Source organism: Coturnix japonica, chromosome Z (genome assembly GCF_054131305.1).
Source record: "Coturnix japonica strain WE chromosome Z, WE-NBRP24, whole genome shotgun sequence".
Classification (NCBI taxonomy): domain Eukaryota; kingdom Metazoa; phylum Chordata; class Aves; order Galliformes; family Phasianidae; genus Coturnix; species Coturnix japonica.
The window spans coordinates 43,673,537-44,140,599 of record NC_140702.1 but is presented as its reverse complement, the minus strand read 5'-3'; the positions used below and the strand labels follow the sequence as shown (position 1 = coordinate 44,140,599).

The 467,063-nt window shown below is 38.8% G+C and overlaps 4 protein-coding genes, 2 long non-coding RNA genes and 1 other non-coding gene across 52 annotated transcripts; 2 read left to right on the top strand and 5 right to left on the bottom strand.

Moving 5' to 3' along the window:
- Nucleotides 1-32,398: 32,398 nt before the first annotated feature.
- NFIB (nuclear factor I B) lies at nt 32,399-288,432 on the bottom strand. 19 transcript variants are annotated; one of them, XM_015849009.3, is made up of 12 exons: nt 288,201-288,407; nt 192,108-192,639; nt 99,582-99,635; nt 88,140-88,208; nt 86,281-86,401; nt 84,442-84,560; nt 69,345-69,476; nt 66,675-66,859; nt 56,528-56,693; nt 52,962-53,044; nt 44,267-44,355; nt 32,399-33,068 (listed from the first exon to the last, which is right to left on the bottom strand). In XM_015849009.3, exons 1-12 carry the CDS (start codon nt 288,294-288,296, stop codon nt 32,939-32,941), a joined length of 1,776 nt encoding a protein of 591 aa, XP_015704495.2. In that variant the 5' UTR covers nt 288,297-288,407; the 3' UTR covers nt 32,399-32,938. The 19 variants fall into 19 exon arrangements, with proteins under 19 accessions (XP_015704495.2, XP_015704496.2, XP_085384093.1 ...); XM_015849010.3 differs by having other exon boundaries at nt 56,555-56,693; XM_085527967.1 differs by lacking the exon at nt 288,201-288,407 and adding an exon at nt 198,866-199,201.
- LOC107306137 (uncharacterized) lies at nt 215,122-218,226 on the top strand. Of its 4 annotated transcripts, none has more exons than XR_014939122.1 (3): nt 215,122-215,213; nt 216,123-216,284; nt 217,577-218,226. It is a non-coding gene; the product is annotated as an uncharacterized LOC107306137 (long non-coding RNA). The 4 variants fall into 4 exon arrangements; XR_001552012.3 differs by having other exon boundaries at nt 215,164-215,502; XR_014939121.1 differs by lacking the exon at nt 215,122-215,213 and adding an exon at nt 215,384-215,489.
- Nucleotides 247,024-247,095, bottom strand: TRNAH-GUG (transfer RNA histidin (anticodon GUG)). The gene has a single exon. It is a non-coding gene; the product is annotated as a tRNA-His (tRNA).
- A 23,173-nt stretch (nt 288,433-311,605) lies between the features above and the next one.
- ZDHHC21 (zDHHC palmitoyltransferase 21) lies at nt 311,606-349,866 on the bottom strand. Of its 19 annotated transcripts, XR_014939090.1 has the most exons (13): nt 349,722-349,866; nt 346,765-346,888; nt 345,329-345,486; nt 345,036-345,120; nt 344,531-344,811; nt 341,839-342,040; nt 339,680-339,778; nt 337,322-337,433; nt 335,983-336,121; nt 328,004-328,120; nt 317,834-317,886; nt 315,055-315,098; nt 314,441-314,563 (listed from the first exon to the last, which is right to left on the bottom strand). XR_014939090.1 is itself a non-coding variant. In XM_085527952.1 (12 exons), exons 5-12 carry the CDS (start codon nt 344,582-344,584, stop codon nt 314,431-314,433), a joined length of 900 nt encoding a protein of 299 aa, XP_085384078.1. In that variant the 5' UTR covers nt 344,585-344,811; nt 345,036-345,120; nt 345,329-345,486; nt 346,765-346,888; nt 349,722-349,866; the 3' UTR covers nt 312,263-314,430. The 19 variants fall into 19 exon arrangements, 17 of the variants coding, with proteins under 17 accessions (XP_015704497.3, XP_015704498.2, XP_085384088.1 ...); XM_085527952.1 differs by lacking the exon at nt 317,834-317,886 and having other exon boundaries at nt 312,263-314,563; XM_085527960.1 differs by lacking the exon at nt 317,834-317,886 and having other exon boundaries at nt 312,263-314,563; nt 344,663-344,811.
- Nucleotides 349,867-350,214: 348 nt separating this feature from the next.
- On the top strand, nt 350,215-362,523 carry LOC107306146 (uncharacterized). 2 transcript variants are annotated; one of them, XR_014939093.1, is made up of 3 exons: nt 350,215-350,392; nt 352,203-352,252; nt 362,382-362,523. It is a non-coding gene; the product is annotated as an uncharacterized LOC107306146 (long non-coding RNA). The 2 variants fall into 2 exon arrangements; XR_014939092.1 differs by lacking the exon at nt 362,382-362,523 and adding an exon at nt 357,885-357,980.
- Nucleotides 354,177-357,512, bottom strand: CER1 (cerberus 1, DAN family BMP antagonist). Its single transcript, XM_015849020.3, has 2 exons — nt 356,820-357,512; nt 354,177-356,630 (listed from the first exon to the last, which is right to left on the bottom strand). The coding sequence occupies exons 1-2, from the start codon at nt 357,426-357,428 to the stop codon at nt 356,337-356,339; spliced, it is 903 nt and encodes a 300-aa protein (XP_015704506.2). The 5' UTR covers nt 357,429-357,512; the 3' UTR covers nt 354,177-356,336.
- A 160-nt stretch (nt 362,524-362,683) lies between the features above and the next one.
- Nucleotides 362,684-428,391, bottom strand: FREM1 (FRAS1 related extracellular matrix 1). 6 transcript variants are annotated; one of them, XM_085527949.1, is made up of 37 exons: nt 427,898-428,391; nt 418,550-419,054; nt 414,642-414,736; nt 413,791-414,092; nt 413,100-413,302; nt 412,159-412,476; nt 410,288-410,396; nt 408,882-409,013; nt 406,262-406,606; nt 405,493-405,635; nt 404,863-405,059; nt 403,860-403,950; nt 403,388-403,555; nt 402,722-402,930; nt 400,906-400,999; nt 400,080-400,332; nt 398,742-398,939; nt 397,720-397,905; nt 396,999-397,195; nt 395,944-396,166; nt 394,691-394,835; nt 391,206-391,347; nt 389,872-390,067; nt 388,939-389,203; nt 384,034-384,452; nt 383,180-383,377; nt 382,505-382,649; nt 379,884-380,013; nt 378,596-378,668; nt 376,352-376,501; nt 374,949-375,187; nt 374,181-374,228; nt 373,748-373,930; nt 373,360-373,485; nt 371,884-371,999; nt 366,214-366,299; nt 362,684-365,199 (listed from the first exon to the last, which is right to left on the bottom strand). In XM_085527949.1, the coding sequence occupies exons 2-37, from the start codon at nt 418,778-418,780 to the stop codon at nt 365,000-365,002; spliced, it is 6,555 nt and encodes a 2,184-aa protein (XP_085384075.1). In that variant the 5' UTR covers nt 418,781-419,054; nt 427,898-428,391; the 3' UTR covers nt 362,684-364,999. The 6 variants fall into 6 exon arrangements, 4 of the variants coding, with proteins under 4 accessions (XP_085384075.1, XP_085384076.1, XP_085384077.1 ...); XM_085527950.1 differs by having other exon boundaries at nt 413,100-413,296; XR_014939088.1 differs by lacking the exons at nt 362,684-365,199; nt 366,214-366,299; nt 371,884-371,999; ... (7 more) ...; nt 382,505-382,649; nt 383,180-383,377 and having other exon boundaries at nt 384,273-384,505; nt 389,872-390,063.
- Nucleotides 428,392-467,063: the final 38,672 nt, after the last annotated feature.

The following is a 467,063-nucleotide window of genomic DNA, read 5'->3' as shown; positions in this document are numbered from 1 at the left end:
ACTTATGCTGAAGAAAGAAAATATCTTGAACAATTATTGTAACATTAATAAAGTTTATTTGTACTCTAGAAAAGCATAATTCTATTTCCAGGTGAGGAAAGGTTGTTAGAGAACCCATAACCTTGAGAAGTTGTTGGATCCTAGAAGTTTTACAGCACAGGTGACTTAAAATTTTTTCTTAAACAGAACTAGGTCTTCTCAGTATTGTCAGCAAAGAAAAAAATAATACTAACATTCCCTAGTGTGAAAAGCAATCACAATCATGAATCTCAGTAGCTTATTCTGCATTTTTTTTCTGCTGCCTCTCCATATTTTACTGTTAACCTGCTCTTGTATATTCCATATAAAAAAGATCTCAGGTTTGTCTGGATCCCTGTGGTCACTTAACACAAAACAATGGTAGTTGTGTCTGTCTGGACAGAAGTAAGGATTTCAAAATATATAACATTGTGGCAAGAGATTAAGCTGTGTTTTGTGTAATATCATTAGTCTGCATTAAAAATAAAGCCATCCAGGAGGGAGGATTAATTCAGAACATAACTAAAAGTTCACACTGACCACAGGACAGAGAATTTGTCTTTTAGAAGAATCATGTCTCCATCTCTCAGCCCACTCTCTAGTGTTGGGAAGTTTCTGTTTATTTTCCTTGCCATATTCTTTGCCTCTTCATGTCTCACAAGTATTTGTTGTTGATTTCTCAGACTGGATGAAAATGCAATAAGAAGTGAGAACAATTAAGCTGATATAAAAGGCAGAACTATTAAAAGCCACACATTCCTAAAGATGTCTTTCAGACTACATCAAGATTTGATTTAAGAAAGAGTCATGTTAAATGTTTGGGAGGTGTATATGCAGTGAAGTTACAGAGATGCACAGCTCTTAGAGATGCAATATCTCCATTCCCAAACTAATGCTTTCTCACCTCCTAGTCATGTACACACTTCTTTGTCTAGTTCCAACCTTTTTATCATAACAATCAGTTGTCTCATCCCACAGCAGCTTGCTATAGCTGAACTCATGATTAAAACAGGAATCATAGAATCATAGAATCACCAATGTTGGAAAAGAGCTACAAGATCATCCAGTCCAGCCATCCATCCACCTACCATCCACTAAATCACATCCCTCAGCACAACATTAACATCACCAGGTTTGGTGACTCCACCACCTCCCTGGGCAGCCCATTCCACTGCCTGACCACTCTTTCAGAAAAGTAGTATTTCCCAACATCCAGCCTGAATCTCTCCTGGCACAGCTTGAAGCTATTCCCTCAATTCCTATCACTGTTACACAGGAGAGGAGGCTGACTTCCAGCTCACTGCAACCTCCTTTAAGGTAATTATGGTAATTGGTAAGGTAATTAACTGCTCCCTCATCTTCAGCTGAGTATCAATCAGTACATCCAGGTTCATTTCCTCTATGGTCTTCCAGACTCTGTGCCCCAAGCCTGTGTCATTGCCTGGGGTTGTTGTGGACAAAGTGCAGGACCCAGCACTTGGTCTTGTTGAACCTCATCCCATTGGCTTAAGCCTAGTGATTCAAGTTGTACAGATCCCTCTGTGGGGCCTCACTACCCACATAGATCAACCACATAGATCAACACTTCCTGCCAACTTGGTGTCACGTGAGGGTGAAAAAGAAAATACGGTTCTTTTGAGAAGCAATCTCAAAGAGAGAGGTTTTCTTCAGTTGTCAACCTGTACATACCTGGAATGGGCTGACAACTGAGTTCAAAGACAGTATATTGATCCAAGAACTGAAAAGGATAACAATCTTCAATAGCCAGGACTGACTGATTTTTTTATTTTTTTTTTCCCCATTATTGACTGACTACTCAAATAGACTTCGCAGGGATTTAATTCTGCTTCACCAAGAAGAATGATCTATGTAAATAGAAACATATCTGTGTGACAGTTTATTTAGCCAGACCCTTCAGCACTCTCTTTCTTCTCTGCTTTAATGGTATATCTATTAATTCTCTATAGTCTTTGTTCTGAGCATTTTTCATGTAAAAGCCTGTAATTTCATCCCAACAGCCTCAGCGGACTGAAGCCAAAGTGACCTCTAATGTCTAAATTATGATTTGCAGCTTCTCCATGTAACTGTGTTAATCACAAATGTGGAAAATATCTATGTTTGCAATTAATCTTATCAAAATAAGGTATTGTGTTTAAGGACCCTACAAAGATTCAGAAGAGGCAAAGTTTTTCTTTTATTGAAGTTTCCTGTATATTACTTTGCCTTACTGTCTGTATCTGGGCTGAGTGGAGGTTGAGCACAATTGCACAATTGCCACAGTTCTGTGCTCCCAGCTGCTGTGGACACATGGCCAAAGTACTCCCTGGTTCTATTGGGACCATACCTTCCCAGAGAATTCCACATAGAATTGAGTCATTTAGAAACATATAACCATATAGAATCTTAGAATCATTGTGGAATCAAAGAGAACATTGAGTTGCTGACAACAACTTTCTTGCTGTGACCATCCACCCATTTCCTTACCTAGTGAACAAACCACCCTTCACGTCTATCTCTCCAAATTAAAGATAAGCATATGGTGTTGAATCATGTCAAAGGTCTTGCAGAAATTCAGGTAGATGGTATCAGTTGCTCCTCCTTTGTCCACTGATGCTGTCACTCCTTTGGGGAAGGCTTCCAGATTGGTGTGGCAAGATCTGCCCTTTGTGAAGCCATGATGGTTGTCTTGGATTACCTCCTTGAATTTCATAAGCTTTAACACAGATTCCAAGAGAGTCTGTTTCATGAGGTGAAGCCTGTAGTTTCCCAGGTGCCTCTTTCTACCCTTTTTCCAGTCAACAGGGACTTCATTTGACAGCCATAACTTTTCACATTTGATGCAGAGTGGCTTGGCAATGACAGCATTACCAGGTGGCCTTGAACTGCTTCTCTTATAATGGGAGGTAATTTTTCTCCTCCAATGCAACAGTGCCACCCTCTTCCTGGGTCTACTTGAATATGAAGCTGGGGCAATGTCATACAGGGCCAGCAAAGAATCATAGAATTGTAGAATCACCAAGGTTGGAAAAGACCTTCAGGATCATCAGTCCAATCATCCTCCTATTACCAGTATTTCTTACTAAAGAATGTCTCATTTTAATGTCTACACATTTCTCGAACACCTCCAGGGATGGTGACTACACCACATTCCTGGGCAGCCCATTCCAGCTCCTGACCACTCTTGGAAAAGAAAGCATCCCTAGATTCACTAGACTGTATATCACTTCCCTTTTGTAGTTCACCACCTTAGAGTCAAGATTTTCATCAGCCACTGAGGAGCTGTGGGTTATGTGCTTTCATTATATATTCTTGCTATATCTTCTGAGTTCAGGCATTCAACTCTAGAAATAAAATGATGCAAATGACATGTACCTACCATGCAACTGTGATAGATTTACTTGAAATCAGAATGTGCCGTAGGCTTATCACATTCACTGTGTAAAGACAAATTTTCAGACCAGCCACTCTCCCACACTAAAATGTGGTAAAGAACAAATACAGGACAAGGATATGCAAGGAAGAAAAATATAATGATATGAAGAAGCAAATACAGCCCACTTCAGATAATGAGCCTTTGAGTTTGTTTCTGTTCCATGATATATATTGGCTTTTAGGTACCATGGTATTCGAATGCCTGTTTAAAAGAGATACATCCACTGTTAATACAGGCAGGGATTATTTATTTTATTTTCCCTGGCTGTAACTGTCTATGAATGCTATCACAAGACCTTCAGGAATTTTCTTGTTCCGGACCATGGAGTTCATGTTTCATATTGTTCTACACAGGATGTTAAATCTAGCTCCCAAAAGCCATATGGAAGAGGTACTTCTTCACAGCTGCATTTAAAAAAAAATGCTTTTCAGTACAGACAGCATCAGAAATAATAACACAAGCTTTAGTTAGAGTTGAAGGGAAAGTGCAAGGAAAATTAAAACTGCTGTGTTTATATGAAGAGCCAGACCTCACCAAAAAGGGAGAAAAAAAAAGAAAGAAAAACTAAAATCTACTTAAAACAAGAGTTAAGGAATTTGGTTTTGTTCCTTACATAAGTTTTGGCATTGTAAAATATGGCACGTTTTGTACTGTATGTTCCCTCAGAAAGCCAAACAGAAACTTGTCATCATGGTTTTGAGAGCACAAGGCCTCTCCTTTCTCATGTTTCAACTAAACAGTCTCCACTTGGGCTGAGGAACATATCATATATCATAAATCACTCTCTGATAGATATTTGGCAGCTAGTCAGCACCACAGGCTATGTAACGTACAGTATGGAACATTTTTAAGGTGGAATCTAGATTTTGTAACTTGAAGACTTAATAGCATCTAAAAACAATTTACTACTTCCTGGTACAAAAAAAAGGGGGTGGGGTGGGAGGGTGGGGGGGGAATAAGAAAAAAAAAAAGAGAAAGAAAGACAGAAAGAAAGAAGAAGAAAAAGAAAGAAAGAAAGAAAGAAAGAGAAGAAAGAAAGAAAGAAAGAAAAGAAAGAAAGAAAGAAAGAAAGAAAGAAAGAAAGAAAGAAAGAAAGAAGAAAGAAAGAAAGAAAGAAAGAAAGAAAGAAAGAAAGAAAGAAAGAAAGAAAGAAAGAAAGAAAGAAAGAAGAAAGAAAGAAAGAAAGAAAGAAAAAAGAGAAAAGAAAGAAAGGGCGGGGGGGGGGGGGGGGAAGCAACAAGAAAGCAGAATTCTCCATATGGTTTCAGGTTCTGAATAATGCATACATACATACATTTATATATGCATACAATAAGCCATGGAACTATAAACCTGCAGGGTTGGTTCAACGGAATGAAAATGAAAAGTAAATCAAGGAGCAGGATTACAGTTAACCCTTATAGCAACGAAATAGCAAAGAACTACCAGAGATCTTAACTGCTTCATTGCCTTGGAAGACAATAATTTAAATCTACTTAAACACATGCAGTCGTTTAATCAAGGTTTTCCATCATGCCATTTATTTATGAAATGTTCTGAAATGAAAGGGTGAGAGTTAGCAGATGACAAAAATGGTATGAAACAGAGTTCAAAAATTATGGCAGTTAACGCATTCATTGCAGTGCGTTACTGGTCCACTGAGGAATTTACCATAATTCTGTTAACTTCAGGGCAGAGGCAACAGCTGGGAAGCATGCATCAATTGATAATATGAAAGAACTCTTTTTCTGAGTTTATGCCATAGCGCAGGATGTTTAGGGGTTAACTTTGTGTTTTTGGAACGTGTTGCAGTGTTCTCAATGTACTTAGACAGAGCATTTCTTAGAAGGTTGAAATGGAAACAGGGGAAATGCAGAGCATGTGGTATGGGGGGTTGGACTGAAGGAAGCAGTACTGCATGAAGAGCAAAAGAAAGCTGCTGCAAAAAAACAGAGCAAGTTGAAGTGAAATTAGGTATTTGTGAGTTTTTTAAAGAACTAAGTGTGCAGTTCTAAATAGATTTACTTATTCATTTATTTAAGCTCTAATCTTATTTAGACTACAGACAAAATTGCACTTCAAATTTTTTTCTTAAATTGGATTAGGCCACTTTTATTAATGCAATGTTTTTGCAGTGGTTTATTTTATTTAAAATGGAACTATGGAAAACAATAATTCGTCCGCCTTAGGTGAACAGATTGTTCATACTGAGAAGCATTTAGTCTTAAGCCAACCAGTACCTAGTTAAAAGCACAAACAGTCCAGAGCATTTTGATCTTAAACAGTCAAAAATTTAAGTGAAAGTCTTGCATATCAGCCCTTCCCTTAGGAGTTGGGGTTTTTTGGTTTTGTTTTGTTTTGGTTTGTTTTTAAGTTAATCACAGAAAATTCAAAAGGCAATAGATTATGTGTTCCCCAAATGGCCAATACTATGGCATAAAGCAAAGATGTTCTTGTTATTTACCTGTTCGATAGCATCACTCATAATCTAAATATCAACAGACTACTCTGCAAAGTAACCAATACAATGCAGAGAACAGTCTTTATAATGACTGGAAAAAGTTCTCTGAGCAGGCAGTAGGAAGTTTGAAGCATCAGAAAATGAGAAGTATTCAGTAATTTCTGTCCTTGGTGCTTCTTCAACTCAGAAGATAAATTATTGACATCATGTTCACTTATGGACGAACTTCTCAGGCCAAAAAAAAGCATGCATTACAGGTCATATGGTGGTCTCTATTCTAACTTTACTTTTCAGTACCTATGAAACTTTCAGGTTTTTTCATTTTTCAGATTTGAAACAGACTGCAGAACTTCACAGTCTTGCTTTATACCTGGAAGAGATTATTATGACTTAACAGGTCAGGAAGATCATCCTCTGCCTTTGCAGGCCTCAGAACTTCCAACAAAGTCTTTCATTTTGCATAACTGCATCTGTACATGTATGTATATATGTGCTATGATGTACTCTTTGAGAAATAAAATATCATTAAAAAAAAATTAAAAAATGCAGACTATAGAAGTGTCTGTTCTTCAATCCAGGCTTCCGATATCCATGTCAACAACATTAGTTTAACTCACTACTAATTAATATCACAGTTACAACGCTATAAAAAGTTATAGACACATAGAAGTACTGCATTCAGTAGTTAAATGTAGTTAAATGCAGTTATGTGGTTAAGTGTAGTTAAATACCATAGTTAAACACCATGAAAATCAACTTAATGATTTTTACAGTTTGCAAAAGAACTTGGACACATGAATAAAATCATTCTTGGTGCTTTTCAAAATTCTCTGGCTATGTGTTTGTTTTTTTATGTCCAGATATTAATAAATTAGTGCATTACACAGACAAATTTATGAAGAATTCATATTGTTAATGCATGAAAATACTGCATACTGTGCCGAAACTCTTCTGGTGTTGGACACTGATGGAAGATGACAGTATCCTGAGTATGAGATTCGCTGCTTTAGCCTCCCTAATGGCCCTTTATTTCTGCAAATACTCCCTAAAGTCATTAAGCAAAGCGATCAAATACAGAGCTACTTGTACACTGGCAGAAATCAGGAGTTCAAGTGGGCACAAAATAGCTCAAGAGATGAAGATGTCAGAGTTCACAGACTAAGGCAATGACAAGCTAGTCAGTGATGAACAATTCTGTTTTGAATGGCTGTAAATATCCCTTGGGTTATGCCTGACTTGAAACCCTGCATTTATGTGCCTTCTTATTCATAATACATGGAGTTAAGCTGTTTATTATTTTTATCTGAGAAAACATTTTAATTTTTTTTTTTCAAAAGATACAGTTAGATGACCATCAGTGTGCAGACCACACACCAAATTAAACACTGGATGAAGGCCCTACTACACATTTGTCTTACTGAATTTTTTAAACAAACCACTGATAAATCATGTATTGATAAATGAAAAAAAAAATAAATCTAAAACATAAGAATGATTAATGTAACAGTAAATGACATGTATATCCCACAAGACTTTTTACATTTTTGATGTATCAGATACAAGAGGAAAAAGAAATAGGTAATGAAAACATTTCAAAATGTCTTGTTAATGTTAAAGTAAGTGAAGCTTTGCTAAAATACATCATGCCACATACATTATTTTTCCCACCAAAAAAAGAAAGACATCTCCTGCCCACCACACACACACACAACGAAAGAGCAAAAAGATCAGTAAGTTAAGTAGATGCCCACTACAATTACTGAAACTAGCAAGTCATTCTCCAGGACTGCATTTAGCCACAAAATTAGACATTCTTTCTCTCAAGAGAACATCGACACCAGTCTCTGAAAGTTATACTACATCCTAACAAAGCTCTTCACAATTGGATTGTACAGGAATATGTCAAACTTCATTTTCTCATATTGTGAGTGAATGGTCTACTCATTATGCTGTTTCCAGAAATAGTGTAACTGGTACTTGTCCTGGTGGACTTGAAACATTACATGGGTTGGTGCTTCAGAAGATACATTATTTAATTTATTTATCAGAAATGACATATAAGTGAACAACAAAAGAGCACAAGAGTAATTTACAACTGCACATTTCCATACCTCACACTGCTAGTGGATAGTAATTTAAACATGGCAGCATGAGTCACCTTTATTATGTATCTAATCCACATTGTGTTAATGTCTGCATTAGTATTGGTGTTGAGATTACATAAATTAATCCAGAACTTTTTAACAACAGAACTTCATTTTCTTGTTTAGATATATCTGGACTATGCCAATTCTTCACAGAATTAAAAAATGTGATTAATGCCTTGGAAAACATGGGCACCTCAATAGAATAATAGAATCACAAGGTTGGAAAGATCCTTGTGACAGGATCATCTAATCCAACCATCCTCCCATCATTACTACCAATAAGCTACTCAACCATATCTCATAGCACCTCATCCAGATACCTCTTGAACACTGTCAGGGATGGTGACTCCACCACCTCCCTGCACAGGCTATTCCAGCACCTGACCACTCTCTGAGAGAAAAAGAAGTTTTTCCTTATGTCTAATCTAAACCTCTTCTGATACAACTTGTGGCCATTTCCTTGGGTCCCATTGTTGCCTGGGAGACTGAGGCAGCTCTAGCTAGGCATATTAAAGATCTCATTTGACCTTTATTTTTTTTCTTCTTTGTCTTAGATTTCAAGCAACTTCCTGTTTGTCCAAAGGAAATTTTATGCTCATGCTTAAATCCTAAGAAGACTTCTATAAGCCTGTCCCTAAGACTATTGATTTTTCCTTATATTCTTATATATATTCTTATAAATGTTCGTTGTCACTTAGATTCAGTAAGTCCAGTATCTAAGTCTTGAAAGCATCTTTGAAAATGTTAGCCTTGTCCTGAATAAATTAATAACTGAGGCTGATCTTTCAGATATATCCTCAGCTTCAGTCTAAAGCAGAACAGAGCAAAACCTTTTTTTCCTAAGGTATCTTTGAATAGTTTCCATTCACACAAGCCTTTTGGGTCTGTCGCTAGTTATAAGGAAAAATAAATACAATACAATACACTACAATACACTACAATGCAATACAATACAATGAGGAGCCCCTGAGAGCTGGCTGACACTTACACACCCCTTCTTCCAAAATCAAGATTAGTGCACCACTAAGAGTAAGAAATCAGGAGGCCTGAATGAATAAGTAAGGAACTCCTGGATAAAAGGAAAGATGGAGGTCCATGAAATGTGGAAAAATTGGGGCTGTCCACCCAGGAAGAATATAGGAATGTTTTCAGGGCCTGTAGATGTGCAGTGAGAAAGGCTAAGGCCCACTATGCAAGGGAGGTAAAGGGTAACAAGAATTTTTTTGAGTATGTTAGCAGTAAAAGGAAGACTAGGGAGAATGTGGGTCCACTACTAAAGTGCCTTGTTAACTGGGGATGCTGAGGATGAAGAGATTCTGAATACCTTCTTTGCTTCAGTCTTTAATGGTAAGACTAGCTCCCAGGAATCTCAGACCCTGGAGGTAAGGGAGTCTGGAGAAAGGAATATTTCTCACTCATAGAGGAGGATCTGGCCAGTGTGCTTTCTAGCCAAAATCAATGCATACAAATCCGTGGACCCCAATGGGATGCACCCATGTGTACTGAGGGAGATGGCAGAGGTGTCTGCTGAACCACTCCCTATTGTCTTTGAAAGATCCTGGCGAACACGAGAGCTGCCTGAAGACTGGAGGATAGCCAAGATTTGCCTTTGGTGAAGCCATGCTGGCTGTCTAGGATCACCTCATGAAGAGGTCTCGGACTTGTTCCACTGTTACAGTGTGACGATATCTGTTCCTCTCACCCTCATCTAGAGGCTATAATCTTCTGTAATTTGTCTTAATACTTCTTAAAACAAAACAGAAACACCACACTTCTACCACTACGTTTTTACAAGGGGTCTCTGTGTTGGGGACAGAATGAAGTCTTAGACTTTCTGACAGCACAATTAAAACAGGGCATCTGGGAGGAATGAGGCCACATTTAAAACAGGGAATCAGTTTGCACAGTTTTTTCTTCTTGATACCATAAGATGACTATCTGTCTAAACTCTGAAATATTTAAACAAGTTGCCAATTACTTTAGACAAGTTTTACTGTTTCCTGGGCACCACAAGACTGCTGCCATAAGGACCGCATAAGTAGCCTTGTAAGGCATTTGCTAAGATACAGAAACTATGCAGTAGCAAGCAGCCTACAATAAAAAGCGGAAACTCCATTCTATGTCATAGGAAGCTGGATGTATAGTAATTTATACATTACTAAATGTATAAATGACTATGTAACCAACAATTAGAACTCTACTCCTTAGAGAATCAGTACTAGAATTAATACTGAGAGTACTCATCTTGCAGACTTGGAATATTTAAGCTGTGTCCTCTGCATCCAAGCACCCAGTCAGGCTTTGGAACCTGATTTGGGTACTGCCATTAGTTTTGGCTTGCTATTTAAACACTAGGAAATAAATTCTTCTATATAGCTGAAAAAGCAACCTGCAATCTCCCTCTATTTTTATACAGTGGAAACACAATAATTTTTTCCCAAATCACCCCCGTGCTCTCAGCACACTGTATTAACATACAACCAACTTTCTACACAGTGAAAACACAAAGTCCTTATGGTTACTAGTAAAATCCACAGTTCATTAAGCTTTATTTGCTGAAAAGGAAGAAGTGGCTTGGCCAGATTCCTGAGGGAAGGATAGCGGGTCATATTGGCTGAGATTTATTTGTGAAGAAGCACTCAAGATGATACCTTTTTTCTATCCCTACTGTTCAAACTATGAGTACCATTAGAAGAAACTGAATTTCAGTGATTTGTTTGAAAGCAAAATCATGTGTAGTTGATGAGGACTTTTTTTCTAGTGCAGTCAGTTGGTTACCCAAAATTTACCTACAATTATTATGGAGAATTTTGAAGCCATGCATCTGGTCCTGCCTCTTCCCACCATTTGTTTCCTTGCTCCCAAAGTAATTACTTTTTGACAAAAATTTATTGAGACATCTGTTTTTAGCTTCAGATCTCCAGGTCATTCTGAAATGGTAACAACAGCAGAGCGCAGTGCAGCCACTTTCACCAAAGAGCAGGCGACTGTAACTAAACTGATGGCCAGACTAGGGAGAATCTCATCATAGACATGCCAGATGGTTTAAAGTAGAAAGTGACAGGAGACTAGGGAACAGAATGGGTGATAAAAAAGAGCATCTTTCTGATAATGCTATTCTATCAGCACTTCTGGTTCACCCCTGGTAAACAGGTAATAAAGCTAGTTCCCACAAAATCATCACTTCCAGCGAGTAATCACTTGTAAGGAAGTGCTGGATTAGCGTAGCAAGGGGTGAACAGGACTGGCAGAAGTAAAAGCAATTTTTAACAGCAAGAGGACAGAATCTAGATTAGGGCATTTTGAGATTTAGCATGCAGGAATGCAGTCATTCATTGAAAGAATGGGTCTGTGTGTTCAGATACAAGGCCTATAGGTTAAAAAATACTGCCATCCTGGCTGGACCAAATTTGGAGTTGTGATACAGAAACTCAGGTCTCATTTCATTGTCCTGTTTTGCATGCACTCACCATAGAATTTAACACATAAGAGAAAAACTTAAAGAATACACCAGTGGGTGCTATTTGGGAGAAGAGCTAGATTGCTTTGTACCTACTGACCAAAGTTGCTCTTAAAATTAACTGCTAATCTTATGGTGGTAATATTTCCAATTTTTATGCATTCACTTTTAACACATGGTACAAATGGCATGTGGATGGTCAGCTGTATTTAACATCTCATAAACTACCAAAATAGTACTGAAAACATCCAGTGAGTGCTGACATTCACCCACCATTTGTATTCAACTGGGAGAGTGAAAACTTGGAGAATTGGGACACATAAATAAATTCCTCCTAAAACCCCCCAAAATCATAGTTTATCATTATTAAGGCTTGTTTTAGCTAAATCCTATACGATAAAATGTTTCTCTGTAGATCTCTTTTAACAAAACACAAAGTTATCCTCTACAAGGTTGTTAATTTTTCCAGCCTTTCTTCAACTTAAGGAAGTATCCATTCTGTACCATGACAACAGTGACCTATTGCTTCATCACATTTTGGAAGTCAGGAGTAGTATTCTGGTGGAACCCAAAGTTTGTCTTTGAGCTACAGTGAATGAACTGCTTCTCCTGAAGATGTAATGTTTCCACCATATTCAAGAGTTAACCACATAACTTACACTGTAACCACTGCCATAACTCAGCACAACAAATACAGAGGTGCAACCCCTGAACATATCTTTGCTGGACAGTTTTTGATGGGAGGTGTCAATAAGCAGATCTGTTCTTCTTTAGCTTCTTCGTTATCATCTCTGTTTTAATGCTCTTCATCTAAAGTGTTGCATCTGGTCAGAACTGCTCTGACTTTGTGAAGTTCAGGAGGTGTATTTTGAAGAAGGGAGATTTGTTCCCATATGTCTGGGTAAATACATAATTCCACACTCATCTTGCCACAGTAACAAATGTATGCAGGGTGCATAAGCTGCATGGAACACTGCCCTGTGCTCTTCCACTTGTTCATCTAAGCACTGACCTTCAAAAATCGCCTTTTATGGGATGTGATGAAGCATGAATTCAATCTCCATCTTCCTTCAGTTTCTATCATTTAGTGTGTGTCCATTGCCAGCTGTGGTATCAGTTGGACTAGTGGTGGGTATGACAGCTTTGTAGGTTACCCCAAGAGACCCTGAAAACTCATCTTGTGTGTAGAACTCATTTAAATCTCAGACAAGACCATTAAGATCAGACAGGGAGAGTATGTGCTGCATATCTCTTCTACAGCATAAAAAAACTGTACTGTGTTTGTTGAGAGGAGGTCATGAAAGTCTACTTAAAAAAAAATAATAATAATTTAAAAAAAATAAAATAAAAAAAAAGGACCTCAAGAATAGCAAGAATAGTTCATTTATCCCTCTACATCCTCTGGACTACAGACCTGACAACTCAAGTTTGTACTACTGAAAGTTTATCATTGGGGGGAGAGGGGGGATGGCAGAGGGAGAGGTTGTAAGCAAAACAAAATAATAATTATTTTTTAAAAAAGCAAAATGCCAGATCCCTTTATTTTTCTATGTTAGCAGAAGTTCATTATTAGTAGTAGAAGTTTAGTTTATTGTGATTCATGAAATCTGTGATGATAGACATTGATAAAGAGGATGAAAAGTATATTGGACAAATGAAGACAAAAACTCTTTTCATTGATGTCTCTTTTAAAGCCTAAGGTTTTGCTAATCATGATTATATAGCAGTAATTTTATCTCACAGACCAATTAATATATTTTTTTTCTACATCATTGCTCAAGAACAGAAAAATTACGAGGTTCAGAAATATTTCTGAAAATGCTTAAACTGTGCTCTTATTTATTGGGTTCTACATGTTCCTGCAGCTTAATGCACCTCTTTACAACACTTTTGCTATGACAGCTGTTATCCAAAGTACACAAAAAGCATTTTTATTCCTGAAAAAACAATACTTGAATCCAGACTGTCATTCAAGAAGTGTCATTCAAACAGTTTGGATGAACACAATGTTGTAGTTTAAGCAAATTAAGAAAACAGCAAGTCTTCCCCTTGAGTGTTCAAAATATCCCTGTTTTTGGAGGTAACAATACCTTGCAAATCTTCGGGAAAGCTGCATGTAGTACTTTCAGTAAATGGATACATAGAATCATTCTGGTTGGAAAAGACCTTAAAAATTACCAAGTCCAATCACAACCTAACAATACTAACCTTACTCTAACAATCCTCTGCTAAATCATGTCCCCAAGCACCACATCCAAAAGATTTTTAAACACATCCAGGGATGGTGACTCAATCACTTCCCTGGGAAGCCTATTCCAGTGCTTAACAACCCTTTCTGTAAAGAAGTGTTTCCTGATATCCAACCTAAACCTCCTCTGGTGCAACTTAAGGCCATTTCCGCTTGTCCTGTCACCTGTTACCAGTAAGAAGAGACCTGCCTCACTCTCACTGTAAGCACCTTTTAGTTGCTGGAAGAGAGCAATAAGGTCTCCCCTCAGCCTCCTTTTCCCTGGTTTAAACAGCCCCAGTTCCTTCACTCTCTTCTTGTAGGGCACATTCTCCAAGCCCTTCACAAGCCTTGTTGCTCTTCTTTGGACCTGCTCCAGCACCTCAATATCCTTTCTGTACTGAGGTGCCCAAAACTGTACTCGAGGCCTCACCAGTGCTGAGTACAGAGGTAGGATTACTTATATAATAATACACACACCACTGTCTTACATGGTACGTTTGTATATTTCATTGTACTACTTTGCTACATCTGTTTTTTTTAAATCCCATAAGACTGTGAGAGCTTTAAAGCTGTTCTTAAACCAGCACCATAAAAAGTGTTTCTCTTGGTTTATATCCCTCAGATGTTATGTTTCTTTATTATACATGTACCCAGAACCTGAACTTGTTTCTGCTTTGAGAAATCTCATAGTATGTCTTTGAACCCCAACATCTGACTGAGCTGCAGTATACAGTGTAGTCCAGCAAGAAACGGTAAAGCATTTTAGTTATTCTAAGATGCGATTCTGAAACTGTTATCTCAGTCACAAGGTAAAAACTTTCAAAATTCCACTGACATAACATTTTGTGAATTCTTAACAGGAAAAAATAGCAATTAGGAATTCTTCAGAGCATGCATACACAAAATAACTTTTTATGCATTAGGTTTAATCAAGTATACAGTATTGCAAGATCTGAGTAGCACATGACATCAGAATTAGCACAATGGGCAGGCATTATGGAAATGTTAGCTTAAGAAAAGTCTAACAGAGTGATCTATGCTCTAATTTAGGTCCTAAATCCTGAAATACTTGAAATACACTAACAGAAGTCAAACTTTCAGATATATCAAAACAGTGCGTCATTTTTCCACTAACTGTGCCTCCAGTGGGAACTCCTGTAACAGGGATTCTGCATCACATCTGTATGTTTCCCTTTGCTCTGAAACTGTGGTTGTGGGACAAAAGATACGCCTGGTATTTGACCAGATAAAACTACTGCATTTACTTTTACTCTGGTACTGCTCAGTTAGTACCATCAACTCAGCTTGCACATCCTCTCCACATCCTCTTATGGACACTAAAAGGAATCTAAAAGGGTCAAAATCCTTTTCATCATTGTTCTACTTCACCACCAGAAGGACTAAGCTAGCATCTGCAAAACTTATGTTGAATGCAGGGTCCTGCTTATTTTTCCTCATCACTGGAAACAGTGTGAAGATACAGTGACAGCCTCTGGTAGCTTGAGTCAGCCTTCAATTCACTGCACAGGGAGTGAAGAATTGTAATTACTCAAATTCTCTTCAGTGATAACACATGTGCAGCCATTGGAATCTGTGCTTTCAGCCAGAACTCAGAAGAGAAAGAAAGTTCACTTATTCTTTTATACGTAGGAATAGAAAAAAGCCTAGCTGTTTCATGGAAACCAGAAAGTGTGGGGCAATTGATCAGTTCAGCTGATGCATAAACTTTACATACCACTGCATATTCTTCATTTTCATGCCATAAATCAGTCACAAGACTTTCTACTGCCTCTTCCCTCCACACTTGCACAGCTACAGTATTGTCTGCCTACCTCCACTGTTCCACTTCAAGGAACTGCTGGGCCATTTTCCCTCACTATTACTAAGCTAGAGTCTTTTCAAAGGAAATTGTCATGTGTCTTGCTTTGGCAGTTTATAAGGAGAGAAGTTATTTCAAATTCATTATGGAAGGAATCCCACAGCAGCAGGCTAGCTCCCAGCCCCTGTCTTCAGCCAGTTCTATCACGCTCCATTTCAGACTCCTGATGAGAAAGGGGTCCTGGTTACGAATGGGGACATTGTTCTTGTGTTAGCCAATACCCCAGGAGATGAATCATGGTCTGGGCTGAGTTAAACAGGGTAACCTAAGCATATGAAGTATGTGGCAATGTTGCAGTTCAGCTAGAACTCTTACACCATCATTTTTTCCCCTTTCTGCACAGACTTTCCAGGTTTCAACTAGAAACAAAATGCAGACGACAACAGAACAAGGATAAAGCTTGGAGTATATTCCTGTAGTATTTCAAAGGACATCCTTGTTAATCCCCTAAGAAAGTGGGATTCTGTGGGAGTACCATATATGAATAGTGCACAAGTCCCATAACCTGTATGTTTTCTGTATTGAGTGGTCCTTGCTTTCCAGCACTGACATTAAAAAGTTCATCACTTCATCTGTGACTTCATTCAAAGAAATCACTTTTCAGCAAAAATCAACAAGAATGCTAACAGCAGAAAGAAGTTGGCAAAAGCTGTGCCACAAGTAATATCCACTGCAGTTACTGAGGAATATAGCAATCAGGGCATTTCAGCTTTCTTTCATCAGTAAAAAAAAGCACAGCCACACAGCCTTTAACCCTAGGAAAAAGATCAGATGTAGAAAAATGGAAAAAATGCCAGGTGACCACAACCAGGTATCTTATGTACAGTTCCTGACAGCAAGAAACAATGGAGAAGCATCAAAAGCATCAGAGTGTCCCCTCTGTCTTCCTGTTCTCTGCAAATGGCCAACCAACCATGCTCAGAGATATGATTTAGCAGAGGGTTGTTAGAGATAGGGTACTATGGTTAGGCTGTATTTGGACTTGATCTTTGAGGTCTTTTCCAACCTGGGTAATTCTATGATTCTATGTTCCAGATTTGCTCTCTTATTTTTTTAAACAGCAGCAGAGATTGTGCCTTACAGAGTTTGACGTACAGAGATAATACAGACATTATTTCTCTTATTATTAATATTAAGCTACTACCACTGTACTCTTGAAACATGAATTCAGCTTCAATACCCAATAACAATTTGTAGGACACTTTACTAGTTTAAAGTTGGTTCCCAGTTGTTTGTGAGTTACCTTGCCAAATGAATGTACAATTTTTTAGCTTTTTTACTTGAATAACTTTCAATGAATCTGTACTTAAGGATTATTTTTCAATGTTATATTTCAGTGCAGAATTATTACATATGAGTGAAGGCATTCAGTCTGGTTCTGAACATGTCTTAAAAATGCTAAGAAAACCATGAGCAAAAACGTGTGTTGAAATAGTAACAATCACGTGTTTTGCTGTTTCCTGTATCTGATTAATATTTGGTATATTATCAACAACAGTGACAGAGCTGGAGGGAAAAAAATATAGATAAAAGTTGAGAAACAATAGATCAAAACAATGTCAACTAACTGTAAGTAAGCCCTCACCTTTGGGACTTTTTCTTTATTCTGCAGTCATTCCACAGCATGGAGTTCAATATGCTCACTGCTGTATTGCAGAGGCAGCAATCTGTTTATAATGAATCAGACAGTTCAGCTGCCATATCCAGGTACAGAATCCATATATTGAGTAATATGTTTTTAGATGAATTTTCATCTTTGCTATAAGTATCAAGCATGTTAAATAAGTCAGCTCAGGTTATCTTCAAGTTATCTCTGCTCTCTCCCAAGATGCAGCTTCAGCACTAAAATGTAATCCAATATTTTAGTGATTCAAAGTTTATGACCTCTGGTTATGGCACAGAGTCCATCAATATTTCCTTTGGAGATCAAAGATGAATATTTCTTCTTCTGACTGCTGAGGTGATGACATCACTGGAAATCATATCCTTATATTAATTTCATAGCCAGGGAAGACCTTCTGCTTAATAAAGACAAGTTGCAGGAAGCAGTATTATTCTACATTTAAAGTAACATACAAGCAGACTAGTACTAGGAGCAAAAGCAATTGGGAGAATTCTTTATTTCCTTGCAAGGAAGCTTGGCCTGTTTAAGAAGTGGTTTTGATTCCTTCATTCAAGGTAAAATACTTTAGTCTGAAGGAACCATTGCAATGCTTCTTCCAGAAATGTGGATTAAGTTTTTAGTAATAGTTTGTTATTCATATTAATAACAGCACCTAGAGACATCATTGTAGACCAGGAGTTTTTCAGTCACCTACTAAGGTTCCAATCAGCTAAATATTTGGACCATACAGTGAAGTGCTGTAACTAAATTTGACCACACAGAAACCAGGGTTTAGGAATGCTGAAGTCTAACCTAACTATTCCCTCTTTTGGTCTACAGAAATTTATTTTGAAATTCATGGCTGGGAATCAACTTTTAACAGACTCACTGTGCCAAGAGGGCTCCCGGCTAAGCCCTTGGTGATGAACATAAAATCCATTTTATAATCTTTTGTCACCATTCAGCCCAACATCACCAAGAAAACCCTACAGAATGTACACCTGCTCATTGCTTCCAGATTTTGCTGCCATCTCCCAGAGGTGAGGTTTACATAGCCAGCTGTGAGTTTGAATATCTCCACTGTCAGAGTTCATATAGTCATAGAGTATAGCACAGCCCAAGTTGCAAGGAACCCATACAGACCATTGTGTCCAATGCCTGGCTCCACAGAGTACCACCCCAAAATCAGTCCATATGTCTAAGAACATTGTCCAGATGCTTCTTGAACTCTGACAAGTTCAGTGCCATGACTACCACCCTGGGAAGGCAATACCAATGCCTGACAACCCTCTTGTGAAGAATCTTTTCCTGATATCCAACCTGCCCTTCCCCTGGCACAGCTCCATGCCATTCCCTTGAGTCCTGCTGCTGCTACAGAAAGCAGAGCTCAGTGCTGCCCTTCCTCTCCCTGTGAGAAGCTGCAGCCACCATGATGCATCCCCTCAGCCCTTTCTTCTCCAGGCTGAATAAACCCAGGAACCTCACCTGCTTCTCAGATATATTTCCCTCTAGATCCTTCATCTTTGTAACCCTCCTTTGGACACTCAGCAATAGTTTTATGCCCTCTATGTACTGTGGTGCCCCAAACTACACACAGTACTCAACATGTGGCTGCACAGCACAGTGAAGAATGGAACAGCCATCTAGGAATGCCATGCTTCATGTACGTTAGGATACAGCTGGCCTTCCTGGCCACCTGGGCACACTTTTGACACATTCAATTTGCTGTCAAGCAAGATCCCCAAACCTCTTTCAGTAGGGCTGCTCTGTAGTGTCCCATCTCCCAGACTGTATGCATAACCAGGGTTGCCCTTTCCCAGGCGCAGAATCCAGCCTTTGCCCTTGTTAAACTTCGTGCAGTTGGTGACTGCTCATCTCTCTAATTTGTCTAGATCTCTCTGCAAGGCCTCTCCACCTTCAATGGAATCAAGAGTTCCTCCCAGTTTAGTCTTATCAGCAAACTTAAACAAATCACCTTCTACTCCTATATCTAATTCATTTATGAAGAAATTAAAGAGAACTGCCCCCAAACTGGAGCCCTTGGGAATCCCACTAGTGACTGCCAGCCTGATATAACTCCATTTATTATAATAACACTTTGAGCCCGACCCATCAGTCAGTTCCTCACCCACCACATTATGATTTTGATTAGCTGTATGCTGGACATTTTGTCCAGAAGAATATTGTGAGGAACAGTATTAAAAGCATTACTGAAATACAAAACGATAACATCACCTGGCTGGCCTTGGCCAGCTATGTGGGTGATCTTACCATAAAGGAAAATTAAGTTAGTTTAACAGGACTGTTCCATCATGAGCTCATGTTGACTGTGACTAATGACTGTATTATCCTTCAGATGTTTTTCAGTAACTCCCACCATGATTTTCTCTATAATTTTACCACACATAGAAGTGAGACTGAGATGCCTGTTGTTACCAGGATCCTCCTTCACGGTCTTCTTGTAAATTGAAATAATGCTTGCCAGCTTCTGGCCAACTGGGACCTTTTCAGGTTCTCAAGATCATTGAAAAGTAATTGAGAGAAGTCTCTCAATGAAATTGACCATCTCTCAGCATACCCTGGGATGAATCCTATCAAGTCCCATGGACCTACATGCATGTAGGCTGAGCAGCAAATCCCACGCAAGTTCAGGGTTTACTGGGAAATAATTGTTGTCACAGTAAATGGCCTCCAACTAGGGGCACCTAATGTTGCATACACCCTTTCCTCCCATACTCTCATTTACCCAAGTGAACTACTTGTAATTCTATCTATACTTTTCCTGCCATTTCAGTCGATAATGTAAATTGTATTGCAATTTGGACCAACGCATCTTCTGGGGTATTCCCAAAAAGTCCCAGAGCTCTCTTGGGTGACTGACTGTGAACCGTGCTGGCCAAGTGCTGCTCATGATACATGGTATGGACATATATGGAGTACACAACTGCCTTACTTTGGGAACAGACGTTCTTTCCCCAGACACATGAGCAGCTACAGGACTCGTTCCTGGAGGGATGGCCATAAGAAGGAAACAAAGCTTGTGCTCACTGCGAGCTTCCTAAGGTGAAGGACTGATCCCATAGAGTTAGTGAGGAAGGTAAACTAAGTAAAAGTCACACCTTTCTTACTAAAAAGAAACATTTATCTCATCCAACAAAACATTGAAGGCACTCATCTTTCAGATCAGAAAGTGACAATGGTGGGGCAAATTGAACTGTCAGGCTTATGAAAATTTCCACCTTGGTCACAGAGCAAGACTCCTACTCTTTTGCTCCAATATCCTCCTCCTGTGAATCTCCACATCTGTTACAGGGGAATAACAGATTTATTTAAGACAGCAGATCTTGCTGTTTCTCACATTGCTGCTCAACATGAAACTTCACAGGCCTAAGCATAAGTGAAATAAACTGCAATAAAGTGCTCCAAAGGGGTCTCCCACATCTCCTTCAAAAACCTAATGGAGTGATAGAAAAATAAAATATTTCTAGGTACCAGAAGGCTGACATGGTGTCACTTAGTTTAACTTCCTTGTTCCACTCTGTATTTTATGAATGCATGGAAATAACTATTCTTCCAGTTTGTGGACACCTGAAAATTTTCTCATGGAAGCTACACAGTGATTTGAAGCCTGCTGACATTAAGTGTGCTTTCCTCATTTTCCTTTCATGGTGCCTACAGAAGTTATCCAAGGATCTCAGGGTTGCTTGACCAAAGACTGAAAGACACTCACCTACAGAAACACCATCCATAGCAGGTGCTGTCAAAACTTCTTAATGATACCATAGCCTGAGTTTGCTGCTCTTACTGCTGAGCAGGCTTGATAGCCACAACAGGACTATCATCCTCGTGTGATGCTTCTGTAAGATGCCTAGAAGATGCTTATCAAAGATGTTCAAACAACTAACCACCTTATGTCAGTTACTTTTAACTATGTTACAAGCTCAACTCACCTTCCCATCCTCTGAAGTGCCTTAACTCATCCTTGGTTCACATATTAATATTTTGAGTATTCAGCTCAGGGGCAGAATCTTGGCTAATCGCAACTCACAAAGCACAGCTATGACTCAGATGTTGGTTGAGGATGTTATAGGCAAATTGCATCAAAGGCCAGGCCTGTGAAAAAACATACTTAGGACATTAATTTACCTCGGCTATTACATATAACGTAAATTCTAATATCATGTTATTTTAAAAGATGGTTAGGAAGATCAACCTACTTTAAAAAAACAAACAAACAAAAAAGACCCAAATTAATACAGAAAAAACAAAACAAAACAAAAAAACAACCTAAAACCTTGTATTTCTGTTATTATCTCTGAGAAAGAGAAAAACATACTCAACTTCTAAAGGTTTTTCATAAGTTTTCTGATCTCTGAAAGAAATCCTTTAAGTAACTGTGACATTTTTCAATATACTGCTGCAGAGAAATACTCTAAGGGAAATATTTCAATCTCAAATAATTTAGCAGAGAGGTGTTTTACAATCAGAATTGTGTCTGAAAAGTGTTTAAGTACTAAAGCCTTCACTTACCCCTGGGTGACCTCACTGAATTGAGAGGCATTTCTAGGGTCTAACTGAGGGCATGGTTTGTTTCTTGAAACTTCAGTAATTACCTGATCTGAGAGTTTTTGAAAATTGAATAGACAGCTGCTTAAAATTGATATAGTTCCAGCTTCACAGTGCTGCAGTTCTTGATTTGTCAGTTATGGGGAAGTACAGCTTTTACGCCTGCCCCAGTCCTGTTGTGTGTTAGACTTCCTTACTTGTCTGTTCACAGCAGCATGTGCTGGTTTTGGCAGTCTTTACTGCAGCTAAATAAAGTCAAAGGAAACCATTGTTTTAGTAGTGAACATCAGCTTAATGAACAAAAACAGTTATGCTCTTCTTTGAACACCTCCTTTCACCCCAAGGCACCCCTTTAAAAAATCAACAGCAACACACATGTTGAGACCTGGAAACCCACATTCACCTAAATTAAGGTGCTTTGCCAGTGATGTGGGTCTGGTCCAATCCTTCTTTAAAAATAGCAGAAAAAATTTATTGACCCCAATGGCTTATAGATGAACTTATCCCACTCTTTTAAGCAGTAGTTTCTGCTTTGGTCCTTCATAACAACATGAGCTAAGGAGTATTCTGTGAATAAAGAATTCATTGGAAGGTCACAGCAAGAGGGTTGTTGTCAATGGCTCTAAGTTCAAGTGGAGGCCAACAACAAGGGGTGTACTCCAGTGGTCTGTCTTGGGACCAGTTCTCTTCAACATCTCTATCAGTGACATAGACCATGGGATCAACGGCATCCTCAGCAAGTTCACGGATGACACCAAGCTGAGTGGTGCAGTTGATACAGAGGAAGGAAGGGATGCCATCCAGAGGGAGCTCGTGCGGCTTGAAAAGCAGGCGCATATAACCTCATGAGATTCAACAAGGCCAAGGCAAAAGAACACTTTGCTTCATCCTTCACAATCTCAGATATACACACATACTGGGATAAGAACTCCCTGGGAGCAGCACTGTGGAGCTCTGGTGGACAAAAAATTTAACATGAGCCAGCAGTGTGTGTTTACAGCCTGGAAAGCCATCTGTATCCTGGGCGATCAAAAGAGGTGCAGCTAGCAGGGAGAGGGAGGTGATTATGCTTCTCCTGCCCTGTCTTCTTGAGGCCTCATCTGGAGTACCATGTCCAGGCTTGGGGCTCTCAGTACCATACAGGTGTGGAGCTGTTGGAGCAGGTCCAGAGGAGGGTCAAAAAGATGATAAGAGGGCGGGAGCACTTCTCCTAAAAAGAAGATTGAGGGCCTTGTTTCCCTTGGAGAAGAGAAGGCTCTGGGAAAACTCCATTGTGGCCTTCCAGCTCTTGAGGAGAGCTTATAAACAGGAGGAAGATGGACTTCTAACATGGTTTGATAGTGTTAGGAAAAAGGAAGTAACTTTAAACTAAAAGAGGGGAGATTTAGATTAGATGGTAGGGAGAAATTTTTTACTCAAAGGATATTGAAGCAGTGGTCTGCCCAGCAAACCTACAGATGTCCCATCCCTAAAGGCACTGAAGAGCAGGCTGGATGGACCCTGGCATCCTGACCTAGTGTGTGCCCTGCCTGCTACTGGGGAGTCCTTTCCAACCCAAGCTATTACATGATTTCATGATTCTGTGTTTCTGTGATCGTATGATTCCATGCAGGACTGTCTTTGTCATCACCATCTCCCATATTGTTCAAACCTCTATATTTTGCAGATAATATCCTCTAACTTGCTTCTCTCTGTCTTTTGTCTGTAGAAGATGCTGATATTCTAGACTGAGTGTGAAAAGGGGATTAGAGTTCAATGTAAGTGCGCATGCAGTACAAGGTGAATTCAGTTTGATACACACTTAAATCCTTGTACAACTTTGGGCAAATCATTACACCTGTTAGCTGTTCTGTCAACCAGTGTTTCTGTGTAATAACCTTAAGAATACAGGTTGAACTCACAACAGCATGGAATTTAAGGAAACTATCAATAGATACTATGAAGAGAGATTTGAAAGACAGAAGTGGGATTTATCTCTAATGAAATACAGACTGAAGGAATCCCTATTGCCAGATCCTGTTTGCATCTGTCAAATTGTGATCAATAATGACAATAGTCAGCCTGAGTGCTTTATGGTTAAGTCTCATTAGGCATGACTGCTATTTCTGAAGGTTACTTAGATACTCCATGTATAAAACAATCTTGCAGTTAGCACACCAGAAAGATTAAAGCCTGCTGATCTTTTAAGTAGAGATGTGAGAAGGGACAATCAAGTTACCTGGACAGAAGTGATGAGACTTGTTCCTCCAGTGAAAGGCAGACAACATCTAGTTCATTTCTGACTATTCAGCAACCTTCTGTTTATAGACAGTCACGGACGTGACTCAGATTCCAACAACACCCAATGTCCCCCTGCACTGAGTGAGCCCAAACTCACAAGCAATGAGCAAAGTGTTGAGTACCCAGGCAGGAGTTGATCAAACAATTGCTATAATGTACAAACTCAGTTCAGTAACTGGATGAAAAAGAAAAATTATACTTAAAAAAGAAACCTGCTTGTAGCAAAGATAATGTAGTGATTTAAAGCATATGTGTCCAAACTTTTGGTTTGCCTGGGGCAACACTGATTGAAGAGGCATTGCCATGAGTTGCATATGTGTAAACTGGACAGAAAGTAACACCTGTTTATTTCCATGGAAGCCACAACAGATATAAAGAGCACTACAGCACTGTTTCATAGACAATATTGACTGGAATATTGGTGGAAAGTTTCAACATCTGCTGCCATACCACCAACATCCACCTCTGATGTCATGGGCAAACATAATAAAATAGGAGGCATTACTTACAGAGTAGAACTTGTATTTAATACAGTTAAGGTATATAAGTAAAAAAAGCTGTTTTCACCTTCAATTTATTTATTTTTTTATTACGGGGAAAAAAATTTTTTTATGAGATCTTACTGTCTCTGTTCTTCATCTTCATGTACATACTGCCTATAAGCATGCTTTCACCGTGACACTGCAATTCATGGACTTTGTGTGCTCTCCTCTTGCCTCCTTGGATCATGGTACTGGGCAAGGCACTGCATATCTTCAGCATGCCAGCCCTAGCTTTGGCTGTGTCAGTGTGAATAAATGCAAGCAGCTGTCACTCTTTGTCCCAGCCTATTGGCATCAGCACCACCGAGCAGCCAACATGCAAGGAATGCAGCAAGAAAATCTTGTAGGAAACTTGCCTTGGAATTCTAGTGGGTCATATACAAGAATGAGCTGCTTTGAAGCTCTGATCAGAATGGCTCAAGAAGTAAGGAATTTCTTTCCCACAAAGGGAAAAGGCAGACTAAATTGAAGCATTTGTGGGTTATTCTGGAAGGTTTTCTATTTTGGATTTTCAGACATGGCACCTAATGTCCTTGATATAATTTGCAAATCATATCCTGATAACAGTATTGAAGGGAACTCTAGCAGGAGAAATTGGTAGAACTTCCTAACATTTCAGAGCACAGCAATTTGCTTTGCAGAGCCAAACATAAAACAATGAACTTTTCATAGAAATTAGTTCATTTAATTGATAAATGGTGCCTCTGTACAACCCACTAGGGAAAAACAACAGACCGCTTCACATTTTGCACACTAATGATCAAAACTGGATAAGGCTTATGTGCTAGAACATGTCAAATACTTTTATCAGAGTAGATGAAGAGCTGTTTCGCTTCACTGTGCAACAGTAACTGCTGCAGCACTGTGATCCTGTGATCCAGTCAGTCACTGCCCGAATATATTCATACTTACCACTAGAATATGGGTTCCCAGTGGCATAAAAAAAAACCCCAGTGTATTTCTATGAACATCAGCTGTGTGAAACATCTCATATTCACATTTATGAAGCAGAAAGCCCAAAACAGCGCTTGAAAACAGTAATGAAAATTCCAAAGAGTTTTGAGATTTAATGTTACTGTATTTTTTTTTAAAGCACTGTTGTCAAGGTTGTGTAAAAAATGAAGACTAACTTGCCTATCGCAAGTCTATTATACTTTAAAATAAGTATCATGCTTAATCTTACATCAGAAGAAAAAGTAGTTCCAGTCACCTGCATAATTACCAGAGCTGTTAAGACATAATGAGGAAAACAAAATATGAGCTTTTAAATTGGGCTGCTTATCTAATTATGTCACTTGGTTTCTGTTCTTCTCCTTTTTCAGTGTACCACTAGGTCTGCATGTATGCAAACAGATATGTTCAACTTAGCCTAAGTGTATGCAGAACCCTGTAAGATGTGTCACTCTGGCCAGGGAAACAGGGTCAAGGTTAGATTCTAAGATATCACTAATTACCACTCTCAGAGATAGAAAAGAAAACATGAGACCATGGTCTGTAGCATAGCTCACTTTTATTGTTTAAACAGTTTTTGCATAGGAAATATATCCGCTTCCAGTAATTGACTGCAGTATGAGCAGCTGCTAGCAGTATAGGCTGGATATAACAGTAACAATCACATTAAGTCAAGCTTGATTTACACCAGTTTAAAACTTGTGGCAGTTGAGTTCATTTGTAACCTAAAAAAAAAAAAAAAAAAAAAAAGTACCAAAAAGAACATTATTATCCTCCAACCAGGCACAATAAAAAACCTTTGTTAACACTCAGGCTAAAAGCAGGTTTCATGCCAGAGGGCCTTAGTTCCAAAATTAAGTAGCTGTACTGTAATACATCCTACAAGTGAAGTTTCGTTACACAAGGATTGTGCACGCACTTACTTTTTAATTAAAATGTAACCTTCAGGATTTATGGCCTACAGTATGGGGAAAAATGCCAAAAGTTTTAAAATGGATCAACCCTGGTATGTAGCTAGCAAGCAATAACTGACTACTTGTCACTACAGTTGTACTAAATGTATCTAAAGAAACACACAGCCCTACAAAAGTTGTTCTCAGAGAAATATCATTGAGATGGGGCACCTCTTCCCAGTTTGCTAAAAGTTCTATATGATATAAGCACAAATTAACAGCTTGATGAAGACATAACCTAACGCAGCTCATGAGAAGCCTATGCCTGGGACTTGAGGAACCCCTCACATTCTACACTGTTGTAGAGATTTTTATTCTTATTTTTTTGAAGAAAATGTTATCTGAAACATATTTACAACTGAACTCAACAGAGACTGTGAAATTGAACAGGCACTGCTCATTTGTTTGAGATTTTTTGGTAAACATTTTGCTGGTTTTTGTTTCTTTCTCATTTTGCATCAACTTTTATCAGTCCATGCAACTTCAATGCCCTCAGTGAAGAATGCATAATAAGCCATACTTCTTAAAAAACTTCTTTCTGCATATAGAGATACATTTGCCACATCAGTCCCTGTAGCACAGTTTCAAAACCATTCTGTCAAAAATACAGTAATACAAAGACTGGCTTTAGTGTCACTAGCTCATGCTGCTTTCCATCTATTTAGGCCACCTTCTGTTTTACTGTTGCTGTATCATGCAATAAAAGTACGAAAGGCTTACTCTAGGACATCACGATGCTAGTGGCACTGAAGCCCTTTTCACAAATTCAACATACATTTGAATTGCAACACACAGATATTCTTAAAGAGTAATAACTAGTGAACCCTTTTATTATTAAAAAAAAAAAATTAAAAAACAAAAAAGGAAAAGAAACAAAAACCTACTTACAACCACTGAAGAAAAAAATTGCAACAAAAAATGTAAAAATTGACCGTCTTGGACTTGTCCCCTTTGCTATTAAGAATGTGACTAACAGAGCTGTGGCGTGGAAACAGTACAGAGTTGTCATGGCAATAAGTTTGGCTGATGCAAAGGTCATTGTGCAGGGTTAAAGGGCAAAATCAGTGGTCCGTGTTATCCTCCAACTGCAGTGCTCCACCACACCCACACAATTTTGAGGAACTGGAAAAAAATTGGGAAGTAGCAGACAGTGCAAATAAGAGGGAGACAGTTTTCAGCTCCTTCAGTTTGGACATTCAGTTTTGAGCTTTTCCTGCGTAACTTTCTTAGCCTGCGTACAATTTTAATATTTTACTTTTCTCTTTTTATTTTCTTTCTTTTTTCTTTAAAGTTTTGTATAGAAACCCAATTTAAAATAAAAGTATAGGAGCATTGCAGCTGGTTAATGTTAACAAAAGACCTTGACAGGATCATATAAACTATATTGGATGTCATGCTTGGGACCTTACTGCCAGCAACATTAAAGAGTTGTTTCATTAAAAGTGAATACTGTACACTGAATATGGGATAACTTTCTGCAGCCTTCATAACCTCACACAGTAAATATCATTTAGATTTAGGTACAGAACACACCCCGGTGTCACAGCTGAGTATGTCCTTGTGCAATCTCTTTCATTAAGTCCTTACGAAGCTACAAGTTGCAAATCCAAAACTCTGCTCCCTGAGGACACAGCTATGTGAGACATAAGTACTGTTTTTATTCTCTGCCTATTCTGAATTGCTCTGTGAACCTAATCTTAAATACCATCATGTAACAATCACAAAAACTTTTGCTAAAGGCCATATATACTAATAAAAAGACAGTGGTGCTTCCAACATTTTGAAATGCTCTGAAAACCAACTTTTCCAATACTAAATACAACAAAATAACCTTCATAAAATATAACTTTTCTCCATTTACATTTTTAAAGGATTAGTAACCTATGCTTTTCAAGCACAGGAATCTGTGAAATAACTGCTAACATGGACAGATTTTTTATTTTATTTTTTTTTTAACACATAAATTAAGAAACTGGAGAGTTTTAACCCAAGTCCAGCTTCCAAACAAGGAATATTCTTGTTTACTTTAAAAATGGAAATGACATATATTTCCATTATAATTGTTAAAAAGTTAGCTTTACAAACAAGGGTATTTTAATTAAAAAAAAAAAAAAAAAAAGTCTTAACAAAACTATACAGTGTACAAATTACTGTCTACAAGGTAGGCGGTTCATTCAGAAGATCCTCCTTTCTTCTCGCTACTTGCAGCTTCACAAATCCATTCACATATTTTCAATGGAGCTGCCCACCTGAACATCACCCCACAACTATATTGCTATAATTAATATTTTGCCATGTCTTTATGTACAGTCTCCTTCACTGCCTTTTTTATTTTCCATAGTCAAGCCTCAAACGTTCATGTCACTCCAGGGGGAACACACTTCAGTGGCACAGCCATGAGGCCAGGGCTGCAAAGCAACTTAATAAAGACAGAACAGTGCACATAGAACGGGGTGGCTTGATTTAGTCAGAATACACTTCCTGGTGAAGGAGGAGGCCAGAGACTGGATTTGAGTTCTCAGTGTTATCTTAATCTTTTGACTGCTGAGCTTAAAAAACAAACAAACAAAAAAACATAAATGAAAAGTGTGCTTTCTTCCGACCAGACTTTTCTATCAGAGAGGCACATGTGAAAAAACCACAGTTGCTTAACAAAACCAATTCATTCACATGGAAGGAATCTGCTGTTAAAAACATCGCATCTGCAAGATCTTTTTTTTTTTTTTTTTTTTTTTCATACAAGAGGTCAGAGATAACAGAAAAGCTCACATAAAGCCATCCATCTTCCCTCAGGGATACTCATCCTTTTGGCAGTCACACACATTTTGGTTCCATCCTGGCATGTATTTAAAACTTCAGGGGACTCCCTGCTCCCCACAGCACAGACAGTGCCCTCTGAACACTCGATATCAGGGCCCAGCAGAAAAGGCAATAACATCGTTTATTTCACTGGGCTAGAGCCTGAGATATGCTCTGGGTGGGTCTCCCACATTTCAGCTAGTCTTAACAGTAATGTGCTTAGGAAATGAAGTCACCATGGGGCTCAGGAAAAGTGAAACATAACTTTGATATTGGAGAATTATTTTTTTTTTCCAGCTTTTTACTTTCCTTTTCAGTTTAGATATAGATAAAGATCTGCTTTCCTAAAGCTTCTGCCTCAGTACCTGCCCATGCTCTACCTGCTGCAGTGACACACAGGATGTGCCACCACCACAGCTTCACAGCAGCTGTGTGCTGGCCAAGGCCAGGTTGGATGTGGCCCTGGGCAGCCTGGTCCAGTGGTTGGTGACCCAGCCTGTGTCAGGGGTGTTGAAACTGGATGATCTTTGAGGTCCTTTTCAGCCCAGGCCATTCTATGATTCTGTATTTCTATGATTCTATAATTTATTATATGATTCAAGGCAAGAAGGGACTAATGTCAGTGTGTCAGCACCCAGCACCTGTCGCCAGACTTGTACTCTGGGGCTGCTCCAGGGTGGAAAAACCTTTGAAATGAAGAGACAACCACAGAGGGCTGAAAGGATACTCCATTTCAAGACTTTTCCATCCTTTGCTTCCCCCTGAAGGTGCTCTCCCTACTCCGAGCTGTAAATAAGAGGCATCCCCAGAACATAAGATGTCTCTGGCAACAGGATCACTACTAATCTGTAAAGTCTGATTTTACTGGCAATGCACATTTGTTTACATCATAGTATAATTCCACTCATTCTGAATTTCCTTTCCTGCTACAGCCCAGAGCTCTCCATCTGACCTGCTGTATGAGAAGACTTTGCAAACCTCTGACATGGTCTGAGCAGACTGAAGATCGGAACTCAGACTGCAAGTTGACAGACTTCAAAAAATAGTTTTGTTGTAGGGGAAAAGAAATATTTACCAGCCATGCAGACTAAAGGAGGCAAATTCTCTGCAGCAACAGCTCTGAAGTCAACTCAATCCAGTGGAGTTATGCCAGCAAAGAGTTTGGCCCTCTACATGCATTTCCTAGATAAAGCAAGCATCTTTCTAAGTTAAAAACATTTCTAACACAAACACTTTCAGATGTGGTGTATTCACCAGAGTGGGAAGGCTTAATCTCGCTGTGGGTCCTGACTTCCTTCTCCCTCTGGCTGCCTCTCTCTGTTTCTATCACTCTCTTTCTCCTCTTCTCTCTCTCTCTGTCACTAAAGAATTTCGATGTAAAACAATTTCCTCAAGTCAAGTCTGCCTCCAACAGAATTCATTATTTATTTATTTATTTTTTAAATCCAGAAATGATTTCAGCTTGCACCCCAGGTGGGAAGTTAAAAGAGGGAACCGATTTGAAAGTTTGTCACAGTAGGCAGAACAGTCGCTTTGCAGCCCTTGCCTAGCTAAGGGTGCACTGCTTCACAGCTACACTGTAAAGTGTTAAAAATCATCCCCACCCACCCCAGAATATATATATATGTATGTATAAAAAAAAAATCCCCGTCCATCTCTCAGTACATAAAAGGACCTCATCACACTGCAAAAATAGCAGTATACCCACTTTGGTCAATTAAAAAAAAAAAAGAAAGAAAGAAAGAAAGAAAATAAAAAAAGGAAAGAAAATTTAAAAAGGAAAAAAAAAAAGCATACATTATTCTTTTTTTTTTTTTTTTCTTCTTTTAAATCTGTGTACTTACCTATAATAACCAATACAGCTAAAAGCACTACCTACATAGGCAAAACTTGGTATTGCATAATTCGTATAAATTTGAGTCGTCCCCCCCCTCCCCCCCCCCCCCCAGTATTAATTGGAAGATGAAAAACATGAAAGGTTAATAGAAAAAACACCAAAATACTGAAAATATTGCTGGTCGATTACAATTCTTAAGCGGCAACTATACACAGCCATGATATGCTTTATAAATGTGAGATAAAGATATAACTGTCTAAAAAATCCATGATGTCACACTTTTTTTCCCATCTGGAGTACAAAATATTTTGTCATAAAAATGGTAAAGATTTAAATGATAATAAATGCAGCAAAACAAGTGTAGTGATGTCAATTTTTTTGTTGTTGTTTTTGTGGATTTTTTGTATTTTTTTGTATTTTTTTTTTTTTTTTTTCATTTTTTAGATTTCAAGGCAAGGCACGTAATGTGGACATTATATTTTCGTGCAAATCAGGATTACTGGAAAGAGTATTTTAATTAATTATTTTTTAAGAGACATTGAGGCAAAATGTCTGCCCATGCACATTATATTTCTGTCAATATGTGAAATCTGTTGAACAAGGCTAACTTCTGAAAGCACCATGCAAGTTTTCAGCACCCTGTAATTAGACTTAGAGAGTGCATTATTTAAATAAATCTTATCCCCATCCTGGTATTACCAGTTTGTAAACAGTAAGCTTTGCGCTTTTGGCATGGATTTGCCTATCTCTTTGTCTCTATGATGCAGATTATACAGAAAAATATAAACCCTATGGGTTTTTGATGCAACCAGTAACTTTAAATAAATAAATTCTACCCCTTTTGTGGAGGCAGCAGCTAAACCAACATAAGTGCTGTGTTTTCATTGATTTATTTTTCTCAAGGACATGATTTGTCTTGATGTAATGCCTTTTAATGCCCTCAAAAACTGAGGGGAAAAATAAATTTGTTCAAAGTAAATTTTAATTCCTTTTTTAATCCCCTCAGTTTAGAGTCCAAGGGCTGAAGGACTTATAATGATGACCCCTTTGATACGACTTTTAAATTGCACTTGCCTCTCTAAGTGTTTCTTTAGTGGGTAAAAAGTTTGCATTTTTTCTTTTTTTTTTTTCTTTTTTTTTTTTTTCTTTTTACTGTTGCATGAAAAGATAACACTTTTACCTACATAGAGGCATCTCTTACATAAGGTGTGTGTTCATTCTGATTGGAAATTTCAAGCTGGGTAACACACTAGAAAAGGCTGAGTCAAGGGCCAAAGTTTAATAAATCCATACTGATAACTAAAGGCTACAGAGCTTTTTTTTTTTTTTTTCTTTTTTTTTCCTTTAAACATTTAGAAATCAGAGTGTTGAGAAAATGGCTGGCTTACAGCCCTTGTCCTCCTGCAAATCTGCTGCTGCTGCCTAGCCTTTGTTTTGTGAGATAACCAGGAATAGTGATCCCATGCGTAAACAACAAGAATACTAAACCAATAAAACTAGCTTATCATGCAAATATTAAGGCATCTAGAAAGTCAGTTAAAATATATTGTCAGAGACAGAACATCTATTTCCCAGCGGACTTCATATAACAAAGGCTACTTAGCAGGAGCTGCGTTCTACCCATCAGTGAAATATCATCGACCCTTTGTATGTCATTTCAGTTTCGACCATAAGGGAATTAGTGATTGTAAGTGCTGCAATTGCTGGTCTATTTTTTCTTCGTTCTTCAGGTTCTTCTCTCATCCTGTCTTCCTTCCTCTTTTTTCTTTTTCCAAATTTTTCATTTTTATTTTTTTTCCCTCAGTTGCTGGTTTCTGCTTGAAGGAAAGGCTCTCCAATTATGTTCAAACCATAATTTGGGACATTTGTCGGCAGGATCGGTGTCCTGTTTGATACTTGAAAAGGAACCAAGCTAGCCCAGGTACCAGGACTGTTGAAAAGGGGGAAAGAGACAAGGAGAGAGAAAGAAAAAATAAAGAAAGAAAGAAAGAAAGAAAAGAAACACAAATTAGACATTTTGCAAAAATTAGAACACAGAGAATTTGAATCAGGATAAAACCAATATTCGATGTCAATACTTAAGACAAAAAGAGAAACCAAAATTGTGAATATTGCTTGAGGTTCAACTTTGCAGGTGGTCTTTGCAGAAGCACGATTTATTTGAACTAAAAATCTCTGTTGCTCTCAATTGCAGGCAGTGTTACTGCTGATTTACACAAAGCAGGCTGCCTGTTTATGAAAGTAAGTTCCCCAAAACTGTAGAGGCAAATATATGGACCAGACACCACTAAACCATATACATGACACTGTATAACACTCTGCATGTTATTTAAGTGCTGTTGAAATTTATTACAGTGTACAAGTTTTCTCATTTCTGGAAAACAAAATAAAGCTCAGTGTTTATGTTTCCTGTGCAATTTCCTACTCTTTTTTCAAATCAGCAACTTACATCATTCCAATCCCAAGATATGCCTGTGAGGTGTATGAGTCACCACTAGAACAGAGAGCTTAGGCTACAAAATTTCTAATATTTAAAAAAAAAAAAAAAAAAAAAGTTATTGGTTTTGTTGTGTGGTTTTGTTTTGTTTTGTTTTGTATTTTTACAATTGATTACCTCCAAAATACCAGCATCCATAACAAAAGGGCTCTATCATGTAAATACCTGTTAAGGGTCACAGTGGGTACCCTAAATTTTTCAGCAGAAGTCAGAGTAAGAAAATATTTTCAAAGACAATTCCATTACTTAAATCAGCATGCCAAAAGCGCCATGTCACTTATGCGCTTAAGTCCCAATGGTGTTCACACCTTTAAGAGGCACAGAGTCTCATAGTAGGTACTCCATTCATCAGGATTTGAAAGAGGATCACTTAAAGGCAGGCTTCAGCTGCTGCTTTTCAGTAGCCAGAGCAAACCTTGAGCATCCTTTTCCTTCGATGTCTGCCTAGCACCTCAGAAATAAAGGGCTTTTTAGAAATTCCAGTCAAGTTTATTCAGAAGAAAATCTGCATCTTTATGTCAGCAACAGTTGCCAGACAAGTAGAAACAAACATACTGTGCAAATACACATTTCCTGTGCATTTTATTGTAGTGAATGTTTATCTTCACTAGTTCTTTCCACAGACAAAACAGTTTACTTGAGAACACTCTTTGGCATTAAACTGAGATGCTTCATTACTACATGTCTGAGGACTATAGCCCCTGACATGTTTTGTGAAAGACAGACACTGAAAGCTTTCTTCCTACTCCCTCCATGGTCAACCTTTTGCACCACTTCCTCTCTGAAGGAGCATGTGCTCATTAATGTGATCCTCTGAGCTACTATTGTGTGACTACTGAAGAAAAGGATGAACTTATTTCATACAACGCAGGGGACGTGTTCCTCAGGTGATATACCGAAAACAGTGGAAACAGCTTCTGTCATGTACTTCTGTTTGATGCTTTCTACACTGCTTTATACCTGCTAGTTTATTATTCTGATTAGTAACAATTAATTTCAAGTTCTCTGATTTAGACATCAAAAAGGTTGGAAGTTTCACAAACCTAACCTGCTTGTCTCCATCATGGTCAAATTCAGAAGAGAGCAGAACTCTTTTTTTTTTTTTTCCTCGGGGAATTGTAAGAAATATGGGTATCCTTGTGAATCTAAAATATCTGAACTAAAAAAGAATATTCAGTAGATTTTTTCACCACTGTGTCTATTCTTGTAAGTTACCTTAAAATCTGAGTAATTAAACAAATCTTGTAGTTATTTTCAAAATGTAAGGTCAACAAGTATATTCAATTATAATTTTTTCTTTTCCTTTTCTTTTACTTATTTATTATTATTATTTCAAATACTTATTTTTTAAAGTTACTTCTAAATATCTTATTTTCTGCGCTCCAAGAAATAATCCCTTTTGGAAACTGAAAAATCGCAGTTACACAACAAATCTTAAAATGTTCACAAAGTCTTAAAGCAATTTATATATAAAAGATTTGTCCAATATGACTTGATGAAAAGATTATGGTTTTAAAAAATGTTCAGTACCAGAACCTCATTTAAGAGGCTTAATTGTTTCAATTTATTCTTCATCTTCCTTCACAATTTGTTTGACAATGCATTTCTTGTTCCTTCCTCTTTGGATTTCAGTGATGTTAAGAAGTAAACTATGAAATAACAGACACAAAACAAATCATTTCCAAGCAGGAGGATTTGTAAAGATAGGAACTGGTAATAAAGAAAAAAAAAAAAGAAAAAGAAAAAGAAAAAGAAAAAAAAGCAGATTTGTTTGCTTAGGATCTGTCTGAGTACACATTTTACAGCATATAGTGCTTTGCTGTCCTGTTACACAGGATTTACAGAGTTTATCCACTTCAAACAAAACAGAACATTAACTTAAGAAATGTAAATTTTCTGTGATGTCAGGATGGTATTTAAGCAATTTCTGTTGCAAAGGCTAAATATACTGCTTTCAGGTTATCTTTCTAGAGAATTACAGTGAGCTTCAGTGGTTGGATATATATCCAACTTTTTTTTTTTCCTCTCTTTTAAAGATTTAAATCTAATGGCTACAGCAGGTGAAAGAAAGCAGTCAGTGCTGACAAATCATTATTTGTAGCAGTTCTCTTCTCATAGGAGAAAGAGGTCTTGATTTTTTGGAAAGTGCTCGATAAAATAAAACAAGTGACTGATTGGATTGCTGTTGCCATATGACTAGCAAATTTAATAGGTATGTTTCTTTAAACCTTCCAACCCTCCCCCTCCCCTCCCCCCACCTCCCAGTCTCACATTATGACCATCTCAAAAATGCAGCATGAAGTAAATTTGTCAGTGCTGCTTATGAATCCTCAGGGAGCAATAAATTTCCTACGTTAACACTATGCAGATCCCATCTGACTTCAGGAAGCCTCTGGCTTGCAAGTGGCCAGCTGCCAGGGCAGAGCCACCTGCTGCCCGCCATAGATAACAGTGAGGGTATCTATAGTGCTGGGACAACATGCTGTCCAAGTGCTGTGGCTGGAAAAGCAACTGTTTTGGAAGCTCTAATGGCAGACCCAAGTGCCTGCTCTGGCCTCAGCTGCTAGGACAGCAAGGCAGGATGAGCCCTCCTGCCAGTCCATCAGTACTTCCCTCCAGCACAAGGAGTGTCAAGGCCTGGTGAGCTTGGCTTGTACTTCAGAAATCAAACTCATCATGCTGCTCTTTGATGCAATCATCTCTGGGGATCTTTGTCTTTCTATCACTGCCCAACATATAGGGCAGGCAAATGAGGAAACCCAAGTGAAAATTACTGAGATAAATAACACAAATGAAGCACTAATTAAAACATGTTCTGAGAACAGCCATGATGCAAGTCATAATGTAAAACACATCTGCAAAGCTGCACATATACTGTTGTCTATCTGGTATGCCCACTTATCCCACCTATCTCATCACATTTACAGTAAATTTAATTTCAACTATATATGGGCCACCACCTGCTTTGTAATTCCCTAGTGCTTCTGTGTGCAGTTGACTGTTTGGCCCCAGTCAAGGTTTCCCACCACTTTTTCTCAAACCTGCTCTGAAAGGATTTTCTACAAGAATCAAGGAGTTCAGCTTATACCATGTAAACCATCTACAGAGCAGAGCTTCCTAACAAAACCAGCTACTGCTGTCTGCAAAGCCTGGGTGCTGTACATGTGGCAACAACAGGAAGGGAGGGAATACCTTTTCCATTACCATGCTATTCAACCATTTATACATGTTCCAGGTAAACTTCCAGTCCAGAATTTTATAAAACCAAATGCCATCTCTCTGTTCACTAAGTGCCCCTTCACAAAAGAAGTGCAAGGCAAGCCAAAAATCTTTGAATTGCCAAGGGCATAGTGCAGCTAGTTGTCCTCATAGAAGTTAATAAGACGTCCCTCCGTCCACTTGGCTCCTCCTCCTGATAAAAAAAACCATCATGTGTCTGGCTGGAATAAAGCATATCCAATTCATGCTCTGTGATTCAGACTGATAACCCCTGAGAGAGTATGGTTTGCAAGAATTTTCCTGGAGCATTACACCATTACAAGAAACAGTATTCTCTCACTAGACTATCAAATGTATTATACAGTTAACATTCCCCCTCAATTCACAACAAGTATAATTTATTTATTTGTTCAGATGTAATGCAACAGCAAAGAAAAATCCTGTAAGCATCCTAGAGGGTAAACGTTCTCCATTACAGTTTTCACATGTTAATTCAATCAAGATTTCAGCCATGGTTTCCTCTTAAAGATAATAATTGCTTTTTCAAGAAACTCTCAGAAAGATATTACTGGAATGGACTACCACCTTTTTATATATATGCCATCCACTTTAGAGGTTATAATAAAATCAGGAGCGTAATAACATTAAACAATTAACTAAATACAATAAAAATAATTCCAATCAGACTTGGTTAAATCTGAAGCACATTAAGATTCTTACTTTCCACTAGTTTAAATATTTTCAAAAGCCTCAAGGTCTGTAGGAATATTTAATCATTTGGGAGGTGTTCCTAAATCAATATTTCCTTCTTGTGGTTTTACTATCCTATGCATCAACATACTAGCTTATGTAAGATAAACTAGACCATGTCAGATCAGTCTTTAGGCAGAAGAGGTAGAAATGCCTTTGATGTTGAGAGACATGGCACTACTGAGTCACCAAGCAAGGTTTTTCCGTCTCAACATGGAGCAAGTACTCCCTCATGGAACTAAAGGGAATTCTGCTATTTCAAATTTTTAACATTCATATGAACTCTGGAAAAATCAATTGTGTTAGAATCAGTGCCCTGGCTAATTTCCAGCTTGTACATTTCTGCAAAATGAAAAACAAAAAACAACACCAAAAACCAACCCCTTGAGCATCTACTTAATGTGGTACTTCTGATATTCTCCAATCTAAACCAGTATTTTCAGTTAAAGAACTGCCAAATTTCACTTCCACCATGAGCATTAATTTCAAGAAATATACTGAGTATATCTCATCTTAATTTAGCAAGACATTTAACAGTTTAGCAGGGTGCATATGACTCATCTAGCAGATATAAGAGGTAGAGACCCGCTGATTTATGTCCAGAGAATGGAAAAGGGAATTATGCTGTAATTATATATTTTTCTGTTCCCAACAGACAAAACAAAAACAAACAAACAAGCAAGAACATTAAAAAACAAAACAAACACACAGACAAGAAAACTCAGACAGACCAGGTTGAGGCCACAGATCCCACCACTGTTTAAAAAAAGTCAGCAGGCCAGGTAAGGCCTGGAGAAATTTTGTATCATTCAACACTCTGTATCACCTGTTCAAATGCTGAGACAGTGCTGAAGTAGGACAGGAAATATGCACATGCATCCGAGGGTCTATCACTAACAAGAAAGTCACCTCCCATAGAGCCAAATAATGGAGAATGTGGGTTTGGGTTAAGAAAGACTGTTGGGTTCCCTAAAAAAAACAACAGAATCTGAATTTTCAGGTAGACTTATCAAATCAAGAAGAAAATAACTATAAGGATTTAAAAAATGACTCATTTGAAGTCCAAAAAAAAAAATAATTTATTTTTCCAAATTTATTACGATTCATTCTTCTCTAAATGTCAGCAGAGATACTTGTAAACTTCATCACAGTCTTCTCGTCCTCTTCCCCTGAGTATTTTCATTTGTAATGTTATGGCCATTATCTTGCTATGTATAAAAATATGCCTGGATTTTTATTTATGAAATTGGCATGAATGCCGCTCAGTTTAATTAGTAAGATGAAAGAAAGAAAGAGAAGAAGAAAGGAAGGGAGGAAGGAGGGAGGAAGGAAGGGACGGGGAGGGATGGAGGGACAGAGGGAGATAAGAAGGATAAAAGCAAAGAAGCAAGCAAGGGAGGAGTTATGGAAGGAGGGAAGAAGGGAAACAAGGGAAGGGCAGGGGAGGGGAGGGGAGGAAGGGAAAGGGGAAGGAAAAGGGGAAGGAAAAGGGGAAAGAGAAAGGGGAAAGAGGAAAGGGAAAGAGGAAGGGGAAAGAGGAAGGGAAAGAGGAAGGGGAAGTGTAAGTGAAAGGGGAAGAAATTGGGGGGGGAGAAAAAAAATAAAATAAAAATAAAAATAAAAATAAAAATAAAAATAAAAATAAAAATAAAAATAAAAATAAAAATAAAAATAAAAATAAAAATAAAAATAAAAATAAAAATAAAAATAAAAATAAAAATAAAGAAAGGAAGGAAGGGAAGGGGAGGAAGGGAAAGAAGGAAGGGAGGGAAGGGAATGGAAGGGAAGGGAAGTAGGAAAGGAAGAAGGAAAGGAAGGAAAGAAAGAGAGAAAGAAACAAAGTGAGAAAGAGAGAAAGAAACAAAGTGAGAAAGAGAGAAAGAAACAAAGAAACAAACAAAGAAAGAAAGAGAAACAAAGAAAAAAGAAAAAAAAAGAAAAGAGAAAAAGAAAAGAAGTTAAATTAAAAAAAAAAAAAAGAAAAAAAGAAAGAAAAAAAAAAGAATGCTTCACAGCTTCAGAAGCATCACTTTGAGATAAGATGATGCAGAAATAGGAAACTGGAGTAACCAAGGGGTTAAAGATACAGTTTACACTTGGGAATTCACTATAATATGCTCCTCCTCTACTTAGATTGCTGCCAAAAATCATCTGACAGGAAACATAAGATTAAGTTTGTCCTACCTAAGTGAACAAAGAGTGCTCAGAACAGGCAACCAGTTCACTGCAGAGCGGGAACTTTTCTAATCCTGCAGGAATCTGAAATGCTGCTCAGAAAATATTACTGAAGTTGTTTTCTTTACTTTAACATCTTGCTTCTGGATCATCTCATTCATTTTCATCACACTACAGTTCTTGCTACTTTCCCCATAAAGGTTAACTTAAAGCTCCAAACATAATCATGTGGAAAATGGACATTATTGATTCCTATGGTCCATTGTTCCCCCATTCTAAGTCCCTGAAGTTCAAGTTCAATCTGGAATTACATCATGTCTGGTTTCTCCTGGTTACCAGACGGCTTGAGACGTGACCACAGCTACAGAAAAAACAAACAGGCTTCTTCACGCTTCGGCTCCCCTATCGATTCAAACATAAACTTTTTTCTTTCTCTCAAGTATGCTTCAAGTATGGAGCATGGTTAATTTAGAGATTAAGTTCCAAATTAGATTATCTAATGGCATCTTAATGGATTGCTGACCCATTTCCTGTGGGATGGCAGCATGCAAGTCTGGCTTGAATACAATTAATTTCTTAGGAAATGTTCTGAAGATGTTTGCCTAGATGGAGAGGAAACATAATGTTCTGAACATCTTTTTGTATTAAAGAGTTGGGCAAAGCTATTAGAGTTAGCAGTTTAAACTGGTAAAGACCTGCAATCACTAGGTTTTCTTTTTATGAATATTTTTTACAGTCAGAACACTTTAATGTTTTTGTTCTTAAATTCCAACGCATGAATTGATATTTCTCTTCCAAAATATTGCCCAAGGCAGAAAGGGTAAGGGGAGGAGGGGGGTGGACATGAACTATTGCTTTAACAGGTGTCTGTCTTCACCAAAATGTGCTTACCAAAGCAATGCTGCTGCCTGTTACTTTAGCTGTGTTTGCTGGATTCCAAACACAGAGAAGATACTATGAGATAAAAGCATACCCATTCTCATTTGCCCTCCAACTTCCTCTATTTTGTCTTCATTATCCACACTATTACCAATAAGCTACAAATGATCTTGGGAGAAAAGCACTGCAAGAAAAGTGAAGCATTTGATGTACCCTCATAGCTACAGCAGGAAAGGAAGTTCAGTATTCTGAGAATAGAGCTTTCCTCAGCATCTCCAGGAACAAAACAGCTGTTGTACTGTACATATGTGTCAAGATAACAGGCTGAAAGCAGGAAATGCAAATCTAGTGCAGACGCCTGAGTAGTGTAAATGTAATGTTAAAGTTACAGTTAACCCATAAAAGGAACAGAGATTGTAATATGAATAATAGTTATCTGTATTGTGTAAAATTAATAAGAAAAATCTTTAACAATATTTGAGTTCAGCAATTAAGCTTTGTTTACAATCTGTGAAAGACCTGCTAATATTTCATATGCTATGAAAGAGCCTCATGATTAAGGAGTTACTGTTCATGAACTGAGACTCAAGCTCATATTATCAAGCTTCCTAGCCAATACATGAACACATTTTCTCGCTCTCACTCATGTCTCAGGTTTATTTGTTGCATATGCTTTTGCTCTCAGTTAGTGATGAAGACTGCATTTTTCTAACTGAACTTCACAGATTTTCATAATTTCCCCTTGCATTGTCTCTAAGGAAATATTAGTACAGAAGCATTGTTATGAAGAAAGGAGGAGTATTTTTAATGATTTTTGAATATCTTCTTCATATGTACAGCAAAATTGACCCAAATTATCTTAAAAGAGCTTAAATCCACTATGTACTACATGTTCAGAGTTCAGAAGGTACAGCAAAATGGCTTGACAAGCAGCTAATAATAAGACAAAGAGCACAAAGATAACAGGCATTTTCTCATCTTCTGCACTCCCTAAGTTCTGTAGGTGTCAGTCACCAACCATGTCCCGTTACAAAGCTTTCAGCTTGGTCACTTCCACTACCTGATTTCTGTGAAGACAAGACAACTGATATTCAGCCAACATTTTATCTTTCATGAGGTCAACGACTTTTCTGAAAACCATTTTACTTAAAATAACCATAGAAGCCTGCATTAAGAGGTCAGATTGAGCACCATCTAAATGAGTACTACAGATTTGAGGGAATCATACAATGAAACGTGTCAAACAATTTTCTACGATAAAGTTTGGCTGTCCGAACTAGAATATCTTTATCTGCTAGTAAGAAATAATTCTTCTTGCAATCCATTGATGCCCATTGGAGAATCTGTGATGAAGCTCATCTGGGAACACTTTTGTCCACTGGTTGGACCAAATTGGCAAGTAACACTCCAGAAGCTACCTGCAAAGCAGTTTTGTGTATAAAGATCAGCAAATAATGGAATGTTTGATTTCATAATCAAGGTTTCCTTGGTCAATACCAGTAATTTTTCCCCCATTTTTTACTCTTTTCAACTAAAGCTCATAAGTGCTAAGTACTGGGGAAAAAAAAAAAAAAGATTTTTCAATATAGACATTTGTGAGATAATTTCCCAATGCCTGTCAATGCCCTACTCTTTGCAATAGGAGAATAAATCACCACCACCATTGTGAAACAGCCCCTTCCCTCCCCCTCCTACACCCCCCCCCCCCCCCCCGCCCAAGCTAAAGTAGCACAGTTTGGATTCATTCTGGACAGTACACTGAAAACTGTGATTAGGATTTACAAGGTGAATCATATCCTTTGTGGAGGTGAGGTGAATCCATTAACCAATTTTCAATTGTGCCATGATCTACATAGGTCACTCTGAAACTAATGCCTCCTTTGTATTTCCATGGAAATTATAACAGCTACAAAGAGCACAATAACACTTCAATAGAGAAAATTCTCATCTGCAAAACACTACGTTTCAACATATTCACCACCATTAGCTGTGTATTTTCACCAGCAATGAACAAGAGCATGCATGCTGTGCTTGTAACTGTCTGCATGGCCATCCAGAGGATTGCCTGTCTTTCACAACGCTGTTGTCAGTGCTGCAACATTCCACCCACTACCTTACTGTGCTCAAATACACTGTTTGGCCTGCATCAGCGTTCAGAAAGCATCAGTGAATGTCAATGGGTGCCATTTTTCCTGCATGGAGGAATTCAATTCTAAACTTTTGCTTTATACACACTTCCATGTCAGACGCAGTTCTGTCATATGCTGCCATCTGTCACACAGTAACAAAATGTAATGTAAAACTGGTGGAAAGGTCCTCTACTCCCATATCACCAACATCCACCTCTGATTTTGTGGACCAACATAATAAAACAGGAGGCATTACTTTGAGAGCAACCCTTGTATAATGGAAGATATGATTACACTTTGCTTTTGCACAACAGATTTTCTACATAAATATTATTTCAGAAAAATTTATAGAAAGAAAAAGTAAAGCAAAAATAGTTAAGGCACCTGAACTTCAAATTTGTTAATAGCAATAATTTTTCCAATTTTGTCATTAATAGACTCAAAACCCCCCCAAAAAATCTAGAAATCCATAGTACAATACAGTATATCAGAAATCATTTTGTAAAGAAAGATTTTACACATACACACTCATACTGAGATACACACACAGACTATCCAGAATGACCTATACTGTCATAGGCACACAAACATCTAAGAAGTATTTAAAATTATCTTGAGTAGATAATACATCATTTCGCAGGCTCCCAACCTGCATGCTTTATATCTACACCCCCCACTAATAGCTGCAGATAGTTCTGCACATGAAAGAGCTGAAAAGCAGATGTATCACAATTATGCTGATTTATTTACAAATCTATTTAAACACATCCCTACTGTTATCATCACTTATCATATATCAGCAGATGTAAAGAATGAGTAATTGATTAATGTCCCAAAAGTCATGGGTGGGAGGGGCCTTCTTTTTCTCCCCAGGGGAAAGGTTGCGTGGGGGCTTCTTTTTCAAGTTTTATGGGTATTTTGCTTGTTCATTCTTGCACACAAAAATAATTTGTGGAAATTGATCCTAATTATTCAGGGATTTTATTTAGAAATAAGGTTATGTCTTACCTTCATGTACGTGTTAGAGACCTACATCTAAACCAGCTGATTAGTCATAAAAATCTCTATTAATAGTATGGTTATTAATTGTCCAAAACCACCACCATCTCAGATATTTACCATTATCCACATCTATATAGCTCCGAGCACTGTCTTCATAGCATTAACCATTAAGTCCCCCCAAACAAGTCCCTTAATTATGCAAATGACATTTTCATTGTTAAAGCCTGAAATCAGCATTCCCTTAAATCTGTAAACCTTTTGCAGTTGATAGAACAGCATTGCCACTCCAGATGATTATTAAAGTTGTCCTAATTTCATCTTATATTAAAGATATCCTAAATGTGTACCGGAGAAATGCTACACAAATTTTGATCAGATGCTGTTACATATTCCACTGGCAGCCTGGTAAAACAGATACTATAGCTCAATGTAAAATTTTTTAATGTGTTGTAGGGGTGGAAATAATTAAAATGTTACCTTTGCCAAGTAATTCCCAATGTATCCTCACTGGCACTGGGGTATAAATGCCTGCCGTTTTGATTCATGGTCCAGTCACAAATCCTCAGCTGTCAATTGAAACCTAGCAGTCAGATATGGATCGAGCAGTACTACAGTTTTTAGTATTTAAATGAATGCATGCAAAATAGTATTGTACATGGCAAAAGCCTTACTTTCTCAAGAAGTAATATTAAAAAAAAAAAAAAAAAAAAAAAAAAAAAAAGAAAAAGAGAACAAAACAAAACAAACAGAAAGAAAACAACCAAACAAAAATAACTTATTCTGAAAAATAAATGCCTAAAGATTTGCTTAAGATAATGCTACTTTAATATGCTTCTCTATTAATAAAGCATAAAAGAGTAACTAGTGTTTAGCACATAACAATTAGCCATTATTAGATTACAAACTGAGCTGGAATAAAAGGAAATGTTAATATTCAATAGTGAAATATTGTAAGAAAGAAAATAAAAATGCTGTTTTTTCTAAGCAATGCTCTAAGTCATGTATTAAGGTCTAATGTAGTGAATATCATGTAGCATGCATTTTGTGAAACATAGAAGACATGCAATTTATAGAAATATTGTCCAAATTAAACAATCTGTATGTCCTTATCTTTCTATTTAAGAAGGGTAGAGGTATTTTGCAACTGAAGTTTATTAATTTAGTGTTACTGAGAGCAGTTTTACTTAGCAAGAGGTGATAAAATAATCTAATCTTGTTTTCGACTCAGAATAACAGCATTTAAAATACTTTATTGCTTTTTGGTATAATGAAGAATGTACTAAATGTAATCTGAAGCAAATTCTTCCCAGATCCTCAAATCATCAGTTCTGCCTTCACGGACTGTTCAAGAAACCCTGTATAGCTCTGCTTGTTTAACAGCTGCTCCATAGTGTTAGCAGATTTATTGAAAGGATATACGACTTATTTTTAAGTTTAAGAACATGAACTTATCTAGCTTGCAAAGAAAACACATATTTTAACCCATGTATAGTTATGCGATATTATAAACTGCTGTATCATTACATGCGATATAGAACTCTGAATTGAAGATAATGTTCTTACTGAATATAATTACTTTAATTTCAGTTTTCTCTATTCAGATTTGGTCTTCAGAAAGCACAAGCTACAGCAGAGAAACTGCAGTATTTTCACAGGAGCACAGTTACTTGCAACCTTTTCCTGAAAAATACAAATGCTAAGGACAAGACAATATTGCAATCTTGACCCTGTCTGGCCGATAGACTCATAAGTTTCCTGCTGTTAAGGGCTGAGAAATGGAAATGTTAGTCTCTGATATTTTCATAGGGATTGTTTCTTGTTTGTTATCTAAAGAACTCCAAGGGACCTTCTAAAGGCCATTAAAAGCATGACTAAACCACAAGTAATTAAACAGAAAAGGAAATATGTATTCAAAAAGTTTGGTATCAGTAACTGTGAATAATACATTAAACACATTTAAAGAAAGGGCTAAGTGATCATTTGGCTTACTCATTATACCAAACAGTATTGTAAACCAAATTTTAATATGGAAGATATAGTAAAATATTGTTTTGGTTCCTTGGTATGCAAATGCTGTAGTCTCACTACTGCTCTTTAAGAATATTTTAAAGGCTTATAACTTAATTATAAAAACTCACTTCTCACTGAAATAAAAGACTGAAAGATTAAAAAAAAAAAAAAAAAGAAGAAGAAGAAGAAGAAGAAAATCGTTTCTTCTTTCATAAAATATGAAATGTATGAATAAATGGTATTTGGCTGATAATAAGCAGAAAAATATTAATACTCTAACCTTAGTGTTATAAACATTTCTATGTGCTTAGGTCTAGTTCAAAAATCAGGCGAGTACTTAGTTTTCAATAGAACCTGACTGCATTTGCAATATGAGGAAAGCAGTTTACACTACATTTTAATAAAATCAGCTCCTGCACTAAATTGTGATATTTTTCCCACAGTATAAACGAAAACTTTCCATATGTGCAGTTAATGCATTAAAGTTATCAGTAAGAACTCCAAAAAGAGCTTTTCAAATCCATGTCATTAGTGTCTGTTAGTACTGGCATACATCATATTAAATACAATCATACATAGCACAACACCAACACATACACATATAAATACTGATGTGATAGTTATAGAATGCATACATTTTACATATGCTATAGACCTACTGCATGCACATATATGTGTAGACTAATGTTGGATGAAGTCTATAACTAGTGTAAAGTGTAGTGCTTTTTGTTGCACCAGCCATGCCTCCTTGTAGTACTGTCAACACAAACCACTGCAGGTCTGCCTGATAATTGCATATATAAAAAGCAGGATGGCATCAGCTGCACTTAAAACCACTTTCCCCATGTTACATTCTGTTGCTTTGCATTCCTATGCAGGCTAACATAACTGTGGTGTTGTCTTTAAAAGCTAACCTGCCAGGAAAATGGTTTTCTTTTTTTTCAACCTCACATAAAATTTCCTCTCAGAAATGACTGCTGCCTGGAGACCATGATGTCTAAGAAAACAGTCCAAGATTTAGAAATATACATTTGAAAGTATTTGGAAATATCCCTTTCAAAGTCATCTGCATCCCTCACGTGCTGTTGAGTGCTTTCTGGGTAAGAGGTCTGGAAGGGCTTAAAAGGCCTCAGCGAGTCCTGCCTGCATTTGATGGAAGATGTCTGCTTACAGCAGCAGCAGGAGCACTGCCCTTGGAGGACATCCAGACAGCCCAGTAGGGAAAGCCTGAGAACACAGGCCTAACGTGAGTACCTAGCTTTGGAAAGATGAGGGGCACTTCAGTACAGTATTTTGAGCACTACGTTTTGTCTGGAGTCATGCTGAAAGCTTTCTGGCCAGTTGCAGTCCTCAGAGTAAATTGACTGACTTCTAAAATTATACCACAGTGTTAACTGCAGATGAGAAGGCAATTCACTCTCACCCGCAATAAGCCACCTAGGAGATGTTTGGAGCAGGAAATATGAAAGGGAGAGGCAGGAAACTAGTTGCAGTCTGCTTGAGAAAACTGAGATTCCTTAGGAGAAGGACTTAAGAAATAGTCCTCATGAGACAGTTAATAAATGCTGAAAAACATGACTAGCTTTCTCATAAATATGCTGTGGTTGCAAAATAAATGACTTGATTTTGCCACTTGTGATGTGGCAGAAGCCCCTCCTAGAAGTATGCTGGAAGTGGCCTGCACTTCAATCCCATAGCTTCTCCATCTCCAGGCAGGCAAGCAACAGTAACACCTACCCACAAAATACCAGCAATGACATTTTACTTCTCTCTCACTTAACCCACAGGAAGAAAGAACATGGATCCGTACGCTGAGGAGCAAAAGTGTGCCCAGCTTTGCAGTAGATGGGGAAACCTGACATGCAGCCTAATCTTACCCCAGTGTGCGGAGCTGTGTTTGGAGTTTGCAGTCCCTGGGATGTGCCCTTGCTTGTCCAGTAGCAGGGAGCTCAAAGCCTGCCGGAAACTGCACCACCTGGCCTACAAATATTTCTCCAGAAAACAGTGCAACTCCCTTACTAACTCAACAACATCATGGAAATGGGCCAAAGGCCCAGGTAGCAATGGAGTCAAGCACTACCTCCCTGCTCCTGTTTTGCCCTCTGTAAAACACAGGGAGAGTGATTTTTGGTTTTTTCCAGTGCTTTCCAGTACTTTGAGACAAACCAATATGAAGCCCTAGCCAAGAGACAGATCTCGCTATTTCTACCTTTTCAGTTTGAACTGGGCACCTTCCAAGTACAAGTCCTACAGACTTTTAACTAGGGAAATCTTACCTACATTATAATCCCACAGTCAACAGCTCAATCTCTAATCATCTGAATAATTTCAGAGGTTAACATTTAAGCAGGATTTGTGTTTTCCCATTGAAAGAGTGGCCCATCAGATTCATTTCAAGTCTCTGTGATGACTAGTGAAAATGGGTAAGTATCTTGGAGACTGTAATGTGAGATTCTGCTGTAGTTTCTGCTAGTTGGAAAAAAGCTCATAAAGCTGAACATTTGCATATTGTCATTGTTTTGGCTAAAACTTCCTTTAAATGTGTTTCCTTTTCAGCAAGCATATGTGAAAACTGACCTCTTATCCATTTACATACCTCCCTGGTGTTCACATGGCCAAGTTTTACGTCAAACTGTCAATTATGATGAGGGACACAATAAGAGCAGCTTAAGTGTTGATAACCTGTTTCCTGGCTTTACTGAGAATTTCTGGTTGAGAGTCCACTTGTGCTCTTTCTTTCAGCTCTGCTGAAAGCAAAAGCAACATTCACCTAAAACATTTTAAAAACAGATACTTTACTTTCAGTGGGCATTTAAATTTAAAACTTTCATGATGGACAGAATAAGGAGAATCTCATTTTGATCTCTGGGATTCAGTAACTAAAGGATACATCTGGAAGGAACTACTTCCTATCAAAGGAGCAGGGCAGTCTCATACTAGGAATCAAAAAGCTATCTGCAGCTTTCTGATTTTGCTTTTAAGAGATCTCAAGTGTTTCTTATTACTGTGTACACTGCAAATGTATCAGTCATAAATGTCATAGCTGTGTGAATATCATGCATACCACACAGAAACTCTAAGCTCTAGTGAAAACTATGCCATTTTGTTAATCAGTGCATAGACTGGAGGATTCTATCAGTTCACTGACAATTGGGCTGGCATTAGTTAGGAAAATTTACCATGACAGTAAAGTTTTAGAGACATTGTTTGCACAGACCTCCATATCTAACCAGTTTATATTTTCTGCTTTAAAATACAGTCAGGAATCTCAGGCTCCAAGGTGCATTAAAATGAAAAAAAAACAAAAAAACAAGAAAAACAAAACAACAACAACAACAAAACCTCAAGAAAGAAAATCTGCTAATTACATGTCATTACATGTCACAGAAATCTTATTCTTTGTGAATCAATTTGTCTGTGCTTCCGATAAATATAAGTGATGGTCTGTCTTGTGATCATCTATCCATCCATCTCTCAATGTTGCATTCACAAGTAAGGTCCATGACTACTATTTTTGGCAACACTCTGTGTATACAGCCAGAAACAACATCAACCTTTAGCTGAGCATCTATAGTCTGAACTGACAGAACTACCTCAGTTTTCTGGTTCATCCTCTAACTTAGAAACTGTAGATCCTCAGTAGATAAATAGGTAAACAGTGACCAAAACAAATAAAGAATAGAATGGGAGAAGATACTTCCCTACCATCGTGAAGATTATCCAACCTTTCCTTTATGCATAGTTAGTTGTGTCTCAGCAAAGATGATGAACATTGAGCACTGGACTCATTTTCATGAAATAACCTCACCAATCACCAGAAGCAAAACTAAGAAAAGTGGTCTGACTCAGTTATAGTTCCTGTCACTTCCTTTCCCCTCATTAGGAATCTCTCCCTACAATTGCATTATCAACACTTGACAATACTCAGAAGCTGACGCTGAACTGAGAAAACCAAACCAAGTAGTCATTGATGATTTGTAATAGACATTTTTGGGAAGCTGTCATCAATAGTGATAATAATATGCTAAGACCAATATAACTTTATAGCTGCCACTTGAGCAAGATAATTGTTTTTTAACTATTAATGTCATCATATAGAAGTATCTGGCATGTCAAGTCAAGTAGCAGGAAGACCTATGAGTAAATACGCCAGAAATCAATCTGCAGAGTTACAAATTCTCATTAGATGCATGTCTTCCTGATTAAGACAGCTTGCTAGGTAATGCATACAACAGCATACTTTCAAAGTATCCAGATCACTAAACGCAAACTGTAACCATAGGTGTCACTGCTTCTTTCAAAATTGTATTTAGTACTACCCATCTAAATGCAATTATTCCAGGTAGTTTTACTGTATGTACATATGTATATACCATATACATATATGTACTATATGTATGTATTTTATCAGAAGTTCCAGCAAACTACTACTTTGACAAAATGCTCTGTAAAGTATATTGCAAACTGTATTTGTAACTTTTTAATGTATTGAGGTTACTGTACTTTATGTAGGTTACATCCTGTTTTTTTTTTAACAACAGAAAGGTATTCAAGAGTAGATGCCAATATTTCTCATAACCAGAGAGAATAAATCTCCATAAAGACTCCTCCAATGAAGTAAAAAATGTGGTGGTGACAATATTTATTCTTGTGGGGTCAATGTATGTTATAGGGTATGGTGAATGCTTAAAGGACCTCTCTGGAACTAAAACCATTGCCTTTCTAATTTAGAATTTCTCTCAGCTAATACAAAATGATTGATTGCCTTTATTTCATGTACCTCTTGATTTTCCTTTCCATTCATCACGAGATGTTTTAAAGCAAATGCATTTAAAACTGGCCACAGGAAGAGTGGTCTCTTTTAAATTGTTATAAAGTAATGAAAGGACATAGTAAATCAATCTAATTCCTGCCTCACAAAGGATAACCTTTACTCTATTGAAGTTTTGACAATTTCAGTGCTGTGCCACACTTTCTAGGTAATAAACATATACGGCATTATCATCTTTGAGATCTCTTTAGGATTTAAGTGGGTGAAGGTGACTTATATGCACTTATGTGCTTGCACTTACCCACTTGGAAAAGCTTTATTGTTAAAGCAGTCTCTTCTTTCACTTGGTTTAAAGCAATGCACACTATTCTCTAATTTTCTAGATATTTGTGTGTGTAACCATTCACACACACATACATCAAACACTCAGGCAAATGTACACCTATATTCATTGTTTAAGTTACAAAAGAATAAAGAATTCATAACAAAAGTGAAACCATAACACAATTTTTTTCAGTCTACTGGTCACCAACTGATGTTTTGGAATTAACATGGCAAGAGTATGAAGGAACATAATTCAGAATGGAGAACACTGGTTTCACACAGTGTTTATGAAGTGTGTCGGAGACCTAACTTATTTTCACCTTTCACCTAAGCCATTTGGCCACACATTTTACCAAGAAAAGGGGTGTAAGATGTAGTGTATGTGAACACTAATAACAGGGATTGCCCTCACATTTACATTCCTAAGATGCGGCTATAATCTCCGAATTTATTTGTCTAAACAAAGCCTAAAATATGTTGGAAGCATGAAATAAGCATTATATAATGTACATATAATAATCCCAGCCAACAGAAAATTAAGTGTTCAGCCACCAACTTCAAGGCACGTGAGAAGAAGCTTGTAATTCTTTCAGTGAACCTGGAGGTAGGTGGAATAGATTTAAGAAGTAGCGAATTTTAGGAAAAAAAAATAATAATTGTCTATATATGCATATGGAAAAAAAGCTGCTTGTGCAAACTAATTGGGTGTCAGAGACTTTTCAAAGGATACTCTGTAAAATATCACATGGAAAAAAAAAATCCAGAAATAACAATGTACTTTTTAAAAAGAAAGATCTTGTGTGCATATCAAATAAACTGTGTATAATGACATTGTATAGCTTCAAAAATAATCATGTTGTAGTAACTATAACACATTTCATAATGCAGTGATCTTTAGAGTAAACAATACATCAGTGAAACAACTGATGGCAAAACCAGTTGATTTTATATTTTTTAAGTGCATATAGCTGTTTCCTGGGAGATCTTGGTGGTTAACAAATAAGTTGGCAATGTGTCAACTGTCTTGAATATCATCTTTAAGATTTTCTGAGATTTTCTTTTGCATGCGGTGACCTCAAAAGCAGCCATACCGCTACCTTGCCCTGGGATTTGGGTAGAAGGAGGGGGTTCCAGGTGAAGCACACATCTGCTACATCATGGCAATCACAGAAAAGACTGAGGGCCATTTAACAGCTCATTTTTTACTGCCACATTCACTGTTTTCCTTGTAACATTTTGAATGGTGCTAATTTCAAACTCCTCTCCTGCTAAGATACAGGAGCAACACAAACACATATCATAAAATATGGTGATGCTCTAAGGTGTTGAAATTTTTTCCTGTTATTACCAGTGTAGGATTTCTGTGTATTCGTGGCCTTGAAATTTACTGTGGATATTTGGTTTGTAAGCTATTATTAATCTTGGCTGTATATTTTCACAGTTTGGATAGCCATTTCATTTGCATTAAATTTGCAGTATTAACAAGATGTGAAATTTAAAATGCTTCCTGAAGCATAAATGATATAAGAAACTAGAATAAAACCATGTTTTTCTCACATTTGAGATCTGCAGATCAATGTAAACTTATTAAACTGGAAACTGGTATGTGTTGTACTGATAATTTGGGTTTATATTTAATTTTCTAAAAATAAAAAGCAGAAATGTTGCCTTAAACATTTAGAAAATGCTTTCAATGTAGTGTGAAAATAGTAAATTGAACTATTCTGTTTGAAAATTTTGCTTCTAAATTATTATTTGATCCTCATATATCTAATTCTCATTCCTAAAAGCCAATTAAAGATTGCATATATTAGCTCTCAAAAATTGCAAAATGGAAGAAATATGATTAGAAGTTCCTTAAGACGGCATAAATCTAAGAAATAAAGCATAATCTACATTCATGTTTCTGAAGTGATTCAGTATAGGTTTGAATAAACTACACCTTCCGACGACAAATACTGAAAATTTTAAGTTCCCATTCTAATCCAAGATAACAGTGGCAGAACGTAGAAAGGTAATATTGCAAAAACTTCTCTATATTGTTACACCTATGTGAAACTTGCCCACCTGTTGCTGGTGTAGGAAGGATGGGTCTCTTGGGCTTAGTCCCACATATCGATTGGCTTGGGATGTGCCTGAAGCTGTGTAGGCTGATTAAGGAAGAACAAAACAGATTGATAAAGATACCAACCTATCGTAACTATTACCCTGTGCAGGTACAGTACAGATATCCAGAGTTATGATTTTGCAATATATAGGATGTGTCTATTTTTTCCTTCACTTAGGCTTTAGTAGAATGCAAAAGAAAAGTTGGACCATAGTCAGAGGCATGTGCAAATTCCTACAAACTTCAATGGAAGCTGCATGCATAAATCAGTGTTGACTCTTGTTAAATAAAAGTTTGTCAGAACAACACAATTTTTTTGACAACTAATTAAATAATATATATATTTGAAAGAATTTCAAGTCTGGTTCTCATTTCCATTACACCAGTCTAGGGCACCAGTGAAATTATTGAGATGTTAATGTGAGAAAAAATGTAAATATTAATTATTGTGGTTTTACTGCTCCTCATGTCCTTCACCAAACTGTAAGAGAACAACAAAAATTGAAAACAAAAAATCAGTCTGGTATGAAATTACTCTTTAAAGTCCTTTGTAGAAAAGGTACAATCTCATTAGTAGTTCTGTGAGATGGGAGATAACTTTTACTGTGAAATATGGTATTAAATATTCAGCTACTTTATGCATCAGGAAACATTTTCCCAGCAGGACAATTTAAGAAAGTTTGTTCCTTCTGTGCTACAAAAACTAAAAGAAATCCATTTCTGAGGAGCAAGAGGATGGCAAGTGCTATGATTCTTCACCTGTAGACCACGTTCCTGTCTGGTCTGTCAATAATCCCTAAAAACTATTACCTTCTCATGGCTTTAGGTGGTGCTTAAAAAAAGGGGTAGGTGATCTTACTCCACTTTCTCACATGGAGATGTCCACACTGCATCTCACAGCACAGTAGCCTGGAAATTTGTTGGCAGACAAAGCAGAGCTAATCAAATTGAACAGGCGTACAGAAGTATGCTAGTGAGGATCTAATTTGTATTAAAGTTACAAGGCAATTACAAGCAAATGATATCTGTCACTTAAAATAAATAAATAGATAAACAAACAAACAAACAAAAAAAAATAATTAAAGACTTCCTATGTTAAAAAAGGCTTTCTTGGAAAACCATCATAAAAACGAACCAGATACTGAGAAGGAAATTATGATGGAGGTCATAGCGCTCCTTAAGTATTATAAATTTGATAATATTTTCAAATATTATCAAAGCAATTCTGCTGTTTTACTTCAGAATAAAAAGCAGTGTTAATCATTTGTCATATAATTCTCATCACACCAGTAATAAAAACTTGCTGGCCAGGTGTATGTTTTATTTATACTTACACGTTTTGAAAGTATCAATAATTTATTACAAATAAAGGTAAAATTATGCCTTGGAACAAACTTCAGGCTCAGTCTTTCCACTAGGTTAACACTTTACCACTTCCTGTGGCAGGTAAGTTGAGGTTGATAATGCAGTCTGTATAGATTCATTTTGTACCAGTAGGACATAATACCTCATTTTTGCTATTTAATTCTCCAGCAAGTCATGTTCCTTCACTTATTTTTCTCTGCCAGTCACCAAACCAGTTTCAGTAGGGTTTACCAAACAGAAACACAATTGCACTGCTCTCAGAACCATAGTACTTTGAATATGTAGCATGATTATGCTATTTTGTGCAGAAGTGGCACATTCCAATAAAATGTGTATGCTTTATTACTGCGACTTCTACACTGTTGTGACAGTCATTGGAGCTACTGCTGGAGGTACTGCTACACTGGAGGTACTGCTGTGGAAGCAAGAACAGGCCTTATTTCAGTTATCCAATGAAAGATTTACTAATGTTCACAAGGTAATTTGTGAGCCAAAGTTCCAATGAAATTTAAGCAAAACTGGATGTAAACTCAATTTCAAAATTCAATCCATTTTTTTTTTCCTTTAGTAGTAAGACAGCAATTAATGAACGGGTTAGGATTGCTGTCTTCTAACAGTCTTATGGTCAGACTACCAGAAAGCATCCCAGTGCACATCCTGACACTGTGTTTATTCTTATTACCATATGTTTAAGAGATTCTGACCTAATCTGAGACCAATGCTTGGTACGCCTACAGCCATGTCAAGCAGGAAGGAGAATGTGATGTTGAATAGTTGAAATGATGTATTAACCTGTTGTACTCCAACCTATTCTATAACAAAAATTTACAGCAGCAACTTCATGTTTGCTGCTAAAACCAGCTATTCTCAAGAACTACAAGAACTGGACCATATGACACCAAACAAGATACAGATACACTGTGCCACTAAACTCTTCTCAGTAACCTTCAGTTATACTAAAATAATACCTAAAACACGGGCACAAATCTATCCATATGAGGATATAGGTAAGCAGTAGTTTGTCCAAGATTTACTATAGTATTTTTATAATAAAAATTATAACCATTTTTACTCCTTTAAATCTTGCCACTCACATGCATTTGAGTGCTGTTTCTGCTTCATATTCTAATGAGGTGGTTTGAGGTAGTTTATATGTTTTAAAGAGGATTTTGTGGTCTCAGTTAATGCCAATCCAATAGTTCTGGAATAGAATCATACTTCAAAATCTCATTATTTCTAAAGCAACTCGGTTAAATGTAGTTGGTCCTAAAGAGATTCTTATTTTTAACAAATTAGGTTTCTTCCAAATTGATGAGAAGTGACTCATCACATCACATCACATCTAATAAATACTGGTAGCATATCTCCAGTCTGAAGAAAAGTTCAAAGACAATAGATGTGCAGAAGATAAGTAAAAGGTAGGTCAGTGCATTACTGAGAATAAGATGAAGAGTAAAATAGAGAAAAAATTACCCATTGCCTAGTAATATCTTTGTTCTTATTCCCAAAACTGCAGTTCCATTGAAGAAAATAGGGTAAATAATCTGGTCCTGAACATGTAGTAAGAAGAGCATAAAACTTGAAAGCTTTTGTTTTTTAAATAAATGAAAAGAACAGGGGATCGACTATCCACTTCAACAATGTAAAGAAATGGAAATTTTCTTTTGCCATGTCATTTATTTTTGCTAAAATTGACACAACCTATATCAGTATGCAACTCTCATAGCTCGGATTCAGTTTGCATTGTAAAAAAGGGTTGATTTCTGTAGGAAAAGCTCATTGAGGAGCAAATCATCCAGTCTGTGTTTGGAATTCCATCTGCGGATCATTGTAAAGCCTTGTTGTCTGGGTGTGCTTCTCAATGTCATTCCAACGTCCACCTTAAATGAACTATCATGCTTTCTTTTTCTTGAATAGTGGTCAAATGTGCAGGCTTTCCCTTTTCATTTTGTTTGCCATGTCACAAATGTTATTTCTTGCAACATGATGCATTGGTTGAAATTTGGAGAGGAAAAGCTTGCAATCAGATCATGTATTTGCTCTCCATATAAATGATGAGCATCCACTTGGTCAAATAGTAGGAAAAGGCGCCTTTTTCTGGCCTCAAATTGGTATTTTTAATCTTTGATGGACATTTTTTGTTTCCTAGAGAAATACTTACTGGTTGCTGTAGGTGAAGATGCCTCACCTTCAGTGGATGTAGTGATGGGCTTAGTATCTGTCATGGTCAGGGTCACAGGTCGCACCGCACTGTGATGGGGAGAGGGTGCCAAAACTGGAGTAAAATGGCCAGGCACTTTCCCTACTACTTGACCACTGCTGTTAGGCTACAAAACAAAACCAAAAGAATTGTTTGTGAAACATACATATTGCGTTTAAGGCACCTACCCACCTATTATAGGGGTATCCAGAACGCCCATCGCTGTAGTACTGCATGCTGGAATGTGGTGTTTTAATAAACCTATGAATTCCTATGAGATATTTTCATCTGACAGAAAAGCTCTCCTCAGATAAGTATTACATATTTAGTAGCACTACCTTTCAGTGAGCTTTATTTCATTCCAGATGTAGCATATATCAGATTGTTTCAAAACATATTTGCCATTCACACAGCTGTGAACCACACTAAGTCCCACGATAACAAGATTAAACTGACCAGGCATAAGCCCTGATGTGCTAACTATTAAGAGCAAATGAATGATACAAAACTTCTATTTCCACGTGCCATACCACTCTGGCTTGGATTGTAACCAAGATTTGACCACAGCTGTCTGCAGAGATTACACATACTGGAAGGCTAAATAAGTGTTCACGTTTTGGAGTAGGAGAGAGGGCTGGGATACACTAACTCTACTGCAAATATCATAACTTTTAGCAAAAAAGAAAGCACCTATCAAAAAGCCTTCTTCACAGAAGTATTTAGTAATGGAAACTCTGCAAGTTGAGACCACGATAAAGCCACATCATTCACAGATTCACAGGATGTGAACAACAAGAGTTGATCTGCATGTGACCTTATGACACAGGTCATCAGGGTAATATTCTATTCTCTTCAAATAGGTGCATCTGAATTTGGCAGTGTTCATTGGTAAACGTATGTGTTTACACAGTGTTTAAACACGCCTTAGACATTCTGCATTAGTGTACATACTCTAATGGTAAATATGTAGCAGCAGAAATCAGCAAGTAATGTAGTCATTTCAGCAGCAGCTGACAGCTTTTAAACTGATTCTCTACTCTGTGAATTGAAAGTATTTTAAAATACTGTCGTACCAAATAAAAAGTATTGAGAATCTTATTAGCAAAAGGATATTCTCAAATGTGAAATTACTCAGAGAAATAAATGGACTGATAAAAGACCTGATTCAACTGATACACTGCAAGGTTAAAAGAGGTGAATGTGACTATATTAGTAAAATAATAACTGTGGGCTGAAACGATTTCTGCAAGTATGTGTTGAGCACAAACAAACAGAAGAGGAAGGAAATATTTGGAAAGTACAGGAAGTATAAACCAGGGGTAATGGAATGAAATAGAGAAAGAGGAAATCTAAAATGAATAGCAGGAAAAACTTCCTGGCAGCATGATCTATGAGACTCTGCAAACAGCCCCACTGTTTCATTCTTTAGAACACCTAAAACTAAACTAGAAAATGTAAGCACAAATGGAGACCAGTCTGGTGTTCACAAGAATACTGAGCAGCCAGCAGATTACTTCTGCCTCTAAAATCACAAACCATAGAGGGGAAGGTAAAAGCCCAGATATGATGAGAAAAGGCCAACAAACTACACCCAAATTAAACTACTCCCACTGCTTTCAAATGTAAACAGGTTACTTCCTAAACTTAGCTATATGTTGATAGGGAAGAGATTGGGCCAGAGCAGCCATGCAGTTCCAAGATCTTGTAAAATTAAGAACTGGGTGATATTTATCACTATATTATTGGCATCCCTAATTGCTTAAACTGAACACTTACTACCAGGAGTTTAGTAACAGTTTGGTGAAAGAGAATCAGCTGTCAAGGTACCTTCAGAATAAGGAAACAGCACTGTTTCAAAGGAAAGGAATGACAGAACTTTCACATTTACCCAAACAATTAATATGTTACCTAGACTTTTATTCACTGGGTGAAACTTAGTAGTTAAATAGATCCCTATTACTCTACACACCTTAAATGAAAATGACATGCAAAAGAATATACACTGGGTATCTTCTTGAGAAAAATTTACTCAGCATCTAATACAAATTGAATATTAATACTACAGAAAATAGTAGTATATAAAATATGTGTAGATATGTTTGTTTTCTTTGAGATCTATCATAGCAGTGGTTTAGGAAATTTTATCTCATAGGCTCTGCTTTAAAAGCCTAACAACATCTAAAACTATGTTTCTTGGTGATCATTAATCTGACTCTACTTGCTTTAGAAGAAAGTGAAAATTTTAACTAATTTTAATTCAGAAAAACTCTAAGAGTTACCCAACTTGCTTTCTGCTTTGGACTGAACATTTGGCATGCATTTGGGAGCCCTGCTGCATCAGTAAGCCCCTTCTCCTCCCTGCTACCAAACCATACATGCAGCCCACTGTAGGTCTCCACTGCATCTGGTAACTTCTTAGTAGAGTCATAGACCTGTGACTATGGGACTACCTTACGATGCTTAGCTCATGTGGCATGCTAGTGTACCCCAGAAACAACTGAGATTCCCTTACTAAAACAATCTGCTTTTATGATATGCTAATGAAGAATATTCCAAGGAATTTATGGATTGAATCAGCAGTGTCATTAGCTTCCAAAAGCAGTTCTGTCTCCAAAGCCAGACTCAAATTAATTAAATGGACACAGCTGGAATACAGGACAGTTTACAGCAATGTATCACCTTCTACTGTTCCCTAGAGATCCCAGTCAGTAGGTTCACATGGACTCCAGCTTTAGTCCATATGCATATGGTTCAAAACAGCAAACCTTTTTCTCACTGGATTACAAGAAAAAGAAAGAATATACTTTAAATCTATTTGCATGTAAACATTTTCACCCTGCAGAACAGAACAGCAGTACACTTGTACGTAATACAAATTATAGACTCTAGTTCCAGATTTCCCTGAAGAGATTCTTCAGACTAATGCTTTACAGGTGAAAAATCAACTGTTACCATCAACTGAGGCATCAATACATCTGCGCAATAGATTCACAAACAGAATGATGAAGCCTGAGGCATAAACCTCAAGCAAATTACAGGAAGGCAGCTGTGTTAGATAAAAAAGCTGTGTATTTGAAAATGAGAGAAAGAAGGAAACACAATGCCAAATTTAGCCCCAGCTTATATAGTCCTACACTTTTTATTGTTGGATTAGACGCTAACTTGATTTTTAGATTAGTGTTACATTTTTTAATATCACACTATCTTGAATTATCACAGATAAGCTCATTTAAATGCTCAGAGCCACAGACTGTCTTAAATATAGCATAACTTAACTCAGACAGTTAATATCTGATTGTAGTACACACAATTTCAACAAATCCTTAGGTCTGAAGTCAGAAAGCAAACTAGTAACACATATTAATATAAACTTTATTAAAATCAGAAGTTAGTGTAGCAGGTTTCGCTGCTCGGATTTTGTTAACAGATTTGTAACCAGTAGTCAATCACACTCCCCTTGGACTACTATTCACAGATTTTACCAAACATCAGAGCCTTTATATTGTAGGTTTTCAGTTGTAGTTTTGAACAGTGTTTTGTCATATAGCTCACCATTTCTAGCACTAAAAAAAAAAAAATCTGTTTGTTGCCATATTAAAGCTGCAATACTAACACCTGCAGATGAGACACCCAAATCTAACGGTAATATGGGATTAGTATGACAACAATTCACATAAACAACTAAGTTGTTTAAATAATAACATGTACTTTGTTTTTAAACCACAATTCATTTTTATTAATTTACTGTTCTAATATAGCTACTTAGAGTACTGCAGCATGTGTTTCAGAGAGAATTTTGGGACTTAATAAAAATCATGTTACTCCAGCTAGACTTTACTCTTGAGGAGCAGTCTATCTGCATCTCTGAACAAAAGCTTATTAAGAGAAGCAGTGTTTCCCAAGAATGTTAACTGATTACCACTGAGAGATCTACCAGTGAGTGTAATCTTGCCACGCTGGGTCTGCTGTGTTTGGAAATCCTTTATCACTTGCATCCTCTTGACAGTTCAAGTCCCATGTGGGTGGTGAATAACAGGGCAAAACTGTCTACAGTAGTGTGCTTTTGAGACTACTGGATGAATTAATTTTGTTTATGAAAATGCAGATGAGTCAGTTCTGTATACTTTGGTCCACTGTACAAAATATTTTAAGAGTTATCTACTGGCCACATCTCTGAATTTGGAATTCATAATTAATAGTTCTGTTTGAAAGTCCATTTTATTGTGCTCTGTGGAGTCTACAGGGGTTATGGATGTTTCAGAAAATCTACATTTAAAAGGAATTAGAAGAAATATCTTCTATTTTTCTACTTCTCCCCAACATCTTTTTTTTTTTGGTAATATGATACAAACCAAACCATCTTCAAAGGTAGAAGTTTTTCATAGGACATCTTAATATTATATTGCCTGTATCCCTGTATTCGTTCCGTGGAAGTCAGGTCAATAGCACAGGAGCTGTTTTCATCAAATGGGTAGAAAAATACACGCTCAAGATATTGCCTATCTGGGTAACACATCACAATGTCTTGACGCTCTTCTAATCATTAAAAAAAAAAAAAACAAACAAAATTATTAACAAAACACTGCCACTGAGACTGTAGAAGGCACTGTAAGAGTTTCTCCTTGGGTTGAACCTCGGGAATTCTGTAAAATATTTATAAAAACAGCAAGGTTATGGAGACTTTTCTCCTGTACACTTTATGGCCTTAAGAGAAAAAAACATTTATAGCCCATTTATAGTGCCTCTCTCCTCTTTTCTTGAGGATGCATCGCACTAGACTTTCCATAAAAATCATAGAATCACAAGGTTGGAAAGGACCTACAAGATCACCCAGTCCAGCTGTCCTCCCATTACCATAGCTGCAACAAACCACTAAACTGTATCTCGTAGCTCCTCATCCAGACGCCTTTTGAACACTGCCAGGGATGGTGACTCCACCACCTCCCTGGGCAGCCATTCCAGTGCCTCAGTAATTGACTGCTACAGCACATCCTACACAGACCTCACTGAGAGATCCCACACAAAAGCTTCAGGAGGTATGACACGCAGCTACCTGTCTGTCTGGAGGAATTAGCTTCAGAGAAAAAAAAAAAAAAAAAAAAAAAAAGTTATTGCCAGTTCTTGGCTGACAACATCATATCTGTATTACTTTCTGAAAGAAATAAGGGTGTTGACTTTGATCTATAAAGTTCTGAATCTCATCCATTTGAGAAAACACTTTTCTCTTAACACAGAGCAGCTGAAACTGAGAGCAGCTGCAGAGCTTTGACGTCCATTGTTCAGATATGGATATTGTAAGATTCCAGAAGAATCCTCCATTCTGAACAACAATTCTACCCATGAGTTAATAAAATGTGAATTATTTGTTGACATAAAAATTAAAGGAAATACTCACTTTTCCTTGGATATTTTCTTTAACTGAACAAGCCATGTTATGCAGGCATGGGAAACTGCTTTGCAGGTAAATGTTCAAAAGGTATATTTGGACTTAATGGCATTTTATGTAATCCAGAAACTTATAGCTGTGTATTTATTAAACTAAAAATGAGTAAATAAATACAAAGTAATTATTTAGAATTGCAATTGTATCTGTAAGTCCTTTGTCAGCAGGAACCTGAACTAGTACTCTCTGCCTTCCAATTACAGTTAAAACCATTAAATTGTTTTATTTAATCTTTGATGATTTCTTAAAAATTCTGACGTACGCCTCCCCAAGAGGCTGAAACTATGTAATGTCAATAAATAAAGTTTCTGGCTATCCCATGGAAATTGCATGCACATATATCATTTGTGGCAGCTTACTCGGCTTTTTCTCCTAAGAACCAACAGGGAACCCCTTGCACAGCCCAAAGAAAGCCTCACAAGGATTCTCTCCTCACTGCCAGATTACTGAAGATATTGTACTGAAGAATGACTAAGTATCTGCCTGGAATTCCATAGAAGTGTATGCATGCTTTGTTGAACAAAAATTGAATATCCCAATCAGTTACAAGAGGAAAACAAGCAGCCTCACCAGCTTCCAGCAGCAACTCTTCTCTAGCAGTTCAGATATTTCTGTCTTCAGACAAAAATAACACTGTTAAAACATAAAGCTACAAACTGGCCCACATTGCTACAAATTATGTTTTAATAACCTGGGAATTTTAGTCAGTATTTTGATAGGTTTACTTGCACCACAGTATATAACAAATGTGAGGCATTATTTTAAGAGGAAAAGAGTCAGATAATTAACTCATACAAACTGGAAGCAGTATTACCATGCCACTGAGATCAGCACACTTCACCAATAATATCACAAAATCTGGAGGTTACCTGTAAACTGTGCCCTTCATAATTCAAGCCCAAAGAGTCTGCAAGAGTGTATAATTCTGTTTGCTTGGTTCAGTAAAAAAAAATAAATCTCACTGATAACAATATTCACCTTCAGCAGGATTAACCTTAACTGTTTGCATTACTGCCATATCCTTCATCTCACTTGTAGACCCCATCTCCTCTGATTCACCACACCTCAATCAGGAAATGATTCTATTTAATTTGATAGAATATTAAGTTTACAGCCGTTGGATTTGCCTTCAGCCACACCATTTTTGGTGTGCTTGATGGTTTTGTTCCTTTATATTGTTTCATGCACTCTCAATGCATTTTAAGTGTTTGTGAACATGAGCACACACACAGAAGGTAAGTTTTTCGAAGCATTCAAACATTTGGCTGCAACCATTCAAAAAGGAAATACATGCTCAAAATCTGGAGTGAATTTGAAGACCACAATATTCTTTAGATGGATAAATACTGTAGGTAGATTAGACATATAACAAGTGATTCATTTTTTATGAAGCATGTAAGAAGCAACCAGTATCAATTTAACCAGAGTGACCAAGACCCCATCATAGTACCAACACATATTCAAACACAAAATCTCATTCACTAATATGATAAGCTAAGATGAAAAAGTTAAACACAGTTAAAAGATCTCAGCAAAATTACTTAACTAGTGGAAAGTGCATTAATTCTCAGGATCTTGGGAACTTCTTAGATTCCCAGTCACAGGCCGGTTGAGCTCTATATCTGAAGAGATCCATTGCTGTCCAATACATTTGTTTATATATTCTCCAGATTGAATAGGGGATAATAAATGGAAACTCATGAAACTTAAAGCTATGGTTCTTTTGTTTAGGACCATCCCTTGTTGCATCATTTTTCACTGCAGCCAAAGGGCCTATCTGAACTTCCTGACTGTTCGTCACACATAATTTGGGGTACTTAACATCGTGTCAAGAAAATTGCCCACTGTTTCCCCCAGTGGAAACCGATGGGAGTTCTATAGCTTTAAACTAATTTTACTTAAAAGTATTTCACTGAATAGCATGACTGTCTCACTATAATCAGTGCAGCACTAATGTAATTAATCTCAAAATTGCTGTGGGGAGTACAAGGCATCTCAGTTGCTTGTCGTAACAATCTAAATTAGTGTATTACTGAAAGATGTTGGGAAGGAACAGTTCATTTTAGGTAAATGCTGTCAGGGTATCCATTCTTTCTATTTCCAAAGCTGAAATTAAAACTATCATCATAGTTCTTCTTTTGAAATCCAAATGAATATGTTTTGAGGTGGGAAAGTATAATTAAATTTGATGTGGTATTCCTACAGATGCAGTTTTGCATTTTATAATAATTAGATTTATTTGAATAAAAATTCATGTTTTATTTAGGAAAGAAAAACTGGTTTGGCTCAAAGCACACCATTGTATCAGAACAATTCCTGTTTGTCACTGAAACTTCTTTTCCTAAGCAACAAACAATAACAAACAACAACAACCAAACGAATAACAAAAAAACCCAACACATTCTTGTTATTTTACTGGTTGTATAGCCATCCTTTAGCTGCTCTGTTTGGAGATATTTTTACTGCGTGTGCAACAGGCAATATCTGAGATGTGAACTTTAAAGAATTAAATTTAAAAGAGATTTCAGTAATAATATTGATTAATTATAATAAATTGCAGAGAATAGCTGGTGCAGATGCCTGGAATCCCATACTTGGTGTTGTTTAACCCTGCCCCCTCTTCTCAGGAACTAAATCAAACATCAAATGAAATGAAAAACATTAGCTTAATATAAAGGTTATGAAAGGTGACAGAAGTAGTAAATTGAAGCCAATTTGTCCTTTATTCCCTACAGTGCCACAGCACAAGATTAGGAAATGTTTTCAGTTCACTACAATTCTGAAAGGATCAGCAGAGTAAAATTTTGCCTTTCAAGGTTTAAAGATTAATCTTTTAACTACTGATAAGGTAAGAGAGTAAAACTCTTCTTGGGCAAAGAGTTGAAAGTGCTTCTTCCTCAGTGAATGCAGTTCGCAATATGAAAATCAAAAGACAATACATTTGTCAACTGACTGAAAGTCATATACTTCTTTTACTTGATGTGCTTTTTCAGTGATGATCCAAGCCAGAACACTGAACAATCTGAGATTATCACCTAATCTGCACTTTTAATATATATAAGAAATGAAAATGTAAGTAAAACAAGCACTGAATAATTAAAGAAACACATAACACTAAGGGCCTGATTTTAATTTGCATAATTTTTCCCGTAATAGTGCCTAATTAAGACATCAGTTAAAAAAAAAAAAAAATCCAGTAGAACTCTTAAGATTTTCCGCACTGAATTAACATTAAGGACTTTTAATGGATGTCTTAATTAGACTTTGTTATTCATGGAAATTTTACACAAATTGAAATCAGGTTCTGCGTGCAATGTTCCCAGCTGAGTCTCAGCAAAAATGCTATATGGGACTGAAAGACTTTCAATTCATGCACAGTTAGCAATTTGTATTCTGTAGCTGACATACCCCATTTTCACTTTTTGGTTTAATTTGCATTAATACTGTAACCAACAAAAATCACTTTGTTAAGACCCTCTGTCAAACTAAGTTTTAGTTTTATGGACCCACTTTTTTCTTCTTTTTTTTTTTTTTTTAATACATAGAATGTCATGCAGCTGGGTTGGAGCATTTGCCCATGGGCACAATAGCCACAGTGACCTTCTGAACAGCCCAGAGGGGCCTTATTTGTTATTCAGTATAGAAACTTTGATTCAGTCTCAAGTTCTACTGCTCTTGTGCCCGAAACACATACTGAAAGGTCTGCCATTATTTTGGGGGGAAAAAACCATCAACACAACAATCTCCTCACCCTGATAAGACAGCCTTTCCAAAGGAACCTAATTCTTAGGAGCAGGAAAACCTGCCTGCTGCCACTTCAGTGCATTCCCAAGGCTCTCCCAAACACATGCTAGTGCACAAGCTACAGGACTCCACAGGAGCATTTCAGACAAAACAGCAAAACCAGATACCAGCCCAAGCTGCAAAGATTACATTACGTTGACACTGGAAATACTCCAAGCATTGACAGACCAAGACTCAGCTGCACTTTATCCCATAGTGCAGATCACATGTTAATGCTGTGTGCTGATGCTATCATGGAAAGCAGTTTTGCACACAGTCCTTTACAAATTACTTCTCTAATGAAAACCACGTTAATTTTCAATATCAGAGACAAGCCTGGATGAGTGTAGAAGCCAGAAACTCATCTGTTGCAGCATGTTCTCTACAGAAGGAAGGAAAAACAAGTCCAAGGATCTGTACTGTGCTCACTAAATGTCTTTACATCTGTGCAATGTCAGGTGTCTATGAAATAGTGCAAGCACTACCTTGCCAGACTTTATTTGCTGGTCTGCAAATATACATGTATGTATGTGCATTTGTGCAAATGTGTGTGCATGTATCAGCAGATGCCTGGCTCCACCTCTGTCCTGACACTCAGGCCACAGCAGCACCCAGCCTGCAGGAGGGATGTGGGATGAGGATTGGTGGTGTTGGTGCTGGCAAAGCACTCAGTGCAAGCATTTTTCTTTTGCTTGGCAGAGCAACAGCAAATCAATATGACTATTTTGCTCCTTTTATTACACCATGCCAAATAGGAATAAGTGCTCCAGCTCCCAGCTTTCTCTGAGAGTAGAACTACTGAGATATCGGTATAAACACCTTGGAAGAGATACACATTCCTCACTGGATTGTTTTTGGAGTGTTTGCATGGTTTTACAGTACCTGGCTAGTCTGCGGACTGGACGGGTCGTAAGAAGGTACATAATTCTTCAGAGTATCCTGAGGATTCAGGTGGGGAGGATATCTGATCGTTGGATGAGAGAAGTAACTAGATGGGGCAGGAGGGAGAATAGCTTGTGCTGGAAATGGCAATGGTGAAGGTGAAGGTGGAGTTCTAGTTGAGATGACTGGAGAAGATAAAATAAAATTAAAATTACTTATCATGTTGTTTCTTCTAAAACTCTTCACCTCTGTGTTACAGTAAGAAAAATAAGAAGTCAGTTATAAACCAGCACATTGTATTCTTGTTTCATGGCATCCTTACAGAAAACCTTTCATGTCCTCCCTTCACACCATCCCAGGCAATGAAAAGCATTTCTCTTTCAAATTCATAAATAGAATAACTTGCTTTGATTTTGTGGGTTATGCCTTCATATTATTTTTTTATAATTGTTTTTCTTCAGGCAGTAATTATTCTCTACCATAAAACACTTCAATATAAAATTTTCCAATTTGTAACCTAAATAAACAGACTAAATATTTTACTAAATAGATAAATCCTACGCTTTCATTCACATCATTCCAACAGAAGAGAACACAGTCACCATGTCTTAAGAAAACAGTGATTCATCACAGTATCATACTCTACCTGCTTCATGTGGGGATGGGTAGTAACTATTCAGTAATAAAGCCATGAATAATTAACTGACCTTTGTGAAAATGCTAATGAACATTCAACTTCAGGGCCTGGGAAACCAGTCCATGCAATGAAAATATCTCTGGCAAACAAAAAGGCTTGTACGCTGTACATATTTTTCTTTACATTCCCTTTTTTCCCAGCCCTTACAAACACATACTTCTCTATCTATAGACTATATGTCATGTCTAAACAACCAGCAGTGTTTTCATAGTGAAAGGAATGTACAGCATGTCCTGCTTTGACTGCTTCTTCCGGCTGGAAGTGGAGAGCGTTCCTCTCCCGGGCTGCAGACACCCGCTTTCCCCCTTGCTGCACTGCTGGTGGGCACCTATATGTGTCTTGCTAAAAGAGGGTGCTGACTTCAGTGAAAATAAAGAAAAGACAGCACTGTGCTGATTTTCCTTAGTGGGAGGGTGCAAAATCTGATCTGTGCAAGCAGGTTATTTTACTAACTGTTCAAGAGGATCATCACATTTCTGTAGTGTATCAGCACAAGCACGCCAGCAGTGCTCTTCTGGGCTATCTCTGATATCTTTGCTTTTTTTCAGCTTAATCTTTAAGTGGATTTCTATTTTTGAGATGCAACCAAATGAAAGCTTGGCCTTGCTAGAAATGTTCCAAAATTGCTATACTTTGTAATCAAAACCTTGCAAATCCCCAAAACACTGCTCACTGACAGAACAGAATATGCTGTACAGATAGCAATCAGATCTCCCAGTGAGTAAATAGCTGATCTTCAGAATTAGGTTACAATTATATCTTGCTATTCAAGCACACACACCTAAAAATTATACACTAAAGCAAATATAAGTGTCAACACATAAGTGTGGGGTCAAAAATAATTACAGAAACCTCTTCTGAGACAGATTCGTTTTATTTTAATCACAGCCCCATCAACTCAGTTAACTTATAAAATCTTATTTACTTCTCTGTCATGGGAACTGTGCAAAACAAACTCAAATGAGTAGGAATACATCTGTTTCATCTCACACGTCATCTCCATTGTGATTGAGTATGGTGGAAATCCACACAGACCACAATATGTCCAGGCTTCTTCTTGGATATGTCCTCTTCACAACAGAGGAAGATGTTAAGGGGAATGTAGTCCTTACATGAAAATTAAAGGACAAAACCTCTAAATCATGGAGAAATTACAAAGGAGAAACTTCTCAAAGTAGAACTGCTTGTTAAAGAAAAGAAGGTGCTGAGATTTGCTTCACTCTTCAAAACATCCAGCTTTGCTTAAGAAATTAAACTCTTTCTAAGCAGTGTATAGGGAGATGTGATGAATCACTGAGGGAAGACTTCTCTGTACTGTGTTCTCATCTGAAGAATCAGGGTAACTCACCTTTCAAATTAAGCGGAACCTGCTGATGGAATTTCCCTACCTTTCCTATTAAGCCCACAAGATAACATGCAATCCCTTACGGTTCCTTTACACTGCAAGTGAAGTTTTAGTACAGATTTACTGTGGTATTAAAAATCAAAATTAAAAAAGCTGAAAATCATCACAGAGAATTTGAAAGAAGCACCGGTACTTCCTTCATGTAATAAATATAATGGTGAATTCTCTTTCGTATGAAATCTTACCTATTCTTGTATCTAATAACAATACATTCATAGAAACAATGCTACTACTTCTAATAATAACAATGATAATAGTAAAAAGAATGCAAGTAGAAGGAGGAGAAACAGAGAGAATTTTTCCTCTACCACTTTCTTTATTCAGTTTAGATCTAATCCTAAATTCTTTCCAGTGTCTTGCAGCAGTCAGACTACCTGAATTACCTTAACGCAAGTCTCTGCAAGGTTACCACAACCTCTGCAACACATTCAATTCTGTTCCTGTCCTCACTAGTAATATAAGTGGTGTTAGGTGTCTATATAATCCCATAAAAAGGCATTGCTATCACACAGTAGGAAAAATCACAAGTCAAATAGGGAGGAACTTCTTCCTCCTCTGTAGAGCTCACCACTCTGTGCAACTCCTGGGATTCCTGGGTGGTGATGCTGGGGAAAAGTGCTCAGTCTTGGCGAAGAATCCTGGGGAGAAGTAGGACTAAACAAAGGCTTTTCAGGTTTCTTCATTGTAGGAGAAGACATATCTGCAATAATAAGATAAAATAAAATTAAACAGAGCAATGATATTAATTAGAAGCCCACCTCAGAGCATGTGATTCTGTAAACTGTAGATCTTTATTTTTGCAGCTCTTGCACAAATATTGTTCAGTGACCCAGCTCCCCTACGACCAATAAAATAATTTTAAACTACCACTTTTCAACTGGTCTTTGTCCTCCAAAACAGAAACTACATTCCTTTCATAGCAGACAAGGCAAATAGCAAAGAAATGCATGTCTTCAGAACCTCCCTAGATACTTCTCAGCTTCCCACAACATCACCAAATCATCTGCTCATTCAACAGCCACACAACAGTTACTGCATTTTTTAATGGAACACCTACACTCAGGTGTGTAGGGTAACTGCCATGTACACACCATTTTATGGTATTTATTATTTTGTTATTTCAAAACCCTTCCCTTACCTTCAAAACCATACTGAAACAATGTAACCTTCCTAAGAATAAAGGATGTTTTAACTCCTCTCTTTCATGTTTTCCATGTGTCAAGCAGGGCCTTCCTACCTCTTCCTCCCAGTTTCCGTATCAACAAAACTTGCTACATGAAGGCTGTTGGCCACACTAGCAGGGAAAAGCAAATGAGTCCTACCATACAGGGTTACTGATATTGCCCCAAGCAAAAACACTGAATTCCTTCCAAAAGTTTAAATTAATTAACTTAACTTTGAATCAAATCTAATTATTTCAAAGTTAATTTTAATATTTTGTATAGGGCACAGACATACATCAGCATTTTAAGTGTGTTCCATTTCAAATCAATGGGAATAACTCATGTTTAAAGTTAAGCTCATTTCTTAAGTACTTTACTGGATTGGGGCCATGATGCAGCTGACTTTCCTACATAGACCATGTTCATCCCTAAAATGATTTTGGCACTTCTAATATTACTACACTGTACTGTGCTATTCTGAGGAACACAAAATCTTCTTGGAAGATCTCTGTAAGTGGGAACGCCCTACTGAGACCAAATCAGACCAAAACCTTCTGAAGTGACTGGAGTTTAAGTGAGAGATTTGGCCCTGAAATCCTTTCTCTCTGCCCTACAAGCACGGCTGAGCTCTATAGAGGTATTGCTGCCAGGCAGGACAGACTGTACAAGTGCTCCTCCACTACCCCCCTGCAACACCTCAACTGCACTTTGCCCATAGCTGGCACATCTGCTGGTTTCCCAGACATCTCGTCAGTGTACCCCCTCAGAAAGGCTGCTGAGAAAGGATCTTACTCAGGAAACTGCTCATCAGGAGCAAGGAATTGCTTTACAGCAAAGCAATCCATCACTCTTCCCATTTTAACAGATATGACAAAGGTCACTTTATGTTTTTTATTATACTGATCCGCTGCAACTTTCTGTTGTTATCAGAAATGCTGAGTTCTAATAGAGGTACCTCCACTGTCTGGTAAAAATTTCATTAATAAATTGTTGTTGAGAAAGAAAACGGAGGAATATTTTTGTTTCTTTGAATCCAACAGCAGACTGCAAAGATGAAATTCACAAGTGGTTACTGTTTGGATGAAACTTTATTCCGCTATGTTAGAAAATCCTTTTTAAAACATAAAGACAATTTTCTTAAAGTAAGTTTGGCATAACAACAACAAAGAAAGCACATTAATTCTGGAATTATTTTGAAATATTTCATTACGGTTTTATTTTGTGCTTGAGTGACAGCCCTAGCTTCTTAATATAAGCTCCTAGTTCCACACCTCCACAACAGAAGTGAGATTTTATGAGTCCTCATACAGAATCAACCAAATATTTTGTCTTTGTACCTTGGTTCACTGCATGAACACTCTGCCACTGCAGAAACACTGCAAAGACTGAGAATAAAAGAAGTGTTTCAAAGAGCTTTTAGGCACAGACTCTCACCACAGCCTTCAGTTCAACAGCTGTTACAGAAGATGTTGGTAACCATGTATCTTTCCGGCTAGAACACATATAGGCCATTGAATTTTTCTTCAAATTAAAAGCACTGGAACTGAATTTCCCAAAGGAAGAAAAAAACGGGTGTTGGAGGTGGAAAATCTCTTCCTTATGTGAAGCCCATATTCAGCAGAAGAGTTCATGTAAGAAGGAGCTGCCTAGCTCCTGAAGTTCTGCATGCGTCAGCATCTCAGATTGCTGGAATGCAGCAGAGATTTAATTTGGTCGGTGGCTGTTACTTCATTAAACAAGCAAAAGTTGTTGTGTTTTTTGAAACCAAAATATTTTAGTTTCTCAGAAGAAGAATGCCACATGAAGTGCAACATAATTAGAATATCCATTAACCCCCCAGAGGCATCACTAATGTGAAAAGAATCTTCTGAAAGGGAGACTGGTGACTATGATAGCACTAGCAGTTCCTTTAAAACTGTGTCATTTTATTCTGCCCCTATTTACAGGGAAAAGAACTGTAGTAAGCACACAGAAAACAGAGTGAACTGCAGACAAATGCAATGAAATTCTCATGCAGAAGGTTATTTCCTCGCTAAGGTGAATGCCACTGGTAGTCACTTGCAGAAAATTTAGCAATGGCAGGAAAATACTCATGAACAGCCAAACCAGGGACTTCAGTGTGTGGCACACCACCACAAAGTACTTTCAGAAGTCTCGTACACAGCAGAAGCAACTGCAAAGAATAATGGGTAGAGCATGTGTGGCAGCCTTGCCATTAAAATCATGCATTAAAATCTCTGCCATTGGCATGGTGAAGCGATTTGGATAGCCACTTTCCTGGCATCTTGCATACACTGACATTGTAATGGGGCATTCATAAGCCTTTCACTGCCAAGGAACAAATGAAGTTGACAAGGGAGCTGGAACAAGAACTGTCTATGTTAGGAAAAAGACTTAGTTCTGTCTTCCTTGACCAGGCCAGGAGGATCACAGCTGTTATAAGGAAGGACACTGGTTACAGTTCTCTGGAGACTAACCAGTTTCAAAAATGAAGAGAAGGTGAAAAAAGAGGCAGTCGTTGTTCACTGTCTTTAGTTTAGCAGTGCCTTAAATAAAGCAGACTGAATAAAAGCAACAGAGAGGCTCAACACGATTCTTCCAGTAACTCCTACACAGTGGAAAACACACATTTTTCTCATTTTGAAACACATTTGATTTTTTCCACATCATGAAATGTAATCTAGTTGCTACATACAGCTTAGTTATATACTGATAAATGCATAATGAGTGACCAGCAGAGGTCACAGAAATAGGTTGCTTGGTCTTAAGTCTGTGTCAGAGTTTCAAGAACAAGATTCCAATCCTTATTACATGGGGAATGAAAATAAAACATTTTCCAGTATGATTTATTTTTAGACTTCTGGAAAAATGCTAAGTATATGAAGAACAGAAAGATGCCAAAAACACTTGGACAAAATTATCAAAAGATCAACATTAATCAGAACACAGTGTGTCCTGTCCTGCCTCAAGCTTTCTTCAAATGTAAAAAATGGATTTTTTTTTTTAAATTTTCAATCATATTCCTAATCATTCTTGCCTGTATTCCTGTACTACTATGATGATGCAGTAATTATGCACCCAAACTGAGGCATGTTATAATTTTTAAAACATCACATCAAAGAAGTAAGGGATTAATCAAATAGAACAGAGTTAGGTCATCTCATCTCCCAACCAGGTGAATCTGTCCACAGAGGAAGGCAGCAGAATTGCTGTGAAGCACAGCGTATGCAGCCTGCTCATCAGCAGCTTGCACAAATGGTGCTCCAGATGTATATGTGTTGAAAACAGCCCAAGGCAACAATTTTGATCAATTTTAATGTGATAAAGTGCTGCAGGGAAAGACTGTGCAGAAACGTGTTTACGTCAGCCTTTAATTAAAGTGTTGTTCACTTCCAAAGAACCCTAGGAAACACTAATGAGACATGAATTTTGACAATTTCCTCATCAAAGCAAAGACTCTTTTCCTCAGTCTAAAGCAGCTTGTGATCCAAGCATCTCCCTGGATGAGTGTCACACTGACACACCGGTCTTCAAGCCACCTGTTCTGAGAGCTCACCTGGAGGCAGGCAGAGGTCTGGGGCATGTTTGAACATCCACCAGCCAGTTTCCCAGTACCTGATCTGCTCTCTTGTATAGTACCACAACAGGACAGGAGACATGCTCAAAAGCAGAGTAGGAAGGAAGAAGTCAAAAACAAATATTAAATTTATTCTAATCCAATTTACTCTTTATCTCTACTCATTAATATCTTTTGTACTGCTTACTTTCACTGGTCTTCCTTTACACGAACAATTCTGCAGACAGCAATCTGTTAAGATTCATTTACAGCTCATTAGTGCTGCATTGCCTCCAGAGAAATCAAGATAAAACCATGTTCAACTTACTGGTTTTAGAATTGTAGGGAAAGCAGGAAAGACTGAAGTCCATAGCATCAGCAGCAAGCTATTAGAATCATCCCTTCAAGGTACAGTTTTAAATGAACCGATCACTTCCCAGGGGCTGCACCTGAGCTTACTCCTGTTGCCAGAGTACAACAAATACAGAGGGGCCTCATTCTACCTCCTTTACCATATGTTGTAGGTACACTTGTGTGAAGCACATGTGGAAACCCAGTAAGATTTTGAATTCATAGCAGATAGCTGTAATATGATGATGAATCAAGGTAAATCCCATTGTGCTCAGGAGAACTTGCTTTGTTTCACACCATGGCATGTGAAAAACAAGCACAGCCACTTCGTAAAAGCACTGCAGCATTCAGATGTACTCAGCCCAAAGTGCTGTAACATCGCAGGCATTCAGTATTTCTTATCACCAAGTCTTAGTGAGGCACCTAACACAGAATATGGACAGCTGAATGACTGTAAAGCACTACCACCTCTCAAGTAAGAAATGTCTTTGCCATGTCTCTGAAAAGCTTGATGGAAAACAAGAATTGTGAAAATTAAAATGTTGTAAGTAAGTTTTATTCTTCAGGGAAAAAACAAAATAAACAAACAGAACAACAACAACAACAACAAAACAGAGAGAGAGAGAAAGAAACTGCAATGTTTTATATGAGTAAATAGGAGATAAAGACCTAACTTACTGATATTGGAAGTGCTTGATATGGGGAACAAAGGATGATTGCATTCCTGCTCAGCATTAAGCAGAGATTAGGCTTAGAGTCTGGGTTTTCTCTTACTGAAATCTCTGTACTTATCATTTGCTTATTAGTGTCTCACTCTACTTCACTGTAAGTTTTATCTTGGAACAGAAAGAAGCTTTCCTAATGATTTATCGTCATAAAAAGAACATTAGTTTTGAAAATCAATGTTTTCAAGAGAATCAACCAAAAAAACATCAAGATCAGTTCTGTCTGATGACTCTCAGAAACTTAGAGCAAATCCCATTGTGTAGACGCATGCTCTCTCTCCTGAAAGAAGCAGTGAGGTCTTACATGAAAGCACAAAGACATATCAGAGAGCATATCAGAGCACAAGCTCTGAATGATCTGAATTTGAGGAACAGCAAGGGTGAAGGTATATAGATGCTCTCTTCAAGTGTTAAAACTTGACCTCCTTTATGTTTTTGTGTCTACATGAAGTAAAGGGAAGCAGTTTATGTCTGAAAATTCTATACTGGAGTAGAACACTTCAGTGTACAAACAGTTGGTAATCTCCTATCTTCAGATCAGTCTATTTAGCTGCAGTGTTATTTTTACAGGCACACCTCCAATGTTGAAGAAACCAGTCTATCAGACTGTGACACTAGCTATCCTGTCAGCAACCATGCCCAAGGCTAATCTAACACTTTGTTGTGCTGTTTTGCCATTTCACAGCAGCAGAACAATTTCCTTGTACTATATCTTCTGATCGGTAGTGAAAAACCTAAGAGGGACTAGACTAGAATTTCTTCCAATGCTACATTCAGTACTGCAATCTGGTGAGCAGAACACCAAATAATATGCCAGTTTAGAAAAGTTATAGCAAAGCTAGGAAAAAAAAAAAAATCCAGTGGCAGTTTAATTACTTCTGTGTTCATTCTATATTTATCTTTATTTGCATTTCTCAAAAAGCACTGTTATACCTAAGTGAAAACACTGATGTGAGAAATTTTAACTAACAGAAATACCAAGATATGCAGAAAATCTTTAGATGGAATAAACATCATTTTTCTCATCTTTCTGTCTATGCAAACTTGCAGAGAATTGCCAGCAGCTTCTCTGTCCAGTCCTCATATTCTGTGGGATGTATTAAACTCAATGATATTCATTACCTAATCACTGAAGGGTTGGTCAGAAGGGTTGTATCTACCTGCCCTTACAATTCTTGGCATATCACAGAAAAATACAAGATCTCCATGTCATCAAGCTCCAGATTGTTTTTTATAGCCATGTGTGACTAACCTGATAAAAATGAGTTTCTTCCTTGCCTTACAAGGTATCCTACTTTTTACAAATATAAAGCAAAATAATTCAGTGCAATTCAAATTCACAGAATTTAAAAAAACACTTGCATTTGAAAAATATAATATATGCTAGGGGATGGTTGTTTAAGTCAGGGTATTTTGGAAACCTGCATCTGCATTTCCTAAAATAAACTATTTCTGAATTGAATTTTTTATAAAAAGCAGTTTATGAAATAGGAAAAGAGTAAAGTTATGGTGGCCAGATTAGAACACTGATGTTGAAGATAAAAACATTAGAAACTTCCATTCCCCAAAGAAATTTCAAAAAATGTTTAGTAGTCGGACAGGACAAACAGACCTAATCCTGTAACAGTTGTTTGATAGTGGTATCTGATACGAGGTTATTTGTCTTTAAATTTACATCTATTCCCACTAAAATTGGGCTGAAATTATGACATGCTCCTCTGCAAGAACATAGGGCAGTAATTCTTAATTCTTACCCTCCATTAGAAATGAACAGAAAGCCTCACAGGAGTGTTTCTGACAGATCCAGTATCTGACCATATTCAGTATGAATATGTTATCATGATTCTACTGCTTCTGGTGGAAAACTCCTTTTTTTATTTTTATTTTTTTTTTGCTATGCATTATTCTTTTGAGATGAAGGTAACTAGCCTTCCTCACCCTACATGCCACATACTAAAATCATCGTGCAACAGTGAAACCCCAAGACACAGGTCCCACTTGTGTAACCATGAGGAGCTGGGGCTGTTGCAGATGGAGGGAGATGATAATGGCACCAAATCTGTCCAGATTTCATCTCCACAGACCTTCTGCCTCAATCCTCCCCCAGACATCAGGGGCAGCTTAACCAACCACCTCTACACTGTCACAGCCCATCAGATGTCATATGGGAAGTACTCATGAGCAGCTCAAAGTGGTGTGGCTAGGAGTCAAATAGAGTAGGATTCTGGAAATAAAACAAGAAATACACTGTGGCTACTGAATAGAACAGAATATACTATAAGAAATTTAAGGCAAATGTGACCTATTCTGTCCTGATCTTTATCTCAGCTCTGCTTTTCTCTGCTCTCCTATATGAAAATGTATATACCTTCATTTCCCCACTCACATGCTGCTACAAGTACTCCGTATTGCCATAAATAATCTTTAAGTAACTAGAGTGTATTTTAGATACTTCACTACTTCTTTATTTAACTTTTTCCCTGTAGGAACAGACTGGACCATTTAATCAGCTATGAATCATTGTTAAGATGTGTAATTCCAGTAGATAGCTCTGGTAAAAGAGCATTATGGGAGACTGTGAGAAAAACTAATTAAAAAGTCAAACAAATTATACAGACTTTTACATTTTAGTCATTAATTAAATTATCCTACAGAAAGTCATCCAAAGGAAAGGAGGTAGAGCATCTTATTAATAGCATTTTATTATTACTGAGATCTGAGGAACTTGGCCTCGAAAGTGAAATCAATACTGTAACCTTAAATGCATGAGTCAGAAAATTATTCACAATTTCCAATTTAAGGTAAATTGTTGATTTAGGGGCATTTAGGTTCTGGCATTTCCTTTTTATGACTATTGTAGTCTACATTGGTTGGAATTACATGTTCCCTGAGGTCCCTTCCAACCCGGGTCATTCTGTGATTCTGTGATTCTGTGATTTAGGGTGGTTTAATAGGTGTGATATATTAATACAACTATAGCTCCATTTGGGGAATGGTTTTGAACTCAGATAAAATCATCAACTCACATATGGCTACGATCAAGCTTGATAATTTCTACATGAAAGAAGTTAAAAGAAGTGAAGAACGTTTTTTCAAATCAATCAATGTACATAGCATAAAAACAATCTATTAATAAAGACAAAAAGGAGTAGTGCCTAAAAAAATGTATGTCTTCATCATATTTCCATCTTGACTTTATCACAAATGGAAAAATATTGGCAATGCAAGAACCTATCATTCATGTAGTACTAAATAGCAGTTCCTTTAGTATCTGAAAAACAGGTCAGATCATGCAGAATAATACTTAATCTGCTATTTGTGACATTCAGTGTGCCTGAGAAGTTTCAAAACTAACACTGAAGCTTAGTATTTGGCAACAAAAATTCTAACAGTATTCTAACATTGAAGTAGGACAATTATAAGTAATGGCTTCCAGGACAAATCTTGGTGCTAGGGGTATACAAAAAAGCTCCTTATATATTTACATCTTTCACTGGTATGTATGGGAGAAAAATATACTAGCCCTGAGTGCATTCTACTCACTAATTATCTGTTGAAAACATTGATTAATAGGTCTTGTCACATTATGTTTTTCAAAATAAAAGACAAAGATACTATAATGAGATTTTTTAAATGACTTTATTGAGTAAATAACAGCTATTTCCAGAAATGCAATAAACCAAACTCTTTTGTAAACTTCTTATTGTGTCTCACACTGTACTTGACTTCCTGTCCTTCTTTCTGAACACTATGTTATTCTTCAGCCATTCCGAATTTGAAGTGTACATGAGCTGAAGGAGAAGTCAGGTTCCTACTCTGCCCAATTATAACTTCATCATCTGCTACTCTGAAAATCTGAAAAAGGTCACGAACAAGTGAAAAATTGGTCTAAAGCTGTTTTATGCGGACTGCTTTGAAAGTAATGCCTCCTGTTTTATTATGTCAGGGATGGATCTTGGAAGTATGACAGTAGAGTTTGAATCTTATCACCAGTATTCCATTACATTTTGCTGCCATGTGGCAGATGGCAGCAGAGAGGCAGGCTGACACAATGGCATCTGACGGATGTGTGTAGGAAAAAAAGGTGTGTCACTCTATTCTTTCACAATTAAAAACTGGCACCTGTTGACATTTGTTGATGCCTGCTGAATGCTGATGGAGACCAAACAGTGGATGTGAGCACAGAGATGTAGTGGGTGTTGTGTTTCAGTTGTAGTGGCAGCAACAGGGGGTTACCTCTGATAGTGCAAGTTTTTACACATGCTGCAAAATGCACAGTTAATGGTAGTGACTATGCTGGAAAATAATGTTCTGTAGGTGAGAATTTATTCAATCATATAGTGCTACTTTGCTCATTGTATCTGTTGTAGTATCCATGAAAATAAATATGAGGTATAACTTTTGGAGCAACCTACAGAGAATTCTTTGCTATGGCTTTTCTTTCCTAGTTGATTATCATCTGTTATGTTGGTAGCAGCATTGTGGAAGTAAACAGTAGCATTAGCAAGGAAGATTTGTCTGCAAGGCTACAAATTGCATTCTTCTTCTTTTTTTTTTTTTTCCCCCCTCTCCTAGCAGAACAAGATGCTGTTAGCAATTAATGAACAGACATTGTGTCTTCTTTTTTAAAAAAACAGTGGTTCTTCCATGATAAGCTTTTCTAAAATTAAGTCTATAGCGATAGATTTACTTTTCTTTCTGTAGTGTCAACTTTAAGTGAACTACTGGTACTTAAATGTTATATTTATGAAGATGAAAATGCCCTTTTACATCTAGGGCTTAAAAACAAGAACAACAACAGCAAAAACAAAAACTAGGTGTAGAAAGATAGCTGAAGGAGTTTTTAAAAGTTATGTTTAATTAAAAGGCAAGTAAAGAACATAATCCATTAACAGGACAGCAAAAACATCAATCATAAAATGTCTTAGGTTGAATGAGGCCTTAAAGATCATCTAGTTCCAACCTTCCTGCCATGGACAGAGATGCCACCTGCCAGATGATGCTGTCTGGAATTCCACCCAGCCTTGCCTGCAGTGCCTCCAGGGATGGGGCATCCACAACCTCTCTGTGCAACCTGTGCCAGTGCCTTACCACTCTCTGAGTAAAAAATTTCTTCCTAATGCCTAACCTAATTCTTCCCTCTTTTAGTTTAAAGCCGTTCCCCCTTTCCTATCACTGACAGACAGCATAAAATGTTGGTGACCATCCTTCTTGTAAGCTCCCTCCTGGAAGCCACAATGAAATCTCCCCGGAGCCTTCTCTTCTCCATGCTAAACAAGCTCCAACCCTCTGATTATCTTTGTGGCCCTCCTCTGGATCTGTTCCAATGGATCCATGTCTTTCCTGTGCCGGAGGCCCCAGGCCTGGACACAGTATTCCAGATGGGGTCTCACAAGGGCACAGTAGAAAGGAACAATCACCTCCCTCACCCTGCTAGCCACTCCACTTCTAAAGCAGCCCAGGATGCTATTGGCCTTCCAGGCTGAAAGTGCATACTGCTGGCCAATGCCTACCTTTCCATCCATCAGAACCCCCAGCTCCTTTTCCATTCCACTCTCAATGAGTTCTTCTGTACTTGTATCTGGGATCTCCTCAACCAAAGTGCAACATGTTGCACTTGGCTTTGTTAAATCTCATTAGGTTCTTGCATATTCACTTTTTGAAAACATCCCTCTGGATGGTGTTCCTCCCTTCTAAACTTATCTTAAACTGAGCAGAGAAGTTCATGAGTCAGAAATATTTTCACTATCCACTATTGCATGAGAGGGCTTTCAAGTCTATATGCAATATAAAAACAAAGCAACAGATATTATATTTGTATCCTCTGCAAGTATAAGCTGAGGCAGCTTAGAAAAATCAGTTCTGTACAAAGATATGGATGAATTTGATTCTAGAATTCTATCAGAAATCTAGGATTCTCTGTATAAGTACTTTGAAAACTTACTCTTGATAAAAAGTACCCCTTACTTACCACCACTGAAATTATGGAAACCAATGAAGTGGCAACATTTTATTACTGTGCACACAGTTAAAAAAGAAAATTCAGCTTGATCCCTAAGATGTATATAAATATGTATATGTATACACACACACACACACATATATATATATGTGTGTGTCCATACATTATTTAAAGAGTATTTTGAAATATGAAGAAATACAAAAGTAGATGTAAAGAAAGTCACTAACAAGACGTAAACCACTTTAAAATATGCTTTGAAAAACAACAATGTAGAAAATTCAGGGAAAAGCTCAGAAATATATTCAGCAAGGTACACCTTTGGAAGATGAATACATCTGTTAGATGGAGACGGAGTTTCTAAAGCATTAATTTTCAGAAGGAGCATCAGAAGCCGGAATAAAACCTGAGCTCGTTCCACCACAGGCCACCAAAAAGCCAAGGTGATCTGTTACCTTTCTCAACTCCTGCACCACATTAACTACTTCCTCTTTTAGTTCCCTCACTTCAGAAATGAGAATGTCCATCTGTGATGGTCCATAAGAAGAAATCCCGATAAGAAAAGAACCATTGGGAAGAACCCCAATGGGGATGGAGTGTCCAGTGGATGGGGAGAAAGCAAAAGGGGACAAATGTCCAGAAGAAGAACACCCAGCAAAGGGGGTTGGGACCTGAGAAGTGGAGGGTCCAACAGCTGGTGGCCAATGAACAGATGAAGGTGATCCTGCTGTTTCAGTTTTAATGGTATGCTGGCAGCTTGGCTCTTGAATGTTGGTAGAGATGGGTGAGGTGTGAGGGAGGAAACACGATGAAGAAACTGCAAAATTAAAATTCACTTCATTGTATATTGACATTTCTAGATACCTGGCTACTAAGGAAATTCACATGAATTGGTGTTCATCTCAACAGTGTGTGCTGATAACAATGCCTGTTTTACTGACTTACAATGTGCACAGTGTTCTAACTCCACTACAGCAAAATAAGTCTCAAGGATTACTGCTGAAATTGTCTGTAACTATATTAATGAAATTTGTCAAGCTAGCTCATAGAAGGAAAGTCATAGGGGCATAAACTCTGCTCAGTTCTTCTTCTGATATTCCTGTTTTCCTATGATTTATGGAAAAAGTATCTGATTTACTTATCAGTTAATAAATCAAGATGTTCAGAAGTACTTAGCCAATTACCTTCAATTTATTTTTTCTTTACAGCATGAGTAGCTTCTTTTGTTGCTCTTAAGTAACTTCCACTTCCAAATGGAGAAGAGGATTTTTATTATTATTATTAAAGTCTTTTCCCACACACTTTTATCTTGCTAAGAATTTCAAAAGCAATATGAAAATTCATTCATGCAGCAATTTTAACCTATTTCACAAGATATTAGTGGCTTATTGCAGGAAATGAGATTTGTGTATTTCTTTTTTAAGAGACACATACAGAATTCAGTATGAGCAACTTGGAAAAAGGAAGGTTATAGAGATTAACAGCACACTTCTGTCTAGATAAATTTCCAATCTGTAGAAATGAAGCTAAGGCATGAGGCAGACATTATTAGCATCAGTAAGACATCCATTTGAAAAAAAAAAAAAAAAAAAAAAAAAAAGAGTTACAAGAAAGAACAAATACCTTACACAAGATCTGACAACAGGCACAGAAACTGAACTCCCAATTGCCTTCTTTGATTTCTATTTCTAAATAATTCAACATCCTCAGGGATTATTCCTCACTTTCTTAGGCTTTGGGTTTTTTTGAGCATTAGTTACTTGGAAAGTAAATAGTAAAGGAAATGTCTGAAGAAAATTTTGCAGTTATAATTCTGCCTGGTGGCTCTGCAGCAAGACCTCATGTACATTTCAAAAATCACAAAAACTAGAATCCTTTTTAAACTACATTAAGTGTAGAAAAATAATGGCACAAATTACAGTATCTTCCTGCAATGATTAAACATGTATAAACTCAAAACCAATAGATATATTAATTCCACCTTTTTTTTTTTTTTTTGGTGGTTAACTACATATCTTTAAATATCTTTAAATTTTTGCAAGCCTTTGAAGAAAAATTCAAAAACAGTACAACGGGGCCACACACTTTTTTTTTTTTCCATAAGTGAGTATTTATATCATCACTTTAAACACAAGTCAGATTTTATTTATAAGTCTGATTTTGGTTAGTGGAGGGTTTTTTAGGGTTTATATATGAGAATATTGGCACATACAGCCATGTACCAAACTTACACAACCTAGAATTTCAATTTTTTCACAGATGAAAGAGAAAAGTTAGCAATAACAACAACAACAACAAAAAAGACTAAAGCAATATAAAACTGGGGAACACAAGGGTTTTTCACTTGAGTCAGGGTAATCCTAGATATGTATACTGACAGAGTGGATTCCTTGAGAATATCCCTGCTGAGAAGGGCTTAGGGGTCCTGGCTGATGAAAAACTTAGCATGAGCTAGCACTTTATATTTGCAGCCTGAAAGACCAATGGTATCCTGGGTCCTTCAGAAGAGGAGGGATCAGCAGGGTGAGGGAGGTGATTGTTCCACTTTGCTCCACCCAGGTCTAGGGCCACCAACACAGGAAAAAAAGGTGGCGTATTTGGAGTGGGAAGGCCATGAAGATGTTCAGAGGTCCTGAGCACCTCTCCTATGAAGACAAGCTGAGGCAGTTTGGCTTTGTTCAGTTTGGAGAAGAGAAGGCTTCAGTGAGATGTCATAATGGCCTCCCAGTATTTAAAAGTATATAAAATTATAATCAAGAGAAAAATCAACATTTTACATGGATTGTTAGTTTTAGGACAAGGGATAATGGTTTTAAACTGGACAAGAAAAGATTATTAGAAGATGTGATGTCAAGGGGAAGCTTTTCACTGGGAGAGATGTGAGCTGCTGCAACAGGCAGTCCAGTGAAGATCTGGATGCTCCAACCCTGGCGGTGCTCAAGGCCAAGTTGGATGGGGCCCTGGGCAACCTGACCTGCTACTTGACCTGGCAGTTGGCAGCCCTGCCTGCAGCAGGGGAGCTAGATCTCAGTGATCCTTGAAGTCCTTTCCAACCTGAGCCTTTCTATGATTCTATGATTATTTGATCTGTGCTGAAGAGCCACAAGAACAATGATGAACACGGAGAAAATGAAGGCAAACATCAGAAGATCAGCAAAGGAAGCAGCTGCACATTTTCTATTTCACTTTTACTTATTGTATTGTGCATTTTCACAAATTCTCCAGAGAGCTGCTGTATCTCAAGCAGAGGACTCATTAATCAATACATGTAAGTTTATTCAAGTTTTTGAATCACAAATGTGATGGAAAATACTACACTACTACTGAGGTTTATGAAACACTAAGGTAGAATAAAGAAAGTTATAACAAACAACTTCAATCATTTTTCTCTCTGAACAAACATGTTCTTCACTCCTGATAATGTAAAATACAGCAACATTTATCAGTATCCTATGTGAGGGCCCTTAGTGGCTTGTTAGACCCATTCCTAGTTGCAGAGCATAGGCTAAATATACGTATGGGAGAATGTACCATAGTAAAGCAAAAGCTGTGTAAACTAGCACTGTCTCAACCACTGCATGGAGATATTTTCTTCTTTACCAAAATCTTGCTGAGATGATCACAGCTTCATTACACAATATCAAGTACATCATTTACAGCAGCTCTTTTCAAACACTACATAAGGCAGCCACAACACTGAAACATCATTATCCTATTGTTCACACCATGTTCTGTTGACTATTGTTTTTTAACTAGAAAACCAGTGAATATATAAATACCATGTTAAAAATAATAATTTTTTAAAAATTCTTCTAAAAAACTTGAATTTATTGTAGTAATGCAAAGGTAGATGCAGATATTTATTGCATATTTGAGTACACTTTAAGATAAAACTGTCCTCTTTTACTCACCTTGATCTCTTTCATGCCATGTCCGACTTCCCGCAGCTGGTGAGTTTGGAGAAGGATAAAAGTCTCCTGTTGGGCTCGGCTCCATATTCTCATCTATGGAGATCGTTTTGGGTCTTTTGCTGTTAAAGTAACATAAGGTTTGGCAGTGAGAATGACACACAGATAACAATGATATATAAACTTTGTATTTCAAGAAAAATACTCAATGGAAAGTAATCCAGGTGTATAAAGCAAAAAAGCTTAGATTTTAGAGCTTTTGCAAACAAACATAGAATGTGTTATGTAATAAAGTAATTTGGGCAGGTGAATGCATTTCTCACATCACTTAATATTTCAGAGATTGCATGATTGGGTAACATAGAAAAGTGTAATTGTTTTCGGTCTACCACCATTCAGCTGAGCAACTGAGAAAACAGTTCCTGTAACCTACCAATGAAAAATTTTCTCATGAGAATGTTAAATAATACACAGAAATCACAAGAGCAAAATACAGCACTGGTTACTAGTAAAGTTGTCCTATTTTTAGCTGATTTTCTGCATAGTGGCATGTGTGATGCTATGTTTTGGCTACAAGAGAAAAACAGTGCTGTTAAAACAACATCTAGATGTTGCTGAGGAGTGCTGCACAGAGCCATGGACATCTCATATTGTCTTACAGTGAGGGAGCTGTGATGGATAAAGGGAAGAGGGGACAGAATCACAGCTATCCTAAGCTGGCCAAAGGGATAATCTGTATTGTGTGCATTATGCAAAAATAATACAACACAGGGGAGAGTTGGCTAGGGAGGCAGCCACTGCTCGGGAACTGTATATACTGTATTACTATTATTTCTCTTCTCCTTTTTTGTCTTAGTAAATTCTTCTTATCTGAACCTTCAAATTCTACCCTTTTTTCCCCATTTTTCTCCGTCAGCCCACTAGGAATGGAGGGCTCTGTGGTGCTCAGCTGCACACTGAGATCAGCCACAACAACGGTCAAGGTAAAACAGTAAGTATTCTTAGTGCTAATAAGAGAAAAACAAAGCTCATTGTATTCTGCCAGGTCAAAATCCTAAGCTTTTCAAAGAGCTATAACCTGAAACAAAGACTTTTCATTTTAGATTAATTTAATTGAAAACAAAAGGCCCATATTTCATATCCCTGTATAAAATGAGGCAGCACTTCCATACAGTGGAGAGAAGTCAACTTTCTCTGTAACAATAAACATTGAAGCTGCTATGCTGACTAACAAAGAAAATCAAGATGAAATTCTCAGTGGTATTATTACTAATACTATTGTTGTTATTACTACAGACTGTGAAAACAAATTTATTCTTTTTTTAAATGTACTAAGTGAACAGACCAGCTGAAGATACAATGGAATAAATGGGGGACCATCAACTCAATAGCTCAAAGTTCTAGGCACTAGTGGAATAGGACCCCAGTTTCTGACAGCCATATTAAGTGCTGTCCCACTGTGCAGACATTTCCAAAGTCCCTGGAGTGCAAAAAGAGGATGAGAGATCCTGAAGTACTTGTGATTTCATGGTACATCAGAGAGCTGGAGACAGGCAAAGAGCACCAGAGCTTATGACAAACAGCACATTATCTGGGAGCCAAAAGGAGGACAAAGAAGGTTCTTCACCTCCATGGGTCTGCCAGCTGCTCCTGATGTACAGAACCAGGTGTTTCTCAGAATCAGAAGAAAGGAGCATGCCAAACCAAGATATAAGTGAGTCCCTCAAACGTGGAGATTTCAGAGAAAAATCACATGCTTGTCCTCATTCCCACTGTGCTGTGGACCACTCATCCCCCACTAGTATATACTGACACACACTAGTATTCATTTCAAGTTTTTACCTGCTTGGTGGAGAGGATAAAGACCTCTGCAGATTTATACCAGAATTCATATCATGGTAATATGGCTGGCTCGGAAGTTCTCCAATTGGGAAGTTCACTCCAGTTCCTTGGGTTATAGGTGCTGAAAAATATACCATTACAAAGAGTCAAAGATAATCTTCTATCTTTTTAGCCATCTTTTCATTTTTAACACCAGGAAGAACATAAAGATGTATAATTTTCTGCCTCTAGCAGAAACCAAGTACAGACAAGTTTTATCAATGTTCATGTATCTAAAAAGTGAAATACCTTCCCCAGTCCCTAGAAATCCCTTAGCAGTTATGCAGAAACGATATATTTGTTGTCCATGACTGTCTTATAATGGGTAACCTAGAGTCATAAATGTGAAGAAGATAATAAAGCCTTCACCATTAGTTTGAAGAAAAAGCAGCAGCTCAGGGGTGACCTTACTGCTCTCTCCAACTACCTGAAATGAGGATGTGGTGATGTGGAGGTTGGCCTCTTCTCCCATGTAACTTGCAGTACGACTACAGAGAATGGCCTCAAGTTGTGCCAGGGGAGATTCGGGTTGGGCGTTAGGAAATAACTCCCCTAGAGAGAGGTCAGGTGCTGGAATGGGCTGCCCAGGGAGGTGGTCACTGTCCCTGCAGGTGTACGAGAAACTTTAATGTGTTCTACTAAGGGATGTGGTTTAGTGGGAAATATTGGTGATAGGTGGATTGTAGGACTGTATGATCTTGGAGGTCGTTTCCAACCTTGGTGATTCTATGATTCTGATTCACTAGGTGAACTTTCACAGTGAATGAGGAAGGGCTTATGCAGAGATTTCATATCTCTATGGAAGTACTGAAATAACTGGAAAGAACAAACCTGGGGACACAAAACATCTTTTTTTCCCTTATGTTAAAACTTTGGCATTAATAGTAGGCAGCTGTGGTAACAGCATGCTGTGCCACCTTCTTTTTCCTTTACCTAGGGCCACAGGTACTGTTTTGCATATGTACACCTACATACAAATACACATACACTCAGTGCTATCTTCACCTTCTCACAGAGTGTGTGTATCATACGTTTTATCATTTCAAGAATAAATTACATGTTGCATGTTGTGGTATACTTACCTTTGTTCATTGTCTGTGCATTGTGCATTTTAACTACCTTTGGCACTTAAAAGAATAATTGCATGTTGCATTGCATAATTGCATATATCTGAAGGTTTGTATTTTTCCTGACAGTTAAAATACAACTCTGTTGTGGCTTGAGGTTAAACAAATACATGGTAAGGAATCCCACAGAAACCACATTCTTTAAAGCTTATTATTAGAAGTATATAATGTATTACAGCTGCAGAAGGTATGATTTTCTAGGGTAACTACAATATTGATTCTTTTTTAATCTGAATGGCCCAATAATTTTAAATATATTTAACCACAACTGCAAACAAAGCTGTATTTCACTGACCCTCAGTCTCCTAAAACAGCAAAAACGTATCTTCAGCAGGGTCAAAAAGAAAGAAAAAAGTGTGTTACTGCTGAAGGATGACGAGTATTTTTCGGAAGATTTAGTATGATCTTAATTGCTGAATATTAATTTCTGACGATGGCAAATAGCATAACACTGACAACTCCAGTTCAGTGAATACATTAAGCAGCCTGTCCTGACATGAACTAGTTTCTATGCAAAATTTGGACAGAGAATTTCAGAGTATTCTGCCTCACTGTTTTGTTGGTGTGGGTTTTTTTCTGATATTTGTGTGCATAAGATTTCTGACACAAAATAAGCCAAGCCAAAGGAGAAGAGGAAAGGCTGATATCAAGAAAAAATCCTTGATTTAGAATTAAGTGCAAATATGAACTTACTTCTGGACACTCTCACAAGTTCTGACACGTTGAACACTCCAGATTTTACAAAACTGTCCTCAAGATACACTGAAAAAGACAATAACATAATCAGTATAGTGAGAAGATTACTAAATAATTATAGATAAATGTATACACAAGGTAGCAACAGTATCAGTGGAGTTCCAAAACTATAGCGTGCAGAGCAAATTACATTGAAAGCTGATCACAAAATCAAATGAAAGCTGAGATTCAGGCAGAGGTGCTAAATTTTTGATGGCCTGTGGGAAAGCAGCTCTTTAATACGTACATGAAAACTAACAAATAGTATATTGTGTTCCTAGTTAACCATCCAGAAACAAGCTTAAAATTAGTTCCATTCATAACTGTCTTTAAGTCAGTATCGAATTAAGAACTGGAATTAAGGGCAATACAGCAGTCATGTCATGTACAATCATGTACATTCTTGATGAACAGACAATAACTTGACTGTCACTCTGCTTACAGTGAATTTACCACCTTAGTTAACAAAATTATCAAATCTGAGGCAAAGAAGAGTTATTGTTGTTTCCAATAAAAGCCAGAACTAGGTAAAACAACCTATAAATTCAGCAGGACGCTCAAGTACAGTTATCTAGAAATCAGTGTCTAAGAAACCATACCTCAGCAGAGGCCAAAATGGCCTCTACTTACTTATTCTAAGATAAATATATGTGACATACTTTTCCTTTCTTCAAGTTTTGGCACACCTTGGGGGTCTGCAGTTAGAACAGCTAATGATAATAGCTATCCCAGTAATGTAACTGGGTAATGTAAAAACAGGAAGCTGAGAAGCCCAGGTTTCTGTGGAAGTCTCTTACTGATAATCATTGCACACAACTTAATGTGAGATCATATAAAGAGGCACTTAAGGTAGGAATGACACTCATCTGCTACTGGAATTATCTGGATCCAAACTTTGCTTCTCTAACAGTCATTACATCCAAACTTCTCTAACAGTCATTACTGATTATTCTTGTCATGTAAGAAGGCACATCAAACATAGCTTACTGTGCTTTCTCTAGCCTCTTTTCTGGATTAACAGTTCTTTATCAATTGGAAATATACTGTTAGATTTCTGTTCCAAATGTTTGAATAAGTAAAGTACCGTAAACGACAAAACAAGCACAGAAGTAAAAAATTCACCTGCCAGTACTGATGTAATTTAGTTTCCTTTGGCAATTACTACTTTCTTCAAATAATTTAGAAAAAATGCTGCCGCTATAATCATAAATTTGACTGTAAAGTATGCTTCACTGGAAAGATCCATTCTCGGTACATCTGGAGAAACCTCTGCTTACTTTTAGGGGTCAAACAAGCATAGCAGAGGGTGAAAAAAATGATCGTTTATCAGTATTTTTCTACCTTACTGGCCCCAGAGAGCCTCTGCTCGTTATTTACCAGTACAGGTACAAACAATGCATCTAACAACTGAGACTGAAAGACTGTGAATACTTTTAACTAAGCACATTTGTTATAGCCTCTCTTGACGTCTCTGTTACAGTTAGACCTGTTAGCGAGACTCAGTTTTCTCAGACTGAAAAATCACAGGATGGAGTGCAGTGGGCATACAGAGCACCATAGGTCTGTGGAGCCATATAGTGATACAACAATGCCATCATCTTTTAATCCTCCAGTCATTGTCACTTCATATGATATCCATGCATGTCTTTATTTCCATCAGCAGTTCTATGGATCTCACTCTTTCCTTCTTTCTCTCTTCCATCTTCTATATTCCCTTGCACTCTTTATTCATATTCTCTATTTGGATGGAAAATGATACAGTTTCTCAAATATTTACTTCTTTATTTGACAATACATGGCACACTAATATCATTAACAAGTTACAGAGAGTTGATGTTTCTTCCTCCTTTCTTCCTTAGACCTCATTTCTAATCTTAGAATTGACAAGTTAGACAAAGAATAGAAATTCTTCCTAGAGTGGCAATCTTTCCCTTCTCTGTCTATTTCCTTCAAATTGCATGCTGGGGAGATTTCCAAAGGGAAATTTAGTTTCATGCTTTTAGTTGGCCTGCATATAAGTGTGGCTTAAAGTCAGTTCATGGACATGCAGCCAGCTCTGGAGTTGGTAATGAGACAAGATAAAAATTCTGTGCAGCTTATCTAAATACCTCTGTTTTGAAGGACACCTTGAATCACTCAAGCTAGGCTGAAATAAGAAGACTTTTACCAAGGTGTATATTAGTCAAGTTATCATTGCAGAGAAAACAGTGAGTCTCAAAGTTCATTATACTAAAAAAAAAAAAAAAAAAAAAAAAGAAAGAAAAAAAGGAAAATGTTCATCCAGAATTTTATATGTAAGAGCACACATGTACCAAGTACTTGCTTGTGTACCACACCACATACATGGAGTCTTCAGTCTTGTCTCACAAATTTTCAGGGTTTTTTTTTTTTTACTGATAACACTTAGGGTGCATAACTTAAAGAGCAATGTAATATGCTTCCATTATTGACAACCCAGTGATATCAAGATACACTGTTGATTGATGAATCACTTTCACCCAGGTTTCACCGAAAACAATGACACCCACATATATCTATCTGCAAATACTTCCCTTAGCATTAGGAAGTGAAAGGAAAATGTACACCTACTGTCAATCTCAATCAACTTAAAAGACAGCCTGATTATTTTTTTTTTCAATGTGTAAAGTGACAAAATATTATCAAAAAATTGCCATGACAAGAAACACTCCCTCACAGGCACTAAGCAATTTCATTACACACCTGGTGTTTGAATAGGGAAGTTTAATGTCAGCAGTGCCTTAGAGTGCAGAAAAATAATCATAAAAATGGTATATTTAATTCCAACATCATTGGATTTCAACAGCTTTAACTAGCAAGGAAACCAATCTATTGTGGATATGTTGCAAAACTGTTCTTAGCTCCCAGCTGTGCATAATAAAAATGTTTTGTGCCATTAAACTGCTATAATTTGTGACAGAAAGGTGCTCTACATGTGATAAGGAATAAACAGCAAGATTATATATGGAACATTTAAGGTTCATAAGATTCTGTAAGGCATTTTGATTTTTCCAATGTTAGACAATGATTTTTATCTTAGGAAGCTGGTCTTCCTACTGAACAAAATATAAAATTCATCTTCACATCACTATACTGGAGTAGAGAAGGTTTCAGGAGACCTCATTGTGGCCTTTCATTACTTGAAGGGAGTGAATAAGCAGGGGGAGGAATGGCTTTTTAAGAGAGTGGATAGCGATAGGATGAGGGGGAATGGTTTTAAATTGAGACAGGGGAGGTTTAAGTTAAATATTAGGAGGAAGTTCTTCCACACAGAAGGTGGTGACGCACTGGAACGGGTTGCCCAAGGAGATTGTGGATGCCCCATCCCTGGAGGCATTCGAGGCCTGAGCAGCCTGGTCTGGTGGTTGGTGATCCTGCACATAGCAGGGGGTTTGAAACATCAGATCTCTGAGGTCCTTTCCAACCACAGTCATTCTATGATTCTATATTACATGCAAGAAAAAGATATCTGTACCTTACTGTTTTTTGACTAAGCATTTCCTAGTGCACTGTTTGCATTAACATCCTTTGTTAATGCCTTTGAAGCCTGAAATTAAAATCCTTGGTATCTGTTTTAGATCTGTTCAGTCCACAAACAAACACACTTCAGAACATTTTATTGTTGTATTCTTCAGAGAGAATTTAATGTATTTTTTGATGGTCGTGATACTACTTTGCTATTAGGCTTGAACAGCACAGATATAAACATAGAGTACTGTTATTTACCAAAGCTCATCCTGCCTGAGAGATGACACAGTCTGAAATACATTGCAGTTATCACTATTTGTTAAATTCTGAGTTATTTAAGGAGAGTATTTCGACCAAAAACACTGTGTGTAATCAGTACAATTCTGTATAATCGACGACTTCCAAAGTCCGTAAGTAGTTTTTATTATTATTATTTATTTCCTTTTAGTGCTTGTACAGGGTAAGAGAGGGGGAAAAAAAAAGTTCTTTCGTTGTTCCTTTTTTTTTTTTTTTTTTTTTTTTCCCCCCCCAGAAATGTCATTTATGAATAAAAAATACATCTACCAAACCTAATACTACTGTGACCTGACTGATACAATTATGGGTAAAGATACAGGTCAAGCCAAACAGCAGTTCTGATCATCTCACATAGTTGGCAATACAGAAAAACATTCAGTAATTCTCCAGTTGCTACTGAAGCAACTTCTGTCTCAGTCATTATACATCTTCCTGTCTACTCCTGCATCTTGCATTCAATAGCTAAAGTATAGGTATAGCCTTCAACAGGTTATGATTTAAAATGGAGAAAAGGTTGTTAAAAATTATTGAAACATATTTTCAGTTTGTGCTAATATGTACTGCACAGAGTTTATTCTCAAATTACTTAAAATCTTACCAGTGACACTGGCTTTACAACTCTTCAATCAACCTTTCTAATACCTTCTGATTTAATTGTACTTTTATAGACAGTATGCCTGCTTATGTTCTGCTGTCTATTGCAAAAATAAATAAAGAAATAATATAAAATTATTCTTGGTATCATTAAATATCTATTTTTTTCACTTACAAAACTTGAGTTTGAGAAACTAATAAAGCAGGAGTAAGGAATCAATCAATCTGCACAGGAAATAATTCGTATTGATGTACTTTTACTTTAAAAAGAGAAAATGTAAAGCAATAAGTAGGCTTAATAGTAGTAACAGGGTCAACACTAGGAGCAACTGTCAGAAGAGAGGATGGAAGTCTTGGCCTAAATACAAAGCTGAAGTTTGACTTTAAACTAGATGACATAGTGTTTCTCCAATTTCTGAAAGCATTAACTTTACAGTTTAAATAATTTTATTGTATTGCTTCTTTTTTCAGCCTTTGGAAACAAACTTTTGAAGATCAGCTATTAATTATCTCTATAGCATCAACCTCTACAGGAAGTTCTATCTTCAGCAGGAACACTACTGGAGTACAGCTACTATTCACAATTGAAACGGTAGTAGAAAAGTAGTTTCACACTACATCTTACCATACAGTCTAGCGAACTTGCAGTTTGTTTTCTCATATATTTTTGAAGACAGTAACTTTAAAAGAGTACCAGAAACTGATTCTCACTGGCCAAGAACTGCCTACGGACAACTAAGCATGTATGGCATGAGCCAAGTAGTTACAGAAAGGATTCCAGTAGTGATGTCAGTTGAAACAGTTGAATTATCCTGTCCAGAAAAATGAAGCTATTTTGGTTATCACATGATTTTCTCTGACCTTGTTGCATAGTTGCATTACCAACATTTCTCAAGATTTTATTTTTTTGCTCTGAAGTGATGCCGTCCTTGGGACAGTGAAGAAATGCACTGCAAAAAGATCCCAGTTCCACTGCACATTTTAGCACAGTAAGGGCCTGAGAAGCTGTCTGTGCCATTATCAAGAACAAATGAGATTTTACATACTCTGATGCTTATAACTAGAACTACAACTGCCTTCAGCGTTGCAGTAATTTCAAGACGTAAATACCTAGCTTAGTTGAATCTGTAATCCACTGGAATACAAGTGAGCTGACCTGATACCTAGTAAGAAAAAGAAAGGGTGACTAACAAAAACACATAGTGCCTTCCACTCCAGAGGGGCTCAGCTCATACCCACACTCCAGACAAGATTTTGAAGATGTTGGTGGAGCTATTTCTTGTCACATGTAAGACTGTCAGGTATCAAAAATAAACTTTCTGGTGCCAAAGCAGCTTTTTGGAGTTCTAACTTGCAGATTATTTTTAGTAAATTCTTTCTCTGTGTACATTTTGAAGTAGAAAACACTTTTTTCACCACTGAACACAACTGCTTCAGAAGTGAAAGTGGCAATATTTACACACTAGGTTCATAAAGAAGGATAGTCCATCAAAAAGAAAACTTATAAGTAAATCTAAACCCATAGACAGCAAAATTCACACCAAAATTCAAACCTGCACGGATAACAAAAAATATTTACTTCTGGAAAAAGGGTCCATGCAGTCTATGAAGATTTCTGATTGTAAAGATAGCTCAACTGTCTCCTAGAACACCCTAAGCGGTGTGGATCTGAGAGCAAAAAGAAGCAAGGACATTACCTCTCAATCATTGTCATTACTAATTCATAGAGCATTTGGGAAAGAAAGAACTCCACAGAAAATCAAGCCCTAACCAAACCCAACCCTGTTTTATTTGAAGATTGCTATCTGAGATGGCATGGCTGCAGGCATACAGGAAACAACAAGCATTTCAGAATATCCACTCCCATGATGAAAAAGCAAGGTGCAGAATACACATTTGTTTAAATGCACTTCTACCTGGTTCCCCAAACTGCTACTCCAGCATCATTCCTTCCACACAAAAAGCTGTTTACAACAGAGAGGTCAGGAAATCTCTCTTATATTCCTATTAATTAGGGCAATAATTTGCCATCCACAAGAAGGTAACTTGCAGTGGAGTAAAATAATGAAACCATCTGTGTTGTGAGTCATTCAAAACTCAAAGACATTTACTGATTGCATTTCCAAAAGAGCACAAAGGTTGAGACCACATTACTCTTCAGAGGTTATTTCTGAAGCTGTAAGTTCTAAAAGTTAGAACTGAAATACTTCTTACTAAAACAGTCACATATAGGCAAATTTATTACACATTCTTTAGGGCCTGATCCAAAAAGAATGTTCTCCCTGTGGCTGCTGGCCCTTATGAAAGCTCAAAAAAGCCTTTGGGGCTCTACAGCTGCAAGAAAGATTTGCATGTTAAGAGATAGGTGAGGCTGGTTTTTGGCAAAACCTTTTTTAATTAGGGGGGTGGGGGGGGTGGGGGGGGAAGAAAAAGAAAAAAAGGAAAAAAAAAAAAAAAAGAAAAAAAAAAAAGATTGTGATTTCATTCCATTCAGGTCTTCTTTGGAAAAGATTCCCAGAACAAAATTCTGGCAAAAATACAAGGGGAAAACCCACACCAGATTGGCAATATTGGGTCCAGGGATCCACCGAGCCATGTGTTATTCAGAGTGGGAACCTCATCTTCAGATATCAAGGGCTACTATGTGGGAAAGAAGAAGGCAAATGGTGAGGAGGAATGAAAAAGAGACAGATGCTCAGTCTCTGTCTAAAAATGTCTCACCCCCCACATCAAAAAAAGTAATATTCATTATCACACAGGCTTGATCTCAAATCATCTTTGCTCCTCATTCAGCCCTGTCTGAGTTTATGGAGTCTGCAAAGTTTATCTGAAGATATTCAGCTAAATCAGAATAAATTCTACAGGGGAAAAACAAAACAAAACAAAGAAAAAAACTAGTAGATCCCATTTCCTAGAAAACAGATGAAATAATTTCTAAACATGACTGCTTGAATAATAGCAAAAATCTGAATGCATTTGTCTTCTGTGACCAAGGACATTCACAATCAACTACGTGAGGACAGTTAGGTTTTCTTGCACCTTCTGAAAGACATTTTTTTTATTCCCCAGTGCTGGTCAAGAACGATATTCTGAAGAGATCTGACTGAGAGAAAACTATTCTCCTTGTGGCTATATCCTTAAGTCACACAATGAAGCACAAACAGCAACTGGTATCATTTCCATCAGGAGTTCTCATAAAGCTCAAACACTGTTCAGATGTCCACCCTTTCTTACTGTCATATTAACATAACAGTTTACTTCATCAGTCTCTCTATTTGCTACCCTTATTTTAGCAGTTTAAAAACACTGCCTTGAAAGATTTGAGCACCCTGGCAACAACTGCACACAGATGTTTTAATGCCAGTGTGTAAGTCAAGTGTGCCAAGCTGCAATCTCATGCCAATGACAAGTAGCAAGTAGCTTTGCCGAAGTCCAACTATTGTGGCCAGTGGGCAGTGAGAAGAGAAAAATAAAATACAAAAAAATCTAGAAAATCCTTGAATAGGAGAACTGACCAGTAAGGACGACATATCTGGAGACCAAATTTTTATGGGTGGCATGAAAATCATTAGCTTATAAATGGCTCTGGATGTTTTTTCTCTTTTTACTCACTCTCATAAGTTTCTTATGCCTAACAGATGAACTCACTCTGTCTTCCATACCTATCAACCCACAGCTTCGCAAATTCTTTGTGTCACATAGATAGTAAGGAAGGTTCATTTCTTAATTTCCTTAAGCGACATAGTTAGGACACACATAAGATCATACCTACACTGAAATTACTGGGAGCTAATAATATAGAATTACACTGAAACTGCCATGCTGGGCCTTCCTCCTTTAGAAACTTCAGCAGTAGCTGAATAGATACCCAGGCATAAAGAACGGTTGTTGCTTGCCGGTTTTGTTGTTTTTGCTGTTTTGTGGGTATTTTTTTACTAGTATTTTTTTACCTATGTTCTGGCTACTTTCATTTTAAGCACTATCTGATCCAAGTCCCAGTAGTGCCATGTCTATTCTCTCTCTGAAGCCATGTAAATGTTTAACAACTAACACCAAATAAACCTGTAGCCTGTAGGTGCTTAATGAGTGGTCTGGGCGGCAACAACCATCCTACAACAAACTCTCCTCTCAGTTCAGTTTATCTCAGCTCATCTATATGTCAGCAGCAAACAAAACAATCCCTTTGCAGAAGTGACTTTTACAGCCCAGCTCAAAGAAAATCAAGTTTCATTCTTCTGAAATAAACCGAATAAAAGTTATTGAAAAACAAAATTTAGAGGAGGATATCTGTGGATCTTGCTACAAAAGTTAAATACCACTTTCACCACAAACTGCACTAGCTTAATGCAGTGTTATGCTGTCAAAATATTCAGTGTATTTTTAAGAACCTACTATAAAGAATTCCAGTAAGGGCTCTTAATGTTCTTTTGTTTGGCAAGTGACATTACCATGGTTAAGACAGCAAATTACCAGACACCCTGAAGAATGTAGTAGTCTAGCCAAACCTAGAAAAAAGCACTTTTAACACCAGCGATCTCACTAACTACAAATCAGTTTCCAGTCTCTTCTTCCTTGGCAAAGCCTTTGTGAAGGTAGTGGCATCCAAGCACTAACAACACCTGTGCCTTGCCAACACCCTGGCTCTTTGATAGTCAGGCGTCAAACCAAAACATGCTGAAAGAACAGGTCCCTTCCAGCATAGCCAATCCCTCTGCTCCTAGGCTGGTACAAAAAAAACCAAAACCAAAAACAAAAACAAAAACAAAACAAAAACAAAACAAAAAAACCAACCTCATTGGAGTCAAATAGTTTAATAAGGAAAGAACAGCACAGTAGTCCCTTTTAGGACAAACTTATGGACTTATGGACAAACTCCACCATACATCCTTGAACAAGCCCAGAAGCTCTGTATTTTGCAGTCCCACAAATTTCAGTGCTTTCTCTCTGCCATTTTAACTTCAAAACAGTATCACACAGGGAAGTTGAATGATGCTAGAATTTCATATTTCCTCAAATAAACAGATGACATCTAATTATGCTACTGTCTCTGCTCAAATGAAAGGTTTCAATGGAAGCAAAGCATGGCTCACATTTTCTGTCCTCTCTTGGCTACAGATGAAAGGAACAATGCCGCCAACAGTGACTCCAAAGTATGAGAAAGTGTTATGCTCAAATTACAGGCATAAAGTTTCATGATAAGTCCAGCAGAAGATTTCTCTGCTGCTATCTCCTGCTGGATCCTGGGACAATGGAGTTCATCAGAAATTGGGGCAACTGGTCTTATCCTGCAATACTGCCAAAAGAAAGCTTACAAGGCTTCTCTGCTGCCTCCCTTTTACTCATGTTTTTGGGAGCAAGACATCTAGACTTTCTAGAGTAACTGGAGTTGAGGCTGAGACTTGATGGGATTGGACACAAAAAAGATCCTCACTAGTGAAATACATACTTCTACCCTCCTACACCCTCCTACAAATGTTGAATGGTATTTTAAAACAGGATTTTAAAACAATGAAGATAAGTTTCCACAACTGGCCTTCACCTTCTCAAACTCTGAGGCTATAAAGGATCCTACAAAATGATAAAATGTAATGCATTTGGCTTTCACTGCATTTACAAATCTAAATATTTTGAAACAAATTCTCTAAGGTCAAATATTCCAAGTTTTACAAAATTGTGCTTATCTATGAGGAAAAAAAAAAAAAAGCAGTTTTGTTTCAGCCGTAAATTTGCTGATAACTTAGAGATTTCCAGGAGGGAGGTTTAAACCATTATCCTACGTATATTATGCCACATATTTGATAAATAAATAAATAAACAACCAAAAACGCCTGAAAAACAGCTTGACAAGTTTTTTGACCTCTTCTGTCCTCATAACTCCAAAACATATCAGCATACTTCAGGAAATATATTGCTGCTCTTTATAATAAAAGAATTCAGATTTTTTATAATGAGCTACAGCGGTTCTTCCACTGTTGGGTATTCAGTTCCAACACACACAGCACATTCCAAAACATACTGAGAATGCTTTGATCGTATCCATAGTACAAAACTGTGTAGCCACAATGTAGGCTGTTTTCCCTAATGTTTTAACAAATCCAGAAAATACTCATGTATATGTAACAGCCTACCATCACACAGTTAGTTCTTGGTTAGAGTGTGGTTCATTTTCCATTTAGAAAAGGCAAACTAAGCTAACTGAAGCTTATTAACGATAGATGTTTCTTCTGAGAGTTGAAATGTGAAGTTACAGTACGGTTTTGACGGCTGGAGTCACTCCTTACTCTAAGAAGTGACAGTATGAGGAAGTCTGTGAAATTTGTTTGTCTTACTCTGATAAAATTCATAAAAAAACCAAAAGACTTACAAGCTTTATCAGCACTGCCAAATTGATTTAGAAGGATAACTCCACAAAAGTACAAAGAGCTTTTGGCCTAAACAGTGTGAAATGGCAATGTCTGGTTTTGATTTTCTCTTGATTTTTTATTTTTAGAGAATCCTTGAAAGTGCTGTTTCCATGAAATCACAGAAATATCTCTTTAAAAAGTGCCAAATTTCACTAAAACGATCCATTAACCAAGGTACTCAAAAACTGCTCATGAACATAACATGAATTTAAAAAGTGAAACTAAAGGAAAGAAGTTGTTAACTCAGTACATAGCCTTAGAGGTAGGGCAGTTGTGTTTTGTCTGAGACAAATGGCTAATTGTTGTATGTGAGGACTTCTGAAAAGTAAAGTTATTTGGAGATCTTGTTGCCTCACTCTTCAGCCCATCCCCACTTACAAACTTTGAAAAAAAAACATGAACTGAAGGTAAAATTCCATAAAATAAATGAATCTTAATGGAACTACAATTGAGGCATTGCCAGTTTGAAAGAGCTAAAGTAATCACAGCTTGTCCTGATTATATGTACCTACCAGCACAAAATATGTTGCTGATCAATTATGCTCTCTTTAACTATTAACAGTAGTATCTTTGTTCTCAAACAATGTTAGATTGCACATGTTCTGGAACTTATATTTACCTGGTGGATTCTTGGCAGGATCATTGTGGCTTGGACTTCCTGGTTGTCCAGAATCTATAAAGAAATCAAAGAAATGTTTTACTAATTTGTTTTGAAAGTATCTCACATCCTTTTAATACCTTCCTTCAGTATTAAACTAATACTTAACTTTGTTATTTAAAGGTCATTTCCCTGACTTTCTACATGAAGGTATTAGTGAACAAACACACTATGTGTTACCCGTTTTATGCAGAACCAGAAACATTGTGAAAGATGCAATGATCCTAACAAGGGAAACTCATAGATCACTGAACAAGGACAAAACAGTCATTCAGGTAAATATTCAGGGTGTAAATACATCTACAAGAGTACCTTTTCATTCCCTTTCCTTCCATCCCCCAAATACAATATTACATAATCAGAGAGCCAGAGGTAGCTTCTTCTCAGGCAATGACCAGAAATATGTACCAGATCAGGCAACTAATGAACTACACAGTGATGAATCCTGTTTCTTTAACCTCCTCTTGAAGCACAACAGGCCTAGGATGCTTCCACAGGCTCAGATCTGCACTGTAGATATGGCTGTCCATTTTAAAACAATATAGCCTTTGTGCTCCTTGTCTGTAAGAACTGCTATTGTGAAATGAAGGTTATGTAACATAAGACTATTAAAAAACAAGCCCTGTATACTTCAAGTGTGTTCTTGATACATGCACTTAATGAATCAAGATGAGAGAGAAATCTGAAGTCAGCATACTTGACAATAAATGACATAAAAGTAATAGCTCTTAAAACAATCTTCTTTCTTTATTCCCACACCAATCATATAACAAAAGCTTTTTTTTTTTTAAACAAATTAAAACATGAAAGATGCCCCTGTATTCAGAGTGTAAGAAATTAAATGAAACACAACCTATTCATTCAGTGTATGAGTGGGTTCGATTAAAAGAAAAAAAAATCCATTATCTCAAAATGCAGCCATGTTCGTTAGTAGCAGAGGACCTCCAGAGGACTGTACCACAGTACTACAGTAACTCCTACTGCCAACTGAACCTGAGCAATGTCAGAGTTACTGAAGAGAAAAAAAAGGAAGAGAGTACATATCAACAAATATTTGTCCTTCAGTCTCCTTAAAACCAATACAGCCTTCAACCTAGAAGGCCGCTTGCTACTTAAGTTCATTAAAATATCTTGCTGTCTGCTATGTAACTTAGCAGACGTGGTTTGACATACAGACATTTCAAGTAGTTTAGAACATAAACTCAATTGTGTGGATGGTATTAACTGAGGTAGATAGAAATCAATTTCACAGTTCAAACTTGGAAGATGAGAAGTTCAGAATGAAAATGTACCTCTGTGGCCTGTAAATTATTCACCTGAACTATCTTGAGCTGAAATGTTCAACTTATCAGACAAGAAAGCATTTGGGGATCTACCACAGTACTGGAAAACCAAGGCATGTGTAAAACCCAGCTCCAAAGCTATTAAGAACACAATTAAATTTTACAATAAAGAATGAAATCACTCTTGCACAAAGTACACACTTAGAAAGCAAATTTTACACAGAATTTCTTCTACCCAGAATTTTTTCTGTTTTCTTCAACCCACTTCTGGAAGAATGAAGGGTAACTCCAGGCCAGATTTTGAACATCCAACACTTTGAGAACTTGGACCCTTGGGCACTAGTTCCCACTGCACAGCATCAGGGGCTCCTGAAATTCTTGTCAGCATAGCTGTTCAGTGTTACTCTCTCAATTTTCCAGAAATCCTGATATATGCTGGACATCATATCGTTTACTGAAATCTAACTTACTTTTCTGTGTATAGCTACATGAGCTGTGAAAGGTCTGAAACTAGATGAATGATTCTTCACAAGAAGAATCTAAGTTAGCAATTTTTGTTTTCATTTTCCTATGTCTAATCATTCTTTCTCTGGATATCACAGGTAAAATAAAGTCATGCTCTGCTAAACTTGCAATTTTAAGTTAAAATCGTTTTATCTAATACATTGTTGCCATTCCTTTAAAAATTGCTTTATTTGCTGTTAGAATAGCTTTTTTTTTTTTTTTTTTTTAAACTATGCTGAGTCAAAGTCTTCTGTAAAATCTGAAATGGACTCTAAGGAAGAGTCTTTCTGTAAAGATGAATTATGCAATTTTCCTAATACTACAGAGAAAATAACTCTCTCATCTCACAAGTAAGCCAATGGAACACACATATTTCTTCACAGGTAATAAAACGTACTTTAAATCAATTAATAGTACATGCTGCATTATCAGAACTTTCTTTAGTATTCTTGAGTTAGTTTGCTGTGACAGGAATATCTCCTAAACTGCCAGGAAAAAAAAAATGGAAACAGTGAATACTACATAGCTATTTAAATATGATCACAGTTTTTCAGAAGATGCATCAGATCTTGTTAAGAAACTTAAGCCAGTTAATTTTAAAACTCAATCAACTCAAAAACTAATGAACTAATGTCCTTTTTCTTGTATTTCAACAAGAGTAAGAGCTTCATTATCAAGAGGGAGAACTTTAACATCCTTAAAACACGTATTCTGTTTCTGCAAGCCATACAAATCATTTAAATTATCAGAAAGGAACAGTTTTACGTAGTAATGGTCCACAGTAATGGCTAGAGTACAGATAGTTAAATGAAGTACTAGTTTGATTGCAGATACATCCAATAAAGCTTGGGCAGCAAAGTTTGGGGTGGACAGAAATTTGAAACTGGGCTAACACAGCCTAACAGACAATACTTTTCAAAGCTTTCTCATGTTAAAATTCACTGAAGTGCTTAACAAAGTGAAAAAAATATTTTTCAGTTCTTGTAAAGAAGTTTTCTTTGAGTCCTAATTTCTCCCTGTCAACATGGCTTCTTTATGGATCCACAAACCAGTAATTAAAAGATGGATGACATTTAAAATAACTATTTTTCATATAATAGTAAGACAAACATAGCAAGGAATTTTCCAGTTACAGGGATAGACAGTTAGCTAATTATTATAATTTGCCAGTCAGACTTAGCTTTGCTTTATGTTAAGTTCTGATCAAACATGATTTTTACGGATTAATTCTCTCACATTTGTCTGAGCAGTAGATTCTACTAACATATTTGGGTTTCAGTGATTTCAAAAAAGTAATGAATTATTGTGTGCTGAATGTGAGAATCCACCTATGTAAGTCTTCACTTAAAACACACAGAAGCATTTCACTCTCTTGATGGAAGAGAGAGATCCAAGATGACTTGTGATGATCCAATCCTCTCACCAGTGTCAATAATTATAAAGCACTCTGTTTCTGATTTTATTGGATACAAATAGCCTTACAAAGAAGAAGAGAACCATGATCATTACAGGAATAAATTATAAGAATAACTTAATTTATAAGCAGAACACTGAATGAAAAGAGAAATTGGAGTAATGTTCTTCCGAAGGCGGGAGAAAGACACGTTTTAGGAAAGCCACACAATGCAAGGAAGCAACAGGCATGTTAAGGCACTTTAAATCTCTCTTTGTCTTCTGCTCAAGGTCATTAATTTATTTATCAACATGAACACTAAGTTTAAAAAATTACTTATTTTTCTTCCAGTGTGATGGAGAAAGACATAAAACAGACTCATTGTCTGTCTAACTGGCTTTTCATTCAATTTATTCACCAAATAATTTGGTGCATAAAGACTTCTTAAACTAGTTGTAAGTTGATTAGTTCCTTGATTACTTATTGCCCCATGAACTGTTGGTATGACTCTGGTTGAAATCAGTCTTTGTTTTTACCGGGCAGCTGTTCATGTAACTCTAACATTACTGATATATTCTGCTGAATCTGCTTTGATTCAACATGGGTACCATCTGAAAATTTAAATAAAAGGAAACAGCAGAAAGCAGAGAGAATATTAGCCAGTAAAGACATGCAATTCACCCTGCTATTTAACAGTTTCCAGAGGAATTATTAGTATTCTCCACCTAAGTTGCCTAAATTCTTTTTCAGCTGTTAAGAGAAGATACAGTAATTAAAATGTAAGTTATGCTATACTTCCCTTGTGACTCATACTACAAGGGATTTTGCTTTTAAAGCTCTCTGCAGTAGCATAAAGATGAAGCTCTTGAAAGGAAATAGATAGAATCCAGAAAAATGAAATAAAAAAAATTATTGAGTCATGCCTTAATAATTAATTCTCCTCAATACTCATACTAATCAAATAAACTTCCTCCATGATTTCACTTTTCATTTATCTTTACATCCATTTCACTCATGTGAATGATACTAACTTCATCATTTACCATAATGTAAATACACATTTGTTCTATGATACTCCATGAAATGCATATGGAGAGAAAGAGATGAAGGACCACAAAGATCTGACACCACGTAGGTATCACTTTGGTGCTGATCAAGACATATCAATAAGGCATTTGAACCGGCAACTGGTGGGGTCACAAGATTCACAACTATCTCAAGGGCTGTAATCTTTGAGCACTGCATTTCCACACAACACTGAAAACTCAGAAGGAAATGGTTGTTTCCCAGGATCACAGGACAAGGAACCTGGAGAGCTTTCCCTGCCCAGAGCAGCATAGCTGGAGCTCAGGCTGGGCTGTTTAGTGCTTCACCCAGCCACAGCACAAAACCCCAAGATCAGATATGGCCCAGCCTACTTGGATTTCAGCTCTATGGCTGAGCCATCGTGCTTGGGAGAAAGGTTTTCCAAATTATCTCTTCATCTGTCAATTTCTTTCCAAACATTGTTCTTTTAGGAAAGTTTTCATCATGACCAAAAAGAACCTCACACGGGAAAGATAAGCCTGCAGGATAAAGACTCACATTTTTTTCCAACAGCATGTTCTTCATTAGCGTTATACGTTCTCTGTCATGACACTCAAAGTGAAACTCTCACAGAATAGAAGTGATTTGTCTTTTAAAATGTTTTTTTGATATATTTATTCTAGAAGTGATTCTTTATTCAGCAGGACTGCTAACCAGTACAATACTGTTGGACTGGATAAGTACATATAGTGCTATCAAACACATAAAAGAAGACCTTTATGTGTTTGACATTCATACAGCTGATCTTAATTGGGAAGCCTATAGAACTGAAGTCTGAACATTAAGTTAGACATAGCAGAGTGATGATAGGAACTACTCTGAAGGCCAGTTGTGCTGATCTTCCAAGGGCAGCCTGCACATGTCACATCAGGAGCCTGTGGGGCACTGCTGTAGAGGCATTCTCTGCTTACCTGGAAACAGTACTGCCTGCTAACACAAATGTACCTCAAAAACACAGTGAGAAATAAAACTGACTAGTAGCCACCAAAAGCTAAAATATTTATCCCTCTTTCCTATTTGCTCAACATATTTTAGCCCAAGCAGTTCTGAAGATACCTTCAGTCAGAGATGACTGGCTTGGGAGAAGATACTGCATTCAATTTTAATCTTTAGTTTTAGCCTGTTTACTTTGGAGTGGGGGCAAAAACATCAAGAACAACTCAGTCATCGACCGTCTCATTCCACCACACTCCCCCACAAGCTCCAAGAATAGACAAGTTCACCTATAGCTGATGCAAAAGGAAGAAACTCCATGTTTTTCAGCAGAAAGCCTGTCCTTGTGGGATGTGCGAGTGGCAGAGCTTCAAGGAGTCAGTGATGGCAGCTCTGCAGCTAAGATGGTTCCACTTTTGTGCCTCCCAGTGACTTGGGATGGCAGCAAAGCAGAGGCAGCACATGATGCTTCAGGGTGTCGGGGTAGTGCAGGTCACAACGGGCTCCCACCTTCACCTCCTCTTTTATCAGTAGCTCAGATCTGCTGCTGCCAAGTCACCCAACCAGTCATTGTCAAGACTGTTAACTTTTCTTCAGAGTGTTTTAATTAGGTAAATAAAAAATGGTAATTAAATCAACATTACGTAATGTGTTTCTGATTTGTAATCTCATTTAAATTAATTAACTGACTCAGCCCTTGTTTAGTTTTTAAACTGCCCTAGTTAAGAATTGGCGCTCTGGGAGTAAATCCAGTTTCCATACAGTTGAAAGAAACTCAAGGACCTAGAAGCACTTATTGGAACCTAAATAGCAATAAGCATACTCAGCATTTCAGATTTTTGTCCCAAACACAGATTTATCTTTTTAATTTAAATTCCCTTATTTGCTTATGTAAAATAAATCACAACACATATTTATTCAAAATATTTCTTTTACAATTCATAAAGACCATATGTTGCTCATTTTGGAAACCTAACAACTTTCCCCAGCTGTGTTATAAGATAAGCTGTGCCTGGAATATGTACATATTCTGTCTGTGTGTATGTGTGTGTGTGTTTTTGTGTGTGTATATGTAAACTTTCTTAAGTTTTAAAGGGTTTATATTTTGTCATGGCCTGAAATGAATGTTTCCCATACTTCATCATATTAGCTGAGCACTTTTTTGACATGCACGTTAAGAAGAGATTTACATAGGTATCTTGCCACATGTGGATGAATGTGAAAGAATGAAGTTTCTTTCCAAAACTTTCTGGATTCAGTAGGAAAAGATGAGATATGAACACTTAATTTTATCCATCTGGAAGACACTGTGGATACTAGCTACAGTCAGAAACATTCAGAAGTTGTTGTTGGAAACCAAGAAACCTTTTACATTAAGGTATGCATCACAAAAGGCTTTTATTAGAGATTCTTCAGAAAATGAAAAGCAGAAGGTATAACACAGTGAAAGACTTTTATATGGATGTTCAGAGAAGAAAAAGTGATATGAAAAAATGTATTCATGAAAAAGTTGATATCTGCATGAACAGAATATAAATTTGCTTGCTTATACATTCAGTCAATGAATAAAATGGCTACTTCATTATGTTGCATTACACTACGAAAGACAAAACTTGACTCCTATTTTCATGCATCTAAGAACTTCTGTATGAATCCTGGTTTCATGGAATTCAGCATGGATTTTACCACAGACTTCCAGGCAGACAGGATTTGATTTTCTATTGTTCTTTATAGCAGTAAAGCAAAAAGAGTTCAGGGAGATAAAATGTTTTCCTCTACACAAGGCAATATTTTTAGACATGGAGTAATGATGATGTGGCTATTGAAAAAAAATAAAAATTAAAAAAAAAAATTAAAAATCAGTTTTGTTCAGCATGGGCCTCAGCCAAAGGTTGTTAAAATCAACACAAAGTTGCTCTAGAAAGCTTTGGATGAAGCACTTCGTGGTAAATTACTTACAATTGAAAAGCACAAAAGAAAGCACTGTTCAACAGATACTGCATGATAGATCTGCATTTTCTCTTCCAACTTCATTCCATCTTCCACTAAATTAAACAATATTGAAAACTGGATTCTTCAGCCTTCCAGAATGTTGTACTCATGTACTACTTCATGAGTCTAAACCACCACCTAACAAAAAACTCACAAGGCAGTCCATGAACATTAGCAGAGGCTCATGAGGCCTCTCTGTTCTTCTAATGATAGAAGTCTCCTAAAACAGTAAATATGCCACTACACTATGTGCTAACTGGGGGGAAACAATTCGCAATTAAGCTAAAATGCTTGTTATGTACTTATCATGGAAATCCCAAAGTAAGAGCACTTCAGCTAAAAACAGTGTGAGTTAGTATCTGTGCCAGTCAGTATCAGTGCATTCAGAAGCCCAAGAAATAATTAATGTATTCTCCTAGAAAGGAGGGAAAAGACCAAATGAGTTGAACAACCCAAGCATCAATGCAGTGTTTCAAAACACCACAATATGTACTAAGGAATTTGATAATTTTGATCAAGTTAATTTTGATAAGGATTGGGTTTTTTGTCTGTTTCTTGATTTGGTTGGTTTGAGGGGAAAATGTTGTGTTTTTTCAAAACGTTGTCTATAACCTGCTAAGTATGTCTTTACAGTGCCATTTGCTGCCATATTTGTAATCATTGCGGAATTTATTGTCTGGTGTAATGGACAAGGGAAATGTCTGTGCTCTTGAGGCCCTGTCTGGAGTACTGTGTCCAAGTCTGGGGCCTCCCACTTGGGAAAGATGTGGAGCTTCTGGAGAGGATCCAGAGAAGGGCAAAGATGATCGGAGGGCTGAAGCATCTCTCCTGTGAAGACAAGCTGAAGGATTTGGGCTTGTTCAGCAGGAAGAAGGCTGCAAGGAAACATCAATGTGGCCTTCCAGTATTTAAAAGATTACAAACAGGAAGGAAATCAACTTTTTATACACATAGATAGTCATGGGAGAAGAGAAAATGGTTTTAAACGAAATGAGGGGAGATTTTGATTGGATGGGAAGCTTTCCACTGACAGGATGGTAAGGCAGACTGGCACAGGTTGCCCAGAGAGGTTGAGGATGCTCTGTCCCTCAAGGTGTTCAAGGCCAGACTGGATGGGGCCTTGGGCAGCCTGATCTAATACTTGATATAGCAGTTGGCAACCTTGTCTTTGTCAGGGGTTTGGAAGTAGATGATCTTAGAGATTCCTTCCAACCCAAGCCATTCTGTGATTTAAAGGAGAATACACAAGAATACTGATACAAAACATTACAGATCCTTAAATGACATATTTTTGTTAAAAATCAGCTTATGATATTTATGTCTCAAGCCACAGTGTACACACATAATTCATACATTGTGCTACTGTATTCTTTACAAAGTTGATTTAATTCCATCTGCCGTAATCTAAAAATTCAGAGTTAAAATATGTGCTGTCCATGTTCCCACACACATGCTATTAAAAATCAGTGACAAAAGTAAATCGACCTAAGTAGGTTATGTACAAGAACAGCTAAGAAAATGACCCTACGCTTTCAATCTTGTGGTTCATAAACTTAATTGGAATTACATGAGTAGCAAAACCCCCATGTTTATTTTTCAGCATATGTGAGTTGACAAGAAACTGATAATGGGAAGAGGTAATGTATAGAGTATTTAAGCAACAACTACAAATATATGTGTGTGTATATATATATATACACAATCAATGTATTGATTTTCTGTCAAGTTTGACCTTTTACAGAAAATAAAAATTAGAAGAACCTAATCATATGCTGTGCCATAGAAGCATGGGCATGGCTAACTACACTTTGCATTTGAGGAGGCAAGCTCTGCAATAAAAAGGCAAGCAATTTATTTCAAAGCATGAAGCCAATAAAAAAGAAAAAAAAAAAAAGCATATTGGCTTCAACCTGGTCTTTCAAGTTTAAAAAAAAATAATAAATTTAAAGAGGGTATCAGCATTTGTTTGTTGCTTTGTTGTCGTTTTTTCCACACATCTACTAGCAACAGTACTGCCACTTCAGTCGTATTGGCCAAAGACTTTTAAAACAAGTTTAACCCTATCTGTTCATGGTATTTTTATTTCTTTTTCCAAGCATAATTCTGTCATTTTGTGGCTACTATCACATGGGAGCATCTGTTTTGTAATTCTGTATTTTTCACTGTATTTTTAATTAGAGCACATCCATTTATGTTAGTTTCTAATGAATTAGCATCATCTACAGAGGGAGAATTTCCCGAAATTGCTACAATACAAACTGTAGTTTGGGAACCTTGATTTAGTACATTTGCTTGTTCCATATTCAGCTACTTTTGCTCATCATATCTCGGTTTCTTTTCTAAAGCCGGTCTATGTTCTTGTAACAGCTAGGAGTATTATACACTTGAAAAAAGATAGTACGTTTTATCTAAAAAATCAGACGTCAGCGGTACAATGTTTGCTGCAAGGAGGGTCTCAAGGACACAGCACTGCTTCATAAGCACTTCCATGTCAGACACCATTCTCCAGACTGCCCTTCTGCTGCCCTCACACTGCAACAAAATATAAGGGAATATTGGTAAAAGTTCAAACTCAACTGTCGTACCAACATCTGCCTCTGATATCATGGGCCAACATTATAAAAGAGGAGGCATTACTTTCAGAGCAGTCCTGAAAATAACTGATGTTTGGGGCTTTGTAGAGGAGAAAACCTGATGTGATAAACATGGTAAGTCTCTTGTGTATTACTAAAAGAATGGAAACAAATGTGAGCAACAGCAAACAACAACAGCACTGATTGCAGAAAGTTTTCAGATTTTTAAACTTTAAAGCATAAAACAGTAACCTTATATTTACAATAACCTTTGTCTGGGAACATTACTAACCATTCTTCTTCTTCTTGCACCCACAAAACAGGTTCAAGATACAATTCAGCTTCTTCTCGTGTATTTAAGCACTCAGATTTCTGCACAAGCTTAAGTAGTACTGAGCAAAAGCTGACAGCTCTGTTCTGTATTTTTCCTGGAGAAAGGCATTAAACTCACTTGACCTGAAGTAATCAGATGAGACACAGTGCATTACACAAGATTTGGGGTGCATACACTGTAATTACAGAAGACCCTTTTTATGATTGACTTCTAGTGACGACACTTTAATAAAGAATTTCAAGCTTCTCAGATTTTGCCTGACTTTTCTCCCTTCCAGCTGTCCCTGCCCTGCACTCACAAATACAAGCACACACAACCTGTGACCTTTGAAAAAAAACATCCTTGCAGCTCCCTTTCAGACCCAGACTCCTTCCACTGTGGTTGCTACTGAACACTTCAGAGCAGTGTAAAGTCAACCTGTCTGTGTTCTTTGAGCCATGGATTTGGAAAAGTGTGCAATTTCAAGGCTAGACTTCATTCAGAGCAGCTTATCTTTCTTTAGCTCAGGTTTCTGAAATTTGAATTGAAACGCAAATTAGACCAATTGCCTAGTTAGACAATCATCTTTAGCTTTATGAACAGTTATAGCAAGCAAATCTTCTAAGCCCCAAAATGCTTTTATGTTTTCAAGCAGTTTTCCAGGAGATGCTGTACATCTGAATAACAAACAGTATCCCTTTAATGTCTACTTAAAAGTGAACCATGAATAACAATAGAGTCTTTTCAGGACAGCAGTATGATATCAGTAACAGCATGAACATGAGAAAATCCAACTCTCTCATGAAATTCACCTTGGCCTAGGGCTGTGTTTCTCCACCCAGTGGGTGCGACTGACAGGCAAGCCTTCCAGAAGGCCCACTAGTCACACCTTGCTCTTGCAGAACACAAACCAAGAAAACCAAAAGCAAAAACAAACAGCTCTGATCCCAGGATGCACTAAAGTCAAGAAGCCAGTTCTTTAGTCTGCCTCTGGCTTTTTCCAAACCTCCTCCAGCCTGAAGCTGTCCCACAGCAATGCACACTTTTTCTTCTTTATTGAAACACATTTTTCACATGATGCCTTTCTTTTCCACTGGCAGCAGCGCACTTCCCCAGGCAGGAGCTGAGCATAGGGCCTGCTGGCGAGGGTGTGTGACCGGCTGGCAGCAGGGCCAGCAATGCCAGGGCTGGCAGCAGAACTCTACCAGCAGCAAGCAACCACCGGAAAGCAAGATGATGCCAACACGTTTTCTGGCCAAGTTTTCAAAAGTGAGTCTGGCATTAGCTGTCCTACATAAACAATTGCTCAAAAGGCTCATGTAGCAAAGTTAAAACACGCTCCATGTCAAGCCAGTTTGTCAGCTACAAGTTGAAAACCCTGTGTCCCCCCGGGAAACTCCAGCATTACTCTGTGGCTCTTTTCTTCTATGTTAATCAAATGAACAATCAAATCACTTCCATATGCACAGCTATTGATAACAGCATGATGTAAGCATTTGGGAGATGTAAACAGCACATGAAGACAGATTGCCATGACAATAAGAATAAAATTAAAGCTTTATACAAAGTTTAGTCTGCAGGTCACCACACTTTGTTAAGACAGCATGTGTATGTATGGAGGGGACAGCCCTGAAAATATGAGCCTAGGAAAACTGTCAAGCTTGCAAGGCTACTCCTTCCCATAGGAAAGACAAGTAGGCTGAATCACAGCACGCCTGGAGACTTGCACAACTCCCACTATACCATCCAAAACTAGATGCCACGACCACATTCAAGTTAGGCCATGAAACCCTGTAGATGATAGGCAATCACATGAGGAAATTTGAGCAAAAGCTTACATGAGAAACAAAGAAAATAAAAAAAGAAGGAACATAGCTCCCCTCATAAATACACAAGCAGAAGTCATGTTTAATAACTAGCAAATGCAAAATAAATAAATAAATAAATAAAATTAGCGTGCAGTTGTAATTAAAATTTGCAAACAAAGACTAAAATAAATGTCTATAATAAAAAGAAGAGCAGTTAGTATGGGTCATAACAAGATGTATAGTTTTGAGGCAAATTATTTGGATTATATCTTTCCATGAGATTGGTTGGAGAGAATCATGGTAAACTGACATGTCTGAACTATGTCTTAAAAAGAAAAAAAAAAGTCTTCCTCAGTTTCATTATTTCATTCAAGGGCTCTTGCAGACTGCTGAAGTGCATTCCCTTAACATCATTTGCAGACTCATGACTGGCACTGAAATGGTTTAAATCATTAGAAAGCCAAGTTACATTCCTAGCTCAAATGATAAATTCCTTACTATCTTGAAATCTGTGAGAATGAAGCTTCTGTCAGTTTGGAAAGAACAACTCCTTATTTCAGAGATTAAATGCTGATTTTAACAGCTTCTACTTTCTGTCCCTCCTAACAAAAAAAATCCCACAAGGTTCTTGGACTCCGAGTATAAATATTTGAAAGTGAATTTATTTTTTTAAACACACACAAATATAGCTGCAGTCTTTTCCTCTGAATGACAGATTAGGCAATTTTTAGGTCACATAGTCAACGTTATCAATCACGATCAACCTGTCAATATCAGAAACTCCCAGAAGAACACTTCCTGAAATACTCTGCAAAACGAAGCCTTGTGAAAACACCGCAGTCATGTTTCATTTTCAGGTACCTGAGAAATTAACTATCCTCACCCTGGCACAAAAGAACATCCAGAACATTCACCAAGAAACCATCAAAGATGTATTACTGCTCAACTCTTTCATTACTGCTAAGGACCTGTTCTTAGGGATTACATACACTTAGCAGCATGTAAATCACAACACAGTGAAACTGGAAGGACAGAAACAGACAACCCACCTTCAGAATATACAAGTGACAGTAGTAATTCCCATATGAACTTACAGAGGTTTCTTCTGTTGTGTTATTAAGGTCAGGGGCCATACACGTGAGTAAATTACTGCCTGGTATGCCAGGAATTTAGAATATGTGACTTTTTGTGTGTGGAGATGGAGGTGGTTGTCCACAAACAATGTTTGACTCTAGGAAGCTCACTGTTAGTGACCTTGGCAGTCCTTTTACCCAAGGTCCAAGTCTATAATTAACTTTAGGTATAATACTGTATATGAAATTGTTAAAGATTTACCGAAAGACAACTTTCTACCACATGTATGAATAATCAAAGAATGAAAATTTAAAAAATTAAAATAAAAAAATAAAATACATCCCACGTTGAGCAACTACTTCATTTCCCTACAGTCTCTTTGCAGTCTCTCTTAAATTTATCCTGCTACCACCATATGCCTGGGAATATTCTCCAGTGTTACAGTTTTCTGTGTCCATTAAAGCATGTCTGATTAAATAAGGTAAAATCCCTAAGAACTGATTTCTTGCTTAGCCAAGAGACAAGCAAATGTTGGTTACTACGAACAGGGTCTGTTGTTAAAACAACCCTTCTTTTCTCTCTTGCTTGTTGCTGTTACTTTAAAGAAACACCCTCTCTTTAAAGGTGTTCAAGTTATGGGAGAGGCTCTGCAGATGAAGAATAAAGTGAATAGCCTTGTTTGAAGATTGACTGAAATACGAAACTCTGCTTTGCAGCCTGGGCTTTGATGACTCATCTGAGCAGAATGCTCCCCTTACAATCAAGCAACTTTATAACTCAAGGCCAACAGTCATCCCGCATTTATGGCTACTATTATCAACTTGAGCACTCAGTCAGAAACCAAGAAATGAACATGTTAGGTGAATATCATAGCTGTGATAAGAAGCATCACAGAAATAGAGGTAATAGGCTTGCTATAACTAAAATGAAGAAAATAGACTAGGTTTGTGGATAAAATGCATGAAACCGTTCAGGAAATTTTAGATACATGCTGGTGAAGTTTAGGTTCTGAACAGGTGTTTATTCACTGTTAGAATTTTTGAGTAATCTGTATTATATTAAGGTATTGGTTTTTGGTTGGTGGGCTGGATTTGGTTGTTTGGGGCGGGGGGGGAGAGGGGGGGGGGTGTCTTAAAAAGTAATTAGAATCATAGAATCACTCAGGTTGGAAAAGACCTTAAGATCATCAAGTCCAACCACAACCTAACCATACTATCCTAACCAACAACTCTCTTCTAAATCATGTCCCCGAGCACCACATCCAAAAGATTTTTAAACACATCCAGGGATGGTGACTCCCTGGGGAGCCTAATCCAGTGCTTAACAACCCTTTCTCTAAAGAACTTTTTCCTGTCATCCAACCTAAACTTACCCTGGTGCAATTTGAGGCCATTTCTCCTTGATTGTTACCAGTCACCAGTGAGAAGAGATCAACCCCACTCTCACTGTAAGCACCTTTCAGATATTGGAAGAGAGCAATTGGGTCTCCCCTCAGCCTCCTCTTCCCCAGGCTAAACAAACCCAGTTCCCTCAATCTCTCCTCACAGAGCACATTCTCCAAGCCCTTCACAAGCCTTATTGCCCTTCCTTGCACCTGCTCCAGTAATTCAATGTCCTCTATGTACTGAGGTGCCCAAAACTGAACACAATACTCAAGGTGAGGCCTCACCAGTGCTGAGTACAGGGGCAGGATGACTTCCCTAGTCCTGCTCACCATGCCATTCCTGATACAAGCCAGGATGCCACTGGCCTTCTTGGCCACCTGGACTCACTGCTGGCTCAAATTCAGCCAACTGCCCATCAGTACACCAAGGTCACTTTCCATCAGGCAGTTTTATTTAATTTTATTAAATAATTTTATTTAATTTATTTAGTTAATGTAGCCGCAGGTTTGACTGCAAAGATATGTACTACTAACCTCCATGGGAACCTGACTCCCAAATAAGTGCATGACCAAATAAGAACAGGCTAGGTGGGGGAGGAGAGAGGGATAAATCTACAAAATCAGAAAGATTATTCTATGTTTTTAGCACTTCAAATTTCCCTTCATATTTCCCACTCAGAACTCCTGTAAGCAGTTTGCAAAGCTGTAATCTATACACTTCTGTTGTCAAAAGTTTTTCCATATTACTGTTGCAGATAAGTTCTGTGTACTTTTCATTTAGCTGAACACAGAAGAATAGAAAGAAAACACAAATGTTGGCGTAGGTGATTTCAAGTCTTAGTTGCTTGACCTTTTTGTATAAGCTTTTGGCATCTGTGACTTGGCAGGCCTACTGAAGGCCAAGCCAGGACAAAAAGGAAGACAGGAAGCAGAAAGCTGGCCATGTCTCCTTGGCAGTCAGTATTGCAACAGGGTGAAAAACCACATCGTTGCCAAACCAGAAACAGTGGGGGAAGCCCAGATAGTTGGCAAGTCACATACGGCTGTATTGTACATCTTAAACACTAAATGCCTGATAAACTAAGAGTACTATGCCAGAACCTAATCTATTTATACTGTCTTCTGCCTCACAGGGGAATAAATCATTTGTCTCTATGTGTTTCCTAAAGAACTGTCACAGCACTGTTACTACCTTGTAAGGACTGGCAGTTTAAAATCTTGCTGACACTATACTTGGATGAGCATTCAGCATCTTTCTAAAATATCCTCTAAGATAATCCAAGAGCATGGGATCCCTGAGAAGGAAGAGAAAGGCATGCGGTGAAAGTGTCCATTAGCTGCCTCTGTGTCCTCCCAAGCCCTGAATGGAGGGAACTCTTCCAGGCTTTGCTGGGGGTATGGTTGTATCCCAGATGCAGGAGCAGGCAGGTCATGTGCAGGCTGCTACCTGTGGCAAGGCAGTGCAGCAGTGACACTCATGGCCACAAAGGCAGATGTGAGAACTCCTGGAACATTACAGATATTCTATTCATCAGTTAGTCAGCGTTCCTTACACTTAAACTGGACCACAAGTTTCAGAGTACCTTTGGCCATTCACTGTGTACGTTACTCTGTTCCCCAGGAATTCTCCTGGTGGGCCTAGAGACTGACTTACACACAGAAAACCACCAGCAACTTCAAGGGGTCTTTTTTCTCTCAGAGAGGTAGAAAACTAGCTTGTAACAAGCCTAGCTTTTTATGAGGCTTTTAGATAGAGAAGAAAAGAAAAATAGTTGATTTCCTTCTAAATGTCACCTGTGATCATGATGTTCATCCAAATCTTTATTTCTCAATTATGCATGAAATTAAGTTCATTAAAGGTGGCTGATACTCTCTTCATAGGTGTAGAAACACTTGTAATTTCTTCCTTTCAGATCATTCACGTCTGTGTTCAAGCTTTTACTATTTTGACAATACATTTCATTTTAAGAAACATAAATGAAGTATAATGCATCCATTTTTTACATAATGATACTGCTGTGGATAGCAATAAGCATTCTCACAAACTTCTGTGGCCAAATGAAGGAGAAGGTAAGGATTCACTCTCTGAGATCCTTCAAAATTACCAGTCACCAGCAAGACAAATTTTTATACTTATGAAGTAGCCAAAGTCAATTAAAAAATTTCTAACATTTTCGTTCTAAAATCCCTTCTGCTCCTTGATTTTATTTGTACACAGCTGTACATCTCAGTTACATCAACAACTCTAAACAACTGTGCTCTGAATTTCAGAAACAGATAATTCTAATTTATCAGCGCAACTGATGGATTGATAGAAGGAATAAGAAGACAATCAATTAAAAATTATATTCTTGCACTAAGACTGTAAGAAAATCTATTGTAATTGGGTGATACATGAAGTTATTCTGATTTTCTGCAAGAAATAATTGTGTGATCTTTCCCTTACAATCGATCTTTATAATCCATCAGGTTGCAGCAGTGGAGACAAAAGTATCTACTAGATTTTAACATATGCATTTGCTGACTTTCTTCAGTCACTTTTCAAACATTGCAATTAAGCTTTTCGGTTACACCGTGGTCCTAAGTAATATTTTTTTTTAATATCTGCTATGAAAAAAGAGAGAGGGAGGGACTATACATTTATTTAAAAGGGCACTTAAAAATGGATTCGATTAAATGAAAAATAGGAATGGGTAAATAATCTGGGTGGGGTTTTTTTTGTTTTTTGTTTTTTTTTAAATGACCTTTCACTCAAATTTAGACTCAAACTTTCTGAAGCTCATGAAAATTCTAATAGTCATTTTAATTTGCTTGCTTTTGGGTCATAATCCATCCTTTTCAAACTTGGTAACTTATGCCTTTTGTAGTGTTCATGGACACAGCCACTTGTATCTACTTCCTATCTCCCCTCCCCTCATTTGAAGACTAAAGTAAGAATCTTTGAGCCAGTTTCCAGCAAGTTTCTGCTCTTCAACTTAACAAGCAAGTGAAGGCACTTTGGTCCCCTTTATTGGTCATCAGCCTGCCTCATCCTACTGCTTCTTTACCCTGTAGTTGTGCCAACCCAAGCTGAACACTCAGTGTGGCAGAGACTGCACTGTATACTGCACTGGGACAACCAACAGTTTGCTGCTGCTTCTACTGCATAATTATCAACACCAGTGAGTAGCTTGGCCTGGAGGTACAAACGCCAAAATGAAAGCAGACAAGATAGCAGTTTCTTGGATGCTAGTCCAAGTTTCATGACTAAAGCAGTCTCAGAACACTTCCAAAACAATACAGTTTTCATACTCCTCAGTCCAAGTTGAACTGATCCTTTGAAAGACGAATCTGTCAACCCTGGAGAATATGCTAATCTAAATATGTTTCTCCACTAACACTGTTTTGCCTAGACTCTGAAGCCTTTCATGCCTTCCATGTCAGTCCGTCATAGAAGGAGGAGATCCTGACTGCTAGGAAGGACTCAGCATTTCAGCCTTTCAAAGTCACGCTGAAGTTTTTCACTCCCACAAAGTGCCAAAGGACTTACAAAGAGTTACACCAATGTATTTGACATTGAGCAGAAATATATTACTTAATATGTCTTCTTATATTATAAAACATCAGATTCACAAAACTAATTAACTCATTATGAAATCCTATAACATTCAGTGTTCTAAAATTTACAGAAAAAGATCTTCGGCTGGTTTTACATGACAGGCTGGATAACGCTCATGATAGGAAATTATTTTTCTTTGACTCTTTAAGGACAATTGTCACAGCTATCACACAGTCACTGCAATTACATTTGTAAGAACTGCTGTCCAGAGCTGTTCTCTGTAACACCATTCTTGTTACACTGGGAACATTTGTCTTTTCTAATGATCAGCAACACAAACGTCCTTTTGTAGGTCTTAAAGTGATTTAATTTCTTTCTATTAATATCCTGTTACTTGCTTTGGGAGAAACCAATGGAGACAGGCCTCAATTAATATATACTTTTAAAGTGAAGGCTTTTAGTGGAGCCAGAGCTAAGTCATTTTAAAACAGGAATTGACACTTCCCCTTTATGACAGTCTAACATTTTCAGTGTGCCTTACAAAATGGATAGAAAGCCCCCAGAATACTTCAAATCTGTGTTTCATAAACTGTACTCCAAGAGAAGTAGCAATAAAGTTTATTACAGACCTAAAGTATCTGCATAAACCCAGTTAATTGAAAAGTGGGAGGAGAAGGCTGCCAAATTAAATGTTTACATTAGCACAGCTGTATTGTAAAAACATTCTGCCCCCTGCGCTTTGTAATTATAAGATATTTCTGGACTGTGTATCTCTACAAAGTTTATCTCTACTGCCAAGAGTGTTTTGGCACAGAGCATCTGCAATTTTTGGCAGCCAGAGAGCTCTCAGCACAGGCAGTATCTAAAATGGCTGCCAAACAGTTATCCTGAAATGTCGTCGACCTAGTGTCGTCCTGTGCGAAGGGCAAAAGCCAAAGCTGGTTTAAAAACCACCTGATTGTCTCAGATGAGGCAGAGAGCTTGATTTTCCCCCACGCACGGGACCTGCCGGTACAAGTCTGTGATGCCACATTCCCAGAACACTGGAACGGGGCAGCAGTGGGAAGGCAGGCTGGCTGCCGGCAGCATCCCACCACTGGGAAAGAGTGGGGAGGACGGGCTTCCTGAAGGGAAGTGTGATTTTATTGTTTTAAATTATGCACAGATCATAATGCTCTTCTGTGCCAGCAGCACACACGCTGAGACCTTTGCTCTTCTGCATTCTGTCACAAGGCACTAGCGGAGTCCCAAGCACCTGAGACATTCTTTGCACTAAATGCATCTGACTGCTTTTAAAGCAAATCTCCTTTCCAAGCAAGCTAAAAAATATAAAAATATTCCACACATCTCAAGTCTCTACTATGCCAGGCACTTTGTACTGAATTTGATCAGGATCTCCTTAACTGCCCTATTCTTGGCAAGGATGAGGAAAACTTACCTATTCTCTCTTGGGCCTGGATAATAAAGTTGGAAGAGTGTTCCTTCACTGTATTCATCTACACGTCACATAGAATTCAGAGATTTCTTGGGCCTGCTTACTGTGCTGTAATCATAACCAGCTTTGATGCAGAGACATTTCAAGCCTCAGCCTAGACTGCATTATTACTGCTCACTCAGTGGTTGCTTGAGCATGTTTTACCTGGCAGTTTGGGAAACAACAGGTGATACAGGTGATACCTGAGTGTATTATGATCTTCCATCTGAATTTTCTTTAAAAAGTTATAAAACTACAGGAATTTTGACACAGGTTACAATTTAAAAAAAAAAAAAAGAAAAAAAAAAAAAGATGGGTACTCAGAAGACAGTCCATTAGTAGAAGTGTCATTAACTCATAGATACTATGTGAATATGAAGAATATGAAGTTTGCATTTGTGGGTGCTCTCCCTGTCTACCCGCTGTTCTGAACCTCCCTATCATTACATAATAATGATGTGTGAATGGGAAATTTTTTAAGATATTAGTCAAGTGACCCATGAGCAACTTGTCTGTGGCTGTACTGCTGGCTCAGAAGACTTCAAATCAAGGCCAACTTGTTATTTATAAAACTTTTATTTCTAAGCTGTTTTACTCTATTGAGCAAACCTTTGTCCCTGTAAATGCAAAGGACATTCACTGTGATAGTTCTGCCCACTCAATAGGCTTCTGAAATTAGGGACTTTCACCTTCTGTTTAATTAGTAATCAGGGTCAAAGTCACACGGCTATGTAATGCTGATGTCCTTGTAAGTACCAGTGAGCTAGGGTTAAGGTTCCAAAGAGCATGAGGACTACATCAGCATGCAATTTCAATTGGTTCCCTTCTATTAATATTTAATAAGTACACCTTTAAGCTTATCTCTACCAAAACAAAAAGAAAAGACAAAGAAGTTATGTTAGAAACTTTTTATCAGTCAGACATGCAGACAAGCATCTTCTTTGCTACTTGCATTTTCCAAAGAATCTGCCATGTTTAATACTCCACATGCAAAACACACTATTTGTAAAATTATCTGATCTGCTTACAGCCTCCTCAGAGAAGGCCTCATTCAGGGCACTCTTCTTCCTTTCAAATGTATGAATACATTTTAAGAATGAGTATCTACCTGTTCATCTCTCCTCTTCTATTACTTAACATGGCACTTTCAGTTGCAACGCTGAGCAAATACAGGGCATTTCCCCCCACAGAAATGCCAAGTACTAAGTCTACCAAAAATCTACAAAATACCTTTCCATTTTTACTTAGCTAGACTGGAAGAAATATTTATCTTTATTAAGAAACAACAACAAAAAAATCAACCAGGAGAACAATCTTCAGAGGTTCAAATTCCAGAGTCTTACTTTGTCTGCTCTGATATCAGGACTGCAAGCAAGGATAAAACTTTCTGTATGTTAACATGAAACACTGCATTTTTTCCGCTATAAGCAATAAAAAAAGTTCCTATCCCCATTCCTCAGGTTCTGCTTACTACTGCCAAATGAGCTTATGCTAAATGCAAAGTGAAAAAAATTTTAACTATTCCAGGTTTCAAAGGATTCTGGAATTCCGTTTATTGTATTAAAAAATTCCGTGATATTCATGCTGTAATTTTATGCTCAGGGAAATGCATCTACATGTTAGCAATTCTACTTGAGTAGAAAAGACTCCTATTAATTGCTTCACATTTCCACTGTCAGTGGCACCTTACTTTCTGAAATGCTCAAAGGAAAGAGGAATTAAGGCTTTATTTATTTATTTATTTATTTATTTATTTATTTATTTATTGGCAGTTACTATTTGCATACGATTGCTTTCTTTTGCTAAGAATTAACAAGACAGGAAAAATCAAAGGATTTCTTCTTTCAATAGCATCACTACAGATGTTTTGACTTAAATGAAATGTTGTGAGCAAGGTCTCCTCTTAGTTTGCATTCCTTAGCTAATAGATAGCTCTAAACTCCACACAAATCTGTTGAAAGAGAACACTGAAATATGCGCTTGATTCTGGAAAATGAGGAGACAAAAGTTACCATAAATTAATTCTTCTTGCATGAACGTTTTGTTTATTTTTGCTTCTGAAGTTCTCTATTCTATCTCACCTAAAAGTATACAAAAGCAGTATGTGGATAACATAGACAGATGCTCAAAAGTCAAGACAATAGTCAGTGTTGGGAATATAATTAATTCTTGTCTCTCTGGACCCTTCTTGTGGTCCTTTGTTCATGTTCTTCATCAAAGGAGGCTAAGATACTTTTGTACTAAAGATTTCAAACAGTCTTAGAAAGAACCTAAATTAAGGCTACACATGCAGCATCTGTGCTTATATGTCAGTGTGAAAGAAGATAGTTTGCAAGTAGAGCCTCTGATAGCATGGAGATGCCTCCACTTGGTTTGGAAAATGTATTCATGAGATAATCTTCATTGGAAGTGACCTACTGAATGAAACATCTGCATATGAGGTGGGTTTTTTTTTGCTAACTATGGATGATCATGGCTTTCCTAAACTGTACCAGGTCTATCCACTGCAGGTAGTCCTGCAAGTCTTCTCCAACTTCCAATGATGCCGAAGGGAGGAATGAATTAGTGAGAACTCCAAGAGGGATCCTGTAGCGCTATTCCTAGCAAAATATCATACACACCGTCACGAAAGCTACAGTACTCACTACTGCCTTCTCCAGGAAGGTTCATTTTTCCAGCAAATACTGGTCTTTCTACCTTTGGGTAGAAACCCTTTGTTTTTCCATGAAAACAGTCTGAATGAAGGTCACAATATTTAATTATTTATTTATTCGCAACAAGGCTGTTCCTTATATACATATGATCTTTCCTAAAAATATGCAAATACTTGTGATATATTTCTTTTTTCCTGTTCAAATTCTGTGCAAAGCACAACTGCTTTCTAATAGAGTGAGCTTTGAAAATTTCAAATCCAAGTGAAAAGTATGAAAACAGAATGGAAATTTTTATGCAAACTTAACCATTCTCAACATCTGTTTTTCTATTAAAGTAGTTAAACAGAGTGAGGCATTTTTATTTAAAATTTGTGAATCATTAGGGTCTTTTCATTCTGTTTTGGTCCTACTGAATTTCACTTCCACATTTCTTTTCGTATTTCCCACCAACACTTTAATTTAAACAAGCTATGGTGTTGTTTTTTCCTTATTTATCAGTCTTAGAGGAAAAAAATAATGAAGAAAAAAAAAATAGCATTCATCCATTTGAAAAATGCACTCGGGGGCTGAAATTGTTGATGCTTCTCAGTGAACAATGGCAGTAAGAGAACATTTATTTATATTTGAATAATGAAAGGAAAAATAAGGAAACTGCCTTCCTTTAGAAACACATTCACATGTCTTTATGTAATGAAACATTCTTGTTCTTGTTCTCAGGCATTAAAATTTGTCAAGACTTTCATCTACTTCATTGTCTGAGTGAATTCTGAATTTTAGAAAGTGTTTATGTGTAACAGAAACTAATTCCATTGCCTGTTGAGAAGAAAGCTTCACAAAATAACACATCAGATGACTATCAGCAGCTGGCTTCTGTCATTAATTTTGAAGCAAGCTACAATACATTTGTTCCTTGTACGTCTTGTACCATATATACCAGCTGCCTGCAGCTCTAGAGCAATATAGCCCAATATGGTATTTCTCTTTATCATCTGAAATGACTGATTTGTAGGGACAAAGTAACAGAATAGTGACCAACAAGAAGTTTTCTATGCTCCTTTTTCTGCATCAGGAAAGTATACTCTTTGAGCTAGTAGAGGGATCTGTGCTGAAAGGAATGTTCACAATGCAAATTTAATATTCTTGCCCTGAAAAGTTATAGATTATGAAAAGAGAAATGCAAAAATCAATTAGTGGACATTAAAAAATATCACTGTCAAAGACTTTACATTTATTAGAAGGCAATTGCTTGAAAACATGGTTTTAATTGTGCATACATATTTTTATTCATTAAAAGGAATAACCAATAAAATCCCGCACTATGGTGTCCCAGCCTCGTAACACATTAATAAAGTTTCTTAAGGGTTTTGGCAGGGGGCCAGCACAGTCCATTAACTCCTTGCAAGTTGTAAAAAGAAGTAAAGTCATTTCAGGCTGCTTTGTGGTTATGAATGAAACAGCAGGTAGTCTGTATGGAAACGTCACTTTGGATATGGCATTGGTAATGGATGCATTGCTGTTCAATCAAAGCAGTATGGGGATAAGTTAATGCACTGAATCAGAATCTAAATCTTGATGCACTGCAAAACTAATTTAGTTAAAATAGGAAGGAATATGGTAAAAGATTCCAAGTAATGAAGATCTGTTTATTTTCCTAGTAGGCTGTCACACTGCAACAAGGTTAACTTGTTCACTGTGAAACAAAAAAACCCCTTACAATAAGTATAATTCTAACTATTTGGTAAGGCTGGTCAAAAAGATCAATTATTTTCGGGGTATTGCTGTATGCAAATAATGAATATAAATAAAACACCACTTTGTTTTATCTTACCCTTTTCTCTCTAAAATATACAAAACATTCTACTTGTGTTTTGGTGGCTTTTTTTTCTTTTACACAAAGGAGCATAAATAACTTCAGCAATTGGTAACTAAGTGGCTGTCTTTAACTCTGTCAAACAACTTGAATTAAAGTGCTATACTTTCCCCTTAAGCTTTATGATACCATCTGTTCTCCCTTTTCATGTCATTACAAACATTCGCCTTTGGAGAAGGGATTTAGTGTTTTGCATCCTTTTTGGAGGAAAATACAAGGTTAAATGGTGATGAATATTCTGAGAGCTGCGCAAGTTTTTCCAAGCAAGGGAACAAATAGGCCGTAGGAATAAGATCATTTTCCTTAAGGTGCGGCCAGTATTTCCTCTTGCCTTATCATTAAACATTAATATGCACTTGAAGATTAATAACATATTCTGAAACAACAGTAAGTGAAAGAGGATTTTTGAAAGAGCAGTAAATGGACAACAACTTGTAGAACAAAAATCTGTGTTCTCCTTTAAAATACAATTAAAATGTAACAGATTGCTTGTTGATGCTGCAATAAGAGCTTGTTGTGTTTTGATGGTAATTTCAAACTCCAAACTTAAAGTTACATAAAATTTCCAGTGTGCAAATATCCCTGAAGGACCTGGGAGGGACAACCAACTAATCAGCTGGAGTGATGTATTAATCTTTTACCTCTGACAGCCCTAGTTCAAGTGTGCCTTCAATCACAAATGCAGAAGTTGTTTGTCTAGCACCTAGTGGGAATTTGCCACATTACAAAACCACAAAATGTGTTAAAATTAGCAGTGTCTTCAGAGGATGCCAAGTAGTGAAATAGACGTGTTGTTGAGGCCAAGGGTGAAACCCTCACTACAAAAGAAGCTTACAAAATAAATGGCACAACTATGTCAAATTCCTTTTGACTACCTGCCACTGGATACTAAGCAGTTTGATCTACAAATAGCAATGACATATTCTCATGCCAAAGACAGTCTAATACTTCCAAGTGTCAATACAGAAGATAGTCTTCAAAATCTCATTTATGCACCTGGAAATGCACTCAATTTGTTTACATGGTGTAAAACATGTCCACTTAGAATCACACCTTTCTGATCTAAAGGGCATCATGTAACTTGATTATCTGAATATTTTCCAATGGATGAAGATGGAAAGTAAGAAAAGATGTAGAAATGTTAAAATAACTAATAAATCATGAAGCCCAAAAAAGGTTTGAATTAAAAATGTATACTTGAATCTATGTATTAGATGGTGTCTAGCAGTGACTCCAAGGTGAACAGGGAATCATTCTTCAAATTTCATTACAGCTAATGCAGTTATGTGGTCAAGCGCAAAGTTTGGCCCAAGGACCATGTTTCATACACAGCTAATTTCAACCCCCCTCTGAAACAGGCTTTTTAGCTGTATGAGACTTACAGATGCCATTGTATATAACCTAACAAATCCATACTGTTGAATACACATCTAACTCATGAGCCGTCATATTGACAGCCAGTAAGATAACTTAAGAGACAGCACCCAGCCTTTGTGAAAAATTAAGTTGCTTATGTATAACAATTCCAATAACAGATCTGACAACTTTGCTATTATAAAAAATAGGTATGAATGAAACCGAATTGAAAAGTTAAAGTTGACATCATGTATATATATATATATAATCTGAATTCTTTCAAGTATTTAGCTTCTTGTAAAAGGAGCATAAAATTTCTTTAAATACTGATCTGAAATACTTCCTGCCTGCATTTTCCTCAAGCAGGAGTAGAAAGTTGTCTCTGGAAAGTGTTTTTGCAAATCCCCCCAAGATAACTCCTGCAAAAGACTATTTGAAACTATAAGGCACGTCCATCTTCCCAGAAGTACTGTTTTGCATTAATGTGCCCACCATCATAATTCACAGGCATAGAAACCTGTAACTGAGGATAGAGATCTCAAAAAAAATGATCCTTGGTAGTTTTTGCATACTTCAGATCTGCAACTTGTCTTTCTAAATGAAATATATAGGTTGTCCTGGGTAATCTCTCATTTCTAATAGAGTAATGTTTCCAAGTGATTATTCATGGTCTGAATATCAGACCCTTGGAGTTTAGATCATTCTGGTATTTAGTCTATGCTTTTTGATTCTGGGACTTTGTTTTGCCTGGGTTTCTTTTCCAGTGGTAGGCAACGAAGGTGAAGACTTTTAATCTGTGCTGAAAATAGACCCTTCTCAAAAAGACTTAGGTTGCTTTTGTTTTTTACTTTCTTTAATGATTGTTGTCAAATGTTTGGAATGCTGGAATAAACAGAATAGAGTTGTTACTGCAAGTACTCATCTTAGCATGGATAATAACAACCAGCCTGTTCAAATTAGTAGTAGAAGACCTTTCATTAAATGCGGTATATTTTTCTTCTCTAATAAAGGAAAAATGCTATTTTATTTCTTGAATGTTTTTTATGTCATAAGAGATGACTCCAACTCATGTTTTACCACTCTTAGAATCAGCTCCATGATGAAAAATTCCCTAATGACTTGAGAACAGTCCACACTAGTTGAATATAATGTCTTTCACAGATGAAACCTTTTGAGGTTTGGCCTGTCCACAAACCACACACATGAATATTTTTCTAAAATTTGATCTACTTAGTCACTTCCCAGTTGATAGCATTTCCTGGCCTGTACAAGATGACATTGATGTCAGTAAGGAGGTTAAGGGAGGAGATCCTTCCTCTCTATTCAGCCCTGGAAAGGCGTCATCTGCTGCACTGTATCCCCTTCTGGACTCTCTGTGCAGCCCTACAAACTCAACCATGACTTTGTACTATCTCCAGTGACAGCCAAGCCAAACCAAAATATGGGTATTAATACCCACGCAAGCCCAGTCTTCTCTGATAAGCTATCCTTTATCAGACTCCCCTCTAACATATCTAGTGGTAGATGTTCATCTAGGGGAAGAAGCTGGAGCTACTTCCTTCCCACTCCTCTCTCATTTTAGGGGGCCTCTCTTGTTCCTGGGTGAGAAGGGTGCAAAAGCTGAAAATGATATTTTGATGATTGGCACAGGAGGAAGTCACAGCTAGACCAGTCTACTCTAGTAAGCAGCCAAGAAATCAAAAGACTCAGCAAAGGAAAATAGATTATGAAGCTGAGGCTCCCAGTGAACTCCAGAGGGTAAGAAACCCTAAGTAGATGGCATAGCAAGGATATCAAGTGAATGCAAGCCAGCACAGCAGAGAATCTGGTACCTCCACCTAACACCTACTCAAAGGTCTAACAAGAAACACAGAGTCTTAGCAGGAGAATAAATAATAATTCTCCAAAATATGGATAAGAACATTTCCCAGGGCTGTGGGCAGGTATTCACTGCAAAACAAAAGTAAGTGGCTATCCATCTTTGCAGTGATGTGTATAGTTTTATTGATTTCAAAAAAGAAATGGAGTTATCCTTTACTGCGTATGTTTTGTCTCTGGTGTTATAGTTCTACAGATACTTGCTGGTTTGGGATTAATTTCTCTACAAATAGCTGTACAGTGGCATCTTAGAATGCATCATCTAGTTAATTAAATGAGATTTCTACCACCCAATGTTAATCCCTCAACACTAGACTCCTAAATGTCCTTGCATAACTTATACAAAAGATATTACAGTACTCCATTGACTTTTCCATTTCACCATACTTCAGGAATGTTTAATGAATCACAGTGTGTCTATATGCCTACAGAAAGTCACTGTCTTACCCCCACCATCTCAGTGTATCCAGGTGTAGCAATAATAATGTAAGTAAACTCAAACACTGATCACCCTTTTCTAAAATACCTTGGCACAATGGAGCAATAGATAGAAACTGTAACATAGGTTTTCATATTTACCTGTCTTTTGAGCCTTAATCAGATCAATTGAGTTATTTTTTTATTAAACTCATGACAAAACAACACTCTAGAATACATTGTGGATAAAAATGTCTACCCCATCAGGTTATACCTCCATTTTTTTCATTATTATCCTGTTTCAAAGAGCGTTCACTAATACATGTTTCTGATGATGAAAACTTCCACTTCACAAAATTCTGAAATATCAGGCCCAGGTGGAAAGCCTCCTTTTTCTCTCAGATAACATTTGTCCTAAAACATAAGTGCTGATCCTTCCAACATTCTTTTTTTAGTATTTCTGTCATAGCAGCCAAAGCTGCAGAGTTTGCAGTCATTACTTCTACTAGAGTTTAAGGTCACTCAGCAGTCACTGGAAAATTATCCAGTCTGCTTCTTTGGCCCTCAAAGCTGCCGTAAGAAAAGATGCGCAAACATACTGCTCTTAGATTGGTCTAGACAACTTTACACACACCAGCTGGCAGCGTCTTGTCATTATTCATAAATATGGTGTAGGAAATAACTGCTTCCCAGATTCTGTATGAATCCCAAATAGAAGTGCCTGCATTTAGCAGACAAGTTAATGTTGTTTTATGTAACCTCTTGGAAAAGCAATGAGTCACTTAACTGGTGATTGTGCATTTTTTCTATGTGATTTCTGTACAAGCAATAGTCCAATTGGATCTGAAAGCAAAGATAGCCCATAATACTGAAGTGAAAGTTGCACTTGATACTGGTTGCAGTGATTTGGCTCAAACAGTTGGGGGAAGGGTCAAGAGTGGAATGTTGTTGTCCTTATTTTATATTTCTCTCTGCATAGTGTGTCATGACTCTAGGATACATACACACCTTAAGGAACAAACTTCATATACCTTCTCTTCTCTATATCAGTCCTTGTAAATGTAGTAAATCATTCTGCCCTTGGAAGAAGAAAACTAGGCAACTTTAGAGGATGTTCTCATCCTATAAATAGGAAGTGGGTTGTGTAGTGGCAAGTGTACTTTATGTTGAAACTCGATTTTAGTTTAAGCCCATTTCCTCCCCTATTGCTTTTTCTAAATAGGAAAGCTGCAATACTAACACTAAATTCTACCTATTTGGTTAACAAAATTGCTTTTCTTCTTTTTCCCCTCAAGCACATCCTTGTTTTAGAAAGCATTCCATCTGACATCTAAGTCTTTCAAAGAGGCAAAAAAAGAGTTTGTGGTTTGGCTCTCACTTCAGCTTCTGGAATAAGCAATTTATTTAGAATGTTTCATCTTGATTCCAATTGATATTATACATTAGCAGGTTTCATAGAAATGAGTTTTGTCATGGAACAATCTTATTTGTAGTGCAAAAAATAACTTGTTTAATGATTTTTCTATTTTTTTTTCTTTGGAGAGGAGGGGGAGTGTCAGAAGGAAGAGGATTCAGCACTGCTGACTTTCTTAGCTTCCTATTCCAAAAACTGAATTTTATCTCTTAGTAAATTTCATTTTGAAATGGAATATAACAACATTACAACCAGTCTCTGGCACTAGACAGTTTAAAATATTGCCTGGACTTTGTTTGGTCATGAGTTATTACTGACAGGCATATATGTAAATCCCACAGACTACATGTACAATGTTGGGTTTTCTAACTCAGAAGATCTTTACTGTATGTAGCAGTTAACCAAGTATGAACACAGCTCCCTCCTCCCTTTCAGTCTTTTTTTTACCATTTTCCTTCCTCTCCCTTTATAGAACAACAAATTTGTCAGAAGGGGATAACAGTCCTCTGGGTGTTGTCACAAAGCACAAGGTCTGTCTGTGTGCTGTCACAAAATCACAAAGTGCCAATGACCCCACAGTAGGCCTTCCATTGGAAAATGCTGTCTTGAAATGCTGACATAACAAGGAAGAGTTCTTAGGTATCTTTTAATTATCAACAAAATTTACTCTTGAAAGTAGCAAACAATAATTTTCAGGACTTTTTGTTAAGATCTGGTAACTCTGGGAATCTTTGAAAGCAAGAAGAAAAATCTACCCTGTTAAATCTTCATTTATTGGCTTGATGGACCCAGACAGTAAAAGAAGATGGGTCTTACAATGGGAGCAAGATATGCCATTTCTCTGCCAGAAACAAAAGAATCTCAAATTTGCCAGACATTGCTCAGATGGTCAGTGTCAGTCACATATGATGGGTTTATAATTCAGATCAAAGCTTTTTAGAGAAACATGGTCTAGCCACATGTTCTCTTTTGCTTACCCAGAAAATAACTTTCATCCTGATGGTGGCAGTAAAAATATGGCACAGAGCAACCTGTGATGGCTTTTCACTCTCCATACCATAAGCAGCACCAAAATCTGCTTGCCATGGTACAGCTAGGCTGCAAGGAGGATGTGACCCAGCCTCATAGACTTGAATGCAACACAAAAGGAAGATCAACCCCATCTGAATAAAACACTGTGTTTACGAAAGCCTTGCACTAGAACTGTTATCACAAACCATTTTGATTGCATGTAAAAGAAAGGCCCTACATGAAAATTATTTATTCTTCATCTATTGTGCAATGAAAAGATTAACTCCTTTAGTAGATAGTTCCCTTTTTGAAGGTGTACACCTTCTTTGTCTTACTTTTACTAATGAGAGATTTATAGTAGGTTTTACCTTAAGAATGATTACTGATAGTGAAATGCAGTAATTACATGCCTTATGACAAGACATGAAGGTGCACACAAGAGAACTGCATAAAATGCCAACTTAATCTCCCTTATACAAAAAGGAATACTTTACAAGCTGGCAGATCTTCAACTTTCAGTAAAAAAATCCCTTTCTTTTTCTGCCCAAAACAAGAGCAGGTTAACAAAAGGAAGAACTAAAATCTCTCTATTTTCTCCTCTCTCTTGTTCACAAAATATAGTATTACAGGACATAAGGAATTTGAAATTCCATGACATTAAAGCTATGTGAAGCAAGAGAAGCTTCATCTGATAATAAAAAATCAGTTCTGTTTGAAAGCGAGTTCATAAGCAGTTCATAATGAAGGTCTTTGAGGTCCATCATATCCATCATATTAACTTAATTCAGAAGCAAAATAGAAATAGAAGGTAAAGGGCAAAAGGCATCTTGGGCCTGAAAGTTAAACTAGCAATGTATCCTGTTAAATATTTATTTTATTTTATTTTAAGGAAGAAATTATAAAGAAGGAAGAGAGAAAAGAAGGAGCAGCAGAAAGCAGTAGGCAAGTCAATAAGTGTTTGCAGTGTTTCTGCATGACTGCATTTTTTCATACAAGAGGTACTTCTGGACTATAATGAGACTGTGGTAAAGCATCTGCTTAGGGATTAAGGATCCAACAACAGTGTGAAGATTCAGTTCAACAGAAACTGGTCATTTACTTAACTCTTCATTAACCATTGTAGATCTAAAGTATTCCTAAAATACCAGCTTTCTAAGTCTGGGAATAATCAGAGATTTAATTTCTTCTGGGGCTTGGAAATAAATAAAAAATTAAATAAATAAATAAATAAATAGCATTTAAAAGTTTGACAAGAAAAATCATGTGACTAGAAATTATAGATTACAATCAATTTGGAAGTGTTGGGCTTATGAACTGGACATCAGCTATTAGATTGAAAGGCCAGTAGTTGAGTGCCCAGATATGTGTTGTTGGTTTGTTTGTTTAAAAAAGAAGATATATAGCACAGTGTAAACAATATGAGAGTATAAGAACAACATTTAAAAAATAGAATATTTAGTCTAAATTTCAGGAAAATATTTGTATCCGTGAAGCAGTTAGCACTACTGCTCCATCTTTTTTCATGGGAGTGATGTAATACTCCCTCCAGCATAGAGCACAGAACAAGAAATCTTTGAGATGGTGCTTTTTAGTGAAGCATTTTATAAAAAAGCTAGGTATTGAAGGTAACAGTATCATTTACTGGTTGGTATTACAAACCCAAGGATTAGAACATTAGAACATTAGAACATAATTTTATCATTTTATATCTCTAAAATTTGCTATCTAAAAAGTACAGTATCTTTTAATCAAATACTTCAGGCTTTTATTTATTTATTTATTTATTTATTTATTTATTTATTTATTTTGTAGGAGGCTTCACTGCCTGATCAGATACAGCTGGATAGAATCTTTTACCTTCCAATGTTAAAGACAAGCAAACAAAAATACAAACAATATTGCAAACAAAAAGCAAACAAAAAAAGGCTCCAATGATCCCCCAGTAGGGTGAATTATAAGGATTCTATTATTGGTGTCTCACTCAAATACATCTTCCTTCCCACTTCAAGATTTCTCAGCCTGCCTCTTTCCATTCGTTTTTTATGTGAGACTCGCTGATTTGCCAGCCAGCAAAGCCTGAACTCTGAAAGTAGCAGCACAACACAATTACAAAGTTTCCTGTAGCCAAGTGAAAACTCTTATTCAGCAAACTAAACTACTTGCTCACTAAAGACAAAGTATACAAACTCCAGCTAAAAGGCAAATGAAAACCACTAATTGCCTGAGCTTAGAAAGCTACTTCCCCTATGGGCAGGTTATTCTGCAACTGTCAATTAATGGGTTTCATGCACATTCCTCCGCTGCTATCAAATGCAGGGTGCTGCACCAAGCACTGCATGCAGCATCCTGGCCCACTGTTCCAATCTGATACGGTAAAATTCCTGTGGTCATAACATAATTTTATCTTATCATTTGACATACTTTCACACAGAAGTTGTGGCCTTTGCTTAATGACTGCCCTAATGACATGCCCTTTCTCCCCGTTCAGAACATTTATGCAGGTATTCAATTCAGCTTCTATGAGCTATGAGAATACATTTAAGAATGCCCTGAGGAGAGGTTGCATTGCTGAAGTGGTGACTATATGTTCTTGTGGTCTGCCAATGGAGTCTTCCTCCTTCACCAGAGAAACAGTCCAAGGAAACTGGAAGGCAATGAAGGCAGCTGAAGAACGCAGCATCCCATGCCAACACAGGTAGTTTGCCTCTTTCAGGAAAGCTGTATGCTCAGTTTAGTTGACTCCCAGCAACTGAAATGTTCACATGTGGAAGGTATTGCTCAGCTTATCAGAGGTGCAGGGGAAGAAGAAAACTTTGAACTACAAACGTTAAGAACAACAGTCTTCTTTGGGAAATAAATGCACTGGAGATGTTCTTCTGTAGGAGTGGGCATGCTCACTGCAGACAGCCAGTCAACAAATAAGGAAGTTAAAGGAGTCCAGCCCTAAATTATTCTGTCTTCAAGCCAGAACAATAAAATTTCAGAAATTAAGTTGACAGCATCTTCAGCTCACAAATTCATGACTGTCACAAGACAGATGACTTGCCAAGATTGCCAAATGCACCAGTGTTTTTGTTTGTGTCTTAACCTCAATGAATGATGCTGAATGATGCATGATGTTTATCTAGCAGGACACAGTAGTTACCACAAATTCCTAGAACTACGACCTCTCCCATGCTCTCACCGTGTGCTACACTCTTTCCTGGCACCAAACCTTGTAGCAGACCATAAACTCCTTAGGGCAGGTATTTTAGCTCTGTTATTTTTTCACAGTGCTAGTATGATGACATTTTGATCTCAGCTGTCATTTCTGGAGATTTCTCAAGTGTAGAGGAAGCAGGCTGGCTAAAGAGCAGCTCTGTGGGGCTGCCTTTTACTATCAAATTTGCATCAAAGACACTGATGCCATTTCTTTTGATCTGAGACTTTCATTTCACATAATGGAAAGCTGTGATGTAACGTATGACTAAAAATGTTTGAATACCTTTATAGACATTTTAAGAGAAATCACAGACATGTTACCCTGTTGCTTTCACCTCCCTTTTGCATTCATCAACTTCATCTATACTCACAGCCTGTTCAGCAGAGATAGAAACAGCACCTTCCTATTTTCCAGTTGATCTAAGTATCCCTTGCTGAGTAATATATAAATATTTCTTAATGTCTTACAATTCTTGCATGGGTTGTGACAAAGACCAGTGCTTTCCAACTGTCAGTATTGTACATAGCTTATTTTCCGAATTATCTGCACAATCAAAGTATCTTTTATCCAGTTGTAGTTTGTGTACCTCTCCACTTATTCTAATTTAAAACTTCAGCTCCCCAGAATTTTTCCAAGTGTCAGCTAGATCAAGCTGCACAGGTCTTAAGCATGGATTGGATAAGCACTTAATGCTGGCTTGACTAGCAGCAAAATGGTTTACTCCTAGGCACCTCAGGGGTAACTGCTCAGCTTTCTCTCTTCCAGCCACTGTCCATACCTCTTGCTGTTTATATTTCAACCTGCCTAGGTGTATACTAGTAAGGCAAGTGTGCACTATGTCTCATTTTAAAAGATGTGCACACAACTATAACAGAAACATTTTTCATACCATTCAAACTCAACAACGCAAATAACATTTCCTGAAAAAAGCAAAGCAATTATCAACTGAAGGAGCGGGGGTACCTGTTATAGGTGTTTAAACTAACCAACCAACCAAAGAAAGAAAAACAAAAACACAGGGACAAAGCAGCAGTGCTAATACTGCAGCTGTTACAAGGCATCAGACAGACCCAGGCAATCAGTTTGCATGACAAGTCTCAAGATTTAAGTGTGGGCACTTACATGGCACTTAAACATGCCTTGCTTTTGACCACATCTACAAGAACAAGTAGGCAGTTTGCTGAAAGTAAGCAATAGTTGTTCCACTTGTTGCCAAGGACAATCAAAGAGGATCCCCAAGGCAGAACGTACTGCTGATTCAAGACAGCATCTCAGGAAAACATGGTGACAAAAGCAAGGGTCCCCCATTATATTTTACATACACCATAAACATTCTCCTGATGTTTGTTGATGGAAGCACTTCCATCCCACCCTCTGGTCCAGAACCCACAGCAGGCAGTGTAATGATTTATGCAGAACTCTGCTTCCCTTTAAAACCCAAACAAAGAAAGCTGATGAGCTGAATGTCACCTTCTTTGGATGAGATCTAACAGGTATCAAAAGCATTATCTTCTTGAGGATTCTGTGATTCTGTGAACTAGGATTCCTTGTTTGCTGCTCTGCACTTTCCGTTATTTCTTTGTTTTCTGCCCAATGTGTTTAACACAGCGTGAGGTCTCAAATAAAGGTCTTCCATCCTACAACTCACTCATCACCAACATTCATGCTTAATACTACTTTTGAGTCATTTGTGAGTCATCCACCAACATAAGTGTAAGTTCTTCTATTGATCAAAAATTTTGCAGATGAATTGAATTTGGCAGTCAGGAAGAGATGGACAGCTGCTTGGTGCAGCTTCTTTACTGTCACACTGATAAAGCTTTTATCCCAACATTAGTTGGCCATATAAGCAAAAGATTTACATTTAAAACTTCCGCCATTGCTTCAATGATCTGCAAAAGAAGCACTCTGAAAATTCACTTTGAAGGATGTATTGGTAACTTTTAATGGTAGTTAGAACTGATTTTTTCTTATCTGCAAGATGTGTGCCTTCCTAATTAACATAAAGTCATGGATACTCAAGGTGCACCAACCCATGGAAATTACAGAGGGAGCATAAAGTAAAAGAAAGAATATTCATTCATATGCGTTTTTCTTGAGATTCAGTCCAGAACATCATTCTTGTTATGTTATTATTTTTTTCTTATTCTGGAGAGACCACAAGATGCACATTGCTATTGCTAAATTCCACAAAAATTTTTGGACTCTGTTTAATGAATGAGGGTGTATTTTCATGCAGTGTCATTGTTTTACTACTTCCCATGTTTATTTGGACAGATTCATAGCACTGGGTAGGAAAAGTATTGGTTGGCAACTGCAGTTTTGGAAGGGAAAGTAAACACATGGTGATTAGCAAACAGTAAACTCTACTGTGTTTAATTTTGGCTCCACAAAAACATACACACAGACAAGCACATGAACCAGGGACTATGTTCTATTTCATTCCAAGCAAAAGCATTTGTCCATACGTAGGCTCCTAACCCTGCTTTGGAGAGTTTCCAGGATTATGCTTTTTCCATTTTTTTAAATGTGTTCTCTAACACTGATTGCAAATGCCAATAAGGGCCTGTTGAAGAAGAGAATGCTAAGTCACCAATAACCAGTTTGTCTCTGAGATGCAAATGAAATCAGTAAACCATACAGATAAAAAGAATTAAGAAAAAAATCAAAATTGTTTCTACTCTTCATAAATGAAAGAATGCAAGAGTCATTTACAGAACAATCTAGAAGAAAGTAATGGAAAGAGCCTCAATGAATTTCAAGGCTGAGGATAAACACACAGAGACCACATACGTTTCCAATTGTCATTGTTTTTCTTTTAGTACTCGCATTGCTTATTTTATTGTTTCATTACTTACCCTGGGAGTTCTTTTTTTTCCAAGACATTCACTCTCACTACATGAAAATGTGTTGCCTTTTCTGAGATTATGACACCCAAACTTAAGTGGAATTAGTGGTCGGAGCAGAAGAATAGCAGCCAGAGCTGGCACCACCTACTCCTAGTTCCACCCCAGAGTGCACAGCATCAGACAAGACACACATGTTTTTTCTCTGCCTAATTTCAAGTGGCCCTGCAATATTTCTCAATTCAAAGAAGTGTTGGCAATATTTTATTTGTCTGTGTAAAACAGCCTGAGCTCCTCAGAAAGGCATTGTGCAAGCAGACAGCACTCTTACAATTCACTGCCTACCTCACCACCCTTTTCTAACCACCTTGCAAGTACCGTTCCTGAAGTACATTTTAATCACGTTAGAGCCTCAGGTGGTTGCAGTGTATAGAAACACACAGAAAACCATTTTACACAATGCTTGCCACATGCAACGCGCAAAGTAATTGCTAAATAGCACTCAGTACTCAATAAAGACGAAAAGCATTTCCTTCCATGAAGCCCTGCAGCTGAGGGCCTGCATCCGCCAGGCCTTGTCAGTTGATTTCTAAACAAAGATAGGAAATGGCTGTATCCTAATACTTCATTGTGGCCATATGAGTCAGAGCTTTGGAACTCAGTATCTATTCTTCGCTCTTTTTACCAGACAAAAAATAAAATAAAATAAAATAAAATCAAGAAGAAAGAAAAAGCTGCAGATAAACACTACAGGCTGCCCAGATAAACGTTTGCTCAAGAGAGATGCCTTGGTCCTTAACTTTTCACTTCTTAACCTCATCCCCACAACAACACCGCTCCAGGCCAGCAGGCAGCCCCCAGCGCTGACCTGAGTGTGGCAGAGCGTGAGCAGGATGGAGGGAAGGTGTGCAAGCTGGCAAGGGAACCCTTGCCCTCCACGTGCAGCACCACCCCTGCAAACACAAACATAGGAAGATTGTTCACAATGGTGGCTAGGGTAGCCAAGCCACAAGAAGTACGTTGTCACTTATCAGTTAGCATGTTTTTTCAGGGTTAACAGATACCTTTTCAGAAAAAGCAAGAGCATGAAGAAACAGTGGAAGGCGTGCCAAAACGACACTGCACAGCTCTGACCCTGCTTTTCTGACCAGCTTCCAGAACTGTTTGTGATGTGGATGGCCAGATTAAAGTAACAAGAGCATTGCATGCAGATATGGTATAACACTGACCCAACTCCACAACACTTAAAAAACTCTTAAAAAAAAAAAAAAATGAAGAAGAAGAAGAAAAAGAAGAGTAATGGGAATTTGTTGTTGCTTTACACAACTAGATGGTATTTTAGCCACTACAGATATGCAGCTGCCTCTGAGGTGGAAGAAACAACAAATCTTAACACAGAAGTAGGAGGGACAATAGCATGCCCCTTATCTCAGAAATGTCTGAAGATTGAACACAACAAACCTCATTCCTACTCAATTCAGTTTTACCTTCTCTGAGGCATCTGTGGTGGCTGCAAGATATCAAGACTAAACCTTGATCCTGCACAACATAACACCATTAGATACAGGGCAGCTACTTCACCTGTGCGGTAGCAAATTCAGTGCCAGCAAGACACCATTCACAAGGTCCATTAACAAACAGTATTAAAAGAGAGTGAAAGACAAAAAAAAGAGTTGGTTTAGACATATTCTACTATCTCTAGCATTGGTATAATGTCTTGGTGTCATTTCTACAACTAGAGAATTCATACCATAGTCCCAATGGTACAGTAATCATTTTCATAAACCATAGCCAATAATAAAAACAATAACACAGTTCTCTTTCTGAAATGTTGATATTTCAATTTACATATATATGAATAAATAATTATTTGATTAGAAATATTTTTATGTAATTTTTTATTATTTTAATCACATTCATGACATTTTAAAATCATCAGTTTTTCCATTTTTTGAGAAAGAAGATTAAGCTTTTCTCAATTTTAAGCAGAGAGATTTAACGCCTTTGCTTTTCTTAGAAAAACTTTATCTACCTGTTGTTATCCTCACATACATTACACTTACCATATTGATAATGGACCTCTTGCTCATTTGAATGCAGAACTATCACCTTTTTTTCTGACATCTGATAAAATTATAATTACCATCTATGTTTTTATCATGTTTCAAGGAATCAAACCAATGACACTGTCCAAGCCAAACATGGAGTATTAAACAGTATGTAATGAGGACTGTATGAAACTACCTCATACTTTGCTAAAATATCAATAATCAGAACAGTTTACAGCTGTACAAAATAAAAAAAAAACTCCAGATTGTGAAGTTTATAAAACAAAAAGGGAAATGTACTCTACGCAGAGGAAAAGTTAAAAGTATAGTGCAGTAACAGCACTATCTTGTTACAAACACTTGGCAGTGTGTCTAAAGCGCCATGGTCAAAGGCATGATACAGTATGTGTTGTGTCCCTGCCAGAAGCACTCCCCAGCTACAAGCCTCTCTAGCCATCATCACCACCTCATTTGGCAATGGCTCCAAAGACTCAGTTCATCTACTCTAAATTTACTCCACATGAAATAGACACAAACTTACTAGATCTGTGTTGTGATTCACCCAGAAAAGGAAAGGGAAAAAAAAAAAAAAAAAGAAACATTGGAAAACTGCAGTACATACAGCATAAAGCCGGGCAGCTACAAAGCCAGTTGCATTGTATCATGAAAGCACACTTGTACATCATGTCCACATCCTGTTTTCATTTTAAAATTTCAGTGACACTTTTCTTTATTTGTCTTCCTTTCTAAGTTCCTCTAGTTTCTCAGTCCCCCGCCTTTTTCCATGCTGCTGCTGCTGCTGCACTGGACACAGAAGTAATGTGTTCAGGACAGATAACACGCAGCATTTTGAATGGATGGAGTAGGCAAAAGGGCATAAAGAAAATGAACTGACATCTCACTGATTAGAGGTTGAGCTTTGAAAAATCTGGAGGCTGTATCCCAGTTTCCTCAGAGTTAACACCAAAATTATTTTCTCAGATCCTCTACAGCAGCCCGCCAAAGGAAATTAATGAATTCAGGCACACTGATTTGAATTCACTGCCTGCTGTACTTCTTAAAAAGAGCATGCACAAACTGGAAGGATTCTTTTCAAGTAGCTGCGGAGAATGTGAGATTCATTTTTCAGCAAAGCTTACAGTTAGTGTTTAACTACTCTGTAGATTGAGGGTAGCAAACAATCTCAAAGTCAAACCAGTGAGTTCTAGGCATGGTGTCTAGAAAATTTAAGTCAAAATATCTGAGAGCAGAGCTGTTATGTTAACAAAAATATTTCTATCCATATTGCTATTTTAAAAATTTCCTTGAAGACATCAAAGTGGCAGTTTCTTCTATTGTCTAGTAAGATCACATTGAGTGTACTTACACAAAGAAGACATTTCCTCCTCAGTTTTTCCCCCGTGGGTCAGTTAAACAGAGCTAACAAGAACAGACATTTAAATGCCAAAAACCTGACTCTGAAAAGTTTTAAGGACGTAAAACTCATTACAAGCTCCCAGTGTACTCTCAGACAGAAAGGGGAAGGCAACAAAAGCACAATTCTATCTCCATATTTTAGTGAAGGACAGAGACAGAAACATTTTTCAGTGGTCACAGGAGTGACTCTACAATAAGCGACTTCTTTAATAAGAAGGAAGAAATTACTTTGATTGTGTAAAAACCTTCACGGAGTGAAAATAGCAGTTCCTAAAGAATTCTTCAATCTAAATGTGAATGGCGCAACAAGAAGTATACAGTGAAGCTAAACAATCTCAATTTAGCAACAAGAGTGACAAATTGTTTGAACAAACTATCAAGGAAAGCAGTGCATAGCAGTCTCCAAACAAGCCTGGATAGCATTCTGGAAATGGGCTTAACAAAATGCAAGTTGCCAGGCCAAAAAGAATTGCTTGCTATTGGGTTACAATGAGGTCAAAATACAGGATCAAAAGTTCCTTCTTCATCAGACTCCATTTATTTGTTTACTTTTAAAAAAAAGAAAAAAAAATGTCTAAAATAGTTATTCTTTAGAAGAAATTAGTATGCCAATAATTTTAATTGCATCTTATTACATTTGATTTGAACTTGACTCTTAGCATTGTTCACAGAATCATTCCTGTATGAAATGTCGAAGAACTGACTCCAAGCAAAAAATTCTGTCATCCAAACCAACTCCCAAAATAACAAAATTTAAGACACATTTCCATATCTCTGATGACTTATCTATTCATTGATCTAAACTCTGAAAATATTTTTTTTGAAGATTGTGCCTATTACTTTGTACAGTCATTAGAAAGAGAATTGATTTGACCAGAAGACTCAGACATTCCTGTCGCCTATATTCTGCCTCTTTCAAGATGTGTGACCCTGACTAAGTAACTTAACAATTCCGCTTTAATTTCTCCATCTGTAGAATTGAGATAATGATACTTATTTACATATATCTGCATGTAATGAGGATTAGCTAGTGTTTTAAAGTGTCAGGAAGTTGAAAAGACATCCTAAAACATGTAGTTTGACTGATGGAACCACATGCCATCTACAAATAAAATTCTTTCGGAGAAAATTTCCTGCAAAGATCACTAACAATTATATCGTAAAGGAAATCTAAAGGTTTTATTACTTTCAAGGACTCTGTTTTAGTTCTTTTCAAGAATGTCAGGGAAATACCAATGCAGCTTCTGAAAAATGACTCTGAGTGGCCTCACACTGACAAAGTACTGAGGAGTTCAGGATTGAAGCCCTCCCACCTTTGCATAAACTTTATGGTTGTCATGAGTTTTTCTCATGTTCTGTACATCAGATATGTCTGCTGCGGAGGAAAAAAAAGAAAAAGAGAAAAAAAAAAAAGACAGATGAAAGCCAAGTTTTAATTTAGAATTTAATAAAAATTGATTAAGCATCACAGAGCACAAACAAAGCTGCTCCATAAATCTCTCAGCTCTTTTTGTGCAGGAATGAAAGAAAACACTGTCTGCTGAAGCAGATGACAGATGCTGGCTTAAAGATAAGTATTATTTATACTTCTGTACCAGATTTCTTCTTATGCATATCTTATCATGCATGGGTATATAATCAACAAAGCAATTATTCTGTATCAGTCAAAGACCCTACAACATACTTTACTCCATGGGAATTTACTTTGCACAGTTTGAGGTTCAATTAAAAAAAAAAAAAAAAGGAGAAAGAAAAGTTTCAAGAAAACATTGAAATTATTTCTGAAATACACTTTCACAAAAGAACTGACATAAAGAAATTGAAAACTGAGTGAATTATTACGCTCAGAATTACACTGATGTTTTGCAAATCACTGAAGAATCTACAATATCTGCAAATACTGGTAATCAGTATAATAAAACTAATTATTCCAGGTGATTCTTACACGAGCTATTCTAATAATCTCTCCCTTCTTGCAAAATTCAGATCATCTGCATACCTACCAACAATGGGTATCCTTTTCAGCATTTTCTAGTATTATCCTGAATATGAACATAAGTCTTTGACATAAAGCAATTAGTTTGTCCATAGGGGAAAAAAAGGAAAAGAAAAAAAAAAAAGAAAGAAAGAAAAAAGAAAAAAAGGAGAGACATATCTTCCAAGTTCCAGTGCCTCCTCTTTTTCAGCAGTAACCCGCTGAAACATGTTTATGGCTTAACACTAAAGGAAAAAATAATACAACCTGAAGTTAAATGGCTGAAGCAAGCATATATTTACTTCCTGCAACAATCTACCAAAATGTATTGAACAAAAAATGTTGAAAAGCACAAATATAAAAGGCACAATTCTGCCAAAATATGCAGGCACCTACATCATAAAGAATGAACCAAAGGAATGGTTCTGAGATAATTCATGACAGTCCTTCAAAATTGCATTGGCAAATGAGTGAAAAGTTATCTCTTGAGAATTAGAAATGTACCTCTAAAACAGGAATCATCAATCAGCTGTTATACTGCAGTGCTAGTTCAAAACATGAATTTGATTTCTCTTTTAGTGGATTATCCATTCATGCACTATAGGAGCATATCAATATAAGAAAGACAACTCTTCAGGAGATGCTACAATTCTCTTCAGTAAGACTAAACCACATAGGAAATAGTCTATCTCAGTAAAGAACAAATACCTTTTCCAAAATCTGGCTACTAATATCTTTTACTAGAAGTACTTTGATAACCAATGCTATGATTAATATTGGAGTAAACTGTAAGACTTTAAAACAGTGCACATATATATCTTTCCTCAGAACAAACAGCTTGATTTTTTTTGTTGTTCATCCATACTGAATGTCACTTACAAATACTGATTACAACATTTATGAGATTCATACAGTTTTGCATTCTTGCTTTTAATGAAGAATTATGTCAATACTGTTCTGTTGTTGTGCTTGGCCCCTCCAAACTGAAAAGTTGTTCTGGGATAGAAAAGCAATCGAAGTCTGCATCAGAAATGCCACTGAAATAAGTACAGGTGTCTCAAGAAGAGCCTGCTGTTTGCATTCTCGCTGTATTTTAACTAGCGAACAAGGCATTAGTGTCTCACTGGCACGTTGTGTGGGATGAAAATGCAAACCCCTACATGACAGAGCTACAGCATCTCCAAATAGCACTGGGGCCTAATTGTCAAACGGACTTTAGAACGCCTCATATTTGAGCACATAGATGGTGAAAGTTATTTACAGTGACTGATTGGTCAGACAACTAAACATTGACTGCATAGAGGCTACTGCCTAAAACAAAGTTTAAGATTAAATTTACTCTCAAGTTTTAAGAAAAGTAAGGAGACTTCTAGAAGCAACTCAAAAACAAATGAATTGTTTATATTACTTCTGAATTACTATATTACTCCTAAAAGTAGGAGTGCTTCTGAAACAATGGCTGAGGATTTTTCTGTAACACTGATTTACACAGTGAAGCCCCAGTATTAAATTCACAGCAGAAGTCAGGATTGTAGAATAAATATAGGTGGAAATTTTTAAAATATTGAAGAAGAACCTCCTTGCTTATATATGTACATAGGCACATACACATTCTGATATCCTCAGAATCATAAAATCTTGGAATCCTTAGAATTGGAAGGGACCTACTAAGGTTACCTAGCATAACTCCCTTGCAATGAAAAGGGGCATGTATTGCCAGATCAGGTTGCTCAGAGCCTGGTTCAGCCTGACCCTGAAAGTCTTTAGGGGTGGTACATCCACCACATCTCTGGGCAACTTATTCCAGTGCTTCACCACCCTCACTGCAAAAGACTTCTTCCTTATATCCAACCTGAATCTTCCCTTCTTAATATGAAACCAATTCCTCTTGTCCTGTCATCACAGACCCTGCTAAAGAGTCTGCCCCCTTTATCTCCCCTTTAGATACTGAAATCAGGTCACCACGCTGCCTTCTCTTCTCTACAGCTCCATCACCCTCAGTCTGTCCTACTGGGGAGGGTGTTCCATCTCTTGGGTCTTTTTTGTTGTCCTCCTCTGGGCATACTCCAACAAGGTTTACATCTCTCCTGTACTGAGGACTCCACATCCGAACACAGTACTGCAGGATTTCTCTGTCTGACATTTTCTTAATAGATAGGAAAATTATTTTCAAATGCAACAAAACTGAAAAAACAGCTAATGTAAGTTTTAATTAATGCAGAAAATGCCAATTTACAATAGATATAGTTTTGACACTGTGATTACACATTTAATAGATGAAACAAAAAGACATTCCAGAACAGTAATCCTTTATGTTTATCATAATTTTCATAGAGAGAAATGTTCATAAAGACTTCCATCAACTTCATAAAATTTGCTTAAGTTCCTCTAAGTCATGATATTAACACAGTTAACTCTGTCTAAAAAAGCCGGTGATACATTTTAAATTATACATACTCAAAGAAAAATGTATATTGGAAACAATCTCATTATAAAGCAACATACTATACAAAATGCCTGCTGCAGAAATATTTTTCCTACAGCTTTTATTTCTGAATTTCCTTGCTTTTGAGGGGACAGTTCAGTAACAGTATCTCTATCAACCACCAGCACCACCCAATAAGCAGACTTTTCATTAACGTAATCCTTCTTGTTTATATTTAATCCATTACATTTCAGATATCTAATCTCACAACAGTCTGTTTTTTAAAACTGTTCAGAAACCCTCTACTCTGAATATCAATTTTTTCGTTGTTGTTCATAGAAGACATTTCAAACATCTTGGAAGAAATATTCGTGAGTACATCTGCACATAATAAATAAATACTAAATATTCTGGGTCTTCCAGAGAGTTGAGTTTTCTTTTGTCTATTTTACTTCCAGGAATTTTTACAATGTAGAATCTTAGGGTTTAATTAGCAGCTAGTCATATTTTGCTTAAAAAGTAAAAAAAAACCTTAAAAACTTCAAAGAACAACTAATCTAATGGCATTTCTTTGAAATTTGGCAAGAAAAACAATGAGAAGGGGGAAAAAAAAGAAAAAAGAAAGTCATGCTTCTTAAGATTAAAATGTACAACAACTGAGACAAATGTCATCCTTACTTGACAGTGACTTCTTCGACAACCGTTGTTCAAAGTGAAGCACTGTCAGTGCCGAGCTGCTAAACAGTTAATCTCCAGTAACTCTGTTAAAGAGCAGTAGTGGCAGGCTGCCCATCATTCTCTTAGACAGAGCTTGTCAGAGAAAGTAGGGCAGCTTGTCCAGCCCAGCAGTCAACTGATTACTAGTGAGCTCAATGGGGCTCCTGGCCAACCCCTGAGACTGCTGCCAGCCCCTTGGGTATTCAGAGGCCGAGATCCAGTGTGGCTCACTTTGCCAGAATCACATGATGTCAGTGCTGCTTTCTCCTGACCAGAATAACCAGTCATTCAGGTTGCTGCAAATGGTATGCAAACAAATGGCATCAGCTCAGCAAGGCTTGTACTTGCATTAGCTTCCAGGGGTTAGGCACACAGGAAGGTGCAAGGGTGAGCACTTCTGCCATACCAACACAGAAACTATCACAGCAACTGCACATGCAAAATCCCACTTTAGTAAGAACATCTGTACATATTCTTAAAGAAGGAGACGACACTAGATCAGAGGTTCTGGTAGAGATGAACAGACACCAGACAGATACTTATAGCCACGTATATAAAAGGGAAATGAAACTCTCAAAGTTAGAAGAGAATGAATATTCACTTAACATCTAAGGAAATTCTGAACTTGAAGTAACAAATCTGATGAAAAAGTGATATGCTTTTCATAAAGGACTTATTTACCTGCAAAGTGCACTCCAGCCAACACAGCCCCGTCCACTTTTATCTGATATTATACTCTGATATCTGATATATACTCAAAGTCATACATCATAGTGCATATATGCAAAGCATCTGCAAACTGAAATGCAATGATCATGAAGAAAGAGAGCTATATTTCTTTCCCACTTTAAAAACTTGAAGGTTCCTTCACAACACCCCCCTGACAATGCAGCTTAGCTGGTAAACTTAAGATTCTGAATTTGGTTGTTGCCTGGTTTAATCAAGCTAAGCTAAATGACTCTTCTGCAAAATACAGGCATATATTTAGAAGGATAGTCCTCTGAACTTCATGAAGAATAAACAGAAGGAAAATGAACAATATGAACAAAAGAAGAAAGGCTGATGAGAATCACCAGCACGAACACAAAAGCATAAACCTGTAGCTACTGTTCATCTCCATCTTCAGCTGAAAAACTTAATTGTTTCACAGAGCTGCAGAGTAAGACAGATATTTAATTCACAAAGGAAATGTTTAGAGAAATTATCAATTTAACATTGGGTTTTTGGGTACCAGAGTGATTATCACAAAGCTAAATTCTGCTCCCTTTGACCTTTGTTATTAGTATCTTTGTATCTGATACATAAGAGGCAGCGATACAAGATACAAATCAGCATGAGTACAGTAGTAAATTTGACTTTAAACACTGAGCCAGAGCCTCAGGCCCAACACAGCTGCCCAGAATAGTTCAGGAAGCCAGAAATTCTCACAGCATAGTTTGAAAAATAAAATAAAATAAAATAAAATAAAATAAAATAAAATAAAATAAAATAAAATAAAATAAAATAATAAAATAAAATAAAATATAAAATAAAATAAAATAAAATAAAATAAAATAAAGGTGTTTGGCTGACAAAGTAAACATGTTAACATGGAAGAGTGAGAAATGCAGGTGGGGTTAAGTGCAGCCACAAACTCATTTGGCTCACATGCCTGTCCTTGAAGACGTGTGCCAGTGCCTGACTGAAAAAATGCTGGGACTCCTTTTCATTTGGAGCACTACAGCCAACTTCCAAAGTAGGTCTAACAGGCAGTAATTTCTCCACTTTAACTCATCTGTGCTCACCCTAGTGTGTAACTTTCTGGGATTATGAATTAGAGTCATACAGAAATTTAAACCCAACCAATAATAAGCAGAAGCACAGCACTTTGAAATAACAACAGGTGTGTGTGTCTCAGATTTCCTTGGCATCAACACCACCTTCCTCTCCTACAGCATTTGAGACTTCTGACAAGTGACCCTCCCCCTACCCTATTTCTTCCCTTCTGTAAGGGGAGAGGGTATTGGGTTGCACCTACAACAGCTATGTGTACTAACCTGAAAAAGAAACTATGGACTGTAAAAGGAAAATAATCTGTCAAATTCCAGAAGTTAAAAAAGTAGCATTGCAATAATAACCAATAGAGATAAGAACTATTACTCATTTAATCTGCAAGATACAAGAACAAAAGTAACACTTGGATGGTTCTGGGGAGGAATTAATTCAATGAATGGAATCATAGAATGGAATCAGAATGGCTTGGGTTGGAAGGAACTTCAAGAATCATCAAGTTCCAACCCTTCAGAGCAGGAAGGGTTGCCAGCCACTAGCTCAAGCATTAGACCAGGCTGCCCAGAGCCCCATCCAACCTGGCCTTGAACACCTTCAGAGATGGGACTGCTTGGGCAACCTGTTCCAGCACCTCTCTAGTGAAAAACTTACCCTCCCATCTAACCTAAATCTCCCCTCCTTTAGTTTAAAATTATTCCCTCTCATCCTATCACTATCTGCCTGCGTAAAAAGTTGATTTTGCTCCTGTTTATAAACCCCCTCCTCTGGACCCCTTCCAAAAGTTGCATATCCTTCCTGTGTTGGAGGCCCCAGATCTGGATCAAGTACTTCACAAGGGTTCTCATGATAGCAGAGCAGAATTCTACACGTGTTTTGAAATTGACACGGAATATTCTTCCAACTGCAGGTAATGAGACAGTGCATTTTCTTTTAAATCACATTAACAAGGTGTAAACCAGACAGCACCAGAGACTGACAAATGAGGGATGTTTTTCAGAGTAAAGTAGCATACTCCTGGGAGAAGCACAGTACAGTAGCTACTCTACATATATGGTAAGCACATACATCACTGACAAAAGTTATGAATGGGCTCATGACTGGCAAGTTAGATCCAAACACTTTGGCCTGATCTTTTTGAAAAGTGAATGTCCAGCATTCAAAGCATGAAGCTGGCATTCCAGATTTCTCTGACTCAGCATTCTGTTAATTTCCACATAAGCTCTTTTGTGCCTCAGTTTACCTCCTATAAAAGAGAAACAGTAAAATTTCTATATTCTCCTATAGAAAAATGTACGTTTTCAAAGCAGTGTGATCTTCACTGCCAGTAGCAACTTCTTCCATGACTTCATCTGCTCCCATATGTTATGAAATCTACCAATACTGAATACAATCTGTCACGTTGACATCTCTCTCTGACTGCACATATCCAGTGCTGTCAATCCCAAAGAGAAGATTAATTTAATTAGTGGTGTAATACTAAGGGTCAATTCCAGATTTCAAGGTCACTCTACTGTTTAGTTCCTCTCATTATTCACTCCTTGGAGAGAAATGTAGAATAGCAGAATGCATACACATCACACAGAGGATATCTGTTTTTACTTTGTTATTCTCAGTTCTTGAATGAATAAAAAACATGGTGCATATGACAGGACAGACTGAGTTTGATTCAGAACTTCTTTACCAGCTTTTTTTCCCACAAAATTCACTAGACTGAAGTTAAGATTCAGGACAGTGGGAGAGAACTTGTTGGTTTTGTTGTTGTTGTTGTTTTTAAATTTATTTTACTTTTTTTTTTTCCTTAAGACACAAACTTGCAAAGTGTTGTTACATTCAAAATTTGCTGTAAGTTATTTTACTCTCCCTGACTTCATACAGCAAGAACTGAGATGCAGTGAAATATCAGATACATACTCTGTTACTACAAGCACACCAGAAAAGCAGTTAATTATCACTTTGTTCATGGTAGAGACTCCATTACATCTCTCTCAAATTTTGCAAAAATAGGAAAGGAATAGTGATGGAATAATTGAGGGTGAAGCCCTTTCTGAAAACCCTACAGAGCCCAGCTGTGGTCAAGAGTCACGGCAACAGAGTCAGTAGCAAGTTTCCTTTTTGGCACAGAAAAACAGACACTGCTTGAATTGAGAAGTCTGTCAGGCATGATGGAACCAAAGGTCAAAAGAGAGGGGAAAAAGTCACCCCACCTTGAAATCTAGGACTGAAATGAACAAGCCCATTGAAAACCCTGGCCTTCAGTGCTATAATAAGCCAAGCAGCACCCTGGTACAGATCTTCACAAGACTCCTGGGAGCCAGGCAGAGCCCAGCCAGCACCATGCCCCAGAGGTAGCAAAGAGAGCTCCAACATGCCCAGAGCCCAGGCAGTCTGAAGCAGTCTGGGGAGAGCAGGAGCAGCACGTCTTCAGCAGCTGCTGAGGAGCACAGCACATAGCAGAAATGAAGTGGCTGTTCCTGTCCACATCTCAAAGAAATACCCTGACATTTTAAACCATTCCATGGCAGGCATTCACAGGGCTGTGGGAACAACACACACAGAGGTGGCAGGCAGATGAGCTGCCTTAAAGCACTGTATTTTTTAATCAGTTTTTCTTTTTGAGGCTGAAGCAAGATGGTTTGAGAGCTGATCTAGAGCCAAGTTTTGTAGAGGGAGTGAGGAAAGGGGCACAGTTTTGAACCGCAAGTTGAACCTTACTGAGGCAAAAAGACAAAACCAAGGAGCGGACTAACCTCTGAAATTCCTCTTTGAAAGTAACTGGATAACAAGCATATTAAATTACAGTCCTTTAATGAGATGATTTAGTTAGAGGCTCTCAAGTTTGTCATTTTTCATTTGTCTATGCACTTTGTGGGGATGAGGCACCTGCCTCTACAAGAGCTGCGCTTCCTCCCCTTCCTTCCCCCATACATGTACCACCACAACCCTGAAAGGATATTTCAATCACCACTTTGATAAAGGAGATCATTCTGGCATACAGGTGATCTCCTAACAGATTAAGGATATTTACTTTCTTCCTGATGGATCATTCCCAGAGATACCAGCACAACACAACCTACGCAATTAGTTTTCACAGGTGGCTGTTTTGCCTCCAGTAAAACTGCTTTCTTTCTCCTCCTGCAAGTCATAGCAGAGCAAATGTATATAAAAACATTTCAGATATGAAATAAACACTTTCATAAAGGCAGCTGTGATGCAATGCATCATGTCTGTCTGACCTGAGTTATGGAATGAACTTTTGTTGCCAGGATCAAAGATGGTACAGAGAGAGAGTGAAGGACAGGACTAGAAGAAGATCGGGGCTCAGAATAGCATGGTGTAAAATAACCCCAAATACTCAAAGGGTAAATGCCAGCCTAATGCAAATGCACACTCTCTGTATACTCTGCAGTACAATCAGCATGGCCAGGCTCATGCTGAGACTGCAATAGCAGCAAGACTCTAACAGAAATTGTTACTGTCTAGAACTAAGAACACCAGGTTTGTGGATTAGACTGTAGTTCTAACCAATAATCTAGAGGTCAGTTGTGAGATTTGAAAAATAAATGTATGGGACATACAAAATCTATGAGGAGAAAAGACTGTATAAAATGTGTGTTACGTTATAATTTACAGAAAGAAAAAGAAAGAAAAAGAAAAGATTACAAATCCAAATCTATCACTCTTCTTCTTGCAGATTCTCTATGAAAGCCATCTTTTTGTAGGTACTATAGACCAGACAGGTTCTTATACACAAGGAAATGCTGAATTTTCTGAAAAACACAACAGTTAAAATGCAGTCAGATATAAATTCAAATACTTAGGAGTGGTTTTTTTTGGGGGGGTTGTGAATAAAGGTTTTGCAAAATAAATTGCAGAGTGATAGACATTGGTCGGGGAGCTTCGGCTACAAGAACAAATAAAGGATTAAATCATTAGAAAAAGGAGGATGAGGAGACAAGTCCAAAAATTTGTAGAACAAATGACAGCTCCATTACTACTGCACCAGTGATGTGCCTATCTACAGCAAAACTACTCACTCTGGAAACTGAAAAAGACTTTTACTTTGATTAGCTTTGAAGAAATTCCACAGTTAAGAGAGCATGAGAAATAAATTCTAGTTCTTCAATTACAGCCACATTTGCTTATTAAAGTTGCACACCTGTGCAGATTGACTCAAGGCAAAAGTGCAATTGAGGACATAGTTTGGCCTGTGGAATATTTGTTACTGGTAACAGATGAGAAGGAATAAGTCCCATGGAGCTGTAACAACTCGGGCTAAGTTTGCAAGTTGATAGGGCAGAAACCAGACAAAGATATTTTACACTGTGTTGCCCAGACACAAACAGAGAACTGTCCGTTCTCAGACTCAGTAACTTTTAGAGAAACAGCACACTATAGCTCCTGTCATACCAACCTCTGCACACCAATTAATAGTGCCATTCACAGCATGGTTCCTGAAAGTAAACTAAGCTAACTCAACTTTTATGATGCAATCAAAAAACATTGAAGAAATTAGGGTTGGATTTTGTGTTACTAGGAAGTGTCTCTTTCTTTATACTTTTACTTTAGAAAGGCATTTGCCATAGAAAAAAAAAAAAAAAAAAAAAAGAAGAAGAAGAAAAAAAGGACCAACATCTTGTGATTGTCTGATGACTAATGGCTGCTGACCACATCAAGAACATTTCTGAAAAAACCTCCATAGCTTTGTGGCTTGTGGCTTTATTATCTTCTCAATTCAAAGAAGCAGCAATAATGCCTAAGACAGCCAAAGAGAAATAGCAGAGGATTGTTTGCTTTCTCCACTCACTACTGTAATTTCAGTAAACTCTGAATGGTTGCTTGTCCATCCATTGGACCATCCACTCACTTGTCCGATCATTGTAAGTAGACCCTCTCCTTCTAAAGTTGCATCATAGTTATTAATAAATCTGATATAATCACATTTTATCTTTGAACAGAATAACAGACAGCAAATACTTCTTTAACTTACTTTATTACCATACTTTCCACTCTACTCAAACCTAACAGGGTTTTCCCCCTTTAGGAACCACTAAGACAAGAGGCAAAATATTCTTCTTAATACTGAAGAGGAGCTCAAGACCTGGTAGCAAAAAAATATCCAGAAGAGTACCAGGGCTGGAATATGCTCTAAAGCAAGCAGCACCTTCCAAACAATTTATCTGCCAAAGGCTGATGTGACTGCAAGTCTTTGCAAAGGCTTATTACTTGGGCTCATTCAGAGATTTCTTTTTACACAGAAAAAAGCAATAGTCATCCCTGGATACCACTATGACCTCTCTGTCAAATCTCCATACTTTACCCTAAAGCAAGAGGCGCCAGATCTTCCCAATAAAACAGCTATAAAACATTATTTATAACAATTCAACATATTTTTCTTCAATCTCATTTTTGGAAATGTCTAATACAATTTTGCAGAAACCTTGAAATAAAATTCAGTTTCAGGTAATGGTTTGCATGGAAAAGTTAAAGTTCAAAGAAATAAAGCTTCACCAAGTTATAAGTAACTGGAAGCACTCTTTAAATGGGAAAATCCTGTCCATCTCAACTCTTAACAGCATTACCAACTCCACCTTTTTTTTTTTTTTTCTTTTTCTTTTTTTTTTCAGATAAAGAAAGGGAAAGTAACTGCACATTCAATTCAGACATTTTATAACTTTAGTAACATAAACAGAGTAAAAGCCTTTATTTGGGACAAGAGCTGAAAGGATCGCTCCCCATATCCCTGCCAAAGAGAGAACAAATAGCAGCCAAGCTTGATATCTAATATGGGTCTTCACAGGGTACAGTGACAGTGCTTAGCCTCTTAAGGGATTTGTCTTCAAAATTATTCTGGCTGACAAACTTTTGGATTCAAAGTAAGTTGAGCGGTCTCATTTTCTGTCCAGCTGCTTGAAGCAGAAGCCTCAGCCACTTTTCTTATCCCAAGAGGTACTTCTAGTTCACTGTGTTTAAGGAGTGATTGTGGATGAGGATGGTGCTTAGCTGACTCATTACATTTCTCTCTCTTTTTTTTCTTTTTCTTTTTTTTTTTTTTTTTTTTTTTTTTGGCCTATCTTCTTCAAAGCAATATGAGAAATACAAGGCCTGATCTTAATGATGAATGGACACTTTTCACCTCCAGCATACTCAAAGAAGGCCTACAAGAGAAACACACTTTTTTCTGCCCTTTAAAAAGAGGGCTCTTGTATCTCCTCCAGCAATGTTAGTAAGAAGATGCCTTCCTCCAAGTCACTCTGTTCAATACTGCATCAGGTTAAAATTCTATGTAGAGCCTCATAACACTCAACCTGAAGCAGGCAGCACACTTGACCCATCATAAAGTGAGTTGCCCTTGCAAATGTACTTCCCAGAACACTGGCAAGAGGCCAACAATGCACTGAATTAACACAATAAAAAATACGTATGAAGTGAATGGTGTATAGTAAAAAACAAGCTAAATCACACAAGCCATTGATGCCACACACACTCACACACACCGAGCAGATGTGTCTTCAGCAAATATAAGATAATCAGTGCATCAAGGACTTATCTTCTAAATACACTGAAACAAATTCAACTATTAAAGCACTGCCTCTATTAGATTTCATAGATTTCTATGACTGCTTATTGCAGTCTGTCTCAGAGGCCCCTGCTTTCTGGAAAGACTGAAGACCACAGATATTCTAGCTCCACTCAGCACTTTCATATGAGGAAATGGAAGACTGTGCAAAGTGGTTCAACTTGGCATGGTATATCAAGGAATTTCTACACAGTTTCCAGCTTCGTATAGTCAAACCCAGAAGTCTACCTCACATGTAGTTATGTTATTTTGTGCAGAAAAACAGCTAGAAAAACACTGTGGAGATGGACTAAGGTTTCAAAAACATATAAGCATTATGAAACATCTTGTTATCAGTTATTTGCCTCACATATTTCAAGAAGTTAATGGATTCAGAATCTAACAACCTGTGTAATACTATAAAGAGAACTAAAGTAATTGAAAGCTATTACAGGTTTTAACTGGGAAAAAAATAACTACTGTGAAGAGCAGTATCTTACTTCATGCCTTATCCAACTAAAGAAGCTCATCAGAACACCAAACAAAACAAACATGTTTCTGCAGCTGAACTGAGCATAAACTACAGTTTTTGCACAGTCCCACCCTCTAACTAGCATTATTCAACTAGTAGAAGTTTCTTTTGCAGATTAGTCCTTCACCTCATTTTTCAGGAGGTATTTCAGGATCTGCTAGACTAGGAATTTTATGAGATCAAGCCAATACATTCTTTCTCCAAGTGGAGCAGAAATAGTGTAAAAAAATGACTGACTTGCAGTGTTTCAGCATTTCTGGTCCCAGTCAGAAATACAGACATGATAATGAAAAAAAAAAAAAAAAAAAAAAAAAAAAAAGTGGAAGTCCAATTAATTATCTTGCTCCTTTCAAAATGCTGCCGATTACAGGTTGCCTGTAACTAGTTGGTAAACTGCTACTCCAAGCAAAGTTCAACAAAGCATTTAAAAAAACATACTTTTGGAAGCACAATTGTTGTAACTAACCCTGGTATCAATGACTCCTTAGGACCAGAGAGAGCTAAAATGTTATCAATCTCTTACTTGGGATTTTTATGTCTACATATAACCTGTTAACACTTGTTGCCGCCTCCAGCTTGTTCTCTGTTATCATTTGTCAATTACTTTTCCAGGTCACTGTTTATCATATTTGCAAATGACATTATTATACTTTGCTCCATCTACTGTATTCCAACTCTCCCATTGTATCTGCATATGTTATCACTGAAGAAACTTTTCAGTCTTATATGAAAGTGATCAGCTCCAGAAACTACTGAAAGAGAGATAGATAGATCAAAAATGTATCACCAGTGCTGATGAACATCTTCACATGCCATTATTCAAACAGCATTGCTCAAATTTATTACCAAGATGGCCACAGCTATCTTGAATAAATAAAATAAAATAAAATAAAATAAAATAAAATAAAATAAAATAAAATAAAATAAAATAAAATAAAATAAAATAAAATAAAATAAAATAAAATAAAATATAAATAAATGTAATTTGATGTTTTATCTGTGAAGAGACTTTTTATTTCACCTCTCTACATTTCCTTAGAACGCTGTCGAGTAACCAGACATGTCACCTACGGAATGTTACAATTATTGTAATGTACATTAAGGTTCACTTTATTCCTTCTGATTGTGACATAATGTGCAACAGTGAAACTAGAAGACCACCAGGAAAAGTGAGGACTCATGTTGTAAATATACTAGTAATCGTTCAGTTTGTTAGAAAACCATCAGTGCAAACTGACCAGATAGTAAGATCTTTTTTTATTATTACTATTACTTTTTCATTTAGTTTTTGATCAGACAAAATTCTCACTAACTCCAAAACTGGTAAGACAGGGAAAAAGAAGTAGTTTTAATGAAACTGTATAATGCAATTAGCAGGAAAATGTTTAGAAAATATTCTTCCCAGGCTGAGTTTTTTGTTCTAGTGTACAATCTGAGAAAAAATTATTGTTGTTTTCTTAACAGGAAGAAAAAAAAAGTAAATTGCTTGCCTTACAGTCAGATTTTCTATCAGTAGTTAGATTGACTTATTTATTTTTCTAATCAGGCCTGGACAGAAGACATGTCACAGTCCTATGCACATACCTGAGTAAGTCAGACTGAGACATAAAACTAGCACTATTGTGGAATTCAGTTCAAGGACCAGCATTGAGGTGTTCACATCCGATACTTGCCAATTAAGGGAGCCAAGCAGGTGGAAATAGTGGAATTAATGCCTGAAGGTAAGAATTGATGTATGGAGAGTCTTACAACCTCAGCTTCCTGAGCTGACAAGAAGAGTGACAAACCAAATGTTTCCTTCTGGGTCAACCTGTTTGCAACACAAACATGCATAGAAACTGTGCCTTCCTGTTCTCTCATTAAAATATTTAGACTAATTTTGGAACATTGCTGTATTTTGTTTGCTTTTTTTTTTTTTTTTTTTCTTCCCCAATTGTATTTCACCAGTTTCTAGTTATATAAATCCTAAAGGGATAAGGTTTTCAACAAGTCTTCAGGCTTCCATCAACTTGCTGAACAGGCACAAAGAAAAACAATACAGTTCAAGGTTAACAACCTTTTTAGACCACAACATTAAGGAGCTCTCCCTAGCACAAAAGAGGAGCTCCTGGCCCATAGTCAGGGATACCCTCTGTGTGTAACTGTATTCAAATATAACTCTTTCTGAAGGAAATAGCACTTTCCAATTTTACTCTTTTTTTTTTTTTTTTTTTTTTTAATCCCAATGAGAAATCAGTAGCTGTAAAAGTGTTCTGGAATTAAAGACAGAACAACATTAAAGGCAGCCATCATTTCAAGAGATTAAACTGTCCCTTAAATGATCCGTATTTCTGAATTCAAGTATACCCGTTAAACCAGCCTATACTCTTTTATATGTACTCTTCTATATGTCTGCTGTAGAAAGCAATCAACCATACATTCCTAATCATCAACAAAGAACTCACTACAGAAGCACTGACATTCATGCATTTTGGATGGCAATAATGGGTTGAACACAAATTCTTAGCACTAAAATGTGAGCTGTGTAGTACATGTATATATATACATATGTCTGTGTGCAAAAACGTATTAAATGAAAAATAAACCTACTGTGTTCAGACTGAAAGAGTCATACCTAAGCCACTAAAAAGTTCCAGGTAAACAGACTCTTACTTTACACTTGTATGACTCTTAGGCATTTACTGAAAATTATCAAAGTATGCAGTTTCAACTCATTCTAAATCCATACGTGTACATATTTGTATAGAATGCGATTTAAACTCCGTCCTCCCTAAAGCGCTATTAGTGACATTTTGAATGGCAGTGAAATGTGCCATGTAGCAGTGAATTTCCATGGCTAAGGAGACTTATCTGTCTGCTAAAGGCACAACAAAATATATCAGGTTACAAATAAAACACGGATGTAAAGGTCTCATAACATCACTTTCTATGAAGTACAGTCACCAGGGCCTTGGGATATGTTTATGTCATATTTAGTTTAAACAGTATCTTTTAAGTCATTTATACTCTACATACACACAATCCATTGGTTTCTGCCAACTGAGGGATTTTTTTTTCTCCACAAAAAAACAATCCATGTGTATACAGACTTGAAAGACAGGATGGAAGCTCCAAGTGTTTTAATAGCCCATTATCAAAAATTATCCCTCAGCAATAAAACCCCAGACCATTGGCTTGAGATCAAGTCAAAGAAAAATGGGATTATACAATGTAATCGAGAGAGACAGACAGAGAAATGTACTCTTAAAAGCCTGAGATCACCGGGGAAAACAAAAAATCCAGAGAGGGTAAAATGACAGATCAAAAAGCCTTTTTTTCAGTCTGATGTCCCTTGCATAAAAGTCCAATAGATTTTCAAAGTGCTTCCTTATGAAAACAAAAAAAAAATAGGCTGGTATTTGATATTTTTAAATATTTAATTAATAATACTACTACTAATATTATAATAATACAAACTCATCAGAAGAAAAGGATCCTATATTGAGAGGTGACAGGAAACAAAACAGCATTTTGTCTTAAATTTGCACAGCCTAATTTATAGTAATAAAGCAGGGCCTAAGAGTTCTGGTAAATGTCAGTGCAGTCATGTTCATTACATATGTTGATAGGTATGAAGCAAATTCTCTGTAGGCCCTTCAAAAATTGCACACAGCCGATTTAATGCAAACCAGAAGTCACTGACTGCTGGATGAACATTCGGTTTCATTCCCATATGGATATTAAGACAAAGGGGGAGGGGGTCTCCTCCCCATTTATTTACAGTCAAAGGGTGGGTCTTTAGGAATGAGCACCAGGCCAGCGAACTATGGATCTGGTTTATGGGAAGACACCTCCCCGCCAGCCTCCCATTCTCCAGCCACTGCAGAGAAAGTGCCTTGGCTGTATGTAACCTCCTCCCCCATCTCGCATCTGCCTTGCCCAATCTCGTCTGGGCCCGCTCCAATAACAACATCTGCTTGGCAGCTTTTCAAACCCATGGATAGTTATCTAACTGAGGCTTTTGTGCTGCACTGTTTATTCTGTGTGAAGAAATGCCTCCTTAGTTGAAAGAGTACTTTAGAAAAGCTGTGCAGCTATTAGCAAGTGAAGCACAAGGCTAATAACCCCCACCTGCTCATCAAATTAATTATGACATCTGAGCCATTACAACTCAGAAAGAACACACGACTGCAGACTTGTCGTATGTAGAAATAAACACACTCCACATTCAGGGAGGGAAATGTAAAGCAAAAAGTTCCGGAATAAAAATATATAACCCTCCACCTTTCAGCTATTAGGAAAAAAAAAAAAAAAAAAAAAAAAAAAAGAAAAAAAGAAAAAAAGAAAGAAAGAAAAAAAGAAAGAAAGGAAGAAAGAAGGAAGGAAAGAAAGAAAAAAATGCATATTATTAACATCCCAGGGGAAAAATCTAAGGTATAGAAGCTGGGACTGGATAAAACATTCCTGCAGAACTCATCTCTACACCTCTGTATGGGCTTTGTGAAGTAAAAGAAAAGAAAAACATATTAACACAGTGCTCTTCACAGCAGGACTGTAAATCAGCATACTTTTTCATGGGAAACCTTGTTTCTGTAAGTTTCCATATGAACCTGGTGGGAGAGGTACACATATCTTCTTTTTCTTCTAGAATTCCATTGCTACTAATATAATAATCGTATCTTTAGTTGTGTTTTCAGACTTGTAAAGGACTAAGGTAGGGAAAATGGCACAGAAAAAAATAAAAAGAATTAAACTCTATGATAAACTTTCTCAAACTTAGGCAATTAGAAAATGATGCAAAAAAAAAAAAAAAAAGACTCAAAACAGCAAAATTTCTTTAAGTCTCAATCCACTACGCTTCAACCATCAAGGATAAATCAGTAGCATACTTCCTATTCAGATATTGCCTATTAATCCAGTTACTAAAGATGGTCATGATGCCACAATTCCAGTATCACAAACACAGCTTCATCTTAAAAGGTGAGACAATTTGCCACACTTCTAGAGGTCTACAGCATTTGTACACATGGTGTGCATTTTCTGTACTTAACAGTACTTTTCTCAAACAAAGACTTCTCACACTTTTTACTAACAGATAAAGCACGTCACCTCACCATGCACTTTGCTTTTGAAAGTGTTTTTAAAATGAAAAATTGTAATACAAGACTAATTGACTCTAAGTAATTCTCTGGCTATTTTGTTAGAAAATTCAGGTTACAAGTAAACAAACCATTAATACATTCATGTATGGTGTATAAGGTTAATGAATTTTAAAAGTTGGGTACTAAATACATAAATACTAGAAAAAATATTTTATCTTCTGGTAATCCCAACGTATTCCTCAACAAAAACACCTCCAGAACAGCACACAGAATAGTTGCATAACTTCTCTGTTACAAGGAGTACCACCTTTAGAAATGTCTCTACTTTCTTTTTTTTTTTTTTTTTCTTTTAATCATGTAGATGGGCAGATAATATTTTTCAAATAAACTATGAAATACAAACCTATATTGCTTGTTACAGGTCAGTCTCAAATACAACGTTTTACCCATTAGTATCTATTTTGTGTTAGTAGCAGCATGGTGAAATAAAGACCTCCAGCGTTATTTCTGATGAAAAAAATGCAGTAAAGTTAATTTTCAGACAAGACAATACTTGTCCTCTGCCCTCTTAATATTTTTTAAGTAATATGTATGCTAATTATTGAGAAAACCATCTTGAAACCTCATTTTACCTACCCTACCCTATTTGTTTTTACTTCAATTATTTATTTTTCCTATTCGGGAAAATAATTCTTTCCATTTATTCAACCTTTTCATTTAGCCTAAAATTGAGATGTGTAAAAAGAAAGTAAATATTTAAAAGGGTTTTGGTTTTGGTTTTTGTTGTTGTTGTTGTTGTTTTGTTTTTTGTTTTGTTCTTTTGCCAAATAAGGAGAATGATACTTATTCTAGAACATAAATTACTATCTCTTGAATGTGTCAGTGCTGCACAGCCAAAATAAAGCAGAAAGAGGAGATACATTCATCACGTTAGCAGGCGGTTCTGCACTACTTCATATGCGTGAGATGATGAGTCTCACATTCAGCCTTCCCCAAAGTTCCACTTCCTGAAAAATCCTCCTCACTGAGGATTTGATATGCTGATACTGAAGTCTATGAAAAAAATAGGGAGTAGGATGAAGCCTGTAGATAGAAAATCTATGCGTGCTCCTCTCTGCCATGCTCATAATCTCCCACTGCTTGCACTGCCATCACTGAAGCCTGCTCCTGCCCCATTTGATCCACATGTACACGTAGCTCCTTCCCATCACAAAAAAAGAGCCCTCAAAGGAAACTGTAAAGAACTAAAGTGCATGGTGCACACAGGATTCTCACCAACTTTAATAGATTGCACAGTAACAAGGAAAAATATTACATATACATATTCTGAGTGTTGTGGGCTTTTTTTTCCCTTTTTTTTCCACGGCTTATCAACACAACCAATTCAATTTGCAGGAATTTTCCTTATTGCAGGAACTCACTAAGTACATATTGCTGTAGGACTTGTTACCTCTCAAAAGCATCTAAGCATAACTAGAAAATATAGTCTGGCCTTGAGTTAACACATGTGGAGTCTATAATAGGATAGAGATGGAGAGTTTATTCTTAATTGGTACACCGTTAATTGAATTTACAACTGCATGAAAAACAGAAGACATTTGAGTGGTAACACAAGATACAAAATATCTAGTGAATCTGGATGGCATCCTAACTCTTTATTTTTCCCAACATATTATCCCATTAAAGTAAGCAGACGCACAGAATCTGTGTGCCCTTATTTAAAATTCATTGTATTATAACTTGCAAGCACAGTGTCAGAGTGGGAAGAGTTAATGTTAAACTGGTCTAAATATTTTTAGTTATTTTTTAATAACTAGTTCCCACAGTTATGGGATTCCTTTACCATGATGAATAATAAATATGTATTCCAGAAAGCACAGCTAGTGTATATGAAATCTCGTGCACCCGCACACAAGCACACATGCACATATACTGCATACAGGCTAAATATGCTAAAGTTCAAGACAGGAATGGTATGCACAAAAGTGTCATCAGTGGCAACACCACATGAAAAACAGTTTTGCATGGAATTTTCTGGCAGGTTACTAGATGGAGCAACACTGTCACTGAACTCTTAAAAATGCCAAAGGACATGCCAGAGAGAGTGTGTCTTTCTCAAAATCCTACAGTTCCTAGATCTTTACAAAGTACACCGCCTCTTGTATCCACTTAATCTCAGCACAAATCTCCACCCCAGCTTCCTTCCCAATGGTATGTGGTCTTGAAAACACAAATGTTCAAGTTTCCTGGAGCTGAGCTAAAGAGGAAAAGTTCCACTCCCAAGAGGCAAAGCTAGAGGTTCTTGGCGCCCCTGAGGTTGTTAACTACAGTACAACATAATGTGGCACTTCACCATAATTAGCAAGAGGGAAACAGCCTTTTTTTCACCTCCAATGGCATTAAAGAGATAAGCCAATGAATACCAGATTGTATCTAAAGGCACAAAGGTGTCTGATCAAGAAAGTACTTATATGGACAGAGTGCCGTTTTGGGTAAGAATCAGGAAACAAAAAAAAAAAACAAAAAACAACCAAACAAAAACAAACAACCAAACAAAAAAAAACTCACAGCCATGCAAATCTGCTTAGAACCAGCTGTATCTGCAGATTTTGTTAGCAGAAATAATGTTAACGTGAATCCAAATGGGGGGGTGGTGGTGGTGGGGTTTAAAATAAAAAGTAAAAAAGGACAAGAATAAAGAAAAGAGAAAGTTCCGTGGTCACTTCTTCCTCTTTAAATATATTTAAAAACCTGAGACAGGACACAGGGAGCAAATACATAACATTCAACCAAGTTTCTCCTGATTTTATACACAATCTCCTCCTCCTTTAGTTGGATAGATCATTTTCAAAAGTGCCACTTTGTGTGTTTGAAATGGCTCATGCTGAAAACTTTTAATTTTCCTATCTTTTGTGAGTAACATTACTGCTGGGAACAATGCTGAACTTCTTTCCTTTATCTGTCCATCCAGCTGTTGCCCCTGTGCTGTGAGAGACTTGCAAACTGAAGAATTGGAGACAGTACTGCAAACATTTCCTTATTCGTAGCCATTCATTGTGAAAATGTGGACGGTACTCCTGATGTCTCACATTTCCTACAGCAGTTTTGACTGAATAGAAAAGGACCGAATGCATTACATATCCAGTTTATTCTGATTTTGCGTGGGTGGAGAGGTGGGGGAAAAGAAAAAAAAAAAAAAAAAAAAAGTAGCACATGGAACATGCCTGCTAATGGCTTCAATCCCCCAGACACAGAGCAAACCATGCATAAACAGGGGCAGTACAGTTTCCTCTCGCTGATCTATCAATGTGCCTTAATGACTTTCTAAAGGAACCACATTAAAGGGGGAAGCAACTGTTCAGCTAGCCATGCCTACTCATTCTTCGGTTTCTCTGCTGAGATAATCATCCACTTCAGCAGCGCTTTTCTGAAAAACAGACATCAGTTCACCAGAAACCAGACTAAACCCTCAGTCTTCTATTTTACACCAGTGAGACCACATTATTCTGCAGGCCGTTCTGACAGGAAGGAAAAATAGTCCAAGTTTTAACTGGTTAATGATAGTACTAGTGCCTAGTCTTCTGGGGGCAATTTTCACCATTTTCAGACTGACACTTGGCCATGCTCAGTATCATTAATTAGCATGAGTTCCAACCACAACAGTGCTTGGAAGGAACACTGCACAAGCCAGCCCTGTGGCAGACCTGCAGTGAACTACAAGACATTGGAAAAAGGGACATTCAGCACAGCCGTGTCCCTGCAGAAGAAAAAGGAAGATCTTCCAAGGGTCACAGTTTTTTATGTGTTTTCATAAATTCTGCTTATTTGAAAAAGCTTCTATACATACCAAAGATGAGCAGGATCCACCATAGGTAGACAGTGTTTTGTTCTTGCCTGCTAACTACACTTTCTATTTCTGTTTTGAACCATGCTCAACTATGGATTATACCAACAGGGAGTATGTTTCTGGTGCTGGGTGCCAAAATTATTTTAAAAAGCAACGTAGCTCACTGTCACTAAGCCAAACCAAAACTCCACAAGTGCCAAATGTGGCACCACTGCCAACAGTTGTCTACTGTTAAACTATACCACCCATTGTGGGATCGTGCTTCCTCTCTGTCTACGCAATAAAGTGGCTGGGCTCAGTTTGCCGGGAGTGACACATTGAAGCTTTACTCAGAACTGTAGACACATTTTTGGATATGGCAGAGTCCCTTTCTCCTCCTCCTTCAGTCTTCAGCTGACTTAAAGGATTTTTTAATCCCTTTAAAGATTTTAGGCATAACTGTGAACACTGCATGTACAGAGCTACTGGATTTATATTTTGAGAATGAAGCCCCTGAAAACAAAGATGTTCTTAGTTTACACAAGAACAAAATCTTATCTAGTTCACCAGAACACCTGTTTTTTTTCTTTTTAAATTCACAGATTTCAAGAAAAAATACATTTTTCTCTCCATCTGAGTATTGTCAAGGTAAAACCCAAAAAACTTATACCAAGTCAGGAAGCCAGAAGAGAACACAGAACACTAGGAAAAACCTAGTCTGTGGCTTCTGAACTCTTATGTACCTCACTATCAGCATTTATTGACAGTTCCCAAACCACAGCCTCCAAAATACTACAGTCATTTCCTATTTTAGTAACAAGGTGATATTGCAGTCTCCAAGACATCACAATGCATTAACCACAGAGAAGTGCAGATTTTATGCTTGTAACCACCGCAGCACTTTTTGTCCAAGTGCTTCAGAGTGTTTTACAAGCATGATTAAACCTTACCATGACTGGAAGATAAGCAAATGTAGTAATGGCTTTAGTCCAGGAGCTGAGAAGCTGAGGCACCTTCTGATGTCCAAAGGAGCTTTGCCTTTGCCTTTCACTCAAGCAGGATTTAATGAGGAACTCACCATTGAAACTGAAGAACATGACCCAAGTTCTTAGAGAATTGTTTGTACAAAACCCAATTCCTTACATTGACAGACAAGAACTAGGCTGGACACTTTACGCTATGAATTAATTTGTGCAACATAAAAATAAAAAAAATAAAAATAAAAATTAATTGAGAATTTATAGAATCACAGAATCACCAAGGTTGGAAAAGACCTAAAAGATCATCCAGTCTGACCATTCACCTATTACCAATAGTTCACACTAAACCATGTCCCTTGACACAACATCCAGTCATTCCTTGAACACTCTTGGGATAAGATTTGAGAAATCTATGTAGAATTCCAAACAAGTGTGTATTGTGTATTGCATTCATTATCTGACACTGAAAATTAATTACCGAATAAAATAAAATTTAAAGTTAGGCTAAATGTTGGTCTTAAAATATCTTGGTGGATATAGATCCGGCTGACTAGAAAAGCTCAGAGAGTTGTCATCAGTAGTGCTAATTCTGGTGGGAGGCCTGTAACTACCAGCATTTCTCAGGGACCAGTTCTGGGTCTGGTCTCATTCAACATCCCCATTGACTACTTGGATGATAGGATAGAGTCCACCCTCAGCAAGTTTGCTGATGATACCTAGCTGGGAGGAGTGGCTGACACACTGGAAGGCTGGGCAAACTGGAGAGTTAGGCAGGGAAGAGCCTGATGAGGTTTAACAGGAACAAGTATAGGGTCTTGCACCTGCACGAGGAATAACCACGTGCATCAGTACATGTTAGGGGATGATCTGCTGGAGAGGAGCTTTGCAGAGAAGGACCTGGGGATTCTGGTGTACAGCAGGTTGCCCGTGAGCCAGAAGTATACCGTTATGGTAAAGAAGGCCAACAAAATCCTGGGGTGCATTAATAAGAATGTGGCCAGCAGGTCAAGAGAGGTGATTCTTCCACATTTACTCTGCCCTGGTGAGGCCGCATTTAGAATACTGTGTCTAGTTCTGGGCTCCCAGTTAAAAAAAGATGTGAAACTCCTAGAAGGAGACCAGTGGAGAGCTACAAAGATGATAAAGGGCCTGGAGCATCTCCCACATGAGGAAAAGCTGAGTAATCCAGGTCCGTCCAGCCCGAGGAAAAAGCAGACTAAGGGGGGAATCTGATAAATGTTTATGAATGTGTAAGGAGAGGTGGGAGGCAAATAGATGAGGCCAGGTTCTTACTGATGTGCAGTGACAGGACAAGGAAAAATGGCCTAAAACTTGAACACAGGAAGTTCCATACAAACATGTGGAAGTACAACTTTACAATAAGGGTGACAGAGCACTGGAACAGGTTACCCAGTGAGGTTGTGGAGTCTCCTTCTATGGAGATATTCAAGACCTGTATGGACAACTACCTGTGCAACCTGTTCTAGGGAATCTGCATTAGCAGAGTGATTAGATTCAGTGAACTCTGGCGGTCCCTTCCAACCCCTGCAATTCTGTAATTCTGTGAAAAACAGAATAGCTCTTTCATTTGGAGGGATCTTGTATTGCTTTCAAGATATATTTCATTTAATGACATGCCTACATTGAGCAACCACTGCAGCATTGTCCAGAATTAGCAATGCTTCTACATTTTATGATTTGAATGTACTGCTATACTCTGACAATGCAATAAACTTCCCTGCACAAAGGCACTCAGTACAAGCTGAGAGTGTTCACACAAAGAGCTGGTACAAAGTTTATCTGGGATGTAGAAGACTACATTTGCAGCTGCACTTATTTATCTAACTTTAAACTGCTTTCCATATGGAGAGAAAATCATATCCCCATTTTAAGGCTGATAAATATATAATGCCACTAACTGGAATGTATCGTTTGGGGTGTTTTTCTAGGGGGAAAAAAATAAAAGAGTGCTGAATGAAGAATGGTGGAATTTAGTTCTGTAGTCTCTGACCACATAATGAAAGTAGGCAAATGCAAAGTTTTATGTCAAAAGTTTTGAAAATAACAAATTAGCCCTGAAATACCAAACCACAGTTTCCCCACACAGATGCCAAATGGCTGTTTACTCACACTAATACAGATTTCACTCACATATTCATGATTTAAGCTCACCCAAAGCTTCAGCTGAAGAAACTGCTAATGTCTTATTCTTCTTACACATAGAGCCATGTTTGAACACCATGGTCAAAGCTAAGTGCAACTGTTAAAGTATTTTCTTTATACATTTTTGAGAAATCTCTTGCAGAATATATATCAGATTCTTTACATATCATATCTTATATATTCTTAGTTTCCAGAAACCGTGGAAGACAAACAAGAATGTCTTGCTTTCTTCTTCATCACCTATTAAGGGAAGGCTGAATGATCCCTGGTCTATATAATGAACTGAGTTTTCTTCCAACAAGAAAGAATATCCTCTTATGTGGACTGTACTATGCATAGGTGTCAAGGTGTTGGTAGCGGGTATGCTTCCAGTGTGGCCTCTGTGAAGTGATACAGAAGCTGCCCATTGCCAGACATGGTGGCTCCAGCGAGCTCCAGTGGCTCCAACACAGGGCATGTCTCAGCCCTTCAGCCATGCTGCTGGCACATCTGAGAGCAGTTGGTTAAGAAGGAGGACAATACCACACAGAACAGTGAGGACAGAGGGAAAAACCAGTGTGAGAAGTATGATCTCTGTAAACACCAAGGGCAGAGAAGCCAACCTGTTGTACCAAGAAGAGTCAAAACAGGCTTTGTTTTCTTCCTCTTGTGACAAAATACTGTGTACCAGCCTTTCTGCCTCAGACTAGCATCCAGACAAAAAGCCAGAAGCTCAGTTTATGCCACAAGTTGTCTTTCATCAATCATCTTTCATCACATTTTGAGCGCTCTCTGCTCATCAATTAAAACAAATAGAATGCAAGATCTCAAGTGACAGTATTTCCACATTTAAGGTTTTGAAATCTAGGAAAATGCAGATTTCTATGTAGGCTTTTATACAATGTCTGCCATTGTTCTACAGAAGTATGCACACAGTATGAAGCACAAACAGTACAGATGCATCTACCTAACTTTCTTGAGCATTCTGTTTGTAAACACAAGAAACACATCTGTTCAACAAATGATTTTTCCAACCTATCAAATTTATTAAAATAGCTATTCCAGTATTGCATAATACTTCATTCAGAAAGATGTAAAACAAACATCTTTCTTTCTTCCAAAGCATCTTTTTGCACTTTTAAAACGCCTGTGCCCACATAAGTAACTAATACTGCAGGAAATGTTTCAGAATAAATTACTTAGTATTTTATATATTTCCTTCTAGGGTGGTTATGAAGCATGAGGGGAACCAGACTACTTCTTTTAAAACATAATCTCAAGACTCTTCTGCAACAACAGCTGATCATTTTGTGCTATGTTACACTGTTCAAAAGATCATATCTCATATGTCATATTTCTAACTTAAATATTTCAAACTATCAGAAAATTGCATCTGCTTTTTAGATTTAATGTTTTATACTAGATCAGCTCCCAGACTAAGTTCATCCCCTGACCACCCAAACACTTCCTGCCAGAATGAAACAGAGATCAGCAAAGTGAGACAAAAAAGCATTGGTGCCATGGCAAAGTAAGGTTGCAAAGGAGAGTGGGTTTGGAGAAGGGTCTCTTTATGAAGTAGCCATCAATGAGGTGATACCAGCTGTTTTAAAAGTTCAGGAGAAAGCATGAAGAAAAATGGAAAACAAAGCAACAGAAAAAGGCAATTCTAACTAAAATTCTTCATAACCAGCCCACTTCACATGCACTTTCTTTGTGAATTTTCTGTTAGTGGAAACAGCATCCTTCCTTACTCACACACAAAAGAAAAACTACTTCACAGGATAGCTACAACTCTTGCTAAATGGGTAGGGACACAAAATCACCCCATTCCCAATTCAGAAATAATGCACGTGGCTTTCTGGCAGCATTTATGCTAAGTTTATCCAGCCACTTACTGTATGCACACAGGCAAACAGTGTAGAATTTTTGAATCAGTAAGTCATTTGGAAACATCTCCAGAAGTGTGCCGAGGCATGCTTCTGGTGCTGTGCCAAATTATGTGCTTCTGTTTGTGGCTTTCATATATGAATTAGACAGATGCACGAGCATGTACTATTTGGCAAGTAGTGACAATAGTCTACCCTCAATTTAGTAATTTAAGCTTAAGTTTTACTCCATGAAAGTAAAAAATAATGACTTTTTCTTTGGGCTCTATCTTCATTTCCCTTTGTCATCTTCATTTTCTTTTGACAAAGACAAGAAGCCCCTGTAATTTCAGAATGCCCTCTTTAGATAATTCTTGTTCGGGAACTTCAAACAGAAGGTTCCAGTAGCAAGTACATTTAAAACAGAGATTGCATTTGTAATTGTTATTATTCTGACTATTGAATAATCCCAATAGTCCCATTGTAGAAGTCTCTAAAGCAGAATATCCTGAATTGGAAGGGACCCACTTCAATTTCTACTTGAAAATTAGTTGAAGGCAGTTATTTGGAGCATCAGAATCTTGCGACTGGACTGTGCCATAGGTTAGTACAGACTTTTGCATGATACATACAGTTAATTAATGGGCTTACCATAACAAACACCCACAGAGCTCTCCCTCTTCTTACTACCACAATCTTGAATGACATACCTAAGGCAATACTCCTTGATTCTCTGCACCACAGAGCCTGAAGCACAGGAATTTCAAAGAAAGCTTTCTTATAGATTCTGCAGTCATTACAACATTCTGCAAATAACAGACTTTAATCTTCACTTCAATCTGAACTTACCAGCAATATAAACAAAAGTGCCATCATCTTCTATAAATCACATATAAAATATCGTGCAAGCTCGATCCATTTACAATGTGTCACTTTCCACAGTTTATAGTAAGAATAATAGTTGAGTTACACATGGAAAAATGTACAGAAACCAGGAAACTTTAAAAAAAAAAAAAAAAGAAAAAAAAAAGAGAGGATTAGATACTGACAGTGGCTCATTGTTAATTGAGTCCCATGTGTGAAAGCTATAGAAAGATTAGTTTATACAGCTGCTACTATTTGTCAAAACATTGCTAACAAGGTACACATGTTAAATCTGAGCCTCTCCTTTCAGTCCCCCCAAAAGAATGACCACATTAAATTCCATGACAAATGTTAATTGAGAAAAATCATTGTCACTTCCTGGGGAATTCAACAATCTTAGATAATTTTTCTTACTTTATTATGACATTGAGTATTTTTGAGACATTTTTTCCATTAGATGAAAGATGAGTATTTGGAAAGTACAAAGGTAACAACAGAAGGAAACTGAAGATTAAATCCTGATAGAGTCTTTTCCATATCTCCAAAAGTATTTAAGGACTGCAGAGAAGGAACAATACCCTGCAGTCATTGCCAGTAGAAGCTAAGAATTTTTAAATCAAAGCTATCCATAATACAATAAAAGTATAGTATTTTGCTTTGAAAATAGTGGTAACTTACATTTTCTGTAAGTAAAATCCCAATAAAATGAGGGGGACCACGAACTGAATTAAATGAGATACCACTACAAGAAAGAACTGTGCAGAACAAAGCCTGCCTCTCCTTGCAGACAGCAGGTAGGTCTCATGAAGAGTGAAGATAATAAACTGGAGCCACCAATGAGCTAGGTTACGTTACCAGGGTGGGCTACATTGCTAAGTGGCAGCTGAGTGCTTCAAAGGGAGCCTGCTCCAAAGCACAGACTGCATCTGAAAGCAGCACCATTACCCACCCCTAACACATAGCCTGTCCCATCCCTATCACTTGACTTGGAAAGGAGCTAGTTGAGAGGTCAGTGCTGACTGTTCCTCTGTTCACGTTGCTGTTAAAATGATGAGTATATTTATGTGGTATTTTGTAGGCAGCCATATGCAAGATGACTGCCAGGAGCCAGCTGGCCAGAAGGGAGTGCTTTGTAGTTGCTACAACGTGCTTGGCTGGCTCAGAGACTAAAGAAGTTTGCTTGTGTCTCCTTTCAAAACATTGTATAAATATATCCTAATATTGCTTCAGGTTTTCTTAAGATAACCACTGTCAAATCCTTATTAGCACCAAGCAACTCCCTGGAAGGTAAACTGAGCCTGCTTCATGCAAGAATTTTGGGACTGTGTTACAAAAATACCCAGTGACAGTATGCTTTGAATCAGCACTCAGAAACATGCTATAAAATGCACTTCTCATGTCCCCTCTGCAGTTGGAAGGGAGCAAGATTGTAGTGCCACACAAGCGTAATGCAAAAGGGCATTTAGTAGAGTCTTACAGAGCTAACAGGAAGTGTACTGGTAAATACCAGCCCTAACTTTTAGTAGCTGGGAACACAGTAACATGACCCATTGAAATGGATGCTGGAAATACTTAAATGGACACTGGATGTGGGATTTTCAGCTTTTCCATTGTGTTTGGTTTCACCTAAAGAAACCTGCTTAATCTCTTCAATGAAGAAAGACTGTATTTTTACTGATCTCTTGCTGTCTGCCATACAGACTTAGGCCACAGTAGCTCTGGAGCAAGAACTTTCTTTGTATGCCTGCAGAACTCCCCTGCATTTGGTTAAATTTCTCTTGAAACAAAAATAAGATTTTCATCCTTTCATATGTTGTAAATATTTCAGGTGTTGGATTAAAGTTTCTCTCAGTAAGAAAATAATATTTGAATAATCTCATGATTATGGCAAAGAAAAGAAACATGAACCACAACAAATGGAACTGTATTCTACATACTCAAAAAGCATTTAGATTTAACTGTCAAATAACAAAAAATAATTACACCTGTAAACGCATCTGTGCAATAGAATTTATTTCCTGAGTGTTAAGATTTCAATTGTTAAAGAAAACCATTTTTATGTTAGTCTTAATTATACTCATTTTAACCTTAGAGGCAGCTGCCTGGTTTAAATATGTTTAAAAAACATTAGTAAGTAAACCAGATAGAGAACAGTGGCTATGACAGTTATGCCAATTCAGAGCTGAACAGTGATGTACTTGACATAACTCTGCTTACACTGCTGCACCATCTACATCGGTTCTATGCAGCATAAATGCCAGTTGCTTTAGAGAGTTATTATCTGCAATTTACCATTTTGCTGAGGAAGCAGCGGTAAATAAATAAAACAATTAAAAAGTCACAAAACAGAACATAAGTGCTCTTTATGCGGTCATATAAACACAACGTACAGTGGTAAAACCCCCAAAACCAAATTTAAGTAACAATTATTATAAAACCAAAAGAATGTATAGCAGTGATTTTACACTGTAACTCATATTGGATGTACTGCATCAATGGCATACTTCATTTTCCTAGCCTTCTTCTAAACTAGAAACATGGATGCAATCATATATTTTGGCTTTTAATTCTCTCTGTAAACTACACAGAGATAAGCTGCCATAGGTGAGCCCAAACATAACCAGTAATTGTGCTTTGACAATACAGATAAAGAAGACAAAAAGTATAAAACACCAAATGGAAAGACAACCACGCCAGTTATAAAGATCACTCCAAAAAGAACATCACGGTCACTTATGGATTACACTAAGTTGCAGTAGGCCAGAAGCTCATTTCATTTACATGAACTAATGCATACAGAGGCAAAACATAGCTTCATAAAAATCTAGACTTGCTTAGATGCCTCACATTTCTCAACAAATGGTCAAGACGACAGTACCTATCATGCTTGTTCAAATTTTTACTCTGTGTAAAAAAATAATATGTCTTCTGTTCATGGTATCTGTAAGACATTTTCACCTTGACCCGGATTAAAACTATGGAAGTGTCATAATTATTTGGTTTCTGCCTCTTGTGTTCTGACAGAAATATAATCTTTAATTGTGTGATTTTTTAATGCTTCTAATTAGAGGTTTAGCTGCTTGCAAAAAACCTGCTCACTCTACCCAAACATTTTTTATCAACTAACTACTAATTTTCACCATTTCTTATATGCTAACACCTACTTTCATCATTAGATATTGGATTTAAAAGTCTGTTAAAGACAGTGTTTAGTATGATTATATGAGCCTACAGCAAATTACTTAAATGGTAATTTATATGTTAAATAAATAAATATATATGTAAATATATATAATAATATAACATATATTATTATATTATTATATATATATGTATATATTTATTTAATTTTATGTGCTGGGGTCCTAGAATTTGTGAGGATCAGAGCACTTTATAAATTATCCTATTTGCATCAGTAACAATGACAGCATTATGAGAACAAGCACTGTCTGTTGACCTCTCAAGAGTACCAGGCATTCCAGCACAATCTATGTACGTACACTCTTCTTTTCTCACCTAAAGTAAAATGTAATAAAAATTATTTCATTTCCTCTCGTAATAGAGTTGAAATCATGACTGTCTTATCTACAAAGTCTCCTGCTGTTTAGGCTGAAGTAATGAGCTTTGGCAACCAACTATCATGATTAAAAAGCCTGAGTGCTCACTATGATTCACATAAATCTGTTCTTTTAAAACAAGCCCTTAGCTACTTTCCATACTTTGATAGGTATTTAGACAAGTAAGTTTTAAAAGGTCAAGAATCAGAATGGTTTTTCTCCACTGAATTCAGATTTTAGTCTCAACAGTAACAAAAGGAAAAAAAGAAAAAGAAAAAGAAAAAAAGAAAGAAGAACAGCAACAGTTGTAAGAAAATGTGAAACTGAATATATCTGTCTTTTCATTCTTGTGAAAACAAGTATTTTCTTATTCATATCTGCTGTATGTCCAGAATAAACTATCACAGACTAATGGACACAGTCATGTTAATCATTTGTTTCACGTTACAACCATAGAGGGCTGAGAAATGTGGAATCCAGGCTGGAATACAGAAAGTGTTTGAAACAGCATCATCACAACTGGGATAAATATCTCACAGTGCTTGCTGCTGAACTGAGGCACAGAAGAACACTGATTTTGAACACCTACATTCCTTGTCCTCTCAGATGTTGAGTTTCAAATCTGTTTAAAAGCATTTCTAGAAACAGCAAGATAAAGCATCACGGTTATACAGATATCTGCCATTTCACTTAGTTAGCCAGGAGACAGAGCATTGTTTCAAGAGAGAATTCATCAATTCAAGAGGGAATGCAACAATTGCATTCTGAAGGTCTCCATGTTCATCAAGAACTGCTCAACACAGCAGGATGACAGGACATCCTGTTAATGGATGGAAAATTACGAGACATGTTTTCTGATATGAAATTCCAGTTTAGGAAGGCATGAAGGATGTCAGATGGAATCACTTGCTATGAATGATTTAAACAACAGTATTATCAAAAAAAATCACTATTCTTCAGAACCATCTAGTTTTCTTATTTAGAATCTGCTTTGCCTTCTTTCTAAACTGTTGCAATCTGATGTAATACTATATTTCCAGTTTCTAGAAGGGTTGCTCTAAGATATCAAAAACAAAACAAAACAAAAAATATCCAATAAAATCTAGAAGCAGTAGAAATGTTTGTCACAGTATTTGGATGTAGCCTTGCATAAATAAAAGATAAATTTGGATCCTAAAGCACTGACAGTATTCCTTAAGGGTCAGGGAGTATCACAGAATCACAGAATCACAGAATTGTAGGGGTTGGAAGGGACCTCTTGAGATCATCGAGTCCAACCCCCCTGCCAAAGCAGGCTCCCTACACCATGTCACACAGGTAGGCATCCAGGTGGGTCTTGAATATCTCCAGAGAAGGAGACTCCACCACCTCCCTGGGCAGCCTGTTCCAGTGCTCCATCACCCTCACTGTAAAGAAGTTCTTCCGCACATTCGTGCGGAACTTCCTATGCTGTAGTTTCATCCCATTACCCCTAGTCCTATCCCCATGCACTACTGAAAAGAGACCAGACTCACCACTATGGCTCCCACACCTCCGGTATTTATAAACTTGGATCAAGTCCCCTCTGAGCCTTCTTTTCTCAAGGCTAAACAGACCGAGTTCCCTAAGTCTCTCCTCACAGGGGAGATGCTCCAGGCCCTTCACCATCTTAGTGGCCCTCCGCTGGACTCTTTCCAAGAGATCCCTGTCTTTTTTGTACTGGGGAGCCCAGAACTGGACACGGTATTCCAGATGAGGCCTCACCAGGGCAGAGCAGAGGGGGAGGATCACCTCCTTCGACCTGCTGGACACGCTCTTTTTAATACACCCCAGTATGCCATTGGCCTTATTGGCTACAAGGGCACACTGCTGGCTCATGGTTAATCTGTCGTCCACCTGGACGCCCAGGTCCCTCTCAGCAGAGCTCCTCTCCAGCAGCTCTTCCCCCAGCCTGTACTGGTGCATGCAATTATTTCTTCCTATGTGCAAGACTCTACACTTGCTTTTGTTAAACCTCATCCGGTTTCTTACTGCCCAGCTCTCCAGCCTGTCCAGGTCTCACTGAATGGCAGCACAGCCTTCATGCATGTCAGCCAATCCTCCCAACTTCGTGTCATCAGCAAACTTGCTGAGGGTGGTCACTATCCCCTCATCAAGGTCGTTGATGAAGATGTTGAACAAGACCAGACCCAGTACAGACCCCTAGGGCATGCCGCTAGATACAGGCCTCCAGCCAGACACCGCACTGCCATCGACAACCCTCTGCACTCTGCCAGTCAGCCAATTCTCAACCCACTTCACCGTCCACTCATCTACGAGTAGAAAAGGATTGAAATAGTGTGTGCAATTATGTTGGAATAGGCTGGCTTTATACATTTTCTATTTTAAGAAAACTTGTTCTGTGTGTAGTTCTAAAAAATGAAAGATTAAAAAAAAAAAATTAAAAATCCGCCAACCAAATTATTTAGCTACACTAAGTGAAGATGACAGCATCACCACAAAGAAAATTAGCGTCATTATTTTTTGTTCCTTTTGCTAATTTTGGATCACATGCTTTCTGACCTAGGAACAAAACCTGAGGTCGTGAGGTCTTCAACCACAGTTGTATCTCATATCTCTGAAAAATATCAACAGAGATAAAGAAAAAAGATATTTTTCCAGAATTTCCCTACGTTGTACAGCCTGAACATAACTCAGTTCACTGCCATGTGGCATTCCACTCTACTTCCTATCTTCTTACAAACCGTAGTTGTAAAAAAAAAAGTACAGTGTTTTATGATAAATTGATCAGAAATATATTGTGATTCTTTAAATTACCTCTTTGATTAAAAAAATGAGAAACTCAGAAAGTTGGATACCTGGAACTGTTAACTGGAAGGTAACACAACATCAAAAGCTTTGCAGAACCAGACATTTGCATTCTGACAGCAAAACTAAAACAAGCTATCAAACAAAACACCATTTACTGAGATTTTGTACCTCCTTTTTTTCCAAAACTTTGGTATTAATATTTATGAAAATTAATGTGTGGTTTGGGGGTCTGTGTTTTTTTGCTTTTTGTTTTTTGTTGTTGTTGTTTCGGTTTTGGTTATTGGGTTTTTTTACCTTCATCTCAGAGACCTGTTTTCTGGATCTTTACATCTGTGAATTCTAGTTAATCTTCTCAGTTTTGCTTTGGTTATTAAGCTATTTTTGTTCAGTTTACTTAAGTTACTCAATTAGCATAGGTCCCAACTTCTGTAGATCTCAATATTACATCTCTAACACTAAAAAGGATTTTCCACTTCAGAAAAGCAATTAGTTGTGAGCAAAGTAGAACAGTTGAGACCATATTAAAAATCATTAAGGATATAATACAAAATGATCTCACACCTTAAAACATCAGGCAAAATATGGACCTTTAATGGAGAAACAGGAGCTGGAATAAATATAATGTAAATATAAAAGTGGCTTAGAGCAGAAATCTATTGAAAAGCATTTGTCCCCCTAAGGAGAAATCTGCTTAATTATGAATCCTGTGCATTTAAGGAAACTTGGCTTGTAATAACCAGAGAAAACACTGAGAATAAAAGATACTGTAAAGTTACTGGTTGTGAATAAAAGCACTATCCTTGAATAGTGAGCTGCACAAAGGCTCCATTTATGTTCTAGCTCTTGCATCTCAGTCAACATGCAGACCCACAAAGCCTTGTCTATCTGGCTTTGAACATTATTTGGCTGATTTCAGGGACTGTGATCATCTGAAATATTCAAAACTATCACAAAAAGTTTCAAGAACATATTATGGATTAGGGGATAGCATACCTCTTTCCACCAACTGCAGATCCTGACAGTGATGTAGGACTTACTTAATGTTGGACATCTTGCCCCTTTCTCTTGCTGTTCTGTTGACATGAATAGCAAGATCTCATTGACCATTTTACAGTTTACAGAATTTTTAGACCACTGTCCTTGTTGTGTGTAGACTTGACTGTAAATTTTAAGTGCAGTGAATCCAAAAACATGGGCGACAATGCAGACCTGCTGTGCATGTGCTGCATCACTGATGTAGACTCAGGCTGCTCTTGGACTTCAGAGGGATCCTCTTCCCCACAGACTTGGTTCAACTCACCTACCAGCTCTCTGTCTTAGATTTGCTACAGGTGTTTTATTGTAACATCTGTGTTTAAAGGCACAGTGAATAGTATCTCTTTTCTACCTTTAGCTGTATGGCCCAAAGCAGGTAGTAAACACACATGTGACATCTCCAGACTTCATGTCAAATGAGCGCAGCACTGTGCTTCCATCTACTCTCATGTGTAATAAAACAAGGCCGACAGGATCCAGAATCAACCTAGATAAGCTAGTAGCCTAATGTCCCTTCCACGCCAGATCTCCAAGAACAGGTCACAAAAGATATTCAACTCCACTTCCACAAACACTACCAAAACTGCAGAGATGTTCTCTTCCTAGAGGAAAGTGAAGTTAGTGGCCTCTACTGATCTCAACATGACCATTAACTGCTTTTGTTTGGGCATCTGCTTGAAGTTTTACCAGTAGACCATTCACAATTCCAAAGTGAACACTGAGCAAACACTTTGTATGTATTACTTAATTCAGACAGAGCTAAACCTTAGCACAAGCTTAAAGGTGCAAAATCCAAAATACCTCAAAATTTTATTGAAGCCATTGCTTTCTCTGTTCCCCAGAGCTCCAAAAACAAAGCATTGTCAGTCACTAGCCTGTAAGCCAGAGGCCTTTTTCAGCTTTTAGATATTTCTCACTATACAAGACAGGTGAAGAACAGCAATGACAGCACACAGCTGCATAAAGCATTTTTCTCTCACATAAATCAAAGTATGCAGGAGGAAAAAAGAAGAGAGACAGAGAATATGCAGGGAGTTGCTTCTGCTAGTAATCCAGTTTATAGCAACAGAAAGCAGTGTTACTTTTTGCTGTTTTCTTTTAGGCCACATAAAATGTTTCCTCAGAGTTTTCTTTAACAGTCCTGAGATTATCACAGTTGGTGCAACAGATGTTGGTCTCTAGAAAGAATGGCCTGATCCTGTAAAACCTGCTTTCTCATGTGCAGACCCTTTGAAATCAGTGGGATTTATGTAAATAGGGATTTGCAGGATTAGGTCTACAGTCTAGAGAGTCTGCAGTACTTCAGTCATACGTGTTCTAGTTTTGTTGCCTGGGAACCCAGTACAACTGAATAGCTCCTGAACAGGCCAAACATCTTTTTACAGAAGTAATATGAAACTACACACATTCTTTGCAACAAGAATTCTATGTTAGTTCCCTATACTGCAGTAAAGTAAGCTCTCCTGCATCAAATGGTGTTCAAAGGGAACAGATCTGATCCATATGAATGTACAAAATACAAGAATGTCTATTTAATTTAGAAAACTGGAGAGAGAGAAAAATAAAATAAATATATATATATTTCCCTCCCTCCATCAGAACACAAGGTTTGATATGCATATTTTCATTTCCCAACATCAAAACCTGGAGCTGTAAACAGTTAGTATACAGTACATTAGGGTTGCCACAGAGACTGGAAAAGTTGTTGCTCAGAAGTCAGCAGAATTACATATAGCACAGGGATTCCAAAATTGGTTTCCTTCGGTGTCACTGGCAATTGAGATGGCAGACACAGCTACAGCAAGCACCAGTAGCCACACATACCAACCGCAGACTTCCCCGAAGACAAGACTGTAGCAGCACATGTCAATGCTGAGTAGTATGCGTGCACAGGAGGAGGCCTGCTTTTGTTTCTCACTGCCCAAATGCCCTAAAGCAGGCTGTTGCCTGCACATCACACCCCTGGAACAGGGCACTCATTCTCCTCCACACTTCCTAATGCCCACACTTGGCCACTCTTTGCTTCACCTCCTGTCTACTTCTTCTCCCTAATCCCAGAAGTGCCATTTTCCCTTACCTCGCCTTACATCTCCCCAGGTTTCTGGCAGTAGCTGATTAATTGCTCTAGTTCCCACTGACAAGGATGTACCCACATGGTAGCTTTGGCCACCAAGCAGCGACTCCGTGATAGACCCCAAAAAAACCTAAATAGTGGTAGCTGCCTAGGAAATACCTGGCACTTCTACTTTTCTCCTGTGATGTCCACAGTTACTCTGCAACACAGGCTGCAAAAGAGATGCTGGCACTTTTGTGTAATACTAGTGATGCAGAAACCAGCACCAACCTTGAGAACTCAGCTAAGGCATCCCTGTCAATAACATACTTAGCAACTAAGAAGCTTGCCAAACACCTTTCACTCAAACTTGAAACTACTTATGAAACACTAAGTCAACAAACATAGTCAGGCTTGTATACATATGTTATTATTATTAGAAAATAAAACAGATGAGAAAAGTTCAAATGAGCTTGCTGTGGTATATTTTTCCTGCACAAGTCCATGTCACCCTTTGAGGAATCCACAGTACATAAAAGCACATTGAGGCTGCTTTCAGGAGCAAAGTAGGCCTGCTGAAACTTTGCCATGATGTCTTTATGTATCACTGCGCATGAAGGTGAACTTCACAGTAGAAAGAAACAAAAGAATTCACAGATGGGATGAGGTTGGAAGGGACCACTGGATGTCACTGGGACCACCTAGGGCTGGCTGCACAGAGCTGTGTCCAGATGACTTTTGCCTACCTCCAAGGACAGAGACTTCACAAACATCTGAGCTGCTGCCCAGTGATTCTGATAGCTGAAAATTATTTCTTAATATTCAGGGGGAAACTCCTGTGCTTTGACATATGCCCACTGCCTTGTTCCAAAAAATCCTGCCTCCATCCTCTTTGCATCATCCCATCAGGTATTTATCTATACTGGTAATAACCCCTTGAGCCATCTCTTCTTCCGGCTGCAGTCCCAGCTCTCTTAACCTTTCCTCTTAAGGAGAGATGCTTCAGTCCCTTAATCATTCCTGTGGCCCTCTGCTGCACTCTCTCCATTATGTCCATGTCTCTCTTGTACTGGGGGCCCCCAAACTAGACACAGTACTTCCATGTGCTTTCCTGTCAATATTCTTTCCAGCTGGGTGACTGGAATGTTTCTTCCTAACTGGGTCTGGTGGCCTCAGCAACTGAGTACCTATCAAAGTCAAGAGGAACGTCATGAGCATTTGGAAGACATAATAACTCGTACCTTCATAGGGAATTTAACTACGTATAGTCTCTACGTTTTTAACTACGAATTTAACTATGCTTTAGTCTACGTATAGCTCACTCTATACATTCCTCACTAGATTGAATTGCAATTTTTGTGTTAATGTTTGCCCTACAGTAAAATGCTTCAGCAAGACTTCACCAAGTTACCATTGATGCGTCTTCAATTCTGACAATGTCAAACTGGTTGGACTATTTTTAAAAATACTTTTACCTTGCTGCAATAGGATAGTGTGTTCCAAGACTATATACTACAGAAACATAAGGCTCTTCTGGTCATTTAACATAGGCTAAGAAGCTAGTACTCTGCTCTATGCTTCAAGTTAATTACTGCTAAACAGTGCAGAAGAGCAGCGCGGGACTCTAGCACAGCACCAAGAGAATTCTTATGTTCCGATGAAAGGAAACCAAGCAGGTTGTGTCCAGGAAATCAACTACCAAACTGTGAAATCCTGAGAGAACGTTTGGGTGATTTTATTTGTTGATTATTTATGAAGATTGGAAAAGAGGAAATTTGAATACTACATTAACGAAACAGGACTCTGAGGACATTAAGAGGGCAATTAAACTGCCTCTCTGCTGGACAACTTGATCATATTTAAGTATCTCATTTTGGCAGGTGCTTCCTAAACCTGTCCATGATAAGAATAACACATTCTCACTCTCCTGTGCCAATCTTTAATTCCATCGTTATTAAAGAGTTAAGGAATTTGGTGTCTTTTTTCCCAAACAGTCTTTCCTAATTAAATGTTAAGCCTTTACTTCTTCACCTACCTATGAAGAAGGCAAATCTGAAATCTAAAAACCTCTACTTCACACTTTATTTCTGATATGCACCACCCAAATCTGGACACCACTGAACATGATTATGCCATGGTAGGATGCAAATAGTGGTGTGTAAGTCCTTGCAACATTTATTGCAATTCAGATTTATATCTTGGACCACAGTTTTGAATGATCAATATCATTATTTGACTCTAATGACCCTGGTCCTAAATTTAAATACGGCTTTCAACACATGTGCTCCACATCATACCAGTGTTAGAGGACAAACAACAGATTAATTGCTGGCCCTAATGCTGTGTTTGTGAGTGCTAAGAAGTCATTCCAAATGTTCCAAAAAGGATTAATGCAGTATAACAAGTCTATTTAATTACTGAAAGACCAGTGATCCTCATTTTATTATAAGCAGCTTTTCCTTTATTTGGAGGCTCAAAATAGAACAGAAATGATTATGTGACAACTGTAATTCTTGTCCCAGAATATTCAAGCTATATTCAACAGTATAGTGAAAAGAATATGCAAGAGGCCAGGGAAGGCTATATAAACACACTGTATCTGAGTATGACAGTGCAAGATTAGACATGTGTTTTAAAATTAACCAGTACTTTTTGCTATAGTCAGACTGCACAAGCAATTTTTATGCTCTGTGTAACAATATGATGTGTTTCCTTGACCAGGAAAAAAAAAAATAATCCAGCAATAATTACACAGTTACAGTAATTACAGAAAGTTTAAAAAAAAAAAAAAAAAAAAGAGTTTAATAAAATCAAAGAAGTCCTGCAACATAGCATTTATAGTTGACTGAACTGGCAACTATGAATGCACATATGGTAAAACCAAAAGTTGATACAGTTTACTTTAAATTATGTGTCTGAATCTAGACAGCCCTATCAATTTTCCAATTCTTTATTCTGTACAGGCTAGTTATTCTTTAACTGAAAGATAAACAATAGAATAACTTGATGTTAACCCTCTCTTAACTCCAAAATGCACTGACAGAGTCAATCACCTGGAAAAATTTTATGGATGGATTTCTTTTCTCTTTTACAAATTAATGTCACTTCCCACTTTCAGACACAGAGAACAGTAGCTTCATGAGCATTGATTTTACTACTAGCCCATTACCAGCCAAAAGGCAAGGAATGAGGAAAACAGTGACTTAATAAGGAAAAGTAGATGGCATGCTGAGTCCAAAAAAGACAAATTACCAATCAAGTATTTTAGGAAAGTTCTAGTACAACCAATTGGGGCTTCAGGCACAAGCTGGCCTTTCAAGACAAGACTGTAATAAACACAAAGCAATATAACACCATTAAATAAATCCGAGTAATGGGTTCTTCCTCTGTTGCCTTTCAAAACAGACCTGCCCACGTCACCAGTAAATTGTGACAGAATTATCACCATATTTCAGACACAAGCAGTCTGTTGTTATACTAGCTTGACTTTCATCCCACACCTCAGACCAAACTCTTCACCATTCATCCTTCTCCCATGTCAGTGTGCTCTGGTCTGAGGTACTCACCCACTAGGCCAAAAGCGTTGGGTACTGGAGAGGTGATGGTGTGAGGAGCAAGACTGAACTCAAAAGCCACCCCTATAAACACTGTAAATTCATCCTATTTCCTTGAACAGCTAGATGAACACATATATAGCTGCCCCAGTGACTGTTTCTTTCTCCTGTCTATCTAAAGCATGTTTTCCTTCCAGGGCACCAAACGTCAGACAACACTAAAATTCTGGCCCCCTGTCTCACCATCTACTTGTGCCCAAGCCTCCTGGAGACTGAAACACTGGTGATTCCATGAGGTGCTACCAGCACAGACCTGGTCTCCTGCAGCAAATGATCATGCTGGGTGGTTTTCCTCTGCCACCCTGTCTCAAGGCGCAGTACCACCGCAGGGCTTGCAGTAGAGGAATGCTTTGTGCTGGCCCTCCCTGCTCGGGCAAGTTTCTTCTGTCCGGGCATGAGAGAACAGGGCAAGATCTTTCTTTACCATTCAGAGCCCACTTGGGGGCCGGGCACCAGCAGGTGGATTTTGCTTGCATTGAAGTGCAGGAAGGGTTATGACTTTTCAGCCACCACACATCAAGGTGTTTTGCAACACCCAGCTCCTGAGGCAGCACTACAGCAAGTGGTGCTCTCTGTTGTGGCACAAGGAAGTCTGCCTGCAATCACACAGGACTGTAGACTAAAGCATGGATTTTGATGTCCTTACATCTCAGCAAGACCTTCACACCATCATCACAGGGACGCTATTTAGATTCCCTACATTAGCAGTCCCCCCATCCTCCTTCAGAGGAACTATGTAACAGCAGTCAAAAAACAGACCACAGCTGAAGTTTTACTCTGAAAGAAAAGGTTTGGTCATTTGGAACTGTATGGGAACACCGTCTGCACAGATGTTATCTGGTGGGTTTTGTTGTTGTTGCTGTTGTTAAAGTTCCTCTCATCTCCTCCAAAAAAAAAAAAAAAAAAAAAAAAAAAGAAAAAAGAAAAAAAAAGAAAAAGAAAAAAAAGAAAAAAAAATAGAAAAGAAAAAAAGAATGAGTTTATAGAGAAGTCACTTGGACTGCAGAAATTCACCCAATCACATGCTGCCAGTTCAGGGTATAGTTCAGAGAATAAAGTATGTTTTAAACAAAGAAAATTTTATCAACTAAGTCTATTCACATGAGAAGGGTTTTCAGGCTAAGACCTTTAATTAAGAACATACCAATTATCTGATCGTTTCGTACAAATTTACCTCTGCTCTGTAATGGTACCATGCTGGTGTATGAGATTTCCTAAATCAGAGAGCCTGTATCATGCCATCGGTTTTTCAAACAGATCCCGTCACTTATTTCAAAAGGCACTTCTTCCCAAAACTGCAGCACAATGCATGCAGAAGATGATTAGATGTAATACCCATCTCAAAAAACTAAACTGTCCTAACAGTCAAATTGTAGGTAATTACAGAGAGCACAAAGCTCAAATCAAGGAGCTGGCACAAGAATCCGGGACATTCACTGTAGGCAGCCTGTCAGGATGCAGGGCAAATGAATTCCCTTTTCACCAGGAGTCAAGTATAAGTAGAAACAGTTTTCCCTAGAAACAAGGAGTTTCATTAAAAAAAAAAAAAAAAAAAAGAAAAAGAAAAAAAGGAAAAAAAAAAAAAAAAGGACAAAAAAGCCAAAATTGTTCCTTTTCATTTTAACAACTTTAGACACTACATCAAACATCTTGTATAAAGTACTGCACTTTTCAATAGAAGGTGGTTCTGGTACCAAAAAATCATATAGCTTATAAGGTGGTGTGCCCACACTTCAAGAAAGAATTTTTATCTCCTTCTTTACTTTGTAAAAACTGAAGTAGTGTGCATATGCATTATATTTTGATTGTAAAATACTTTCTAAAGGAAGCCTTCTTTCCCATAAAAACCACATAACGATGCCCAAAATGAAACAGAGCTGACAAAGAATTATGGGTGTTTGCCCTTGAGTAATGTAGAAAACCTGGGCACCCTCAAAGAAAAGAAGGGCACCACCGCCCAAAGGAGGAAAAGTTTTCCCTCCAGCCTGTAGAAATCCTCCCTCCACCTCTTTCACAGAGGAGGGCAGCCACTCTGTCCCCATCACTGTCAACAGAAAAGAGATGGTGATGCTGAGAGCCTGGCCACTTCCAACAGAAGACACAGCAGCTCTGGAGGGATGCTGCGAAACCCACTGGGGTGGAAAGTGGGGGCTGAGGCTTTCTTGTCAACGATTATTACAGAGGATCAGAGGATGCAGTGACGCTACCAAACAATGGGGAGGTCAAGCAGTTCACAGCCATTTCATGACCCAGACAAGTCAAGGTCAAGAGATTCAGGTAGCAACTTGGCCTGGGCATGAGTTACAGCACAAATGAATTGTTTTAACAAATCAGCTTTGGTCAATTAAACCTAACAAGTCGTGTTACATAACATAGCAGGGACCCTGACACTAGGCCAGGAGCTGAGACTGGGCTCATAAAACACATCTTTTAACATAGCATAACAAATTTAAGGTAATCCGTCCAGAAGCTGCAGATGTCAGAAAAAGAAAACAAAAGTTTTCTTGACTAGGAGGTGTTCTCACACTTTTAAATCAGGGACAATCGATTAAATATTCAATTTTCAATATATCTGGCATCAATTTCCACAGCGGAAATCACACAGTGGAAAACTGGTACTATAGTTAATACACTTGCTAACTACAAGATATAAGGCCCTCCAAAAAAAACTGTCTGAGGAAATCCAGCATTTCTTTATTACTCATTTCATTTAGAAGGTTGAAAATATTATGGCATCTTAGGCCAATGTATTCACAGACAAAATACATAAGTATGTCTTTTTAAAGTTGTTATTTTTAAAGATGTTGAGTCTATAAGTAATGGATTCTAATATCTACACAGCCCTTTGTTTCCATTTTAAAGAAAAATGTGTGGATTCTGTGTCATCTTATTGGGAAATGTTTTCTGAATATGTCAGTATGGCTGACTAAAAAGTAAACTGCAGTGCTAGATTTAACATGTATCTGTCATAATTAACTTTCATCCTTTACGAAATTCTGCATTGCATTTCAGTTTAATGTAACTTGAAGATTGGGAGGGCAATTATTTAAACAGTATTTTCAAAAACTAAATACGTGAAATTCTCAATTGCCCAATATCTTCAAATAACATGGAATATATTTACCGCACGCCTTATTTGTGTTGACCAATATAAGACAAATATTCTTTTTTTAGTATATATTTTTTACATTTCTCAACAGACACAATGAGTTTCTCCAACAGAGTTTACTAGCTGTTCACTAGCTGACTTTGCTGTTGAGTCTCCAGAGCAGAAAAGGGGAACCACTTTGTTTCACTTCAGTACATATTTTTCAGGGAGGAAATAATTAGCAGTCCTCTTCAAGCCACAGAGATGCCTTTAATGAAGGCTCTTTCGTAACGCTGAAGGGCACTGGAAAATGTAAATTTCCCCTTGGTCTGTAGTACACGGTTACAGTTAAAACACCCAAGGTTTCTCTAAGGGAAGTGCTTGATGGTTGCTTTTGCACTATTCTTTGCCCAGAACTGTATCACAGTCATTTCTGTTTATTTAAATTCTATTTCTTAAGGTTTAAGAAATAAACACTTTTAAAGACCCCAAGTACGATAAGTAGTAAGGAGGAGACACAACATTAAAATGACCCCAACATCCATACAATTTTAAGTCACTTTTTTTATATGAGATAGAGTACAAGGAAAAAGAAGGATGTGACATAAGAGTCTTGGGGCATGCAGGCAAAAGCTGCAATAAACAGGCTGGCTAAAATGGTCTAAAATGCTATTTTTGATAAACATACTCTAGACTTCCACCCCTTTCATAGACAGATTCCCCCACAAAAGCCATGTCTGAAGTGCCTATCTCCCACTGACTGTGAAAAAAGCTAGAACAAAAGTCACATGCCGATAATGAGGCACTGAAGAAACGGCTAAAGAACTATATTTGGGTGGGAAAAAAAAAAAAAAAGAAGAAGAAGAAAAAACAAAAAAGCACATAAAAAGGAAAGAAAGGTGGAAACTAATCTTTTTATAAATTGAAATGTGGTGGGAAAAAAACAAAAAAAAAAACAAAAAAAAAACAAACAGCTGTGCAAGAGGAATGTTCCCGATACTCAGTACAATATATACACCCAAATCAACTCTTTTCTCTTGGGCAAAGCTAATAATCTACGATACTTTCCCTTTACTAGCTTCTCAGCCTTTCAAACTGCTTTTAATCCAACCCTCACTGCCCTGAGCTGGGTTTTTATCAGCTGCTTCTAGAAACTTATAGTGATTTAAAAAAAAAAAAAAAAAAAAAAAAAAAAACACTAGAAAAACGGAGGAAAATCATGTAGCCTCTCAAGAAAGAATGGTATCTTCCTTTTCACATTCACTTAGCATCTGAAACGTGTCTCCAGACAAGGGGTTTCTTTTCCATCCCAAAATGGAAGTAATGACTCTGTTCAGTTAAGTTAGCCCTTTAACTTGATCCTGAGATAATCCCATTCAAGCGATTGCAGCAAAGCAGTATCCACCATCCTGTTGGGACTGGAATATAACTCCTTAGGAAAGTTACTGGATTATTCTGCTTGGCACTGAAGTGTGTAGCTCCAAAGACCAAAGCTTCGGCCAGCCACCAGTCCTCCAGCTTTCTACACTGCTCCCTTACTAAAAGTAGGGAAAAGGGAGAGAAGAAAAAGCCAGGGAGACAGGAAAGCTGGAAAAGAATGATGGCCTGACAGCAGACTGGCGCAATAAACTTCAGGATCCAACATGAAGTGGTACTCCTGTTTAATTATTTTATAAAATTTTCACAGTTACAACAAATTCAATCTGCATGAAAATTAGGAAAATTAAAGTGTAGATCTCTGATGTTAAGTGAAGTATTTCCTTCACAAATTAGTGACCTTTTTTATAGTTTAGAAGTATTTTATTTGTTCCCAGTATTGTTCTTCTGTCTGAAACTACCGTGAAGCAAGAATTTTCTGTTTTCATTTCTATTCTTTTCTTTACTTTATAGCTTCTTGCTGTTGATCTAAATGTGATTCATAAATTAATGCTGACTTCTAATTTTTCAACTAGTTGCACAAAATTTATTTAACCGTAAGCTTCCTTTGTCTTCAACACAATTAATGTCATTTAACCCTGTGAAAATGACCTCCCTGGTGTACCAAGCAGGAAAAAAACTGAACAAGGAAAAAACAAAAGGCTCCTTCCTAAAACATATAAATATTATTTTTGACTTCGGTATTAAAAATTCCCTTTTTTTTTCTCGTGAATCTGACGCATTATTTATCGAACTTCAATTTGAAAAGAGAAAAATAGACATTTGGGATTCTTCAGTTTTACTGTGTGAATGGTAGGTGACTTTTTCAAGTGTTTTAATTTCACATGACTTCATGCACAAAATATCAACAGTCATCAATTGAAAAAAATTATTTTGCCCACATATACAAGAAATTAACTTCCATTTTTTAATGACAAATGTCTTCCTTATCTGTAGTTTTCAGCACATTTGAGATAGTCAACTAAGTAGTTATCCCACATTTCACATCAGAAAACTGGAAAATAAATCACTAGAGCTTCCTTTTCAGTTGACATGAGGAGTGTTCTAAAATTACATTTTTTGCATGCCTGAATAAACTGTAATTGCTCAAGGTAATCCAATGTTTTTAAAATGTTTATTATTTCCTACTAGATTCTCAAACTGCAACAAGCTCCTCTTACATGAGAACAAATAAAATGCAAACTCCTACCTCTACTTCTGCGCTGGTTCAAAATTGAGATTTAATGCAAGAGATAAGCATGCCATTTCAGTCTAAGTAATAGGCTGCAAGAGCATTTAGACACCTATAGGGTAAAGGCAGTAATAATCTCTATTTCCTGTTGTTCTCAATGGAATTAACAATTTGCTGTGTAAACTCCAACGAATCGCTCTGTGCTCTGACATATCCTTCTGCAAAACAGATAAAATGTTCAACCATTCTTCCCATATAACATAATAAGAAGGAGGCAAATAATTAAAGGATGTAGGAACAATCAACAGTTCAGTGGATTGATTGATTACTCTAGGCCCATTGATTGATTATTCTAGGCCCATTTTTCATTTTTATTAATTGCATGTGGAAGCATCAGTGCACACAAGAAACACAAACCCACGTCCAAGTTCTTTCAGGGTGTTGCAGCATTTGGACATATGAATGTTACACACATTATATAAAGAGGATATTGCTTAAGCAAAGTTCAGGGTGTGATTTCAAGTGGAATTTCTCATGCTCAAGGCAAACAGACAACAATAAAGAAAATGCCATTTTAAAATAGAAGAACTATTGTTACTATATTGCTACATTCTCAATTTTATGTTTACGAAAGGTAAACTGGAAGCATAATATGAGAATGACTGCACAGACATTAAATAAAAAAAAAAATAAAAAATGAGCTTCCCATGAAAAGGAAGTCACAAAATGCAAGAAACCTGATAACGGGACCACACCACTGACCTGCTCGGAGGCCGTTGGCAAACTCCTGCAGTTTGGAGGCATTGCCCTTCATACAGAGCTACACAGAGTCCCTTCTGAAAGGAGGACGTGCTGCCCAAAACGAGACAGCACATCCCCGCTATTGGTGCTGCCAAAGAGAAAAGTCAGCATCCCAACTCAGCAAGGGATCGCTGACCCCTCAGCGCTTGGCTGGGCTGGAAACAGCTCTGGATGCACACAGGTGCGGCACAGGAACGCCTGCGCTCCGGATGGGCCCCAGGCAGCCTGCGGCAGCCGTCTGCTATGCGGCCTGCCAGCCTGCTCCTTGGGTCTCCTTGGGTCTCCCCAGGTGCTGGGCAGATGAGTCCTCAAGGCAAAGCTTCCCCCTGCAGACCTGCAGGGAGCTGGTCCTCCCTCCTTCTCCCCCTCTTAACGTTTCTTTCTCCCCTTCCTCTCTCCTGCGACCCCTGGAGAGGCAGGACACAGCCTGGCGATCCTGGGGCTCGCATAGGCCAGGTTTCCTTCTGCAGAGCCCTTTGGGAAAGGCTTGCTAATCCTTCTTATTAATTAATGAGATAATAGCAGTTAACCGGAAAGCAATATTAATGCTATCTAGGAAACTTCCAGCAGAAATGATTTAGTCTTTTCACCAAATTGCTGGTAGCAGAAATCCTGCAGCTGGAACGGCAACAACATCTTGATGTGTAAAGAACTTAAATCAGGAGTGCCTGAGCAGTACCAGACGTAGGACATCTGCATCTATTTTCTGCTCTCATTCTTGGATAGTTTAAAAGATCCTCCCCTCAACTTCAGATTTTATTAACAGCTGGGGATGCAGGCTCCTCCAATTATATCAGTCTTGCACAAGGACAAAGGAGAGTGTAAACAGCAACATGACTGTTCTGAGAGATATACTCCGAAGGGCGCATGCATTAAAACACTTTAAAATGTTTACCATCTACATTTACCGTTGCTTGAGTCCTTTATACTCCCAAAGTATTTCTCATGCCTATTATGCTTCATTGACTATCTGCTAAAATGCTTTCCATTTTATTTATGCTGGCAGGAAGAAAAACAGCAGAGACGACACGAGGATCAGGAATTCTGCAGACGAGATCCATTGCTGTAGATATTTTATGTTTTTTAAAAAGAGCAGCACAAGCTTTTTTTAATTATTATTATTATTATTTTTAATCAGACATTGTAAGTCTAAGCAAAACATCTCTCAGAAGAAGGGATTTATATTATCTGGGTTCTGTTGCAGCAAACAAGTACTGCAGCTTTCATTCACTGATTGTCAAAAACTTTCCAATGTGCCCACTGCAATGCGGATGCCAACCAACGAATCAAAGGCATTCAGCAACTAGACAAAGAGGGTCTGATGCCAACCTCGGTGCCACTGGCAACCATTATTGGCATCAAGCACATTGTCTGCTTTTTTTTTTTTCTGCTTTTTTTTTTTTCTCCTCTCCTGGCACTTGACAAACAAAATGGCGGTTCTTGTAGCAACGGGAACACAGCATAAGCGCTGCACTGATTGAGTCAAATATCATCAAATGATTTTACGGACTCAGACATGTTTCATACCAAATGATAGGCACTCTGATGCCAGACAGAAAGAGAAAGAATGAAAGCGTAAAAGATAATGTAACAAAAATTAACAACAACAATAATAATAATAATAATTTTTATCAATACAAACAATATCCATTACATTTTCAAGGTTTAGGCTTTTTTAAAACTCGCCTGGGGGGGGAGGGTAGATATGGACCTGATACAGAAGCAGAGCCCTATAAAAGTGTATTATGATTAAAAATTATTTTGATGCTAAATACTGATTACTGTGTTTTTCCCATTTTCTTCCTCCATTTCAGTCAAAGGAGCAGCTTTGTAACCTAAGTCAAGCCTTTTTTTTTTTTTTTTTTTTTAAACATCCTAAAGCACCAGAGGGTCATAGAAAGAGAATAGGGGAAAAAAAATGATGCTGAATTCTGACAGAGGTGGGCAAAAAGGAGAACCAGATAAAGTTGGTCAATGACAAAACTTGATAGGTTAGTCCTTATTTCTTCCTTCAAGGCAGACATGGAAGTAGAAGCTCTTTTTATTAAGAACTGAAAGGATTACTGACACTTCTAGATCTGGAAATTGTCAATATATTGTAACATTACTCTGCACTGCAATGCGGATGCCAACCAACAAATCACAGGCATCCTAGGCTAAACAAAGAAGGTCTGATGCCAATCCTGGTGCCACTGGCAACCATCACTGGCACTCGAACTATCCTTCCTCCTCCTTTTTCCTCTAATCTTCTTTTATAAAGAAACAAAAAACACACTATTTGGCTCCTTTCTTCATTTTGTGTGCTAATTCCTTCTTCGTATTTCATTCAGTCATTTGTTTCGATTTCTCTGCTTATTTTTTATATGATACCATTAGGTGGATTTTAGTATTCTAAAAGAGATATACAGAGCAAAACACCCTGTGTAAAATGCAGCATTTTGGTTTACTTCATGCTTATATTTTTTCAAGTCTGATGCTCTTAATCAAGTACACAGCAAAGTGCCCAATTAACCTGCATTCACTGAGGACAGAGATTCAAAGTGTGGCAAAATGAGGAAAAAATACACAAAGATAACTTAATACGACTTCTTCAAGAAGAGAGTGAACATATGTTAGCAGAAGTTTAACTGTAAAGCAGCACAAGAGATACAAAATACATGCAGTTTGCAATAAACAAAGGCGCCTGCTAAGGGTAGCTTGGTACAAAGAAATTAGCCAGTTTCATCTTCTAGTATATTCCCAGAGTGGCTTCTTGTAACCTTCAAAGTTACAATATTACAGAACACTTTCTTACTCATTTCTGATTAGACAAATATTTTGAATAAACTAATATTCTCAATTTGTTCAAATCAATAAAATCAGCTGTGTTCTACAACTCTTTCTCCCATTTCAAGTTATGGCTTCCAACAACTTAAAACCAAGAGTGTAAAAGTACCATGACCCTCAGCCCCATTGGTTCAAGAGCTACTTAAGCTATTTTCCTCCCTTTGTACTTTCAACTTTTACAGGCAGGTAAATACATTAGAATTAATCAGTAAGTTATGTCTTGTGATGTATGCATTCAAAGTATTGTTCAAATTTTTCTACATAAAGGAAGTTTGAAGATAAAAAGTTTTTGTAATTAAGCTGTTATGTTTAGTGCCTTTATAGAAAAGGTTCACGTTTAGCAGACCGCGCTGCTGCTGCAAGTCGCTGCAAAATATTTTAGTAAATTGTCGACTGCTGTGGAGAAAAAAAATATAAAATACAAACAGCGAGAGAAGAAACACAGATTTCCATGACAAATAATTAAAAAAATAATAACTCTATTTATATATTTGTGTGAACACAGTGCAATATTTGGGTACTAAACTTCTAAGAGAAGAATTTGTCAAAAATAAAAAGGTCATACTGTATCTACTCTTTCAAACCACAAGTACCTGCTCAATGAAGACATGCAATTCTACTCCTTTGTTACTAATAAAATCTATTCAGTTTCTTTTTCAGTTAGATCCGCAGTTGCGTATGGGGCATCGGATAACAGACTGCCATCTGCCCTTCTGCGAGCCATTTCTGCCTACTACCAGGCCAAGCCACGAAATGGCCCGCCATCTGCAGCTGGTCAAACTTCCCCTGGTTTAGGTCTGCGGCTAAGAAACAAATGCATTATTGCTACTTATCACTCAGCAATACAAGGATGGCTAGAGGATGACACAATCACCAAAAAGAACTAAAATTATCCCACAAAGAGAAAGTGCTTTTCAGAAGGCTCAGTATCAGAGAAAATCCTTTATGGACTTACTGCCATTTTCAATTCAGGGGGACCTGCAAACAAATATTTTTTATCTGAATAAGTAACATGACCAGCAAATTTCTCATTCATATATGATAAAAGGAATAATAGATTTTACTTTAATTTCGTAAATTAAATAAATACATAAGTAACAGATAAATAAGCTTTTCCTTCAATCTTCAATATAAAATTAAGTATACTACTGTAATTACCGAAATAAAATTGTAAGGGAAATTTCTCTTTTAATATTACAACCTGAATCTTTGTTTAAAAACTCAGATAGGAAGCATGAACTAGCGATGTCAAATATGAATAAAACGTTAAATATGTATGCTGTAATTGTGCCTATTTAGTATATGCTAACCAGTATTTCTGGGCTAAAAATTTTTCATGTTTTATTCTGTAATGACGAGAACATCTATGGTTGCTCTCAAAGTTTCAATAGCTTAATCTATTTAAGGATGAATTCTTGGTTATTTGAAACTGAAAAAACAAGAGTAAGTATTTGTACTATTTATCATGATTGTGCAATTGCACATACCTGCATCTGTACTGAGAGTACTACAGAGAAGAAAAGAAAAAAGAAAGAACTTTAAAAATAAGAATAACATTTCCTGAAGTCGTAACTGGGAATATATATATATATTTATATACAGAGAGAGAGTCAGATTTTGAACAGAAAAAAAAGAAATGGAGAAACTGAAGAACCACCTTGAGACATATTGCTATCTCTTGAAAGAGAGTAAGAAACATATGCTAAACGTACGCATAATTTGTACAGGTCTGTAGGAGTGAGTGTGTCTGTGTGTATATACGTATACATGCTGATTTACATATGGATATGTACCCACGTTATGTATAGAGACCACAGAATAATGTTTCACTGGAAGACAGCCCATAGGGGAAACAGGGCTGCTCAGAATCAGAGTTTGACATACTAACATAGAAACATGACAATCTGCTTCCTACCTTGCTCCTGCACGTAGTATGCCAAAAACAAATCAAGCTCCTTGACTGATACTGTTATGTGGTGTGGCTGGACGCAAAGTGCTGGATTTGTGCAATGTGGGGATTTCATGAGCCGCTCTCCATCCGTACTTTCCAAGGGGATGCCTTTGAACAGGATCACCATGACTAGATCCAGACGCCAGACTTTGTCAGCCTGCCTCAGGCAGTCGATCCTCCTAATCTTACCCTTCTGGTCAGGATTGGACAATACACAGCACGGGTGCTTCTTCCCAGTCACCGTGAGCACAAAATCCTCCCGGAACTCTTGGCGAATATCTTTGCGCAGCTTGGCGAGGAGCCTGGATGCCCACTTCTGTTTAATTTCGGGCTTTTCGCTTAGTAGCTCATCCTTGACTGCTCTTTCCTCGTCCTTTGACATTCGTTTCTCATGTTTTTTGAAGTACTTGCGTTTTCGAGCCTGGAGGTTGAACCAAGTGTAGGCAATTGCACGGACATGCGGAAGAAGTGCCTCAATGAACGGGTGAAATTCATCCTGCAGAGGGAATTGGAGGGAAAAGAAAGGAGAGAAGAAGAAAAGTCAGTAAGCTGTCATAATCAAAGCAGCATCAAGAAAGATTTCCGAAAATCTTAAAGTGAAATCGAAGACAAAGAGAATAAACATTCAATATTTACTTAAAAATTTACACAAAATTCTGCGTAACACCTTTGATGTGATTACCGTCACTGTCAGACAACAGACAAAATTACATGGAAAATCACATTTTCCCTGTATTTCACTCTCTGAGAGAAGCATCTGAAGATTTTATTCTCTATGCCTCCCCTCACTTCATCCTACATCACTGTAAAAGGACTACATCACTGAAAAGAGATGCTATCAAGATGTTTTGTTCCAAACATTTAAATATCTGAGCGAACGACTGGCATCAAGAAAAGTACCATTGCACAAAGAGGACACTACACGGTTCTAAAAAATCTGAGCAGAAACGTTCAGAACGCTGAAGTGAATGCCACAGTTCATTTCTCTTCTCTGTGGCACAGGAACACAAAGCATATACATGCTCAGTGTAATGCCACACAGTTCCCGCTTTTGGAGCATGCTCTCAGCAAGAGCCTGCTGGTGGCACAAAGAGCATGCGCCATTAAACTTGATCCATTTTCTTATCAAACGTCCAACATTCCAGCACTGAAACGGCACCATTCCAGTGGTGGTAACTAGAGAAACCAGTATACAGTAAGGGAAAGTGGGGAAAAGGCACAGCATGTTGTACACAAACCCTGCACAGAAGCTTCTGTACTTTCAACTCTTCGGGCTTCCCTCCCACCACCCCCAAACTCTGTAAAATAAAAGTTTATGAAGTCGAGAACAAAAATTACATTAATTTTCTCCTGGCAGCTTCACTATGGGTTTTGAAGCCCCACAGAGTCAGTTAATTTGTTAACCGATCACATGAGTGTGGCAATTATTCTAAACCCCTTAAAAATCAATCTGAGGTGTACAATGAAAAATGGCAACTTGGCACAAACTTTGCATTCTTTGTGTTTCTGCATGCTGTGGCAGAGTGACATTATGAGTGCACCGCTGGTCAAATGCTGCTTTTGTGAAATCCATGCAATTTATTTACAGTTCCGAAATATCCCTTCCTGTCATCTGGCTTCACCTGAAAGTTCTTATCTTCTGCCTGACAGCAATATGTATTGTGTTAAGGAGGTAATGCTTTGTTGTCATCTACAAGCACATCCTATAGCAATTAAATTAACTCGTTTTGTCTGCTTAAAGAACCGTCCTACACATCCATGTTCATATCTAAATAGGCCTTTCCCAAAAGCTAATGGCCCTTCTGTGAACAAACCCCACGTTCGAAACAGCGCAATCTACTTATCAAACACTGCTGCATTCTGGTTTGCAAGGGAGACCTTAGGGGAGATATCTCCCTTTCTGCGTGGAGGCATATTTAGTTTTAAATACCGCGCAGATCGTTCATCACACTGAGTGGCACGATGCAATCAAACTAAACACGAATCTTTTCTTATACAATTATATTCAAGAATACAATTAACTAACTAATATTTTAGCTACACTGCTAGACGGGGAATGAATTATGCTTAATCAGAAGGCTGATTAACTCCATTAGGTAAAAATGATGAAAGTATAACTAATGGTCTCAATTATACAGAGTTCAGACTGCCATTGTGGGAGCTCCGGGCCAAGAATTCAGCATTTAAATCTTCAAATTTCACACACAAAGTTCAAAATTCCCTGAATGGTATAAAAACCTACTGGAGCTGCTTACCTCTCTCCCCTCACTGCCCCCACAGCAAACCAAAAACAGCACAAAAGTTGCGAGCAGTTTACCTATGCCCATATTACCTTCACAGAGGTAGGGAAAGAAAAGAAAGAAAGAAAGAAAGAAAAAAAAATAAAGCATAAAAAAAATAAAGCTGAGATGCAATACTGGGAGATAGTTCGAGGCATAAATGACTGCACTACAGTACCATGCTTGATAAAGAGCCACAAAGGCAATAATTAAACCGGCTAGCAGTTTCCAGCGGAGATCTGAACAATTCTGATACTATGCTGGCACATAAAACTAGGCCGTGGAAAGAGTTAAACCACAATCTGTTCTTTGTGTGGGAAGGCAATACTGCTCTGAGTAACCACAGCCCATGATAAGGCTTCATGCGCTTTCCAGTGCCATGCTTTTTTCCCCTCTCTTCTAACTACCAGAGAAAGTTTATTTTTTCATCTACAAAAGCCATCTTAAAACATTTAAATAAAACACCATTAAAATTCTAACTTAGCATAAGCAGGAAGGCTGCGCAGTGTTGAATCTTTGCAATTAGTTTTAGACTAAATAAAGCAGATTTGCTACAGATCTTGAAAATGTTGCCATCTGGGGTTAAAGGTGGGGCAAGGAGGAAGGCAGGGAGCTGAGGAGCTGTGAGAGAAATTGGTTTTTTGCCCCAGTACAGTAATTACATCTGAAACAGACTTCAGCATTGTAGCTTAAAATGGCAATGAAATTAATGTGCGATTTCTACACTAATAGAATACTGCAGAATCAGTTTTCATTTTTAAGGGGAACAGGGCAAACTCTTCCAGAATGGCTTCATCTTCAGGTACTTCACAACATATTACCACTAATAGCCAATAGCATTTTACATCTATGAAAATTGCATAGAGACAAATTCCTGCTTTTAAATTCCACTCGCTGGTGATTGAATGCTCTCCTTTACAAAGATGGGGGAATTAAAAAAGAAAAGAAAAGGGAAAAAAAAGAAAGAAAAGAAAAGAAAAGAAAAGAAAAGAAAAGAAAAGAAAAGAAAAGAAAAGAAAAGAAAAGAAAAGAAAAGAAAGAAAGAAAGAAAGAAAGAAAGAAAGAAAGAAAGAAAGAAAGAAAGAAAGAAAGAAAGAAAGAAAGAAAGAAAGAAAGAAAGAAAAGAAAAAGAAACACCTTTTTAAAACCATATTGAGACCTTTCTTTTATAATATCTTAGAGTCCTAAATCTATAGATACGTGCAAAAGATTGTGAAGGAGAAACACAGCAAAGAAGATCCTGTTCTAAAGCAATATCATCGGATATCTTTGAGACAGTCATTGTGCATCCAGAGTCCTTCGAAATGAAACATTACTTGACAAGAAGTGCCCATAAAAACTATCCTAAATGGAGATTTGCAATTAATCACACACTTTCTCCACTAAACCTTCTAAAAAGCCATCTACAAGATTTTATTTTATTTTTCCCCTTAATATTCATTCAGACAGGCAATATTGGAGGGGGGGAGGAGAAAGAATTAAAAGAAAAAACAAAAACATTTTTATGTTTTTGTGGCATTACCCATGTGCCATAGTTGCTCTCGCAATAGAGTGATTCATGGACATAAGATGTCATATCCAACAGCTCAGGTGAACCATTCTGCGCTGACCGCTTAAATTAACATGGAAGTTATTATAGGATAACTATGTAGTTTGTAAATACAGGGAAAATGCCCTTTGTCTAATTGTAGCATAATGATGATAGATAGGCCAGGTTTTCTTTTTGGAAGAGGTAAAGGGGAAACGAAGCGCTACTCTCACATTTTCCACTCTGACAAACTTTATATCAGTTCATCCAAGTTTGGACTGAAGACCATGCAGTAAGTATACAAGGCAGAAGTCCAGAAATTTTACACCAAAAACTTCAGGCGCTCCATTTCCTCCCATAGATTTTCTTTCTGCATAATGAAGGAGCGTATTCTGAGGGGAAAAGAGAAAGACAACACATTCGGAGTTTCCTGGACCACCATAACATAAAAATAAACTATGGTAAAAATATCACAAGAGCCCAAGCACTTGAAGGCATGCGGTAACTGCATCCTATCATGCCTCAGCAAGAGGGATGAATGTAGTTTACTCTCATTCCAAAACAGGGGGAAAGGCACTTACAGAGGGACAGGAAAAAGAACACCCTCCCTCCCACCCCCAAATTACACTGCTTCTGCTAAGTCTTCCTTCTTCCTTCAAGTTACTTTACAGCCACCAAACTTTTATTGAAACAGTGATGGGCAACGTCTGAGTTGCCAAAGTCTGTCTTAACACTGCACTTCTGGGTTTCATAGTTGTGCTTACAAGATGCTTTGGCGCTGCACTGGCACAAACTGAGTTGTGCTCCTTGTGCAGGCAGCCTGCTTCAAACAGGTGCTCTGTGTTTAGAACTTCTACCAAAATATTTTCCTCTGAGCATGCACTGCCACAATCAACATGCATCTGTGCAGAGCCTTCGAGACCAAGAGCACAATAGAGAGCAATTCTGGCAGCGCTCATTTTAACTCGGCCGCAACTCAAAATAATGGAAAGCATGCATTCTCTTTTACATTGTAACCTCTTTTTTTTTTTTTCTTTTTTTTAATTTAGGGAAAGACAATTTCAGAAATGCTCTCCTGGCTCTAAACAGACAGATAAAAATTCCAAACTAAAATCAAACTGCTGTGATTTTGCTGAGCCTCTATGTGTGAACCGCTTCTGCACGGCAGATGCTGCAGCATGCCTGTAACATGTAAGGCAGAAGTTATTAACACGCGGGAGCCAGGAACTGCTTCCTTATACCTATGGCTGCAGAGTGCAATGCTGTGTTTCTGTACACGCCAAAGTATGGCACTTTAATAGAGATTTGTAAAGTGAGGAAATCTATTGCACCTAGGAGCCCAATAAGCAAGCATATGGGGGGAAAAAATGTCACAGGAGCAGAAAAGAGCAACGTGAGCTGTGCGCTGTGCGAGAGGTGGTGGAGGAAACGTGCGTGCTCTCAGTGCAAAACCTGCTGCCTCAAGTTGTGCTCTGAGGTACGCACTCCTGCACAGAGATTTTGCTGCCTGACAGTGGTTTTGCAGGACACAACCCACTCACCATTATTTCCTACTAACTGTAGACTCCACCGTAAGTATTTACCGATGTGTACCTGAGAGCATACGTCTATCTACTACACAACGTGCTTCCTGCACCCAGCACTTTTTCTTTTGAAGGAGAAATACTCCTGCAGTACTCTTTTCCAGCTTTGCTTCACTGAAGCTCACGTTTGCTTGCTGAAAATATCCATATCTAAGTCAATCACGCTCAGATGCCAAACAAAATATAAACAATAAAAAATGTGTCAGCCAAAAAGCTACAGGACTGTATCCAATCACTGAATAAGCCTTATCATTGTTTCCATCTCCATTCACAATTTATGAATACTTCAGCCCTTTTGAATTACAATGCTTTCTAATTGTCGAATAACTTAAATCATATTTATTTATTCACCGTGCAGCTATAAGCGCGTTATTGGCCGCTTAATTACGGCGCACACGAGACATTACTTTCGCACGTTTTCTTCTTCTTGAGCTATTTGTCGCGCCAATGTGGAAGCAAGCAGTTATCACTTCATCAGTTTACATCACATCCTCATCAGACAGACTTTCACAAAAGCTCCTGAAAACTGTCCCCTGGCTCTGCACACAGGGTTTTCCCTTCGGAAAACGCTCCGGGGCCGCGGCTCTCGCTTCCCCTGCAGCGCCGGCGCCGAGATCTCTCCGCGGCCTCACGAGGACCCTCGGCCGGCGGCTCCCGCGGCCGCTTAGATCCCGAGGCCGGCACCGGGCAGCGGTGGGGGCTGCTCTCGGAGCTCCCCCTGCTCCCCGGTGACAGCCGCGGCCCGAGCAGCGGTCCCGAGCACGGCGCCGGGCGGGAGAGATCCCGGTGCGCTGCGAGTGGAGCGCGCTCGCCCCGCGCTCCGAGCTCGGCCGCTGCAGGCAGCGGAGCTCCAGAAGTATCAGGCGGGGTTACTTCGCGCCGCAGAGCGCTGAGATTGTTTTTTTCCCTTTGGTCAAAGACAGCACTTTTCCTTTTTAAACCCTCTAATTAGGCACCGTGAACGCCGCAGAGCTGAAAAGAGCGCGGATCGCTTGATTCCAATCAAATCAATACTTATCAAACCCGCTTTTTAGCGCAATTACGCTCATTTCCCTTCCGTTAACCTTTGACTCGCTGTGCGCCAGCAATTAACAGTATTTGTCTGCGAGTGACACTTTGAACGGATCCCCCCAAAACAATGGCCTGGTGCAGTCCATCCCCTGAATCCCTCCTTGCGAGCGGAGTTTGGGTCCGAGGAGCGGCACGACCGCGCCTTAACCCGTTACAAGTGCTACAGTGACTCATGAGCAACTCAGACATAAATACAGAAAACGCGTAAAAATAAATAAATAAGCGAGCAAATAAATGAAATAAATAAAAATGCGTCTATACCTGAGTGAGACAGATTGGAGAATACATCATGACTTCGCTTTTGCAAACGCGCTGCCCGGAGAGCCCCTAAGAAAAAGCCTCAAAAAAGGAATAATTTCATCTGTTCACTTTACAGTCATCTGAGACTCGAGGAAGATGAAATCAATCAGGACGGGGCTCTGCCCTGAATCACCACAACTCCACAACAAACCCCAGTCCTCCTTAAATAGCCAAAGATTCAAGTTCACTCCGTGCGCTCGATTTCCCGGGGTGAAATCCAATCTACACTTTTAACCCTCTTGTAGTCGGCGCGCAGAGCCGTGCTTTGCTGCTGCTGCGGCGGCGGCGGCGGCTGCCGGCGGTTGTTTTGCAGATGAGGGGGGAAGGACTCGGGCGGGGGGGCGGGAGGGGAGGGGGGGGTAAGGGGGGGGAGGTGGGCGGGAGGATTTTTTTTTGTTTGGCTTTTTTTTATTTTTTTTTTTAAGAAGTTTGGTGGCGGGTTATTACGGCACTGTCACCACGCTCTCGAAAGTTCAAGGTTACGGTGCTGAGCAGAGCACGAATCGCGGAGCGATGGCAGCGAAACTTTACGCGGCGGCGACCGCGCTTGCGGGGCGAACCCCCGTGGCCGGAGGGGCCCCGCGCAGCCGTACCGCTCAGGGCGCCGCCTGCGAGCTGCGTGCCGCTCCGAGCGCCGCGCCGAGGGGCCGCTCCCCGCTGTAATGAAAACGATCTCCTGAAATGCAGGCGATCGGTCCCCTCCAGCTCTCTCCCTCCCGCCCCGTGTGCCTTCAACGCCGTTTCCCCTTTCCCCTTTTCTCTCTGCTCTCAGAACTTGGAAGTTGAAAAATTCGCCGGTTACACCCTCCGGACCCCGCTCCAGCTCTCTTCCCAAATGAGACTTAAGTATTTCTTTTTTAATTATTTAATTACACAATCACCGCTTACACTCCTCCTCCCTCTCCTGCACATACATTCCAGCTCCGCCAGATCCCCCTCCCCGGCCCTCCCTATTAATCACCGCCGAACGCCGCAGAAGGACCCGGCGCGCTTAGCAAACATCCCTCATTTTCCCTCTCCTATGCCGGGAGAAAGTTGCGGCGGGGGGCGGGGGCCGGGGGCGGGCTGCCATCTGCAGGAGGTTTCTCTTCCTCCTGCCGCCGGGCGCGATCCGGCGGCGGGCGGGGCTGGGGGCGCGGGGACGGGCTGGGGACGAACCGCGGCTCCGCGCGGGTGAGGGAGAAGGGGAAAGGGGCCGCGGGGGGAACGGAGAGCTGCCCTGCTCTGCCGCTGCGCTGCTGGGCCGGGGGCGGCCGTGCCCCATGGCCCCGGAGGGACCGCAGCCCGCCCGCCTCCCTCCCTCCCGAAGTGCGAGTTTGTTCGCGTCGGGCGTTTCGTGGCGACACATCAAGGAGAGGAGGCAGGTTCAAGTCAACCATGAAATGGTCACTTTTTAACCCCGTCCTGTCCTCATTAGGGAAATGCTCAAACACAGCCCATTTTCCAAGAGGGCTCTTAATGAGGGGAGCTTGCCAAGTCCACCAGCTGCAATCCCCATAAATTTACAAACCAGAAGGAGAAGGGGGATGGGCGGGGGAGGCAGAGCACCCTACAGCCAGGTACAGCCACAGAAGCGGCCCCAGCCCCACGATGACCCCGCAGAATGCATCCCGTATCCCTGCAACTCTGGCTACACTCGCACAGCCCCCTCAGATCTGCAGGGTTCCACCGGCAGCCAAGGCTTCCCTTTCTACAGACCACATTAATCAGTGACAGGTTCAGAGCACGCATTGGGCAAGCAGGGATGAGGCAAACTCGGGGTTAACCGCAGTAAGCACATTTGTTTTCCTATCTGGTGTAGAATACCCCCAAATCCCATCATCTTTCCCTTCACCCAGACACTGCAGAAGGCTGATAACACCAGCCCTAAATGCCGGAGTTTCCCTTTGAATAAATATTCAATTTAACAGGAGTTAATTTACCATAAAAGACATTCCCCTTGGCACAAACGAACCAATGTCCTTGAGCACACCTCTCTGCACGCTCCAACTCTTGCACAACACTGAAGACCTGCTATAAAACCACAGTGATTCCTCTGCAGCCCCCTCCTCCTTCATACCCCTCCACGAGGGCCCCTTCAGCTGCACACACAGGGAATGAGCCTCCCTTCCCAAGTAGAGCTTTCAGAACACCACAGTCTCTCCCCCAGGTGGAGGCCAAGGGATGTCTCCACACTGAGCCCCATGCACTGAAAGCAAGAGCCATGTGGCCAAGTCCTGGCAGTGATGGGAGCCAAGCATGACAACCCAAACAGAGCATGGGGTGAGGTGAGGGCTGGCACCTCTGCTGCAAGAGGTGAGATCAGATTCACACCAACTAAGCCGGCCCTTGGGTGCTCTGCATCCCTGCCCAAACAGGACTGAAGAGTTCAGCTACAGCTGGGATGAAGAGGACCCCTGCAAGAATGTCTCCTGGGAAGCAGAGCTGCATGGACAACAATGTGGAGGCATCTCCTTCATGTCCTATTGGAGGCAAGGTGGGCCCTGCTGGAAGGAGGCAGCAGTGGGCTCAACCAGGCAAGTCTGGGCTCCATTCCTCCTAGTTAATTGCAGTGGGAACCCAATAGAAGGCAGGGTTTGCCCTGGTACACTGTGTTCAAGTGTGCACACACACACACACACACACACACACGGTTCCTTCAAAAAGAAAGCAAGCTAAAGATGTTTTTGAGAACAGAGGGATACCTCCATGAAAATGATTTAAAAAGGAAAGAGGGAAGGGAAGGGAAGGGAAGGGAAGGGAAGGGAAGGGAAGGGAAGGGAAGGGAAGGGAAGGGAAGGGAAGGGAAGGGAAGGGAAGGGAAGGGAAGGGAAGGGAAGGGAAGGGAAGGGAAGGGAAGGGAAGGGAAGGGAAGGGAAGGGAAGGGAAGGGAAAATGAAAGGAAAGATGAAAAAAAAGACGAAAAAAAAGCAACTCCACACTGCCTCCCTGCTCCCTGCAGAGGTGCATAAACAGGTACGGGTAGACCTGGAAAAAAGAGGATTAATGCAGCTTGGTGGATGGGCTGTGGCTGCAAAGAAACATGGTAGAACATAGTTCATATCACCCCAACTGCCTGCATGCAGCACTTTCCCACCCAACCCACCCACATCCTTTTCTCCTACCCCTGGACTCTAACACTGCTGCCACAGTTGCCAGTTCCCTATCCTTGAAACTCAGGCTGGGGGACAATTGTAATTTTGTATTCACTGCCTGAGCAATGCCAACTTCCATGTGATGCTTGGAAGTCCAGCCATTTTTTTGATGCTGGTAATTAGGAAATAAATCTCACCCCCGACCATCCTGCTGAGAGCCACCAGGAGCTGTTCTGTACCCTTGGACCATATGGACTGTGGGCACCGGGACACATTGGCACAGGGGCACACAAGCACAGGGAGCCACCCTGGCCAGTGCATCCACAGCCCCCAAAGGGCACTCCCCCAGCTCAGCTCACCAGGAGCAGGAATGCTTTCAGCAGCCCCAACACCCACCCTGGCTCTCTGGCTTCCCCAGCAGTGCCCCAGAACTGTGGGCACCCTGTATGGAAAGCCTGTTTTTAACCCCTTGGTTCACAGTGTTCACAAACTGTACCAGCTGCTGTAAAGGGGCACTGCCCTTGGACTTCAGAGGTAATGACGTTAAAGAGTGGAAAGGCCAGTGACACCCTTCCCAAAGCAGAATTTTGGCTGATGCCCTTTGCCCAGAAAGCAACTCTCACATGCTTTGGAGTGCCAAAGTATCACTGCACATCAAAAAATATGGAAAGCAGCACTGTTAATGCACAATCTCATTTTTTACAGCTGGGCAAACGAGTCTGATGTCTAGCCATGCACGTACTGAACCTCTAGGAAATCGTGTCTTCCATGACAATTCCAATAGTGCCTTTGCAAAAGGCAGAAGCATTTGGTTGAGACGTACAACATTTAATCCATGAGAATCAGTGTCAGTGAAACAGCTCCAAAATTTTTACATGAGGCTTCCAACAAGCATTTATTTCTAGTTCAAGAGCAATATCATTAACTTGTTTTTCACCCATGGTCAGCAAACGCAGCTCACAGACATACGCATGAGATAGGCAAACACTTGGGTGCATGCATGACTTTGTGCAGCACAAAGAAAGTACAGTTTATGTCCACTGCCCAAAGTGTACTGCATTGTCACAGAGTTACCTAACAGTCATTGTAGCTGTACAAACAGATTTCATGCATTGCAAGGCCTCTTGTACCATCACGCTAAACTAAAAAGTTACATGCATGTATCATGACTGCAGCCTTGGCCAGTTTTCCTATGTGCTCATACAGATGTGTGCACACAAGAAGTGGAGCAGCAAGCATTCAGAGAGCACACGTAATGACGAGCTAAATAAGCAAACTGATAACATGCTAGTTTATGAGGTCTTGATTTATGTCATATGCAGCTGAATTTGTAAGGCATTTACAGTTCTTTCAAATGCAGACAGCACTCAGTAAAACTTCTGAGTTGGTGGAGTAAAACACCTATATATCTTCACATTTAGTCGCACTTTTCTGAGTGATCAGAAGAAACATACTCTGTACACAAAGTGTGTATGGTCAGACACAAAGCATGCACATACACAATCAGAAGCAGAGCACTGTTGGCTGAGCATAGAAACACGAAGGGAGTGTGCTTGACCTCTGTCTGCATATGGTCGGATGGGGGCTGCAGTACTCGAGCTTTCCACAGCTCCCAGACCAGCAAATGAAAACATCAAACCTCAAGTGTAAAGCTGTGTAAACCACAGCGTTTTGGGTTACACAACTGCGCAGTTTTTGTCCTCGCTGCGGGTCATGTTCTCAGCCTCACAAAGGCACGGAAACCCTCTTACCCCAATGCAGTAAATTCTTACCAAAAAAAATTTAAAAAGAAATAATTACATTTGCTGATCTTAAATCAGCTCTGGACACACACAGACCGCGGCAGCAGGACCCAGTCTCGGCCCCTCCTCTCTGCGGGTCCGTACCACTTCCCAGCGCCTCGGAGTGGGGGAGGAGAGGCTGTATGTGTACGTCTGCCCAAATCAGAACCGAAAAGCTATCTTTTTTTTTTTTCTTCTTCTCTTCTTTGCAATTCAACGTTAGGAGCAGAAGGGCAGCAGCACGACCGCTTCAGAGAGCTTTAATCTTTGTGTGTTTTGGCGCCTTTTCCGTGCCAGCTACTGTACTTTAAAAGAAAAAGGAAGAAAGAAAAAAATAAAAAGAAAGAAAGAAAGAAAGAAAGCCGGAGATGTTGTCTGTCCCGTCTGGAGCTCCGCAGCGCTCGCAGCAGCGGCGGAGGGCTGCTCTCCCAGCCCTCATAGCCATGCAGAGCACGGCTCCCCGGCATCCCGTGTCCGCGCCGAGCGGCTCCCCGCCCCCGCCGACCCGGGCTGCCAAGTCCTCACACACTCCGCATTCAACCACAGCTTAATGGATGGGATATTGTGCATTAAAATGTGGCCCAGACACACAGGCGAAGGGAGGACAAGAGGGAAAGCAGACAGGCGCACACACACATACACACAGGCACGCAGGAGAAAGGAATGAATTAAAATACACACGCAGGTCCCACAACAGAGAGGCAGTGAAAAGGGGCAGCGGGGAACAAAAGGAAACCCTCCAAAGTAACTTTAGGAATGAGGCAGAATGCCACCCGAGCACTTCGCCCTGAGGCACGCAGCGCGCAGCACGGGGCTCGGGCGGCCCATACAGCCCGTACAGCCCATACAGCCTATATAGCCCTTACAGCCCATATAGCCCATACAGCCCATATAGCCCATGCAGCCCATACAGCACGGCAGTGCCAACCCCGTCCACGGGCATCACCACGGCAGTGCCATCCCCGTCTAAAGGGCATCTCCACGGTGGTGCCATTCCCTCAGGACACCGCAGCCCACTCAACCTGAGCACCACTAGCACGGCCCGATGGAAATATTACATTAAAACGCCGGTAAAGAAACAGTATCTTAGGCAACAAGAGAAGGGAGAGAGGAGCAGCCCGCGAGGTACAAATAAAGCAGCATTTGCATTAATCTCTTCCAGCCCCGGGCCGGTAGCTGCCTGCCAGCAAGGGGGATGGAGCAGGAAATGTGCCAAGTTCAGCACTTTTGGACGCAAACTCCCATCAACTGATTCCTGGCATAAAAGTTGTGACCCACATACAAAAGCTGCCAAAAAGGCAAATCACAAACACGCCGCCGCTTACACCTCGCCCCGTAACACGGAGGCGACAGCAGCGTTTCAGAGCAGGGCGCAGATCAGACGCCACACAGCCCGGAGTTACGGCGGGACCACGCTGCGGATCTGCGCCCGTTTCATGCGCTCCACGTTCGGTGTTTCGGTTCGGTTCGGTGCTGTTTGGACTCCCGGAGCGGCCTTCTGCCTTTAGCCCGCGACAGGCGGCCGCTATCGCTGTGTGTGTGGCTGCGGCCCCTCCCGCACGGCCGGGGAAAAGGCGGCAAGGCCACGGCCCACCGCCCCCACAGCCGCCTTCCTTCGAGCGTGCCCCGGTGGCGCAGTGGTAGGAATGCTGCTTGCAACACCGCAGGCCATGGGTTCGAATCCCCCCTGTGGCGCAAGTGGTAGAAGTGCCGCTCTGCTACACAGGGGCTCGAATCCCGGGGGTTGGACTCGATGATCTCTAAGGTCCCTTCCAACCCTCACAAGACTATGATACTATGAGTTGCGAGGCCGGAGCGCACGGCCCGGGACAGTCTCCGTGTTTATTTTCCTAACACAAGACCACTGTATATATATATATATATATCTATGTATCCATACGTGTGTCTGCCCACGGTGCCCTACACACCGCCTCTCTGACTCGCACCCACCCTCGCCCCTCCCGCAGCCCCCGGGCCCGGCTGCAGCGCGGCCCTTCGCTTCCGCCTGTCGGCTGCGGTGCCGTGCGCGGCGGGGCCGCCGAGCTCGTTTGCATAGCGCCGGGAGGCAGCCAATGGCGGCGCGCCGCCCGCCCGCCAAGCCGCGCTCAGGAGGCCTCGGCTCGGCGCCCCGGGAGCGGGCAGCGGCCCGTGTGTGACCGCGGTGTGAAGGGAAGGGTTAAGCTGCTTGCAGCCCTGTTAAATCTATCTCTCTCTCTATATATATATACACATCTATACTGAAATATTTCGGCTTAGCCCTCTCCGATCACACTTGTCGAGAACATTTCTTTGCACGTATTTCTGTAAAGCAGGCCGCTTGTACAACAATCCCGTGCCTTCAGGTGCCCATTAGAAACCACCGCCCTGCTCTGTACAGAGGAAGGATCTCACGTCCAAAGCTTCCTACATTCCTTTATTATTCCTTACCCTGGAATAAATAAGTCTGCGTGAGGTAAACATGTGTGTTGAGCCCCAATCAGTCAGATAGCACACGTATTCCTTCCTGCTAGACACTGCTGGCCAAGCACGAGCTCTAAAGAACCTTGTAATTGCTTGGAGACCATTGCTGGGAGCATGGGGGCCTCTCAGGAAGTCGATTTTCTTTTGTTTGATTCAAGAAAAAAAAAAAACAAAAAACATTCTGAGCTGCTAAAAATACAATCTCCTCCTAAAATGAAGCACAAATTGCCATGAAATTGGGGAGAAGAAAAAAAAAAGTAGCAGTAACAGAAGCATACACTTCCAGACTTCAGAACAATGGCTGCTGAGTTCTTTTCTCTTTATTTTCCTGATTGTTTTATGAAGAAACCGAACACAGAAGAAAAAAAAGAAAAAACAACAACAACAAAAAAATGAAATTAAGGCTCTTTTATGGGCAGTGAATGGAGGCGGCGATTGTTCGTGCTATGAACAACTCCACGCTGTGTAGCAGAGATGCTGTGAGCTGTACGGCAGCCAGCCAGTCGCGGGAGAGCAGACCTTTTTCCATGCCAGAGGGGATCTGTGGGTGTTGATTTATTTTACTTTTTTTTTTTTTTTTTTTTTTTTTTTTTTTGCTCTTGTTGTCGAAGGATGCGAGTTTTGAATCAAGAGAGTCACAGACAATTAGCGATTCGCACTGGTCATCAACACTCACCAGAGTTTATTACAAGACACCGTGGTGATATTTCATCATAGATTTCCGGGCTTTCTGTTGGTTTAGGTTTAATTTTGTTATTCTTGTCATGACTGCTGCCAAAGATGCGAGTCTTAGTAGACAGGCCTGTTGCTCTCCGCCGCTTTCTGGTGTTGTTGTTGCTTGCTTGAGCCTGTGCAGTTGCTAAGCCCAGCTCTGCTGCTGGTTTAGCAAATAATCGGAGCTCCCTATGCTATGCTGAACAAGAAGCAATGGCAGCCTGGAGAGCAATAGGTATCATAGCCTGAGCAAAATGGTGCTGCTCAGAGCTGCAACAGATGCTCTGCTTAGCTGAAGCCTGCACTGTTTGTCCTAGGAAAACTTTCTGAAGAAATGTTTAAATACAAACATTGTATTTAAACATCTCATATTGCTTTTGATTTCTCACTCACGTAGCACCAGTATGTCTCAACTACTGCCTTCTTTTCCTTGGATATGATTGAAGGCTCGTGTGCTTTGTAACAGGCTGAACTAAGTTTCTGTTAATTCCAGATTTTCTCACCTGAGGTTTTCTGTGTGCAAATACTGATAACACTGAATGCATTTACACTGGGTAAAATAAGGAAATAAAATTTAAAAAAGAGCGTAAATAACTTTCCTCTATGGGTAACTGTTGCACACCATTTTACCTATCTGGATCTGACAGAGCAATCTGAGGAATTCACTTGCAGAATCCCTGCTAAAATAAGTAGCAGACAAAGAAAATTATTTGACATCTTTATAACAGAATTAGTAACAGACCAACATTTTCAAAACATTTTTTTTTTTTCCAAAGCTGCTAATACATGCAATTTGTTTTATTAAAACCTCTGCTTTTGTTTTCAAGCTTTCCTCACTGCTGGCAGCACAGGGAAATGAAATGAGTGAAAGAGGATCTGGCACACGGATAGTTCAGCTGTAAAGCCTGAGTCATAGACTTGCAATCAGAGGACAAACTGAGCAGATAAGGAGCACAGTGAGTGCCCGCACAGCAAGCAGGGTCCAGTTATGCTTCAGCTGCGTGCTGGAGAAGTGCTGCTGTCCTTGTGCTTAGCAAGGCAGTAAGGAAGGTGGGTACCTTTGGCTACGTGTTTCTATTGCAGAAAACTGCTCCAGCCCCACCAGCTTTCAGCTGGGGACTCCAAACTTTTCACAGAAAAGAATACCGACCTTAAAAAGGTGCCGCCTGCTGCTCCTGCAGAGACCCATTCACGTCCATCTGAGCAGCACGCCATGGAAAATTCACCATTTGCACATGTGCACAACAGTTGCTCATTATTTCTGAAAGTTCATACTTTTGCCGTGCTGGTTCGTATACACTGCCGGCCCCACTGAGCCCCCCGCATAGTTTCCTAGCAACTAGATAGAAATATAACTCTGAGCTTGGCACCAGCAGAGCAGATTCTGCTGCTGCTTCCCCCAGGCACACACTGCGGTCTGGGATAGAATGCACTGGGCAAAGAGATCAGGGCAGCGCAGGCCAGGAGTCTCCCAGGGGCTGGCATTAGTCATTCCTCACACTTCCACACGAAGCCTGGGGTTCCCACTCCCCGAGGCTGGGACATGTGCTGCTCATTCCTGCCTTACCCGTGCATGTTAAGCAAGAGAGAAATCATGGAGATGCCACAAAATCTGATCTAAAATCCTTATCCCATGACAACCTGTAACAAAGTTGTTGCTGGCTGCAGCAGGTGAGATTTTTTTGCCTTGGATAATACAGCAGCACAGGTTTCAGCTGCTAGATTATAATGAGAGGAAATGTGGCATACGCAGTTTTAGTCAACAGCAAGTCTACTTTTCCTTGTCTAGAAAACAGCAGGAGAGTCCTGATGCACACCACCTATTTCTGCCTTGTTCACAGTCTGCCATTATGCACTTTTATTGGTTTAATCCTCTTCCTCTGTTGAAGTATTTCAGCAGCACAATCACTACACGGCCACACCACCACATCATCACCAGAACGAATTAAAAGAAGATTAGGAGGTTATAAACCGAAGATTTAAAACAGTAGAAAGTATCTTCAAGGCTGCCTTCAGCTCTTCAACTGTCCTTAATAATACAGGAAAGTATTATTTCTTCCCCCAGATCCTTGCCTCACTTGGTACACAAGATTGCTGAGGAACTGTAACATCATTGTTTTTAATAGAAGGGGGGGGGAAAAAAAAGGAAAAAAAAAAATGTAGCTGAGACTTAATAGTAGCATTTAAATGGCGTACAGAGCCTTTTGAGTTCACACCTCATTAAGGTGCACAGGAAAGGAAGGGGTGCACATCTTTGTTGTTACTTTTGCCTCCCAGCATTTTCAGCCACGCTATGCGAACAGAGCAGCAGCACATTAACTGACTTTGTAACAGCTGTATTTTTGTAGCAGAAAATTATTTATTTATTTATTTTAAGTTCAGAAATGGCAGAACATTGTGAAATGAAGCCAGGGCAGGCCCTTAGAGGACAGTTATTCTGGTTTCCTTTTTTTTTTTTTTTTTTTTTTTTTTTGCAAATCAATCTACCAGATTTAAGTCTCCTTCCTGCTCCAGTCTGAGGTCTCTTTCTGAACTTGCCAGTCTCTCCTGTTTATGAGATTGTCCTGTAGCACCCAAATTGATGTGGCAAAGTATTTCCTGCTGTGGAATCATTTGTGCTTACTTGTGGTTGCCAAGCCCAGTACCTGAATAGCTACACATAACCTGTAGTCAAGTAACAAACTCTTTTATCATCTTGCAGTTACACAAGTTTTTCAGTTTGGTCCTAGGATAGTTCTGGTGCTAGGATTTCTGACCATCTTCGAAGGCTGTTAGCACCCCTTGGTTACAGGCTGTGTTCCAAAGTGGTCAGAGGAAGAACTTTTCTGTCCCTCCTAAACTCCTATGAGAAAGCACTTCTATCCCACTGGCTTATGTGACAGAAGCAGCTCCAGCTCCCCACTTTCTTTTCTGCCCTATCCTGTTGGGTCAGCCTGGACCCGGATCAACCACTCATGAATGTGGAGTTAACATTACTGCAGCAGGATGCAGCAGAGATTAAGGAAAGCAGCAAAGGTTGTTTTCGTATGAACATCTTAATGTCACAGGAGGATTTCAAGGAAAAGTAAAACATGGAGGAGTGCTTATCTGTGTTGATAAGTGCTAATGTGGTCTGGCAGACACCTATTGCATGCTGAAGCTCTCTACACTCACACGATGTCCTAGAGGTCACCAGAATGACAGCTTGTCCAGAAGAAAGCTACTGTCTCAGCATATAGTCTTGGGACATTCAGAATTTCTGCATGAAAAAGGAAGTATGCATGAAACTTGACCAGAAACTTCCTGACACTCATCTCCAGGATCTGCTCACAAGTGTAGAAACGCCAGCTCAGGGTGGATGATTTTATGCCTGACAGCATTTTCTGCCAGATTTCTATAGATCTGTGTTGTTCTGCTGTCAGCAAGACAGTGGAAGATCTTATGGTAGCAAAGATTCTTAACATGATTTATGCCCTTGTTCTTACTTCTTATGTGCTTAAAATAACAGCTAATATTTGAGATAACTGACTTTACAAACTTCTCTGCAGTGTTGGCAGTTGTGAATACTGCACTTTACCTAACGCAGAGAAAACTTGTCTATCTCAGCCTGAAAGACAACACAGACTTCCATAACACAGAGAGGAAAGATGACGAGCATGATGTCCTAGAGGTCACATTTAACAGCTTGAACAGCAGGAATCTAATTCCCTCCCAGGAGTATGGATGTTGGTAAGATATGCATGTCATTGTAGGAAATCCATTTTGCTCTCTTCATGCTGGCGTCTGCAACCAGCAGAAGACAATACTACATACTATTTTCTTAATTCACTGGAAAGAGAATTCAGAGGAAATGGGCTGAGATTCTGGGATGTTAACAGGAGGCGGTTACTGAGGAGAAGACAAGTAACATTCACAGGTGTAAAAAAAAGCCCTACCACTGTCAAATCAGCAGTATGTGAATAGTGCTGGTAGGGAGAGGGCTTGTGAGCTACTGGAAGTTTGGTCTGGCCAAGAAGCCTGCTAATATTTTAAATTTAAGAAGCTAAGGACAAAAACTAACATCTTGAGATGGGAGGGGAAAACTGAAGCAGCCATTGACAGGAGGCTAAGTTAAAGTTTTGCAGAGATTGTCTAATTTATTTACTCCTTCTCTCCCAAGATGTGGGGTTTGTGAATGAGCAGCCTCAAGGAAGACAAATTCCACCACCCTGTGTAGATATTTTTACCACATACATGCATAGTGGTCTGCTGTCTGGACTTTGAGAGGATGTTCTAAGAGCATCACTGTGACTGCTATACTGGTGTGAATGCTGAAAGGAGCATTCACTAGCTACACTGATAATCCCATTTTCTTTAAAAGGTTAAACAAGTCTTTAGATTGAAGGTGTGTATTTAAAGAGGTGATAGAGATCCTTCAAGGCTACTGTAGTAGTGCATAGCCAGGTGTACTGTTGCCATATTTTTTTGTAATTGCAGTTCCTCACTGCATTTATTATGGCACACTCTGAAATTAACATAGGCTTTCCCTCTCTGAACATCTCATAATGTCCATGCTGATTTTGCTTGCACCTACCAAAATTACAGTCCAAGCCATGATCACATCAGGAGGTAACCAAACCCTTTGATGAGCCTGGCACTGTCAAGAGCTGGTTAACCTCAGCAGCATGTTCAAGGTGAGACAAGCACTGTAAAAATGGAGTGAGCTGCACGACAGAACACATGTATAAGCCACAAATGACTCGAGGTAATTTCTGCTGCACAGAAAAAAAGCCACAAATAGAAAGGAGTGGACAATGAAGCCCAGGGAATGCAGAATGACACTGCAAAGCTACCTGACACGAGGGTTTTGGACTTCAGCGGCAGCCACTCCTTAAAGTGAACTTCTCAGAACACATTTTGAAATGCAGCCCATATCCTGTCTATAACCACAGCTGGACAAGCAATCCTGGCTCTCAAGGACATTTAAGTTTAGAGGAAAAAAAGAGGGAAAAAAAAAAAAAAAAAGAGAGATTTGAAAGTGTTTAAGCTAAAATACAAGCCCTGCTTTGTACTTTAAATATATATTGAGTTCTCTAAAAGGCTGGGTTTTGTGCTTGGAGGAAGATTTCCTCACATTTAAGGAGTTTTTAACTAGAAACAGGAAATTTGAGTTCCAAAGGCGACATTTTCTGAAAGCTTTGAACATATGGAAAACAAGGTTCTAATGGGACTTCTCTGTTGCTTAATCATAGCCTGTAGTTCTTTGAATACTCCGAATATAGAGATACATGCACTCAAGATAATAAGACTATTAATCTTTCTGTTAACCAGTTGAACTGATTAATGAAGTAATATATTTTGCAGTACAATATCCATTAAGGCAAGCAAGTGACAGAGCAGGACAGCACTCAGCTCTTGAGAAGAGGAAGTGGAGAAAGTCAGAGGAGGATGTGACTGCCAACAGCAGGAGGTCAGTCTCAGCCAAGAACAGCCCTGGCAGATTGGGATGAGCAAATGCAAGCTCTGTTAAAAGAGTGGTGCTGGTTGCTAATGCAAAAACAAAGCACAGCAGATCCCATCTCTTTCTCCGCGTTCCCAGCCCCCTCCCCTTCATCTCAACTATTAGCTCTCCCTGTTGTTCTGCTTCTTACAAGCCAAAGAACAAAAAATATGTTGGAAGCAGGAGCTGTAGCAGCAGGAAGGCATATAAAGGTCACGGAGGAGTCTCCATGAGACTCTCCAGTGTGTGGAGGAAAGCAGTGTCTTTGCAGAGTCTCTGCAAAGAAGGTGACATAAAGATCTTACAGACTATAAAGAGAAGCACTACACATATTTCAGAAGAGTATGTTTTACATGTAGGCATGTATTCATGCTGGCTGTAAAAAGGTTGAAGTGCAGGTTGGCAGATAGAGGAAAAAACATAAGTAGTGTTTTCCTATTATGAAGTTATGTGTTATTCTCTTCTTTATCAGTGCATGGAGGATCTTGTTTTCCTGGTGGATTTATTTTCCCTCTTCCAAATCACATCCTCTCATGTTTTCTGTGAAATTTTGGCTGATAAGTTGCCTGGGAAAGCACAGAATTCTTCCTTTCTGATATGCAGCATGCCTACAGTTCTCACGGATTTGGTTTAGGAATGGGATCTGTGCAAATATCTTCTGTCATTGCTCCCATTTTTAAAGGCCTATGGCAGCAGCACAGGGAAGAGCTCATTCTTCATCTGCACTGCATCCTAGCTCTTCTCCCTGGCTGAGAGGAGTGAGGCGACAGCTGAAGCCTGGCCCTATCAGCAAGCCCAGTGTCACACCTCACCCAGCCACAGCCACAAAAGAATCTGTGCTACCCAACCTGGAGCTATGGCTGGGCCCAACCCAGCCCTGACAGCAACCACCAGGCCTAGGGACATCTCTGTCCCCATGGCATCCCCGAATGGAACACAGGGACAACAACAGTCCCCAGAGGGACTGTGAGGAAGGCTGCAGGGCAGCCATGTGCAGCCATATTGCTGTGCCGCTGCTCCTCACCCCACACCTGCTATGCCTTGGCAGGCAGGCAGAAACAAACACAAAATGGTGGGAAAGGGTGGATGCACGGCATCCCTGGTCTCCTTTCTCCATGGGGAGTGTTTGCCTCTATTTACCACCCTCCCTCCTACCCTTTTTTTTTCTGTTTGTTTTAATTTTATTGTATTTCCTATGCTGTGGGAGAGAGCCACGGCCAAAAATAATGCTGCCAAGCTGAGGGATTGGCACTCGCTGCCTGAAGCCTGCAGCAGCAGCCGAGGCTTTAAATAGAGCCAGCCCTGGCTGTGAGCTGCTCCTGCAGGACTGGCAGCTGCGGCCCAGCCTGGGGAACACGAGGCAGACACAGCCCTCTCCCTAGGAATAACTCTGCAGTTCTCAGAGGTCTGTCACCAATGGAGCTGGGGTGATTCCACGGGCCCCTGCCAGGAGATCCACACTGTGTTGTGACCTCCCAGCCCTTTCTTCAAGGGGACAGTAGCACAAGCAGGGTGATGGGTGGCAGCTCCCAGCCCCATTTGGCAGCCATGCACAACAAAGCTGCCCCACGCAACTGTGTGATGTGCAGGAGAGTCCCACAGCCAGCCTTCCTGAAGCCTGTGGTCTGCAGAGCTCTTCAGTGGCTGAACACCTTCCCCTGACTAGTGCTTGGCAGACAAGGCAGGCAGAAAGCCCTGCAAAGCATCAGTGCCCAGCTGCAGTCTGCTTCTCACTTTAGTTAACTCCTTCCACCTGCTCTGCCTCCCAGCAGCCCTCATTCCCTCACCACCCCCCAGTTTCTACCTCACAGCAGCCAGAATGATGGTGCTCCAGGGCCTCCTCCCTGCTCTCCTGGTGTGTAGGGCTGTGGAGGCTGGTGGGGGGCTCAGCAGGAGGCCACTGCCAGCAACATCTTTCGGCACTGCATCTTGCGGCCTCTCACGGCTTCCACTTGGCACTCTTAGCACAGACCAGCTTGGCTTGTCCGTCTGTGCTTTCAAAGACTGCAGGCTGAAAGTCACTTTCTCCACTTAATAGCTTCATTTCCTAACCCCAGTTTTGCTTCCTTCCTTCGTCTCACAGATCGCGGACCCTCATCAGTGGATCCTTTTCTCTGGTTCATCACATTCCCTTGACTCTTGTTGCTGTTATTCTGTGCATGATATAATTGGGTACTATTCAACAATGTAGGAAAAAGCAGCACCTGCCATTTGATACCAATGGCTTGCTTTAAGATGGACTAGAAAACAGCAAGTATGAATATACAGTCAGGATACAGGTGATGTACGTTGGCCATTCCCTCTCTGACAACTGCGTGTCGCTTCTGCAGCAGACTGCAGGTCCCTTAGCATTTTCCACAAGGACTGTCTTTTGAGGACAGTGACACCCACCTGGCAGGGGTGCCGCCACCCCTGCTCTCAAGAACCAGCAGTGTATTTTTCTCTCCTTTGATGGTGGGCCCACACAACCCATGGAGAGATCAAGGAAATGTTGAATCTATTAGGATTCACCCACTAGCAGGGCAAAAAAACAAACAAACAAAAAAAACCCACAAACAAAACTCAGCATCAGCCTTTCTCCAGTGCCAGCTTAAGGGGCTTTAAGAAAGTTTCTGCTCGCAGTATCCGATCAGTACAGCTGACTGATCGATCGGCTGACATTTGTGAGGGACTGGTGTCAATTTAAGCCCAAAACTGTGAGCTCGGACCCCCCTCTCGCTGCCGCCCGCCCACCAAACGAGCCAACAGCTCGGTGCTGTGCCAGAGCCCCGTGCCTCGGCCCTGCACTCCCCGCCCGCGGAGCAGCTCCAGCTTTTGTCTCCGTACGCTGCCTCCTTCCTTTCTCTCCTTCCAAACTTTTGAGCGCTCTCTCTGAGCTGTATTTATAGACCTGGAGCCCACGGCTGTATTTTTCCTTGTGCCTCCTTTGGCTTGGGCTGAAGTCACTGGCAGGGAAAATAAGAAGGAGGCAAGGCGGGCGGGCAGACGAGCGGGAGGACAGAAGGGAAAAAGAGCCTGAGTCCCGCAGACGGGACCTGGAGGGAGGCTGGGGTAGGCGGCGAAACGTGCGGGACCCTTCTCCCGCGGACGAGAGAGAGGTGACAGCGGAAGGTCCGTCCCCGGCTGGCTCGGCGGGGAGGGAGAAGCTTCTCTGGGAACGGGGAGCTCAGCACGGCCGCACCGTCCCGCCGGGGGCACTCGTCGGGAGCGAAGCGAGAGCGTGAGATCGCGCCCGGGGCGGGTGGGGGCTGCGGGGCGCTCGCAGGGCCAGGTGACAGTACCGTGCCCCACGCCGCGACCCGCGCCGCTGCCCGCTCCAGGCGGGACCGCGAGCCGCCGCACCGCCGCTGGCGGCAGCACCGGGGTGGGCGGCGGGCCGAGACCGGTCGGAAGGGCCGGGGGCGGCGGGGCGGCGCGTGGAGGCAGCCCGGGGCCGCACTGAGCTGCGCTGCACTGCGCTGAGAGCGGCACCGCTCGGCGGCTGCCGGCTGCCCCGCCGCTGTGGTGCGCTGAGCGGTGCGAGCTCACCGCAAACCACGCGCCCCCCGCGAGAGCAGGGAAGGGATAGCTCCGGGAATGCAGCCGTGGGAAAGAGAAATCCTTCCCTGCCTGCGGATAAGGTGTCTAGGGGACTAAAAGCCCTATCCCCCGCTTTCTTCCACCCCCCCTCATTTTTTTTTTCTTGTTACTGTTTCTTTCTTCTAAAATACACACGCTCGGTTTTTCCGCAGTGAGGACGCTGAAGTCTCTAAAATGGCACCAAATCTCTCAGCAAAGCAGACTGTGTAGTTGTGTTGTTAAGCATTTTCCTCGCCGACGTGCACCACATTGACATTAATCTTAGAAATGAATGTCAAAGTAATTCTGGCATCGTTAGGGAGCCCGTTCTGCAGGTAAGCAAAAAAAAAGTGAAACTGTGTTTTTTGGGGCGGGGGGGACAGAAAATGAGGCGCTCAGATTTGGCTTCTCATGCAGAGCGGCGGAAGCTGCCGGGTTGCACCTCTCTGCACCGTTCAGCGTATTATGACCGTGTTCAAACTCATTCCGGTGCGCCTTGAGGAAGGTATAAAATTAGATTAAAGCTCCCAACAGCGCATCAGGTCCCGCTCTGAGCCTCGGCTCCGCACTCAGGCTTGTTCACGTCGCCGACGCTTCAGAACAAAACCCTGTTACCCTCAGCGTCCCCGGGCAGATTTTTCTCTTTGATTACATTAATAATTTAATTTCTATTTCATACCGGCCCTTCCAAGTGGGCAAATCAACCCCCTTCCAACATGGGTGGGGGCTGTTATTTATAGCTCGTTCGCTGGAACAAAATGTACCAACACTCCCTCCTTTGAATCTCATTGCGGTTTGACTGCACTTTGATATTTAAGACCGTCGGTTTTCCTTGTCAAACTACCTGCTATAGGAAATTGCTCCCTTCGCTTGGCAAATCACTCTTCACAAAGGTAGACAGGAACATTTGCCTAAGGAAAGAAACGTTTCTAAAACGTTGCAGGGACAGATCCAAATTAATAAGCTGGTAAATCTTCTGTAAGAGCTGCCCTTACGGTAACTGTGTGCAGAGTTCTCCGTAGCTCTGCGCCCAGCTATCAGAATAAATCAGAACCGACTAAAACAGTGCCATGCCTCCTCGTCCCCTTGACAAGTGTATTTTATCATCACTTGCTGGGCAGATTTTTGGGAACTCCACGTTCACCTAATGATGAGTACAAAATTATGTGTCCGCTTTTAGTATTATTTACATACCCCTGCTCTCCTTCCCCAGATGCAGTTCTGCACTGCTAGTGCTGCTTCACTAAATGAATATTTTTAAAGTGCTATTAAATATTTCCCTCGTTGCCTGAGCACTTCAGCTGACACTACTGCTGCCGCTGTGCCCTTAAAAAATAAGATAAACACATTTCTGTATTTTGAACTAAAAGCTCAACAACGAGCTGGACATACATGGAAAAACAACAACAACAAAACGCTAAGAGGGAACAATGCAAAGTAGTTGGGATAGAGAGAGGAAAAAAAGCCTCAAACACTTCTGTCAAATTATGCCTACTAAAGGCTGAATTACAGTAATTCAGGCTTTGAAAACCAGCACCCTCGGCACTGTAATGACATACGTGTTTTGGTGTACGCATAGGTAAGGTTTGAGATGCCGAAATGCTAACAGGAGTTTTAAACTTCATAGATGCAGATTTGGAAGGCTCCCCTGCCATTTGCAGGGACATCCGCACCGTTAGCAAAAGTGCTGCAGGGAGTCGTGCCCAGACACCGCGATCTTCGCCACCGACAGCATCCTCACCCACGGTGCCCTCGGTGGCCAGAGATCAGCGGCTGAACAAACCCAAATGATTAAAATAAGTGCAAACCAGACTTCTTCCTGCAGGGAGTTGAAATTCACGTATGGAGGAGTGTATAGAATAAAAGAAAAACGTGTTTGTAGCTCCAAATCACTGCATCGACAGCAAGAGAACAAGATCGCTGTACATGACATAAGGGGGCAAACTCCTGTTCGGACAGTGGTTATTGTATGACAAGAAGCAATAGCTGCTTTACTATTAAAAATAGTGTTTATTATGAAGAAACTGAATGAGCAACCATCCAAATAAATACCCTCTGCATCCAACAAGTGCACGGTGTTTGTGATGCTTTGGGTGCCACTAACCTTACTGTCTTTTAACCATTATTGTGTTTTTGCTCGGCATTATGAACACTGTTTTCCAGTTGCCCTCATTTCAGCATGGTCTAACATTCCTCAATTGCACGGAGAAATACCAGAAGGGGTATTTTTTCTTTTCCCCTGTAAATGCACGTCAATAAATTCAATGTGTATTCTTACTTCATGTTTTCATGTGGTTATACGAAGCCCGTGCAAATATTAGTCTCCAACTCCGATGTATTTATGGTGCATCCTATTGCTTATTCCTGATCCTTGAAGAGCGGTAGGGAAAACCCACAAGACCGCAGCGGTGGCATCGTTCTTCAAGTTGGGAGGTTTCTCTTTTATCGCTATGATTTTTATTTTTATTTTTTTTTATTTATTTATTTTTTTAACCGAAACATCCAGGCGGACCGGTTTATTTAGAACAAGTGAACTCCTTGGTCACGCACGATGCCACGCACACGTACGGAGTCTCCGCGTACCCTGTGTGCGGACCCGCGGGTGTCCCCACGACTCTGCGTCGAAGTGCCGGCACCAAGCGGGGCTGCAAAATCCAAGCAGCGCTTCTGAAAGAACAGCGAGAAAGTAGGGGGCGAGCACAGGGGCATTCCTCGCAGCAGCGTCCCCAGCCTCACACAATAACGCCTCCGCCAAAGACTAAACATGAAGTAGGAAACCCACAAACAGAACGCGAGGGACACTTCGGAGGCGACGGGCCGGGGGCCAGGCGCTGTCTGCCCGCAGCCTCCCCTCAGCCCTCTCGCAGCCCTGCCGCGGATACCGGGCTCTGTGCGCTCCCGCGGTTCGGCCCTGCGGGTTCCGTGCTAGCCGGCTCCAATCCGCCCGCTGCCGCTGCACCTGTCCCTGCTGCCGGGGTCCCGCAGCCCCCCGGACACCCAGAGGAGCGCGAGCAGACGCAGCGCTGTAGGCTTCCCCGTCCTGTACTGAGGTTTTCGTAGCTTTTACTCATTTACTTTTAAATGCGCTAGGATTTTAAAACCTCATTGACCGAGCTGGGATAAGAGCGGAGAGAGGGTGGCCGGGACACCCTTCCAGCACCCCAACAAACATCTGCCGCTTTCCTTTGCTCCGCACGCCGCGGTCACCCGGCGTCGGTGGGCACTGTTTGCAGTAGGACCGAGCTTTCACCTCTTTCGGGGAAAAAAAAAAAAAAAAAAAAAAAAAAAAAAAAAAAAAGAGAGAGAAAAGAAGAAGAAAAAAGTCGTCTAAGTGGACATCTGACGAGCCTCCCGCCACCACCGTACTGAGGTCGGGACCTCCCCACGGCCTCTGCCGCAGCCCGCGGCGCTCAGAGGTGGGGAATGGCTCCCCCGGGCCACCCTCACACCCGCCGGGGTCGGCCTTCGTGGGAGTGAGCTCCGCTCCGCTCCGCGCCGCTCCCCGTGGCCCCCGCGCGCCCCCTGGCGCCGCCGCCTCCGTGGGTCACCGCTCCCGGCCCACGCGTGGGCGCCGCGGGGTGACGGGGGCGGCTTCAGCCCCGCTCAGCGCCCGGCCGTGACACAGCGCTCGGCAGCAGCCGGGACAGCCGGCACCCACCGGGTCCTCTGCGGGAGCCCGCCCGCGGGGTGCGTGCCGAGAGAGATGATGTGCCCTGCCGGCAGTAATGACAGCCTCGTGCCACTGCAGCTCAAGTTCCCTGTGCTTCCTAAGCACTACACAGTGACAGTTATAGACACCAATCTGCGCTAAGGCTGCAGAATTCACCTCCATTCTTAGTTTAGCGGGGTGTGGTGAGTGCTGTTTGTCAGGAGCACTGCATGGTTATTCTTCCTTAAGCAAAGCAGAAAAAAAGTGTGTTGTGCTGTCACCCATGCAGATTTACCATCAAGCAAGCCTGATTCCTGCAGGGCTGCCTGCGTGCAGCCCTTATGCAGAGCTGTCCATGACTCTCTGCCTAAGCTTTGCTCCATGTCCTCCCAGAAGACACATCGCTACAAAGAGATACTATTTGGTATATACTGTACACTACTTTCACCCCTAGATTCTTAACCTTCTTGCATTAACATCAGTTGTTTATAAGCCATCATATTCCTGTTCATCTCAGCCATGCAACCTTGTCTTTAAGATGGCAGCTGGGTGCCAGCATCTTCCTGTGTGATGAAACAGCGCAACTAATACCAGATGCCCTTACTTCCACAAGGTGCAGAGTTTCCCATCAGCGCTTTGCCTTAGGCAGGGGAGGTTGGCAGAGCTGTGCAACCTACCAGAAGGGGAGGCATGAGCTCCTGCATCAGCTGGGAGACGACATACAGTTCTCTGGTTCCTACAAAACAGCAGGAATTCAGATGGAAGGCTTTCCTTTCAAGTCTTTTGCTTGACTCGTATGTGAACAAAACAGATATCTTCAGGAATAAGAAAACATAAGGCCTGACAGGGAAGGATGGAGAACCCAAATTTATTGTCTTGAAAAGAAGATTGAGGAGAACTGTGGGTGAGAAGGAGAGGGAGAGGAATTTGTTTTTCTTGCTATCCTGAACATTTCAGATGCAGTGGACATCTGGGAATTCTCCCTGTACCTTTGGGAGCAGGAGCACATATAGCATGTTCAAAAGTGACAGGTGGGGGAAAGGTGGCTCTTGGTTTGCCTGAGATCAGGCAAATTCACAGTGAATTAAGATCTCTCCCAGAGAGCTCAGCAAGCTTGGCTGCTGAATAGCTGTCACCTCGTCACTGGGGCAAACTCCTGGATCAGCTGCAGCAACACAGAGGGCCAGAATAGGAGGAAGGTTCTGAAAGGGTTACTCAAGGCTTAGTCCTGTGCTCAAGGCTCCACCCAGTCTGGTAACGGGGGATGTTCAGCACATATTTCTGGGCTTAACTCACAGTATCTTAACATTACCCCTGGGATGAAATATACCCTCTTTTATGAGCTCAAGAGTGGTAAAATAAGAACTTTGGTGAAGTATGCAGAGGTCATCCTAATTCATGAAAATGAAACAGGTTCCCTCCAAACATGATTTACTGTGTTTTGTTACCATATTTTTGGACTGCTATTATTTTCTATACTTAATCTTTTATGGGGTTTTTACGGTTTTGTTAAGCTGGGAGTTCATTTATAGGGAACGTTCTTCTCTTGCTCCCTTCCCCGGTCAAGGCCCTAATATGTGAAGTCAAGTTTCATTTTTATTTCTTGCTCTGCGGTTCACCTCTCAGAGAACTTTTAGATTCTGGAGGAAAAGACCCTACAGTGCTACAGTGGTAGCACAGGAACCAAAGGGAAGGAAAGCAGCAAGATAACTTGCTTTTGTGATCAGGGGATCTCCAGATGAAGCAGATTTAGAGAAAATTACATGACACTGCTACAAAGCATTCTGACACTGTATCCTCACCTGTTCTGGGAGTTTTGCAATTCATTTCTTACGTCCTCTTCAAACCCACACCCAAGGACACTGACTTCTGAGTAAAGAAACATGATGGTGTCGACTTCAAGATTACTTATCCTCAGACACTGAATCACATACACTGCCCCACTCTGTGCCCACAACAGAATAGACTGTAAGGCTACATTTTTTCTCCAGTATCTAAATCTACTCTACTTAAGCAAAAAAAAAAAAAAGTAAATCCCTCCTTTCTGAAAGGGGGAGATTGCAGAATCCACAAGAAACAAGGGTGATGAGTTCCATCATGCATAGATAGAAATAAGACTGGCTGTTTAATTAGCTTGTAAGTAAAGTTTAAGGCTGAAGAAACACAGCAAGTTCTGTGGACGGTGATCTACATCTATTGCAGGACAAAAAAAATAAAAAAGTACTGTTGTTGTGAAATAAATCCCTGCACCATTTCTGAAATGGCGATCAGAATTAGGAGGTAACTGGTCCTTTATTTTGGAGCGAGCTCTGCTGAACAGCTGATACTGAGCAGAAGGAGATCGTTCAAACATCTGTCTCTGTAACAGAGTTGGAAGCCTTGAAGAAGATTCCACATTACTGTAGTTACAAAGAAAAATGAGCAGGCTGATTTTAGGGCAAACAATTAAAAATGTTTTAATTCTTTGACGGCACAGGATTTTTCACTAAGAAACAAGTATATACTTTCAGGAATATCTTTGTCATTTCGTCCCATCTGTTAGGTATATAAGTATCAAGAGCACTACTCGTTTTTTCAGTGAAAAGTTATGAAGGTTGGTGTGTCACCCTTCTTTTCATTACGGGAAGGAAGTGAGCACTAAAAATAGGTTAAGGATATAATCATGGCAGTTTGCTGTCATTTCATGCAGAACCTCAATTCCAGAAGTTTACCTAAAATGGAAAGTAGGTTCCAACAAGAGCAATTTTTCCTATTAGCTGCCAAGTGGAATCATGATGTACACTTGACTTGGAATCTGTAAGATTTCACACCTAATTCTACTAGACTTAAATTTTCATTTGCCATCAGAATAAAACCTCTAATTGAGAGCAGAAACTGCTTCTTGCATCTTTTATTTGAATCTGACTCACACATTGACAAAAGTCTAAGGAAGGAATTTTCCCTTGCATATACATGATGATTCCTTTTGGATGTTCTGTACCTAAGAATTCCTCGTGATTTACTAATACAAAACAGAGAATGGAAGGAAATTATTTTCATCTGTTTTTCTCACCCATAAAGCTCAAAATAGACAAAGTGTTAGAGCAATTGCATACTCCTGCACTTTCTTCACCTAACTCCTCTTGCATTGTCCTCAACTAGCAGGCACTTTGTACAGCAGAAATATACATGGAGAGGAACATCAATGCCTCAGATACCAGTGAAAAGTCTGTAGTAAATACAGGGGATAATGGTAGAAAAAAAACAGTAAAATTAGGAGTTACAAAAGTAAAGGAAAAAAGAGGAAAAGGGCGCCTACTGAAGCTTCTCTCTCCAGACGCTCATGATCAAAGCCCGCTACTGCCATTAGACAATCAATCTGCAGTTGGATACATAAAACTTTGGCAGCATATAGTCTCCGCTGCTTTCAACAGAGGCTTTAGACATCTGAAACTGGGCACTCTCCCAAAATTTAGATCCAGTTGCACTATACATTCCAGAAAAGACAGCACCAAATCAGAGGCCCTCTTTTACCCATTTTATTTTCAGGCTAAAATATATGAAAAGTTATGCACCAAACCCCCGAATTAACCTTAAGTGGTGGGCCATATTTGTGTCCTCCGCCTTCATCAAGTGGCCCACACTGCTAATAGTTTATTATTGCCTTAATGCACTGTTGTTTTAGGAGAGATTACTGACAGTAAGCGTGTATCCGTCGTGGCTAATTCCTTCCAAGATCATTCAATCACGCACAGCCTCCTATATTTTGTAAACATAAATCTACAGTGACATGATATTTTGTAAGTGTAATGCAACATGTTTCATAAAACAAGAAACCCTGAATCCCCTGGTTTGTCTTGCTCTTCAACTCTCAGTGTTCTATGCCTGTTGTGCTGGGATATTCTCCTATACTGAGTTAAAACCAGGCCTAGCAGCAAAGACAGAGTTTTAGCAGCCTCCATTCTCACTCACACCACCGTCAGAGGTTTTTCAAGCAGCTGCACTGGGCTTCCATGCAGGGAGATGAATTCAAAGGAATTCTGCAGTCACAACCAACTGCAGTCACAACTGACGGCAGCCTCAGTTACTTAATCCTAATCTATTTACCTCTAACTTTAGATGGTTCTTTCTTCCTCTGATTGAACACCTCTTTAGAGATAACTTGATCTCAGCGAATCTGAAGAATACAGAGGCTGCTCTGTATTTACTAGATCACACAACTCCAGAATACTCCTTTTCTCAGTACTCTATCCATCTTCAATTCCATTATCAGAAAAGAAAAAGAAAAGCTCAGTAGCTATAGATAAACAGGACATCTGCAGAACTCTTTCTCATCCACCTAAATGCCCTATGGAATGTGCAGCCTCCACTGAAGTTCTGCAGGAGATATTCTTCCATGAGGAAAAGACAAAGACCAAACGCCACTTAATAGGATACACGCAGAAGTGTGGTAAGATCCAGAGCATGCCTGTGAAATCATCTGTGTATTTATGATAAGAAGCGCACTCCCTCTTGGATAACCTTGCCGTTGCTTTTGTTAAACCCTTGGCAGATTAAAAGCCATCTTGCGTTCCAGCGTCTGGGCCTTCTTCCTTTCTCTTTTCTTCTCTCTTCCCCGTTCGAGGGCCTCCTCTCTTCACTCAGCTCCCACTCTCCCTCTCCAGTGACATTCTTTCTGTCTGCTTGTCTGCTCAAGAAGACCCAGGCTGTGCCTCTAAAAGCCAGGAATGCCCTGGCCTCTGTGAGTGCTGCACTATGCACCAGAGAATACCATGCCCTGGTCAGAGGGTCTCATAAAGATCTGCTGATCTGCATTTTACTTTTGCTGTAACTTAAACAAAAGAACTTTGTGAATGTCTCTTGACTGTATGTTATTTTCTTGTTGTTGAGAAATTGAAGACTAAGATACTAGGGCACTTTGAAGGCACTAAGTCACATACACAGATGTGCACACACAGAGAGATTCGTATGTTACAAGAAGGACTATATTTAATTTTTAAAATAATTAAAAATTGTAGAAAGTATTTTGCTTGAACAGATATAAGAGGCAGACATAAGAAATTCAGTATGTTTATTTCGAGCTGACACCTTTCCTAATGAAACACATGCATAGACTTGCTTTGAATAGCACATCTACAGAGTTCCAACCAGCCAGCACCTCCTTTCCTAGATCTTTCCCTTCATCATCCAAGGTGATACGTCACACAGGTATTGTCAGGGGGTGTCCACAGACAGAGAATCCATTCCAGGATGTGGCCACTTGTCCATCCCAGGTAAGTGGAAGCCTATTGCCTCACCTTATTCCTGAGTGTGCACCCTGAGGCATGTGTCTACCAAAAGATAGCAATCTAAAGTGAGGTGACATTGCAGTTTTGCTGTGATCTGACTAATCACACACAGCTGCATCCTTTAATGGATTGTTCCTGCTTCCATCCAGTCAGAGGCAGGCAGGATTCTCACTAATTTCAGCATTAAATGAGAACATCCACTGAGTGCCTATCAGAGGAAACAGGTGTGATAAAATTCTTAGAACTGCAAGTGCATCAACCCACAGTGAAAACCTCGATGCTGACAGGTTCTGATACGAATTCAAACTGTGCAGTTTGGAAAAAGCATTATCAATAAGCCTTCAAGAAATTAACCCTCTACTTTTCTCCAGCTATGATTTTGTACACAGAAAGCTTAACCCTCCATACATTGACATTTTTCCAAATTGCCAGATGAATCATCAGAGCACAGCTGGCTTTTGGTCAAAAATTATCATGGGCAGCTGGAATTTAGAAGAAAATAAGGTAATTGCTTTATTAATTCATATAGATCATTAAACAATTTAGTTGATTTACAGTTTCTAATTATATGCTGCTATTATGTTGTTTTTCTGTATCTCCAGGTCTCATGAGTAAAATCAGTGTTGGAACAAGCCTGTAAAGTTCACGAAAGTTTGTCAAGTTTCAACTAAATATTGCCATCTACTGTTAGAATAATAATTAAAAAAAATATAAGAAAAAGTAGGTGAAATTAGCACTGTAGCTGTGAAAGAATGTGTTGGATGTTTGTGTATTACTGTTCTGATGCACAAGGGGTTTTTCTTTGAATGCACGGGCAATAACGTGTCTGTAAATCCTCCTGTATGTCAGAGGGAGAATAGAGCTCATTGTTTACAAGATCTCATTATGATTAGTTTTCAGCCTCTAAATACGTTGTAATCGTTTCCAGATTCAGCGTTTATGGCATTTGCTATACTGAAAGAAAACAGGCTACATGGAAAAATATGTTCTAAATGCTCCCGATCTATGTGTACATTTTTAATTAATTTATTTTTTTGCTTGAGCACATTAAAAAATTATAGTAATATATATAACAGGCTCCTAAGTATTTAACTTTTCCAGTATCAAAACTAAAAAATAAATAAAAACACACCTTCTGTCCTCCTATTGCATAAGAAGTGCCTGCATAGCAAGACTGGGCACAAACATCTGGTTAAGGACATAAAAACCTATCAGTTACAGACCGCTTTTGTTTTCAGCAGACAATGGGAAGACCACTGTCAGTCTTCTACTTCATGAGCTGCAAAAACAGAATTTGAAAGGGGTTAAAAATCTAAAAACGGAGACTATCCCTGAAGCTCTGAGAACAAAGGGAGTGAGCAGGAGATGGATTTGAAGCAATTATGGGATTTCTGGATTCCTGCTGTGTATGCCTTAGCTAGAATACTACACATATTTCTCCACGTCCCGTGTTTGCTCTTTGGAAGGGCCCCATTTAATTATCTATGTCACATTTTGATGGAAAATTTTAGTAAAACATATTTACCTAACGAGATTTAATGTATTTCCAACAAAACTTCTCACAGTTTTCAAAAATCCTTTACCCATAAGTTGTTTTGTGACATTCTCAAACAAACATCCTCAACTGCCTGTCATATGAATTGTGGCAGGTCAAGAGGCTGACTGTATTAGCTAGGAAACAAGAAATCTGAATACCTTTTTTGCTTTGTGCTTTATTTTTATATTTCTTTTCTAAAGGAAAAAAAGTGGAGGGAAAGAAAGATGCACAGTATCATTCAGTGCCACCTACAGCTGGAACTGTGAACTGTAGCTGATTTTCCAGTACACCTTTAGACTTAGCGCTGGCTGGTGGTAGCACTATTGTAGATTGGCTCCTGCTCAGTTGCATAACATGGAAGAAGAAACTGAGGAAACATTAGTCATGCGTATGTTTTCAGAGCTTTTTTGAATTCTGTCAAATCAGGTTTGTTCCGGGTACAAGAATATGAACCCTTACTATTTAAGTTCTTATTCAGAAGACGAGTTCAGTAAATGTGAGAAGTGTTGGATGGATTGAGATACAATGAGAAGTAGTGATGTACGCCAGAACTGTCTGCTGACTGATTTGTTTTACTTTACCAGCATGAGAAAGAACAGGTCAGCCAAAACAGTAACAGAAAATAAGGTATGTCTCTTTGTTGGGTGTCACAGAATACAGGCCCAAACCTTAAGAACTTTTTGAGGTATGAAGGTTGGAGATAGGGAAGTCCAAACACAGTGGGAGTGGAAATTTGCAAAGGATATGAAATAAGAGTTTCCATGGAAAAGGCTGAGGTACTCATTGACCTCCTTGCCTTGTTTTTTACTGCCTGTGTTTGTCTTCAGACTCTGTTCAACAATTTTGAGACTCTATATAGAATGCTGTGTCCAGTTTTCTACACCCCAGTATGAAAAACATGGACATAGTGAAGAAAGTCAAGTGAAGGGCTGTGTATGGTGCTCAATCACATGATGTTAAAGGAGAGGCCAAGACAAATATGTTTGTTCAAGCTTAAGAATAGAAGGCCCAGGAAGGGATATCACTACTGCCTTCAGTTAACTCAAAATAAAAACAGGATCTTCTTGGAGGATGAGAAAGAACAGACGTAGGTCACAACGAAAGAAATTTGATGTAAGGGCTATTTTTATTTTTCACATGAGGATATCGCAAACAAGTTGGCATGACAATGTGTGGAATGTTCATTCCTGGAGATGTTCAAAACTACTACTGGACAAGACCTCAAGGAACTTGCTCCAAGATGACCCTGCTTTCAATGAAGGCTTGGTCCTTTAGAGATTTCTCCCAACAGGAGTGATTCTATGTTTTGATGAAAAATAAAGTGATACTGATTCAAATGAAACAGTTACTGACATAGAGTTGATCGAGAAGTTGAAAAGACAGAAGAACTTATTCTGAATGTCATCTCCAAACAAGTGGGAGAGTGAAAGGTGGCTAGGCATAGTAAACATGGATTTACCAAAGGAAAATTACACTTGACCAACTCTGTAGCCTTCTATAATGTCATCACCAGCTGGGTAGATGAGGGGAGAGCAGTTGATGGTGGCTACCCTGACTTCAGCAAGGTTTCTGACATTGTCTCCTGTAACATCCTCCTAGGTAAGGTTAGAAAGTGTAAGATAGATAAGTGGGCAGTGAGGGGGATTGAGAACTGTCTGACTGGCAGAGCTCAGAGGGTTTTGATCAGCAACTCAGAGTCTTGTAGGAAACTTGTAATAAGTGGTGTTCCCCAGGGGCTGCTGATGAGTTTGGGCTTGTTCAACACTTTCAGCAGTGACACAGATGAAAGGATAGAGTCCATCCTCAGCAAGTTTGCTGGTGACACAAAGCTGGGAGGTGTGGCTGATACACCAGAAGGCAGTTTTGCTATTCAGCAAGATCTGGACAGTCTAGAGAGTTGGGTGGAGGGAAACCTTATGGGGCTCAACAAGGTGAGTACTGCACCTGGCAAGGAACTGTATGCATCAGTATAGGTTAAGGGCTGGAAAGGAGCTCTGTGGTGCAAAACCTAGGTGTTCTGCTGGACAACAGGTTGGCCATGAGCCAGCAATGTGACCTTGCAGCCAAGAAGGCCAGTGGTATGTTGGTGTGCGTTAAAAAGATCGAGGCCAGCAGGTTGCCCCTCTACTCTGCCCTGACGAGGCCACATTTGGAGTACAGTGGCTAGTTCCGTGCTCCTCAGTTCAAGACAGGAAACTTCTGCAGTCTCCACTGATGGGCCACAAAGTTGATAATGGGTCTGGGGCATTTCCCATGAGAGGAAAGGTTGAGAAACCTGGGACTGTTCAGCCTGGAGAAGAGAAGACAGAGGTTCTTATCACTGCTTTTAAGTATCCAAAGGGAAGGAGTTGATGAGGCCAGGCTCTTTTCAGTGGTGACCAGCATCACGACAAGAGGCAGTGGGCACAAACTGGAAAACAGCAAGTTCCATACAAACAAGAAAACAATTTTCACTTTGAGGGTGATAGAGCACTGGAGCAGGCTGCCCAGAGGTGGTAGAATTTCCTTCTCTGGAGGTTTTCAAAACCCACCTGGACACTTTCCTGTGCAAACTACTGTAGGAAACTTATTTTAGCAATGTAGCTGGACTAGGTGGCCTCCAAAGGTCACTTCCAACCATTATGATTTTGTGTTTCTGTGATTCTCTAAAGACAAAAATGAGTTTGTTTGGCTTCAGACCAAGTGTGCAGAAAAGGCAGTGTTTTGTTTGTTTGTTTGTTTGTTTTTATTGTGAATGCTTTAGTTCTGAATAAAAAGCAAACTTCTCTGGCCTTCAGACTCTTTATAAGCTGACTGCCAGAGTATGTTTACACATGTTACTTTCTTTGCTCCTCTAGAAAGTTATTAGTTTGATTCTTCTTTTTGGGTCAGATTTGCCAATTTATTGAAAGAAAGTATGTCCATTGCATGCTAATGTTAGATCTGATATAAGATGCATCTCACTACACATGAGAAAACATGCCTGCTTGTAAGAGATTACCATTTTACAGACCTTTAGTGCAGCTGTGCTAACCCCCAGGTTATTCTTAGAGGTCTTCTGAATTTCTCTGATGCCTTTAGAGGTTTTTTTTTTTAAAATGCTAACTCTGACTTACGTAATCTCAGGGATATGTAGTCTGGAGGACATCAGAAAGAAAAGAAAAAGTACCAAAAAACTCCAATAGCAGACATTGAAATATTTTATTAAGACTTCCCCCATTTAATGTTGTCACAGAAAATATTTAAAAAAAAAAAAAAAAAAGGGAAAAGAAAAATCACTATGGAAATATCTGGCTTCAGCATGTCTATAGTGTTGCTGTTCTAAATATCTGCTGCATTAAAAGGTACTCTCTATTAATAGAGGATCTGCGCTCTTCCCCTGCATAAACAAATACAGCTATGTCCCCTGATTAGGAGCAGAGATATGACATGAAGAAGAAAGCAGTGGCCAGTCCAATCTCATCCCTGCCAACAGACAAGAAGTTAGCTGTAAGGGTATGTGCAATAGGCACAGTGGAGTACTTTTTCAGTGGAATATATGAAGGAAATCCTAACCTGATGGTGACACTGAGCAGTGAGAGTAGATGCTAGAGATAAAAGAAAACTGAAGACAAGTGAACAGCAGCAGTATGGAATATGATAGGACAGGAGGACTTACAGTAGTATTTGCAATAGCCTGAAATCTTGCTGTCAGTTAGAGTAGATTGGTTGAACCAATGACAGAAATGATGTTTGGTGTCAGGGGAAAAAAAACAAAACAACAACAACACAAAAACAACAACAAAAAAAATCAAAGCAAACAACAACATCAAAAACAGCAAAATATGAGGTCATTCCAAATCAGTGGAAATAACACAATTTTGCTGCTTTCCAACAGTGTCTACTCCAAGTTTTCTGATAATTTGAATAACTATACTGAAACCTGTAAGATAACAACATCACTGTTAGCACCGGCTATTGAGGGAGCATTTCTTGATACACAGGAGGGCTATGAAGGACACTGGCATGCTGGGAAGTGGGCTGATGGTAACTTACTGAGGTTCAACAAGAGGAATGCAAAGCCCTTCACATGGAGAGGGACAATCTCATGCAACAGCACATGCTGGAAGCTGACTGACTTGGAAGCAAACTGGCAAAAAAAGCAACCGAGATCCTTGTGGACACCATCTGAAAGTGACTCAGAAGCATAACCCTGTGACAAAGGTGGTTAATGGTACCCTGGACCATGTTAAATGTTGCTAGCTGGTCCAGTTAGGGGGTCCTCCCCCTCTCTTCTTGATACTGGTGGGGCCACAGCTGGAATTCTGGGTCCAGTTCTGGGTCCCCCAGTACAATACAGACATGGAGTTACCATACAGAGTCCTGCAAGACATGATGTGAAACAATACCTTCAGTAATGTGTTCAGTTTTAGGCCACTCACTACAAGGAAGATATTGAGTTGCTTAAGCATACACAAAGAACAACAAAGCTAGCAAAGAGACTAGAAAACAAGAGATGATTGGAGCTGAAGGAGGAGCACTTTAGATTGGAGTAGAGAATCCTCCTATAGCAGTGTAAAAGGGTAATGAGAGTGTGTCTGAAAGACAGTCACACTCATTTTTTATTTCTTAAGTCTTCAAGACAAAGTTTAAGTCAGGTATTAGTATGGTACAAGAGGCTGGGCAAAGGAGAGAACATACAGTGGGGTTTATGAAAAACAGTTCCTAGAGGACCTTAAATTAGAATTGCAAAATAATACAATTTAATGTGGAACATGCTTTCTCTCTGTTTTGGAGACAAGATGATCTGTCCAAGAGAGCTTTCTAGGCTTAATTAGTTACAGTGCCTGGTAAGTACAGAATGTTACAAGCATCTATAAAGCTTTGCAGCTTGGAATAGGAACATGTCACATGTCTCAGATACTCTTTGGTTTGTGCACAGCAGCTAGCATACATAGAGTCTAAGCACAGAGAAGATCAAAAGGCCAACTGGAGTTTAAGAAATGTGCATTTTCTTGTGGATTTTTGTTTCATAGCAAACTTCAAAAAATGAGGGCTTTGTTGTAGACTTTATGAATCATGTTGTTGCATTTCATTATTTAGTTCTGTTTTTCATGGCACTCAGTGTTTTTCCTTAAGCTACTGTTGCAGGCTACAGGTTATATAATTAGCATAATTATGGTTGTATTACAATCATATAATCATAATTAATAAATATTATAATTGTGTAATTATATAGTATCTGTTTTCATTAAGAAAAGAACACACCCAAAGGTAGGTATTCCTTTGTTCTCACTTTCTGCACAACCACCCCAAAAAGGTGCTTTCTTGATGACTTAATGGTTTCACATCAAATCATATGATATTTAAACTCCTTTTGTGTTTTTGAAAGACAGGTCTGAACAATTTTTCTACCACAGTGGGAAAAACAGATGTGCAAGAGTTATAACGTTATTTCCTATACCATTCAAAATCTTAGTTTCTTTTCACATAAAAGGATGGCTTTTTAATGACTAGAGAAAAATCAGTAGTCTCAGAAAAGGTCTCTTTGCCACTTTGAAGCCATTAATCTCCATCAACAGTTTAACACTCCTTGTAGATAAAGCTTTAACACCATGTCCTTTAAGTGGTGCTTTTAACAAACAATATAGGCAAGAAAATCCATTTCCCTAAAATGAATGGCAAAAATCCAGTAACCAGTCTGATCACCCGGGCTGAACCATACTCCTTCCTGAAGGTCCAGCAGAGGGAGTTTATTTCATCCAGTGAAGTTTCCAGTTGAATATTACTTTAATTATTTTAAGTTTGAGGGGAGAAACATTGCCTAACCTAATGCAGAAAGTAAAAATTACATTTAAAAAGTTACTAAATATTAGCATTAATCATTTTCATGTATGTAAGGATACTCATGTAATCTAGTAATAAAAAAAAAGACAGTGCTTTGTATTTTGATGTAATAATTATGTCCTTGTGCTACACTAGGTCTTACATTTAAAAGTGATGCTCCAAACCAGGACCAATTCTGTCATCTGAGTCCTAGTGCAAACGTGTATCATGACAAACACGTCAATTTCTACTTTCTGATTCAATATAATGTTGCAGAGAACAATGACATCTCAGAAATAAATAAAGCTATGAAACTATATTAGTTAGCAGTTATAAAGGGTTAAAGTACTTTAAAACAGTTACTATTGTTGATGCTGTTGTTAAGACATTTAAATTGGAGACACACGTAGGACAATTTTATACTTAGTAGTGTTATGATTATCCTTTCATGTATTTCACTCATTTTCAAAACATTTCTCTTTCATCAATGATAAATTTACCCCCCCTAGATTTTAGGGATATAGGAAATATAGAATTATTATATATATACCTGCCATCACTTCACAGTTCTAAACCTTTAAAAGCCTCTTACCTCGTCACATGTTAAATATAATTCCGATAGGATTTTTTTATTTTTTTTTTCATGAAAGAAGGAAAATAATTTTTAGGAAAATGCTGAGGAAAGATTTGGTGAACCATTTATGCTTGCAGAAAAAACTGCGTCACTGTTTTTTTTCTGTCCTAGTATAAATGGTTGTAAAAAATACATATTGAGGGTGGATCCACAGTGAGACAATCCTGATCATATTAATGGACAATATGAATTATTTCATTTGAACACTCAAAATACAAACATAAGTGATGTAATGAACTTGCTTCAGTAAGTGCAAATCCTGCTTGATCAACACAGTGGCCTCCTATTATGGCATAACTGCATTAATGGAGAAGGGAAGAGCCACTGATGCAATCTATCTGGACTTCAGATACGCCTTTGACATGGTACCCCATAATATCCTTCTCTCCAAATTGGAAAGATATGAATGTGATGGGTGGACTGTTCAATGGACAAAGTACTGGCTTCAGGGTTGAATCCAGAGAATGGTGGTCAGTGTCTCAGTGTTTGAATGGAGATCAGTGATGGTTTCCCACAGGGCACAGTACTGGGACCTATACTCCAATGTCTTTGTCGATGACATTGATGATGAGTCAAGTGTACCCTCAGCAAGTTTGCAGATGACACCAAGATCTGATGATGGAAACTTGAAGTATATCAGATAGTGCTTTCCAGCTTAAGGACAAATAGACCAACATCATGAGCCAATGTGGCTGGAAAGTTCCTACAAATTGTATCAAGTATGGATGCCATGTCCAGCGACCTGGACAGGCTTGAGTAGAGAGCCCAGGAGGAGCTCATGAGGTTCTACAAAGTCAAGTGCAAGGTTTTGCACCTGCGTCATGGCAACCTCCATAATCTGTACAAGCTGTGGGATGAAAGGATCGAGAACAGCCCTGCCAAAAAGGACCTGGGGTTATGGGTTGATGGCAAGCTGGACATGAGCCAGCAATGTGCCTTCACAGCCCTGAAAGCCAGCTGTATCTTGGGCTACATCAAAAGATGTGCGGCCAGCAGGCCAAGGGAGGTGACCATGTCCCTCTGCTTTGCACTGGTGAGAACTCACCTGGAGTACTGCATCCAGATGTGAAGTCCTCAGTACAGGACAGATGTGGACCTGTTGTAGAACATCCAGAGGAGAGCCACAAAAATGATCTAAGGGATGGAATACCTCTCCTGTGAGTATAGGCTGAGAAAGCTCGTGCTGTTAAGTTTGGAGAAGGCTCTGGGGGGGACCTGATAGCAGCCTTTCAGTATCTAAAGGGGAGCTACAGGAAAGAAGGGGACAGACTTTTTAGCAGGGTCTGTGGAGATAGGGGTAATGGTTTCAACTTTAAAGAGGGAAGATTTAGATTGGATATAAAGATGAAGTTGTTTGTGATAAGAGTGGCGAGGGACTGGAACAGGTTGCCCAGAGATGTGATGAATACCCCATCCTTGGAGACTTTCAAGGCAAAGCTGGATCAGGCTCTGAGCAACTTGATCTGGCTGTACATGCTCTTCCTCATTGCAGGGGAGTTTAACTAGACAACTGTTATAGGTCCCTTCCAACTCTAAGGATTCTGTGATTCTATGATTCTGTAAATCACTATGAAAGCCTGTGCTGGGCTGCTCGTGTGGCCAAAAAGTGGCACCCCAAGACCTTAATGGCAGCAAATGAATGCACCACTGTGACAACCTTAAATTTAAACATCAGTCCCACATTGTTCTGTACCCAGAGACAGAGCACTAAGCCTGACTGGACTAATGTGAATTTGCAGCAACAGTCCAAACTTTCTAGAGCACTCTTCTTTGTATTTAATTCAGTCATGGAGATTTGAGTTGCTCACTGATGACTGGAACCATTAATTATCCTGTACTCTACTTTAATTTCTTGCCCCACCTTCCCCAGGAGATGTGGAAGCCTGCTTGTGCTATCCCAGCTCCATTCATTTTCCAAGTACACTTCTGTCCCATGCATAATTACCACTGGAAAACTTAAGTCTTTCTTAGAATTTAACTCAATACAATGTGTACTTATGAGCTTTAAACCAAGGCCAATTTGTGCCAGTTTTTACTTACTGTCTAACCCCTTGCTGAGCTGTGGCCCATTTGTTGGTGCGTGTCTAAGTCAGATCTGACTTTCTCTTGGAGATGCTGGTGGATTGGTTGGGCATGTTGCATGCTCAGAACCATTATATATCTACAGCATAGATTTTATGGAGTGAGTCAACCTCAGGAATCAGAATTTGTTAATAGATATCCATAATTCTGTTCTGAGGTTTAGCCTATGAAATCTTCCAGCTCCCAGCCTGATTCTTAACCTCCCTGTGTTTTGTTATTTCGTGCATATCAGCCAACAAATCAGGCTTTTTAAGAGCAGATATTCGTTAAAAATGTTTATTCAGTGTTAGGAAAATCTCTTTGGGATGAATTGAATGCTGAACAAGGGTCACTGATTAAACTCCTCAAAAAAGTCAGAAGTCTGACATTACCGTACCTGTTCCTTATAAACTCCTGCCAAGTAAATCTTAATTACCATGCAAATCTGATTCAAACAATGCTTATATCCCACAGTTATTCAGTATGGAAAAAAATCATAAATACGGGATCTTATTCACTTAGCTGCATGTAGCATATTAAACATGATAATCAAGGTACTTTTTAATAATAATATGTGTATGAATTTTGAGTGGTGGCTTTCTTGCATTCAATAGATGCATTAAAGGGTCTTATCATTGACCATAATACCTTTCAATGCTGACTAGACCAAAATGAAGATAACAAGATGTATGGCTACGAAAGTGTGACTGAAAGGCTATCTTCTTCCACATTATATAACTGTTGGAGTAACAAGCAAGAAAGATGTGCTTATTTCCAGCAACATAGCTAGGCATTACTAAAAACCAAAATATTATTGATGTCATGTATCATGTGCTTGTGAAAATAGAATTTTAAAACTGTATTTTTTTTTATTTTGATGGGTGATAATTAAAAAAAAATGTTTTTGAGAATTTTTTCATAATTTGAAGTATGCTTACATGTCATCCATGATAAAATACAGTTTATACTTGTCATAGGAATGACCTGATAAGTCAGACTTCTTCATACAGTCACTGCTATATTTTAGAAATGAAATAGCAAATAAAATAAAATATTTTTAAAAAAGTTTTAAAAAGGGAAGGAAGGAAGGAAGGAAGGAAGGAAGGAAGGAAGGAAGGAAGGAAGGAAGGAAGGAAGGAAGGAAGGAAGGAAGGAAGGAAGGAAGGAAGGAAGGAAGGAAGGAAGGAAGGAAGGAAGGAAGGAAGGAAGGAAGGAAGGAAGGAAGGAAGGAAGGAAGGAAGGAAGGAAGGAAGGAAGGAAGGAAGGAAGGAAGGAAGGAAGGAAGGAAGGAAGGAAGGAAGGAAGGAAGGAAGGAAGGAAGGAAGGAAGGAAGGAAGGAAGGAAAGGAGGAAGGGAGGGAAAGAAAATATTCTGAATCAGATCTTTCTTACTGAGTTATTCTTGCTCATGTACTGAATGTTATTTTAAATTAACTTTCCATAGGAACAAAAGAAGAAGAATAATAAGAACTGCAGTGTGAGCTGCATGCTTCTGGTTATCGTGTTAGAAGATGTCTATGCAAGGAGATCTTAAGGTACAACTGGACTTCCATAATGCCTCCTGTAACTACTTCCATGTCTACTGCCTAGATTACATCATCTCTTGTTGCAATAGCTGGAAAATTATAGCTGTTTAAAATTACAGCTCTCTTTTCCTAGAGTATCTGGGTTCCTATGATAATTTTATACAGGTTGTACTGGAGCACTCTATCTCCTCCTTTTACGGATGAACCTCAGCTTTTCAAAAAGTCAGTCTCAAACTGAACACTTCCTCACTTATCTCACTCACAGAAACTGGTCTTGAAAGATCAAGCTTCCTAATAAGCATGCTCTTAGGTGTGTAGCACTGCTGTATTCAGTACTTGTGGGAGCTGCCAGGAACTGTATTCTAGAAAGCTGGCTAACAATGACAGCTTTGACTACAAAGAAATAGTTACTTTATTACGTAATTTTTTTATTATTATTTTGTTAGCTTTATTATAAATAAAGTCATCGTGGTCCCAAATTCAATATAGACATCAAATGCCCAGCTTAATTAAATCAGTAATAAGATGAAATATTTTATTAAATGTGACCCCTAGGATGTAGCCTAATTTAGCATAAACATACCATAGCTGAATGCTATGACCTCCACATCTGTTACCATATACATTGTGATGAGGTATCTAGTTCATAGCGTTGGTCATGACAATATGGGTGGTGCTTTGTAGACCATCTGCAAGTAAGGGTTTGTGACTCCCCTAAGCAGCCACTGTATCAAAGAATATGTTGTTTGTCCTTTTACCTCCTGGTTACCCTTTCCATACAAAAGCTGTGAATCTTTAAGGAAGCAATTAAGTTAAATGTGGCTTCCATAAATATTTTCCTTAGTTACTTGCTGGAAAATTTTCTTCTGAAGAAGTGCAGATAGAGTACTGTTTGGACAGCCAAGCAATTACAATTTCTTGGCTCTTCTGCACTGAGACACCCAAAGGTCTAAGAACACTGTAAGTGGGACTTTGCTGTTCAGTTTAACAGATGAGCTTGACTGTAGCTGCCCACACATATGCACAAAATCTGGGTGTAAAAGATACAATTTCAAGCCAGGAATCTCCAGACAATGGCCTGCTCCGGCCTGACATGCTCACTACAGAAGGAGATAACCACTGTTTTGTCTTGTAGCTAGAATGATTTTAAAACCAAAAAAAGTAAAATAAATGCTGGACATGAATGAAAATGAGCTTTGGCATGTATTTGCAGGCAGACTGATATGCAGATGAATAGGATAGGATAAGCTGGTGTTGCCTTTAGTTGACTGTTACCATTCCCCTTGTTTCTTCATTACACTGTGTGTGACAGATCTCTGCATTGGAAGAATTCTAACTGATTAGGGTTGTATGATGCAGAATCTTTACAGATTATCTCAGGCTCACATAGATTTGCCACAGGATTTCCTTAAAGGTGGGTTTAATATCCAACAAAACTGTTTATACACTAAGAAAATTCATGTCAAAATGAAAAGCATTCAGTAGCTATTGCACTAAGCTAGTACTAACATCAGACAAGAAGTTCATAGAAGAAGTAATTTTGAAAAGCAAGATCAACCTATAATTTTAAATAATAAAAATATAGTAATTGTAAATAGCATTATGAACCTCAGATTTCGATAAAATAGGTTTTATTAAATGTCTATTGAAAAAAACTCTAATATGCTTCAAACCCAAGTATTTTTACTGTTAAGTGTTACATGGCTTACATGTCCTAGTCATATTGCAGACTGCATTGGCCTCATGTAATTTGGACATATATAAAATATAAAATAAAATATAAAATAAAATAAAATAAAATAAAATAAAATAAAATAAAATAAAATAAAATAAAATAAAATAAAATAAAATAAAATAAAATAAAATAAAAAATCCCCAATTTCTAGATTTTACCCAGCTGCAAGAATAATGCTATGTCACATGGGCTTAGCTCAAAGGGTAAGAACTTTTCAGGTTCATTTAATGATACAATGTAATCAAGAAGATTTCAGTACCAGAAGGCCAGGATTCTTAATTTCAATTCTGAACTAATTAAACTTTTAGCTACATTTTAACAACCACAGTCAGTTAAAAATAATAATGATAATAATAACTAACATGCTATCAAGCTAAAGAGTCCTGAGAAGTACAAGTTTTGTTGTTAGACATGCTGAATGTTTTTACCTTTCTGCCAGTAACAACCATTCAGGTTCAAAAGTTACAAATGCACAAACAGAATCAAAGGCAGAGACGTACTCACTAATTTTACATACAAGCGTTTGAGATTAAAATGTCAATGGCTTTAAAAATCACTCCTTTTCTTGATTGTTAAATAATGCCAAGCAAACAGTAGGTTTGCATTGGGTTTTCTGACGCTAGTCTGGTTTGGTTTCTACAAAAGAGAAATAGTGTAGGTACAGAGAAGTAGATTACTGGGCTGCTAGAAGGCCCAAATATGAAATAGGCATTTAATCAGCATGAGACCTTCTGTGAGCATTGCAGATGAAAAAGTCTTTTATTTAGCACATAGAATCTTAGAAATCAATGCCAAAAAAGGCTGTATATGTGTGCTTAGGTGCAGAAATGCGTACTTGTGAACTATTAAAATAATTTGGACTATTGGATCAAAGCCACATCACTGCAAATACTTGAACAAGATAAAATCCTAGAAACAGAACCAATTTGGTGCACAATTGTGTATATTTTTATTATTATACCAATGCATGCAACCAACTACATTGTGTGGAATTGTTAAAGAAAGGAAAGGAAAAAGAGCATAGCCTGAGCAGACTGACAAACTGACATCTTTTTATTTGTTTGTGGTTAGTGGAAGAAAAATTAACTTAATCCTTTCTTTTTTCCAAACCATAGGGAGTTGGCTGAAACAATGTAGTCTGTATTCATCCGCTCTGGCAAAAAGAGAAGTTATAAAAATTCCATGCAGCCTTGCTAATCTACACATTTAACCATTCATACCCATCACTTGGCTTCTCTTACTCCCAGCAAAAATGTAACACATGCCTATACTGGGCAAGATTCATGTTAGAAAGCCTTTGGCAATTCTGCAAAGATAGAAGACATTTAAAGTTGTCCTACATGTTTTAGTACCAACTAGGAAGCTCAACCTCTAGCTGTTGCTCACTCCTCCTGCTCACACAGGCTTTGCTGATGTTAATATCAAAGGTTGTCAAGCTTTCAGACTCCCATTTCTTGGCAGCCATGGGCTCCCTCTGCTCAACTGCCTGTGCTGTTAAGCACAGACACACATTTTAGAAATCTTTAAAAAATAATGATTTGCAAGCACTGACATTTTATCTTAGTTGACAGGTTTGTGTTGGGTTTTTTGCTGTTGGTTTGTTGTTGTCGTCGTTGTTCTGTTTTGGTTTTTACTTTTGGTTTTGTTTTGTTTTGTTGTCTTTCCATATAATAAAAGTACCACTGAGAATGGCTGGCCCCTGTAAAGTCCCACAGTCCCACTGTGGCTCAAGCAGGGTAAGCCACAGTGCATTGCTCAGAGCTTTGACCAGTTGGGTATTGGCATTTATTATGAGTATTCTTCAGAGTATCCAGAGATGGAGACTCCACAGCCTCTCCAAGCAAGGTCTAGTGTTCAAATGTTCTCATAGAAAATATGTTTTTCTTAAATTTAAATGGAATTTTCTGTATTTCAGCTGGTGCCCATTGTCTACTGTCCAATCTGTGCATGAAACAGAAAAGATACTGGCTCCATCTTTTATTTACCCTCACATCAGTTACTTATGCACTTTGTTAAGATCTCCTCCCATGCCTTTATTTTCTTGAGCATAAGATCTCCCTGCTTTCTCAGCCTCTTCAGTCTCCAGCCCTTCATCCTTTGAGCAGACCTTTACTGAACTGCACATGTCCATGTCTCTCCTGTACTGTGGGGCCCAGCAGTGGACACCCAGATGTGTCTCATCAGTGCTGAGTAGAGAAGAAAGATTGCTTCCCTTCACCTGTTGCCAGTACTCTGCCAAATGCAGACACAGATGCTGTTGGCCTTCCTTGCCATGAGGACACATTTCTGCCTCATGGCTCACTTATTATTGACCAGAATTCCCAGCACATTTACTGACATACTGCTTTCCAGTCAGCCAGCTCTGTGCTGGTGCATGAGAATATTCTTCCTAGAGTGTAGGGCTTAGTACTTCTCTTTAATGGGCTTCATGAGCATCCTGTCAGCCCGTATCTGTGGCTTGTTGAGGTTCTTCTGAATGGCAGCACAGCCATCTGGTATACCCACAATTCCTCCCACTTTTCTGACTAATTAACAAAATTGTGAATAAACTTGCTATTATCAATCTTCTCTTGTTATCACTGTCTGACACAAAATTAGATAGTGAGACTCAATGGTAGATATCATATCTTTAATAAAGACAATTATTAGAACAAATATACTATGAACGCTTATGTTTTGAAACATTAACACTCAAACTACAGCAGAAATCTTTCTCTTATGGCTCAGTGCTGTCAACATTTGATATTGTAGTCTAAATGTAATTTTTCTGCCATGTCTATTCAAAATCTGTCACAATGTGCCAGCTTGCTGTGACAATCCAATGGCTGGTAGTGTGTGCTATGGCTACAGCAACCTTGGTTCAAATCTGACTTGCAGCAGGAGGGAAACATCCGTTTTTACACTTACTTTTCAACAGCTTTTAAAATAAATACATAACTTTGAATGTCCTTTCACCACATTTTCCTCATCACTATGCAGTGTGCTGAAAATGAAAAGATTTGCACTCCCATGGCATTGTACATTTAGACATAGACATTGGCCAAACAACACAGTGAATGATTTCCTCTCTGGACTGCTACTGCCAAAAGAAGCTGGAATATTTTCTGTTCCAGTAACATCTGTGTCAGTCTTCTCTGCACACTCTTCAGTCAGCTGTGCTGGTTTTGAGGTGGGAGATGCCCAGGTGTGCCACAACAGCACAGGTACACACATGAGGAGGCCTGCACCACCACCTGCCAAGCTGTAACCATGCTGTGCAAGGTAATGCTGCTTGCATAGCTCAACCAGAGGGGACAGCAGACATGACACAGTGGTCACTATCCTCTGCTAGTTGCTGTATGTCTCCTTTTGTGTGATTTCAAGCAGTTGATGCTGAAGTTGTGTACTAACGTGATTATATTTTCACTGAGTTCAATATATCTCCTTTCTCTCTGCCAACAGAGATATTATTTCTTTCTATCATTTGTCCCAAAGATGACTCAAAAAAAAAAAAATAAATAAATCAGGAATAAGCAGCAAAGCAGACATAAAATTATATGCAATTAATTTCTTTGTTGTGAGAAGATTTTGTATCTTTCTTATAGGTATGGTGTACATAAAGGGCCATTAATCAAAAGCAGTGAATAGGAGTCATCATGAGTCATCATGTTTAGATCTGAAATTTGGTTAAAGACAAGCAAACTACTCCTGGGAAAGCAGAGTAATTATTCTGGGGGGAGGATGATGTGGCTGGGAGGATTCTGCAAAGAAAGGAAAAGTTCAGACATGATTCTCTGTCTAACCAGTGTTCACTCACCATCCTTAAGCTGCCTTGTGGGTGCTGCTGTTCACTGGGACAAGGGTGTTAGAAACTGGTGGCCTTCCAGTCTGGGAATGGTGAGATGAGGAAGTTAGCTGGGACATACAAGGAAACAGTTTTCAGGAAACATTCCCACGTGCCTATGGATAGGCACTTTCTTATTGAAAGAACACAGCTTTACTACACAGAAGATGATAAAAAATGTATATGTGAACAAATCGTATGACCAATTCTGATTTCATCATTAGATATCTACGTGTTTTGCTCAATGATGTAAAAGCTATTTATTTTCCAAATGATTTGGAACACCCTAGGCACACAGACTGACTGCAAGTTTAAAGAAACAGCAGGGATTTTTAAAAATGGATAAGCCAACAAGTATTTGTTTAAGGGAAAGGACTGTTTATAAGAGTTGAGAGTGGGATCTCAAAAGCTCTCCTTAATGAAGGGTGTACATTCTTCTGAGGTCGAACCCTATCCAGACATCGAGATATAGGCTTCCCAGCTCTTGGCAAAGTTTTTCTAGGTATCTGTCCAGGGTTCAGTAAGGAACAAAGACTATCTTGAAGCTATTAAGATGAAAAATAATTTCTTGTTAAGCAGGAGTCAGGTTAACTGTGAAGACTAGTAAGGAATAGTTCAGTCCAGTGAATTCATCTTAGTAAACAAGTAATGGGAAGGACAACATGGCAACAAAATAAAAGTAGTTCAGCTGCCAGTGGATGAAATTGAAATCTCTTTCCAAAATTAATTTCAATTTTTATATCTTGTGATTGAGAAGAGGATTTCTAATTGTACACTAGTTTCCTTACCGTTTTTTTAGTTAAAAAATAAATTCTAACTTTTCCTTTCCAAATCTAACAGTAAAACACTAATTTACTCCATGTGGTTTTCATACAAATGCCTTCATGGTTATATCATAAAGAAGTTTTATTCTCTGTGCCAATACAAAGGTCAGTACACCTTCTCACCTTCAGCAGCACAGTGAAAAATGGCAGCAGTGCTGAACTCAGTGTAATTACATTCTAAAAATATATGCCAGATTTTCCTGAAGATAGGCTTTTCACTCCAAAAAAACTTGGAGAGTTTTGGAGTTCTGGAGAGAAAAATAAGCATTATCAGGGACTGAATCGACTATTCTTTTTTTAAGGAGTGAATCGGGACCTTGGGAGCACCAGATCTAACCTGTGAATGCCGGGATCCACAAGAAAAACGGACAAGAAATGATGCAGTGACCATATTGTTGGCTCCATACATAATTCAAGTGCAAAAGGTGATAGCAGACAATGGTTTAGCAGCACAGTTACAGTGATCAGATCACTGCTACAGAAAATATCTGCCCTACTAACAAGGCACATCAACACTCTTCTTCCATTCTCAAAGATTTTAAAGACGCCATGTCCTGGGATCCCTTTGACAAAGAAATTCCTTTCAAAGAATATCACAGTGCCATCTGAGTCATTTTTTGGCATAGAGAAACCATATGCAATACTTTATATAAGAGCGTAGGAAAAAGATTTGAAACATTAAGCACAGGAATTACACTCACAAAGCTTTTTAAAAGAGACTTTCATCAGATGTGTTCAGTTCTAACCTGAAGAACCGATTTTAAGCTAGTAAAATTCCAGACAAAGAGGACACATTTATAAAATCTTTTTAAGAAAAGACAGGAAATTTGGAATTCAAGAGGTATAAAGTCACAGAGAAAGCAAAAACAGGGCAATATATAACATTGTTTATACTTGGTTTGGACATTTGGTTGCCATGAGACTTGTGCTGAAAGCTTCATCTAGCAGAAAACCAGGCCCAGCTCAGTAGTTTGAAAGGCAGTGCAGAAAGCTGTGGGATTCAAGCATGAGCCAAAGCTTAACCCAAAGTGGTACAAATTGAAAGGTTCAGAAATTGACCACAGCCTTCACATGTGTTCCAGTACAGCTGTTTATGAGTATGAGTGACTGCTGGAACTTTACAAGTAAGAAGCCACACAGTTTTACTTAGAGAGCAGGAAATGTTTTCTTTCAAGAAACACCGAAGATGCATTGTGGGGAAAGCTACAGAACTGCAGCATCAGGCATTGTTTATGCAGTTGTGTTTACACATCAGGCTCAGGAATCTCATTCCCTGCCAGATTTTCTCCAATTACTACCCATCTAGTAATAGTACCCAGTAAACTCAGAGCTGAATTTCCAGAGGTAAAACCATCCCACCTGCAAAATTAATTCCTGGCATTCTTTGCTAAAGCGCAACCAGCTATTCAAGCTATCGGGAGTTCTCTTTACCACAGAAGATCTCCTTTCAAAGAGTCTTCTTGACCAGAGCCCTTTGAAAGGATTTCAGAGGGGACCTATAAAAGTTTTAATATGAGCTGCAGTCTTGTAAAGAGAATGAAAAACAGAATTAATTTGATTTGATGACTGCAGATTCAAAACAGCCACTGCTTTCTATCCTGCTCAACACCTGATATGAACATCAGACTGCATACAACCAGCTCTGCTGCACACAATAACAAAGAGAGAAGAAAAGAAATAACCTTCAGGTTCAGCTGATCTTTCAGTAATTTTTAAGTCTCCCTGTTCAGCATTGCTTCCTTAAGAACTAGGCTTTTTTCTTCATAGTTCAAAAACACCTGCAGCAGCTTTTAAAAAATAAGGTTGAGACACAATAACAAGAAAGGAATATCTTCCTGAGAGCATCCTATTAAATGTGGTGCCAGAATGTGTATTAGGTAGACTATGGTTATGAAAATAAACACAAATATGTCTTGATGTATTTTCATTCTATGCAGAACACGCCATGCACAAGAACAGTAGTAGGCACAAACCCTAAAGATCTGCAGAGAAAGACATGCACTTGCTGCCTTGTTTTTAAAATACTGTTAATCTTTTCCCACCAGATAGATCAGCTTGCTCCACAAAGCCAGAGAAGGCTGCAGAAGTAAAATCTTCTCTTTGGACTTCAAGGAAATAAAAGCAAAACTCCACAGTGTTTCAGTAATAGATTTTTCCTAAAACTGAATCCTTTCCAATTATTTTAATCTCACATTATTAAATCAGAGTTTCCGACTCAAAAAGTGCTATCTGGACATGCTTGCTAGGAATCAGGGCGTGCACACTGCAGAAGCATGCAGGTAATTCTTTGTACAGTTGGAGGTTCTAAATCAGTGACAGGATTAAACCTCTGTTTCCTATTCTGTTATGCTGATATCCCTACACATTGTTTTGCACTAAAGTTTTTGTTTTATTTTCCCCAAGAAGATGGAAAAAAATCATCAATATTTTTTCAGGAAATGGGATGTAGAAAGCCACTTACATTAGCATGAAGTTGAGTGTGAATTTTGATTCTCTTGTGAAGGGAACAAGTAATAGGAGGTGGAATTGGTAAGGAAAATTACTAACCTACCTATATTGTTCTTGCTATCAGTTTGTATTGCTACCATTGAGCTTAGAGTATGGTTATCAGTATCAACACAAGAAAAGTAGAGCAAGCTTCCAATTAACTCATCACAAAACACCAAAATGAAAATTTGAATTACTGAGTATAAAGAAGCATGTATCAAGGAGCTTTGAGGTCAAGCAGGGATGAACCTTGAGTGTTTTGTCTCAGCATGATGTGGAAGCAGAGCAGAATTCCAGGCTCTACAGTGCTGTGATTTAAATTCAAGGACTCCATTCATAAGAATGCTTCAAAGAACATATGCACCTGTGAGGAGTTACTCTACTGTCTGTTTATAAAATGTAACAAAGCAGAAGACGAAACAGAGAGATAGGAAGAAGGACAGAGTTTAAAAGATGATCCTTCTTGCCTTTACACTAGAGCACGTTGTTTGCTTTCTTTTGGGAAATCAGTCACATCCACTTTGTCAATCAAACCAAGAAATGGAGAGCTAATTGCTTAGATTCTTAAAAGGCTGAGTGATATTTAGGCAAGAAGTCTGAGGCCAACCAGAGGAATACCAACCAGAGTCCTAAAAACACAGCAGCAAGAGCTGCCTTGATCCTGGGGAAGTCAGAAGATGTTGAGAGTCACCAACTTACTACACCCAAACTGGGGCACCTGAGTTTACAACTGCCAAAGGGGAGTTGCCCTCCAAAGCTACAGAGCTTCTGCTTCTTTCCTGTTATCACTGCAAAGAATGTTGTTTCATTTCCTCACCAGGTGTGAGTGCAAGGAAAGATCCTCCTCAGTTCCAGAGAGACATGCCCCTGTCCTTCATGAACTGTGAGAGCTGGCCCATTGTGGAAGCTTGAGGCCAGCTCAGTCTGGTTGAGACATCATCCATTACGCAAAGAATTGATAGATGTCCCACCAAATGTGAACACAACAGCAAGAGAAAAACTGTTCTTGATTTTGTCTTCTTATAAAATTAAAGAACCAATTACCAGAAACTCCATTCAGTGGCATGCAAATAATCTGATAAACTCCATAATAAGGGGCTTTTATTAATCCAGTTATTACCAGCTATGTAATTTTGTTGTCATATTGTCATTATGACACAAATTGCCTTTAGTTACAGTAAATTGATAAAATCTATGTGGTTTTAGAAATCTTCAGTCTGAGAACCTGAGCCCATGTTACTCAGTGATGTAAAGTAGATAAGGAAATCCAAAGGGAAGGGCTGGAATCAATGCCAGGTGATGGCGTCTCTCATCTGTCACCAGCACAAGCCTCCTAACAGCAACTCTGCCTAGGGAAGTGGGATTTCCATATCTGTCAATGACCTATTTCCAAGAAATTCAGGCTTTTGTATTAGATCTAACAAAGGTGAAAACCAAACTGCCTTAATTGGTCAGTCCAGATCTTAAGTAGCTGCACTTAACAGAAATTACACACTCACTGTGTTGCTGTATTTATCACAATACCCATCAACTTTTAAATTAAAATAAATAAATAAATAAAACTAAAAATCGCATTTGGCAACAGGATTACTGAGCTAGTATTTGTGTCACATAAATATTTCAGCAAAACATTCCCATAAAAGCTGCAATCTCCGCTTACTTTTGCTGTCTTAATATTTGTCATCACTGATAGGTAGTTTCTGATAGGCAGCCTGTAATTACAGCTCTCCAAAAGATACCCTTCAGTTTGCCGTGACTCGGATTTGAACCGAGGTTGCTGCGGCCACAACGCAGAGTACTAACCACTATACGATCACGGCAAGCTATCAGAACACTGCACAAATCCCCTACTTCGCTGTAGTGGTCCGTAAAATTTATACAAATGGTGCCACCTACAGTAGACACTAAGTTTTAGCAGCAGCAGTTTCTAGGTATTTTTACAAGCAATTAAACACTACGGTCTTCTCAGAATTGCCTCCAGATATTTCTTTCCTTTCTATTAATTGTCCACGCTATCACAACTTCCCAGAAACAGGCTCAGAAGCATTATGGAGCTATATATCCTTCTCTTGTCTCCCACATATTTTAAGAGAGCATTTTTCTCCTGTTTTATCAGTGTTAGGGAAAGCAAAGTCATGGTGTCCCAGCTGACTCCTTGCACTGTGCTCAGAAAGTAGCTGAGCATGTTTTACACACCTTTTCTAAAAGTTATTATTATATTTTTCACTCTTTGAGTTTTCGTTTTTTGGGTTTTTGGGTTTTTTTGTCTAAAAAAAATCTTAAGACAAGTATTTTTTATTCTGTTCAGAAGCAAGCTTTGGGAAAAATATTTCTTTTGTTCAAGATCGAATCTCTGGTCAGAAAAACAAACAAGGAAAAAAATCGGGAGACCATCCTACCCCTAAAATAGCCAACAGCTTCATGCAGGCAGGTCTGGAAGAAGGAAGACTTGAAGCAGATACCAACAACAGCTCTGCCCTCTCACTTTCAAGGGCATTCTCTACCTATCAGGTCACTAGTCGATGCAAGGGAATATTTCCCAATGTCTCCAGTCCTAACTTTTTCGCTGCCTGTTAGCACAAGCAGGGGACAAGCCTCAATCTGCTCATCTGTGTTTCAGCTGTGTCCCCTCAGCATGACAGAGTGAAGTTCAGGCCCCTTGACTCCACAGTGAATTGGCCTTGTAGTGGTAACACTTTGGGGGGGGGAGGGAGGGAGAAAATCATGCTCAGTAAATCTGAGGATGACAAAACTCAGAGGAGTGGCTGACCCACTAGAGGGCCATGCATCCACCCACAGAGACCTTGACAGGCTGGGGATGTGGACAATCCTCTCTGACTGCACTTGTAATAACCAGGAACAAAAAGGGAAACAAAATTATATTTAAATACATGGAGGAAGCCTAGCCTTCACAATGACTAGATTACAGAGAAATCACAGTTGTCTCCACAGGGTATGTGTTTGTCATTTGGCTATGGCTAAAAGTAGCTATGGCTACTTTCCTTATACAGATTCTGCACTGAATCATACTGTCATAGCTGATTCTGAACTTCATTTTAATCCATGTACAGGCTGAAAATACAATGAACAATCCTTAGAATTAAAGACCCACCTGGGATAGCTCTTCAGCAATTCATTAGACAGCTCTTTCAACAGCGAGTAGCTTTTCCTATTACGACTGCAATTTTACCTTTTCAGAGTGATCACTACCCAAAATTTCCTAGCTGAAAGTAATTATCTAGGGAACACTATTTTTCTTTGAGTTCCAATGAAACTATGCTTTAATACCTTTATTTATTTATTTGTTTATTTTGCTCTGTGTACCCTATAATCAGCCACAAGTGACTACGTAAATGTCCAATATTTTCTCCTAGTCAGTACCATATAATTGTTCTTAGTGAACAAATCACTCACAGACCTACAATTTTGCTCCTTTCCATTTTTGTTTTCCCTTCCTCCAGTTTTCAAGTTCTGATATCCACAGGCCTAGAATGAATGTAAAACTTAAGGTGTTCTTCTGTCAGAGCAAATAACTGCTTTCAGAAACAGTAAAATGTCAAAGCTGGTGTTGGTGTGTCTTCAATTATATATATGTATATATATAAACATAGACATTTATAACACAAAAGAGCAAATGACAGAGCTAAGATCCTCAAAGTAGCAAAATTCCATACTATCAACACAACTTACATCTAATCACAGCTTGTGTCTTACAACACAAGCTCTATGACAACAAAAAGAAAATTGGAGCCAGCTGGCAAGCTTCAGCCGGTAGAGCACTCAGGTTAGCGATGAAGCAAAGGAGATGTATCTATACTCCCAAATAGAAAATTTCCAAATTTTTGTAGTAAATGTAATTTCCTACCCTGTTATCCGATGTTTCTGGTTCGCAGCCCAAATCTGCACTGGCATTTTATACTGCCAGTTTGTGGTTTGCAAGTGAATGTGTCATCTATTGTTCCTTAATTTTGTACTTCATGTCCTCTTGCAAAATTCTCAGTCCCACTGAGTATTCACAAGGATTGTATTCCACATACTTACGGCTGTGAGGTTTTCCTCTGAAATGATTCTCGCTCATTAAAACTTCTGCAGGCTATTTAAAACAAACAAACAAACAAAAACAAAAAAAAAAAAAACCAACAAAAACCAAAAACTGGGAAACTGAACTGGATAATCAAAGTGAGCTTTGTTTCTTACCTGATGTGGAGCAATGAGCAAGTATTGAACTCTCCCTAATTTAGCTTCTGAACTTGTAAGCTGTCCTCAAGGTTCAGAGTTAATGTCCTGTGAGGGGAGAGTGAGTTCCCTGCGCCTCCAAAAATAGACTCGAATAGGAAAGGTCTCAGGATGTTCTGTTACTGTCAAACACATGTTCTTCTTAACTATAAACAGCACGTAAGTGTGACTTCCCATTTAACATTCTGCTGTTGGTGAAATAGCTGAGCTGCAAACAGCATCTGAGGGAAGTGTTTTTTCCTTTTTTTTCTTTTTTTTTTCCCCACCATAAACCAGCGGTACCTTCACCTATGGGAAGGAGTTTGCTGTGGGTGACCAAACGCTTGAATCTCACACTGGGAGGTTGGCTGTTAGGTAGTTCTCTAGTTCTTTCATCAACATGCTCCTCTTCTAAACAGAAAGAAAATGCCTGGGATTTGCCAGTCCTTGCCCCTGTGCTACATTTTGACTTGTTCTTGATGCTGTTTTTAGCTTCCTATGTGGCAACATTCTCTGTGCACTTCCGGGTGAGTCTGAAGAACGCACCCTTCTACTAAAGGGAGAAAACACATCTCCGGCTCAGCTTAGGGACATGTGAACATCAGAGGATAATCAGATGGAGACAATAATGAAAAAGGCAGTTGAACAAATAAAACTTAGCTAAAACCTGACAACTTTTTATCAGATTAACCACTGTTAGATCAAGCATGCCTTGGTAGCTGTTTTCAGCTACACACATGCAGCCAGGTCAGTGTTTGATCCACCTGTTGATGGTGAGTGCTTTCTGGAAGCACCAAAAGAAGCACTAAGGTGGTAAAACATTAGCCTTGCTGTGCTTGTGTAAAAGCAGAGCCCTCGTGTCAGCATGGGAGGTCGTGCCTTCAGCTCTCAAATCCCAGGAACTATTCCAAGGACAAGATTCACAAGCTTTAAGGTATGCTGATCATTACAGCTCTTATCTTCCCCCTGTATTCATGTGCTGAGTACAGCACATGACATGTCCCAAGATCCAGGGCATGGCCATCTCATAAATCTTTTACTTATTACAGGCAGAGTTGCTTTGTATTTTTTCACCATGAATGATAGGCTTTTCTACACATGTACAGTGGGTAGCAGGACAGTGCTGAAATAAACAGCCCTGCAGTCTGTGTGTGGGGATTTCCAGCCTAAATTTACAGATCCTCTTGGATCTCAGCTGGTAGCACCACCCAGCCTACCTGCCCTGGGCTGCAAGAAGCTGACTGTGTGTGAGCTGTGCTGCCTGAAGGGCAAAGCAGAAGCACCGAGCCAGGGCAGCCCGTAGCTCCTGCCACACCTCAGAACACAGTGGCTGCTGCTTCTGCCACAGACCACTCCGAGGGTGAAGGTAAGCATGTCACAGCAAATGAGAGGGAGCAACAATACTGAAGGCTGGCAAAGAAGGGAACAGAGAGTCATCAAGAATAGATTCAGGATCAAATCTATAAGATTATCAGGAAAAAAAAAAAAAAAGCCCAAGTAAAGCAGAATTCTCACTCAAAAAATCTGTGTGACTGCAGATTCTTTTATCATTCTTGCACATTACCAAAGGGCTTATGACTATAGAAAAAAAAGAAGTTTGTTTTGAATTTTCCAAACAAGCTAATTCCTGAAGTTCACTTTGGTTAATGAAAATCAACTCCGGTTGCTGACAAGGAAACAAGAACAGTTGCCCTAATGCCTCTCCTTTTTCCAGATGTCTTGGAATGTGTGTTCACGCACTGCTACTCACTCTGCATTTCTTCTCCCTGTCATCCTCTCTTTCCCCATAATCCCTAAGTGGTTCATGCACTTCATCTTGTATATCAACAATTTCTCAGAGGATTTCCTGAAATAAGGAGAACTTTGGGGAAGTTCAAAATATTATATCAATTTAACTCACTTTATCATTGCATCTGATTTTGATATGGTTATTTTCCTCACACGTGTGCATCCAAATGGATGGTTGCAGTGGTTTGTTGTGACACAGCAGTGGAGCATAATATCAGCCTTGGATGGTACAAAGCCCTAGGAAATTCATGAAAGAAAAGGACAAAAAAAAAACCACCAGGATAAAATAGTTTATTTCCTCCTTGAAACCCTGATCAGTGAAGATATAAATTAGTGTAGATGGGTAAAACTATTCCTGATGATGATAAACTTGGCTAAATCTCAAGTCATTTGTCAAAGATAAATACCACAACCATTGTTGTATGTAAACATTTTGACTCACTCAGCCAGTTCAAATTAGCTCCGAAAACATAGGCTACTGACTTCAGTACAGTGGATCACATATTTTGTCTTTTCCTACAATCAACACCAACAATCTGTGACCTCTGCTTTGCCTCACATGCTTTGATTTAACTTGAGGCATGTTTGGCTCTCAGAACAGATCCCACACAGGGTTCCACTGCTGGATGATCCTGCAACACAGTCCCAGGAATGGGACTCTACTACCACAGGCCAACAGCAGTACCATGGTCTACATGCCACAGCAGTGCCATGGGTGTGAATAGGGACAGCTGTTTCTGGTTACTCTCACCTGCAGCCACTCAGCTCCCTAGCAGAAACAGAGTTAGAGAACATGTTCTTGAGCCCTGCAGCTACACAAACATCTTAGAGTACTGTCTTACTCAAATAAGATGTGCTGATTTAACAGTGATCCCTCACTGAGGATCAGAAAATGGAAAGAAAGAACACATCCATACCTCTCCAACAGAATTGCTGCCTAAAAATGTGGTTTTTTTTTTCAAGTTAATTTGATGGCTTTTTCACATGTAAACATGTCCTCTGCATTCCTCTGCAAAGATATCTTTTCTTCCCTCTTCTCTGCAACATCATCTTCCCCAGGGTTCTATATGCTTTATTTGCAGAGAGAAACATCATATAAACTGCTGTTCCTCAAAGAACCATAAATCATTGATCATCAGTTTTAATCAGTTGTCAGGTTGTTTTTTTCCTTCTTTTTTCTTTTTTAACGTGTTACCTTTACCCTAAAAAACACTCCTTAAAAGATCTGTATATATATACATATATGTACATTACTCATAATGGAAGAGTTATCTGTATTTTGGATGTCAATAACTTGTGATAAGTCATCATCAGATTTTAAAGGATATATTGAATTGCAGCAGTGAAGGTGACCACAGTGAGTGTGAGCTCTCCCACAGTCATTCTGACCATTGTGGAGGAGCTGCTTCTTCACAATCTCGGCAACCATTTTGGCAACATGGCCAAAACCAAACACTCTCAACAGTCTCTAAATGAGACCCCACAAATCACAAGACTGCTCCTAAAATTCAGCTATTATTTTTATTAAACATTTTATGAACTAGAATTTAAGAACATTTCAAGGTTTGTCATGTAATTATTTTATCTTATGTTTCTGTCATAGGGCTGGAGGCAAAATACATAATTTAGAAAATAAATTTCCTGCAGCCTGGGTCATACACAGTTTTAAATTGTGCCATAAATCAGTCTTCCAAAGTAGCAGTGTTTACTTTCAGTATTTCAGTTCTTATTCAGTAAAATAATTCCCTTCACTTAGAACAAGGACTGGGATATTTTCCTCACTACATAATTTCACTGTTCTACAGATGAAAAATAAAATTCATAGCCGCAAGATTATTAAAAATGCTAGTTAACATGCTAAGGAATGACTGAAGAGTTCCTAGGATTTTCTTATAGTTCTTACAGTGCTTTACTGACTAAAAGAAAGAAATTTACTCTGCAGTTCTCAAAGATAGTATCTTCTTGCACTTTAAAGCCACTTACATTATTTCTGTTCACAGAGCATCAAGATATCTTTTCTGAGCTTCTTCTCTCTCAAAAAGCCACCAAAATTTATTTTCACATAACATAACCTCTAGACTTACTTATGCCATGTTCAACTTTGAACATTTAAGCTCATTTTTAATAATGTTTGAAGATCAAACGAAGTTTAACCAATCAGTATTAGATACTGAGGATTTATCTGCAACCACACTATGCTGTTCCTTTAATACCTTTCAGCAACATAAGTGCTTACATCCTAATAGGTTTTTAGCTTAAGATCTAATCATCCACTCTTGAATTAAGATGCTTGAATGAAGCCAACTCATTTGGAACTAAGCACTTTAATGTCAACAGAGACATATGGTATTGAGACTGAATTACAAAGGATCTCTTCTGAGCCATCTATTACGGAAGCAGGACTAAGACCCCAGCATTATTATTAGTTTACTCATTTATTTGCTAGCAAATAATTGAGAGTAAGATCTTCTTAAGAAAGTGGAAATGGTCTAATAATTGCAATCTGATGGCATAGTACATTCCCGTGTGCGCTGATTAAATCTCCCCCATCCATAATTTATGGCTCTGTGCTCATGTGTAAAATCCCTGTTAAACTGAAAGAAACAAAGTAGGCAATGCAACAGCTCCATCCCAGTGACTAACATCCTAAGTTATCAGCTATAACATCAAGTCATGTGGCATTTATTACGACTTCTAGACACTTCCTCATCCTGGGTTAATCAAATCAAAATCTCTGATAAAATACTTATTTTAATAAGGTGCTTGTATCAACTTCTGTGGCAATGACTAACAATGTCTACCAAGTATAAAGTTATGAGCAGAGGTTTTGTCCTGAAGCCATTCCACTGCCTCTGGTCTCAACACACAACTGAGGAAAAATATGCTGGTGGGGAAAACATCATTTCAGACACAACAAAAGGACACAACTAGAAAAATACAAAATGAGATTACCATTAATACCTGAAGGTACCTTTTTCAAGACCCTAGTCAGTTTGGGTAGTGAAGTGTGAATAAATTAGGTTAAATCAGTCAGTTTTTAAATGTTTATGGACTTGTAAATGTATAGCTGTGAAGAGGCTTTGCTTAAGTTTAATTGCGTTGCTGAGATAGAACACCATGTTTTGTTATAGTACCTACTAATCTTCTGCTCACAGTTTCTGCAGTAACCTTACTACAGAAGATAGTAAGGTTAGATAATAGGTTAAACTTAGCAAAGTTACATTATCGTTTTCAGCCACGCATTACTGAGGGCTTCAGCAGACAGTAACCATCTCTCTGAAGTAATCTCTATCATCTGCATAAATACTTTCCTACTCTTGACTCAGTAAGGCTGCAGTGTGCAGCTCAAAAGGCAGCACTGCCTCCTCGGTGGCATCACATTAAAAGCCTGCTAAATGTGATTTCAGAGGAAAAGAAGTACAGTGCAGTTTCAGAATGTACATCAGCCACTCAGCCCCTGTGAAGGGCTGGACAAAATTTTCCTTCCTCCCAGCAGACTGCTCTTGAATTCACTACCTAGGTCACACCTTAGATGCTTTTTCCAGAAATGTTTGGAACCTGACAAGTTAAAGTGACTTCCTGTGTTGCTCCTTATAGAGAATTTACTGTAAAACTTGTTGACCAACAATGCTTTAAAGCTGCTTTATTTTTGCTAATAAAAGTGTGCTGTTTTCCTAATAGCTGTAGAACTCCATTTGTGATGCTGGAATCTGTGTTATTAACTAGCAGGGAAGCACAAAAAGTGGTTTAAAACTCACATAAATTCCCAAAAGCTCTACAAAGCAGAACGTTCCCTCAGAATATTGCGGCAAAGCAAAAAGGTTCATGTTGTTACATAAATGCAGCCACTTTGAAAGTGACATTTTGAATTGTTTGCACTAAAATGCAGCACACCTTCAAAAAACTCACCGAAAGAACTCTCCTTGATACCCACCCACCATTCTGCTTTTGTTTTCTCTTGATTGTTGGACTTGGTGTGGTGTACTTGTTACCACTTGGAATGTATGTATCCAAGGTGGGTCATGAACTATCAGCTCAGTCACATTGAGGTCATAGCGGGGGCCTGGCTTCAGTTAGGTGCTGCAAGAGCCAAACCACAAAGCTTAGTCCTGTTCTCAGATTATATCCAGCACAAGTATATGCAGACATACATCCCAGAGAGAAATGTGGCCTTTGGCATGAGTGTAAGGCAGAGCTGATTCTTTCATCAGGAGAGAGGAGGGGAGCAGGGAGCTTGATTTTATGAATTGCTCCTCCAGAAATAACTTCGAGAACTCTGATCAGCTTTGAGCTCATAATTGTTCTGTCCTCTGTCTTGTATAGGTTTATCCAACACTGTGAAGTTCTGGGGGTCACAAGGGTCAGCCCAATAACTTCTTGATTTTTTATGGTAATGTGGGTTACTATAAGACCTGCTTTAGCACTGAAAAAGCAGCGTGTTTGTGGAGGCAGTACCACGGAATCACAGAATCACAGGGGTTGGAAGGGGGCTCTGGAGATTTTCAAGCTCAACCCTTTGCTAAAGCAGGTTCCCTAGAGTAAGATACTCTAGAAACATCTAGAGAATAAGATGACTGACGATATAAGCTGGGTAAAAATGTGATAGTGGTTATGCATGTGTCATCATGGTGGGGATACACACTGCGCCTAGCATGCCTAGCATTTTAAAATTAACCATGCATGTAGGTGATGTTGTGAGCCACTTCCTCCCAGATGGCAAACTACATCAGCAACTTCTCAAGGGTTTTCTTCCAAGGACCAGCAAAGTATTTTTTAGTGAATAAAAGAAATATGAGACATGAGGTTATATGAATTCTGATCTGATCATATTCTGTTACTGAATTCATGCACAGAGGCCTCATGACACGTGAAACAAAAAAGAAAAAGAGCATTTGTAAGAATGCAGGCAAAATATGTCTTTCTGGTTCTCTCTATGAAGAGCAAGTTATATTTCTTCACAAGTTAATTTTTGTGTACTAATTGTTTCAGGGGTTATGGGAAAAATTAATGCTAAAAATAAGGAGGAAGGGAAGAACAGACTTGAGGGGATGCATGGCAGCTGCAGTGAAGAAATCCACCAGACAGTAATTGTACAGATAGATAAATATCCAGACCACACGAAACCTTCACTGGTGTAGAACAGCATCTGACAGGCAAGTACAGCTTCACTAAAGAAAGCTTTTACACATCATAGCTCAGCATCACCAGGCAGTGCTTTGTTCACTTGCACTTAGCAGCAGTCTCTTGAGCACACACACACAGAGCATCAGCTTTCAGCTATAAAGAAGCCAATGGCAAATGGTTATACCAAGCCAACAGTGACAAACTAAAGGCACTGGTCAGCTAAACCCATTTCACCAGTCTTTTACCACGACTAACTTGCTAACTTTTATGTGGAAAAACAGTAGAAATTGCCAGCTTAGAAGATACCAGGCAACAATGAAAATCCATAAAGACAAGGGCAACACTTGGGCACAGTTTGACTTTTTTAAAGATCTATTATTAGTGGGTGATTTACTGAGAGAAATGCCACAAATTCTTATAGAATTATCTCCTTTTCAAGTTCAAATCTCACTTGAAAATACAAATAAATTTGTTGTTACTTAGAAAGACAGGCTCATGAACATTCTTCTCAATTTATTCTGAAAGAGAAAATAATTGTAATGACAAATTTATCTACTTCCATTTAAAATTACTCACCATAATTAGATACCTTCTATAAATAAAAGCAGACTCTTAGTTCTAAGATCAGAATAAAGCCTCAACAAAATAAATGAGAACCTTTACTGAAACTGTAGCCACGAATATATTTAAAAGTACATTCCATGGCCAATATCCATGATTTTAAAATATCCAGTTTCTTGATCAGTTTTTACATTCATCATATTTCGTTCCTGGTAAACGGTTGCACTCTTTTCTGAATCGCAACCGGCTTTTCACGTCTTGCTGCAATTCTGACGAGTTACCACCTGAGGGACTCTAACACTCCTTAGTCCTGTAATAGGAAATCACCCGCTGCTCACATTAGACCTATTGTTTATGTTCAAAGCAAACAAACAAACAAGCAAAACCTGTTAAGAAAATAGCTGCCTACTTGCTATCAGAAAAACAACAACAACAACAACAAAAACAACAAAGAAGAAAAAGTGCTGCTAACACACCTACGGAAGATCCTACTATAGAACTGTATTGCAAGGCAGGCTGGCTAGAAGGTGACAACTTCTGAGAGCGACAAACAAAATGGAAAATATTTTTGTCAGGGAAAATACAGTGGTAAAGTTCTTTATTTTTATTTTTATTTTTATTTTTATTTTTATTTTTATTTTTATTTTTATTTTTATTTTTATTTTTTTATTATTTTTATTTTATTTTTTTCCCCCGCCATGGTTCAGCTAAGGAGATTTTTATGCTGCTGATTTACAGTCTACAGGAGAGACCTGTAAAATGCCCATTTCTTTTGTACTGAGCACATGAGCACACAGACATGGACAGCAAGAGCACAGATCTGTGCTGCCTATCAGAGGCAGCCATTTTATCAAAACTGAGGTTTTTTGCTGATGTCAGGTTAAAGATGGTTATATCTGGAGGTACCCAAACCCTACTCCCAGCTGAAGCCTCAAATAGAGATTTCTCCCTGCAGTCTCGACTGCAGATTTTTAACACAGGAAAGATGTAAGCTGATGAATCCCGTCTTCAAAGTAAAAATACAGGCAATGAGTGTGTAATAGCAACTCTGAGGTTACACGGGAGTACTACCTTCAATATCGGGAGCAATACAGCCACTCACAGCGTCATTCTGGTGATGATACTCTGCTTGGGGGTCCAGTGGGATATCATTCAGGGAAAGATATGGAGTTACTGCACTACACTGCAGTAATTATATGGCAAATAAATGCTCTTTATCCCCAGTCCTCTGTTCAGGCAACTGAATTTATCTCTAAAATGATATGTTCTTAATCTAATTTTACTAACTGGAAATCAGATCCTAGTGAAATAAGGGTAACTTACAGTGCATACATGATATAGCTGGCACATAACAAACAGAAGGATTTGCAAACCTATCAGTCCTTTTGCACAAGCATGAGTGCTCCAGAGGAAAGGCCCTCAGGACAGCTCATATAAACTGATTTTTAAAATTTGTTCTCCTAACAAGCTGATCTCTAATTGCACAAGCTTGGTAGTGGAGAGTTAAGACAGGCATAAGGAACCATTTACAGTCATGCAGCATAATGTTTCTCTAGAGTTAATTCAGAGGCTTGTTCACAGCCCTGTGCTGACATTGCCAGACACAGCACCAAGCACCAGGAGACTCAGTTGACTTCTGCCTTCTAGGTAGAGTAAAAACATTTGTATTAACAACATTTTACATTTTCTGTCAGAAATTAATATAGAGGAGATCTTTCATAATCCTAAGAAAGTTAACTTCCTACGCATGAGGATTTTCAAAAGAAGGTGTATTGTATCTATTAGGCCTGTCAGTAATCCCAAACATGGAAAGGTGTTTAGAAACACATTCAGGCTTTGAGAGCATTTGCCAACAGGTTAATCTATTATGCTCTGGTATTTTCAAGTAGTAAATGCAGTATGTTGTGCAGGTAAGACCAGACAATTTTTGCTCTTGCTGAAAATGATCTGTCAGTTCATATTTGTTTAAGCAAAGTTTGCATTTGCTGGCTGGGAAATGGAAATGCCTTCTCACATACATGTGACTGTTTGTATGTGTACGCATTTGTGTGTCTGTTTTCATGAGGAGAAGCCACAATAAACTGTTAGAATCTTGGACAAACAGAAACATACTATACAGTTTCTTGCGTGCCTACCTGGGGAAAATATCTATTCAACACTACAAAAGAAAGCATTGCAGATGCTTTGCAGATCAACACTCCTTCAAGCATTGGCAGACTAGTAGAGGCAATAGAATGTTAGGATATGGGAGATGCAAAATCAGATGTCTCCATGACATTACTTTTTAGTTATTTACCAGTTCAGTTCCATCTGCCTTGTTCAGCCAGTAAAAATGTGGCAAGATATATCTGCACTGTCCATGTAATCTGCTCAGCCTGCAGTTCTCATGAGCACCATTTTAACATTTTTATTTGACCATATAGCCATCTGGCCTCAGCATTGCTTGTTTTTGTTTTGCTGATTATTTCTTGGCTCTATGAGGAATTTGGAATGTCTCACAGTCAATATATTGCAAGATTAGGCCCTTCCTTTTTTTCTGCAGTAAGAAAACTGGTATTTTAGTATCACATTCTCTGAGGAATTTCATTTCAGTTCACCATCTCTCCTGGACAGGAAATATCACATTTTCCATTTTTATATTCTTTCCAAGGTACAGAATTCCCTTTGTGCTAGGTCAAGTGTATATCTGAGAAGTCTATGGATTGCATCCACAGAGGAATACTATGCTCTCAGATGCATTAAAGTAATCTCATTTATGCTAACATTTGGCTGGACAAATTGAGAGTTCTTTGAGTCTTTTCATATTTTTATTTAAAACAGAAGTATCCTATTCTCACTGTTTTCTCACAAAAGTTCCCATCTTATGAAATACATTTCATAGCCTGTCTCATTAACTGAGATTATCTTTATAGCCTCTTCAGTGAAGAACATTTAGGATGTTAACTAAAAAATTCACGGGACCAAAGATTGACTTTTATTTGCTAGAAAATGATCAGATTCAGAGAATTCTATGAATGTTCACACATAATTTAGTTTAAAATTTCATTTATTTCTGCCAAACTTTATGCTGAGCAACTACAAAATCTGAGCTTTTCTGTCACCGCAAATGTTTGAGGCTTACCAAATCTTGGCAATGCCTCTGTTAAATATTGCATTTCATTCATCATCTTTTGAAGATCTTTACTGCTAGATGTCAGCCTCTTACCATTCTTTCAGATTGCCTTTTTAAAAAAAAAAAAAGATGATATTGGTGACTTATCCACAGTTTCCACCAACTTTCACTGATGCTACAGTTACTTTATGTAAAGACCATAAAAACATTGGGCTTTAAGTCCCTCTCTCAGACAGGCTACTTGAAAGTTTTGTCTCCATCTTTCTCAGCTCCCACACAGATGACTAGAGAAACACACATAGTACCCATTTACCGACCTAACAGAATCATGGGATTGTTAGAGTTGGAAGGGACCCTTAAACATCATCTAGTCCAACTCCTCTGCAATAAACAGAGGTATGCACAGCTACATCAGGTTGCACAGAGCCTGGTCTGGTCTGACCTTGAATGTCTCCAAGGATGGGGCATTCACCACATCTCTGGGCAACCTGTTCCAGTGCCTTACCACGCTTATTGTAAACTTCTTCCTTATATTCAATCTGAATCTTCCCTCTTTTAATCTGAAACCATTTCTCCTTGTCCTACCACACCAGACTCTGCTAAAGAGTCTGTTCCTTTCTTTCCTGTAGTTCCCTTTTAGACACTGAAAGGCCACTATCAGGTCTCCCCAGGGCCCAGAGGGGAGGTGTTACATCCCTTGTCATTTTTGTGTCCCTCCTCTGAACGCACTGCAACAAATCCACATCTCTCCTGTACTGAGGTCTCCACACCTGGACGCGGCACTACAGATGAGGTCTCCTTTGACCTACTGTCCACACTTACATTCATAGAATCATAGATTAACTAAGGTTGGAAAAGACCTACAAAATCCTCCAGTCCAACCATCCACCTATCACCAATAGCTCCCACTAAACAATTTGCCTCAGTACCACATCTAACCTCCAGAGATTGTGACTCCACCACCTCCCTGGGCAGCCCATTCCAGCACCTGACCACTCTTTGGGAAAAGCAGTATTTGTTAAATGTCCAGCATGAATCTCCCCTGGTGCAGCTTGAAGCCATTCCTCCTCATCCTATCACGAGTTACACAAGAGAAGAGGCCAACTCCCAGCTCACTACAGGCTCCCTTCAGGTTGTTACAGAGACCTTTAACGTTTTTGCTGAGCCTCCTCCAGACTGAACAATTCCAGCTCCCTCAGCTGCTCCTTATAAGGCCTATGCTTCAGGGTCCTCACCAGTTTCCATATCCTTCTCTGGACATGCTCCAGGACCTCAATGTCTTTCTTGCAGCGAGGGGCCCAAAACTGGACACAGTACTCAAGGTGCAGCCTCACCAGGTCTGAGTACACAGGGACAACCACTTCTTTGCTCCTGCTGGCAACACTACTTCTGATACAAGCCAGGATGCCAATGGCTTTTTTGGCCACCTGGGCACACTGCTGTCTCATGTTCAGTTCATGTTCAGCATCACCCAACATCCCCACATCTGTTTCCCCTACATAGTCTTCCAGCTACTCTATTGGTTGTTGTGGCCAAAGTGCAAGACTTGTCACTTGGTCTTGTTGAACCTCATCCCATTGGCTTCAGGCCATCTATCCAGCCTGTCCTGATCCCTCTCTAGAGCCTCGCTACTCCACAAACAGATTGACACTTCCAGTGAACTTGGTGTCATATGCAAACTTACTGAGGATGCACTCAATCTCCTCATCCAGGTCATCAGTAAGGATGCTGAAGAGGACAGGCCTGCTAAGCAGTTGACTGTAAGAAGCAGTAGATGTAGACGTTTTTCTCCAAATGGAGCATAAAACATGCAGGGAAGCTATCTTGGGTTGTACACCTTTACAAAAACAACTTCAAGGATCAGCATAGGCATGTAAGATTTAAATGTAAACTAATTTAAGATTAAAAAAAACTAGAGTTATCCTTTCTCTTCTGTGTATCATTATGGTCCACAGCTCAGATCTGAAGAGTAGTTGTTGAGTCCCAAATGGATAAAAATGGATTTTTACAGATTTGATTTATTCTTTAATATTTAGATGCCTGTGCCTTCACAAGACAAACTGTTGTGTTGTGGGACAGAGGAAGACTGCTTTGCTATATACCCCTTCAGAACAAATCCCATTGCTGAAGAATGGGAATGAATTTAGTATAAAACATAAGCACACCTGCACTGAACCACACAAGTTGAATCCTTCAGTTGTGACTTAAACCAGTAATATAGATGCTTTGCACTTTTTAACTGAATACATTTGTGAGGCTTGTATATAGGAATCTAATACTTTATCTGTTTCACGGATGAAGAAGCTGAAAAACACAGATGTGAAGAGACTTGCTTTGCAGGTATAGTAACTTCATTACTTTCAGAACACTGATTTACTGCAGATTTCTTTCACTTTAGGGCTACATCCATTTGGGTGAGATGTAAGCTGCTGACACTTTTTTCTCATCATTTCACTTCAAAAAAAGGGTATGCCAGCACTCCTAACAGGAGAGAGAAAGGAGAGTAACAGTAAACTTGCCATGTATGAAATTAGAAAATCAGCAACCAGCTGGATTACCCTTTATCAGGAGAAAAGTATCTTAAATCCGTTCTGGCACCTTTCCATTCACAGCTGACTGAAACATACTTTGCTGCATTATAAGATCTGCAGGTGCTGTAAAGCCTCACAAGAGAGGCAACTTCCCTTTGGATTTACTTTGCATTTCATTGTAAATAAAATAAGTAGATTAAAACCTGTGCTAAATCTCAATGCTGATTCAGTGTACATTATGTCGTATGGAGACATACTGCATGTTCACTGGTCATATCCAAAAGAGGTGGAGAATCATCATTTCCCTAGCTGTTTGATACTATTTTGCATATAGCTACACACAAATGTCTTTTCTGTCATTTCCTTTTCACTTTTGTTTCTGAGTTCTGGTTGTTATAGTGTTCATATGGTTGCTAGCCCTCTTCTGTGTTCATGAGTGTTTTTGCTTTGTTCTATATGCTTTTACCTTCATATTTACATATAGCAGCAGCCACGACAGAGCACTACCTTTTCTTATAAGGAAGTGTAGCTGCACAGTCTGCAGGGACGCAGGTTCTAGAGAGCACTGTATTTCTAAAGGAAGAAGGACCTCTTGTACCCACTGGCAAATATGCCTATCCTCATCCCTTGTAGGAGGCTTCAGCTAAGCTCTGGCTGTGGGAATGGCAATCTGTTACATCTGGGAACCCAGCTACGTCTGAGCCTTGGAAGTAGATAAAGATCTAGGAGTTCACTACATCACCTGTAAAATGGGGATTGTTGGGTTAATCTCCTGAAATACCAAGATTATACCAGTGAGCCAGAAAAACAGAACTGCCTGCAGAGTGATTTCAGAAAGGTCCAAAACACTTGGTAGGAGCCTGAGAAAGACAACAGATTTCTTTGCAAAGATGACTGACTGTTCACAGAAATAGGAAAAAAAAAAAAAAAGAAAAGAAAAAGAAAAAGTTGAAAGCTTTGCTTGTTTCCACTTTAATACAGCTGTGTTATAATGCCTGCAGCTTCAGATTTCCTGTGTGTAAGCAGCTATCAAGTGACTCCTGTGAAAGAGTCACAAGCTCTTCTACTGAAAAAATGTTCTGACACAGCTGAGATCATAGAATCATAGAATTACTCAGATTGGAAAAGACCTCAGAGATCATCAAGTCCAACTGCAGTCTAACCACAGTACCCTAACTCTAACAACCCTCTGCTAAATCTTATCTCTGAGCACCACATCCAAACAAATCTTAAAAACAACCAGGGATGGTGACTCAACCACCTCCCTGGGGAGCTTATTCCAGTGCTTAACTACCCTTTCTGTAAAGAAGTGTTTTTTAACGTCCAACCTAAACTTATCTTGGTGCAACTTGAGGCCATTTCTCCTTGTCCTGTCACTTGTCACCAGTGAGAAGAGACCTACCCACTCTCACTGTAAGCACCTTTCAGATGCCCTCAGCTTCCTCTTCCCCAGACTAAACAGCCCCAGTTCCCTCAGCCTCACCTGAGGCTGATTTTCCAAGCCCTTCGCAAGCCTTGTTGCCCTTCTCTGGACCTGCTCCAGTGCCTCCATGTCCTTTTTGTACTGAAGGTCCCAAAACTGAACATAGTACTTGAGGTGAGGCCTCACCAATGCCGAGTACAGGGGCAGGATGACTTCCCTAGTCCTGCTTACCACACCATTCCTGATACAAGCCAGGATGCCACTGGCTTTCTTGGCCACCTGGGCACACTGCTGGATCATGTTCAACTGAGCATCAACCAACATCCCCAGGTCCCTTTCCTCTTCACAGTCACCCAGTCACTCAGCCCCAGGCCTGTAGCACTGCATGGGGTTACTGTGGGCAAAATGAAGAACCCAGCACTTGGCCTTGTTGAACTTCATCCAATTCACCTCAGCCCAGTGACTCGGCTTATCTAGATCCCTCTGAAGGGCCTCCCTATCCTCAGGTAGATCAACTTGGTGTCATCTGCAAATTTAGTGAGGGTACACTCAATCCCCTCATCTAGGTCATCAGTAAAGATATTTAAAAAGATGGGCCCCAGTACCTGTGGAAGTAAATAGGAGGCATTACTTCCAGAACAACCTATGTAATATACATAAATATTCATTTCATTTGCTGTTTTATCTTCTAGTGGTTTTTGTTTGTTTGTTTTTTGTTTTGTTGTTTTGTTTGTTTGTTTTTGTTTAGTTATTTTGGTGAAACACTGTCAGGCTTTTTTTGCAATAGTGATTTCTCTTTACATTCTTAAATCAAGATCAGCCTCTATGTGTATAGATTTTGAAAAGCAGAAGACCATGATAAGAACAAATCCTTTCACTTTTGGGTAATAGCATGAAATTTTTAACATCTCGGCAGAACTGACTAAACCACAAATAGAAGGCTTTTCGATTTAAAATGGAAACATTTTTGCTTTCCTCATATAACTTCTTCCTACAGCTCAACCACAGAAGAGCCTTTGCAGCTGTATTACAAATGCTTGACAATTGTGGTTGGAAATAGAGAGTGTTCTATAACGACTACAGGAAGGCTGGATACAACCATTGCTGCAAAGCATTCCTCTGAGAATCAGAATAATAGGAAACCAAAGCAAATAGCAGAGGAATACAGCAAGAAAACATATCTGGACAGAATCTATGGTGTTATTTATTTTCTTTTGTTTTACAACAGGAAAATTATGTTCTTTCTATGTTTGGTTAAGTTGTCAGGAGCTTAGTTTAGTAATTTGGTCTGTCATCCAGAAAACAGACATTTGTTCTTAAAGAGGGGAAGATGAGACTTTTACTTCTGATTCCCTCTAAGCTGAAAAATAATTTAAAGATTCAGTGACTACATCTGGGGTATAAAGGCTACGAGCAGGAAAAAAGAAAATAAGGGAAGAGAGGAGAGGAAAGGAGAGGAGAGGAGAGGAGAGGAGAGGAGAGGAGAGGAGAGGAGAGGAGAGGAGAGGAGAGGAGAGGAGAGGAGAGGAGAGGAGAGGAGAGGAGAGGAGAGGAGGAAAAAGAGTGTTTGCAACCTTAATTTATGAGTTTTCACAGCAAAATATGCTGTTGTTTTATGCAAAAATTGTTTTTCCCATTCTACTTTCCAGTCAAATTTATTTCATTTATTCTGAACAAATGTTTCCTCTAGCTTTCTGGCCAATATTTTTCTGGCTGTTCTAAATGCACCAAGTCCTGAACATTCTTAATCCCAAGTAGCACACAAAGAAAACTTCAGGTGGACAGAAAACTTTTTCTCTTGGGCTACAAGGGACCAATCCACCACTGAGCAGAAGCAGAGTACCTGCCAGCTTGAACTTCTATTGTGACTCTCGTAAAAACACACTGAATGCTTCTTAAAGAATTCCAGATTTCTGTTTGAATTTCAGGCACAAAGTTTTGTGCTCACTGTGAATAGCTTCTGCTTCCTGTTGCTAGCTATACATCTTAGCAGGAACTGAGCTGCATAAAATAGTCTATTTTCTTCTGGTTTTGCTATGGATAAAGCAAAGCTGTCTTGAGAAAAGAGGACAGCAATTTGGCGTTCAGCCTGGCTTCAGTAAGATGACTGAATTTTTAGAGGACTGACCACAGAAAGAGATATAAGGCAAGAAGCTTGTCCAGAGCAACCCAGAAAACACATTAATGATCTGGAAAAGAGATAATGGGGATTAAGAAGACATGAAGTATGGAGACAAGAAACAAGAGAAACCCTGGCAGCAGGAGGAAGACTGACAAGATGTAGGGAAATGTTCTTACCAGCATCATATGAGTGAGAAGGCTGAAAGAAAAAATCAGACATAAATTCAAATACAACACCAATGGAGGATGAGGTCAGATTCTGCTTGACAACATGGAATAAAACATTAAATGGGAAGGATGTTGAAGAATGAAGGCCAAACAATGGAGACACGTTTTTGTAGGTGTATTAAACACAGCTAAGAAAGTACACATTCAGAGAACTGCTCATACAGTACTGCTGGGTTTGGACTTTTTTGGAGTAATTTTTCATGTCAGTATTGCAAGTTTATCACAGGATGGCCCCACAGAGTTGGATCACTGGCATGAGGCCTGTGGGATTATGTTCAACAAGACCAGGTGCCAGGTCCTGCACTTTGGCCACTACAACCCCAGGCAATTCTACAGGCTTGGGGCAGAGTGGCTGAAAGATTGTGTGGAAGAAGTGGGCCTGGGGGTGTTGGTCAGTTCTTGGCTAAATGTGAGCCAGCATTGTACCCAGGTGATGAAGAAGGCCATTGGCATCCCAGTTTGTTTTAGAAGTAGTGTTGACAGCAGGAGCAAGGAGGTGATCATCCCCTTGTACTCACCCCTGGTGAGGCCGGTCCTCAAGTAATCTGTTCACTTTTGTGCCTTTCTCTACAAGAAAGACATCAAGACCATGGAGCACATCTAGAGAGGGTAACAAAGCCAGTAAGGGTTCTGGAGCACCAGTCTAAGGAGGAGGAGCTGAGGAAGCTGGGATTGTTTAGTATGGAGGAGACTCAGAGGAGATGTTATAGGCATCAAAACTACCTGAAAGGAGGTTGTGGTGAGGTGGGGTTCAGCCTTTCCTCCTATGTAACTAGTGATAGGATGAGGGGGAATGGCCTCAAGTTGCTCCAGGGGAGATTCAGACCAGATGTTGGGAAATATTTCTTCTCTGAAAGAGTGGTCAGGTGCTGGAATGGGCTGCCCAGGGAGATGGTGAAGTTACCACCTCTGGAGGCGTTCAAGAAACATTTAAACGTTGTACTAGTGGTCATGGTTTAGTGGGAAAATGGTGGTGGCGGGTGAAAGGTTGGACTGGATGATCTTGTAGGTCTTTTCCAACCTTGGTGACTCAATCATTCCATGATTCTAAAATATCACCATCGTGTACACTGCTATGATTTACTCTAACTTCTAATAAACAGCATACAGTTCCTGGCTTGTCTTTCACAGAAGAGAAATAGGAACAAAATATGAAGGATAGTCTGATGTAGTTACCAGCTTGTAATATTAGATGTCATTTCTATTCTTTTCTATCCATGGAAGTTGCTACCTATGTTAAAACCCCTTTCATTCAGTTTCCCATTCAGGCCTTGCTAAATAAATAGTTGAGAATATCTGTACCACTTTGTAGTCTTTGCTACTGCACTGTCAGCATTTGCCAACAGTATCTACCAATTTTGGAATGTGCAATGTTAAGTTCTTACTCCTTCAAACTTGAAATTACTTATATTTAAAATTTAGCAGCACTGTAACTATCTGAAATAACTTTAGTTGTAGGTTTTGTGTCATATTGTGGAAGATTTGGTGGTGAAGGATTTTGGAAGACTGGAAGGAATTCCTCTTTTCCTTGCTCTTATGGGACAGATATATTCGGAGCTTAGCATTATTTTATCAGTTCTGGGTGTAAGTCATCCCACCAGAGCTCACAGATTATTAATATTAAAATGGGTTTTTGTTTCAATGCTGAGAATTTTTTCTAATCTGAGATCTTGCCCGAAGGCAGATCTTTTACTAGCTCCCAGTACTGTACTCTGATGCTGAAAATTAGAACTTGTAGCTGTACTGCATCTCTCATTTCTTACTGCTAGGTGAAGACTTGCTCATTATATTTCACCCTCAGCTAACAAACGAGCTTACTGTGAACCAGAGTACACTGATCCCACCTTCTGACCAGGGCAGATTACTGACTATAATCTAATCAGCAAAGAAACAAACAAGAAGATGAGTGACAAACAAATGGCTGTTTCTCTGAAAACTCTGGGAAGTACTGTTTAACCATTCATCCATCCAGGATAAATAGGGGGTTACTTGCAGAGTGATTACTAGAAAAATGGGGTTGAAAGGGATTTCCTGGATCACTAAGCTCAGACTTTTCTTGTGATGGAGGCTCTTTCCTACTCAAGATGTAAGTTATGTGTCACCACAGGCAATATATCACCTTTTTTATGAAGGCTTTTCTTTGACTTTGCATGGAAGAAATTACCACCTCTGTCTCTAGGTCTGGCAATCTTCTAGATGTGTAGCAAAGATGTAAGTGCACTGTACTTTTCTTGATGGTTGTTGCTGTAGGTCACAATGGCTGCAAAGGTAGGGTGAAGCTGAGACCTCTTCAGTACTCAAACAATACAGTACAGTACAACACAGCACTGTGCTCCTATTATCACTCTTTTCCATTCAGTGTACCACATATTTTGAAGACCACACCAGTCCTACAGAGGTAAAGGGTTAAGAAACCCTGAAGAAACTAAGAACTCAAACAGCACTGTGGGGGCAGAGGATTACCCAGTCAGTATGGCATGAGACAAGAGAAGCTTACAGCCATACCCATCTCACCACCTCCAAAGAGCAGGGCAGCCTAGACCACTGCTCCAGCCACAGGCACTGGAATTGCCACAGGGAAAGAGATGGGATGAGGCTTAGAAGAATATCCACCTCAGACAGGGTGCAGGTTCAGGCATGGTTAGAGGAACCAGAGTTAGACACAGCCCTATGTGCCTCCCTCCTCAAAAAGTAGGCAACAGTTCTCATTGTAAAAAAGGTCTAAAATATACACATTTCCTAAATTAAAACATTACTGTTTCAGCAGTTGGTATGATAGTGGCTCTGTGTGTTATTGGAAGCACTGCAAATGACTGTTCATGGATACCAAAAAAACAAGAAAAATGATGCTGAAAAGTCTGAGTGATCCCTAAGTATGTTTGAAGGGGAGCATGCCAGTCTTTTTCAAAGTCACTTCTATATGAAACAATAAAGAAAGAAAATAGGAACAGCTTTGCATGATTTCATTGTTCATATGAAGAACTACTTCAGAACATCTAAATCTTTTATTAAAATTTTATTTCAGAATCAAATGGTTTTCAGTAAATATCACTTCTATATTTTGGCCACTTCATACTCCTTTCTGGAGCTTGGCATCTGAGGGAAATGAAGAAATGGATTATGGTTGTCTTTCCCGACGAAAACAAGCATTTATTTCTCTTCTCTTACATATTAGTTGTGTTCAAATTGAGCAAATAGGAACTGACAGTAAGCTTCTTGTTTAGAGTACAATTTGCAGGCTTGCTATGGGTCTCAGCATGGTGGTACTGCATCACAAGTCGGTTGTCAACTCTACCATGAAGGAATGAATGCTGGATCAGTGGGAGCTTGGGACATCAGGGCTGAGAAGTTTTGACAAAGTGCTGTATTCAATCTCTTGTTACAGGAGGTATTCTGTATCTCTCCTATAGGCATAAAAAGCTGCACATGATATTAATTGCAGTAGTGTTTTCTTTCACAGTGATTATTTTCCAAAAACTCATCTATACTCTCTATATTATTTATTGAAATGAACGACTGAAACAAGGAGCACTTTTCATTCATCTGCAAACACTTTAACTTCTTCCTGTGGTATTTTCCAAGCAAAAAGATGCATGAAGAGTCAGTTCTAGTTTTTGAGAAAACAGAGTGACAGAGTGCTACTCATGCACATATATCCACAAAATAGCAATGTCCCTGTACTGTTGTGCATTGAGGAAAAAAGAAAGAAAAGATAATTATATCCTATCCAGCATACTGATAAAAAACATTACTCCAAAAAATAAGATAACTTCTGTGATAAAATCAGAGAGGCCCTGGAATAGATACTTAAGTGGAGGACACTTGATATAATTAAGTCAATACAGTCTTTGTTGCTTTCAGCATGGTTTGTTTCTTCTCGGATTTTTGGGATTTGATTTTTTTTTATTTTTTTATTTTTGCTACCTCTATGAATAGAAACTTTTCTCTGAAGGGTAATAGTGATGGCTATAATAGCTGAATTGTCAGAATTTTCTTTGTTTGTATATCATAAAGGAATTAAGTTATAATTTCAGTGCCTGAGGAAAGGGCAGAAGTTACAAAACTGGAATTTCTCAGTGAATATCAGGTTTCTTCCTTAAAAAGAGGATAATAATTCTTCCTTTTTTTTTCCACATATATTTAGGTATTAGAATAATAGAGCCCTTATTAATTATCTGGTCAATACAAGAATCTACACAGTGCACATGTAAGGAAGAAATAGAAAGAAACATGATTTAAGAAGTAATGTCCTTTTTCCAAACTCCAAGTATGAAGGATGTATAAGTTCACAATACAAAACAAGAGTCCATTTTATCTAATGTTTCCACAGAGGATTATCAGAGATAGCAATGGCTCAGACAGAAGAGCTCCAGATTAATAAAGATGATGTAAATGTAATGCAGAAGAATTCTGGCAGCAAGTACCAATTCTTCTGCCGAAATGCCCAAGCACCTCTCTGGTGATGCTGTGTAAATGAAGCAGCAAGTGAGGTGTCACACCCCAGCCTACTTCTGCAGTTAGTCCTAGGAGAGCACTCAGAACTTACATATTCTTGTTGAGGTAGTGAGACCAAAGCACTGTATCTGTACTGCAGTAGTAGACCTCGAGGGAAGGTGTAGTATTGAATTCCTACACACAGGGAAAAAAAAAAAAAAAAAGCACCTGTTGGCAGTCACCAACATTTGCTGAATGTTTATGGACACCATACAGTGAACGGTGGGTGGAGCAGATCACCTCTGCAGGCACAGATTTTTATGAGCACAGCATACACACTCATCACCAGCAAAATGGCATAGCCAATAGTGGTGCCTGTTTAAAAAGGATGATGGTTGTTAGCTGAGAATCTGATCTATCAAATAGTGCTATTACGTTCTTTGTGTGTTGTAGTTTCCTCAGAAATTAACAGGAGGCATTACTTTCAAAACAACCTACATACATAAAACTGTGTGCTAATAATATAAGGTGAACTGAAGGCCTGCTGCTGATTCTCAACCCTACTGCCCTTTTTGTTACAATACCCAGAACACTCAATAATCTATTTGTCAAGTAATATTCTTTAACAGTGAGTCCAATGGGTTACTCATATAGCATCTCAAAAGCTTTTTTGCATACACCTTCCATGTGTCCCACTTGAATGCTGCTTTAGTTCTGTATAATGATTATAAACCAACTGCCTTCTTTACAATGTGTAATATTTATATTTCTTTCGTATATCCTCTCTGTCTTCTGCCCTCTAAACTAAGCAATCTTAGTCTCTTTAATCTCTTCTTCTAACTGACATTGCCTCCTGTAGCTGCACCTTGGGGACAGAGAGTAGACAGAGCTTCTTCTGTTCCTCTAACCAGAGCAGCTCTTCTCTCTGTCTCTGCAGACTTAGAGACTTAGAGGGTTAGGAGAAGGGTAAAAAAAGGAAATCCTCCTTAGCACCAGTCTCAAGATGATTATGAACAGCTCTGGCTGTGACTGATAAGAATAACCAGAGATAATATCAACAGGGCCAAGAGTGACTTTTTTGTGCACCAAATACCAGACAACCTGTTTTCACTTAAAATTAATTTTCAAAAACACACCAAAAGTTGCCATCTTGAAAGTATTTTTTAGAAAACTACCACATGCGTGGAATAGTATGTGACTGCGTGTTCAGCCATCCCTTCCCACCAGGATCTTTTATAAGCAGTCAAAAGAAGAGCTTCTAATCTTATTCAAAGTACAAATAAGCAAGTAGGTTTCATCACCAAGCAGGGATAAAGCTTGGTTGCTGCAGCTAGTAGCTTAGTGGGCTAGAAATGTTATTTTTCCTGAACACAGTTTTGATTGAAACTTAATAAAACTCAACCAAAGTGTTTTATCTTGTGTTTGAAAAACCCAGTGTATATATATAGCTAACAAAATGTTTTGTTTATTAGTTAATATAGTTATTTAGTTCTCAATGCTGAAATATACTCAAGCAGTAACAGTACACATGGCACACACTTTCTTCTTTTTAAAGAAATTCTTGAAGACAGTTTGTGCTTTGGGCAAGGTACAGACAACTGCTCCCAGAAGTGGTAGAATTTCACCTGTGTATGACTAAAGGCAGAAAAGTCCTGCCCAATAATATCAGGATATAGGGGAAATAAAATCACATTTGAATCATTTTTGTCAGCAATTAAACAATCTTTATTGTGTACTACTGCCTACCTACATAGGTAGTAACACAACTAACACTCGGGTAGAGAGTGTATGTTACAATAAGGTGGATTTTGACTTCCCCATATGAGGTAGCATAGATTATTGTTTCAATGTCTTTGAAAAGCATACAAATGTGTCTCTTTCCAAGGAACATCTGAAAGTATTTAACTAACCTAAGGTTACTATTCATCCAGTTTTCCTGTAATAATGTTGGGGTGTAAGAAGTCTTGTGAACACAGACATCACCACCAACAAATCTAGTTACTGAATCTATTTATATGCTAACCATCATATAGTATAAGGTTTCTTCAGACTCTCCATCCTAACTGCTTTATCATTTGCCATCTCTTGCATCAGAAGGCCACAAGTCTGGATTGGAAAATGTTCATCACTTGATGAAGACAAAGCTCCGAATATTCATGCTGAGCTGGTTAGTACACCTAATTCTAAAAAAATCATTTCTGGATGATCTCATAAGCCTTTTATAACCTTGGTGATTCTACGGTTCTACTGTAATTGCAAAACTGCAAAATAATCATTTTTAAAAAAACAAGGATTACAAAACAGTATATTTTCATTTATATTTCAGCTTTGAAAGGTAATTTCACAATATTGAGTAGAACCTCTTATTTTTCATTATGGACATGTGACCCATGTATGAGTTGGAAATACTTCTGAAATATATGCTGCTACTCACTTGGTGTTAGTTCAAGTTTCAGACTAATTGGCAAGGTGAGTTCCTGAAGTACTCCTGAAAATTAGTCTTGCCTACAGTATGACTTTAACTCCCTGTTTTGTGAGAGCAAAATGGCTTGCAGGAAGTTCAAAGGGTTCTATTAAGCTCTCAAGTTTCTTCAAAAACTGAATTCCTGACATCTGTCATGTAATGCTCTAATACAGTTTTAAAGTACTCTTTCTTGTATACATTGTAGCTCCATACAACGTGGGAAACTGTAAGAATGTACCATGCAGTTAGGCAGAGAAATAACCTCAGCTGAACACAAGTCACAACTAAAAGAAATCATCCAGATTTATAGATCTCAAGAAAATCTGCTATTCATGAATCTTTAATAAAAGCAAGTTAGACAAAGACTACCTTGTTCTGTTACCCAGACATTCCTAAAGACAAAATCATTTATGTTCTATAAAAATGTTCCTGAAATGAGTGCCCATATAAATTACTCAGCAGACAACTCACTATGTTGATTTCATAAGAATATATTAATAGCTAGGGGAAAAAAAAAGAAAAAAGAAAAAAGAAAAAAGAAAAAAAAAAAGAAAAAAAAAGTTTATCAAAAATGATTCAGAAATTTCTGAAGTTTCCTGAAGTTACCATGAAATGTCCTTCTAGGTAGCCAAGAAAAACGACATGAAAGTAAAACAGGGGTAGCTTAGCACGGCAAAAGGACAAAGCCTTAACAAATAAAACTGCTGTGAGACAGCTCCCATTTAGGTAGTCTACTTTAGTTGTCTCCTAAAGAGAGAAATCCCTCCCTAACCTCCCCTGACCAAGTAGTTGTTAGTTATAAAGAGAGCTTAGCTGTAGATGTCTACACTATAGGAAGCTCTTTCCATCAGATAACCCCTTCTCTATGTGACACTGGGGAGTCACTGTGTGCATCTGAGTGCCTGACCTATCTCCAAGAAAACACATCAGGTGTACCTTAAAAGCTGTGGTTAGCATTGTTATTAGATGATCACCCTGAGCTTCACCTGGCATTTTGATTTATAAGCAAAGATTATTTTCAATTACATCTTAACAATAAAATGAGAAAACCTGCATGCTCCTGAAAGGTACTAGCAACCCTCCTTCAAAACGTTATTTCATCTCAGCTGTTTCAAATTAAATTTATTATTGTTTCTAGCAGTTTTTATATTAACCACACATTTTGAGAAATTCAAATCCCTTAACATTCAAAAGAGGACCAGGCACTCCAGTGTTTTAAGCACAGTAGAGTAAGTCCAAATTCAAAGCACTCTTCTAGGACACATTAAATCCAGTTTCATTCTAGCTTGGTGTAAAACAACAAACGGTTGTTCTGCTGAAAATAACAAAACAATTATTGCATCCAAACAGATGGTAAAACATCCAGGTGGCAGGATAGAAGAATTCAGCTGATTGAAAAATGTGCGATGAATGCACAAACTTTTTCAGATCCGGCCATAAGCAGCTCAGTTTGGAAGAGGAGAGTTCTATTTAACTTAATACGGCAAATACTTTCTATCTAGCAATTAATTTAGTGAAAAAAGAATTCAAACATTTCTTATCCAAGGAGGCATTTAAAATGGTTGGAAATTCTTGCTGAAGTAGATATTTATTTTTTTAATACAGAACACCAACTAATCAAATTTTCAATGGAAATTTAACAGCTTATGCAAAACTTCAAACCGAAAGAGGCAGAATACAATTAGTCATGAGATGAAAAGTAAGAAAATAAAGTCATAACAACACCTTAATGGCTGGAGTATAGAAAACCCAGTTTCTAGCCTTATTTCACATTCACTAACAAAAGCCATATCTCCCAGATTTCATTTTTTGCTCTGGTTGGTAGGTAATTTAGAATGAGTGTCTGAACCTCCTAAAAAAACTTTTGCACATTTGCAGAAACTGTTCAGTTCACTGGATATCTGTTTTAGCTATGCAAAATGGTAGAGCAGGGAATTTAATCTTTGTCTTATGTTTTCCTGGCTATGACCCCAGCAGCATACAAGTTGCTCTCTGCCCATCTGTGAGACATCCCTGCCTCACCGCTCTTTTCCCTCCTCTTTTCCAACCCTACCAAGACAAAAAAACCAACAACAACAAATGGACTTTTTATTTGTTTTTTCACCACAAAATAGAAAATACTTGAATCTTGGGAAATCAGGGCAGAAAAATAAATTAATCTAAAACCCAGTACCATGTAAAATGCTTAACAAAATCTGTACGTTAATAATTTTTGTAGGATGGACATTTTTCACTTAATTATTTTCTAATGTTGATCTTCTGTCTCCACAGCATGTTCAGAAACAGAGATATTGTTCTAATATGGCCACCACAGTGGAGCATTCAGGCTTTTGAAGTTTTTATTTTTTGAACAAAAAACATTTATTTTCAGGGTAAAGACTTAATCTTTCCCACGCAGTTTCATTCACAGCAAAGCATTTACCTTAAAGTTTGCTTAAAACAGATTGTCTTGTTTTATGGGGGAATTTCTGGTACTTAGAGCTCCTGTATATGTTTTGTGTATTGTGTGGTGTCCTGGTAGCTAAGAAAATACATTTTGTGGTTTTTCTCCTGCCCAGCAGAAGGATTCAGCATGAAGTAGGACTGCTACTGAATTTAGATTCAGCAACAGCGCCCAGATTTTATGTCTAGAGGGCATGTTGCTGTGCTTCAAATCTGTAGCACATCTGTACTTCACACTGCAACACCAGGCAGGGATGTACTCCACTCTGTAGGGTCAGTACAAAAACATTTGTACAAGAGAGCAAGCCCTTGACATGATAATTTTACCTGTTTCTTGTTCAGCTTGATTACAGATAAAGCCTTATATGTTACATTAACAGGAATACTATAGATATTCATACAGTGATTTTTTAGAACAACATACTATAGGCGTCAAACATAATGCTTTAAAGCTGTGAATTTCCATCTTGTTATCTCTGATGATTTTCAGTCAGCAGGCTTAGGAAATGCACTCAAACTTTCTGCTCCTTAAGTGGCGACCTCCTGTTCTCCTGTTGAAATTTCCTTGAGTATTTGGTTTTGTCACAGATTTGCTTGGGAAGACAGCATTTTTAGTTTGTTTGCGGGAACACGGAAATCATAAAATAAAAGCCGTACTGCCATATCACTGTATTAAACATACTCGTTCTTCTATGCTCTTTATCATTTTTGCTTCTGGGAGATAGATATTCACATGTTAAATTTCACTAGAAATTGTCATCCAGTTTCCCAAACATGGTATGTATTGAGATCATAATTCCAGGAGAGGTTCATTTAAAGGTAAATGTTAGCAATACCAAGATTCATTTCCTGAGAAAATAATAATAATTTTGAAATTAAAAAAAATATCCAGCCACGAATTGTCTGTTAGATATGTATTACTTAAAAGTACATCCACAAATGACTGGATAGACAAATGTGTCAGATTTATCACCAGATATGGTTTGGAAGGCAGAACTAGACTACAGCAGCGCACTTCCTTAAAGCCTGAGAATCAGCAACCTTAGAAAATTATGTTTTCAGAATGCAGCCTGAACATGTTCTCAGCCATGCACGAGATCTTATTAATCTCATTTCACTGACCTCCATAAAGTAATGACGTCATCCCAAAGATTGGCTTGACACCTGAGAAAGCCTAAAAGATCCCTCAAGCCAACATATTGCTCTTCTTGATCTCAGAATTTCATTTCAAATAACACCCCTATGCAGAAGAACTAGAAGTCTTCAGCTCCTGATATGAAAACACTGGAAAGTCTCACAGAATTCTTTGAAGAGACCAAAATGATTTCCATCCTACCTTCACACTGCAGCTTCTACTGACTGTGTTTCATCCTTCCCCTCTTCTCCCACAATGCTCAAAAACAGATTTTTCCTTAGGAGAGAGACATGTGGCACTGTGTTGATACAAGTTTTTGAAACTCCTGATGACACACAGGGGCTCAAATGAGACAGAAGTTCAATAGTCTAGACAGAGACAAGACTAGTTGCAACTACAGATAGTCTTCAATTGAATAAATATTGCAATTATTGGCCCTATAAGAAGGGGCAGTCAGTGTATGTGAATGACACATAAAACAACACACTGCACAAGTATACAGTATCCCCACACTCATACAAATTACACCCGGTACTGTACACAGTAAAGCTAGTTTTACTTTAATTTCTGTGAATATCAGGGCATTATTTTGGAAATGCACTGTCTAACCATGAAATCTTTGGTTTAGCTGAAGAAACACAAAGTAAGGCTTACTGTAGGACCACCCTGTGGTTATAAATAGCAATAACTGATGCACAGGAGATTTTTATAAACATCATTTGGCAAAGGTGTATCTGGTGAATGCTTTCCTGGTCTTACATTTAAAACATCCAAAAAATCTCTTCTCAATAGATCAAAGAGATGCATGGAAATGAGGTGTTGCATATCTGGACCAGCTTTAAAATAGAGAACATCTAGGACTATATTCATTACATAGTCCAAAGTAGAGCTACTTGATTTTTAAGAAATTACTCATACAATCTAGCAATACTGTAATTATTCAGAAGCCAGCTGTACCAAATGTTAAAACACTGAAGGTCAATCACATTTTATCCTACAGCATCTCTTCAAAGGTAGATTTTCTCTACTCTACCAGTTTAATTTTGTTAGCAATATCACACACAAACTCACAGAGCATCTAGTCTTCTTTTAGCACAAAATTAACCTAATTTGGGAAAAAAATCCTTGTAGTGTCTCTGCAGTGTAGTGTATTAGTCACCCTATCCTTTACACATTAAGCTCTTTGGCATTATAGGAGAAATCATCTGCTACATACTGGCATCAAGCAATAGCAGATTCATAAACTCTGCCCTTAATCTCTCTTTCAGTTTTCTTCCAATTAGAAACAATCTTTCCCTGATACTCTAATTAATACTTACACATTAAAATATTAGGCATTATAGCAGAAATCATCTGTTATATTCTTGCATAAAGCAAAAACAGGTTTGTAAGCCCTTGCCCTTAATCTTTCTTTCAATTTTCTTCCATTTAAAAACAATCTTTCCCCAATACTCTAATTAATGCAAATGATATTCATGATTAGTTAGTATTATGCTAATCTGAGGCCCAAATTTACCTAAATCTGCATGGTGTTGTCTGAGTACCAGATTGCTTTGGGTTTCTAAGTAAAATTACATTAGCCTGCCAGCTGTACAAAAAACATGATAGAGTAGAAATCCAAGCAAATCATCAAGATTACATTAGTTTTGTTTCTTAATGAACAACTGTTTGCATTAGGGATTACAGACAAATTATGGTTTTCCTCTCTGTACCCAGGCAGCCAGGCATCTGTTGGGAAGTTTCATTTTTTTTCCTGACTACCCCTAAATAGATTGAGAGGAGCTAAGGCGGGGAGAGGAGCCTAATATTTTATGTAATTGAATTTTTTTCCATTACAAAGCTATCACCACTCTGAGGCCCGCACTTAACCTCAAATTTCTCTCTTCCACCACTGTCTGGAGTGCAGGAGAAAGCTGAGTGTTTGGTTTTTTTTCTCAGGGAGGTATGCATCACCCTGCTTCTCCTCTCCCTGTACAGAAACAGGTTACGTACCTTACAGCAGTACCTGCTTGCCATTACACTTCAAGACAGTTTCCAAAACTGTGCTGCTGCAATTCCCACAGCTCTGGAACAAACAGTATGCCAGCAGAAAGCACCATGTGTGGAACATGGGAATGCTTTTTAGCCTGCGTTAGCAGCACATGCAGGAAATCGAGCTATGCAAAGTTGGGCGATAATGAGCATGGTACTACCAAGACTGCTAATATTTAGAGAGTAACAATAAAGCACAGTTTTGTGTATATATGTAGTTCAGCAGCCTGTTCTCATTTGCCCATTTCGTGTCAAACTGCTATAACATGCTCGTTATTATGTTCTGCTTGATTTAATTATGCTCCTAGTACACAGGTTTACTCATTCTTCCGTGCACTAATCTCGTCCCCAGAACTCACACTGTGACAGCTCATTATTGTTGGCAAAAATGTAGGACACTGATAGGAAAAGAAAGGCTCTGATACATTCATCAGTGTCTATCTAGACCTCCTGATTACAAGATACAAGTAGTGAGTTAATTGTCGATCTATCTGCAAAGTGCAGGACAGCAATGGGTGTGTAGATCACTCTCCACATCTCGAAAGACAACACCAAGGAGGAGCAGAATAATTCTGAGTAATTTCTTTACTAGTGTCAAACCCTGTGCTGACAGTGAAAACCCTCTTTGCCTATCCAGAGCATCAGATCCATACAAGCTTGCATGGAAAGGTACTGCCACAGCTGTGGAATTTATTAAGAGCCCCTATCAGATATCTCCCTAGAACATGACATCTTTTTCACTTCCTTCAGATTAACTGTTTAAATAGTCATCTTTGGCAGCAAGTTATGAAATAAAATCAAAACAAAACTCAAATTATCTATTTTCCAATTATAGTAAATATATATATATTCCAGGCCTACTTCTGTAAACATTCAAGTCTCTTAATGCAAACTAATACAGAAAAAAACAAAAATCAAAACAAACAAACAAAACAACCCATCATTCTAAATCCATTTTTAAATGTTTGCTAAATTGGGCGCACAAAAAATATGTGCATATGATCTATACAGCAAATGCACTGCCTTTCATTTTCTAAAACTCATTCAAATCTTAGCAAAAAGTTCAGTGACTTCTGAAATGTTTTGGAAAAGCTGTTTTTAGGATATCTTTGCCTGAAACAGGTGAGCTGCACCTTGGTCGTCAGTGGGTCTTAAATACAGAAGTTCAGACTGCAGCAAGATGGAATCATGCTTACTACTTGGAAAGCTGACTAAGAGTTAATACAGAAGGCTGATTTCCTTCCAAGCTAGTCACAAATACCTCTGCATAGTTTTTTCTTTTGATCACATACACAGATAATGAAAATAGTCACCAAGATCAGTCAAATATGGCTCAATCTTCAAATTAGATACATGAAAACTTAAAATTATTACTTAAGAGAGAAAGACTTCTGACATATCAAATATTGCAAACACCAGGCATTATACCACATAAATAACAATTTAAGAATAAATATAATGCCTCAGAGTTGGGGAAAAAAAATAAGTCAAAAACATTACAGTTTCTGCTGTGGTAAGAGTCGTTTATAAGGCAATTAAGTGGACAGAAAATCTGAAAGGCTATATGCTGCTCAATATATATGTTCTGTCAGTTACTGACATGCTCATTATTTTTTATTTGTAAAACAATGCTAACAATTAATTACATTCTATTCCAGCTCTTACTAGAGAAATACCTTGAGATAATTCTAGCAACACAACAGAAAACAATTCTGGATGAAATGCCCTAAAAGTCACTGTACTTATTTAACTTTGATGGAGGAGGTTTAGGCATTAAAAACAGCTATGAACCATTGTCACTAACATACTCACTTCATTCTCATGTAAGCTTTTGCACAGATTTCTGAGCTAGCAGTGCTAACCATTGTGGAAATAACTTGTGCTGAGTAAACTTCTACTAGCAAATTCTCATTAACTAAGGCAATTGCAGCCTTAGATGAAGCTCCTGCTCATTTCTACTCTGGAATAACTTATGTGTTCCTAACAACTCTGGTTAAGAAAAAAAATTATATATATATATATGTATATATATATTATGTCAGGACACAGCACACATCTGGAGTCTTGTGAATCACAGACAGGACAAAAGTGAAAAGCATACCAGAAACATGGTGCTGGTGGTAACAATCAACAGGTGAAACAAACTAACTGAGTTTATGTTCTGGACCACACATTCTAATTTGCTGCTCTAACTGGCTAATCATCAGTGTCAAGGACAGATGATTCATGTACATTAGGGCTGTTCTGTACTCCTTCCTGTACAGCAGGACCTCAGGCCCAGGTGCTCTCTGCATTTGCCTCAGGTGCTGGGTAGATAGGTTTCAGTCTTCAGAATAAATTCACTTAAAACCTCCTTCTATTGCTTGGCCCATAACAATTCACTCAAAATTAATTTTGATTGGCAGGCTCAATAATCACACATTATGGTTATGTAGACACATGTAGAATTTGTTCTCCCTTCATAAGCTGGCAGGGCCCTACGTTGTTGGTAGTGCAGGGGAAGATTGTTCCATGAGAGAAACACTTGATGAAATATGAAGCTGTGGTTGCACTGTGGGCAGAACACAAATAAACACCCAAGCATCACTAGTATCCTCCTGTCATCCCCTGTACCCTCATAGAGGCAACACAGAATCCTTAAAGTACAGGAACAATTACTGTGGTTTGGAAACTGAGGTAGAAAACACTGATCAAGAAACACCAGTGTGTCTGCAGAAGTGTTCTGACAGCTGAAAACCTAATAAGCCTTGCAGAGCAGTGTGGTAACTCTTAACAGTTTCTGAAATGGCGCTAAATTTTACCTTCCAGTAATACGGTGATACCTTCTTAGGAGGAATCAGCACAGGTATTTACTTCTAGTAAAAGATGCATGTATACAATCCTTCTGTGGTTAGCTAAAGCGTAGTTTTAATGGTATTTTGAAGATAGAGCTGCTTAAAACACATACATACACACACACACCAAAAAAAAAAAAAAAAAAAAGGCAGTTAAAAAAACCCAACATGCATTTGTCATAAGTGGAATAGGACTGGTTACACTGGGAAGCTTTATAGTGTCACAGTATGAAGTATTTCAAATGCTTAACTGGTTTAGTTTAAAAGCTCAGTATTAAAGGATTCGGTTGGATCCTCTGTTCATTTTTAATGGGAACATATCTGTTGTACTGTATCCGCAATTCTCAAGCAAAAGCACAGAGTTTTGCTGACAGCTTTATTTTACAGATTATTTGCCTTACATGGAAAACCAGATAATTTTACTGGACCAATTTATTACTTGGAAGAAATTAAAAGCCAAACGTCACATTTCTTCGAGCACTGGAAAATTCACATTAGGATCTAACATTTCTGAGCACAGTATGTCAGCCTACTACAACTTCAGTTTGTTTCCACTGGAATGTAGCATCTTTGAGATAACCTGAGAACTGAGTAATAATAATAATAATAATAATAACAATGATATGCTGCATTGAATGCTTTTCCTTCATTATTCAATATCTTTGAAAATTTTGAGCTTTGACAGTGGCAGTTTGACATTTGACTTCAACCTCTGCTTAACAAAACAGATCTGTCTCTGTGAACATATGTTCCCTTTACTGCACTGTACGAGACCTGTTGAAAATATTTGTTTACATGTTTTTGTTTGGAATTCAGAACGGTTGTAGTAAAAGAATGGGAGTTAATGGTGTCACTGTGTAACAACACAGAATGCTAAAGCTATTAGCAACAGCTGTTAGAGAAGACAAAATTACTTCCTTACTCATATTATCTCTACGAGTTTGAAAGAGTTGATTTTATTTGTTCTCAGCAGAGTTTCTCCTTGTCACACTGTCTCTGCCATAATGTTATAATCTCTGATGAACTATTTCAGTTGTATCTAATACTTGGGTATTTCTTATTTCCAGCAAGCACTAGTGAACTGCATTTCTAACTCTGTTTTCTCTCATAAATTCTATGCCTGGCTACATACCACTTACACTGCCAAAATAAATTATAGGAACCTCCATTTATCTCAGTCTTCCATTTATTTACTGAATATGTTTTATTTAAGATTGCAACCCTAAAATAACTAGGAGCTTGATATATCTCAAATAAAAGATATATTTCCAGTTTTGATCAAGTTTTTAACTCATGAAAGCACATAAAATGGGTTGTGTCTTTTTTTTTTTTTTTGTCAAAATTTTGATTCAATTCACATCAAACACTACAGACCAATTATCCTAAATTCCATTGAGAAAAACACCTTTTTTTTTTTTTTTTTTTTTTCCCTCCCACAGGAGCAAAATAAAAAATAAAAAATGGGGCCATAAAGAAAATGTTTAACTGGGAAAAAGAAAGAAGGAAACTGAAAGAACAGACAGATAACTTCAGATCAGAAAAAGCAACTTTATTATGAGCTGCATACAATTTCTACACATCCTACAAAGATTTAGAACCAGGCAGGTGCCACTGATTGCTTTGTACATGCATATCCTTTATTATAACACGTGTTAAGTTACAAGGAAAACTCATATTGACCAGGTACATGAAACACCTGCATTAGATTTTGAATATTATATTTGTATGAATTACAGCAGTACACAAAGTACTATGGCACTATAAATGGTGTAGAAGCATATGTTAGGACTAAATGGTTAATTTCACCTAATTTCAGTGAACTCTGTATCATGCCTTAAGTCAACACAGCACATGCATACATAGACATGCAGTCCCATGCAGACAGATACAACCACGTTTAGAGGATTGTTGATACAGGGCTGTCTTCATAAGAAAACTGTTAAAATTCCTACAATTTACAATTCCTACAAAAAGGAATTCCTACAAAATAACTAACATGCAAGAGACTGAGAAGAAAATGACACAGAGGAATTAGATTTGCACCTGCCTGTGAACAAGTATAGGCATATTTTTCTTGGTTAAAAGCACGTTCATCCCACGTTAGCGAATACTGTTAGCATTTAAATTCCCTGCTAGTACTAGGCTTTGACTAGATGAAATAAAACAAAAACTTGAGTAAATTATTCCCCTGTTCCTTAATAAGATACATCATACATTAGAAAAAAACTTGCACTTCTGTTAAGGCTTTGCAGATCTCCAGGTAATTTTCTGATTTTAAACAATCTAATACAGAAAAATACCAAGAATATATAGTACCTGGCCCAGCTACAGACTTAAATATGGCTGTTTGGAACAACAACAACAACAACAACAAAAAGAATGAAATAAAAAAGAAAAAGAAAAATTTCCAGTGTGCCATAAGATTATATGCCGTGTATTTAAAAAGACATGAGAATTTGCACATCTTTTTTGCTAATCATTCAGAATATCCATTGCATTACATACGTAATAAAAGACTTGTAGTAAGTTATGTTTGCATTCTTATGTAAATTAACATTTTACGAATATAACCTTGAGAAAACCCTTCTTCTTACCCATTTCTCCCCCTGAATTAAGATATTGTGTTCTAGGTCCTTGAATAAGCCCAGCATGTTCAATATGTCCACAGTTATATTGACATTTGTTTCTAAATCATTTAATTAAAAGTCATTATTGAGAACAAAGGATTCATTAACAAGCTGTATATCTGAACAACTGATGGAGTTGTTGTGTTATGAATATCATTTTAATCCAAATTAGAAAACTGCACAGATGTGCTGCTGCAAAATATTGACATACTGCAACTCCCTTGGAATGTGATTAACATTTGTGTAGAACCAAAAAGCATATTAAAACCTGGCTTTACTAATAAATTTAGGATTGGAATAATTCTTTTAATGCAGAAGTGAGTAATCTAAATTGCTATGATTTTTGCCTCCACTCAAGATAATGTGCTCTATTAATACTTTAATACTGTGCACTCTCTATTTTTAGAATATTTTCCCAAAATCCAAAATAAAGAAAAGAAAATCTATAAACTTTTTACTGACAACACTTTTCTCCAAGATCTTAAGATCTGTTTTCATCATCAGATCAAGCTACTAAGCAAAATGAAATTGCAGTATTTGCAACACAAATCTGGATTGTTCTTAACACAAACCTGCCAATACATTTTCCTGACAGTTTGGTGTAGACAGATTTTTCTTCATTTTCTATCTCTGCTGCACGTGCATGCACATATGATTACAAACCTGAGGTTTTGAGATTAGGGAGATTTTTTTAGAAAACATATTTATACATATCCTATAGATGTGCGTGCACCATATGACTTTGATTCTGAAGCAGCTCCTTATCATTAATGATGAGACTGAAAACAGAAAAGAAAAATTTCATGTTTCTACAGGTATCATCCTCTCAATCACACCTGTCACCATTCTCTTCATTTACAAAGGGACATTTTTCAGTAAAAAAATTCTGCAGCATTAGCCAGCTGTACTGAACGGCAGTTGTGATATTCGGGCTGTCTCTCTTCACTAAATACGTACTTTCTCTCAACACAGAGTTAATTGCAAAATTAAAACGATGTTCAATAAGATGGTCTTAAAAGAGATGGTCATAAAGGACTGAGGTAACCAATTAAAAAATTGTCTATCTACTCTTACTTAATGTATTAAAAGTTCACTTTTTTGCGCTTTTTAGTAAAAGATTTGTGTTTAAAAGAACACAGATGAAGAGAGCGTATAACTTCTGTTTGTTTACTTTTTCCTATCAACCCAACTCGTTAGTACTGAGAATCTGAAAGAAATAAAGAGTAGCATAGAAAACAAGGCAGCAGTATTGCAATACCATGGGGAGAAAACACATACTTTACTCACTGAGCACTCGTTTCACTTAATTTAGAGAGAAGAAAAGAATATTGTTTTCTAGAAACTAGTTTCATTGTAATATATTTTTAAAAAGAAGCCACTACTCTAGGAAAACTCAAACCACATTTGTCGTAGAAACTCCATCCTGCACAATAACTATAAAGCAGATAGCTTATCTATGATGAAAAGACGCTAGATTTGTAATGATGTCTGTTATAATAGTGTTTGTTAATGAACTTTTTTACAACTATGAACAACCATCTAAGTACTCTATTTCCTGTTCCCCAGGAGGTATTTGCAATTCAGTGTTTACAATCATTCAGGAAAAGCAGAGGCATAAACTAAAAAAGTTTGCCTCTCTTGCCTCCTTCACTCAGTAGTCTGAGGGATTTTCTTTCACTGTGCATTACTGACAGAGATTTACTACAAGTAAATGCACAATAAACTGTGGCAACACTTTGTACACTGTGACACTGAATCCTAAGGTATATGTGTCATTCTCTGAGAGAAAATAACTCATATTGTACATGAGCTTACCTTAGATTACACAACTACAGATTTATAAATGAGAAACACGCTTCAAATAGAGGGCACAGCTAAGAAAAAAAACAACAAAACATTTCATTTTCACCTACTCTTCAACAGTCAGACATTTTTAAACGTTCTTCTTAAAGTGAGCATGAAAAACACACACGACAACATTCAAGGCAATAAATGTTTACATTACCTGTATTCTACAGATTACAGTTCAGGATAAAATACTGCATGCAGTGAAAGTATTGATTTTCTTTTCTCTTCGGGAGGAATGACAGCTTACTGAAAGCTGTCCTTACAGAGACTTTTTGTTATAATTAAGACATGCAACTTAAAAAGGAAAATTAAAAAAAAAAAAAAGCCTTTGAACATGCAATATTAAGGAAATCTGCTACAGAACATTTCACAGTGCTTTCACCTAAAGTCTGCTGCTTTAACAGATCACTTCAATACTGCACACACTTAGACAAAAACTTCATTAAAATTCTAAACAATAAGCATAACGCTATAAAGTACAACTCCCTGTGAAAAAGTAGGTTCACAGAACAGTTTTTTATCATTTACTTTCCTTCTGTGTTCTTTTTAAATTAACACAAATGCTTACACTGCAGTAGTTCAACAAGTAGAAAAGACAGAAAAACTCTCCTTCCCTGGATTTAAAAAGTACAGAAACAATCACAGGTAGCAAGCATAATTTAAATTAAATACTCCCTTCAGATATGATACTCTCACTGAAGGCACGTATCAACATCCACCTTTGGAAAGATAATGAAGTCCTTGCAAAGCAGTGTCGAAAGGCAGCTATAATCAGAGAGCTGCCTTCTGTCCCGGCACTGGGACGTGCTATCCACTGGTGCTCCCCAGACCCACCGCCCAGGAATAAAGTGCCTATTGTCTCAGCACTGTGCTAATTGTGAAAAAGCAGCCCATGCAGTAAGCATAATAATTATCCAGACAAACAAGCAAAGGCAATCATGGAAGGAATGAAAAGGGTAAAAATACACGACCAGACAATGCAACCCAAGAATGAAATTAATATTCATAATGCAATGTTAGCCAGCAGAAGGTCCCTTTCATGGCATGGCTACTGCATACAAGAGACCATTGTCTACATGCAACAAAATCAGTATGTGGAGAAAACTTCATGTAGCTCCAGAGGGAAGAAAAGCTGTACTTTCCCAGAAGTCTTTCTCCTCGTCCCACTATTTTGATTAAATAAAATTTTGGACTCTTCTGCCCAGTAATGTTAAAAAAGTTGCCTCTTAGAGTCCCACCTTCCTCGATCTCTCTGAGGTTTTTTTCCACCTCCCCTCTTTCATTTGCAGCTGTATAAATATGAACAAAAAACCCATGCTCATCCAAACAAAGAAAAAAATGGACTGAATATGCATAGCCTCATTAACTAAATTTAATTATGACAAGCGGCATATTAATCAGTAGTTGCTCCAGTTACTGCATTCATTGGAAGGGAGGAGGACTCCAAATTAAGAGGAAGCGTGGGGGACAATCGCATGCTGATTAGGAGGCTGCTCACAACATGATACAATACACTTTCTAAATAATTATTCAGAGGAAACAGAATAAAAGAAGCAGATTGCTCTATTTTTAAGACCAACTCGGTAACAATTAGCAAGAGCATGATGACAAGGCTCCTTTCTTTTTTCTGTGGCTGCTTCTACCTTCACATTCTCACACCAACTTGTCTGGCAGGCAGTGCAAAATTTGCATTTCACATTAAAAAAAAACGAAAGAGAAAGAGAGAGACTAAGAGAGAGGGTAAGAAGAAGAAAAAGGAGAAATAGAAGTCCTTGCTGCTGTTTCCTAAGAAGGCCCATGCCACTACAATAGCAGAGAAACCCTATCTAGCAAGCTGCGGCATTTGGGAGCCTTGCAGAGTCACCGAGCTGGAGCTTGAAACTTTGCACAGCCTGAACTTTGCAGCATGTGCATTGCAGCAGCGAAGGAGGAGTTCAGAAAGGGAGAGGAGGGGTAGGAGGGGGGAATGCTTTTGGGGAAGGAGAAAAAGTTTTCACACCAACTTACCATCCACCAGGTCCTGGCTGACATGTCATAGCATAGCTGCCATTTTATGGAGCTGTCCGACGCTTTCCCTGCCATTACGCTGTCAGCAACCTTCATCAGATGCAGCTCAATGGAAGATAAGACACCTAATCAAGAAAACATCAGCAGTGGCTTGCTGGGCTACATGTAGGCCAATCCTTATCACACTGCATCATGGGAAAAGCTCCTTTATTAGCAAGAACTCCAACCTCACTGATATAAAGACAAGGATCGGGGCTTTTTTTCTTCTTTTTTTTTTTCTTTTTTGTCTGAAGGGATTGGTGAAACTAGCCAGCGCTCTCTGTGTATCATGTGTACGCGAGTTTAGTATCTTGCAAGTGGGCGGCTAACTACATCACTGGGCTATGCAGACTTAAGTTTATTTGCATTCTTCTCAGTTGTATATTGTTTGACATGGTTCGTGGTCAGCTCTGAGAGCAAGAGTGGAGGAAAAGGGGCTGCTCTGAATTAGTGCCTGCCCAGCGTGGGCAGCCCAGCCTCACCCATGCAGCGGGGGCATGCTTGGGATGCCACAAGCCCCGGTGTGTTCATACGCACACTCACACATGCAGGCACATGCGCCTGGGAACACACAGGTAGCAGCTGCAGCTGGATGCCGCGGAGGTTGCCAAAGGCTACAAACTGTGGTCTCTGACTGGACATATGGAAACAGTTTAACTCTTTGCAATCAGCCTGTCACAGGGAATAGAACGGCTAGCGAGCTGGTGTGAGGAGCGGGGGTGGGCATGTAGTTAGGTTTCAATGCCGCATACTTTTCCCCCTCCCCTCCCAAGGATGTCCATGATCTCCCCTGCTCTGTGTGATCTGGATGGGAAGGGGGAATCTAGGGGGAGGGAGCTTCTCCCTTCTGTTCCACAGCCTCTGGTCATCTGCCTGTTGTACCTACTGCCAGCAGGGAGAGAAGGCAGAACAAAACCTGCAAGGCTTTCCAGGGAAAATGGAAAACACAAGATTCCCTGAAGGACGGCCTAGCTTAGAAGAACAGATAATTTTCATTTAATTTTAAGAGGCAGAAATGGGAATGCATATAAACACATAGAGGAATTCAATAAACCCTAGTTCACATTAAAAGGGATGGATATACAGAAGGAACAGGATTTGCTTATCTTGCTTGAAGTGGTGAGCATCAGTTTCACCGGTGCACTGAAGATTCTACATGTGCTTTACTTACAAGTCCCTCTTTGGCAAGAAAGATCAGAAATATTTCAGAGATTGTCAACTTAAAATTATCACATTAAAACAATAATGGCAGAGCAGCAAGCACTGCACATGCTTAGCATCTCTCTCCTCCCGATCCTGTTTTTGGTTTGTCATCTTCCACATAGCTGCCAGAGCATTTTCTACTAAAAAAAAAATTGCATTTCACTGCATCATTACACCAATTTGCCATGACCATAGTTCAGACTTAAGGACCATGGCATGTATTATAGATGTACCATGCTACAGCACACAGCCACCACCAGGACTCCACATTCTTGCATCTCTTCTTTCCCATTCACTTGTTTTCTCCTTTTCCCTCCCTCTTCAGTCCTTCCCCCTTCCGTAAAGGTCAACTCTAGAGTTAATCACTCTCGCAGCTAAGAGGCCAGTGTAGCCACTGCCTGAGAAATGGAGCACTCCTGATGATAAGCAAGGGATCTGTGCACAGAGTGCTTCTGTAGAGATGTCTGGTGTGGATCGACCACCATCATCAGAGCTGGCATCCCTGGCCCTTTCACTTTAGTCCTGAAGAAGGTATAGCAGAAGAAGAAATGACTTTGAGCAAGTCCAGAGCCCTGGCAACAGAAATGCTCTGTAGCAATACCAGGCACATCAAAATATGAGAACTGCTTTCCTTCTCCACGCGTGCTGTTTCAGTCAGCTTGTTGCCTCAGTTTCCTATTTTAATTACAGTGACAAGGTCAGAATAAAAAAAGCCAGAATGGCTTTCTCAGAATTACTGAGAACTCTGGGCATCCTAGTCCCTTATGTTTATTTTTCCCTTACATCTAGATATTGCTCTATACAATAGATAAGGATGTTTTCTTCTTCTTCATTACACATAGGACAAAATGTTAGATAGGAACCTAAGAAATGTTTGGAACACAGAAATATCTGCCTGCGGGAAGGTGTAGTGGGATGGCTAAGCTCCCTTGCTATGCACAGGATACATTGTATTTTCCTCAGTCCCAACATCCTGATCAGTTTTGTGATAACACTTAAAAGGCATGGAAAGCACCAGGAGCTATGCACCTTGTCTGGAAGATAATACAGTGCCAGACCAGATGATATCAGCAAGCACTGGACAAAGCATAGGAGAGTTTTACCCAGCCACTGGCAAGCAGATGAGTCAGGTGCCTTGGAGGTGTCAAGGCTCTGCCAGGGCCTCTCTCAAGGCCTGCATGGACCAGTTTGCAGCCAGGCTGAGAGGGCAGGCAGCTCTCTGTGGTGTCAGGAGATGGACATCCACAAGAAACAGGCCACTCCCCTACAAAAGCACCTGGCTTATGGCTCCAGGGCAAGATGTCCTTCCTTCCATCACCACACAATGCAGCCTGGGACCAGGGCAGAGAGCATCCTAGCGACTAGCCCAGTTGCCTGGCCTGAACACAATGCACAACCAAAAAGCATACCTTCCAGTGCAGGGAAACCCAGGCATAATGTGCAGGGTAAGTTTTCAGCAGTTTCATGCCTGCTGAAGTCTGATCAGAGATGAAGAGGCCAACTGTTCCAGCCGCTAATCGGCCTTGCCAGAGCAGCTGACAAATCCCCAGTCAGTGTGGTGTCGCTGGGAGTTGGAGACCACACGTTAGGTAATCATGAGACAGTTCCCTGTGCTCAAAAGAGGATAAAAGTTTTATCGCACCACAGTGAGCCGGGGAAGCTGAGCTGTGCTCAAATGCCCAGCCTGCAGCAGATCTGATCCTGCAGCATCCTCTTCTGCTGAGCCCCCTGTGACCAATGTGCTAAACCTGATGTTGTGCTCCATCTCAGGGTAGCAGAGTTCCCAGAGCTTCAGAGAGACTACACACCTCCTGTAGGCACAGATGGAATGAGGATGTTTTATCTGCGGCCAGGCAAGAAAAAGTAAATGATGAGCCTCCCTTCTGTTGCTGCCTGTTGCCCTTCCTGCGTTGGCTGAGGACAGAGTGGGCATTTCTGGCACCCAAAAAGCAGTGCCTGCAGCACTGGTCAGCACATGTTTCCCACACACATGCTGCTCCCATGCCCCCTTCTCCAGCTGGGAGCCCAGCCTTCCCCCGGGCGGGTCTGTTCCGCAGATGGGATTTTAGAATGCTGTAGAGATACTTGGAGATACACTCATACACACTGCTGGTAGAAATATGGTCCAAATTTTTTTCAATGACCTTTTTCTCCCATTAGAAAAACAAAAATTTGTGAGGAAAAACTTTTGTTTTGGTGAAAGTTCATTGTATTACATAAAAGAAATGTATTTCAAGGTTGCTCAAACTTTCACGTTGATGAAACTATAATGACTTAATTACTTCAAGTGAAAATTGGAATAAAATATCTGTTCCGACTAATTTCCTTTTTAATTCTTTCCTAATCAACTTTTCACATTTTTTTTAAAGAATGAGAGAAGATATCAAAATGTATTTTTCTCTTAGAGCAGAAATCTGATTATTAGAGAGAAAAATAAAATGCAAGTAAACCTATCCGATTTTAAATACCAATCTTTTTAATAAATTAAATTAAGAAAATAATTGCCAGCATGACTTTTCCCCAGCAGTATGGATTTTCACAAGGTTTTGTTTTCTCCAGACTGGCTCAGGTCTTGGCTCTGCTCAAGACAACTTCCACATTTCATATCCAGGAGGGAGTTAACAAACATCACTGCTCTTAATGAGCCCATAGGAATCAATTAGTTTCCTTCCCATTAGGTCCCAACACCTACTAATAGAGAGGCTCAGACAAAGAATTCACAGTATTTGCAGTGCTGATGTAGAGTGACCTCGTTTAGGGCTATAGAGCAAATAAGATCAGTGTTTGAATTTTGAGATTATCTTCATTTTATTTTATTTTATTTTATTTTATTTTATTTTATTTTATTTTATTTTATTTTATTTTATTTTATTTTATTTTATTTTATTTTATTTTATTTTATTTTATTTTATTTTATTTTATTTTATTTTATTTTATTTTATTTTTAATTTACTGTTGGAAAAATCCTCAACAGTCTTTGGAAGGATAAGAAATCTGAAAAATTGTTGTTATTGTACATCTAGAACAGCACTTTTTTTTCAGTGGATAGAGACAGTCTAGTGTCCAGATGTTATCTGTGGCATGTAGAGACCCTCCCAGTATTGACAAGTCCCTTTCCATGGTTGCCAATAGACTTCCGACCAGATACTTATCAGAAATAATATTTCATAGGAAGTCCTCTAGGCTAACTATCTGAACCCAAACCATAAGTGTTAACAGCAAATAATAGTTATCACACATCACATTCGCTTATTCCCACACACAACTCTCTCTCACACACATGGGCACACTTGCACAGTTATCATTTCTAATTTGAAGGTGGGACACCAGCTCCAGCTGCTTACTCTGCAGTGGGAAGCTGAACTTGTTCACAAGAGTCTTAGACGCTCAGAAGGTCCTTTGAGAATTGCTTTGATCCACTGGGAGTACATATGTGTGGTACAAAGACCTGTGGTCTTTGGATGCACATGGCAGCCACCTCCTTAGTGTGGGCTGATGTTCTTGGCCTAGAGTTTGTTTGCTCTTGTCAATTTAAAAGGACTGTGGATCTCCAGAGCCTCACAGCTCTCAGGAGTCTTTCCCGTGCTGCCCCTCTTTTTCCTGCTGTTTTCTGATAAATATTTTCTATGCACTGTCACTGGCACCTATGGAACCCATTCACATAAACTCACACAGAGAAACACTTTATGTCACCAGGACTTTTTTTTCTTACTAAGAAAGCAGTACTTATCTACAGAAGCCTAACAATCCACTGCTTTCCAATGAGTTGTTTATCCTACCAAATTCAAGTGTGATGATTCCTTCAGTAATGTGACAGTAGGAGCTGAGGAGAACAGTATTACTTTTACTTAGCCATTCTGCTTACCTACTTGGCATGAATTCAGAGACAAGGCCTTACAAACAAATCAACAAACAAACCAACAAACAAAAACACCTACAACAGTATCTAACCATGGTAGAATTTGCCTAACAGATGTCTTTGCTGAATGCCTGAGTGAAAGAAGCCAGAATTCTTACAAAGTCTTTCACCAGCTATTTTGCAACCAGGCACCTAATAAGCAGATGCTTCCACTTCCTCTCCTGCAGTCAGATGTACTTTCCTCTTCTCTGGAGCTCTGAAATACTGAAGAAGCATCACGGTACCTCCAGGACTTGGTACCCTTAAGTCCTGGCTAACAGGAGCCCCTAGGAACAGTAGTGGCATCTATGAAACTAATAAAGGTTGACATGGAGGTTTTTCCAAAAAATTGTTTTGCTTCCATCACAAATGTCTGATATGTAGTCTACTGGGTCCAGTGCAGCATGTTTGGAACAGATAGAAAACAGAGGGTGGCAGGAGCTCTCTGGAAGGACACTGCCTGCTGGGAACAGGTGTTGAGAGTTGCAGCTGGGCAGGCAAGTGAGCTTCCAAAATCCACCAGGTTCTTGGGCTGATGACAGAGCACAGCAGTGCTAAGCAAAGCAGACATGGCCAGAGAGCCAGGTGAAAAACACTGTGTTTTAAAAGTCTGGATCTGTCAAACTCCGGGTTGAGTATGATAATGTAAATTCAAAAATTAATATTGGAATCATTTCAGCATATCCACAGAACTGCTGCAGCTTGTATATGCACCTATATGCTGTAATACCTTAAAACCTAGACAGCAGACATGCAGTGGTGGAAATATGCCCAAAACAAGGGAGTTTCACTGTATGTTCTAAAATAGCTCCAGGAAATGCTTCAATTGCATTATTTACATTGAACTAATTCATGCAGAACTATGGATCTACAGCACAAGAATTGAAAGTGATAGAATTCTAGCATCTTGTTGTTGTTGTTTTTTTGTTTGGTTTGGTTTGGTTTGGTTTGGTTTTGCTTTGTTTTTTAATTCAATGTACAAAATACAGTATAAAACATTTTTAATTTCTAAAAAGAAAGTCTCTTAAGCAAAACTATTATTTAAAGATGGAGGTGTAGTTAACACTTTCTGCTTTCATTAAAACAACTTGATATTTAAGAACTGCATGTCTTACACAAGTGTTCTTTATTCACTGAGTTCCATGTGTCATGAGAAGTGTGGCCATTAAAGTTTGTGCAGGATAATACTCCGTCCACATCATCTGTGGGTAGGATTTCATCTCCGTGAGCTGTGCTACTATTGTAGAAATCTGAATTGTGTCCCTTGAGATTGAATGCTAAGAAGTTAGGTAATAAATGAAAGTCATTATGCTGCTTGTTCAAGATCTCCTTAGAATCAGGGACGGATTCTTTTCACCTTCTCTTTGAAGAGGCAGGCATACTGATAGGCTTCTTCAAATACACTGCACTTTTGTACCTGGATGCGACGCAAGCTTTTTTCTTGCAGCACACTTCCAGTTTGGGGCCTACTGAAACAGCCTTAAGAACCAAGAGAATGCCTGCCACCTGCTTGGCATTCAATTTGTAGCAGCACAAACTACACAACAAGATAGAAGGCTTCAGGGAAATCATCTCCCTTTTCCCAGACTTCTCTGCAAATCTGTTCAAGAACCAAAAAAAAAAAAAAACCAAAACAAAATGACAAAAAACCCAAACAAACAAATAAACAAACAAAAAAAGCAAAGCTGGCTGCTCAGCTTTCCTGGAGCACCACAGAATGAAGAGTTGGCATCTACACAGTCTTCTTCAGAAGCCATTTCACCACTTTGCTGCACTGCTGTCCCTTCTGCTTGTCCCACACAGGAGCTGCAGAAACACTCTGTCCTTGGGAATTTTCTCAGTGTCTCAGTGGAGCTTTTTGGGCCAGAGTCAGTCCATTTGGAGGTTTGTATCTGCCATGAGCACCCTCAGTGTGGTGGGCACCAGCACATCATCTCCTGCTCAGTAGTTTTTGACAGCTCATTGGACAACAGTTCTGTCCTAACAGAATGCTAATTTTGGGCTTTATTCCTCAGGCTGGAACCTGAGGTAGAAACCAGATGGGCAAGGGTCAGCGCAGATACATTTCAGTTATCTGCATGGTTATCTCTGCCTGATTTTCCTCAGTACAAGTGTCAGTTTTCAGTGTCTACAGGCATATGATGTAGCTACCCATGCACGTGTGCTGAGTGTTAGCAGTGGTTCATACTACCATGATTTGATATGATTTTTCTGCTTGCTTTTTATTTTTTCTTCTCATTTGCATGCTTCTGTGTCTTTCTCTCATCCAGTTTTACCTGACAAAAGTTAGTTCCATGTGGTTAGAGCATGAAGTAATCTGTCCAGCCAACAAAGATGCTGCAATCCCAAGGGAAACAGCAGGCGTGGTGACTTAGAGCTGGCAGGAGCTCAGGAAGAGCTCAGGAGGAGCCAGCTCCATTGCTCTCTGTGCACCATCCAAAAAGAGCGCATGCAGTGAGAGGAGAGTTCGGCGGCTGACAGAGAACAGCAAGCAATGCATAAATGGAAAGAAGTATAAAGTTTACCTCAGTCCCCACCTGGGAAAATGATTATCTGCCTGAAAATAGCTTTGAGGTTTCACAGAAATTATATTTTTAAAGCTTGCTTCTGAAAGGCCTGCAAACAATCATGTAGCTCAATTCACCCGTTCGACTTACAAATCTAAGGACATATTAGACAAACTAAATGCATCATTTCAATACCACACCAGTGTGCTTGGACAATAGCAATAAAAACATATATATATTTGGCTAATAATTTGGATTCTTATCTTTAAAAGCCCATTGGCCTATGTGAAAGAATTACACAAAGAGTATGGATGGAGACAGCATGCCCTTCGAAGTACTCACTAAACTAGCAGGCCTGCAGTTACCGTTCTCCTCACAAATTATTTCTCTGCTGCCTTTTTGCCACCTGTTTTAAAAGATAAGTAGAGTTCAGCTTCATGGCACTGTTCTATTGTGATACAATATTTGCATTTTAAAACTTCCAAAACTTCTTGAAAATGTTTATAATTCAAAGTACATTTCTGATGTGTTTGTGAAAACCTTTACTAGATCTTACAAAGACAACAGGGCACAGAGAGTAACAAAGCATCCCCAGTCATCTACTCCCAGCTATATTAAAACTTTTCCCAGCACACATTTTCTAAGCTACATATTAATGTTGTTTACCACATGTCTTTTAAGAAAAAACAAAATTCTCTACCACTGCTCTCATAATTTTTTATCCTATGAACAAATGAACTGAAGTGACAAACTAAGAAAACAAGTGTCTCTTACTTCCTTTATTCAGACATTTTCCATTTTTAGCTTTCTCAAATAAAGGAGATGTAATTAAGGTAACTGTTTTGGCTGAATACCACTCTGCGCTATGCTTTTCTGTCTAGATCAAGAGCTACTGTAAGAGGAGCAGTTTTGCATAAAGGCTTTTCCAGTATTGTCTAACTGTTCATATGCATCCATACACGCTTCAATTGCAAGATAGTTTCCTCTCGTGAGACCCTACAGGGAGTGTTGTGTCCAGTTCTGGGATCCCAACACAAGAAGGACATTGAGCTGTTGGAGCAGGTTCATAGGAGGGCCATGAAGAAGATCAGAGGGCTGGAGCACCTCCCATATAGGGACAGGCTGAGAGATCTGGAGTTCTTCAGCCTGGAGAAGAGAAGATGCTGGGGGGATCTTATTGTGGCCTTCCAGTACCTGAAGGGGGCTACAGGAAAGCTGGGGAGGGACTTTTTATGAGGGGAAATAGCCTTAAACTGAAAGAGGGTAGATTCAGACTAGATATTAGGAAGAAATTCTTTACTGTAAGCATGGTGAGACGCTGGAACAGGTTGCCCAGAGTGGCTGTGAGTGCCCTCTGCATGGAAGCATTCAAGGTCAGGCTGGATAGGGCTTTGAGCAACCTGGTCTAGTGGGAGGTCTCCCTGCCTATAGCAGAGGGTTGGAACTGGGCGATATTAAAGGTCCTTTCCAACCCAAAGCATTCTATGATTTTAAGATTTTTTCCTGAATCATTTTCTAAATATTTAAAATATGAAAATCCAGAGAGATTATCATATCTCAGATGTAAATTTAACCCCTGGGTTTTCAAATGCCTTTGAGCTCATTCTTCAGAAAACAGCAGGTACAGTTTAATGAGAAGTCGCTGTGAAGACTGAAGATCTCAATTTTGCTTCTTGGTATATTCAGATAAAGATAAGCTTAGCTATGTTATAAAAGGCACAGATGTGGGATACCTGACCAAACTGGACAAGACTGTGGCTGAAGTCCAAGAATTCACATAAGCTACATCATCTACTAAGTACTCAATGTTTTGACAGACTTGAGATGAGTCTTAAATTTGAAAATTTGATCTCTATTGAAGTTTTGAGAAGATGAGGAGAGTGAACTGTGTTCCCCAGTATGGTGTACCTCTCATAGGCCAGGAGTTCCATGGTGCAATTCTAAGGCATTATAGTTTAAAAGAACAAAATGGCTCCAGCAGAAAAGGTAGAGACCGTCATCTTCACGGGCAGGCTTGCTGGCAATTGAACTGTGTCTTACATCTCCCATGGAAACTCTGAAGCAGAAGCATTTTGCCACTGGGAAGAATTCTGAGTGGTACCTTCGAGAAACAGCTTGTTAAATATGGAAAACCCCTGTTTCATACAGTAAAATTAAACCAAACAAGGCATGCACATTCAGCCCTTCCTGTTTCTAAATGCGTGTCTGTGACTAATTTACATTTCCAACCAATATATAGCTAGCTTGCACATCTTCCTGCCCTGTTTTGGGTAAAAACTTATCAAAACATTTTCTGTAATGATGCACTTATTCTTTCCTAAACGTACCAGGGGACAGCATGAGAGCCAACATCTCTGTTAGAAAGTGTTTGGCAATAGTGATATATTTTCCTCCACCTGAAATGTATAGTCAGAATTCTCATTTCAAGATATCAAAAAAATAAGACACTTCACCTTTTGAAATCCTCCTTTACTAAGTGCCCCAGACATAGATAGATCATTTTAAGAAGTGCTGTTGCAAAGGATTAAACACTTGCTGTGAATGATTAAATGAGACTTTTTTCAGAAATTAATTGATAATTTTAGAGGTTAATGGATACTAATGCATTATTCTCAATAGCTTTCTTATTAAGAAATAATTGAGAAAGCATGGATTGTTTTCATTAAAAATACCAGTACTGGAAAACCGAGATTAACTTGATGATAAAAAGATGTATTTTTTAAAAAAAATATGGATAGTTTTTAGTTAGTTCATTGTAGACAGATGTTAACTTCATAAACATTTCCTCTGGCACTAAGGAGTGACCTCCATGCTCTGTAGAACATCACCAGAGATGAAGCAGAAAGCAGTCAGGGAACTTCAGTGGTATCGCAGATAAAGGTTTGGTGAATGAACAAAAGCAAGGTTTCAGTGATGTTGAAAATGACTGCTCTTGGCAACTTTCTGCATGTGGGATGTGAAAGAAGATCAGTTCAAAATCAGTTCAAAACATTGCCACCAGAAGAACTGGGTGTCTGACTTGAAATTTGACAAAATACTGAGCAGAGAGTCGCTTTGAAAAAACACTTTATTTAATCTGCAACATACACTGAAATCACTCATGTAGAAAACTGATACACGTTGTTTAAGATGTGCAGCTAAGCTATGACATAACATACAATTATGCTCATACATCCAAGTGATTTATGTGTATAATTAATTATCTACTTATTCTACACTATATTACATAACAAATAACTGTAAACCAAACACTGGTTGGTTCTTATGAATTACTGTAGACTTTAGGCTTTCATTTTTTATAAGGAATGACAATTTCAGGAAGAAAGAGAGATGGAAGATAAAATCAGAAGTCTTTTCTATTGAAAGAACATGGTGAAGATCAACAGTCTTATCTTACTATTAGTAATCTACAACGCCTAGATTGCCAGATCTTGTGTTGCTGGCATGTTGAGAGTATATGAATGGTAAGGGAAAACAACTCTCAACTACTGGAAAGCAGTGCATTAAATACATCAGCTAAGCATCTCTGCCTCATTTCATTCTTTGGAAGGAAGGGATCACCATGCAGTAATTCTTGAGTTTACTTTTCTGGAGGAGACCAGGCATCAGATGTAAAAGGAGGGAAAACAATTCATGATGCTCCATTGCTCAGTTATTTAGTAATATTGAATATGAGGAAAAAATTGAGGTCAGTTGCATCTTTGATTTTCTTCTCTTTTTACAGTAACATCTTATTGACTCTCAAAGCTACATCTGCATCAATTTTGTCTACTCGTGTTTTTCTACATCATAAATCAGATCCTGCAAAATTCAGTATTCAGTTCACTGTCATACTGAGCCTCAAGCGTATCTGTGATTCCATGATCCTTCTCTTCACCTTGGAGAGATGCAGGTAAAGCTGTGTTCATGGAGCAGGTATTCAGAAGGACACCATGCTGCTGAGATGTCAAATTACTCTGCAAAACTAAATTCTTATTAAAAAGGTATATAGTGCTCAGATGTTCAGGTTCTTCCATTTTCACCCCTTTCTGAGAAGCTACGGAGGTTGCTGAATTGAATTTGTAGGACTTTTTCACCTGGGTGCTCAGAAGATCATCAGAAAAATCACCTTATGATTTCGTAATTTAATTTTTTTTTCTGTCACAAAAGGAGGTCTTTCAGGAGGGGATTTCACAGTCTTCCAGTTATCAGCTGTTACTTGCAGGCAGACATGTGACTAACCTTCCTGCAAGGAAATCCATTCTTATCCTAGCTGCTTCCCTTCAAACAAACAAACAAACCCTTTTTTCTCCTATCGCAGAAGCCAGCTGATCTTCATGGCTCAACTTCTGTAGTTAGTGCAGCAATGAGAAATTTCATCTTCCCGGTTTTATGAGGCCTCTTCCCACCTACATGTGTTCTGAGATATGCATGATGGTGTTATAAGTTTGTGCAGAGGGAGAGCAAGGAGGAAGAAAGGTTGTGGAGGAATGCTGTCATAACTTCTCCATATCCACATCTCTGCCTGTCAGGCTGTGGCTGGCTTCATGTTGTGACTTCCTCTCCCTGAAAACCACACAGGGTTAAAAAAACATGAGGTCCCTGAATTCTCTGAAGACCAAGAATACAGGAACTGGTGGAAAACACATTGTTTCTCCTTTCCTTGTCCACAAATATTACTGCAGCTTCTCTTCTCATTAGGATATGTAAACATCAAATGATGTATTTGCAATTCCAAAATTGTTTTCCCATAGTTAGCAGGGTGTGAGATCCTCCATTTCACCACTCCAGGAGAAAACAAAGTCTCGCCTGTTGCTTTCTGGGATTATTATGGTAAGAGGTCAGGGAAATCATGATGTGGTTTTTCAGTGCCAGGATTTAACACTTGAAATAAAGCTGAACAGTTGATCCTTAAAGGCAGAATTCTGACCCTCTGTTTGCTGGAGATTCTGCATTACAGGTGAACATGTAGAGTTAAAACTTCCAGCCCTGGCTATTAGTGATGAATTACTAGAAGTCTTCCCCAGCCCATACAGATACTGTACACAAATTTTGTTGTAGAAATGTGCCTGTAATATGCAAATATTTGGAGCGGTCAGAATGCAGAAAGGTGTTTTCTATTTCCTTGTCAGCAGTTTCAGTATCAAAGGTATTTACCTAGAGCTCTGATGTTTGAAAGGGAAGTAAATGTGAATCTCAACATGATCACCTAAAACATGCCCACCTGCTACTCTCCTCTTGAGTTTAACCCACTGTTAAAGGCAGGAAACTAAATACCATTTCCAATGAGATCTTCCTCCTCAGACCAGGTGTGTGTCCTGAGCCTAACCAAGTTTATCCATTTATCCATGTGAGATGAAAAACTCATGTACTTAAATTCCACATTGCTGTGCAGTCCTGGATTCTAGGAAACCCAGATTTCTTATTTTTTCACACGTAGGATATGGTCATCTCTTCTGGATTGGATTAGTCACACCTCTCTGACTTGGATAAAATAATGTAATGGAGGGGACAACATTTGAAAAGCATAGGGCACACAGAAACTGAGTAAGATTAAAAGTAGATGATGTAAGTGCACAATCTTGGTAAGTGTGGACCCATTTCTGAAGGGCTTGGACTGAACTGCAAGCATGGGAGTTGTCCCCAGCATAAGGATGGAAAGGAATGCGGAGGGGTGATGCTGTAAAATTAATGATGAATGAAAGGATCTGTCTGTATTGGTCACTTTCTTTCAAATGCCATCACTAAAAGTGTTTATATCATCTCCTTCTGTAAGACTTCAAATGCACATTCAGTTGAACTATTAAAAATATATATATATATATGTGACTGAAAGGCATCTTAATTCCACCTTATAAGTTAGTTTAGGTAATGAAAGTCATCTGGGGTTCTTCCAGTGACCAGAAAAAGACAGGATACAGATCTAACACATTCAAATTAGAGCGCTGAATTTCAGACTGGAAAAGAAAGCAATGAATAACTGGAAATGGAAAAAGATAGTAAACTGAAGGACAAAGCAGCCAAGGTAAGTGGTGGATTTTCAGTTTCTTGACTCACTCAAGAATACCTTTCTTGTAGGAAACTGAAGAGAGGAGAATGAAATTATATTGTCAATTTTTTGTAAGCCTGGTTCAGATCTTAAACTTTTCATGTTTTTGAGCATCATTGTTACAGGTGAGCAAAGGCTATAGAAAGGTCTTTCCAGAAAGAATACCTGCAAGACACTGCAAATATGGGTTTGATGTCTGGACAGACGCAACATCTGGACATCTTGAAAGAAAACATTTGAATGAAAACAGATTAGAAATTGTAGTTATCTCTGGACACAGGTGCCTGCATTACTATTAATTTCCACATTTTATTTTCTCTCCCTGTATCTCCAAAGCATGGCATGCGCTTATAGATCTGTGCAGGAATTAACTGGTGTGGGAGAGAAAAGATATATTTCTGTCAGAAGAGGAGTGTAAGTGAAGAATTTGGAGAAAGATAACTTCTGAATAGTGAATGCTGTCATAATAATCATGAAGTTGTGATGAAGTTGTGATAAGATGGGGGCAGCCTCTTCTTCTAAGCAGTGATGAGAGGAAATGGCTCAAGTTGCACCAGGGAAGATTCAGGTTGGATATTAGGAAGGATTTCTTCTCTGAAAGAGTGGTCAAGAGCTAGAACAGGTTGACAGGGGGAAGTTGTTGAGTGAAATGTTCAAGAAACATTTAAATGGGACACGGTTTAGTGGGGATATATTAACGGTAGGTGGCTAGTCAGACTTGATGACCTTGGAGGTCTTTTTCAACCTTGGCAATTCTATGATTCTATGTATCAAACAGACATTTCTCTCTGCCTTCTTTGAACACAGTGTTCTACTCTACCCGTGTCAGACAGAAAAATACATGCTATATGAAAATTTTTGGTGTGTAGATTAGTGTGTAGACTGATACCTCCTCCCCTCTTTCAGTGATTCAACATATGCTACAGCTGAAGAAGAGCTGAGGGGCTCTTCCAGGTGACATTTCTTCCTCCTTGGTGTTGCAAGGTGCGCATTGATGTGTTCTTTGCAAATGGAGTCTCTCTTTTCCAACGCTTGCCTCTATGCTCTTCTGATGTACATGTCAAAACTGCTCCAAACCACAAGCAACAGCCCCGTTTGCTGAAAATATGTGTTGTTCTTCATCTTGGCTTGCATAAAATCTCTCCCTGCTTTTTTCTTGTGGTTCATATTAGAAATGCCAGCCAGGATAGGTGAGAGACCTGAAGCACAGGCTGAGGGGGCAGAGATGTTTAGTCTGGAGAAGAAGAGGCTCAGGGGAGACCTTACTGCTCTCTATAACTACCTGAAAGGAGGCTGTAATGAGCTGGGGGTAGGCCTCTTCTCTCTTGTATCAGTGATAGGACTAGATGGAATGGCTTCAAGCTGCACCAAGGGAGGTTCAGGTTGGATATTAGGAAAAAACTTCTCTGAAAGAGTGGCCAGGCAGTGGAGTGGGCTGCCCACAGAGGTACTGAAGCCACTGACCTTGGAGGTATTCAAGGAACATTTAGGTGTTGTGTTGAGGGGCATGGTTTAGTGGGAACTATTGGTGATTGGTGGACGGTTGGACTGGATGATCTTGTAGGTCTTTTCCAATCTTCATGTTTCCATAAGGCATCCACTGTTCCTTCACTTTGAGGAGCACACTGTGCCTCATTCAGATAAAAGCCTGCCCTCCTCCTCAAACAGTCCTCTGCCCCTTTCACTTAGCAATCAGAACAACAATCAGACAGGGCTTAAAGAACATCCTTTTTTAAATCTCTCCACTAATTTCTGGTTTTACCAAGAACATTAACAGTGACACTATGTAAAGTGAATAAACTGACTAATCCTGCTCAATAATCTTAAGCTTTTAAGTTGTATCTGCGGGAATATCCAGGCGTTTGTCAATACTAAAGAGACAAAAAAGACAGGAATTACGCAGACTGGCAGAAGTGCTAAAAGCAGGAAGCTGGATGCTTCACAGCTATTATCTGTACATTAAAAGATGCTTACAGGATTTATATACTTTTTTAAAATATGTACCTACTCAGCAGGATTTCCTTTTGTGCAGTCACATCTCAAGAACTGCGCCTCAGAACACAAAGCTATTCCAAAAACCCCGCAGCCTTTCAGAATAGAACAAGGGTGGTTTTTGTTAGCTAGCAGCGCTTCTGAAAAGACCTTAAAAAATGGGATTCTATCTTTCCAGAATTTCGTAATTTTGTGCTTCTGCATAAATGGCATAAATTTTATGTCCCCAAATTATATCATTATATATATATATATGCTATATATATATAATAAAAATATAACAGGACAGAAATACTTCTGGGATAGCTCAGTAGATGAAATCTCTCAAGTGTGGCTTTCCCTGTACCGCAACAGAGCTTAGACTTGAGTTGCAACCTGTCCTTTGTTACTGTACCAAAACCGTGCACCATTTTCACACACCTTGTTCAAAATGACCTGGATGTTTACCCATACATACAATATTCGCTGCCAACTCAGAGTCCAGAGAAACCTCTTTTTTTTTGTTAAATTCAGCCAAGAGGAGTTTTAAATTCCTTTCTCAGTCTCCTCAACACTGAATTTTGTAGCCAAGCAGTCTAGGTTACATCAGCATAGTGATTTAAGTTTTCTTATCCACAGTGTGAAGAAAACACGTGCAAAAGGAACGTGCAGATATTACTGACATTTAATATTCAGCTTATGGTGAAAATCACAGCATTTACATTTTTATTTGAAGTCACCAAGTCACTGAGACCTACTTTTTCTGACTGGCTCTCTCCAGCTGATTTAAATCAGACACTGCTGTCAGAAAACTGTGCTGTGTAGGTCTCTGAAAAGCGTACTCATCATTGGCTTGTTAAATACACTCAAAACCACTTCCTCTTTGCCAAATAAATGATTATTTTTCTAATGAAGTGGGAAAGAAGGGGAAAAAACATACATTTTCTGGTCTTTCTAACTTCTTGGCAGTGCAAGGATAGAAAATAAAATTATTTTATCATTAACAGACATTTGGTGACCTGTCTGAACTGGAAATAGTGAGTTATAGTAATAAAGTCAATTAAAATGAACTACCATTTAAACTCTTTGCTTCTACCTCACTAGCCTCAGTGGAGAAATAGTACTTTATCACACAAGAGGGAAGAGCCTCATCCAACAAAAGCATGTGGGACAATAAGTCTTTTATTCCTTCATCATGTCACTCCTTCGGTTTAAAGCTGAAACATCCTTATTACACAGCTACATATTTATCCTTCAAATACACTGGAGTCATTGCAGACCCTATTTTATTTTATTTTATTTTATTTTATTTTATTTTATTTTATTTTATTTTATTTTATTTTATTTTATTTTATTTTATTTTATTTTATATTTAATGCAATAAATTTATTTCATGTTTAACATAATAAAAGACAGCTGTTTTGCAACCTGACACAACAGATGAAATTCTCTTAACTCTTCAACATCACTCAAAACACTCTGCATCTCATTTGACAGAGTATCTTGTGGAAATAAGCAAACCTTCTTCTTATCTTTAACAACATGGTCCTTACCAGTCATGGAAGCAAAAACATACGTATACCGTGAAATACTGTGACCTACTCACTATAAAAAGATGCTATATCATTGAAACCATAAAATGAAAGAATGGCTTGGGTTGGAAGGCACTTTAAAGACCAGGGCTGCCCCAGGCCCCATCCAACCTGGCCTTGAACGCTTGCAGGAATGGGACATCCAAAGTTTCTCTGAGCAGCCTGTGCTGTGGCCTCACTACCCTCTGAGAAAAGAATTTTCTCATAACATCTAACCTAAATCTCCCTTATGTTAGTTAAAATCCATTGCCTGTTTGACCTGTCACTACCAGACTATAAAAAGTCAGGCCCCCTCCTCTACAGAAGCTCTTTTTAAGTACAGAAACCTGGACAGCAGGCTTCCCATAAAGATGTCGTGAGTGTTAGAACTTTGTGAACATCTCTGCAAGCTCCCCAGATGTACTGGAACAACTTAGAGCTGCCAAAAGAATCCTTCACTAGCTGTTATTTTCTGTTCAAGAATAGGCAGAATCACTTACTGTAGCCATAACTTAGCAGTAGTTGCTGCAGCAATTGGTGAACACTGTCCATGCACGTCAGCTCTGGGCTGCATCAATGGCTATGGGGAAGATTTCTGATGTCCTGTAAACATGCAGCTGGGGAGCAGCCTGGCAGTGTAGAGCTCTGAGAATCTGACACAGCTTGTGTCGCAGAATGCAGCACCCAGAACAGAGTGTGAGCAGGGAATTGCAGTTTTCTATCTTGTCACTGCATCACCACCCAATTCTTACTTCTATCATCTTTGATGAGAAAATAAGAGGTCAGGTGGAGAACAGAGGACGGATATTCTGAGTTACAGAGCTGTGGTGCAGCTTCCATTAGCGACCAAAACAATGATTAGATTTCAGATTTGTAGGGTCAAATCACTGCACTGTCTGCATTTATAGCACTTGGAAAAAAGGAGGAGTCTACCGTCCAAATGGAAACCAACACAGCATAGAAGCAGGGACTTTGCCACAGCTATGAAATTATGATTTGCTTTACAAAATAAAAAACGAAAGGTTATGAATCAAATCTTAAACAGCGAAATCATGTTCTATTTGGAGATAAATTATTACTTAGAATTGAAAGAGTCGTTATGCCTCAGGAGCACCTGTCCAGTTCATTTTATGTTCAGTTCTGTGTGACTGAAATACAGCTTTTTCGCTTTCTCTATTGCTGCGTGTGTCTGATCTTAAACTAATGCTTCAGTGAAGGGAATGGTTTTGAGAGGGGAAGTCTAATGAGAAAAATATTGTGAAACTGGAGGACATATAAAGAATGTGCTGTGACTGATACAAATTCTGGTCTGTTTTTTTTCAAATTAGCTTTGCTGTATTTTATTCAGACTAACACATCCTCCATCCTTCCTCAAGCCTGTTTACTCAGCTGGATGTCCACAGGGTCCAATTTTCCCTCCAATTGCCCTTGCACACTAATATAATTGCAGCTCATATGGTTAATTGGTCAGCCTACAGCAGCGTTTGCATGCATTTGTTCATCTGCGCTACCTGGCAGCCTCTTAAAATGAATTTATAGACTGAAAGTACGATTGAATACTTCATTTCCTTCAGTTTATAAAAGGACAAAACACATCAAGAAATGCTTCCAGGAGCTTTAGGCATTAAAAATATTGTAGTGTACACATTAAAATAATTTTTATGGGCAAGTGGGAATAGATTTCTGTTTCCCCACACCAAAAAGTAGGCAGACAGACGCAAAATTCAGTTGTACCTAATTTGCAACTACTAAAATAAATAAATTTCATAGCAGAGATCAACTGGATTGGAAATTATTATGTGGGGAAAAGAGGCCCAATAAAATTGCAGACAAGAGGAACTGAAATTGTTGGCAGTAGGCAAGAATGGCCTTTTCTGGAATACACACAGAACACAGAATTTTACAGGTTGGTTTTATGCTGTTGTGGAAGGACCAGTATGAAAACGATTTTTATTACCGTTATTACCAGAATCCAGTTCATGTGTTGAAACAGAAGATGCGTATCCTGTGCCACAAACCATCATCACGTAGTTTGGACTCCCTTATTCATGAAGTGTTACAATTCAGCTATTTTAATCATTTCCCTGCAGATATAACTGCTGGCTTTTTGCTTCTGCTCACTTCTTTTGCAGTGGATCTTCCCAGGTCTCTAAATAATTTCTGCTATGTCAGAGACTACTGATCACACTGAAATCAGAAGCTCCTATTTTATTATTTTCTGATGCATTCTTTTGTGGTCACTAATATTTTGTTTTACACATCTAAATTTAATAACTCACATGAATGAAACCAAAATGTATGAGCTTTCTCTTTGCACAGACATCTCTGGCACCAGTCTGCACTTATATGAAACATAAATGTTGGCAATTCAGATCCCTTTAACTAGCTCAGATAGAAAAAGGATTCCAGGAATCATTATGAGAGGTTTAATACACTGTACAAAAATATACAAGCCAAAGGTTCTTTTTAAAAAAAAATCCATATTTTTGCAATTTGATAAATAGTAATTTATAAAGTTTTAGGTAATACCTACAGCATAAGTTTCCATCTAAGTAGGGTTCACACAAACATGCCAGAAAATGCCTTGATGTTGTGTGCTTGCACTTGCCTCCACCCCTGCTTACAGATTTGTTGGTTTTTACATTACATACAAGAAGTCAGAGGACAAAAAGTGAGGGAGGTTCAATGCATCACTGTAAATGCATTGACATAATTACTGAAGTAGGAAATTTAACCAGTGCTGTAACTAATGCTGTCATAGACGCTTCTACTGAAAACAAGACTTTGATGTTTCTGTCAACACCCAGTCGTTCACTTGAAAAGAAACAAAGATAACAAGAAATTTATTATCAGACTCTAGTTTCCCAAAGCCACCAATTTGGATTATAGATTAATCTTGTAAAACAAAAAGTATTGAGTAATGACAGCTATTTAAAAAGAATTGGGGAAACCATAAAAACAGATTCAGAACATATTAGCAAAGTAGCTGAACAACCAAATCAGTGTTAAAGAAACTCAGAGGAGAAAAAGAATCTTAGATTACTATTATTTTTTAATTTAAAACTAAGACTTCTAAAAAGTACAGTAGATAAGAAATCCCAGTAGGAATGAAAAATAATCCAAAACGTGATAATAAAACAAAACCAGAAACACCACATGAATAAACTGAAGAAAGTGAATTAGGATAATGCTTTCTTTCTCAGCTAGACATACTCTTTGACTTTTATATTTGATTTAATAACGCCAGATTTGAATAAATAATGCCGAAGTATGTATCTCTGTTTTGGTATTATTCAGCCTCATACATTCTCAACTTGTACTGGACCTCACAATTTCAGTAAGTTTAGTGTAAACGCTACTCAGAATTGTTTGAAAACATTCAAGATTAAACAAAAGCAAATTAGTCAATCATACAACAATTTGTGAGTTATATAAGTCAGAGTAATAATTTGTAGAAATCAGTATGATTTTACTATCTGGCACCCGGATTGAAGCCGTTAAGGAGACAGCAATAATTTTCAATCTTTAAATTACACTGTGACCTTCAGTATGTCAGTCTTTAGAATCTACACAGAAATACCTATTCACCCATACACACAGAAATTACAATTATATTACAATTTTAGATTATTCTAACTCAAATATATTATTACATGTATTCCAAGGTAAGCTGGAATTATTCTTAAAGTTACACGGGCAATTCTTATGTGACCCTTGTTGCAAGTGCTGACTTTAATCATATTCCATTGCAGCTGGGAAAAGTGGACATCAAATGCCATTGAGAAATTTCAGCAAGACTGAAGTCCTAGGCTGAACACAGCTCACAGGTGCAAGTTCATGTACGAGTCTTGATGATGCCCTACCCCTAAAAAGTAGCATAAAAATCTTTTGAAGAACAACACATTTGGAAGTATTCAGAAGGTGTGACTTTGAGTGAATGCTGTAAGTGCTGATTCTTTCCAAAAGAAAACTCAAGCAGCACCTCTATGACTCAATCCATTTTAAAGTCCTTATATTTTTACTAATTTAGATTCACTAGCATATAAGAATTACTTTCTTTTATCTTTAGTAATGCAGGAGGCAACTCTGAGTATATTTTATGCAGTCTTAACTATTAAAGCTATTAAACTTAAAAAGCACAAATGTAAAATGTAGTAGAAAAATGTCACGCCGTATGTACTGTGTATTAGTAACAATTGTATTTATTTTCTGATACAAACAGCATAATGAGTAGGAACATGTCACTTTATAATTCTATACCTGCCCAAGTTACTCTACCAGAGCATCCATTCTGTCCAGAATGAATGTGGCTTTAAGTAGAACAAGTCTATGCTGCTATGTGCTGCAGAAAGCTATGAAAAGAGCTATCAAAGCTGAAAATGAGGGCATGTGAATGTAGAGAAGTCATTCAAAGCAGAAACTTTCATGTAGTACTGAATTCACTACAATGGAAGTGATTTTGACTGGGTAAATGAGACAACAGTCAGCCTAAAAAGGTCTGGTTTCTAATATAAATCATAAGGAGAATTTCTCCTGAGGATAATTTCTTCTTACATCAAGCCAATGCTTTTAAAAGGTCTAAAGAAAATGAGAAATCGTTACCATCCTGATTTTATTGGAAAAACTATTCAACATGTAAGCCACACACTGAGGTTATTTTAAAATTAAACTCTTTTTCAAACATAACAATTCAGTGCTGTTAGGTCTAAGTCAGGACTTATTTTCCAACATGAAAACTAACTTACCCAAACTAAAGCAAGTCTCCTGCATAAGACAAAGTGAAAATTAAGCCTCTAGAGATACAGGACATCATTTTGAGAAGGTTCTTTATGACTTCACATTAGTAGCATACACAGAATTCGAGAGACATTGATGGATAATCTCAAAATGTGGTAAAATGAGCCCCTACCTCTAGCAGTTGCAGCATACGAAGATGAAGAGTAACCAAGACTTGAAAACCTGTGCCAGGTGCCCACAGCTGATTCAAAATGTTTAAGATATTTTTATAAGATATATTTCTTATATTTCTATAGAGAGGGCAGGAAAAAACAGAGCATTCTCTGAGGGTAATGATGTGAATGAAGTGGGACAAAACCCCTCATTATTTTCAAATCTGCCTCTGGACTCTGAGATTTCAGTGCTGAAGCAAATCTAGTAGTTTCTTGAAATGCAAAAAAATGGAGTAGCACCTTTGTATTCTGACAGTTGAACGATTACGACTGCAAATGTATTTCTTACACACAGTGCTAAAAAAGATCAATCTGTTATTCTTGCACACATATAAAAACTGTAAAAATAATACCGAATGGGAAGTACACAGTGGTACTAATGAATAACCACACAGTTTTATGCAACTCAGTCTTCATAGGCAGATAGCGTGGAAGTATATTTAGTTTTTATTCTAGTACCACTACTGGAAGTAATATTAAGCTTTGTTGATTGGAAATCAGGACTGTAGCAAACAAAACACTTTTAAGGAATGTAATGATATGTCCAGTTGGGAAATTGAGAAAAGTCAGTTAACAGGACTAAGCTTTGTCTTTGTGATAATGTTGTTCCAATAAGGCTACATCACCTCCTTATGTTTAGCAGCAGCAATATTAAGTCCATAGTGAAGACAAAGATTGGAGATGACAAAGTTAAACAATACATCTGAAGTGTCAGCAACAGCAAATACAGAAGACAGTGGTAGTCTGCTATAAGTGATGCCCTACTGGTTGGAAGGCTGGAAAAATACAGTATATAATGTGCTACAAAAAGGTCCTTTACGTTAATTACCATTTCATGTTACCAGAAACTCATCATTTGTTTCAGCTGAATGCAAAGATGGAAAAGATTCTCTTTCACAGTACTATTGAAATCTTGTCTTTGCCCCCTACATTCCTTACATTGGTGTATAGTGGCCTGGTGGAATAAAACAAAATGTTTTCATTGTTTTGAAAAGGCATAAATAGTTGATTAAAACTTGACAACTGTAAAACGAACATTAGAAGACTTGCGTAGTGATGGCATGGGTACTCAAACTGCAAATACTTGCTCTTCTCAGTTTCACTCAACTCAGTAAGCTTTGCTAAAAAATCAAAGCATTTGGCCACGTCTTCTCTTCCGCTGTTTTATGAATCTTCCCTTCACGCTCACTCAACTTTAGATTAAATCCAAGTAGAATGCTTTGATTAAGTGCTTTAGAATGCAGTTTTTAATTTCACATTTATTGTTTGAAAGAAAAGTCCACTGATTCTGAACATTTTCTAGAAAAGTTCCACATGCTACACAACATTTGATGCGGGCCCAACACAGTGTCTACTTGAGATGCAGTCTTGTCTTGTGATGTTCATCTCTCCACTAGCACAGACGCAAACCCAAATCGTGCAATTATTGCTCCAGATAACCACTGTGCAGTAATGAAGTATGACAGCTGCACACCATCCTTTTTTCAGGCCAAGAGCCAACCGTCGTTGCTGAATATGGCCAAAAGAGGGCACTTCGAGAATAAGAGAGGAAAGTCTCTACATCACACTTCAGAATTAGCTAGGCGGACTACTGTCTGAAAACACTACTCAACCTCAGAGACATAATGTATGCTAATGTCTCAAGCCTAAATATTCATCAGCATTAACTGTAAACCATGAGAAAAAGTGCAAGGATGTTTGTATGCATGCCCTGTTATCCACTCAGAGCATGTTTATCCCCAGTCTGTGCCTTATCAGGACAGATTTTTCTGTTTCATATTTCATCTTTTTATAAGAATACAGGATCAGAGTCAAAATTTTATCCCCACAGAAAAGGTAACATTCAGTGGTCTTGTTACTTCATTGTATATATCATGTAAAAAAATTTAACTGAGGTTCCCAGAGTTGAGAGGATTCTGTATTTATAGAATTGGTTCTCTATGTACAGTTAACACAGACAGTGATATCAGAAAACAGAAGGAATAAAATATATGCCCCTATCACAAATGTATCAAGAATAATCATATTCTTGATCCTCTCCCTTTACAAGCACCAAAGTGTAATGACCTGCTATGAAAAATGATTAGCATGAAAACCTTTTAAAATCAAAAACAGAGTTTTTCTCATCTCATCATTGGCACATAAACCAAAACTGACTGCTATTATTCACCTAAGTGCTTTACAGAGACTATAGTAATTGAAGTCCTTCCAAGGAAAAGTGAATACAGGAATTATAACAAATACAGATATTCTTCATTTCAAGCTCTAGTCTAGCCCTTTCATCCACTTACCTCAAGCTCACTTTTCTTAATGTATTGCTGCCAATTGCTATCTTAAATTCTGAAGTCATATCTCTAAATGCAGTGACAAAGAACAGTTGAATTTAAGGCTCAAAATTTGTATTTATTTTTAAAGAGAGAAGGGAAGTAAAGTCAGTTCAAAATTTAAAAAGTTCATAAAAGGCTAAAACTCAAGATATTTTAAGATGATTCTTGTGGCAATTTTAATGATCAAAACAGTTAATTCAAAAAGGAAACATCCACCAAAATCAGCGACTGTATTAATGTTTTAAAGGGAAGATCCAAAAATTCATTATGAATAGCATTCATGACAATTTAGCCCTTCATTTTCAATGAACTGTTTGCAAATTAACTTTGGTTCTCTGCAGATTCAGACTACATGCTGTATACTCCGAGTCTCTGCCTTTAAAAATTACCCTGTCACTTGGTTGTCATTTAAGGTGTATCCTAGTCCTATTAGACTAGACAACAAACACTAGAGATATTGCAGCTGTGAATCTCCCATGAAAATTCACAGAAATTTCAAGAATCTCCAGTTCCTCATGCTAGCATTTGTACAGATATACAAGGCTATCATAAATTACATTTTTCTTTTTCTAGATCCAGAAAAGTCAAGCCAGTTTTGGGAATCATTGTCATTTCACCACAACATAAATGATGCTTTCTTTGGTTAATTACTTCCATAAATAAAGGGCCCAAAACAAGCTATCGTTCATAGGTATAGTACCCTATCCCTCTTAATAGCAAATATCTGTATCTATATATAAATTTGTTTAAAATATTTTCACAAATACCTCCCATCTACAAACACCTAAATCAACTCCAGCTAACTGTGACTAAGGAAGAGAAAATGTAAAATGCTTATTACTGTAAAGATAATATACTGTTTCTCATGGTACATTACACTGACAAATTAAATATACATTTTTAAAAAGTAGTCATTCTTGTATACATACCATATGATTTTGTTGTTGTTGTTGAATTATTGCGAAGAAATCCTTGGGGTATTAGGGAAAACATGCTTTGCATCTGCATATTTTACCCCGTGAGTTTTCAATTTTCATAGCTTTTGCTGATTTAAATACATTAATTTTTTCCACTTAGACTGTATCTATTCAGAAGAATGATTGTAAAATGTAAGATCTCTCTATATAAACATACACATGTATTTATAATAGCCTCTCCAATAAAAGTTTAGGAAAACATCTGCTTGTTTTAAATGCTACCTTTTATAGTGCAGTGCTGCATGGTTAAAATCATGCATCACAAATAAATGGCAGTATAAGAGAATTTTAAACACATGCAGCAGAAATAGAGACCTCAATATTATCTAAAAGACCTACAGATAAAAACAGTAAAAATAAAAATAAAAAAATCAAGACACTTAGTGGGAAAGCTAACAATCAATGTAAACTTCAGTGTTTCCTACCAGAGGAAAAAAAAAAAGACAGGAGTCATTATTATCAAAACAATAGTATAAGACTGCATTCCAGTCATTTGTTTTTACTATTAACTTCAAAGACAAATAAAATCCTTTTGTAAAGCTAATCTGAAAGTGAATATATCTAAATGTAAACATACAAAGATGTATTAATTTCAGAACAGAATCAAGACCACTATTAACATACAGCTTGGGACATACTGTGACGTCTACAATTGGTGGGTAGTTTTTAATTGACTTGAAGACTGTTATAGTCCTATTATCATAAAACCTGTAACACACTTCCAGCATGGAGGACCCATCTGTGCCCACCATCCATCTGTTTAGACATGATTGGCGAAGTGGTAGGGAACTCGCAGTGGTTGCCTCTGTCTGAAAGGAATAAACCACAGGATCTTCCAGCGAGTGCCAAAAACTTCTGAGAAGGTCTGCTGCCATGGCTTTCGGGGCCTCGATCTATAGAAGACAGCATTGTTAGTGAAAGACAGCACTCCCATGGTGCACTTCAGTCAGCTAAAACAATACACATTTGCTAGGGATCCACTACTGGACTTCCTTTACTGCTTCCTGCAGCTGAAACACAGCTTCAGAAAACAAATTATCTATGTCATCAATCAGCTAAAGGTAACTTCTGAAGCAGAGAAGAACCTCTGAATCCATGAAATGTATGTCAAGAACACAGTAGCAAGTGGTTTTTCATCTGTATTTTTGTAAGGAAATGCAATTCCACTCATCTATTAGTAAGGAAGGAAAAAGAATAATGTGTGTCTGCTTTGTATAAAGCCAACTATTACAGGCTTAGAGAGCTACTGCAAGAGATAGGAATCGTTGGGTACATTAACATACAAAATAATTTAAACAGTGCCTTTAGTTCCCCGCCTGTCTCGCACAATCAAACAAGCAGCTACTCCTTCAGCAAATAAATGTAGAAAGTTTACAGCACTTACATATCTTCACAACAGTTTGACATCTTTTCTATGCTTGTTGTGTCCTGTTGAGGAAAAGAAAACAAACTGAAAAAAACTATTTCTTAATACTCCTCTACATTATCATGCGATTGTGAAAGGAAATAAAGCAGGGAACAATTCTAAGCATATGATGTTTTGGCTTTGGTCCATTAGGTCACATATTACTCACATTCCATACTAGTTGTTAACAGCTGTGAGATTATATGCACAACAAATTTATGCAGTTTGTTAAGTGATTTTTTACAAAGATGATGAACACGATATAACATTTTATTGTGCAGTTTTACTACGATAGCATGCAGTACATTATATTAACTAAAACTACAGCATTATTAAGGTTCAAATGCATTCAGATATTACAATTAATTCACAAGACATTTAGAAGCAGCGTGCACAAAGTAAACTCTTGCCACACTTTTCATGAGCACTCATTCTAGACTTGGAGTAGTCCACTGAGATAACCACAGGAATTAAATACATTTATACCTTAATAAAAAGGAACCATTAACAGAAGCAGTACTCTGAAAAGCAAGAACTAATAAGAAATGTTGCAGTTCTGATCTTAACAAGTATCATAATGCAAACAGCTGCTAAGAATATACCAGTCATTTCCAGTTTCTAGAGAAATGTCTTAAAAGTAAATCACTGAATCACAGAATCGTAGGGGTTGGAAGGGACCTCTAGAGATCATCAAATCCAACCCCCCTTATGATTATTTAAAAATTCAGCAGAAAATAAACAGTATCCAAAATGAAGATGCCCCTTCTGCTAAGAGTAAACAAAATCACGCTTTCCTGAACATAATTATCCTAATAAGTCACTAGCTTTTGTAACCAATAGATCAATTTAAGCTTAGTTCATCTCCAAATAGAACTTCTAGAACTACAAACAGTGCTTTTCTCTTGCTTCCACACTGTGTAATTAATGAAAAGCAAGCTCTGTAGACGAGTATCACTTCAACTCCAGCAGAATTAGCGTTTCCAAGGGCTGCCACAGCTCATTATATCCCAAAATCATTAATCAGAACCAAAATACAATAATTCAAATATTTTTCATGGTTCCATCTTCTTTTCATGGCAGCTTGATATTTCCCTTCACTCTTCATTCTTTAGGCATGTACATAATGCACCTGTCAGATTACACCAGCATCTGAATGAAACTGAGAGCTTGTCTTTATTATCCTAGCCATCCAGAGATGCAAAGGATGTGGCTTAATCAGGCTGTGACTTCATTAAGTAATCTGGAAACACCACCTAGCAATGAAACTGCACTCCTTGGCTGTCCTTGTTATCCGTGCATTCAGTTCAGTGCAGGCACTGCTGGGATGGCCTACCCTGCGGCCTATTTGCTGATCTCTAGATTCACTACTGCAAAGGAGAGAAGTTGCCTATCCTTACTCCAACCCACCAGGAAGAAAATGTTCCTCCCTGTTTCTGTAGAAAAGGCATGCCCACTGCAGATTATGTAAATCCATTCTGGATCCATCATTAGGTGGATCTGAACAACTGCTCAAGAGCAAGAGAGGACCAGACTGGAGACAGCAGACTGTAAATAACGGTTTTTGTTCCAGTTCCTATAAATAAACCTTGTGGGCCTGTCTAGCATACTAGCCTGCCTTCCCTCCCCTCATCTTCCACAGGTAGCAGCAAGAAAGCATTAGAAGACATTAGCCATTTTCCCTGTTACAGAGGGATGGGGCTGCACAGCCAAAGCATATTCTGTTTCCTTGGCCTAGCTTTTTGTTTAGTTTTCATATGACCAAATGGAAATCACACACAGCTGAATAAATAACCACAGAGATTACTTTCATGACATATCAGTGAGGTTATAACAGTGGTTTCATGACATGCTCCTTACATAACTGCAAAAATATCACTGGGAATTACCTTCTCATCACCTCAAGCTGTCTGTCCGATGGTACAAAATACTGCAAGTGCATTTGAAAGCAGTGACTGCAAACTAATGTTTTAGAACAGGGCTATGCTAGTCCAGTCTATAACTGATTTCCAGCTATCAAGGATTTACATTACCATTATACAAAATGAATCTTAAAACAGCTTTGGGTGCAGATTCTCAGTAACAAACTAATACATTAAGCAGGGCTTTTTGCTGCTTCTCTACATGGTCTGTTCATTAATGTGTTTGTACTGCTACCTAAAACACCGTATTTGAGATTTTTAGAGCAATTCCCTGTTTGGAGATGGGGTGGGGGAAAGCTGTATTTCACTTTGGTTGTCGCCGTGGCACTGAAACCTGAAAGATGCTCCATAGTGTGTGCTTGTTTCAAAAAAGCAAACCTCTGCCAAGTGCAAAAAGCATTACAACAGGACCTGCCGAAAGTGTCCATAAGACTGTCAAACTTCCAAATCTCTCCAACTTACTATTGTATTTGGATAGGAAGTCAAAGAAAATAATCTTTTCTTTCCTTCTTCCTGCATTAAAGTTCAAGAAACTATCATTTGCAGTAAAAGAATTTAGCTTCACAGTAAAAGAATTGGGCTAAGCAGCCAATGTTTTGTTTCTGGGATACCTTTTCAGAATCTATATTTAAAAAAAAATATATTTATAGACACATTTTAAAAGCTGTGAGCTACTGCTTGAGGGAGTGGGAGGAAAGATCTCTCTTTGAAGTTTAGCTACTTAACAACTGCTGGAGACTAACTTACCAAATTCCCCCCCTGCTTCCCTCTCCCAGCACCACTGCCAAACAGCTGGGCTCATTTGAAATGTATTTTAATTTGACAGTGAACCAATTTACCTTTTCACATGAAAGTGAAACTTCACAGCACCCCAGGAAACTCAGCAGCCCCTCTGGAGATGGAAGAGGAAGGAAAGGGAGATATATTCTTCTTTCAGAAAAGGAGGACCAGGAGGACCAGAGTAACCACTCTTCTTCTGAATGCATCCTGCTCATTAATATACCTCATGAATGGCTTTCAACAAGAATATCACCTCACTTACTTATGCATTTAATGCATACAAGGGCTTTATTACAACATTGGCATTACTGCATTCAGCCTAAGAGGCTTTGTCTGTCTGCATATACTATCAGCTTGGATTACTATTAATAGAACACTACTAAGAATTTTTGTTTTTGTTTTTTTTCAGACTCATAGCCAATGCTGATGTTTAAATGTTCCTAGGGGTTGGTATTCATAGAGAAGTTTAACATCACTTGGTATGAACAACCTTGTTAAAGCTACTGAGCCCTAGTAACCTCCATCTTCATGAAAAATACTGAATTTACCATAAGTCAAAACTGACTAATGACACCAATAAGTGTCGTAAGGGAGAAAAAAAAAATCATAACTCAATGAGAAAGGAAAAAGAAATTCAAGGAAATAAACACAGAAACCGTTAGCAGCATATATCTTTAAAAAGAGACAAAAGGAAAAGTGCTCAGATTCTGCTGAGGAGGTATAACATGATTGGTTGTTTTATTTTTTAATTGCAGTTTTTTTGTTTCTGGGTTGTTTTTTTTGTTTGTTTTTGTTTTGTTTTGTTTTTTTGCGTTAAGGACTTACTACAAGTTGAGCAGCTTGCCTGCTCTAAGTAAGCTACTGCAACAGCTAATACTGTTAGGAATGATAGGAGTGTTGAGAGAATTCTCTAGACTTAAGATTAATTTGCAAATGAATGCACCTGTGCTACCTACAAAGAGAAAGAAATCTTTCACATCAATATTTTTAATAAGTATAACCAACTGCCTCGAAAAAAAGAGGTTTCAAGAAAGATCCCATACACTGTTTAACTAATGGTGCTATAGAATAAGATTCATCATGAACTGATTTGTGATGGAGCAAGCACGTGGAAGAAATTCTTTCCTCTAAGCGGTTCATGTTTTCCAAAGGAGAAGCAGTAATTCCTTACTCACAGAACTAACTCCAAATCATGTAGCCACAATGTCTGGTTCAACTTCATTTCTGTACTTGCTTGAAGTGATGTGTAATCAATACAGTTTTATTTAATACTCGTATTGGAAGAAGGCAAGCAATAAGTCCCACTTTCTTAAATCGATTATTCTCAAAGACTTAGAACACAAAAATCAGTTTGGAAGTACATAATAACATGGAAAGAGGAAAAAACAAACAAAACTTTGCAAGTCTTCCTGGACTTGCAACCATTGCTTTCCCATTAAAGTACCACTCTATCTGAATAATCCACCAGCTTTTCATTCTCCTACCTATCTTTTCTTGTTTGTTTGGAAATGGCAGATGAGCACTTGTGGAATACCAAAAACTGAGCATCTCACAAAAATAACTGTGAGAATTTCATAAATTTCACTTGTTGGCATTAACTACATTTTGATTTTACTTATGGCTACATTTTATCATTGTTTTCTTAATCATGAATTCTTACACAAGAAAATATGATTAGTTCTATCAATATCAGTTAAATTCAGTTTGAAAATTACTAGTTGAGTTCTAGCTTCTATATTTTAAAATCCTTAAATCAGAGAACTGCCTGCAAAATTAAGAAGAAAAGAAGCTATGGTACACATGTAAGGAATATTCCCACACACTTCTAGTCTTTGATGTACTGTGTTTATAAGACTTCTTATGCATTTGTCAGTTATTGCTAAATAATTCAGTGAAAGAAAACATGAAGACAAATTAGGAGTGCGTTTTCAAAGAAGGTGGTGTAAACACGTTTCCTTAGTCTGTTTCAAATCCATGGTGTGTTAGGTGCAGATGCCTGCATGACTGCAAAACACATGACAAAACATGCATATTGTACTTCTTGATACACAGCAATAAAAGAGAAAAAATATTAAGGAAAGAAATGCTTTGCAAGGCTAGCTACTGGCTGTCCTCACACATCTGAATCTGACAACTGTGCACTCGGCCTGAGAAGAGGCAAACACTGTCATTACAGTTTCTTATTTTCAGCTGTTTCAAGGTAATTCTCTAATTATTATTCAGAAAAATTATTGAATTGCATCATGACTTCTTCCCCAAGCAGTGAAGAATATATCATTGGTGTGGTATTTTTCTTGATTCCTTGCCAAATATAAAAAGTCTTTGACTAAATTTTCAAAGTAATTCATTTCCTTAAAACTAATATAAATAATGGTTCTCAATAAAAGTATTCTCAATTTACCTAAAAACATGCTGTGATTTAAAAACAGACAAGATCTTCTGCAAATTTGGATGTTTTACACTTGAATTTATTCTGATACTTTAAATAGCTCATGAGAGAGCTTTTTAAAAGAAATTAAGGTTTTATTTTGATGGAAGATAGGCTTCTAAGAGTGGCGGGATATATTCATTTAAAAATTAAACTAACTCATTCTCTGTTTGAGAAAAATACAGAAGAGATTCAATTTAAACAGTTAACAAAATCTCATTCAAAGACCAAGACCAATTAATTCCTGACCAATTAATTTATTGGACTTTATGTTGTCTTCTAATAGGAGATTTATGTATCAGCAGATTAAAGGTGGAGACAGGAAAAGGAGAATGGATAAGAAGAATGGAGTAGACACGGGCTGACAGGGTTCACATGAACTTATTTTCCATTATATCACTAATTTCAAATTATTAATGGGGTATACACTTTACATACATTCTGTTCGTCCTCTACAACTTGTATTTCATAGTTTACTATATCCAGGTAAAGTATGTGCTTGCCTAAGAATCCTGATTTCCCCTTTAAACCCCATTTTTTTCTGTGCTAAACTTAATTATGAGGATTAATAGTTCTTAATAGTTCTGTGATTACTTTTCTGCCATCCTTAGGATAAAAAAAAAAAAAAAGAAAAGAAAAGAAAAAAGCCCTTATTATTTCACTAATCAAAACAGTAATTAATAGATGATCTGATTAAAGATATGATTACAAATATTTTTAACTGTAAGATACTTCTGAAGAAAAAAAATAAGCATTTTAGCACAACTACAGCACTCATGCTTGCAATATATTAAACAATAATGGATCAATACTGTAAAACATGCAAACAACAGCACAAGGTAGTATGTAACAAATATCTACATTTAAACACGCTCCTAAAGAGACAAATTTATGTGGATAGGCATCATACTGTACACCAGACAGACTCTTGAACACCACCTGTTAAACTATTTTCCTTTCCATTCTCCTCAAGGCAAATAAAGGGAAATTTCTCTACCTCATCCACATAGCTGGTATACACTGGTATATCACAGCGCACTGCTGAAACCCCCAATTAACAGGAAACCCCTGCAGCATTAATTAAATTAATAAAGTCACTGTCCACTAAGGTTATGATAATACGTATGCTCCCTTGCATAAAGAACACATGGTATCTATTAAATTTATAGAAGCCCATCCATTACATAGTTTTGCTCCAGAAAACCAATTTATTTACTAAGTAATTATAAAGAAAACTGTGTGCCTGCTGTCTGGATTTAAAACCACAGAAAATCCTATTTGATGGAGTGTAATGGAAAAATAAAGAAAATGTATATAATTTCCTATGGCTTGTTTGAACATATGGAAAAATGAAAACACTAACTGTTTAGTATTTGAAATAAAAACAATCAAAGGTAATCCTTTAAAATTAGGGTTCAGATTAGTCTCTGCAAAGGATGCTGTTTAACTGAAACATCTGGTAGTGTTATGTTGAGAGACAGACCTTTTTTAACTTTGGAAATGAGATTAGTAGATCCGTTATTTGTAAGTGTCCGAGTAATTTCTAATTATTTTATCTGGGTCACAGATAATCCGCTTTTACAGGGCTCCCACAATGACATCAGAGGATCACTGCTGAACTGATTATCCTGTTACCTTCCACCATCCATGGGAAGATGGGATTTTCCTTTTGTGCAGAGGAAGAGAAAGAGAGAACTGTCTGATTGCTTTAGACAGGTGGCAGCCAACAAAACAAAAAACAGCGCAGACCTTGAGAAGAAACCAACCCTCACATATGTAAAGTTTACCACGTGCCTTAAAACAGGCCAGAAAACTGAGTATTTTTAGCAGTGTCTGGTGCAATTTTAAAACCTCACTGGACACAAAGCAAAAATGTTTAAAAAAGAGTTTGCAACATATCAAGATGATCAGATAGATCATTCTTTAAATGCTATGCCATAGTACTTATTACTTGAACTACAGCAATATCTTGTAAATCAAACATAACTGATATCAGTAGAAAACCTGTGTTTTTTAGCATCATTTAACTGTTGAGATTATGCAAAACAATCAATCAACCAAACAAACAAACAAAACCAACCCAAAAATGATTTCTGTAAGCAGAACTGGAACACAATTCTATGAGCGAAACAGACAAGTGCAAATGCCAGGGCTGGTCTTCTACTAATATATACTCAAGTAACCTGGCATTTTCACCTTTTTGAAGGAGGGAGTGTGGATTACAGCTCTTTACCTCTCGTAATCATAAATTTGAAGCCATCTTTAGCTGATAAGAAGACTTTTTTATTTCCTTTTTGTGAATTTATGTCTTTTCATATTTGGTTTATATGCACTTTTCTAGGAAAACAAGTACCTGCTGTGTAAAACAAAAACAAACAAAAGAGTGAACTAATTTTTAAAAAAAAAAAAAAAGTGAAGAAAATGTGTCATCAGAAGGGAAACTAGCCTTTGGACTCTTTAATTTAACTTATCAAATTTTATTATACAATATAAGGATAACTACAGAAAAAAAGAAGGGAAATGGAAATAAAATGAAGTAACATCTATCCTTCAAGATCTGCTTCTAAGTTCAGTGCAAAATATTCTCCCTGCATTTGTTGTTGCAGTACAATGTCATTAACTGGCATAATCAGTAGTTACTATATGGCATATTTTGGATGTTTTTGTAGAATTTTTTTTTTTCCTAAAATGGAAATGTCTCAAGCATAACATTAATTTATATATAAATACTATTCTTATTGTTTATGACAAACCAACAAATATATTAAATATCTCTCTGCCTTGATGAAGTAGTTTAGAAGCACCTGTACTAGAGCTACCTTGTTAGCGTGTTCTTCTTGCAGTGATGGGAGAAATAATTGCTCATGGTAGAGTCCCAGCTAGAAGCAATCTGAACTAAGTGGTACAAATAATAAACAGGCATTATTCACAGCAGGAGGACACAACTTTTTTTTAACTTTTTTTTTTTTTCTTTCTTTCTTTTTTTTTTTTTTTTTTTTTTTTTTTTTTTACTTACTGTACTAGTCTAAGCTTGCCTTTTCTTCCCAAGAAGTCATTGAATATGCTTTGCCACCTAGGAATCTACAAATACTGACTCATCTCCTGTTAAAAAAGACAAAACTTAAATTTGCAGGACAGGCAATGACAGGGAATAGAGGATTAAAAAGCAACTGTAATGCATGGAATACAAGCAGGCCTTCAATACTACATGATCTACTAAGGGAAATAACTTCAGACCACAACAACTTCTTGGTTGAAACTGAATTCTATCACCCAGCTCTTCAGAAGCACAAAAGTGGTTAGCAGTAAGACTAACTGTTATGCTGAGAATTTAAGGAGCGTATCCTCTATATCAGAATCTGAGATTTTCTCCTTGTTTCAGTGATTTCTAAATTAGACATAATTCATCTACATTTATCTACAAGGTTTCCAAGTAAAAGTTACACAAGAGAAGAAGAAGTGCTAAAATTCAGGATGATCAGGAGAGTAAAAGCAAACAGAGCTTTGGGAAAGAACTGCAGGAGAATGAGAAGAGCCATGTGCCCTTCCTGCTACAAGTGTGTTTCACATATGCTAGTTTCTAGGGAGAAAGCACTAATCTCATATAAAGTGGCCACCTCAGCTGCTCCTCAGTTCATGAGAATAATTCATGTCAAAAGTTCCTCTAAGGACAGTTTTTGCCAACCAGCTGCTCTCCTCTCATTGTGGGAAGTCACCTCCCCTGCTCTTTGACTGCCTGAACCTTCAGATGAGATATAAATAGCAGCGTGCTCAAGACACTCCAGCAGTAATGGCACAATAAGAAAGGTGGAATACATAGCCAGAGAGATAACTGAATATTGGGTAACTTGTCTGCTTGTAACTTTGCACAAGAGCCATATGTAAGTATGCTAGATACAGTAGTTTTATGAGACACAAGACTTTATCCATGCATATACACCGGTATCCACTGAACACATGTGATTGAGGACAGCAGAAGGTAACATGCTTTTTTTCTTAGTTTAGGAATTCTTACATAAAGGATCTACTATTATAAACAAGGAGACTTGCACAATGACACAGATCAGACAACTGCAGTGCAGCACTGGAATTTGGCGACTGTCAGAATACAAAGCAGAATTCCTCACCTGCTCTTCATCGAATGTTTTACTATTTTTAGCTATTGCACTGTTTCAAACATATCTGATTATCTTGGGTATGCTCTTTTCATCACATGAGTTGGACATTCCTGACTTTGGAAAAAAAAGTATCAAGGAGAGAAAATTCTAGAATTTCTCCTTAAAATCCTATGAAAAACTCCTTTCATATGGCTTACTGAGCAACGATAGCTTTATTACAGTGAAGTAATACAGAACAGTAAACTGTGCTCAGAAAAGTTATATATATATATATAGGGAACTTCATGCAAATATATTCCATATATTCAACTTTACCAACCACGCTGGTGTGGCAAAAAAAGATAAACAAGCAATTTTCCTTTCTATAAGCGTGGAGAATCAGTACAAGCACCAGAGTGCTCTGAACTATATCTTGCTTCATATCTGAGCTACATTTCAATCATTTATATTTGAGTAGTCATCATACTGTGGAAATCAACCATACATACAGAAGCAAGAAGGTACCATTTCAGGTACCACCTCTTTACTACTGGAAAGAAAACTGGTTTTTTTTCAGCCTTAGCTGCTTGTATTACTTTATTTAGAGATAGGAAATAGAAACTATTGGCTTGCTGTCTGGAAAGTTATATGATTGTCTTTAAGCTCCCTTTATGGAGAACCAAAAAGCTTTGCTATACTATGAGTCAAATTTAGATAAATTTTTACCTTCCAAAATCCAATTTTTGCAGAATTTGAAATACAGGTAAATAATAAAGATAAAACCCAACAAACTTGAACTTACTTAGCCTATCTAAACAGAGGCCCCCACTCTCTTCCAACCCAATTGCAGATGTCTGTGCTGTTTCAGCAGTTTCTGAAGTGTATGATCTCAAGAACAGCTACGGAGCAATTAAAGTAACTGCACATGCCTATGCCTGCATTTCTTTTAAAATAACCTCAAACCTGCACTACTGGTCTCTAATGATTGTCTAAATTGTGGTTAATGTTTATCTGTACCTTAAAATAAATTCATCATGAATTCATCATTTTAAACAGAGCTCACTTCAAATAAAATTTGACCTGTTTATGCAGAAATGCTGGGTGCTGAACCCCAACACAGTAAGCATGTTAATACTATCTCTAAGCAACCTTATTTTATTGCTTCTACAGGACACAAATGCATCTACACTGCACTCAGCACTGTGAGCGAACACATCCATTTTCTTTGTTTCCCCACTCTAACATCACAAGGGTCTTAGTGAAGGCCTGAAACCAGTCACCTGCTGCCCTCTCATCTGCCTTTTTCACTGGCTATCCAAAATTCTTGGGAAAACAAATCCCCACACTACAATACTGACACTATACACTTAGATTTTCTGACACAAGTTGCAGGCTAAGCACAACCTCAACAACAGATTTGAGGTGTTTTTTTGTTTTTTTGAAGTTTGACGAGCAGGATTAAAACACTGAAACAGGTTAAGCAGGGAGGCTGCATTGCTTCTGTATTTAGATATATTTGACAGAGGAGACTGAGAATATGACTGTATAAACACTTTCTATGCAGCTGGCCCTTCTTTGAGACAGGGTTTATCCTTCAGAAGACCCTTTTAATGTATATTATTCAGTGCAACAGTATTCACATGATGTGAACAGGGATACAAATTACATATTTCTGCTTTCCAGTAATCCCAGACCCAAAACATTGAGCATAAAAGGCAAGCATAGAAGTCCCATTTCAGGTAGAGTGCAGTGAGAGGCACTTCAGACCGAACATTCTGCTGTCTGACTCTCAGAGACTGTAGAGTCTATCTACATCTGCAATATTGTGGCGTGCTTGTTTGTCAAATATGACAAAAGAAATCATTCAGGCATGCTGGAGTTCAACAACCAACAGAAAAGGAGGTGGTTATTGAAAACATTATTTTCAGCTCCTACCTGTTTCAGGACAGTAGCCAGCTCAGTAGTTGCAATGGGACACACAACACAGTATGTTACACACCGGCACAGAGAAAGCAGCCTTTCATTATTTAGTATGCTGCTGGCAGCCTAAGTGCATAAGGGGTCAGACTGAACATACTAAGAGTTCATGTGTGTCACAGAGGCAGTACAGAAGGCGTCCTGTGTTAAAATATAAATGTTCCAAGTTTCAGATGTGTCTGACAATTGGTTTCACTCCATTTTTCTTTCATATATATTAACAGTATAGATAGATACTGATAGCCTGTGCCAAAATTTAGTGTAGCTTCTAGCAGCAGCAGGCAGAACCGCACATGTAGGTTTTGTTTTGTACTCTCCTGCATCATGTCTTGTGTTTTGGTGTAGTACTAAAAGCATGCCTTTTTGTTTCTTTTCATATAACCATTTAGCAGTCTCAAGACATGCACATTTCAGCATATGAACATTAAGGCTTCTTGAGTTTTTGTCTCCCTCCACCAGTGGAAAAGGAGTAGAATCCAGATGTCTTTACCATTTCAGCTAGATATCTAACAAGGCAAAACTCTGAATTACACAGACAAAAAGATGTGTGCAGTCATTTAAACACAGAGCTGACTTGTCAGCCAGTCCCTGGAGCAGAAATCAGGCACACAGTTACAGGGCACGAAGATAAACATCCCAGCAGAAAGCTGGAAGATGGCTAGACAGTGTATTATTTTTGCAACAGTCACACAAGGATCAGAAGGCAGTAACTTGGAGAAAGAAAACACAATGAAAACAGTATTATTTTTATCTAAAAGATTTTAAAACTACACAATATTGTTTGTCCTTTATCCCATGCAAAGGAATTATGTAATACAATTAGAAGGTTTTCCATTATGCATCTGGTGGGTTAATACACAAACCCTGGTAATGCCAATATTAATTCTCAGCTCTCAATCAGTTGTAGTCACAAAGATGCAGTTATCTTGTACTTCACTGTGTCTAAAAAATGTCTAGCAAACCAGGTCATACATTCTTGCAGATATGTAGAGGTCTGACTAAAGCACTGTCTTTGTTCAACACTGGAGTACTCTAAATATTTCTATGTATTCTTAATACAGTTCTAAAGGATTCATTAGCAGTGATTAATTTATTATGTACAGAAGCAACAAGTGCTTGCTTCTCACAGATATTTATTAAATTACCAAATACATTTAAGTGAGAAACATATCCATGTAGAAGAGGTTTTCTGCCTTACTCTTGTTTACTTCTGTAAATTTAAGTATAGAATATAAATTCGTACTGTAACAATTTACAGTCATAATACCGTCTCATTCCATAATTTAGTAACTGAGTAGATATGCAAGCTTGCTTATTAACATACTTAGGAAAAAGTATGTGCTCTCAAAATGTATGACTTAACAGCAGGCCTCACTATCACAAAGACTGAGATCATGGCATATAAGAGTTTAAAATTTTAAAAAATGTATCAAAATATAGCAAAGTAAGTACTCTGTACACTTTATCAATCTGTAACAATGTCAGGCTTTACTTTATTAACATAAAACAGGAAATTGCATTGGTAAGTGAATTATTAGACACTGGTTTGATAGAAGGCTTCTTCAGATTTTCTTGAAGACAAGACTCTTGATAAAGCACATAACAAGTAGGTGAAAGTGGGAAGGTTTCTCTATTGTCCTTTAAATACAAAATGCTTTTCTTTTTTTATAATTTTATCGAAAATAAAATGAATACATAGTACTAAAAGCAAGGGATTAAATACTTACAGTGAAAATACCAATTAGCTGAGTGTAAAAGAGTCCACTTATTCCACCTAATATTATTATACCCATGAATGCAGATATTCTTAGAAGAGCAAGTTCATGTCTAAATACAAAAACATCCTAGAACAAGACAGAAAGGAGAAAGAGACTTTAGAACTTAAAAATTAAGTCTGATCTGAGTGCATACACTAGGTAAGAACCATTCTAGATGATTTACAGCTAGGAGCAAATTGGATTTGGAGTTATGTGGCAAATCATTGATATATTTGAGTGCAAAAATTATAAAACAATCATTTATGTACGTAAACAGTTTTTTCACTACACTGCTAAAAATTCAGGGAATATATTAAGCTCAGATTAGTTTTTCTTCACTTTTTCCACCTTAAACAGCATCAGATTGTTATACACAAGCTTTATAATATAAGAAAGCCATTCTGTTAAACAGTGTAATGTCTAGAAGTTATCATCTCACAGCTACAACAAATCTTGTTCTAATACCATCTCTTTATTATAAAAATAATAACATTCCTAGCTTAAAGACAGTACATTAAACAAAAATAAATAAATCAAAGTAACTCAATTTTCTTGGCCTGACTGTAATGCTGCCTGTTATTTCACATAAACTTATCTTTACTCAGCCTCAAGCAATAGCTTATCACATTGCATATGGGTGCACAAAAATGTTGTCTCAGAGCAGAGGATATGAATTTACTGTACAACCTGGTCTGGAGAGTCTGCTTTTAGCCAGCAGAAAATACAAAAAGCACAAGAGAGTTTTAAAGCTCTTCTTCAAAGGAAACTGGAAAACATTTGTACGTTGCAGTTACTGTAGATGTACTGCAAGTTCACACCCCATCTTATCCTTTGATAATGAGTTAGCGCACCCGTTCACTTATTTATAAGTCACAATTATGTTCTCAAGGCTGTCTTTTGAATGTACACATCTGTTCTTCCACTTAGAAAAGCCAGATCACAGCAGGAAACTATTAAAACCTCTCAAGTAAACTTTAAATTACAACCAGAACATAAAAGTGAAGTGAATGAAAAAAAAGATTCCTACTGCTTTTGAACTTTTCTTCTTTATGCTCAACCACTTGGACTCAAGGAAGAAGAACTCAAATTCAGGAATACTAGGGTTTAATTGAGAACACAAACACATAGAATTTTAAAAGGTGTATGATTTTGCATTTATTTCCACTAAGTTAGAAAACATAAATTCAGGAAAAAGTTTATAATGCCTACTAAAGTAAATAATAATGGGAAGAAAGAGGAATCACTAATTAAACAACTAAATAAATTTAAAAAAAAACCAAAACACAAAAAAACAAAAAACAAAAAGCAAAACACACTCTTCTAAACTTGTAATCCAGCTCTTGTTAAGACTGGCATTTCCTTATGATGTAGGGAACATATTCATTTCCATTCTATTTAATTCTTTTTTATTCAGTCAATCAGTTAATTCAAAATAACACCCTCTCAAAACTGGTCATGATAATTTCAGTTTCCCTTTTAACCACCTTCACTGACATTTAAAGAAAAATAAAGTAAGATACTAAGTTCTACTAGATACATAAAATACCTTAATATCTTCATAGATACAGTGTTTTGTTGATCAGAAATGTTTCCATAAATTTATCCTTATCTTGACAGAAAACACTAAGACGTAAAAGAAGACTGCCAGCAGAGAAGTCACATTCTGAATCTAGCATTACACATTCCCATTAATACAAAAGATACATAGAACCTCCCAAGATTTTGATGTGACCTATTCTCTTGAACACAGTCTTCAGAAGAAAATAGCAAATAAATTCTAAAAATCAACCAATACCAAATAAAATCTCACTGTAAGGAATAAGGAACATAGCTTACGTTTTCCCTTTGAACTCATGATAAAACAAGAAACTCTCTCTCAATTCAGTATTACCAGGCAAGATAAGCTGAACAAAATTTTCATTAATTTTCATTACGTGAAGACCAAAGATTCCTATTCTACCTTTCCTTCCTCCCTAAAACATGAAAGCATCTACAGCAAAAGAAGATGCTGAATTACTAATGAGAAGAGGTGACATCATCAGTATTTTTTTCTCAACCACTCTATGTCCTTAGGGGAATCAAACCCTCTGATGCAGTGATGCCCCTGTCTTCAAAATAACACAAACTGCATTCAGAGGAAGAATTCACAGACAGAGTCATGAACTGTAAGCATACATAAACTAATATCATCAACACACAAGCTTTCTCTCTCGGCACAATAGAGTTTTGTTTCATAGCAGCTTTTTTGCACATGTGGCCAGGCTGACATCAGTGCTCTTGCCACAGATGTAAATATACACTGGTTTAACAATAAAAGCAGCACTTTAGGGAGCCAGCCCCTTTTCTCTTCTTTTGGTCAACATCACAGTCTGACTGTTCTGTCCAGTCTTCAGTACACATGGGTTGTTGCCACACTTTTCCTGCTTCCTATGTAGCTCAGATATGCTGTGTCCCTTTCATGCTTCCCCAGCATAGTTTGTTGCCTGTTAAGAGAGGCTTTTAAGATCCCATTAGCCACTACTTCTACTCATATAAACCAGAAAGACTTGGGATTTCACAAAAAGACATGGATAGAAATGTGTGGAACATAAATTTGGCACAGAGTATGAAAGTGAGGGCTGTACTGCAAACCATAAGGTATAACATTTTTATCTAAGTAATACCAAAACTTTCCACAGAAAGCAAATCTCCATGACACAGAGTCAAACAAGCCTTTCTCTCAACTCTGCTCCATGGCAGAACATACACCATGCCTTCATTTCTAAGCATCAGCTGTCATGGATGATCCCTGTAACACATACTAATGTTGACCACAAAGACTGTCACAGGTTCATCCTCACACATAGGAAAGAGGTCAAAACTGATGAGTACAGCACAAGGTCAAAAGAAGTGATGCAACCATTATTTCCAAATTCAACTTTTCCAAAAAAGGCATGAACACATTACAGAGGTCCACGCTATTTACAGCGCTATTATTTCCCTATATAGGGTTTACAATTTTAAGAACAGCACACTTAGTACAGAGGACACAGCTTCCAACAGAACTAATCCAGGACTATGGTATTTCTTCCAGAACAAAGTGAAAACAACCATCAATCTTCATAAATTTGCATTTAAAAAGTAATATGTTTTCAATTCTGCCACATAGTATATTAATTGCTAACAAAATACAGTAACACTTCATCTTTCTCTTAGGAAAGGGACACAGAATAAGCTCCATACGCTATAACCTGAGTATTTATTCTCAGTTGCAAATGTCTGGCATTTTTGTCTCAGTCTGGCGATAAAGTCAGTCTATCAATCTGGATACCACAAAAACAGTGCAGAATATATAAGAAAGCCAGGCTGCCAGCAAAACAAAATTCAGGCTTTGCAGGAGAGAAAATTCACTCACACAAAATAAAAATTAAAATTTAAAAAAAAAAATAAAAAAAAAATGCAAACAGCACTCCAACTATAAAAATAATTGTCAACACAGAGCTCAGTCCAGAGTGGCAATTCTGAAACTACTTTAGACAGAGAAAGGCAAAACAACTTTGGCATAAAAATGACACTACTAACAGATCAAGTTTTTTAAATGTTATACTCTGTATTTTTTTAACACAGATGATGTATCTATTATCCAAACTTTATTCAGTATTCATATACTGTCCCTGTAACTATATAGGAGGCTAGGCTGTTTTTTGTTTTGCTTTTGCAGAGAACTGAAGAGATTAATTTGTTTTTAACACACAAAAAAACCTCTCACGTCATGTAGGCCATTTCATAAACCCAAGAAAAAATGTCTCCTTTAGTGTCTCAAGACTCTCTCAACCTTCAGGCTTTTAATGAGAACAAAACTCTTTAGACTGAGCTTTCAAAAATCACCAGAGCTAGCTGGAGAACTCCTAATCTGTCTTATTTGGACGACAGTGTTTTCTGCTAGTATCTTGCACAGATGAGTTAATTATTATTTCCTTTGTTTCTAGCAGTAATTGCACTCCTCCTGCTGGACAAATAGAAGCAATAACCACAACCTATCCTTCTGACAGTAGACAATTAAAAGATCTGAGAATACTGTGTAAGACCTGAAGCTAAAATATTTTCTCTCTGTTGAAATGTCTTCCTTTACTAGCTTTAAAGCTATCACCTTTACCATACATACTTAGTTTAAAATGCCCAGGTTTCTCTTAGTCTTTAAAATTCAAAATGCATATTTTCACCTTGGAATAAATGCCAACAAGAAAACAGCAATAATATTTTACTTACAAATTAATCAGTACTATGATAAAATGTTTATTTTGCAAAAGTATTAAAAGTGGATTTAATTCCATAGCTTCTGATAGCTTTTGATCTATTTCACAGTTAAGAAATAAAAATTAAGAGAGAGGAGGGCACACAGCCAAAAAAAAAAAAAAAAAAAAAATCACAAATGCTTTTAATGAGCAGGAAGTAGGCTAATTCCAGATGGCTGTGTAGAAAAAAATATACAGGTTTTTGAATTTGTGCTAAACACTAGCCCATCAGCTCAGAAAAACACAAGCTCTGGGATAAAACCAAAATTTCTACAACAAATAGCACTTCTGAGAAAGGTAGAATATACTGAAGTCTCTAAAACACTGTAACACTTCAAGCTTAGTTATTATCTGAAGACTGAAAGAACTTTGCAAGATGACTGTCAAAAAGCCTCCTTATAACCAAATTTTCATACTGTTCATCTGATATAAAAGAAAGACAATTCTGACAAACGATTTTAAGCCTTAAAATTTTATGACAAATAAATCTTAGCTACATTTGAGATAAACAGTCTAGTGGGGCCCTGGTGTCATATTCCAGGAAGAAATATTGACTTGACTCCACAACAAATTATTCTGCTGATGGACAGTTGGCTGAATATGACCCAGCAGTGTGCCCAGGTGGACAAGGCCAATGGCATCCTGGCTTGTATCTGGAATGGTGTGGTGAGCAGGACTAGGGAACTCATCCTGCCCCTGTACTTGGCAATGGTGAGGCCTCACCTGGAGTACTGTGTTCAGTTTTGGGCACCTCAGTACAGAAAGGATATTGAATTGCTCGAGCAGGTCCAAAGAAGGGAAACAAGGCTTGTGAAGGGCTTGGAAAATCAGCCCTATGAGTAGAGGATGAGTGAGCTGGGGCTGTTTAGTCCAGGGAAAAGGAGGCTGAGGGGAGACCTGATTGCTCTCTTCCAGTATCTGAAAGGTGCTTACAGTGAGAGTGGGGTAGGTCTCTTCTCACTAGTGACAGGATGAGGGGAAACAGCCTCAAGTTGCCCCAAGGTGAGTTTAGGTTGGATGTTAGGAAACACTTCTTTACAGAAAGGGTAGTTAAACACTGGAATAGGCTCCCCAAGGAGGTGGTTGAGTGACTGTCCCTGGATGTGTTTAAGAGCCATTTGGTTGTGATACTCAGAGATATGATTTAGCAGAGGGTTGTTAGAGTTAGGGTACTGTGGTTAGGCTGCAGTTGGACTTGATGATCTTTGAGATCTTTTCCAACCTGAGTAATTCTATGATTCTATGGTTCCTAAATTTCAGCATGTGTACCCAGTCCCCCATGTGAAAAACTAAGACAGCTGAATAATATTAATACCAGTTTTAACATAGATCTGAAAAGATCAGACCTGCTTTGTCTACCAAATTTTTCTATTGCATTTGTATGTGATATACAATAACATAGATCCCATTTTTCAAAAGCAAGAGTGTCATATGAAGTGTCCATAATTGTGCAATGACCAAGCCAAAACCAACACAATTGAAACAAAACTACTGTGCTGTGTGTTTTTTTACCCCATTACTCTAAGTTTAGGCAGCCAAATACAGGAACCAGATTCATCATTTAGGTTACTGCTTTAAACCAAGTTGAAGTAATAATTTCATACATACTTGACTTCCTAACATCTACTTCATTTAAAGGGTATACATTAAAAATAGACTTGTCTCCAAAAGACTTGAAGTTTACACAATTTGAAGCTATCAAGAACAAACTTCAATATGCATTCATTTACAAAACCATTTACAAAACCATTTAGTATTCTTAGCATGCACAGGCTGTAAATGGACTGAAGCAAATACGATTTTCTGTTTTCTCTCTTGCATACACCACTTCCAAGCAAGGAATTTGGTTCCCTTCCATCCTACATTTAAAAAGTAATGCTAATTGACAGAGCTTGGGCTCATTACCTAAAGAAAGTGTAATTACTTAAAAGTTATAATATTCAGGGCACTCTCTCAATAAAAAGAAAATATTTTACTATTAGAGAAGCACTGCCTATTGCCATACAAAGAAAGTAACACTGCAATGCCCTATCCTGTATTCACATTTAAGTTAATACAAGCTGTGTGCACTTGGAACCTGAAAATTATATGCATGGAAAGACAGGAGACAGTTTAAGATTCATCTTGTCCTTCGATGTGATAGGTTAACTTATTTTACAAATTACAAAGTAGTTTACAAAGCTACTAAAACTAAAAGCAAAAGCATTTACATTTGATCACCTCTATGGAATATTTTCAGTGGGCTAAAAAAATCCTTGGTTCTGGTAAATTTGATATAATATCAAGTTCATATCTATGAACTTCACATTAACATTTTTACACATTCTGGATGATCCAAAGGGTATGTTCTTTTTACACCTTTTACCTCTCCTTCAACATATCACATTCATGTATATTTTCCTGGGAGCACTGCATCCCATGCAGAACAGCAAGTGAGTAAATAAGGTGCTCAGGAGGCTATGTCCCATTATTCCCTTCCAGAAACAGTATTTTTTTTACAAAGTTTAGTTCTCTTATTTTACATCACTAAGGATACAAAATAAGGCAAGAAACTTATGATGCTTAACAAAACAGAAAATGAGATCTGCTTATTCACATTGTAGAGCTAGCAAAGATGAATGTGATATCATTAGCAGAGGGAGCGACAGGGTGTCACATCAACCCTAATAATCTGCAGCACATGCAAGGAAACCTCAATAAAATTTTATGTGCACTACAAATTTCAGGAATGGTCTTTGTCTGTTCATACGTATCTGCAATAGTATCTAATTATGAATAGGTTTTAAGCTAGTTTTCTAGGTTTTTCTATTTTGTTAAGCTAGTGCTTAACTATTTTATTTCAGATTTTAGTAAGAGGTTTTTATGAATTTTTAATGAGAAAGATCTCATCACATTTTTTGTTCCCCCCCCCCCCCCAAAGTAGAGTATCAGCTCTGCTGTTCTAATACTTCCAAGCATTCTGCAAATTTCAGTCCAAGCTCTTGAATACTTTGAACGCTACAGGTACCAAACAATTAAGTGCAAAATATAAAGACTTTACATCTTCAGTTCCATAACTGTAGAACATCTTTTTACTCTATTTCAATGTATAAGCTAATTTCCCCTGTGTGTCCAAATGCATTTTGCTGAAGACAAGACTAAATGTCATAATAGCATATGTCCATATAAAACAAATCAAATTTAATTTTCCCTTAGCCCATATGACCTCTTCCAAACAGGACAAAATATTGCTTCCAAGCCAATGTATGCTTTTAACCTTTCAGAACGATCACACATCCTCAATCTTCCAGCAATGTTAAAATTTTCAAGTAAGTACTTTGTACAGAAAAAATACATTCTCTACAAATGTACTTATAGGAAAGAAAGAAATAAATCTGAAGTAGCTGCACTGCTTTATACAAACACTCACTGATCACTTCTAAAGGAATCTACCTGTTTTTTCTCCTTTCCCAGATTTCTAAGAAAACTGATGTTAGGTTTCTAACACTTCAACATCATACACCAGTTTAGAATATATTGTTATTTACCATAATGAATTTGCTTACTTCACAGTACACATCTGCATGGGTTGTTTTTTTTTTCAGTCTTTAACTAGAGAACCAGAAGGAACATCTAGTAATCAAAGTATTACACTACTAGCTATTAATTCAGCTTAGAGAGAAAAGAAATTCTTACCCAGTTATCTTTTTTCAGAGGCAAAAAGTAGTAGTAATGGCAGAAATCAAGTAGCAGCGTATAGGAACTAAGAATTTGAGTGTAGAAACACAGCTGTAAAAACAGCCAATGATTGTCTTCACCAACACAATTATTAATCCTGCAGAGAAAGAAAGTATACACAAAGATTGAAATATAAAGGCTTGTCAACACTATTTATGAATAGTCAGGCTACAGAACTACCAACTCTGTTTAAGAAAAGGTAAGATGATTTATGGGTACCAACCTTAAAAGAAAAAAAAAAAACACGAGGGGGAGATTTGAGGGTTTATGGGCCAGTTCAGCCCAGTTCTGTGAGTAGTGGGGCAAGGGACCCATGCCTTTAAGTATTTAATACACCTGTATTCATGGTGCTCAGAGTCAGCACATCTCTCCCGAGCAATGGCCTGGCTTCAGTACGGCCAATGGGCTGATGAGATCACCTCCCATTTGTGTATTGTTCAGAAGTATTTAAGAACAGCACCACATTAAGCCATAATGTCTAAAGCACTACACTGGCACTATTTTCTGAGTTGTAAACAGATAAAAGGCAAGTTTGAAAATGGTTACATCAATACAGTATGATCCTGACCTCTATTCTGTCCTTTTCATTTCGTCTATGTTTCTTCAATGGAAATTATAACACAGACCCACTGATGGCAAAGCTTATTTTCATTTTAAGCAACAATCAAGCTGACTTACTTTAAATAAAGAATCTTAGCCAGACTGACCATGTCTAGTCAAAGAACACTAAAAGAAGGAATCTCACTATAAAATAAGAGAGACCATGACACATGGGGTTTGCTATAAGGCAGTAACCTCTTCTAACCAGCACAGCTGTCAGGTAAACTAAAAATAAAAAAACTGTCTAAAAAATGAAATATTTTCAGTATTACAAAAAGCATTCACTTGTGTGTTGAAATTGTAATTTCTGATTTCCATCAAAAAAAATATACAGTTTAATTTCTTACAAAAATATTTTTCCAGCACAAGAAACTAAATTGCAACAAACAATATGCAACACACACATTAATTACATTGACATCAGTTTGAAGGAGTAAAACTTGAACTTTTAAAATACACAAACTTCAGAAAATCGTATGATGTATAACAATTCGTCAGTGGTTAAATGTTAAACTGCAACAGTTCTTCTTCTTAGTTTCACTTGTAGACAAAAAGGAATCTCTTAAGTTGTTCTCACCTGAATGATTCAGCACTACTGGGAAAGAAAGATCACAAATACACAATAGACTAGACCACGAATTTTGAAAAGATCAACTAAAACAATAGTAGGTCATTTGAATAAGTGACCTGGTCTTACCATGGACAATGGTGATCCATCCTCCTCACACAGTGTCCACAACGACTACAATGGTGTGAACGCTTTGGTCTCATCATATTGCATTTGTTACATAATTCCCAAAATTCTCTTTCTAGGGGAAGTGGTAAAGACAGACTTAGAAAGGTTTAAACTCAGCACAGCATGCTCATGATAAACACATATCTATGTTAGTGATATATGGAGGGAAAAACAAATTTACTATGAGATGATACAGTAAGCAGTTTGTTAAACAGAAACATCATAAAATCTCCCCACCATTCCAAAACCTTGAGGACTCATATTTGTCAAATACAGCTAACTAAAATAAAACACAATAAATGCTTCTGATGCACCTTCCACCTCAAAGCATCTTAAGAGATGAAGAGATGGATCTCAAGACGAAACTCTAAAACAAATAAGGCTTTTATTTAAAAATACACACTAATATTTTATCCCCAACATGAGATGCACTGAACTGATCTCCAGAAACAGCAACTAGCTGAAACTGACAGGAGCAACTATTTGTCAGCTTAGCTATTTTTTCCCAAACTGCATCACTGAAATCAGAGGAAGCCTTTGAAAACATGAAATTTAATGGTGCACTCAGATAGCTTATCTATACCTGGGAAACAAATGGCACCAACATATATATATACAAAAGCTATATTTTCTGCCTTTAAAGACAATGGTTGCAAGATTAAGAATCTTAAATATTTTAAACAGCAATGTTTTGATGCACCTAAGTTTCTTAAATCCCAGGGAAAAAATAAGCCTAGTTTTTACAGATCATTCAGAAATTCTGCATGATAAAACATTCTCACTACATAAAGAAAATAAAGTTTAATTTAGCACATTTTAAGCCACCTGCTGGCAGCCCTTATCTTGTCTTTCTTGCTGACAAATAACATTTGGACACTGGAAGTATAGAAGCGCAATATTTAAGATCATTAAACTAGTAACAATGCCATATGGAAACTGTTTTACAATCTGTTCCCATAAATCCAGTGTCACAAAGGTGTCACTCCCCAATCAAGTAGCAAACAGCAGTTCAGAAATACCTCAACTACATTTTTGAATATAAATTATACCATACAAAAAATATCTTCCCATCAAACTATAGAGTATCAGGGAATTGCATTATTACTATTGAAAGGCCAAAAACTTGAAACACATTAAATATGATTTGATGGACCTCAAATCATAATATCATTACTGCAATCAAGCCTGAGCGTCCCATCTTCAGAAACATCTACAGAGTATCATTTCCACATGGTATGAATGCAGCGTGAAAAGGCTGAAGATCTATGCAAACATAAACCCTAAAAGAGAAAGAAGTGCACATGCACAAAGTAGTCTCTCCTGCTGGTACTGGTATTTAACCGGAAAGAGAACAAATACATTGAGACACAAATGTAAATGTTGTTATTCCTGTAGAAAAAAGTCTGACTGAAGAACTGCTTCTGTGCAACCTTTCCTTTTACTGAATCAAATGCTTAGATAATGGGAAAAGAAGGAATACCAGTAGGAGACTGTTCCATGATCAGTGTTTACCAACTGAGTCTCAAGCATATTCTTTCCTATTATCTCCTACGTGGTTTTTGTGTACATAACATCAGTCCTGACAATAAACTGATCGTTTCCAGACAGATCACAATAGATTTTCACTACCATCAGGAAGGGAAAGCAAAGTCACTTCAAGATGAGATTGAAGTTTTCACTCCTCACTGGATTTGTTAGGCCTCCTATATTGAAAAAGTATTTTCCTTTCACGTAGAAAAACTGGTGCTTAAATACTCCACTATAAACTGCTATGTAAAAGCTTTATGGACTAGACAAGTACCTAAACAGCATCAAATGTGTCACTAAAATATTGGCTTTCTCCATGGAGAACCATTAAGGTTTCAAATGCCCTTCAGTTTCTAGTACATCAGATACCATATAGCAATTGCAGAATAAATTCACAAGTACAGTGGGAATTCTAAAATGTTAAGTTGCTACTCTACAGCAATGCCGTGTAACCAATCTGCTGTTTATTGGGTTAACAGTCCACACAAACAGAATTTATTGCTGTAAAATGCATAAAAAAGCACAGGTGAAATCCAGTGCAACAAGAGCTTCTACCATTTGTTTCAGCATCTTATAAATTTATCTAGAAAAAAAAAAGCAGTAGAGTTAAAATGACTATGCATCTCTAAAACATTTTATTACTATCATTTGAAGCACATGTAATCTATTTAAAAGCACAGAATACAAAATTCTGGACATAAAATATGTCCTAGCATAAGTTCCTGCATGACAATACTTCTGAGAGAATGTGAAGTAATTTTTATTCTGCTATATAGAAATAACTTAATGTACCTGTAATTGGAATCTTTGGGTTTTCAGGTAGTCTTCCTGGATCAGCTATGGAGGCTCTCACTAAAGAAGCTATACAAAACAATGAGCAGAGGTAATAACCTGAAATAATAAGTATTTGTTATTCTTTTTCAGGTAAAAAAAGCAGGAAAAAGAACACATCACACTTTTATTTACTTCAAACGTTAAAATTTCAAAAGGGTTTTTAAGTGAAATGTAAAATATAAGCTTTTTCTTTTTTCATTATGGTGAACTGAATTTTACACGTTAATAAACCACTATTTATTGAGTAGAAATATTCAATGTACACTATACAAAGAAATATTAAAACAATACTAACCACAGAAGCGTATAAAACTCCAAAGGTTAAAAATAAACTTTATATCATTACCTTTATGCAGACAGACTAGGACAGTTTTTAATTATATAAAGCAAACATAATTGATTTTCCAAGATCTAGAAAGCAAAGCCACGGTCCTAATTTAAAAAAAACAACTATGAGTAACAACCTTAGTTTTTAAATGAAATTAAAGGAAAAAAAAAAATCATTAGAAGGTATTGTTCTGTATCTATAAGCTTCATCACATTACATAATGAGTCCCTGTCACATGGGCTTACAAAGTTCGGTCTAGAAGCATAGGGACAGCAGTAAATCCTCAATGTTTTAATAAATCACCAGCATAACTACACAGATCCATCAAGTTCACTAACTTGCTACATTTCATAATGTTTCAAATCACCCTATTTTGAAACCCCTAAGAAAATTATACTCTATTTGAGACATGCTTGACCAGTGTGTTATCAAACACAGGAACTGTCATACTCCACCATCTGCATATAGCTCCAGGTAGACATATCGCTGGCCAGTCACAGATACACAGGAAAAGAAATGAAGGAGTTGGCAAGTAAAAACTGATCCTTTGCTTTGCATCCCAGCTATTAGGAAACAGTAAATTTCTCTAGCTTCCTTCATAAATCCCAACAGGCTTGCCAGAGTGATGGTGGATGTATCCTCTAATCTATCTTCCACAAATGCTGGATGTATAAACATAGTAAGACTTGGGAATAAAAAGTTTTATGTCAAATACTGATGTGAGAAGCACTTGTATGCCTCTGCAAGGAGCCACATCTTGGCAAAGATTCAAAGCCTCACTGAATTTTTCCAAACTCGGTTCATGCATTTTGATGGGAAGAAGTACTAAATGACAAATTAAAACAAAAACACACCATAGCATGCAGAACCATTACCTTTCATATTAAAGAAAACACAGTTACATACAAATTTTAGATTTATTAATTCAAAATAATTCCAAACTTCTGTGTTGTTTTTGAATCTACCAAAATATTTTTCTACAAATCTTTCTTTCATGGGACCATTGCAAAAAATTAAAGGCACTTCCAAAGAAAATTTAAATTTTGAGTTACATACATCACATTTTCATGCTTGCTTTAACATTCTTCCACCCAGTAAAATAAAACATTCCCATCTCAGAAACATTATAAGGAAAGCCATGAAAAAATCACAGTCACTAGGACATTTACCATGACAGAACTGTTTACACCAGAACAAAACATAAAAACAAATCACTATCTAAAAAGATCTGACTGCTACTCAGACTGCAACATCTTAATGTATAAGAAGCTCTTTCACTGCCTTCTCAAATAAATGCCAATCATTCTGAACCTCAGAGCCTTCAGATAAGAACCCAAAGGTTGATCTTCACCAAAAAGATTGTTCTAGTTGTAATACAAGGTTTTTCCCAAGTTATTCCTATCAACATAAATTAGCCAACCCATCATCAAGTGACAATTGGCAGAGCTAGCAGAATTCATTTATTCAACTATCATAACTTCTGACATGTCTGTCAATATTTTGCAACAGCACTGTTTTACCCAGTAAAAAAGAGCTAGCTGCAAGACTTGAAAGGTGTATAAAATGCTTTTCTCCATTTTCCATGAAGTTTTACTATAACACCAGTGAAAGGAAAAAGTGTCTCAATTCTTAGAGCACAAAACAATAGAACATCTCCCAGTACTCTTACCCTTTATTTTATCCTTCAGCCTTAACTTTCACCTTGTTCCTTGTACTCTGGCCTGACAACTGCTGGTCAAATGTATTAGTGTTCCTCACAGAAGAAAAGGATTAAGTTAAATAGACTTACACAAAATTGCCACAGCTGAAATATGCCCCTCTTCATAGTGAGGAAAAAGGATGACCTTTGGAATGAAGATTGTATTATACAGCCAAACAAAGACAATCAGGCCCATGCAGCACCAACCCTGAGGGTCAACCACAAAGTGAATTCGAAGTCCCATTGAACACAAACAAGTAATAATCAGTCCATCCAAGGAGAAAAGATGATCCTAGAGAGATAAAAACAAAAACAACCAAGAAAAAAGAGTATATTAAACTACTCGTGTGCTTCCTACAGGATTTCACACACATTCAAACAGAGAAAAGAAACCTGACAGTTCATGACTTAAGGAATCTAAACATTTTTTACAGCTTATCCTCACAGACTCTCCTGGTATTTTGTTGTTTCTCACTTTCTAAATACTCTTTCCTTCATGTTCTCCTCTCTTTGTAGCAAAGAAATTGAGAAAGAAACCACACTACCTTGACAGCTTTCATATAGATCATCTAGAAGTATCACGCAACAGGTTTTTTTACTAACACTTAAAACATCAAGGTTTCCATTCTGATAGTTTAACATGATGATTTATATATATATATATATAATTAATTTTAGTCTGAAGAAAATCCATGAATACAAACTTCAGAGCATGATTAACTGGCATTTGTTTATTTTTCTCTTTCCACGCACTACCAATTATAAGCACTATTAATCAGGACTTTCAAGAGGATTGCTACCATTACACTTTTTGTCATGCTGCCTTCATGTTAAGAATCTTAATGTTGCAACATACATTTAAAGCCCTAGCTGCACTTCTATCCAAGAGGCTCTCATCTAAGCATAAGTTTCACTTATTTCTGGGCTACCTGCCCATTTCTGATGGATGTCTTTCAATTTCTACTTGCTCTGCCAAAATTTCATCTTATTTATTGATCAGATATTACCTCTTTTTTCAGGGATTTTGATAGTTTCATCCTCACTGACATTCACAACTTCTCTGTTTAACATTATCCACAAGCTTCATTAATGTCTTGGTTTAGACATTATCTAGAGAAAGAATAAACTCAAACCCAAATAAGATGATGTTTCTACAATTTATCATAACCCCTTGATTGCTGCTGCAATAAAATAACAGTGTTCCTTTCCAAGTACAGCATTCATTTTTTTAGTGTTCATTTTTGATTTAAGAATGCATCATATTTGCTAACATTTGTTTTACAAACCTGCATGGTATACTAAATATAGCTTACAGTGTCCTTAAAACCATTAGATTTACGAAAATCATAAAGGACATTTAGTCCTGTATTAACTGATCTTTTATTAATTTTACTTTGCATGTGCAATAGTTTGACATATACACAGTATTCCTAGGGGTATATGTTGACATAAATTATGTGCAAGTTTACTCCTGAACCTGATAGTTCTTAATATGCCTTTATTTTGAGTTACCTTTGGCAACCAGCAGGTTTAGAATATTTTATGCAAGTCTAAGTGTGTGCTCATGGAGAATCTGTCTCATCAAGTACAAGAACTGTGGGAGGAGGCAAGCAGACAATGTGACATCAAGGATGCTATAAAGGAGATTAACAAGACTTACTTCAAGACACTGTAACTACACAAGTGTTAATACCCACCTGCACAGAGAAGGTATGCAAGTGCTTATCAGCCTGGGAATTAAGATGCCCAGGATGGCAAAGGCTGAAAGCTTGTGAGCATCTGGAAGATGGCTCTTCAGGGCCCTCATAGCAGTTGAGAGCTGAGTGCTTTATCAAATGAAGCCTCCAAGTTGACAGGGCCTGAGTACCATGGCACTGTAAGCAGGATGGGCTAAAGTGTAACAGCAAGAAATTCACTGCTTACATAAAATAAGGCGCCTCTGCTGACCCAACCTGCGACCTCACATGATGTGCTGCTCGCCAAGGGCTCAGATATCAAGGACTGGCTGTTACTGAGGCCAGAGTCTGGAGATCAGGCTAATACACGCAGATGCTCTTCCACTTTGGCACCACACACAGAGCCAGAGGAGATCAGGAAGTATAGCCCACATGACAACACTGAGAGAGCAAGTGGCAGACAGAATCGGCAAGCAAAGCATGCAGGGCAATGTGGATAATAGAGATCTTATAATTTAGAAAACAGGGCTGAATGGGGGAAGATTGCACTCTTTTTCAGAGAAAGCAGTATCCATCTGGAGTGCCTGTATACCACTGTTGGTATAAGCAATTTGGAGCAATTGAAGGCTTGCGTGCAGGAGTGGCACTACTTCCTCACTGAGATCATGGAGAAAATATGAAATATCTTATGCAATCAGAGCGCTGCCACGGATACACACAGGCACCTTAGGAAGGACACACTATAACTGTGAAGCAGAAGAGAGTTGTCCTTCACATGAGAAAGTATCAGGATAGCTCTACCCTGGGGCAAAAACTGAGCTAATGTCAGGCATAGCAAGAAGACCAGTGTGGCAATACTGTGGAGCCTGCCTACATGTAACTGCCTGACACAGGATTGATGAAGCAGATGAAGTTTCAACCAGAAAGGCGGGAGAAGCTCTAGCATTGACAGGTTCCATACAACATGGGCAAATTTAACCATCCTTGTATTTCATGGAAGGGTGAAACTGCAGGGTTCAAGTAATCCAAGTTCTGGGAATGTAGTGGCAACAATTTCCTGACACAGAACCCAAGTGTGAAGAAGCTCTGCTACACTTTTTGCTTACCAACAATGAAATAGGTGTGAATGTGAAGGTCAGTGGTGGCCTTGGGTGTGACATCCATGAGATGGTGGTACTGATGACTTAAAAGAGGCAAGAAGGAAAACAGTGAGATCACAATCTGACTCCAAAACAGACCTTGTCCTGTACCACGACCTGCTTGGAAGAACTCCTGTAGAGAGGAGTTCAGGTTCAAGGACCACTTCCAAGTGCAAGAATGGTCCAGTGTCATGTGCAGGAGCCCAAACAACAGTGGCAGGAAGATTTCACATGTGAACAAGGAGTTCCTAACAGAAGTAAAACATAAAAATAAAGCATTTATGAGGGGTCAGCATAAACTGGTGGCCCATGAAGAATACTGAAAAATATCATTTGAGTGAGTAGAGCTGGGGTTAGAAAAGTTATATGAAGCTGGATGTGCTGTTGAATCTAGTGAGGAATTAAGTCAACAAGGAACCCCAGAGGTAGACCAGCAGCATTAGGAAAGGTTATAGTAAATGGAACAGAATACCTGTTGAAAGAGCATAGAAAAGGTCAAACTGCCTTCTTGAACTCAGTCTCCATGGGTGAGACCTGCTTTCTGGAATTCCAGGCCCCTGAGATCAATGAGAACGTAAAGAGCAACAGAGACTTACACTCAGTGAGAGAGGAACAGACAAAGAAACCTTTAAACAAATTGAATGTACAATATCTCACAGCACCTGATGAGATGCAACATAGGAGGTATTACTTTTAGAGATGAAACTACAACAGGTACAAACAGCATGGTAACACCAGCAATGAACAAGAGGTTGTATGTTACACCTGTAAAAACCTGTATCAGATGAGGTGACCCACAGCCACACTGTGCTCACATCCCCTGTTTGGTCTCCATAAATGTTCAGCGAGCATCAATGAATATCAGTGCACATCCATGTCAAATGCCACCCTGTCAGACTGCTCCTCAGCTGCCATCTGTCACACTGCAACAACATGTAATGGAATACTGTCAGGAAGGTACAACCTTGTCAGTGTTTTTTGGAGGCCAGTATGGCCCAGTTCCATGTTTAATGGGGCAAGGAGGACCAGTGGACTCCTGCCCCAGGAGGTGGGAAAGAGAGGGCAGGGAAAAGGTACAGAGATGTGCCTAAAAACAAAACAGTGGAAACAAGCTAAAGGAGAAAACTAATTTACTAAATATGATATTGGAATGTGAGATATCACAATATAAAAGAATATAATTGGAACTGAAGCTAATAAATCAAATAAAATGAGAGAGAGGGTATCCAGAACTGAAGGCCTTACTCTAGTGCTGAAGGTGAGATGGCTAGGGAGTACACACCGCAATGATGAGCACCAAAAGAAAGGGCAGACTCATGATTTGTGTGGAGTTCTATCTTTCCCCCAGACGGAAAACAGAAATGGAACAGTGAAAGTCTCCTGGGATACATAGTTGTTCTTCTCTTCTGAGAACCAAGCACACGGAACTACCAGCAACCCACAGAACTACAGGATATTATGATGTGGAATACCAATAGCAAAAAAATCATAAAACCCTGACAATGTCTACTGCTACACAACGAAAGTCTACTTCTGACATCACGGGCCAACGTAATAAAATAGGAGGCGTTACTTTTGGAGTGGCTTTTGTATGAGCACTGAAGGAAGCTTGTCAGTGCCACTGCAAGGACATTCACATTTATCACTGAAAGGTTGAGCTGATGGGAGAGAGTGCTGAGGACTGGAAAAAAATAAAATAAAAATGCAAATGACATTTTTATTTTCCAAGAGCAAAGAAACAACAGGTGTATCAGACTCTTTCTGAGCCCTAGGAAGGTGGAGCTCATATTCCTGGTAACTGTTTCAAAACACAGGGAACAAACTGAGGGGTAGTAGTTAGCATGTATTTACAAAGAGGAAGTCATGTAGAACATGTTTCTGAGAGCCCAGAAACACTGCTGACTGCTAGGGAACCCATTAGGTTTCTAATATCCTATAGCAGTAGATATTCCAGGACTCACATATTCAGAAAAGGAAGCTCAAGAAACAAAACAGACCTAAACAAACTGAAATATTCTTTCATAAGTGACCATTTAAGTATAATGTGTGAACAGTAACTAGCGAGGGATACTTTGAAAAAAAAACAGTAAGCCCTATAGTGGAAATTTATCACAGATTCTCACTACTCAATGACTACCTGCTGCCTGCATTACATTATTTAATTTCACAATAAATAAATAAAACCAATGACAAAACTGTACCTTTGACGATGAACAGTTTCACAGATTAGGAACTACACAAAAGAAGGATCCATGCTCAAGACCAGCAAAGAAAGCAGGAGATTTATCATCATCCAACGCTGGAACTTCGTCTTTTCTGTTGTTTCTGAAATACAGAAAGGTGTGTGATACGCAAATGACCTTCATCCCAGTATCTCAACTCACTGAACAGAGCCTCCTTTCATGCTATTTACACAGAAACACTGCTCCTTAACCTCTCACATCTGAACTGTTATGCTGGTCCTAAATTTATTTCTTCTAATTTCAGTTCTAGAACATTTCAAAGTTTTAACACAAGTTTTAAATGGTCTAGGTCAGGCGCAGTAGAAAACCACAGTACTGGTGCTACACCCCAGTACTCTTACTTCCTGTATGTATAATAGACAATGACTTATATAGTGATTAATCTTCTGGTTTTTTGTTTTTCTGTTTTTCTTTATACTCCTCCCAGCGATACTATACAGATAATGTTAGCATGGCAACTTCTAGAAAAGTTAGCTTGTCACCCTTCTCCCCTTAGGCTATGTACCTTATACAGATTAGTACATATACAGGGAAATATTAAAACATAAACAGAAGCACATTCCAGTGACTAGGTAAGAAAACAATAGATCTGAATTTAACTCAGAGGCAAAATGAATTTGCAGTCTTCACTTTTAAAATATATTGTTAATAATAATAATAATAATAATAATAATCTGTATTCACTCTTTTTAAAAAAAGACTACACCAAAATAAAGGAAGACCACTCCCACATAATTTAGTTAGTACCATTTTTATAAGAATTACTGTACATTGAGAACGTTTAAGAGTCAATTTACAATGATACCACTGAAAAAAAAAACCAAACAAACAATTTATGTCTACACACCCAGTACTCACACATGTAATGCCTAGAACTTTTCCAACAAAATAGCTTAGGATAAAACCCACGTGCCCGAGGCTTTGCATTTTTTCCCCCTACTAACAGAATTTATAACAATCTATTCTAAATAAACATTTCAAACACAAAGCATGGGAAAGGAAATAGCACCTGTGGCTGTGAAAAGATTCATGTTTGTCAATGTGATCCTTCCTATGTGATTAAAAATTATTCTTTAACTTCCAAAAAATACCTTTATGAGAGGGTGCATAAAGAGCATTTTCCATAACCCTCTTCTCTCTCCCCAGTTAACATTATCCTAAACAGAATTTTGCTCAGTACAATAACCTTCAGTATGAATGCTGATGTGATGTCTGCTGATTACCTAAAGTAGGAAGGCAGAATGTCAATCCCAAAAAAAGAGATATCTTTGCACAAACCAGAACTGAAGTAACAGACTTGCAAGAATGCAAGATTCACATACACACACACAAAAAAAAATCCTTCTAGTTCTGTATGGAAAGTAAGATTTGCCAAATCTCGCCTCCCCAGAACTTTTCTCCACAAATGCTCCAATAAATGTTTACACAGATCAATGTTTCTCAGTATAATTTACTATGAAGTACAATTTATAGAACTCACACAAACTGAGCAAGGCTATGTTCTATATAGTACACATTTAGAGGAGGAAAAGCACCACTTCCTGAAAAGAGTGTTTTCTAAGCAGTTTAGACAGGAACAGGAAGTAGGCACTTACAATCATAGAATCTCCAAGGTTGAAAGAGACCTACAAGGTCATCCAGTCCAACTGTCCACCAATCACCAGTAGTTCCCACTACACCATGCCCCTCAATACAACATCTTTGAACACCTCCAGGGTCGGTGACTCCACCACCTCCCCGAGCAGCCCATTCCACTGCCTGACGACTTGTTTCCTAATGTCCAGTCTGAATCTTCCCTGGTGCAACCTGAGGCCATTCCCTCTAGTCCTATCACTATCACAGAAGAGAAGAGGCCAACCCCCGGCTCACTACAGCCTTCCTTTAGTTAGCTGCAGAGAGCAATAAGGTCTCCCCTGAGCCTCCTCTTCTCCAGACTGAACAATCCCAGCTCCCTCAGCCACTTCTCTTGAGGCCCATGCTCCAGACTCCTCACCAACTTAGTTGCTATATATATAACTTGCTATATATTCCATGTGTGGTAGCTAAAGCAAGGATGCAGCAGTCAATACACTCTGCCAACTTCTGGTTTTACATCTAAAACTTTCCTAAGTCTTCTGCTGTTGGCTGAAGAGCTTCTGCCTAAAGCAACCACTACAAAACAAAAACTACACTTTACCAGGAAATAAAATAAAATAAAATAATAAAATAAAATAAAATAAAATAAAATAAGTGGACTTAAAGCACATGAGTGAATTATTTTTCAGCTACACATTTAAGCCATTTTTGGGAAGAACTGTGTCAGACAAGAAACAGCATTATATTCCACAGGACTTCAGCATGACTAAAACAGTATCTGAACAGCCAATACATGCAGTGATGTGTTTTTGCCTCGGCCAAACCCCTTTCAGCCAGCACTCCGCACTGACAGAACAGCAGGTTGTTATCGTGCAGATACCGGGCGGCTGCTGACACATTAGAGCAGGTAGCCATGACGCCCCCAGCTAGGTGGGTTACAGACAGAACCTTGCAAGGCGTTTCTGTCAACACCGCCTACATCCGAGAAAGGAATGCCAAGCACCACACGGGCCTGCGCTGCCAGCATGCACCCACCGCACCCTCACATCACCAGCACAAGAAAACTGCCTTTCCCTAGTGCTGACCAAAGGTAACATACTGCTACTTCAGCACAAGGCTGCGCACAACCTCAGCCTGAAGACCTGCAATTTCCTAACGGAGATAGAAAATGAAAGCGTGAAAACGAAGAAGGTTAGGCAGCGCTTCCTGCGCTGGCAGGCAGAGCCAGCATCATCAAGCACCATCATCAAGCACCATCCCCTGCATCCCGCAGCAGCCCACCGCCTGCCCCGCCGGACCCCTCGCCCCCCTCCCTGCCCTGGGCACGAGGCGGAACCAACCGTAGGGCGAGGCCGGGAGGAAGAAGGGAGGGGCCACGGTCACGCTCCCCCCTCTCCCCCGCTCTCCATAGCAACCGCCGGGGATCAGCTCGGCTGCTCCCACCTTCCCGAACGGCGGCCGCCCCAGCAGCGAGCCGGGAGCGCCACCTTCCGCTTCCGCGCTCCAGGCCACGCATGCGCGCGGATGGCTATGGGTCCGCCCAGGGCATCCCTCAGGTTTGGCTTCGTTCCTGCGCTAGGCGGCCCTGGAGTGTGCCCGCAGGTTTTTGTTGTTGTTGTTTTGATGTTTTTAGCAGTCGGTTCTGCCCAGAGAGCAATTAGTAGCGGCTCAGAGCTACAGACAGCTTGTAATGGAGGGTGATTTCAGAGCTCCCATCTGGGACTCTTCCCCTGGAGCACACATCGCTGATGTGATCTCCTGGCTGCCTCAGGGCAGCCCCGTCTGCTTAGTGGCCTGGTTCCCTCTGGAAGCTGTGGGCTCTTGCCCTGCTGTGCTTTTCCTGCACAGAAATGGGTGAAGAGTAGTGCAGTGGTCATCACTGATACAGGCTGTTGTCCTAATTCTTTTCTTTCAGTATCAACTGAACATGTTAACATCTCAAGCCAAAGTTGTTCCAACCTGAAAATACTTACAGCAGAAGCCGGTCTGGAAAGTGAACTAAGCATACCTGGTATGTCAGGGAATGGGGCTGCTTCAGGAGCTGCTACCTACTGCAGGAGCAAGTAACTGAAAGCAGGCTGATGAGTTGGAACACAGAAAACATGGGCAGTAGAATCACTGGAAAAGACATTGTAACAGAAAACAGTTTTAGCCTCCATTCAGTTACAAATTGCACATGAGAATTTATATGTGAAAGGTATAATATGTGGTTTTGTGAAAGCTTTTTTTGAAGACTAAATGCACATAGGAAAAAAAATCAGGATAGGAAAATAAGAACTTGGGATAAAATGGAAAAATAAATAACGAGGGAAAGCATGATAGATGAAAGTTTCCCATGGAATGAAAAATAAATAGTGTCATCTTTTAGTCAGATGCCAGCTGCTTGCAGATCTGTTGTGGCATGCTGGTAGTGGCCAGTCATAGGATCTGTAGTCACATCAAACAGGTTGTATGTTATTCTTTTCTGCTCCTGGATTTTCATAGTAAACGGGTTGTGGAATAAAGGCAGTAGTCTGCTGAAATTTGGTAGTGAGCACATCTGTTTCCATTTGTTTGTATTTCTTTTGGGGAAGCACAGTGCAGGAGGAAAAGCAAGCAATCATGTGCTTGGCTTACCAGTTTAACTTAAAGACACAAACACATAAATTACATGACACTTTTACCAGAGTAGCAAATCCAGATTATTTGAATTTGGGTTCTGTGATAAATAATGATGAGTCTTTAACAGTGAACTTCATTCTGAAGAACAGAACTCACCTAGTTGAAATACTAACTGAATAACATGGGCTCTACATAATGTGGATGTATTACACAGAGACTATTAAAAGTCTACAAAATTAGAAAAATACCCATATTCTTCGGTGCTGAATATTGCACAATAGTGTAGAATCCCTCTTGGAGTTTCTGATGTCTGTGTTGTGTTGTTGTTGCTGTTTATAAATTACCATAGGACCCACCAGCTGTCATCATAAAAATTTTATTGGCACTCTGTAAACATTAAATCAGCATGCTAAAATCAAGCCATGTGCGGTAACAGCTGATGCTCTGTTACGGAGCGCACATGCAGGAGAGAAGTATGCATCATGACTCCCTGGATTCCTACTGCTTACAAGTCCCTTGCTTCGTGAGGCTGTGTTTCAGGATTCATTCTGTGCCCAGTTGTGCCCTTTGATCGAGGTGCAGAAGGCTGTGCGCAGGTGTCTCCTGGGTTGAGAAATTCACCTTCTCAATTGTACCTGCCTTTCTGGATCCTTCTAAATTGTGCAATTTGTTACCTACGCTTCTTTTCTTTGGCACCACTTTTGTTGCTTACTTCCATGTAAACCTTGCTAACATATGTATGAGGCTCTTGTTAGCTTTAGGATCAGAGATAAATCTTTTCTGTCACAAAGGACCACATTTCTGATATGTAACAGAGGTCTGTATTAATGACACACCACAGTGAAATGAGATCAGTCCTGATCCTGGCCCAGAAGTTTTGTCAGCCCTAATGTCACATCCTGAGGATGAATCATTAGTCAGTTTAAAGGAAAATAGCTCCTGGACTCTATCTGCTCTCTCTCCTACCTAATTACCAGAAAAATCAAAGGCAGGGTACACTTTCTGATCCATCCGCTTCTGTGGCTGACATGGTGAAATCTACTGATCTGCCAGCCAGCCCAGAGGGGTTACATGTGGACTATAGTAGAAGTATACCTAGCAGTAGTATAATCTTGATAATTTTCACCCAAGGCCCTCCAAAGGCACGAGGAGCTGTTCTGCCAGCATGTCTTGCTATAGAAGTGTGGGCATTAGTTCTTTTAACTTCTCTTTCTCTCCAGGGTTTACTGGTGGAAGCCCAGGTGGGATGACAGGATGCATCTGTGTCAAGGTGAGTTTAAATCACCTTCAAAAGTATGTAAGCAGCTGGTAATAGCAAAACCCTAAACCAACAAAACAAAAATGCTTCAGATTTTTTTTTTCCTATTATTATTATTATTATATTTTAGTTTTTAATCCATTTTTCATTGTTTGGGTTGAAATGCATGTTGCTGGTACAATGGAACATGAGTAAACAGGATAACTTTGTTCTCAGTGGGGAGAATTAATGTTTTTTGCACTATTCTTGTGGTGGGCCAAGTACAAGCTTGCTTATCTTGTCCCCATTCTTTCTCATATGAGCATAGTAAATGCTGACAGCTTGCCATGGTGAGCGTTAAAGGGAGCAGAAGTTGGTAGCGGCCTACCAGATATTCGAGGCGTTAGGTTCAGCAAAATATCAAATGTAAATTATTTGTAACTCACTATCAGTATATGTCTTCTGCTTGCTCTGGCAAACTGTCAAAATGCAGACCTGCTGATGGAGGACCCAAGGTATCCTAAGCCCCACTCCTCTTCCCTTGCACCCTCCCACACAGCACAGGCTCCCGATTCCACAATGTGATTATGCAGTTGTACAGACTGGCAAGGGGCTCTCCCTGGAGCAAGGAATCTCATTGTCTTGCTATTGCTGTGAGAAACTGGGAAGTTTGGGAGATGAGATTTCGCCGCCTGTCAGTAAAACATGCTAAAGCTTGTTAGCTAAACAGCCATGATGTTAGCTGTGAATATTTCATAAGCACGATGGACAAAGTACCAAGCACAAAGTACTGAGGGCAGCTTTTGAGATGGTTTCCAGGAAATTATGGTAGGGTGACATTCATTAAGAGCTACCCTCTGGTGTTTGACATAATTACAGGCATTAATGCCAGTCTCATAAAACCCTTATGAAAGAGAATAGTGTATAGCGAAGATATACTTTCTTCAGGCAACAAGAATAAACAGTGCTTTTCCTCAGTTATTTCCAAGGTAAAAAACATAACTCTGCATGTGTTTGGAAAATGTTTATTAGGTAAAATAAATAGAAAAAATGCAAAAGTACAGACAGTTTTCTAACTATAGCTTTGTCTTGCTCTGTGAAGTCGGTTTGCACTAGGAACACATCCACTGCAAGCAGTTACAGTGGGAAAAACATTCATTACATGAACTATTCAGCTTCTGAATGAATGCAACTAGACAGAAGTCATGCAGGGTTACTACTGTAAGAGCATTACCACAGTATGAACCAATATATCGATAAGGACATAACCCCTCACCTTTCTGACCCACATAATTACACTAGCAGAGGCCGTTGTAGCTGTGCTGAAAGAATAAAATCCTGTTAGCCTCTAGGCACAGGTTACTCCTAATAAGAAACTTTAGAGGCTGAGAAATCTGATCCAATTAACACATTCTTGATTTTGCAGGATGCCGTGCTAATTACATGCAACCAGTCATTGCTGGGTTAATTAAACATTCATCCAAAAAAACTACAGCACTAATCTAATTAGCAATTACTACAGCTGTCATTACCTCTTTTCACCTACTTTTAAGCTGTGCAAATTCACACTAAGAATCTAGTCCGGCAGACTCTTCACATGAATAGATTTCTTTGATTACAATAATCAGCAGCACACAGAAAGAGCTTTGAAAACTACGTTGAATACTTTACAGTCCAAAATATAACTTCAGTTTTACCATTCTTATGTGAAAAAGTCACAGTTTAGGAGTCAGCCATGTCAGAATTATGGGACTGAAAAATTTTTCATTTTCTCTTCTGATCTTATTGGAAGTTTAGGTCCTGCCTTCAAATGGTTCTCTCAAAGAAGAAAATGCAGACAAAGATCTCTATATGTGCACACAGCTTTAAAAAAATAATAATAGGAAACTTTGAAAATTTAGCTTTTTAAGGTTTCATAGTAATAGACTTGGGAATAAAGATAGAAAAAAAAAAGATGGAAACTTCAATAATTATTTATTTATTTATTTGTTTTTTTGTGCGTGTGTGTTTAGGCTTGATTAAAATTGGATGTTAACCATCACAACTCAAAAGGTTAGATAAGATACTGAGGTTTGAGCTTTGCAGTGAGAGCTTTTCCACTTGCATACAGCATTCTTTGACAAAGCACCAGTTTTTAGGGTTGGCTGTTGGTTTGGATGTGCCCAGTAAGAAAAAGTAGCTTCTGTAAAAGACTGCAATACTTGTTCAGAACTACTTTGTTCTCTGAAGCTACAAGTTTCTGAGCTGATACAGCCTTTCAGATAAACGTTTTTTCTTTGTTCATAACCTCAGCTTATTCATCCTCCTTTCAATTTAACGTGATAGCCCATTTCTGAATCTGGGTGCTAGCTCACTTCACCAGCTGGCATCCTGAGAATATTGATCAGTATAATAACGATAGAGCAAATGTTAAAATAAGTTAAAATAAATATTTACTGGGTATAATGCATTCAATACAGGGATAATTAAACATTAACAGCTTGTTATTTGAAATGACATTATATATCATACCATAATATACAAAGAGACACATACATTTCACTCGTTAGTCCTCAGTGCAAAAGGACAGACAAAAAGCTTTGCTCAGTTTTAGTATGCAGTTTTTATTATTTAAAAAAACAGTTTTACGTATATTTAAAGGTATCTGTGTACTACAGTTCATTCACTGCAAGTAATGTGCAAGCATCTACTGCAGCAATTCAGACTCTGTATCTGATAACCTGATGCCCAGGTTATCACTCAGATGCTCTTTTCTATAAAAATTAAATATGGACCTTGCATTATGAAGCTATGGGGAACATCTTTTTAAGAGGTTATTATAACACTTCTGATCACTGTGTAGTCTGTATACAAAGGAATCATTTACCTTGAATTGACTAGTCATATCAATACTTATTTCCAACACCCAAAGAAAGAGGTGCAAACAGTTCCATAACAGGAACCAAAGTCTGATAGTGCAGCAATAGCACTAGAGCAATATTCCCATCAGATTACAGAAGCTGTGTTAGATATAGGATGAAGTCTGTTTTCTGGAATATGATCCATGTCTGACACGCCAGGGTTGCAAGACAAATCCAGGAAGAAGCTACTGGGAAGCCAGAAGTCAGCTAACAGCCACTGATGCTGTGCTGGTGAGGACTGGAATCAGACCTTTCCCAGTAAAATGCTTTCAAAATTATTTTGCAGGGATTTTTTTTTCTATCACAGATATATATTTTATGCTTTAGTTTAACTGTTGAGAACATTGCTTAAACTTTATCTTGCTGTCGCTGTCAACCTTGAAATTCATCACACAGAAAATGTTTGTTGCCTTTGTGAACTTAAATTGTTGCCAAAATGTTGCCAAAGTGAATTTAAATAACAGTAATTAATAACTATCCATTAATTTCTGGTGTTTTATGTGAAAGTATACCTGCATTTTTCCCCTCCTTCTACTACATTAAACTTTCAATAAAAATAAATGCAGAACAACTGCAGATTTATAAAAGGAGAGTAAGTAGTTTTTATGGCAAAACACCATTTGCAACCATTATCTTAAGTGTGTAGGCTGTGAGGTATGTAAGTTTTACTGGAAACTGAACTCCAGCTGGGAACAATCAGAGTAACTCTTCACAGCTCTCTTTCTGCTTTCTGTGCATTTATATTTTAAATTCTCCAGTCACTCTCTTGATATAAAAACAGACCTGTTTTTGCAGTTGAAGAGACTAAAGACTCCTCTGTGTTACCAATAGAACAGCACTGTCATTCTCAGCAAGTAAAGGCAACATAAGCTATCTAGTACTTTAGGGTTTTGCAGAAATAAATCACATTCGTTCTTCAGCTGTTGTTTCCTAGTGTGTTAGGATGTTAAGTACTGGAAGAATGGAAAACTTCTTAAGATTTATCTTGCTAAAATAAGGACTCTGCCCATAAACCACATAATCTTGAGCAAGGGAACATCTGTTAAATTTTAAGTGAATCTGTTGTCAAAGCAGAGACGCAGTTTAAGCAGAAAGTCTGTGTCTTTAATATTATGGTGTAAATGTCTGATGAAAACCTTGCTTCACTGATTATTTCTTATTTTTCTTTTCATTGGCATATTCTCTTAATCAGGGACTTCAGAGTTACCTTCAGTGAGCTAATTGTGCTCAGGTATATTTCCAAGAAAGTCTGACTGTAGAGATCCAAGCAGAGGATCTTCCGTCTTCTGAGTCTCACATTTACACTTTTCCACGATCATGACATTTTTGACCACTGGGACAGAACTGGTGCAATTGAGATCCAAGCGCTTCATGGAAAACTTGGTGGGCAGGCATTTAGAACAGGAAGTATAAAGACGATCATCTGGACCAGGAACATGAAAAGAGCTACACTTGCCAAAACACAGATTATTCTGGACTATCACCTTCTCACAGTTCTCATGAGCAACACTCTGAAACAGAAAGCAGAATGAAATTCACAATAGTAGCAGTGATACATAAATCTAAGTTAGTACTGAGTGTTTCTCAGGAGCTAATGTTGTTGCATATTCTGAAGTGGCCCTGTGTCTTAGCAAATTAACTAACCCATGTATCTTAGGTTGCTGATTATAAGAGGCAGGGGAGAGGACACCTGTTCTTACCTGGGGAAAAGGCAAGGTTCTGCAGGTTTCTTGGTGCATTTCATTGGTCTTGATTGGCAGGACAACTTCTTCAGAAGCTGAATTTTTCCTTGACATAAAATGGTCCCAGAATTTTTTTGCATCTTTTCTATAGGGAGGTTCAATTTCCCTGTTGCTGGAGTAGTGGGATGGAGAGAAGTCTTCCACAGGAGAGATCTCTCTGGTTGCTGCCCAGTTTCTCAGATCTTTGTTTGCATGGAGTTCTGCATTAGGAAGGATGAATCTGGACATTTTTTTCTCCCCTTGCTTCTGACTCTCTTCTGCTGTCTGTGGAAACGCTATAAAAAAGCTTGGCTCTTCCTTGGTTTCCTTAACACCTACTGGGTTTTCCCCCACCAACTCACGAAAACTTTGGCTTTCAAGTAGATTTCTGTCCAAATAGAAAAGGTGCTGAAAGGGCCTTCTTTTCCTTTGCTGTGAATCTGGCTGTGGCTCTGTGGCTCCAAGACATGAGAGCATTAGCAGCTGAAGAAGAAGCAGTGACATGATCCTGCTAATGCTGTAAACCTGATAATGTTGCCGAGAACACTGTGTGCTAGCTTTATACAAGAGCCTGTTGTCTGCTTCCATTTGTGTGCTGAGAGGAGGGGACAGGTCAGAGGAGACCCTAGTGTGCTTAATTGCATTAATTTACTGAAGATTACAATTATGATAGTGGAGTGTGTGCTAATGAAATTGTTTTCAATCTGTATAATGTGTATTAGAAGTTCCTATCTAAAATCTAGTAGCCCAGGATGGCGTGGGAGACAGAGAGAGTCAACAGGAGGAAATGTTTGGATAAGCTGTCTGGCTGAGGTCTAGGAATTACAGAAGCATTTGTGGTTGTGTATTAGCATGTTCAATGTGATCTTCATTGTTTATTTTGACTTTCCATTCCACAAAGCTAGAGACTGTCAAAACAGGGAGGATTATTTCATCACAACAGGAAAAGGCAAACTGACTAATGTTTTCTAAAACATGAAGCTGGATATAGAGATGTCAATCAGCTTGTGTTTTCAAAAGCTGCTTCTAATTTGGTTCTTTCAGATCTGGAATGTGATTCAAGGCCTGCATCAGCACTACTGCAAACTGGCAGGTTTGTGCTTGCATACCCAGAGGAACCAGGCAAAGAGCACTAGCCCTAGATTGACCTCTTCTGCAGGAGTTTGGCAGATGCTGGAGTGCAGAAATACCAACAACTCAGAATATGTTCTTATTTTACAAGCTGCACTCTAGATTCTCAAAAATAACACTTCTACTTCCTGTTCAGTCACCCCATTACATGCATGCAGTAAAGTTGACAAACAAAATGAGGATTTATGGAAAATAAATTGAAACTGTTGTATTTTGTGATTCTAGACTCGCAGGTCTCACATTTATAAGAACAATCAAACCTAAAGTAAAGGCCACATTTTGATAACTTATGCTTTGCATCCTATGTGAAAAAAGAAATGTTAGTACAGTATGCTTAGGGAAGTGCTGGGAGAAAGATATTTTCAACAAACTCCCCAAACACTGAAAAACAGTGAAAAAATTCATCTTCATATAGCTTGCAATTTCAGTACTCTATACTTTTATAATTTTATAATTTCAGTACCCAGTACTGTACACATTCCTTTTTTTACTGGAAAGAGTCAGTCTAAGTGGACTCAAGTTTGTAGCTAATTAATTCACTAATTTGAATACTGAGCTAGTCTGTACCAGATTTATGAAATAATATGAGTGTATTTGTGCTTTGAACTCAGGCTGGCTGTCAGCCACAAACATTACTGACCTGTAGCTTCAGCCCAGAGAAATTTAATTCTGCCTTGGGTTTGGTGCCTTCATGAAATCTCAGTTGTGCCCTTGGATGGAAGGTGCTTACACAGCTATTAAAAGTGAAATTGTAGGAAATCTTGGCATCTGCAACAAGATCAGCTGTGATGCATGCCTCCAAAATGTCCTTGCATTGCATTTATATAAGCATGTGCAGTATAAGGGAGTAAAAGCAAGGAAAAACAGTGGATTTTACAAAATATTGTAAATAATTAAGTAGACTGAAATTTCAGTTTGAATTCTCACACCCTATCTTCATTGCCTAACAAGTCTAGCTGAAATAAATGACGTTTGGATCTAAAATTCCTCATGTTTGGTGCAGGTTGGTAGTAGTCCAGAATTACTTAAGGAATCGTGGAATCATAGAATGCCTTGGTTTGGAAAGGATGAAATCCCTTGCCATGGGCAGGGTTTACCTTACCTTTGGACATTTTGTCTTCTTTTTTTTTCCTATGATTGTGGTTGCTAGAATGTATATTGTATTATATTGACACAGAAGGGGTTGACATGTCTGTTAATGTTTTCCAAACACAGATCCTGTTGTTTAAAATAATATGTATTGACTTCTAGCCCTTTGCTTCATAATTTAAAAGTATGAAACTCAGTAAAACAGTTCAAATATTATACCTCATGGATTATAGCAATATAAAAAAAAGTTATTTCTGTTTACAGAACATGCTCCAGACCCCTAGTCATCTTTGTGGGTTTCCACTGGACTATCTTTAGAATTTGCCTGTCTTTCTGGAACTGAGGAGCCCAGAACTGGGCATAGTTGTCCAGATGTGGCCTCACCAGGGCAGAACAGAAGGGAAAGATCACCTCCCTCCACCTGCTGGTTGTGCTTATTTTTAACACTCCCAAGAATACTTAGTTGACCCTCTTAGCCACAAGGACGCACTTCTGGCTTAGGAGTATATGTTTAGATGTTAAACGGTTAGTGTTGCTTTTGCTGTGCTATGTCTTATCCTATATCCTGCATCACATAGCAAGAAAGAAGGCTGAAGCAAAGCAATGCCAACAAATCACTCTGCAACCTAAAATCAGAAAACAGAGCTCTGATCTCCTCTAGGTTAAGCCAGTTCCTGAATTTTCTACTTTGATTTTACCCAGTGATCTTCTTGGAGACAAAAGCTACATGCCAGCTCTAGTTCCACCAGGGCCAGTGCTCAGTTCAGTAGCAAGCTGTAGACGTTTTTCAGGGGACAAGTTTGGGACAAAATGGGTCTTAATACATCAGGGTGCAGTTTGTTCTATATTTGCACAGAGACTAATGCTGCTTTCGAGTCAGCTGTGTGCATAACCATGCAGGCAGCAGGCTCTATCCTCAGTTTGTCCATTCCACCATGAATCTGCTTGCACTACAGAAGGGCATCCCAGCTCAGAAACTGAGTTAGGACAATCACTCTGAAGTTAAAAATAGCAAGTATTTATGTATCTCCTTGTGATGACATCAACTGCAGAGACTAATAACTGACAACAGTCCGAACTGGGCACACTATCATCATATCCCACAGTTAGCTAATCTCAGATTTCTACAAAAAGCAACCCTTTTTGTATGAAGTATCCTTTATAAAAACTTGTTTTCCTGCCTGATTACCCTTTCATGTAAGCATAGCACATGTTTTCACTGTGTTTTCGTTGCTGAATCTTGTGGCTAAATGCAGCAGTGTATTTCAAGCAGGCTTTGATTTGTCTTCATAGTCACATTTTATTCAGGACATTCTGCTTTCACTAGAAATAGTCAACATGAATGTTTGCCCATTTTTAAAAACACTGTTAGGTCTATAGATGATAAGTGCCATGCAAATGCAAAGTGGTATTATTCATTTGTTTCAGAGCTGGAGTTTATTCAATCATTATGGACATAAACTGAGTAATTAGTTGCACTGCCAGTTGATGCCTAAAAATAATTCTTAGGCAGGGTTTGAATTACTTGCCTTCTGTTGAGCTAAATAATCTCATCATAGCATGATTGATGATTAAATCATTAAAATGGATTTTATATTTTATAGTTCAATATCCTATCATTTTAGAAACACATTCTATGCAGACAAACTTGTATCCAGATACATCTTTTTCAGAACCCATATGAAGACCTCAGAACTAATGAATTAACACTGTGCGGTTTATTCTCCAGTTATTGCAGTTATCAAAGAAAGCCATCTGTGGTCTTTGTTTTACTGAGTTTCAGGGAAACAGATCACATACAGGCCTTGCAGGGAAGTTATAATTATGAAACCAAAAGGCTTTTATGAGGTATAAAATGAAAGAACAGAAATAAATCTGTTTAATTTTGTACATTTAACCTGGGCACTGTACGGTATGAACTTCACCTTTTCTCTATTCAAAATCCTCTGTTACACTGTTTCTTTCTTCTCTGATTTTATACCTTTCCATTCGCATTTTCCATTCTCTATCATATACAAACATAGCTAGAATTCAAGTTTAAAATCATCACAACAACTTAGATGCAAAATATTCAGTCTGTGTCCAGCAGAACCAGGATAAATGTGGTGGGTTTTTTTTATGTGTTGAGTCATTGCTCTAACAGAGATGGGCAGTTTACTCTCAAATTCTCAACCTAGAAGGTTCGGGACAGGTAACCACCTCTGAAGCACTTCCTGAGTCATACCGCTACTTAAGTACCATGTAATTGAGAGCATACCAAATCCCAGACTCAGGTTGAGGGGCCATGTTTGACAGATGCTTGATTGACTTAGCTTGTTATACCATGGCACTGTGAGCCGAAGGGAAAGGGAAAAATTCACTCTTCAGTAAAACACACCTTCCTTCTTGGATTGCCATGTATAATTTGTAAGAGTTGATTCACTTTGACAACACCAAAAAATTGCTTCTAGCATAATCCAACAAAGAAGATGCGTGCATGCTTTATATCGTTAGTGTAAAAAATGTATGAAGACTTTTCTGAAAGTTTTGTCCATATGCATGATAATAGTATTGCTTATTTATTTATTTATTTAGAGATCATGTTTCTAGACTTTTGCTGACTTCTCAGCTCTAAAAAAATAAACAGGTAGTAGTTAAGCAGTGGAGACAGAGTAGCAGAGATGTCCAAATTACACGCAGCACAGCTTCTTGTCATAAAGGAGAAATGAAATCTGCATCTCTTCCATAACGGGGACTGGTAGTTACTGGGGAACAATGACCTTTTTTCTACATTACAGTTAAAATGAAGAATCATATTAAAATTTTATGGACTGGCAGTCTTTTTTGTATTCATTCTTCCTCTTGTGTATCTCCTCTCAACTTCCCCAAATTTACTTCTGGAAGTAAACATTCCAGTATTTTCTCTTAAAAATATGGTTTGTCTGTCATACAAATGTGCCTGTCATACTAATTCAGAAACACTGAGTTAATCTATTTTTATAATTTTAGAATGAGCAAAGACTTGAATGCATTCATTAATTTTCAGTGTGCACAAAAGAGACCTGAAAAGCTTCAATGTCGGTTTTTTTTGTTTTTTTTTCCAAATTAAAGCTTTCTCTCTATGAAGTTGGTAATAATACACTCACACAGCTTGTTCATAAGTTACTGAATCTTGGTCTCCCTGCATTTGGCTGAATTGGGGGGACAAAGAGAGGTCTTCACACTGATTACAGGATTATTTCAGAAAGTCTATCCATAGGTGAACACCAGACTTTGCATTCTTCCAGCTTCTCAAAATTACCCTGTTTATGCAGATCACCTGAATGCTCCTTTTCCCCCCAGGTGTACTCAAAGTCCAACTCGAACAGTATTGAAGAATGAAAAAGTTCCCAGTAACTTTTCAGGATTTTATTCCCTTTCTCTCTTAAACCTTGTAGAGACATCGGCTTCCTGATACAACAGAAAATAAACAAAAAGTGACTTACTCATGCCTTCCCTGCTCTGAGTATGTTGTTTTCTTTAAACTCAGGTATTCTAATAAAAGACACAAAAGTTGCTCAAAAAATATTTCATTTCTAAAGACAGACAATGCTCATGCTCAGAGTAGTTTGTTGTACTGAAAAACAATTCAGGAGACTTTCAAGTTAGAAATGTCCTTGTGGTATCATAGAACAGGCTTAGCTTTATTAATGAATACATCATTGTAGACTTAATGAAACCAGTAAACACATACATTTTGCAGAAGTAACAATCTGTTTCGTAGTGAAGGTTTCATATACTTCAATCACTTTAAGGTACTTTAAGAAAGGTACAATGCAGAATTATCCCCTCTTCATATCCAAACAAAATCCAAAAACCTGAGATCTTTGTTTTCTCAGTCTAGGCATTAGCCATTTATTACTTATTGGTCAAGTAACAAAAACTGTAAGTCCAAAATTGCCTCTCTGTTATGGTCATTCCTTAAATAATTAGGAGAGGTATTTAAACATAAGTTTCATAAAGATAGCACCAATAAACACAGAAGGAAATCCCCAAAGTAATAAAAGTTTCTGGTTATCTTAACATGTTCTCTTAGTAATTATTCTCTGTGATTCCATAACAAAATCAGAGATAACACATGTGCTTTACTGGACTCTTACTGGCTTTTTTCATTGAAAATGATGAGAAGTAAAAACAGGCCTAGACATGTACTCAGAAGCTACATGGTTTGGGGAATTCTTGAATCAGCATATGTGCATTAGTTTATGTAACTCCTTAAGCAGAAGTGTTATTGTCTATAGAAGTGTCTAGGGGCCTGGCAAAAAGATTACAGAAAAAAAAAGTCCTGGAAATATGCTAGGTTGTATCTGTTGATGTTAGCATTAAGGGTGATAAGGTTCTGTCCAGTGTCTTCTGTCTAAGCTTGTGATGCACTTGTGCTTGTTTACCATAGCAACTTCACAAAGGTCCTCACTACATACAAGAGTTCCCAGCTACTGACATGCCTATTCTAACATACCATGGACAAGAAGGAGGGATAAATACAACTCAGAATGTTGTCCCTCAGCCTAGAGAGGTGATTCTGCTGCAACTGTTCCCTCACCAGACTTTGTGGAACCTTAGAAAGAACAGAGATGAAAACAGTGCACAAATTAGTTTGATTCAGAGGCTGGACAAACTGAATAACTTATAGAGGGCATGGACAGAATCAACTGCCGGCAGCAGGCAGGCAGACGGGAGGACTGAGAGTTCATATGGAACAGGGCAAATTCTCCATACGCTGTGCCACACCACCTGTCACACACTCCTGGTGGGCAGAGGGAATGTTTGGAAGAAGTTTTCATTTTGTTTTAGGGAGCTCAGGACGTGTTTCTGTTTTAACTCTAGGGCTGACAGTATGAAGGTCCTAAAACAAGTCTGTTGACAGGTCAAAATGTTACCAAATGGAAAGTTACGGGCAGCTGGTTGGCTTTTTTATTTTTTTTTTTTTCCTGTTAAATGCTGATTTTTAGTCTTTCATTGAACTAAATCTGGATTTTTTATTATTATTTTTAAAAACCTTAAATCCCTAATAAGGACTTAGATTAATACTTTTCAAAATCCATAGCTGCTTTAGTATAATGTGAGTCTCACAGTTACATTGGCTTATACACACATACTAATCCTATTGATGTTCATGTATCACTGAATATCTCATGATATTATTCTGGGATTAAGCTTCTGTATTAATTCTGTGTGCATGTGTAAGTCAGTCTTTGAGACAGCATTAGATCTAGAGAGCCCACATTATTTAATTACACTGCAAAAATGATATCCTGGAACTCCAAAAAGCATTGCACGATTTTAGACAGAATGTCAAATGACATGCATTTCTGTGTGAGCAGATTTGTTTGGATCTGAAACTGTTCTTGGATCGGCAGAGAAGGAATAAAAAGGCTTTACTCAAGTTGGTAAAACATTGTAGTAGGGCATCCACAGAAGAAGCACCAGTATTCTGATAGTCTCTCTCCCATCCTCAACCAAGAGAACTTGTTTATAGCCAGCAGAGTCTGCCCTCACTTCTGTCCCAAGCTGTCTTTCTTTCTCTGTGACTGCAGGACAAAACTGCAGTTTTCATTGCAACTCAATTAAAGTATCAGCCAACCTACAGTCAGTCTTTGAGACTGATTTTTTTAATAAGTATGTTTACACAGAAATTTTATGTAGGCTGTCAGGTCTAGTTCTTTAGTGTGAAAACACAAGTGAATCAAGTGACAGATAGATGTATTTGGAAAGAGATCAAAGCCTTGACCAGAACTTGCTGTTTACAACTGACCTCTGTTTCTTGGTAAGAGTCCAAAGCATCTGCATCTCTGGCAGCATATAAAATAATCTTTGGTGATAATTAAGATAGTTTTCTATCTGCATACCCTCACTTGTCTGCAGATAAGTAGACAGAAACAAAACAAATGTCTACATGCTTTAGCAAGTATCCCCATTTTTTACAGCTTTCTTGAACATATATAGCTGTTCCGTGTGGCCTTCCTGCAGTCAGTTGCTTGCCATTTTCCTCTCTTCTGCACCACTACACAGTTGTTGCCTCTCTTCGTAAAGTGATAGGAGCCTCTTCTCCAGTTTATGTAGGTAACAGGTTCTCCTCCGTTCCACTCCCAGTGTCCAGGATTGATTTGATCATTCAAGCCTGTGTGAAATCAGTAAGAACAAATGAGTGACACTCATCAACTACACAGCCTTATGCCAATGGAAGTATGTTTTGTTGTTTGTTGGTTGGTTTTTTTTGTGTGTTTTTTGTTGTTGTTGTTGTTTGTTTCTTTGTTTGTTTGTTTTGTCCTTCTGTTTAAAATGCATACAGTATTGTGCTGAAAGAAAAAAAAAACAACATCTGGAGGAATATAAGCAAAACACACTTGATAATTGTATGGTAACTAGATTCATCTGAATACAAGAAAATATCCTTTTCCTCATGGTTGGATCTAAAATACTTCCTTTCTTTCTGTGGTATATTGCATGCTTTTCATCTTGCAAGTTTCTCTTTTGATGCTTAGGAAGCCAAACAAAATATGTTACAGCTTCAGACTTCATCCAGATTTCACCTGGAAATAAAATCCTGCAGATCATTGTAGATTCTATTCACCTTTTTGAAAGCATATTAGTTAACACATATTAAAACATGCATTTTCACTTAGCTTCTGAGTTCTTAAGACCAAAATGGGTGGCATATTTTCAAATGGGACCTGTGTTCTTAGCTAGAAGAGATTACGATCAGAAATTTGACACAATGGGTTTATAGTCTTCATTCTCATTAGAGGAGTTTATTTCCATCAGATCAATAGAATCATTATACCATTAAACATGATTCCAATTGATTGCAGTTTTTGAAGGTGGTGCCATTGATTTTCCAGTTAGCTTTAAAATGGGAAAGGTTTCAAGGCAAAAAATAATAAATAAATAAATAGAATAAAAAATCACCTCAGCAACAGTGAAACTTCATAAACTTTTTTTTTTGACACAAAAAAGTTAGCCAGGAAATTGATCGTTTTTGGCTGCTCTGAAATACCAAAAGCAGCAGAAAGTAGATTACAATGCTATATCTGAATCCTGGGCTGAAATGTTTATTGCAGTTTCTTCTTTCCAAAGTGCAGAGAAACTGCAGACTTCTGCGGAAACAGACTTTATTGTCAACTGATGTACTTGCCTATCCAAAAGGGCTTCCTCCCACCGAAATCCCACAACCACTGCATGTGTTGTTCATTAGCCACACTTGTGAGACTCCCCAGGTATCTAGGATCAACAAGAGAGGATGAAGTAATTAGAATTCCACAGAGTGACAGACATCTCCCATGGACTTATCAACAAGAAGTACTAATATAAAGCATATACCTGAAATTTTACAGGAAACTCAGTACTGTAAGGAAAGAATAATTGTATGAACATTTAACATTACTTGTAGAAGAACCGAAGTCTTTGACTGATTTTTCTAATTTGCTAATGGAAAAATTGTATCAGCAACTGAAATAAATGTAAATAGGACATGTAACTCAAACAAACTATGTTTTAAATCATTGGCACAACCACTGATACATTATTTTCTCTAGAATAATAATCTTCCACAATAAAAATCCAAGTCATTGTAAGATACAGTTTCACCTAGCAGTGAAACTACTAGTTCCAGTTTGGTAGTTCAGCCAATCTTTCTGAACTGTGCTATGATGAAACTAAATCTCTAAATAATATAGTTTCAGGTCTGTGTAATTTAGGCAGCTGATGTAGAATGGCAGTGCAGAAATACTGCTAGTTGTTTGCAGTGACTATGCATTCAGTTCAGATCTAGCAGTTTTGTTTGGTATTAACCAGATTTAGAATGAAACCAATGCGCCAGCTCAGCTCTATGCATTTCTAGTATTCCTTCCTGTTCCTTATGAGGACCTGCAAGATGGTATGCTCCTGCTGCAAAGGCCTACCCTACAGTCAAGTGAAACTGCACATGACTTATGCCCCTTTGTACAGTGGGTCCACAACTCCACTTTGTACAAGTACACCAAGGCCTGCAAGACATCTCTATGTTAGCTCTCACACTGTGCAATCATGTCTGCCCTACACCAGGAACTGCACAGTAACAGGCCCAACCAAGAGCCTCCTAAGATCTGGCACCATCAAAGAATAAAGAGTAGAGAATCTTACTGGCATTTCCTTTTCACAGCTAAACATGTGCAGGGGTGGCCTCAGAAACACAAAAAGGTCAGTACACTGACCCTGCAGAAAAGTAGTTAGAAGCATCCTTTAATAGGGATCAGGCATTGTGCACCCTGTCATGGTACAGGCTCCCCAAGTTCCACTGGATGATTGCAGTGCTGTCCTACCAGCTCACTACAGAGGCTCTGACCAGGCTTCTTGGCAAAGTTTAGCATGTACTCTCCATCCCCTTACATCACAAGAGTTTCCACTTCTCTGAGCCCAACCACCGTGTCCATCTACCAAGTTTCCAGTGAAAAAGGAACTAAGCAGTTATTCTGGCAAATGCTCCTGGAATGTTTTGGCCTCTTCTTCCTCAAATAAAATATCCAGGAAAGCAGAGCAGTTTATTCAGGGCATGCTCCCAGGGTAACTGGTTCAGCAGCAGAATATCACTCCCATTTGCAATGACTGTGTCTGACCAGTTTCTGAAGCTGGGGCTGAGAACAAATTTGCTTAGCAGCCTCTGTGGCATTACTATTAGCTAAGCAAGAACAAAAACAGAGCATTTTATCTGTCTGCTGCTGAAGGACAATCAAAGCACCAGAACTTAAGTCATTTGCTCTAGGTAAGCATCATTTATCCCTGTTGTTTAAATTGCTTTAGGAAAACTAAAAACAAATAACAAGTGTCAATTTGTATTACTGACTACATATTTTTTATATACAGGGGTGGTTTGAGCAATGACAGTTTCAGACTTTTACTTCATTTCCAGTACCACAGAGAGACTTCAGCACTGAGAAAGCACTGCAATAATTATAATGTTATCTAATCTTTTCTCCATAAGAGTGCTTTCTAAATACAGTCTGAGAAATGCATGGCTGAAGGGAGAACAAGCACTGTAATTGTTACACCTAGTAAGGGGTTTTGCTGTATTGTAGGGAAATGAAAGCAGTTCTGAAGTACCACTTACAATAATTTGACTAACCTGTGCCCTTAGATGTCCAGACACAGGAAATGACAAGGTAATCACAGCATCACAGAACTGTAGGGGCTGGAAGGGACCTTTGGAGATCATCGAGTCCAACTCCCTTGCCAAAGAAAGCTCCCTGCAGCAGGCTGCACAGGTAGTCGTCCAGGTGGCTCTTGAATATCTCCAGAGAAGGAGACTCCACAACCTCCCTGAGCAGCCTGTTCCAGTGCTCCATCACCCTCGCTGTGAAGTTCTTTTGCATATTATTGTGGAAATTCCTATGCTCCAGTTTATGGCTATTTCCCTTTGTCCTGTCCCCACACACTGTTGAAAAGAGGCTGGCCACGACCCTTTGACTCCCACTCTTAAGAGACTTATAGCCATTAAACAGATAATGTTATTTATTGAGATGTATAAACCTCCCTTAAAAAAAAACCTAAAAAAAAAAACCACCTATCAACAAGTAAAAATAAAATAAATCACAGTACTGATTCCTGTGCTAGGTCAGTCCATTTGCAAATCATTCCTTTGTGCTTCAAAAGTTATATGCAAAACATTTAGCATGCAGACTTTCCTGATTTTACATTAAATTAAGCAGTACGCTTCAAACAGCTTTGTACCACTCTTATAAACTGAACTTCTGCAAAAGCACACTCAAATAGTATTGGAGATCTTCACAGCATGGGAGGACACCTGATATGAACTGCTACAGTAAATTCACATCCCAAGCTGACAGTGAAGGAAGGGGGAAGTGACTGAAAGTCTCTGCTCTCATTAACACAGGCTTTTGTTTGGCTGCCTGGGGAGTAATCCCGGTGCCCTGAAATAGCTGCCTAGTGTTGCTTATGACACCTCTTTGTAATCAAAACATTCAGATGAGACTGGTAGACATGATGTAGAGCTTACAGCAGCCCTACATTTCTGGAGTGGCTTTTGAAAATCAGACAAGACACCCTCAGCCTTTAAAATGACTCTAGGTATCTTAGTCACTGTGCTGAAGTCACTGGCAATAATGCAAGTTAAATCAGTTGGAGAACTAGCACAGCATTGGGAAAGGAAAGCAGAAGGGTCCATACTCTTTACATCATGCATTGCTGAGTTGTCATGAAGAATCTAACCATCATGGTACTATGGCTTTGCCTGTAATTCCCATGGACTGAAGCCATGTGTTGCTAATGTTCAAACAGAGAACAAAAGAACAGCCCCTTCCTTAATAAGCTGTTTGTAAAAGATTGAAAATTGGATCATACTTAGATTCTCAAAAATTATTTAACTTCAGGGAGACGAAGGCATGGTTTGACTAATAGGGCAAAACAAGCAACAGTGGATTCTGTCTTTCCAGTGAAGAGTCCCCTCAGTGGCAGCAGTGAAACTATCTCCTGTCAGTGAGTCCTACTGCACTGATGCCTATGGAAACAGTGTTCCTATGGGATAAACAAGAACTGCAGCATAAATGACCAAAATGGCTGCTGAATCAGGCTGCTTTGTGATCACTGAGCCATAATATCCCTCAGATGCTTCTCTTCATGTTGCCAAGAGTTTCTTCATCCCTAAGAAATGAATCTAGAGAAATGAATTTACTTTTCCCTCCAATGTATTGGAGGAGGTTTTGAAACAGGTCAAGGTTTTCAGAGCAATGAGCTGAGAGTTGTTTTCAGTTTCACTGTCACCATGGCACACAGCAATCTGAGTCAAAACAAACGCATATTTCTGTTGTCTTTTACCTTTGCATATGGCAACCAAAGACTGGTATGCCATTTGTAACAAATGGAAACAATGCATGTCAAAGCTCATTGATGCAAAATACAGCAAAAGAAGCCCAATCAGGTTTGCATAAGCCCATGTGCATACAGTTACATCCAGACAGTAACTGCTACCACAACAAATGAAAAGCATTGTTTTCACCGAATAGTTTGGTCTCAAGTCCATCAACTTGGGATGATTGATTAGTTGCAGACTACTCCATCTTTAACAGTGTGCTTTTCTCCTGTCTTATATACTTTCAAAAGTTCAGCAACAAAATTGAATGGGAATTGAAAATAACATCTTTTTTGTCTAAATATGAATTATTCTGTGCTTGTTTTTTATTTATTTTTTTTTTTTTTAATTCAGTATCTACTGTTTGTATGATATACTAAAAACAGAGGAATGGCAACCATGCTCATTTCATTTTCTTGCTGGAAAACACCAGTCATTTAAATGACTACAGTGGAAGTATTAGGAATATTAACTACAGAAACACCAGAACTAGAAGGGATGGATGATGGGGGGCCCAGGGAGGAGAGCAAAAGCACAAAATAAGTATTCAGTTATCTTCTAGCAACACTTTTAAGTGTGTGCCTGGGGTTGTACTTTTGTAAATCTGTTCCAGGTGGAGGTCAGGAGTATTTCATTTACCGTGATAAAGCTTCCCCAGTCTGTGGTAATCTGACATTAATTAAATTGTCACTGCCCTAGGATTCGTTTGCTTGGGGACTGTGATATGCCTTGACTCTTTGTGTGGCTGTTTCACGCTGTCACTAACTTACTGTTACTTCTGTATTACACACTGTAGCCTTCAGCACAAAGTTATCTCCTACAAACAGTATGTGTCCTTAGGAACACACTCTTTTAGGAAATGGGAACACCTCACAGCCATTAATGTGATTAATTCACTGAGAATTCCCCAGGAAGCAACTGAATGTAGAGTCTTTCAGAAAAAAAGAAGAAAAAAAAAAAAAAAAAGAATATTCACAGCTGACAACTTTACTTGGACAAATTGAATCGTTAGGTAAAATAACCAACAATGTGAAATTTGTGGTGAGTTTCCATAAAAGTATCTTCCATCAGCTAGAAGGTAGAGTTTCCATTTGCCCACTACCAAGACAAAATAAGGTTATATAACTGACTGGAATGAATCAAGTTTTGTTATGCCTGCTGGTCTGTGTTTCCGTGCATGCTCTTTGGCTGCTTACCGAATATATGAATATATTCTGTTTCTTTCATGTCCAGTCTATCTATGTTTCAGTTTTGATTTCACAGAGCAATGGAAGCGATCTATCCAAGTCCCTTGTTTTGTTCAATCTGGGCCTCAGAATTCAGCACAAGATACAGAACATACAAAATCGTGGGGCAAGCTCAGTGTTGCCACAGCTAGCATTTCTTTCAGTCCTAAACTCTGAAAACCAAAACAACAAAGCAAGCCTCCAAAGATCAAGACTAGCTTGTATGGTGAATTTTATATTTGCCTCCTTCTTTGAGACAATTATTATAATAATTAATTAGTTTTCATTTATCCTTAGCAGACAGAATTTTTCTGTAAGATTGAATGTTAAGGTTTTTGATTAGTAACAGAATCTGAGGAGCTACTTCTTTAGAAGGATACTATGAGGAACACAGGAGCTGGCGGACTGTGCTGTTACTTTTATCACCTGAAGGTAGAGCAAAGGAAGCAGTGGATCAGAGAAGGCTGAATTTTTGCCATATTTCTCTTCTCCCACACTAAGGCATGCACCTCCCAGTGGGAAACAGACAGGAATTAATGTAGTGAGTAAGATAGGATAACCAAGCAAAATGTAATGTAATAATATTTCTGTTTTCCACCGGGTCATAATCCTAGAGCTTGTTTAATCACTCTGGTGCCGTGCAGCATAACAGAAGTGGGACTTAGCTGAATCAGCACAACCTTAGGAAGGAAAACAACCACTGCACAGCAAATGTTTGTTTGGAAAAGTCTCTTACTGTTCTCTGCAGGCCTGAGCAGCAGTATCCCAGGTGACCTTTTGATTCACTACAAGGAAATAGCAGCTGCCATCATGATAATGCCATCCAGAGGGACATTTTTTCATGCTTGTTTCCTAAAATGAAAGATGAGAAGGAAAAACATGTCTTACTCACAGTAGTCAGCTCTACACATTAATAATCAAGCTGGAGGTTGGATGTGCTGCATGTGGCCTCTCCAGGATCACAGAATCACAGAATCAGAATCACAGAATGGCCCAGGTTGGAAGGGACTTCAAGAACCATGAATCTACAACCCCCACACTACAGGCAGGGCCACCAACCTCCCCATTGAATAATAGACCAGGCTGCCCAGGGTTCCATCCAATCTGGCCCTGAATACCTCCAGCGATGGGGCATCCACAGCCTCTCTGGGCAGCCTGTTCCAGCACCATACCACTCTCCTAGTACAGAACTTTCCCCTGACATCCAACCCAAATCTTCCCCCCTTCAACTTAAAACCATTTCCCCTTGTCCTGCTGTTGTCTACACTTTCAAAGAGTTGACTCCCCTCCTGTTTATAGGTTCCCTTTAGGTAATGAAAGACTGAAATGAAGTCACCCTGCAGCCTTCTTTTCTGCAGGCTGAACAAGCACAGCTCCCTCAGCCTGTCATTGTAGGAGAGGTGCTCCACCCCTCTGATCATCTTTGTGGCCCTCCTCTGGACCCTCTCCAACAGCTTCCTTTCTTTCTTGTACTGGGCACTCCAGCCCTGGATAGAGTACACCAGATGGGGCCTCACAAAGGCAGAGTAGAGAGAGACAACCACCTCCTTGTTTCTGGCCACCCCTCTTCTGATGGAGCCCAGCATACTATTTGCTTTCCGAGCTGCAAGACCACTCTGTTCCAACTGAAATGGACTTTGATATACGTCAGCAGAGCTAAAACATCAATTAAAAGATGTAAAGAACGACATGTCTCTTGGAGGATCCTATTATTTGTTATCAGTAGCTTAAAACTGACATAAGGTCTCAGATCCAGAAATCTTCTCAAGAGTGTAAATTAGTTTGGATAATGTTTCTGGCTCCTGTGGTCTGTGTAGGGAATGCAGCGTAGCACAGTTCATTATGAGATTGTAAGTGGTGAGAGAGGATGTATGCTTATAGAGTGCCTAGGTTATCTGGCTTTATTAAATCACACCATTTATATGATAGACTTCATTCACTGATTATTCCCAGAAGTATCAGTACATTTGTGCCCACTTGGTTTATATAGTAGCACCTATGGGTGACAGATGAAAGGTAACCCTAGCATAAAGCCCTCGTCTTGTCTCTGGGAATCATCTCTTCTGGTGACAGCAGACCTGCCCGTGGTCAATTCTTTTATCTCCTTGCAAATCAATAATCCATATTATCTCCTTGCAAATCCATAACTTCAAAGTCTTGCTTATTGCAGATTCCACACTCTAATTCAGATGCATACCCATGACATTTTTACCTTGCTTTGGGAATTCCAAAATTTCCATTCTATCCCATCACACTGAAATAACTTTTGAGTGCTTTCTTCATAATGCATGAGCCCCTTCAAATCTGCTGTACAGGCCCTTGAAAATGAGTGAAAGTCCTGGAAAAGGGAATGACATTTGAACTTTCAAAAGAAAATAATTACACAAAACAAGCTACATGAAACTGATGAAACAGCTCATTATAAAACTTAATGACATGAAAACTCTTTAAGGACTGAACTGTTGTCTGTGTATTGTTTAAACTTTGTTTTGGAACAGAAAGAGTCAGGCTTCAGACCTCAGAGGTGTTAACTCATTCTGGGAAAGAGCACGACTGAAAACAGATGGTAAAAATGTCTGTGAAAACAAAAGGTTTCATACCTGACGTCTTGAGCCTGATTCAGGTGCCAGTTCTGCCTTATCAGCTTGTGGGATTTCTGTCTTCCTAGTGGAAATGGCATTTATCTGTGATTGTGCTTGGTTAATTACTGACACTTCAGCCTTCTTGTTTGCTTTAGCTGATGAGGTGTCATCCTCTATTTTGAGCGATACCATCCCATGGTACTTGGTTTCACAGTATCAGGAACAAGCAAAACAGGAGGGGTAAAAGAGAGAGTTAGCACTTACAAGCAACTTTGGAATACTGTCTTCTCCTGCCCACGAGCAATCCACTCGAGCAATAATATAAATTGTTGTAAATCAAATTATACAAAGGAGAAAAAAAGATACATAGAAAAATAAAGCATTGGTCTACATAAAGCCAGGAAATAACAGAATCAGAAATAAATCATACCAATACTCATTGTACTCTTACTTTGTAAACCACATCTGTTCCATTTCTAAATACAGATGAAGGATGAACCTGGAAAAAAAAAAAAAAAAGGATAGAATATAAGAATGAGATGGGTGTATTTAGGCATAACAGAAAAAGAGAAAAAAAAAAACATACAAGATTTACTATGTAGTATAGGTTACAAGTCATGCACAATATATCTTGGTTTAGTTCTGAAAAAGGGAATTGATGGCCTCTGAAAACAGCTCACTTTAGAAGTGCACTTATAATCAGATTAATTTCTAAAATCACAGTATCAGAATGTGACTAAAGCACCTAGTGAAACTAACTTTACTTAAACAGGAAAATTCAATGGGCAGTAACTATACCCTGCTTAAGATAACAATATTTTCATCCATGCAACTTCAAGACCAGACTTACAGTTTCCATATTAGAATGATGCTAGAGATTTCAGTGAAACTCAGTGCCTTTCTTCTAGCTGACCCACAACTTAGATAAGATCAGAACCTACACAATTATTGATGTTGCTTGCTGCATGTTTCCTTGGCCAACTCTTTTTTTATTCCTCTCTCATACATACATAGATCTTCAAAATCAGGAAACATTCCTGTGCCCCTCCTGCCCTTCCCAAAGTATTTTAAATAGTTATACAACTCTTAGGTCAAACTCAAAGCAAACTCAGGTTGTTTGTAGTTATTGCATAGTAACTGCAAAAACAGAACAAGCAAATGAGAACAGCAAATACAAATTAACTCATAAATCAGCTAAATCACAAAAGAAGTTTCTTACTATTCTGCCATTTCCAGTCACTCTCAGCCTGGCCTTTGACTGATATGCCAAGCTGCGCTCTTGCAGTGTGTCACCTCTGTGCTCTCTCATCCTTTTGGAAGGAGGTGGTGGGATCCCTTCCAGGTGAACACTGCCAGGCCTGGGAGGTGATGAGGAACCTGAGGAAACTGCAGACAGTGTGCCTCTCCTCCAGAAGTCTTGCTTGCTTTGGCTGGAAGAATGTAAAGAACTGCACTGACCTGAAAGCATAAAAAATGGCAGATGGTCAGTTCTAGCTACATGAGCAGACAACTGGTCACACTGACACGGCCACATAAACAGCTTGTCATTAGAAGCTGGAAGATACTTTCACTTGATGTAGTTGATTTTCTGTTTGTTCAGTCATCCTTTTTTATGAAGTTTCCTTAATTAAAACTGTCTATGACTACAACAATCTGTGTATGTACTGTGTCTATCTAATCACAGATCAGAATCCCTACCAAACATCTGCTGAATATAGCAGTTTCCAGGCATAAATTAGGGTTTGGAGTGCTGAGTTTTTGGGCAAGGATGGGTGTCTTTAACTAATATTTGTAATATTCCCATAATGACTAGCCAATTTCCTATCCAGAAACTTGGACATAGTTGTTCCTTCAATCTAGCCATGTCAATGAATATCTTTATATTATGAGAAAAACTAAATCTGCATTTTTAAAATGATTTATTTTATTTTTTGTAAAATCAAGCCTCATTCATTATAGCACATCCATTTAAAATATAGTTTCAGTAAGCGCCAGAAGGGAAAACATACTTCAGCTTTCACAAGATTCATCTGCTTTGCTAATCACTTGTATTTTTCTGCTGTTTTTTTGGTAAGCTTTTAGGCACCGCATTTGCTTACTGAAAAACACAATAATAATAAAGAAATAAAGGCCTAAACTCTTTAGTAATCACTGCTGTGCACTGTAATGTTGTAGATTGTGATTGTTAGGCATTAGAAAATGTTATTCTGAGAGCTGAATCTAGTTGTTAAGATTCATTTTTGAGAGGAAAGTCAATCTTTTTCAGAAGCGTGTAACCAATGTTATACAGTCACTGGGGGGAAAAAATCTAATGGAGTCAAAAATCCCTTTTTTCACTTCAATAAATGAGAGTTGAATTCATGTTGTTATGAAAAGTGGCTTGTTTCCCCTCCACTCTTCTCTTTTTGTACTTGTTGCTTTCCCCATGCTGTGTTTCTTAAGATGATGGATATGATTGTTTGAGAGAACAAATGGTCTGCAACTGCCAGGCTTGTTTTCTCTGAAAAGAAAGTAAGCATTTTGATGTGAAGGTAAGTGTTAGGAACAACTTGTGGTTGAAAATAAGTAGCTACCTAGCCAAGATTGTCCCACAGTTTAAAGATGAAGATCAAAAGAGAATACCTCCTTTTGAGTCCAAAATTTTCACTACAGCTTTTGTCTTGGTGCCAAGAACAGCATTCACAGAGGAGTTCAGAACTACTTCAAAGACTTCGTCATCTTCCTCTAATCTGTCATAAGTAATTGCTATATTCCACATCTTGGTTGACATTCCTAACAGAAATAAACATTTTAATTACTCTTTAATTGCTATTTCAATCAATCAGAGTGTCAGAAATATATTAATTAACATGTCTGCAGCTAGAATGAAGTAGCTTGTGTATGCTATTGTTGTGCTACCAACTGACTGGACTCCTGCTGTTCTTCTAAATAACTTAAGGTTCAAATTTGTTCCCAAACAATGCTGATTCAGTTTGAGAGCACATACTGTAACAAAAAGCTGCTTTAAATTTGAAAAATGTTTACAGAACAATACACGAATTTTGGATTTTTGGAACTTTCAAGATAAAATGTAGCATATGATATTATGCTGAATGCTTCATCTAAAATACCTGCAAAAGGATAAAAGAATGCACTAGCTTGAAGTACAGCCTCTCAGAAGACATATTTTACACCTGGTTGCAAAATTTTGACTGTCTTTACCAGGTAACTTCAGGCTTGCATTAGTGGGAAAGGGAAAAGATCATTTCAACATAAAGGATCAGGATAGTTATTAGAAATAAAATAAAATAAAATAAAATAAAATAAAATAAAATAAAATAAAATAAAATAAAATCTTTTTAAAAAGCTTTATTGTCTGGAAAAAGTCAGAGGTAGCACAACAGAAACTGATTTCAGTGTACATACTGCTATCACAGAAACATCCGGGAAACTGTTTCTAAAAACCCAGTGCTGACATCCAGACTTAATGTCAAAGATACAACAGCGACATAGTGAAATAAAATCTCTACAATCTTGTGACACTTACCATATCCTTGCTCCTTTTCAGTTTGAATCCTCTGGCAAAGAACAGCTCAGTTAGCACAAACAGACCCACAAACTTGGATAGGGCCTCCTCCTGCCCCTAACTTGCATTTACAATTTATTGAGTCAAGTCTAATGTGCCAATCAGTACCATGAATTGGCATAGCTGTTGTTCAGTTTTGTAACAGATTTACAACTACATTTACTAAACATGCAATAAATATGATTAATGAATAAATATCAAAGCTCTTGATTAGAAATTGATGCCCTGAATGTACTAATCCAGAGGGTCCTTCCTGGCTAAGCCTAAACAAAGGACTTTCAAAGAGAGCGGCACAAGACAACATGAGAGAGCACAGCTGGCTGAAACAAGAATGTATCCACAAAAGGGAAACAGTGTGCATCTCCTGTCCATGTTCATAGTTAATTTTCCTGTGGCTTACCACTATAAACAGAAAAAGCACCAAGCTACTTGGATACCTTGCTTTGCAGAATCTGCTTATACGAGCAGAAAAGGAAAATTCCATGGAAAAGCCTTGCACTGAAAATCTCTTTCTGATAATCTCTATCCGTTTCAGTCTAAAGGCTGATAAATCTGATTGCACAGTACTTTATTGGAAAGAGAGCCGGAATGCTGAGTAAGTGTGGTATGAAGGTTGATTTTTTTACACTGATATCACTCATCTTTGTTCTCTCTTTTATTTAAATAGAAATAATATTGTAATAAAACTAATACTAAATAAAGAGTCTCAGAGAGTGGCTTATCCATTTCAAAGATGTCATGAGTGTTCCAGAACACTGAAAATTAGGGATAATTTCCACCTTCCCCCTGTCTCCTCTGCAGCCATAGTGACTTTAAGCCATTTGAATCCTACTCCTGGCAGTGGTGGCACAACATCTACTGCTATTGCAGGATACATTCAGAGGCCTCTGAGGACCCCTTCTTTTATCAACTCTAGTAAATCCTAGTATTTGCCTACAGAATGTGTTCCAAAAATTCAGGCTAGCATGTACAAATGGAATTATTATGACAACAACTGGGTTCTCATTCCCAGATAATCTGTTTACATGGGCAAAGGCAATTTTTTCAGATGAAACCAAAACTCCAAGTGCTGAATCATGCAGCTCTCCCCCAGATCTTTTTTTTTTTTTGCTTAGAGACTAAAATGTGACAGCAACAGCAAGGTTACCTAAAGTACTTCCAGAAAACGAACCCAGATATCTTTATTCCTATTCAATTCCTCTACCTATGAACACAGAACAGGTTTCATTTTCCAAAATGACAGTTCACACTTTCAAAATCAGGGAATTCATTTAAAAATTAGTCAGTGCTCTCATTCATACCTGGATCAAACTGAATAAGTTTGGAGGGAATCACTGTAAAGTCCTTTCCCAGCAGAGCAGATATTTCATTGACCTGCAAAGAAATTAAGCAGTCTTCACCAAACCAATGCATTCTGCTCTGTGCTGAAGGCACAGCATGTCTCCTCATGGGGTCCCAGTGAGACATGCCAAGCTTTATCTGTGCTTACGCTGAAAAACAAAATGAAGGCCTACAGGATAGCCCTGCAATATGCAACTGTCATTTCATCCTTGCTTGTGGTTTAAAACTTACCATCAAAAAAACATTCACTCATCTTAAAATCTTGCCCCAGGTTGCAGCTGGACAGCATCAGATCACTTTGTTGGTCACCAGGCCTGGAAACCCAACTCTGGGATGGGTACATATTGGCTTCTTGGAAGGGCAGCATCAGCCAGGCTGTGTTTGCCCATTCTGCCCTTTGAGAGATCTGGGAAGGAGAGTTTGCACAGAGATCTGCCTGACAGCCGAACAGACTCTTTGGGATACGTGTGACTGTATACATGTAAAGGGACACCAGCGTGTTTGAATTTGCTGGAGTCTACGAAGGATAAGGCAGAATGGCCCCTGCTGAAGTCATAGCATAACTCTCACTGACTCCTAAGGGAAAGAAGACAGAACTACATTTCCAATCAGGTCTGTCATGTAACTGTAAGGGAACCTAATAGCGTTTTGCTAGCAACGACTGCTAGAAAATCTTGGGACTTCCATTCTAAGAGGAAAAATAAAACTTGTAATGTCAAATTGCACAATACCTATTTTACAAGAATAAAAATATGCAGCTTTCAATTTATTTCTTCAAGCATACAAAATAGCCTGTTACTGAAGGTGTGAGGGTTCCTTGGGCAGAGAGATATAAGGAGATGGAGACTGGCTTACTGTGAAGCTGAAGCTGCAGTAGGTGCTGGGCTGCTCAGCCTGGGCAGGGGAAGAGATCCCAGGTCCCTCAGTCAGGAACTGCACAGAGCCTGGATCTGGAGTGGCAGATCCTGGAAACCCAGCCTAACAGCTTGCTCTGTCACAGAAGCTCATCAGAACTACAACACTACTCCAAAACATGCCAGTTTGGGCTTCCCAGCATTTCTTCTCAAAACTCTTCTGTCAGAAAATTTTCAGCTATCTGTACAAGGCAGAATAAATTCCCAGGAAGCCTGGATTCAATTGTATGACCTTTTTACTAATTAATGAAATACCTCTCAGCTCTAAGGAAGAAACTCATGGGCTCCACTGCTTGTTATTCAGTTTCCAGTTAAAAACTCATTTCATCTTTACCTTCACTGTGATAAAAGCAGAGTCAGCAGAGTGTCCTGCCCTGGTGATTTTCAGGGACACCATCCCCACGTTCTCACACACTTCATATTCAGTCTGCTGCATTTCAATGTGAGACCACCGTAGCTCCAGCCTGCAGGCAGAGGAAAAAAACAAACAAACATGTAGAACAAAGCCATCTGCCCTGCTGCCCCACCCCTGCTGCCTGAAGGGTCTGTAAGGTGGCCTCTTTGCTGTCAATACACATCTTGACCAGCCAATACACATATCAAGTCTTTGCCTCCTGGTCAATGTATTTGTGTGTGACTTGGCAGATTAGAAAGCGAGAATCAGTAAAAAAAACAACCCAGTCAAGCCCTTGTGTACTCCAAGCAAAGCCTGAGCACTGATTCAGAACAAAAGATGTTCTGCAGCAAGTTTGAAAAGAGTAGTTTGTCTGTAGCATCCAACAGGCCAAGACAATTTATTGTGGTTCTCTTCAGCCCTGTAATTTGTTTCTAGTGTCTGTCCCCATTTCCTCCCTCTCTCCCTTCTTCAGCTCCAACTTGTCTCCTCTACTGAATGGACGCACCTCAGAATTTACTGCTTTTGCATATGCTTGCCCCTTAACTCCTCCTTTAAAAATCACTATGCTTTTTTCTTCAACATAGAGTCAAAACTTCTCATATAACGAATTTTAGAATTGCCTGTAGAGAATATGACTGAATCCTGGAGAATCATCTGTTGTACCAATAAAGAGATCAACTTTTGAAAAGCAGAAGGACAGAAAATGAACTGTTGTACTTACAGATCAACCTGAACTTTTATTCTAAAACACGTCTAACCATACGTGTCCAACCTGCAGTCTGTGGGCTGCAGGTGGTCCTGGGCAGATAGTAATGCAGCCCCACATGATCATGAACTTTTAATATCACTATGTGTTTTTTAGCAATATTTTTGCTCATAGCTCAAGCATGGACTGCGTAGGTAACAACAAAATGCACTGGAGTGGAGGGTGCAGTGCGGTGCTGACTGCATTTTGCACCCATCACACACAGTCAGGTCAAAACTGACATGTAGTATATATATGCACTTGCAACACTTGGCAAGTAAAACACAGTGATTCCCAATAATAATATTTCAACATACCAAGGTGTGTGTGCCTGTGAAGATGTGCAGTTTTTGTTATTAAGCAGACACGTAATGTTTCTCATTTAAGTATTAAACTTGGGCTTGTGATATTTCATCAGACTACTTAACAAGTTAACATGTTCACTAGTTTCAGGAAAACAAGGTAAATATTTTACTAGTTCTATGGTTTTTTGCCCTCTTTTATGTTTTAATAAAAAGTAAAATAAGCTTTGTTACTTATATACATTAAAGACATTAAGTATTTTATATACAGTCAAAGACAACTCCTTGTCACTCAGTGCAAACCAGAAAAGCCAAAAGGTATAACACCCATAGCCTAGACCTTTCCGTGCTGAATAACTCCAGCACCACTGGAAGTTTCTTCCTGACCTCCTGTATCCTCTGAACTCCAACAGGTAGACAGCCTATGCAGAGGCTGATCTGTTTTATTTCTAAAGAGCACGTATGAGCTAAATGTAGTCCAGCAGCACTGAGATAAAAGTTGGCTTTCCATTATAATAATATCGACATGCACATGAAACTTTTCTTCCAATCCATATTCACTATGGTTTAGTAATGCATTTAATATCAGTGCTTCTGTGAGCAAGCACGAGGCAGCTAGGGAATGCTCCGGTTAGCTTTGCTCAGATGTGTTTGTATATAGGGACATCTCTTGGCATAGTTTGTAACTGCGGAAACACTGTCCCCCGCTGTTTAGTCTGCATCATCTCTGTCACTCAAGCAAGTGCTCTGCACAGTAGTTTGGTGCTTGAAGCCAGCTTTCTGCTCCTTCCTTTTTAAATAACATTGGTTATTTTTCTCAGCTACTTCAGATTACAAAAATTGATTGAACATTCAATCCTATATGCAAAAAAAATAAAAGAAACGTTGTCTCCTTGGAAGAACTTCATCCCATTTTTTTGTTTTTAGCATCAAATATTCTGCAACTTTTGCACATTAAGCTTACCATGTGTCAGAAGGAAATTCTGATAACATGCTTAGTTGAAATTTTGAAATTACATGACAAAGAGGTTAATATACTCCCTCTGCCTTTTGTCAGAGCTCTTTTAAAAAATATGATTCTCTTAGCTTTTAGTGCTGGCATAAGTATCCCAGCATCATGATCTCAGACCTGTGAGAAACAACTTGCTCTCAGCACAGGATTGACTTCCAGCTGCAGGGTCAGGCTCACGAAGCAGCAGATCTGTCGATAAGCTGCTGTCTCATATCTCCAAATGCTATGGGTCCAACTCACTTACAGTAAACTCCATTGTTTGTTTCTCTGAGACTCTAAATGTGCTCTAGTCGAACTAACCCTTTTTGTTTTGCTACCCTGAGGGTATTCTTTAAAGAAAGAAATGGTAGTTTAGGCTCTTAAAATCATAACTAGGTTCACTTCTACTCTGCTTCAAGGAGGCACAGATTGGTTTGTTCTAAGCCAGAAGCCATCTCAGAGCCCTCAGCAGTGATGTATTTGCTACACTGCAGTCCTCAAAACTGAAGATCGAAGTTACATTTGGGGAATCGCTGAATTTCCATTGGCATCTGTGACCTGAAACTCCAAGTTGTCTGAATACACTTCCCACAATGGATTGATGACATAAAATATAACTTTGCTATTTAAATCCTTTTGGCTAAACCCTTCATGGATAAGTCCACCTGAGAAAGAAAAGAAACATCAAGTTAAGTCAAAAGCCCATTAAGCAAGAACCATTTAGTTCATTTGCACCATCTGTTTTCAACTTTTTGTTTTGTAAATCAGTTTTAAAGGACTTCGAACTTCCCTTAATCTGCTTAAATAGCTACACAGTAACATCCCAGTTCATTATAAGCCCCGGCCAATTAGTTCCCTTGTTTATCAAGTGACCTAGTTCACCTGTTTATTTTTCATAAATTTCAGAGTACATTTGTTTTATTCTAGCTTTACTGCTTCCTGCAGCAGTCTTTCAGGTTTCCTTTCCCACAAGTAGTTTCTCAATTGCTGCTACTTATAGTCTTCTGGAACTCTGTAGGGTTTAATGATGAATGTGAGACTAAACTCTTAGTTCAAAAGCTTTTCTGTTGCATTCAAAACAAGCCCAACACTTGCCAAGAAATTTTGATTTCCTGTGTTAGCCAAGCATTAACAGGGTAAGTTTTGAAATCTGGTCTTTTATGTCTCAAAAGACAGGGATTATAGAATACAGTACCTGTTGTTATATTTTCCAGGTAGCCATAATGAGGTCCTCGTAAGATCTTAAAAAATATTTTGTCATCCTCTGTATTGGGGTCAGTTGCCTTCAGGGACCTGGAAGTAATATAGATCCCATAATTGCCATTCTTCAGCATTTCCACATCAGATAAACAACGGAGATGAATGATTTTGGGTGCCATTTTGTCCAAATGATCTACCTAAATAAAAATTAGACAAATGCATATTCATTTTACAGTATCAGAACATTCTCTGTCTGTACTACTTCTGCTAAAAGCACATCAGCCCACTTAGGATAGCAGCAGTCACTTTGACAAGCAGCCCATTCCAGTAGAAATCCAATACTCAGTTAAGTATTAGTTCCCATGAGAGGCTCAGTTTGGAGAGCCAGTTGTTTCACACAACATGAGACAGAACATACTTGGGAGAGAAACGCAAATGCACACCTGCCTCATTGTCTCCCACATTCCCCATAGTCCTTCTCCATTTTCTTCATAGCAAATTTAAGCTCCATCAGTTTATTTGTTACCACAGTTGGACTCAGCTTTGCGACTAAGGTTTTGATATAGAATACCATAGCAAATATAAGCAGGATGTCTTTCTTTTCTTAAATATAATCCCTTTATTTGCATTTATATAATCATAGCTATATAATTTTTCTGAGTAATGTAATGTAGTCATTATTTAGTTCTCCAGGTTAATTATTCACTGAACACAGAAAGAAAACTTTTTAGCTTAAAAATATCACTGTTAATTCAAAGACTTCAGCAAAAAGCAATTCTGAGCTTAGTCAAAAGCATTGCATTTCCCATTTTATTTATATATCTCTTTTGATTAAGCCTGTGGTCACACTTGCCTGAATGGTGAATGCCACTGGCTCGATCTGTACCCTGCCATTCACGATGAAGCCTCGATTAGTCCTATCTGTTGCGACAAATGTGAATCTGTCAATCTGGGAATCCCCACCCCGGTGCTTGTATGCAACATCCATATTGTCCACATCACGTTGGGTGAAATTGTATTGCAGTAGTACAGCCCCTCGGTAATAGAGATGACCATACTGGGGGAGCTGAGCCAAGAGGAAGGTAAGGTTTTCTTTGGCAGTGTCAGAGTCTGTAAGCTGCAGGACATCAGGAGAAAGGAGTACCATATTGCCTTCCACTAATCTTAACCCCATGTTCCTAGATAGTGTAGGCAAAGTTTGGTCAACTGCCTCCAAGGAGATCGTGAATGTTCCATGTTTAGTCCTCAGTCCATTGCTGATGATGAATCTGGCAAAGAGAGGCAAGGTAGTCTTCAGCATGTGTTCTTGATTCACCATGTACTGAAATAAAACGATAATGCACACCTTTATTACAGGGCTTGCCTGTGGTGATACTGCAAAACACATGAGAACTAGAGCTGATTTGAGCTCAAACTCAGACTGTGGGGTGGATGTATAACTTAAAAGCATGAGAACAGATGTCCAGGTATACGGAAATAATTACACTGCATCTGCAGGAATCTGATGTGATGCCAGGGGAATGGCTTTGAGGATAGGCCATCAGTCTTAGAAGTCCTAACAAAGCTGATCTAATCTTCTAGCTCAGACAGAAATGGAGCAGATCTGAAACAATGAGCAGGCTGAGGACATAGATGCACATTTTATATATTTCCTTAACTGTATCTTCAGTGAAAGGTCCTAACTTTATCTACAGCTCACAGAAAGAGGTGTGTAAAGTACATAAGCTACCTGGACAATGGGTTTGACCTATTCACTGCTGCAAGCCTGTCATACCCAGTAATCCCAAACTACCTTAGAAAGAAGAAAAAATGGAAAAGAAACATAGAAATCCATTCTTATCTTGCTTTCTTAGTAGTTTAAGCACTAACCCATAAATTTCTGCATATTCAGAAGAACTAACTAACATTTCTTCACAAAACTAAGTGAAATTTCTCTGAGATATTAAGACTATGTGGAATATGTTGGGCAGAACTGTACAAGAAGCTAGGTTAATTTTTAAAATGTAGCTGTCCCTACCACACAGTCAGATCTGCAGTTATTGTCCCATGTTGGCAATTCATATTAACAGCAGCATAGTTTCTTATACTTCCCTACCAAGCAGTAATAGCTCCAGATAAACTAAAGACATTATTAGACTCTACTGGTACCTTGCCTAAACTAGAACAAGATAAAAGTATCAGCGACTGCAGAGAACATACATTGGAAATCTACCAGCTGGATATGGGTTTTTGCCATACAAGTGACAGCATGCTCTGCAGACATTTATCAAACTTTGTTGTGGAAAAAAAATAAAGAGAAAACCAATCTAAGTTTCTCTGCCGAGATCACTACTTAATTATATTTTTTCTGAAAGAAAGAATTAACACTGCACATGCTTGCAACAAAATTCACTGATGGTATAAGAAAATAAAATTTGCCTTGGAAATATTTCCTGATCTCTTATGTGACATCATCACATAATTTCTTTCCACCAAGCTTTCTGTGGTTGTGTGTAGTGCATAGAAAGGCTTAGTGGAGAGTGTTTTTCAGCCACATTTATTCTGTCCGAGCCAGATTTTCTTTGCCTTGCAAAGAAAACGTCATTCACACTCTTCATCCTCTGATTTCTTCTTTTCCTTTCATTTTTCTCATTCTCCTAGCACAGTCTTTTGAAGGTACATATAGCCACACTTACATTGTTGATCTTGTTTGGGACAGTATCACTGCATGTCTCAATATATATGGGCCAATCTATCTGGCTGCTCTCTATCTATCACACTTCCACATTGCAGTGGAATGAAGACTGGTTGACATTTAGATTTTTTCTTCTCTTAACTCTCTTGCCTATAGACCTTGGAGAAGTATTAAAAGAAATACAGGGTCAGAAGCTGGTCTGCTGTTGCATGCTTTGAATATGTCATTTTCAGTAGGTCATGGAGCAGCTTACTGCATCACACAGGCTGTTCATCTAAAACTCCTCACTACCTTCACCAATGCTGGATGATTAGGGCTTGATCAACTTGTAAGCAGGCAATATGCCATGAAGCAGATGGGAATGAGCACAGGCATAACAGGGACAATATAACAGTTAGAAATATGTTTACTGAGGATGGTATTCCCAGCTGGGAACCTAAAGACATCTGTCTGCACTGACCTAATGCTATTGTGCCTGTGCTAAAAGCATTGTGCTATTAGTAATCTAGCTAAAATCAAACACAGAACTAGAATAGTGATAATAAATAGTATGCTAGGGGAAAAAAAAAAGAAAAAAAAAAAAAAGGCAAAACACGTTCTGTCAAGACCTTATCTGCATCTCAAAAAATCTAGGAGACTGCAGCTGAACTGAGTTTCCTCCACATCCTATGAAAGCTGTAAAATCATTTTGGATGATATCTCAAACCATATATAAGTGAAAGACTCAGGATAATTCAGTTGGTGAAAATGAAGATTCGTCCAGAATCTTCTACAGAATGCCAGGCAGGAGCAAACCTCTCATTTATATACATCAGGCTGAACATTACAATGCAAATGTTGTATGCCATTTGATTTCACAGGTGATGTGAAATCAAGCTGTCTGTGCCCAAGAAGTCCTTTTTCTCCTGCACTTTGGGGGCTTGGGGGCTTTGTTTGTTTCTGGTTTATGGCTGCTTCATTTCCCCCTTGGGAGTGGAGAACAGCCAATATTCTCCTCACTCTGATGAAATTTAGGGGACAACTCTCAGGCACAGTTCGGAGGACATGTTGCGTGGTTTGATTTCACCATTACCAATATTTCATGCTTTCTGCAGTTCGATGGCAATAGAGTTGGCTGTAGAACCTACCATCTGTCATGGCATTTAAAAGATAAAAATGGAATCATAAATAGTGCCAGCTCATTACAAAATTGAGCCAGCGTGTCAAAATGGAGGACATTAGCATGTACTTTTAGCATCCTGCTGCCAGCATCTGATGTCAGGTTGCTAATCACTTGAAGTCATCTGTCCAAACAAGCACTGCCAAATCTTTCTTCCAGGCCAGCAGCACCAAACAATACACACAAATTTATGACCAAAGAAAGTACTTCAGTGGAAGGTAAAAATCTGATCAGATCATTTCCCAGCCTCCTACTCACCCATTCCCCATAATTACCCATATAATTAACATAACCATTCCTTGTTTAAATAATAATAGTATCGTGCCACAATATTTATATGTCTATACAAAACCAAATTCTTGGCCAAATGTTAACATCAAGGAACATCAACTATTTTGATTAAAATACTTACTGAAATTATTTATTAAAGAATCACAGTCTTACTTCTAAGTAGGCTGACTTTCAATTTTGCTCTAAGCTGTTGGCCTAAACAAAGGACACAGGCCTTATCTATAAGCATAGTTTTCCTAGAATGATTGGTCTATTTTTGTTAGCCTGTTACAAAACTCTTAATGATTTAAGCCACTTATACACTACCTATCCTAGAGCTTTCATTGTCTAAGGTAATTCTAGTTTTGGTCATAGTGTTTCACAACTGTATTGCTAAGTTTCCATGCAGCCAAAGGATATTCCTTCCCATTTTTCTATTGTAAGTGCATAAGACAAATCTCAGAATTAGAGTAAATTCAAAATCAGAATTTCCATCACTTTGGTAGAAGGGGTAGTTTTTAGTGTTTCAAGTGAGGAGAGTTCCAAAATAAAGAGGTCTATTTGATATTTTTATGCCCTTCTTTCTTGGCTTGCATGGAAAAAAACCTCTTAAAACAGTTGATGAAATGCATCCTTGCAGCTTCAACATGCATCATAGAAAATGCATTTCAAGTCAGGGATCTTTCCACACTCTTATAAGTGTGTGAATAGCTGTGAGTTGCAACTGTTAGGAGCTAAACATTTCATTTTTCATAATCATAAATGAAAAATAAACTTTTCACATCGAAATCTTGAGTTTTACAGAAAGTTCATTTCCTGTCAAGGGCTCTTTTTAGACATAACTCCCAATATTACAAGGAGATAGCATTCTTCCTTCAAAAACTTTTTATTTACCTCTGAGCTATTTTCTTCTGAATTTGCTCTCTTTTAAAGGCACCTCTACAATCATTACCTAGAGATAACTCGTTGCATTATTCCATTCTCTAGCCAGTGGAGTTTTATTTAATAAAATAAAAAAAATATTCATGTTGAGTTGGAGCTTGGTTTAAACTAGTCTAAGGGAAAGGTTCAGAATCAGGTGAAAGTAAACTTAAATATCGCTAGACAGCTGAATGTGGCCTATAGGTTGCCAGGTTTGCTCAAAAATATCTGGCTGTATGAATTTCTGAACTGTTCTGTCAGAGTAGAGAAGTAGTCTCATTTTCATCATGTTGAAGAACCACTTATGCATTCAATAAGCCTACAACACAATAGACATGATATATATGAATAGACAGGCAACCAGTTGGCTAATAGCTGGATGGAGAAGTCAGATGTATTAGAAATCAAAGAAAAATTCTGCAGAGGATATTCTAAGCCCATCTCCCCCACTTAAATGCTAACATCTGTGTACGTTTGGGTGTTATAGTTATATTTAAGCCAGTGTAATTTAGCAAATGTGGCTCTGGCTACTATTTCAGCATCGATTAGAAAGTGCATTTATTACTAAAGCAGTCACAACTACATGTATTACAGTGAAAATATCTTTGTCATATGAATGCTGAGAATCTCCTCAGAGCTTCCTCTTTCTCCTAATAACTATATTTTTTCTCACAGATACCCAAGAACTCCTAGGAGAAGGGCATGTGGAGAGGTTTTTTTAATGTCTTACCTGAATGCATCTTGCCTTGAATGTGCCTTGGTATTGTGAACATAGCAGACCATCTGACTTGCTACATCCATTTGACTGAAGCTCGTTATGGGGATGTCAGGATAGCTAACATACTCTATTTGTCCATACTGAGGTGGGGAAGTTATCACATAGAGAAGCTCTTCAGGCTTGTCAGTACCATCCAGTGAAAGGAGTACATCAGTTGTAATGTAGCCTCGATCCCCTTCTGGTACCTTGAGAGGTTTTATGAAAACAGCAATGTCTCCTGCAGGATAAAAAAAACACTAAAACAGTGGTACTGAAGTGAAAGCTGATCTCTTACATATCATTTAGCTACACACAGTCCCTCACCAGTAGAAAAATTATAAAACCATAGGATTCTAGGGAATTTCACAAAAGGAAGGACTTCAAGATATCTCTAAACTATCTATCTTCTGCTCAGAGTAGGGCCAGCCACATCTCAAGCAATTTCCAGGCTGCACAGGGCTTAATTCCATTGGGGCCTGAAAACCGGCAAGAGTGGAAACAGCACAACCTCTCTGAACACCTGTTCCAATCTCAGTTCCAAACATAACATAGTGCTAGGCTAGCCTCACCTAGGTTAGTGCTCTAAGAGCTATCCCATGAGTGGTGACTGTAATACCACAGCATAAACCTGGAAGGCAGGGACAGTTTTGAAGAGTGTTTTGCTTACCTTATACACTCTTAACATTCTTCTGTGCTGTAATTTACTCACATAAAGCTAGTTTCAGAAGAATGTTTTCTACTCTGATCAGCAGCTGGGATTCCTGGGAGGCAAGGTGCAATGCACTGCTCTAGGCAGTGCTTTTTCAGATCTCAGAATCAATTCTGCAGCAGATGGAACATCAGAGCTCTGGCTAGCAGTGAAATCTGAGCAGATAGACTTTTTCAGAAACAGGCAATGATCTTTACCTTTTTCCATGTCCTTGATGTTTATGTAGAAGTCTACAGCTGGTGACCTGTTGTACCCATCCCACAGATAAAATGTGAACAAGTCTTGGTTCTTGGACCCTATAGCTCCTGTGTGGACGTATCTCACAAGGTTCATATCCAGATCTTCCTGAGTGCACTTCATTTCAGTTTGGAGAGTCACCCAGTCTCTGCCTACCTAGAAAGAAGGAACATCCTTCAGTAAAGAGATTCGGTCTCTTATGCATCCTCCACAGTTAATTCTGGCTATTAGCAGCTATGACAGCAGATAGTGACAACTTCCTGGCTTTCTTCCTAAGATTTAGAGTCTTTGCACATAGAATATTTTGTGGTATATAGCTGCAGTTGTTCCCAAGGATCTGTAAGGCTGGAGAAAATATAGCTATCAAAAAAAAAAAAAAGGCAAATGAAATTTAGACACTTTTACTGTGGTAAGTACATTTCTACACACTTCTCAGTGAGACATCAGTAAGATGAAAATTAGTTTGCTGACCCAACCTATGTTTTCTGTTTCTTACTTAGACAAAGCTGGTCGGATTTCTCTCCCAAACCACATCTTGAAAAAAGGTGGGGAGTTGGCCAGGTGTATTTACAATTATCATTATTGTTATTTTTCCTATTTCTTTCCTGTCTTAGTAAATAGTTTTTAATCTCAGCTAACAAGTTACCTTGTTTTTCTGTGGTTTTTTTTTTTTTTTCAGTTCTCTTCTCGATTCCATATAGACAGTGGAATCAAGTGCACCCTCAGCAAGTCTGCAGATGATACCAAGCTGAGTGGTGCAGTTGATACAACTGAAGAAAATGATGGCATCCAAAGGAATCTGGGCAAGGCTGGGAACTGGGCACATGTGAACCTTATGATGTCCAACAAAGCCAAGTGCAAGGTACTGTTCTTGTATAGGAGTAATCCTCTATATGTGTACAGACCGGGAGAACGCACTGACAGCAGCCCTGTGGAGGAACTGGGCTTTTGGTGAACAAAAAGCTTGACACAAATCAGCAGTATGTACTTGCAGCCCAGAAGGCCAACTGTTCCTATTCTATAAAGAAAGACTAAGGAAGCTGGGCTGTTCAGCCTGGAGAAGGTTCTGGGGAAGATTTTCATCTTCCTTCTACTCTTGCTGAGGATATTGGCCTTAAGTGCCAAATTCTGTGAGAAAGCATTGTTTGGTTTAAACACTCCTTCTACTTTTGAACTAGCCATAGCAGTCTACTTTAAAACATGAGATTTGGGAGAAAAGTAGACAAGCTCCATTATATCCTAACAAGACGGATTTGTTTGCATGCCCACTTTTTGCTGAAGTAGAAAGACTAACCTTGAGTTGAAGCTGGCCATTTTCTGGAAGTCTTTCAAATAAGTAGTAAATTCTCTCCCTAGGGGTATCTTTATCTTCAGCTGACAGAACAGCACTAGAAATAATTCGAGTTTCACCCATATGCACCTCTATATTATCCTTCCTGCAAAAATTAGAAGAAAATTAGAAATATATTTTGTTATATATTGATATAACAAAAGAAAGACACATTTTGCAACACATAATTCTCTGCTGGGAACAGAGATTACCCAGATGCTGCCAAAAATAACTATTTCATTTCTTCTTCAATATAGAAATGAAGCATACAGGATAGACCAGCTACTTCTAGCAGTGGTGAAAAACAACAAAACAACTACTTACAACATTCTGGAATTTACCACATCTGTCTTTTTTCCCAGGTCCTAAACCATTTTCTCTCTCACAATGATGGCAACATAACCAAAGAGTTTGTGTTAACATGTTACTACTACCACAGACCATTGAATATTAGCTCCATTGTTACTTAAATAAAAGATTCTCTTTCAGTTGGACGCTATTTTTTTATCTTTAATAGACTGTACCCTACAAAATCCTAAGTGACTTCTCTATGCTCCACACTGCAAAATTTTTCTGTGTTCTTGATCCAGAAGAAATAGTCATCATTAACCACAGCAAAATTTGAGAGAGCTTTGAAGAAAATCCCACATGGTTTGAAATAAGTCCAGAGAATTGCTTCAGCACAATTCATTGACTGTGTCTCTTCTGTTTCTGTTTTCAGCTAGTACAATCCTCCATTTTGCCTTTGCATATGCTGCTTTACTATTTTTGTTGTTGTTGTTGTTTGTTTGCTAACTACCTTATATTCACATAATGTGGCATCCAAATCACATTATAAGACTACAGAAAAGTTTCAAAGAGCTTGGAGGGGATTCACTCACCCCAGGGATGGGACCTGCTCAAGACATCCTGCTCAGAGGGCACAGTGCAGGTTCAAAAAGGACAGATTCCTTATGCATTTTGGCAGCCAAGCTCTGCCAGATTCAACTGAGCACGTGCAAGCCATATTATTTCAAAGGCCAAATAATGGTGGGTTTTTGCAAAAATTGCCAAAGAGATTTTTCCTGGAACAGCGCTTTCATTTGCTAAACATGAAGGGCTTGCTTCAAGATAGAGTAACAACTAAGATTTTCCAAATACAGCCTAAAAATTATTTATTGATATCTGAAAATGTAATTACTGTCCTTGGGGGGGGGAAAAAAAAAAAAAGAGAGAGATTTTTTCATAAAGTTTCTACACTCAAACTGAGTATGAGGCATAGAGATTTTGTATCTGGCAAAACAAGAAGCAACTAAAATGGGATCATGTAACAAGGTACGTCAAGTCACATTAATGACAGGTCAGGCAACTTTAATGTTTCACTCATGTCTCTGATAATCACACTGGGGCTTTGCAAAATGAAAGACCAGGTGTCTGACCCAAAGTCAGGGAATAAAAACTCAAACAAACCATGACAGAAGATAAACACATTTAGGTACATTCTCTAAATGCATTCTAATCGCAACACATTTTTCTGCATAGCAGTTAGTCAGTTAAGCCTTTATAGCACCCACATATCTGATCTTGAGATGAAACTTTCAAGAGGAATGCATGAGGGCCTTATATTCCCCAAGGGTACTCCTTGCTAAAGGATGCAATCCAAGTAGTGACAGATTGAGTTTTTGGCAGTCACTGTAGATAGGGACAATTTGCCAGACATTCTTCAGTCTGTTGACCACAGCTAATGGAGATGAGAACTGAAACTCCTGAGGCAAAAAGGTACACTTATATCAAAGGGTATTGTCATGTGTTCATCTGTAAAACACTGCAGTGGCTTAAGGGAGCTCCTATGCCACAGCAAAGGTGTGACAGCTGAATATGATTGTTAAACTACTTCTATGTCAAATTGAACAAGTTAGAGTACTACTGCCTAACTGCTGGCATCATACCACTTCACAGTGGACGAGTAACAGGTAAGAAGCATCACAGAAGAAGACTAACAGGTAAGAAGCATCCAAAGCATACAGTGAAAGAGCTTTCTGGCATGGAAATGGGTCAGTGTATGCTACTGTTCACAACAGAAATGGCAAATTAGCATTCCCAGCTAAAGAAGAAATGGTTTCTGCATCCAACTGGGCAAAGATAAAAGCACAGCTTCCTTCTCTCCATCACATTTCTTCAGGGAAAAATAAATAAATAAATAAATAAATAAATAAAAAGTAGAAGAAGAAGAAGAAAGAAAAAAGTAGAAGAAGAAGAAGAAAGAAAAAAGTAGAAGAAAGAAAAAAGAAAAAAAAAAAAGAATAACAACATACTAACCTTTAACATGCAAAGGACAAACTAGCAGCGGCACTTAATCACTGATTATCAAATCTGATACGACTACATAAACTATATTCTTTATTCTAATTCAAAATTGAATTCCCCCCTAGTTACCACTATGTGGCCCTTGCTAATCCTCACTAGAAAACTAACATTTGTTATTGTAGGAAGACCTACATTGTAAACAAAACATTCAAAATTGTCTAGAATAGTAAATGTAGGTCTGGTTTGAAGATAAGCCAAAACTAGACTATTCTGTAGCTAAACATCCTGAGGGATCAAAATTCCTATTTTAATGGCAGCCTGCTTGACAGGCTGTGAGTCATTTCTAAAATGTAGGCTTTGGAGCCATATCCCCAAAGCTTTCAGGCCCCCAGCTTTCCATCTGCCTGCCTAAGGCTGGAAAGCAGCCAGGAGGATGGAGTCCCTGACAAATACTCTGTGGCTGAAAAATGAGGTTCCCAAGGGACAAGTTCCCTGCTGTAATGTCCAGGAGGTTCAGCTCACTCACAGCCAGCTGTTTATATGAAAATTGTCTGCCAGGAGATTTCTGACCAGATCTAATTCATTTATGAATTCTAGTTTTGGACAGCAAAAGAAGTTAATGTATACCTCTTCAAAAGTTGAATTGTGGCTGAGAAATAGAGTACTTTTAGTAGAAAATAAAATAATCGCCAAACTGAAAGACTTCCCCAGTGAGGCAAGAAGATATCAACTTTGTAGACACTCTCATGCCAAAATCCAGAGCTGCTTCCAGAGGGGTTTCTGACACAGGCAGTTGCCCTAGAGAAGCATCTGGGATAGACAGTGTGGTAGACGTGTTTAAGCACAGGGGCTCCCTAGTCCAATTTTGAAGTTGGTTGTGAAAGATAAAATAAATCTGTTGTCCGTATTTTTTACTATTTTCTCTGCAAACATAAATACCAACTCCGTTTTCTTAATATTTAGCAACATGCCCTTCTTTCTCTAAAAATGCTTTTACAAAACAGACTAATAGTGAATGACCCACATGGAAACATCTGTGTTGGCATTAGTCTGTGACTAATTATGGTGTCCTCTCCCTATCAGTCACTGATTAGCTGTTTTGATCATTTTTGGATCATTTTGTCTGAATTTTTTCCTGTCAGAGACAGGAACATGTGGCTTACTTGCTCAGCACTGGTTTCTCATCATTAACTGGGATGACCTTTACTGAAATGGTTCTGAGGACTTTATGTTTCCCATCTGATAGCTGGATTTTAAAGCTGTCATTGAGGTTTTCTGAATCATCATGCATGTACATCAGTTTCATACCTATACGAAAAAAGAATTAGGAGAGAAAGATAAAACAAATAAATCTGTCTCCTGCAAAATATTTTGTACTCTTTTGCTCTGCTTCCATCATCCTTCTTCCGTCTTCACTCTATATTTTCCCTGGCCACATTAAGTATTGTTCAGCAACAAAAGAAGAGCTCAGTGAGCTGCTTATGTTCATTAATCTAATAGTATACTAGTGACTCAAAGACACTAAGCCTACCAACCTGAAGGAGATGGCTCCTTCATAAAACAGTCTTTGTTGGTCTGCCCTCCTCACTCCAAGTCATATTAACAGGGAACATAGACAGGGTAGGATCATCAGTTAACACTACTCGGTACCTCACATAATCTTCAGGAAGCTTTAAACTCTTGGAGAAAAAATCTGGACTTGTGGCTATGGCCTTGGACATTCAGGAGTACTGGGCTGAATCTCTGTTATGGAAACGATGAAGAAGTCCAGCAAATAGAACAGAGTCAAAAATAAGACTTGAAAAGTCTTAACAATTTTTGTTGGTTACACACTTTTGAGTTATTTCTTGATTGGTGGAAAAAAAGTCTTTTCCCCTGCATTTGAGGACTGAAGTACATTTTGAGTGGCAGAATTAAATTTATGTCCCCCTTGATACTGGTAGATACAGTTTCCACACAATGGCTTCAGTATGGAAGTATCTACCATAATCTTAAGTGTCAAATACAAATTGAGCCCTGTTTTATATTCTTGTCATTTACAGCAATATCTAACCCCAAGATTTCTCATAATCAGCTAATATGTTTTTTAATTAGTTTCTTTGTCTCTATTTTATGTGTTCTGAAACATTTTGAAATGTGTTTGATGATATTCCCTTTGTTTTTTTCAGGGCAGAAGGCTTCTCTAGACATACTACTCTACCCTTTCGACATGTAGGCCTCTCAGGGTGAATTTATTGACAGTTCCTCAAATCATTAGATAATATTAGCATTGGACAAGCTTATTTCTATTCTTAAACGTTCTCTTGAAAGTACCCCTAAGGCAAATGAATAAACGCAGATTTCTTCCTGTGTCTCCTTGTCTGTTATGAATTACTAAAGGAATGAAAGACTAACATCAGAAGAACACTGCACCTACCATTCTTCAGTAGCTCCATAGAAAAGTCATGAACAAGCAACCCACGGTTGTGGTGGTGAATTAACTCTTTGTAGTGTAGAATATTGTTGCCATGAACCCTATTAATAAGGAATCCATGTGAAGGCTGCTGCACAACACTGAATACCAAGTGGTCTTGAGGCACATCCAGATCAACAGCATTGATAACAGAGAGATCCAGCTCTTTCATCATACCTTCTAGAACCTGAACATTAAAGAAAAAAATGTCATTCTCTTTTACACACACACAAAAAAAAACTTGTTGTATTTTAACATGGTTTCATAAGTAGGCATTTTTTGTTTAGGAGCCTGTTTCCTCTGCCCTTTCCTCAGTGGCTTTTGATTCAGCTACTGATTTCAAACAAGTTTGAGAGCAGTAAATGTTTAAAGTGATAAAAACAGAAGGTGTGATGTGGTAAGGACCTCATATCTGCCCCCAGTAATAGCTTTTAGGTGTGTAAATATTATGTTAAGCATTAGGGAATGCACAGAGAAGAAAATCTTTAAATAGAAAAAAACAACTATATATATACTATGCATGAGTATATATGTACAATATCGAAGTATGAATATATGTGTATGTACAGATCTATAAACATGCATGTACTTTTTCTAATAAAGTAAGATAAATTCATGCTTCCTTAGCATGGTTGTCACGGACCTATTATTTATATTAAAACCACAGTCTACAGAGAGGGGAGAGACTCCCTCACCAGGCGCTAAAACAACCCTGCAAAAAATATGAAAGGCTCTGGTGAAAGAAGTATAAAGATCTTTCTGCATTCTCGATAATTTATTTCTTTAAGTCCTCACTTACTTTACTGCAGGTTACCAAACAGAATTGTGAGGCCTCCAGCCTCACCAAAGCTCTGTCTTACAGATTTAATGGGACTTAACTGAGCTGTTTCCTGAAACAAGCTAATTATGGAAAGGAAAGATATAGGGAAATATGTGTTAAAAAAATACTTTGATTCATATTAGAAAGTATTTTCTGGAATAAAGTAATTCTATATCAGGCATTTTGCTTTTTCCCTTACAGTAATGTTTCTTGCTATGAATTCTGGGACTTCATCATTGGTTGGGTTGATCAGCACAAAAAATGGAATCTCTGCTGAACGATGCAGCCCATCGGTGACATAAAGTACAAAGTGGTCTGCTCTTGGCTCCATTCGCATGTGCCTGGCTTGTACATAGTTTATATTCAGGGCTTCCAGGTGCTTCAACTGAAACGAAGCTAGAAATTTTAGAAATGTTGAGTTAGCATGATTGTTTTCCTGCCCACTGGTCTGACACAGCAAAAACAAATCTGAAATGATGTTCTTCAATAACCAAATCACTTCTGAAACCTTGCCTTGGAGACCAACATGGAATCCATGTTTTTCAAATTCTCAGTTACAGCATTTTATTGACAGAAGTGAAGAGAGGCTGGAAGAAGCTTGCTTGAAAGAGTGAAGGGAGAGGCAGAAAAAGCAGATTAATGTCTCATACTGCCACCTCTAATAGATTGCAGCTGGAATGCATAAAAGAAGAATTGCCTTGTTTATTCCAAGTACCTCTTCTTCACATTTGCAGAACTGCATACTCTCTTTGAAGTCCTCCTGCACAGTCCCACTGCTCTTAATTTGCCAGCAGCTGCTTTCATCAATAAGACCATATTAATGCTCACACCTGCATCTACCTCTCCACAGCCCATTGTATTGCCCTCTATGAGCACTCTGTGTTTCCTCTGCTTCATTACTGTACACTGCATGCACTTACCTATACTTATACCAATGTTACTCTTCTCAAACCCAGGAGAAGGCAGTATATTTTCAATATAACCAAACTGGGGAGGAGAAACCAAGACAAACTCTAAGTCATCCACAGTGGTGTCAGGGTCCGTAGCAAACAAATGGTTAGAGGTAATGGCTGCTGAGGAGCCCTCCTCCACAACAAACCTTGCACCTGCACAAAAATAGATGAGAAGCATTACTGCATATTTAGCATGCTTGCTGTTGTATCTGTTGATAAGAACAGAAATAATAAATAAAGAGGAAAAGACAATAAATTCTGTGCTACCGAATTTGGTTTGCTTTTGAGATTTTTGCTTACACTGTCAGCTTTCCCCATCACAAAGCAGAGGGGAAGGGTAACGTAAATTGATTTTACTGGTAAGTTATTAAGAACAGCTTACGTGCTGTTCAAAATCAGTTGTTACCTCTGTTTGTCAGAGCATTAATTACATGATAGCTGTTATGAATTGCACATAATGAACAATTTCTCATGCACCACTGCATAATTTCCCTGCTGGGACAATGCTTCATTTCCAGAACATTGCTTAGGTGATAGCCTGTAAATTACAAAACTACTCATACATATGCTTAAATATTCTCTGGAATACAGAACATATACATGATGCTTATGAACAAATGACATTGAAAATGACAAGCATTTAGAGAACACACCTTTAGTAAGTATATCTCATCCAAAACCTGTGATTAACTGGTAAATTTCACTTGCTGTCCTGTTGTTAAACTAAATGTATGTCACCAGTACTATTTATTTTTTATCTGAGTGTTTTCAATTCTGAAAAGTAGTGGTGAAAATGTGGTTTCACTATTAATTTAATCAGTTACAGACATAGTCCAGGATTTTCTTTCTATATCAACAGAATGTAGGAAAAGAAAAATCTAAACAAATATATTGAAATTCTGATTCAAAACTTCTATATGCTGATCTCAGCTGACTCATACTGCATAGTACAGTTATAATAATATGCCATAGTGAGAGGAAAATTTCACCAGTTGCAATGGATGGAGGTTGGTTGTCCACTGGAAGTACAGTGATATTAAGGTTGTACACTGGGAGTGGACGGTGAAGAGAAACTGAAGGAGGAAGAAGTCTATCATAACAGCAGTCTTTCACATCTGGTCCAGCTTCATCATCAGAAACAACAAAAGTTAAGATCTCAAAGGAAAGAGTCAGGCCTATCTCCCCACCTAAAAAAAAAAAAACAAAAAACAAAACAAAAGTTGCAATTGAGAATAAATGTCTTACTGTAAGGAAAAGAACCTTGTATTTTGTTAGGAGAATCCTCAGGAAGAAGATGAAGAAAGACAAAAATGACTTCAAAAAAGATTATGGTAAAATGACTGGAAGCTGACTGCCCTTGCAGTAAGTATTCAAGGGTGAGTGCAGTCCGGTTCTCAGGCCGATACATTGCCTGTGAAGGGTAGTGACTCCCTGCCCCACTTACAGTAAGTGCTGGCAGCACATTTGTCATGGAGAAATTTGGGAACATGAAACACAGGCAATTGAGCCTGTGAAAGTCAGATTCTGCCCTGGGTTGCCCCTGCAAAGCACTGCAATTAAAATGGCATTCCCAGTATCTTAAGGATACTGGAGAAAAGTTTGTTACGAGTAGCTGTTAATCAAGTACTTCTTACTCTTCTCAAATACCAGATGTTCATTTTAGACAGTGCCAAGCCTGAAAATATCACATATATTCCCCACGCTAGCACAAAATTACAGACTAATTGCACAGAAAACCAGAGCCTTTGGAAAAAGAAAAAAAGAAAGATAAAAAAGATTAAATCTGTCATCAGGGATGAAGAAAAGAGAATCCCTTTTGTGGTAATGAAAGAACCAAATTAAGCAGGAAAGGGAGTTAACTAGCCATTGATTTCTATGAGTACTTTCAAAAAACATATTTGGGGATTTTAAAGATAGAACCACAAAATGATATGGTTTTAGATCTGCACTTTCCTTGAAAAATCTGGACACAATTCTTTACCTTGTAGCAAATAAACAAATAGAAATACTCCACTTAGTTCCTGTTTTATCAATAATTTTCCTGGGGGGAAAAAAAAAATCATACAGTATCTACAGCAGTGGAAGATATTTTCCATAATTATGATGGTTTCATGTGCTTGATCTACTTCAATTTTCAGTTCAAAAAGGAATTTGGAAACGACACTGAAGCAGTTGGTGGCTTTACACCATCAGACCTGTTTCAAAACCAGCCTATTTTTTTTCTCCAAACACAATACATGTGTCAGCAGCTCTTTCTGCAAAGATTTTGTGGATTTAGGTGAAGATTTTCCACCAAAACTGTCTGACCACCTCCCATTCTCCCTTACCAGTATGCTTATAGGTGACTAAGCCAGAGATGACATCTGCCTGGGAGAAACGCTCCACAGCAATGCCAGCTTTCCTCAGCACCCCCTGAGAGGGTTGGCGAACCAGCACGAACACCAGCTTCATGTCATCACTGTCTGCATCTGTGGCATATATGTGCTTCGAGGAGATGACCACTTCTTCACCCTCTGGGCAGCGTACCACATTGATAAGCCCTGTTTGCATAACAGGTGGCTCATCATTCATGGGTAACACCTAATCAGAAAGAGAATTTAACATCTTTTGTTGTCATTACAATGAAAACCTGCTGTTATAAAGGACTTTCTTTCTGGTTCAAACCAGCAACATAGTGTTAGGGTCAGAATACACAGAATTCACTCTGTGAACTGCTTTGAAACAACTGAATTAGGGCCACTATTAAAATTCAAGAACAAAAGTAAACTAAACTAAGCAAAATATGTGGAAGAAATGGCACAGTTAACTTGCTTCTGTCTTCAGTTTCACAGTGAGAAAGATGAAAAGTCACTGCATATCTTTAAATTGACTGCATATCTTTGGCAGTGATATTAATTGCTGGAGAATGAAAACTCCTTCCTTACAGAGAGAATAATTCCAGACAGAAGAGCTCAAGTTAAAGCAAACACAAATGTCCTTCAATCAGTATGAGAAAAACTGGCATTTGGCACAGTTGTCTGAATGATGGTGTGAAAAAGGAAGGCTACAAATCCATTATCTCTCAGCTTCTAAGGGAATATAAAGATTTTCAGAAGATAAGCTTTACAGTATTTTACGTAGACAAATGCTAGTGGAAGTTTGCAACAGACTGACCTTAACCTGCAGGGTGAACTCCAAGGAGTGGATGCCATCTGTGGCTGCAAAAAGGATTTCATCTGTAAGAGTCTCAGAACCATCATGCCGGTAACTGTGGAAAAAAAGAGCTAAAGTAACTTCATGCAGACAAAGAAGCCGTGCTTTCTGGTCATGCCTGACAGTGTGGATCCCTCCAAACCAGAAAGCCAATCCCTGTGCAAGTCTCTATCTGAGTCTCTATCTAAGACTTGGAATTATAGATCACAGTGGGTTCAGGGATCTTATGAGATATCTAGCATGAAGAATAACCCCAAGACAAGACAGTTATCACCTAGGAAAAGTTTTCGCTGAACCTCTGTCATCTGCAGTATGGATTCTTGTGAGCTACCTATTAGAGAGGCTTTCTCTCCGCAGTACGTAGGTTGCAATGGAAGCAGTGACTATTTATTTCCATGAAAACTACAACAGATACAAAGAGCACAATAACACTGTTGGATAGAGGAAATTCTCAACTACTCAAACAGTATTTTTCAACACACTCACGGTGTATTTTCACCAGCAGTGAAGAAGAAGCTGCATACCATTCCACCTATGTCCTCAGTGTTCACATCCTCTGTTTGGTCTCCATAAACATTCAGCAAGTGTCACTGAATGTCAATGGGTGCCATTTTTCCCACTTGGGTAATTCAGTTCTACACCATTGTTTGATATACACTTCAATTTCAGACACCATTGTGTCAGGCTGCCCCTCTGCCATCTGTCACACAGCAATAAAGTACAATGGACTATTGGTGGGAAGCTTCTACCTCTGTTGCCATACCACCACCACCTCTGAAGTCAACATAGTACAGTGGGAAACAAAACTTTAGGGAATAGCCATTGTAGGAGTAGCTTTCTTTGACTAACAGAACAAAGCAAAGTCAAGGAGCTCTAATTCTGCATATGTGTAGTAAGTCAGCATCCTGCTATCACCACAAATACAGCAGCCATATTTGTATCTTCAAATTCATCAGTGTCAAAACAACCTTTCTTGTAAGTCTGATAAACACACAACTTCCATAAAAGACAAAGCTGGTAAGCACTGTCCTCTTCACAAGAACTACATGGTTGAACAAAGAATTGCCTCCTCACCTGCACAGGGCAGTACTTTCTAGATAAACCTACTTACATCTGGCCATGGCAGCTGTCAACAAGTTTTGGCTTGTAGCAACACTATATGAGCAATCTAGTGGTGGCCTCTACCTGCTGTAGCCTCCACACCTTGCTCTGCCCCTCCACAGGTATAGAAACTTACAATCACAGAATCACCAAGGTTGGAAGAGACCTACAAGGTCATCCAGTCAAATTGTCCACCTTTCACCAGTAGTTCCCGCTAAACCACGCCCCTCAATACAACATCTAAACATTCCTTGAACTCCACCACCTCCCTGGGCAGCCCATTCCAGTGCCTGACCACTCTTTTGGAAAAGCAGTGTTTCCTAATGTTCAGTCTGAATCTCCCCTGGTGCAACCTGAGGCCATTCCCTCTAGTCCTATCACTGTCACACAAGAGAAGAGGCCAACCCCCAGCTCACCACAGCCTCCCTTCAGGAAGTTACAAAGAGCAGTAAGGTCTCCCCTGAGCCTCCTCTTCTCCAGACTGAGCAATCCCAGATCTCTCAGCCACTTCTCTTTAGGCCCATGCTCCAGACCCCTCACCAGCTTAGTTGCTATATGTATAACTTGCTATATATTCCACATGTGGTAGCTAAAGCAAGGATGCAGCAATCAAGATCTTGCTCATTTAGCCAGGACACTCAGCTGCCATGAGAAGAAAAGCAGCCACTCTTCTAACCTGACTGCCAGGGCACGCAGGTCCCTGCAGGAAAGCTTGTCACCTTCCTTCATGGGAATGCCATCCAGTTCCACTGCCCCATGCTGAGGTTGTCGCTGCAGAAGGAGGAGGAGATGTTCCTGTTCGGTGTCCACATCAGAGACGAGGATGTGTCCCTCGGTTACAGGGCTCAGGCCACCCTCTTCCACCTTCAAGTAGCTTGTAAAAACCTGCATGGAGGAGAATGCTAAACTGTTGTTTTCATCTGCACTTAATTTTCTGTAGTACTAGCTCTTGTGACACTTTATAAGTCAGAATTCCAAAGGCTGTACTCCTTTCTGCTATGTTGGAAAAACGTAAAGAATCTGCAAACAGTATGTCCTGATACACTCATCCCAGATCTGATCCCATTCGGAATGCCATAAGCAAATAGACAACATATTAAGGATGGATTTAGTACTTATGATTGTAGCCCTTAGCTTACAATGCCACAAAAAAACACCTTGCAATCTCACCAATCTTTGCCTTCCTACTCTATCCCAGTGAAGTCAGCATGCCAGACACAGAAACCCTTTCCCATGGAACATTTTTCTTTTAATTCAGTCCAATCAGGAAACTTTCCTACATTTCTGTTTCTACCCAGAGCCATTTCCAAACCCTTCCCTCTTCACCTCCCCACCGCCCTACCTCTGGGGCTTGGTTGTCCACAGGAAGAATTGTAATATTGAAGCAGATTCCATACAAAGTGCCGCCATGTTGATTGCTGACAGAAAATACAAACTGGACTTGCTGAGGATTGGGCCCAATGTCCTGCAGTGGCGGCATGTAAGCAACTTTCATGTAGTTCACAGCATGCTGCAAAAAGTGAAGAGGGGTTCACGTGAGAGGAGAAGGTGACTGTAGCCATTACCAAGGACAATAAGAAACAGCTTTCAGATGGACAGTTACGTTTGCAGATATGAAGCATGATGAAAAATGTGTTTTAATAATTGGAATAGAATTAGCTATCAATTTAGTTAGCTCTTCTAAAGCAGCGTTCATGTAATAGCACTGCAGCTCACTTTTCACCTCTTGTTTTCCTGTCAGGAAAAAGCTATATGTGTGTGACTGCTCTTAAGAGTCTTTGGTACCATTTATACTACCACAAAACACAACAAACCTGAGTAAATGACCTCAGAGCAAGAGTAGCAGGATCCTTGACCAGTTTGGGGATGGTGTCCACCATAAACAGCTTCCCAGCATCTGAGTGACTGTACAAAAACATGCATGTTAGCAATACTATAGAACAGGAAAAACAGCAGTCATGTAGTTTAGTCTTGTGTTTCAAATTAACTTCCCACACACAACTGTACTGAGAGAAAAAACGTTTTCTTTCTTCTATCCCCACAATTCTTCAAAGTTTCTGACAGAACACTCACCACAAATGAGTCTTTCAGGACTGTGAAAAAAAAATATTGCATACCTTATAAGCAAGCACTGGACTTTCTGCTTATGTCTCTGCACATCTCAGCTATCAGCCTCATTGCAGCTGGGCCTATTTACACCACCTGCAATGCTAGCCCATCACACTTTTAATGCTCGCATGCCTGCAACTATCAGTATGTAAAAAATGAAATTATTCTGCTTCTCTTTCATCTTACAAACTCCTCCAGTCAACTGGTTGCTCTTACGGCCATTTGCCACATGCCCCTGCATCCTGTCCTGCCTGCCATTCTGCTACACAGGTTCCTGGCCCAGGACCTCACAACACCATGGCAGTAGTGCACTGACTAGAAATAGCTGTAGTATCTCATCATCTCAGGCTGGGGTAGCTCCAGGTCAACACCAATCTATTCATTACAAAAGCTTCAGTGAACTCCATTCAAGGCAATATAGAATCTAACTGCCCAGTGTAAAACACAAATCTAAGACAGGGATTCCAGGTGCATTTCTTCTTTCTTGCTAAACAATGCAGCTGTATTATTCTGTGTAGTATTCTGCTGCATTTAGCTGTATCTCAGCCTTAATTATTAACAAGAGATCTGCTCTCAGCTATTATCGCCCACACTTTAAGCAAACAGATGGAAAACCTGAAATACAGGCATACTATTGCCACTGAAACTGCTAGTCTTGCATGAGGCTTTGCTCTCTCCCACCTGGAAAATATAATAGGCCACACCTACCTATTAACGCAAGAGAAAAATGGGGAAGTGGTTATGGTGTAAGTGAGTTCCCTATCTTGCTCTTCCACATCTATGAAGTGGAGATGTTTCTTAGTTAGGTGAGCAATCTCAGTCTCCTTAACAACCAGGTGTCGTGTCACTCCTGGGGCTTCTCTGGGTAGCTGATCATCCACAGGTATAATGTGCACCACCATCACCTAAAATCAGAAAATGGCAAAATCAACAATCATTCCCTTGGTGAGAAAGTGTCCAAGCAATAGCTTACACACTTGTAGATAGGAATAACTAGATCACTAGAATATGAGATACATGACACTCAAATCTCAGCAGCATTACTTTTTTTGCCACAAGCAATGCAATATGTTCAACTCTTTGGTGGAATAGTCCATTCACTGTTGGCTTCTGAAGGGCTGTTTGGTTTGTTTGTCTCATTTCTAAATCTAATATTTTCAGCATTTAATGTTATGGTTTGGGAGAAATTCACTGAGAATAGACAGAGAGTATTACCACATGAAAAACAAGTAGGTTGTGAAGTATGATTGATGGCAAATAGGAGATACCTATCCCAGTTTTATTTGACTGTCTTGCAGAAGTTGAAAATTCCCTCCCAGAAATGCTTCAATGTCATACCTGTGGCTCTGAGAGATTGGGAGGGTCATGGCTATCACACAGCACGAACTCAATAGAATCTTCAAATACTTCTCCTCCCAAATGATGATAATAAATTATTCCATTAAACAGATCCCTCTGAAGAAAACTGCTGACAGGATACCCTGTTTAATTAAAGAATATATCTCTATTGAATTGTGCATGACTTTAATTTTTCATAAATGCTATCCATTACCAATGCAAGTAAATAGTGAGGCATCATGTCTCCTTTCTCACTCCAACTAAGGCAAGATCTTTGAAACGTTTTCTCATAGTCTTTCACGTTTCCTGCAGATCATCACCTTCATTTCCTTCACCTGGTAACCATTCAAAAAATGAAGCAACACAACGAACTGGCTAACTGTTCTATATAGAGGGTAAAAGAATTCGCATTACAGCCAGACTCCACAGTCTAACACAGGAATTCTGAGCTCAGTTCATCATCTACTGGCTTTGAGTCTGGTAGATAAAATATCTCCTGACTACCTCGGTTCCTCTTGAGGAAAAAAAAAATAAATAATTTTTTTAAAAATTTGGAAAAATAGATGGAAAAGTTATATGCTAAACTGTCTTCAGTTACAACTATCCTGGTGCAAACAGTGACCAACATTAAAGAAAAGTGAGAATTTGTGCACATAATAACAGAAGTCTAAGTTTTCCATGATTCATCCCAAGTCTTGTTGTCATACTTAATACAGCTAAAAAATGAGAAGAAAAAGAAAATTGTGCTACTGAGAATGTGTTTCATTACCTATTAAGTTTGGCCCTGGTTTCTTCATGATTTCTCCAGCCTGTGGTGGCTTGGTAATATTGAATACTATGTAGTCATCACTAGAATCCATGTCAGAAGCTTGAAGCATGGAGCCCTGGATCAGGATCATCTGTCCCTCCTGTGCTTCAATTACCACATTGCTGATAAGAAATGGAGGGCTGTCATCTTTAGGGAGGATACTGATTGGAAACTTATGGCGAATACTATGCACGCCATCAAAAATCCTGAACACCACAAAATCCTTTGTGGAATCACTGTCATCGTGATGGTAGTAAACAACTCCAGTCTGAATGTCAGAAACTGTAAACATGAATCCTTTTCCTCCTGTCAAAACAGCAGAAGCAAATGTATCACTGCTATAAGTTTTACTAAGGTAAAGACAAGGAGAATGTATTTCTAACTAGGGGTTGGAAAAAAAAAAGAGAAAAAAGAAAACCATATTATTCTACTGGAAACAAGTTTGCAGATATCAGGACAGTTAAGAATGCAGAATTTACAACTGTGGTAGCATGGAAAAATCTCCTAAATGTGTACTGCATTAAGACAGTTTGAGATACTAGTGATTTTTAACTGTGACTGTTTTCACTTCAGTTTCAAACTCTGCTTTCTTATCTGGACACTTTGCTTTTATTTAAAGAACTGAAGATTCTGTGCTCTGTTATTACAACTCCTCATTTCAGTAGAAATGAAAAGTTACATTTGTGGCTCTTGGTTTTTTTTCTGCAGATGATTGTGCATTACAAAGAGACCATGAGCACTTCACTGGGCATGTTACACACTCATTAAATACTTCAGGCAGGTTAAAGGTGTTGTGAACTCCCAGTTGATACAGGAATAGATTGTATACCAAGGGCCCCCAAGGAAAATATTTTTGGCCCTCCAAGCTGTGTGGCATGCACAGAGACACCTGCAGGTACAGGTGCATTTTCACTCCCTTTATTCCTTACTTGAAGAGAATTACAGGTGGCTCTTAGGATACAGTGATAACTACTACATCTCCCTCAAACAAAAACCTGTTAGAGGTGACAGGAGGCAGAGAGCAACACCATATATTCCTCTTTCTCTTAGGGCTTTCCTTTTGGCCTAGGACTGCCATTACAAAACCCAGCACATGAGCACTCAAAGCACTGCACTGATTCATTGATCCTTGCGGATAGCAGGAATCCCTGCTCTGATTCGGAGGGTGCTGGCTCACACCAGGCTGTCCCCAGTCCACCTTGCACCTGAGCTCCTCTGGCATGGAAGGCACTGGGAGCTTCTGCTTGTAAGGTGGCAGACAGCTGGTCCCACAGACCCCAAAACTACATGCCAGGAGTTTTCTGAGATGAAACATACTTCACATGTCCCAATAGTTTCTATTTCTGCCAAATTCTATGCATCGCCTTCTTCCTTTATTAAAATGGTTGTCTTACATTTCTAGGCTGTGCGTTTTACTTAAAAACTTTTAACCATTAAAAAGCCAGCATTAAGCGTGGCAGCATCTTTCCATCCTGCTTAGTTTTACCTGTTTTTTTCCCAATGAGAGCAGCACTGCAATGACTCATCAGATTGCAAAGCAAAATCAGTAACAGTGAAAATGCAGAGAGCTGGAAAATTAGAAGTGTAATTTAATTACCTCTTTTTTTTTTTTTTTTTTCAAGTAAGCCTTTAAACTGCCCAAAAATAGCAACCACACCCAAACATTGTCTGTATTTGGCAGTGAATCAAAATCATGCATCATTTCTTAAGCATCCTCAGTACCTAAATGGCTAAACATAATATCTGTGTTCAGCCTAGGCCGTGCCTGCTCTATGACAGTGGTTTCCTTAAATTTTCAGCTTTGGGATTCAGATGAAAAAGTTAAGGAAGCAGAAAATTTAAATACAGATTTTATTTTATTTTATTTTTATTCTTTTTTTGTGGGGGGGGGGGGGGGGTGGTTGTTGCTTGCTGTGATTGTTTGTTTGTATGGGGTAGGGCTGTGGGGTTTTGCTTCGTGGTTGCACACAGCCTTGCCTGCGCCTACTGCAGGGCTGCAGTAGAGGAAGGCCGTCAGCAGAGGGAGCGGAAGGCTGTCGGCAAGCCTGCCATGGATTCGACCTCTGCCGTGCGCTCTCAGCTCTCTCTGGCCCTGCTCTCTCCCGGAGAAGTGAGTAGCTCTGATTCTCGTGCCCCTGGCTTCCTCCCTGGTGCGACTCCGGGACATACATAGCCCCGCTGCCATTCCTCTGACTCTGCGGTGCCATCGCAACACCGTCGCCCACTTAAGAGCTGCTGTCTGTGGTCACTTACAGCACTGGGCTGAATTTTGTGCAGCAAGGAAAATAATAACCAGCTATATTTATGAAATTGGCTTGTAGGCTAAACACCAGACTTTCCCCCCCCACTTAATGATGGAGACCACATAAATGCACTGTTTGCCAAAGTGTCTGAGCTACGCAACCGGCTTCCCTTTGGAACCTGTGATCTTTTGAAATTCCTGCTCTTCCCTTCTGCATTGCCCTGCACACCTGCCTCTCATATGTATCTGTTGGTGTCTCCATGACCTCCTCATGGCTGCCACCAGTCATCACTATAGAAGGTGTTTCCAGCACCCAAGAGTAAGCAAGGATTAATTTACCTCTCACTGTGAGCTGCCCATGCTGTAAGCCATCAACTGTGACCAAGCGAACATTCTGGATATCATCATTGTCTACCACCTGTAGGTGCTGCCATGTGATCGGCCGGGATTGCCCTTCCAGGAGGCTGAGGCCTGCAAACAGCAGAGTTATTTCACAAAAGCATCACTCAAAATTGCCAGTGCCCCTCTCTGTACATTTCTGGAGTCAGGAAAAAGTCATGCTTGGTTCCATCTATATATCTGCGACAGACATCTCAAGGACAGCCTAAAAGCTTGATACCGTCTTCTATACTGCTACCTTTACTTTAGTCAGATGCATTTAATGAATTTATATTTCGGAGAAACTGCATTTTCTCATTCCCAGTTACCCAGCAGACTGTTTAGAATGATTTCTGGACATTTGTAGAGATGAGAGTATTAAGCCTGAGGTCTCACAATGTCTGAAACTGAGGACTCCATTTCTTAGTGAGTCTGAAATTGAAATTTATATTGATATTCACAATGGAGGACAGTTTCTCTTCTTTTTATTGGACAGCCATTAGTGGTGGAGTTTCTCTGTGAAACACAAGGCCTCTTTTTCTCAAATTCTATCCTATTCCACTGGAAAGAGAATGAATCTTCTCTGGTGATAGCTTCAGAGTTGTTTGGCCTTTGCCTTATGTGGCTAAATATCAATGTAAATTTTACTGTAAATGGAAGAGCCTGTCCCTTCCCCACTGGGAAATTGTAGGCTTGCTTGAATGAATTTAACATTTCTAGACTTCAAAGTGCTGCTGACGACTCATGCTCTGAGCTCAGTTCCCAGACTGTAATACAACAATGACCTGTACAAGTCACTCCTTCCATGCCATACTGTGGTGGTTTTCCTCCTGCATGGTATCCTGTATGCCCTGTTGTGTGTTTTCCACATACTCACTTCTTAGCATCTGTATTTTCTCTTTCCAGTTTTCATCAGTTCCCAGCCTCCTTTCCATTGCTTTACCATCCCATTCTCCTTCAGATTTTGAATGAGTTTGTGACTCTGCTGTTTGCTCATTTTTCCAGATTTCTACATAGAGCAGTACAAACAACTCACTATTCTACAACCCTCATACTGTCCTGTATTTGTCTTCATTCTTTAGACTATTTCAGTTCTTGTTCCTTCTTGAAGAAAATGCTGTGTATACAAATCCTGACTTATTTTTTTAATAACTACTTCTTTAGTTTATTTGTCATTTCAGTTAAAATGTTTATTTGAGTTTCTACAACATTTTTCCCAGAAAAGCTATGTAGAGAAAAAGGTAGGTTTACACTCTTTTCACTTAATGATCCTTAAGCTCCAGGTGTAGAACTGAATTTTATAACTCTGTCAAGACTGCCTGTGTACAAAGCATGGTAAATTCTGTAGCAGAATAAACTGATCTCACCTGTATTCCATGAAACCCTTGGAGCATTTGTATCTGCTGTTCTAATAGAAAGTTGCACTATAACTGGTAAACTCCTCTGAAAGTAGAAGTCATGAACCTCAACCTCCAGCTGTAATACAAGCAGACAAAGAGTTTATTGGAAAAAAAAAAAAAAAAAAAAAAAGAGCCTGAAAAACAACTGTACCTCAAAACACATAGAATAGGTTCCTATCTGAGAGATAAATACTAGGAGATTTTAACATCAGATAATAAGTTTAAAAATTAAACTTCATTCAACTTATAAAGTGTATTTGAGATTCTGGACTTGATCTTGACTTCTGTGTTCTTCCCAGCAAAAGATGGGAAGGGTAATTTGCACTGTGTAGAAATCAATGTTAACTGCAGTTTGGGAGGTGCAATTAACTCAGCAATTAACATAAAACTTATTAATAGCAACAATAAAGGGATGGGGCTTTTCCCACTTTTTAACAACTGTAGGACTAAAAATAAAAAATAAGAAATAAAAATAAGGAAGAAAAAATACAGACTGCTACAGATTTTAAAATGTTGTATCTATGTATTTAAGTGTATCTATTAAGCTGTTCAATAGACTATACATTCTTAAATCTGCAGTGAATTCCAAAAGCCAAAAGGTGAAGCTGTGCTCAGAGAGCAGAGAGTTTGGTAAGATGACGGCTCCTCACACTCAAAAAACAGCACAAAGGCAGCTCCTCTGACAGCTGAGATCTAAAAAGGCAAGTTCTATCAGCAAGAGATGCCAAATTGTATTACAGCTGCTTTGCTTTCCAGATTACCCTTTTTCCAGATTACCTTCTTCTGATTTCATGTTTATTTGGACAGTTTCATTGCTTTGGTACCAACCGTTTTGTTTTGCTATTTCTTAACTATTCCATCTGATTTAATTTCAACCTATTTATATTCTCCTTCAACTGATTTCTCTTCCTCCCATTCCTCTTTTTTATGGTTACTTCCTATTTTCTTATTTTATGACAGACTATGACCACAAAATGTCTTGGTTACTTAAAAAAATAAAGCATCACTGTTCCTGAAGTGGGAGACATTCACTTTCAGCACTCTGTGGCTGATCAGGAACAACAAATATTGCTTACAACTAAAACAGAAAAGGTAAAGTGATACTCTGTTCTTCCATGCAAAACAAATGTGTTTCTACAACCTTGGCCTTACACTCTGGCATTGTTTAGTTACTTACTTACTGCAGACCTGGAGTCAGCCTACTCTCACTATTGCTATCATATTTTCAGTTAGTGACATAGTCTTAATCATCCTAGCAGGAACTATTAGGGTCCCCTTCGTGGTACCCCTACCAGTGCTGCAGTAGGCTGTGAGATCCAGTAGCAATCCTGGCATTTGTCTACCTTCTGTGGCTGTAGGTATGTGTCTAAAGAGCACAGAGTTCACCACTGCCACATAGGCATAAAACAGAAGTGGAAAAAGAATAGCTGGGACTTCCAAAGGCTCTAAAGTGTGGCTAAAAGAAGAATGATGCTTCTATTCCCTTCATTAAATAGGGATAATAGAAATAAGAACAGCAGATAATCAAGAAGATGAACAAGAAGATCTGAAAAACACGACTTATACATTCATGCATAGCAGGTTTACAAGTCTTTGATTTCAAAGAAATTACTTAAGTTGTGAGCAACAAAGAGCTGGTTTGCATTAGACAGGTTGGTTGATATCGGTGTTAGCTGAATGTGGTAAAATATATTGTCTCAGGCCCTGCATTCTGTATAGTTAGAGAAACAATATTTACTTTGTCAGGGCGGGGGGTGGGAGGGAGTAAAAAAGTTCTTATTTACAGCTTACAGAAACTTGAGAAGAAAAACAGAAAATGCTCAGGCACCACCTTTTACCTCATAATTCCTCCTCTCTGTGTGGCTGTTGTTCGGAGGCTGATAAGCAATAAGCATTTCACTGAGGTCTTTCCATGTGAAGGAACCAACAGGCTTTGTGTGGTCCGACAGGTGAGTAACGAAGCCCTGCAGAGGTGGCTTTGTAATGTTGAACACCAGCAGGGACTTTGGCGTTTCCTTGTCTTCAGCATCTACCGTCGTGGTTGTAATGGGAGTTAAAATAAATTGGTCTACTTCCAAGGTAAACTTTGGAACAGCTTTGGGGATTTGATTGGGCGTAGCACTTTTAATCTGAACAGGGAGCCACGCATGCTCAGTCTACAATGAGGAGAAAAAGGAGAACCAAAAGGATGAAATGAAGCAAGTCAAGTAAGTTCAATGTTCATTACCTTCACGTTGCTAATTGGGACACTTGTTAAAGTGATAAATTATTCTGAGAAGAATTTAAACATCTCATTGAAAAAAAAGTGCCCAGAGTAAAATACTTAGGCCTCAGGAAATGTCTTCCAGATTCACTCATCTTATTAGTGTTCTTAATTTTGGGCTGAAACAACATGCCTAATTTGATGCAAGTTTTATGAATAATTTTACCTGACAGAAGCATGTGCATGAGTCATTAATTAATGTTAACTGAATATGTTCATACAGCTCTTAGCTTATTAATTCCTATATACGTTGAAGTCAGTGCTGTTCATGCTCTATAAAGATGTGGAATTATGCCAGGGTTAATTTTCACTTCCAGTCTAAACTACTTAGAACTACCAGTAAAGATCCAGAGTTGTATCTCTGTAGCATCCTGGCATAATGCATTTAATCTTTCCAGCTGGCAACAACAAAACACCCACAAAGGCCCACTACCTATCTTAAACGGGAGCAACAAATTTCCTTTTTCTTTAAATCAGGAAGGCAGTCAGACATTGCAAGGTTGCATAAAATTCTACCTTGTGCAGGGTTTTGCTTCTGCTGTCTGTGAGATCCAGCCTCACTGGAATATAATCGATATCCGGCGAGCGAGAGTCAAGGTGCTGATACCGAATACCCTTCCTCAGAAACTCTTCACAGCTCATTTTTGTGTTATGGATGACTCTCAGTCCCAACACACAGCTCCCATTTCTGCACTGCTGGCCTGGGCTGTATTCTATAACTCAACAGAAGCCAAAGTGAAACAGTTAGCTGAGCAGAAACCAGCATGGGAAGCCTGTTCTTAGGGCTGAAGCAAGCCTGACAGAATGCCAGTGTGATGACAGTTAGGACTCCTTTCGCATCCTAACTTTTCCTACAGGATTTTGTTCTTAGCTGAGATCTTTCTGCTCCAGCTTTTCTGGGTTCTTGGGGAAGTGCTACCTCCCACAACCCCCTGTTCTGTTTATACTCTGGTACTGCCAGAATCATCACGTTGACCCATAGATCTAGGAGCTAAAAACCAGATTCCTGTTTGGGAATTACAAACCATCTGTGAACTGAGTTTTGCCCCACACAAACTTCATGATCCTTTCAGTTTGCAAGACAGCTCAAGCTGTTCATTAAACTTCACATGACCCGCTCTTACACAGCATGTCTGGAGCTAACAGCAGACTTAATCTGCCAGGACTCTTTGAACCTACTAATACAAACAACTAAAGTACATCGTACTATGGCCAAGGAGGAAGCTCTGTGGTTGATCCCCTCGAAGCTGTTCCTGCTGCACATCCCCCACGACGAGCTGGCCATGAGCAGGGAGGTAGGTTTCTGAAGAGGTTATGGAAATGGTGCATTCCAAATTCATCTTCCTGTTGTAGTCAAAAGTGAGGATGTTCTTGTCAATTGCTCTGGACAGACCATAGTACTCAGACACCTCCAATGTTCGGGAGCGCATTTTGATGATGTTACAGTCTGGCTCAAGTAACTGTACGTGGAGGGTGAATGTTTCAACAAACGTTTCATTTTCTGTAAACCTATGGGTAATAAGAAGACAATAATTGTGCCTCATTCCCTTTCTGATGTTCTTTGTGAATTTGGTGTTAACCTCACTTTCTAAACTAAATTACTTGAAGCCTTTTCTCTCTTATGCACTCAAATCACACATCTCCAGAGACCGTGAGATACAGGTGCTCAGCTCTTCCTACTTGTAAAAAGAGTTTGAAAAGGAGTAAGTTATTTACTGTGTATACTCAGGGATGTGTGTCCCTGTTAGCAGTGAAACACTGCACATGCTGTGCTCTCAAGTACTACTGCCTTTTTCAGATAGCGAAGAGAAATCACTGGTTTTCTGTAATGAACAAGCCACGTAATAACAAACACATTTTCACAGCATATCTGAAATACACTGTGAATAATGTGCCTGTAAATAGATGGTCAGTTGTTCTTTGCTGCTGCTTGCAGCTGAGTCTATGTAGTTACCTCATGTACAACAGAACCCGTTTTTCCCATGAGAAACAGTCTGCTTGCTCTTCCTGAGAATGCTGCATTGTGACAACAAAGTGTGATGATCCAGTGCTGCTTACCTGTACAGCCTGAGCATGACTGTGTCTGCATCTAAAATCGGACAACCATTGTGGGTATACTTGACTTCATTAAGGTGAAAGTGGCAGTCAAAAACCTATGCAAGAGAAAGAATAGACAAGTATAGTGCTACTGAAGAAAGTAACTTCATAGCTTCTGTTTCACTTCTCTCTGGCTGTCAGCAGTGCATTGGCCTAGGGAAATCTTTAATCTTCCATTTATTCACCTGTTCTTCGGTCTCTCAGAGAAAGCCAGAAGAAGCACAGTAACGTGGGGATGCTGGCACTCCCCCGTAAGAAAGGCATACCAAGGTGATTGCTTCTTGTCACCACTTCCCTCCTCTCTCCTCTAACTCAGTAATCAGTTTGAGCACATGCTTCTCTATCACCTCAGCCTGTGGATGTATGGACGCTTCTGTTTTCAGGACAAGGACTGTTTTCAGTTGGTCTGCACTGCCATCAACTTAATAGCTTTTAAAATTGCTTGTGACTATAGCCTGATTATACAGTAAATCTTATTATTGAATTGGCCACTATTTGAAATACAACTGAGTCTGTGAAATTTTTCTGTAGGAAACTTTGCTACCTCCATTGTTTTTGGAACACTGACTTTGTACCTACAGCCCTTTATCGGAACAGGTGATGTTTCTCTATGCCATACCAACAACCAGCCCCAGTGTCAGTGTAATCCTGAGACATAAAAACAACCAGAAGTTCACATCAAATGTGCACAAACTAATTTAAACTAGATCAATTCTTATGCCACACCTGGTATGAATAAATTTTGAAAACTTGCATGGCCCCTGTACATAGACAAAGGATTTCCTATTTGCAAAAAGAGCATGGTATTGTCAGCCAGAAAAAAGATGTTAATCACTGCATTTCTCATGTGATTCCTGGTGAAGTTACATTTGGTTTTGATTTGGTATTTAAAGGCAGTATTCACATGTGATTAGTTCTTCCATGGACTAAAATAAAATCTGTTTAGCATTCACTTCTGAGGAGGCCATAACTAATGAGAATTAATACACAGATACAGTAGACAGACAAACAACAACTTTTTTTGCAGGAAATAGAGTTAATTTCATACTACCAAGCATCTCTTGAAAATGTGGCTTGCCTTCATTAGCTACCTCTTCCCAGCCACTTTGGGGAATGGTAAAATGGAAAGGGCATTCTGGTGAGATTCTAAAATGTTTCCAGAATTGCGATAAATGAAGAAACTATTTAGATGCTCTGAATTTCAATGTAAAAATAAAGTAACCTTATAATTATTTATTCACTATAGAAATATGCAAGTTCTACTTCTGTGCAGTAGCTAGACAGACACAAAGGCTAGTAGTTCTTACATTCATCAGTGTGTAACCATGAAACAGCCAAGATGTATGTCTGTTAATTGCACATTAATAGTTAATTTAGATTTACCTAAAAGGTTTTCACCTTTTCTTATTATCTATTCATTTCCACTAAAGTTATTCTCAGAGTCTCAAGATATGTGCTAATTGTTCTATATTTCAAGTGATTTTAAAAGGTGCTACCTGCTTTCATCTTTTATCAAGAAGCACATTGTACATAGTCATTTTTTTCCAGTAAGTAGTGGGTTAGTTTATTATCAGATACATACACATAAGTTTCAACTGGCTAAAATGATACATAATATTGCACCAAGGAAGGCTCATGAAAATCTGATTCACATATGGTGAAGGTTTTGACTATGTTGTGGTTGTTTTCAAACATCTCTGAGGCACTTCATTATTTTTCAGAACTTGGGAAACAATATGTATTTTCTTGTTCTTTTCTTTTGTCTCTCTTTCTTTGTGCATGACAACAAAACATGAATGTGAGAGGTAAGTAATGAATTAGATAGTTCTAAGTGATACTATAGGAAAAAAGATAAGTAGTTAGTGGTGTCAAGTGGTCAAGTTAAACAGAACTACAAATTATATAGAAGAGCTGCTCAAATTATAGCTTCCAGTAGTTCAGTAACATCACTAGTGTAAATCAGTGCAGACCCCTCAAAGTCTGTAGGATTTTTTTTAACTTGTAGGTCCAACATACATCCTCCGCTGATACATCCCTGACCATATCAGAGGAGACTGCCTACAACCGAGGAGCAGGTTAACTCATATCAGATAATTGATTTCTTTTTTTTTTTTTTAATAAAACATCATTATTTTCACCTCTTAATTGTCAACAAGGGGGTAGAAAATGAAGGACCTTTCCACAAAAGTCTGTTAACGCTGACTGATTATCTTATGTATGTATAAGACTCAATCTGCTTTGCAAAAAAGAAACATCTGTTTTATGTTTCCTAATATGTTTTCCTTTTATATGAACAGCCAGCTCTAATTGTCTATAAACTCACAGGCTACAACAAAGGAGATCTGAATCTTCTCCTAATTACCACTGAGCTTTGTTTTTTTCCAGTTCAACTGCTTTTAAATTGCAAATTGTAATTACATTGTCACACATTCCTAGTACATTACTCACTTTAATGACAGTAAAACAGATCAGATCACGGATATATTCTAGCTGCATTACTTCCTGATAGAAGGAGCATGAGAGGCAACAGGATGGACAAAATCTGACGCATTCTTTCAGGACTGGTTAAGGTTCAGGCGACACTCCTAAATGTGTCATAAAAAAGAGAAGCCCTCATTGGAAGCATATTGCAGTGGTGCCACCTCCAAGAGGCTACAGAAGGGAGGAGAAGGCACTTTTCTAACTTTTTCTTGGACTTAGGCCAGGACACATGGAGGGGAGGTGTCCCACATCACCAGCCTGGTAGCCCACATCCACCTGCCCAGAAGTGCTCATGCTTTCAGATGAGGCACACCAGCAGCCTCCATTAGGTTCTTCTCATGGGCCAGAGTAGACCGGGGAAATGGAGGAAAATAAAATTCCACAGCCCTGAGCTTACAGATGCCCTGGGGAAGATCCCAACAGAAACCCTGTATCTCCTGGCTGGGGCCAGGCTCAGGAGTAAAAAACACATTGCACTGCTTACTGCCTGCTGCTTTCCTTGGCATGGAAAGTGATGGTTTGCCATAAGTAATCATGGTGCAAAATGGTGCAAAAAACAATGCTGACAACCAAGCCAGAAGCTCAGAAAAACCTTCTGAGAATGGAGTTCCAGCACTGGCCTTGCAGAGAGCGCCAGAAAACTGAAAGAAAGTGAAAAAATAGACATACTCAAAAGTATGGGAGTTTATGCTTAACAAAAGTTTTCAAACACAGACAAAAGCTGTTGGGTTATGGTTCATTTTAAAGCCATTAATCTTCTATCTCAACCATTGCATTTTCATGTCAATTACTTCTGATTCCTTCCTGCAATGACTTAGATAGGGAGATTTTTTAAGCAAATGAGTAGCAGAACCGTGATATATAAAATAGATTTCATCATTCCTACAAGTTCGAAATTTTAAAAGTAAGCCATTTTTTTAAATGCATTTGCCATCTGTTAGCAATTTAGCTGTTGCAGAGCAGAGCAAACGATACTGTACACAATGTGATTTTTGTATGTGATGATTTTTCCATAATTGTTCCCAAGGTAGTGGCTGTGTGACTGAAATGCAGAATACTCTAGCTGGCTATGCATTACCCAGGGGGCAGGGGATACTGTTATGGCAGAGAACAGGCAACTTTCCTAACTCAAAGTTTTGAAATGTCCATTCTCCATTTGTGAAAGAAAGCTCTGACCAAAATCATTTTTATATATTCGCGTTATTGAACTCAGCTTTTTTGTTTAATTTCAGAGGTGCTATTCTCTGTCAACTGGCTGCTTCTATTTTAATAAAATAAAAATAAATGAGTCTTATCCACATAGAACATTCAGAATTGTGTGCTTTAAGCAGTACCCAGAAAGAATTACATAAAGCAACATTCAGAACAGCAAAAGAGGGTCCAAATACCTGTGGAGTTAGCTTCCCAACCCTTTGCGTTATTGGCTCGTTTCTCACAACTTCAACTTTGCACACATCCTTCTCTCTGGGGATGGAAAACTTGAGGTCATCTTCTGACAGGAAAACAGACTGTCCCTTCATCACTTTAATGCCATGGTTGACAGTTACAAAAGAGGAGCAGACAACTCTTAGGAGAACAGGCAGCATTAGCAACAACCAGGTTTTCTCAAGGAGCTTCATATTATGAGGCTACACCAGCTCTTTTCTGCTAGTGAAAAAGTTCTTGATAAAAGGAGTCTTCTCTTCCTTCTGTAGCAAATGCTCACCGTATAACGGAGGACCAAAACATCAATCACAGGTAAAAATGTACTGCATGTTTTCTATTATGATGCACCTTTTGATTGCGGTTTGAGCAGATGCCTTTCAAAATATCCTCGAGTTTTCATGAAATTCATTGGTCAAGCCTGACAAAATGACGAATGTTCTCTCAGAGCACTTTTAGTGTCTGTAGATCCTAAAAATAGAGAGGGAGCAATGATATAAGGTATTAAACACCTGTTGAAAACAAACACACTTCTTTATCATTGCTTTATAATTGCAGTTTATTTCAACCAGCCAATGAACTTTACCTTTGAAATATTATTGAGAATGCCTGTGTTCTGAAAATTGCTTTGTACCAGTGAGACTTCTATCTCGACAGATCAGCTCTCAATATGAATTTCAGGCACCTAAGCACACAGAATCATTTGCTGTGTAGGATCCTCTGCTATAGGACATTTTTACTGCTGGACCACTTTAGCTAAGCTAAATAGCATTTTAATTAAGGAGTCCAAGTATCCTGATAATTTCAAAGGAAGCATTTGTTTGGATTCACTGCAGTTGCATGTAAAGTAGAGGAAGTGTTAAAAGTCCTTTGTTAAATGCATTATTGTTTTGCTATTTAATGGTGGAAGATGGAGAGAGAGGAGGCATTTAACCTTTAGTTTAGAATGCATTCACTGTGCCTCTCTATTTTTCCTTCTACAGTGATTATTCCTGGATGTCTCTATTGACTACACTACAAAGCTGAAGTGTTTCTTTTTCAAAAAAAAAAAAAAAAGTAAAGAAAAAACAGCTTTAGATCTTCATTTGGAAAAGTTAAAATAAAATAAAATAAAATTTAAAAATGGTAATAAGGAACAATAGATCATAAGAAAAAAGAAATTACATGAAGTCTCTCATACCCACTACAGGAAGGACATGGAGCTCTTGGAGTGGGTCTGGAGAAGGGCCACTAAGATGATCAGAGGACTGGAGCACCTCTCTTATGAGGAAAGATTGAAGGAACTGGACTTGTTTAGCTTGGAGAAGAGAAGGCTCTGGGGAGACCTCATTGCACTGTTGAAATCTTTATACAGCCCTCCAAAGCAACTGAATCTATGGCCCAAAGAATATGCAACAACATTGATTTAATTAAGTATAATTAAATTAATCCTAAAAAATTCCAAGCACTCCTTCAGGTTCTTACAGATTTTTAGTATTCTGACTACTTAGTTACACTGTATAAATACAACACTATCAACAGTGAGCTTTCCATAAAATGATTTTAAACAAACAAAAAAAAGCATGTATCTCTCTTTATTTCACCATCAAAATGAACACACTGAGACAGCACTCGTCTTCCTACATATCACAGCTTTAAAACATAGTCTGCATTACCACAAAGGACAGCTTGGAAAAAAGGTAGATTAGGCTTCAGCTTCTAAATGAGAAGGTAGGGCTCTCAGCACATGCACCTTTTTACCGTGCATGACTTGTGCTTGTTACCTAGTTCATGTATTGCCAGAACTTTTTTCAGAAATAAACTTTGAATCCTAAAAATATCATCTGCAAAACATGGAGAGGTGCTCCAATTTCACCTGTTTCATTTGCTCTGCTCTTGTCCTAATTCCTGGCTTTAGCATCCCAGGAAATTCCTGACATACAACCTGCAATTGGTTTAAAATCCTTTGACTCCACTGGTGAGGAAGAAAGGCGTGAGTAAATTTTGACTGACTTCAGTGCAGATCTAGTCCCTTCAGCCATTCAGAGGTTCAGATAAGGAACCAGTTAGGAGTTCTAGACTCTAACTGGAAGCTCAACAAAGTGGTAAGAAGTTATCACTGCTGAAGCATAAACCCAGTGATTTGCCCAGAGAGGTTGTGGATCCCCATCCCTGGAGGCATTCAAGGCCAGGCTGGATGTGGCTTTGGGCAGCCTGGTCTAGAAGTTGGCAACCCTGCCCAGAGCAGGGGGGTTGAAACTAGGCGATCATTGAGGTCATTTTCAACCCAGGGCATTCTATGATTCTATGATTTACAGCTGATGACAATCCCAGTAAGCTGGTGTTCCTTAACACCAGACTGGGGAATTTATTTACAATGAAAGTAGCTGCATTTGCAGAGCAGTGGATTCCTTGTACACCCTGGTGAAAGTCAGTCTACATTCTGGCACCCACCATAAAACCCAGGACTAAGTACAGATACCAACCTCAGGGACAGACGGTAGTTCCTTTTCTTACCTTGCACCAAACACTGAGAGCAGGAAGTCTCCCAGGGGAGCCACAAGCATTTGGTCCAATTTTACAGCAAAAGTGTAAGACATTCTCTGTCACAAAATATGTCCCACAGTGTCACTGTGTCTTAGAGTCTTCATTTAAATGATTTTGCCTGCAGGCATTATTCTTCAATCACTGTACACATATGCTTGCCCCATATGCTCCTGCAAGTGATCCTATAGGGCCGCCTCCCTCTGTAGCTGAGTGAAGTTCTTGAGAAGCATAATCTCACTAGCAAAATGAAATTACAAGAGATCCTTTCAGCCTCCCTACTGCTCTGCCCTCCACACAATAGCTGAGCCTGGTTCACCCCTGCCGTTCCATGGTGTGTCACCTATGTATCCAGAAAGAACAAAAGGCTGAGGCATTAATTTCAAATACACCATGTTATTTCAGATAAATGTAGAGGCTAATAATGGTCTTTGGTAGCAACACTTTAGGAAGATTAGTACAGCATCTTTAGATTGTTTCCTCATTGATTTTCTAAGGGTCTGGCTGGAAGGCAAGAATACCTGAACCAGGCAAGCTGTGTATCAGATGCAAAGCAGTCGTGCCAGTGTAGTGTTGTATTCTGCATTACTTGCAGGTTACTGATGACCAGGGTCTGGAGCACATTATTTACAAAGAGAGTCTGAGACAGCTGGGTTTGATCAGCCTGAAGAAGGGGCTGAGGGGGAAGCTTATTGCTACTCTCAGGCATGTAAGAGAACCTGGATTTGCATACCAAAGGGCCAAGGTGCAGCAAACAAAACACTGAGCAAGGGAAATTCACCTTAGATATCGGGAAAGAAAGAAACACTACAAGCACACCATGGAACACACTTCTCTGTGAGAAGTTATCTGCAGGTGTTGTGGAGCATCATGACCACTTTAGATAACAGAAGATAGATTGTTTTCAGGTGATTCCTGCTCACCTGTCAAGACTACTCCACAAAGGCACTCCAAATATAAGAACCAGTAACAGCTAGCCTTCTGGGGCTGTAGTCAGCAAAGCATCCTGCAAAGGAACTTTCCATCCCTAATAAGGTAAAAAGATCAGAAAGTTGAACTAAAGGACACACCAGGATGACCACAGAAGGTCCCGGGACCACCATCACAATGAGACTGAGTGTGTGCAAGGAGGCAGAACCCTATGTTAGTGATTTCAGGGGTAGTATTGAATATGTATGCACTGTCTGGGAAAACGTTTACATGTGTAACATAAGTAATGGAGCTAAGCTGAAGGTCTTTCAAGACAGTCACGCGTGTTTAGGTGGAGCTGCCCCCTGTGCATCCAGTGCCACAGTAAAATAATGACTGCTTCTTAATATCACGTTGGTCTTAAGGAGTCATCTTTCAGGCTGGTGTTTTTGTCTGATAACAAGGGCATCTTTTAAAACTGATATTGTGCTCTGATTCTATAGTTGTGATGCCACAGTTTTCTGGGCCCAAGCTAATAACCTGGTTTATTTTTGCAAAACACTGCATTGTGCCCTCCAAACTGTAGAGTGATTCTGAAGATACTGAATTTAAAACCATACTGGTGTGGTAATATACAAGGAGACCTCTTTGGCATGATTGGATGTAGACTTACAAATCCAACCCCTAAACTGGGAACCTGGAAAAGTAGTCTGCCTCCACTTATTTGGACAATGGTTATTCTTCTTGGCCCAAAGCATGACCCTAAGGATGTATCCAAGGCACCAGGGACACTCAGCAAGGGGGCTCTGAAAAGCTTCTCATCTGTCAGTGGAACCCTCTCTCTGCTCTTCAGATGATCCTGAGTAAGAAGGCAGAGGGAAAGGGAACCTCTGGAAAGGCAATAGACATGACTCTGAGGAGCTAAAGGAGGAACAATGCATACTGGAGGCAGTTTAGTGGAGAGTGACTGAGAACTTCAGATACCATTTGTTAAACATTTTCTACAAATGCTAAAACTATTTTCCTTTAGGGATATTAGTGCATATGTGAAAAATTATGCACTGGTTAATTACAAACATAAGTGTTCTCACCAAATACAACTGGCTTTCAAGAGGGAAGGAAAGAGAGAGGAAGGGAAGGAAAGGGAAACTGTGAGTCCCTAAATTTGTGCACAAGTTCTGGAATGTTAGATACCCTTCCAACTGTGGAGGGAACATAAATCTGTGCAGGACCCATCCAGCTGTGGCAAAAGTAGAACTGGTCCTTTAGATAATCTTTCAAATATATATATGTATCACTGCAAGGCCTGTATGAATAGAATTTACTTTAAAGAATGTAAATATCAATGAAGATTTCAGGCGATTCGTATTTACTTAAAGTTATGAAGGTATGTATCCCTGAGTCTGATTCTGAGGAATGTAATTAAAGTTAATGGCATGTAGTTACAGTCTAATCCCAAAGGAGATGTGGAGAGGTATCTACTAATGCAAAACTACTGAAAAATAAGATCAGAAAGAACACCAGTAGCTCTCAGTTGTAACACCTGAAATCTAACTAAAAAATCTGTAATCACTAGCTAACCTGAACAGCAATGGCATCCAAAATCATCACTGAGATTTGGACAAGAGCTCAAGAGCTTCTCTCTGTGTGACAAAACCTCCAGTTGTTTGAGAGATTTCACTGAAGAATGGCATTCAAAATTACCCTCATCTTTTGCATAGCTTAAAAGGTGTTATGGAGGACAGTTGTGGGGTGGGAGTTGGCCTGATTTGTTTTAATGAGGACCAGGAGAAGTTTACAAGAAACAGAAGGACCATGGTTTTTTGTTGTTTTTTTTTTTAAAGGACAGATTAAAGAAAACAAATAGTGGCCTTGCACAGTGTCTAGGAAACAGAGATGACTGTTATTTTGCAACTAAAAGTTAGCCCAGAGCAATTAAAGGACCCTAAGATGTTTAACTGGGAGATTGCCACTTCAGAATGTGCAGTTAATCCATAACCTCCTTCAACTGTTCGTTATTTAACATCTTTGTTCCACACACTACACAGAAAGATTACAGGCCACAGCCAAATTAAGCACTCAAAAAAGGAATGTGCTGATTTTATAAATGCTTATGTGGCACTTTTCTTCTTTGTGCTACATGCTCTTTTCTGGTTTGTTTGTTTGTTTTTTGACAAACCCTTTGCATTTTTTTTTTTCTGAAAAATAAAGAAACAACAAATGTTTCGCTGCACAGCCAATGAACAGACCTTTCTTCATCAAATTAAAAATGTGCAGGACATAAAGCACATCCAGACATGACCACATCTCCCGCTGTTGTCCTCTTGCTGCAGCAGGACGATGCTTAGTGATTAAATTTTAAACATGAAGGAGAGGAGGGAGAGACTGATACTGGAGATTCTCAGACATGGGACAGAGGGTAAAAACTAGGAGAAAACTTGCGTAAACAGTAAAGCCAAATTACTAAATTAGCCTTTCTTTTGGCTTTGTGTACAGTCATATAAACTGCAGAGAGGGAACAAGAACTACACTTCCTCACAGAAGAGCAATCTGTAACAAGTAGTTGGAGGAATAGATATCCCTGGTCCAAACAGAAACCGACTTTAAAATGATTATGAAAAACATATCTAATAATGGAAACCATGGAAAGGTGAAAGGAGGGAGTAGTCTCCTGAGATATTTTAACTTATAACAGATGTTTCATTTTAGCAAGCAACTAGTAATGCTTAGAAGAGAAACAAGACAAACACGGCCTAGGACTTGTCAGTGATCATTGTTCTCTGTCCTGCAAGGACAAAATTCTTAGCCTCAGCTCAAGTCATTAATTTGTCACCTGAAGGCAAAAACTGGGGTACTGCATTCATTGCTTGTCTGAGAACACCAAGCTTCTATCTCTGTAGCCCCATTCTTTTCCATGGCCTTTGCACAAGCTATGGCCAGATCTCAAACATGAGGTGCTAGAGGAGGTCTGAACACATCCCTAGCCTGAAAGTCCACTGAACAGGAACTGAAAAAGCCTCCTGTGCAGTAGAAAGGGACAGGAACCTGTGTCTGACTGTATGACAGTGACTTAGTTTCTCTGCACCATGAGCTGCATTTTCTGATACTTCTGCAAAACGACTGTCTGACAGCGGTGACGAAAAGCAGTACCACTGACACACCACAGGTCTCCGTAGCAATACGTACCTGCTGATATACTCAGGAAGCTCTGTGGCAATGCCTGGCCTTGTGCTGCATGTTGCAAAGCAACAAATGGGCAGTGGGGTTGCAAACTCTGCCAGACTCCTTCTTATGGATAAAAGTCCATGAGGACCACAGCTTGTGGTTTGAATGTTTTTACATACTGTTACTAGTTGTCTGGTTTTTGGGAAGAGAGGAATGATGAACATTGATGCTAATAGAAAAAGTTCTGAATTTCTGTAAAAGAGGATATTGCAGACCACTCTATACAAGGACAAGCTCGCTCTGCTACTTACAGAACTGAGCAAGAGCAGCAATATGCTGCATGTGCTGCACCAAGGATTTTTTTTTAATGCCTAAGTCTTAACAGGTGGTAGATGGTGTGGTTTACACTTTCCCACAAAAAGAGTCAATCTCTCTGAGCCTTGGACATGTTCAATTGAATGGTTTGTTTGAGCTTTTCACCAAGATTGCTGCTATGCTCTGGGAGAAAAATGTGTATCTCCAAAGAGACACTCTCCTGTTTTTACATATCCAAGCTCAAGAGAGTGGACTTAGGGCAGACGTAAATTTCAGTTTCCAAAGTAGTGTGAAGGGAGCTTGCTTCTCCCTTTGTACAAATCAACAATGATTCTGAAATTCTACAAAATCTGTAATACAACTCAAAAGCAGTATGCTTCCTTACAAATTACGATTGATAAACAAAAGCTTGCACTAGGCCGAACAATTGCACCTCCCATCAAGATCATCCCAGATCCAAAATCGCAAAGTTCTTCTTTTATGAAGTGTTCTTTATTAAAAGCATATCCTTATGTATTCTGGATACCTGCACGCTGCAGCTACAGCCTATTGGCTTATCTGGTGATGCAATGCCTTCAGAGAACTGGAGGTGACATTAGTCAGAAAATCACAGTCCAACTAAGGTTTATCTTCACAGCCAGCTATCAGAGTTCTTTGAAATGCTGTTCACAATGATAGCAGCTAGAGATAGCAGTTGGGATAGCAACTTCCCAAAGACAGCCTGTTTAGTTCTCTTGCCCCATTGCCCAGAAGGCAGCTACATCATCCTGAAGATGTTATGCTGCAAGTTTTGAAACCATGAATTTGTGCATGGATGCCCTTGCTGCAGCAGTTGTAGCCCTTACAGCCATCATTAGCTCAAGGGAAGTTAATCAGGGAATGCAGTTATGGCCACAGAGCCTCAGAAAATGGGAGAAGCTTGCCTTAGTGCAGGTATAACTTTTCAGCTGGTATAACCAAGCAGATTCCACTTTTAATGTAGTGCTAATTAGTGCTGTGTTACTGTGCTGTTGTTACTACACATTACTACTGCCATCTAAATTCACTGTTAGATAGATTGATGCAGTTGGTCAGAATTTCTTTTCTCCATTAATAAATTCTGTTGTGCAGCAGTTAATATCACAGACGTGATTACAATAGATCCCTCAAGGACTGCAGAAAATTAATTTGATGTGGGAAAAGTCACGGAGCTGCTCCAGTTAAAAATTCAAGTCATTGCCAAGGAAGTTATTTGTTCATTGTCAGAACATTTGCTTAACTTTCCTCAGAGCAGGGATCTGTGAAGATAATGTTCAAACTCTGATGTGCCTCAATGCAAACCAGCTTGTTCTCTCAAAGCAAGCTGCACACACTCATGTTGCATGCAAAATAAATACCAGGGAAAAACTGTAACAAAAATGTTGGCAGGCCCACAGCAGTCACACCCAAGTAAGAGTAATGAGGTGGGATGACTTCTACAGACGTGTGTGCACTTCTGCTGTGCAAGCAGCAGGTGGTTTGCAGTGTCAAGGCCTCCCACAGACACACGGGCACATGCCAACAGCAGGGATGCATTTGGCCTGAAGTAATAGCAGTCCTGAGTGAGCTGAGATGATGAATTTCTGCAAGTCCATGAACAGCAAAATATGCAGGTTGTGAAATACCCTTTCAGTAACTATTTCAAGAAACTGTGTGTGATTGCCTACAGGACTTGGTGAAGTATCTCAGAACAGCACAAAGTGAGAGAAACTAATCTCTAAAAGCTCTTTCGGAGTTTAATTACAAGCGTATAAAAGTGAGCAAGAAACGAAAAGACCACAAGCATGCCTCCATGTGCAGAAACATGTAAACATTTACACATACATATGATCAATGAACACCCATCTGATTCAAATAAATAAAGTCAGCTGTCTAAATACACACAAACATGTGAAAGCTCTCACAGATACCTGCTGCAAAATAAAAGTCTACAATTCTGAAGCACTCATTAAAACTTTTTTTCCAGAGACTCACTACTACTGAAAGTTTTCATGGGTGTTTTTTTTTCAGTGCATTGTATCACATTTCTCTGCCCCAGTGTGCTTTTATTAAAAAGACAATTGTAATAAAAGAATTCTCACTAACTGTTTCCAAGCTTTTATAAAACATAAAAGCATAAAGTTTTATTAGTGCTGGTGGGAGACAGACAGCGTAGGGGAAAATCTGTATCAACTCAAACCTTAGTGTAAACTAAGTTACTTGGAGCCACAAAACAACCAGCAAAATGCAGTGCCTGTTCCCTCTTACAGAACTGAGCTTTCACCCACCCTAAGTACAAAAACAGTGAGTGCCTCGTTGAGGCATTCATTAAACCGTTAAAGACTACTACAAGCACAAACAAAACAGGATTCATGGAATACAACAAACTTGAAGCAGATACTTACAGGTTGCAGTATTACTTCGGGAGGCTGAGCCCAAGATCATGCTGTGTGGAAGGAATAATGAGTGTCACTGACCCAGTAATCTCTGGTTTTAAAAGCTGGCAGAGAAAGAAACCCAATGAGTGGGCGACAGAGGGAAAGACAGAGAGAGAGGTGAAATTCCAGTCTTTCTGGTCAGCTTGGCTGTAGTTTTCTTCGTCCTAATAGTCGACAATAAACACTCCTCGCTTGCAGGACTGCTCCTGCTTGCAGAGCCCCAGAGCACAACTGCTTTCGGGCTGCCTATGATAAGGGCATTCTGAGATACTTTGGAGTGTTTACACTCAGCAATGCTTCTCTGGCAGCCAGCCCCCGGATCTTCGCTTCCCCTTCTGCTAGTTAAGTCTGTTTGGACTAGAAACTGAGCTCCTGTTAATAGCATTTGCTCATTTTTTCTTCCCACTTCTGCTGGCTGCCTGTCTGCTGTGTGCACTCAGACACACACACACACACACACAAACTCTTGTGTGTGCACTGAAAACTAAGAGAGAGAGTTGTGGTCTAAAATCTTTTCAGTTCACCCAGCTCATCAAAAAGGAGAAAGAATCCTTATTGAAATACAGACATGATTAATTTATTCTTTATGATAACTGTAAGGCAGATTTGATCCTTTTTTCTGGGGGACAGATCATGAAATTAAAATCAAGTTATGAATTACTGATTTTCTTTTGTAATGTATGTTGCATGTTTACAAATGTGATGCTTTTTAGAAACTCAAATGTTCAGCCGAATGTGGTTCTAAGTCCTATTGCATAGGAAAGTATTAAGTATGCAATCTAGCACGCTTTGTTTTATTGACTGTTGCTATTGCAGTGAGTATTCAATCTTTTTCTTCCCCATTCAGAACCACAAGGAGGAAGGTTATAGGGCAAATCTCAGCAGTGGTACAGTACCTTAAGATACCCCTCCAGCCTCTGATTTACACCAGGCCCCAGATTTACACCAGTTTTGTAGATGTGAGCATCTGCTGGGACCCTCTGTGAGATTTACTGCCACACTGGTTCATTAGTGTGCCCCAAGAAGAGAGTTCAACAGCCCACATATAAAGAACACAAAGTCTGCATGCAAAGCTACCTTTCTCAGAATTACCAGGGACAGACCAGACCGCCTTTACTCCTACCTCAGCATTTTAAAGCCAAAGGCATCTTTAAGCATTGAGGACACAAAGGTTTTCAGCCCCAGGAGCATTGCTACAAATCAAAGGGAGGTGAGGGAAAAGGTTTGTGGCTGCTTTGTGTAAGCAGGGGTCATCTCTACTGTGAATGTAACTGCATGGCATGTCGCCTCCTCTTGCATGAACAAGGAGGCTGACTTCAACACTCACACTGAAAGTGCACTGTAAAACCAGAAATATGCCATCAATGGTATAAAAGAAAAGAACCAGTAAATATTCCTGTGGCACAGCATAAAGGCAGATGAAGAAAACAGTGGTTGTTATAAGTTAGAATGAACTCAAAGCTATACCATGTGTAATATGCTACACTCTGAGATGTATTTGCTTAAGAAAAAAAAGTCCTTCAACTACAATAGCAGTATCAGAGAGGAATAACATCCTAGTTTTCTGACCCATACTAATCTCTGGGTTTTTTAATGTTTCAGAAAAATATGGAAAGAGTACTCCTCTGCTCTGAGCCATGTGGATGATGGTTATTTGTGTGTTTGTGTTTGTGCTTATCGATACGTGGATTCCAGTTCACTGTGACAAATGGTCTGTTCGTGCTGCTTCGTGATCTGCTCAGCATCACCAGCTTAACTTATCTGAACTTAGATGCTGAGAGAAACAGTGGCGGTTTATTTTAAATTGTAACATCTTTAGCCCTTTAATCCATAATATAATTGCAAAAGATCCTTACAACCAGTTTAATTAATCCAGCAGTGAGCTTGGCCTTTCATTCCTTACTGCCATCTTTAACTATGACTGATTTTTGCAGTTTATCAGTGTCACAGTCTTCTAAAGAACAAGACAAAATTACCAAAGTTTTCTTGAGAAACACCAGAGCACTGAAGAGAAGACACACCTCTTCTTATTTCAACATCTGTCCACATGGGAAAGGGAATGGCTCTGTTTCCTGAGAATTAAATGTAAGTGCAGTACATATACCTTCCTAATTGTTAGCTGCAATCTCACAGCCCTGACCATTGACACAAAGATACTTATTTAGCTATTTAGCTGTTGCTTGTAAGCTTTCTTTAACATGATACAGTAACAATCAGTTTATCAGGATAAGTAATATCCAGAACTACTACAATGCCTACTGCTGTAAAGAGTACACCGATCTGCATTCAGCACTTCTTTAAGGAGGATGAGGTTCTCAGAGCAAGGAAAGACCCATGCTCGTCCAAATCCTGGAGATGCACAGAGGTTAATCTGTGTAACTGTGGGGAAAAGCAGAAACAATTACTTCTCAGATGATCAATAGGAAAATAAGTGCAGATGTGCTGACAGAGAGCTGATCCTTCTAGGGGCTGTCTGTAATATAGCCTTGAATGGGTGGTGAGGCACTGGCCTAGGCTGCACAGAGAAGCTGTGGATGGAAGCATCCAAGACCAGGTTGGACAGGCCCTGGGCAGTCTGAGCTGGTGAGGGGCAACTCTCTCATGACTGGAGTTTGGAACTGGGTGATCTTTAGGTTCCTTTCCAACCCAAGCCATTCTATGTTTCTATGATTCTGTGATCAAGCATCTCTCAAGGAAGCCTGTTCCAGTGTTGATCAGCTTCAACATAAATATATTTTTTTTCCCACTGCCCAGTCTGAACCTCCCCAGTACTGCTTTGTGCTGTTCCTGTATAACCTGTCATCTGGGAAAAGACCCCCAACTTCACTTCCCCTCTTCAGAAAATTTTTACTATAAAACAAGAAGACTGAAAAAATATTATTTATCAGCATTACCAAATCTGAGGTAGTGCAGGAGAAGGCTTCATCTCTTCCTACATTCAACAGTAGGAGTGTTGAGTGACATACACTTCCATACAGTGTAGTACAGATTTCTCTGCTAATGAGTCCAAAAAGATAAGGCATCATACTGTTGACATTTCTTCCCTGATAAGTATCAGAATGCATTCTTTTCAAAGGACCATTGTTATAGAAATTCTGTTTCAAGCACTGACAAGCGCTTTGTGTCTCAATTATCCTGTCAAACAAAAAACAAAAGACAGCAACAACAAAAAAACACTCTGCTCATATCAGTCAACTTAAACAAATTGATTCATTGATATCCATTGTATATCAGGAACATTTGAAGACATTATTACTCTTAAATAATCTTAAGAAGTCAAGATGCATGCTTGCATAGCACTAAGATTCTAAACTAGAATATATTATACACAGTTACAATGCTATTCATTCCTCGTCATGGAAAATGTTTCATTTATATTTACTAAGATAGTGCGTTCTTTTAGTTAAAAAATGAAAGAGAGAGTCAATACACAATTTTTTTGCCTATTGTTCCACAATAAAATAAAATAAAATTAAAATTAAAATTAAAAAAAATAATAATAATAATAAATTTGCTCATTTTCTCATTGCTCATTCACTTTGTTGTTGTTCTTGTTTTCTTTTCTTTTGTAACACTGGCAATCTAGATGAATCTTTCTTTGACCAAAGCCAACTTTTCAACAAGATCTGTCCCACATCTGCAAAGCCTTAATCTCCTAAACTGTCAGTAGCTGTGTCCTTATCAATTGGGATTTTTACAGGAAAGGCATGAATTACTATTTCAGATAATTCTGACAACATACAGCAGTATTGTTGAGTAAAACTGACAACAATCCACTTCAGATTTGCATCCAACTCCAGGGAGTGAAACCAAGCATTGCAGTGCAGTGTTGGTATTACATTTTATTAGCTTCACAGAACATTTGAAGAAAATGCTGTAATACATTAACTTCCAACATAGAGCCCAGCTGTTAGAAGATCAAATACACTGTGTCACCGACAGCTGCTTTGTTGGGAATTACATGCAGCGTACATGTAATAACACAGCCTTTGATTACAAACTATTCCAGTTTCTGACTGCAGAAGGGGAACAAATTCTAATGATAAGAATGTCATTCTGGAAAATCAAACTACTAAAAAGAACATACAAGACAGTACAAAGCACTCACTTTGTGTCATGAAGATCCAAACTTCAGAATGGTTTCTGAAATGGAAGTCTGATTTGAAGGTGAATAGAAATTTCAGGAAGATGTATAGCTTCACTGAAAATAAATAAATAAATATATAAATAAAATCAAAATTGTTGCTATTCTCTTTCTTTTCAAACAGATTCATTTTTCTTTATTTTCTTTGTATCATCTTGAAGCACAGAAATCATGAATGGAGATCTAGAAAGGCTTCTTGTCAGTCCCTGAAGTCCTTCGGCATGAGAACACATCACTGTTCCTAAGAGTTCTTCAAGTTACATAGGCATGAGGGGCATATACATACTGCAAGTCATCAAAACATGTCATCATAGCCATGATTGTCCTTACTTAGTTGTGAGATAGACTAGGTGCAGCTGGTGGTATGACAGCAAAAAACCTGCCCTTTCTCTGCACACTCCTGGCAGCCTCCCTGTGGGATACATGGTTTTTGGGGTCTTAGGACTGTGTGACCATCAGAGATGTTTATCTTTTTTCAGAATTCGACAGTAAAAGCAGTTACCATTGTTACAGGATGATAAACAGGCTAACACTGTTCTTGCAGATCATCTTCCATATCAGTAAAAGACATGTTTGTGTTTTGAAGCCTCATCACAAAATTTTAATTTTAGAAAATGTGGTTATGAATATTTACACTTGTGCTTAAAACATCTATAAAGATACTGATTCATAGAATGGCCTGGGTTGAAAAGGTCATTAAAGATCATCTAGTTTCAATCCCCCTGCCACAGGCAGAGTCACCAGTCACTGGATTAGGCTGCCCAGAGCCACATCCAACCTGACCTTGAATGCTTCCAGGGATGGGCCATCCACAACCTCCTTGGGCAACCTGTTCCAGTGCATCACCACCCTCTGTGTGAAAAACTGCCTCCTAATATCTAACCTAAACCTCCCTTGTCTCAGTTTAAAACCATTCCCCCTTGTCCTGTCACTATCCACCCTTTTAAACAGATGTTCCCCCACCTGTTTATATGCTCCCTTCAAGTATTTGAAGGCCACAATGAGGTCTCCCCAGAGCCTTCTCCTCTCCAAGCTAAACAAGCCCAGTTCCCTCAACCTTTCTTCATAGGAGAAGTGTTCCAACCCTCTAATCATCTTAGTGGCCCTCCTCTGGATCCATTCCAAGAGCTCCATGTTGTTTTTATGCTGGGGGCCATAGGCCTGGAAGCAGTACTCCAGATGGGGCTTCAAAAGAGATTAGAGTGGACAATCACCTCACTTTCCCTGATGGCCACTCCTCTTTTTAATGCAGCCCAGAATATAGTTGGCTTTCCGGGCCACAAGCTCACACTGCTGGCTCATATCGAGCTTCTCATCCACCAGGACCCCAAGTCTTTCTCCACAGGATTACTCTCAAGGAGATCTTCCCCAGTCTGTATAAATACCTGGGATTGCCCCAGCCCAAGCACAGCACCTTGTACTTGGCCTTATTGAACCTTAATAGGTTTACGTGGGCCCACTTATCCAGCCTGTCCAGGTCTCTCTGGATGGCTTCCCTTCCCTCCAGTGTATTGACTGCACCACTCGGCTTGGTATCATCTGCAAAGTTGCTCAGGGTGCACTCAGTGCCATCATCTTTGTTGCTGATAATGATCTTGAAGAGCACCAGTCCCAAGATGGACCTTTGGGGAACTCCATTTGTGACAAGCCTCTCACCAGACATAGAACACATAGACATTGATCACAACCCCTAGCTGCATCCAGCCAGCCAGTTCTTAATCCATCAGACAAGCCATCTTTCAAATCCACACTTCTCCAATTTAGAGAGAAGGATGTGGTGAGGAAACATGACAAAGGCTTTGTAGAAGTCCAGGTAGATGACATCCATCTCTCTTGCCCTGTCCACTGATTCTGATCCCAGTTTGAAGATCTGCCCTTGGTGAAGCTATGCTGGCTGTCTCAGATGACCTCTTCATCTCAAATGTGCCATAACATAGTAACCAGGAGGATCTGCTCCATGATCTTCCAAGGTACAGAGGTGATGATCACCAGCCTGTAGTTCCTCGGGTCATTCTTTCTCCCTTTCTTGAAAATGGGAGTAATGTTTCCCTTTTTCCAGTCACTGGAGATTTCACTTGACAGTCATGATTTTTAAATATGAAGGAGACCAGCTCAGCAACCACATCAGCCATCTCTCTCAGAACCCTGGGATGCATAGCATCTGGCCCCATGGACTTATATACATTCAGTTTCATGAGGAGATCTTGAACTTGTTCCACTGTTACAAGTGGGACAGAATCCTCTCACCCTCACTTAGAGATTCAGGGTCCTGTCAGACAGTTCTTCCAATTTTGAATCTAATTACTAATCCAAGCTGCTGCTGTAAGTAGCACATTGAAGGAAAGAGGGAGAGATTGAGTTTTTCAGATGTTCAGGTAGGATAGTATGAACTGATTGGCAGAAAGCTAATATGGCCATCTGGATTTTTTATTCCTGTGGGAGGGAATAGGGTGATCTGTCTCACAGATGTCACACAGAAAGCCCAGGATGAACCTCTTTCTGTCCCTTCCTGAGAAACCAGGATACTCAAAGGAGGCAAAAGCAGGCCTTGAGCATTACAATATTAATTAGCTTGGCGTAGATGGAACTTACAGAAGGCATCACAGGAGAAAAAAATGTCCCCATAATAGAGGTAGTAGCTGGATTACAGCTTGCAAAGAGCTGGCTTACTCTTTAATGTACCAAATATAGGATATAAGAAGACCATTTCTTTTTTTGTTTTCTTTTTTTTTTTAAAAGATTTTTTATGTTCATTTGTTTGTTTTGTTTTGTTTTTAAGCTTAGAAGTATAGGAGGAAGAAGGTAAAGACTGCATATGCAAAATTTAGTCACTCATCACAAACTAAAAGAAAAATGAGAAAGACTGCTATATGTTGGCAGTCTGCCTGCTTCCTGTGACAATACTCACAACAACACTTCAGAATACATGTTCAAAATGTTTTCTTTCCCTTCCTCTAAATTCTCTTGTTCCCTCTGCAGTCCTTCTATCAAAAAAATCCTGATCACAGGGCCCCAGTAATGCAGATAGAGAACTGTAGTCAACATTACAAAACTATCCATTTTACTACAGCTTTTAGAAATACAGCTTTATTGTCATTAAAATAATATTGATACATTCAGTATACTTTCCTTAGCTATTTTAATTGAGATCAATTAAAGCAAATTAATGGGATCTGAATATTTTTACCAGGTGCCCAGAGTCTTTGAAAATTGAGCCTTCTCAGAGACAAGCCATTAATTTTGGCTTACATGGATTTAGACCACAGCTGGCACAACTGGATTTTCAATCTAGTTAATGCTTCTGAAGTTTCACTGACTTTCCTAGTTTGGCTTACCTTGTCACTGACAATGAAAGACCTGAAAAATAAGGTATTCAAACAATATAATGCATTTTGCTCCATTTTCTGCAGGAACATGCAAGTTCTCCAAAGTCAGAACACTTCTCAGATGCAAAATCTGTTGAGTCTAACATCTTAGAACTGATACAACTCCAGATCTCAGCTGGTAGCTCAGGTAAAACAGTTTATTCATTATTCTGAATTTACCTTTCACCCATCCATGTATGTGCTGCACACAGGATGGAGACCAAATATCAGAAATGCTAACTGTCATAAAAACTTTCCATTCCTTCTGGTCTACCTTTTTACTTACAGCAATGTGTTAATAAGTGTGACAGCTTATTCTAAAACCACTGCAATCTCTAATAGTTTAGAAGGTATGCCAAAGTCTTTTAGCACAGGATGGAGCTTTAATCTGCTATAATCCTCTAAAAAGATTAGTTCCTGAAGAATTTTCATATCTTGGCTTTTAGCCAAGGTATTATTAAGGTGTCAGTTTAATTAGAGAAAGTTGAATGGGCCTTCTGAGATACAGGGAGAAAAGAAACCTCACCTTGAGAGAGTTTGGGAAATCTAGGAAGACATGTTACCTGGGTTATGGCAGTAATTAAAGGATCTGATACTCCCTAGCAATGAATGAAAGTATCAACTGTACATGCAAAGTCCACATTTCTCCAGAAAATCATCTCTGCATGTGCAGGTATTCCTGTGTTGTTTCCACTTGAAGGCTGAAGTCCAGCCGCAACCTAAGCAGTATTTAGCATTGTCTGGGCAGGTACAGACCTGAGAATGAGAAATACATGGCGAGATAAGAGAGAATGGGAGGTGCCAGGTTGAGAGATAAAAGAAAGTGGAGTGTAGAACAAATTCTACGTTAGAAAATGAGAACCTGGAAGCCAGGCACCAAGGTATGGCCTGCAGCTCCATCTCATGCCGTCCCCAAGGCACACCTCTGTTTTTGTATCTGTGCATTTGCAACATTTCCCATCCTGTCAGAGATGTACAGGCAAAAAAATGCAGAAAAATAAATAAATGTATAAATAAGATAAAAATTAAATACAACTCACTGCAAAATCTGCAAGTAATGCAGTTAAACTGGGTCTGTGTAAGGGAGAAAACTTCTGAGGACTTGACATGGGGTCCTCCCTGGCTATTTTAAGTTGTGTCAACTTCATGATATCCCCTTGATAGAAAATTGTAAAATACACATCACAAAGCATCTGAACAAGTTACAAAAAGCAAGTTTAAAATATCAGCCCTGTGGTCACACATATAGCTAGCAGCATTTTTCTTAGAGAAACCTAATGCTGCCTGTTAATGTTCTTCCTTTTTTCAAGTATATTTTTCCAAGTATTTATATGACCAGAGATGTAGATCCATTTGTTTATCCTAGAAATGCTTATTTTTATCCTCAGTATCTGTTTCTTGTATTTTATTCTGATTCCTGAGCCTGGATTTTTTACCTTGTAAACCAGTTAGCTAATATCTTGGCTTTCTTTATCTCCACATTAAAAATTATTCTTTTGAATGCAACTTTATATGCTTGACTGGAATTAGTATCTGCTTCTGATCTTAGCTTCTTTTATAGCTGCTCTTCTTAATGCTTTCAGATAGACAGTGGTTCAGAAGCTACTCACTTTCCTCCCTGCACTGAACAGAGGGTGAGCTCAATTTAAAAAGTATATCATCTATGTTCAAAACCCATTTCCAAACTGAAAGATACTGAGGATTCCATTCCCCCAGAAGGTCATTTAAACAGAGCCTGAAATCAGCCATACCAGGTCAGTGTAAAAAAGCATGAAGCAAATCTCTTGAGAACTGCAGGCCAGAAATGCTGTTATTTCTCAAGGGATCCAGGTGTTGTGGATGCACAGAAAGGTGAATGAGTAACCATGAAAATTCCCCCATATTCTGACCTTCCCCTCACAAATATTAAGTCTAATATCAAGGTCAGAGAAACTGGGCTCTCTCAGACACAGGAGCCAGCTGGGAAATTTCAAAGCCATCAGTAAACCCCATTGTAGTGTGTATTTGTTCACAAGGAGGGGAGGTCACATCTTACATGTCAGTGTTAGATTAAAATACCCAGTTGCTTTATTCAGCCATGTATGCAGACACAGGGAAGAGGAAGCATCTCCCCCCAGAGTAGGGTAATTAAATTAATTTATTCACTCTATAAGGAGTCTTTGCACATAAATTTGAAATGCCTGTCTCAGACTTGCACAGCTTTTGAAAATGGGACTTTCTAGACTGAGCTCAGAGTAAAACAGATGTCAGAAAAAGAAGAAGAAAAAGGAAACTACCAATGAGTGAATGGACAGCACTAACACCCTCCAAGAGCTACTGCGGTATCTCTTTATCCCTGCCACCAAAGATCTGTGACAGCCCTTGTCCAGGTGTTGGATACCTGGACAAGGGTCAGGAAATGGCCTGGGTGCTCCTCACTTGCTGCACCACAAGGACCAAGACAGCTCCGAGGCTATTTCCCAAGCCTTAGCAACTGTTTTCATTTAGGATATGGACAGAACTGCTGATGGTTTGGAACTGTAAACCAACTTAGAACAAGGTTTTATTCAAAGCAAGCAGCTCTACTTCAATCCACAACTTTGATTTGTCTTTGATTTGAGTAAATTAAAGCCTTTACTCCCTATATAATATTGTTTTCTAATGGCTGACGGTTGTTTGCTATTTAGTCATCCTAATTGAAGACTGAAGACTCGTCCAACAAGATGCAAGCACTGTAAAATGTGGATGAGACAGAATCATTCCCTCTGCAGAAGTGAGAGCAAGGATCTCTTACTTCCTAACAGTTTAATGCATCACCATCTGCAGCAACATCACTGGATATTTAAGACTTCCAGAATTGAAAAAGATTTATGTTAAATAAATTATAGGTTTTTTAAAAAGAGAGAGAGAGTTTTGATGTCACTAATGCTTGGGCATTGCTTCAGACTCCAGGAGGAAATTTAAATGTTATCATTATGAAGTACACTAAACTTCACTAAAGCTCAAAGCTCAAGCGAGACAAGCCTGCAGCTTCACCAGTGGAATTTACTGAACCATACAGTTTTTCAGCCAGCACCCTTATTAAAGCAACTAATGCAGACAACAAAAACTCCAGAAAATGTCTGGCCAAAACTGTCATTTGATCCCTTTAAATTGCAGATTCAGGTCATGTATGTACTACTCGGAAGGGAATTACACGGGCAGTATCAAAGGCCTCTTACCCATGGTGATGGATATGGCCTTGGCTCACAGGCTTTATAACATACTGAATTTCAGTCCTTGGAGGGTCTTGTATTCTGCTAACTGCTCTAAGATAAGGTAGAAGAGACCAAATAAGGTAATGAAAATAAATGAGACCAAAAGCATATCCTGGGAGGCTTGCCTTGTTTTTTTTAAACTGCTTTCTGTATTTCCATGCATACAATAGCAGAGATTGGAGCCCAGCTGCTGTGCTGTGGAGAGGGACAGTATGTTCATGACTGAGAAAATTTCCCAGCTGCAGCCATTTAGATAGGAAAAAATAGAGAAGGGACAATCATATCAAATAGATTAACCAATGTTGTTTTTTTTAAAAAAAAAATCAGTGTATAAACCAACAGCTTCAGCTAAAACACATTTTAGGCCTTTGTTTCCAGAGTTTCTAGCTTGAAGAACTTGAGTTGGTGTCCGTTCTCTTCTGTATTACCCTATTCAGCCTCAGCTTTCTCATTCCTGATCTTCATAAATGTCATCAATATAATCCTCTGAAATCCTATTTCTGTCAGTTCTGAACTCACCTCTTGACAGTATTTAGCACCTTCCTGTTCCCAGGAGCTTCCTATAGTGAGTTCCTCTCAGTTTTATCCATGTTATGGAATCCCTAGAGTTGGAAGGAATCCTTAAAAGTCATCCAGTCCAGCTCCACTGCAGTGAGCAGGAACATCCTCCAGAGCCTGATCCATCCTGACCTTGAATGTCTCTAACTATGGGGCATCCACCAAATGTCTGGGCAGCATGTCCCAGTGCCTCATCACCCTCACTGTAAGAGACCTTTTCTTCATATTCAACTTGAATCTCCCCTCTTTTAGTTCAAAACCATTTCCCCTTGTCCTATCACAACAGACTTTTCTAGGGACTCTGTCCCCTCCTTTCCTGTCACTCCCCTTTAGATACTGAAAGGCCACTATCAGGTCTCTCCAGAGCCTACTCTTCTGCAGGCTGAACAGCCTCAGCTCTCTCAGCCTGTCCTTGTAGGAGACATGTTCCATTCCTTGGATCATTTTTGTGGCCCTCCTCTGGACGTACACCAACTGGTTCATGCTTCCCCTGTGCTGAGGACTCAACATTTGCAGAGGTACAGATCTTTCGGCATCTCCAGTTTGCTGGCATCATGTGTTCGGGTTTCCAGGTGACAGTGTCACACCAGCAGAGAGCTGTCAAAAGTTCACAATCAATATTTTACTTATCTGTACTTCTCAAAACATTTACTGTCAATCCACATTAAAACTAAAATATTCCTGTTTAGAAAACCTCACTTTTAAGCAATAATTGAAGAGTTTCTTCTCCAGAACAGACTATGCCAAGTGTCAGCCCATCAGTCCCTTAATGAACTGATGTTGTCTCGGAAGATCTTTGCACTTGCATGTAGCCTCACTGAAGTAAATATGCTTCTCCCCATTCAGAGTTGGTCAGGCGATCCAAGCCCTGTTGTTACAGCTCAACAGAAATATTATTACCAGTACTTTGTTTTGCAAGCAAAGCAGCAATCCTACAGCTGCCACAAAGCCTGCCAAGTAAATTGCTAATTGCATTCAAAAATTAGGTGCAACTTCAAGATACTGTCAAACAGAAACGTCTATTGCTATTTTGTGCCATGTGTTTAGGATTCCCTGCTATACAGCCAGGACCCAGCAGCATGACAGCATTTCTACTGTACACTCATTCTTCTGGGCTGAGATTGGGCAAGCAAGGGCTGCTCCCCAGAAATATGAGCTCTTTCTGAGTTTATTTTACAACAGATGGTTGCAATCAGCTTTTACCAGTAAGCACAAATGAACAGTGATGTTTAAATTCTTAGCGTCCTCTAGATAACATCTCACATAAACAGGAGTAAATTGCATATAAAAAATGACTTTAAATGTGTTTAAAGCATCTAAATCTATTTCAGCATTCCTCTGAAAATGAGAGTATGAGTTCTTGAATATCCACAGTGCAAGGGGCCTCAAGTTTGCATCCCACTGGATTAACCAAACAAGTTCCTGCTAAGAGCGCTGCCAAACGCTGGAGATGACAGGATATGGAGCATGTATGTCATCCTCCATAAACAAAGCAACTGCCAGAGTAACTATTCATGCTGCTTTTGCACAATGTATTTTGTTTCTAAAATGTGAACAATCACTCTTCACTCCCTGCAACAAACATAAGATTAGGAGGTCTGCCAGTCTCAGCCAGAGAACACTATACTGAAAGAACATATGTGAATGATGTGGGGATAAGGAAGTTGGGGGTGGTTAGGAAAGACAAAGCAGGAAATTTCCTTGAAAAAAAAAAAAAAACCACAGGCTAGTAGCTGCAAATATAGGCAATGACACCTTCAAATAAGCTGACTGCACACATGTGGGTCTCCTCCTGAGTGACACAACCCTTCAGCAAAACAAGCCAAGAACAGAGCAAATACTTCTGTTGATGCTTTTTCTGGTTTTTGGGTTGTTTTTTTTTTTTGTTGTTGTTGTTTGTTTGTTTTTTTGTCATTTTTGGGTTTGTTGTTGTTGTTTTATAGAAAGATACTTCTGAAAACAAAGAGGTCAGCTGAGACGGAATGGTCAGCACTTAAAATCAGCACTTAAAATCTTGGAAAGCTGAAAAGTAGGTAGAAGGAGGAATTTAAGACTTCTTTATGAATTACATTTCTGTCCATCTCAAAGTAATAATGATAAAGATTTATCAAATCTTTTGTTTCGTAGGTATCTTTTTCTGTTCATGAACACACTCCTCTGATTAGAATACAGTTGTTTTAGAGAAAGAATGCTGATAAAGTGAAATGTTAAATATGTCGTATGATAAAATATATGTCTTCTTTTGTTTTCCTGAACACGGGATGGATCTCTCCTCCCACAAAATAGGATGGACAGATGCATAGTTTCCTTAAGAAGAAAAAGCACCTACAGTAAGTGACTTAAATTTCATGTGGACTAAGTATCCTAACCGTATTCTGCCTTTAAACTGTTCAACAGGTTTGTTTTTCAAACCCAGTCATCACCTTTATTTTGAAAGTCAAAGGAGTCACTGGATTCAGTTCATTATTTCTACTGTGGCCCTGGAGGTTAGAGCTAAGTAAGCAGGGGGACAAACCTAAATATAGGCAGGGAAGCACACATGATTTACTTGCAGCAATGCTTATTCATTCTGGCTTTAATTTTATTATTATTATTATTATTATTATTATTATTATTATTATTATTATTATTATTATTTTCTCTTGATTTTCTGTGACCAAAACATTAAAATTTTGCTGTATAAAAAAATCCTTCTATTTTTCAAATCACACTCAGATGCATTGGTGTCCATAAATGGGCCCCTCCAGGACTGTGACCTGCATACATTGTACTGGTTGCAATACACAGCTCCTGTGAGACTTATGCATGGAAATGGGATCTAAACACAGCCTGCCAGAAGCCCCAGTTGTGAAAAGTCACATTATCTGGCCTGAGCTAGAACACAGATCCTGGATTAGTGTAGCCAGAGACAGCTAGATTTACAGAAACAGCAGCTAGACCCTCCCTCACCACATATGGCTGATAAACTACTTTTACAGTCAGTCCCAGAAAATGTCAGTGCCACAGATAACTATAAAATATCAGGTATGTCTCCCTTAGATCATATCTTAATGTACTTTAATTGTTCTAATGAAAGCTAACTGCTTTCTCAGGGTGACCAAATGTGCAGGTTCTCAAGCGCATATTTCTTGCCATGCTACTCTTTTGCCATGCTCTCCCAATGTAGGTGCAAAAGCCTGCGCCTAATAGCACTGACAAAGAAGCAGTGTTAGGCCCTCTGGTGTGAGTCTTCGCATTCTGAGAAGAGGGGGGAAAAAAACACACAAAATTCCCATGTTTCTTCTAGCAGATGCTTAAGCCCTCAAGGTAGCCAGAAAAGAATACTGAGTTAAGGTCCCATTAATCATTTCCAGTGCGCTGCACTTTTAATTAAAGTTCTGCCCTGGACAAACACTCAAGTGCTTAGAAAAAGACCATGTCCTGCAAAGCTTAGCAATATTTATTCTCTGCTTTGTGCACAGAATCATGTTGAAGTAAGGATCAGGAGGAAGGAAAGTAAGTCACATTCTGCTCTCAGTTAGACATTATGCTGGTCATAGCCCGACCTATAAGCCCACATTAATGAAATCACGAAAGGAAGGACAAGATACCAGCAATTAAAATAAACACAAGCAAATGTCTGGCAGGCTTAAAGAGTACTGGTAACATGCATGCCAGTACAGAACATATAGCTGCATAAACTGGTATTAATTAAAAGCGAGCAGCCTTGGATCTGCCAGAAGCTTTTGTTCAACAGACACTGGGCAGTGAGTTGAAATGGAGGCTGTGGGGAGTAAAAAGCCAAGTGTGCCTGGGGCACAGCAAGTCAAGGATCTCTGAAAAGGGGAGTGAAGACCCCTTGATACCCCTGGAAAATACTTTAGGAATGATGTCAAAGTTCTGGAGTAGTCAGAGACATGAGATGGTACAAGGAAAAAGTAAAAACAGGCTAAAGAGATGGCCCAGTTCCTACAGCCTCCTCAGGGGTGGGGGATGCAGGGACCAGTGACCCCAAGGAAGAGAAAGAAGAAGATCCCACAGTGAGGTGGGAATCTCCCTAGCTGAAGTCAGGAAGGGATCAGTGTTGGAGACACTATTTAAGAAGCTGTCAGGAGAGACATGGTGATCCATAGAAAACCCCTAGTCAAGAAGTTTTAATGCAAATGGATTGTTAGGGGGGTCAGAGGATCAATGTGTTTCAGGAACCCACCAGTGTAGAGACTGATAACCTGTAGGATGTGTCTGGATGAGAAGGAGGTACATTTTCCAGTTGACACTGGGGCCTCTCAATCCACATTAAAATTCCTTTCCAAGGAGGGGGGTGATGACTCTCAGGTGCCTCTTTAGTAATTCAAGGAGCCAGTGGGAATGATGAAAGGATATACCTCCTTCATCCAGTTAACAGATGTGGGAGATAAATTCGAGATGCACAAGTTTTTGTGTGTACCAAATTGTGATTGTAATCTACCAGGAAGGGTTTAAATGGCTAAACTGGGAATGCAAATTAATATAACTGAGTCACAAAGTGAATCTAACACTCTAGTAACCCTGCAAAAATTATCACAAAAAACCTATGCAGAAGCCGACCCTGTGGTCTGGACTGTACTAGGAAATTATGGGAAGCTGGAAAAGATGTTGGTTTTGTGTTTTGTGTCATTATTATGTTATCCTATAGTAGATAATATGCCTTTGTTGAAAGGGGGATTTCTGAAGAAATTTCCTATAGGATGTATATTGAAACACTGGAGAAAGGAGCAATGGGAGAAGAGATGGGGAACTTTCCCACTGAAAGGCCATTTGGCAGAAGCTTATTGAGCTGGTTGTAAAGAGTCTGGGCATTAACAAAAGGAGTATCCACAGGCTGAGGCTGCAACTCTGGCCACAGCAGTTGTCATGCTCCTCAGTCAGAAACGAAGTGGACAGGGATTCATTCCCATCTGAGCTCTTATCTTACAGTATCGTGAAGCTGCAGTAGGAGGATGACAAAGCTGAAGCTGCCACAGTACTTGATACCACAGGTCTTCCAGATAATAATCTAATTTAGTGCCTTTTGTGTACTGGGACCAGGCATAATTAAGTTTAGAGAAGGAACAAGGTGCTTGAGAGTGGTGATTCCTTTGTAATAGTTGAACGAAAACTTGATTCTGAAGAGGGTAGGTTTATAGGCTTATCTGGCCATACATCTGACCATAACATTTCTGTATTCAGTTCTGATTTAAAAGCCTGTCTTATTTTCAGCAGGGATGGAATAATTTTCTGTTATTCTGTTTTATTATTCTGTTTACTGTGTATGACATACACACCAATAGCAGCGACTGGCAAAAGTTGTGGAGTTTCAGAGTCAGAAATCTTGGAGGACATGCTTTCCCCAGTAGTAGTGCATTACAGGGAACAGATTCAGTAAGGCCGCAGGTCAGAAAATAAATCAGAATCTCTTCTCTTCTTGAGAGCTTCCTGTCCCTTCCAGAGGCCGCAGCTGCATTGCAGGCCAAGGGAGTCATTTCACATGCAAATGATTTTCACTGTACCTTCACACATTGCATCTTTAGTCCATTAAAACTTAAAAGGTCTTCCTACCCTGAAGAGATCGTCATCCAGGAACAAGCACAGGGGCTACACTCCTCCCAGCAAAGCTGCACAGGTCCTTCATCCATTTGGAGTCCCATTTTCTGTGACAATATGGTTCATGGGCTTTACATAGTACTACAGATAGTGTTTGACAGGTGGTTAGGAAAGGTGAGAAAGACTGGCTTGTGAAAAAAGAAAAAAGAAAAAAAAAAAAAAAAAAGTATTTATTCCTGAACTAAAACAATTTGATCCAGGTCATCTCAATAAAAATTAAAAACAGCCTGAGAAAACACCTTATTAAGTATTCTGCAGATAATTATATAAATTTTGTGAATGGTTGTATTTAATTCTTCTATTTCCCAAATGTAAAAGGGATAAAACACTCAACATAAACCTAATAGAGTGATAAACTGTCTTAAAGGACTGCATTTTCTTGCCCATTCATACATACTCAAGAGATTTCAAGCACGGACTGTGCAAGAGTGTATCAGGATCCCACTGCTGCCCACCACTTGTCCAGTGGAGTGGCAAGACAATTTGTTCTGTGTCAGTAACAGCATTCATGAAGCTGCGCAGATAAAGGGGCTGCAGATTTGATTTATTCCTAGAGCAGCTGAAAATGAAATTTCAGCTGCATTATTTCCCTTCATAGAAACAGCTGTGAGTTATAGCCAGGTCTCTGCAAGAGACAGGCAGATATAGAAAAGATGAAAAAGGAAAACATCTCCAGAGACACAGTATCTCACAAGCTCCTTAAATTTCAGCTTGGCTTGGCTAGTAGTCCTCTGTGTGACAGGGAACATATGCCTTTCATAGTCAAAAAAGCTGGAAAAGCATGTCAGAGAGAGAACATTAAACCTCAAGCAACTTCATTAGATAAAGGGCAAAGGCCAATGCCTTAGCTCGAAAGAGCTAAAACAACCACAAAAGTTCTAGAAACAGAAAAATGCAGCTAAAGAAAAGGATATTGCTGCCATGAGCCATACACTCCCTTCCTAGATAATTTTTTCCAGAGTCATAATTGTTCACAGAAAGGAAAAAAACAAAAAAGCAAACAAAAGAACCCCACTCTTCTGGGTTTCTGTTTATGCATTTCCCTGGTATCACAGCACCCCTGGCATGTGGCATCACATGATATGATCATGATAAGAACAAGATATGAGCATAACTTCAGAGCTTCCGGTATACAAATACTGGTGCAATGGCAGTTCTGTCAGGTTCTGTCAGAGAACCATTCCTTCTAATCATTCCATGATGTTCAGAAGCTGTCAAGATGGGGTTAAACCTTCTTGCTCTTTTTCACTCCACTCAAGGACATACTAGAACATTTCCCATTCAGTTTGTGAAAGAAATGTCAGAGCTGCATCATCACACAGGACCTGTTACCAATGGGTACCGTGTGACTTCCACTGGTAATGTTGGTGCAGATGGTCCCATTCTCATGGGATCACCAAAGTGGTCTAAAAGTGGGGCTGGAGAAAAGAGTGGGACAAAAGCAGCTTACCTGCCTAAATTCAGGCCACTGTGCAGGTGGGGAGGGGGAAAGAGGCAGCTCCAGAGTAATCTGCCCCCTTTTCCTACCACTATCAGACCATGTGAAAAGTTTATTTCTCTACAGAGGCTCCTTTCAAGTACTGGAAGGCCATAACAAGGTCCTCCCAGAGACTCCTCTTCTCCAGGCTGAACGAGCTCAGCTTCCTCAGCCTTTCTTCATAGGAGAGGTGCTCCAGCTCTCTGAGCATCCTTGTGGCCCTCCTCTGGACCCACCTGAAGAGCTGCATTTCTTTTTTATGCTGGGTGCCTCAGGTCTGGACTCAATACTCCAGATGGGATCATATAACCACTTTGCCTTTGAGAGCTGCTAAATAAAAGCTAGAATTCACCACTGTTTTCAGTTGTCCGTACATAGCCTGCAAGCACACAAATAGGAACAGTATCTGCTTCCTGACCACCATTAGAGAGTTAAAATCTGCGAAAGTCCTCATCCACTATTATCACTGTTGGAGATAGAAGCTGGGATGTAGACCCTTACTCCACTCAGTTCAGATTCATGTGACACCAGTATATCTTTGCAATTTTTTGAAAAATATGGCTTTAAGACGAAGAAAAAGTAGCACTATATAAAGCCATGAGTAACAAGGTTTGGGTTCCTTTTTTCTATTAGTGCCAGTGTTATATTTGGAATAGAAAAAAGCAACTTACTCTGCCAGTATTATTTTCTGAAGAACTCTTTTCATTTTAACATGAACATTCTACATCTGGAGATGATAAAAATGAAGTCACATAAACATGTCATTGCCCAGTTGCAGGGAATTTTCATCAGAGCACTCAGGAGCCGTCTCTAATCTCTGGAATTAATTGATTTAGAAATAAAAAAGAGGAACTCAAGAAAAAACTGCCTTCTAGATTAGAAGAGAAAATGTATCTGCCTTTGGCAATGTACATCTGGTCACTCCCCTTTTCGACTTGTATTTAGAGAAAAAAAAATCCCCATTTTTTCCTAATCTGCTTGTCTTTACACTGCAACTCCTACTTACTGTCAAAAGAGAGATATTAAAATAATCATAAGAAAAAGCAAGTCGTCAAACAAATATAGCGGCTAAAGTTAAATACAGAGAGACGTGTTTTTCATACCACTAACTCCTCTATTTTGTGGGCAGGTCCAAACTTGCTGTTAAATAGAATTCAGTAATACCTAAGGATGATACTTTTTCTCATAATGTATCCAAATCACGGTGATTTTTTTCAAGCCCATTGCCTTGAATATTTCTGAACTTTTCCAGAGTACGGTCACAGTCCAGGCTGCAAATAAAAGGTAGTGCTAAAAACCTACCACAGTTCAGCTTCAGACTTGTTTAAGGACAAATAAGAAATTATTGTTGGAAATCCAATTCTGAAAATTTCTGAGCAAAGACTCCAGTTGTCACGTTATCCTCTTAAGCTATTAATGTACACTGAGAATATCTGCCATGAAAAGGCACCTATCTGTGACAGGTGGTGAGTCTGATGCATTATACCTTGCCTACAAAAACTGTGAATTTTAATAGGTTCACTAAATTTCTGCAAGAATTCATCTGTTGGAGGGCCAAGCTGCACTGCACAGTACAGAATTAATCTCTTGAGGAGTGAATCCCAACAAGACGGCAGTACAGCTGCATGGGTTCTTAGAGGTATTCAATCAACACAATGAGAACTCCCACAGAAAGTATAACAAGGCTGGAATTGGGAAAATGGGAAATGTTACACCTGCATGCCCTAGTGAGAGAACAACACTGACATGCCTCCTCCTCCACTCTCCAAACAAGAAGGTATATCATTAGTACATATGCACCCCGACAGCAGGACTAGGAGTGAGTGCTGTGAGTCTTGCTGAGACTGAGAACAGATCTGTAACCTCTTAATAGAAAACACACTTCTGACAAGAAGAAAATGAAGACTGACTGATGAACCAGACAAAACCTGTCCAAACAAAAGGGCTTCCAGAATGTAAATGCTGTCCTTTATATCAGATCCCAGGAAGCATGAAGGCAATTAAAGGGTAAGAAGTCAAAAATCTATAGGCAGTTAATGCCTACAAAGACTTTATTCTGCGTTCTTATCTGTAGTGAGTGAGCGTATGTTCTTCCACCATGACAAGTACACAGTAAAATACACTGGCCAAAATAAAGATGATGAATAGCACTGAAGCATTTTGCTTCAATAAGGTAAGCTGGTAAAGCAGAGCTCCTTGTCTGACAAGCGGTTGTTTTTGAAACTGAAATTGTGGTGCTTTTTTGCAATAACTTTCTAGAGCTGAAAGTGAGACAGGGCCAATCAAGTAAGTACCATCTAATGAATTCACCATCACAAGTTTTGCAATTTCTTCCAGTAAAAGGTGCTGGATGGGTCTGATTTTTAAGTAGAGACCCCCTAATACAAAACATTTGTTACAATTATCAGTTATTGGCTTTGTTCCTTGGGTATTTGCATGAATAACCATTTATATTTGAACAATTACTAATTAAAAACTAATTATTTCAAATGGTCTAAATAATTCTAATGAAGGCCATAAGAACTGACTAAGAGAAGTCCTGCAAAGGTGAAGACAGAAGAATGCAACTTGTTCACAGAATTTATGTTGAAAAAAGACTGAACAGAGAAACAGAAAACAATAGTTAGCAGATGCCTAACTGATGGAGAAGTTACTGACATTGTTGGGAATAAAAATCTCTTTAGTAACATTCCTTATAAATCCCTCAGGATTCCTGATTCCATTACAGATTTTCTGGAAATTGATTTTGCCTGGTCTCTCATGGAAAAAATTCAATAACCGAGTCCCTCAGGCAGATAAAATATTGTTTGTCAGCTTCTCAGCTCATAAGTGAGTGGACATGTGCCTTTCAAACACTTTCTTTACCTGATGGGTTCACCTCTATCACCAATGGACAAAGAGCAATCAATTGAGACACCCACAGTAACTACAAAGCGTAGGCAAATTTCATTAATACAATGCATTGCTGAAGTTGTGTTTTCCTGTTTTAAATTCCAAAAATGTGACCAGATCCAACTGAGAAAAAGAATGGAGTCATAAATCCCAGGAATGCCACGGTAAGAGACAGGATGCATGCTTAATTTTCACAAGGAGAACTGCAGGTTGCTACTCTAAATTTGTGGCACTTTCACCAGCAATAGGTCAGCTTTGATGATTATCTATATAAAAGGCACAGTAAGCAAAACACAACACATTAGGACTTCTGAGAGTTGTCTAAAATAAGTTTGCTTTGAAGAATGTCAGAGGCAGTTCCTACCCCAAACAGCACAGTTGGTTTAAGGCATTCACAGGCAAAAACCTGTGAGAGAATTAACCTCAGCTGCCTTACTCAAATGTCATAAATCTTACAGAAGACACACAAATACATGTGTTACCACTAAGACATACATGGAAAAAACACACATAGCCTCAGTATTTGCAGGGACACATTGCAGTATTCAGGTAACTGATGGGCCCACACTGAAGCAGGTCACTGTAGGTTTCTCAAGCCAGTGGAGTCCCCAGAACAATCCCAAATGCCGCAACAACCTTGGGCAGCTGTTACAAAAATATCATGGCACAGCAGCCAGCTGAGCTCAGCTAATCTCACATTTTACATCCGTGTATAGATAGAGACATGGGCCTGAGCTGAACTCTCTGGCAATTAAGGGCTCTCAGGACTTTTCTCCAGGCAGCATTAGTTCTGAGGTCTCACAGGCTTTTAGGAGATCATTAAGGGCTTGCCCTTCAAATTGACACTGAGCTCCCTGTGTGGTCTTCTGCTGGATGCTTGGTTAAAAAAACATGGCCAGCATTAACTGTTAAAGAACATTCCCTGTATAGCTGCTTTGCCTCACAAATGCTGCAAAACATACAGAAGAACAAGTCAAATAGCACTTTCTGATGTTTTAAAATGTTCCAACTTTTCAATATTGTAAAACTGGAAGAGCTAAAGATCAGGCTTTTTTAATTTTTTCAATGAGTTTGCATTTATATGATGTCAAAGCAACGCAGCTTTCAGGCAGTGAAGAAGCTTTGCTATGGATTTTAAATGAATACATAGAACCTCTAGCTTAAGGTAGGTGCTTCATTTCCCTCACCACAGCTGTGAGAAATTATAACAATGGGTCAGGCTCTGGCAGAAGCTGGAAAGGTGTTCCTTGGGCGTGAATCTAAAGGGTTACAAAAATAAATACTGCATCTCACAGAAAAGCTGAAAACCCACAGTTAATCTAGCTTTGTTAAGCTGTTAAATCCTCTGTTGCAGCTGCCTTCTGCTCTGCTGGGTGTTGTGGGCATGACTAGGAGGTAGCTGTGTGAAGATGGCTGCTGAACCCCAGCCTTCTCCTCTCATTCCTTGTGGCACCTCAGTTGCTCCATCTGTGCAACAGGACAACTAGTGTTTTTCACTGCAATGTTTTGCCATCCACGAAGGCAAAAATAAGATGTGGTTTTCTCTCAGCACATGCAAATGTTATAATTGTCACTGTTTTTGTGTTTTCATTCAGATCTAAAAGGAAATTATTTATTGAAAATGAGGATGGGGATGAAAGGCAGTAAATCAATCACTGGTACATTTACTTTCTGCTTGCTTACAAAACTAAAGCTGTTGTTTGCCAGTCTGACAGTTTATGAATGACTGGCCAAAGAGCCTTGCAAATAGTTTCCGCAATCAGTGAAGCAGTAAATAACAGTAAATAACAGTGACACTGTAAATAAAAGCAAGGCTATTTGTTTAAGAGGCTGCTTTTTAGATAAAAACAAGGTTGTGGCTCACGGCAGGTACCCTTTCATGTCCCTGTTGGTTTCTGTACTTACTGGAGGTGAAAATAAGTGAAGTTTTCTTTCTTTGGGCCCCCATGCCAAGCTTTGAACAAGGTAAGCTGAAATCACAGCTGCATTACCACAGTTCAGGACAGCAGATTTTTAGCACTCATGAATGACAGAATTGGATCTGTGAGAGAAGGAAGCCTGGAATGTGTTTCAAAACAGCAGAATTTGGGTCCATTTTTTCAGACCCTTACTTACCTCCTTAAAATGTTTGGAGATTAGTGGGTTTTAAAAGAGATTTCCAAGATGAAAGGAAAACTATCAGGTTTGAGAGTGGGTGGTGCACATCTATAATAACTACTCAGGAGCAAATGTCAACGCCACTATGGTGTGAAACTAGAAGTTAAAAGTCCATGAAACAGACAAACTGATTGAGGCGCGAACCTAAAAGCTGCTCCACACCCACAAGTGCCCTGAAATTAGGATAAAATGAGAGGTCTTTTCAGATCCAGTCCTGTAAACACACTGTGGCTGCAGTGCACCATTAAGCCAAAGTGGTTAATTCTGCTGAATCACTGCAAGGTTCAGACCATTACCTTTGAAGAAGGTAAACACAAAGGCCTTTTTTTCCTACTGGAATAACATTAAGAATATAACTACTGGAATAACATTAAGAATATAAGATCCACCAAAAGGCGGAAAGTATGATACTGCATACAAAATTACATATTTTAAAAAAAAATTAATTAATTTTTTTTAAAAAAGGAAAAATAATCTCTTTCTATTAGTATAAAGTCCATAATTTCCACATACATACAAAAAAGAAAAGGAAAAAAAAAAGGATATGAAAGGAAATTGAACTGTCGTGCAGGGATGTAACTCATTAGCAGTGAAAAGACAAAGCCATCATCAAGAAGCAAGAGAATGCATTTTGAAGAGAATTCTGACTAACTGGTACCTAATGGGACTGAACCCCAAGGTATTCTGCAAAGTATGAATTACAGTGAGGAATCAAAAAGAGTAGCAAAAGATTTTGAAATAATGTCAAGAGCATGGGAGCGTTGCTCGGGCTTTCCAGGCTATTAAACTGCAGTTGGTATTAGGTGAGTTCTGCAAAGTGGATAATTGAGCTCTTTTCTAATCCTGGGACTACAGTCCTCTTGTAAAGCAGACACATCACTTTTGTTATTGATTATTTTATGGCCCACAAAAGCTGAAACATAATGGTCAGGGGGCAAGGATTAGAAAAGAGTCAAGCAAAGCTATATAATGGTGCTTGTTGATGAGCTGGAGCATGAAAGAGATAACTAACAATTACAGTAAGGAGGCATTCTGTGCATGGGATCGGCTTTGTTAAACATGGACACATGATTGAGTAGGGAAAAAAAAAGAGAGAGGTATTAAGGCCAGCCTGTAGGTTCTGCTCAGGAGCTGATGACATTGAGAGAAAGCAGACAGCACTGCAGCAGAGAATTAAAATTGAGGGACATGGTTAAATGCAATGCATTGGAGAGGAAACGTAGTGAAGGAGGGAGATAAAAAGTACAGCAATGGGGTTATAAGGGTGTAAGAAGATATTCACATATACCAGCATGACCAAAAACAAAGATAAAATGATCAAAATGACTGTGAAGGAGTCGTGTATGATGTTTGAGGTCCGTTCAATACTGTGGTGCTCCATGGAGCAAAAAAAAGGATGTAAGTGATGAAAGAGTAGGATGTCAAAGCCCTCCCTAGACTGGCAAGATGAAAAATCAAAAAGAAGGTAGATGTTAATTTTCTGGGAGCAAACTTGGTCCACTGGAGCAGGAGAAGCCTGTAATATTTACTCCCCTCACTTCATCAACCAAGAATCAATAGGCATACCCAAAACATTGCATTGCAACGGAGTTACAACTTGTCCACTAAATATCTAAGCAGTTTAGGTCATTTTTTCTTACATTTCATTACTTGTGCACTGAAGCAGGAAACAAATCATTAGAAAGAAGGATAAATCCTGGATTTAGAACAGGGGAAAAGATGGTAAGTGCTGGAAACTGAGTCCCTAGAATGATGATGTATTATGAGTTTCTTAAGGAACTCATTCTTACTACTCTGTTACCATTCAGCTAAACCAGAAACTGGGCCATCCTAATCTAACTATTTGACAGTAAGAAGACTCATCTCAACTCTCTACTGGGGAACCATTTATGGAAGATTCAGGTCATGAAAAGATGGGGTGCATTTTAGTGATTTTTTGTTCTTCTTCTTCTTTTTCTTTGTTTGTTTGTCTTGAGAGAGAATCAGTTGCTTTGAATAATGTGTGTTTACTCTGATTTTGAGATATGAGAGGAGTAGATCTCTAAATGTAGATATGATTGTCCTAAATGAAGAAAATATCTCTTTAGTTTGCATAAAATATTTCAAAAAGTAACACTACAGAGAGATAACAATTAACATGATATGACAAATATAGAAACAACTTACCCCAGCAGAACTGCTAGCTAAAGAGAGGTGGAAGACTTCCAGGCTCTTTTATCTAAGATTATTATTCCAGTCCCTTGAGCCCCCCTGCACTTTACTAAACCTTAACCTTTGCTCCTGTAAAACAGCGAGAAGGAAACATTCAGTAGACAAAGCCTGTGAATTGGTTGTACAGTGTCTAAAAATATCAGTGGGCCACTTTTGATCTCTGGAAGGAAAGCTTGATTTTCATTGTGGAAATGAGATGATTGTATATTCCAGACTCCTTTGCCTCATTTCTGAGAATTTAGATAGAAATATGTAGATTACCCAGGGAAAGAGTTTCCACAGCTGCTGTCCTACTGATGCACTACAAAGTCCAAGGGGAATGATCCAAAAATAGTCCTGTTGTTCAGAGTCAACCCAGATAATAACTGGATGAAGAACAGCCAAGGTGCAAATATGAAAACATCCCTCTCTGACAGCTTTAGAATCATAGAATCACTAAGGTTGGAAAAGGCTGCTAAGATCATGCAGTATGACCATTCCCTCAGTGCCATGTCTAAACATTTCTTGAACACCTCCAGTGACAGTGACTCCCTGCCTCCCTGGGCAGCCCATTCCAGCATCTGACCACTTTTTCAGAGAGGTAGTATTTCCTAATGTCCAGCCTGAATCTCCCTTGGTGCAACTTGCGGCCATTCATTCCCTCTGGCCTTTTTGCTAGTTCATGGGAAAAGAGATCAACTCCCACTTCACTACAACCTCCCTCCACATAGTTCTAGAGAGTATAAAGTCTCCCTGAGCCTCTGCTTCTCCACACTGAACAATCCCAGTTCTCTCAGCCACTCCTCATAAGACCTGTGCTCCAGACCCTTCACCAGCTTCACTGCCCTTCTCTGAACGTGCTCCAGGGCCTCAAAGTCTTGTAGAGGCCCAAAACTGAACTTAGTACTCAAGGTACAGCCTCACCAGTGCTGAGTACAGAGGGATGATTACTTCACTGCTCCTGCTGGCAGCCCCATTTATGATAAAAGCCAGGATACCATTGACCTTCTTCAACACCTAGGCACCCTGTTTGCTCACAATCAATGAAGTGTTGACCAATACCCCAAACTCCACTTCTACAGTCTTCCAGCCACTCATTTCTCCCATTTCAGCCCCTCTGGTTACTATGACTGTGCCCAAGAAGGCTACAAGCTCCTCTTGTTTTGATTAGCTTTCTTAGGAGTCACATTGCCCCAGGGAAAGACGGCTGCTGACCAGAAATAGGGGGCATGAATGCATGCAGAGACCACATGGATAAATTGAGGAGGAAGCAACAGGGTCAGCACATGAAAAGGAAATCTCACCTTAAACTTTGCAGACCAGTAGGATTAGGAGGAACACAAGGTCGGACAGGCTGAACAAGTTCCATGGGGAAATGCAGATCTAGACGACATGGACAGCAGAGGCGAGAAGATGGGAAAAGAGAAAAAAAACATTGAGAAAATTATTGTACCTGGTGACCACATTAGCCGATTTGGGGAGGATGTGGATGGGAGATGAAATCCGAGGAAATGATTCAAACAAGAATAAAGTTTTGATCCAAGGATTATGAGAATTAACGAAATTCTTCCACAGCAAGACAATATGGTTTCACCAGGTCAAATCCTGCAGAATTGGACCCTCAAGCTCAAAGAACAGATGTCAGATTTTAAAACAACCCCTATTATTGTTTCTAGACCTTGTGGCCGGCAGTGCAAATAAACAGAGGCACAGAGCAGTCAAACAATGTGCACCTGGATGCACAACTTACAGTCACGATCACTCAGAGGAGCATATCCCCGTTCAAACCACAGAATCCTAACAGTCCAACTGGTCTTAGTCTTCCCTGCCAGCACGCTTCATTTTTGTTAACAAGCATGCAGTCCCTCCTTTACATGTCAAGAAATATTCCCCTACAGGACTTACTTGCTGTTTAATACAGGGGCTTTGTTCTTTGCCTAAATTGAGTACCTTTAAAAATAAACCTAAAAAACAGCTGCAAAAACTGCTTCAGCTGAATTGTCATCCCAACAAAGGAACCCCCCAGTTCTTTTCAAGTCTTCTGTTAAAAACCTACCTGTTTGTTTCTCCAGTTTTCTCCACTCCCTCTTCTTACTGTGAGAAGCCCTACAGTTCTGTATATTAAATACTCTGCAAATTAAGTGCAGAATGTCTTACACTGTAAATGTAATACATTCTAAGGATTCTGATAGCAGATTAAATACCACAGCCCCCTGTGCTTTGAACTCTTTTCTTCATGCCTTAGTTCATCAGACATTCAGGTTTTTTTCCTTCCAAATGCCTCCTGAAATGTTGGTTCCTCTGCAGAGTTCAGTAGAAGTGCCACCAGTCTGGGGAAGAAAAGCAAAGCTGCTGAAGCCTCACAGCCAGTCCTGCCTTCTATAACACTCAGACACTCACTTTGTTTGCATACTGGAAATTAGATTATGTGGTTTCTAGTCTCAGGAATCTTTTAGTTCCATGTTGGAGCAGCCTCTTAGCTTCCTTGAAGGTCACCCTTTTCTCAGTGTTGTGCCAAGAGCTCTGCCCACACTTAATGATGACAAAAAACAAATGGCAGCACCAAGAGACATTAACGAAAAACAAATAAATGGAGGTACTTTTTTTTCCTATGTTAACTAATAATAATTCTGTACAGTCAACAAGCCAGGCCTGTTTCTCATGGATGGAGCTGATGTGGGGCTTTTGCTTTCAATGGCAAAAGGTCATTTTCCCTTGTTTGTTCATCACACTCAAAAAGCACTGCACACAGAAAGTAAATACTCCACTGCAGTGGCTACAGCCTTTTCACAGACCAGCCCAGAAAGGAAAATGATTGAATTATGAACAATAATGGATCCTTTTTGCAAGTGAAAGAAAGAAAATTTTATTTGGATGAGGTCCAAGGAAAGCTTTTAATTGTACCACATAGGAGTGCCAAACATATCTCACCATCTACAGCTTGCAAAGCTTGCCACCTACTGAGGAAAACAAAGCACAACAATCCGGGAAAAGAGGTAAAAAAATAATAGTAAAAATTCTGTCCTAGGGTTATTTTATCATAAAGCCATACTGACTCCTGGAAGTGTTCACTCCTGGAATGCACATGCATTGTGACTTCAGACAGAAAGTCCACGTTTGAACGGCACAGTCCACAAAATGTAAAACTCTGAATGGTACGCCATTATTTATTGTGCAAGGCACCGTGCAGCTGTGCTGCATTTCACAGAGCAGCACTGGGGAAGGGCATTGCACCTCTCTCAGTGTGTAGGTTGAGAGAAGGATCCAAATAAGCGTGTGGTTTCCTTTTCCAGGGGATAAACTGAATCCCCTGCTGAGACACAGTCAAATTGTGATGCTACAGCAGAGCTGATACGTTCTCTTTATGCTGTGATTCACCCAGCAGTTTCTTCCAGCAAACTTGTCCTGAGCTAACACTGTAAGGATGGCCCCTAATCTAATAGCGATGGCTTTTAAAGTTATTGCAGTCAACGCAAGAAAATGAAACAGATTTGTACACTCTGAACTTCCTCGTCTTCCTTCCTGGATGAATAAATTAAGTTAGGGAAAAACATCTTGTTCCTAATGTGCATTAAGAAACCTCACTTAAAATCATACATAATGTGTCTCAGATTGTCCTCCAAAATCATCTGCTGTCCCACCTGGTCCTGGTGCTTTATTACCTAGTATCTTTTTCACATCTTTTTTATTTCTTTCTTGGCACATCATTCAGCTTGCCCTCCTGTCTCTTGCATCAGGCAGCCAGCAGATCAAGGTGCTGGCAGTCAGGAGAAGCAGCCCAGATTTCTGGGCCCTGCTATGCTGTCCACTGTGATCACAGATCACAGCTATTTTTCAAGTAGCCCCTTCTTTATGTTCCTTCCTCATGTGAGGCACCTGCCTCGAATTCCCCACCAACAGGTTTTTGAAGGACTTTCACAACATTTGCTTCCTCTCTTGTGTAGGGTGTGGAATGTCACAGTAATGGGACCTTGAGCACATTCCCAGCATCTGACTTGTCATCTTCTGTATCAGTCGTGCTGAGTTCCACATCTACAAGGCTACAGACCTCCAAGGGAACCCCTCCTCTTCAGTTGTTGTTTTTCACACCTGGAAATCCACCACACCATAAATTCAGAGTTGGAAATCTTGGATAAAAAAAATATATATAATAAAAGTTAAATGCAACACGATGGGAAAGGTCGCACTGTGAGGTGCATTCACCAGAAGAGAAATACTTCTTCTATCAAAGCCAGCAATCACTACAGGCCAAACAGCATGTGTGGAATGTGTACAATGCTTCAAGAAGACATTGCTAAGGAAGTCTGTTACATGTTGAAGTAAAAAACTTTTGTGAACAAATATCCATGGAGTTAATGAAGGTGTGAGGGAGGGAGGAAGGGAGGGAGGGAGGGAGGGAGGGAGGGAGGGAGGGAGGGAGGGAGGGAGGGAGGGAGGGAGGGAGAGAGGAAGGGAAGAAGGAAGGGAGGAAAGAAAGGAGGGATGGAGGAAAGGAGGAAAGGAGGAAAGGAGGGAGAGAAAAGAAATTCACTGGGGAAATGGATAGAATACCTTTTTTTCTTAAATCTAAAAAATATCCCTTGATTCAAGTTGCATGTCGTGTGACCCTCTTTTAAATGTTGCAGAGTTGCTGGTGTGCTCCTACTGCTTTGAACTGGAGAGATGGGAGTAACCAGCAACCAGCCCTGCGTGAGCCAAGCACACACCAGCTTTTGTCACAGCAGTGCAGCACAGTCTGCTCTCATCTGCCCGGCTTTCACATGTCACAGTTCTGCTCCCTTAGACAAATGGCATCACAGTTCAGTAATACTGTAGTGTTTGCAAACTACTAGCAACCTCAGCAGAAAGGAAAACACACAGCTTAAATTGATAGAATGTTGGCAACAAAAGAATTCTCATGCTGTAGCAAAACAAACTCACTTCTCCCACACCAAATGAAGAATTCTGTGCCATTCCCTGTGGCTTTCTTCATAAGCATATCCTCTGACCATTCAGTCACTCTCAGAGATAAGAGATTGAACAGGGCTTTCAAAAAGCCTGGAGTGTAAACAAGTTTGAGCTCAGATTGCTCGAGTTCTGTGTGGCTGTCACTTGACAGATACCCCTCAAAAACATCAGCATGTTGGTAATAGGGGAAGAAAGAAAAAAGCTGCGTCAAGAAACTCTGCTAAATGGCAGAATCTCCAGCCACATGCTGCCAAATTCCACACTGCCGATGTGGCACGAGAAACTCCTGGCTTCTTCACTAGATGGTGCAAGATGCTTCCAAGGATTCGTCAGGAATGTAAATCACACAAGTGCTGCAGTGCTGCTGTTGTAGCTGGCCGTAGAAAAGCAATGAGAGTCCATGTCCTGACACAGCATGTCTTCTGGGATGCGTGCAGACACACCAGGGCTCGACAACCAAATAATAATTTGACATCTCAGGTAGGAGTTAGAATGAAATGTCTTCGTGTGAGACCTGATGGGTCTCACCAACAGGCTGCTGTCAAACTATCTGGGGCAGAACGGGACAGCAAAATGTCATTTTAGCTTTCATTTAGAAACAGTAGAGTACAGAGCCTGAAGCCACATTTATCTAAGTGGTGTATTTTCCAGGGTACAGTGCTTTTAAATTAAAATCAAGAACAAAGCTGATGCATATTCAGACAACTTTCATCCTTGCTTCCCATAAAGGGACCACCACCTGCAGCCAGTCCCTGCTCCTCACAGCCAGCCTCTCACAGCGCTCACCTACCGAGCTGTACTGCAGCAGTAAAAGAGATTAACAAAGCCTAATGCTAATCCTATTAACTTCTCACTCGGAAGTGTTCTGGAACATAGGAGCAACTTCTTCTTGGCTTTTTTAATTTGTATTTGCGAAACTCAATGAACATACTTCTACACACACAAATCCAGCTGGATGCCTTACTTGACCTGCCCATAGATAGAACACTATTTGGGTAACCCATCCAAGCAGTGTGCCCGAACTGCACGTCTGTTATAGCCATAGGCCAGGACACAAGTTACTGAGTGCAGAAAGTGTGGTCTGCTGCTCACACTGCAGCACAGCTTCTGTTCTGCACATGTAGGTGTCAGACTGCCTTCAGCGTCATGTGCTCAGAGCACACAGCACCAGACAAGAAGCAAAGTATTTGGACCCCACTCAGTCTCATTCTTGAGATCATCAGTCCCTTCACTGCTGTCACCACAACTGCTTAGAATGGATCTCATGTGAAAGCCAACTTCAGGCTTTGTTTGAAAGTCCTACTCTGTATCATCAGAATGAATCCTCCATTAATGTAATTATTTGGATCTTGTGATGGGAAGTTGAGAAGATCTGAGAGTTTAAAACTGGAGGTGTAATCAGATATTCCAAGGTTTGCACCTCACAGCACAGCTGTCAGATCAAGCTATAAGAGCAAGCTTGTGATTCAAATTTCTGTAGAGAGTGAGACTGCTTCTGAAAGTACGATGAGCTACCACTGAGACTTGAATAGGATGTAGTGAATTTGGGTTCATGTTCAGTAGAGCTTTCAGATTCACAGAGCAGTTAAGTTACACCCAGATTTCTTGTTCACAAGTATATTTTCTACCAATGTACTTCCCTTCAAAATCTCCCTTAGGAGGGGTCAGGGATTACCTTCTATATTGTTCAAAGAGGGAAAAAAGAACAAAAATTTCAAAAAGAGTGTTTTTTTATGTTGCCTGCCAAGTGGCAGCGCCACTCTGCTCCTTAAGTGCTTCCTCTATGGTTTTGAGTGAAGAGATGTTGAAGGGTAAGGCTTCCAACATCCAGCACTCTGCTGCTTCATGTTTTCATAGTGATCCGTGTTTCACAGAGCAAACAAAGAGGATCTCTCCCCTTGAACTTGCATCTGATTATTTACTAGACTGGAAAATTAATTCTGCAAATTGCAATCCAGATAAATTGTTCCGTCCTGCAGGTTGAGTGCAAAATAAACAAGCTGTCATTAAATGGAAACAGTAAAGGTGTATTCACAGTTCTGAAACTACGCAGTATCTCTGCATGTTCTAGGGTCCCTGTTGCAAAGATATTACCCCTCTTTTGTGGTTTGTTTTGTATGTACACCAAATATAGGTAACACAGATGGTATCTTTCCATCCACTGAATAGATGGAACCAGAAAGAAAGGCACCCAACTTCTCCCTCTCCAGCACACACATACTGGTCAAACACAGATTTATCAAGCAGACTAGAAAGAAAAATTAGCAACATTCATTCCTCTTCATCCCCTGATGGCCCACCTGGAGACACTAATCACGCCTTCCTCCTGCTTCCCCTGTGAGCGTACTCACCCTGCCAGGTGCTACATGAGCGCAGCATGGGAGATTTAGGAAGATGCAGCGCTGAAGAGCAGAGACAGGTTTCTTTATCTAATAATCTATCCATTTCGAAATTCCTTGTAACAATTATGCCATTTGTAACACTGTTTTAATGTTAGAAGTGCTCACAGGAGCCGTCCAACTCCCTAATGTTTTATTGGTTGTTTAAAATCAATGAAGACGTTTTGAAAGGCTCTGCAGGCATGGGAAACATGCTAGGGTGAGCATCTCTCATGCCTGTAAAATGCTAACATGGAATCATTTTATGAAAAGAGTCCAAACTCTTCCTTGGTGGCTTATTGAAGGCATCCTGGTCTGCCCAAACAAACAAAAGACCCAGGTCAGGATGCAACCAGAGCTAAAACTCCTGCTTAGTCAGTAAAACAGGCAGATCTCTCTGGTTGGACTGTGTTAGTACACCACCCCCTTCAAAGCACCAAACCATCACCTTCAAAGTAGCACACTTTTTTTTTTATATAAATGATTTATTATATAATGAAATACACAACTACTGTAGTCACACCAGACTCTATGACAAACCAACCAAAATTAACCAGAAACCACAAGCCACAGAAGAACAGCTTCAAAATTAATTGTGAAATCCACAGACTTTACAGACCTCATAGGGAATTCAGCAGCGAGAGCTTATAGGGCCACTGATAAAACAGTAACTAACACAGCTGTTGAAAAACTTGGGAAATATTATTTCACTAGTGTTCTGGTAGAAGCTGTTTTATTATTCTCTACTACAATTATATACTCTGTCCTCTACTCAGACTGTTGATTGTTGCTGCTATTAATTCACTAAGAAAAGTGCCTTCATATATATATATGTACACATAAACATATATATGTTTTTATATATATATATATAATCTGCATTTATTTAGAGAGAGTAAAGTATTGCTGTAGCAATACAAGCTGTTTTACAAACACTACTCACGGGAGAGCTGCTTTTGCTGGGAAGAGTGTACAGCGGCCCTGTATAACATGCAGACAGCATGACACACCTCAAGCCAGCTCAGCCATGTTTCAGACCGTAAGGAGCATGCGTAGCTGCTGTTAAGTCACTATACTAGGATCCTTATTGCTCTTTAATGTCACTGGAGCATAAGCACCTTACAGAGGAGATGAACAGGTGCTACCTGCTGTGAGCCTCTAATTTTACACTGAAGATAACATGAGTAACAGTTTAAGGCCAACTGCTTTCAAAGTAATCAATTTAACTTAATCTAATTTCGCCAACAAGTCTAATCAGTATCAATCCTTGTTTGAGACCCTCGACCCAAACTTTTCCTTCTGAGAGCCCATTACAATAAATGCTCAGATTTCAGATGGCTGTATGAAACACGTCTCATGTCTGCATATGGATAACTGCGCAGTTATCCCAGAAGGGATGCAATCCACATTAAACAAGTTCTTTCAAAATAAGTATATGATTCACAAAAGTAAACTTTCTTGAGCTAACTAAAAGCACTGAATGCTTAAGAGTTGTCACTATAAATTCCCACATTATTGTTTTTGGAAGGTTTTTTTCCCCCACTGCTTAGTGTGGATGTTAATAATCTGTCACCTTAAGAAACTGCCATGAGCCGCAGTTCTGCAAGATTTCCAGACAGGCCCAGGCTGTGCTGACAGCAGTGTTCATATCCCTAGAATCATAGGATTGTTTCAGCTGGAAGGGACTCTTAAAGGTCACCATGTCCAGCTGAAATGAACAGGGCCATCCACAGCTAAGCCAGGTTGCTCAGAGATTGGAGCTCATTAACTTTTATCCTTTTACATTTGGCAGATGATACTCGAGCTACCTGATATCTGCAACCATCTAGATTTCATGAGCTGGAACAACTTAAAGACTTGAAAATACTTAGATCTGCTAGCAAGAATGAGCAGCTATCTTGGCTCTGCATTATTCCAAGTGCACAGATACTAACAATGAGCAAAGACTTTCCTTGACAGATTTCACTATAGGTTTCAGATAAGCCAATGAACAAGGACTAAGGGAAAAATCCAAGGAAACAAGATAAAGGCAGAAGTATAGATCTGTTTTTTTGTTGTTGTTATTTTCCCTTACTATCTTCAAATACATCCAGAGAATAAAAACAGAAACAAAAGCCCAGCTTTTGACACCATACTGAGATTCACACACCAGAAATACTGGTCATCAAACAACCTCAACTCTACCTGGACTATTTCCTGAGGACACACTGGAAGGATTTCAGATTGCCAGATCTGATCTCATTTGTGTGCACACATAGGACTCCTGAAGTTAAGCAAAACTTGGCTTCCATATCAGAAAGCAAGACTTAAGTTTCAGTTTTTGCCCTGCCAGCATTAGCCAGAACTTAAGCTCTGTTCTACAGAACACCAAAGGCCTGTGCATATTTGTGCTGCAACATGTGGCATCTTATGTAATAGAAGCAAACAAATGAACAAACAAAAGCCCGCAGTTATAAATAAGTGAAAAAGACAGAAAATGAGCCTTCAGTGTTTCAGTGTATAAGATCCACTAAGGTGTGAAGTGGCATTAAAGAGCACCCACTGCTTAAATGAGAAAATATATGCTTTGATTTCCATGCAGTAACATTTCATTCACCTAAATGAAATGTGAAGCTGGTTTATTGACTCTTCAGACTTCCTTAAAAATGGGACACGCTCAGTAAGCAAAACTGTTACCATCCAATTAGCAACATGCAGTAATACGCCAAGCTGCATTCTATTTTCATGACTTAAGGTTTATTTTCTGGCTTCAGTGAAAAATGATTAAAACCTTAAGTTTGGCCAAAACAAAAACAAAAACAAAACAACAACAACAACAAAACCAAAAAAGCTGCTATGTGTAAGTTCCTTAATATTCACTAGCTGATTTGTATGAAAAATATACAAATTGTCACTAGACCTCAGAGCACACTACATGTTAAGCAGCATTCTGCCTGACTCTTCATGTTCTCTTCATGTTCTGTAGAGCCTGTAAATATCCCTCAATGCCTCAGGACAAAAGTTCTTCACCAGAGGGTTGTCAGGCCCTGAAACATGCTGCCTAGGGCAGTGGCCATGGCCCCAAACCTCACAGAGTTAAAGGAACATTTGGACAAAACTCTCAAGACATAGGGTTTGAATTCTGGATGATATTTGGCAGAGCTGATGGACTCAGTGATCCTTGTGGGTCTCTTCCTACTTGGGGGAGTCTATGATTCTATGATTTCACTTTCATAGAATCACAGAATGGCTTGGGTTGGAAGGAACCTCAAGTATCATGAAACTCCAACCCCACAGCTACAGGAAGGGACAACAACTTCCCCATTTAATACTAGATCAGGTTGCCCAGGGCCCCATCCAACCTGGCCCTGAACACCTCCAGGGATGGGGCGTCCACAACCTCTCTGGGCAGCCTGTTCCAGCGCCTCACCACTCACAGTAAAGAACTTCCCCCTGACATCCAACCTAAATCTTCCCTTCTTCAACTTAAAACCATTTCCCTTTGTTCTGCTATTATCTAACCTTGTAAAGAGCTGGGTTTCCTCATGTTTATAGGCTCCCTTTAGGTACTGGAAGGTTGCAATGGTCTGCTGCCTTCTCTTTGCCAGGCTGACAAGCCTAGTCTCTCTCCTCTTCTTTCAGCTCACAGAAATGTAATTTAACATACATACAATATACTCACCATTCAAAGATTCATTACATAATAAACACAAGTGTTATCAATATTATTTGCTTGGAATAAGTGAAATAAATCACAACATATAGCGTAGTAAAAATGTGAAATACAGCGGCAATTTCCATTTGGGCTGTCAAAATAAAAGAATCTTGAACTTTATTTGCATTAAACACAAAAACAAGTGTACTTTTCTTTCAAGTGTTCTTCCAGTGTGTGTGAAACAACAAAGAATAGGTGAAAAAACAAGTAATATATTTTCTCATTGTCACCAACAAGAAGACGCTTTGGATGTTGCTAAATAAAAACTAATGTAAATCAATTTGAAACAACATTAACACAATTTTTGGCAAGATTTAAGACAAGCATCTTGTCAAAGTAAGCACATTCATACCTTGTGTTTTGCCTAGACTTAAGCACTGAGCAAAAGTGCATTAAAAGAAGACCATATTTAAATTCATACTACCGTCTTTTCCACATCAAGTTTAATATTGAAGGTCTCCTAATACTCTGAAACAACTTAAGCCCCAACCACATAAGCTATAATAAGCAGCATTAACCTAATCTTACATATCCCTCCACCCTGATTTTAGACACTGAAGTAAGAGTAGGTCATTTAAGCATGTAAAAGCAGAAAAAGATATATTAATATGGCCTTACACATATTTTCCATTATAAAAATATGCACATTTACATACTTAAGTATACAAGGGTATGAACATCTCCAGTGGGATTCCAGAATAACCATAACATTTTCCCACACCACGGCATGTCATCAACACCAAGTGTTCTCCATCCTATGGCTTCAGATGAGGTAGATATCAGATCTGTCCCATTTGGCTTGAATGCTCCAATTACTATATTTATGGCACAGAATACAGGCACCAGCTACTGCTAATGAATTTGAAGTTCTCTTGAAATGAGTGACAGCATCTAGAAGAGTATTCCTATGATTACTAGCTGACATGTGTCTCCCTGCACAGCAGAACTACCTGCTTATACTTCTACAGGAAGGATAGCATTTAATTTTGCATTCCTTGAACACGGAATGTGCTGTGCCGACCACAGGCTTCCATTTCCTCCATGGGCCACTCTTTTGCAAACTGCAAAACTCTGAGCTGCAATGCTTAAATTTCTTTATGAAGCCATCCTAGAATACTAACTTAGAAGCAAATGACAGTACCAGAGATTAATGAACAAAACCAGAATATAAACAGCCAAATGGAGCTAAGCTCCTGGCTACACAGATATTCTTCCTCTGGCTGGAATAAAGGAAGTCCAAGTAGTGAGTTGATAAGGAACTATAGATTAAATTTTCACACGTAAAATAGCTTCTGCAAAACGCTTGCACGAATGGAAATATAGTTCCTTCTTTTTTGCTCAGGTTCTTCTTGAGCATTTGTTCTAACCTTTTGCTCAGTACACTATCTTTATTCAACATACCGCAAGTATTCTAATCTATCCACTAAGTCTTTGCTTTGCTCTGTGTTATGGTACATCTACAAATGAGAGTAAATTAGTGCCTTACAGACAACAACACATCCAGGAGTATCTCCATTCTTTTGCTTTTCTCTGACTTGAGTCATCCACTGTCTCTCATGAGAACCATAATCACCATTCAGGACAAAAAGTCGGCCTAACTGGTTAGGAACAACACACGACTATGAAAATGTTTAATCATACCACACGAGAAGAATATTCTGAACATTTAGAATTCTGAATGTTCAATGCTATTAAAATCAAATCCTGCACATTTATAAAAGTAATTTTCTCCTTGTTTTTACTGATAGGATTGTAATAGAATACTATGACTACATCATTTCTAGGTCTCACTAAACTTTATGTCATAAATGATAACAGAATGAATTAATTATTAACCACTGCAGCATTTTAAAGGATTATATGGTCTGTGGGGAGAAGTTAAAGCAGCTTTTAATTTCACACTTGCTATGCACATTTCAAAAGACTTTATTCTCTACTAGACTTTGATAAATTGGAAGACAGGTAACAGAGAAATATGGCTGCAACAGCATACAGAAACTTGTGTACACCCTTTTTGTTGATTTTATGTTGATAAACCCCAGCAGGAGGTTCTTTGTATACAATGAGAATAACAGTGCCAGATTCTGCACTCAGCAGCATGCGCATGAAATCATGTCATTATTCCCCTGAAGGGAGAATCTGATCTAATGTATCAAAATGAACACTTCTACATGCTCTTAATACCAAAACCAATCATCGCTCATCCTATGTTATTCTAACCTTGTCTTTACTAAAGCAGCAAACATGAACATGTGCAAACCTCAACAGTTTAAAAGCAAATAAACTGAATCACCAGTTCACCAGCAAATATAAACATTCTTTGTTGAACTATGCAATCTAAGAACATACAGAAACAAAATGACATTAAGCATGAAAATTAATAATAACATAATTGCAAAGTTAAGCAGGATTTGTCACAATAAATGGCTTCTTTTATGCTTTAGCTAGTTGCAAGGTATTTTAGAAACATGACAGGACCCAATGATTACATGTT

Excerpts from the sequence above, each read along its gene's own strand:
- NFIB (XM_015849009.3), bottom strand. The coding sequence starts at position 288,296 with ATGAAGGTTGCTGACAGCGTAATGGCAGGGAAAGCGTCGGACAGCTCC. Across the intron at positions 88,209-99,581 it reads TCCTGCCAAGAATCCACCAG|TGTATCTTGAGGACAGTTTT; the intron begins GTAAATATAAGT and ends TGTCTTTTTCAG. Across the intron at positions 33,069-44,266 it reads TTGGGAATTACTTGGCAAAG|TCCTGGTACCTGGGCTAGCT; the intron begins GTAACATTTTAA and ends CCTTTTCAACAG.
- ZDHHC21 (XM_085527952.1), bottom strand. The coding sequence starts at position 344,584 with ATGTCACACCCAAGGCCACCACTGACCTTCACATTCACACCTATTTCA. Across the intron at positions 337,434-339,679 it reads CCCAAAGATTCCAATTACAG|AAAGAGAATTTTGGGAATTA; the intron begins GTACATTAAGTT and ends CACTTCCCCTAG. Across the intron at positions 336,122-337,321 it reads ATGGATCACCATTGTCCATG|GATTAATAATTGTGTTGGTG; the intron begins GTAAGACCAGGT and ends CTTTCTCTGCAG.
- CER1 (XM_015849020.3), bottom strand. The coding sequence starts at position 357,428 with ATGGAAGCAGACAACAGGCTCTTGTATAAAGCTAGCACACAGTGTTCT. Across the intron at positions 356,631-356,819 it reads GAACCTTGCCTTTTCCCCAG|AGTGTTGCTCATGAGAACTG; the intron begins GTAAGAACAGGT and ends TTTCTGTTTCAG.
- FREM1 (XM_085527949.1), bottom strand. The coding sequence starts at position 418,780 with ATGAAGCTCCTTGAGAAAACCTGGTTGTTGCTAATGCTGCCTGTTCTC. Across the intron at positions 413,303-413,790 it reads GAGCTTCCTCCTTGGCCATA|TTATAGAATACAGCCCAGGC; the intron begins GTACGATGTACT and ends GCTTCTGTTGAG. Across the intron at positions 391,348-394,690 it reads GAGAAACCAGTGCTGAGCAA|GAAGGATAATATAGAGGTGC; the intron begins GTAAGCCACATG and ends TAATTTTTGCAG.